The sequence below is a fragment of the Myotis nattereri genome (genome assembly GCF_964212035.1).
Source record: "Myotis nattereri genome assembly, chromosome: 14".
Taxonomy (NCBI): domain Eukaryota; kingdom Metazoa; phylum Chordata; class Mammalia; order Chiroptera; family Vespertilionidae; genus Myotis; species Myotis nattereri.
This window is the reverse complement of record NC_138089.1, coordinates 16,184,187-16,711,368: the sequence shown is the minus strand read 5'-3', so window position 1 is coordinate 16,711,368 and position 527,182 is coordinate 16,184,187. Positions and strand designations below refer to the sequence as shown.

General features: G+C 40.1%; 2 protein-coding genes across 2 annotated transcripts; both read right to left on the bottom strand.

The window, feature by feature from the left end:
* Positions 1–40,286: 40,286 nt before the first annotated feature.
* LOC308530127 (protein CFAP20DC-like) lies at positions 40,287–159,664 on the bottom strand (the record flags this gene model as incomplete). Its single annotated transcript, XM_081106608.1, has 12 exons — positions 40,287–40,841; positions 53,565–53,659; positions 83,052–83,113; positions 93,472–93,675; positions 115,170–115,523; positions 128,479–128,798; positions 131,135–131,254; positions 132,642–132,758; positions 134,757–134,919; positions 135,815–135,951; positions 151,162–151,326; positions 159,580–159,664. 12 exons carry the CDS (start codon positions 159,662–159,664, stop codon positions 40,729–40,731), a joined length of 1,935 nt encoding a protein of 644 aa, XP_080962734.1. The 3' UTR covers positions 40,287–40,728.
* Positions 159,665–166,191: 6,527 nt separating this feature from the next.
* On the bottom strand, positions 166,192–262,575 carry LOC308529434 (protein CFAP20DC-like; the record flags this gene model as incomplete). The annotated part of the gene is made up of 6 exons (XM_081105539.1): positions 166,192–166,398; positions 178,452–178,566; positions 243,853–243,925; positions 252,807–252,900; positions 259,608–259,697; positions 262,555–262,575. The coding sequence occupies 6 exons, from the start codon at positions 262,573–262,575 to the stop codon at positions 166,192–166,194; spliced, it is 600 nt and encodes a 199-aa protein (XP_080961665.1).
* Between the last annotated feature and the right edge of the window lie 264,607 nt (positions 262,576–527,182).

Here is a 527,182-nt window from a genome sequence, read left to right as displayed (position 1 = left end):
AGGGTCAGTGTCAAGTCTAGTTTGGCAGGAGGTCTTGGAAGTGCAATTATTGGTGTCTGACAGTTGATTCATTTCCTTGGGGAGTGTTGGTGCCAAAGGCCGGCCCCGAGGTGGTGGAAATAGTCACTTTCTCTTCCGTGGCTGACAGACCCAGGGCAGGGCTCTGCCCCCAGGCGGCTGCAAGCCCTCAGGGGAGTAATTGTAACTCAATAGCTTATTTTTCTTGTTTAATTATAACAACAATACAGTCCCACCATGGACATCTTGGAACATACAGAAGCGAATATTGGAAAGAAAACCAGGCAAGTACAACCTCCCATTGGGAACAAGGTTGATACTTTGGCCTGTTGCGCCCCCACCACCCGGCTGTGTAATGTGTCTTCCTGTGCACATTCATGTCATGGCCTAGGTGTCCCCACGTCCAGGAAGAATGCTGGGTGTGAGGTTTTAATGGCCACACAGGACCGTGTCACAGAGCACCATCTTCCTGTACCCTCCTCAGTTGCTGGTGTTTTCCTGCATGCGTGCGTGTGTGTGCTTGTGAGTGTGTGTGTGCGTGTGTGCGTGTGTGTGAGTAAACACACGGCAGTGAGTTTTTACAGGCACACCTTGTGTCCTTTGTGCACCTTTATTTCCTCCCTTTAAAAAAAATGGAACCAATAAATCCCGCCTTCCTTCCCCTCAGGCTTTCTGAGGCAAAGTGAGAAAACCATACCAGGTGCTTTCACAACCTGGGAAAGAGCCGTCCAATGGAAGGCCAGGCCGGGTTCTGAGCACCGCCTACCCAAGCACCGTGTGTGTGTGTGTGTGTGTGTGTGTGTGTGTGTGTGTGTCTAAGTTATACCGTTTTAATTAACCTAGTTATTAATAACAGGGAAGGCGCAAAAGGAAGGTCAAATATTATGGGCATGTCATGTGGGCAGCTTCACCAGGAAGCTAAAACTTTACACTCCCCAGCAAAGAGAGATGCATGTCCAGTAGAGTTGGGGGGACTTGCAAAGGTGCTTGTTGTCAGTCACCTGGGAACAGGGCATTAGCCAGAGTAGGTGTGGCCACTGCAAGTGGCCCAAGATTTGAGATATTTAAGCCCTGAACAAAGGGTTCACTTTCTGGGCTCTTGGCCCTCTTGATGCTCTTGGCTGGGTCTCTTGCTGCAGGGGGCGCGCTCCTTGGCTGCCCTTCATCCGCACACAAAGGACTAACAGACGGCAACTAGCCTGATGCTGACCTGGCCCCGGCTGCCATATGGAAACTTGGGCACTGACTTTGCTTCCAGCTCTATGAAGCCCCAACTCCACTTCTTCCAGGACTGGACTAAGGGAAATGGGACTTTGGATACCCAGCCACTTGGGGGAGGTAATTCCGCTTAAATGAAAATAGCTCACCCTCCTGCACCAGCCTCAGAAAAGTCCTTTCCTCGAAATATCGTAAGGACATTACCCCCAGCACTCAGTGGGGAAAGGGATACCCGCTTCCACTGGTAACATGAACAGGTGAGAGATTAGATGAGTGGGGGACTAGGAATAATAGCAGCCACAGCTTTTATGGAGCATTTACTGTGTGCCTGATGCCCTGGTAAACCAGGCACATGCACACCTGACTTCATCCTCACAACAACCCTCCAAGGGAAGTCCTGTTATTACCTACAAATGAGGAAACCGAGGTACAGGGAGGTTAAGTAATTTGCCCGTGGTGACATAGCTAGCAGGCAGGAAGCTGAGGAAGGACACACACACACACACACACACACACACACACACCCTCTGAGAGCTGCAGTCGGCTAGGAGGGCTCCGGAATCCTGCAGCCACACCTTTCGGGGGGCTTCGGGATACACAGGGGTCCCCAGCATTTCTTTAAATAAGGTGCTTTTAAAAGATCGAGCATGTTCTCGGCAGGTAGGCAAACGGATCTAATGAGTATTTCCCCAGAGCTGGGAGGTTCTGAACTAGAAGTCTTCACTCAGAGGGAAAAGCCGAGAGGAGCAGGCCTGCCCCTGGCACATCTGAGACGGAAGGGCAGAGCAGCGTCAGTGTGTGCATCTAAGTGTGGGTTCCCCTAGTGCAGTGGTCAGCAAACTGTGGCTCGCGAGCCACATGCGGCTCTTTGGCCCCTTGAGTGTGGCTCTTCCACAAAATACTACATGCGGGCGCACACGTACAGTGCGACTGAAACTTCCTGGCCCATGCGCAGAAGTCGGTATTTTGTGGAAGAGCCACACGGAAGGGGCCAAAGAGCCGCATGTGGCTCGCGAGTCACAGTTTGCCGACCACTGCCCTAGTGTGTGAGCCTGTGTGTGCACAGGCTCATGGGTGTGTGTGTGTGTGTGTGTGTACAGGCTGCATTTGACCTTCTGGGTGCCCAAAGACAAAAGAATTGTTTACTACTGAAATACATGTCTACGACATCGATTTTTCTAGTCCTAATCTTTGAGAAGAAACTGGACCAGGACCCATGCAGGGATTTCTTCTGTACAACCTTCAGCATCAAATCAGCAGCATTTCTCACAGCAACCACAGGCCTTGAGCACAAAAGACGGAAGGTGTGTGCTGAAGGCGGGAGAGAGGCAGAAAGCGCCTCTATGCCGAGGGCCACCACAATAAACTCCCACAACTTACGGTTCTTCCCACCCTTGCTAACTGACCAAATCCAGTGTGGCCACGTGTGCCTGGCGCCTTGGTCTGCTGTGTAATAAAATCAGTGCCTTGGCACGGCCAAGGCCAGAATGCAAATGGAGTCAGATACTTCTTTCCAAGCATTAAGAATTCATTCCTCCATTCCCGCCGCTCGGTGCTCCTGCTGTTCCGTTGAACCACAGCGATGACTCACACTGCGAGTGCCTCCCTCGGAGGCCAGGGCTGGAGTGGGCAGCGGGGCAGAGGCTCTCGGGCTCGGAGGCCTGGGTCGCCAGTAGCCCAGCCCACCGTCCACAGCGTGTGGAGACAGGGAAACGGTGGCTGAATCAGGCCACATGCCTGACGTGGGCCTCCCTGAGCTAAACTCGAGGTGTCTCGGGGCTGCAGCCCCTTCCGCAGGCTCCAGGGGAAAGCCTGTTTCCGTTTCCAGTTTCCAGCGGCCACTCCATGTCCTGGCTGGTGGCCCCTTCCTCCTCCGTCAACGGCAGCGGAATTGCATTTCATGACCCTCTCCTAGGGCTCATCTTCCTCTGACCCTCTGCTTCCCTCCACTCTGAGGACCCCTGTGGTTTTGTGTCCGCCCCCCCCACCCCAATACTCCAGGATCATCTCCCTGCCCGAGGCCAGCTGATGAGCAAGCTGAGTCCCATCGGCAGCCTCATTCCCCTTTGCCATGGAGCCTAACATCCTCACAGTATTTGAAGTGGGGAAATCGCTTCACATGTTCTAAGAATTATAAGATCACTGCTTGTTTATGATAAAATATTCAGAACAGTGCAGAGCTATATGAAATAACAATTTAAATGTCCACCTTTATCTGCTCTCCAAGATGGAACCACTGTTCACACTTTTTAAGCATCCTCCTAGAATTTCCTGTGCACATACAAGCATATATATCTATCTCTCTGGTCTGTCTCTGTCCCTTTATATGCCTGTTCCTCTCTCTCTCTCTCTCTCTCTCTCTCTCTCTCTCCTGCTATCCAAGCTGCCATCCATCAATCTATCCATCCATTCAACTGGTAGGAATTGTGCTCCACACCACATTTCTTTATTTCTCTAAATCAAGTTAAATCTCACTCCAAACCTCTACTTGTCAGGGTGGAGAGAATTTCAGTACCAACCATCATTCTGGAACTCCCTTCATCCTTCCTCCTTGCCAGAAAATGGGGGAGGGAGGGGCTTAGTGTTGTGGAAACAGGATCTGGCGTCTCCCCCGCTTTCCCACAGATTTCTAACAGTGTCTGTGAAGGATCTCAGTTAACACAACGTAAGAAACAGGCAGGCACGTGGATGGAAGACGGCAACACAGCCAGTACCCACAGCTTGTCTCTTGGAAGTGGGATCACAGCGATTTTAATTTTCTTCTTGACACAGCTCTTCCCCCCTCACCCCTTACATGTTCTATGGTTAACAGATATCCCTTTATAATCATTACCATAAAGCTCATTATCAGTTTCCTACATCTCCTCTGGCCTCTCCTTTCAGCTGAGTGCTGGCTCCCCAGGACCAGAGCGTGGCTGTGGGCACAGGTTTAACAATGCAGACAAATCCTGGGAACGTGAACCGAGGCGGCCTGCTTTCCTAGGCCACGGGGGTGGGCGCGCAGGGGGAGCTGGAGTTCCATGGTCTGGAGAGAAGAGCCTGGTTTTTATGGTCACCTCATAGCTTTTCAACTGGAGCGCACAGCTGTAGTCCCTCTGAGGGAGGGCTCGTCCCTTCCAGCTTCCAGGCCGCCATGCTTGGGAGAAGAGTCTGGGCCCTGCCTTCTGAAATGGAAGTTCTGCTGCGTTGGGAGCACCCCTGTCACCAACTCAGGCAGGATACCTTTTCCCAGAACAGAAAACTCATGTGGTAAACCCATTACCACGGCTTCATTTTGGTCTTTGCCCCAGCTCAGTCTTCACTCCTGGCTGCCTCCCTAGACACACTTGGCCACGGGGACAGTGCTTGAAATTCATTGCAGAGGCCAACCTTGACCTAAATCCATAAAGAGAGCCGAGTAAATTCATTGACTTGGGTCCCATTTAGACGCTCTATTGAAGGATAATAGCTTGTTAGTTTTACTAAGCCTCCAGGCCTTTGATGAGAAGTGTTCAGAGTCAATATTGATCGAGGCTTTGTCCCTATGTGCATACAACTTGTCAACATTTACTTGTGAGTCTTGCTCTCTTAGGGACCAGTGGGGTGACTGGGATCTCAGCAGATGGGTAAGCAGGACCGCATTGAATGGGGTTGCCAGTCGTCTCTTTTTTGTTTAACATTCGTCCTTTTATTTCTCTAGATTTCACCCACCTGTTAATATTCTGGTTGACTTTCCCCCCATCTGTGTGCATATTACAAGCATCTGGGTCCAGCACTCGTCTGCTTTGGACTGTCATTTGCTAGAAGTCTTGGCCTCTATAATTCCCTTAGCTATTAACAGTTAAAAATAACAGCCAGCCCTGATACCAGCTTATCACTTTATGGCTGACACATTAGTTTGCATTGCTCAACTTGACCCCTGTGAGGCAGGAAGTAGTGTGTCCAGTAATTAGCAGCATCCGTTTTGGGGTCAGAGAGACATGAGACCAAATCCCAGTTTGACTACTGATTAGCAAGTTGCTTAACTTTCTCATCAGATATGAGTATTCTGGGGAGTGAACTATAGCCTACTGCCTGAGCATGGTTGATACTCAATACGCAGGGACTGACTAGGACCATTGTTCCCATTTTACAGATAAAAGCAGAGAGAAGCTAAAGAGTTTGCCCAAAGTCACACACTCCCAGTCCTGGGTTCTCTCCTCCCCACGAGGCTTCCCGGCTTCCTCCAGGATGCCAGGCACCAGGTATCTGATGCTTGAAATCCTCTCAGTACTCACCAATGCATCGGGAGCGTATTACTTATTTCATTGCATGTTTCCCAATGGGATGGAATGCAACGTCTGGGGATGTAAAGACTTTGCCTCTCCCAGCGCCCTGCTCAGTGGTTGAGCTTATCCCCGTCTCCTGCCAGCTGATGAAGACCTGCCAGTGCTTGGGGGCTGGGGGGAAACCCCACCCCTTATGCCATGATTGGAAATGGGTCCTCTTGCCTCCTGTCTGCTCTGTCTGTCTCTGCCCACACCCACAAAGAGTAAACACTCGAAACAAATGTTTGGAATAAAATGGGTAATTTGTATGTGAAAAAACAGCAGCTGTTTGGCTTCAATAAAGGGTATTGGGAAAAATGGACAGCCACATGCAAAAGAATAAAACTGGATCACCTTCTTACCCTGTGCACAAGAATTAACTCAAAATGGATTAATGACTTGAATAAAAGACCCGAAACCACAAAATACATAGGAGAAGTATAGGTGCTAAGCTTTGGACATCAGTTTTAGTGGTGTTTCTGTGGATTCAACTTCAACAGCAAGGGAAACAAAAGCAAACATGAAAAATGGGACTATATCAAACGAAAAGCTTTTGCACAGCAAAGGAAACTATCAACAAAACAAAAAGGCAGCCTATGAAATGGTAAAAGATATTTGTAAATCATACATCCAACATGGGGTTAATACCTAAAATATATAAAGAACTCATGCATTTCAACAAGAAAACCAACAACCCAATCAAAAAGTGGGTGGAGGATCTGAATAGACATTTTCCCAAAGAAGACATACAGATGACCCAACAGGCACAGGAAAAGATAACCAACATCACTGATTATTAAGGAAATGTAAATCAAAATCACAATGAGGTATCACCTCACATCTGTTAGAATGGCTACCACCAAAAAGACAAGAAACAACAAGTGCTGGAGAGGATCCAGAGAAAAGGGAACACTAGTGCACTGTGGGTGGGGATTAAATTGGTGCAGCCACTATGGAAAACAGTATGGAGGGTCCTCCAAACAATAAGAATATAAAATGGCCATATAATTCAGAAAAGATATATGTATCCTTATGTTCATTGCAGCACTATTTACAATAACCAAGATATGAAAAAATCTAAGTGTTCATCAACACAAAACTGGATAAAGAAGTTGTGATACACACACACACACACACACACACAATGGAATAATACTCAGTCATAAAGAAGTGAAACTCTTCCATTTGTGCATGTGCCCTGACCGGGAATCAAACCGTGACCTCCCAGTTCATAGGTTAATGCTTAACCACTGAGCCAAACCGGCCAGGCTGTGACACATGGATGGACCTTGAGGGTATTATGTTAAGCGAAATGAAACAGATAGAAAAAGACAAATTCTGTATGATTTCACTTGTAAGTGGACTATAAAAATAAAAGCAGCCTTCAATCAGGGCAAGATCTTTAGTGAATATCTCTTGCCATCGCCTAGCTGCCTCCACTCGTCCTTCAGGGAGATGCAGGTCATTAAAGGAAACCAAACATTGAAAAAAAAAATACAAGCAAAACAAATGAACAAACAACAACAACATAAAAAACCCACAGAGGCAGATAACAGATCAGTAGTTACCAGAGGGGCAGGGGGTGGAGGGAGGGTGAAGGGGGCCAAGTGTATGGTGACAGACGGAAACTAGACTTTTGGTTGTGAGTACAGATGTCGGAGTATAATGTTGCCCATCTGGAGCTTATATAATGTTATAAAGCAATGTTACTGTGATTAAAAAACTGAAAACAAAAACCAAGTATTTTAGAGGCCACATTCATAGAGCTGGATGGCTTTAGGTTATAGAGAGTAATCATTACCAAGCATACTTCTGTCCTAATTTCCTGATAACAAACACGCCTTTAATTGCTGGGTGTTTTTTCTCCACACACAACCCACCTTTACCAGAAGTAGAGGTTATCTGGGTGTTCACAGGGCTTAGCTTTCCACCTGGCCGCCAACGTGCACCTTTGTTCATGGAACTGGAGCAGAAGGAGGTAGGAAGGACCAGCGATGTTTGGAGAAGGGGAGGATTTCATGTGCCTTTTTTTTTTATAGGCAGGACTCCTGAGAAATGGGAGGCCTTAAAGGCCAGGTGCTCTGGCTGAAAGCTGGAGGGGTAACTTCTGGGTATGTTTGCCAACCAGGGAGGAGAGTACCAATGTAGTGGCTGCTCCTGCCACCTCTCTCCGCCCCTCCCTGTGCCCCTCACCATTTCAGGACCCCACACTGGGTTTGAGATGCTTGACTGCAAACTCATCTTATTGTATGTTCTGGGATCTGAGCATACAATGTAGATACCCAAGCAGCCCTATAATACTCAAACTTCAAATTCAATACTGGCATGTCATACAATCTGCTGTTGCTTCCTGTAATAAGGAGGTTGCACATGGTGACAAATAGGGAGTACGTTGTATTCTTGGGCCCTGCCTTTGACAACTTTATTAAAGGGTCCTTTGGTAACTCAGCCTTGGTATATTAGTTATCTATTGCTGTATAACAAATTACCTCCAAAGTTAGCAACTTAAAAAGACCATATCTCTCTCTCTCTCTCTCTCTCTCTCTCTCTATATATATATATATATATATATATATATACATATATATATATATATATATATATCGATATATATATCGATTGTGTGTTCACCACAGATGATGTATTACAGAATTGTACACTTAAAACCTATACCATTTTATTAACCAATGTCATCCCAATAAACTTAATGAAAAAAAGGACAATAAATATTGACTATCTTTGCCCAACTGGCTTGGCTCAGTGGTTGAGCATCGATATATGAACCAGGTGGTCACGGTTTGATTTCTGGTCAGGGCACATGCCCCGGGTTCTGGGCTCCATCCCCAGTGTGGGGAGTGCAGGAGACAGCCAATCAATGATTATCTCTCATCATTGATGTTTCTATGTCTGTCTCCCTCTCCCTTCCTCTCTGAAATAAAAAATTAATATATGTATTTATGTATATACACATACTAGTATATGTATACATACTAATATATATACATATATTATCTTTCACAGTTTTTGTGGGTCAGGCATTTAGGAGAAGTTTAGATGTGTAATTCTGGCTCCTAAGTGGTTTGCTATAAACTAAATGTTTGTGTCCCCCCCCCCCCCCCCAATTCACATATTAAGTCCTAATCCTCAATTTGGAGGCAGGGCCTTTGAGAGGTAATTAATTCATGAGGTGGAGCCCTCAGTAATGGGATTAATGCTCTTATAAAAGAGGCCCCAGAGAGCTCCCCCACCCTCCCTCCCCCTATGTGGGGACATAGTGACAAGATGGCCATCGAAGAACCAGAACTGGGCTCTTACAGAAACTGAATCTGCCAGCCCCTTTATCTTGGACTTCCCAGACTATAGAACTGCGAGAAATAAATCCTATTGTTTATGAGCCACAAGCTCATGGCATATTTGTTATAGCAGCCTGAACGGGTTATGACAAGGTCATAGTCAAAATGTTGGCTGGGGCTGCAGTCATTTGAAGCTTTGATTAGGGTTGGATAATTCGATTCCAAGCCAGCTCACTCACAAGCCTGGCCAACGTGGCCTGGCTGTGGGCTGCGGGCCTCAGCTCTCTACCTTCTGGGCGTCTGTGAAGAGTGGCTGGAGACTCCCCAGCACATGGCCGCTGGCTCCTGCGGAGAGGGATCCAAGAGTGGGCAAGGCAAAGCCACGTGTCTTTTATGCCTCGGCCTCGGGGGTCGCATCACTTTGCAAGGTCCTAATGTGGCCCCCTCGGCCCTGTCAGTGTGTGAGGTACCACACGTGGGCGTGGGCACTGAGAGGCACAAATCCCCGGGGCCCCTTGGCGGGTGGCTGCCGCGTTTGCTTCACCCACTTTAGCAGCCGCCCTTTTCCTGCCTGCTCCCCATCTCCCCGGGAGTGTCGGTGCGGAAGGACCCAGCACAGAGGCCTTCCTCCGTGGGCCCCACAGTCAGGACCTGGGGGCACAGGGACCTCTCCTGGCACCTTTCTGTTTATCTGTGGTTCACAAAATATTTACAGGAAAATGCGGGCGAAGAGGAAAAAGACCCACATTTTACCGAGCACCTTTTGTGCTCTAGGCATTGTGTGGAGCAGTTTACATGCTCCTGTAAATGAGTATACATGAGGCAATGTTGTCATTAAACTCTTTTTCTACAAAAAAGAAAGCGGAGGCACAGAGCAGGGCCACAACCCGAGTCCCGCAGCTGGAAAGTGGTGGGTGGGGGTTGGGACACAGGAGCCTGTGGAGGGCCCACCTGGTACCTCCTGACACGTCTCATCACAGCCAGAGGACAGCGAGGCAGGCTTCCATCTTACCCAAACAGCCCGGTCAGGGCGCTCTTCACAGGCCCGGTACAGATGGACTTACACTCTACAGATGGACTTCTGGAAAATATTTCCTTTAAACCAGAACTCATTTTAAGAAAAATAATTTTTAAGTCTCTTTTTTCCTCTCTCTCCATAAAACAAGATATACCACTCATTCCCAAAAATTGGAATGTAAACACAGAGAGAATCATTAAAAGCCACAAGGTTCTTCCCTCCAGAAAAGAAAACATTTTGAACATGTTGGGATCCGAACTGTGCCCCTCATGTACGCGTTATTCCAGAAAGAAGCCCCCCTTACTCCAGCTGAGGCCCAGAAGCTTGGGCAGCGTCTCCCTCCCGCCTGGGAGCTCCAGGGGTGAACACGCTAAATGTGTTCCAACAGCAAGGAAGCTGGGATACCCGTCCTGGGTGACTAGGGACAGTGCATTCAATTAATAACCACCCAAGAGGGTTTGGTGATGCCCTTGGGTGGTGCGCACTGGAGGAGGAGCCCTCCCATTAGGTCTACGATCTGTAGTGGGAGGTTAATCAAAACATCCGATCAAGTGGGAGACTGGCTGGAAGGAGCAGAGAGCAGCCTAGAGCTGCTGAGGATGCTTGGAGCGGTGGGCGGTCGGCACTGTGCACCTGAGGTGCGTGTGGTCAGTGACACCCTTAGGCGACAACCAAAAACCAAAAAAGCACAAATGAATCTAGACCTAAACCTGACACCTTGTAAAAAAATTAACTCAAAATGGATCATAGATCTAAATGTAAAACTATAAAACTTTTGGAAGAAAACAGAGAAGAAAGTCTTTGTGTCTAGACTAAGGCCAAGTGATCTTGACACCAAAAGCACAATCAATAAAAGAAAATAATTTGAAAAATTGGACTTCATCAAGATGAAAACCTTCGCTCTGTGAGAGTCTCTGGTCAGGGATGAAAAGACAAGCTAAAGAATGGGAAAAATATTTTCAGGTTACGTATCTGAGAAAGGACTTGTATCCAGAATACAAAGATAACTCTCTAAATTCAATCTACAGAAACAGTAGGAAATGGTCCTATTAAAAGTGGACAAAGACTTGAACAAACATTTCGCCCAATGGGGATACAGATGACAAATAGGCACATGAATGTTTGTTCAACATATTAGCCATTAGTCAAATGTAAATTAAAATCATGATGAGATACCATAACACACCTATTATAGTGGCTAAGATAAAAAATACTGACAATACCAAGTGCTGACATGAACACAGAGAACGTGGATCGCACATACATTCCTGGTGAAAATAAAAAGTGGTACGGCTATTCTGGAAAACAGCCTGGCGTTTTCTTGTAACATAGAGTATATATTTACCATGCAACCTAGCAATTACACTGCTGGGTATTTATCCCAGGGAAATAAAAACATTTATGTTCACACAAAAACCTATTCCCAAATGTTCACAGCAGCTTTATTTGTAATAGTCAAAAACTGGAAGTTGGCCAAATATCCTTATCCTTCAACAGGTGAATGATTAAAAAAATGGTGTTAAATCTGTACAACAAATTCCCATTCAGCAATAAAAAGAAATGAGCTGTTGATATAGCCAACAACTTGAATGACAAAATTATAGTGATGGGGGCCAGGGGCTGGGAGTGGTAGAGGGTGTGACTATAAAGAGAGAACATGAAAGAGTTTCTTTGTGGTGATGGAACAGCTGTGCATCCTGGTTGTGGTGGCGGCTGCACAAATCTATCCATGTGATCAAATTTCATAAATCCATACACCACAAAAAGTACATGTAAAAACTGGTGGAATCAAATAATAGTTAATAGTGTGCCAATGTCATTTTTTTGGGGGGGGGTAAAATATTAGATGTTACCATTAAGCCATGTGAAATATAGATGGGAACTCTGAACTGTTTTTACAGTTTCTTGGGATTATCAAATTTTTTTTCAAAATAAAATATGACCAAATAGACAAAACTGCAAAACAAAGCACTCTGGGTCTTCTCACGCCTGAACTCTGCCTACTGGCAGTGACACCCCCGTCTGATGCTTCATTATTAGCCTTTGCCAGGACATATGAATTGAAAAGAGAGTAAGCCAACATTTTGGATAAAACAGTGTTTCCCAAAGGGTTCTGTTAAAACACTAATTCATCAGGAATTCCTATTAGGCAAGAATAACTATTCTGTGTCCAGGCAAATTTAGGAAACTCTGGGTTAACTTCCTGGCTGAAAGATTGCTTCGTAGGACATGAACATATGTTGTGGATCTCCAAGAAGGGGCTACAGAATACAGCAATTCCCTAACATTTGTCCACAGAATCTTTTCCCTCCTCCTCTGGGTGTCCCAAAAGACTAGAGGTTCCTGTGCTTAAGAAACACTGAGCTAAAGCATTCATCAGAGAAGAGGAGAGCGAGGCGTAAGGAATCGTGTTTACTTTGGAGCCAGGCCTTTGGGGATCATCAGCGTTTGCCATGCGGTGAGTGTAATGACACAGGAGATATATGTTGGAGAAAGAGAGTCAATACTTATTGTATGAAAAGGTCTGAGTTTTATTTTTTTGATTCTCCATGTTGACTTGGGACTTTGGAGAAGATTGCTCCTCCCCTTCTTCTCTCTTAGGGGTGAAGGCCCTGACAGTGGAATTGGATGGAGCAGAGAACATCGAACAACTCACCCTGGAGGCTGCGCACGAGGAGCTGGCCTTTGGGAAAGTGGGGTGGAGGGCCATGAGGGAGCAGATCCATGGGTGGGGTATTTTCTGATGACTACAGGATTGGCCATATAGACTGAAACTTGGGGGTGGAGGAGACTGAAGAAGTCACCCCAAATCTCTACCTTTCTGTGCAATTTTTATGGATTATAACATATGTCTGGTGCATTCGCTATCTCTCATTGCAGAACACATTACCCTCAAACTTAGCAGCTATAACCTTTAAAATGGAAATGACATTGATTAGCTCCCACAGTGTCTGTGGGTAAGGAATTCAGGAGTGACTGAAGTGGTCCTGGGTCATGGTCTCTCAAGGTACTGGGATGGTCTGGAGGTTGGTTTGGGGCTGGAGGCTATGAATCCAGCATGGCTGGCCTGTCCATGCTGCCTGCTGGCAAGAAACCTCAGTTCCTCCATGAGGACTGCTCATAAGGCTGTGTGAGTGTTCTCACAACACAGAAGCTGGCTTCTTCCAGAGCAAGTGACCCAAGAGAGAGCAAGGTGGAAGCCGCAATTCTTTTATGATGTAGTCTTGGAGGCCACACTCCATCATTTCAGCAATATCCCATTGGTTACACACATCAGCCCTATTCAGTGTGGCATGAATTCTGGCACGAAAGATCGTTGAGGGCCATCCTAAAGGCTGGTTACAAAACCCTATAACAAAAGAAATACTGAGTGAACAGTCTTCAGTAGATGGTAGAAGTTCTGAAACGGCTAAGTGCATTTGCTAGAGGCTGTACCATTCTGGGGTCCCAGTTTGGTCATTCCTTCAACAGATATTTATTGAGCACCGACTACGTGCCATCAGTTTGCTTTGGACATTTGCAGAGGGAGCCCTGCTAGAGAAGCATATCCCAGGAGCACGGTCAGGAAGTAGACAGACGGGCTCAGGAAGAAGCACTGCCTTGGTTGGTGACCAGACCTGCATACCCGGCCGCCACCCTCATCATTTGAGCGGGGGGCCTCGAGGAGCGCACCAGCCTGAACAGCACTTCTGCCCTCTGTTTGTTGGATAATGACTTCATTTCGCGTACTCTGCTTAAGCGATCGCCTCCCCGCTCCCTCCTCTCTTTCTGGTCATAATTCTGTCTGTTCCCATTTTACCTGCAGACAGGTGCCTTCCAAACCACACTCCCCACATGTACTAAAGCTAAATAGTTTCCTGCTGCCTTCTCCCATATTTCTAAAAGCAAGCTCCTCTCTCCTTACACAGAGAGCCTACCCTGATGGGGAACTTGATTAAAGCACAATTTGCCTCTTCCCTCAGGCTATTTATGTCTCAGTCAAAAGTCTTGGTTGCCAAAGAGCAATAAACTCTGCCCATCTTCAGCATAAAGGAATTTCTTAGAAGATATCTGAGTTCTCAGAATTGATAGCTGTCTTGAAGGTCAAGCTTAGGAAATGGGTACAAGCCCACCTGGCCGGCATCACTCAGTGGTTGAGCGTCAACTTATGAACCAGGAGGTCATGGTTAAATTCTCTGTCAGGGCACGTGCCTGGTTGCAGGCTTGATCCCCAGTGGGGAGTATGTAGGAGGCAGTTGATTAATAATTCTCTTTCATCATTGATATTTTTATCTCTCTCTCCCTCTCTCTTTCTGAAATCAATAGATATATTAAAAACAGATTTAAGCCGAAACTGGTTTGGCTCAGTGGATAGAGCGTCGGCCTGCGGACTGAGAGGTCCCAGGTTCGATTCCGGTCAAGGGCATGTACCTGGGTTTCGGGCATATCCCCAGTGGGAGATGTGCAGGAGGCAGCTGATCGATGATTCTCTCTCATCAATGTTTCTAACTCTCTATCTCTCTCCCTTCCTCTCTGTAAAAAATCAATAAAATATATTAAAAAAAAAACACCAAAAAAAACCACAACCAGATTTAAAATGTGACGGATGTAGAAAAAAAAGAAGTGGGTACAAACCCTGGACCTTCTGTAGGGCCAGGCAGCAGGGCGATGTGGTCAGCGTGCCACTGTGGCCACTGTGCTCATGCTCCTTCAACTCCTCCTCCTCCTCCTGTCCTTGCTTCACAGCCTTGGGATCCAAAATCCTGGAAAATCGCATCTTTAGTTTGGTCAAGGTCAATACTGGCCTCAGGCTCCAGGAAAAAATAAGACTTGACCCATTTTGTATAAAATAAAATGAAAATTAAAAAGCCAATGTTTTTACATGTTTACTAATTCTTTCAATGGCTCTCACTGATCTGTCACCATGCCATTCACACCAAAGCTCTCCAGTGCTCAGTGAGTAGACAATTACTTCACCGTCCTTAGGATCCACCCAAGCCTTGCATTTTTCACAAATGAGCCCTCTAAATTGGCAAACACTCTCAAGAAGTGGTTTAATTGGATGTTCTGTTAATTTACCAATAATCATCTCCTAATGCCATTTATTACGGAAAATTAGATGAATGTAGAACGAGCAGAAAAATATTGATTGCTGCCCTCTGAATTTTTAATGAGTATTTGATTTATGAATTAATTCTTCATTTCATTAATTAGAGTAGCAAGGCAGTCTCCCAAACAAGGCCACGGCGCTGAGGATTATTGTGACTTTCTCATCAGCAATTTTAGATAACGATTCATTAAAATGAATTTCTTCTCTGGTCCAAGTTTTGTATCCTGCTCTAGCAGGAGCCTTATGCTTTGTAATTTTTTTTTTTCTGTTCCTTCACTCATCCTTTGTTTTTGATCTATTTACCCATTTTGGACAAATTTTTTCATCTTCCATAGGTGGTGGCCTGGTTGACCTCTACCATGCCCCAGGGTCCTGTAAGTTCATTCAGAAGAGCCTTTGGTTCTAGTTGGCTTAAAGGGCCCCTAAACATGCAAATATCTGTCCTCAAAAGGTAGCCACAGCTTGGTATGTAGCAGGGGCACAATTAATTACTTGTGGAATGATTGAATCAGTGAACACACGCTTTGTTTTTCAAAGATCTCCCACAATGAGTATCCTGTTCCATCTTTTAAATCACCTCTGGAAGTGGAGAAAAGATGGCCTGGTTGACCAGAAGCTCGGGTCCTGGAGTAGACAGAATCCTGTCTTTGCTATATGCTAACTATGTGATGATCCTCTGTTTCTTCATCAATGAAATAGGAGGAATTAGGTTCTCTGCCTCATGGGGTTTACTTTGTGGTTGCCCTCTGCAACCCCAAATTGGTTCAGATGTTGACATGAATGATGTCACAGATGCACCAAAAGGGTATAAAATATTTATTGCAGCATGATACTTTCTGGGGGAGGACTGGGCAGGCACCCAAGGTGGTCTTACTATGGTTAGGGGTGAGGCTGGGGAAAGAGTTTCCACACACGAGCAGGTTTTGCATGGTTTGAATTTCCCTGTGGGAGGAAGTGTCCGGGCTTTTATCAGCTTGTCCAAATGTGGGGCAAAGGAAAATGGGAATAGTGGGGGCTTGAAAGCTGTCAGCAGGCAAACATTAAAGATGGAGTCTGACTGTCATGAGAAAATAGTTGCTTAAAGCACATCATAGCCCAGTGTAGGGCTAAGTGTTTAATAAGGGGATTATCAATGCAATGGTTGGTTTAATCCTTTTAAGAAGCTTTTGCATTTATTAACTCATTCTCTCTGTATATCAGTGCAAGAAATTGAGAGACTTGCTCCGAAGTTGTTTTGGCAGAAAGAAAACAGTTGACAAATGGTAGCTGCTGACCTCACTCTCACCATTGCCATCGTCATCACCAGCTTTATCATCACCATCATCATGATCATCATCACCATTGCTACTGCCGCAATCAGCAGCAGCAGCACCAACACATCCCATCGTCCCCAGCAGTGCCCCTTCATTGCACCACCAGCAGCCATTGCCATATTCACTATCTCCACCACCAGCATCATCACAGGATTTCTCTTATATTATGTATATCTACTTTCTTAGTTTGGAGAACTATGTTGCAGACAAGATGACATTAGCTATTAGTAACAAAAAATAAAGGCTTAAGAATAAGGAATGTAGTCTCTCACGTAGCAAGAAGTCCAAGAAGGGTGGTTCCAGGAGCTCAAAGACATCTTGAAAAACCCAGGTTCTTGGTTTGTTCTGCTCTGCTATCCTCATTGCACTATCTAGTCCTCCTCGGTTGGTTTACCATGCACACATACAAATGTGTGTTTTGGTAGAAAAGAAGAATGTTTCTTCCATGAGTTTCTTTTTCATCATCAAGTAAAATCTTTTACAGAATTGTCTCCCCACAATCTCCCTCCCCCTAGCAGTTTCTCCCAATGTCCCATTGGCTAGAATGATGCCACATGGTCATGCGTAAACCCATCACTGGCAAGGGGCGTGGTTTAGCCCAATCCTGGTGTACTCCTTGGGGCTGTGGAGTGGAACTGATTCCTCTGAAGTTTACAGGAGGTGCATGTCATCCAACAAGGAGGAGGGAGAAGGGAGGAGGGAGGAGGGAGAAGGGAGGAGGGAGGAGGGAGGAGGGAGGAGGGAGGAGGGAGGAGGGACTCCGGTGGGCAGTCAGTGGAAACTGCTGCAGGGTCTGTTAACTGAGCTCCTGTGCAAGAAACAGAACATGGCGGGACCTTTTCCTTTGGCCAGGGTAGATGGTGATTTGTCCTCATGAAGCATCATTAGGCCGTCAAACTCACTCCAGTGAACCAAAGGGAAAAGAAAACTTATTGGGATGATATTGGGATATATCAGAGTCTCAGAGAATGCAGGCGTGAGGGCAGGTCTGGGAACTTCATCCTAATGCTCTGCCATCAGTGTGTCAGCCAGCAGACATCTGGACACAGAGCAGCTGCATCCTCCCAACTTCTCTCTGTGCATCTGTTTCACTCTCCTGTCTCCGCCAACTTGTGTTGTCGGCTGTGTTCTGCCCACACTATGCCAGCCCGGGCTTTATAATGCCTTCTGTTCATAATTCCAATGGAGCCGATTGCAGGTTCTGAGGAGAGAGAATTTGATTGCTGCATCTTGAACCAATGTGGTCCACCAATGTTCACCCCTGCTCCGATGGGCAGAGGCTGGAGGTTGGGTCGTGTTGCCACCTGGTCGCTTTGCCCATCCATCAGGGGCCACTTGAGAACTTCCTCTGAGAAGGTGTCAGGGAGTTTCTCTGGAGGTGTCAGGCAGGGAGGAAATGACTGTTTGGAGGAAATGTGGGGCCCTTCTCTTGCTGTGAAAGGCTAAATAAATACCTTGCAGTCTGCTCACCACAGCAGTAGCCATGCCTCACTTGAGGGACTGGTTGGCATAGTGGTATCTCCCTCATGTGTAATATGTAGACAGCAAAGACCCCAAAAAGGCACTGCAGTGCAAGGAACACAGTGCTTTTGTAAACAGGCTCCTTTATAAGCATTATTCTGAGCACTCTCATAATGACAGAGTTCCCCTTGATATTCTTGGAATCTCATTTTATAAACCCCTGTCATCTACTTCCTCCCATACAACAGGTGTTCTCTATACCCATAGCCATCCACAAACACAAAACCAAAGGCCTTCTTCAGATTTCACCCTTGCCTGCCTCCGCTTAAACTGCTTCACCCTCTTTTCCTCCCAATTCCCACCCCCAAACCCATAGAATCCATCTGGCTGGGCCACACCCTCCTTGGAGGGTGGAGTCAAGAAGTGAGCTACAGCCCTGGCCAGTGTGGTTCAGTGGTTAGAGTGTCAACCTGTGCACAGAAGGGTCGTGGGTCAAGGGCATGTACCTGGGTTGCAGGTTCGATCGCTGGCCCTGGTCAGGGTGCATGCAGGAGGCAACCAATCAATGTGTCTCTCTCATATCGATGTTTCTCTCTCTCCTCTGTATCTCTTCCCCTCTCTCCCTCCTTTCCACTCTCTCTTTTCAAAGTAATGGAAAAAATATCCCCAAGCGAGGATTAACAACAACAACAAAAGAGAAGTGGGCTGCAAAGGCTAATTTTATGTGCAAACTTGGATGGCCGTGGTAAGCAGATATTTGCTGAAACATTATTCTGAATGTTCCCATGAAGGTGTTTTTCGAATGAGGTTAACATTTAAATCTGTGGAAGCAAATTGCACTTCATAGTGTGGGTGGGCCTCATCTAATCAGTTGAAGACGCTAATAGAACAAAGGAAAAGGTATTCTGACAGCACACTGCCTTTGGACTTGAACTGAAACTTCCTTAAGTGTCCAGCTTGCCAGTCTACTTTGCATATTTTGGACTTATCAAACCGCCTTTATTACATGATCCAATTCCTTATAATAAATCTCTCCCACTCTCTAGATGTACACACATGCTGTTGGTTCTACTTCTCTGGAGAACCCTGACTAGTGCATTGTTCCAAGCCTCAACTCTCTTGTGTGGGCAGGGGGTGAGGAAAGCCTAGGGATACATTTACAGTTAATATTGATGACATCACAGGTGGGACGATTCTGGAAACTGCATTTTGTTTTCTGCAGCTGCAGGTCAGATTCCCTGTCCTGAGCGGATTCCTTCCTGGGGCAACACTGAACACCCTGCCAGCTGCACAGAGACGCTGCGGCCTTTCTATCCTTGTCTCCTGACCCCATTGATAACCGCCAAGGGTCTAACTTGGCCTTAGATCAGTGGTTCTTAATGGAGCACATTTGTCCCCTGGGGACATTTGGCAAAGTCCAGAGACATTTTTGGTTGTCACAGTGGGAAGCAGGTGGTATGGCTGGTATCTAGTGGGCAGAGGTCAGTGATGGGGCTACACGCCCTACAATGCGCAGCACAGCCCACAGCCACCCCAACAGAGACTTATCTGGCCCAAAATGTCAGTAGTGCCAAGATTGAGGAACTCGCCAGTGGTTGGCAAACTGCGGCTCTCGAGCCACATGCGGCGTTTTGGCCCCTTGAGTGTGGCTCTTCCTATGCCTTAGGAGTGCCCTAATTAAGTTAATAACAATTTACCTACCTATTATAGTTTAAATTTAAAACATTTGGCCCTCAAAAGAAATTTCAATCGTCGTACTGTTGATATTTGGCTCTGTTGACTAATGAGTTTGCCGACCACTGGCCCAGACAATTCACTAACATGAAACAGGCCTTCCTTTCAACCCCAGCTTCCAGGAGATATTTACTGTTCCTTTCTGTTGTGCTCTCTGTCTTTCACACACACACACACACACACACACACACACACACACACACACACACAAACACACACACACAGTCTTTTTCTAATATCACTTTATCGGTTGAGAGAATATGACAGAGACAGAAGAGACAGCGTTTTATTTCACGGTATCTCTTGACCTGTAACATCCCAGTGCTCACTGCCCAGGGCCTCTGGTTCCCCAGCATAAAATCTGTGAGATTTAAACATATTCTCTGGGATGCCGTACAGAACACACAGATATGAGGTAGCGAGGTCCTTTCCCAAAGCCCTACTCCGCACAGAATCACCAGGCGGTAATCCGATCAGGGCTTTTGTCCTATTAACACGGGTGTGTGACGCCAACCCCGCCCAGACTGAAGCGGAGTCAGGCAGTCAGCATTGGGCACCCCATTCCCTAGCTAATGGGCTTTATTTTGCCCAAAATGAGCATTAAAGAGGCACCGGTGTTTCTAACGATGGTTTTGTTTGCCGTGGGAAATGGGAGACATTGCCACATAATGATAACAATCATCTTCAGGTTTATTCTGGGATTGATGGATTATTATAATGCTGTGGAAAATTATTTTCCAATAAATGTTAAATTTTGTTTTTTTTTTTCTGAGTCTCTCTCTCTTGGCCACGTTTAGTGTTTGCTTCTGCATTAAAGATGTGTGAATCTCAGACAAACGGCTGAGAAAGGCTGCTGTGTTTCCTCTGCCATTTCTGACTCTTCAAAATACATATCCCATGTTAATTATTTGGTGGCCTTGGTATCCTTTCTTAATAGGAGAAGCTTGGTGAGCTTTGTGAGGCCTTTTTAGTGAGGTTCTCAAACATTAAGATGGGCGATTTCCACAAAATTCTCAAGTTCAACCAGGTAGGTTGTAACGGTTTCGGTCACCAATGAAATTTTTTTTTTCCATTCATGGATTGTTTATCGCTGGGCAGGCAATACTGCGTGGAGCTGATGAAACTGCTTCAGCGGGTGCTCCCCATGGGCCAGATCTTTCTCTCGCAGTGGCTGCAGCTTCGGGGTGGTGGCCTAACGTTTTCCAAGTGGGTGCGAGGAAATACACAGTATTCCCCCCTTGGCCTGCTTCCCCCTCCTTCTCTCCTCTCTGAGATGCACCCACTCAGGGCTTCTGCTGCACAGTCAGGGGCCTAAAGGTTAATCCCTAGGATGAAACGATCAACACTCACTTGGGTGGGTGAATATGTACTGACCAGCACCTATGGTCAGATCCAGGGTGTGACAGACGCGACAAAGACCCTGACCCAGAACAGGTCCCCGTCCATATTCTCAGGGTCTCTGCAGCTCAAACCCTCTTCAGCACTAGGGTGCTGGGATAAACACAGACTGGAATGCCACATCAAACAGCAAGAAGTAGAGATCTCACCCCGTACCCAGCTTCACCGACGTTGTTAAGGACACAAGTTACCGCCAGGCACAGGGGAGGCAGGGAGAGACCAGGGCCCGCCAGTGACTTAAGATGAGACCGTAGTTCCCGCTGACAGCTTGGTTGCAGGCTTGCGGGAGACCTTAAGGAAGAGGCCCCTAGCTAAGCTGAGCCGGGGTTCCTGACCACAGCTTGTTTTAAGCTACCAAGTTTTGGGGTCATTTGTTACACAGCAACAGATAACTAATATGATCACAGCCGAACTTCAGGTGCAAAATGCCACACAGAAGTCCAGGAACCTCTGAAGTGTACCCCTCATGGACTGAGCGTCTTTAAGAAGCGAAAACAGCATGTGTCTTGGGACCCCAGGCGGGGGTGGCAGGTGACCGTAACCGCACAGGGGTCCCGTGCCATCCGGCCACTGCCATCGGTAGGTCTCCCCTGGGTTTCTGAGACCGTCTGGCCTTTCCTTCTTAGCTCTGGCTCTGTTCTATGGCCCAACAATAGGAAGAGAAAGCTGATGGGCTTTCATCCTTACAGACGATGAAGTGGCCATCAATTCATCTCCCTGGGCGGATGTCCTGTGGCCACAGGGAAAAGGTGACCGTTGCTTACCCCATAGATGTGACATATTATTGTGTTTGGCTTTCCAGTTGGCCTGTGGGAGTCATGTCACAAGGAGCCAGGAGGCTACAGTCTGAACAAATGGCTCTGGGCACACTGGTGGCCGTGATGAAGGGCAGGTCATCCAGAGGGTGGGCATGCCAGGCTGGGCAGCCATCAGAGCACACATCATGCACAGGGAGACCGATGTCAGCTCCCATAGAGCACGGGTTCTACCAGCAAGACTCCCAGGGTCGGTGGGCTTACCTGCTGATGACAGCACAGGTGGGCAAAGCCTCCATTCTTTTTAAACCTTTCTGGCCCTGGGGGAGGGGCTCCGCTCTGACAAGAGGAAGCCATTTCCACTTTATCGGCTGATGCTGTCCTGTGGGTGGTAGGAAGGCCCAACCTCTTTCACATGCTCTGGATGGGCCAGGTGAGCGTCCTGTCAGAGCAGGTGAACTTTGAACAAACTAGACACATGCACTGAAAAGAGACCTTTCAAACCATAAGGAGCAGGAGGCGCTTATGGGGACGATCAAGTGAGTTACAGGAAACAAAGCAGCCGCGTTTCCTTCACCATCTGGGGCACCAGCACCTGCCTACGACACCTCCTCATGCGGGGGCCTTGGCCCAGAGCGGGAAGCCCACCCCAGCCTCTCTATGTGGTCCCCGTTGTCCCTCAGTCCCCTGGGCCTGAGGATGTGGGCCCTCTGCTTCCTGCCACAGGCTCAGGTCTTCCTCTCCTGGCGTGTGGTGTGGGAGCGCTCTGGTCTGTTCCACTGGCTGCTCTCCGTGTGTTAGCTAGAAACAGGGTCTCTTCTACCAGCAAAGCCAAGCCAGCAGGCTCTGACCACTCTCAGCATTCGTAGGATCTGGGGAGCAGCATTTAGGGGTGTGTGTGTGTGTGTGTGTGTGTGTGTGTGTGTCCATGCGTGCATTGGCCGGAAAAGGTGGGGGGATTAAAAGACATGGCTGTGCTATTTGTGGTGGATCGTCACTATCACTTGGGGAAAGAAGGAAGGAAGAAGCTGAGACCTGTGAGCCCACAGGCCTGGCTGGGACGCAGGACTCAGGGGTGTGTGGTGGGGAGAAGGGCTCAGTGGATGTTTCCTTTCCTCCGGAAAGCATTCGCAGATGCCAAGGCTAGGTTAGGGGCCCCGTTTTCTCCCCCAGAGCCTTATTTTTTGACTCATAGCCCCGAGGTTTGTCTGTTTATCGTCTGTCTCCATATCTAGATGGGAGTTGCAAGATGGCAGAGTGGGATTGTATTCGCGCCCCAACACAGCACCTGGTGGATAGGACACGCTCAATAACTACATAAATCTATCCCAACACCTGCTTATTAAACACCTTCTCTGGGCCAAGGAGTCCATAATTGTGTGTGTGTGTGTGTGTGGGGGGGGGGGGAGGCGTTTACAGTGGTCATCAAAAATAGAATTACCGATCTCATTTACAGTCAAGATGAGAAGATTGACATTACATATAAAAAAATTATAACCCTAATAAGGAACCTAGTACTATGAGTGTCTATTCTGGGAATGTGACCCAGCCAGGGGGCTCAGGAAAGTTTTTCACAAAGAAGAGACAGGTAAGTGGAGGTCTGAAGGCCGCGTGGGCATTAACAAGCCGAGGAGGGGAGGGAGCGAGCAGGGCGAAGGCCCTGAGGCCGAGGGGCCCAGGAACAAGTACAACCAACCCCAGCGGGTCAGTGGCTGAAGAGTGAGGGGTCATGTGATCCAGGTGAGTCTCTTGGGCGGGGGAGGACTGTCTCACACAGGACCTTGATGGCGAGGACACACAGCAGTTGGTTTGTTGGTGGAATAAAGGAATTTCCCCAAAGTCGCCTCTCCAGGGACCTTTGTTCCTTTCTCAACACCGTCAGGGAGCCAGGGCCGGATCCCAGGTGGAGACTGCGAGCTCCGGTCACCCCGCTGCCTGGGTTTTCTAGGCTTGCTGCAGCAGCAGCTGCCACCCCTCGCGTTCCTCTGCAGCCCGGCCCTGCCACTGTCCCCCGGAGCCTGGCTGGCTGGGCTGCCACCAGAACACAGTGTGACTCATGGGCTCATTCAGAAGAGCAGGTGCGGCTCTCACCTGGTCCTGTGGGACATCTGCTTCCTGGTGTTCCCTCTTGGGGAGGCCCCCCCCGCCCCCCCCCCCCCCCCGGGGAGGGCACGTGTAGGTGTTCCAGTCGATAGCCCCAGTTACAGCCCAGCCTTTGCCACCCCAGTCCAGGCACCAGGCGTGTGCATGAAGAAGCTGCCAGATGATTCCAGCTGCCAGATGCCCGGTCACCTCCACCTGCATCGGTCTTTCCCGCTGAGGCCCAGACATGGCGTAGCTGAGGTAAGCTGTGCAGCCACCTCTGGATTCCTGACCCCCAGAGTCTGTGTGCAGAGTAAACACCATGGTTGTGGTTTTACACCACATAGGGTGAGGTGGTTTGCTGGGCAGTCGTGAAAACAGAACCCAGGTCAAAGGGGCCGAGATAGGCAGGTTTGCCAAGGGCAGCAGGAGGGAGCTAGTTACTTGGGCTCCGAAGGTCGGCCTGGACCTCAGGGGCTCTCCCACAGGACCCTAATTCTGCTTGCTGATGGGGTGGACAACCTGCGGGAAACCATCTTCAAGTCAGAAGCCCACCTCGCCCCTTTCAGGCAGCGTTGAGGCAGGAGTGGGTGTTGAGCCGATAGAACACTCGCTTAATTCTTTCTTTCTTTTTTCACCATTCTCCAGGTGTGAAAGTCACACACCGGCTGTGATTGCCTGCCCGAATCCTTATTTAATTGTTATTTTCGGATCAGTTGTTTCTGAAAGATCCCCCAGCTGATACACACTGCCGGTATTTTGCCAAGAGAGATAAGCAGTCCCAGCCTGTACGGCGATTGGATTCTGTGGCAGCAAAATGCAGCAGCTGCCTCCCAGTGGACGTCTGCCCTGGATCTGATTCAAACCCACCTCTCACATCCTTCCTTGCCAGCGCTGGTAACCTGCGGCTGCCACGGCCGTGGCCACGTGATCAGGTTCCTAAAACCTTAAGCAGCTGTAAACCCTGAAAGACATGCTGGTGAGCGACTCCTCTGACCACCCCAAGCACCGGCCACGATCCTTTTCAGCCAAAATATGGACACAAAACCCGAGGTTAAGCAAACATCCACTTTTGTGATCTTTAACACGTTATGCACTAAATTGAAAATATTCAGCACAACAATAACTTCTTCCCGGGTGTTGTTATTTTGCACACCAGGTGGTAAAACTGTAACTGTGAATAAATTGCTTATAGTAGGTTTCCCCCTTCAACACTGTCGCGGCAGATGGACTAATAAATACCCAACACTGTGTACCCACATTTGCAATTTCAGGAGGAGGAAGGCTCCCCCTCCACACAAGCGAAATGCACAATCATCCAATGTTATACTTTTTAATGGAAAAACTTAACTCGTAATGTCAATAGCGTCCCACTTGCAGCAATTTTCCTAGTTTAACGGCAGTTAGGATGCGGAAGAACACATGAGCTGCTCTTTATGTTCTCCCTCCGCAAGAACATCGTCTTTCCTTCTTGGAAACTTTTCTGACTTTGAATTTAGGGCTATTCTTGCACTTTTACTGGCAGCTAAGGGAGCATCGATGAGTAACAGCTTCTCAGGCGGCCTCTGCGCCAGTGCATGAGGCGCCTGCGCGGTGGGCAGGAGCGGGCTGTGGTGACCGCAGGTCTCTGCCCGTCATCAGCTGGGTGACCTTGGCAGACCCCATTCTGTCCCTGTCCCTTTGTTTTTGCATTTGCCACATGGGGTGTAAGTGGTACAGTCCCTGTAGGGCTAGTGTGAGGACTAAACAATGGAGGTAACAGAGCAGTAATGCCTGGCCCAGGGTAGCACTCAATGACTGTTGGCTTTCATTAGGATTAAGGCAGCCGAGTGGGGTAGAGTTTAATAAAAGCTTTTTTTTTCTTTTTTCTGAGAAAGGACAACCACCATATAAAATATACTAGTGACTACTTATGGGAGAGACAAGTCCCTTAAGCACACATTTTGTTGCGCCGGTGTATCTACCATGGAAACAGGGCAAACAGTCCCTCGCTGGGCTCAGAGAGGAAGCTCAGCCATGTCTGCATGGCCGGATGTTGTGGTTTAATACCTCTGAGAGGGCCTCCTTGCTGGGGAGAGGGGGGTTGTCAGGTTGGCCTGTGGGCGTCAGGAGGCTCTCCCTCCTCCCTGCTGGGCCTGCTCAGGGCCGGGAGCTCCCCCAACACCTCATCTCTTGCCCAAAGGTGGTGAGAATGACCTCTTTGGGGAGTGACCCTGGGAGGAGGTGGTACCAGATAACTAAAACATTGGGAGCAGTGGCGATGGGACCTGGGGCTCGGCTCCAGTGAGCAGCCAACTGAGCTGATTTGTGGAGCCTGTGAGCACTGCTGAGGGAGTCCCAGAAAGAGCGAGGTCGCATTTTGATGGTGGAGGGAGGAGCAGAGGGGTCTCTCACGATCACCCTGGAGAGGGCTGCTGAATCATCAAACATTGGAATTATGTGACTATTTTTTAAAAAAAATATATTTTATTGATTTTTTACAGAGAGGAAGGGAGAGAGATAGAGAGTTAGAAACATCGATGGGAGAGAAACATCGATCAGCCGCCTCCTGCACATCTCCCACTGGGGATGTGCCCACAGCCCAGGTACATCCCCTTGACCAGAATTGAACCTGGGACCCCTCAGTCCGCAGGCCGACGCTCTATCCACTGAGCCAAACCGGTTTCGGCGTGTGACTATTTTTTAAAATGTGTTTTTATTGATTTGATGAGTAGGTACCTACATAACCAGAAAGTAGTTAGTGAGATTAAACTGCAAAATTAGTGACTTTTATTATTCTAGCAAGTAGGATAAGACCAAAATAGCATGTGGATGAAACATGAAGAATGCCGCGGGCCTCTCTTGGAGGTCTGCACAGGGACATGCCTTAGGCTGTCCTACTGCAGAGGTCGTTGAAAGCAGGTTCAGTTCTCGTGGCAGAGAAAAAGCTGGCAAGAAGGAAGGATTCTTAAACATTGGTTGTTCCAATAGGTTTATGCCAAGGACTAAAGAAGTTTGACTATTTTTGTGCTATTCCAGCCATTTAATTGGATTATAAAAACGCCTTCACATGGATGTGGATAAAAATGCCTCCCAGATGTTATTTAGGTCAATGAAGAAATTAGACATGACGTTGGGGTGAAAAGAAAGGGAGGTGCAGACTTTGGATTACTGTTGAATTAACACAGAGCTAGGTAACTTAGAGAACTGAATGAATGGCAGCGTTCCATTGATTTTTAGGCTTCCGATGTCCGAGCTTTGACAAACCTATCGTGCTGCACGTCATATTGGAAAGAACTGACATATTATAAAATGTATCTGTTCCTGTGGTCTTTTATGCTTTCCTGGTTGTCAGTGATTTTGGTTCGTCTCCTTGTACATAATTTTTTGGGATTAAATTTTGAAAAAATTGTAAAGGCCAATGTGAGGCTCCAGGTGGTGGTGTCCTCCTACAAAGAGGATTTGTATTCGCTTGCCGTGGGCAATGAGGATGGGTGTAGATAATGGATCCAGCCGGCGACTGGAAAGTGAGTTTCTGTGTTTGAGAGACCTAAGCTGTCACCAGGGCACTGTCTTCGGGCCTCCGGCACCTGGTGGTGCTGAGTGGAGCTCCTTCTTGTAGGTTCTCTGTCTCAGGAGATACAACTTCAGAAACCTCTGCTCACACTCTCAGGTGGTCAGCAGAGGAAAAAGCAGGCATGTGGGAATTGCCCATTTTTCCTATTGTTCTGTCTTCTTGTCCCCTTGAGTTCTCACTGTCCTGTAACTCTGATGCCTTCAAACAGGTTTCAGTTGGTTGCTGTGGACTGAATATTTGCGTCCCCTCAAAATCGTTTGTTGAAGCCTAATCCCCAATGCGATAGTGTTGAAGGAGGGCCCTATGGGAGGGAATTGGGTTTAGATGAGGTCATGGGGGTGGAGTCCTCACGATGGGACTGGTGACTTCAGAAGGGGATAGAGAGACCAGAGTGCTTGCGCCCCCCTACCCCTCGCCCAAATATCCCGCCATGTGAAGAAACAGGCCAGGCCGAGGGCCCTCACTGACACTGAATCTGCCAGCACCTGATCTTCAATTTCCCAGCCCCCAGAACTGTGAGAAATAAATGTTGTCTACGTCACACAGTCAATGGTATTCTGCTATAGCAGCCTGAATGGACTAAGACAGAGTTTTGGGGGGTGGGGGTAGACTTTGCAGTTGTTCCCAATGGGAGGTTTGGTGTATACCAAATTAGTCCACCATTATTAAGCTATTGAAATCTCCTGGGGGCTTTTGCGCAGACGAGCATTCTGATGTATTATAGTTTAAAGGGTTGCTCTGGCTGTCCTGCTGAAATAGACGGGGGTGGGGCATCATGGTGTTGGAGGAAGCAGGCAGAGCAGCTGGTAGGCTGTGCAATGAGACAGGAGAGAAGACAGTAGTGAGAATGGTCAGCTCAGTGAGGAGTAGTCAGGTTGTGGATATATGAGGGCGCAGCCTGGAGGACTTCCTGATAGTCTGAAAGTGAGGTGAGGAAAAGGGGAGAGTCAACGTTGCTTCCAAGTTTTCTGTCCTCAGCAACTAGAAGGATGGATTTGCCATCAGATGAGGTGGGGAGACCAGAGCTGGAGAAAGGCTGTGAGTGCAGCTGGTTTGGTGAATTCTGAATGTTTGCATTTGACAAATTAACCCTTTCAACCTTCCCAAATACCGAATGCCATGTAATTGGGTACTCATTAAATAATTATAGAATTTATTCTTAAAAAAGCAATCCATCATACACTGCAGGTGAAGTGGTTCAGTAACGCGGATTCATTTTGAAGATGAAGGATGGCCATTCTCTTTGCTGGAGGCTGTCGAGTCCCTGTGTGTGTCTCACCCACTAGGTGATCAAGAATGTGTCTTGTGGTTATAAGGCCCGTTAATGGCTCTTCTGCCTCTGCCACAACAGCGACTGGTTCTAGAGGTTATTTGATTATTGAAATGACAAAAAGCCTGTCATATCCTGTTCTGGAGACAGCAGAGTTAGAGGCTTTTCAGGGGAAAAACCCCCAAACACGGACTTTAGAAAAGATAGGTTTTTGAAACGTTCTTTCCTTGGATGTGACTATATCTCTGGTCAGTTACAGTCTTCATCGTGTAAGTGGCAGGAGAAGGGAGCAGGGATGAAGGGTGAAGGTGGACTCCCATGATCCCAGAATCCATCTTGGTTCTTTTTATTAGTGGTGAAGCTGAAGGCTAAATCCTTCACCACCACATTTCTTGATATTCTCACTCCCCTGAACATGAGCGTTTCAAGATAAGAAGTGCTTCAGGTCCTGTTAAACTCACACACTGTCTGTTGTGTTATAAAAACGGAGGCACATTTCAGAACAAGTGGAGGACTGATTATAAACGATCTTTTAGTGCCAACGCAAAGGTGGAAGCGGAGGATGCCAGGTTACTATAGAAACATCAGGGGAGTGGGAAGAGCATAAACGATGCTTTAAGGAGAAGAGATTCTTAAAATGATACCTGTAAACATCTTCCCTTTACAAAATGTGCAGATAATAGGAAAGAACACTCCTAATATGCAAACATAGCAATGCCTTTAAAAATGTATTTAGGTAGATGTAGTAAATGTCTCATGGACTTAAAACTAAATTTTTTTGTGGACTCTTTTTCTTTTCAGTCTAAGATGCAACAGATAAATAGGGAAAATCTTTTTCAAGCTGCAACCATGGAGTTCACACCTAGTCAGGAAGCAAGGTGTCACAATGAACACTCTCTTCTGTTAATAATCCCACCAAGAAGGTGGGTTTTGGCCATCACAGAGCCATTGCTGGCCAGCAGTGCTGCCCACAGGTAAGGCGGGAGAGGGGACGTCACCATGACCTGAAAGATCCCGCATCGTCACTCAGGAGAGCTCCTGAACCTGCGTGTGCCTCAGTTTCCTGATTTATAAAGGGACTAATGACTATTTCAGAGCTGTGGTGAGAATTAAGTGAGAAAATGTATCCATGCAGTTCAGTGCGATACGTGGCAACACAGTGAGAGCTCGATGTCTGGCTACAGAGATGACAATAAGGATTGGGGGTGGGGGACGGGGACAATGCCAAGTCATTTCCATGCAGAATAAAACTTGGAGCAGAATCACAGTCCAAAGCTCATCCTAATGCAGTGATGGCGAACCTTTTGAGCTCGGCGTGCCAGCATTTTGAAAAACCCCAACTTAACTCTGGTGCCGTGTCACATATAGAAATTTTTTGATATTTGCAACGATAGTAAAACACAGACTTATATTTTTGATATTTATTTTATATATTTAAATGCCATTTAACAAAGGAAAATCAACCAAAAAAATGAGTTCGCGTGTCACCTCTGACACACGTGTCATAGGTTCGCCATCACTGTAATGAGTCGTTAGGTTAAGTGAGTGAAATGGACAGTTTTCACTCTGAGATGTGATCTGATGGTATTTGTAAAGTTCCGGGGGGGGAGGGGTGCTACAGGAGAACCGCAGGAGTGCGTGCTCTAAACCTCGGAATCTCGCAGAGAAGCCCGAAGCAGTCGCTGCGAGGAGCAGATGCAGATGCTGTTTGTGGGAGGAGGACCCGTGGCAGCGGCACAGGGCCTCGCTTGGCCTGGGACGCATCCAGAGACCCTTTTAACGCTCTTAGCGCCCCGGGAAGAAACGGAACTTTCAGAAAGCATCGCAGGGCATTTACTGGACACACTGTGTTAGAGGCTGTGTACAATTTCTCTTACAGCTTGGTACTGAAACAGAAACAAAACTGGATGGTGTTGGAATTAATGGAAGAGTGAAGAAGGGAAGAAGAAAAACTGCTTCTCACCCTAACAGGTTTATAACACCCAACAGGGCATAAAAGCTGTGGCAAAAACATCTACCGAAGGGGACTGTGAATCTCCCTCCTCTTCTCAGTGGTTGAAGGCAGCAACCACCACAGAAAGGGATGCAGAACTCTGAGTTGATATTTCTTTCGTGGACTGCTCTGTATTTATAACGTGTGATTATGTTCTAGATAGAAATTAGGGAAGAAACATTTGTAGAGGATGGCTGATCTTCCTAATAGCAAATAAAGGCAAAGCTGAACATAATTATTTCCATAATTCTCAACACAATCCTAGCCGATTACTACAAAAATCCCATTAATTTAGTCTATGGGAAACATATAGTGTAAATACTTTTCATACGTCCCAGGATAAAATATGTATTAACAGATAAAATGAGATGAGTTAGAAAGACTGTTTGCAATAATCCTACACCACCATGAAGAGTAAAAGTTGAAACCCTGCCGGGCTGGTATGGCTCAGTGGTTGAGCGTATACCCAGAAGCCAAGAGGTGACTGGTTTGATTCCCATCAGGGCACATGCCGGGGCTGTGGGCTTGATCCCTAGAAGTGGGTGTGCAGGAGGCAGCCGATTGATGTTTCTCTCTCATCATTGATGTTTCTATCTCTCTCTCCCTTTTCCTTCCTCTCTCTCTAAAATCAATAAAAACATTAAAAAGAAATAAAAGCAGAAACCTTCTTTAACATACACTAGATGCTTGGCTCGGCATTGGCCATTTCTGAAATCCTTGTTTTGAGAAGTTGCTGTTTTGGTCTTTACTCAGGAGTAAGACTCTGAAAATTCATAGTGGAGTCAATGATTTCAACCAGACAGGTTAGACCTGGGTTGTTACAAACAAATAAATACAGCTTGAAAGAATTTCTGGAGTGTTCATTTTCCAACTACATGGCCCTACATGTTAAATCTGCACTCAGTGTTGGCTGTATTTCCCTCAATTTTTAGGAAATTGTTTGTTTTCTTGGCTGCTTATTGCAGGAAACTGATGTTCCTATCTTCCAGAGTATGGATAACACATTTTTTAACACATTGTATGCGGGAAATGTATTTATACGTTTTACGTATTTATACGTTCTACCAGTGTAGTAGAGCGCGGGACACGTATTAATACGTTTTTTAGAGACTAGCGGTAGAATGCGGGTAATGTATAAATACGTAAACTAAAGTTATCATAATTTTACTGAACGTTGCCATTTGTGCAAAAAATTAGCAAAAATGGCCCGCGCCACCTGTTAGTGCGCAAACAATGTGTTAAGCTTAGTTTTATAGCAAAATATGAACCTCTAACTTAGGAACACATTTAGGAGCAATGCCACAGCCACTGAGCATCACCAGAGGCCGCCGGCCGGGCGTGGATAGGAATCACAGCAGGAGCACTGGCGGAGTGCTCGCTGAGTGTTAGGGCCTTTTCGTCGGCAGTCACTTATCTGCATCGTGGATGTCTCTGCGTTCTCCAGGCTGTCCTTTCAAATTTAGAAAAAGAACGAACCTAGGTCTCACTCCACAGGTAGTTGTCACCCCGTCTGCATTCTACACAGATCCTTGGGCGGGGCCCATGCTCCTCCCAGTCCCTCTGATTTGGTCACTGCCTGGTTGGCTTTTGATCTCCCTTCCTACATTCCCTTCCTACTCTTTCCCTCTTTTTTCTGCACACTATCCCTCACTAGAGAGTAACTGTCTCAACTCCTTCACAGCTCCAAAGCACCTCCCATTCAAGGCTGTGAGCAAAACAGACTTTATAAAAGGTTTATGACTCTGAAGAGAGTGCTTTAAGCAAGGTTTTTAATTCTCAGTGGGTCTCCTGTAGTCTATTTAGAAATATGCTATAGATACCAAAAAATTGAAAGCCACTGCTCTATACCTTCACTCAGATGGGAAAAAATGGCATTTTATGTGGAAGAACAATAGATCTGACCCACTAAGAGCTACTATAAGTGGGGTGACTCCAATTCCTAACAGTATTTAACTTAATGATGGTAAGTCATAAACGGTTTTGTAAATTGATGAATTCTAGTTATAGAATACATATTCAGACATGCACACACACTCCTTTCATAGCATAAGACAGTGGCTCCCATGATTTTCACACTGTCACTTGATAAGCCCTCTCCCCTTTAATAATTTAGAGTGGGACCTAGATATCCTATCTAATAATAGAGAAACATGGTAATTAACCGTAACTTCACTACCCTTCCCATTGGCTAATCAGTGAGATATGCAAATTAACTGCCAACCAAGATGGCGACCGGCAGCCAGGCAGCTGAAGCGAATAGGAAGCTTGCTTGCTCCAGTGATAGAGGAAGCCAAGGTTCCCCGCCTGCCACTGCTGGCCTCTGAGCTTGCACTCTAAGCAACTATGTTGCAATTATAGAAGCTAAACAATCCCCAGAAACCTGCTTTCAGCCAGCCGGGCCTCAGAGCTGGAGCGAGCAGGACTGCAAACAGTGTTACAATTATAGAACCCAAACAAACCCAGGTACCTGCTTTCAGCAGCTGTGGTCTCAGAGCTGGAGCCGAGCCTCAGAGCTAAAGCCGGCTCTCAGCTCCAGTGACAGCCATAGAAGGTAAATAAATCCCAGAATAAAAAAAAAAAAAAGAAAAAAAGGAGAGGTTGGGAGCTTCAGTCACCCACCAGCCTGAAAACGGCCCTCAGCCCCTCACCCAGACTGGCCAGGCACCCCAGTGGGGACCCCCACCCTGAAGGGGGTGTGACCAGCTGCAAACAGCCATAATCCCCTCATTCAGGCTGGCCAGGCACCCAAGTGGGACCCCCACCCTGATCCAGGACACCCTTCAGGGCAAACCAGCTGGCCCCCACCCATGCTCCAGGCCTCTATCCTATATAGTAACAGGGTAATATGCAAACTGACCCTAACAGCAGAAAGGCTAGGAATGACCGGTCACTATGACACACACTGACCACCAGGGGGCAGATGCTCAATGTAGGAGCTGCCTTCTGGTGGTCAGGGTGCTCTCACATGGGAGGAGCTCTGCTCAGCCACAAGCCAGGCTGATGGCTGCCAGTACAGCGGTGGTGGTGGGAGCCTCTCCTGCCTCCTCGGCAGCGCTAAGGATGTCCGACTGCAGTTTAGGCCTGCTCCCCGCTGGCAAGCGGACATCCCCCAAGGGCTGCCAGGCTGCCAGAGGGATGTCTGATTGCCATCTTAGGCCCAATCCCCTGGGGAGCAGGCCTAAGCCAGCAGGTGGTCATCCCCTGAGGGGTCCTAGACTGCGAGAGGGCACAGGCCAGGCTGAGGGACCCCCCTCCCCCGCGAGTGCACAAATTTTTATGCACCGGGCCTCTAGTGTTCAATAACAAAATATAGTCTGAAACCCAGAAGGAGAATGAGTAGTTTTGCTTGCATTGTATAAAATGCAGAATCAGGAAAGCTAAACAAAATAAAATAAGTCATGTTTTCCATTCTCATAATCATCAACCGCATGGCGAAAGCACGTTGTGAGAACACTGTTGGGTTACCAACAGGTGAAAGCCATCAAGTGACAGTTTGTGGACTGAAACTGTCCAAGGTCCCTAACACCATGGGCACTTGGGAATTGGGCCCCACAGGAAGGAAGAGCAGCTGAGAATGGCTGGGGCCAGAGGGCTCAGCCTTGGCTGCTCTTAAATGTTGTGAAGCCCGGAGGAGGTAGAAATCCTCAGGGCAGGACCCCATCAGCAGCATTATCTAGTCCCCAGATGATGCAATCTGCTGGCAAGATTGAGTTTTCAGATTAGACTGAAAGTAACAAGTGGCAAAACATGGGAAGGGATCTCAAAAATTCCGAGAGAGATGCAAACAGTGATATCCCTTACGAATTAAGGTTACAGACATGACCAGGCCAGGGATAATGCATGTTCTTATTAGAGAAAATTAGAACAGAAATCTCTGGAATGAATTCTTCTTCTGTTTGGATTCTGAAGCACCTCATATATTCTTATGTTTAGCTAAATGGAGCCATCACTTGTTGATAATGGCAGGTATTCTTGTGAAGTACCTGACCTAAGAGGATCACAATCTTCTGAAACAAGTGAACGTAGAGATATAAGATGTATTTAAATATCAAAAGTAAAAGAAAACACAAGTATCAGGGGAAAAAAGAGATTCTGCTTATTAGAATTAGTCCACAATAGGATGCTATCAGTTTCTTTGACCGGCCAAAAGGTTTTAAAAGAACTGAGTTGGCTAAAAGGTTTGTAAGTTTTGAGGGTTTGAAATATCTAAATCACGTTTGCATGTAAAAGGAAAAATGAAGGGTGAAATTTAGATTTTCTTTAATTAGGATAGTTTTGAGTTTAGGAAGCCATAAAGCAAAATCGGCGGGGCTTGTTTTAATCCCATCTCATGATTTAATTACAGATTATTGAAACTCCATCATTAGTAGAAATTGTATTCAAAATGGCATATTATCAGAAATAAAGAGTAACTTCCCCTCCTGGACTTCCGAAGCCAAACACACCTAGGTGATTGCACTTATCTCAGTTATTCAGCCTCAGGCACACCCGCCTGCCCCATGCCTGTGGAAGTATCCTTTACAGAAAATCAGAGGTACAGCAACCCCCTTACCCGCAGTTCACTTCCTTTCACACTTCTGATTACCTGTGGTCAACCACAGCCCAAAAATATTAAATGGAGAATTCCAGAAGAAAACAACTCAATAAACAATTTCTAAGTCTTAAATCGTGGACTGTTCTTAGTATTGCAGTGAAATCTGGCACCGTCCTGCCAGGGACTCAAACCATCCCTGTGTCCAGCGTCTCTGCACTGTGGGCGCTCTCTGCGGGTTAGTCCCTTAGTGTCATCTCAGTTACCACAGCTGCCAGGGAATCGCAGTGCTATGTTCATAGAACCCCCATTTTACTTAGTAATGTCACATTCTCCTTCTATTACAGTATATTGTTATAGCTGTTCTATTTCACTATTATTGTTGTTAATCCCTTACTGTGCCTAATGTCTAAATTAAACTTCATCACAGGTATGTATGTTTAGAAAGAAACATAGGACATGCAGGGTTCAGTGTTATCTGTGGTTCTAGGCATCACCTGGGGATCTTGGCACATGTCCCCCTTGGACAAGGGGGACTGTTATAATTCCTCCTGATCCACAGGTTGAAGTATTGGCAGTGCTCATTACTATTAGCAGCAAGTTTATGTGCTTAAATCTTGCCAGGTTCAGCACAAACACTGACAATGATAAGTTGAGCTGATGAAAACCAATCAATACCATTTCCCACACTTCACTTCGGTAATGTTTCGCAGGATTACAGGAGATTAACTACAGAAGAATATGTCAGCAGTAAAAATTAGTGTTATCTGTGGGCCATGTTTATTGGTTATTTAATTCTTATAAGTCAAATTAGTTTGACTTAATGTGATTTTAAATTATATTAAAATCACCCAACCCAAAGCAAAATATTCATTAAGATGTAAAGCTCCAATATTCATGAGAAATGAACTTGAACTTAGATTTATCCTTTGTCGTAAGTTAACTGTATTACCTACAGTTATAAGTTTGTATAATTTAAAATAGGAGAAAGGACATTCTTCATCTTAGGTGACCAAGGCCTCTGACTTGAGAAGTGTTTAGCTCCAGCACACATTGTTTTAGAGAAAAGAGGCTGAAGGGGCCTGTGGAATATCTGGGCAAAACCAAAACAAAAAGCAAAAAGCCTACCACCACCATCAACCAGCAATGGCGCACACACCGACACATGGCACACACACACACATACCACACACACAACCAACCTGGGAGACACAATTCTGGGAGTTCTGGTGGAGTCAGGGTTCACCTGTCCCACTGCAGCATTTCTCAGAGAGAGTTCTGGGTGGATAAGCCCCTGAGATCTCTCCCTAGAAAGGGCTCTGAGGACCAAGAAATTGGACAAGTGCTGCATCTGCCACCTCTCCTCAGAGTTCCCCTGCATATTGGTCTTTTAAAGCCACGGAGAACTTCTCCAGGAAAGACAAATGACTATTTCGGCTTCTCCAGTATTTTCCAGCATGTTTGATTATGGTTTCTTGCCCACTCCAATTAAACTGATTGACTTCGAATGGAATTTCTGTTTCTTGGAACACACTTTGGGAAATGTTGATCCTTGATGTGAAAAGCTGACAGTGAGGGGAAGAAAGAATCTGCACAGCAAAAGGGAAGGGAATGCTGGGAACCTGAGAACCCAAATTCCACAGGGTGTTTGGTACCCACTGTACCGTGTCTGTGATGTCACCTTGAGTTGACATGAGGAACCATAGATTCCACTCTCCCTCTGCAACTGAGTGCCGGTAGACAATCCATGTCCCCATCTGCATCCCACTTTCCTCAATTGTAAAATCAGAGTTCAAAGAAGTGATCTTGATTGACCTTTCTAGGCCCAATTAGATGATTCTATCTCAGCTATCACAATGGAAGAGAAAATAGGATTTGCTTGACAAGAATTCTCTTTATAACTAATTTTTTTGGAATGCAAAATAAATGGTGTTTGAAATGGAAACCCTATGATACTACCACATGTGGATAGGTGATTCTTAACGCTCATTATCCTGGTCATTTTGATTGAAAACTCAGTCACAGGGTGCAAGTGCAACCTGGCATACTCCTAGTGTTAGTTAGTACTGTGCTTGCTCTCATTAAACACTTGAAAAAAAACCCCAAAACACCAGCACAGAAATGTTCAGCAGCTAGATCTTTGATTAAAGCCCAGGGCCAACTTTAAAATTAGTTCTTTTAATTAATTGTCCTTCAGGTTGTACGATCTGTGGCTACACTATTCTTGGTTATTAATCACAGTTTGCACTTCAAAAAAATCAAGATGTGGTTGAAATAACTGACTTAATGAAGCTAATATAAAATATGGAGAAATACAATAGGGCAAATTATCTTGCAAAAGTGTCTATATTTTGCAAATGTCATTGTTTTTCTTTAACAGACAATTAATTAGAGCGAGAAGGTATAATTGCTAGGGAAGCTCAATCATTGATCTGATGTCACCTATGAGTTGACAGTTTTCCCCATAATTTTCATTACCTGGGCTCTGTAATTAAATACACTAGAGATTGAAGACTTAAAGTCACCTGCAAGTTGCATCCCAAATTATATGAAACAGGAAACTAAATCAGTCCCCAAATGAACTTAAGATGTATTTCCATATTGAATCAAACTACTTTTTCAGGATCCATTTGTAATAGTCACTTTTAGATACATATTTGATTAGAAAAGTAGAAGTCAAAGTCTTGATAATGGAAACTGATAGCATTACAGACTCCTCCCCACTGAGACCTGTACCATCAGGCACCACTCCTGCCCTCCTCATGTTGGATCTGATCCACCTCGCGGTTCTCAACTGGGACTGCACAGTAAACTCACCAGGGGAGGTTTTTATTTATTTGTTTATTGTTATTATTTTTAAATATTTTTTATTGATTTCAGAGAGGAAGGGAGAGGGAGAAAGAAATGATGAGAATCATTGATTGGCTGCCTCCTGCATGCCCCCTACTAGGAATCGAGCCCACAACCTGGGCATGTGCCATGAATGGGAATCAAACTGTGATCTCGTGGTTCATACGTTGATGCTCAACCACTGACCCACACGGGCCAGGCCAGGGGAGGTTTTTAAATTTTCCGTTGCTCAGGTTGCACCTGAGACAAATCAAATCAGACTCTCTAGGGTGGAACCTAGGCATCAGTATCCTTATAAATTTTCCAGGAGATTCTAATATGCAGCAAAATGTGATAATCAGTGAAGCAGAATAGCCCAGTCAATAAATTTTCAAGTAACTTGATGTATCATTTGGTTTAAAATGGGCAGTGTGAAACACACCTGCTTCTCTTTTCATCTCTTCTGTAGAAATCTCAACAGGAATGAACAGTCGAAGGTTCTCGTGGACATCGAACCAGACTGGGCCACTTGGGATCCTGTCTGGATTTTTGAATAGAAACTGAGAGCTAATGTTTCTGTACGGTGGGAGGTGTGGGCTATGGAATGGCTGAGTGTTCTGGCAGGTGGACTGAGGAGCTGAGAAAGTTTCAGGGGGAGGGGAGAGAGACAGAGAGAGAGAGAAATGGAAAGAAAGAGAAGAGAGAAGAGGTGAGCAAGATGAATCAGAGGTAATAATGTGTCTAGAACCCCAGGCAGACAGCTGTCATTTCTGCCTGCTTGGCACCCTCTCCACTTTACCAACAGTGTCTTTTTCTCAGTCAGGGACCATACCACTCCTGTTCCATACAGGCTGGGGATACAGACAAGTGAAGCCCACTAGCCACTTGCTCCCTGAGCAGGGGCTCCAGGCGGAAAAAGGCAGCGCTGTCATCTTGGTGACTATCATCAGGAGGAAATGTTGGTTCCCGCTGCAGGATCCCCGGAGCTGCCCTGATTGCTGCGCCTCCTGTGTCTGATAGTTCAACAAATCCTTGAATTCTGGGATCAAGGGTGTATGTTGCTTGCAATTCAGTTTTCTATAGTTTCTTGTCCTAGCTTGAATCCATTTGGAGGCTTTGTAGCATTCTGTTTTGGGGTTCATGAGACACACTTGTATCCTTAAGATTTTTCTTTTTTAGCTTAGATGTTTTTTATATTTGTAACTACACATCGTAACTAATACAGACTTGACTCCCTCATTTATGTGGATGCTTTGAGACTGACTAAAGCAGGAACAAGGCCTTCTAAGCCCCACTCCAGCCTTCAAGGTCATAACCAAGATAACCCAACTATTTTATCATTCTGCATGCTTTCTGAAGTCCCAGTGATTGATTTGCATTTTGTAAGTATGAAGATCTTGGAGAGAAATTCATAACAAAGCTATACTTTGTGAACAATAAGATTAAAAGCTTATCATACACAAACATGGTCCTAAATAATGTATGATCCTCTGCATAGGAGCCCAAATCTACTCCTGAAGAAAGGAGCTCTTATTTCCTCTATCAAACAACATTAGGTAAAGTTACAGCACTGCCATCAAACCTAACTGTTGCACAGTACTTCTTCATCCCCAATGGTACTCTTCTGTATTAAAAAATCCTTATTAGCCCTAACCGGTTTGGTTCAGCGGAAGGGTCCCAGGTTCGATTCTGGTCAAGGGAATGTACCCCGGTTGGTTCCAGGCACATCCTCAGTGGGGAGGGGGGGGGGGGGCGCGTGCAAGAGGCAGCTGAATCGATCTTTCTCTCTCATTGATGTTTCTAACTCTCTATCCCTCTCCCTCTCCCTTCCTCTCTGTAAAAAAAGCAATAAAATATATTTTTAAAAAATCCTTATTAAATAACAACATGTGCCTGCTAATATAAGAAGTACTTCCTTGAGCTCAACATCAATATGCTTGGCACACACTTCAAGGCCATCCACTCAAATTCAGGAAGCAGACAAGTTCTCCCTGCGATGCAGCAGGGAGTTACAGGGACATAACCTTGAAGACCAAAGAAAGCCTCCCCGATTTCTCTGGGCCCAAGTCACGGAAGTGGTGAGGCGTCTGGGGTGCTCAAACGGCTGACTTCTTGTAAAATCTGGACCCATGGAGCTAGGTTTAAATCATATTATTCAAATTCAGAGGTAATTGGTAAAAAAAAAAAAAAAAAAAAAAAGGCAGCAAAGCAAAGCACAGTGCTAAGCAGCTTAAGTGATTAACAATGTTGTGATCTCGGCAAACTCTGGATGAACTATAATGAAATGAAAATAGTGGGGCCAGTGCCAATAAAATGTGACCATAAAGTCTGACCAGTGCACATTTCCTTTTCTAAGCGTCTAAGAAAAGGTAAATATTACTTAGGAATATTCTGGTAAAGAAAGTGGGATACATAAAAAGGAGCAGTTTAAAAGGTATTCTTCTGATCATCATACTTTATTTTTAATACAAATTGGTAATAAAATAAAAGGTACCCAGATATTGTTTAAAGAATACATTTTCTATATACCCAGCCATCATTTACAGATTAACACTGCAAAGTATTTGAATTAATAACTCTTAATTTTTACATAAAATTATATGAAAAAAATTATATGTAAATGAAAACCAAAAATAAGAACCAACTCAAAGCCCTAAAATCTTGCCTGTGTATTAATTCCTTCACAGTTCCAAAAAGACACACACATCTACAAAAAGAATGTAGTTATTCTTAACATCGAACATTATTTACAAAAGAAATTCACTTCTCTCAGTTACTTCTGATTCTGTGGGCCTGCCTGACACACACACTGTGGTGGCCACAGAGTCAGAACTGCTGTCCTGCTTGGCCTGGGGGTGGCCATTCTTTGCCCTGGAAGGAGGGGTTACACCAACTCGTAGTATTTCCCAGTCTGGGGATCAAAGTAACAGTTCAGACATGGGTCATACAGAAGAGTCAGCACTTCCTCGTCCTCTTCCACACTCAGGTCTTCTTCACCTGTGGGAAGGGGAACCACAGACATGTTAGCTGCTGGCCTAGCCCCAAATTCCTCAACTGCAACATCAGAAGAGCAAGGAAACAGGAATTGCCATCTCTCCCTGGGGACTTTCCTTCTGTGGGTAGATGTGCTGAATGGAGGAGCGCTGCAGACGTGATGAGACGATGCAGTGCAAGACAGGGAAGAGGCAGCGATCACAGGCCAGTTTTGGTGGGAAGGAGAAGGAAAACCCAGTGTGGAGAACTGGCAGGGAGGGGGAAGGAGTGGCCAAAGGACTAAGGGTATGCTAATCAGGGTTAGGGAGACCAGTAGGATTCAAAGCCTCCGTCATAGTTTTAGGCTTCTTCAGGGGCCAGAGCTGTGCAAATGCAAAAGTGTGAATTGAATGACACAATAAAAAACTCAATCCCCATTCATACAGCCTAAAAAGACTACCAAATTAGCATGAATTAGGATAAAATGTTTAGAACACACAATACAATATACAAGACGATGTATTATAGAATTGTTCATCTGAAACATATATACTTTTATTAACCAATGTCACCCCCATAAATTCAATAAAATTAAAAAAATATTTAGAAATATAAATAGGATATATAAAACATAGAAGGCATACGGAAAACACAATGTCAGGTGACCTGTAATTTTATTAGTGTTGGGAAGTATGTGAACTTCGCTGGGAATAATGAACGTGGCTGGAGGCATTTTTTGTTGTTGCTGTTGTGGCAGCCATTTGGATGGTTCGCATGAAGAGAACCGCTACTGCCTAAGTTATTAGCAAGGTTTGGTTGATTTCCAACAAATGGCATGGGATGAAGAAACCTGTTTTACTAGACGATTCCTGTGCACCTTTTCTGTGCCCAATGTTGTGCTACGTACTTGGGCACCTGACACCATCATCAGCGAGTGCCTCCTAGGTACTTCTGCAAATCCACCTAACAGAAATTCAGAAGCTGGGAGGTAAGATCTACTTCCCTGAGCTGGAGAAAACCAGAGCAGGCTCAGATAGGAAGGGCGATTAAGGCAACATTCCTCTGTCTTCCTTGCCATAGGCTACTAAGAACTAAACTTTTGGGTCACGGGCTTACCAGGGGCAGATTTGGAAGGTGGCGGGCATAGGACAGGGCTGGCATGCAATAGAGGCTCAATAAAAACTGAATGCTTTTTGAAGGGATGAATAAATGTTTGTGAAGCAAAGCCCGTAAGCTTAAGTGTCATTGTCCTGATTAAGGGAAGGTGGTGGTAATGGTGGGACTTCATACCCCCTCTCCTCCTGAAATCAGATCAAGCTGGTGCATGGACCTTGTTGGGACAGTGACAGGATGGACTTAAGCGCCAGGAAGTGGAACCAAGATGGTGAAGTGCGGGCCTGGAACAGCACCACAGCCATTCCTCTGCCCATCCTCCTGCTAACCATCCCAAACACTCAACGTGATTTTTCCCTGCACCAGGCACCGAGCTAGGTGTTGGGGACGTGGTGATAGGAGAACCAGGCCATCGGAAGTGTGAAGTGACTCAGGGCTGGGTGGGGAGAACACAATCAGCAGACCCTCTAGTGCAGTGGTTCTCAACCTTCTGGCCCTTTAAATACAGTTCCTCATGTTGTGACTCAACCATAAAACTATTTTCGTTGCTACTTCATAACTGTAATGTTGCTACTGTTATGAATCGTAATGTAAATATCTGATATGCAGGATGGTCTTAGGCGACCCCTGTGAAAGGGTCCTTCGACCGCCAAAGGGGTCGCGACCCACAGGTTGAGAACCGCTGCTCTAGTGCATGTAGTCTGGCAGTCCTTAGAGTGGAGTCTAACAGAGGAATGATCGTGTCTGCCCTGCTCACTAACGTCTGGCAGGGCCCTCACTGGTGTGGAGAGCAACTTCTCATGCAGGAGCTTATTTGACCCTACTGTCCTGTGAAATAGACAGGACTTTTCGTGCCCAATTTACAGATGAGGAACCAGGGTCCGCAAAGTTAAATAGCTCATCTGGGGTCACTTGGTTGGTTAGAGGCAGACTCAGGGATGAACCTGGGTTTCTAGACTCTCAGTTAGGTATTCTTTCGACCATACTAGCTTGCTGTTTTATTAAGAAGGTGGTGTAGCTCAACTCAGTTGGGAGCTATTAGAGGAATTTAAACATGAAAGAGAGTGAACAAATTGTGAAGGTGTCCTACATTTAAAAAAATCAGGTTTGGAAACAAAAGAAATTTGATTTGTCATATTTCAAAACCACTGACAAAGATGAGTGCGTCCACGTGGGAGAGCAGAGGCGAACAGCTCAGTGAGCCCGAGGGAACGTGACTTACTACATCCAGAAAAGACACAGCTCAATGGAGGTGACAGCGGCCTCTGGCTTCAAGTATGTAAAGGTGGCAAATGAGTGAGAAAGGAAGATTCTGTGTGGTTCCAGGAGAAAGCAATAGGGTGGCCAGGGACAGACTTTGGCTCAGCAGGAGGAAGAATTTTCTAAACATCTGAGCGACCAGGGAATGGAACGTGGACCCTGGGGCAGGTAAAGCAGGGGCTGGGCCAGTGGTCGGCAAACTCATTAGTCAACAGAGCCAAATATCAACAGTACAATGACTGAAATTTCTTTTGAGAGCCAAATTTTTTAAACTTCAACTATATAGGTAGGTACATTGTTATTAGCTTAATTAGGGTACTCCTAAGGCTTAGGAAGAGCCACACTCAAGGGGCCAAAGAGCCGCATGTGGCTCGCGAGCCGGTTTGCCAACCACGGGGTGGGGCAACCATTTGTGTGCGATTTCGTAGCTGAACCTTGCCTACGACAGGGGACAGGATCCAGTGATCCCTGGGGTGCCTCTGATGAGTTTCTATGACTCTTAGCTGCACTGGCTTATGTCCGTGCATTGCGACAGGCTATAGCTAACAGCCACATCACAGTGGCAGCTGACCTGAGCACCCTGCAGTTTCTTACTGAGAACAGGAGTGCGGAGAAGCAGGCTGCCTGTCCTTTGCTTTCTGTTGTCACTTTAAGTGTGATGCCCAGGGTGCAGCTGCCTCCACCTGCTTCCTCTACATAGCAGAGGTTGGGAATGCTTTTCAAGTGGTTGTTTTATATCGAAAAGGACCCCCGTTAAGTCACTTCTGTACATCAAAGGAGAGTGGGCACGTTGTTTACTTTCACATATTCAACCCGTCACCTCTTTGATATTTGGGCTACTTCAGAGAACAGAACCAAGCCAGTTTATCAAGAGGAACTACGGTGTGCCTGTGATGTGGCTGAGCAGTCCAGTTGTAGAGGTGACACACACACAAAACAAAAGCAGCTACTACAAGTAAACAAGGAGTTAGACTGGGAGGCACAACTGCAGAGCGGTGAGGAGCACCCGGGGCTGTAGAAGCCACCAAACCTGGGCGGGATGGGAGCGCGCGGCTTCCTGCCCGGATCACCTTAGGCTGCTTACAGCCATTTCACCTCATAAGACCTTTGTTTGCTCATTTATGAAATGGGAATAACGGTGCCTCTCTCACAGGGCGTGGCAGCAGACAACTGGACACTGGGTGCCAGGCATCGCACAGTGCACTCAGCAATGTTCAATAATGATCATTACCTTTACTACTAAGGATAATAGCAATCAAACAAATCATGAACTATAGGCTTTAACTCAAAACAGGAGCACTGGTAAAGCTTCAAGTACGAGAAAAGGGCTCATGGACACAGGCAGTGTGACATTCAGCCAATGGAGTGGGACAGACCTGGTCCAAATCCCATTTCTACCACTTCCGGGCTCTGGGACACTCGGAAAGTCACTACGCTGAGCCTCACGGGTACCATAAGGGTAGTGACAGTGCCTGCGATCGTGCATGTGAGAACTCAATAAAGTCACACTCATCACACTCAGTAAGCACTCAGTAAATACTGTTACAGTCCCCATGGGAAACTTAAGATACTGGAGTTAGACACGAGTGGAATATGTTCATCTATACCTTATTCCCCACCCCAAACATTATCTTTTTGATTTTTCAAAAGAAAAAAGCAGTTGATTTGAATGAAAAATGAAGATCCCCCCAACTAGAAAATAAAAACAGTTCTTACACCAACAATCACATATTTTTCAAAAAGTAAAATTAATTTTTCCATCAAGTGTAATGCTAAAACCACATATCGCGGATTATGAGTCACACTAGCTCGGAGATCTATATCGGATGTCTTGTTTTGTGTCATCAACACATCGGGGAGATTCTGATGTCGGGCACATAGGAGTTATAAGCTATTTCGTTACTTAGAGCATCTGTGCCTGTACTTTCCCAAAAGATAAAGTTTTAAGCTGATGCTATTTACTTAGAAAACAATGCTTTTTATAACCAGTCAGGAGTTTTTCAAGATGTCAGCAAGGGTTGTAATGAGCCCTGGGTCTTATCGCCCGCTTGCCAAGGGATGGAGTGGATCCAACCCTCAGGAGGGGCCCCCTACAAAACGCAGACAGACGGACGGACAGACAGACGGCAGCAGTAACTGCTGCAGAAATGCGCTCGTCCCGTACAGATCTCTATAGAACTGGGACCTCATGCATGATAACCATGCGATTAAGGCAGGTTTTGTGGGGTTTAGTACTAAAGCCTAAATGGATGAATTTTAAACTCTACCAACACTGGCATTCATACAAAATTGGGTGACCTTATGTATAATTTTACATGGAAATAAGTGCTTTAAATGTACATAAAGGGTTTTGTTTTCATTACAACTTAATTTTCAAAGCCTCCAACTTACATCATTTTGCCATTGTAATCCCTATGTAATGAAATTATAATATCATTAAGCAATTGCCACTATGATATCAAGCAATGGGAAACATTTTGAAAGGTAATTATTGTGCTTGGGGATGGGGTAATTTCAATTCTATTCTTGGATAGTGCAGAGTTTGTTTTTCCCCCCAAATGTGATATTGCTCTATTTAAAGATGGCTGCAGAAGCTCTAAAAGGACAAATTAACAAATAAAGCCATTCTCTCCTACCAGACTAAGAGCATCTGGTCAGGGATCCAAATTACATTTTTACTCTTCTGCACACAATAAAGCCATTTCTAGTGAAATAAAATTGCCTTTCAGATAATAATCTATTTACAAACTTTCAGCTTCACCCACGTTGAAATTGGTTAACAGCAATAACTGGAGAAAGACCAATGGAGCCAGACGAACAAAGCATCGTTACCGGCCCTCCCCTCAGAGCTGAACGGGTGAACAATCCCTTCAGGTCACCCTTTGAAAGTCAATTAATACAAGTGTTTAATTACCTATAGTTAATGCATTTTAACTGAAATAATAGAAAACCTATGTGCACAAGCTAAGTCTTCAAGCTTAAAAATAAATGATGTGGCACTACTTTATCAGATTTAAAATCTCTGAATCAAGACACTGTACTTGATTTTCGATTTTCTGACGCTGCCATCTAGAATTTTAAAAAAAGTTAATGCATTTTCTCTCCTATAGATCTTGAGAACAGATTGACTATTTTCATGTGCATACTAATACACTATTATTTAAACAATTCAATGGGGAGGGATCACCATAGGGAACAGTCAGCCTTAGGAGCAATAAAATGACATTTTAGATAAGATTCTCCTGAGAACCAGGTGCTCGCAAACTCTACCACCAGCATATCTCACAAGAGGGCAAAATTAACGTGCACGAAAGCCGGAGGAAGTCCACTGAGAACTGCTGAAGTTTGGTTTTCAGCAGATACATACTCTCAATGGGAAAGATTAATGATCAACAATGGAATGAGAAGAGTGAAAAGATACTTCTTCTAGAAAGCTATATTGTTTTTCGGAAGGCAAATAACATGCTATGATTACAGTTCAGGTTGCATTTGGGAAATAAGTGCATCGCCCCTTTGTAAACACCGGTGGCAGTATTTTACTTGGAAAGTGCCATTTAAAGTGACATGTTGAGGATTCAGATGATTAATTAGGAGTTAACTGCAATTTCATTCTTTCTGGGTAGTTTCCACTTGTAAATGCGCACAGTATATCAAATCATCACGTTGCGCACCTTAAACTTACACAATGTCATATGTCCATTATGTCTCGAGAAAGCTGGAAAACCTCCATAAAACAATCGTGTGGCTTTCGACTCTGAATGCCTTTTTGTCTCACATGAAGGAAGGTCCCTGCCTGGCTAATGAGCTGGGAAGCCTCAGAGCCCAGCACTTCTCAGGGGTCTGGCTTCAGCAAGGTGCCGCACTGCAGCTGGTGGAAATGCACCCAGTCCCAGAAAGGGGCGCTGGACCACATGCTGGGCCCCACCCCTGGGCGAGTGTGGGTGGATAAGTGGTGGGGTGTGGTTCTGGAATAAGGGAGAGCCCTCAGACACCAGCAATGTGTTCACCTCTCTGCTGGAGGGTCCGCTCCAGAGCTGGGGGTGGGGGAAGGCATCTCTTTACTTAATGGTGGTGTTGATTCCCCCACCTCCCAATCACGTCTATGCAGAGGAGACACCCTGGGGCCCTGCATAGCTGCACAAGAGAAAACATCTCTGCGCCCCAAGGTTAGTCAGAGAACAAAGGGTGGCACTTACCTCACAGGGGAGGGGCAGGGATTCCGGATTAAGAATGTCATAAATACTAAGGAAGCACTTTACAAGCTGAGTTGAGGTGGGGGCTCTATGGATAAGGAGAATACCAAAAAAAAAAAAATACTTTCTTTTTAAAAACCCAGAAAGCTTCAAGAAAAAGAACTTCCTAAATTAAAAGAATTGCAGTGGGGTGAGGGTATGAACAGGAGTGGAGGGGGCGGGGCAAAAGGGGGATAAGGACACATATGTGATACCTTAATCAATAAAGAAAAGAAAGAAAGAAATTGCAGCGGCCATTTCAGCCGTACAGTTCTCATTGACCTCAGTGGGAGTTCTGTGGTCCTATCACCGTGCAGGGGCTCAGGGTGCGGACTGGCCTGGTCGGCGTCTGGCTCCACATTCAGTGGGTCTGACCCAGGCTGTGACCATAACCTCACCGGTGAGGTGGGGACTCGACAGAGCCCCATGCCTGGGAGTGCTGGGCCCAGTGGTTGTGAGGAAATACACAGGAAAACTCCACCCAGTGCTGGCCCATGGTGGGTGCTTTACTAAGGCTGACTTCTATTACTACTTTTTAAAAATAAATACACTTTTATTGATTTCAGAGAGGAAGGGAGAGGGAGAGAGAGAAACATCAATGATGAGAGAGAATCATTGATTGCTTGCCTCCTACTGGGGATTTAGCCTACACAACCCAGACATGTGCTCTTACCAGGAATCCAACTGTGACCTCCTGGTTCAAAGGTCGATGCTCAACCACAGCCACGCCGGCCGAGCTGTTATTACTATTAATTATCAGTACTGATTTTCCTGGGAGAAGGTCTCCTTTACATCTTAAATAAATCTTCAAGATATAAGGACAATCCAGAGTAGACCAAATCCTCCTCCTGTTTCTAGGGAAGAAGACTCACTCGTCCACTCATCAAATATTTATGGGGTGTTTACTGTATCCTCGGTGCCACTGAGGGTGCATAGTTGTTTGATGAAACAGAATGTCTGGTGAGGTAACGAATACAGGGGATTTTAGAAGACTGCTGTGGACTCAGCACTTGGTAAGTGTGAAATAATCGTGCGGCATGACATGGGACTCAATACTAGGTAAGTGTGAAAGTAGTCCTCCATCAGAGCCCAAGTGGGCGGCCAGATTCCCCTCTCTGCTGGCTGTGAGGAGCCATGAGATTTCTCTAAGTTCCTTACTAGGAATTTAGATATTACATCTATAAAATAAGCATCTGTTGCCTGTTTATGTCTCATGTGGAATTAATAAGTATTCATAAAGGAATATCCCATGTGGTTTTGCTAAGCAAAAGGTATAAAAATGTTATTTTTATGAGACTGGCAACTCCAAGAGTCCTTCTGAATGCCTTTCTTGGTCAAGATCTGTGTCAACTGCAAGAGAGGCTGCAAGCCTGAAGACAGGCCATTTTTATTCTACTTTGGAGCTGGTAAGTATGAATAATTTAAGGGTCACATCTGTAAAGAAACAAATGTCAAATACAAATTGACAACTATATTTCAAGCAAAGTTCGGTTCACTTTCAAAAGGTCAGTTTGGTCGTTTTCTTGAGTGAGTTCTGAAATCTTACCTTTCCATTGTTACATTTCAGAGGAGCTTCAGGAAAACACATTTTTAGTTAAGTGTCAGGGCACCTTGCCCACGGCAACTGATATTCGCAAGCACACTGTGGTCCAGGAGGTGCTGGGAAGAGCCGTCCACTCCTCCATCCGCTGAATGGCCCGAGCACAGGCTGCTCCTGCGGGCTGGCCGCTCCGCTGGAAGCCAGGCTGTTCACCTTAGGGTGGCTTTTATACATTGAGACATTCTGGTCCAGAGAGACTGTGGCTTGACAAACTTGCACCATATGAAGTAGGGACTCAAAGGCCAGGTAATGGGTGCACTCACTGTTGTGGAGCCAGGGGCAAGTTCTCCAGAGTTCTGTCTTGGTCAGGCCAACTTCCCCTGCTATTACTAGTCAATGCAGTTATGCCTCCAGCTGCACAGTGCATCTCAGCCTCTCCATCTCTGAGCCCTTCCTTGCTCTAAGTCCCAGTGTCCATGTGTATGGGCCAATACTGGTACCTACCTACACCTAGTAGGCTGACATGAGGATTAAAGTGCACACGTGGGCCTGGGTCACAGGCAGATGAAATAAACCTTAGTTATTAGTGTTTTTGCCCTACAAGTCAGAAGATGGGAGACCCCTGTTCCCTGTGAACCCAGCCTTCAGAGCGACTTCACTTCCCAGTGCAATGGTTCTGCAGAAAGGCAGTGATGTGGAGGAAGCCTGGATCTTAATCCTTGCTTGCACTCTGACATTTGACCTTAGGCAAGGTCAAATTGAGGGGGATGGGCTAAATCTGTGTTTTGTTTTTTAAATATATTTTTTATTGATTTCAGAGAGGAAGGGAGAGGGAGAGACAGAGACATCAATGGAGAGAGGATCACTAACTGGCTGCCTTCTGCACGCCCCCTACTGGGGACTGAGCCTGCATGTGCCCTTGACCAGAATCAAACCTGGGACCCTTCAGTTTATTGGCTGACTGCTCTATCCACGGAGCCAAAGGGGCTAGGGCTATATCAGTGTTTTTCACTGGTTCATCAGAGCCCCAGGGCAGGTTTCTGAGACCCTAACTTCCCCTTTAGCCAAAGCAGTTCTGCTTTTATCTCTTATATATTGGGATTCCACATAAAATTTCATTTGAAAGAAAGGTTTTTCACTGCTTATAAATAAAGTTCAAGAGCCATTACATAATGTAGGCTATAACTGCTTTAATGGCTCTAAATTTAATGCTCTCATTGTTGAATTTTAGAAATAAACCTCATATACTGAGAAATTAGAATTAGGGAGGAAATGGAAAGTCAGATTTCAATGAATTAGCCTACTTTGTTTTTCAAGACTATGATAAGAAATGACAAGTTGAACATTTCTCTCCCTCTTTTCTTTCCTTTCTCCCTTCCTGTATTCCTTCTAGTGAAAATTCAGAATATCTGACATATACCAGAAAGAGCATAGGGTACTAGGGACCCAGGAGTGAGCAAAACTGGCAAAGTCTCTGCTCTTGAAAATTCACAGGCTACTTAGGGAAAAAAGACAACAAACAGTAAACAAGTTAGAAACTGTAAAAAGGCTGTGAAGAAAGTGTGCACAGCAAAGTGAGAGCGACGGACTGCCTCAGGTAAGACGGTCCAGAAGGGCACTGAGGAAGGTAGGCTGCCAGCAAACACCAGGCCTGGTGGTCCAAGTCCAGCGGTCTCGCCCTCCATTCTTCCCCTCATTCCCTTGGCCTTGCCCTAAAAGTGGTCAGCAGTCACCTCATCCCTTAGCCACTCCCATGGAGACAGTGTGGCCACCTGTCACTTCTGACAAGCCTGGGGCAAGGCGGAGGCAGGTCCAGGGCTGAAACAGGTGACCAGAAGTCTGTTGTTTTTATTTTCCTTGAAGAGCTAAGCTACTGAGCCCTTGAAATATTTTAATTTGCTTTTGCTATTGATTATCAATTATCAATAGAAGAACAATCTTTCACTTCCTGGCTTTGTGCATATTTTACAGTAAGTAATGTATTTACTTGGTTCAAAACTAAAAGAAGAGGATAAAAACAACGACTGGGCTCTGGGACCAACCTGCTTGGATTCACATCCCAGCTCCGCTAATGACTGTGACCTGGGGCAGGTCATTCAGAAACTGTGCCTCGGTTTTCTTAGCTGTGAAAAACTACACACACACACACACACGCACACACACACACACACACGCACACACGCACACACGCACACACACACACACACGCACACACACACACACACACGCACACACACACACGCACACACACACACGCACACACACACGCACACACACACACACACGCACACGCACACACACACACACACGCACACACACACGCACACACACACACACACACGCACACGCACACACACACACACGCACACACACACACACGCACACACACACGCACACACACACACACACACGCACACACACACACACACGCACACACACACACACACACGCACACACACACGCACACACACACACACACGCGCACACGCACACACACACACACACACACACACGCAGTGCCTTCCTCATGGTGTTGCTGTCAGGACTAAAAGTAACAACTGAGCACGCATCTGGCACATAGTAAGTGCTAAATTAATGGTATCGTGGAACAGAAACCCAGAAAGAGTCCCAGGCTGCCCACAGCCGTGCCTCCCTTCTCCTTCTGATGATATAAACTGGATAACGGACCCCATTATTTTTCCTTGACAAGCACATTCTTTATAAGAACAGATAAAAATACTATCTCGATAAATTGCAGCGGTTCTCAACCTGTGGGTCAAGACCCCTTTGGCGGTCGAATGACCCTTTCACAGGGGTCGCCTAAGACCATCCTGCATATCAGATATTTACATTACGATTCATAACAGTAGCAACATTACAGTATGAAGTAGCAACGAAAATAATTTTATGGTTGGGTCACAACATGAGGAACTGTATTTAAAGGGCCAGAAGGTTGAGAACCACTGATTGGTAAGTATGAACTGTTCTATGTTGTTTAAAACTAAGCCAATAACATGTAAAGATAAACCAAATAAGAGACACTGGTTTTTGATGGTTTTAATTAGCTACAAACCACCCAAACATATCAGAAAAGGGGAAAGGGACCGCTGACAAAAATCTAGGGTGATATGCAGAAGGGGTGGCAGATCTGGTTAACTTTAACCAGAACATGTTTATAATGCTCTGAGTTTAACTTGTTCATTTGTCCTCATGAAAGTTCTGTTTACCTTAAACGTAATTGAGCTCCTGCTGTCAAAACCTCCCTTTGCAACGGGGACTTGACAACATCCCTTCACCTGCTTCTCATAACACACCTCGTGGGTGCCTCTGCTCAAGGTCCACGGTCTCCGTTCCTGTGTCTTATTTAGGACACTTAACACAGCATTTGTTCCCTCACAGCAAGGTCTCCTCTGACAGCCAAGATTCTAGTTTTCTGTCATAAGTAATTATAAATGTACGCTTCTAAAAAGATTCTCAATTTGAGGGGCATAATCTATTTCAGATAGTAAATCACAGAGACATCTCTATCCCTGGGGCGACCCAAATGTACAACCCAGATGTATGAGCTTTCACTCCGAATTATTCATATCTGAAGAAAAATGGATGTTCCACTTTCTCCCTGAGGCAACTAAGAAAAAACACCCCCCAAACACTGGCACCTTTGTTAGAGAAATTTATATTGGTTTAAATTTTTTTTTAGCCTCAGATACAGAGCTTCAATCTTCAAAATCCAACTCAGAAAACTGTCTCAGGGAGTCCTGCTCTGAAGTTGTCACTCCTATTACGAACTTGAGATCCCCCGACCCCCCCACCTCAAGCTCTCTGTTTCCACCAAACATTCTTTTCTGTTCCTCCTCTCTGCACTGCTGACAGCCATGTTCCCTACGCACAACCAGAAACTAAGTTCATCTTGACAGCTCTCTCCAACAAAGGGAACCCCAGGTGAATTTTCATTCCTGCTTCCTTCCAATTTTTCAATTACTAACGCTACTTATCTTGGCTCTGTGCCAACATTTGCTTTATGTCAATATAACTGAAAAATTTTTTAAAATTAAAAAAAATAAAACACACCCCAAAATAACCTCCAACCCCCACTATATCTTAACAACAAAAAACATGAATTTCAATGATACTGGAATGAGTCTGCTTTACAATAATAGGATGTGGCAGACTGTTGTAAGTGATCATGTGCAATCTACCTCATTTGATCTTCGTGAAAACTTTCAGGTGGGCATTATCTGTTATTAGTCTGACTTTACAAATGCAGTAACCCAAATCGTAAAGGTCACAGCGGGAATTGGTAGAGCTGGAATTCAGATTAAGGGCAGTTTGACACCAAAGTCATGCTCTTCCTCCTTAAACGATATTTTGTCCTGGAGTAACCTTTAGAAGGACGAGGACAATTTCTCTTTGTTCTTTTTAGTTGTAAAGAACCCATCATTGTATGAAACGAGGCACAGGTAACTAACTGATTTTGGGTGTGGGAATCTAAGCGTACAGCATTTAATAAAAAAAGTGGCATCTCATTCAAAGTGACCAATTTTCTCTATTTATAGTTAATTATTTTTATTTTTTTATGCATAGCATTTTTCATATTCCCACCTTGAGCAGTCAAACTTCCAGAAGAATCCTGATTCTGCTCTGCTGGCTGCCGACTGGGAGGAACGATGGGGGGGCTCAGCATGTTTAACCAGTCCCTAAAAAGAAATGAAGAGTCAACGAACACACACACCTGTAATATCATACGCAGTTTTTACCCTTCCCTGGATTTTCAATTCCCTGGATCTTCCTCGTTCGTATTTCAGAAAGACAAGATGTTCAAAAGTTAATATTTAGTTTTGTAAACTGGTTAATGTAGAGTCAATCACTTCACTAACTACAGAGCTCCTTGACTTACCATGGGGTTACATCCTGATAAACCATCATAAGGTAAAAATACTGTAGGCTGAAAATGCATTTGATAGACCTAACCTACCGCATATCATGGCTTAGCCCAGCCTACCTTAAACATGCTCAGAACACTTAGATTAGCCTACATTAGGGCAAAATCACCTAACACAAAGCCTGTTTTATAGTAAAGTGTTGAGTATCTCAGGTAATTTATTATGCTCTTGCTTTCATATCACTGTAAAGCCAGAAAATTATTAAGTCGAACCATCATGAATTAGGTATTGTCTGTAGTTGTTCAATAAATACATCAACTACATAAAGAGGGCATTCTTCTCAAAAGTTTATTATTAAATAAACTATTATTAAACACGGTTTCTCTCACATAAGAACATTATTTCAACAACTCAGAAAAAATGCAGCAGAGAAAGTTCCTTATAACCTCAGGGTAAGAAAGCCCGACAAAGCCACATGTCACACGCCATGAATGACAACACTCTACATGGTGACTCAAAGCAGAAGTTAGTCTTGGAGCGATGTGCACCAGCCACAGTGGTGGGAGTCAGTCTGCATTAATTTGGAGCTCTGAGGCAGCAGGGAGTGAAGGAAGGGAGAGGGAGGGAGCCGGGCCCTGGAGTGACTCACTACTTCAGTTTCCCCATTAGGCATGGGGACAAAACCACTCCAGAGCACCTCCTACAGCCCCTCTCCCTCTGCCTCCAACCTCATTTCCCAATCACTTGACTTTCCTTCCTCCTCCATTCTTTTCCAGTGCCCTGTTCCCTCTAGTAGACACCTGGGTGGGTGTGATGCGAGGGGTGACATGCAGAAGATGTGAGTCATTGTGCACTCTACTTCACCCCTTCTTAGCTCGAAACTTGTTCCTGTACTTCTTTAGAGAAGGGAGCAAGCAGAGGAATGTGAAGGATTTTACAGCATGAATTCTATTTCTCGCGTTGATATAGGACCCTGTGGATTACCTTATTCTTCTCAACAGGAGCATGTCATCATGACTAAACAACTTTTTCCGTGTACTTCCTTTAGCCGTTATCTATAATGGGAGCTAGTCCCAACCATAACTAAGAGCAATGGTTCTCCAGGCCGATCCCGGCTCCATCTTTCCTAACGTAAGAGCTTGGCCAAATTACTTAACATCGTAAGCCTCATCTATAAAAAGGAGATAAGAATACCTCAGCTTTTTTGTTGTTAGGATTGAATTAAAAAATGGATGAGAAACATTTAGCATGGCTCTGGGTACAGAGTTGCACTCAATAAATTTCAGCTATTATCACCACCATCCTCATTATCAAGGAAGATCATAGTGTGACTTTATCTATAATGATAAACCAAGATAAGAATTGGATTCTGTTGACATTAAACCAATAAATGATGGTAGAATGATTACAAGTCTATAAAGTAGAGATTTTCCTTGCAAGCCATTTACTCTTTTTGTATAAAAAGTACCTTTATGTAAAAATTATCCATTTCCTATTTGGAATATTTTAAGATACTTTAAGTAACTGCACACCTCAGCTGTTACTAGATTATGGCTAGTGAAATAAGCAAAGTGAGCAAGCTGTGTAATTGAATTTCATAATAACACATTAAGGGCATCAGAAAGGATTTGTCACAGACTTCCAAGCTAACGGGGCATTTTCTGATAAGCACCTTTTATTTAGTCCATTTAATTATAGTAGACCAAAAATTCCTACATTAGAGAAAATTACAAGGTCACACACAAATTATCAGCCCAATGACCTCATTACTCAGTAAGAACGATGGAGAGCAAGGATGAACAGGAGAAAAATAATGTTGTCCTATGATGATACCCCCAGAGACAAATTAGAAACTCCACCCAATGGCAGAAGCAACTGCTCATGCTCCATGGACATGGGAAAAACTGTCGGTGGGGTTGTTGTGTGACTGTTATGAAAAGCAAGGCATTCACTTCTTAGGCTAATGATTTGATTAATGTTTTTCCTTCTTAGCAGTAGCCATGAAAAGTATAGGGATCTTTAAAAAATATTTTCAAAATTATCAAAAAGTTGTAAGAGTACAAAGAACTCCTTAGTCCTTCACCCAGGTTCCCCCACTAAACATTTTATCACACTAGCTTGTGATCTGTCTATCTACCTAACCATCACCTACCACTACTTCTTTGTCTAGATAGGTTGGTACAGGATGGCCCTCAGGCAAAGCCTGTCTGGCCCACTGCCTCGTCTGTCCAATCTGAAAACCAAGAATGGCTTCTACATCTTTACATTTTTATTTTATATTAATTCTTTATTGGTGAAGTATTATGTACGTCTCCCCCCCCCCCCCCCCTGCGAATTGACCTCTCCCAGCCTGCTCCTGCCTCCCAGCACAGGCCCTCACCCCCTGTTGTGTCCACTGGTTATGCTTATATGCATGCATACATGTCTTTTGGTTGATCTCTAACCCCGCTTCCCTCCCCTGCCATCCCTCTGAGGTTTGATGGTCTGTTTGGTGCTTCTATGTCTCTGGATCTATTTTTGTTCATTAGTTTATGTTGTTCAGATGTTTTTACATTTTTAAATGGTTGAAAAATTTTAAAATAATAATGTTTCATGACACATGATAATTACATAAAATTCAAATGTCAGTGCTCATAAACAAACTTTTATTGGAATGTAAAAGTGTTCACTTGCTTATGTATCATCTACAGCTGCTTCTGTGCTACAGGGACAGAGGGAAGTATTCATGATGGTCCCTGATGTGTAATATGGCTCATGCTGATTTCTCCAATTCTGATACAACCACAGGTCTGTCTCATCTCTCCTCCTTCCATATTTGTAACTCCTCCCTGACTGTGGAGACCTGGCTCCCATTATCGGCACCATTTTTACTATTTTCTGAACTACAGAACACGCCAAAAGTCACTGCAGAATTGCTAAGCAAGCAAAACAAATTAAACAACCAACAGAAAACCTCTAACTTACTCTCTAGGGTTCTCTGTTTATGGTTCTTTTTATTCTTTAGTCAAAATACTAGGTCCAAAATTTACTTGGGCTAGTTACTGCCCCTGCCCCCCTTCTGTGTGGTTACACAGATGGTCCCTGATTTACGACAGTTTGATTTACAATTTTGACTTTACGATGGTGTGAAAGCAATAAGCGTTCAGTAGAAATTGCACTCTGAATTTTGATCTTTTCTCAGGCTAGCAACATGCGGTATTATTTTCTCTTGTGATGCTGGGCAGTGGCAGTGAGTCGCAGCTCCCAGTCAGCTATGCGATCATGACTGATACTCTACCGTGTGTTCCTGTGTTAGATGATTTTGCCCAACTGTAGGCTATTGGAAGTGTTTTGAGCACGTTTAAGGTAGGCTAGGCTAAGCTATGATGTTGGGTAGGTTAGGTGTATGAAATGCATTTTTGACTTGGGATCTTTTCAACTTCAGATATAACCCCACTGAAAGTCGAGAAGCATCTGCATTATTCATTTGAAATATACTATAGAGTCATCAGCTTTTGTTTGTATCATGTTTTAGGTTTTTCTCTCCATCCTTAATGATTTTTATTACTTGTGTTGTTGTTGAGATTGTTACAGATTAACAGTTCAAAAGTCAAACTACACAGAAAGGCATATTCAGGTAAGACTTACATTTCACCCATCTTTCCAGTCTGTTCCCACCCCTCATCGCTTCCTTGCCATCACACCCATCACTCCATAGGTAATCAATTTCATTAGTTCTGGAATTTCCTTTCTATGTTTCTTCTTGCAAAAAATAAGCAGATACATGTCTATTTTTTTATTCCTTGTCCTTCCTACATAAAAGGTGGCATACTATAATTAATGTTTTGCATTTTTATAACTTAAAACATATCCTGGAAATCACTTACACTAGTTCATAGCTTCCTCATTCTTATGGCTTATGGCTGCATAGTACTACACTGTGTGGGTGTGCTATCGCTTATTTCACCATTCTCCTATGTTTGGGCATGTTTTCAATATTTTACATTATTGCAAATTAACTGAAAGAATTGCAATTAATGTTGCCATGAATAAACATGGGCATATCTATTTTTGTATATATATTTGAAGATATATCTTCAAGGTAAATTTCTAGAAGTGGGATTCCTGGAAGAAAGGTAAATACATACTTGGTTTTGTTAGACAAATTCCCTCCATCGGGGTTGTTCACATCTGTGTTCCCACCAGTAATGAATGGAAGTGTTGGTTTCTTTATAGCCATGTCACAAGAACATATCATCAAGTTTTTAATGCTTTCTAAGATGAGAGATGAGACCTGGTATCTTAAAGTAGTTTTAATTTGCACTTGTTTTCATTATGAGCATCATAAGTGGAGGTGACTCTTTTATATTACTACTTATGTATATGCATGTGGTATTTTATATCTGTCTATATACATATTTTGTCAGTTCATATCTTTTGCCCCTTTTATCATTTTTACCTCTTTCTTTTACCTTGTAATTTATGTTCATTTACTTTGTTTTTGTTATGCAAAAGTTAATTTTTCTCCCCCTGTAGTCAGATGTATGACTCTAGTGTTTTATTGCCTCAGTATTTGGAGTCATACTATATGGTGTGTGCGTCTTCTGGTGTAAGGTGCCTCTGATTTTATCTTGTAAAAATGATTGCATAATGCTCTTGATAAGTGATATTTTAACTTAATATTTAGAAGTATTTATACCATTCAAAAATTTTGATCAAAGCAACTCATTTGTTTGGCTTTTTAACCAAGAAAGCACAAAGTATATTTTGAAGAAAAAAAGGTTTCCATGTTAACTATAAAATATGAAAACTATCAGCTAAACAAAATCAACCAGGACTTTTTCTTGCAGGACTTTTGAGAGCCTTTAAGGCACTGGCTCTCCTGAGGGAGGACAGAGTATACAGCACCACCCACGTGTGTGCATCTGGAACTGTTACATCTCTTGGTATCAGGAGTCCACAGACCACACCTTGAGAGATGCTGCGTCAGGCTAGCCGCTAGACCATTTTCTCATGGTGACATTGTTTTTATTTTACTTTATGTATGTTTAATAATTTTTCTTTTTCAAGAGCATCTCTTTTTGGCGACTTATTAAAAAGCAGAAATGTATGGCCTAGTACCTGTATCTTACATGTTTACATTTTAATGTGATACTTAATGCTGACCCACTGCCTTGATTGCCAGTCAGTGCCTTCAAACCTCCATGACTTCCCCACAGCAAGCAGTGAACATCTAATGCAGGGGAGTTCCATCTCGGGCTCACTCAGGCATGCTGGTCTTGGCTGTAGTTCTGAGCCATTTCCTGGGCCTGTTTCTTACCCTGATTACCCATGTCCAGAATCTGTTCTAGCTCTTTGTCCCACCATTTCCATACTTGCCTTGTCTTTGTACCGGATACTAATACTCTGTTTTGGTTGCTTTTCTCAACCCCAACTATAATCTTTTACCCAAGGACAGACTCCATCCACCTGGTGTGAAAACCTCTAGCCCAAGCATGTCAAACTCGTGGCCCACAACGAATATTTATGCGGCCCAGCCAATATAACGGTATGTAAGAAATGTTTTAATAAAAATTGCGTAACTTAATTTTTACAATATCCTGTTATAATTCTATATAATAAAAGGCTAATATGCAAATTGACCAAATGTTGGAACGACCAGTTGCTATGACATACACTGACCACCAGGGGGCAGACGCTCAATGCAGGAGCTGCCCCCTGATGGTTAGTGTGCTCCCATAGGGGGAGCACCACTCAGCCAGAAGCCTCTCCCACCTCTACGGCAGCGCTAAGGATGTCTGATTGCAGGCTTAGGCCCACTCCCCATAAGGAGCGGGCCTAAGCTGTCAGTTGGACATCCCCCGAGGGCTCCTAGACTGCGAGAGGGCGCAGGCTGGGCTGGGGGAACCCCCCTCCCGAGTGCACGAATTTCATGCAATGGGCCTCTAGTTATTAATAAGGAACTACAATGTTTGCTAATGGCTGATTACTATAATCATGTTGCATTCATTTCCCTTATGCACCTTATGCATGCAGGTGCACCATTTCTCTCCACTAATACTAGCAGTGAATATTTTAGCAGCTGATTGCCACATCATTAGTCTTGGACTGACTTGTTTGGTGTGCCCAACAGGAAATAAATTGCTTTCAGAAAACAAGAAAAATAGGTTTATTTGCATTACACTTATTTTTTTTAAATATATTTTTATTGATTTCAGAGAGGAAGGGAGAGGGAGAGAGAGATAGAAACATCAATGATGAGAGAGAATCATTGATTGGCTGCCTCCTGCATGTCCCTTATTGGGGATGAAGCCGCAACCCAGACATGTGCCCCTGACCACAATTGAACCCAGAACCTTTCAGTCCATAGGCCGACACTCTATCCACTGAGCCAAACTGGTTAGGACTGCATTACACTTATTAACTTGTGCAGTTATTCAGTGTCTGGTAAGTTAATGTTCAAGAAGAGAATATTAACTTTTATTAAAATGTTCTATTATTTTATGTTAACAATTACTCATTTATTCAGCATGTCTCTATCGAAATAAACCTATGTTTCTATGAAAATTGAAGCTTTTGTTTTTTTGCAGCCCACATAAACTTAAACCTTGTTTATTTGGCCCGTGTTAGCCTTTGAGTTTGACATGCTTGCTCTAGCTCCTTTGGTGGATAAAAGCAAGCTTTCTGTCAAAGCTTGCTGTCTGAGCATGCTCAGGTCCTTCCTCCTCCTCCTCCTTCTCTGGACCCAGACATCCCTCTATCCTGCCTCTCCTCTTGAAACTGGGGGGGAGGGGAAAGGGCTTCCCAGCGCACCTCACATGCTGAGGCCTGGCACCAGATGTGTTTTACACAAAAGTCAAGACAGTGAGTTCACCATTAAATACCACATAGAAAAATATCATGCAGTTGAAAAAAATCATACTATCTTGTGAATTTTCACAATGGTCAGATTGACCTAATATAAAAATCTTGGCCAAAAAAGAATCCCACACTGTTTTCATCCCACAGTAAGCATGAACTGAGTCAGAGCTGGGTCAGATATTTTAATAAATGGGATAACGTCTTCCGTTAAGATGAACTATAGTTCCAGTTCCTTCATTTTAAAACAAGATTTTGTTTATAAGACAATTTTACTAGTTAATTCACTAATGTATTCCTAAACATACATTGTGTGTGTACACACATATACACAATAGATGATATGAGCCTGACAGCTTAATCATCTCTCTACACATACTACAAACGTTCACTAAAGTCCTGTTTGTCAGGCCTGGGAATCAAAGAGCTCAGAGTCAGATGGAGAGAGCATCCTACCCATCGGGAAACAACACAATACAGCCATGCACAAGGGCTGCTGTGGGCTGGTCAGACTATCCCTTTGCTCCCTTGGAGGAATTCCCCTGTAATAAAACTGTCTACAAGTATGTATACATTTAAATATTTATTTGGGACAGTAATTCTTTGAGAAATCTAAGCCATGACAATAATTAATATATAGCTCTCATTACAACCCACTATCACAAGGCCAGGGTCAGAGGAGCCAGCCCAGTGCAATACTTAAACAGGAGGTCTTACATGAGGAATGTAGCAATTTCTAGCAAAGACTTAATGATATTTATTTATCGTTTGGGACCAGTGCACATTTCTTATTCCCTGAAAGAAATGTGGGTTTTAAACATCTGTGGCCAGGAAACAGACAGGGGAGAATTCACAGATACTTTGAAAAAGCTGGTAAAACCTTTTTTTCAGAAACATGTACATAAACCCAAGTTTTACTTCCAATTCAGGAGGTCAGAGTTCATCTGAAGCCCATTCATGGTCTTCTGGACCCCTGAATTAAGGACTTCTGCACCTTGGAATAGCATGGAGGCAGTGTTTCTAGTAGAGTACAATCCTGGCTTGGCAAAGTACTTCCGTAAAGAGCCAGACAGTAAATACATATGTTAGGCTTTCCAAGCCATAAGGTCTCTGTTGCAGCTACTCAACTCTGCTGTTGTAGTGTGAAAGCAACATGAAACATAAGTAAGTAAGTGAGCACGGCGGTGTTACAATAAAATCTTACTTACAGAGCATATCCTGCAAAGGGTAGGATTTGGCCCCCGGCTGCAGCTGAGCGACCTCTGCCTCAGAGGAAGGAGCTGAAGCGGAAACTTCACGGCTGCCGGGAAACTTCCTGTCAGCGCTCCTCTCAGTGCTTTGGAATCCACCTTTCCCACCATCTCTATTTCCACTTCCAAAGTCCAAGCAACTATCTTGCTTCATGTTTTCTGGAGCAAAAGCTCTTAATTGATCCCCTTCTAGTCATTCATTCTGGCTTCACTTCTGTTCTCCACACTGTGGCCAAAATTCTAATCCAATTCAAGTCAATTCTTCGTTTAAAACCCTCCAATGTCACTTGGAAGCTATTGCACTTGGGAGAAAGACCAGAATCTGGCCTTTGAGGCTTTGCATAGAATAACGTCTATGTATTTTTCCAACCACATCTTGCATTATTCTCCCCCTGACTCACTAGGCTCTAGTAACGCTGGCCTTCTCTCAATTCCTGGGATATGTCCTACTCCCTACCATCATATGGCTGTTTGTCTAGGCTGTGCTCCCCCTGTGTACAGACCATGGTCTCCTCTTCTCTATCGCTCCCATGGCCTGGTGAAATCATACCCAACCTTCAGATTTTGGCTGAAGCATCACTCTCTTGGGAAGTCTTCCCTGATGCTCCCTTGCCATTCTAGCCGAGTTCCTTTATTACTCGTTTTAATAGAGCAACTGTAATCTTCTCATTAGAGCTCTGGTCTCAGCTCACAGTTAATCCTCACTTGTTTGATCTGATGAATGCAGTCTTCCCCATTTGACTCTAACCTGCACCTAGCAGAGCATCTGACACAAAGAAGACACTCCCTCATAATTACCAAAGGCCTCTCTGTCAGTCCCGAATACTGAGTGCCACTCATTGTTCAAAGTTTCCATAACAGTAACCACACAGCTGCTGTGACCTACTCTGTATTTGCCCTCCACCTTGCTCTTTCTCCACCTGCCAGGAGCATCGGATTGTTTCCTTTCATGTGCGTGGTGCATACACGCTTTGGGGAGAACCTGGAATACATACCTCGTTTCCTTATAGCAAGACAGAAAAATTTAAGTTTCTGTCTCAGAAAACAGAATGCTTGTTCAAAAATATATTTACTAGTATTAGAAAACTAGGACAATTTATGTTTCTTTTTTTAAAACATACTTAAACGTACAAAAAGAGCTCTTAGTAGTTTTCTTTATAGGATTCACCTTCCACTTGAAGTAGGAAGCTCAAACCATAAGTTAGAAACACAAGCTATCAGTTGGGAACGCTTTTGCATATCTCTGAAGAAGGACTAGAAGAGGTATTAAGATACTGTTGTTTAATTGTAGTTTGTTTTCCACAGGGTGTCTCTTAGTGTTGGAAGAACGATCCCCATCTAAGTGTTGGGGGCTGCTTTCTCCACATCTCACCATGTGGTTATCTAATCTATATTTGATTACCATCAGTAACTGTGTACTTACTACTTCCAAAGACCACATTTCATCTTCAAACAGCTCTAACTATTAAAAGGTTTTTTTCCTCATGTTGAGGCAAAATCTGTTTTCTTTTCATCTCCACCTGTTTGTCCTATATTTACTCCTCGTCACTCTCAAGAAACAATTCTAATCTCTCTTCAAGACACAGTAGAAGAGAGCTAAGGGACTGTCTGTCCACAACTCCTTCCTCCCCATGTTCTTGGAACAGCTTCCTCAAACCACATGGCTTTCTGGGAGTTACCATGTTCCTACATGAGCCCACAGTGTCAGTTGATTGGTCCAGATATGGTCACCTGACTTAACCCAGCCAATAACTGCGCTTCCCTAAAACTTCTGAAACTGGATCTGAAAATCAGACAGTCCCCAATAAAGATGGAAGCCAAAAGAAGTCAAACTCAGATGCCACTGCTTACCATATTTCCTATCCCATTGAGGACACTAGTCTGGAGAAAGAATGAGGAAGTTTAAAGTCTAGATTCTGGGAATGAAACAGTGTTGGTACCTCTGAGTGAATTGGGAAATTGGAGAGAGAAAACTAGTTTGGGGTGATATAGGAATTTAGCGTAGTACATAAGGAATATGAGGTCTTGGTAGTTTCTCTAAGGAAAGGTATGCTGGAAACATTTAGGGATCTATTATTGGGTCCCAGCCTTAACTCTTGAATATACTGACACAGCTCCATACCCACTGCCACCATCCTAGCCTGTACTTCCAGAATCTCTCCCTTGTTTATCCTGTAGCCAATCTGAGTTCCTCTAATCCAATCCAGAGTGAGCTTTTAGAGCAAAATCCAAAATCACTGCATTGGTTTAAAGCTTTGCAGAGTCTGGTCCTTACTATCTCTACAGAATATTTTTGTGCCTTTCCTTCACTGATTCTACCACTCCACCCCCAGCTTCAGAGGTAGACACATCTTTAGTCCCTTTTTAAAAAAATCTCCATGTTAATACTTTATTATTATTGCACAATAGATTTGAATACACACACACACACACACACACACACACACACACACACACACACATATATATCTGTGAGTAAAAACAATTTATTTAATTATGAAAAATTTCAAACATATGTCAAACTCTGAAATCTACACTACTCAGATTTAACAATGTTAACATTTTGCTCAAGATTTATTTTTAAAGATTCTTTTCTTGGTGCTTTTGTCATAATGGCCTAGTACCACAGATTTAATGTTAGTATCCCCCCCCTCCCCACAAATTCATATGTTGAAACTTACTCCCCACTGTGGTAGTGTTGGGAGGTGGGGCCCTTGGGAGGTGCTAAGGTCGTAAGGGTGAAGCCCTCATATATGGATTAGTGCCCTTATAAAAGAGGCCCTAAAGAGCTCCCTTGCCCCTTCTGCCAGGTGAGGTTACGGTGAGAATGCAGCTATCTATCTATGAATAAGAAAGCGGAGCTCTGACCAGACTATAAGCTCCATAAGGCAGACAATCATGTCTGTCTTCTTCACCTTGGGCTTGACACATATTAGATGTTCAATAAATGCTTGCTGAATGATGAATGAATTCCTGTATGAAGTCACGGCTCAAAAAGAGGGACCTAGAAATAAGAGTGAAAAGACTGGGAAGTGGATGAGAACGCTGAGAAAGACCTGGCAGAGAGGAGGGTAGGAGAGCATACTCTGAGTGCAATGGGAGGGACAGTAGGAGCCAAAAAGGCATTTGGTGGAGAACAATATGAGAATTATTCTTCCCAGGCATTTCTTTTCTCCTCCTAAAAATGCTCCCAGAGGATGTTTGCATTCTGGTGACCTCTGGAATAGGGTCACATCTCTTCCACAGCAAATGTTGGGAAATTTATTGCATAAACAAGTGCTATATTTTCATCTCGCATCAATCTCTGTGTATTTGAAGACACGCAACAAATACTCATACAAAAAGGAAATCATGCTCTTTCTTCTTCTGGCCTCTACAAAATCACCTCTTCTGCCCATGTCTTTGTCAGAAAATCCTTAAAAGAGAGGAGTAAGGTCTCCCCAAGTGCTCAATGCTCCAAGAAATCACAGAAATGATTAACTTCCCTTATTCTATTAAATATGTTTTATATGTTCTCTGCAGAACTGAATATCTTTCCTGCTTGGCAGTATTTTCCCTCAGGTTAAGAAAATATTAATGACAGCGTCCTGGGACCATTTTACAGACAGCGACTCATTAGACATGGTAGATAATTCAGCTCTGGAGGCACAAATCCAGGTATCAGCCATCAAATTCAACAACAACATGTGCACAGTAATATCCTATCTACTGGAGACAATCTGGAAAAAGACCAATCATTTCTGTGCCTTCTCAATGGTGATATCAGCATTGCTGCTCTACAATTTTATGTTGAATAGATGTTTCTTGAGCCCATGCTGTGTCACGGGCTTTACGCTGGATATTGAGTAAGATGTGGTTCTGCTCTGAAGAATTTAGTCTTCTGGAGGCAGGCTTAGACGAGCACTTAGAAGACAGTGAAATAAGTATGTTAGATAGAGGTAAGCCCAGAGAACCCTCACAGTTAGGAGCAGGTTCACGTAGGCTTCTAGCAAAAGTTGAATGGGTTGTTCCTGAAGGGCGAGGATGAGGCAGCAAAATAGAGAAAAAATGGGAGGATGTCCTAGAGGGAAGAGCATGCACCATAGTAGAAAGGGGTGGAGGTTTGGGGGTACCCATTGTGGATTGACGGGCTCTGTGAGTAATACGTGTTGGATGATGCTACTGTGGTCAATTGCAGAAGAAGGCAGGGGTCTTTGATGGCAAACAAAGGAGTTCCTACTTTATTCTGAAAGCCCTGGGGATCCATTCACGGATTTTAAGCTAGAAGAATCTTTGATTTGCATTTTGGAAAGATCACAGTGGCAGCTGTGTGGGGAATGGATCGGTGGGGAGAAGGGCTAGAAAGATCAGTTAGGAGTTAGTGGTATAATCTAGGCAAGGAATAATGTTATTTTGGAAATTTAATACACATGCATATGAAAATACATATAAGGAACATAGAACTTACCCTTTGACAAACTTCATTTCTCATTGTATCAAAATAAGGTTGTGATGTACAGAAACCCCTGGAGGAGACATCATGTGTTTCCCATGCTGACAGTGAAGGTCTTTAGCGATGGCAGTTTGCCTTTAGAACCTTACACTCTAATAAGGACTATTTTAAAGTCTTTCTGTGTGGCCCATATATTACCTCAGTCAAGTTCAAACTGTTATTGAGGGTCCAAGTGCCCAACACTGTGTTGAATATATAAGAATATTGAATAAATACAAGACATGGTCCCCAATAAGTGGGCAAAGATAAGAACAGGCACGTGAGAAAAAAAAGACATGTAAAAGCCTCCCCATTCCCTTCATGGAAAGATGTTTGACCATGTATATATTTATATAAACACAAATCAAAATAATGAGCTACACTGACATACAGCAGCTCGGTAAAAGTTCTCAAGTTTCACGAAGCTCGGTGCAAGCTGGTAGGAATGTAAATTGGTGAACAATTACGTAATACCCAACAAAATTACCAAGTCATTTCACTGCTAGACATTTACTGTAAACACATACTTGCCAAGGTCACAGAGATGCCCATGAGGATGTTTATCAGAGCACTGTTTACAGTAATGAAAGGCTGGAAACCACCTAAATGTCCATCAGCAGATAACGGGCTGAGTAAATCACAGTAATATCCAGCAATTAATAAAGAATGGGTTCAATTATATGTGCAAATTTAGAAAGATATCCAAAATTTATTCTGTAAAAATCTAAAAAGCAAGTTGTATAACAGTATAGAGACTCATCCCACTGAGTTGAAAAAAATATAAATAAAACATTTTCTTGTACATTCACAGAAAGTTTCTGAGATGCCCAAGAAACTTAACCGTCATCATACCTGGGAGTAAAAATGTGGAGTGGGAAGGAAGGGTGGGAAGAGTAAGACCTATTTTTCACTTTCTATTTTTTCTACTCTAGTCAAATTAAAAAAAAAAATTTTTTCTTTACTACTTTCTTTTTAAAGGCGATTCTCTCTGCAGGAGCCTGCAATTTGATGGCATCTATAAAAGAACTCTGAAACACAGCTTCAAAACATCTTTTAAAAAGTGTTCTAGGTGACAGCACTTACTGGAAACAGCAGTCCCACTGGTCCCTCAACCAATGGAGGAAAGAGGAAACGGGAGCCTTCCTCATGCCAGCGCCACCATCTGAGCTGATCCTGGCAGCCTTCCCCATGGCAAATATGAACTCCAATGATACAAGCAGAACGTTTTGGGTCTTTATAAATAAGTGTTGGTAATGTTCCTGAAATTGTCAAGTTCTTTGCATAAACAGCCACTTTATCTAATGTGACAGATATGACTTAAAAAATAGATGGTGGCTTATTATTTGTTTTTAACACATCATTCAGCCTAATTATTAAAGCAAAATGGTTCCTGGGCTGACCTCTGCAATGTCAGGTCTGACAAGTCAATGACATAACCTGACAAAGAAGGATTACAATGGGAAAGCTGGAAGATGCTCCACAGCAGGGAGGAGGTGAGGCTAAAAGCCCCGAGGAAGCAAACATACTGACTTTTTCCATTCTAGGAGATGCATTCATGAGAGTATGTGAAAAGAAGTTTAATATTATGTTGTGATCTGCTGTTCAAAGGATTTCCGTTTTTAGTCGCTGGGAGATAAAGGGTCTGAACGTCATGGAAAACTAAGCAGTGACTCACTTATCCTTTACCTTTTACTGGAGGGGACTCATTTCGGGGTGAAAATTCTCAAGGAAGTCAGTTTATCTCCCCAAAACAGAAAAAAAAACTAATCAAGCATTGTCTGATTAATTAGAGACACTTGAAAAAACTGCTATCAAGGCCCTACAGCTGTAATCAATTTAATCAACATGCACAGAGCCAATCTGGTTTTCTTGATTAACAAAGCTGAATGTTAAACAGAGAAGTGTGACATTGTAGTGCCATTAGCTAAAGCTGCAAATTGAACATTTTCCCTAAATGTTCAAAGTCAGGTCAGGACAAAGTGAAAACTCTTTTATGAGGACCATAAGCATGAACATTCCAATTCTTCCCTTGATATTTCCAAGCAGAAGAATAAGTTTCATCTAAGTAGCAGAAATGAATAGCAACTTCAGGATGTTTCAATGAAGACAGAAAAGTGATGTGAGATTTCTCTCAGCTTATTGTCATCCAAGTTGGTTATGGAATTCATGAGGAATAGACATGCCAGACACAAAGAGATGACATTTTCTTATTACATTTTTAAGACGTGAATGTGAAATGCCCCTATATAGTTTCTGATGAGTAAATTAAAAAGTTCAATTTGGCTTATTTTATTTGCCTGAAGTTAATTTAAATGTCAAGATGTCTAATGTAATACTGGTTTAGTAACTGCTTCTGGCTCTTAAAAAGCATAGTTAAAACTATAAAGTTGTGATACCACTCCCATGTATTCTTGAAATGAAGGGGAAAGAGTGAACATGGCATACCATCGTCATTCAATAAATACCTATGGAGTGAACCACTGCAGAGTTAAAGCTTACCCACTGGTATTGTATTATGGTAGCTATGATTTTGGCTGGCCACTTCCTTCCCTCTTCTGAGAAACTAACTCTTCTCTTCTATGGGAAACCCACTTCACATGGTTTTGGATGTTAAGCCTTTCTTCACTCCCAATATGGGGGCAGGCATTAGACCCAAAGCTAGGCCAGAGTCTATTCTTGGACATTTGCTGGGTATATAAGAAAGGTTCTGACTCATGTCCACCAGAGTGCACATGTAAATGACATCTATTGAGTACATTCTCCTAACAGAAAGAAAAGGCTGAGAAAAGCTGTATGAAGCTATGATTTTTTCCAAGAGATCCTTTAGAATCTCTACATTTTCATGGGAGACTTAAACATTATTCCTTTATCCAGTGGAAGGATGCACATAGAATGAGGACTTACATTCCAAATAAACACAGCATTACTGAAGATGCAGGGGAAACAACTACCCCTCCAAATATCTGGGGTAACAACAGAGCATATAATTTAAGTTGCACGGTTTTTGATATGAGCTTGCAACCTTTGGGTTAAACTCTGTGCTTCTGTTTCTTCACCTGGAATACGGGGGTTACAGAAATTACCACCCTGCATTGCAGCAGGGATTAAATGAAATAATATAGCATATGGAAACTCTCCCTATCAATGCTTGCTACAGAGATGGAACCAATAAGTAATAGATGCAGTAAAAGTAATAATGTTAGTGCTTATTATTATTTGAAATTACAGAAGAAGATTCACTCTTAAGCAATCTTTGTAACACCCTTTACAGAGTTACAGGGCAGCTATGTGTTAAGTGCTTTGTAACTAAGTCATTAGCGAATCAAGAGCAGAAAACTTTGCAGCCTTTTCTAACTTTAACTAGGGAATAATTGCCTTAAAATTAGAATACAAAATAAAACCTCCTTAACTGTTCTGCAGGATGATGGGATTTAATGGTGCAGAAAGAGTAGGTGGGCTAACTTAATGCTCTAATTCAGCTCTCTGTCTTTGTAAAGAATAACTGTGGGCATCATTTTCATCATTAAGTCAGATTACCAGATGCCGCACTTATGTACTGATTTCCATTTTACTTTCAAAGCTTGGTTATTCCTTTATTATGTTCAGTAGTCAAATAAAACAATGATATGCTAAAAAGACTGCTCTGTGAGGTGAATGACAATTTAATTTTCCCCCAGCGTTGGCTGGCTGCACAAGAAAATAAAGAACTGGAGAAAGTTGACAGGATCTTTAGCTGACTAGATTTATTTCCTATCAGTTGCAGGGTGTGTTAATTGTAACATTTCAGTTAATGAAAAATATTGTGATAGAATGCTGATGTGGGTGATAAATGGACTTCTGAACAGATATGATGGTAAAATGCTATTTTTAAAACATTGGGAGGAAGTAATCAGAATTCTTTTGTTGCATGGACCATTCTAGTGAGTAAATTGGGCCTGCCAGGGAGGGCAATAATTCTTTCCCTCGCCAAACCACCATCATCATCATAATTATTTATGGTGTTACTGCAGCTGCTATTCAAACTAAATATGGACCTTGTTCTATAGAAAGCTGACATGCTAAATTGTAAACAAGGCAGAAAGATAGAGACATAAAATACCAGAAAGAGCAAACTGACTATAATAGACTAAGAATTATGCTATTGATGGATTCTTTTATTCAAGTGTAGCATGCATAGAAAAGCACACTAATAAATGTATCAGCTCAATTAAAGATCTCAAAGTGACCATAACCACCACCTGGGCCAAGAACAGAACCTCACTAACTCCTCCTACCAATATTACACTCTGGGTTAACAACATCATATAAGTTTCAGGTGTACAACAGTAGATGGTGACTTCTAACATTACCAATCAGTTGGCCCGCTTCTGAACTTTTATGGAATGATACAATATGTATTCCTTAGTTGTTTACCTTCTTTCCCCAAATACTACATTTGTAAAATTCCTCCATGTTTTTTTTTAGTGTAAATTGTATAAATATATCAAAATTTACTTTTGCTTTCTACTATTGAAGGAGGCCAGGTTATTTCCAATTTGAGGCTGTCATGGCTGTGTTTATATTGGAAAGCAAAACTTTTTCCTTTCCCACTTGGGTCCAGTGGTTGGAGGCCTAAAAATTAACTGACAATAGCCAGATTAGTAGGAGAAAAGACAATTTATTTGCATGTGTACCTGGGAGTTGCTCAGTAACAAGTAACTCACTAAATAGCCAGAAATAAAAGGTTGATATGCCAACTTAACAAAGGGGGTGGGTTTAGGTCTTCGGAGGGAAAGTATGGAAGGTTCTATTGATTTTTTTGGTGCTAATGGGAATGGGCAGTCTGTATTTTCAAGAGGCCTTGCTTCAGTCAGATAATGAAAGTGCAGATAATATTTCTTTCTGCATCTTTTATAGCTCAAATATTTTCACTGTAAAGTCATCTTTATATCAATTCTTGGGGTCTGAGTCCCCACAATTTATATATGTTTTTGGGTGAACATACATACATTCCAATGGTCCTATATCTAGGAGGATAACTGTTGGGTAAAAGGATATGGTATGTTCAGTTTATGTAGATGCTACCAGAACAGTTTGTAAAGTAGTTGTGTTAATTTACACTCCCATCAGCAATGTGTGAGAGTTCTAGTTTCTCCATATTCTCAACAAACTTATTGATATTTTATGTATCAGCCACTGTAACAGGGTGTAGTGGAATCACAGTGTGCTTCATCTTCCATTCTAGGGCATGCTTTTTTACCTTCTTAAGTAGTGTTCTTTAGTAAATTCCTAATTTTAATACAGTCCAATTTATCGATATTTTCCTTTATGAATGTGAGACTTATTTAGGAAATCTTTTCCTATCCCAAGGCCATAAAGCTGTTCTTTAAAGTTTCCTTCTAGCCCTGGCTGGCTTGGCTCAGTGGATAGAGCATCAGCCTGCGGACTGAGGTGTCCCAGGTTCGATTCCGGCTAAGGGCACATGCCTGGGTTGCGGGCTCCATCCCCAGTGGGGGTGTGCAGGAGGCAGCCAATCAATGATTCTCTCTCATCATTGATGTTTCTATCTCTCTCTCCTTCTCTCTTCCTCTCTGAAATCAATAAAGAAATATATTTTAAAAAATAATAAAGTTTCCTTCTAGAATTGTGTTGTTCAACATGGTAGTCACCAACCATCAGTAGCTACTGAGCACCTGAAATGGAGTTAATCTGAGTCAAGCTATGAATATAAACACATTGCATTTCAAGGACTTAATAGCAAAAAATGTAAAGTATCTCATTCATACAATATTTTTATTTATTGACTGATTTTAGATATAGAGAGGAAGCAATATATATATATATATATATATATATATATATATATATATAGAGAGAGAGAGAGAGAGAGAGAGAGAGAGAGAGAGAGAGAATGTGAGAGAGAAACTTTGATTTGTTGTTTCACTTTATGCATTCATTGGTTGATTCTTGTATGTGCCCTGACCAGGGATTGAACCCACAATCTCATATTTTCTCTGGCTTTTCTGGTTGCCCACAGAAGGAAGTTCAGTGTGAAACAACTAAGTCCGCCATTGCCAGAGGCAGAGCTTACATTAATTAATTTAAAACTACAAAATATATTATGCCTATCATTTAATGCTGTAGGATTTTAATTATGGTTGATGTGGGGAACCGAGTCAGGGCTGTGGAGAAGGAGCAGTCCCAATCTCACTTTAGTCAAGGAAGGTTTTACAGAAGAGGGGGTGACTTTTAGAGTAGACAATATTAGCAAGGTGATAATTCCCAGGTTCAGGGAATGTCATGTAGGCCAGGAATATAGTCCTTTCACTAACCTAGTTGACTAAATAAATAATGGAAATTCTAGCTCAAAGAAATTATAAATCATGTGCTAATGGTAGCATTGCCTGGAGTACCTTATTGAGAAGGATTTTAAGTTTACAGTGATGCTCAAAGGGCAAGAAGATTGTGATCCACTAGCAATGTCTGCATTGGACAAAGGATGGGGCATAGCTGCACGTGAGTGTGAGTCATAACATTCCAGAAATCATAGGCAATGATTGAATTATCATGCATCAAGAGTGTGTTAGAATTGGACTGTTCATAATTTAAAATAATTTAGAAACATCTTGTAAGAGTTCTAAACATGCCATCCCCAAATTATGCTGTTTTGACTTTTTATTTTTGACTGAAGATACTTTAGAAACAGTAGATACAGGGAGGATTCTCTGACCTCCCCCTTTCTACCTAAAAGCAAGACATGAAATTTCCCATGAGGAAGATTCCCTTTATGGCACAGGGTACAACTCAATCTCCGAAGATTCTGATTAGCCTCGAGACAGCACCAAAAGGAATCTATAAAAAAGAAGCTTTACTGAAACAACCCTTATTTTCCATTAGTTTCCCCCATATATGTTTCCTCCCACAGTCTGCCACCCCTAAAGCCTAAACCCAATTTTCTTTGTTGTCACTTCTCTACAAATTAATTCTTATGTGTTAAGATGTTATATAAGCTCCAAGTTCTAACCACTCTGTTGAGTTACTCATCTCTGATTTCCTCCCATATATATGAGCACTGCACATATAAATAACATCTGTATGCTTTTCTTTTGTTAATATGTCTTTTGTCAATTTACCTTTTAGCTGCAGAACCTAGGAGGGTAGAGGAAAAAAATTTTTCTTTTCTCCCCTACAATCACATCACTTCAATTTGGCTGTTGATCAATATTAACACCGTGGAAGACCTTTAATGGAGGCCCACAGGGCTTTCTATTCAGCTATCATCTATTAAGGTTGTAATACTGTCCAGCAGAGACAGTGACTGTGCTTTTCAAATGTATGGAAGACACTGGGCTGCGAGAGAGAACAGGCTGGATGACAGAACTGAGATTCAGAATGATCTTGATAGTCAAGAGAATTGGTTCAGACACCAAAATTTATTCCACCAGTATTTACCAAGTCCAACTTTGTGTCAGATCCTGGCACAAAATACAATGATGAGCAAAAACAGATTTCCTGCCCTCTTTGAGCGTACAGTGTAGAGGGTGAGACCAACATTAATCAGATAATCACACAAAAATGTGTGAGTTTAATAATGCTATGAAAACACATGATCAGGAACTTGAGGGTTCCCTAGAGAGTGATGCTTGAGAGGAAATCTAATGAAGCGAATAGGTATTAACCAGGCAAGGCGGAAGGTAAGGAAAAGGAAAAACATTCTAGGAAGAGGGAAAAATGGGCAAAGCCTCAAGGGAAGCCATTTTGACAAGGTTCTAAGGGAGGCAGTTTTGAGAGAAGGCCAATGTAGCTAAAGCACAAACCTGGAGAGGAAAAATGGCACACAATAAGGCTGATTCAGTGGGCATGCGCCAAACCACTCAAGTCTTGCAGGCCATTGAAAGATTCTGTCTTTACCCTATAAGCAATGGGAAGCCAAATGAATGGTCTTGATATGGGGGTAGCAGTCAGATCTGTGTTTAGAAAAGGTTACTCTGGCTGCTCTGTGGGGAACTGCTTGTGGTGAAAAGGCACATGTGGATGCAGGGAGGCCACAGGAGGCTATAGCAATGGCCCTCGAGAAAGACGGTGACAGTTTCAGGCGACCAAAAGCCAAAGATAAGCCATTGACAGCGGTTCTCAACCTGTGGGTCGCGACTCCTTTGGGGGTCGAACGACCCTTTCACAGGGGTCGCCTAAGACCATCGGAAAACACATATATAATTACATATTGTTTTTGTGATTAATCACTATGCTTTAATTATGTTCAATTTGTAACAATGAAATTGGGGGTCACCACAACATGAGGAACTGTATTAAAGGGTCGCGGCGTTAGGAAGGTTGAGAACCACTGCATTCGTAGGATATGGGTACTAAGAAAACAAATGTGATTTGAGCTACGCTAACAGACACAGTGTCCTGGTCAATGGTCTAATTGTAGTCTGAACTGTGAGATCATTTTTTTCATTTAGATAACATCAATTTGATAAACTCAGTAGTGTCCAAAGGAAGGCAAGTAGGACTATGCCAGAACCTGGAATGGCAAAGTGGACTTAATGCTGGAGAAAGGAAACTGAAGGAGAAAATGGAACAACCAAAAAGCTATATTCAAAAATTTCAAGGGGGATTGTGTGAAGGAGTGACGATTCAAATGACTGTTCTGGAAAGACAGCTAGGATCAAAGGGAGGAGGTATAAGGAAACCTATGTGGACTCAGTATAAGTGAGGAATGCTCAGTAATGACTGCCTGTCTCGTGCCACACTCAGCCGACCTCCCCGGCCAAGGTGAGTACAGAGACTTTTGAAGAGATGCTGGGTTAAGTCATTTCTATGATCACTTTAAACTCTCTAAGATTCTCTGATTTGCTCAAAGTGTGATCTTTTTTGGGAGGAACTTTATTTCTGATATTCCTATTAATATCCTACCACACTACCATCACTTTCTCCCATTTAATAAAAATATATACGTCAGGCCCTGTGAAAACTCTTTACATTCATTTCCTCATGTAATCCTTCTAATAGCACTGTAAAGCAGATTACTGAATACAACCCCTGTTTTTTAGATAATTTAATTGAGGCTTAGAGAACTAATTTCACAAGGATCTGAATGTGGCATTTTGATTCCAGAGACTGTGCTTTTAATCAGTGCACTGTTACTTCTTACACCCACTTATTCATGCCAATGAATGGCATTCTAAGCTTTACAATTTTAACCAATTTCTAAACCTTATATATTGAAGTATATAAAATGCCTTATTTACGGTGACAAAATATGGTCAATCTCATAGCTACTAACTATGTAAGTCAGAATAAGGCTAGCTTATGCTGGGTAACAAACAGCCCCCACGTTTCAGTGTCTTAAAAACAACAAAAGTTTATTTCTTGCTCATGATGAATGCATATAACAGATGAGCAGGGAACTCTGTTTATCACAGTCATGTAGAGACCAGGCTTATGAAACCACCACCACCTTGAATGTTCATGGTTGGTGGCAGAGGAAAAGAGAACTCTGGTAGAGGGTTTTACACCTGCAATTTAATGCTCCAGCCAAGTAACAATGTAGGCGATTTTGCTCACAGTTCATTGGTTAGAACTAGTTGGACTAGTTGGCTCCACCCAAACCAAGTGGACTTAGAAAAGCAATCCAACAATGTGCTTGGAATTGAGAGAGTTTAGAATATTTGGCAAATCATGTTAATAACTACTGCAGACAATAACTATGCAAGGAAGCCAGAAAACATACAACATTTACTATACACATTTCAGAATTTCTACCAAAAGAATATGACTACTTCTTTACATTAGCTTGTTTACTTACTCCAAGTTGAGAGTGTTAATACATTAGGAGAGAGAAAATGTACATAATGTGCTGAATTCCTCACTATATACGTAAAACACAATTTGAACCATAATCATGTCTGTGATTCAAGCCCTGGGCATGCCATATTAGTGTACTTATTTGCACTTGGGTTACATACAAGTGTTTAGACAGAGAATGTACTATTTTACTCCTTTACAAGTTTCATTGTACCTAATTATGTAAAGCCATCATTGGTGAGCTACAGAGAAGATAATGTGAAACAGCTCAAGCCATATACCAGGTTTTGAATATTAACATATAGAAAAAAATCCATTTACATACATTATAAAAATTTTATTCTGAAAATTCTTGGCAATGCCACTCCATCATTGTGAAATTAACTAAAACTGTATTATTCAAATCCCAACTTTATTTATAGAAAAATGTAAACCTCTTAAAAAACTTTTGCTTTCTAATAATGTTGGCAATAACAAAATAATTCACCTTATTTCTTGCTCTGTCTCAGAGTACTCAATTCAAATTGGAACTACATTTATCCACTATCTGTGGGAAAATATAGCTGTTATTCATAAGTACTCCATGATCTCAACTACAAAACTAAAAACCTACAATGAAAATATGAAGACAAATCAATACTATCTATGAAGCGTTTCCCTGGAAATGTTAGAAGATAATGATTTCTTCTTGTAAGTGATTTAAATGCCCAAAGAAAAAGTAAATGTGGTATTAGTGTGCTTAAAACACAGTAAAAGTTTGTATTACAAATGCTATTTTAGGAAAAAACTGATTTTTAAAAGCCAGTGATATTTCCTATAAGGTCATTGCTGTGATATCTAGATGGTACTTTTTTTCTAATTTTAAAGCTACATATTTTAATAGAGAATGGTCCAAAATGTTTTTAAGGTCAAACTGAAAATATGTTGATTATTTAAAAATGCAAGCAAAGTGCTTTATTATATTATACTACCAGAATGTTATTGTGGTTTAAAAATATCATTAAATCAGCACAAACCCACACTTATCTTCCTGCACATTTTTCACACCGAGCTGCCTTCTGACTATGAGTAATCTGTTAATCTGCTCTTCGCCTCACAATTCGTCAAAATGACAGATTCATTCCTTCTCTAATACATAATATCTTCATTTACTGCACGCCTTGCTGCATCTTTCTTTTTTGCTAGCACTGAAATTTAGAAAATCACAAGTAAATTTAGAGAATGTCACATGGGTGGCTGTTCCTGCATGTTTCCCATTTCTTCCATTATCCCAGCAGGAGAAACTAAAAGTTCTCTGGACTCTTAATGTGAGTTAATAGTATTTCTGACATGAAGGCAATTTCAGGTTTCAGTAAAAGTGCTGTTAAAGAGGGAAGAGGGAAAATGGTAAAATACAAAGTAATTGTACCCTTCACCAAGTTAAAACACTGACCATAACAGAATTTTCTTCTAATGCTACTGGGCAGTAAATAGATTGTCACCCGCCACCTCTAACCACTAGGTGAAAAGAAAAAGATATTATTTTAAAAAGAGGAAGAAAAAAGGAGAAAGACATCATCCAGTAGTTTAGGGATGATTTTACCCACTTAAAAGGCAGGGCTGCATTAGCATAAACCGCCGCTTAACAGAAGCCCCCTATGGTTTTATTTAAGCTGAGACCTTTGCTTTTCTCATGGTGCTAACTGCCCTCAGGTCAGGCTAGCTCTCAGCCTTCTTATTCTTTGCTATTTTGAAAATACAAATGATTTTGCTGTTTAAAAATGTTTTCTAGCAATTGTTTGCTAGCGAATCAATAGAAGGTATTTTACTCTCCCCTCATTTCTTGCTTTGATCCTGTTGCTTGTTAGTCTATAAACTCTGCAAATACAGGGAATGAAGAACTGAAAAATATGAGAGTATGTAAAATTCTAGACAGCATCCTTTCATTTTAAGTAAGAGATAAAGCACATCATCTACAAATCACCATTTGGCTTCACTTGTTACTGATCCAGGAGTTCACACATCATAAAACCAAGTCACAACTGTTAAGCTCTAACCAGTCTTGTTTCAGCACGCACACATATTTCCCACGCATACACCCAACACCCAACACCCAACAGCACTTTCTTGTCCGAAGCACCGAATTGCATCTAATTTGTCTTAATCAATGGCAAGGGAGCAAAAGGCTTTTAAGAATCAATGGACAAGAAAAAGTCAATAGAACAATAATGTTAGTGTTAATTCAATCAAATCAGCTAGAAGTTGTTTGCCTTTTCTCTTTCAAGTCATTTGAAATAGGCTGGATGTGTGACTTATATGGTATTTATTATACTGAGTGGGTTTTTATGCGGCAACGAACAGTGAAATATGGAGCTGTAAACTCTGGAAACATAATATATTGCTTGAGTGAAAAATTATGTTTTAACCTTAATCAATTTCAAAATGTAATGTTTTTCATTAATAAGAGAAACAAAAGAATTATGTATGAGGAAGAAGTAAAATTAACTGCTAACAAAAGCAGAGTGTGTGAGGGGGAGAGGTTTGGAAAGGCTGCACCCGGGCCCCCCGCACCTTTCCTGAGACATTCACACACTCACTGCCTTGATGACACGCAGGGAGGACTGGTCTGCAATGGGAGGCTGAGAGCTCCCTGAAGGCACACTAAAGCCATCTTTCCACGATGCTCTGCACATAGTAGGTGCTTAAAAAACACTGAATGTTGCTAAAGGTATGAACGGAAACACTTTGAATCATTTTGTGCTGTAGAGGTTCCTTGTTTAAACAGGGAAGCTATTCTGCATTTACTAAATGAAGGATGAGGTGGTGAGTCCACAGATGCGACTGGCTGCGGCCACGTAACCCTCATGATGGTCTTCCTCTCCTCAGGTTCATGTCATGCCTGCAGCCCTCCACTCCATCCCCCTCAGGTAGAATGGAGGTGAATGTTATAAACTGAACTTAGTACTTCAACTGGGGAAGAAAGGGGCCCAGCTGAGCCTCTTTGTACCTGGTGTTTATAAAGCCTGTTGAAAAGGTTGGACCAGTGGACTGCAGACCTCTGGGAGCAGGAGGGGCATAGAATCACTTGACTTTAAGAGGCACAGGCTCCACAGGCTCGGATTATCTATCTATCTATCTATCTATCTATCTATCTATCTATCACAATTAATCAGGAAATTAGTCCTTGTGCTTTGGTCCGAAAGGAGAAATATTTCTTAAAAAATTTTTTAAGATGACCCAAATGTAAGCATTTGAAGAGAAGCAGGACATGCAATTTCTGTATTTCATTTCATTTATACCTTTCTCTCATTTGTACTGGCGGGACAGAAACGTAAGCTGTAGAGAAGCCCATCAGGCTGTGTCCTGACAATTGGCGAGAAAAGAAAGATAAAATCACTGTGATCAGCCCAGAGCAGGCTGGTAGTTACCACGACAGGCCAGCTTGCTTCGGTCGGGCCAGCTGAGCCAGTGGGAACTGAGGTCAGCGGCTATTAATCATTTGTCAAAGTCTGCAGGAGTTTATCAGATAATTATAGTTATAAGTATGTTTATATCACAAAACATGTGGCAAAGTCGCAAAGGATTCAAGCCCTAACACAATCTGCACTGATATCTAAAAATACAGAAGATGATAAATCAAAAAGCAAACACTTGAGAAAACCATGCCCTTCATTACTGGGCATTCCAGAATTATCTTCTGTATTGTTTATTTCCATAAACATTTAGAGCCTTACAGAGCCTTAGACTATCTTCCCCCTTCCCTTCTAATTTTCCAATGAGTAAAAATAGCAAGTATAATCATCATTTGAAAGATTGGTTATTGACTCCATCCACGTAAACAGACTACTAGAAAGTAATCACAGCTTATTTTACAAAACCCATTTCTGAGCAAAAATATCTTGAGCCATTCTGAAGACTCTACATAAACACATACATAGATGTGCCTAAGGGACAGTTCTGAACCCCACAAACCAAGAGAAGGAATTTGAAAATAAATGACTTAAGGCTGCAAACAGCATCCATTTTCTTCCATTTGGCAGCAAGTTTACATGCTAGAAAACACTTCTCAACATGAGTGAACTGTGAAATTGTTTCCTCCTACCCAACACTCCTCTAAATTGTGTTAGATTGTTAGCCACTTCTGCACCTTGTCATTGAGGCTGTCAGCGCCCCAAGAGGCAATGCAGGTGGACACTGGAGGCAAGGGCCCCAGCATTTGAGGTGCTGCCTAACTGTCAGTCAGTCTGTTAGGAAAATACAGTGGGAAATATCACACCCATGCCTATCAATGCAAGGGACTTTGTTGAAAATCTAGAGAAGCAAGGGATTATGGTGAGGTGAACCATGAGTATTTTAATTCCTAGATTATAAACATTCCAGAAACAATTAGCTTTATGTCTCTATCCAGTGTCAAATATTGCCCAATGAGTATAAGTGAATTCTTTTATCCCATTTTATATGATGATCTCTGCTACCCTCACAATTTTATCATCTTTTTCATTTATGGCCCAATAATGCCTTTCTGCCACTTCTCCAAGCTGCTGAAGTTATGAGCCAAGAGCCAAGCCATGTAATCTTCAGGTTTCCTGAACAGCTATATAATAACGTTCCAGAAAACTGGTGGATAACCTGCTGGCAAATGGGATTAATTGGATTTTATTTTTTCCTTTAGAATTTGGTTTTTAATTTTATTATGTAAAAATCTAAATTATTTTTTCCTAGATGAATGGACATTTAATTGGTTAAATAAATATACTGTTTAATTAGTAAATTTTCTTATATTCTATCTTTGAGAATTGAATTTTAAATGAGATATTTAAAGTCACAGACTACCACATCTAAACATTAATTAATTCACCCAATATTATGTAGAATATTTTCTATAAAGGGTTCTCTTCAATAGTGGGACTGGTTTTCCTATGGAAAAATCTATGAGTCTCATCAAAGTCCCAGAATCTCAAGCTGGGAATGACTCTCGAGAGCATGTAACTCAGATCCTTTCTATGATACATGAGGGTGCTCATATTATTAGGTGAGGTCTGAATAGATTGAGAGGCTTGTCTAAGATAATTTACTGTGTTAGTAGCAGAATGAGGATGAGAATTAGGGTCCTTTTCCCCTTTTATTGAAACAAAAGTTTCTACCTTTTAACATATCTTATTATCACTATCACTTGTTCAGACTACAAATTCTGAATTTGGACCAAAGTTGGAGTTCCAATTACCTTGAAAGTTTACTCATATATAGAAAAAGAGTTTGTTAGTCAAATCTAGATGAGCTACATGATTACAAGGGACATATTCACATATCAAGAGATAAACTGATTCTAACGATGTTAACATATACTAAACATATACCGTTTACATATACTAAAACTACAATCTCACTTTTGAAACTACTATTATATTTAGTTATGACAGTGACAGATCAAGTGTACAGACCAGGAATACTTAGACGAGGGCACTAACAAAGTATATTTACTCTGCCCATGCCATGGATAGTCTAGGCCCCGTTAAAAGTGCTGTGAACTGTGTAGGTGGTCTCCTGGCTTTCACATGGCTTCGATTTGCTGTTCATTGCTGATTAGACCAGTGGTTACTTGGCGCAAGCTATGTCAATTACATTCTCCTTCCTGAAGTAGGAACTGGATTCAGGCATAGCCTGCCAGCCTCAGCATGTATGTGTAATATGTAAACTCCAGAGCTGTCAGCCAGCCATGTGACTGGAAGCAGAGAAAGCTGGTGCGCAGAGAGAAGAGTGAAGCAGACCCTGGGATCAAGTTTCAGTCCCTCCTAAGGCCTGGTTGCCCTTGGTCTGAGGATATAGCCTATATTCTTATTTAACAAATCCCTACTAGCTATCTATCTGTCTCTCTCTTTTAATACTAGCTAAGTTGTTTTTGATACGTGTAACCGATGAGTCTAGTTCAGACACTGTAATAGAGATCACTCTTCGGAGCCAGAGCTATGATGCGTCACTGGTATTTGGCTCACTCAGTGGGACCAACCACAGTACAGGTGAAAGAGCTTGATAATGAGGTGCATTTGGATAATGAGATGCATTATAATAACTAAGACCTTGTGTGTGCAGCTCAAGATAGATTGATTTTAGTAAATTCCTAGTATACAATAAATAGCAATAAGTTGATACTGGTTTATGCAGATAAACTACCTTATTTAGCTATTTATTAGAAAGCCATATGATACTACATATATTTCAAAACTGAAATTCAGATTTCCTTGTCCCTAATGAGTCTGAAATAATGAGATTTCTTTATATTGATAAATGACTCATATGCCAATGACATTTTAAAAATAATGAAATAATTTTGAGAGTATGAAAATTTGAAATAAAAAAAGTGAATCACTATTTATACTTGTATAAGCTATTTTGATAAATTTAAAGGTACCAAGCAACATAAAAAAGATTTATGCTTAAAATGTACTAAATATCAAATATCTATTAAATTGAAGTATCTAAGCAAGTAGAGTAACAATGACTAAATTAATACTTAAAAGAGTTTGTCAGGAACTGTGCTAATAACTTTTCATGTATTAATTCATTTGATCCTCCCTAAAACACTATGAGATTATGATGCCTGAATTTGAGTTCAATGACTAGCTCTGTGTCCCACAGCTAGTAAAAGGTCGGAGTGCTACTTAAACCTAGGTAGGCTGTTAGCCAACACACTACAGTCTAGATAAGAAAAGTAGACTGACCTTTCTTAAAAAAAAAGAACTTCGGAAAGACTTCTAAAAAAAAAAAAAAAGAACTTTGGAAAGTCCTTTGGCTGTTTTGAAAACCAATTTCATGAAACCAAGAAAAATGCATAATCTAACTAATCTTTAAACAAGGAATTTAGATTGGTAATGATTCTTACCGGGGGTTAGAAGGAGAAGGTGGATTCATTTCTTTCTGATAGTGCCGGCCCTGGTTGACAGGCTGTAAGAGACAAACCATTTGTGAGTAAAAACTAATCAGTATCATACTCTTGACATATACTTTCACGGTCACTCTCATCACTGTAATTTTCCTCCCAGAAACAATCCGCAAGAAGTGGCTGGCTTATTTTAAAGAAGAGTTGAAGGCTGTTTGGGAGATCAAGCTAATAACAAGGTGATGCATATGAGGAAACAGGTCATTTTAATGGCCAGTCAGTGGGCTAGATAGCATCCATGGTGCAATCAAAGTTCATGGTGGATCCTTCTCCTTTCGGAATTTTGTGCTATTAACATTGGTTGATATTTCCAGATACAGCAAAACCAAACAAGATATCTTGTTGCACTAATGCTGCATAGCAAGTACAGGCAATAACTCAGAGCCTGGGGGATGTAGATTATATATATTTCTATCTCATTGTTAGTAAGTTTGCAAGGAGAATATCCGTTTTCATTAATGGAATTACACAAGTGGATCTTGGGTTAGGGTTGTAATTTCCCCCAAGTGTGCAATAAAACCTCAGGCATTTATCAGAGGGCTGAAAAAATGTGATGCCAATACCCAACAAAAATGTGAACTATCAAGTTTTCCCTCCACAAGAAACCTTTAAGTTACTATTTCAAAACACAGCTAAACCACCCCATCCCATGCAAGCCTTAACTTGCCTCCATTGGAACTTGGTGTTTTTCATCTGTTCTATAAAAGGAGAAAATTCTATTAGACCTGACACAAATTCTGTTTTTCAACATTAGCTCCAAGTATTTTCCTATGTGACTAACCACCATGTAATCATAATATGAAAATAATTTTTAATGTTCTCATTTTATTATGAGTTGGAATTTGGTATACATTTTTGAATTGCATTCAAAGGGCTTCAGTTAGTTCCTTACCCAGTGGGGCTGGCATTAATGTTCTCTTACCCATAATGTGACCCCATGGCACTGACACCAACCAAGAAAAAGTGTGGCCATGGTGCCTGAACATGGAGAGCACATATTGCTTATTTTAATAGATCCTAAAATATTAATGACATGCATGATGGGAATTCTTTAGAGTAAACTGTCTTCCTCTATAAATAATGTCTTGGAAGTGTTCCTTTAATTTAAATCGAACACCCTGTATGATGATCACACTCACTTACCCTGCCTCTCTGTGATGTACCATGAATGTAAATGTACTCAGATACTTTGGTAATTGAACCAGTATCAATGCATCACCATTTCAGTAATAAGAAACAACAGCTGGGAGACCAGTGGAAGGAAAAACATGTTATAAGACATATTTGATCTCACTAGAGAAATAAGACTTTTAGCAATTTGTAAGTGAAATTTAGTTCTATGATTTAGGCTTTATTATTTCACAGCAAAAAAAGGATTAGCACATAAAGTGCCTAACAGGTTCTCTAGACCAACTCACACTGGTGCCAAAATACTTGCAATAAAGTTTTCATTGGTATTCCAGTACTTCAGCTGTAGTAGGCCTCCCGTAAATGGAACTCTGCCTATGACTTTAAGAGGCATTTCCATAACTCTAAGAATCACAGTCCTGATATTCAGCCAAATTTCTATTTGCTTAATTTTATACCATTGATTCTATTTACACCTGTCCCCACCCCCTTGTTTCAATGCCTATTCCCTCCTCTGGGGAATAGAAATGGCTGCAGAATCTACCTTGTTTGTGACTCAGCCACCACTTAGCCCACATAGACTGGCCCGTCCATGTTTGCTCATGTTTATATCAAACAGATCCAATGATATAAGGAATAAAAGGGAATACAATTAATAAAAGGTTCACACTTAAAATGATTTTTAAGTGTCAGAAAACAAAGCAAAAAATAACCACTGGAAACTTTTCAAAGTAATAAGGATTACAGATATGAATAGATAGAAAGGTAAATAAAAATATTCACTTAAAATAATTGCAGGCATTGTAACTTGTCTGAATACTGGATTCCTTAACTTAATTTGTACTATTGAAAGCTAATGACCAAGTTGTTACTCAAAAAATTTTTATTCAATAAGGAACTTAAATTTAATAATAGCATTTAGACTTATGCGTGTAGCTGCTATAAAGGGACTTATAAACCTCCCTGCTAATGACTCAGTGTGGGAAGGATGCAAGTGAGTGCCATACAAAATGGGTAGCCCACTTCCCTTTCTCTGCACATCTTCTAATTTTATAATCCAACTCAGGGACAGGAAGGGATTATGGGAATGATGCAGCTAAGGAGCTCCTTCAAGATATTTCGGTTTCCATGACTTTGCTTTGATACTTTGAAAGGGCAGAGCTTTCACTTGGGTGAGGTCTTTTGTCTTCTAGGCCCAAATCAGAATGCATGAGCATGTGCCCAATGGTTTCTAAAGCTTTCTGACCATGGGGGTGGGGAGGGGGGGTGAGGAGGGGTAGGGAGGTGGTGGCAGTGGGAGAATATAGTGGGCTGTCTGAAGCCAGATGTCCTTATCCACAGGCGGAAACAGACATATGTTTCTATACATATGCAGCAGTAAACCTATTTCTACTTTTTCCAGGTAGGAAACATTCTTTGAAAGCACCAGTTAAAAAACTAAAATTGATTTTTTTATTTTAAAATTCAGCCATATTTAGAGAATACCATAAGAAGAAGCCAAGGAATAGCAACCAATACCTACCAATAACTGTGACAATAATGATATGGTGGTAACTGATATTTATTGTGCACTTACTCTGCGTTCAATCGTTGACAGACATTATCTCATGGGATTCACACAGTGATTCTATGAAATGGACAGGACTAACAGCTCCATCTAACAGAGGAGGACATCCAGCCACTGGGTGTTAGCCAAGGTCCTGCCGGCCAGGATATAGTGGAGCCATAATTGAAAACCAGGCCGTCTTGTTTCAGTTTACCCTCTAACCCAGTGATTCTCAACCTTCCTAATGCCGCGACCCTTTAATACAGTTCCTCATGTTGTGGTGACCCCCAGTTTCATTGTTACAAATTGAACATAATTAAAGCACAGTGATTAATCACAAAACAATATGTAATTATATATGTGTTTTCCGATGGTCTTAGGCGACCCCTGTGAAAGGGTCGTTGACCCCCCAAAGTGTCGCGACCCACAGGTTGAGAACCGCTGCAACCGCTAGAGTATGAACTTAATCCAGCTGGGGCTCACCTGGAGGGGGGAATACCTAAGATTCTGAATAACAAATATGACAAACTCAGTTAAGTTTACGTCAGAAAAAAAAAAGGGTACTGAAGTACATTTATTTGAAATATGTAAGACTACCTCCTTATCATAAATTCATTTGATTTCATTCTTATGATATATTACTCTATATTTAACATTAAAGAAACTAAGTGTCGCTACATTGCTAAATTTGAGACAAATATAAGATGTAATAGACAATACTTTGAGGATGAGGAAGGCTAATTCCATGCAGCTCAGATACTGCTCTGACTCTATCACCAGTTATCACCCTATAGTGCCATGATGTCTGCTCCTCGGAGTTATCTACAGCTTAGCTCAATCAACTATTTACTTTTTTAGTTCAGAAGTAAAAGAAAACTCATTACACCTAAAGACAACGGAGAAGTTAATGAAGCTGCAGGTCAGAACAAATTAAGACCTATTAAAGCCTGAAGTGCCCATGTATTAGGTATTATATATTGGACACAGAGCAGCCAGCAACCATCATGTAAAAATGGTATGCCGCTGAGCAAAGACATGGAACAGATCCTAGAAACTCAGGACCTCGTCCTTTTGGTGGCGCTGTTGCTATTCACTAGCGTCGGAAAACCACAGTCACATAAAATTAACTACCACTGAGCACAAAAGAAGCTCCGCTTTTCCACGATCAAGCTGCTAGAAATTTGGGGGTTGAGGGAGAGAAGTAAAGGCTAATTAAAAGAACAGGAGAGAAGATAATTCTGTCATGTTAAAAGGTAAAGACAATATTTTCATGTTGTATGTAAAATCTTATGAAAATGGCAATAAAGTTGCAACGCTAATCAAGACCATAAGTAATGTGTCACCATATGCTTGTAATTTTATTAAGTGCGTTTTGCCTCGTTTTCCTCCAAATATGCTCTGCAATATGCCATTTGATGGGCGCATGTGATGAGTTTCTTTCTTTCTTTCTTTCTTTTTTTTAAACGAGCTGAGGGACTAATATACTTGGTTACAGGAATTCCTAACTTGAAGGAATGGTGGCTTTTGAGGCCCCTGGTTTCTTACAGGTTAGCATGCATGTGAGGCATGTTTTTCCAGAATCTAGGTTATAGATGGGAGAGAGAAATAATGAAAGAATTGATGTGTAAAGTTCTGAGGGGTATGTCTGGATTCTAATGGTGAAGCTCATATTACAAGAACAACAGAACCTCTGCCCACCCTCATAGCCCTCAGTAGTCAGAAAAAAGGGAAATGTTCTAGAAATCTTTTCTGGTCACTCAAGTGGCCCTTTGAGGAGAATAGGCAGCTTTGGGGAGCAGATGATAGTTAGCCTGAGCTTCCTCTGTTAGGCACAGGGCACATGCACCTGATGGTCTCATTCATTTTTCATCATGCCAGTACGAGGAAGGCTCTTTATTATTCCCATTTTATAGGCGACTGAGTCAGTGCTAGCAATGAATTAAAACTTCCCGCAAATGCTCTTTTTTTGGCAAAAAATTTGACATTTTTAAGTGTAAAAATATCTATGATGTTAACACCTTCAGAAAATTTGACATATGAAGTTTTGAAACTTGTTGTCAATACAACAAAATAACATACATATCAAATCCCATATATATAAACATATGTGTAACACCATCTATTGAAAAAAATCTGATTAACCAGTACACCTAGTAAATGAGCCAAGGTTGGCTGATGAAGAGTCTTTATTTTGGTCATCACATGAAGCTGTTTCCATTAATCACTATCCTTTTTCTTAAAAAGAAATAACATACACACACACACACACACACACACACACACCATGGTTTTATGCATTGTCAATCAAAATCCCTCATCAAAATAAAATGCACTTAGAACTCCATTGTAACCAATTCCTAGCACCCCTCCCAAGCTTGCCTGGGGCCCAGTTTATGACTAAATCTCATGAGGGCTACTCCTGACAGAAACCCTCCAAATTTGATTACCTGTAGCTTGGTTTCCACAGAAATTGTAAAGTATTGTTTTAATTGAATTTGGTTCTAAGTTAGAAACTTTGAAAAATCTGTCTGTCAAAGGCCAGGGGATTCTCAGCAGGCTTGATTTATTTAGCATGAGATGCCAACAAAAGCCAATCTGAATACTATGCTGCTCTAAAAAGGAAGGAACTCTTACCATTTGCAACATCATGGATGGAACTGGAGAGCATTATGCTAAGTGAAATAAGCCAGTCAATGAAGGAAAAATACCACATGATCTCACTCATTCATGGATAATAGAGACCATTATAAACTTTTGAACAATAATAGATACAGAGGCAGAGCTGCCTCAAACAGATTGTCAAACTGCAGCGGGAAGGCCGGGGAGGGTTGCGGGGCAGGAGGTAGGGGGGTAAGAGATCAACTAAAGGACTTGTATGCATGCATATAAGCATAACCAATGGACATAAGACACTGGGGGATAGGGGAGGCGAGGGGACTGTCTAGGGCGGGGGGATAAAATGGACACATATGTAATACCCTTTGTAATACTTTAAGCAATAAATAAAAAAAGAAAAAAGAAAAAAAAAAAGCCAATCTGTTACGAGAAATATGGTTACTTGTAAGTACACTTTTAAATGACTAATTTATAGCATCTAAACACCATTTAAACAGTACATATTACTCTGAACTGTACAGATGCTTGGGGAAGCTGAGGAATCAAAGCTTGTAGTAAACACAATAGAATTTGCTAAAGACCTCATTCTGGTTCCAGACTGCAATGTGTATGAAGTCCTGAGATAAAGTCGCTAAACTGAATGTGACCTGCCTAAGTCTCCTTTTAAAATTATTGGTCATTAAGCCCTGTCCAGAGGGAGATTTTTCCTTTATGTGTATATATAATACCTATTTATCAAATCTGGAATGTAAAATATTACCTGCCACTTTAAGAATTTATTTAAGCAAAGAAAAGCTCATGTATTTTAAAATTTTGATAAAAACTACTATTTTAGAGTAAAAAATTATTTTAATATTATTGATTGATTATTCAACTAATAAGTAACAACCAGCCCAGACTGAGTGTGACCTCATGCCAGGCTCTCTGCTCAGGGAGCTTACAACCAGGTCTGGTGGATGCTGGCAACAAGGATCCCTGATGTGGTCAGTGCTATCGTTGAGCCTGAAGGCAATGGGACCCAGAGAAGAGATAATTCTGTAGATGGTGGTTGAGGGTCAGAAGCATTTCGTGCAGCAGTGACATTTGAATTGGGCCACAAAGAGTGTTTAGGAGAAGAGGGATGGAGGGTCCCCAGGCCGAAGGAAGAGGCATGGGCAACAGCATGATTGACATGATCTGGATGAAAGGCATGGCAAGCTGCACAGTGTAGCTAGAGCGTGGAGTAGTTAGTCCTATGTGTATTGGGTGGGAGGTGGGTGGTGATGCTGAGACAAGTGAAAACTCATTTCAAGTCTGGTTCAAGGTGATGAAGAAACAAAGGTATTGTGACGAAGTTATCCTGTTAAAGGAGAGACTCCACCCTTACTTCCATAGATTTACTTCTGCTCCTTTTCTAACTTGGAATTCCTTTCTCTTTCTTTCTACATGGTGAGTTTGCATTCATTCTTTTAAAAAACATTTTATTTATTTAATTTATTTTTGTTAATCCTCACCTGAGGATATTTTTTCCATTGATTTTTAGAGAGAGTAGAAAGGAGGGAGAGAGAGGAGAAACATCGATGTCAGAGAGACGCACTGATTGGTTGTCTCTGGCTTATGCCCCGAATGGGGCGGGGATGGAACCTTCAACCCAGGTACGTGCCCTTGATTGGGAATTGAACCCAAGATCCTTCAGTACATGGGCTCACACACTATCCACTGAACAATACCAACCAGGGCTGCACTGGTTCTTGGACTTTGGTTTAACAGTACTTTTTTCTGTGAAGCATCCCTGAAACCAACAGGTAGAATGAATGCTGCCTCTCACTTGCTCCCAGACTCTATTCCATCACTCACTACCCTGACTGATAGGACTCTGCTTCCCTGCAGTGTTGTGAACATCTCAAGGCAGGTAAAGCTTTGTTTGTATCCCCAGCATAGTTCACAGCATGTGGTACTACTCAAAACAAAATGTGAAATGAATTAATGTGAGACAGACAAGCTAGGCTGTGGTGAGAGTCACCATGGAGATATTCCTGGCTCCGGTGGAGAAAGGAAGGTGTGTCTCTCACAGTGAGGCCTGGAGAAGGGCTGCAGAAGACTCTGGAGCTAAGTCTTGTGGGATAAACAGGTATAAGGTACAAAGATATGTGCAGAGGGCATTTAGGGACTCACAACTGGGACTAAAGCTGGGAGTGAAAGGTGGGGAGCACTGAGAGATGAGATGAGAGGGGGTCAGGTCTTAGATCATCGGGGGCCCTGTAGGCCAAACTAAAGAGGCAACGGGGGGTTGTGAAAAGGCTTTACGCAGGGAAGAGGTAAAACAGAGTGGGGCTTTAGAAAGATCACCAATGTGAATAATAATGATATTAAAAATTATCACTAACATTAATTTATTAAGTGCTTATTATGTCTCAGTGCCAAGTGCTTTTCCAAGGTCATAGCTTGGATGTGAACCTTGGCAATATGACTTCGGAGCAGATGCTCCTATCCCTCAGGCTATGCTGCTTGGACTGGAGATACAGAGGTATTAGGAGACTGTTGAAGGAATTTGCATAAAAAAATACAGTGCCAAGGTTATGGTATAAGTAGGGAGCGTTAGGAGGTAAAAGGAAGAGTGGAGACTCAGGATTTGGAGACCCAGTGGATGTGGACCCCAAAGGAGGGGGAGGGGGTCTTCCAAGTTTCTGGTCTGAGTGCCAGCCTGGATGGTAGCCATCACTGAGCTACAAGGAAAGCAGGATATTACTGTGATAAATAAAGTTATGAGTTCTTTTGTTCTTTTTCACGGCCCCTGTACAACTTCTAAAGAGAAAGGTATGAACTCTCAGAAAGACCACAATAGTTCTTGTAAACTGCTATTTAAACTCTCTACGAGCAACAAGATGCAGGAGTTCATTAAGAAATGTAATTTTCTATTTGGTGATAGTTCCAATATTGAACTTGATGCAGTAATAAACACATCTTATGAATACCAAAGGTAGGCTTTTCCATTATATTCTCTGTCTAAAATATTTCAATTTTTCATTTGGTCAAATAGAGGGGTTATTAAGATCATTATTAATGATGTTGTTTTTGGCCAAATACTTTTAGAGAGGAGCAGTTGTCACACATGAGGACTTCAGTCCTTGTCAGACAGGACAGTGATGAGAACACTGTATCCAGGGCAACCGAGAGCTCAGCCTTTTCAGTTCATAAATAAGCATTCCTCAGCTTGCCCTTTGTAATGCTGGCCTCCAAGCTGCTTCATGACGGAAGAAGCTTGTTCAGAAGGCCACTGTTCCCTTTCTTTCTTTTGGTTTAAATGCCTGCCTGCCGAGGACTGTTTTATAAGAAAGGCAATGTTTCAATTCCATGGTAAATAGCATTGGCAAAAATCTGCAACTTATACTGATGCTTTTAGTGCTGGCTGCAAGGGTACTGTGAGTACCAGCACACGGGGTATTTTTGCTGCATGGGTAGATACTCTTTGGCACTAAGGCTGCTCCAGACATTATGCATGCTTGGACATTCAATTAATGCAAGCACAACTAAGGCAAGAGAAACCTGGAGGGTGGGCAAGGTGAGGAGAAAGAACACTAATGAAAAATGAACACCATCTCACTCTACCCGCCCCCCCCCACCACCACACACACACACACACACACACACACCCCTCCTTAGAGCCAATCTGAATTCCTCCTCCATGAAGACGTACAAGTTCCCTCCAGAGCAGGAATCTCACCTTCTGCTGGATATTGGTAGCACTCATTAGACAACTGGGTCATGGAGAAGTCACTGGCTCATGGTGGTCAGGAGCTCAGACTCAGGAGTCATGCCACACTAGTTCTGAGTCACTTGACTCAGGCCCTCCATTTCCCCAACTGGAAATGGGCCTTGCCAGCGCTCACCACAGGGGACAGCAGTGAGGAGGGAGTTAGGTAACACCACAGGCCTAGTGCCAGGGCCTCTGAGATTTCTAAGATCTACAAAGATGTTGGAGACTTGGAAAAAAGCTGGCTTTAAAATTCAAAAAGAAAATTGTAAAATTAATAAATATTTAATGAAATACTTAATACAGAAGTTATCCGTTGCCAACCTACACTAGGACTCAATCTTTATATATTTTAATACATTATATAAATATGAATCAAAGTTACACAACTTTGTTTCCTTTCAAAAATTGCTGTTGGATAGAACATTTACTGTTGGATAAAAGTGTATTTTAATGCATTTGATCTGATGTTGAATGTGGCCTTATATGTAAATATCCCTTGGGCCTAGCTAGGTCTTAAAATGTCTCTAGGTACTTAATAATTATGATTATTATAAAAATAATTTATTATTCTGCTTCACAGTATTTCTTGTGACTATCTGTCAAAGCTTCTGCTTTGTATTTCCAATTAAGCCAGAAGGTCCTGTAGGACAGTATTGTAGAGAATGGACCTAGTATGAACACTGGGCTCTGCTCTGGGGTCCGACACTGACTGGGGTGGAAGGTGGGCCAATTTAGTTCCTTCACCTGAAAACCAGGAAGACTTTGAGCTACTCCCAGTCCTCTGCCATCCTAGTGTGGATGCTGGGCCGTATTAAAGAGCTCCACCTGTGTGAGCATATGGGCAAACAGGAGCCCCTGAAGCATCTGCAGGCCGATCATGCCCTCAGGCGCAGGGAAGAGTCAGTAAACATCTGTGGTTTCTACAGAAGGTTCTTTTCTGACCTTGCATCCAAGCAATCCTTAGAATATTTATAGTCTCTTCCTATTTATTCATTCATTGAACAAATATCAACCTTCCTGTGTGCCAGGGCTTGTACAAGGAGCTGGGGATGCAGTGGGACATCTAGAATCTACAACTAAATTATTCTTGTTTCTTTCCATGTGTGGTTTTATATATCAACACACAATTAGCATGCATTATTTGAGGTTAACTAAGACAATTTAGAAAAGTCAATGACCCCACACCTGACAGACAACCAGTATTTCCGAATGGGCTCCGAGCGTTGCTCATAGCGAGGGTGCTTGTTGGGCCCTTGTGTTCCCAGGCAAGGTGGGCTTTGTAAGGAAGGAGCTTGCTCCTTGTTAGGGAAATCAACGGACCAAAGCCCGGGACTTACAGGCGGCAGGCAGGAGTTCCAGGTGGTGGTGTCGTCACTGCTGGTACTTATGCTGACGTTACAGTTGTCCACCTGGGACGCACTCAGGCCATGGGAAGCCCCCGTGTCCTCCAGATCATCATTCTGCTGCTGCCGTAGGCTGGCCAGCATTTGCAACTCGGATTCACTCATCTGGCTGGGCTGGTAGTTTCTCCAGTCATATTCCTGACCAAGAGAGGAAAAAGGTGACAGAACACAGGGTCACTCGGCCTTCCCTAATTTTACAGGCTGTCATCAAGTGCTACAGCCTTACCCCTTGTGTGGCTCCCCAGTGACAGCGGTCAAGCCCAACATGTCTTTATCGATGCCTACCCCCCTGCCTGACCTTGTCTTTTTGCTCCTGACATGCCAGCCACACTGTGCTTCACTAAGATTCTCTAAAGCAGCAAATTTATGTCTGCGTTAGTGCCTGTGCCCATGCCAGTTGTTGTGCCCCATCTGCTGTCTAACTCCGAGGTGTTTTTTAGTCCCAAATTATGTTACTACCTTGAGGAGGCCTTTTCTGACAACCACAAACTGGGTCAGCTCCTCCACTTTATGGGCTCACACAGAGGCTTAAAGTGTTCATTTTTAGTATCTATCATAATTGCAGTTAGTAATTGGTCTTGGCATTCACAGGTGGTCTATGAGCTCCACAAAGACTGTCTTACTCCCACTATAGGTACTGTCCATGTCTGATGCTCAACCACTATTTGAGGACTGACTAAATAAATAAAAATTCAAAGCAGTTAAAAAAAAGAAAAATCGCTTCCCATAAAAATGTCCACTTTACAAGAAATTGATAAATTTCATCCTTATCATTATGACCAAATACATTCAACTTACAGTAAGATTGAGCATGACTAACACTGTCAAAAAACATCAAATAAAATATGAACTTAAGATGGGAACATGTAGGTCTGAAAGCCAGAAAGACCTCACAGCTACAATAAACACTTTTATTGATACAGACTTTACTATACATGAAATCTGTCAGGCACATTTTTCCCCCTCAAGAATAGTACTACAAGTCTTTAGAGGCTAATGTAAATATTCTTTTACTGTACAGGGAAGAAACTGGCATATGCAATTTTTAAAACCTTTCCTTTCTCTCTGGCCTAAACCAAATTTGATAACAAATGTTAATTTCAACATTGCTAAGTGTTAGTATCATATATGAATGAGCATTGTGATTTACACCCAGGCCATGCAATCTCTAACAGGAGAGTTCATGAGCATTTGAGAACTTTGAGATTCTTGGGACAAAATAGACATCATGAGAAGATGAACAAAATTTATATTTCAATGAAAAGCACTAAAAGGAAAAAAAGGGAAATATAATTTAAATTTAAAAGAAATAGTTGGGGGAGCAATAAACACAAGAAGAGATGCTCAACATCACTATCATTAGTGAAATACAAATCAACACCACAATGAGATACCATTCACATCCACTAGGATTGTTATAATACAAAAGACAGACAGTAACCAGTGTGGCGAAGACATGAAAAAACTGGAATCCCCATATACTGCTGGTGGCAATGCAAGATGGTGCAGCCACATTGGAAAACAGTTTGGAGGTTCCTCAAAATGTTAAACCTGGGCCCATGGCCCAGGAATTCACTCCTAGCTATATATCCAAGAGAACTGAAAACATGTGTTCATATAAAAACTTGTAAATGAATGTTCATAGCAGCATTATTCATGGTAGCCAAAAAGTGAAAACCCCACCATGTCATCAACTGTTGAAGGGATGTTTGTTTATCCATACAATGGAATATAATCCTATCTAATAAAAGAGAAACATGGTAATTGGCATACGACAGCTACCCTACCCATTGGCTAATCAGCGAGATATGCAAATTAACTGCCAGCCAAGATGGCGGCCTGCAGCCAGGCAGCTTAAAGCGAACATGAATGAGGCTTGCTTGCTTCAGTGACGGAGGACTCCAACGTTCCCCGCCTGCCTTGCCGGCCTCTGAGCTGGCAGTTTGAAACATTGTTACAAATACAGAAGCTAAACAAAACCCCAGAAACCTGCTTTCAGCGAGCTGGGATCTCAGAGCTGGAGTTGATACAGAGTTTCGATTATAGAACACAAACAAACCAGATACCTGCTTTCAGCAGCAGAGGCCTCAGAGCTGGAGCCAGAGCTAAAGCTGGCCCAGAATAAAAAAAGAAAGAAAAAAAGGAGCAGTTGGGAGCTTCAGTCACCCGACAGCCTGAAAACAGCCCTCGGCCCCTCACCCAGACTGGCCAGGTACCGCAGTGGGGACCCCCACCCCGAAGGGTGTGTGACCAGCTGCAAACAGCCATCATCCCCTCACCCAGGCTGGCCAGGCACCCCAGTGGGGACCCCCACCCTGATCCAGGACACCCTTCAGGGCAAACCAGCCGGCCCTCACCCGTGCACCAGGCCTCTATTCTATATAGTAAAAGGGTAATATGCCTTCCAGCACCGGGATCAGTGGAGCCGTGAGGCCTCCCGGCATTGGGATCAGCGTGATGGGGGCAGCACCCAAACCCCCTGATCGGCCCTGCTCTGTGTGTGACAGGGTGCGGCTCCCCAACCCCACCCACGGGCCCTGCTCTGTGTGTGACGGGGTAGAGACATAACCTCCCCATCGGCCCTGCCCTGAGTGTGAGAGTGGCGGCGTCCCAACCCCCTGATCGGCCCTGCTCTGTGGGTGATAGAGGGTGGCGCCCCACACCCCCCGCCCAGGGGCACTGCTATGTGTGTGATGGGGTAGAGCCATAACTTCCCCATCGGCCCTGCCTTGAGTGTGACAGTGGCGGCACCCCAACCCCGATTGGCCCTGCTTTGTGGGTGATAGAGGGCAGCACCCCAACCCCCTGATCCGCCCTGCTCTGTGTGTGACAGGGGGCGGTGCCCCAACTCCCCTATTGGCCCTACTCTGTGAGTGACAGCGGGGAGCTCCTCAACCCCCCTGATGGGCTCTGCTCTGTGCGTGACAGGGGAGAGCTCCCCAACCCCCTGATGGGCCCTGCTCTATGCGTGACAGGGGGGAGCTCCCCAACCCCCTGATGGGCCCTGCTCTGTGCGTGACAGGGGGGAGCTCCCCAACCCCCTGATGGGCCCTGCTCTGTGCATGACAGGGTACGGAGCCCCAACCCCCCTGATGGACCCTGCTCTGTGCGTGACAGGGGGCAGCACCGCAACCCCCTGATTGGCCCTGCTCTGTGCATGACAGGGGGTGGCACCACAACCTCCCCATCGACCCTGCCTTGGTGTGACAGGGAGCAGTGCCCCAACCCCCCAATAGGCCCTACCCTGAGCATGACTGAGGGTGGCATCGCAACCTCCCGATCCGCCCTGCTCTGTGCATGACAGGGGGCAGTGCCCCAACTCCCCAATCGGCCCTGCTCTGAGCCCAACCAGGGGCTGCACCTAGGGATTGGGCCTGCCCTCTGCCACCCGGGAGCAGGCCTAAGCCAGCAGGGCGTTATCTCCTGAGGGGTCCCAGACTGCGAGAGGGCACAGGCCAGGCTGAGGGACCTCCCCATTCCCCGCCCCCCCCCCCCGAGTGCACAAATTTTTGTGCACCGGGCCTCTAGTTTAACTATAGAAAAGTAATGACATACTAATAAACCTTGAAAACATTATACTAAGTTATAGGGTCCTAGATTATATAGTCCATTTACATGAAATGTCCAGACTGAGCAAATCCATAGAGACAGAAAGCAGATTTGTGGCTTGGGGGAAGAGAGGGATGGAGGGTGACAGCTAATGGGTATGGGGTTTCTTTTTGGGGTGATACTAATGTTCTGAAATTATGTTGTGGTGATGGTTAAATAATTTTATGAATATACTAAAATTACTGAATTGTATACTTTAAAAGGGTGAATTTTATGGCATATAAGTTATATTTCAGTAAAAGAGCAGTCAGTAATCAGATGTGAACACAAGACCAATCACTTGACTTTGGGCTCAATAGTGATCAAGTGAGTTGCTGTCCTTCTTCTGCAAGAAATGGAACTAAATGTTCTCATCTGTCAAAGAGGTATGTTACTTGTCTAGTCATTGCCAATACATGAAAAAGAAAATATTTTTGGGTTTTACATTTTTCTTAAGGAAATCTTAATATGTGGTATGATTAACCCATCTATTCATTTATTTATTGACTCCACAACCTGTACTGTGCCTGAGGTATACCCCAGGTGCGAGGATGGAAAAACAAGAGAGAATGGGGCAGTGGTTAAGCCAGACAAATCCTTTCTGGACCCTAGTTACACCATTTAACAGGTGTATATGATAGGGCAAATTACCTAACCTCTCTGTGCCTAGTTTCTTCACCTGCAAAATGGAACCATAGTATATACCTCATGGAATTTTTGGTGGATAAAATGAAATACTATATATCAAATGCTTAGCATAGTACCTGACGAACTAAGGGTCTTCAAACTTATGATTTGTACTTCTATCAGAAAGTGTTGGAATATCTACTTTCCAATGTGTAGGTATTTATAAATTAAACACATGTACAACTATATTAAAATAGTATGTACAGTATAAAACACACATAAAATTGAAATGAAAATGGTTAGGCTTAAAAAAATAAATGGAAATAGTTAAAAAAAAAAAGTCTTCCTGAAGCCCAGTGGATTGTTTCTGACACATCTTCTAGGGTGAGTACAATTCTCTTAGGAGGCCACTGAGCTGGCAATCAATACATATGCTCTTGTTATTATTATTCCTTCCTCCCATTTTCTCTGATCCCCTCCGTCCAGTCTTTCATCCATTCTGTGCTATGCTGCGAGCTGGGAGTATAAAAAAAGTAAGACGCACATCTGTCCTCATGGAGCTCACAGTCTAGAAAGGAGGCGTAACAGTTATCCTCAAATGTACTGTGATCAACACTACAACAGCGACATGTCTAAGATGCAGCACAGCCGGACTAACTGCCCAGGAGACTGAAAGCCTCCCAGAAGTCTACAGTGGCATTTGATCGTAATTCAATTTATTGACAAATGGAATGGGCAGCCTTCAGAGGGGGTGAACTCTCTCCACCACCCGTGGGACTGAAGCAGAGGCTGGGGAAATAATAGCTGGCTGGAATGTTGCAGGAATCTGGCATGGTGAAAATGGATTGATGTGTTAATCCATTAATTTATTCCACAAATACTTACTGAGACCCTGTTATGTGCCAGGAACTGTTGGTGCTAAGTTTGCTTAGAACTCTGTATTTCCATGACTTTATATCATACAGTAATAATGTATTCTGACAACACCCTGGAAGGGGCAGCCAAAAATGAGCTGAGCCAAAGAAGTGACTTTCTCCAGGGTCATGAGTAGAGCAACTGGTGGCAGAGACAGGTAATTAACTTAGTCCCCTGATACCTTCTTGATTTGCAATCTCTTAAACCATATCTAAATCACCAGAAAGGCTAAATTATTCATTTTTTTTTAAAAAAGGATTGCAATAAAGTCTTCACATTAAAGTGGACTTCAGCCACAAGATGTCATCTAACTAAATTATGCAACTGCTGAGAGGCAAAGTGCTTTATGTAATTCTATCTCTGAAAGGCTCAAAATGCTATGTATAGTACAATTTCATCTCAAAATATCCTTGTAAGAAAGAGGGGAGACTTTATCAATCAGCTGCTTTAGGAACAAGGTAATAGGCACAGGGCTATATAATTCAACTGTGCTCAGATTCCACGCAAGCCCTTCCATCATGAAGTCATTCAAACCTTTTGCTTTGAAAGATGTTATTAGGAGCATAAGACAGTGAAGATGCAAACACAAGTAAGATGTGGCCCCTGCTCTCACAGGCCTTCCGACCTAGTAGGACAAGAGCTATCAAGAAATGAGCATAAATTAAGGAAGCATATCTGAGGTATAGTATTAATAATCAAACAGAACCCTGATAATGGTTAAAAAGAAAATTAATAACTCCAGCAAAATCATAAAATACAACAAACAAAAATAACCTTTCAAATAGATGCTCTTCGATCTCTCTTCTCAAGATTTTAAGACAGGCTAGCTTAATCGATCAAACACCGGCCTACAGAGTTTTGTGAGCCTCAAATAGGAACTGTGAGAGACACAAGCTAAGTTTCCAATGGTGGCATAGAGCCAAAATGAGACATGGCCATGGGTTAATAGATCAGATGAAGAACCTCGCTCTATCCTACAACGATGGGAGTGTAATAGAATTGGGAGAAAACTGGGTCGCTAGTCTCATTCTGGAGCCTGTAAAAGCTCATACTCTCCTTCTAAATCAGGTTTGCACCATGACAGTGCCTGACACCCACGCATAGGGAACATCATGTAACAACTCTGAGTAAAAGGTCTATAAGCAATCGCTGACTATGTGAATTCTTTTAAGTTACAGCAAGACTCTAAGGTAGTGGTTCTCAACCTTCCTAATGCCACGACCGTTTTAATACAGTTCCTCATGTTGTGGTGGCCTCCAACCATAAAATTATTTTCGTTGCTACTTCATAACTGTAATTTTGCTACTGTTATGAATCGTAATATAAATATCTGATATGCTATATGTGTTTTCCAGTGGTCGCGACCCACAAGTTGAGAATCGCTGCTCTAAGGGATGGTGGCTGTTAGAGTAGAATACAAAAGGCAATTGAGAAAGGGGAAATAGTCAAATAGTCTGGCATTCAGAAAAGAGAGCGTTCACTTACAGAATCAGTGAAGGCTTCATGAAAGAGATTTAATCAAAATCTTATAAGACCAAATGGCTTCCACTTTGCTGCCCAAGTCTTATGAAAAATCTAAGATACCAGTTCCCAAAGGGAAACTATGCAAATGCCATAAATAGAATGGATAAATAGTGTGAGAGTCACACAGTAAAACACTATAAGCAATGAAATGAGTGATATATTGAATCTCACAAACAAGATGCTAAGTGAGAGAAACCAGACACAAGAGAGTATACATTGTGAAACTAGTCTTGGGAGCCAGGGTAGGTTGTGAGGGGACAGTGACAGAAGGGGGTGGAGACAGGGAGGGAGCTCGATTAGGCTTCGGGGGTGCTGGTCTTGTTCTCTTTCCTGATCTGGGGGATGGTCACTAGGGCTTGTTCAATTTGTGAAACTTCATCAAAGTATGTGTTTACTTCTCCATGACCACGGAGAGCATGAAAATCTAAGACTTTCCTGAAAAGTGATTAGTTGTTAATTACTGGCACTTACTTGGGGGCTGTCTTAGTGAGAAAAAATGTGGCTGGGGTGTCATTACTATTGGTAGTTTAAATTTGTATTTATTATTAAGAATTTTGAAGCTGTAATTAGAAAATTTTGAAAGTTTTTTGAACCCCCAAATGACAGCAAGGAAAGTAGAAGTCCATTTTCCAAAGATAATTTTAATTGGCACTTAATTTGAAGATTAATGTCCTCTCTATTGCTATTTACAGACAGTGTTTGATTTCTATGCTGATATTTTAAATAACGGCTGATAGTAAATTAGTGGTCCAGGGCATCTTTGCCAGCTAGTGCTCCATGAAGACTTGTTTTAAATTCCTGAGCTACTCACCCCACACAAGCGTTTGTCCTGATTCATCGGGTACGCAGCCCACTGACAACAAGAATGAAGAGAAGACAGAAGCCACAACATGAGCTGTGACACATACTTGAGGACATAGCTCATTCACAATGTATGGCAGCTTGCAGCATGTGTTTCAACAGGCAAAGAGGTAAATCAAAATTCAAAGACCAAGCCACAGCACAACTTGAAAAACTTTGCTAAACTTAAGAGATGGAATTTGCACAGTATAAATCAGGAGTCAGACTGTCAGAAAGAACCAACTTTATGTCAATGGCATTCACAGGGTAGGCTTACCCAGCTCCACTGCCACCTCTGAAATGTGTCTCACAAACATTTCAGCTTGAGACCTGGAGACACTTCACAACCCCTGACTCAGCCTGTACTTCACTATCCACACACACTAATTCACGGGTGGGCAAACTTTTTGACTCAAGGGTCACAATGGGTTCTTAAACTGGACCGGAGGGCCGGAACAAAAGCATGGATGGAGTGTTTGTGTGAACTAATATAAATTCAAAGTAAACATCATTACATAAAAGGGTACGGTCTTTTTTTTATTTTTTTTTTATTCATTTCAAACGGGCCGGCCCGCGGGCCGTAGTTTGCCCATGGCTGCACTAATATCTTAAGAATGCCTCAGGTAGAGAATTCTTGGGTAATTATACCCAACGGTGGCAAAATTCCTTGCAAAGAGATTCCTTTTTATCTCATATACTAGTATGTGGATCTCTCTTGATTTTTTGGGGAGGAGGAAGAAGAACTTTTAAAAAAGATCTTTATATTGATTTGCTATATTTGTATAGACTACCCTTTTAATCTGTGACCTAAAAATAAATAAATAAATATACTCCCATCCATTTTGCCTTGGTAGTCAGAGAGCTAATTTTCAGGAAGGATTCTCTGACAAATATAGCTGAACTCTTATTAACCTAAAAGAGTTGATAAACAATTAGTAATTTCCAAGCACCTATTTTCTGAGTTCAAGGTACTCCCTGATTTTCACAATAAGCTATAGAGTGGAAGGAAGCTAGTAAAGTAAAAGTGAACAGGTTTTATATAACATCCAAGGATATGACTTCTACAAGGCGACTATAGCCTTGTGCATAGACAAGCATAGTAACCATTCAATAAATGATAGATTAAAACATTATATAAAGAATCTGGAGGAAAACAATTTCTGAGACTTCTCATAGAAATGAAAACAGCAGAGGTAAGCCAACTGACGCTCTGGAGTGGGAAGGTGCTAACATTGGGTTTGAACTGTTTGCAAATGTAAAAGCCTGCTTGTGAGACAGTGATGACAGACAGACTAACACCTGTGCATGCTTCTGCACACTGAAATACTGCAGAGCTGCACGTGGCAGTAGAAGTGATGTTGTCACATGATCACAGAATTTAATTCGGGGCTGGGTTGACACTGTTCAGTCACTGACTAAATGTGAGCAAGCTAAGGCCTCTCTGCTTCCTCGTCTGTCAGACAGGAGTCAGTAAGGCTTTGCGTGTGGGGTGGAGATGAAGACTGCAGACAAAGCGAGGGGCACTTTGTAGAGGGCCTGGCACATGTCAAGTACCCAGATCCTTAGCCACCAACAAGATTCTTAATCAAAGACCTTGATCTCAATGTGTTTATGAAATACTCAGTCTAGTGCCTGTTACTTAAAATAGGAAAATGGTAAGTCTGACTTGCTGCTATTTAAAAGTAGGAAAAGCAAGACACCAAAGACGATGGATTTCTTCAATAAACATTTAATTAAGTAGGATACATCAGAATACTGCAGAACTGACAGTGAAATATTAGAGTGTGTTGGCTAAACAACCAATGCATTTTCATTGATCCATACTTCTGATAGTCTCTTAAATTTTGTCAAGTCTCTCTATCTACAATTCCTGAAACTTTTGAGAACTTGAAATTGCTTGCATACCTAGCTGCTCAAAAACAGAGACATCAAAATGTCCTGATGACATCTGCAATTCTCTATCAGTGCCCAAATTTTGGACCATAATTCCATCTTAAATTATTTTAACATACTTCTACTCTAGACCATTTTGCCTTGGTCAACAACTTAATTAGACACTAGGTACAAAGAAAGTGATAGGAATAAAAATCACTCGGTAGCATCAGTAGGAGTTTGGATTGAAAATATTTAAAAAGAAGGCAGAAGGCTAGGAGCAAGTTCCACCTGGGAAATTTCTATGCTTAATGCCAATTCTTTATTGGTAGCACAATTATTATTTGATTACCAAATTCTATAGCTTCAGCAATATGCCCAGCAGTATACTGACAGATGAAACTGAGATAATTACTTTGTTTTTCAGAGAAAAGGAGTGCAGTTTCGAGAAAACTTCAAATATCAGACTCTTTTCCAAAGGCTATTAATTGGTAGGAGTGTCCAATTTAATAAAAAAAACCATTCCTACCATGGTTAATATGGTTTATGAAATGCTACTAGTCCTGCCCAAGTTCAACTCACTCTATCAACCCCGAAGCTACTCATCTACAGTTGAGCTCCGGGAACATGGTTGGCACACCGAGGGTGGTCTCTATGGAATGACTTAAGAGACATCATGTCCAGCTTCTGAATGTTTTTCTCTCTTCAGGGTACCCCTGAGAAAATACCAATGTGTAATCTGGCAGAACTGACCCATTAATTCACTCTGATGTTAGCATTCAATTAATCTATAAACAGAGGAAGCACACATAGTTAGCACTTACTGAACAGTACCCAGAACTAGCTCATGGAATTTTATTAAATTTGAAAAGGTTTCATTTGTGTCAGCACACCAGGGATACCGATTACACTTCTAACTATTCAAATAGGTAGAAAAAAAAAATCCTGTTGGATTATGGGCTAAGTGTTCTACATGTACTATGACATTTAATACAACAATCCTATGGAATAGGTATCATTTTCTCCAAGTCTATAGATAAGGTAACTGAGGCTCAAAGAAGTTAAGAAATATGTCCAAGGTCACTTAAGTACGAAGAAGCAAACCAGGACTCTAATCCAGGTCTGTCTGATTTGAGCTGCTGCTCTAAATCAGGGAGTCCACTGCTCTTGACTTCTTGGTTTTGAAGAAGGAAAATGTAGATACACTTGACATAGAATCCTATTTGGGGAAGGCCCCGAGGGGACAGCTATACACCAGATGGCCCAGAGCAGCATGAGGCCAGTGGGCACGTGGGGCAGAAGCTGCTGAAGGAGGGACAGTCACCCCTAAGTAAACCTGCACCGTTGGGCCAGGGCGCTGAGCATGTGAGTAATACACACGGCAACCGGACCCAAAGCAGATGTTTTGCAACAATGCAGTATTGTAGCTAAAGCAAGTCAGGGGTCAGAAAGACATTTATGAATTCTTCAAACAATGGAGTATTGTTGGAATAACAGCTGCAAAGGCATACTTGAGTGGCAAATTCAAAGGAAGACAGATGGCTTCCCTTTGAACAAAGAGTATTATATACCATAGAAGACGCAGAACTTTATATAATGGAACAATGCTTTAAAAATTCTAAAATAACTTACAAATTCACTTTTCTCTAACTTTGCAGAGCACCAATTGCATAGAGGAGTACACTTTTATTACTTTTTAAAAATATGATGATAAATATGTCCTGCTCCAATACTGGGCTCGAGTTCCTCAAGAAGGCAATGAAACTCATCCTTCTTCATTATCCAAAGTAAATTGCTTGACCTGGAGAGTATTATGCTAAGTGAAATAAGCCAGTTCGAGAAAGATAAGTATCACACGATCTCACTCATATGTGGAATCTAATGAACAAAATCAACTAATGAACAAAATACATCCAGAGACATAGAAGCATGGAACAGACTGTCCAATCTCAGAGGGAAGGCAGGTGTGGAGAGAGTAACCAGGGAACTTAGATGCATATATGCATAGCCCATGGACATAGAGAATAGTGTGGTGGAAGCCTGGGTGGGGCGAGTGCGGGGTGGAGAGGGCCAATGGGCAAAAAAACCAACAACACAGGGACATCTGTAATACTTTCAACAATAAAGATAAATTAAAAAAAAACAACAACAACCACAAAGTAAAGTGCTTGATGATTACAGGGAAAACATTATTTCATTTCCTAAGATATCTTTAAAAGTGCTCTCCTATAGTTCAGTTTTGATTTTCAAAAATGGAAATGTGAAAATAAACTCAAAAGTTATATATGGTTTGGCTCAGTGGATAGAGTGTCAGCCTACGGACTCAAGGGTCCCAGGTTCTATTCCGGTCAAGGGCATGTACCTTGGTTGCAGGCACATCCCCAGTGGGAGTGTGCAGGAGGCAGCTGATCCATGTTTCTCTCTCATCAATGTTTCTAACTCTCTATCCCTCTCCCTTCCTCTCTGTAAAAAATCAATAAAATATATTTTTAAAAAAGTTATATATGAATCATTTTATATATTTTTTCCTATAAAAAGTCAGATCTTTATTTTTTCCCCTATAGAGAATAGCTGGATTTGTAATTGGTAGCTTATTTTGTCTTTCATTATGAAATTAACCATTTTTCCATAAGCTCAAACTTTTTCTGGAGCCATAAAGCCTGTATATACATCTTTTTTGTTTGTTTATTTAAAGATGCACATAATGACATTTGTAGGTTTAAAATGATTCACTCAAAATTGTTTCAATGCAATTATATATGTGGAAAATTTTAATTACCAGCTATCTACATTGTTGCAGTATTACCCAGAGGGCTGCACTTCTTTCTTAATTAAAAATATCTGAATTCTATTAAAATATAAATAAAGCATTGCAAGGAAGAATTTATCCAGCAGTTAGCAAATCAATTTCAGTAAGCATTCTTTAAGAATTACTAGTACCCTCCATATCAGGGGATTAGAAGGACAGTTGTCCTATACCACCTTCTTCTCCTTTTTTTTTTTTTTGGTAAGAGCCTTTCATTTTCCTTATCATAAAGTTGCTTCATGTGGGCACTTTGCCAGAGCTTAGGGATGTCCACTTATAATTCCTGATTGCAGCACCTCAATGGCTAAGTGGAGGCTCAGATCTGCCTGCAGTGATCCGCAGCCCAATAAATGACATGACCATCCACCCCCCTGGTTGCTCAAGTTCCAAACCTCATGTCATCTTTGATTCTTCCTGCTTCCTCTTCCTTAAATACTGTCAGTCCCACCTCTCAAATATGCCCGTAATCTGCCACTTCTCCTCATCTCTGCCCTGCACTATCAGAGTGATGCCCCAACTGCTGTCCTTGCTTCTGTTCCTACTCTGCGGAGACTTTTTGAATGTAAATGCCATTGCTTGCTTAAAACCTTTCAGCCTTGGAATGAAGGCCACCCTCCTCACTTTATGTGCTCTGGGATCTGTTTACCTCTGACCTCATCCTCTTGTACTTTCTCCATGCCCATATGTCCCAGCTTTATTCCTCAAAAAATGCCATTTCAGGAGCTTTCTACCTACTGTTCCTGATGCCTAAAGCACTGTTCCCAGGTTCTTTACAGAGCTAGCTTCTTAAATTACATCTCAACCCAAATGTTACCTGAGACCTAAAGTACCACCATTCTGCCCAACTCTGCTACTCTATTACATCAATCTGGCTTTCCCCTGTACACCTTTACATAGTTTACAATCATTTTATGTATTTGGCTGCTACTGTCTGTAACTCCCAACAGAGATAAGTCCCCTGAGGAGAGGGGCCTTATTGTCTTGGTCAGTGTATCTCTAGCACCTGGGAGAATGTCTGCCTGTTAGGTGTTAACAGAAGAGAAGATGCTCTTGCTTATCTCAGGAGTAGAACCAGAATAGCTGTATCCCACCACTTGGAGGTCCTTTATTTTGCAGGCCCAGCTTAGGTGGCAGAAACTGCCAAGAACCCGTCAACGCTCTACATGAAGGGACTACCACTAGTCAGCCAAGATAACTTCACACCTGCATTAATATTAATATTAGATGGACTTCTAGTCCCAGGATAACTCTCAAAATTTTCTTTCTGCATTAGTATATTTCCTGTGAGTCATACCAGTAGAATCCTTGTAGCCTGTCTGAGTTGATCATGTCTGTGTTAGAATTCAATTCTGGAGCCACACTAGTCAAAGTATTAAGTTTTAAATATCTTGAAAGAAAGAAAAGTTTCCTATTCAAATTAAATCCATTTGTGGAGGCAATTAGGTAAAAGAAAAAATAAAAGATCCAGATGGGAAAGAAAGTAGAACTATATTTGCAACAACATGATTTTATATATAGAAACTCTTAAGGAATTCGCAAAAATATGGAGAACTAATGTTCAGCAAGGAAGTAAGAAAGAAAATCAATAGAAAAACAACAACTGTATCACTATCTGCTAGCAATGAACAAGTCAAAAAGGAAATTAAGAAAACAATCCATTTACAATAGCATCAAAAAGAATAAAATACTTAAGAATAAATTTAACAAAAGAAGTGCAAGACTTGTACACTGAAAACTACTAAACATTGCTCAAAGAAATTAAAGACCCCAATAAATAGAAAAAGATCCCATGAATCGGAAGGCTTACTATTGTTAAGATGGCAATATTCCCCAAATTCCAGCTGCCTTTTTTAAAAATAGAAATTGACAAGCTGATCCTCAAGTTCATATGAAATGCAAGGGACCCAGCCTAACAAAATCAGTCAAGAAAGGGAAGAATAAGGTTGGAGGACTCATACTTCCTGATTTCAAAGTCTACTGCAAAACTGTAAGGCAGTGTGATACTACATGAGGATAGTCATACCTATATCTATATCTATATCTATATCTATATCTATCTATCTAATCTAATGAAAGAGAAACATGCAAATTGACTGTACCTCCTCTACACCCACAAGCCACGCCCACAAGCCAATCAGGAACAAATATGCAAATTAACCCAACTAAGATGGTGGCAGCCATGGAGCTGGAGCGAGCAGGAGGCTTGAGTTGCCCCGGGCAATGAAGGAAGCCAAGCTTCCCGCCTGCCCTGGCTGTGAGCTCTGCTCAAGGCTACAAAGTTTCAATTATAGAAGATAAATAAATCCCAGATACAGTGGGGCCTTGACTTACGAGTGTCGCGACTAAGGAGTTTTTTGAGATATAAACTGTCTCTTGGCCGATTTTTTGCTTTGAGTTGCGAGCTAAAATTCGGGTTACGAGCCAGCTTCAGATACCCCACCACTAGCTGGCGCAGCGAACGTCACAGTGAACGCCACAACATCAGCCCAGCATCACGTGTCTCACTCGTTCACTTTTTGATTTGACATATGAGTAACCTGAGTTACGAGCTCAATCACGGAATGAATTAAACTCGGAAGTCAAGGCCCCACTGTACCTGCTTCCAGCCCACAGCAGTGGCCAGCCTGAAAATGGCCCTCAGCCCCTCACCTAGGCTGGCCAAACCCCCATGAGGTGAGGGTCCCCACAGGGGGGCTTGACCAGCCTGAAAACAGCCCTCAGCCCCTCACCCAGGCTGGCCAGGCACCCCAGTGGGCACCCAGGGGGAGCTCTGCTCAGCCACAAGCCAGGCTGACGGCTGCCAGTACAGCGGTGGTGGCGGGAGCCTCTCCCGCCTCCTCAGCAGTGCTAAGGATGTCCGGCTGCAGCTTAGGCCTGCTCCCCGCTGGCAACTGGACATCTCCTGAGGGCTTCCGGGCTGCCAGAGGGATATCTGACTGTCAGCTTAGGCCAGATCCCCCGGGGAGTGGGCCTAAGCCAGCAGGTAGACATTCCCTGAGGGGTCCCAGACTGCAAGAGGGCACAGGCTGGGCTGAGGGACCCCCCCCCCCGGAGTGCACAAATTTTTGTGCACCAGGCCTCTAGTGTGTATATATATGCCTAAGTGACTATTCGACCAGCTTCTATGATGTGCACTGACCACCAGGACAGACGCTCAACACACAGGCATGGAAACATGGAACAGACTGATGAAACTCAGAGGGGAGGGGGAAGGGGGGGAGTGCAGGAAGAGATTAACCAAAGGTCTTATATGCATACTAGAGGCCCGGCACATGTATTTGTGCACTGGTGGGGTCCCTCAGCCTGGCCTGTGGGGATGGGGCCAAAATAGACAGTCTGACATCCCCCAAGGGGTCCCAGATTGCGAGAGGGTGCAGGCCAGGCTGAGGGGTCCCACCAGTGCACGAATCTGTGCACCGGACCTCTAATAGATCAATAAAGGAGACCTGAGAGGTCAGAAGTAACTCTGGCATGTATAGTCAACTGATTTTCAAAAAGGGTGACAACTCAATAGAAAAAAAAAGTCTTTCAACCAATGGTGCTGGCACAACTGGATACCTACATGCAAAACAATGTAGTTGAACTTTCAAAATAATTAACTAATAAAAATTAACTCAAAATGGATCATAGGACTAAATTTAAGAGCTAAAATGATATAACTCTTAGAAAATAACAGGAGAAAATGTTCATGACTTTGGATTAGGCAAGGATTTCTTACATATAACACCAAAAGCACAAACAACCGAAGGGAAAAAACCAGATAAACTGGACTTCATCAAAATTAAAAACTGTTGTGCTTCAAAGGACAACATCAAGAAATGAAAAGACAACTTACAGAGTGGAAAATATTTGTTTATCATATAACTGACAAGGAACTTATATCCAAACTCTTACAAGTGAATGATAAAAGGATAATCCAGTTTAAAAATAGGTAAAGGATTTGAATAGGCATTTCTCCAAAGGAGATATATAAATGGCTAATAGGCACATGAAAGATGCTCAACATCTTTAGCCATTAGGGAAATGCAAGACACAACCACAATGATAACACACCACAGGAAGGCTTAAATAAAAAGACAGACAGTAAGAAGTATTGTCCAGGATATGGAGAAATTGGACACCCCCCCCCCCCACCTCCATTGTTGATGGGAATATAACATGGCACAGTCATTTTGGAAAACAGTTTGGCAGTTTCTCAAAAGTTAAATGTAAAGTTCCTTATGGACCAGCAATTTTACCCTTAGGTATATACCAAGAGTACTAAACCATATGTCTACACAAGAACTTGCACATGAATGTTCATAGCAGCATAATTCCTAATAGTTCCAAAGTGGAAACAACCAATGTCTACCAACTAATAAATGAATAAGCCAATACGGCATATCCGTATAATGAATTATTATTCAGGCATAAAAAGGAAAACCTGCCACCACATACATAAACTTGAAAAACTTAAGTGAAAGAAGTTAGACACAAAGCCCATGAAATGTCCAGAATAGGCAAATTCATAGATACAAAAAGTAGACTGGCAGTTTCCAGGAGTTTAGGGGGACTGTTAATAAGTATGAAGTTTATTTTAGGGTGATGACATGATTTAAAATTAGATAGTGGTGATGGTGGCAGAACTTTGTGAATATACTAAGAAAAGGCGAAATTCTATATTGTGAGAATTACATCTTAGTAAAGCAGTCAATAAAAACCTTTGGGTTTCTGGGATGTGGGGAAAATCCCTGTGTGGAGCTAGTACATGCGACACTCTTTAGAGGACATTGTTTCCACAGATTCTTACCTGCAAACATCAAGTGGAGAGAATGTCGCTCATTAGAACCCTTCACTATGACCTCGAGTTTCCTTTTAAGTAGTGTCTCTGGAAGAGCATCCACTTTCACTGTAAACTCACTCTGAAATGGGGCAGACCGCCTAGGCCAGTGATGGCGAACCTATGACACACATGTCAGAGGTGACACGCGAACTCATTTTTTTGGTTGATTTTTCTTTGTTAAATGGCATTTAAATATATAAAATAAATATCAAAAAAATTTAAGTCTTTGTTTTACTATGGTTGTAAATATCAACAAATTTCTATATGAGACATGGCACCAGAGTTAAGTTAGGGTTTTTCAAAATGCTGACACGCCGATCTCAAAAGGTTCGTCGCCATCACTGGCCTGGGCCTTCAATAATTCTATATCCTATTAAACTGAAATGATCACATTCAAAAATTGAGCCATAGATTGTAGTGATTATGTGGGTTGTTAGAGATCAAATTTTATTAGTCTGAATGTTGACACTGAGGTCAAAGTCTCTGCACAAATGGGAAGCAATGCCTTTGTGCCTCTATGCCCTCATCAGAGACAAAGCTCCTCTCCCTCTTATTCTCTGAAGCCACTGCTGTCAGGGTTCGTGGCTGTAAAATGGACCAGCACCAACTCAGAAGGCTCCTGAGCAGAGCAGATATGGGTCAGGCTTGTGCTTTGAAGTCTGCAGTGTGTGGCTATAAGAAGGGTCTCCTGGGGAGAAACTAAGATGGCGGCATAGATAAACACCGGGAAATAGTCGCCTCCCACAACAATTGAAAATTACCCCAAAGGACGGAGCAAACATCGTCCAAAACAACAGGAAGGCTGGCTGAGTGTAATTTCTACAACTAGAAGACAAGAAAAGCACGCTGAGAGCCAGAGGAGCTGCGGAGGCTGAGTGCAGAGGTACGCGGCGGCTCGCGCGCGCGGAAAGGGGGTGGCACCTGAGGACGCGGCTGTCTTTTTGAATCACAAGCTCCGACTGCTCTGAACTCCGGTTCCGGGAAGTCTTTGGGGACCCAGGTCTCATACGGGCAGAGGCTGCTCTCTCAGGCGGCAGCGGGCGAACTTGGGGGCAGATTTCCCTCGGAGGTGCTTGCAGCCATTGCCGGGACACTGAGACGCGCGACTCCGGGCGCGGAGAATCAGCCATAGCTTCTTTCCCCGCCCTTTTGACTCCCTGAGACCCCGCCCCACCCGGGCTGCGGCAGAGGCTTTTGCATGTGAATGCCCCAGAACTTTGCAACCTGATAATTACCTAACTGCAGCCGGGCCAGCCAGACCCGGAACTTCCAAGAGAAGGCCCAAGGCCCCGCAGCGGCTTGCATTGCTTCACAGCTGAGCCTCTTCGTAGTTCCTGCTGTGTGGCCTCAGGCAGGGGCTGAATTAGCACCTCCTTAGATCCAGGAGCCACTGTACCCAGTGGTCAGAGGGGGTCCATTCTCCCACTTCAGACACAGCTGCTTCCCACAGCCAATTGGCCTGGAGGTCAATTCCTCCCAGTGATCCTACAACAAGCGAGGCACCAAGAGTGCACCAAGAGTGTCCACCCCAGGTAACTGGGGAGGCTGAGCCACTGGGCCCTACAGGACACCTGGCGCGCAGGCCACTCTATCAACACAGGGAAGCAGCCAAAATGCGGAGACAAAGAAACAGGTCACAATTGGCAGAAACGGAGGAGGCCAGACGACTGGATATAGAGTTCAAGGCCACGTTTATAAGGTTTGTCAAGAATTTTATGGAAACCGCCGATAAATTTAATGAATCCCTCAAGGAGTATGGTGAGACCATGGAGGTCATGAAAAAGGACCAATTAGAAATTATGCATACACTGACTGAAATAAAGAATACTTTACAGAGCTCCAACAGCAGACAAGAGGATCCCAAGAATCAAGTCAAAGATTTGAAATGCAAAGAAACAAAAAATACCCAACCGAAAAAGAAAAAAGAAAAGAGATTCAAAAAATATGAAGATAGTGTAAGGAACCTCTGGGACAACTTCAAGCGTACCAACATCAGAATTATAGGGGTACCAGAAGGAGAGAGAGGGCAAGATATTGAAAACCTTTTTGAAGAAATAATGACAGAAAACTTCCCCCACCTGGTGAAAGAAATGGACTTACAAGTCCAGGAAGCGCAGAGAACCCCAAACAAAAGGAATCCAAAGAGGACCACACCAAGACACATCATAATTAAAATGCCAAGAGCAAAAGATAAAGAGAGAATCTTAAAAGCAGCAAGAGAAAGACAGTCAGTTACCTACAAGGGAGTACCCATCCGACTGTCAGCTGATTTCTCAACAGAAACCATGCAGGCCAGAAGAGAGTGGCAAGAAATATTCAAAGAGATGAATAGCAAGAACCTGCAACCAAGATTACTTTATCCAGCAAAGCTATCATTCAGAATGGAAGGTCAGATAAAGAGCTTCACGGATAAGAAAAAGCTAAAGGAGTTCATCACCACCAAACCAGCATTATATGAAATGCTGAAAGGTATTCTTTAAGAAGAGGAAGAAGAAAAAGGAACTCTTACCATTTGCCACAGCATGGTTGGAACTGGAGAGCGGATAAATACCACAAGATCTCACTTATTTGTGGAATATAATGAACAACATAAACTGATGAACAAGGACTGATCCAGAGACGGAGAGGCATTGATTGGACTGTCGGGCCTTGGAGGGAAGGTAGGGGAGGGTGGGGGCAAGGGGGAAAGATCAACCAAAGGACTTATATGCAAGCATATAGGCCTAACCAATGGACACGGACACCGGGGGGGTGAGGGGGTGAGCGGGGAGAGGGGGGGGTAGAGGGTACACATATGTAATATCTTAATCAATAAAAAATATTAAAAAAAAAAGAAAAAAAAAAAAGAAAAAAAAAAAAAAAAGAAGGGTCTCCTGAAATAATGTAAATGGCTTCTGGAAACTGTCTTATCCTAAAAGCTTCTTAAATGAAGAGAATGGGAGGGCAAGTCCCTGCTCTCTCTCCAAACTTCAGCCTCTTTGCTCCTTCCCTTGTCCCTGGTATTACGAGAAAGCACTATTTTTCAGGCAGTGGACTGTCCAGGTACTTAAAGCCCATTTGTGCAGAAGTCCCCAAGCTGATTGTGATGCTCTGATTTTATCTCTACAGGAAGATTTAAAAAATGGAAATAAGCAATCTTTTGAATATATAGGATGACATATAATCTAATTCCATTAGATTCTACCTAATGGAAGGTGGAGGCAAAGAAGTTAGGGAGAAAATGGAGTGGAATGCTTCTCCAAGGCTTGCTCTGGTTCTGTTTTTGGTAGCCCAGCATTGGAGAATAAATGTCTAAGGTTAGTTTATTGGCTGCATTCCAATCATTAGCACAGCCGAAAAAAAAAAAAAAAAAAAGACAGAGAGAACAAGAACATTTGTTTTAGAAATATTTTCAAAAATAAAACATGCAAAAATATTATTGACTACTTTCATTCAAAATCACCATAAAACAAATCCATTTTTATTAGGTTAAGTGATTTACTATTTTTTTACATGCACACATACAAACATGCACATAAGTATGAGAAATAAAAAGGGGAAAATTCATTTGTTTTAATTTTGGATGTTTCTTAAAGAGAGACCATTGCTTTTATGACTTAGCACATGTTTATGCAGAATAGTATGGTGGCCATAGTCAGTAGTTCTAGACACAAAAAATTTAGGTTCAAGTTGTGACTCTCAAACCAACTGTTGTCCTTGAAAAAACTGTGCAACTGTTCCAAACTGCAGCTTCCTCATCTGAAAAAAGGGGATGATGACAGTCTCTACCTCTCAGGGTAATCGTGAGGATTAAATGGAATACTTCATGGAAAAGGCTTGGTACAATGACTCCCATGTGGTAAATGTTTAAAAAATATCAGCTATTTCTATTTTGTTGCCGATGATGTATATGTGTCTTACCTGTGCTAGGTAATAATTATCCACTATAAGTTGCTTAGAATATAATTGGACCAAAGCTTTACATTGTAACACATCTGAAATACTTAGGACATGACAAATAGAAACACTCTTTAATGTTTAGAAAATGGAATACAAGTATCATCTGTCCTGCACAGTCTCTGGTTTCTAAGTGCAGCTACGGGGGAACTGAAGGAAGAAAGGACAACACAGGAAGAAAAAAAATCAATCTGATGGACATGAAGATAGCCACCAAACTAGCCCAGGGATTTACTCAATGACATTGCTTGACTGTTAACCTTCACTCATACCATTTATTATTTGGGGAACTGCTGCAAAGTGAATAGAATAATGATGTTTTTATGACTCCTAATGTAAATTGTTATTGAAAATCTGTCAACTTTACTGGCAAGCCTTTGGCTCAAAAATAAGATCTTCATTTATAATTTGCAAGCAGTGATGACTAAAATAATGAGAAGTAACTAGGAAATAAAAAAATAACTATTATGATAATTATCTTTCTCATTAAAAACATGAGGCATTCTATTATCGTTGGGATGTGCAATACCCTTTAACAGCTGCTGTTACTGAGCTAAAACACATCTGAATAGGAAAGCAACTACATTACTGATCACGCAAATGATGAAAAATAGATACTGCTGAGAATGTGTGCAAAGTGGAACGGGACAGAACACAGCAGGATGGACGCCCGCATATGTAAACCAGGGTGGACCCACTTACTGCTACTCCAGGAGTCGGTCTCAGCTTCTCCTCTGAGATTTCCTCCAGGGAGGCTTTGTTGACTGAAGCTGGCACTTGGTCCTTTGCTTTGATAATGGGACCTGGAGCATTCTGAGAGAGTTCACTGCTTCTTCCAGGGGGAGAAAGGCATGGTACAGGCACCAAACTCGGTTGAAAGTTGTTTCTATCTATCTGCTGCACCAAGAAATTCTGGCTTTCTGATGCTTCTGCTTCTGTGTAGGCACTTTTTAGGTATTCTTTACTTGTCCACCTTGCAGCCTTCCCCAGCATGCTCTCCAATGTTAACTGAGTTAACCCTGAAGGACTAGGAGAATCCTGGACACTGTAGTTGCCCTATACAGGGGGAACAAAGCGAAAATCATTGTGAGCTGAAATGTGGTGAATCAGTTACTGAGTACAACTTCTTAATAAGTTAGTATATTCTATGAATAAACCAAAATATATACATATATTTTATTTTATTCTGCAATAAAAAGTATGAGTTCCCAGACAAGAAAAAGCTAAAGGAGTTCATCACCATCAAACCACTATTGCAGGAAATATCAAAGGTTCCTCTTTGAGAAGAAGAAAAAAAATGAATAGAATGTCAATAACTATATATCAACAATTATTTTAGATGTAAGTTGATTAAAGATCCAATCAAAAGACATAGGGTGGTTGAATGAATAACAAAACAAGACCCTTGCATATGCTGCTTATAAGAGACTCACTTCAGATAAAAACACACAGAGACTGGAAGTAATAGAGATGGAAAAAGATATTTCATAAAAATGGGAATGGGGGGGGGGGAGCAATACTTATAACAGACAAAATAGACATTAAAACAAAGGCTGTAACAAGAGACAAAGAAGGACCCAGCAACTCTACTTCTGGGTATTTATCTGAATAAACCCAAAACACTAATTCAAGAAGACACATCCATCCATATGTTCACTGGAGCATTATTTACAATAGCCAAGATGTGAAAGCAATGTAAATGTCCATCAATAGATGAATGGAAAAGGAAGAAGTGGTGCATACATACAATGGAATATTACTCAGCCACAAGGAAGAATGAAATCTTGCCATCTGCAACAACATGGACGGACCTAGAACAGGGGTGGGCAAACTTTTTGACTCGAGGGCCACAATGGGTTCTTAAACTGGACCGGAGGGCCAGAACAAAAGCATGGATGGAGTGTTTGTGTGAACTAATATAAATTCAAAGTAAACATCATTACATAAAAGGGTACGGTCTTTTTTTTTTTTTAGTTTTATTCATTTCAAACGGGCCAGATCTGGCCAGCGGGCCGTAGTTTGCCCACGGCTGACCTAGAAGATATTATGCTAAGGGAATTAAGTCAGACAGAGAAAGACAAATACCATATGATTTCACTTACATGTGGAATCTAAAAAGCAACACAAAGAAACAAACAAAACGGAAACAAACTCATAGATACGGAGAACATTTTGATGGTTGCCAAATGGGAGAGTGGTTGGAGCAATGGGTGAAAAAAGGGAAGAGAATAAGAAGTACACAGTAATAGTTGCAAAACAGTCATGGGGATGTAAAGTACGTCATAGGAATATAATCAATAGTATTGTAATTACTATGTTTGGTGTCAGATAGGTACTAGATTTATCAGAGTGATCACTTTGTAAAGTTATAGAAATGTCTAATCACTGGGCCATACACCTGAAACTAATATAATACTGTATATCAATGTAATTGAAAAAATAAAATAAATAAAAATTAGGTCTTTCTGGAAAAAAAGAGTAACTAAAAACAGCAACGTAAAGAGAGACAAATCATTTGCTAAGGCACATTTTTTTTTTTAACCACTGAATAATAAGAGAACATTTAAAAAAATAGTCACTCAAATATATTAATTCATTCCAAAGAATGTCTAAAGAATAGAGGATTCATAGGAAGTTCTCTACAATATCTAAGAATTTTATATTTGATTTCATGATAAACTAACTCCATGGGAAGAGAAAGAACTAGAACTTATGGTATTTAGCATATTTAAGCAGGAAAAGGCTACTCTAAAAACAAGTGGGCCTACCGAAGCATTTTTGCCTCATATTATTGTAGGGCAGTTTTATTGTTCAAAAGCAGTAGATAATAGAACATGTTTGGTGAAACAGTTTTCTTACATGAAAATTTCAATTACAAAAAGTGTTTTCTCTCTACAAAATATAAACCTCATTAGTATAATTATTGGGAAAACTGAAAGTGAAAGCTAGGATTTTACAAGTATAGAGTTCTGGGATTACCCCTAGAAAGCAAAAATTTTAATTTCTAAAATTTTAGAAAGGAGGGATTAAACATAGAATCAATGTCCATAAGGTAAATAATGGAAACAAGAAATATAGTACTATTTTTGTTGGTAGATTTTTTTACTATAAAGTAAATTTAAAGAAGAAACTAATGTAATCATTGCTGATACTTGCCATGGTAGATTTTTCCAATTTGCGTTATCTATCTACACTAATAAAAGAGAAACATGCAAATTGGTGTCACTCTGCTACCCTTCCCATTGGCTAATCAGGGCGATATGCAAATTAACTGCCAGCCAAAGATGGCGGCCGGCAGCCAGGCAGATTAAAGCGAACATGAATGAGGCTTGCTTGCTTCAGTGACAGAGGACTCCAACGTTCCCCACCTGCCGCTGCCGGCCTCTGAGCTGGCAGTTTGAAACATTGTTACAAATATAGAAGCTAAACAAAACCCCAGAAACCTGCTTTCAACCAGCCGGGATCTGAGAGCTGGAGTTGAAACAGTGTTTCGATTATAGAACCCAAACAAACCAGATACCTGCTTTCAGGAGCGGAGGCCTAAGAGCTGGAGCCAAGCCTCAGAGCTAAAGCTGGCCCAGAATAAAAAAAAAAAAGGAAAAAAAAAGAAAAAAAGTTGGGAGCTTCAGTCACCCGCCAGCCTGAAAACAGCCCTCAGCCCCTCACTCAGACTGGCCAGGCACCCCAGTGGGGACCCCCACCCTGATCCAATACACCCTTCAGGGCAAACCAGCCGGCCCCCACCTGTGCACCAGGCCTCTATTCTATATAGTAAAAGGGTAATATGCCTCCCAGCACCGGGATCAGCAGAGCCGCGAGGCCTCCCGGCACCGGGATCAGTGTGACAGGGGGCAGCGCCCAAACCCCCTGATCTCCCTGAGGCTCTGTGTGTGACAGGGGAAGGCGCCCCAACCCCCTGGTCAGCCCTGCTCTGTGCCTGATAGGGGGGAGCTCCCCAACCCCCTGATCGCCCTGCGCCTCTGTGTGTGACAGGGTGCGGCGCCCCAACCCCCTGATTGGCCCTGCTCTGTGTGTGACAGGGTGTGGTGCCCGAACCCCCCCCCCCACCCCCCCACGGGCCCTGCTCTGTGTGTGACGGGGTAGAACCATAACCTCCCCATCGGCCTTGCCCTGAGTGTGACAGTGGCGGTGCCCCAACTCCCCTATCGGCCCTACTCTGTGAGTGACGGGGGAGCTCCTCAACCCCCTGATCGGCCCTGCTCTGTGTGTGACGGGGGGGAGCTCCCCAACCCCCTGATCGACCCCGCTCTGTGCGTGACAGGGGACAGCGCCACAACCTCCTGATTGGCCCTGCTCTGTGCGTGACAGGGGTGGCACCGCAATCTCCCCATTAACCCTGCCTTGAGTGTGACAGGGGGCGGTGCCCCAACCCCCCAATCGGCCCTACCCTGAGCATGACTGAGGGTGGCATCACAACTTCCCGATCTGTCCTGCTCTGTGCATGACAGGGGGCGGCGCCCCAACTCCCCAGTCAGCCCTGCTCTGAGCCCGACCAGGGGCTGCACCTAGGGATTGGGCCTGCCCTATGCCACCTGGGAGCAGGCCTAAACCAGCAGGTCATTATCTCCCGAGGGGTCCCAGACTGCGAGAGGGCACAGGCCGGGCTGAGGAACCCCCCTCCCCCCCAAGTGCACAAATTTTTGTGCACTGGGCCTCTAGTTTAAATATATAATAAATGGATGTTAAAATGATAAAGTTAGAACAAAAAATATCAGTAAAAACAGAGTACATTTTAAAGATATTACTTGATGTCTGAGAATTTGTATCTTCTTCAGTAACAGTCACAAAGAATCAAATACCCAGAAATTTCCAATGTTTGGCATTTGTAAACAAAATATTTGAGTGACTGATTAAATTGTTCAGTTACTTCCTGATGTTTGGCCACCATACACGCTCAACACACAGGTCACTATCTAAGGCAGTGATGGCAAACCTATGACACGTGTGTCAGAGGTGACAGGCAAACTCATTTTGTTGGTTGATTTTTCTTTGTTAAATGGCATTTAAATATATAAAATAAATATCAAAAATATAAGTCTTTGTTTTACTATGGTTGCAAGTATCAAAAAATTTCTATATGTGACATGGCATCAGAGTTAAGTTAGGTTTTTTCAAAATGCTGACACGCTGAGTTCAAAAGGTTCACCATCACTGATCTAAGGTGACATTTCCCTTTTGGTAGAAGTGAAGTATGTATGTGTAAAGAAAGATGAGAGAGCCTGCTCAAGGTTGGGCACAGGACAGGAGAGGAATTTATCAAAACTTTCAATTGGAAGTGATCTACGTATCTGTGTACCTATTTATCATTGTTCTGCCTCTTTCTTTCTTCCTCATCATGGGCTAAGGCAGTGGTTCTCAACCTTCTGGCCCTTTAAATACAGTTCCTCATGTTGTGACCCCCAACCATAAAATTATTTTCGTTGCTACTTTATACTGTAATGTTGCTACTGTTATGAATCGTAATGTAAAAATCTGATATGCAGGATGGTCTTAGGCAACCCCTGTAAAAGGGTCGTTCGACCCCAAAGGGGTCGCGACCCACAGGTTGAGAACCGCTGGGCTAAGGTATTGCTCCAGGCACTGCAGACAGTGGGAACATAATGGTAGACCATAACTTAATTCTGGCCATCAAAGGACTTTTTCCTGAAGGCATCCAAGAGTCATAGAGTGATTTGAGGCAGTGGAGCACCACAGTGGCACAAAATAGAAGCCATGGGTATGAGTTTGTGTAAATATTTTTTGTAGGATGTCTAGAATGCTCTATGGAGATAGTAGAAAGGGAGACCAATTAGGGGATGATTAAATTGTTACAACCAGAAACAATGAGGTGGCTGTTAAGGAATGGTGGTGGCAATGGGGAGGCTGGCTGACTTGAAGGCTCTGTAGAAGGCAGAGTGTTATTCTTTGTGACTCTGGAAAGCTTACATGGAGTCTGAGATCCCTAATCCTGCCATGTTATAATTCTTTCTTGTAGGAAGTAGGTGAGATTAGCAGACAACTGGGCTTTTAAGAAAGGTACACTCAGTTCTTAGAACCTCTTCTAAGAAACAGCTTGCCTCTCTAGAGTAAGGAATGAAGATTGTGGCATGTCTAAGGATCTTTTATGAATATTTCTTCTTGGTACTCATTCTGGGCCTACATTTTCCTTCTCTATGCTGGCTTGATCTTCTGATACATATATTTTTTCATAAATGATAGAGAAACAAATTTTCTGGAGTCCCCGATAGGGTAAAGAAAAGATGGTGGGTGGGTGTCACTCCATGGGCTTTTTCACTTAAGAAGGGGAGACAATTTCTGCACTTACAACAGTCCTGCAGGCGGTGGGCAACCCTGGGCTGTCACTGGGTGAGCTGTCCTTTACCATCACTCTGCAAACTCTGAGGATATTCACAGGGTTGAAGAACCCTGCCTTCAGGCAAAAACAACAACAAACTCCCCGCACCCCTTCCCCCTGCAAAAAAACACAGAGAGTGCCAGAAACCTAAACAATGCCTGTTGCCCCAAATTACTAGGGAATCGAGTGGTGACTCTTACAATTTCTGTTTCATATAGGTAAAAAAGAATAAAAGTTACTCTTGTTTGGAGAAGGTAAGCAAAGAATATCAACATCCCTGAGTCTTAGTTCTGAGAAAGTATGGGTGGAACTCAGATTTTTTTTTAACTCAGTCTGCCTACTATATAGTGCTCTGTCTCTTCCAACTTTTAAAAATTTCAATTTCCTATAATTATTGCAAACAATTGGCAGTGAAATTTCTGTGACCAAAAGACCCTCTACATATTCATCTCCATCATATTAAAAAATTAAAAGCATATACTATGGATTTAAAACATACTGGACCTAAAAATAGGCTGGTAAGTGAGGAAGGTATAATAATGGCTCTTTGGGCTCAAATCTTTGGGTCATCCTGGGATTCCATTGTGTATACGACATAGGCAGAAATTAAGAGCTTTTGCAATAAACATTAGTTCAATAAATATTTATTTAGACTCCTGCTATGTGTAAGGCATTTTCTAAGTACTATGTAAGAGACACAGGTTCGAAGAACATGGACACTGTCCTCAAGAAAAACAAAGTCTATAGAGAGATAGATACCTACAAAGATATTGATTTCATAAGGAAGAAGTAGAAAGTGCAATTTTAAAAGCTTCAGATGTACTATGATGAGAATTTAGAGGAATGCATGAAAAACCAGATGTTTGCTACATCATTTAAAAAACACTTAAAAAATCAATCCATTTGATGGGAAGCCTATTTCTTCCACCTGTGGTAGGTCAGAGTACAGCCTCTCCTCCTTTCAGTAGTTTACTCAGTTGTAAAATACTTCTTTTTGTTTGGCACGAGCAGTGATTATATATAGACATATTCATGATCGTGTATATGGACATTCATCTCACATTTTGCCTAATGTGATGGGCCAAGAAGTGGAGATGTGCCAGGAACTGGACAGATTTAGCTGTGTTCCCTGGTGAGCAGTATCTTGGTTGTATTGCATTTCCACAGTAATATGCTGTTTTAAATATATGGAAAAGACAAATAACTGGAGAATCTGGACAGGATACAAAAGGCTAACTTACTTTAGCTGCCTCAGAACCACTAAATCTGGTTTATCCCAGATTCTGAAAGGAGAATTAGGATAAATGAGAAAGGCAAAATGATATATGAGACTGATATTTTGATTTAAGTTGGGTCAGCCTCTTTTTTAGAGAGGAAATAAACAGAGAATAAAAATAGTGCAGTATTTACTAGAAGCAGTGCACTGGTAAACCCTATTCCTTTCTTTAGTAATGCTTTTGCTGCCTTACTAAAGTAGATCATATAGGTATACATGATGTTTATTGATCTCACATATGTAGCTCATTTGGGCTCAATCATGCTTTTGGATTAATTTTTTCTATATAACATACATTTGTTATATGCAAAAGAAGTCAGCTTCCTATGATCTGATTGAAAAACAACCATTTTTTTTCCCTTTGGTTTATGATTTAGCTACTGAAACCTGTACAGCAATTGCATATAATTTGTCAGAGTAGTAAAGGAATTGTCAAGCCATTTTCACATTCCAATCATCTGTTCATCTGTTTTTCAGAAGAACAAATACAAAATGCTTTTGATTTAACTTGATATATTTTTTTAAAGTCCCAAATCTCTTGAACTGTTTGTCTTCTGGGCTAAGAAGCATTTGCTTGTTAAATATTCAATCCCGCCCCAGTGCCAGGGACATCAATGGAGTTTGCCTGATTAACTGTAGCACAGCATATGCAGGCTGAGGAGAGAATGATTTCCCCAAGGAGCCAGCACTTCCTCTGTTGAACTACTTTCTTAAAAGGACATGCAGATGGGCATTTGGATAAGTTCTGGATGCACAAAACCAATTGCTCTTGCTGAGCTGCAATTTCAAAAAGATAATTTTAATGACTCTTGAGGGCCATCTACTTGGAGCAGATGGGACCCAGGCTCTTTGTATCACAACTTTAATGTTGAGTGAGTCAGGATGGAACCCTCTTTTAGCCTTTGTAAAAGTGAATGATTGTATTTATTTATATTTCAATTGATGTTTTAATTCAGTCCACAATGAATAATGTCTCATATAATGTTCTTGAAAGTTCTGTAAAAATACATTCACAATATTCCAAACACACTTCGATAGCAGCTTTGAATGTGTAATTGAGGCTGAGTCTGCAGGGGTTTTCACTTTTGTCCAGTATTTTTGTGACTAAATGTGTGAACTGACAGCACCTTTTAATTGGACTAGCAGACAATAGAGATGATATAGGTATATATTTCCAATGTCAATCAAAGAACACAGTTATTTGCATAAATATAGCTAAAGATATTAGCTATAACAGAACAAAAAAAACTTCTTTGATAATAGCAAGATTAACCATTCAAATGTATCTTAAATGTCCTTACTAAAAATCATCCCCAAGAAGTAGTTCAACCTCTTGATTTTTTAGGAAATATAAAATTAATACAATTTCATTTGGGTAGCAAAGATAATTGATAGTGGTGTCTTATAATGCATTTTACTTGTTTATAAACAAAATAAAAGGTAAATGTGGCTTTCTAACAAGCAACTAACCTGCAGCATGCTTGATATTAAAAGGGGTTGAGCAAATTATTCTTGTAAACTTCTTTACCTGTAGCCAATGATGCTTCACACACAAATCATAGCAGAAACTATAGGGACTGGATGGGATCGGCAAACATCATCATGTGAATATTTGGGAAAAATGATGAGACTTCCTTAATTGTCCAAGACAAAACATCTTTTTCTCTAAGCTAGATTTCATGCTCTTTTAACTATAACACTTTAAAGACTTTATCTGCAAATTCCTATCCACACTAAATATTTATCTGCAATGTTTATCTTTTAGCAGGAGCTGTAGAATGTTACTCTCAATGAACAAGAGTTTTATAACCTTCTTTACCTGCCTGTAACAATGAAGAGGCAAGTCGCAGGAACCAAGGGGCCCGTGACTTTTCCAGAGGAGAACAAAGCTTCAAAGAATAATAATAAAGATGAACATGTGACCAGCCTAAAAAACTACTCACACAGCATAATATTCAATTTGCATGGTAGGTTTAGATAGTATGTATGCTGTAATTTATAATATACAGAAATAAAAATGTCAGGCAATATATTCAAAATAGGGTCCTTCCATATTTTTTCCAATACATAAATTGACGGTTAAAAGTCTTTAAAGGCTATGCAGAAATAATAAATGAAACAGTGTACCATGCCAGCACAGCCAGGTTTGGTGAGCCTGAGAGAGGGTGGTGAAGGATTAAGAAAAGACAGACAAAAGAAGAAAGCTGGGTCTGGGTGGGACGCTGTCCTCTCTGATGGAGAGCTAGAGACAGTGCCATGGACTACAAGCAGAGTCTTTATTTTATAGCCAGTTTCCTTGAGGCAAAGTAAGGGTGTGGTCAAGATGTTTACAACATTCTCGTGGGTTTCGAACCTACTCAATTACATGCACCTGATCAAGCTTTGTTTACTTGCTGCACCTCCCGCAGCCTATATCACTCTGCCACATGGGACCACGGGTTCGGATCATAAAGTCAAGCTTACAACTATAGCCTTTGGCTGTAATTGTGCTGGGACTTGCACGTAGCTTTGCCACGAGAAGATCGTGTCCTCTCATTTAGTCCCAGGCTTGAACCTGTCCAAACGCTGTAGCCGCTCTCCACAAAACAGCTTAACTACCGAGAGCTAAAAAAATATCTTTAAAGCAACAATACCAGTAAAGCTGAGAGGAAGGACTAAAAGAGTTTCCTCAAAAAATTAAAAATGGAATTGCCGTGACCCAGCAATCTCACATCTGGGAATATATCCTAAGAAGTCAGAAATACCAATCAAAAAAAATGTATGTACCCCTATGTTCATAGCAGCATTACTTACAAACCTAAGCTCTGGAAACAGCCTAAGTGCCCATAAGTACATGAGTAAATAAAAAAAACTGTGGTACATTTACGAAATGGAATTCTATGCAGCTATAAAAAAGAAGTATTTCTTACCCTTTGCGACAGCATGGAGGGACCTGGAGATTATTATGCTCAGTGAAATAAGCCAGACAGAGAAAGACAAATATGACATGATATCACTTATTTGTGGAATCTAATGAACAAAATAAACAAAATAGGTCCATGGAGGCATGGAACATATTGACAGACCTCAGAGGGGAAGGGGTGGGGGAGAAGAGACAATATTAACCAAAGAACATATATGCATAGCCCATGGACACAGACTATAGTGTGATGAAGACCTTGGGGAGGGGAAGGGACTGGGTGAAGGGGGAAAAAGGGGGAGAAAATGGAGGACATCTGTAATACTGTCAACAGTAAAAAGAAAATGGTCCTTTTAATTTGATGTTTGTAGCTTTGTCCTTTAGGCCTCCAAAAGTCAGATGGAGAGAAGATCTGAAAGATTCCTAGCTAATCTGAACACTATAAGTAGTCAGGACACATAATTCATGTCCAAATATGGGTAATTTTTGGCTCAAATGTTTCAATTTGGACTGTTATACAAGACAAGTTACTTGTCCTTGCAAATATCTGCTTCAGTATGTGATACACAGCCAGAGTTTGGGGCGGGGGTGGGGGGGTGGGGAATGACAGCATTTCTAAGTAAAAAATTAAATTACGGGAGCAATAAAATACTACTATAAAGCTAACTCAAGTTGCAAACCAGATGTATATACTTAGAAGGCATATTGAGAAAAATGGTAAGATACAACACAGAGACAATAGCAGGAACATGCTTCTTTCTTTTGGAAGCTGCAATAGTGTGCAAGGCACTCTGTTTTGCTAGCTATCCTGAGATAACTCATTTTACACGGCAGTCTTGATTTTACAGCTCTCCACAAAATATATTTCCATACTTTGCTTTTCCAGTAAGATGTTCAACTTCAAAATTAATTGAGTATCAGGAATATCTGTATATATGACTGCATAAAGAATAAGACAAGAGCACATACAAAAAATTCATACTTTTGAGGCTCTCACAGTAATGAAGATCCGATATGTGAATTAATTATTTTAGAAACTTAAATTAAAAAGACAATGTATCACTTAAAGCTTATTTTAATTAGTCTTTACTATCAAATGTGCTTTTCCTCTATCATAACATGATTTATTTTTGCCTAATTTATATGCTACCAAATCCACCTACTTTCTCTTTAAAAATACTCAATTGTCTAACAGCAAAATAAAGTCTTTTAACTGCAAGTTGTAAACAAGTTATAATAAGTGATATAATTATTACTTATTCATCTATTATCATAACATAACATGCTTTTCTTAAGCATAATTATGTTACTCTAAGGATACAACATTCTAAAATAATGCAACTAATAGTAAGGATGCCTAAATCAACTAAACTGATTTTTCTTCAAAGACTGTATGTAAATAAACATTTTAAATTTGGAATCCAACTTCCCATTGACTTATATAATTAATAAATAGGAGAAGTAATCTTACAGAAAAAGAATTTACAAAAATAAAAAAAGCCTCAAATAAAACATTCTGATAAAGAAGAGATCACTACAAATTCTAGAACTTGTTTAAACATCGCCTGGCATTTTTGTTATTCATATTTTTTGTATGTTAGTTTTTACTTTGTTATTGCCTCTAACAGCAAACTTCAAAGCTTGCATAATATGGCGAGGCTTCTGCCTCTCTTTCTGGCTGTCCTACTTAACAGGCTCCAACTAAAAGTAGGCCAGGGCAGGTGTTAGCAATGACATGGCCCCACCACAGACTCAAGCCATCTGCTCCTGGTCAGGGCACAGGGGTACCAGAGAGCTATGCCAGTCAGAGCTTAGGTAACGCACGATCAATTTTTTTTCAATTTTATGTAGTTGGTAATAAGTACATGTGTGCATAATAAATGTTGAAAGATACCAGGAGTACAGTAGCTTATAGCAAAAGAAAGTCATAAAGTAATAACATTAAAATATTCAGAACTAATATTTATTTTCCCATGAAGTTCTATTGCTTCTTCTCAAGGCTTATCCTTATGTGGTGTAACTTAAAGGGCAGTTTCCCCATAAACATATCTCAAAGTTCGCCAGAGAGCTACCCTTTCCTACCTGCGATCATAGTGATTCTTTTGGGTTAGGTAAGAAAGATGGTGCTGTGGATATAGGAAGAAAATGGGTCTATCCGATAATTAATGAAGTGGTATGAGTTTATCAGATCAGCCAATTAATACTGTAGAAGAATTGACTGCTGCAATGGGGGCAATACTAGATGCTGAAGACAAATGTCCATTTTACAGTTTTATAGCTTTAGGTTATTCAGGGTGAAAGGAAGAAAGATGTCCATAGCAACATTTAAAGTGCTGGCATCAAATGTACTATTTTATGCATAAAGGAGTTTGTAGTAGGTTAATGTTTGATATGACTGATAGTTTCATCACACTCAAAAGCAAGGGTATTATTAAAAAATGATCTCCCCATGCACTCTGCTACAGAAACTCATTAAAAGTTGCAAAAAAACATAATTACTGACTGAACAATCTCCATATTCTCAACTGTCTCTGAAGGTAGGAGCTATGGATTTAATCTACACCCCACTATCCAAAGGGGGATTCTTGATCAGTTATAATTATTAAAACAAAGTTTTATAAGCATACACAAGTTTTTCTAATTATTTCTATAATTTCTGCATAGAAATGATTTTTATAATTTTACTAAACCATAATTTGACTGTAATCTGCTTTTTAAATACTATTTTTTCTAGAAAATATTGTCTATTATTTAAAAATAAAGCTAAAGAAATTTCACAAAAAATTCATTTTATATGGGGAAGAAAGAGTTATAATGTTTACATATTAATGTTTCAGAACTATATTCAGTTTGTTTTTTAAATAAGTTTTAAAAAAACCTTTTTTATGAATTTACTAATTTATAAGATATATTTATATTCTAAATAATTGCAAACAAAAACCTCCTGTAAGGCAAGTCCCAGAACTAATCCATGATTCATAATCTAAACTTTAATTGGCACAACTTTTGAAATTCTGGGACCATATGGAAAATAATGAGTCCTAATAGGTCCAAGGTGATAGGATGGCAGGGGAGTAAGGAAGCCAGAAAACCATCAATTCAGAATGTGTAGCAACTGCAACACCATTTCCCCAGAGATCCAGAACAATGTGTTCTCAGTGTTTTACTGGTTTTGCTATCATAAAACTAACCCGCATATTATTTCTCATTCTGTGTGAGACAATGATTAAAATAAAAAGACAAAAACAAACCAAAAACTGGTTTCTATAATTAAAAATGAAATTGGCTGACTGCTAATAAAAAAGGCAGCAATTTAGAGTTACCATAACAACCTGAGGCAACTGTTGACTGACATTGCAATCTGCTGCATTTTTATAAATAGCAGTTGATTTTCCCTTTTTTATTTCAACTAGTTTTAGTGCTTATTGGAGGTAATGGAACAACTGTGCTTTATCACAATTTCACTCATCAAGCAGTGTACCTCTTCGCTGCTGTCTTCACCATAAAAATCATCTTCCAATTGGGTCACACTGGTATCCTCTGTTAGATCCAGAATAAATGGGCACCCCTCTGGGGACATGTTCTGAGTCTTTCCATGAGGTGCTGATCGTGGTCTTGATGAAAAGGTAAAAACATCCTTTGGAACAATCCAGGTCTCCTCTGCCTGCTGGTCCTGCTCACTCTCCTTGCTGGTTTCCAGCCACAGGTGTGAGGTGTGGCAGGAGTCATCACCCAGAAGAGACTGTCTGCTGGACGCCAAATGGGGAATGTGATCATCATTGTTGGGAAATACCCATTCATCTGACGTTTGGAAGAGATGACAAAAATTAGAGTAGTGTTCCATGAATGTTATTTTAGGCAAGTAGGTTAAAATTTCCTGTTATTGAAACAGATTTATTAAATAACACAAAAGCCAAGGATGGCAATTTATCCACCATCTTGTAATCAGCCAAACATTTGCCTACAGCTCTGGGCAACTCACATACACTTCCTCACCATCTGAGTTGAAAGACTGGCCAAGACATTTATAAGTTTGAAATAATTATCACCTGTCTTGAAGCAAGTTTTTTATAGCACAGCTTCATTAATTTGACATTCCAGAAGGGGGAAATCTTCCAGAATTAAAGGGGCTGACTTTTTAATATCTTCTTTTAACTGCAGGACAGGGTGCTTAACAAGCCTCTTTAAACAAGTGTGTGGGCATTGTCTGGATTATAAATCATGGAGGAGAGAAAACCATGAAAAAGAGAACAGCCTTTTCTCTCCAATCTACTAAATGAAACAGGAAACTTCATAGACTAAGCTGATTAGACTTTTCAAGTGATAGTAAATTCACAGACATATTTGCTAATGTGACTGGTGGATTCTGCTGGTGAAAAAGACCTTTATGTTTAATTTTAGGAGAGAATGTTTGGATATGAATTTTTTTTTTTGCACAGCATTATTTGTTTTCTTTAAAAATACTATATACTACCACTGAGATACATTTTTTTGATCAAAGCTTTAAAAAATTGCAATCTTTTCTCAACACTGAGGTAGATTTTATAACTATGATCCAGGCAAGCTAGAAATGACAAATCTATATAATGACATAATTAAAAGCATGCCTTTGTTTAGAATGACAGCAGAAGAGTAGAGCATTTTCTCTAACTTAGTTTATTTTTCATGAAACTTTTTTGCTGCATTATGTCAGTGGTGACAATCTTACTAAAATCTGTGGTCTGGAGAACCACAATGTGGACACGGTTATTTTACCCCTGATTATTGAATCCTATTATATTTACCATCACAATAAAAATATTGTAGAGATAGCTAAGATTTGCTAACTTGAAAGTTTAAAGCTTTTACTACAAAAGCACAAGCAACAAACAAAAACACCTTTAAAAAATAACATTGATGACACAAATAAAATTGTATTTATCACAACTGTATTCATCGGTTTCTTAATCTAAGACTATCATTATATAACAGAACTTGCCTATAAAAAGGGTGAGAAATGTACATTTCTTAGAGAAACTCTATTAGGGACAAGGCTTTCACATTTTCAGGGACAGAGTCTAGGGAAGTGGCCAAAAGGCAGGCTATATTACTTCACCTGAGCACCTCCATGGGGATTTGAAGGGTGCGAGTCAGTGTAGCTGTGGGCAGGTGGAATGAATAGATTCACTAGGATGTGCTCTTTTGGACAGAAAACCCCTTTGCATGGTGCTAAGCACATAGCAGGTGCTTTGTAAACAAAATTGGTGCTTTAATAAAGGTTGAGAAAAATTAAAAAAACAAACAACACCCAATGTGTTGCATTATGTTCATGGATATTTAAAAAATAGGGGAGGAAAAGATACCGGAATCTTCATTATGCAATTAAACAACTTGTATGACCTATTGCCAAACATATTATTAACTGTCAAAAAGTCAAGGTAAAAGGAGTGTTTACATCAAACAAACTCTAATTATCTCACTACCACACGCTTTTTTTGGAATTTATAGTTTTACCTCAAATATTTCCATATCAATGTAATGAATAATTTGGTGTGTTTTCTTAGAAAAGTATGTAAATTACTGTGTAATCACAATATTGCAGCAAACAAGATAAATGCAAGAATGATCACCTAAACATCTAATTAGTTTTTCTACACAGTCAGATTTATGCCGAAGACACTAATTACGCCTAACATTTTAATGAAGGTTTCAACATTGCATAAATAAGACTGACAAACTACAAACAATTATAATTTATTTTCCTTTTTCCCTTGCTCAACAAGAATTTGCAAAAAAAAAGGAACCCACGAAACAATTTGCCTTTGTAAAAGTACTCCACACCTGCTAGGCAAGATATGTGGATGGGCTCAATGCTCTACAACCAGCCATCTCCATCATAGAGAGGACTGAAGAAATGCAACAATTACCTTTGGGCAGGGGGACAATGTCATGTGAAAACTTCAAAGTTTTAAACTTTCATTCTGAACAGGACAACCAAGTGCATTAAAACTTGAAAATAAAAATACTCTTTCATCCACTAAAATCTGACATAAAATTGGGGTTAAAACGATAGCTTTTAGCAAATGACTGGGTTTGAAATATTTAACACATTCATATCTTATTAATCATTGACAATTATGGCATAAAAAGATGCAAACCTGACGCATCAGGAGACTGGGGAGCTGGAGTACTGGGGCTCAATGTCCCTGCTCCTTGCTGGGACTCAGTGCGGAGGGCAGCTGCTTTATCTCCATTCCTGCTATTTCCTGAAGAACTGCCTTTATTAGAATAAATATTTTCCATCATATTACTTTTGTGATATTTATAACAATTATTTTTTGAAGAATGGTATTAATTTGGCGTACTTTACTATATGATTATTGTAAAGAAAGCTAGAGGTGACACTGCAGATTATATGAATTAATTTTCAGTAGAATGTATTAAGATGAACTCAGCAGCATTTTTGTGGAGGTGCAAATGTCCCCTGAATATTTGCATGGGGACATTTTAGATTTAAGTTTTACAATATGTGATAAAAAATTCTAAAACCTATGTAATTTTTAAAGGGTCTTATATTTTTTTCCCATTGGTTCTACATAAAATGGAATGTTTTCTTTAAATTACAATTGTTACTGAACTCCCTCCACTCTTAAACCAAGATCTTTCCTTCAGGACCTTAAGAAAATGGGCAAGGCATTAATTACTAAAGAACTAATGTTTCTATCTATTATTTTGTAAAAATAACATGATACCTAGCAGGCTGAATTATGGCCTACCCAAGAACCCTACATTTTTGAGAAATTATGCTAACAGATGTGTACATGATACATTCTGGGCTTGATTTAGGACAGTGATGACGAACCTATGACACGCGTGTCAGAGGTGACATGCAAACTCATTTTTTTGGTTGATTTTTCTTTGTTAAATGGCATTTAAATATATAAAATAAATATCAAAAATATAAATCTTTGTTTTATTATGGTTGCAAATATCAAAAAATTTCTATATGTGACACGGCACCAGAGTTAAGTTAGGGTTTTTCAAAATGCTGACACGCCGAGCTCAAAAGGTTCGCCATCACTGATTTAGGATAAACTAATGCAGGTTTATACAAATCTACACATACCTGCCTCAAATCCATTATTTTAAAAAATAACTACAATAGCCACCTATATTGTCTAATGCTTTACTGGTTGCAAAGAGTTGAAATTTTAACCTACATTGTAGTAACAGATGGCAAGGAGTTCAAAGGGAGAGGCAGCAAATAAAAAAAAAAAACAATGTGAAAAGGGCTCAATGTAAAAAGAAGAGCCATAAATGAAACATGAAAAATTATGGGTTAAGCCCAAGTTCAGTAAAGTCTATAGGCAGGAACTTCCTCTATCATATGTGGGCTTTAAAAAAAATAAACTTATCCAGTCTTTGAGAGTAGAAGCAGAAAGTCCTTTATTTCTGCAGTATGTCTATTTAATCCAGCAAATCTCTCTTAGGACTCTAGAGCAATTCTTTTATAGAAAATTTGATTTCCACAATCCCTATAGAACAGACATTTAGATTTTAAATGAATTGGTTCATAATTCTTTGAAACTTACAACCTGCAGAGAGAGAGATTGCATTGCTCTGAATAATATACAGATATAAGATAGCATTGAATTAGTGCCATACCGCTGGGCGTCTCTGTCCTTTCTCTGTTGGTGCTTTTTAACCGTAATCTTCTCCTGTTATGATTCTTATCTGCTGATGGTTCTTGAGGGGGATGTGGATGCATAATATGCAGATTGGCTGGTATATTTTCATATCAAAGAACAAAAAGCCAGAACAGAAAGTACTTTATGGTTTGAAATAACTCAGTAAATATAATTATAGCTATAATGAGAATGTTCATGTATCATTTTGACATTATGTAAAGCTGTATAAAAACTTATTCCTTCACAGAAAATAGGTGTTTATTCTTATTCTAACACAGTGGTTCTCAACCTTCCTAATGCTGCGACCCTTTAATACTGTTCCTCATGTTGTGGTGACCCCCAATTTCATTGTTACAAATTGATTAATCACAAAAACAATATGTAATTATATATGTGTTTTCCGATGGTCTTAGGCGACTCCTGTGAAAGGGTCGTTCGACCCCCAAAGGGGTCGCGACCCAAGGTTGAGAACCGCTGTTCTAACATTAGGATTGTATCAGGTTTTCAAAATTACCAGTACATTTTATTCATGTGACATAACCTTTTAGAAAGCTACAAATAATCTGATTAATATTAATCATGAAATATGCTATATTAAAAATATAAAACATGAGATTGAGAGCCAATACCGAAAAATTATTGCTTCCTTTAGAAAATATAGTTGCCTGGTTGTGGGTTGTGGGTTGTGGGCTTGATCCCCAGTAGGGGGAGTGCAGGAGGCAGCTGATCGATGTTCTGCTCTCACATGGATGTTTCTTTTTCTCTCTCTCTCCCCTTTTCTCTCTCTCTAGAACTCAATAAAAATATTAAAAAATAAAAAAATAAAAGAGGAAGCATAGTTAAGTACGATGCAATGAGATTTTAGAGGGTAGTTTCCAGAAGAATGCTAGAAGACTGATATCAAACCTAAAGAATTTTTTAAGTATAATTTAATTCTGTAATAATATATTCATAGCAAGCAGCATTTAATATTTACTGAATGCTTAATTTCTTGGCACAATATGACTGAGTTTTTCTCATTAAAACCTCACAATAACCCTTGAAGCAGCTGTTATTGACCACTACTACTATGGCCAGTAGTAATTATCCCCATTTTACAGATGAGGAAACTGAACCTTAGAGTTTAAGAAACTTGACCAAGATCTCACAGACAGTGGTAGGTCTCACAGACAGGTGGGGCTGGGACCGAATATCTATGTTATTCATTTCCCTGCTCAGTTTACTACTCCATGGGAGATATAATTTTAATAGTGCTCATTAATTTCTAAATCCAATAAAATGAACCCAAATGTCTCTGTTTCAACTCTCACAAAGTCAGACCAGTAAGAGTAGAAACACTGACAGTAAGTGGGTCCTGGTTTCAATTCTTTCCAATGATTACAGACTGCAAATCGCTGTGCGTCTCTGTTAAGTTAGAACTCTCAATCTATAAAATGAGATGAAGTCTTTTCTTCACCACAGGGTTGTTTTAGTATCAATAGAGAAGATAAAGAACACTTTAAAAGTGGAAAATAGTAATTAAAAGATAATATTAAGTTAAAAAAACTTAAAATGCACATGAAATTACTAAAATGTAGTGATAAAAGGATGTTATATTATTTCCTTAGCAGTCATCATAAAGTAAAAACACAGGGTACTACAGGAATTTGAAATAATGGAATAAATAGAATAGTGATGGAGAACCTATGACATGCGTGTCAGAGGTGACACGTGAACTCATTTTTTTGGTTGATTTTTCTTTGTTAAATGGCATTTAAATATATAAAATAAATATCAAAAATATAAATCTTTGTTTTACTATGGTTGCAAATATCAAAAAATTTCTATATGTGACACGGCACCAGAGTTAAGTTAGGGTTTTTCAAAATGCTGACGCCGAGCTCAAAAGGTTCACCATCACTGAAATAGAATGAGAGTTTTCAGAGGATTATAATATATATTTATATATGTATGTGAATTCTAAACATATTTCAATATCTATGCGGTAATTATCTGGACTTAAGATCTAGTCATAAATATAATTTCAATTTTAACAAGGACATTTCTCACTATTTTCAGTAGCTACCAATCTTTATGCATGATTCGTTCTTACCACGAACAGGTACAGTCAGCTTTATTTGGCGAATATTTTCTTTATCTCCTTGCTCCTCAGACTCAGAAATCAGCAAAGCTGACATTTCTGCACTGTTAACACACCTCTCCACTGTGGACAGCTGGCATGATCGGTTATTTTTGGACCCAATGGATCTTATTGTCTATAAAGAAAAGGAATTCACTTGCACATTTTAAAATATAGAAACTGCATTTATTTTTAGAACCTACATAGAAGAAATAATATTTAGAGAAATAAAGAGGAAAAAACTAGAGGAAACGAGAAGGTTAAAAGTTGTTGGAGAGGGAAGTTATGAAAGAAAATTAGAAAGGAGAGAAATAATGAGATAAAAAGACAAGTTTCCTAGACATGTAAATTAAAATGTGCTTATTTGCTACACTCCATTTTTTTTTTAAAAAATATATATTTTATTAATTTTTTACAGAGAGGAAGGGAAAGGGATAGAGAGTTAGAAACATCGATGAGAGAGAAACATCAATCAACTGCCTCCTGCACACCCCCAACTGGGGATGTGCCCGCTACCAAGGTACATGCCCTTGACTGGAATTGAACCTGGGACCCTTGAGTCCGCAGGCCGACGCTCTATCCACTGAGCCAAACCGATAGGGCACTACACTCCATCTTTAGGAGGTAGGAGTTGAGGTGGAAATCACTGTGATTGTCAGAAATTCAGAGGAAATTAAAAATAAAAATATAACATTTGAGAATCTGTTCAGTATAAGGTTTCTGGTGAGGATCCAACTCCCTCCCGAAGGAGACCACAAACTGTGCTCACATATATTTTTACCTTTAAGTTTTGTGAACATATTTAATGAAAAGAATACTCAAAATTGTTAAATGTGTTGACACGACAAAAAGGAAACAGTTTTAAGGTCTTTTAAAGTCCAGAGTTTCTGTTCAAAATTTACTCAAGCCTTCTGCTTTTGGCATGTAGTCTCTCAAACCCCCTCATTCTACCCCATCTAACCCGTCACTGGAAACAACCCTCCCCTCCCTTGCCACTCGCTGGAGATAAGCTCCTCACACCTTGCTCCTACCTCACTGGATATCCTCATGTTATTTCTTCTGCCAGAGAGTGGAGGTGGTCCAAGAACTTTGGATCCAAAGGCGATATGACAAACATCTTGATTTTTACTGTTCCGCACACTACCTGTTCCTCTCTTAAGGAACTGATCTGTTTTGTTAAAGGAAGGTAATAACAGTAAATTAATAAGTGCAATGGCACTTTTTAAAAAATGCAGATATAGGGGCCCAATATCAAGATTAGATCTGTAGAATTAGAATCTTGGGCACAGGGGTGTGGAGGGTGGGCAGAAATCTATAATTTTAACAAGCTCACTATCATTTGAGAACTACTACCACAAATATTTTTCCTCAAAGAAAAAGATAAAGAAAAGTGGAAAACTACTAAAAAATACATCTTATTTTTCTCTTTAAGGGAATAATTTAAATAAAACTATCCAGCTCAACTGAACAAATATTTGCTTGAGTACTCTCTCAGGCATTTCCTAGAAGTTGTCAGTGACACAAAATAGATAAGACATATTGCTTGCCCTCAGGGAGTCTGAAGGGAGGTGATAGTACAAGTAAACATAACTATAACATAAAGCGGACCAGTGGGAATGAAGCATAAGTGACCTCTTGAATGGCCCTTGAATGACTGAAGAGTTCAAAAATAAGAGATGTAGGGTGCCCTAGGCCAGAGAAAGTGCCTGAATAAAGGCATGGAAGAGCAAAAGGGTGGGATATGCTTGGGGAATAATGAATTTACCAGTTTAGCTGAAAGGATGGACTAGGGTCACATTGCAAAGAGCCTTTACATGCTAAGAGCTTATTCTCAAGCTGGTAGGCAACAGGGAATCACTGAAGGTTTGGGGAGAAAGAGACAACTGGTATCACCTCCAGAATGAGGCAGGTATGCTCACCAAACCCTGCTGCCTTTTCCTTCCGGGCGCACAGATAAATTCCATTTCTGAGCCTTCCCGGTAGTCCCATGAACCATGTGACTGAGTTATGATTAACGGAACGTGAGAAGGGTAAACCACTTCCTAAAACCTCCTGCATAATCCTCTGTGCTCTCTCTTCCCTCATCACTTGACAAGATGCACAAGATTCAGTGGAAGGCTTTTCCCAGAGAAGCCATAGATGAAAGGAGCCTGGGTCTCTGAATGACCCTATGGAAGGCTGCCTAAGGAACGCTTGATTAGACCAGACCAGGGGTGGGCAAACTTTTTGACTTGAGGGCCACAATGGGTTCTTAAACTGGACCGGAGGGCTGGAACAAAAGCATGGATGGAGTGTTTGTGTGAACTAATATAAATTCAAAGTAAACATCATTGCATAAAAGGGTACGGTCTTTTTTTTTTTTTTTTTTTTTAGTTTTATTCATTTCAAACGGGCCGGATCCGGCCCACGGGCCGTAGTTTGCCCACGGCTGGACCAGACTGTGGGGTTCCTTGTGACTGTAGTTAGCCTCCGCTCACCAATAAAGCAGGTGAGGGTGATGGGCCTTGCCTCAAAATACTGCCCATAACCTAAAAAACCTTCTGCTGTGCCCGCTTGGCAAGAGAGCACCAACTTGAAAATGAGTTGGCCCTGAATGAGTCCACATTCATTCTACAGTCCTGGACATTTAAGAGCTACTGACCAAGAAAAAGAACCTAATGAAATAAAAAGGGTTTCTTCACATATCCATAAAAATAGAACATCACAACTGCACAAACAATATTTCCAAACAAGCAGCCATGACTAAATTTCCCTCATCAGTCCATCCAGTTGTCTGTAATTGTTCTTCTGGATCCTGGGTCAGTGAACTGCTTTCACGAAGCCATCTGCTTTCAGACTAGAGACCTAGAAACCCGGACTCAGTCCACTGGTGTGGTGTGAAATCTGTCTAAGCGCTAGACAAAAGTCCCCCAGTGCAGGCACTTCCGTAATACAGAGTAAGTACATTCCAGCTTGGAAGTCTGGACCCAAGAGGCTTTGCTGAAGTATCTATCAGTAGTTCAAAATATTACCATTGTAATTAGCTAGGTACTAATAACAGGAAAGGAGCTAAAGGAGGGCCAGACATTATAAGCATGGCCATCTGGGCAGCTTCACTAGCAAGCTGCAACTTTACTCTCCCCAGGGAACCACTGATCCATTCCCTCTGCAGACCAATCACTGAGGGAAGGGACTCGACAAAGGGGAGATGGGCACACGTGCAATAAAGTCTGGGTGACATAGGAAATGTACCTGTCAGTCTAAACTAGGACAAAAATCATTGGCCAGAGGGGGTGGGGCCATTACAAGACACTGAAAATTTGGAAATACATAATTCCCAGATAAAGCAAGTTCATATGGCTGGGACTCTTGGCTCTTGCTTCTCTCTTGTATTTGCCTGTGTTCCTAGAAGTTGAACGGCCCATGGCCAAGTGGACCCCATGTCCAATGGAATGAAGAACTACAGCGGGGACCACAAGCTAAGCTAGCCTGATGCTGGATTAGACTGTGGAATGAAACTCTGAGCAATGGCTTTAATCCCAGCTCTGCTGAAGGCAAAATGGACTTCTTCCTTGGTGGGACAGAGGAATATGGGACCTTAGAAATTCAGGAGTTTAATTCCACAGAAATAACAGTTTCTACAATATCTCCTCCTCCTGTGTAAGTCTCAGAAAATTCCTTTTCTCCTGACATCTCAGGAAGCCTACTCCCACCAGCAACCGGTGGGGGCAAGGATAGCTCCCCAAGGATAACAAACACCTGATTCTTTTTGAAAGTGTCCCTGAACACACAGATCTTGGCCTGTAGCTTACAGCACAGCCTTCTTGCTAGCATCAGAATAAAACAGAAACTGTCTGTAGATGATTGCCTTAGATCAGGCTGCTGTTAACAATACCATAGAATGAATGGCAAGAGAACATAAAAGAAAGAGCTACTGGCTTTCTGTCTGAGCTATTCCCCTGAAACATTCCTACAGATAGCTAGTTGGTCTCATTAGCCTCTGCCATAGAGCTGCAATTTTACGTGTGAGGGAATTAAAAATCACTTTTCCATGCAATAGCATGAAAAAAGATATAGAAGTTGTGAAAACATGCCATACTTAGGAAGCTCCAAATATTTAGATCTGAGTGGGAGCAATATGTGTGTGTTTAGGGTATTTCGGCTCTGTTTTTGTGTTTGTAATAAATAGAGGAAGCTGAAGAGATGGGCAAGGCTAGATTGTTGAATCCATCTGAGAGACTTTTGCTGGACAGAAGATCTGAGGTGGATGGCTAGGTGAGAAGATAAATGATTCCAGTTTTCTTCAAATTCCTGAAGCCCTAGTAGATAGAAGACATATTCTATTTGTCCAAATGGCAGAATCAGAAGAAATGAGTACAATTTAGGCAGTGATTTTTCTGTCACTTGGAAGGTATTCAAGCAGACACCTGGAAAGTTCTTCTGGATATTGTAAGGCAGATTCAGATATCAGGTAAACTCCCTAGTTTCTATCTCTAGTTTGTGCTCTCTTTTGAGTTTCACTCCCATATCCAGTGCCTTCTTGACCAGAGCCTCTTGGATGCCTCAGAAACACCTCAAACTGAAAACTTGGCCTAATGAGTGGTACCCAAATCCATCCAGGTTGAAAAGTCAGAATCTAGGTGTCATTCTTGGCACCTCCCTCTATCCTCTTCATATCCAATTCATGTCTAATTGTCTCCACCTTCTCCACCAGCAATGCAATCCAAGCGACCATCATCCCTCTCCCGGGTGATTTCAAAGCCTCTCAAGTGATCTACTGTATCTACTCTGGCTCCGTCCCATGCCTTCTCCAAAATATAGCCAGAGTGGTCTTACTCAAACATAAATCTGACTGGGTCATTCACCTTCCTCACTTAAACTTTTCAATGGCTTCCCTGCTACTCACAGAATTAAGAAAAAAGCCCTTAAAATCACCTGCAAAAATCTGCATGTTCCGTCCTCATATCTTACATCCCTCATTTTCTGCTCTCTCAGCAGAATGACCTCCTCAGTTCTTCCTGCCTAGCAGAGCACTTGTACATGTTGGTCTCCGTGGCTAGAAAGAGTACTTTTCCTCTTCTGCTCATGTATCACTTCCTTAGAATAGTCTTCTCTGACATCTCTGACTAGGGTAAAGTCCCCCAGTACAGGTACTTCCATAAACTTTCCTTTGTATAACTTGTCAGAATTGCACTTTTACATGCATTTATGGGTTTCTCTGACAATGTGTGCTTCCGTAGATATAAAATCAGTGGCCTGTTTTGTCACCCCTAAATTTCTAGCACCTAGACCTGTGCCTGACACAGAGTAAGTACATAATAAAACCTTGCTGAGTAAAATGAATGAACCATTAAATGTAATGGATCAGAATACAAGTTGGATTGAATGACTAAATATTTCTAACTATGATTAGAATTTCATTTTAAGAAAAATCCAATGGAAGGTTTTATGTGTAAATCTAGGAGGAAGACTGAACAGAAGTGGACAACTGCCAGGAAGTGGGGGATGAGAGAAAAGGCTCAACAGTGAGCAAGACATTAGTATTTACATAAATGGTGTGGTTCTCAACAGCAGCAGTGCTATGGTACCAGAGTCAGATGCCTATTCAGGTTATAGGAGAAATTTTGTAGTGTTAACAAGTAGACATGGCTATGTGTGAATCTGTATTTATTTTTCTAGTCATTTACAAATATCCATTTCGAGCCAACAATACACTGTTAGTCTCTCAGGATCAATAATGGAAAGAAATGACACACAGATTACAGGTATTCTGTGACCAGTAGAATAAATCCTAACCTATTGATTTTGTTCTCAAATGTGGATTTCCCAGAAAAAAATAGCCACTGAGGGTACTGAAGGTCTGTATGGAATATGGCATAGGCCTAGATGGGAATTTTTGGTACCAGAATAAGAACCCCCCTCTTTTTTTCCCAGTGATAGAAACCATGAGGGTATATCTTTCTGTTCAAACATCTTACAGTGGCAATTTCCTTGATATTTTTTCATATTCTTTATCTACATGCAGGTTCCCCCATTAAGTTAAGTTCCAGTAGAAAGACCATTGATTTGGTACTGTACATACTCCCATCTGCTGAACCAGCATAGCACATGGTAGACAATGGATAAATCTCACCAAAATTGAGGATAGTGTCTATGACTAAAAAGAGGATTTTGGGGAAGGAGTATTAAAAAAATCATATTGAAAAAGGTACAACTGTCATGGGATGCAATGTACATAGTTAATACTTTATGACATATTTGAAAGTTGCTAAAAACTTTTTTTGTGACTATATTAACTAGACTTATTGTGGTGATCATTTCATAATATATGCAAATATTACATCATTATGCTGAACATCTGAAACTAATATATAATGTTTATGTGAAATATAATTAATAAAATTTTTTGGAAAAAACCATACTGATACAGTTCCAGTTATAAAAACAACAAAATAAACATATCAACTAGTTCATAGTTATTTAAATTATTAAAATTCCTAAGTACCTTGAATTTCTCAGGAATTTCTTGCTTAGCGATAGTTATCCATTGGATATTAAAGACATATTTAAACCTGATATGATATAATCCCTTAAATCACAGAAAATTACGTGATTCTATATTTTTATAAGAGCATCTACTATAGGATTTCTCTAAAGAATAATATAACACTGTGTATTTATATTTACATTTATTTTTTAACTTTTACAAATTTTAATACATTTTCCCCCCACAAAGCAAAGTATACTAATACAGTGAGGCCTTGACTTATGAGTTTAATTCGTTCCATGACAGAGCTCGTAACTCAAATTACTCGTATGTCAAATCAAAAAGTGAACGAGTGAGACACGTCATGCTGGGCTGATGTGGCGTTCACTGTGACATTCACTGTGCTAACTAGCAGTGGGGTATCTGAAGCTGGCTCATAACCCGAATTTTAGCTCACAACTCAAAGCAAAAAATCGGCCGAGAGAGACGGCTCGTATCTCGAAAAACTCGTTAGTCGGGAAAGTCAAGGCCCCACTGTACTCCACTATTTAGTTTCTCTTTTGTTGTTGTTCCACTTATTTATGCATTTATTGGTTGACTCTTGTTATGTGCCCTGACAAGAGATCGAACCCACAACCTTGGTATATCATGATGACGCTCTAACAGGATATAAACATGTGTCATACTATGTATTTACTATAATAGGGTCCTAATTAAAACCTACAAGGAAAAGTAATTTAGACCTTTGGTTTCTAAAGTAAAAAGTAGAAGGGACAAAGTTTCTGTAATGATAAAAATCTTAAAAGAAAACTAAAAGTAGAAATGTATGCCTTTTGAATTCTAAAAGGAGCTCTTTTAAGAGCTGACATCAATATGCATAACATAAGGTTAAAATGAAGATTAGATTAAAGCCATGCTCTAGGCAGTTCGTTTTCTTGAGTTTGTAGAAAAGGAACTTGGTGTAGGTCAGAGATGTTACCATTAATTATTTTGCTATTTTACTGAGGGGTACATGCCTTTGTAGTTAGATTATAAAACCTGAGGGTCTACTCTCTAATTGTCTTTTAGAAAAATAAACATTCATTTTTGTCTCAAGATACAATGTTGTAATTATTATAGTAATTTCAGTTTGCAGGGATTTCAAAGCTTAACCAGAAAATCCGGCTGAATTTTCAACTCTAATCATTGAGGGGTCATGCTCAAGACTTATATCTATTATCTAATAATCAAATCAGAATTAAGCTTCTACTAGAATCCAGACTTTGAATTATATTAATTTTATTTTACTATATGTACATTGGTATAAAGAATGTGAAAAATATAAAAGTAAGGCTTATCTAGCAGAGCAATATAATTTTAGACAAGCTACCCTTTCTAAACCTCACCTTCTTCAGTTATAAGATTGAGATAATAGCACTTAAGTCATGTATTTTTTGTTATATTACATGAAACATGCATATAACATGCTAACTACCCTTAGTAGGGAGTAAAAGCTTATAAATATGCAATTAATATCTTCCCTCTTGAATAGCATTTAATAATTTGCAAAGTCCATTCACAATCCCTTATTCTCCCAGTGGTGACTGAGGCTCACAGATATAAAGTAATTAGTGGGTGGCAGAGCTGGGATAACCAGGCAGTGTGGGCTCACAGATGCATTCTTAATTACTGCCCTCCATTATGATGCAATTTCTCACTATTGCTTTTTTTTTAAAAAAAAAATATTCTATTGATTTTTTACAGAGAGGAAGGGAGAGGGATAGAGACCTAGAAACATCGATGAGAGAGAAACATCAATCAGATTCCTCCTGCACACTCCTCACTGGATATGTGCCCACAACCAAGATACATGTCCTTGACTGGAATCGAACCTGGGACCCCTGAGTCCACAGGCTGACGCTCTATCCACTGAGCCAAACTGGCTAGGGCCTCACTATTACTTTTAAGAATTAGTTTCAGGGAAGCCTTCTTCTGTTACAGGAAACTTCTATTTCTAAGCCAAATGATGGAAGTTATATGTATATGTATGTGTATGTGTATGTGTATGTGTATGTATATGTGTATATGTATATGTATACTAGAGGCCCAATGCACAAAATTCGTGCATATGTAGGGTCCCTAGGCCAGGCCAGCGACCAGGGCTGATCTGTGGGGCAACTGGCGGGTTGATCAGAGGCCCCCGCTGGCACCTGCCTTGGCTGGCCTGGGGCCTGTGGGCTGGGGGCAGCTCCTGCATTGAGCGTCTGCCCCCTGGTGTTCAGTGCACGTCATAGCGACCAGTTGTTCCACTGATCGTTCTGCTGTTTGGTCGATTTGCATATTGGGCTTTTATTATATAGAATGTATATGTATATGTATATGTATATGTATATGTGTATGTGTATACATATATATATATCTGGAGAACCTTGACTAGTACACTATGTAAAGGGTTTAGTGTTTGGAACACAGTAAAAACTCAAAAAAAGTTAGCTATAATGATGAAGACGACGATGATGATTTGTTGCCTAATATATTTACCTGCTCAAATTATTTGGCTAGCATTTGATTCAATCATTCGATCACTTAATCAACAAATACTTACTGAGCTCCTGACATGTAAAGCATTGAGCTAGGTGCTAGGGATACAACAATAAAGAGGATTCTGCAGTTTTTAAGCTCAAATTCCAGATTGGGAGAGAGCAATAAGCAAACAAGTAAACAAGAAAATATCAGGTAATGTTAAGTGCTGTGATGAAAATAAAAATAGGGTGATGTTATAGAGTGTCTTGGGAGTTATTGGAAGTCATTGATGATTCTATTCCCATGTTCACTATTAGTAAAAATGTATGTCAGCATAATTCATACCAATATAGCATAGATTATCTTATAGTATATTTCATTATTAAACCAATAAACAAATTTAATATTTAATTATATACTTTAAGATTTTATTTTGCCAATAATTCTGAATCCCCTTCCCATTACGTATTTTACATGCAAATATTGATATAAGTAAATAATATATTTTAATTTAATAACAATTCTTTGAATTTTCAAAAGACAGAAACGTGTACAGAAGAAATTAGAAATGTCTCATAATTGTAGCAATACACATCTGCTGACATAACAAATCATGACTATATTTAGAAAATTAAAATTCTCTAATAAAGATATAATATGAGAAATACAAGTCTTATCTTCCCTCCACTACCTCTACTAGTCTCTGTCCTAAAGGTAATTAAGTTTCTGGTGTTTCCTCAAAAATATATGCATATACCAGCATCCATAAGCACTCTCACTGGGGTCATATAGAAACAGCATTCTTTTTCTCCATTTTTGCTGATTGGCATGGCTTAGAGACCTTTCTAGACCATCATATGAAGACTGGTTCATCTATATACCTGCATACATAATATCTTATTGTGTACTTATTTAATCAATTCCCTATTATGCACAAATAGTTTGTCTCTAGGTTTTGTTATTATAAGCAATGCTGTAATAGACATCTATGGGAAAAATATAAAGGTTGGAATGAGTCAATCCTGCAAAATTAGCACAATCATCAAACTGATTAAATGTATTTTCATATTTAATATTATGTCTTACATATCAAAGTTTTTTGACATTTGGCAGAAATACCACAGAAAAATTAAAATTGACTCTATAAATGATTTGTGCTATTACAGACACTGGGTCGCTATCCATACTAACTTCCTTTTACATTTAAAAAATTTTTAATGAAGGAATGTGATCAATTATGCCTCATTTTTACTAAAGACAGAGAAAGAAGATATACATTTCAAATGTAAGAGGTGGCTGAGTTTACTCTGAATTAGGATCAAACATTGCAACTAGAAATTGTGGCATCTCTATAACCAATAATCCTAAAACAAGGTTTACCAAAAGTCTGAGTTTAGAAAAGAAGAAATAAAAAGAGTGTCTTGTTTTTCCCTGAAGTCAGAATCTTAATCCTTTTTTTTTTTTTTTAGGTTCTACTTCATGGTAGATTTTGTTACTTGACTCAAATTTTACTTTCATAATGTGGAATCCAAGCAGAAATTTTAATAAGAACCTCACCAATGCCAACAACAGTTAGATGATTATTTCCTGGTTTTGCTAGATGCATTAATTCACCTGTTTGCAGTTGTGCTAGGAGATAGGAATGCTTCTTATTTAAAAGGAGCAAAAATCCAGTGAGACTGCTGCTGTGGAAAGAAGGGCGCTTGAGAGGACTGCTTCCAAATTTTTAAGTAAATTACTAGTTTTGATTTGTGCTTAGTGGACTACCACATCTTATCATTAGTAGCTGAACGATCAACTTTAATAACCAGACCTGATTCTCTGGTTCAATTAAACTGTGGTCCCATTAATGAAAATAAGATAATCAGATCTCACAGTCATCTGCAGATTAACACTCATTAGCTAATGTGTAGCAGGAATGGAATTGACAAAGTGAACAAGTGAACAGTACCAATATGTGGTAACACTGGCTTTATGGAAATACAATTATTTTATTAATTTTGATCAAGTTATATGATATTTAATAAAATGTACTCTAAAACAGAAGTTTCAATGTTTCTTTTTAAAAAAATATTTGTATTGATTTCAGAGAGGAAGGGGGAGAGAGAAAGAGAGAAACATCAATAATGAGAATCATTGATTGGTTGCTTCCTGCACACCCACTACTGAGGGTAGAGCCCTGACCAGGAATTAAACTGTGAACGCCTGGTTCTGAGGTTGATATTCAACCACTGACCCACAGTGGCCAGGCCAGGTTCAATGTTTCCTTTTTTGCTTGGGTAAACATGCTGGAAAGCATCCATAGGAAACACCTACTTCTTCCTGCAGCAGCTTCATAAGGGATCTCTCAATATGTGCATTTATAATAAAATACAATTTACACGAGTACTGTACAGTCAATTACAAAAACACAGCCAGTTCTCATGCAATTCAAATCTCAGCAGGGGGAATCCATTTTTTTTTAGAAAGACACAAAAATACCTAGTTCAAATAAAGAAATGTCTCCTGGCTTTTCTGTGATTAAAAAGTCTGTCCTTAGGCACTATTCATAAGCTACATCTTTCAGATAAAATATCTTACACAGAGAACAAAATTATTATTATATTCATCTAATATCAAAGCCCACACATGTCAAAATTAGCAACTGAAAATTATTTATAGGTTCATGGCCTCTATTTCCCTTTTCATGCTCCTGTAATTTGCACTAAGTTCCTTAAGCATCTTTAGAACCATTAAAAAAAAGAAAATTATTTATAGAAAGAGAGCCACAAAGTTCAATATATGTTCTTGTAATCTTAGCTGGCATACATGTGCAATGAGATTTACTTAAGAGAAATAATAATAAGCTCTATGATTATAAATGAATATAAATATAATTGGGATTCACAGGGCAGAAGAAATATGCTATTAGATGATTATTAATATTTTGTACATGACTCAAATTAATTATTATGCATTGAGAGCCCATTTATGAAATTTGCAAAATATGAACTAACATCATCTTCTACAAGTTGGGATCAAATATGGCCTATGAAAAAGTTTCTGTTTAATTTTGACTTAATGATGCAATTAATATTTATTCAAATTCCTCTTTAATCTCAGGCATTATGTATCCTTGAACTTTAAATAAAAAAGACACTTAAAATATTTGATTATAGACTTATATATATTTTTAAAGACATAGTTAATTCTTAAAACATTGAGATAGAGAAAAGACAAATAGCATTTATAATCACAGAGAATTATCTGATAGGCTTTACAGCTTCATCATTTCTATTACTGAAAACTATGAGAGCCTATTAGATACACATAGTGTGTTTGTTTATCGAAAACACTCTTACTCATTTCATTCTGTGGCAAATCTTCCATTAAGATTGAATTTTAACCCAATGTGTTTAAAGTGGCTGTCTGGGTAGTGGGATCTTTTTCATCCTTTTATATCTTTTCTAAAGATCCTGTAATGAAAATGAATTGTATATATCTCTCTTTCTCCCCCAACCCATCTAAAGATAGTGCATATACTAAATGTACAAATTCTCACTACTTATGCCCTCATTGTTATCAAAAATTCTGCCCAAAGTTGGTAATCGTGGAAGCATATGATGGAGATATGGGGGTTCATTATATATTCTCTCTACTGTTCTGTACGCCAGTAATAGTAAAGGGCTTAAAAATGTAGTGCTTATTTACACATGGTCTTCTGCCAGGGTTTACACTGAAAAAGTTATAAGATCAATCCCAATTCTTTAGGAATATATCATTTAGGACATGTAGTGCTGATGATATATTAGAAATTCACTAGACTAAATGAACATAGGATAAGTACAGAGTAAGACTGAGTCCCTTTTTGCAGCTCATTCATGTCATCCTGGGTGTCTCCTTTTCCTATTTCTATGTTGACCTCTCAAACTTTGACCACTCTCCCTCCCCCACCTGTTATCTGAGAATCACAAAGTCCTAACAGTTTTCCCCTGCAGTTCCCCTCAAGGTCATTATGTCCCACTTTCACAGACACTTGACTGCAAAGACATTTTAGTTGTAATCCTTAATCTCTGGTCTCACTTGACTTACAAATTCATATTAAATCCTGACATCAACTTCAACTTCCTAAAAAGGAGTGATCATTTCTCTACGTTAGGAACACAAGGCACACTTTTTGTTCCCAAACACAGCTGTTCTGCCCACTCAGGCTGTTCCTCCCAGCAATCACTCAGGAACTCCTCCATGAAGTGTGCTGTGCCGTCTCTCACACCCACAAATCTTATATTTATTTACTCATTACAAACACCTATACAATAGTTTACTGAATACTTTCAAAATCCACTTCCTCCACAAGTGCCCTATGAGGACCATTTCACCCCCTCTGAATCACTCCAGTGTTTATGGGTGTCATCTAAACCACACGACCTTTGTGGGGATAAGTGACCCCGTGGTTCTCAACCCTGCACATTAGAATTGCTGGGGGAGCTTAAAAACATTCATCCCAGGCCAATTAAATCAGAATCTCTTAGAATGAAGCATAGATATTATAATAAAATTTTTTTATATCAGTTATTTTTAAAATATCTCAGGTGATTCTAAAACATAGGAGGTTGAGAACAACTCATCTAAATAATATTAGGCTTCTTGATTAGTAAAGCACTATTCATTCATTTGGTCAATAGCTATGGTAAGTACTGCAGGGGCAGAGAACTGGCATGCACTGGCATGTTTTGTTACGCTTACAAAAAATTTAGACTTTTGATAATATTTTAAAATTGGGAGATTTATCATAAACATTGGGATACCATTCTTGGGGGAAAAAAGGAGGAACTGTGAGACTGGGCCTGCATTCTAGCAAGGCAGTGCCGGGAGCCGGTCCATGCTTGCTGTTTCAAGGGACCTGGCATATATGGCATACTGTTCTTAATATGTTTGCTCACCTTCTTGGCACTATGTGTTTTAACCAAGGTCTCTGAGAAAGGTTGTTTCCCCAGGTAGGGATTTTCCCCTGAAGTTAGGGAGGGAATAAAACCTCTTAACTAAGTGCCAGGTGGGTAATTAATCACTTTAACTACGAACAATCATGCTTAAGCTACATAATCTTTACTCCCTGGAATGGAGATAAGAAACGCCCTAACCTTTGTAATAGAGATTGATAGGACTGAATCAACTGGTATAAATACAGATGTAACAAGACAGCAAGAGACAGAGAGAGAGACAGAACCTAGGCACAGAACCTACACAGAACGTTCTCTAGGGACAGAAGAACTTCGCTGGAGAGAACATGGCAAAAGATCCTGGACAGAAACTGGCCTCAGAACCTAGAGAAAGAACCTAGCGAGAGAACATGGCAAAAGATCCTGGACTGAACCTGACTATAGAACATGGCAAGAGAACCTGACTAGAACCTGGTGACTGAACCTAGCTAGAGAACCTGGACACAGAACCTGGCTGGAGATCCTAACCAGAACTTCGCTGGAGATCCAGACGAGAACTTGGCTGGAGAACCTGGAGAACCTAGCAAGAGAACATGGACACAGAACCTGGCTGGAGATCCTAGCCAGAACTTCGCTGGAGATCCAGACCAGAACTTGGCTGGAGATCCTGGCTAGAGATCCTGGCTAGGCTGCTGATCAACTGAACGCTGCCTCCTTGTCATTCCTTCTTCGCCGACTCCGTCCACACCTTTGGGGACCCCTGGACCCACTGGGGTTGAACCCCAGCAAGGCAGCACTTGGCCAGACTGAGCTGCAGTTTCCCCTTCTACAGCAACAATGAGCTTCTAGTTTGCTGCAGCCCTCACCACTCCCTACAGCTCCCTCAAAGGGGCTGAGTGTTATTCCCCACCAACTGTATCACTTGCATAGTAGTTAATGTTACTGCTTTAATAGTAGAGAACCATGTCTTTGATGCACTATTTCAACTCTCTTCCCTAATTCCCCTCCACTCCCAATAAGGCTCACTTTTGAAGTAGAAAATGTTTCTATGTGTTAAATATCCAAGCATCCAGGCCACTATTTATTTACGTTTTTTGACTGGCCTCTTTTGTAATTTGAGTCTGCAGCACCTGGCCCGGTAAATGGCACGTGCTGTGCTGTGTTAGAAGCTAGGGAAATAAAAGAATGAGGAAGTCATACTTTATTGGGGTATGCAGACATATGAAAAAGTATTGCAAAAAAGAAAGTAAGAAAAAGAAAAGGGAAAAGTCATGGAAAGAGGAGAACAATGCTTGTTAGAGTTAGGAAAGGCTGCATAGAAGAGGTGGCCTTTGAGTTGGGTAGAGAACAGTGGTTCCCAACATGGGGCACACACCCTACAGGAGGGCAATTTGATTTTTAAGGGGTCAATTCGAGAATGAGTTATTAACAGTGAATGTTTTGCATTTCTTATGGTTCTAGGGACCTCATATACAGTATATAAATACATATTGTGACATATTTATGCATTTCAGTTCTTTATTATATGTTTTGAAACTTTATTTGCTATTTTTTCATATCACTTCATATTATTATTTTTTAACAACATCTTAGTGATTTCTTCCTCAGTATTTCAACTGTCCTTTCATTCTTTTATTTTTTTCTTTCATGGATGCCATGTTCTTTGGAAGCTTGTTTAGACCAAGTTAATGGCCTTGTAGGCTTCCTCCACGTGAATAGGAGTTCATTTTTTGAATAAGAATTATATGTCACAGGGGGGCATCAGGATTTTAGAGATGCTTAGGTAGGGCATGGCCAAAAAAAGGTTGGGAGCCACTGGTGTAGAAAGGTAAATGGGAGTTTTTCCAAGCAGAAAGGCAAGCTTTGAAGCCAGTTTAGGCCAACGAAACAGCAATCCCCAAATATAAACATGTGAAAGCCCACAGAGTGATCAGGAGATCACACATGGGGAGTGAGGGAAAGGTGTCTGGAAAGAAAACTGTACTGTAGGCTTGGGATAGGAGAGGCTCGCTTTGTGTGCGTTCCCAAGGGTCTTTTCACATTGTTTTCTAAGAGAGTTGGAAAGGCATTTAATTTAAAAAGTCTTTAATTAGAGTGACAGGATCATATTTCTGTTTCTATTATCAGAAAGAGAGTTCTTACAGCAATGTGGAGATTAACTGGGAGGCTAAGATGAGTGACATTGGGGACCAGAACAATGAATGAAAAACAAGACAGAATAGACAGATTTAAGAGATGTTTAGGAGGTATAAATGGCAGCATGTAGGAAAAGGAGAGGAATAATTGAGGATGTTTTGATTTATTATGTAAAAATTCCAGGAAAATTTTAGTTGCTAAAAAGAAGTTTAAAATAATATTTCACTGACAAGAGTCAATGCTGAAGTGTAGTATTTAACTTCAAGCTACAAAGATTAATTGCAAGGTTGTTTTTTCCCTTTTCTTTTGGTCTTACAAATAATTATGCTTGTAATTTAGGTGCCTAAGTGCATACCTGATTCTGCTGAGCTTAGAGGATGACCTCCGAGTTTTATTACAGTTTGGCGGAGCTTGGCCATGTTTAGCAGCTGTGTGACTTGTGGAACATCTGCCGTCAGTTGGCAGCTCCGTGGAATAATGTCTGTAGGCTCATCTGTTGGAAAAGGTGCACCATATCCAGCTGGAAATAAAGACAAACATTCAATCCCCAAATGTAAGCCATTTCTGCCAAATGGACAGATCTTATAAATGAAACCAATTAAAGTAAATCATTTTAGAATATGATTTCGGATGCATTGTTCAACTTTACATCCTTGGCTTTCTCATCTATAAAATGAGCCTGATAATTTTACTGCTTATTTTCTAGGACTGTACAAGGATTAAACGAGAGAGTATGTAACATACGGAGTAGGTTCAGAGACTTGTGCAATAAGTAAGAGCATTCACTGGAAATAGCTTATATTTGTTTTTAATACTAGAATATACCTTGAGAGAAGTGCTACTTAGGTATACTTCATTGAAGGTTTCTGGGATTTCTCTGGCTTATTTATACGAGATCAGTAAGTACAATGACGTTACAATAGCTATTTATGAACAAATTAAAATTTTCACTTTTTATTTTGAAATAATTTTAGATCTATAGAAAAGTTATCAAAATAGTACAGAGTTCCTATATGCCCTTTACTCCCCTAATGTTAAGAAGAAAATAAAGAATAAATCTTATCTTTGAATATTTTCAAATGAAAAGTTATTATAATTAATATAGTATTTTTATTATAATTTGTATTTCTAATGAGATTTGATGTTGTTCACATATATTTATATGACTATGTAAATTTTAGTTTTAGTAAATTTTCTGATCATATTCTTAATCTATTTTACTATTACAACATTTTTCTCATTAATTTGTATGACCTTTTATATGGCAAAGATACTAAGCCTTGTCATATGTAGCAAATAGGAATTAAATTGCTCTTAGTATTAAAAAAAGCAATTTTACTACATGTATCAAAAGCCTTTAAAATGTACATGCCATTTTACTCAGGAATTTCACTTTATGAATCTATCCTAAAGTAAAAAAAATAAAAGACTCAGACAAAGGTCTATGTCAATATATGTTTATAATTTCTGAAAAATAAACAGCTTGGATTTCCAGTAGAGTCACAAGAAATTGTATTTATGAAGATGGCTTAATGATATGGGAAAGACTCAAGATAAAAAGTTAAATGCCCGGTGAGATGACTCAGTTGATTGGCATGTTATTCTGTACACTAAAAGGTTGCAGGTTCGATTCCTGGTCAGGGCACATACCTAGGTTGTGGGTTCGATTCCTGGTCAGGGTACATACCAGAGTGAGCAATCAATGTTTCTCTCATATCACCCCTTTTCTCTCTCCTTTCCCCTCTCTCTCAAATCAATAAAAACCTATCCTCAGGTGAAGATTTAAAAGAAGTTAAATGAAAATTATATATATATATATAACTCTGTCTCAAATCTAGAAAATCAATAAAGTGTATAAATGGCAAAAGGACAAGGAAATATACCAACATGTAAAATAAGTTTTGATGGTTAGCTTAGGTATAGTTTTTATTTTCTTCTTTATATAAATCTTAGAATATAGTGCAAAAATTTGTTTGTAAATATGTGAATGTGAGTAGTAAGAAAAATTCAACCAATCATCCCTCAAAAACCATGCTATGTAAGTGTAAACACTAACCACGTTAATGCAGGCAATCTGAATCTTACAGGAACGTGGTTGACATGCAAATCAGATTTCATATTAAAAGGCTCAAATCCTCTCAGTGTCACCTTCTCTTTCTATATATCTACTCTCTCTTTGTACCCAGAACTGTTTCACTACTTATTGGATTATTATTTGAGAAAAACTCTGCAGTATAAAACCACCAATAAAAGGAGAGATAAAAAACCTATTTGTTTATTAATTTAATATAAAGGCTAATCATTAAGACCATTTAATTTAGCAACTACTGACTCTCAAACTTTCTTTGAGACTTTATAGAGAATACATGGAAAGGGGCTTTAGTCTCATTTTTGTGAAACCACACTATGCCCTGGTGGTTGGATGTTCTGATAGACCTAAGTGGAAGTTAACTCATCTCCCCACCACCCACCTCACCACTAACCACCCCCACCATGTTCAAGTCCTAGGTCATTTCATTTTTTAGCATTTATAGCTTAATTTAAAAATAAGAATTCTGAAAAGAGCATAGATAATGCAATAAAAATGAAACAGTGCTATACTGTGAATAAATAGAGGGCATGGTCTGTCTGCATTCATTCATTTACTCATTCAACAAACACTTATTGAGCCTCTATTCTGTGCCAAACACTCTCATGCAGTGGCTGGGAATATAGTGATGACTCAGAGTGACTCTGTCCTGGCCTTCCTGAAGCTTACACCTAGCAGAGAATATGAAACTAATTATAGGTAAATAAATATTTAATTATAGTTCTGTTAAGTGCTCTGAAGGAAAAGTACAAGGTGTTATGAAAGAGGTAATGGGATATCTACCAGTATAGGGTGTCACTGAAAGTCTTGGATAAAGACACATTTAACCTGAGTCAAAGGATAAGTAGAAAATGGCCTGGTGAAATGGGATGGGAGTGGTCATTCAGATGAAGGGAACAGAGCCTTTGAAGACTGAAGGCAAAAGGACTCTGGTTCATTCTAGGAACTGAAAGAAAGACAATTCTGCCAAAGTGCTGCCAGCATGGGAGAGAATGGAGGGATAATCCCACTGTATATTTAGTGCTGCATCTGGTTCAAAGGGGATGCTCAGTAAGTGGTCATGGACCAAAGCCCCTTAGTAACAGCTGCCCCAGATGGAACACAGCTGCCCAGTCCTCTCTGGTTGTTCTGTGCCCAGCTACATCTTGAAAAGCAGGACTCCATACACATTTTATTGGGATATCACAACTTTCTCCCTACATGGCAAATAACAAATCAAGCCGGCAATCAGATATTATGGGGCCAGGGCCTGTCTGCATTGTCCTTCTGGAATAGATTGTGTTTCCAGACTGCTTGATTAATGTCTGAAAAATGACATAGTTGAGTTTAAACTGCTTTTGTTAAAATACTTTTAGATTTTAACAAATCTGAAAGAACATAATGTTGGCTGAAATGGTCAGCTCAGAATGACAAAATGGTACATGAAAGGGAAGGCTATGAGAAAGCTGCCAGATTTGCTCATGCAGTATCCAAACACAACCAGATGGTGGTTTTTTTGTTTTGTTTTGTTTTTTTTGATGTCTTTGCTCCCAGTTTAAGTCAATGTATCATTAGGATGTTTGAGTAACCTTGTAACTCTGTTTGCCATAAAGTCACCAGAAAATGAACCATTCTATAGGTGTTTAATAACTTTGATGAGTATCTTAACTAGCTTTAAAAATTAAGTCATCAATTTTAATACATATGTAAGTACTTTATACATTAAAAACCATCTCACTTGTAAAATAGGGAGATTTAGAAATCTGTTTTGGTCATAGTTTCTCCTAATTCATATAGTTTAAATAAGGAGTAATTTTATAGTAGTTCACTGGTCCCATATTCAATTATATTCATCTATTAATATGGGGATAGCCTGTAGTGTCTAGCACAGTGCCTTATTTATATAAAATCTCACCTCTCTGAAACACCTGGGAGAGAAAAGCAGAAAACACAAAAGTCTCTAACTGCCAAAATATTTGTGTTAGTTTGTTCAGCCTGTTACATCAGAATATGGTAGGCTGAGTGGCTTATAAGCAACAGAAATTAATTCCTCACATTCTGGAGGCTGAGAAGTCCAAGATCAAGGGACCAGCAGATTGGTGTCTGGGGAGTGTCCTATGCCTGATTCAGAGATGACCATCTTCTTGCTATACCTTCACATGGCAGACAGGGTGAGGGAGATCTCTGGAGCCTCATTTATAAGGGCACTAATCCTATTGAGGGCTCCACCCTCATGACCTAATCACTGACAAAAGGCCCTACCTCCAAATACTGTCACTTTGGGGATTAAGTGTCAACATATGAATTTTAGGGGTTATAAACAGTCTATGAAAATATTGATACAAAGTCAGTATAGTTTTTGTTTGTTCATTCATTCACTTACGATATAACTGTTAGATTTTTCTCTAGGCCTGGCATGGATTCAAATCCCAGCCTTTATGAAGTCTACTGTATACTGGGGAAGATATTATGCATTATACTATAGGGGCTAACAGTAACAGGAGCAAGGGGTCCTGAGTTCACATTCTAGCTCCACCACCTATTAACTGTGTGGCTTTGGCAGAGTAGTTTACCTTGTTGTGTCCGACTCTCCTTATCTCTAAACCATGGATATAAAAATACTTACCTCATATGGTTATTGTGATGATTAAATGTGTTAATATATATAAGGGGCTAAGAATAGTCCCTGTTTACATAAGTGTTTATTATTAACTAGAGTCCCGATGCATGAAATTTGTGTAAGGGGCTTAAGCCCTCGCAGACCCTCGCAGCCTTGGTCAGCCCTCACAGCCCAGGCTTCGTCTGGAAGGTCGTCCAGACGGTTGTTCTGCTATTTGGTCTAATTAGCATATTAGCTCTATTATATAGGATAAGAGACAAATACTTATGTAAAATTTTTCATTACAATGTTGACAAAATCACCACATCTTAGTATGTGATAAAAGGTCTTGATATTTAAAGGGATAAATAAACCTGGATTATAACCAAAACTTAGCTATCCTGAGTGAATCATACCCTTAGAGTTTTTAAAGAACTAATTTATTGAGGAGAAATTCACATTCACATAAAATTAAGCATTTTAAAGTGAATGATTCAGTGACATTTAGCAAACTCACAATGGTGGGCAACCACCAACTCTATATACCTCCAAAACATTTCTATCATTCCAAAGTAAAATCCCACACCCACTAACCAGCTACTGCCATGCCCTCCAGCCCTCAGTCCCTGACAACCACAAATCTGAATTCTATCTCTACAGATTTATCTACTCTGGACATTTGGTTTCTGCATGTATACTACATACCACATTTTGTTTATCCAATCATCGTTTAATAAACATTTGGGTTGTTTCCACATTCTGGCTATTACAAATAATGCTGCTATTAACATATATGTACATGTATCTGTTTACCCTTCTTTTTAGTATATACCGTGCAGTGGAATTGCAGGGTCATATGGTAATTTATGCTTATGTTTTTTAGGAACTACAGCAACTGTTTTCACAGCAAGTGAACCATTTTGTGTTCCCATTAGCAATGTGCAAGGATTCCAGTTTCTCCATACCATTGCCAACACTTATTTTCCATTAAAAATCACTATAGTCATCCCAGTGAGTGTAAAGAGGTGTCTCATTGTGGTTTTAATTTGCATTTCCTTAATGACTAATGATGTCAAGCATTTTTTCATGTGTTTGTCAGTCATTTATATATCTCCTTTGGAAAAATGTTTATTCAAGTCCTTTGACCATATTTTAATTGGGTTGTGTGTCTTGTTTTTGAATTATTAGAGTCAGTTACATATTCCAGATACCAGATTACATCAGAATATACATTCCCTGTATGTAGAACCAGAATATATATCCTATCTTGCAAATATTTTTCTCCCACTTTGTAGCCTTTTCAATTTGATAGCTTCCTTTGATGCACTAAAGTTTTTAACTTTTAAAGTCCAATTTATCTATTTAAAAATGTTTGTTGCTGTGCTTTTGGTATCAGTCATATTTATGAATCCTTGGCCAAACTGAAGATCCTGAAGATTTAGCTCTACTTTTTTCCTATTAGTTCTTATACAGGGGGAGGGGAAGCAAAAGTAGATTTACAATTGTGAGTACGTGAAACACAGAGTTTATTCTTGTATTATTCTTGATTAATTATTGTATTATTGAATTACAACTGTAGACCTACTTTTGCCCACTCTCATACTTAGGTCACTGATCCATTTTGAATTAATTTTTACATGTGGTGTGAGGTAGGGGTCCAGCCTCATTCTTTTACATGTGGTTGTTCAATTGCCCCAGACCCACTGTTGAAGAGACTGTTTTCTCCACATTGAATGTTCTTGGCATCCTTACCAAAATCACATGTATGGGTTCATTTCTGGGCTCAATTCTATCCCATTGGTCTATATGTCTATCCTAATTATATTATAATGTTTTGATTACTGTAACTCTCAGGTAAATTTTGAAATTTGAAAGTGTGAATGCTCCAACTTTTTCAAGATTATTTTTGGCAATTTGAGTCCCTTTGAAGTTCTTCATGAATTTGAAGATCAGCTTTTCCATTTCTGCAAAAAAGGCGACTGAAATTTTGAGGGGATGGTATTGAATCTTTAGATCCCTTTAGGTAGTACTGACATTTTCACAAAATTGTCTTGCAATCCATAAACATGGAATGTCTTTCCATTTATATGGATTATCTTTAATTTATTTTAGCAATGTTTTACAGTTTTCAGTGAAGTTTTTTCACCCCCTTGTTTAAACTTATTCCTCAATATTTAGTTATTTTGGATGCTGTTATAAATAGAACTGTTATCCTTAGAGTTTTTGAGATATGAAGTTCTATCATAAATATTTTATAATATTTAATTATAAAATTGATATTTTAATTGAATAATTGTGTCTGGATATACAGATATTCATGACCCATATTTGTGGGATCTATTATTGGCTGCTGGGCACCTCTGCAATGCTGAGATTTTATCCCCTTTCTTGTCCTACAGTAGTTTGTTAGGCAAGGGCATTTTGAGTTCAGTTCTCCTGTAGGAAGGATTGGGAATGAAGCTTTAAACTGATGAGATTGGGTCTGATGTGCACTCACCTGACCTGGAGATAAAGAGAGAGGTAGGAAAACACTCAACAATGTTAATTATTAAAAACACTAAACCATTCTAGTTATTAAGAAAAGTAAACTGTACTGTTGGGGAAGGAAGAGTCAGTCAGAGGCTTGGCCTCGAGTTTCACCTGTGACCTCAACAACACAAGATGTCTCATAACTAATGGGCCTGGTTTTCCTCCCATGTGTAATTAAGACATTGGATTAGATGACCTCTAAGACTCTTCTCGGCTCATTGAGTCTGTTAATGCAAGACATCAGTGATTCTAGTTTTTTCTGTGGCCTTTGAAGGGATAATTTTCTTCACATTGCTTGACACGCAATAAAAGTTTATTGAATACAGACAGTAAATGAATAACTGAATGAACAAACAATTAGCCAACCCTACTTCATTAATTCATCAAACATTTATGACAGGTTACTGGTGTCAGGTCATGTGGGAGAGATAAAAATATGGAGACCCAACCCATTCCCTCAAGGGTCTCTCAGAATGAAATTATACTTTTAATCATTCTCTTCTTGCATCTCTAAACACAGAACACAAACTTCCCAGTACTGATACTTCAGAAAGAATATTGAATTGGGGAGTCAGGAGACCTGTAAAGTCATTATTGCATAGCATACATCTATGCTTAATGGACAATCACTTGCTCTTTCCTGTCTTCTCTCCTCTTTCTCTTATCTATCTACACATATTCTGTTTTGTTTTGTTTTTAAATGCAGAACAATGCAAGTTAGTCAATAATTCAGTCATGCAAATACCTAAAAATGCCACTCCATGCCCCCTCAGGAACCATAAAAGTAATAAACTAAGTTAAATCAGCTGCTTTAATACTTGTCCAGCATAAGTCATTCCTCCGGGAAAGTGAAAAATTAGTTAATTGCTATTTTAAGGTTCCAGTAATTCACTTTCCATTATATTCACTATATAAACAGAACAACAAAGGATTAGGCAGCACTTTCAAGCTTGAGTGAGTTTAAAATGGTAGAAGTTTATGGGGGGAAAAATGGGACATATGTAATACTTTCAACAATAAATATTTTTTTAAATGGTAGAAGTTTAAATAAACCAAAGGAAAACACAGTACTGAGCTCAAACAAGCATTTAATACAATATTTACTTATTGAATCCCAGAATGGAATGCAAGAAACAGGTAAAAAATCTCCCTGTTGTAAAAGTCTCAACACTATGACTAACTAATCTGTCTCTGCAGAAGAAAAGGACTCTTCCTTCAGACAGAAAGACAAAGAGATATCCATTATTAATTGTAATATAGACACCATAAACACAGCTGGTCACCACATCCTGGCATTCTTATTTCATGACATTTTTTGTATCTTTCCTTTTTAAATTTCCTCTTCCTCCTATCCTCCCATGAGAGGCAGTACACTGTATAAATAGGAGCATAAACTCAAGTTCTACTGCCAATGTTCAAATCCTGCTTCTATTAGTTCTATAGCTGTGTGACTTTGGGCACATTATCTGACCTCTCTACACCTTAGCTTCCCTATTGTAAAATGAGGGTAATAGTAACAACCGCTCCATAGGGTTGTTGTGAGCATTTAATTAAGTCCAAATATATTACGTGCTTACAACAGCCACTGCTGCCACCACCACCACCACCACCACCACCACCAACACTGTTATCACTTCTGCTCCCAATCACTTCTGCTCCCATGTGTAATTAAGACATTGGATTAGATGACCTCTAAGACTCTTCTCTGCTCATTGAGTCTGTTAATGCAAGACATCAGTGATTCTAGTTTTTTCTGACCAGGGACACTCACTGTACCCCATACTATGTTATCCTTTGCCCTCTTTTATCTAATTGTTCTCAGAATGAACTTTTGTAGTATTAACTTTTCTAGTGTCTATAATTCCACAGTGAACTCTGAGGGCAGGAACTTTGTTCTTCATCTTTGTCACCCAAAATCTGTAGCCTAGTGATGCAACATTATATTACATCATACCTCTCACCCCTGTCATGAACCATACTGAACTCCCTGTTCTTCTGACACATTAGATCCACTCATGATGTCATATTAACACATGCCCTTTGCTCCCCTCTACCTGGCTCCCAACCCACCCCAGGCTATCTCTTCTAAATCTTCTGGCATTTACTTCTATATTCTATATAATAAAAGGGTAATATGCAAATTGACCTTAACGGCAGAATGACCAGAACGACTGCTGGACCAATCACTATGAGGTGCACTGACCACCTCTTGATCCCTTTCCCCCGCAGGCAGGCTCCAATCACCTGATGGCCACCTGCGGCGGGGGCGGGGCTGGCCAGCGGGTGGGAACAGCCCACCTCTCAGTCCCTTCTCCCCCACTGTTAGGCACCGATCACCCGATGGTGATGGAGTATGGGGAACCAGGGATGGGTGGTGGCAGGGGGCGGGGCTGGCTGCAGGCAGCTGGGGAAGATGGCCCTGATCACAGGCCAGGCCTAGGGACCGTACCTGTGCATGAATTTCGTGTGCAGGGCCTCTATAAATAGTAGCCTTATACTAACATTTCTGCAGTTAACAATTTTAGATAATATCTCTGACTTCCTATTTTGGAAAAAAGATTCAGCATTGTTAAACCAGCACCCCACCTTCCTTTGCCACATCCTCCAAATATGATTTTTTCATAATTTTGGGATGTTATTAGTGTTTTACATTATTAGGATTATGTAAAAAAGCTGTGCTAATACACACCTATTAGAATGAAAAAACCCAAAACACTGACAATACCAAATGCAGGCAAGGATATGGAGCAACAGGAATTCTCATTCAATGCTGCTGGGAATGCAAAATGGTACAGCCACTTTGGAAGACACTTTGGCAGTTTCTTATGGAACTAAACATACTCTTACCATACAAACCGGCAACTGTGTTATTCGGTAATTACCCAAATGAGTTGAAATTTTATGTCCACACAAAAATCTGCACAAGAATATTTATAGCAGCTTCATTCTTAGTTGCCAAAACTTGGAAGCAGCCAATATGTCCTTCAGTAAAAGACTGGATAAATAAATTGTGGTGCATCCAGACAATGTGGGTGGTTATTATTCAGTGCTAAAATAAAACAAGCTATAAAGCCAAAAAAAACAAAAAAAACCCAAAAAAACAACAACAAACATGCAGGAATCTTAAATGCATATTACTAAGTGAAAGAAGTCGACCTGAAAGCTACATGATGCATGGTCCCAAATACGTGACATTCTGAAAAAGGCAGAACTATGGAGACAGTGAAAAGATCCATGGTTGCCAGACAGTAGCTGGGAGGGAGGGTGAATAGGAAGAACACAGAAGGCTTTCAGGGCAGTGAAAGTATTCTGAATGATATGATAGGGGTGCATACATGTAATCACTCAAAGTTCTGATGTAAACTATGGGCTTCAGGTGATAATGATGTGTTAATGTATGCTCAACAACTGTAACAAAGACACCACTTTGGTATGGGCGGTCATAGTTCAGGTGATTGTGGAAGTGTGGGCAAAAGGAGCATATTGAAACTCTCCGCACTTGCCACGCAATTTTGCTGTGAATCTAGAACTTCTTAAAAAAAAAGTCTATTAAAGAAAAAGTTTAATAGACTGAGTCACACAACAGACTATGATTCCATTGCTTTCACTGTATGGCGTTTTGTTTTCCTTGGAGTTGATCACTGCTTTGTCATCGAGTTTCTACATTCATAACAGTAATTCTTCCCAGACCCCTCACTAGCACTGTAAAATCACAGCAGCATCAGTATTCCTCAATATTTTCAGTTGTGTGATTTTATTTTCCAGGTTCAAACACATCATATTCTATCAGATACATACTTTTCCTGGAGACTTTCCTTCTAAAACCTCAATTTTTCTGCTAAAATCTGGACTGACTTCTCTGGATGTACTGCACATGTGTGTCATCCTTTGAATTCCTTTAACCATAACTACAGAAATTCCCTTTGCTTTTTTCCTGCATGAAATCCTCTGTTTCTTGGGTCTCATACATGCCCTTTTCTTAATTAACTTCTTAATTTTTCTGGAGAGTATCTTCCAGATCTTTTCTGAGAAGGCATATAAATAAATAAATTTTTGAAATCTTGCATGTCTGCAAATATCTTTTTTCTGTACTCATTTAATTGATAAACTGAATGGGTACAGAATTCTAAGCTGAATATCATTTTTCTTTAGACAATTGAAGGTATAGTTCCAAGGTCTTCTATCATATAATGTTACTGTATGAAGTCAGATATCATACATCATTCTTATTCCTAATACTTTGTATGTAACTTAAATTTTAAAACAATTCTAGAAGTTTAAAAGATATTCTCTTTTTACCTCCTGCTCTCAAATTACACAATGATAAGTCTTTTTTGTTTTAATGAGCTAAGTCAATTTGAGAACACCTGGCCTTCAATTTTGGGAAATCTTATATTTCATCTGTTCTGTTTTCTTTAGTCTCTCATCTTAGAATCTTATTGCTCTGATGGTCGACCTCTTGGACTAACTTCTAATATTTTAAACATTTCCATCTTATTTTTAGCCTTTTGGGCTTCTTTTTTATTTTATATTTTTTGGTTCTATATCTCTAGAGGAGGACAATACAGTAAGAGTCTCATAATATCTCTGTTTCTGTCCAGTATTTACTTAAAATTTACCAAATATATATACCAAGAGATAAGACCAAGAGAAAAACAGGCAACCGAAACAGATCTACAGGAGAGCCAGATACTGAAATTATGAACCAGGGCATTTAAAATAATTTTGGTTAATATATTTAAGAAATTAGATGAGAACAGAGAAAATTTCAGCTGAGGAATAGAAACTATAAAAATAATCTAATAACATTCTAGACTCAAAAAACATAACTAAAATTAATAATGCTGAAGTATGATCCTGGCCAGTATTGCTCAGTTGGTTGGGCATTGTCCCATGTGCCAAGGGATTGCCAATTCGATTCCAGGTCAGGGCACATAGATGTTTCCTCTCTCCCCCTCCCTTCCTCTCTCACTCTAAAAAAAAAAAAAAATCAATACGAAAATAATAAGAAAAAATAGAATGCTGAAGTACATATCCATTTAGCTCCTCAAAAAATACCCAAAGAAACACACACACAGATCCCCCAAGAGAAATGTAGAATGATTACAGCAGCATTATTTGAAATAGCCTAAAATGAATTAATTGTGCTATACTCCACAATGGAATACTATACAGTACTGAAAATCAGCAGCAACACAGATGAATCTCACGAACACAATGTTTTCAGAAAGGATGTATACATGAAAGAATATGTATTACATGATTCCATTTATATAAAGTTGAAATTAATCTTTGATGTGAGAAGTTATGATAGAGTTACCTCTGGGAGAAGAAGGAGGGTGATTATTGGGAGGGGAGAAGAGCAGGGCTTCTAGGATGCTTGTAGTGCTATATTTTTTAAATCTGAGTGGTAGTTTCAAAAATGTATTCACTTTGTGGTAATTCCTCAAGCTGAACACTTGACTTGTGAATATTTCTATATGCATATAAAAGTTATAATAAAAATATAATAAACTTGAATAAAATATTTATGGAAATAAAGCAGGAACAGATTATTCTCATTTTATAGATGCAGTATCTTTTCTTAACTCTGAGAAAAACATATACCTATTTTCTAACTTACCGATTTCTTTCTATTAGTTTTGGTGTTGGCCTACCATGATCCTGATCTACCTGTCTGTGTTCAAACACTTACTGGTTTAGTTTCCCAACAATAAATCTCTGTTGCCTGGTTATTTGGAGATGCAGAGGAGACCTGGGGTCCTATAGCAACCTATGTAGAATTTTAACCAATCTCCATGTAGAATTTTAGGCACAACCTTTCCCCCCTGCCTTTGGCAGTATCAAGGATTGCCAATTCCTGAGCTCCTCTGAGGTTCTACGTTATGGATTTCATTGGCAAACCTCTGTAAACCCCAAAGTGTCAGCTTTCTCTGCTCTTCTAAGTCAGTGGTCAGTTCTCAATCTCACAAGATTTATGAACATCTCTTCTCTGTTGTTACCTCCTATTCATCCTGGTGAGCTTACACCTATTTTATTCTTTTTAAAAAATATATTTTTTTATTGATTTCAGAGAGGAAGGGGGAGAGAGAGAGAGAGAGAGAGAGAGAGAGAGAGAGAGAGAGAGAGAGAAATATCAATGATGAGAGAGACTCATTGATCACTGCCTCTTGCATACCCCCTACTGGGCCTCGAGCCCACAATCCAGGCATATGCCCTTGTCTGGAATTGAACTCGGGACCCTTCAGTCTGCAGGCTGATGCTCTATCCACTGAGTCAAACTGGTTAGGGCCTTATTTTATTCTTATATTAATTTTAGTGGCCTGGAGGAAGGGTTAGTTAGATAAAAATATGTATTTAATCTGACAAGTTTTGATTCAATTTTTTCCTGACATTTATTTAAAAAAATACAGGGGGTGAGGGTGAGGGCAGGACTGGAGGTTGGGGGGGACAATGAGGGGATAAGGACACATTTGTAATACCTTAATCAATAAAGAAAAAAATATTAATCAAATTATGATTGACCTCTTAGAATGCACATGTATTTCTATAAATTTTGAGGTTTCATATTAGGTGTGTGCTATTTTTAAAAAAATGAAACCTTTTACTTTTTCATATAGATTTTAAGTGGTGCATAAGATGAGTGGCCATACTTCCTGGCTGTGATTTCACTGGGGAGCTGCTGTCAATGCTGTGTTTTATTATCAAATAAAATTTATGGGCACAGTGTCCTGCTCCACAGAGTGAAAAAAACAGGATTTCTCAGACACTCATTCGGATGGAGCCCAAGTCTACTAGTAAAGTCTACATATACACTTCTAAGAAGTCACCTTTGGTATCTTATGTGCAGCCCTGTTTCCTGGGTTTATAGAATAATTGATTTTGTTAAAAATAACCCCAGATGAAAATCAAGAGGAAGCATCAGTATTCTCTCAATATTTTCAGTTGTGTAAGACTAACTTAGGAGGAGAGTTTGTGCTGCTTTATGAATTCTAGATGGCTCAGTTACCTCTGGAGTATATTCATCAATCACAGAAAAATAATGAATGAATATATTTCCAGTCCCTCTAGAAATATTATGAGGAATAATTTAACCATCTTTCTATTTTGACATGATCATTAGAAAATTAATATGTTAATATAATTTCTTCCAAATGACTTCGAAAAATGTAAACACAGTTATAAGATAGTATAGTGGACACGTGTAGAGCATTTTGGATGTCCAATATCTTTTAAACCTTCCTAATTTGGTGGCTGCTACATAAGTCCTCTCTCTCTAGTCAGGACTCAGACATTTGCTTTGTCAGCTCATTCTTGTGGGATGTGACCTCAGTTCTACAAACCAGATACAGCCATGTCAGTCTTTGTTCAGCAGAGAAACATGAAGAAGAAATCTGCTTTGGTGAGTGAGAGTGGCAGGGAAGAAGATAGCCAATTTTTAGGAGCAGTAGTAACAGGAATTTTAGAACCTAGAGCCTAGCATTATGGTGTGAATTATGTTCTTGCCCAGTGGCAGTAGCTACTGGGGTCATCCTTGGAACAGTCTTCTGGCAGGGGCTGGGTGTGTACTTGGCTGTAGTTTCTAAACCTGACTCTCTGGATCTCCTTGAGATTCTATGAACCAGGTAATTTTTTAAAATAAATTCTTTTTCTTTTTCAGCTACCTAGAGAGAATTCTGTTGCTTACAACTAAAATCCATGACTAATTCAGATGGTAGGTACAACCTTAAACAAAAAAATATAACCACAAAAATAAAAAATATATCTTTATAACATTCAGCTACAGTAAAAATAAACATGTGATCCAAAGTAAAGAATGCCATATGCTACAACATGGATGAACCATGAAAACTTATGCTAAGTGAAATAAACCAATTACAGAGAAACAGTTACTATATAATTCTACTTATATGACGTATCTAAAATAGTCAAAGTCATGGAATCAAAGAGTTACCAGGGTTTGGGGAAGGGGGAAGTTGGGAGTTATTAATCAATGGGCATAGAGTTTCAGGAGAGATGAATAAGCTCTACAGGTTTGCTGTACAACATTGCACCCATAGTCAACAATTACATACTGTATACTTAAAATTTATTAAAAGGATAGATCTCATGTTAAGTATTCTTTCCACAATAAAATAAAATTTAAAAACGCTACCATGGACTTATACTCTCCAAAGACATGTGTAATGTTAAAAGCATATTGGAGAATTTAAAAATCTTGATAGCAATTTGAACATACCATCTTTATCAGCAGTGTCTTGAGGCTTGGATTTTAAAGTGAAGATCTTCCGCAGCTTACAGTTAGCTGAGACAATAATTCCATCCAATGACTGGAAAACTGCTCCCTTGAATATTTCACTGGTAAATGCCACCAAGTCAATGCATAGGTTGCACCACTAAAATAAAGGGGAAAAATAAGTACTTTCTATAATCACATAAATGAACAGGCCATCTTGGAAAAGCCCAGAGAGTTGAGGCAATTATCTGGATCAACCAGTCCCATACCAATTTTCCCCTTTAGGTAAATATATCTGTTTTGGCTTCAATTTTCTGAAGAACTGCCGTGATTTCTCCCAAGAAATGAACATAATCTAAAGTATCCACTGGTCCTCTGACTACAGATTGCCCATTGTGAGACAAGGCTTTGACAACTCTGGGAAAGAACTCTGGATTTGTAGGCAGGGTGCCAGTGGGAAGCTAACTGCCGGTGCATTAGACCACTTAAATCTTGAAAATCAGGGATAAGGAGCCAATTGCTCCTTCAAGGGGACTAATTTGAGCCCAATTAGCCAGCCACTTACATTTGCTTAAAAAAAAAAAAAAGCATGGGTGAAATTAAAAGCTGGGTTTAAAATGTGGCCAGGGCTGTCTACTAATAACTAATTAAGCTATTGTATAGAAATAGATTCTTTTAAAGAATTTGTAATTATGCCTGGTATATGCCAGTTTTTAAAGTGCTCTTGGCAGGGGCTAATTTTTGCCTATTAAACAATTAGACCTCTTAATACTTCATCAAATTAATTCTTTAAGTCAGTGGTTCTCAACCTTCCTAATGCCGCGACCCTTTAATACAGTTCCTCATGTTGTGGTGACCTCCAACCATAAAATTATTTTCGTTGCTACTTCATAACTGTAATTTTGCTACTGTTATGAATTATAATGTAAATATCTAATATGCAAAATGTATTTTCATTGTTACAAACTGAACATAAAGCTTAGTGATTAATCACAAAAACAATATATAATTATATATTCAATATGTGTTTTCCAATGGCCTTAGGCGACCCCTGTGAAAGGGTCGTTCGACCCCCAAAGGGGTTGCAACCCACAGTTGAGAACCGATGCTTTAAGTGATCTGACTGAGTTAAAGAAAAGGAGAAGATAATCATTTAGTAAGAAATTAAGACTGCAGAATAAAAGCAGGAAAAATAATTTTTGAAATTAAAACAAAAGCAGTATTTATAATTATGCTGCTTTTAAAATAGCAGCCTCTTCCATTATTTGTTCAGAAGCACAATTTACATAGGTTCATTTTACTAAGCCATAAAATCAAAAGCTATATTCATTGATAAAGAAAATAAAATGTTATTTCTTAAGGCAAATTCTATTTAGGAATAATTTTAATATGGAGAGGTTGTTTCCAGAGTAGAAAAGGAGAAGAGATTACAACAAATTATTGATTAAATAAATGAAAATGATTTTCTTTGTAGATATCTCAAAAAAAAATTACGTTCTCAGGCCATGGGTATGCTCTGGTCTTTTTGGGGAAAGGGAGTCTGGAGTAATAATAGGTCGGAGGTAGGGCTGAGTGTGATGTAATAATGAGAATGGTGAGCTCTGGGGAGGTGTAATAAGTGGGATGGTGAGCTCTGGGGAGGTGTGGGAAATAATGTGCGATGGGCCAGTGAGGCCAGGTTCTGGAGGAGCTGGAAGATCAGGAAGAGAACCTTGGGCTCCAGAGGGTAAAGTGTTATGACAAAAGCAAAATATGACAAAGCAGAATATTGGGAAGTTTGCACTAACGATTATGCAGAGCTGTTTTGCAGTAATACAGGGGTTATGGGGGAAGGCTGAGGTAGAGTGAAGGCAGACAGAGGCACAGAAAGACTAGTTTCTGCCAGTCACTTAAGCATAAAGAGGAGGGTCTGCTTAGAAGGTTAGCATAGGAGTAGAATGTAAGGGACAAATCCATAGGCATGCCACAGGTGAAACCCCATGCCGTGGTAACATACAGGTTATAGGGATGAAGGTCTTCAGGTTTCCAAATATGCAGTAGTAATTATTAACATTATTATTACATTAGCAATATTATCATTGTTGGTCCTTATTCCTAAAAGACTTAAATTAACATTATGCCCAATTCCAATCATTCATCTGGTCTGTCCCATCAGTAATTGCATTCATCCACCCTTTCCCACAGGTGCTAAACACTTATCAGGTGCTATAGCAGTGATGGCGAACCTATGACACGCATGTCAGAGGTGACACGCGAACTCATTTTTTTGGTTCATTTTTCTTTGTTAAATGGCATTTAAATATATAAAATAAATATCAAAAATATAAGTCTTTGTTTTACTATGGTTGCAAATATCAAATAATTTCTATATGTGACACAGCACCAGAGTTAAGTTAGGGTTTTTCAAAATGCTGACATGCCGAGCTCAAAAGGTTCGCCATCACCGTGCTAGAGTCCCAGCGGTTCTCAACCTGTGGCTCGCGACCCCTTGGCGCGACTCTTTAGGGGTCGAACTACCCTTTCACAGGGGTCGCCTAAGACCGTTGGAAAACACATATTGAATATATACTTACATATTGTTTTTGTGATTAATCACTATGCTTTAATTATGTTCAATTTGTAACAATGAAAATACATTCTGCATATCAGATATTTACATTATGATTCATAACAGTAGCAAAATTACAGTTATGAAGTAGCAACGAAAATAATTTTATGGTTGGGGGTCACCATAAACATGAACTGTATTAAAGGGTCGCGGCATTAGGAAGGTTGAGAACCACTAGACACTGGGCTTGGCCCCAGGGATGCAGCAAGGAATAAGACAGTCCTTCCAGTCTGGGAAGGGGGGCAGATATTTGGAATCTATGATATACAGTTAGTATAGAGGGGGCTCAAGGTAGTAGGATGGAAAGGTTTAGAAAAGGCTTTTAAAGAACATTTAAAAAATTATATCACGATAGTATGTGCATATATAAACAAAAAAGCATATATATGTATATATAATTTTATACAAAAATTTTATACAAAATGAAGTACTGGTCATCTCTCCATTTCTCTTGTCATACTGTCAACTCTTAACTTTCTTCTCTCTGTATTTTTATATAACACATCCTGCTTCATCAATTTTAGGTATTATCTACTGACTTCCTATTGTGGTAGATAAGACTTAACTCACTTACACATACTACATCCCCCACTTTATCCTCCCTAGATAAGTATCTCATGCTTTCTTTTTTCCTCAAAATCCATTCTCCGTGTTTTCCTTGTGACTATGTAAATATTGTGTACAAATGAGCCAAGTGATGCTCTATGATTACCTTTTCTCACACATCTTTGTATTTCTAGAGTTAACAGCTGCTGTTTTAATTATCTGCTTTATTTTCTTTGAAGCTAAGTTTTCCTACATCTGGGAAACACTTGTAGATGACTTCTGAGTTTGGTGTGAACAGTGAGTTTCCAGACCCAGGGAGGTGTGCAAATATAGTGGGCATTTCCCGTCTTCCTTGCTAAGATGAACTCTCCCGTTGGCTGCACCAGAACACCCCCCATCAGACCCCACCAGTTCTGGTTGGGAATTGGTGTCCCCCTCCTTCTGAGTCTCAGAAAACCAGGCCCTTTACCAATACATACTTTTCTTATCCATCACAGTCAAGCTGCTTTTCCCTCTGCCTGGACTCATGGTTTGTGGAAAATACTCAACCAATAATGGTATGCATGTGTGTGTGTGTGTGTGTGTGTGTGATTTAATATATGAAGACATGCATGATTATACACATGCCTATCACACTTTCAAATTTTCATTTTATAATCATTTAACAAACTCCATAAATGTGTGGGAACTCATAATGTATTTAATGAATCCACCTATTAGAAGTACAGATTGAGGTAGTTCCTGAAAAACATGGGAATAACTTTCACAAATTTCCCTTGGCTAGAGGAAATGTAAATTGTATTTTTGGTTTAGCTGATATTTATAAAGGTTCTAATTTTCATAAGCTTCAACAAAGAACTCATTACTAATACAAATGCTGTGATATATTTTCTGAAGTTTTGTAAAGAGCATAAACTTTCTACTAGCAACAGGTGCATTATATGAATTATAGTTGACCTTTAGAAAATATTACTTTCATTATTTTTGGTGATATCATACATTCTTAAAACACCCGCTTTTGACTTTTTCTTGGTCTGTTACCACTTTGTTTTTATGTGCAACTCTAGTCCAGTAGGGAAGAGCTCTTAATCTAAATATTCATAATCATGGGTCCTTAAGAAGCTTGCACCAGAAAGACAGCAATGTGATAGATGAAAGACAGTGCTGTTTATTTATTTATTTTTATTAATAAGTGAAGTTATGTTACTTACTTCCAGAATGTAATTTTGCATGAAATAATTGACTGGCAAAGTGTAAAAGAATGATTCAAAGCATGAATTTCTGTTTTTTACTGACTCATATTTTGGCAATGTGGCTTTATTATACCAATAAAAGGATGACACATTTTGTGAACACATACATACACACACACACACACACATCCTGTATGATCCATTCACCCTGGGCCTAGGAGAACACCCCGCAGGGGAATGAGGTGGGCACTCACACATACAATCAAATGCATGCTCTTGGTTGTCCCAGCACTGCTTTGATGTCTCAAACCATTACTATACAAAAGCTCTGAAGATAACTGAATTCATTCTGCTAGGATAGAAAGAGCCTGAGTCCTAACAGGTCACAGCTCTAGCCATCATTGCCTTTCTAAAAGGAAGCAACAAACAAGAAACCACAATTTCATAATCTAGCTATCTGTTTTCATGCTCCTAAAATGATAATAAAGGACAAAGTTTTAAGATGTTTATTATGCCTTTCAAAATAAATTTTCACATGTTAGTTTTAACTTCTCAAAAGAAAATCTGCTTATAATGACTTTATTAATCTCTATCACCATCATATTGTGTTTATTAAATGGTGCAAGCAGAGATTGAAATAGTAATTTTATATCCACATGGAGAAGCAATTATCTATTACTACTGTATTAGAACAATTTCCCCAGGAGAAGTAAGTCATGACAAGTCTTACATGAAGAGAGGGGAGCTGAGGAAGGGAGGTTGGGACTGCCAGCAGCAGCTCTTGGCTGAACCAAGGAAAGGCAAATTCCTGGTGGGAATATTGTCACTATATCTGTTGAGCAATTAATTCCTATTTTCTAACTCCCATCTGAATCAAATAAGGTATCTCCTCCTGAAAGAGCAGCCCCATCTTTCTCGTGCTAATCCTCAACTCACCCTTTCACTGTGCCCTCTGAAATCCTTACTACTGAAAAGTACTTATTCCTCTGTATTGCTCTAAGGGTCCTACACACCTGACCTTAACTGACACCTGTCTTTTCTCTGAGACCTTACTTCCTCTTCAACACTAGAGCTAGTTTACTTATGAAGTCACGTGTGCTTCTCCAGCCCCGTTTTGAGGCTGTGGGGCTGAGTGGCATTGGGAGAAGGTATGCTCTATTGCTCTTTGGAGTTTGCAGCACACATTGGTAGGTTCTTCTATCCTTTTAGCTTCATTAATTTTCCAACTACTCTCCAGTTACTCCTAGCCCTTCAGACACACCCTAACCAGCATATATACTCATTCCTGAAAAATGCTGGGACCAGCAGGTAGTGTTGAATCACAAGGTTTTTTGTTTGTTTGTTTTTTTTTTTGACTCTCTTGCCCTTCTCTGGCTTTTCAGATCTCTGCAGGGAGGTGGAAAATGGCCTGTGTTCCCTAGGAAGGTGGGCACCTCCTGTGTGATCCATTTGCCCTGTGCCTAGGAGAACACCCCGCAGGGGAATGCAGTGGGCAATAGGGCTCCAAACTGTGAAATCCTAGTGATGTCCTCCAGAGCCATATATCACTAATGCAGCCTCAATGTGCTGGGGTGGGGTGAACTTGGGGAACCCAGCCACCTCCTTTGTTGCTTTGCCCTCCCAGCAATAGCAACCTCAGACCTCCATGGAGTCCCCACCATGTGCCTCCACCTAACCTGGGATTAGTCGCAGAGTGCTCCCTTCTCTCAGAGAAAAAGTGTTTCTACAGTACCAGTTCTTAGATCTGCAGATAATGTGCTCTGCAACAGGACAGGAAGGGTGAGGAGAGGCGACCAGGCTCTGTGGCTTTGCTTATCTGTTTGGAATGCTGATTGTCAGACAACCATGGCTGCACCTCTGTGCTTAGTCCAGCCGTGGGCAAACTACGGCCCGCGGGCCGGATACGGCCCGTTTGAAATGAATAAAACTAAAAAAAAAAAAAGACCATACCCTTTTATGTAATGATGTTTACTTTGAATTTATATTAGTTCACACAAACACTCCATCCATGCTTTTGTTCCGGCCCTCCGGTCCAGTTTAAGAACCCATTGTGGCCCTCGAGTCAAAAAGTTTTCCCACCCCTGGCTTAGTCCCTGCTCAGGTCACTGGACTTAGCTACAGCTGATACTGTCCACTCCTGCAGGAATGCTCACTGTATCTCTCTGCTCCTCCCTGCTGAAGGGAGTGCTAGCCACAACCTAATTCCTCCCCTCTCCAGGCTGAGCCCCGCAGTGAGCTCCAGGCGGAAGGGCTGCATCTGTGGCTCATCTCAGCTTTTCCCCCTTCTTGCCTCCCCTGTTTGCTCTCACTTGCCCACCTTTAGATGTTTCAATGCACAGATCTCTCAGACATGTTTCTGCATTGAGCCAGGGAATGCTTTGTTGAATTATAGCTGTTCATATTGTTGAAACTTCCAAGGGAGATATAAAGGGGATCTATCATGATGCTATACCTGATGTTAGTCAGGATTTTAAAAAATTCTTTTATTTACTGATTTTATAGAAGGGGAGGAGGGAGAGAGAGAGAGAGAGAGAGAGAGAGAGAGAGAGAGAGAGAGAGAGATTGATTTTTGTTCCATTCATTTATGCATTCATTGATAGAGCCTAGAGCAGGGGTGGGCAAACTTTTTGACTCGAGGGCCACAATGGATTCTTAAACTGGACCGGAGGGCCGGAACAAAAGCATGGATGGAGTGTTTGTGTGAACTAATATAAATTCAAAGTAAACATCATTACATAAAAGGGTACGGTCATTTTTTTTTTTTTTTTTAGTTTTATTCATTTCAAACGGGCCGTATCCGGCCCGCGGGCCGTAGTTTGCCCACGGCTGGCCTAGAGTCTCTAGACTAAAGATTGAACCTGAAACCTTGGTGTATGGGAATGACACTTTAATCAAATCAACTGAGTTACCCAGCCAGGGCAGGATTTTAAAAATGTACGCCTAAATGACATTGTATCTAAATTAATCTAGCTCCTCCATTACCTTTTCATTTAATAACCCTTAATAAATTAAATACTGTTTTAAAAAATGTCCAAATCACTGGCTCTATGGAAAAAAATGATGTTTGAGGGGAATTTTTAAAAACATTATACCACACTTTCAGTTTGTAATAAAAGATATAAGATATTCCATCAGAACTGTAATTCAAGAAAGTGGAACTCCTAAAGAGCAGTTTTATCTATTTAAATGACAAACACTGGGTATTTGAGTGGTAAAGGTTACTAAAAGATTTTGGCATTGTAATCTATCATACCATTGTTATATCTTCTATGAATGATTCATTCCCAACGATATATCATACCTTGAACTTTCTATTCAAATGGAATTAAATTTACTGAACATGAATACTTACTTTGGTGGCAAGACATAGATGTTCATCAGATACTATCACTAACAAACTGAAATTATTTTAAAGAAGTAGTAAGATTGATTTCAGTGAGTCTTGACTAAGTGGCTACATCCACTGTTTAATCTGATGATCATTAATTTTTATAACTATTCTTCACATTGAAAACCAAAGCTAAAAGTATAAATTGTTGTAATTTAAATGGTAGAGTGAATCCTTCATAATTAAGAATAACATGAAAAAGAAAAATTTTTATTAGCAAGGTTGAACATTTAATAGTAACTGGAATAGTAAGTGGACTATAAATAAATATTTATATTGGTGTGGCTAGAAGAATATTAACTTTATTTGCTGCCTCTGGCTATGTAAAGATTTTAGCTAAAGAACCAAGGCAAAGTGGACTATTTGGCAATTATCCTCTAAATCAGGGTTACAAACTATATGCCTAGAGGGCCCAGGCATATAAATTAAATGAGTGAAGCAGGAAGGAGCTGATGTACCTGCATTTCTTAAAGCTCTGTTAAAAGTGTACAGTTGCCCTTCAGCTCCAGCTGACTGCTTGCTCTGCAGACTTAACATTGATAACTTTTGACTTATAAGTGTTAGCTAAAATGCTTTTAAAATTCTGCATTGCAAAGTTTACCATCAAAATATCTATAGTTCTGCACAGCTCACACTGGGGATGGAGCCCACAACCCGGGCATGTGCCCTGACCAGGAATCGAACCGTGACCTCCTGGTTCATAGGTCGACGTTCAACCATTGAGCCATGCCGGCTGGGCAGGATTCCCTCATTTTTAATAGCTGAATAATATTCCATTGTGTGTGTGTGTGTGTGATATATATATATATATATATATATATATATATATATATATCACACACACACACACACACACACACAACATCATTAACCATTCATCTGTTGATGAACACTTAGTTTCCATATCTTGGCTATTGTAAATAATGCTGCTATGAACATGGGAATGTAAGTATCTTTTAAGTTAGTATTTTCCTTTCCTTTGTATGCATTCCCAGAAGTGACACTGCTGGATCATATGGTAGTACTGTTTTTAATTTTCTTGAGGATTCTCCATAGTGGCTGTATCAGTTTACAATCCCACCAACAGTGTAAAAGAGTTCCCTTGTTTCTACATCCTCACTAGCATTTGCTCTCTTTTTGTCTTTTTGATGATGGCCATCCTAACAGGCTTGAGGTGATATCTCATTGTGGTTTTGAGTTACATTTCCCCAGTGACTAGTGACGTTGAGCACCTTTTCATATCTCTGTTGGTTTTTCATATGTCTTCTTTGAAAAATGTCTGTAAAGGCATTTTGGCTAATTTTACATTGGGTTATTTGTTTTACTTTTTGCTACTGAGGTGTATGGGTTCTTTATATATTTTGGATATTAACTCCTTGTCAAATATATGTTTGAAAATATTTTTTTCCTTTTCTATACATTGTCTTTTCACTTTGATTTGTTTCTTTGCTGTGCTTAAGCTTTTTAATTTGATGTAGTTACATTTGTTTATTTTTTTATTTTGTTGCTTATGCTTTAGGTGTCATATTCAAAAAAATCACTGCCAAGCCCCATGTCAAGGGGCTTTTCTCCTATCTTTTCTTCTAGGAGTTTCATGTCTTATGTTTAAGTCTTTAACCTGTTTCAAGTTAATTTTTGTGAGTTGTGTAAGATAGGAGTCCAGTTTCATTCTTTTATATGTGAATTATCCAATTTTCCCAACACCATTTATTGAAGAGATTTCCTCTTCCCCTCCCCCTCCCCGAGTATTCTTGGTTTCCTTGTCAAATATTAGTTGACTTGTATGATGGGTTTATTTCTGGGCTCTCAATTATGTTCTTTGATCTATCTGTCTGTTTTTATGTCAGTACCATACTGTCTTGATTACTACAGCTTTATAGTATAGCTTGCAACCAGGAAGTATGGTGGCTTCAGCTTAGTTGTTCTTTCTTAAGATTGCTTTGACTATTCAGGGTTTATTGTGATTCCATGTAAATTTTAGGGTTGTTTTTCCTATATCTGTAAAAAAATGCCACTGGAATCTTGATAGGGACTGCATTGGACCTATAGGTGGCTTTTTGGTAGTATGGACATTTTTAATTCTCACCTAAGGATATGCTTTCATTGACTTTAGAGAGAGAGGTTGGGAGGAGAGGGAAAGAAGAAAAACATCGTTGTGAGAGAAAAACATTAACAGGTTGCCTCCTGCACATGCCCTGACCAGAGCTGAGCATGGAACCTACAACCTTGGTGTGTGCCCTGACCGGGCATTGAACCTTTTGCTGTATGGGATGATACTCCAACCCACTGAGCCACACCAGCCAGGGCCTGCTGTCTTTGTGTTTTGATGTCTTGTGGTATTGGTATACTTTAACTTCTATATTATGCTCTTTTGTGTGATTACTACTGGTTTTTCTTTTGTGGTTACCATGAGGCTTACATAAAACATCTTAAAATTATAGCACCCTTTTTAAAACTAATAACTTCAGTAGAATACCTAAGCTTTACACTTTTACTTCTCCTTCCCTTACATTTTAGGTTATTAATGTTATAATTTACATATTTTTATATTGTGTAACTAATAACAGATTATTTAGTGATGGTTGTTTTTACTACATTTGTGTTTGAACTTTAGAGTTGTAAAGGAATTACACACCACCATTACCCTATACAGAATCCAACTCTGACTATGTATTTACCCTTACCAGTGAGTTTTATACTGTCTTCTTATGATTTTATGATGTTAATTGGTGTCCTTTATTTCCACTCAAAGAACTCCCTTTAGCATTTTTTGTAAGGTGGGTCTCATAGTAATGAATTCCCTCAGCTTTTGTTTGTTTAGAAAAGTCTTTATCCCTCTTTCATTTTTGAAAGGCAGCTTTTCTGGGTAAAGTATTCTTAGTTGACAGTTTTCTTTTCTTTCAGTATTTTGAATATGTCATCACATTCTCTTCTGGCATGAAAAACTTCTGTTGAGAAAACTGTTGAGTCTTATGAGGGGTCTCTGGCATGTAACTTCTCTCTTTTCTCTTGCAGTTTTCAAAATTCTTTTGTTGACTTCTGACAATTTAATTATGAAGTGTTTCTGTGAGGCTCTATTCAGGTTTAACCTATTTGGGATCCTCTGAGCCATGTGGAACTGGATGTTTATTTCTTGCACCAAATTTAGAAAGTTTTCAGGCATTATTGCTTTAATACATTATCTCTGTCCTTTTATCTTTCTCTTCTCCTTCTGGAATTCCCATAACACAAATATTCTTTCATTGTGTCCCATAACTCTTATAGGCTTTCTTGACTCTTTTTCATTCTTTTCCTATTTACTCCTCAGACTGAATAATTTCAATTATCCTATCTGCCAGGTCACTGATCTTTTTCTTCTGCATGGTTCAATCAGCTTTTGAAGCTCTCTATTGAATGCTTCAGTTCAGTTACTGTATTTTTCAGCTGCATGATTTCTGTTTGATGTTCTTTGAGGTTTCTATTTCTTTGTTGAAATTCTCATTTTGTTCATACATTGTTTTCTTAATTTCATTTAGTTTTCTGTCTATGTTATCTTGAAGTTCATTCTTTAAGATGAATATTCTGAATTCTTTGAGAGTTCATAGATCACTTTAATTTAGGATCAGTTATTAAAGCTTTATTAATTTCCTTTGTTGGTGTTATATTTACCCAATTTTTCATGAGCCTTGATTCCTTACATTTGTATCTATGCATTTAGGATAGGTGCTTAAAGTTGTCTTTAAAAAATGAATTTATTTAAGTCTACCCACCCCCCTGAAGTGAATAGATTTAAAGGAAATAATTAAGTACATATTAGAACAGGTAGTACACAAACATGGTAGTCATGAGAGGGGTATTAAAATGACTGAAGTTTGAGAGACTAGTCAGTCATAACAGGCCCAAGTCTTTTAATCTATAATCTATTGCTTATCTATGCATACATTATATGCTGCTTTAGCTCTCAGAGGTTACATAACAGGCATAAAATCTTCAAACTATACCAGGCTGTTATAAGACTGATTTTTTCCTAGAAACCATTTTTTAAAAATATGGCAATAATGATCAGTCATTCTCTGTTCTCAAATATGTACTAATTTCCAGCCCCCAAATTGTTCCTTCTGCTTGGAATGACTGGCTTCCCATCTCTACCTGTCGAAATCCTACAATCCTTCAAAGTCCATGCTAAATGCAATCATGCAATCGCTTTCATGCAACCTTTCCTCATCCTGAAATCTGATGAATTTCTCTGCCTTTCACAGTATCAATAGCACCTTCCCTTTCTACTGTGCTTCCCATTACAGTTTTTGTGGTATTTATGATATTTAAATAATTATATTCTTCTACCTAGTAAATTTTAAGCATTTTCATGTGAGAAAAATTTTTATTCACCTTTATACAACTATAGCACTTAACAAAGTGCCTTATACACAGACTAAGCACATAATTAATATTTGCTGAATTGAATTTAATATTTTAAGCAACGTTCATGTGACACTTACAATTTTGCGTTTGATCATGAAGAGTGGAATTTTTGCATGGAGAGGGGTTGAGGACAGTTCTTTATGAACCGTTGATAAGTACAATCTTCTTTTGATATTCCCTAAATCAGTAATTCTGAAAGAAGAAAGAGAAAAGAAGAGAGAAAGATTTCCATCAAGATAATAACCACGTCTTTGGATAATCATCAAATGATATAATTTATCATATAGGCTCTTTCCAACAGGGAGATCAAACACAGAATTTAAGAATTGCCTTTTTTTCTCTCAAGAAGTAATAAAATTTCTTCCTTAAATTCAAAGTGCTCACAAGCTTGAATGTATAAATTCACTCAATATGCTAATTTATTTCAGTACTTTATACTAGATTTCCAGTCTTCCAGCCTATGAAAAGAATTCAATTTGTATGAACTGAATAACTGCTAGCCTTTAATAACCATGCTTGTTCCAGCCCCTTAAGTTTGTGTTATCTTGGGACATACTGTCACATACTAAATAAGAAAACATTATGGGTTTCTTTCCCTGAAAATGCACCTGTCATTTTATATAGGCTGTTAGTCTGCTTAGAGACAGACACAAAACACTGACTGTCGGTTTCACTTTCTAAGCACATATCTTCAAACCAGAATTATAATACACAAGTTTATTGCTCACTATTCAGGTCAACCTGCAGTGATACCAAGGACACTGAATTTGAACATCTTTAATAGATTTAGAGAATAGCCATGATCACAAAGATTAGGTTTTCTTCAAATTGATAGGAGCTCATTTTTATGTTCTGCTTCCTTTAGGTCTCAGAGATAACACCGCAGGCTAAAATCTCCAAACCTGTCTCAGGCTGCTGTATAGTAGAATTGATGCTTCCTGAAAGGCTATCTTTTTATTGGAGTATAGTTAATTTCCCCCCTATTTTTAGCAACCTTGTCTACATATACCAACTGCTAATTTTCTACAATTAGCAATTTCCAAAGGAGAAAACATTTAATTTGAATACTTGTAGTGTAACTATTTTTTAAGTCAACATAGCCTTCTTTTCTACTTTTAAGTGAGTTTATTGGGGGTGACACTGGTTAACAAAATTACACAGGTTTCAAGTGCACAATTCCACAACACATCATGTACCACTGTATTAGGTTCACCACACCAAGTCAAGTCTCCTTCCATCAGCACTTATCCCCCCAAACACTGGCCAACACCTTCCCCAACTCCCTTCCCCCTAGCAATTAACAAACTGTTGTCTGTGTCTATGACTTTCTATTTTTTGCTCAATCCCTCCACGCCTCGCAAGACCCCACCCTTCGGACAGCTGTTAGCCTGCCTCTATCTATGAGTCTCTCTCTCTTTTGCTTATTAGTTTTCATTTTGTTCATTAGATTCCACATATTAGTGAAATCATATACTTGTCTTTTTCTGACTGGCTTATTTCACTTAGCATAATGCCTTCTAGTTCCACCCATGCTGTCATAAAATATAAGGTTTCCTTTTTTTTTTAATAGCCTAGTAGTATTCCATTGTGTAAATGTACCATAGTTTTTTTTTTATCCACTTGGCTGTGTCCAAATCTTGGCTATTGTAAATAACATTGCAATGAAGACAGGGGTGCATATATTCTTTCGAATTAGTGTTTTGGGGTTCTTCAGATAAATTCTCAGAAGTGGAACAAGTATATCATAAGGCAGTTTTATTTTTAAATTTTTGAGGTAACTCCATATTCCTTTCCACAGTGGCTGCACCAATTTGCATTAACACCAACAGTGCATAAGGGTTCCCTTTACTCCACATCCTCATTAACACTTGTTTGTTGATTGATGATAGCCATTTGACAGGTGTGTAATGATACCTCATTGTGGTTTTAATTTGTAGTTCTCTGATGACTAGTGATGTTGAGAATCTTTTCATATGTCTGTTGGCCATCTGTATGTCTTCTTTGGAGAAGTGTCTATTCAAGCTCTTTGTCCATGTTTAAAATTTGGTTTTTAGTGTTGATTTTGATAAGTTCTTTACAAATTTCAGATATTAACCCTTATTAGATGTATTGGTGAATATGTTCTCTCATTCAGTGGGTTATCTTTTCATTTTGTTAATAGTTTCCTTTGGTGTACAAAAACTTTTTAGTTTGATGTAGTACCATTTATTAATTTTTATTTTGTTTCCCTTATCCAAGGAGATATAGCAGAAAAAATATTGCTATGAGAAATGTCCGAGATTTTACTGCCTGTTTTCTTCTTGGATTTTTATGGTTTTAAGTTTAACATTAAGTCTTTAATAGATTTTGAGTTTATTCTTTTTTTTTTAAAAAAATATATTTTATTGATATTTTACAGAGAGGAAGGGAGAGAGATAGAGAGTTAGAAACATCGATGAGAGAGAAACATTGATCAGCTGCCTCCTGCACATCTCCTACTGGGGATATGCCCGCAACCCAGGTACATGCCCTTGACCGGAATCGAACCTGGGACCTTTCAGTCCGCAGGCCGACGCTCTATCCACCGAGCCAAACCGGTTTCGGCGAGTTTATTCTTATATATGATGTGAGTCAGTCTAGTTTCATTTTTTTGCACAAATATGTGTAATTTTCCCTACAACATTTATTGTATGTTTTTGACTCCTTGTCAAATATTAATTAACTATAAAGGTATACATTTATTTCGGGACTCTCTATTCTGTTCCATTGATCTATATGTCTGTTTTTATGTCGGTAGCAAGCTGTTCTGAATACTATGGCCTTGTACTATAGCTTGATATCAGGTAGTGTGATTCCTCCAACTTTGTTCTTCTTTCTCAAGATTGCTTTGGCTATTTGGGGTCATTTGTGGTTCCATATAAATTTTTGAAATATTTGGTCTAGTTCTGTGAAACATACCATTGGTAGCTTGATTGGAATTGCACTGAATCAATAAATGCTTTGGGTAGTATGGATATTTTAATGATGTTAATTTTTCCTATCCATGAATATGGTATGTGCTTCCACTTATTTGTATCTTCTTCAATTTCTTTCTTTAGTGTTTTCTACTTTTTTGAATACAGGTCGCTTTCATCCTTGGTTAAATTTATTCCTAAAGTATTTTATTCTTTTAGAAGCAATTGTGAATGGGATTGTTTTCTTAGTTTCCCTTTCTAATAGTTCATTATTGATGTATAAAAATGCAACTGATTTCTGTATATTTATTTTTGTATCCTTCTATTTTACTGAACTGATTTATCACTTCTAGTAGTTTTCTGGTAGAATCTTTAGGGTTCTCTATATACAGTATCATGTCATCTACAAATAATAACAGTTTTACTTCCTTTCCAATTTGGATGCCTTTTATTTTTTCTTTCTGTCTGATTGCTGTGGCTAGGACTTCCAGTACTATGTTGAATAAAAGTGGTGAAAGTGGACACCCCTGGCTTGTTATTGATTTTAAGGAAAATGCTTGTAGTTTTTACCCGTTGAGTATAATGTTGGCTGTGGGTTTGTCATACATGGCTGTTATTACATTAAGGTATGTTTCCTCTATTCCCACTCTGCTGAGTTTTTATCATAATCGGGTGCTGGATTTTATCAGGAGTTTTTCTGCATCTATCGATATGATCATATGGTTTTTATCCTTCATTTTGTTTATGGGGTGTATCACATTTGTTATTTGTGAATAATGTAGCCATCTTGCATCCCTGAAACAAATCCCACTCGATCATGATGTATTGCTGGATCTAGTTTGCTAATATTTTGTTGAGAATTTTAGCATCTATGTTCATCAGGGAAATTGGCCTATAACAAAGCATTTTCTGTAGCTCTTTCCTCCCCTGCCTATGTTTCTAATCACATTATTTACTTCCTCTACGATACTCTACATATTTTTCTGTAGAAAACTATTACTGAAAAATGGTAAGAATAAGTACAGTAAAAATTAGATGAGATAATTTCAGATTATGGCCATAAAGCTAAAAATTCTACCCTACCAGCACTATACAATGCCATAAAGTCATCTAAAAAAGCAATACACTATTTCAATCCACAGAGATAGGGTTTAAAATGTGAAACTACTACATAGTTTTACACTTAGATGTATATAAATAAATGTAGTATAATATCTGCCCCAAAGCAATGTGCTCAAAGTGGGATGGATGTGCATATGGGGCCAAAGGGTGCTATACAACCATTCATTGCGGTGCAGGAAGAAACTACTAAAACTATCTTTCATCCCACCCCTTTAAAATGTTATTTCTGTGCACATTTCAGTACAGTAATATATTTATATAATTTGAAATAAATAAATGTACCTATGTGGTTAGTGTGCACAAACATTTTAACAACAGAGTACAGGGTCAAATATATTCGGAAAGCATTGTCAGAAGTAATTCTATCAGCTCTCTCCTATAAGAAGCTCTGATTATGGAATAGAAGAAAAGACTATATAGAGGTTCTGGAAAGAAAAAGGGGGAAACGTTTGTTTGATGCATCAACCAAAAACTCATTTGAGACACAGTTTTATTAAAGGTTTGCTTTACTTGTAGGAATAAAAGTATATAATTTTTATTTGAATTAGGTAAGGATCGAACTCCAAACAGAGAAACATTTGAGTATATACCATTTTCTCAATATATGAAACAATAAGAACATTCATTCATTCATTCATTCATCCATTCACAAGTTCAACAAATACCCATTGAACCAGGCAATAACCTGGGAATACAATGCAGAATAAAATAGTAAAAAGAAAGGCAAGGTCCCTATCCTCTTGGAGCTTCTATTCTAGTGGAAAAGGCAAGTGGAAAAGTATAAAGAAACAACATACATGCAAGTATCTTAAGTGCAATGAAGAAAACATGTAAGAGACTAAGCTAGAAAAGATGAAGAAATGACCTACTTCAGACAGGAAAGCTAGCAGGGGTAGCACCTAGAAGGTAAGGGAGGGACATGAAGTAGAAAGGGTAGCAGGGGTAGCACCTAGAAGGTAAGGGAGGGACATGAAGTAGAAAGGGTAGGCATGCAGGGTCTTTATGCCAAGGTAAGGGGTTTTTAAATTTACTAGGAGCCCAGTGCACGAATTCATGCACCTTGAAAGGAACTGTGGGCCACGAGGCTGTAGTGGGCACAGGGGCGGGTCGTGGCCCATCCTCTGCACCCCTGCCTGGCCTCTCCCGTCGCGGCCACGGGTCCCATCTGCCAGCAGCCCCACTCCTGCTGCTGCCACTCCCACGTGCTGATGGTGCCGGCCCCACTCACACCTGTTGACGGCGTGGAGCGATTGGGGCCAGCGCCAGCAGGTGTGAGCGGGGCTGGCACCGTTAATGGGTGTGAGCAGCATATATATATGGACTAGAGGTCTGGTGCACAAAATTCTTGCACAGTTGGGGGGTGCCTTAGCCTGGCCTGCACCCTCTCACTATCTGGGACTGCGGGCTCCTAACCGCTCACCTGCCTGCCTGCCTGCCTCATCGCCCCTAACCACTCAACTGCCTATCTGATCTCCTCTAACCACTCTGCCTGCCTGCCTCATTGTCCCTAACCACTCACCTGCTTGCCTGATTGCCCCTAACGCCCTGTCTGCCTACCTGATCACCCCTAACTACTCACCTGCCTGTCTGATCACCCCTAACCACTCTGCCTGCCTGCCTCATTGCCCCTAACTGCCTCTACCTCGGCCCCTGCAGTAGCAGCTTCATTTGGAATGACGTCTGGAAGGTCGTTTGGCTGTCTGGTCTAATTAGCATATTACGCTTTTATTATTATAGCCTGTTCACAATAGGAAGCTATTAGAGTCAACATTCTACCCAGTATGATAAATGGATATGACAAAAATAGTTATGTTCTCTTTTATTTCTTTATTGGGGTGAAATTTGTGTAATTGAAATGCATAGATTTTTGTGTAAAATCTTAAAAAAATTTTTTTTATTTAGCTTCATTCTTGAGAGTATTACAGGATGTCCCTGATTTTTCCCCATTGGCCCCTCCCCTCGCCCCACCCCATTCCTGCACCATCCCAGGCCTTCACCACACTATTGTCTGTGGCCATGGATTATGCATATCCTATCTAATAAAGATGGAATATGCAAATTGACCATCACACTATCACAATGATGGCGGCGCCCATAACCACAAGATGGCGGTGCCCAGTACCCTCAGCCCCACCAGAGTCCCACAGTCCTTTCAGCCCAGGTGGGGGGGCGGCAGGGGCATGGTGCGGCTGGACCCACCCTCAGCCCCCCAGCTGCTCAGGGCTGGCCCGAGGTGCAGGCAAGCCTTGTATGGCAGCTGCCCAGCCTACACCCAAAGCACAGGCAAGCCTCGAATGGCAGCTGCCCAGCCACCCAGGGCCGGCCCGAGGTGCAGGCAAGCCTTGGATGGTGGCTGCCCAGCCGCCCAGGGCCATCCGAGGCTCAGGTAACCAGGGCCGGCCGAGGCTTGTGCTGCCGGCAGTGGCAGCAGCAGAGGTGTGATGGAGGCATCACCTTCCCCTGATGGCCGGGTCGCCTCCTGCCCCTGAGGGCTCCCAGACTGTGAGCAGGCTGGGCTGAGGGACCCTCACTCCAGTGCATGAATTTTCATGCACAGGGCCTCTAGTATGCATATAAATTCTTTGCTTAATCTCCTGTGTTTTGATAAATGTACTAGTATACGCACATGTAATTACCACTCCAATCAAAATATAGAACATTTTCATCACCTTAGAAACTTGCTTCCTGTCCCCTTATTGTCAATCCTCACTCCTGATTTCTATCATCATGGGTAAGTTTTATCTGTTCTTCAACTTCTAATAAATATAATAGTAGACTATATTATTTTGTGACTAGCTTCTTATACTTATCACATTATGTTTTTGAGATTCATCCATATTGTAGTATGTACCAATAGTTCTTTTTTAAAATTGCTGAGTCTTGTCTGCAATTCATTTATCTATTTTCCTATTGATGGACATTTGTTTCCAATACTGGTTTCTTATGAAAACCTGTAAGAACATGCTTGTAGAGTCTTCTTATGGATGTGTATTTTCATCCTCTTGATAATTAAGAATGGGCTTACTAGGTCATTGGGAAAGATACACATATAACTTTATAGACACAGTCCTCCAAAGTGGTTGTCGTGGTTATACATCCTCACCGACTCTTGTTGCTATCAGACTTTATGTTAGCCAATTCTAGTGGGTATGAAATGGATATCATTGTGATTTTATTTTCATTTCTCTTATGAATAATGACATTGAACACTTTTCCATGTATTTACTGGTATATTTTGTGAAGAATCTCAAGTTTTTTACTCAATTTTTATTGGGTTGTTCTCTTATTATAACTGTAAGAGTTCTTTATATATTTTGGATACACAGTCTTTGTCAATACATATGTATTGTGAATATTTTCTTGCCTATTATATTAATAGTATGTATTTTTAATCTTTTATTTGGAAATAATGTCTGACTTAGGGAAAAGTATCAAGAATACTACAGAGAAACTCATTTATGCTTTATCTAGTTTTGCTTATTGCTTAATGATGTCTTTTGATTAGCAGATGTTTTTAATTTTCATGAAATCCAGTTTATCATTATTTATATAGTGATATGCCTCCTAAGTCCTAAAAAAACCTTGCCTAGCCAAAAGTTGCAAAAATACTTTCCTATGTTTCTTTCGAGATCTTCATAGTTTTCATATTTAGTCTATGTTCCACTGTTAATTAATTTGTGTACTGTGTGAGGTAGTTTTGGGTGTGGGTCTATTTCTTTCTGTATGTTTAACCAGTCATCACAGCACCATTGTTAGAGACTCCCCTTTCCTCATTGAAATGCACTGGTACTTTATTGAAAATTAATTGACTATACATACATACTAGCATGTGTGGATCTATTTCTGGGCTGTATTGATCCATTTGTTTTACTTATCCATTTGTTCATTCTTATACCAATGTCACATTGTGTTGATTACTATAGATTTATAGTAAGTCTTAAATTAAAACTAGTTCAAAAAAACTCTTCAACTTGTTCTGTTTTTTTTTTTGTTTTTTTAAAAATATATTTTGATTTTTTACAGAGAGGAAGGGAGAGGGATAGAGAGTCAGAAACATCGATGAGAAACATTAATCAACTGCCTCCTGCACACTCCCTACTGGGTATGTGCCCGCAACCAAGGTACATGCCCTTGACCAGAATTGAATCTGGGACCCTTGAGCCCGCAGGCTGATGCTCTATCCACTGAGCCAAACCGGTCAGGGCTCCCCCCCCCGCCCCACGTTTGTTTGGCCTTCGCTTTTCCATATAGATTTTAGGACACTATCATTTTCTATTAAAAAAGAAAAGGTGTTGAGAGTTTAACTTGGATTGTGCTGAACTTAGAGATCAATTTGGGAGGAACAATATTGAGTTTCCCAATCAATTTACATGATATATCTCTCCATTTATTTAGTTCTTGTTTAATTTCTTTCACAATGTTTTACAGTTTTCAATTTAGAAGTCTTGCACATCTTTTGTTAAATTTATTCTAAGTATGTTGTTTTCTGACATGACGAAAAAGCATTTGAAAATACCAATTACCAGCCAAATGTTACTAATATACAGAAATACTATTGATTTTAATATATAGACCTCGTTTCATATGTCCTTGCTTAATTCACTCCTGAGTACTAACAGTTGTTTTGCAGGTTCCTAAAGATTTTCTACATAAATAATCAAGTCTTCAGTGAATAAAGACTTTTACATCTGCTTTTCCCAATCTTTATACCTTTTCTTTCTTTTTCTCACATTACTGCACTGGCTAGGACCTCCAACATATACTAAATAGAAGTGGTGAGAGTATAAAATCTTGCCTTGTTCCTGGTAATAGGGGGAAAGTGTTCATTATGTTTCTATTAAATATGATGTTAGATGAAAGTTTCCTTTATCAAATTGAAGATGTTCTCTTCTATTTCTAGTTTTTTTTAAAATCTGGAAAGGGTGTAATATTTTGTCAAATGATTTTTCTGCCCTAACTGAGATGATCCTAATGTTTTTCTCCTTTATTCTGTCCATATGACTTATTTTCATAAGTGAAACCAGCCTTGTATTTTTGACAGAAGTTTCAATTGTGCTAGCATTTTTTTGAGGATGTTTATAGCAATGTTCATGGGAGAAATTGGTCTGTAATTTTCTCGTAGTGTCTATGTCAGCCGAGACCTGAGGGTGGCTGAAGGCCAGGCCCAGGGTGAGGGGACACCTGAGTGGGAGTCTGCAGCCCCTGCTCTCCAGTCACTTGTTACCTCAGAGAAGGGCCATCCCATAGCTTCCCCCAGTGGGTGTGCACCAGTTCCAAGAATCCAGACCTGAACCCAGGGGGTGCAAGGGAGGACCTGGACATTTTGTACAATGGGTTCCCAGGACTTGGGCTTCTCTATGGAGATTTCAGGGTCAGAGCAGGGTCTGCAGGGGGTCCGAGTTGGGTGCAGTCACCTTGTCTGGGCCAGGGCTTCTTGGATGGGGATTAGCCACAGCCATTTGCCCTCAGAACCTGCATGTGCCCAGAGGAAGGCCCAGGGGAGAGTGACGTGCACCACTGATCATGGACTTTACAGTGTATGCTACCACCTGGAGTTTAGAAAAATAATGTTTTCACACCCCCCCACCAAAAGCTAGTTCCATAAAGTGATCTGGAAAGTGTCTACTCCTCCTTTATTGTTGGAAAATTTGTTTACAATGGTGCTAGTTATTCTTTAAATATTAACAGAATTCATTCAAGTCTGAAATTTTCTTTGCAGAAAGATTTTGGTTACACATTCAATTCTTTAATAGATTATAGGGCTATTCAAATTTCTAATTTTTGTTTCAGTTTTGGTGAACTGTGCTTTTCATTAAAACTGTTGAGTTTATTGCCATAAAGTTATTTATATTTTCTCCTTCATTATCTTTTTAACATCAATAGGATCTGTAGGGGTATCCTCTCTCATTCCTGACATTGATAATTTGTATCTTCTTTTTTTATTAATCATTCCTGATATGGTTTATCAAGTTGATCTTTTTAAAGAAACAACTTCTGGCTTTGTAAAACTTCTCTATTCTTTTTTTTTTAAGATTTAAAAAATTGATTTTGGAAGGAGGGAGGCAGGAAGGGTGAGAGAAAGAGAGAAACAGCAATGTGAAAAGTAACATTGATCTGTTGTCTCCTGCACATGCCCTGACTGGGAATAGAACTCATAACCCCCCTTTTTTTTTCTTTTGGTGTATGATACTCCAACTGAGCCACCTGGGGCCAGAGCAAAATTTCTCCATTCTTTGTTTTAAATTTTATTGATTCTTATTTTATTTTTATTATTTCTTTCCTTCCACTTATTTTGGTTTAATTCATTCCCCACCCTCTCCACCAGCTTCTTAGGATGAAAAGTTAGATCATTAATTTTAAACATTTCTCTTAAAACTATAAGGTCTTCCCTTAGCATTATGTTACCTGCATCCCACAAATTCTAATATGTTATTTTTTTTTCAGTTTGAAATATTTTTTCATTTCCCATATGATTTCTTCTTTGGACCTTGTGATATTTAGAAGTGTGCTGTATAATTTCCAAAGAGTATAGTCTTTTCTATATATTGCATTGCTATTGATTTTTAATTTAATTCCATTGTGGTCAGAGAACATACTTTGTAAAGTTTCCTCTTTAAAAAAAAACAATGTAACAAGACACCGTATGACTCAGTATATGACTAGTAAGTGGTTTATATGCACTTGAATTTCTTTGATGCTAATATTTTAAAACTCTAAAACATTAAAGTCTATTTTCCCTTAAATCTATTTAATACTGATCTATCATCTATTGACCTTTAGCACAATCTATCATGTTTCTGGGCAATTTAGCACCTGTATCACAATTTCCTTTTATGACATCAGTCTGGATAATTTAAATATCCACATGGAGAATAAAACTTAATCTAAATCTAACCTCTTCCATCTATGAACAGTCTCACTTTGTAGCCCATCATTACTAGGAATTGCTCGACTTTATGGTCTCCTATGTAACTTTTCCTCCTGATCCATTAATTCATTCAACTAACATTCAGTCAATGCCTTAGTAGCGCAATATAAGGTATTAAAGACATAAAAGTAGCTAAAACATGAAAATCATTATCCAGTATGACTTCCACTAGAGGGAAGAATCACCATTCTTTAGCTGTTTTTAGCATATTTTATAGACATTATCTTAAGTCTCAGAACAATCCTCACTGCAGGTAGTATGGTTCTTCTCTATTTTGCACATGGGGAAACTGCACTTTCAGGGCATGGCTCCCTTGAAAATGACACATAAACTACAAATGTAACAGCTCCCTTTGGGTGAGTGATACTCTTTTAGGTAGGTATTGCTCTCTTAGGTACAGGCATACCTCAGAGATATTGCAGGTTCAGCTCTAGACCACTGTCGTACAGTAAATATTTTGATAAAACAAGTCACAAAAATTTTTTGGTTTCTAGTACATATATAAGGTATGGTTACATAATACTGTAGTCTAGTGAGCACAACAGCATTATGTCTAAAAAATGTTCATATCTTACTTAAAAAGTACTTTATTACTGAAAAATACTAACTATCTTCTAAGCCTTCAGAGAGTTGTAATCTTTTTGCTGGTGGTGGGGGTGGTGGTGGTGGTGGGGGGGGTGGGTCTTGCCTCCAACTTGTTAAAAAAAAAAAAAGGAATTATCTGTGAAGCCCAATGAACTGAAGTGCAATAAAACGAGGAATGTCTGCATTGCTCAGAGAAGTCATCTGTTAAATCTGGGCCAAAGTATATTCAGAAAGGATGGAGAGCCGCAGTGGTAGTCCTGGATCTCGTTCTGCTTTACGTGTGCTTCATTACTGGCTGAGATCTCTGATTCTTGTGAGTCTGACAATCCAACCCTTTGAGCTACTTCCTGTTCCTGGTTATGTTGCGCAGCCTCTTTAGGAAGCAAATCCTTGAAAGCAGAGTCCGAGAAAAGGACATAGGTATGAGGAGCTTGTTGGGGGGGGGGGGGGATTCCATGAAGCAGAAATGAGGTAGTAGGGAGAATGAGACAACAAAAGAAGAATAGCTAAGATTAAGGACACACTGTCGATGACACTACTGTAGGTCTCCATCCCACCAGGATGTCTGGAGACGTGTGCAGACACCTCTCAGAATTGTCCACCTTAAGAGTGGGAGGGGGGAGTATATTCCTACTGACTCCCAATGCCTAGTGGTTAAGGGCTACCCCTGGGGGCCTTAACATCCTAGTATTCTTGGTGGCACTATGGGACGCTATCCAAGCAAGCTTACACCACTCTGTCCAATGAATCTACAACTGATATCAGAGGACGACCCATAGGACATGACATGGAACAGTGGAATGAGCTGCCACAATAACAATACCATCATACCCACTGCTATTTAAACATATTCCATCCTTTTGTATTTTTGTGCCTTTGCTTCTGCATTTCTCTTAGAGGCCCCCTTCTGTCATTATGCCTACTGAAATTATATTCATCCATCACAATTTGGGTTGAAATGCTACCTCCTCCTTGAAAACAACTCAGATTTACAAACTGAAAATAATAACATTCTGTTCTGACTTACCACAGCATGTTTAATATTGATTTTTTTCATTTCCCCTTGGTGTTCTAGGTCAGTAACTACAATACACTTTATGGGTCATAATCTGATGCAAATATGCAAATCTTTTCCTTTGTTCTCATGGGTGAATAACATGCAGTCCCATAAAGTTCAGTTTTACCACTTGCTAGCAACATTCTGATTGAGTTTAAAAGGGTTACTAGAATTTGGTATTTCAAAGTCCATTTTAGAGTTTAAAAGCTTCTCATTCTAAATTTCACAAAAACGTTTGACTGTCCTGAAAGACTGAGCAATCTTGTCAAGTTCCTGGTTGGCACATGCGCAGGTCCAAGAGAGGTGACATTTCTGCACTTTGCGGGAAGAACTTATTACAAATTTATCATCAGTTTTGCCATATTCAGTTGACTGTAGTTATCAAGTACTGCTATTTTTTGTGTGTGAGGTAAACTGTTAATATGACATTATCAACAAGTGTGGAAATATGCTATGATGGTTAAGAGCAATAATTTTGAAGCCAGATGACTGTGTGACACTGTGTGACACTGGGCTGACTTAATCTTTTGTGACTTACTTTCTACCACATGAGTGTATGTGGATTGTTTAGTGAACTGTGTGTTTTGGCCTTTAATTTGCTAATAACTAAAATTTGAGTGGCTCGTAAATGAGTCATAATCCTCTATCAGGATCCCAACCTCCATACTGAAGTGTGAATGGGTGGGGTTGCAGGCTGACATCTTTCCTCCTGATGCAGTGAGTCTTGGTCAACGTGAATGGGCATTACTGCAAGCTGTTGTCTGCAATCTGTCTCTTCTAGCTTGTAAGCTTCCTGAGCGCTGAGACCACATGCTGGTTATCACAAGACTCTCACAGTCAGAGCTTTGTAGTTAATTGGGAAATATCTGCTGAACTGCCCTTATCGAAGCCCTACTGGAGTGATACATTTGATCATCTATTTATTGAACACCTACTTGGTGCCAAACATGAAAGGAGATACTGGGATATCACAACAAATAAAGGAAACCCCTGCCCTCATGAAGCACATAATGTGGGAAAATAGATATTAGCAAGTAAGTACACATGTAATATGCCAGCCCTCAATAATGCCTATGAAAAAACAACACCACAAAGTCCAGTATGGTGATAGAGAGAGGTGGGGTGGGAAATACTTTTTTTTTAGAAAATGTAGTTAGAAAAGGCCTCCAGAGAAGGTGACATTTGAGCAAAGGGTTGAATGAAGCGAAGGTTGGAACCATGCAGTTATCTGGAGGAAGAGCATTCCAGACAGAATACTCCTGAGGACTGTGTGAAAACTCAAAAGAAAGATCTGTTCCTCTCTATAGTGGATCTTTTAATATAATTCAACAAATATTAAGAAAGATGGACCCCCTGAGCTGTAAGGCTCACAATGAGTGTGTGGCATGTCTCTGCCCTCATGAAGGCCAGGTTTGATGTGCACAAAACAGTTCTCAGTTAAATCTCACCATTCTGGCTCTGATCACTGGATGAATTTCTAAATTCATGCAACTTAGGACAGAGGTATCAGGACTAAGCCACTCATATGGTGATGAGGATTTGTTCTACTGTCTTTGCAAAAATAAATATGCAAACCTTCCCTTCCTCATAATTAGGAAGAGTTGGTTTTGGAGGGAAAATAAAATCGTATGCTAAGCTTAAATGGTTCTAAAAGCAAGCTGAATTGCTACTTTAAAAAAAATTAAAATTAGTCATTCATGAGAGAGAATATATATGCATATGTGTGACTACTTAAAAGCTTCATTATGTATATATGCTTTTTTGGGGGACAATTTAGCTGCTGGAAGGAAGGCTGCTTGTATTATAGGCTTGATTTTCACCATCTAAAATCTCCCGTGATCTAACAAAGCAGAAAAGACAAGCAACACTGGAAAAGTTTCTCCTGCACTTTAAGATACTTAAAACAACAACAACATATAGTTCATACATTTTTATATCTCTAAGTGAGCATTTATAACTAAGGGTCAGCAATGTGATAGAAAAAGTAATAAGACCATATTGAGAAAAAATGGGGTAGTCACCAGGAAAATCAACCTCATTTATTATAATATTCTAGTGATCAGCAGGTGTATAATTCTCACAGCTATGGTCATTAACAACATTCACTCCAAACTTAACATCTACATTTGCAAACCATTTGAAAGTAAAATTACTTTTCAATTCAATTTTCAATTCACTTTTATATCTTCATCTTTGATTGACAATTTTTCACAATGGCAACCTCACTGAGTATTTGAGTAAATGGTGACAACCACCCAAGAGTACAGATAACCTCATTTGTTCAGATTACCTATTTACTTTCCTTCTGTATGTACAATCATTTACAACCATTTGTGAATGTTCATTTCAGATTAGAATGAACTTGCAAAACTGATGTCAGACTTCTAATGATTTGATTCATTAACTAGAATCATTTGTTCCTAAAGCCAAAATGGTACTTATTTTTCTTATCATAACTTAAAACACACACACACACACACACACACACACACAAATTTGAATGCACATTTTCAGTGATGCTACCAAATAACTGGCAGTATAATTACAAGGAAGAGTGAATTTACAAAGTAGTATATTTAAATATATGCAATGATGTTTAGGTGTAGAGCTACTCTGGCTGTGTACTAAAATTTAAAATCATATATATATAGCCCTGGCTGGTTTGGCTCAGTTGATAGAGCATCAGCCTGAGGGCTGAAGGGTCCCAGGTTCTATCCCAGTCAAGGGCATGTACCTTGGTTGCAGGCACATCCCCAGTAGAGGGTGTGCAGGAGGCAGCTGATCGATGTTTCTCTCTCATGGATGTTTCTAACTCTCCTTCCCTTCCTCTCTGTAAAAAAATCAATAAAATATATTTTTTAAAAATCATATATATAAAAGAGGTTCCATGCATAAGGTCTCCCTTCCACATTCTTATGCTTCACCATCACCAAATAAAATTTTATTCCTTTAGTTTTTCCTGGATCCCTTTGGCTGAAGTTTAAATTCATTTAATATTCTTTTATTCTTACTAAAGAATATTAGTAATTCTGAACCTAAGATGCTTTCAGATACTTATTAAAACACAATGTAGTCCTTTTAAAAATATTTAACATTCATTACAATGCATATTTCATAAATGCTTTTTTAAATTAATACTTGGTGCTTTGGAATCTTCCCTGAATACCATCTGATTCCCTTTCTAAAAACAGCTTTAATGAGGTATAATTGACATTCCATAAATACCATTTTAGTGTACACTTGAATATTTAAGGAGATATGCAAAAATCACCAACATTCAGTTGATGAACATTCCATTCCCAACAACCACCCTCCCCCTCTCCCCCTCAAATCCCTCATGGCTTCAGTCAATCATACGCTTACCCCAACCCCAAGCTATCACTAATCTGGTTTTGGGCTCTAAATATTTTCCTTTTCTGGATATAAATGGAATAAAAATACAAAGTGTTTTGCATCTGACTTCTTTCACTTAGCATAATGTTTTTGGGATTCATCCATACTGTAGCACATATTACTTTTTACTACGGGACAGTATTCCAGTACATGGATAGGCCTCATTTTGTTTATCCATTTTACCAGTTGAGCTGTAAATTGTCTTTAGGTTTGGCCAATCTAAATAATGGGACTAAGAACACTCATGCTCAGTTGTGTGTGTGGACGAACTGTTTTCATGTTTCTTAGGTATATACCCCCAGGAAGACAGACATTATGGTGAGTATGAGGTAGTATCTCATTGTGGCTTCAATTTGCATTTTGCAAATGACAAATTATGTTGAGATTATCATTAAGCCATTTGTCCATCTTCTTTTATGATATGCTTAATTAAATCTTTTACCAAGTTTTGAATTGTAATACATTTTCTTATTAATGAACAGGAAGAAATCATTTTATATTCCGGATACAAGAACTTTATCATATATATTATTTGTAAATATTTTCACCAGTCTGTGACTTATCTTCATTTACTTAATGGTGTCTTTTGACACCATTTAAAAACCTTTTAATTTTCATGAAGTCGAATGAAAAACCTTTTAATTTTCATGAAGCCCAATTTATCCTTTTCGTTGTCTTATCTACAAATGTGTTGCCTATCCCACCAGAGTCATAAAGATTTCTTTCTATTTTTTTCTAGAAGTTTTATACTTTTAACTTACTTTTAGATCTACATTCAAATTTGAGCTAATTTTTGTATATGGTGTGAGGTAAGGTGTAAATGATTAAGGTGTAAATGATTATCTTTGCATGTGGATATCCAAATGTCCCACCAGAACTGTTTCTTGAAAAGACTATTCTTTTACCCATTAAATTGTCTTAGCATTTTTGTAAAATATCAACTAATCATAAGTGTAAGGTTTAATTTCTCAACTCTGCATGCTCCTCCATTGATCTACCTTCCTCATTCCAGTACCATACTACCTTATTATTGCAGCTTTGTAGTAAATCTTGAAATCAGTAAGTTTAAGTCCTCTCCCTTTTATTCTTCTTTTAGAAACCGTTTTACTATACCTGTGAATTTCCATATAAATTTTAAAATTAGTTCATCAATTTCTACAAAAAAACTACCACCCACTGGTGAATTTTTAGAACTGGGGAAAAATGCCAATTTAACATTGAATCTTCCAATAGAATGGCTCTCCATTTGCTTTATAATTTTCAGTATATAAATCTTGCATTGTTTTTGTTAGTTATTCCTAAGCATTTTATTCTTTTTGATGTTATCATGAATAAATAGAAGTGTTTCCTTACCTTCAATTTCAGATTCCTCTTTGCTAGTATATAAAGAGGTAACTGATTTTGTATATTGGCATAGTCTTATACTACTAAGCATAATAGCTGTTTTTATAGATGCTTTCTGTCAAGTTGAAGAAATCCCCTTCTCCCATGTTGTGAAGTTATTTTTATCACCAACTCAATATGAATCAAAGACTTAGATGTAAGAGCTAAAATTTAAAATCTCTTTAAAAACATAGGCAAAAATCTTCATGCCCTTGGGTTAGGTAATGGTTTCTTAGCAACAAAAGAAAAATCAGATAAACTGGACTTCATAAATATTTAAAACTTTTGTCCATCAAAGGATACTCTCAATTCAACAATAAAAAGAAATCATCCAATTATAAATGGGCAAAGAATTTGAATAGACATTTCTCCAAAGAAAATATTTAAATGGACAATAAACAAATGAAAAGATGCCCAACATTATTAGCCAATAGGGAAATGCAAATCAAAACCGTAAATTACCACATCATACCAACTAGCTCTAGAATGGGTATGATAAAAAAGACTAATAATACGTGTTGCTGAGGATGATATTGTTGGTGGGAATATAAAGTTGTACAGCCATTTTGAAACAGTTTTGTAGTCCCTCAAAAGTTAAATTCCATATGACCCAGCAATTTCACTCTTAAGTATACACCCAAGAGGATTGAAAACACATCCACAAAAAAATTTGCACATGAATGTTTAAAGCAGCATTATTAATAATAGTCAAAAAAGTGAAAACAATCCAAATGCCCATCAACAAAATATGAATATAAATAAAAAATCCATACAATGAATTATTATTCATGCACAAAAACAATAAATCATAGACACTGAAAACATGACCTTGAGTGAATGATTGGTGTCCTCATAAAAAGAGGAAAAATTAGAGATAGGGAGAGGATGCCATGTGGCAATAGACACAGAAATTGGAGTGGTGCATCTATAAGCTAAGAAATGCCACGGACGACTGCTGGTGACTGCCAGAAGCTAGGAGAGAGAGGCATGGTACAGATTCTTGTTCGGTGCTTTTAAAAGAAAACCCTGCTGACACCCTGGTTTGGGATTTTTAGCTTCCAGACTGTGAGACAATAAATTGCTGTTGTGGAAGCTATCTAGTTTGTGGCAATTTGTCATGGCAGCCGTAAGAAACAAATGCAGTAATATTTACATCTTTATTATTAAAAGGTTACAGGAACTAGAGTCAACCTTCTGGAGTCTCAATTTCTTCACCTATAAATTGGGGACAATAACATCTATTCATTCATTGTGCTGAGAAAATGATCATGAAAATACTTTAGAAACTGTGAAGTGCTTTATAAATATAGGGTATTACTCTTCCAGAAGTATGCTTTTAATGGATTTGTTATCTCTATTTAATTGGGTTTTCTCTTTCTTCAAGATCATCTGTTTTCAAGCAACACCTGCCTCTCTCAGTTTGAGTATAAACTGCTTACTTTAAAAGATAACAATCTCTAACATAGAATGAAGAATTCAAATTAAGGAACTCTCATACCTAACATACTCTCCTAACCATCCCCCCTCCCCTCCAAATGACACTTTCCCATAAACTGCCAATGAATTACCAGGCACTGTACCCTTTGTTTATACACAGGGTTAGAGCATTGCTTTTTCCAGTTAATTGACTATTCCGTTCAACTGAATAATACCATCATAAATTATCACTTTCTGAAGACCATAATAAATTAGATGTACCAAAAAAGTACATTTTTAAAAAATCGGTTAAAATGCTCAAGTATCAATATAAAATACTACTGATTATTGGAGTTTTCCAATTACTTAAAGTCTGAAAACTTTTAAAAAAATTTGCTGTAAGTTGCCTGTCAGTGAAAATTTGACAGTAACCAACACTGGGGAAATCCATCAGATGTCCTTGAACACCTCCCACATGCAGTCTCTAGATTTTCTCGCCCCCCTCACCTCTGCTCACCTAAATGTATCACTATAGCTGTAGACAGTTCTGACTCCTTATTATTTTATATTCTACTTTTACAGAAAATCTCACATATCTTTAATTGCAGAAGATTTCACAAGTACATAAAGATACACTTACATGGATATTCATTATAACATTAATAGGAAAACCAAGAAACAGGAAAACGGAGAGGTCCATCAGAAGGGTCTACTAGAGATAAGTATCCTATGCTATAAACATGCAATGATACATATGGCAGCTATTCAAAAGAAGGAGGCAGATTAATATGTAGTTATATGGGAAGATTTCTAAGATGGATAAAACAGAAAGCCCCACTGTCACCACACCAAACAAATTTTCAAACAGTATGAATAATTCTATTTGTGGGAAAAAGGATTGTAATATCATATACACATACACACTCCTACACACCCAATCTCTGTAGGGATTCACAAATTATTAAAAGCAGTTACCTTTGGAGAATGACTTCAAATTTTCTTATTATGTGCATGGATTGCTTTTATTATGTAATATAATTCATAAATAGAAGCATTTAAGCCTATAAGTACAAAGAAGTGATTAGTGGTTAACCATTTGAAATATTCTACACAAACAACAATACACAAAAAAGAATGTTTAAAAAATTATTTTCTTCAGGGAACCTCAAAAAAGACATTATGCGACATTTTCCAGTGCCTCAAGGGAACTATAGCTAGGGTCATTCTGCTAGGCCGAGAGTCATGTGGCGAATCAATAGACTATCCTTCGAGGTAAGGGCACCACAATTTACTTATAGTGGCTTATAGAGTGCTACGTTCAATGGAAGTGGACATTTTGTCAATAACATTCTAATGGATGCTGCAGACGACAGTTCAGTGCTGTGACACAGTCTGGAAGGCCATATGATAAAATCTACAGTCTCTGGAGTCAGAGGATGATCCTTTGTAGAGGCCCCAAAGAACACTAAGAAATGTGTCACTGCAGGTCCTGATGATCGCTCTGAAGTAAACGGCAAATGGATTCGGTTATTACGGATTGCATTACTGGTAACACATTGGTGCCATTTTCATACATTCTTTAATTTTTTTAAAATTCTGGTAAATGAAGGTGAAAGTAGAAAGCTTTCCTTCAATTGAATTAGGCTGGAAGCTTATCAATGTAAACACATTTCCCAATTAAGTTAGACAATATGCAGAATTCACCACCTGAGCATAATCCTGTTGGTTAGAAATAAGAGCTTGAGATGAGGAGGCAAATTAGCTCATTTAGTTCTATAGTCAATTCACAAGTTTCCAGCACAAGGCTAAAGTGGCCACGTGAGCTGTATTTGTGCCAATTGTCAAAGCAGAAATAAGGCAGTGTTCCTAGAAGGCACAGAATTATTGCTCTTTAAAAATATATCAAGCTTATATTATGGGGAGAAGTATAATACTTAGCATTTTCACATTTGATTTCTGAAGCACTCATTATTTTCATTTTCTCTCCTCTACAGCTGGATTTATATATTATTAAAACAATATTTTGGGAAGAATTAAAATGTGCCTTCAAATAGCTCCAAAGACTTTTTTCTACTGTTTTTAAACGGTTTTCTACTGTTTTCCTGCCTTCTCTTTTCTATTGTTTTTAAACATTCTTTTCCTAGGAGATTATTTGCATTCCCAACTCTGATTTTAAATGTTATCTTTAAATGTTGACAGTTCAATCTACTTACTTAAACCTTTTCCTGGATATAGCAGATATTTTCTATGAAACCCATCAAGGCAAGAGCCCTAAGTCCCAATCATCACCCTTTCCCAGTGGCTCAAACCAGAAATCTAAGAGTCACTCTTAATTCCTATGCCCTCTTTTCACTTTCACGTTGGATTCACTCATTTATCCATCTCTATGCTACCAGGCTGGCCCAAGCATCACCTTTCTTACCTGCCCAGCCTTCCAGCTGGTCTCACTGCTCCCATTCGTTACTCCTCCCTTCCCCCAGTCAATATCCTCAAGAGCAGCCAGAGTGAACATCTTAAATGGGGATCATATTTCAGTGACTTCAAGCTGCTCCAAGAAGATGATCTAAATTCCTAGCTTACCAGGTCTCTAAATTACCCTGCCTCACTCACCAGGCTTTCTAGTCATGGATGTCCAAGGAAACAGAATTCACTCCACATGCTACAAATGTAAAGACTGTCGTGAATAACTCCTTATGGAGGTGTGGGGGTTGAGGAAATGAACAAAGGAAATAACAAAAATAACGAAAGTGGGCAGCTATTACCATTCCTAGGTTTACAGGGGGAAGACTGGAGCCAGAGCAACTACTAGTAGATATTCATAGGAGGGACTATTGGCAGAAAGAAAGGGAAGGAATACACTGACTTCTCTCTTCCTGCCCTCTGATCTGCTGGCACTTCCCATTGGCTGGGAAGCTTTTAGGTCAAAGGAGCCTGAGAAGGCAGTGCATGGACCAGGAGCGGTGGAAGAGGGGTTAATCAGCACACACAACACTCTCCTTCATGTCACCGGACCTCTTCCTTCCTGCTCTCAGTTTCACACTTGGTGTGTTCCTGTAACAGGAATTTGCACAGGCCTTTTCTTTCTGTGGGTGTCCTCTTCACTCTTCAAATGGCTAGTTATTCATCTTCCTTAACTTAAATATCCTTATCTAGGAGTAGGTATCTCCTTGGTTAATCCTTTCCCTGTTTCCTTCAGAATACTCACCAAAGTTTCCTCTCCTCTAGAATGAGGACAGGGGCAATATTTCCAACAGATTGCTGCTACACAGGAAGTGCTCAGTAAATATTAACTGAATGAATGTTGGGCAAATATATAGCACAATCATGAAGACTGTGCCTAGACACAATATATTCACAGAAACATCTGCATGAATTCTGAACAGAATTAGCATTTAAGAAAACCCTATATGGCATGTTTTAGGTTAAAATAAAGTCTTCATGTAAAGTAAAAATTCATATTGGTAGATGTTCCATTCCTTGTTTACTTAAAAGGAGAATGTCTATTATTGCACCAATGGTCTAAAATGGAATAATTGAATCATTTAAAAGCAAGGTTTATGCTCATTTCTCTTACTGCTGTTTCTATAGCAATAGCATAAATTCACCCATTTTTTTTCTGTGATGCTCTTAGTACTAAAATATTAATCATTTCAAGATATTTTTTCTTTTAATGGAAGAAAGGGAACAAAGGAACATGGAGTAGCTTTGAATATCGGGACATTTGACTGTAGATAACATTTTTTATATGTGGTGAGATTACAACTGCGAAGCACAATCTAGAGTGGTGACAACACTTCCACACGACTGTAGATTTAAAAATCCAGGCACTTCTCTAGCCTCCTCTGAGAGGAGCATCAGCTGAATCAAGATTTCAGAGGATGGCAAGGACCCACTTCTTTTGTAGTGGGTCCTTCTTCTGCAAAAAGCAACTGTTGGCTTCATATATACACCATGCTATTTTTTAGAGGAACTGCATTTATCATGGCAATCTCCACCGAAGATGAATTCAACAAGATGCACCTCATCATCTAAGCAGTTAACAGAGATTAAAAGTAATTTTGAGTGTTGGCAGGAGCGGGGAAGCCAGGAAACACTCTAATTCTAGAAGGAGGTAAAAGTAGGCAAGGAAACAGAGCTCATCCAGGAAAAGCTGAGGGTCTAAAAAGTGGATGAGAAAGAACGTGGCCACGAGCAGGCCCAATGGCAGCATTGCCCTGTGAGGGAGCAAGAACCGCAGCAGCAGAGAGCTGTCATGTGATTAGGACCATTACTTTAGTCACCAGAGCAACTGGAGTGACCACAGGCCATGGGTGTGGCCGACTTGGCTTGAAATCCTGGTTCTAACACTTCTTGTCTGTGAAACCTGAGCAAGTCATTTGTCAGGACATTAGTTTCTTCATCGATAAAATGTGGCTAATAGCTAACCTGCAAGGCTCTTGTGAAAACAGAAGGCTAGCCTCTTCATTATTCCTATTCGCAACCAAACCCTTGCTGTCCTTTATTTGGCACTTAAATTGGACCAAATACCTAACAATTCGTCTTAGTTAGAAACTCCCATGTGGGTGTATGAAGGCTGAGGGTCAGAATTAAAGGAGGTACAACAATTGAAGCAAATGTTTTTCATAAGAAACAGCAATCATTAAACACAGAGTAACTTCTGAAAGAAAATACCAGCCATCCTAGCAAACACTGGGGTAAGCCCCGACAGAGGCCAAGAAACCAGTGTGCTCATAGTTTGTATTTATATTGGCCTTGTGGGTATCCTGTGTCACCAACGGCACTTTCTGAAAACAAACATCGAGGGCTTACATGGTAATGTGGCAGGGCTTAGGTATAAAATTGTGGGCATAGGCTAGTCCTTATAGCTTCTTGTCTGATATTTGGGTGGTAAAGGCAAAAAAGGGATGTGGGATGAAAAGTGGCAGCAGATCTGAACACCAGAGAAGACAGTGTGAAACCAGCTCCACTTGGCAAGGAGGAGCTGCCCCGTGCTGGGCTTCACCTTGTTGTTTCTCCCCACTCCACCATGGAGCCAAGGCCAGAAATCCGCATAAGAGAAGGTGGATGCAAAGAGAGGAGAGTGACCTGTCACCAAAAGCAATTTTGCCTGGGGAAACCCCAGCCCCCTCTTCTAGGAACCGAGGGAGGAAAGGCATGGGTGCTCCTTTCCTAGAGTAAGTGGAACCCAAGAGGAAAGGGTCTGGAGATGTCTACACAGCTAACTCTTTGATCTGGGGTACATCAGGGAGATACCACCTCCCCCCACAAAAAACCCACGCGGCAGCTTCATCAGCATCCTCACCTCCCCCACTCCCCTGCATTCCCATATCCTCTTGCCCCTAACCTTCATACTTCCCATCTTCTTTCTAAGCTTCAGAAGCCAATGGCTTTACCCTGTTTCTATTTTCTCAGGCTGCAAATCTCAATTAAGGCAATCTAATTGTCTCACAGTTGATAACTCTCTAAATGTAGAAGTGTGAAGAAAAGTCTTACTTTGTTAAAGCAATATGGGGGACTTGGGACTTCCTAACACTTCTAATGCAGGTGGCCCAAAGACCACATTTTGCGAAACATGGCTAACTTCACTGGGAAATCACCCCTCTGGCTTTTAGTTCTCTTTAATCCCTTCCTCTTCTTGGCTAAATTCAGAAATAGCCACTCTAATCCCAGGCCCTAGAGTATTCTCGGTATATTCTTCAAGCCCAACTTTAATGAGGGTTCTGTTATCTCAGTGGTTGTAGTTGAAGCTATGATTCACCAGAAACTTTAATCTCAGGGCTATGGTTCTAGAGCAGCCGTGGGCAAACTACGGTCCACGGGCCGGATCCGGCCTGTTTGGCTGTTCTATCCGGCCCGCAGAGCCGAAAGAGCGGAGAGTTCTCTTGCTCTCCCCTCCGCTCCTTCACAAGCAGCAGTGTTAACATGGCAACGTCGGGAAACACGGCCGCAGCTCCTTCTTCCGAGTCCAGTTTAAGAACCCATTGTGACCCTCGAGTCAAAAAGTTTGCCCACCCCTGTTCTAGAAGTTACCTTCAACAAGGTCCAGCATGACCAAAGGCCTTGCTTCTTTGGAGCCAGAGACAGGACCAGATGATATGATCAGTCAAATAAGGAGAATTACAAAACCTGCAATTCACGTGGAGGAGGAGCATTGTGGGAGTTAAGAGAACAGGCTTTGCAGTCAAACTGCCAGGACACGTCATGGTTCTTCCACTTATTAGCTTCAGGTAGTATCTTGGGCAACTTAGGGCTCCCTCTTCTCAACCTAAGAATACAAGTAGGCTCTCTACATTGTAGAATTGCTATGAGGATAAAAGGTGATAATGTATGTAAAGTGTTTGGCATCGTCTAAATAGGCCATCTATGTGCTTTATGTTATTCACTAGCGTTTGTTCATTATCCAGGATTTTGAGGTTATAACAAAGTATTTATCCAAATGCTAGAGCAAATCAAAACTCCTGAGAAATGAGCCAACCTATTAATAACCTTTGCAGAAAAGGAAGCATGAAATTCAGATTCTGAACTTCGATAACAGAATGTCAACTCTACTTCCAGTCTGGTGTCTACAATATATTGATCCCACCTTAAACAGCAGCACTGAATTTCAGCACTTTAGGCACTTGTCAGAAAATTCAACTAGAACTGACTGAATCTAGCACTTGCCAAAGGCTTGTTGAGATGTCTGGTATTCTGAACCATATTATATTTCCTCCCTAGAGAAATCACGAAGCTGAGATGTAATGTTTTGTCCTCAGTTTTTTTTTTTTTCTTTATGGAGAATCAATTTAAGAAAAATCCATTTGAAAAAAAACTTTGTCTTTCACAAAAGTCATATCCTGGACGGCAAATAGGTTTCATCTTAAGTTCTGACAGCAAATGACTGGGAGTGATCATCTGGAGTGTTCTATTAAGAAATACGATCCATTAACTTTGTCTGCCGTGAACATCAGCAAGGACGTTTTTAGGACTATAGGGCAATATAATCCTTAAGGGCCATTTGTAAGCTTCCCCCCCACAGGAGGACAAAGACCAGGAAAAAGTTGCTGGACACCAGGAATCAGGCCATATAAGGAATTGAAACTATCCCAAAGACACCTGGTCGTGCACATCTGCATTCCATCTACATTCCAAGCCCACCAACTCAGCCCACAGACCCACTGATGACAAGAGCTTCCCGCTAGTGACTGCATATAAGGATGAAACTCCAGCTCCTGGGGGCTGCCATCATCGACCCAATGTCCCCTTGGCTTAGTGCTGTGCAGCCCTTCCCTTTGAATATACCATCTCCCATCCCCTCTTCTTCAATAAATTCCAGTTTTCTTTACCCACTGTCTGAGATGGCTATTTAGCCTGCCGGCGCACCACCATGTTAATCTTTCAGACATGTGGTTCTTTTGTGATATACTTACCCGTGCCACCGTTACCAGAGCTGAAAGCATGGTACATTACTAGTATCCAGCAGGCTGTGCCTTACTTAAGGACTTGCTCCATGTAAACATTCCTTCTTAACTTCAGTGCCACAGGACTCTCACCATGGAGCCTTTGTACTCACGGTTGATCCCTTGGTCACGCTGCCCTTCTTTCACAATCAAGCAGCCCTCAGAACGTGAAGATAAGGTTACCCTAAAAGCTACTAAAATCCATTCACAAAGGATGAGATTAGAAGACAGGATGTTTCTCAAATCAAGGTAAGGTAATCTAGTGGAAGCTAAATAATATGAATAAAACTTAGCCCTGATCAATGGTATTAAGAATATATAGATGAAAGAAGTTTCAAACAGAAAAAGGAAAGCCAGAGGGAGGAAAAACATTTGAAGACTGTTCTGACCATGGGCCATTAGGCTAATGATGGTATTTCAGATAGCTCACAAGGACAAGTCACTGCAGTTTGTTTAAAGAATCTTGACTAGAACCTTTTTAGTAACATTAACTTGTTAAGTGGCCATCTGTGGAACGGCGCAGCAACTGGGTGGGTTTATGGGCCAGTCTGGTACTTCCATTAAAATAGCTACACCTGCCACAAGGAAACTGTTCGCAACTTTCCTGTGCCAGTCATAAATCTGGGTAATCCCACCTTGCTTGTCATTTTATTTTCTATAGATTACTTGAATCAGAAGGAATGTGGGCACACTAAACTGTTTTCAATTTAACAAAGAAAATTTTTTTTTAAAAAAGTAAAACAATATTCAATTTAGACAATAGTTTTAGAACCTATGGCTCAGTTTTAAATATTTTCTATTTGAAAGATTTACACGACAAAACCAGAGCAAAACATCACAATGGGTAAGCAATACAGGAGATTGCCTATTATTATTCTACTCAAAAATTTGTTTACTGGAAATAAGTTTAATAATAATCACCATAACACACCAAAAGAGAAGTTATTGCTTATAACTACCAGGAATGATAGTAACAAAAAATAAACACTTATATAGGGCTTACTCTGTTCCTGGCACTGTTCTAAGTTCTTTACATACATTGTTTCATCTTCAAACATCCCCCTGAGCTGTGTCTTATTATTCCCACATTAAAGATGAAGAAACTGAGGCATGCAGATTACACAGGATTACATAGCTGGTGAGTGTCAGAACCAGGATTCAAATCCAGCCAGTCTGGTTCTAGCATCTGTCCTTTAAGGAAACCATTGGAACAGCAGTTGCCAACCGGTGGTCCGCAGAGCACTGCTGGTCGGTGAGGTCCGAAAGGTTGGTGACCACTGCTCTAAACCACTAGACCAGTGATGGCGAACCTATGACACCGCTGACACGCGAACTCATTTTTTTGGTTGAATTTTCTTTGTTAAAGGGCATTTAAATATATAAAATAAATATCAAAAATATAAGTGTTTTACTATGGTTGCAAATGTCAAAAAGTTTCTATATGTGACACAGCACCAGAGTTAAGTTAGGGTTTTTCAAAATGCTGACACGCTGAGCACAAAAGGTTCGCCATCACTGCACTAGACTATATACTCTCTTCACCTTTGACCCAGAAATTCTAATTTAGCCTATGAGTAGGGCATGCTTTCAGGGGTAGGCTTGAGCTACTTCTGAACCTCACAATTGCCTCTCAGTGTTCCCACGGTTCCTATCATTGGTGTTTAAGGGGAAAATGGAAAGAATGCTTGGGAATTTGGTTGGGAAGGAAATGAAGAATCCAGGGGGCAGAAGAAGTTGGTGATAGTATTCCATCCTGCTTATTATAATCGGTTCTTCTTTACTTAAACAAAACCTTTCTTTTGGAAAGCCCAGAAGAACTTCTGCAATAACCCAGCAATCACTGTTACTGGCTTCCTATTTCTTCAATTTATGGTGACACTATATTTGTCAGACATCCCTGAGTGATCACTGTGAATTAGCTTAGTGATGAGAGTACAGCTTCCAAATAAGTTTCTGATAAACTTTACCAGAGAGTGTGGAAAAAATTATTACTCTTGCCGCCCAGCCCCACAAACCACATGTTGACGAACAGAAAGTGCAGGTGGGGGCGGGGGGCAGAATATTCACACTGAAAAGACAGAAGTAGACACAGAGAGGCCAAATCCTTTTTCAACTTTAGAGTGGCCAGCCTTGCAAGATTTAATTAGTTTACAGTTGAGAAGTAATCTGAAGCTTCAGATTATAGTTATTTAGAGACTCTTGAATTGCTCATCATTTCACTGTAGAAAACTACAACATGAGGCAAAAAATAATTAAAATAAAAAACATTCCCTACAGAGTGTAGAAAATGGGCTTCGGAGCCAGACAGCCCTGGGTTACAGCTCCGTAGGTGTGACGCTGGGCTGTTCATAAACTTCTGAACCTGTTTTCTCATCTATGAATTATCACTTAGCTTATGGAGTTGTGAGAATTAAAGCAAAATGCCTAATATAGTGTTAACTGCTCTATAAATCTTGGTATCTTATCACCCTTCCTGTTGTCTGTTTATACTAATCCTGAGATGTTCTCTTAAGAGTCCCCACTGCTGAAACCCACTTCGTCCTCTTCACATCCGTCCATCATCACTGGCCTGCCTGCCTGCAACAGCCTCCTATCTTGACTCCTGGTTTTCCTCTTAGCAACTTAACACATAGTATAAATATACACTATCAGGATCAGAGCCTAATATGTGTATGTGTTTGTGTGTGTGTGTGAATGCATTAGATGTTTTTTCTTTCTCTAGAAATCAATAAAAATTTTAAAAAAGAAAAAGAAAGGAACCAAAAAGGATTCTTGAAATTAAAAGACTTTTTTTTTTCATTTAAAAAAACACACAACAAAACAGAGATAGGCAAAACACCATATAAGCTACAGCTAAGGAATTAGTGATCTGAGGAAATTACCAAAAATGGAGAGATAAAGGAAGAAACAAGGAGATGAATGGGTACCACTGGAGTTACAGCTTTCTAAGATGCTTGTTTTCTAAGGGGACGCGCTCTTTATTTTCAACTTTGTTAAGGTAAATATGAATGTTATAAATTTAAAGGTAACCACTAAAAGAACAGGAATGGAATATCTAACATCCAAACAAGCCAAGGTTAATATCAAGTGCTATGTATAAAAATTTTATATGCATCTAAATGTATAGCCTTAAATTGCCTGTTTAAAAAGTAAGGTTAATCTCCTTGAGTTAAATATTCAACTCAAAATGTTAGAAAAATAACATACAAAATTAGAAAGTAAAAATTAAAAAAATGATCAAAATAGAAACTTTAGAGTATCAACTAAAGCAAAAATATAATTCTTTGAAGAGACCAATGACATACAAAATTTCATGAAAGATTAATTAATAAAGTATACTATATCAGAAATAAAAATACTAAATATTAAACAGATACAGTAGAGAACACAAAACTAACTATGTATACTTCTATATATAATATCTACATAAACTCATTTATAGCTATGGTATAAAATATGAAACAAAGTGCCACTTCTCGAGAATAATATAATTATTAAAAATAACTCAAGAAAAAAAATGAAACCTAAAAATACCTATAACCATTAAACAATTGGTATCAATCATCAAATTCAACCCACCAAAAAGCACCAGGTCCAGATGTCTTAAAGACAAATTATATCAAACCTTTACGGTACTCAGTATAGATTGAGATGACACAAAGAGTAAAAGCTTCCCAACTTAATTTATCAAATATAACCTTGTTAATAAAACCATACAAGGCTGAAAATAAAAGTATATGTTAATCTACTGGTAATTAACAAGCATATATCTAAAAGTCTTAAATAAAGACTAGAAAACTGAATTTAGCAATATATAAAAGTATCATATATGATGATCAACAGTGGTCATCTCAAGAACTTAGGGACCCAGAATGATACATTCTTCCATAATCACCAGGACACTGAGGTGGGAATATGGTGACTGGTACACTAATTTCTAAAGCTTTCTCCTAAAGTGACAATGTCACTTCTGCTCATCTTTACTGGCTAAAGCAAGTCATATGGCCAACCTAAGGGGTGGGAAGGTGAAATTGTACTATATGTCTGGAGGGGAACTATAATATTTGGAAACAATCCCAATGACTACCCTTGGTATACTGTGAAATATCTATTTAGACTTTGTCCTTGGTTCCTGACACAGAGCTCCTAAACCCTTGGAATTTTCCTGAGTAATAGAAGTGATAGAAGCATTTTTTGCTGTTACTTATAACACACACCTTTCAATCTTACCTGAGTTTATTCTAATAAGGTAACTCTTGGTGGATCTCTAGATACTTCAAGACGGAAACTGGTTGCCAGAAGAATCAACCAGGTGATGAAAAGGTTGGGATTTTCAACCACCAATGGCCAAGGATTTAATCAAATGTGCCCACTTAATGGAACTTTGGTAATAACTCCTAAACAACAAGGTTCAGAGAGCTTCCGGGTTGCTGAACACATCAAGGTGTGCCCTCAGAGGGAATGGAAGATCTGCATCCCATTACTCCATACCTTGCCCTATACATCTATTCCACTTGGCTGTTTCCGAGTTGTATCCTTCATAATAAACCAGTAAGAGCATAGCACTTTCTTTCCTGAGTTCTGTGATTCGTTTCAGCAATTACTGAACCTCAAGAGCAGTCATGGAAACCTCAAATTTATAGCTGTTTGGTCAGAATTATGGCTAGCCTGGGCACACTAATGCAGTTAGCGTCAGAGTTTGGGACAGTCTTATAGGACTGAGTCTCTACCCTAACTCAGGGAGTTAGTAATAGAGCTAAATTCAGTTATTGAGCAACCTGTTACTGTTGAGGAATCTGAGACTATCACATATTTCACACACTCAAACACAAATAAAAAGCTTGACAGATTATTATTTTATACTAGAGTTGAGAACCATTGTATTCCATTATTTACTATTATATTCTGTACATTCAGTTGGTCCTAAAAGAAAAATATAAATGTATAATATTGAGTCTTCATTACTTCTAAATTTTTTCTACCTCTAGTCTTTTCCTAATTCATTATTTGTTATTTTAAAAGTACTTCCTATTTAGAAAGATATTATTTTACAAATACTAGAAGCCTAAAGAAAAAATAATAATTTGCCAAGAGAACATCAATACCCATAGTTCTAAATTTTATGACATCTTCTACCCTGAATTGTACTAAACTTTTCAGACTATAATCATTCATAAAATATTTACATTCTGTGCTTTTTATAAAAACAATTTTCCAAATCAAATAACAGAAGATTAGTGTATTACATTTTAACAAGACTCAATATAAGATTATGATAAACTGCACAAATAAGGGAAAATCCTGGATAAAAGATCAGTGACCATTTTAGAGTTTTTCATCACCCAAATCAATCAAAAATTAAAATTTATATAATGTTTGTTTTTTGTTTTTATAGATTTACTACTAAAAAAGTTGAGATTAGTTTTAAAAAATCTAGTTGATGATGTATAAGACACACAGAATCTAGTTCATTCTACCAAAATTGGCACTAGATCTGCAATAGTAATAGTAGCATATCTATGTAAAGAAAGGAAATATATAGAATTCAGATAGCAAAGAAGCCAAAGTACTGAGTAAGAACATGCTGTTTTCAGAATATTTGGTAATGATGATTATACTTTTTTTAAAAAATATTTTTATTGATTTTTTACAGAGAGGAAGGGAGAGGAATAGAGAGTTAGAAACATCGATGAGAGAGAAACATCAATCAGCTGCCTCCTGCACACCCCCTACTGGGGATGTGCCCACAACCAAGGTATATGCCCTTGACCAGAATCAAACCTGGGACCCTTCAGTCCGCAGGCTGATTCTCTATCCTCTGAGCCAAACTGGTTAGGGCTGATGATTATACTTTTAATTCTTCCTAAAATTTCACTAGATAAAGCATTACATCCTAGTATGCAAAGAGGACTCTGTAAGTAGCTCATGACCACGTTTTCAAGATTCATTAATGAACTTTCCTAGATAGTTCTCACTGTACTCAAGGAAGATAAAATTTTATAAGATAAATCTCTATTCCATAACAGATCTATAAAAATTAACATAAATAAATGTTTGACTTGCATAGACTACTTTCAATAAAATAAATCAAAATTTAGTTTACACCTCATAAGATTATCACTTTTCAATACTGGAAGTAAATTCATATTCATAGCATATATGAAATTTTCAAATAACAGTAGGATTTTTAAACAAATTTTTTAACATAAATAGCATATATGGCTTCATTGGGGGGAATAAAAAATGAGCAATTTTATTGATTCACTATTAGCAAATCACAAGGCAAGGAGTGTGAGATATAGCAGATGGAAAGAATTATGACCTTTGAGAAAGGTGTTAGTCAAGAGTTTCAAAACTATCTAATCCTATGGGTTAATGTATTAAAAATTATAGTAAATGAAAGTAATTTGTATCAAGAAAAACTCTCAATGGAATTAAATGCCTGAGTTGTGCCTGCAGTGTACTGATGGGTAGCAAGTAATAAAGTCAGGAGCTCATGGAATGCACTTGGGCTCTGAAAATGGCTTGGGAACTCAATTACAGCCCTGACCAGCCCTTGGAGGGGTCCTGGGGAAATGTGGCACTTGATGAAGAAATTAACAACTCCAAAGAGGTAGAAATGGCACAGTAAATGAAAATAGAAATGGCTTTTGGGGGGGCAGTCATTTCTGTATTCTTCCACTGCAGGTTATAAACAGCCAGAGAAAAGACACAGTATCTACCACTACTGATGAGTTCTTTGATATGCCTGCTAAGAGATACAGCACAGAGTAAACAACAGCCTCCCCACCTGCTGAAATGTTCCTTCCCCGCTCTTCTTGCCTTTTGGGTCTGAGTTCAAATGCTTCCATAGAGGTGCCTATCCCCACCACTTTTCCTTAAGTAGATTTTTCAGTGTACCTTCTTATTGCTCTATTTACTCCATAATACAACTTAATTTTTTATCCTTTCTTTAAATGTGTTTTTCTTTCCTGCCTCCCTATAAACTTCTGCTTTGATCATTAAAAATATCCTCAGCACTTAGAACTGTACTTGGTACATAATGGGCACTAATACATATTTATCAAATGAAAAATGAACAAAAACACTAAATATATGTTTTCTAGGTACACAATCACAACAAAAGATTGAATAAGTCTTTTTTCACAGGAAGGAATTTATAATGTTTTCTATACCTTCTGTTCTACACTGTAAAAAATCCAATTGTTCCCCATACATCTTCAACAATTTATAGTTATTTCTGTAAGAAATGAATACTCATCAGTTCTGCCAGAAGGAATATTAGTAGTTACTAAAGTAGAGAACTCCCCATTGACGATAGCATATCACTAATGCAGAACTATTAATGATATTTCATTATGAATAACTCAAAGGACTCACATTTGTTTTAGTCTCTACAGCACCAAGCATGCAGACTTAAATGTTTTGCAGGCTAAGTAAAATAGTCCAAGCTAAGAAACCAACAATAACATCTTTGTAATCAAGAAAACAGATATATACATCTCCAGCCAGATTTCTTCAGCTGTGACTTCCAACAGAAGCTCAGCGACAAACTGCTTACCGCTTAGGAACCAGATGATGCCCTCTAAAGGTTGAATATGAAAAGGCTTGTTCAATAAACAGTCAATATTCAATATTCTTCAATGTTTGAGTCATTCCTTCATATTGAATGCATGAATCACACTCCCCCAGAATAATACCCTTGACTTAGATGGGCTATATTTGCTGAAAATATAAGCTTTAAAAGTAAATTAGCTTTCAAAACAAGTATTCTAGGTAAGCTGGCAAAATATTGAAGTTTCATGTAGGTTTAAAATTCAACTTGGCTGATTTACCTGATAGTAACAATATGACTGCTGTTAAACATGAAATAAGCAAACTATTAAGTTAATAAGTTTTAGGGAACTAAGTACTTTGTTCACACAATGCTTATGGCAACCCTATGAGATGGGATAGTATTGTTATCCCAAGAGGTTAAATGATGTCCCTGGGGTTGGTTAAGCCAGTATTCAAACCCAGGCAGTCTGGTTCCTGGGAATGTGTGGCACTAATGTATCCAGTGCTACTTTAAGGTGTTAGCCTGAAAGTAGATTGTTATTGGTTCATGACCAAAATTAAAAGTATTCAGAAACTTACATAGCAACATGACATTGCTGTGACATTCAAGTAAGTAAGTGATCACTGGACTCATCTCATTGGGCAGGGTATAGACCAGTGGTTCTCAACCTGTGGGTCGCGACCCCTTTGGGGGTCGAACAACCCTTTCACAGGGGTCGCCTAAGACCATCGGAAAACACATATATAATTACATATTGTTTTTGTGATTAATCACTATGCTTTAATTATGTTCAATTTGTAACAATGAAATTTGGGGTCACCACAACATGAGGAACTGTATTAAAGGGTTGCGGCATTAGGAAGTTGAAAACCACTAGTATAGAGCAATTTAGGGGTTGTCAAAGACACATGAATAGCCCTAACTATGCAGCAGGACTATGTACAGTTAGTTGAACAACATATCGGTCTAAGACAAACAGGAGATTAAAATAAAAGAAACAAAAAAACAACAACATCTGATACTTCAAATAGTTTAAGAAATTCTGATCTATACCAACATCATTGAATTCTAAAAGGATTTTCCCATGTCAGATGGGAAAAGAACACTGGGGGTGTTGTCACTTTTTGCCTGCCTCCATCAGACAATCAATATATAAATAATTTTGGATTTGTTCAAGTTTACTATTATAAATTTAGCACATATTTTAATGACAATCCTATATAATAAAAGCCTAATATGCTAAGTGTCCGACATTCGTTCTACCATTCTACCAGTGGTTTTGATGTGCACTGACCACCAGGGGGTAAACGTTCCAACTGGTAGGTTAGCTTGCTGCTGGGGTCTGGCTGATCGGGACTGGGTGAGGACACACCCTGGAGCCCTCCAGTGGTTCCTCCCTGGCTCCGATCGTGCACCAATGGGGTCCCTTGGCCTGGCTTGTGCCCTCTCACAATCCGGGCCCCCTCAGCGGATGTCGGAGAGCCGATTTCGGTCTGATCCCCGCAGGCAAGGCTGAGGGACCCCACCGGTGCACGAATTCGTGCACCGGGCCTCTAGTGTTATATAAAAGCATTTCAATATGAAATATGTAAAAAATTTGTTACCCTTACTGCATGAAAATATAATGCTTAGTCATTTAAAGTATGTAAAAACTATCTATATAAACATCCACCCAGAACTTTTAAGTTTTTGGTTCTAACCCTAAAAGAAAGCCTTTTTTATAAGAGGCTAAATACAATAAAATACATTTATTTTTTATAAATGTAAAATACATTTTTATTTTGTAAGACACACACCTCCTGGCCCTCAAAATCAATTTTCCAGAATCTCTTTATATTTTGTCTTTAAAGTGATTTGGAAAGTGATTTAAATCAGATTAAAAATCATAAGGAAGAAATTTGGGGGGAGTAATTTTCCATTTGATTGAAGAAATCAAAATATATCTAAGTAGTACCAAATGTGTCTACCAATATGGAAAAAAAATGAGACAGTCCATATATATTGATTTTCAACATAAATGATGCATATCCCTTTAAAGACATTTTTAATGGAACTCTTCCTAAAATGCAGCATAAACTTCTTTGTAAAAGAGCATTCTAGTCATGATTCAGAAAACTTCTGCTAAGATGTGTAAACCCTGAAGCAGAGACCCAGCACAGTGTGATTAACTGAAACACAGAAAGCTGTTTACTCCCAATTCTGGCTCGAGAATGCTGCTGGACTTCTGGGATCTCTTCTCCAGTTAGCTTCCTGGTGAATGTCTATCTTTCCATTTTTTTAGAAATCTGTTTTCCTAAGTTACTACAGAGAGGGAAAAACTTCAGAGAAGAAACACACATACACGCATGTGCGTACATACATGCACACATGCACCAGCTGACTTTGCACATTGAGCTTACTTTACACATAATTTCAAGTCAAAAGGCTTTGCCTTTTCTCAAAGCATCAAGTTCTGTCCTGGCTGTTAGCCCTTTTCCCTGCCTGCTTCCGAGATGCATTACAGATGGCTGAGGCTGGAAGTATGAAGGCTGGATAAGTGGGGCATTACTTGATCTTCTATCATTCTGATAAGAATTCTATGAGGCAGAGAAAAGGCATATGCATGCCATTATCCTCTTTAAAATGGAGAAACTGCAGCACACAAAGAAAGTTAAGCAACTTGCCCAAGGCACCAAGCAAATTGGTGTCAGGGAATTCAAGACTTTAAACCCCCACCCCATCTTCTCATCAGATATCCGATACTGCCTTCCTTCCCTGTTCTCTAATCTTTCTCATGCATATTTTATTCAAGCACACTATATATCTAAATTGTGCTGTATGTGTATGTATTTCCAGACACCTCAACCAAATCATCCTATATAATAAAGAGCTAATATGCTAATTAGACCAAGCAGCAGAATGACTGTCCAGACGACCTTCCAGATAAAGCCAGGGATGCGAGGGGCTGGGAGGGACTGGGAGGGGCTGGAAGGGGCTGCGAGGAGGCTGCCAGGGCCAAGCCCCTTGAATGAATTTTGTGCATTGAGCCTCTAGTCAAATTATAATTTCCTATTATGTTTTCTTTGAAATGCCAGCTTTTAAAATGATATCCATAAACCTTTCAAACATGAAATTGGCAAGAAGATGAAAGAATGGATGATTGGAAGCAAAAAATAAGAATAGTTACAATGACTTTGCTGGGTGAAGAACTAAAAGGTTAAAAAAAATAAAAGAAAAAAAAATCCTAGGGTGGGGGAAGCCAGGTTCTTTTTAACCTGCAGTGTTTTGCCTCTTTGCCTCTTCATGCAGTAGGTGGAGCTATGGTACTGTTCCTTAGGATTATAGGACCACTATCAGTGAAAAAATAATCCAATTCATTCCTAGGATATCCATTTTCTTTTGCATTTTCAAATGGTCCTTTTCTGTTTTTGAAACGTTTTCCTCCATGCCCTGAGAACCTTCAGGCTGCACTACTTGCATCCCTTTTTGCTGGGATGACAGAGGGTTACCACCTTCATTGCACATCCTCAGGATGCCATTTAGAGAAGATATCAGGAGATACAGCTGCACAAAGCAGCCTGTCTTCCTTTGCCCCATCACTCAAAGGTTTCCTCTGCAATCTATAGAATCTACTTTTTAGCTAGGAAACGGGACTCTCCTGCAACTGACAATTTCCAGAACAACCACTGGCATATGTCTTCATTTATAGTTTTCAATTATAATGCAGCAGAAATGACTGTTAATTTCTCATAAAAATATACTACTTGTAGAAATTCAAAAGAGAATAAAATAAATTTTATTTAAAAATAAGGAATTAAAATCTAAAACTAGGCTAAGAAATTAATTTTGAGTATGAAAAAAATCCATCCTCAAGGAATCAAAGAAGTTCACCTTTACCTAGGAGGCACTGTGTCTAATAGTACTGTGATGGCTAATTTTATTGTCAACTTGACTGGGCCAAGGAGTGACCAGTTATTTGGTTAAACATCATTCTGGGCGTGTCTATGTGGGTGTTTCTGGGTGAGATTAACATTTGAACCTGTAGACTGAGTAAAGCAGATTGCCCTCCCCAGTGTGGGTGGGCCTCCTCCAATCTGTTGAAGGCCTGAAGAGAACAAAAGGCACAGGAAGGGAAAATTCATTCTCTCTGCCTATCTTCAAGCTGGGACACTGGTCTTCTGCCTTTGGACTTGGACTCTGACTGCAACTCTGACTGGAGCCTATACCATCCCCTGGTTCTCAAGATTTGGGGCTCAGACTAGAACCACACCATGGGCTCTCCTGGCCTCCACCTGGCCCTAATGTATGAGCCAAGTTCTTATAATAAATCTCTTTTTATGTATAATACAATATGTAACATAAAAAATATTGTAGTGCTATATAATATGTATTATTAGTTTCATTTTTCTGGAGAAACCAGACTAACAGAATGACAAATTTCATGTTAAATTGCTTTGGTATAAATGAAACTGAAAAAAAAAGTCTTTTGTGAGTGTGTATGTGCTGTTTCCTTTTTATTGAAGCCATTGGGGTGAAACTGGTTAACAAAATTATACAGGTTTCAGGTGCACAATTCCACAACACATCATCTGTACACTATATTGTGTGTTCATCACTCCAAGTCAAGTCTCCTTCCATCACTATTTATCCTTTATCCTCTTCTACCTTCTGCTCCCCCCACCCCCGCACCCTAAATTCCTGCTGGCAATCACCACACGGTTGTCTGTGCCCATGAGTTTGTTTTTTTCTCGAAAAAAAGTACTAACATAATATTAATTCCTTTCTAGGTAACAACACCATACTTGAATTTTCTGGTAAACAACAGGCATAGTTTCCAAATGTATTTACATAAAAAAAATCTCACCTGTATTAACTGTGTTTAGTTTCATATTTTATAAATAAATGCTAACATAATGAGAAAAGAAAATGAGGATATTACTTTGTCTTCCTGCTCCCTGGAAAAAACCATTTTAGACTTCACACAATGGTCCACACGACCACCTTTATCTATGCACTACTGAAAAAATAGTCAGTTTTTACCCCCCAAATGGCTGTAATTTCCCCTATCTGTAACTTTGAAGATACAGAAAGACTATAAATAAGTATAACCTATATATAAGGTGTGATAAACAGAGGACTTCAAATCTATAAAATTCATTAAGTAAGAAATTTACTTAAGTAGACACCTTAAGTAGAAAGATTTTTCAGGCAAAAACATGTAACAAATTTACTGACAACCTACTAAGCCCTAGGCCAGGGAAACAAAAGGTGTGGTCTGTCACTTGTTTGTTACTGTCTGTAAAGAGGCGAAGCAGCCAGAGCCTAGATGTAAATCAGCTTTATCACCAAGCATACTTTTTTTTCCTAAGAAGAGCTTTTCAAAAAAGTGAGTGTTGATTTACATCATGACATAAGTTCCTCATCTCACTGAAGACGGCCACTTCGAGTAGCATTGTTCTAGGCAATTCTAGGTGCTTTCATATGTGTTACTTGTTATTTATAATACCTAATATTTATGAAATTATTATGTGCCCAACACCTACATTAACATTTAATCCTCACAATAACCATGTGAAATAAGTACTATTATTATCCCCACCCCACGGATGAGAAAGCTGAAGCTCAAAGTTTTCACAGACAGTAAGGAGAGAGGCAGGACATAAACCAGGCAATCTGGCTCTATCTAGAGCACACTCTTACCACTTCACATACTGCTCCCTCCTTAAATTGGAATCCTCGATTCAGTGATGCAGGCATAACATCTCTGTTTTAGAGCAGAGGCAGCGCTCCTAGACAGGTGCTGCCCAAAGACAGGGGCTGTTCCTAGTTCATCTCTGCATGTTCTCTCTGGCAGCCTCTAATGATATCCCCAAGCTCACAGGCATCGTGGGGAAATGCAGAAGGGTCATGAAACATGGTCTCCACCTTCATGAAGCTCATCTCACCATGGAAGAAATATGACCAATAAGTGAACCAAGTATGAGGTGGAAGGGCTGCCCTGCCCTGAGCTTAGAGGACTGAACATGAGGGCCAATAAGTTCTCTTAAGGATATACTCCAAACCCCTAGCTTTGAAGGTGAACAGGTCTAACCTCACAGGATTGCAAATGCCCACATGCCTTATTTCACCTTTTGTTCCACACAGCAAGAACAAATAGGTAACTTTCTCAATAACAATGCCTGGTGGACTATCTGTGGGGAGAGGGCATGAGGGCCTCAGCAAGGAGTTAGACAAGTAGGATCCCACAGAAAGCAAGGTCAGGGGGCGTATATAAATTCAGCTCTCCTCACACGATGACCCATATAGCTGGGGCAGAGTCCAGAAGGCACCAACTGAACTGAGTTGGAGCTTCGATGAAATGTAATGTATGAAAAATACCATCGTTTTGAACTAAAATTGAGGGCACTGACTAAAAACTCAGCTATAAAAGGACATCACCCATTAAGAGAGCTGTGAAGTTGATGACGAAAAAAAAAAAACCCAGAGAAATCTGGATTTAAATTAAAGAATGAAAAGAACTCACCTAGTTTCTTAATTCCAAGAGGCTTAAAAAATTAAATCTTAAAAAGAAATAAGAGTTAGAAAAAAAAGACTAAATTCAAAGGGCTGAAGCCTGCTGAGTAGAAACAGAAGAAAGGAAAGGAGACCCAGAAAATTTAAATCACTGTTAAAATAATTAACACAGCACGATAAATTATAATTGATGATGTACTGAATCTGGACACTTTCTACTCCAAGATTCTTTGATATTACTGTAAAAACACAGGGCCCAGAATATTGCCTCTACATGACCATCAGATGGACAGAAAGGCACACCACAAAGAAAAAGAGTGGAACCTGGTGCTTTGGGGGTTTGACCTTTGAAGGAGAACGTCTTCTCTAATCTCTCAAGTGCAGAGAAGCAGCCAGGCAATGCTTGAGATGAGGGGCGCCTCAGGGAGGAAGGGGAAGCACCTGATCATACTATCTCCTCTCACAGGAGTCAGAGGTTCCCCAGGCTTCCGCCAATCAGTGTGGCTGGAGGGGAAGAAAGGATTCCAAAGCAGAGAACGGTCTAAATACAAAGTTAACTACCAAATAAGACTAACTAAAATGAGAACGGTCTAAATACAAAGTTTACTACCAAATAAGACTAACTAAAATTCCATGTGATTGGCCACCATCTTAACTATTTGTCTAGGAGGGAGAACAATGAAGTTAAAAGTGCATGGATTGTCAGAACCTGACAGAACTGAGCTGGAGTCCCAGTTCTGTTAACCTGACGAGAAGCATTCATAAGATATTCTTAGGACCTTAGTTTCATCATCTACAAAAAGTATAAATACCTCCTTATTCCCGAATGGCTGAGAATATGCTATCATGAGCGTCTCTCTCTCTCTCTCTCTCTCTCTCTCTCTCTCTCTCTCTCTCTCTCTCACACACACACACACACACACACACACACACACACACACGTTGAATAAACATCAGCTTCCCACCCAGAGGCCACATCCCCAATTTCCATACAAAAGTCACTGAGAAAAAGTAATGTTTCCTAACAATGTACTTTATATATGACTAAAATGGCTTTAAGCAAGAAAGCTGGTGGAAGTATTTTTGTTAAATGTGAAATCATTCACTCATTCATTCAATAAATTTTATTGAGCAACTATCATGTGTTAGGCATTGTTGACTGTTAATTAAACTCTCATTAAAAATGCTAAAACATAATTAGTAATTTATGTATTAAGGTCATTGATGATCCTACAATTTTGATTATAAGAAATACTGATGTGTGTCCTGGACACCACCATAAGGAAAAAAGATAATACAGTTACTTACAAATTAATACCACAGAAAGAACTACTGAATTTTACATTCTATTTTTCCTACTCTCGGCCACAAATCTGATATGCTCGGTGTGGTCAAGCATAGTAGTGAAGGATGCCAAATCAATATTCTTGGGATTGTTATTAATTGGGATTGGTTCTATTTTTCTTTACCTTTCTCCCTTACCCAAGAGGCTGGGCTGTTCCTTAAAGTTTACATGAAAAAGAGAGTGCTTATCGCCGTCTTACAACAAGAACTAATATTCATACAGCTTAAAAAGCATTTTCTTAAAAAATTAATACTCACATTAAGTAGGCATTTTTTCCTTTTACACAAAAAGAAACTGGGGCTCTTAAATAATAAAATCACTTGCACAAGGTCTTGGTTACTGACAAAGCTATAAGACATCCAGGATCTCTGACAGAAAATCCTGTGTTCTTTCCTGCGGTTATATGATGAATCAAAAGACCTATTTTAAAAGCATTTCAAAAGTTACTGGAGTTCAAAAGAGGCAGAAAATGCACTGATTACTCACACTAAAAATGCAGTACAGAAAGAGGTGTAAGAATAAAGAAATCTATAACAATAATAAAAGTGTAATATGCAAATCAACTAAACGACCAGACAGTGGAACGACCGTCCGGACGACCACGCTAAGACACGCACTGGTGCCAGGCCAGCCAAGGCGGGTGTTATGCAATTGGTGGGGGACCCCCCCCACCATCGCCCCATGATCACCCTGCAAAGGGAGGCTCAGGTCACCCTTTGTGGGGCGATCGATGGGGGGCTCCGTGATTGATCGTCCCACAGAGGGAGGCCCAGGCCACTGGCCAGCGATGCTGTGGTGGGTGTGTGGGGCCAGCCAGCGATCACCCTGCAGAGGGAGGCCCAGGCCAGCCAAGTGATCGCACCCCACACCTAGGGAGGTGACCGGTGGACCAGTGGCAGGGCGGGCGGGGGGGGGGGGATAGCAGCGCCACACAGATGGCAGGCAGTGGCAGCAGCGGGGGTAAGACCAGCTGCTGGCAAGGTGGCAACCGGGGGAAGGAAGGCCCCGATTGGCCCTGATCACCAGCCAGGCCTAGGAACCCTTCCCGAGGGGTCCCAGATTGCAAGAGGGCACAGGCTGAGCTGAGGGACACCCCCTCCCAGTGCATGAATTTCATACACCAGGCCTCTAGTACTATAGATAAGACTCTCAATCACCTGAAAGTAAATATTCATTTTATGAATTATTAACAACCCACTTTGCTATTTATTTCTCTCTCTCTCTCTCTCTCTCTCTCTCTCTCTCTCTCTCTCTCTCTCTCTCTCTCTTTCTCTCTCTTTCTCCAGCAGAGAGAATGGATAGGTATGGGGAACCAGGTATCACCATTCTACAGAATTTATGAATAGGAGAGAAGGAGGTGAAGATTTGCTACATAGATCTATTAGTCAGAAACTTGTTGATATTTACAGGTATTATGTAATCTAATCTATTTAAGAGAATAAGACACAGAATTAATACTTAGAAAGTTAGATATCTTTTAGAATAGCCAACTATTGACTGCTTTTATAGTTGGGTTATATTTATAGTACTATTCTTTGCCTTCTTAACCAATAGTCATATATATGCCAAAGCAATCCACAGGTATCCCCATAAAAGATCCAAGTTAAGAATATCAGAGACACAGTGTTTGTGATAGTAATGAGTCTAGGCACAGACAGATGAAACTCATTTTACTGGGGCAAAAGTCTGAAAACATCTGCTTCTATTTTGCAGACATGATATGAAAATAGAGCAATCAATGTATGTAAGTGAAAGACTATGCCTGATGATGGTAAAATTGGTCAATCCTAATTTCACCACTGTACAGCATTTCAGGAAAGTTGTAAAACTAACCTCAGGAAGAAAGCACAGGAGCCTATAATTAAAACAAAATATAGTTCAATGAAGGTTTTCTAATTTTCTTTTCATTGCCCCCAATTACTAGGGGCTCTTTTCAAAATAGCTTATGTTTAAGTTAAAAGAGAAGGGACTCTCTTAACAGACCCACTATGTTCTCTTAATGACATGTATCTGTTGAGGAAGGCAGATTCATGTGTTCAGTCTTTCAAACCTCTCTTAGCTGCATAAGAATTGGCCTTGGGCCTGAAACACTTCCTTACCAGGAAATAATGAGAGTCCTCACAGCCTGTGCTGAACTTGACACATTGTACAGGAATATCTTCCTGTTTTAGACTCAATGTGTGCTCTTCTTCACTGGGCTTAAGTGTGTGTGTCATATGGTAGTTGGCCAACCCCACCACTACATCTGTCTCCTGCTGGGAGAGGATATGGTCCTTCTGCTAGAGTACAAAAGGGATACGTGCAGGCCAACTGCCCGGAATGGTTTCAAGCACAGCTGCCCAGGCAAGCCCAGCCAAGATCAGCCAACTTCAACCCACCTCACAGATGCTCGAGAAACAATACATAATACTTTTAAGCCTTAGAATCTTGGAGCAGTTTGTTTTGGAAAAAAAAAAAACACACACACAAAAAAACAAAACAACAACAACAAAATTCACCAATACAAAGGCATTTTACACAAAACTAGGTTCTGTGGTAAATACCACTCTCGTGAGAGACTATAACAAACTAAAATGTATCATGTATGAACTTTGCTCTCATAACTTTTATATTTTGCTTTCATGTAATCTGTAAATGAATTAAACTTCAGGATGGTTTTCAGTCACTTTACATCACTTTAGCCACTGTAGATAAACTCAACTGATACAAAATAATACTGATAACACCACGTTTAACATATGACCACTTTTTTCTGTCATAGAACTATCTATCACTAGCTTTTATTTCAAAATACTAATGTAATTAAATGCTTTCATCATCCGATTTTTAATCTTCTTTGTGGTCATTAGAAACTATATTATTTGTGAATAAATCAAATTTAAACATTGATTAGTCTCATTTCTAGATTTGATGAAGCCTAAAAGACAATATGAATTAGTAAATCCTCATTTGCAAAATATTGTAGACACACTGAAATAGGTAAAACAAATGTGGTTCTCAGTAAAAGGAATCTCTTATTTCCTTAGGAAAGCTGAAACTTGTGACAGACATAGGAAAATACCTTTTGGTAATCTGGGAATGTACAGAAAGGGAAATGATACCCAAGACACCATATTTTAAAATATCCCTACATTACCCCCCCCCCCCCACACACACACACACCATAAATGGATGGATGGATGGATGGAAGGGAAGAGAGAGAGCAGGTTAGGATATAGAAAGTGGCAAAGTATTTTTACTCTCATCCCAACAACCAAAACAAACCTGATAAACTACAAAATCATCGTTTTTAAAAACCTATTAGAGAGCTGAGGATGCAAAAAGACCTAAATGAACTAAATTCCAGAGTGAATGAGCCCTTCATTGCAGAGGGGAGACCCATGGCTGTTCTTATTTCTGCAGAGCAGAAGGAAGACAAAGAGCGGGGCTATGGATGGGGATAGATAAAACAGCCTGGCTTTTCACAGCTGCATGTTGGCTGAACCAGGGCTCAGAATTCTGAGAGGCCCCACCCAAAGCAAGCCTGTCCTCACCAACTTTTCCCAGGAGTCTCCTCCAAGTCCTAGGGGTGGTATATGGAACGCAGAGGGTGGAACTGGAAAGTAGAGAGAAATTAATCTAAGCACTCTGGGGTTTCAGCTACCGCAGGCCAGGGGTGACCAGGAGAGTGGAGAGACCTTTCCAAAAAAGTCAAGGCCTTTACAGAGTGTCAGGCAGCAGGGGGAAAAAGATCTCCCAAGGCAAGAAAGGCCTCGGGCAAGGCTGAGAACAGAACTCTCCAGTGGCTTCAAGATCTGGCATCTAGACTACAGCCAAGCCAGATCTCTTAGTCTCAAAAGGTATGTGTCCCTCCATGCATCATATTAATTGTTTAGGCAAAAAACAAGTGAAGAACAAAGTGACAAATGACATAGGGATAAAGAAAAAGTTAGCCCTATGAGTCTGTCCCTTTTAAAAAGCTTTGCTAAATGGTACTATCAAGCAAATCCCACTTGCATTTCATTGGCCAGAACTAGGGCGTGTGACCATCTCCAGTTACAAGGGAGTCTAGGAAGGTGTGTCTCTTTAGCTGGGCTCACTGCTACCCTCACCAAAATTCTGCTAAAGGAAGAAGAGAAAAATGGATAAGTAATGAGCAGTGTTTGGCACAAAAAGAAACATAAACTATTGCCCAACTTTTCAGTTAGGTTGCATTCCAACTGCTAAGAGACCCATGCTACTAAACACCTTGCATGCCTATAAGGTAGACAATTTTCTCTTTGGTAAGCAGTTCATATGTGTTAGTAATAATGTAGGCTTCGATACATCTTCTACTTGAAAGGATGTTCCTGGCATAATATAATTTGGGGAGTAAACTTAAAACACAGATAGCAATTTTGGAACTTTACCTAAATTCATTACATACCAAATGGCTCCCAGGAGTCACTACAAATGGTTGGCATTTTATCTACTGCGTATATCAACACCAGTGAAAGCAGGCACACTTGTTACAAATCCAAGTAGCAGAAGAACAAACACCTGCACATGTTCAATATTCTAGATGCTTACCAGGAATGGTAGGATAAACCAGTTGCTACTTTTCTTCCTGCCCAAATATTTTCTAAATATTAAGTGATTTGTTATTGCAAAGAGGTAACAAAATTCACAGAACTAAGCATTTACAATTGGCTACTATATTTATGACAGATGGCTACATTTATAATTATTAACAGTCTTGCTACTGCTGAATATAAAACCCCAAAAAGCTACATAAATTACATGCTCAGTTGCTTTACTTCTAATTTCACTTAAGGGATCAAGAATTAATTTGATCTAACTATTTTAAATATTTGCCAATAGGATGAATTCAATGACCTATGAAAGGATAATACTAAATTCACTGTCTCCTACTTCTTGCCACTAAACAATATATCAGCTTGCTTTTCTACTGAAATAGCATAAAACTGATAGGACAGCTAATTTAAACAGTTGTTTGCACATTCAATATTTATAACCCGAATCTTGCATGACTGACTGGAAGCAGTGAGTTAGAAGGTTTAGCTCAGCTGCTGCCTGGAGTGATGGATGGCCTCGAAGAATTTCTTGTTCACTGACCAGATCAATCACATAACAGAATAATAAAAAAAAATAAGATCAGCCTTAAACTAAATTCCCAACATTTCCATCTGTATGCAAAACTGTTGCAGGAAATGTATCATAAAATATAATGTGAAGCTACTTAAAAATAATAAAAATCCACCAGAGAGGCTGTAGAATGCAAATAAAAAAAGATAGGGTGACTGGATGATATTCTACATTTTAACTGAATATTAACTGAAACTTTATTATATCTATAATCCAAAAGTGTTGTCAATTTATAGTGATATTTTGATTGAGCTCAGACTCACATGTAAAAGGGTTTACAAATCATTGAAAGGGCTGCAATTTTTTTTGGCAGTATTTGCAGCTGAATTTTATTGAATCAAACTAAAAGGTAGTGTTGTGGCAATTATAAACTGCTGCTTTTAATTAGGACAATGTCTATCCTAGAACTAACATCTTGTGTTTGAAATTACAGTAATTCACTCATTAGTGGTTAACCCCCAAACATCTGCACTAATGGGGGAAAGCAGTAGTCCTGCAGATGGACCACAGCTGGTGAGGCCCTCTTTAATGTGTGATGAACAGGTTTGATTGGTTTGTGAGAGTCCACTGTGAGCATCTCTTCGCAGTTCCTCATTCAGTGATGTCAGGCCGGTAGCTTGAAAGTGGCCATTACACCACAGAAATTAGCAAACGCTAAAAATCAGAGCTCCTCAATATCTACCCTCCACCCCAGAGCTAACTGGTGAACACGCACTAGCACAGGACAGTGGGAGATCTGCCTTGGGTTAGGGAGGGGGTGAGCTGGGAGGCTGAGGGGACTGAGAGCTGAAGAGCATAAGGTCCAGGTCTTCCTCAGACCCTCGATAAAGTTAACATCCTTGGGTGTCTAAGGATGTGTGTCGGAAGCAACCAGGACTATAGAAATGACATTTACCACTTCCTCGGGCCTTCACCTTCTCATCTTGAGTAAGTTTATCCTTACCAGGAAAAGTGGGAGGAAAAAGAGGAGCAACTGGTGGAGAATTACAAGAAATGAGAAGGAGAAGGAGAAGGAAGAAGGCAGAAGGAAAAGTAAGAAGTAGAAGACAAAGGGCAAGAATAAAGAAAGAGGAAGAGGAAAGACAAGGCAAGGGAAGCTAGGGAAAGAGGAGGAGGGAGGGGAAGAGAGAGAAGAAACCAGACGGAGGGAAAGGGGAGGAAAAAAGGACAAGAAAGAGAAGAAGAAAGCAGATGGAGGTGGGGAAGGAAGAGGAGACTTCTGCACACAGGCAGAAAAATGTCCAAGAAATGCTGGCTATATGGTGGTCTCTTGGGGCTAAACTGGAGGCTCTGGAGCTGGGGACAGTAACCTTTCGGTTGTTGAAGTCTCTTCTACTCTTTAGAGGCCAGGGATTAGGGGTCTTTTCTGAAGCACTGGGTGAGGCGACTTGGCCATGTTTCCATATTCGAGCAGTACCAATGTGTGCAGCTGAAACAAACGCCAGAAGCCCCAGATTCTGGCCACCTGTGCGTTTTCAGGAATCCCCAAAGCAGTGGCTTTCAAACTTCAGTGCCAGTATCACATAGAGCACTAGTTAAACTAGGAACTGCTGGCCCCTGGCCCCACTTTCTCTTCCTGCTCTTCAGGAGAGGGGCCCTGGGATTTCCAGTTCTAACAAATTTCCAGATTGTTGATGCTGCTGGTGTAAAACACTGCCTTAGTAAAATAAAAAACTTCCTGGAAATTATTACAACCCAAACCTTAAGATTCTATTAGTGAGCATCTTAGCAAGAATTCAATGAGAGAAACAACGAGGCTAACAATGAGGGGCAGGAGTCCTGGGACAGAAGAAAGGCATCACAGGCCATTTTTTCCTGATTGTGCCCTGAGCTGGCTGTGGCAAAACTGTTTTTCTAGTAGCCAACGCTAGAGTCTGAATCACGCCCTGAAATCCCTGAACCTTCGTGGCTAGCTCTTCTGAAACTACTTATATATGAATGAGCACAACTGAACTGAACAGGAATGCATGCCTGGCCCTAACTCAATCATATTATCTCGCTAGGTACTTTGAAATTGCTGGGTGGAGCTGGAAATGAAGCAGAAACAGAAAAAGCTGAGATGAAAGAGTGTGCACTTAAGGTTTTCTAGTGCTGGCTTCCACACCCAGCTGGGCTACTGTCCTTGGGCTTCCCATGGCACCCAACTACGTGCATCTGATGGCCACACTGTGTGTTAATTCACTCAGGTTGGTATGGTTAACTAAAATCAGTCCAAATCAGTAGCCCATTACCACAACCATAACAACTTTACTACTGAAAATGAGCTGGTGTGCACTTGGGCACATGCGATATGTATTGCCAATTCTTTAACCTTCCTTAGTAGCCTCTGCCAAGCCGGTGAGAAAACAAAGAACCCTCATACTCATTTCTTCTTGTTGGGTGTTGAAAATGTTTTACACATACACCATTCTTACCATTTAAAAAATATCGGATAAAAAGAGTAATAGCTATTACTATTTATCTGTTAGGAATTTTAGTTTCTTGATGTCAAAAGTTAACAGAAAGCCCAACTCAAGCTAGCTCACTTAATAAATGGAAACTATGGAAGTAGCATAGACTTCAGGGTCGAATGACTTTGCTCAAAACAGTCATCAATGACCCAATTCCTTTCTTCTAGTTCTCCTCTTCTGCCACCTGGGTCAGCTTTATCCTCAGGGTCACAGGACAGGAGCCATACGGATACAGAGCTTTAGTGCAGCATCCCAAACACTCTGATTGGGCCAGAGTAGCTCAGATTCCCACTCCTAAAAGAATAAATGTGGTTGACTGGCGTGTGCTGGTTGACCTGTCAATCAAAGCCCACACCAGGGACTATGTTGTCATCAGTTTTACTAGAAGTACACAGGCTACCATTAGGCAGGAGGAGGTAATTTTAGGAAGAGAAAATGCTGCAAAATATGCTAGGCAGAGAACCAATAAATGTCTACCACGCTTGTTTCTTATGTGTGTAATTAGTAAATTCACTCTATTTTGCAACCATTATAGTAAAAATTGGTTTAGGCCAGAATTATCATGCTAAACTAGTAAATAAAAGTTTGATGAAACCCAGATATTTACACTATTAAAGTATGTTCCCCAGAAATAACTTATTAAAGAGAAAAATAGTAACTTAACCATAAGGAAAACTGACAAGTATCACCTTAACCAAGTGATCAAAGTTAACATCACTTAGAACATACTGACATCATGTGCCTCCTGATAAAATGCAATGAGGACACAACATCTCTTTCATACTATTTCTGCCAAAAACATATAACCTGAATCTAATAAGGAAATATCAGACAAACTCAATCAAGGGGCATTCTATAGAATAACGCATAATGTGAAAGGCATAGAAAGGCTGAGAAACTATTCCAAATTAATAGAGACTAAAGAAACAAGAAAACTAAATGCAAAATGTAATCCTAGACCCCAAACTTAATTGCTACAAAGGACAGTAGATCTATACTATAGATAATAGTGTTGAGTCAACGTTTAATGACCTGATTTTTAAAACTGTACCATGGCTATGTAACGGAGTGTTTTTGTTCTTAGTAGATACACACTAAAGTATTTAGTAAAGGGGTATGAAGTCTGCAACTTTCTCTCATAGTTTGTTGGGGTGGGGGCGGGAAATGTATATGTACACACCCACATATATATACACACACACACAAAAAAATTAAAAGCAAATGTGCCAGAATGATACCTAGTGAATTTGGGTAAAAGGTTTATGACAGTTCTTTGTGCTATTTTTGCAACTTATAAGTTTGAAATTATTTCAAAATAAAAAGGTAAAAATATTTAAAAATTAATTTTAGATTGCATGTTCCACAACACTTATCAAAGCATGAGGCATCACTGTTTTGCACTGTGTGCCACATTTCATAAGGGCAAAAAAAACCTAACAACAAATCATAACATTTTTTTTAACTTGTTTTTTAGAACCTTAGTTGATTATTCTTATAGAAGATGGTTTGTCTTGGCCAAACTCTGTTGTTTCCTTCTGAACATACAGCCAAATTACGTTTCCCAGCCTCTAATGCTGTTATGGGCAGTATATGAGTTCTGGCCAGAGGAATGTGATCTCAAATATCCTCTTATGTGATTCTCAGGGCTCTCTCTTCTTTCGTTTGCTGAACAGATGCACAGAATCCAGCATAGGCCTCCAAGGCATAGATGGAAGATGGAAGGAGAATGGGTCCCTACCACTGACTTGGGATGGATTGTGCTATGTGTAAGAAATGAACATTTACTGTGTCAAGCCCCTGAGATTTGGGGATTGTCTCTTACAGCAGGTGAGCTTGACTAATAAAGTTACCTAACTTATAAAGTAGATTAACAGATAGTGACACTCTGGGAAAATGCACTCAGTGAGCATGCCATTTATTTGCTTCAGAATATACTTTAGAATAGCAGTTCTCAAAGGGTGGTAAGGACCCTTAGTTTTTTTCAAAGGGTGGTTTGGGACTCTTAAGGGTTTCCAAGACCCTTTAAAGGGCTCTTGAGGTAAAAACAATTTTCAGAACAATAGTAAGATATTACTTATCATTTCCACCCCATTCTCTCACAAGTATACAGTGGAATTTTCCAGAGGTGATATGATATATTATATCACAAGAGACTGGATATGGAGGCAGATATGAGAATGCACCTATCTTCTATTTAGCCAGATACTAAAGAGATTTAAAACAATGTAAAACAATGACACTCTTTGCCATTTTTTCTTTTGTTTTGGAAAACAAAGATATTTTATGCTATAGTTATTTAGAGTTACTTATGCTAGCATGTAATGGGGTTACTATTTCTAAATAATATCTTTTAAATTAGTTTTAATTTCTAATATGGTAACTACTGAAAAGATACAACCCACATAAACTAAAGCTCTTTGGAGCCTTTGATACATTTTAAGAGTATAAAAGGGTCCTGAGACCAAAATATGTGAGAACTGCTGTTGTAGAAGAAGGAAAGCATGAGCACACCCAGGAGTCACAACATTTTATATAAAATAAGCCCATGTTGTCAAAATACATGATAGGATAGTGGGGGTATTAATTCAATAGTATAGTGTCTAGGACATAGTAGGTGCGCTCAATACATAATTGTTAAATTAATAAATTATACAATGGTGATGATTTACACATTTAAGAGTGCTGTGATAACTGAGATAATGTATATGAGTTGGTGTATGTTACCAGTGTTCAAAATCATTCTTTACCCTCTTTTGTGTAGGAGGTTTATACATCCCTGTACCATTGACTATAGGCTTAGTCATATGACTTGCATTGGCCAATGGATGTAAGTAGAGTGACATATGTCACACATATCTGAGGAGAAACTTTAAATTTAATTGTGTGGTTCTGCTCAGACTCTTGCTCTTCTGCCCTTGCCTGAAGAACAGCATGTCCCTGATAGGGCATGTATGTTCGATCCAGGTTCTGGAATGAGATGACACAGAACCAACACATAGTCAACCTAGAGCTAAAGCAGAGCTACAGTTCACCTGCAGCTCTCAGGTAACGTGAGACAGAAATATATGAAATTGGTGTAAGCCGCCTTAGCAGCCCTGGCAAATACAGTATAGAAGGAGCCTAACATGTTATAGATGTTCAATAAACCTAACTATTCAATAAACTTAACTAGTCAGTTATTATTTAGCTAGAAAAGTACTGAAGAACTGTGGCTCAGTCCTTGAGTGACTACACAAAGCAGAGTCTACCCTGACTAAAGACAGTTTATACAGTACCATTGAGAAAACCTTAGGATTTCAGGTAAATTAAGTGTAAAAACTAGGATAAGAGTGGTATCAAAGTAAATCTGACTAAAATAAAAAATGTGGCTATTATGCACCCCTGAGTGCCACTAGAGGGGCTCAGACATATCTGTAAAGGTTCTGGGCAGGTGACAAGTCTCCATACTCAAAGAGCAGTGCAGTGGGTTATCAGTCCATCTGTCTGCCTTGCCTACACCCTCTTCTCCGGGAATCTGCCCCAGCTTACCTCTGAAACCAAAACCAAAGACAGAGCAATACTAAGCCAAGGACCAATCTTGATTACTCTTTCAAATTTTTTGAACTTGACGATACACACAATGAACCTAATCAGAGAGTGATGGGTACTGGAGGTCTAAGACCATAGAGGAATGTGGCAGCCATATTTGCTCACATGCACAATGACAAGCAATCAAAGAAAGCGGATCTATAGGATCAAATAGAATAATGGAGCAGACTTGCAAACAGAATGAGAGGAAGTAGATGCCAGAGACAGAAGCTGCTGTATCAACTTCTGCATTTGGGTTCCATAAGATCTCACATTCTTCCGATACTTATCTTTTTACTTAGCATAATTTAAACAGATTTCAGTCCCTAACAAACAAACAATACTTAAAAGTAGTAGTAGTTTTGTTTTACTTAACTAATCCTGAACCCCAAATTTTAACTTATTTCTGGGAATTATTAGAGGGCAGGGGTAGTCCTGGGGAATAGAAATCTGGATAATGGGAATATAATTAACTTTCTGCAACTGAAAGTCCAAAGCACTTACAGAAATAATTTCACTTTAAAAAGTGTCAGAAACCATGATTATAAAATCATACTGCATCTTGACCTTTTTTCAACTCAAACAGTAAAAGCAGCAAAAATATCAAGAAAAGGTGCTACAGGTCAGGTTTTTGCCCATAAGAACCTTTGTGTGCTGAAAAATGTCACATCCCTTTTCTGGGTCCTGGGTTTTTTCTATAAAAAACAGGGAACTGGATAAGATTTGTAGATTCCCTATTATAATAGAGGATTGAGTGACTAAAACATTTTAAAAGTTTATGCTAATACATCAATTTCTAAAATATAGTGAATCTGTACATTTATTACAAATCACTGTGTTTATGGCGTATCAATATCATATATGATTTTAATAACGCTAAGATATATTTTCTTTCCCAAGTTATAAATCAATGGCATTTAACCTTAAAAAAGAGAATGGTAATACCTGTGCATATGAAACAGAACGGCTGTTCTATTTACTACCAACAAATGCAACCAACTTCCGACTAGACTGAGAATTTCAGATCACTGACCTAGTTTCAAACAGTTTATTGTAATAGCTGTTAAAGTATGAAATAGAGGTAAAATGTAAGATCACTAATAAGCTCCAATAAAAGAGGGCAGAGTACTTGGTTTTAATTAAAGTTCTTTGGGAGTTCTAGTATGGGCTTATAATCAGTTTTCATCTAAGAGCTAAGGGTGGTGTTTCTTAGCTTCAGTCCAGTCTTGAAAACATTTCCTTGCATTTACCTTCATATCACCACTGTGAGAAATTATGGGGCTTTACTTCTCCTTACCTAAGTTCTGCCTTTCCTTGTTTCTGAAATAGATACCATCCTGCCATGAGGTGTGGCTAAGAGAAATGCACTTTATATACTCAGCAGGGCAAATAAAAGGTTAACTTAGGGCTCAGACACTAGTTTTCCAGTAACTAAGGATTGAGAAAAGAAAAGCTGGATACTTTCCTAATCCTGTTCACCTGCTCTTTGCTCATTCTTGTTTCTTGTCCTATCTTTTTCTAAACAAAGAACCACTCTGACAGTATGTCAACATATTTCAGTACAACACAAGTATTCTTGAGGATCCTCCATGCACACAGGATTCTTCTAAGTGCTGTGGGGATTACAATGATGAATAAGACATCCTTACCCTCAAAGTAATCATGTAGACAAGTATGGGAACACTGAAGAGACTCTTACAGCAACTAGAGGACATGGGGAGGATTTGTAAGGATATGCATTTGAGTTTGACCTTAGGGAATGATTAGATTTCAAAAGGTGGAAAAATGAGATTAGTTTGGATGAACACTAAAGCCAAAGGCATAAGAGCCTGCAGAGTTGAGCAACCAAGGTATCTATGGCAAGGGGTCGAAGTGGAATAAGAAATGGAGGGAGAGGTGTCAGATCACATCCAGCCTAAGGTGCCCAGTGAACTACAACTTTGTGGGACATTTGGATGAAGAAGCTTAGGTTGCAGCAAATCTGATGTGTGTTTTTTCCCATGGACCTCAGTAGCCTAAGACTAAAATCTAAAACTGATACTGATGATTTCAAAAGTGAAAAACAGGTATTAGAGTTCCTGGCAACAGAGAACTTAAATGCAGTTGAAGTCTGCAATGCTAGCTTTATTTCATTATGTATTACTACCCAGTTTTTAAAAGAAGGTTGAACCATATCAGAGAATTTCAGCGTTCTGAGGGAGCAATAATATCCTCTGTTGATATAAAACACATAAAGGTATATTCATCCTCAAATGCATATAAGATTGAAAAAAGGGAGGAGGGACTGTTCTGTTTAAAGTAACAGGAGTGACCCAGAACTGTATAAAAACCAATGGATTAGATAATCTTAAATGTTCTTTCCCGCTAGCTTCAAAACTTCATTTCTATGAATAGAAATTCTAAATGTGAATATCACCAAGTTACCAATTTTAAACCACCCATATCTTGACTTCTTCCTGCAAAAGAAGTACGCTATACCACCAACTGAAACTGACTTAAAGGAGTCTTAACAATGCAAGGAATTAGAAAAAAGGAAATGAACATTTACAGATCGTGTGCTCTGTGCCAACTGCTAGGTTAGGTCTCTGTAAATAACCTGAAGTCCAATTAACTCTGCTGCTGCCTAGTGTAACATCTGGGCAATGTCTTTTAGCAAATGGAATTTAGTAATTCAAAAGTCAATGACAGCCTCATCAGGATCCAAACGCACTGGCCTCTGAAGATCTCCTGGTCTAGTTAGGATAAAGAGATGGTTGTGGAGATACATAAATAATAGACCACCCTATATAATAAAAACCTAATATGCAAATCGACTGACCAGTGGAACGAGCGGTTGCTGTGATGTGCACTGACCACCAGGGGGCAGATGCTCAATGCAGGAGCTGCCCCCAGCCTGTAGGCCCCAGGCCAGCCAAGGTGGGTGCCAGTGGGGGCCCACCGATTGCCCCCCTGGTTGCCCCACAGATTGGCCCTGATCGCTGGCCAGGCCTAGGGATTGTACCCATGCATGAATTTCATGCACCAGGCCTCTAGTTATGTAATAAATGTCATAACAGACTTATGTATACATGCTACTATAGGATATATTTGTGATTTACTACATATATTTCGTTCCACCAAAGTCATTTATGTGTGTTCAAATAAAGGTTCTATAAAATTTGTACATCCAAGGAAGAAATTCCACAATTTATGACAAAAATTACAAAAATTAGGAATGTTAGAGATACCAGCCCTCCCTATAGGTAGCTTCTCCTTATATTTATTACTGGCCAACGTAATCAAAGCTAAATGACTGCACAAAGCTCCATGGTATATTGTAATTGCTAACTAGGAATTCTTCCTCAATATTAAATAGTTCTATAACATTCCATTAATGAAAATGTCCCAAATGATTATAAATTTTATAATGGGGACTATATGGGTCCCATAACATACATATTATAATCTATTTTTGTAGATGTTAAAAATTATTAATTTGTAAACTTAAAATAATTAACTGCCAGAATAAAAATAATGTACAGTGAGAGGAAAGAAGAACCAAACCAGAGGAAACATTTCTCCTGACAATAAAAAGTGAGCTAGATATCAATGGCATCAAAGAAACATATCCTCCCAACTCTGCCATAGCAAAGAAGGGAGAGCATTTGGAAGATCGGATCAGCTGTGAGGTATCTTCAGTCCCTGCTAGTGAAGAACATGGGCAATGGGAAACACAGAGGCCTGTTTTTTATGGTCTACACTAGAGGCCCGATGCACAAAATTTGTGCAGGAGTAGGCCTTCCTTCCCCCGGCTACGGACACTGGCTTCCCTCTGGCACCTGGGACCTGGGCTTTCCTCTGGCCACGGGCAGGCACCCGGGACCCAGGCTTCCCTTTGGCTGATAGCAGGCACCCGGGACCCGGGCTTCCCTCACAGCCCTAGCTTCGTCCAGAAGGTCATCTGGTCTAATTAGCACATTATGCATTTACTGTTATAGATCATTGGAAGTCTATCTGCTTTACCTATTTTGCTAGGTCCTATTTCTTCACAGATGAACATTCCTCTCTATCTGAGGTTTCAGCCTTATCTCCTGTAACTCCCTTCATACCAGGACTATGAGGCCAGTAATTCCTATAGTTGTCTTTTAAATAAATTGTTAGCATTCATACCCAAACAATGCACCTCCTTCCAGACAGAGACCCTGCAGGCTCCCAATGAAAGGCTGTTTTACCATCTCTCTTCAGGGATGAGTACCATGAATATTTCACAGGGAAAGAGACATGCTCCAATTGTCTTAAAATGTTTCAGAAGCACAATTTAAAAATCAAATATCCCTGCATTCCTATCTATATTTAGGGATGTAAAATTAATATTTACTGTACAGTTGCTACTTGGCATTATCCAATTTAATCCTCATAATGATTCAATAATAAATAGGTGTAAATACCATCCCTGTTACACGGAGGAACCTGTGACACACAGAGGGTTCATCAACTTGCCCAGGGTCTTCAAGCTAACACATGGCAGAGCCAATGACTCCTAGGATTATCATCCAACCCATCACGGGACCCTGACTTGATAATGTATAAGGCAATCGTTGAACTGCACAGTGACTAACAAATGTATGGCCTTTATTACAATTTTACAGAGTAAGAACACTTCCAAATATTTCTGTATGTGCAATTTTTTTTTGCTAACATTTTATTTTAGCTTTCAACATGTATCAAGGTTATCTAAAGAATTTTTTAAGCCGAAACCGGTTTGGCTCAGTGGATAGAGCGTCGGCCTGCGGACTGAAATGTCCCAGGTTCGATTCCGGTCAAGGGCATGTACTTGGGTTGCGGGCACATCCCCAGTGGGAGATGTGCAGGAGGCAGCGGATCGATGTTTCTCTCTCATTGATGTTTCTAACTCTCTATCTCTCTCCCTTCCTCTCTGTAAAAAATCAATAGAATATATTTAAAAAAAAAAGAATTTTTTAAAAATAATTTAGAAAATTAAAATAAATGAACTAAAAACAAGGAAGATTTCTCAAAGAACATTTATTCAATAAAGAATATTGCATCTGGTTTATAAAAGACCACATGTGTTATCTAACACTTCCACATAAAATCTATTTTAAGGCATGCAAATTTAATATATTATGAAAGTCAGTATGCAAAGCATATTAAAGTGCTTTTTACTAATGCATGTAACAAAATATACTGATTATGCAAAAACATTAATTGGATATAATTAAAATACTGAGATTTAAATACTGATGATTTTAAAAAGAAAAAATAGAAGTTGGAATTAGCCATGAAATGCATTCAAAATGCTAATGAAACTTGCAGTGTCGTTATCACTTTAGTATACAATATTTCTAGCTTAAAAAAGAGCAACCACTGGCCACTTTTGCTTAGTTCTATACACACAATTTAGAGATATATTCACTCAGTGGAAAATGATTTCATTGGATAATATAATACACTGCACTTAGATAACATTTTTTAAAAAATAAATAATTCAAGAGCTACATAGCAACCACTATTTTCTTCAAAGGAGGGCATCAAAATGAAAAAAAGATAAATTTTCAACAGGAAGAGCTATGCTTGGTTAAACGTACACAACCTCAAAAGCTTTCACCAATGTCATTCTGACCTAAAGATATCAAATTGAGGTGTTCTCTCAACTCTGCTGGCTAGCGTTAAAGTGGCTGAAGGAGACTGGTGACATGTGAAAAGAATGGGTCGGCAGCTGCGAGGCCATATTCACTTTACTTGGTTTAAAGTTTCAAAGGAGTCTACTGTCTCCAACATCACCAAAGAAGGAGCAGAATTCAATAGGATAGAAGAATCTGAAATTTCTATTAAATTTCTCTCCTGACTCCTTTGTCTAACTCACTAGTATCAATACAGAAACGGTGATGTAAGAGTAATTTTCATTAAATTGCCTTAATGCTAAAGCTTACTTTTGTAGGATAGCTATGTTTCAATTATCTATTTTATGGAAATGGGGAAAAAAGCTCTGAGGAATCCACATAAATATAAACCTCCTAAAATTTCTAAGGAAAAACCTAGTATCACCAATTTACTCTGGTAATTAAAACTAAAAAATAAAAATAAAAGGTCACATTACCATTTACTGAAGAGGCAACTGAGACAGAATTTAAGTGTCTGGTCCACAGGCATATAACTAGAGGACGGAGCAAAAGGATGAAACAAAAACTGAAATAAGCATCATAAATCCTAGATTGAATTCTAGGTTAAAATCATTACACTCTACTCAGATATACTTCAAATTCAAAATATTGCAATAAAGAGATCACAAAGAATCAGTTAAAATTTGTAAGGACTAGTGATCCTTTTAGGGGGTCTCTTTCTTTTTTTAAGAATTTCCTTTATCAGATTTCAAATGCAAGTTGTACTCCAAACAGCTAAGGATTCAACATGTGAACCATTTTGGTAAAAATATTCCTTAGGATCCACAGGGTAGGGATCCCAACCTCTCCAAATAAGATGATGCCCACCACTGGCTTTCATAGTGTGTTCATCCCATATGTCATAAAAGCACTGGTTGAGCTGAGTAAAAATGAGAAAAATAATGTCAATTCTCTTAGAGGCATTAACATTACAAATCTCATAATTCACCAAGATCAGGACAAAATAAGGATAGAAAAAAGGAATTAATGCAGATCAACAATATTCAGTAAAATGAATACAATCCCTGTCAAAAATTATAATAGACAAAAGTCCCTTAGTATGATTGGCAGTATCAAATTTAGCAAAATGGATTTCTATTTCAAGATGCGGTTGGTTCCCTTCCAAGAGCTCTGGTTCATGGAGCTTCTCCCGTGCACCAGATGTCTGCCTCCAGGCTCTGTAACACCTATCAACCCACACAGGGGAGCTGCTGGCTTCCCACTGCCATGATGCTGCAGTACGGAAGGGACCACAAAATGAAAGAATTCTTAAAAAGTTGTTGTTTATTGAATCATTTAACTTCAGGTCAAACAGTGAGACACAGGTATACTAAAATACTTTGGAAATAAAAATTGCAACTAATACTAAGAAATAAGCAAATTAAAACATAGGGTTTATTTGTATAAAGCAGGGAGGGGATTTTCTTTTGTATGCTGACACCAAGAGAGAGAAATATGAGAGAATTCTGTTACTGTATTGCTACAGATATTAAGTGTTAGTACAGTGCTCCCTTGCTCTACATGCAAAATGTAATGGTTATTAAGCTCTGAAAGCACCTTACCCACAGGTGCAAGATTCTGAATATTATATTTTTTAGATGTTAAAGAAAAAAAAAGATCTCAGTATGAACAAAAATAAAGAATCAACAGAGAAGTAAAGTTGGTTCTTAGCTTTCATTTAAAAAAGAAAGTGTAATATGAGTATTGCCACATCTGAGATGCAAAGTACTAAAACAAAAAAGATTTGGGTAAAATTCTTCCTTTAATTCTCAGGCACTTTTCTCTGAAAAGGGTAAAGACAGAAACAGGAACATCTCAGAATGAAAGACCTTTCCTTCCTGGAACTCTAATGATCCTATATAATAAAAGGCAAATGTGCAAATAGTCATGATGCCCTCACGCCGTAATGACCAATCAGCAGGAGGCTGCGTGCGCAGCAGGTGTGGGTAGGTGGGGCTGCATGCATGGTGAGGCTGGGGGACGTGAGGCTGTTATTGTTTATTTATTAATAAATTTACATAATATTTTCATATACATTTTACTAATTTTCTTTCATCTCTGACACTTCTATTATAGAGAAAGAACAAATAGCAATATTAAAATATTTCCTCTAATTAATTCCCTTTTAATGTGCACAAATTTCGCGCACCGGGCCACTAGTAATACTATATTGAGGAGCCCCTAAAAATGATGCAGAAGGCTTAGCACTTTCATCTTGTACCAAAACTCAAATAAATTATATCTACTAGATATGTACCTATGTATAGTTAGAAAAATAACAATATTTAAAAGTATGGCAGCATGGCATGGCAGTACAGAGCACAAGTTCTAGATTTAGACTACATTATCACTTTGTTGCCTTTTGGCTAAGTTAAAGTGTAGATTTAGACTACAAGCTTGAATTCTGGCTCTAAAAGCTAGTGAATAGGTCTATAATCTCTAGCAGATTCCTTAACCTTTCTGGACTTCAGTTTCCTCAATGGTAAAACAGAGGCAATAATTAACATTACCGCTTGTTTTAAAGATTAATTGAAATAAACAATTAAAGTACTTAGAGCAAAGGCCAGTATCTAGTAAGTGCTTAACAAATATTAGCCATTATATTTTATATAAATTTTCTCATTGAATTCTTATGACACTTCTTTGAGGTAGTTATTATTACTCTCATCCCATGGTGAAGGTGAGTTAAATAATTTGCCCCAAGTCCTACAGAGATAAAGAAGGATTTGACAATGGATCTGTCTAGTTTCAAGCCTATGCGCTTACTTCTACCTAATACCACACATGTTCCCCATAGGTCTTGCTCTTATGTCATCATAACATTTATCAAGATGTATTTAAATAGGCTTTCAACTGATCTTTCACCCTAAGAGTAAACTATATTGGGTCCTGTTTATCCATTTCTGTCCAATAGTCCCCTCCAGCCCACTCATCCAGATTTGAGAGCTTCTGGGCGAGGCACCGTTAGTTGCTGAAATATCATGATGGGTAGACAGACAGGGTCCCAGTCCTCATGGAACTCAAAGTCTACTAAAAAAGACAGATAATCAGGTAAAAATATAATTACATACTGGTATTGTAATAAAGGAAAAGAGCAGGCTGTTTGAAAAGAGCATAAGAGATGGCACTCATTTAGTTAAGGGAAATTAAGTAAGATCTCTGTGAAGAAGGGACACAAGCTGTGATGAGAAGGCTGAGTAGGAGTAGGAAAGGCAAATATATGGGGATTTTTTTAAAAAAAAATCATCATTGGAGAACATGCTTACAGAAAGGAAGGGGGAGAAAGAGTGTGAGAAACATTGATCACATGTGTCCTGAACGGAGACGATCCCAAAACCCAGGTCCGTGCCCTGACAATGCTCCAACCGAGCCACTCCAGCTGGGCAAAGAAATGGGGATTTAAACCACTTGTGCATAGGACCTAAGAAGAGACCTCACTGGAAGGGTTTGAGGAAGGGAAAGACAGTATGGCTGGAAAGGAGCCAGCATGGCTGCAAATGGTGACTGCAGGGCAGAGTGGTAGGAGATGAGAAGGGAGAGGTGAGCTACCAGAGCACATAGGAGTATCATGGGTTTGGGAGTTTATTTGCAGTACAATGGGAATTACAGTTGCTTTTGTGATTACAGAAGGATCACTCTAGCTGCAGTGTGGAGACTAGATTAGAAAAGGACAAGAGAAGAATCTGGGAAACTCACTGGGATCCTCTAATAGTAGATCAAGGGAAATGTGATGGTGGTTAAGGACCAGAGGGTGGCAGTAAGGGGGGGGGGGGGCGGGCGTGGAATATACAGATTCAAAGTAGATTGGCTCCCCCATGTCTAACACACTGCCTGACAATGACAGGAACTCAATCATTTGTTGCCTGACTGATTCCTCAAGCAGAGCTGTTGCTGGTTCTGAGGCATCTGCTAACCCACAGACGCATGACCTCACCCTGAGCAGTTTAGCCATCCAGCGCACATGAGACCCACAGGAAGATGTTGGAGAAATTATTATTAAGTTAATAAGCCAGCTGGCAAGACTCCACTTATGAAAACCTCTTGATGTGTGAATGGTTCTTTGTAAAACAAAATGCCTCTCCCACTCTGGCAATGGAAAATTAGAAGCCAGCTATCTTTTGCTGTGTGACTTTTTAAGCTGTGGGAGAAATGTATTATTTAAAATAGCCTGGGGGTATGCTGCCAGAAATATAGTGAAACACTAAAGGTGCTGAAAATAAGTCCTTTCATTTAAGAGGGAAAAAAGCTATAGTTAGAGAAACTATACTCATTCTACTTCCTTACTTGTAAAAACATGATCTCTGTCATTACTTTCTAAAACAGCAAAATATTTTTATTACCTATTAGTAACAAATGCAAATGAAAAGTTAATTTATAATCTGATAAATTCACAATGTCAGAACAGAGAGTGTCTTCCCTATGTTATTTAATAATTTTGACCTTGTATCAGGTCAAAAGGTATTTCTCTTGCTAAAACTGTAAAACTAAAACCATTTGGAAAGTCAAAACGTTCATGTGGATATGAGAACAAGAGAATCTATGATTACAGTCAACTGCATTCAAAATGTAATCCTTAATCCCAACACCTCTGAAAATGTTTTCCCATCCTTATACAGGCCAGCAGCATTAATAGCAGGGTAACAAAGGAGTAGTCAGGCTTACTTACAGCTGCTCTCTTGCTAGGACTAAGATAAACCTAAGATACTTATCAATTTCTTAGAAATTAAAACTTTATTATTATTAAATTACTTAAAACAATATATTACTTAGACTAGAGTGGTAAATTCAAGTGCTTGGGGACACAAATAAAGCTTAATTTGTTATTTAAAAAAAGAATGCCCATCAGCAAAAAGTTCAATCAAGTGTCTTGCATACCTTTTATCAAAAGGCCACCTACCCACCAGTGCCCACACCACTGCTTCTGAAGAATCTCAAAGTATAAGTGGTAGAAATCAGGATATGAGGGGCTGAACGGGATTGCCAAGCAAGGAACTTAAAAATAGTCAGCGTGGGATGTGGCTCACTGGTTGAGTATGGACCTATGAACCAGGAGGTCTCGGTTTCATTCCCAGTCAGGGCACATGTCCGAGTTGCAGGCTCGATCCCCATTGTGGGGTGTGCAGGAGGCAGCTATCAATGATTCTCTCTCATCATTGATGTTTCTGTTATGCCCAGATTTCAAGATCCCCAAAGGACATCACCAGGGAGCACTGAGTCCGATGCAAAAGCACAGAGTCTTTATTCAAGCCCGGGGCTTGGTCCCTCTGCCCCCCCTACCGATGTTTCGATAGGGTGCGAGAGAGCCCGGAGTTCCAAGAGAACAAAGAATTTACAGGGCTTGGGGTCAGGGGGTGGGGGCACACTCTGACCACTGATTTGGCCAATTCCGGTTGGTTGGGTGAGGGCCGGGGGCTAATGACGCAAAGGCAGGGTGCAGCTAGGGTCTGGTTACACAAGGACAAGGGGGTGGCTAGCATACTTTTGGCCTTGGGCTAGTTTCCCCCGCTTTCCCATTGGCCGAGATAAGGGCAGGCTGAGTAACTGATACATTCTGCGGCTTTTTCTTGGAAGAAGGGTTAGGGACACAGCTATCAGTCCTGTTCTGTCCTTTCAGTTTCTATCTCTCTGTCCCTCTCCCTTCCTCTCTGAAATCAATAAAAATATATTAAAAATATATATTTATAATTTTCTTTCTTCCATTTGGTAGGAAGCCATTTCCCCTACACTAAAAATAAAGCTTTCTATGGTACTCTCTGTACAAGTAGTATGCCGTTAGAGTCTTAAAAATGTTCTTTCTACAGAACCAGAAAAGGATTCTTAAGAGCAACAAATAATGTTTTGGTCCTATCACTGTAAGAACTATTTTAAAGAATCTTAGTAACCAAGGCAAACGATAATAGAAAACCTTAGACATTCACTGAGGTTTAAAGTTGAACAAAACAAAGGTACAAATTGTTCCATCTATCCTTTACCAAAACAAGATTGTATATTACTAGTTAAAATTCATATTTTAGCAACACCTTCAAAAATTGTTAATATTCTAATTCACATAAAGAGAAAAGAATAACCTCAAATTTATGTTATTTGCATTTTATTAAGGAAGCTCTTCCTTTCTCTTAGTTTGTACTAGTGTTTCCAGTACAAAATTACCTTCATTATTAGGAAAAGCCACTTATTCCAGCAGGGAAAATAAAAGTCTAAGCTTAGACCTTGGACAGCTATTAATTACAAAAGAAAAAATTTAGAAAATAGCATACTTTAAATGCAATGCTATAATGAAAATATATAAATGTAAAGGAAGTAGCAAAAGTAGATTTATAGCTGTGAGTACATGAAACACAGTTTATTCTTGTAGTATTATTTATTAATTATTGTATTATTTTCCATATGAACTGTAAACCTATTTTGCCCCACCCTGTATTAATTAAATCTTAAATAATATTCAAATTCTATATGAGTGTACAAATCAAATATCTTCATTCTTGAATTATCTCAGACAACAGATTGCACAACTGAGTAATAGTTGTATATTCTCATTTTTGCTAAATAATCTGATTATAGAAAGGTCATTTGAAATGAATACATTCCAAACCATCTATATATCAGAAAGGACCAACATTTCTAACTGAGCAACATTAAAACAAGGTATTTCAGTCAAATTTAAACCAAACATAGTTTTAAAAAGCAGAAAGCATAAAACATAACATTGCTGACCCCCATTTGAACCAAAATTTCAAAATTTTGGATTATTTATTTCTTCAAGTTATAGGTTGTTTATTATAAAATTCATAATCCTTTGATATTTTTTTAAAACAGATTAAATTTGCTTCCTTCCCTCAGGGAAATGCTAGACTACAGTGATATCTAAGAAATATGATTAAATTAGTTTAATTACTTTATGTCAACTTGATAAGTCACTGTTCTTTAATGCAAAAACTGCCACTTGTAATTAATGACTTCGTATTGCTTTAATTGATCAAATGTCTCAAACATATAAAACATTGAAAGAAGTTCTGTATATCTTACAGCAATTCAGTGGAGAAGTCTTGTCCCAGGGGTATGTAAATCTGAAGTACAAGAAACCTCTGGATCAGTCCAACTAGAATGAGAGGGGGAAAAGATACATTCACATGTCCAAACCATTTATATGTGCATATAAACAAACACAATCGAAGGCCACCAACAAGCTTAAGCTTTTAGTATTTCAGTAATATAAAGAACTGCAATAGCACTGCCCATGCGTTACAGCATCATTATTAAAGCAAAACATTGATGAAAATCAAATCAAACTCTAACAACAAATGTTGTCTTTTAAAGTCCCATCTGTAGGCTTGGTAAAATTTTTATGAAAATTTAAAAAATAATTTTTTCTTTACTATTTTTAATAGTTTAGGAGAGAATGTACACATAGAACTGAATTCAATAGAGACATATAAAACTGAACTATAGATTCCTATCAAGGCAGCCATAAAAGCTTGGAGCAATTATTTTTATTCACTGACAGTTTTAAGTGTACTAAACAACCTAATAAAAAAAAAATAGACCAAGAAAAGCAATTCTCACTGAAGGTTTATATGGTTTTAAACGTAGTGACCACATTGAGATGGATGGAGAAACATATTTTCATTTATAATACCTTTTGTTAATTTAACACACTTTTAATTAATCTAATGCTGATAACTCTTATTCCCCACCACCGGCTTCATCTTTATTAAAAAAATATTTGGAGAAATACCAATCCCTTGGCACTTTTGATAGGTGAAGTCTATAACTGCTTCAAAATCGATTAATTTCATATTACCTCTTCAGATTCAGTCACTTAATTCCTTCCCTCTTAGGCTTTGAACTTCTGCTTAATCTCTCAATTATGATACGTTTAATGGATGTTTTAGTATCACTACTTTTCAAAACATAACTTTTAGGAACTTTTTTCCTGATGTGGGACTTTGGGAAAAATATGGAAATGTTTTGATTTATCTGACCTTTCTTACAAATCTCACAGTACAGGCTAATGCATGGATAAAAGAAGGCAATTGGTCTAAAATGCATGTTGTTTTCTATTTATTCTAACTTAGTAGGCTTAACAAATTTAAGTATTTTAAAGTACTAATACATGTTTATATAGTCTATATAAAGACCTTCTGGGTTATAATTCTAGATAAACTGTTGAACAACATTTCTGAACAACCTGAAATTTAGTTTCTAAAAACTAAATATGCCCACTATTTTCAAATCAAACAAACAGGATAACTTTTGCTTAAAACACTAAGTGGCCAGGTGACTCAGTTGGTTAGAGCATTGTCCTGTATACCAAAAGGTTGAGGGTTCGATTCCCAGGCAGGGCCCATCCAGGAGGCAACTGATCAATGCTTCTCTCTCACATTGATCTTTCTCTCCCCTTCCTCTCTCTCTAAAAATCAATAAAAACATATCCTCAGGTGAGGATTAAAACAAACAAACAAACAACAAAAACCCAAAGCTTATAAACTGACCAGAGACCTATTTGTAGAGTAAGCAATATAATAAAAATAGGGGCCCTAACCGGTTTGGCTCAGTGGATGGGTCCCAGGTTCAATTCGGTCAAGGGCATGTACCTTGGTTGAGGGCACATCCCCCCAGGAGGGGGCATGCAGGAGTTGGCTGATCGATGTTTCTCTCTCATCGATGTTTCCAACTGTCTATCCCTCTCCCTTCCTCTCTGTAAAAAAATCAATAAAATATATTAAAAATAGGGAATTACAGGTTCTGACCTTAGAAAATTCATCAGGAACCAGATTCTACCATATTTATGGGAAAAGCCAGTAAGGCAACTAGGGTCCTGGACTACAAAACCAAAATAAGATACCAAAATGAGGTCAACTTATTGTTAATCAACAACTCATTAATTAACAACTCATTGTTAATCAATCTCTCTCTTGCATCTTCCACTGATTGGCCCTTGGGTGTTTTTCCACTGCACAACGTCTCTGTAAATAGAGCTGAGGGAGCACCAGGATAAATGAAATGCAGTCTTTACAAAAGGTCCCTAATATATGTCACAAATCTCACTGAATCAGCACTGTTCTTTTCAAACACAAAGAGCTACACATACAGGGCATTTTTGTATGAACATTTTTAGATATGAAAGACACTTGCCCTCAAAAAAGGAAACCTTTATAATGCAACTTTCTCACATACAGAGAAGCCCTAGTTTCCAAAAGTCTCCACTTCTAAGATTAAAAGAAGTATGACAATACTATATGGTGATGATCTAACAAAGAAAAAAGTACTTTAATAACGTTTGACATACACTGATCCCGTGTGTTAGAATAGCTATATAAATTCTATAGTAATATTTTTTTCTAGTAGCCTAGTAAATTCAAATGGACTCTTCATGTCTACATTATATTTAAAATTACTCTAAGTAATGCTGAATGTGGAACTGCTTAGTCAAAAAATGCCCATTATGCACATAAAATTCATAAAAATGTAGTCTTTTTATTGAAATATGCAGGTTTCTACAGTTTTATAATCTATTCTTGCCTGAGACAAACTACCTCTATTTTTAAGGGGTCAGGTCCTTTTTTCTTTTGAATATTTTAGAAACAAATTTAACTGGTAAAATACCATTAGATGTTTAAACACTGGTGTTCCAGTTGTTTCCTTATAGAAAATGACAGCTGTACACCTCATATACAAGGAGTTGGGACTAGTCATCCTTTAGGAGTGACCTGGTAAGTCATGCTGAAACTATTTACTGGTTCCAATCACAGCCCTGGCATAAACAGCACTGACCTGTACCTCTCCACTTCAATACAGACGACAGGAAACAGTTATGCCTTCATTATGGGTTATTCCACATCCCTTGGGCAAATGAGAAAACCTGTCTGGGCCCTTTTACTTTTCATGTGTAAAACTGGATCAATAATTTAGAGTTATAAATTATAGGCTTATTTGTATGGATTAAATTAGATCTATTCAATAAAGATTTATTGAACGTCTACTATGTATAAGACAGTGCTGAAGTTTTTGTAGTGAGTAAGATAGACAAGGTCTCTGACCCCTTAGAATTTATTGTCTAGTTCCATGAAGGAGAAGGTCAGGATGCTGTGAAAGCATATAATCATGGGTCCTTAGAGGGAAAGGGACGATGAATGAAGATTTTCTTAAAGAAATGACATTGGAATTCAGCTAGGAACACATTTTACAGGGAAAGGGAATATTCTATCATGTGATGAAAAAGGTGAATTTAAAGGCCTAACAGTCAGATGGGAAAGTCAGTAGGTGAAAAGCAGCAGGAGATAAGGCTGGCAAATAGCTAGGAACTCAATCATTTAGGGCAGCCGTGGGCAAACCATGGCCCGCGGGCCGAATCGTTTGAAATGAATGAAACTAAAAAAAAAAAAAAAGACCGTACCCTTTTATGTAATGATGTTTACTTTGAATTTATATTAGTTCACACAAACACTCCATCCATGCTTTTGTTCTGGCCCTCCAGTCCAGTTTAAGAACCCATTGTGGCCCTCGAGTCAAAAAGTTGCCCACCCCTGATTTTAGGGCCTTGAAGGCCATGTGAAGGTTATAGGTCAGTGATGGCGAACCTTTTGAGCTCCACGTGTCAGCATTTTGAAAAACCCTAACTTAACTCTGGTGCCGTGTCACATATAAAAATTTTTTGATATTTGCAACCATAGTAAAACAAAGACTTATATTTGTGATATTTATTTTATATATTTAAATGCCATTTAACAAAGAAAAATCAACCAAAAAAAAAATGAGTTCGTGTGTCACCTCTGACACGCATGTCATAGGTTTGCCATCACTGGTATAGTCATCCTAAAATCAATGGGAAGCCACTCATATATTCACTAATTTATTCAACGAAGTTACTGGATGTCTACTATGGTGCCAGGCACTGTTTTAGGCAAACAAAATAGACTAAATTTCTGTGCTGGTGGCAGTAACTTTCTGGTAATGGTGAGAAAAATAAACAAGTAAATAAATAAGTAAGTAAATAAATAGCGTGTTAAATGGTAGTAAGAACTATTGGAAGAAGCAGAGCATGCTAAAAACGATCAAAAGTGCGGGAAGGATCTAAAGCACAGGTCAGGGTTAAGGCCTGAAGAAGGGGAGTCTGGGAAAATGAAGCTCTAGGCAGAGGGTACAGCTTGAACACAGGTGCTAGGGTGATAAGGTACCAGGCTATGTTTGAAAACAGCAAGGAGACCTGTATAGTTGCGGCAGAGGGAACTAGGGAAAGAATTATATGAGACAGGGTTAGGGAGTTAAGAGGGCACCAATCCTGCAGGGTCCTATAGATCTTTGGTTTTTACTCTGAGAGAGATGGAACATTTTCAGCAGGGGAGTGCCTTACATTGACAAGTATCGTGATAGCCACTAAATTGACAACAAAAGGCAAGTCAGAAACAGGGAGGCCAATTAGAAGTCTACTGCAGTATTCCAAGCATGAGATAATGGTGGCTTGGGCCAGGGTGGTAGCATTAGGGCAGTGGTTCTCAAACTTCTGGCCCTTTAAATACAGTTCCTCATGTTGTGACCCAACCATAAAATTATTTTCGTTGCTACTTCATAACTGTAATGTTGCTACTGTTATGAATCGTAATGTAAATATCTGATATGCAGGATGGTCTTAGGTGACCCCTGTGAAGGGGTCGTTCGACTGCCAAAGGGGTCGCGACCCACAGGTTGAGAACCGCTGCATTAGAGGGTGGCAAGAAGCAGAGAATGACTCTAACTTAAACACAGAACCAATAAGATCTTCCTAATGGACTGAATGAAGAGAAAAAAAAATCAGGTTAATTTAAGAGTTTTTGTTTGAACAATTGAAAAGACAAGTTACCTAACGACTGAGATGGGGTTGTGTGCTAGAGGAGGAGGAGGAATATCTAGGGCAAAGCCTGTCCAAGTGGAAATGTCAAGTAAGCAGCTGAAAACACAAGTTGGAAGTTTGAGAGAGAAGTCTGAGCTGGAAATACAAGCTGGAATAAGACAGACATGGTATAAACTAGGGAGTAAATGTAAATAGAGGGTCAGGGACGAGGTCCAGGCGCACTGCAACATAAAGTTGGGTTAGGGAGAAGAGGAAGAACCATGAAAGGAAACTAAGAGGGAAGAACAGAGAATCAGGAAGGAAACTAGCAGTGGGCATCCTGGAAGATGAATGAAGAAAACATATCAAGGAGGAGGGTGTCAACCTGGTCAAACGCTGCTGAGATGATAAGCAAAATGAGGGCTGGAATTGGCCAACGGAATCAGGAGTACAGCGATCACTAGTGACTCTGACAAGAGCACTATCAGTACAGTGGTAAAGTCAGTGCCATTGAAACGTTTTAAACAGAAGAATTCATAATGAGATTTATTTTAAAAAGAACATCGAAGTGGGGGCCGGGGGAGGTTTGGGGAGCACCTCATAAAGATGACTTCACCCTCCAGAGCAGCTGGAACTTGGATTAACACAGGGCTTCAGAGATGCTGGTCCCCAGACATGCAAATGGGCTCAGACACCACAAGCAGAGAAAAAATTGTTTCAAAGCTGAGCCTCACACAGAAAGTCCCAGTCCCATAGGGGCATCCTATATAATAAAATCCAAATATGCAAAGAGACAGAATGGTGGAACAACTGGTGAAATGACCAGTCGTTATGATGCGCACTGACCACCAATGGGCAGATGCTCAATGCAGGAGCTGCCCCCAGCCTGCAGGCCTCAGGCCAGCCAAGGCAGGTGCCAGGGGGGCCCCCCAATCACCCTACCGGTCGTCCTGTAGAGGGAGATGACCAGAGGGAGGAGCTCGGTGGTAGTGGCGGGGAGTGGGGTTGGTGAGTGGGCGGCACCAGGCCAGCCAAGGCGGGTGCCAGTGGGGGGGGGGGGGAAGCCCTCCCCAATCACCCTGCTGGTTGCCCCAAAAATTGGCCTGATCACCAGCCAGGCCTAGGGACCCTTTCCATGCACAAATTTCGTGCATCAGGCCTCTAGTCGATATAACAAGTACCAGGGTGAAGAGCAGTGTGGACTTACTTATCTGGCTAATAATTTACTCAAGTCTCCTTATCAAGGGAAGCTGGTTACATTTAGAAATTATAACCTAAATTGTTATAGTTTGTTTATGTGACAAATTTAACAAACTTATTAAACACCAACTATATACAATACATTAGTCAGGGGTATAAAATAGATGATGCAAGATTCCTACACTGGAGAAGTGTACAATCTAATAATTAATATCAGTTTATTTGATAAGATGCTGAGTAAAAATAAATAAAACAAAACCAAAAAAACTTTGACATACTGAGAGATATTCAAGTGTAATTCAGAAATAGTACTATTTAAAATAAAAAGTTAAACATACTTAATTTTATTATTAAACTTTCTTCAGAAGCACCTAATATAGTAGGAAACACATAATGGGGTAGCTAATTTCAAATCTGTATAAATAAAGTGAATGTTTACTCTTAAAATAGAAATATATAATGGTAACTGAACTAAATTTAGAAATGGTAATTGAAAGCCAATACTCTATTCAAGGCAGAACATTTAATTTAAATTTAACCATAACAACTTCACACAGAAGGTCATTTTATAGAAGCAAAAATAACTATAAAGCTGTTATCTAAAATTACAAATAATCTTAAAGGCATTAGTACAAAAATTACAATTAATTAATCTTACAGACTGTATAAACTGTTTCATTTGTTACAGTGTTGCACATCCTACAGAAGAGCCAGATTAATTTTTAATTCCAGGGCATTGCACAAAAAACACATTAACAGATTCTTCCATTTCTTCCAATTAAAACTATCATCTTTCCATTTAAAAAGCAATTATATAACAAGTTAAAAATTCCTAAAAAATTTTTTTAGATAAAAGTAGGAAAAGGGAGGTGGTAGAGGGATTAAGAAAAAAACTAAAAAGAAAAAAAAAAAGTAGGAAAGGGAGCTTGTCTTTAGACACTGAACCTTTGGAAGAGGAGAAATTTTTCAGAGCCAACTGAGAAAGGTTACAAGGAGTGGTTTGATTTTGTCAATAACATGATTATGTACATTGATGCTGAGGGCATCACATGGAAGTACAGGCCAACAATAAGAAAAACAACAACAAAAGAACACTGGATTACATTAAGTTATGTTTCTGCAAATCAAATGTATCTCTCTCACAAAGTCAATAACCTTAAAAAAGATGAAACATGTCTCCTGTAAGAATAACCTAGTTTCAGACACATTTCCCTGGCTCATCTTAGTTTATCTCATTTATACGTATAAATTTTTGTAAAAATGAAAAATACTCTATTAAAAGAAAAGGAACTGGCCCAGGCCGGTTTGGCTCAGTGGATAGAGCGTAGCCCTACGGACTGAAGGGTCCCAGATTCAATTCCGGTCAAGGGCACATACCTGGGTTGCAGGCTCGATCTCCAGTAGGGGGCATGCAGGAGGCAGCCAATCAATGATTCTCTCTCATCATCATTGATGTTTCTCTCTCTCTCTCCCTCTCCCTTCCTCTTTGAAATCAATAAAAATATACTAAAAAAAAAAAGGAACTGTGAGGAAATCATGATTTGTAAAATTGTAGTAAACTAATAAAAATTATTTTAACAATGATTATTCCTTCTCTGCAAGTTTCTGCTTTTTATTTTATTTAAGAAAGAAACACTGGCAAACCATTTTAAAGTTAACCATCTTCCATCTATAACTTCTATGGCTTGGCTTATGTCTCAGAGCTCTAAAATATGCACGTAGTAGCTTGAAATGGTAGATAAAGCACAGAGTCTATGAAAATTTAGAAAACTGAATTAAAATGAGAAAAATCAGGTACCAAGAACAGTCTTTTCTTTTCTTTTCTTTTTAATATATTTTTATTGATTTTTTACAGAGAGGAAGGGAGAGGGATAGAGAGTTAGAAACATCGATGAGAGAGAAACATCGACCAGCTGCCTCCTGCACACCTCCTACTGGGGATGTGCCCGCAACCAAGGTACATGCCCTTGACCGGAATCGAACCTGGGACCCTTCAGTCCGCAGGCCGACGCTCTATCCACCGAGCTAAACCGGTTTTGGCATAGTCTTTTCATAGTATCTGGTACACAGTAGTATTCAATAAATGTTTTTAATGAATGAATGAAGAAAGAAATGAATGTAAAAAGTAACTGGCTACTTATATTTACTAAATTACCTAAAATCTATGGTTAAAACATAGGACAAAGTTGATGAAAATCTGAATAATCATTTTGAAAAATTCTATTTCTTAAATCACATCAGTTTACTCAAAGCCTAATTTGGTGGCAGAGCCTCAAATTTTAACCCCAGTTTTGCCAATAATGGCTTCTGATCCTAAATGTAGGTGATCTCTTAGGGTTTCTTCTGCTTTAGAATGCTGACTCTAATTTCCAAAGTAAGAAAGAATTGAAATCTACTCCTTGAGCTTTTGTTAAAGCACATGTTAATATCTATATTTATTAGATATTAATATTTTTAAAGGTATATAAGTTAATATGTCACTAAACAGTGCCTTCTATTGTATTTTACATAATTGTTTTCTAACAAATTAATTTCCTATAATTTAGGAACTCCTGAGTTTATTTCAAAGCTTAGTCTTGACTACCTGATTTTTTGATAAGGAACCAACCTCAGCGTGCTGATCTATAGAAGAGCTACAGTGAAGATTAAAAGAGTTAAATGTGAAATGCTTAGGAAGTCAGGCACACAGTAAATGCTCAATAAATACCATCACTATTACAACTAATGGTCATTAAATAGTTCTTTAAATCTTAAAAATACTGGTAGATTTCTAGTAAAGTGAAGCAGAATATTAAAAAAACAAAAACAAAAAAAACCTGGCATAAGGTTACTTTCTAAATTTTTAAAAAAAATCTTATCAGGTTCATGTCAACAGGTGCAAGTAAAAGTCAAACTAATGTATGTGTATGAGACTTAAAGGAATAATTTCAAGCATCAAATGTTAAGTTTCAAGGTTAAAAATCTTACTTACGGATTTGCTTATTCTCCTTTGGTAACTGAATTTTGTTTGTCTGACTGCTGCCTTCCAGGACAAACACAAAACTTTTCACTTCTTTATCAAACTCCTATAGAACAAAAATGAAAACAGTGGTAATTGAAAAGTACTAATATGTTGTTTGGCTTCTATTATAAAATTAGAGCTAAAAACTCACAAGAAACAAGTTCCAGATTCAAATGACTTAAAAGTAGACTTAGGCCTTGATACTCTCGCCCTAAGACTTGCTGGGAACTGGAATACAGAAGCCACACTAAGCCACTTGGCAAATTCTCTATTATATTGAGTAGGCACTCTTCCTCCAAACGATAAAAAGTTCTCCAAGCTTCTTAGGGATTCTCAAGTAACTAATTTTGAGTTTCCGGAGTTTATTTCTCTTCCTCTCCTTTGATCTGTGTGTTTCTGTCTAGCAGCACAAGCTGACATCACTTCTGTTACAGTATAATAAATCATCTAACCTATGCTGCATCTAGTCTGAAAGGTCCTTGGTCTTTGGCCATGGCTCATACAGAATTAATCATTGCCTTTTTTAAAAAAAACTAGTGCTCCAACTTGGAAGTTCCATATCATTTACTTAACATCAGTACAAATTAAAGTACTACAGTTAATTAAAGTAACCTAAAAAACTAAGGTTGGAGAAACAGAAAACAAACAAACAAACATGAATCAAAGTGGTAATGTAAATGGTTATATTTTTATGAAACAAATTCCCAATCTTTGAGTATAAAAGATCTTTTTCACATTAAAATAATTCACAGATCCTCCCACTCTCCCATTTTGTATTAAGAAATGCATTGTATCTAATAGCTGCTAAGAATTAAGTAACATTTTAATAAATTTATATTATGTCTATCACTAAAGCATCTCCTATGTATTTGTGGGGTTTTTTAATCTATATTTTTTATTTTATTTTTTTAATAAATCTTTATGTTGAAAGTATTACATATCTTCCCCCTTTGTTCCCCCATTAACCCCTTCTAACCCACCCCAGGCCCCCTCCAGGCCTTCAACACCCTACTGTCTGGGTCCATGGGTTATGTATATATGCATACAAGTTCTTTTTTTTTTAAATTAAATCTTTATTATTCAGACTAGAGGCCCGGTGCAAAAAATTTATGCACTGGGGGGGGGGGAGGGGTCCCTCAGCCCGGCCTGTGCCCTCTCCCAGTCTGGGACCCCTCGGGAGATAACGACCTGCTGGCAGAGGGCAGGCCCAATCCCTAGGTGCAGCCCCTGGTCCAGCTCAGAGCAGGGCCGATTGGGGAGTTGGGGCGCCGTCCCTGTCATGCACAGAGCAGGATCGGGAGGTTGCGATGCCACCCTCAGTCAAGCTCAGGGTAGGGCCGATTAGGGGGTTGGGGCACCGCCCCCTGTCACACTCAAGGCAGGGTCAATGGGGAGGTTGCGGAGCCACCCAGTCACGCACAGAGCAGGGCCAATCAGGGGGTTGGGGCACTGCCCCCGTCACGCACAGAGCAGGGCCCATCAGGGGGTTGGGGAGCTCCCCCCCCCGCCCCCGGTCACGCACAGAGCATGGCAGATAAGGGGTTTGGGGCGCCACCCTCTATCTCCCACAGAGCAGGGCCAATCAGGGGGTTGAGGCACCGCCACTGTCACACTCAGGGCAGAGCCGATGGGGAGGTTATGGCTCTACCCCGTCACACACAGAGCAGGGCCTGTGGGGGGCAGGGGGGGTTGGGGCGCCGCACCCTGTCACACAGAGCAGCAGGGCGATCAGGGGGTTGGGGAGCTCCCCCCTATCAGGCGCAGAGCAGGGCTGATCAGGGGGTTGGGGCGCCTTCCCGTCACGAACAGAGAAGGGCGGATAGGGAGGTTGTGGCTCCGCCCCCTGTCACACACAGAGCCGCAGGGCGATCAGGGGGTTTGGGCCCTGCCCCGTCACACTGATCCCAGTGCCGGGAGGCCTCTCAGCTCCGCTGATCCCGGTGCTGGGAGGCATATTACCCTTTTACTATATAGGATAGAGGCCTGGTACACAAGTGGGGGCCGGCTGGTTCTCCCTGAAGGGTGTCCTGGATCAGGGTGGGGGTCCCCACTGGAGTGCCTGGCCAGCCTGGGTGAGGGGATGATGGCTGTTTGCAGCTGGTCACACACCCTTCAGGGTGGGGGTCCCCACTGGGGTGCCTGGCCAGACTGGGTGAGGGGCTGAGGGCTGTTTTCAGGCTGGTGGGTGACTCAAGCTCCCAACTGCTCCTTTTTTTCTTTTTTCTATTTTTTTATTCTGGGCCAGCTTTAGCTCTGGCTCCAGCTCTGAGGCCTCTGCTGCTGAAAGCAGGTATCTGGTTTGTTTGGGTTCTGTAGTCGAAACACTGTATCAACTCCAGCTCTGAGATCCTGGCGGGCTGAAAGCAGGTTTCTGGGGTTTTGTTTAGCTTCTATATTTGTAACAATGTTTCAAACTGCAAGCTCAGAGGCTGGCAAGGCAGGCGGGGAACGTTGGTTTCTTCTGTCACTGAAGCAAGCAAGCCTCATGTTAGCTTCAAGCTGCCTGGCTGCCAGCCACCATCTTGGCTGGCAATTAATTTGCATATCTCGCTGACTAGCCAATGGGAAGGGTAGCGGACGTATGCTAATTACCATGTTTCTCTTTTATTAGATGATTATCACAGTTGTTCCTCTTTTTTCCCCCTATAGCTCTCCTCCACCCGGTTCCCACCCCACCTTCTGCCCTTACCCCTGCCACTGTCCTCAGTCCACTCCCTTTCAATGTCCCTGATTCTATTATATTCACCAGTTTATTCTTTTCATCAAATTACTTATCTTCTTAAAGGATACCTTTAAGCATTTCATATAATACTGGTTTGGTGGTGATGAACTCCTTTAGCTTTTTCTTATCTGTGAAGCGCTTTATCTGACCTTCAATTCTGAATGATAACTTTGCTGGGTAAAGTAATCTTGGTTGTAGGTTCTTGGTATTCATCACTTTGAATATTTCTTGCCACTCCCCTCTGACCTGCATAGTTTCTGTTGAGAAATCAGCTGACAGTCGTATGGGTACGCCCTTGTAGGTAACTGTCTGTTTTTCTCTTGCTGCTTTTAAAATTCTCTCTTTGTCTTTTGCTCTTGGCATTTTAATTATGATGTGTCTTGGTGTGGTCCTCTTTGGATTCCTTTTGTTTGGGGTTCTCTGAGCATCCTGGACTTGTAAGTCTATTTCTTTCACCAGGTAGGGGAACTTTACTGCCATTATTTCTTCAAATAGGTTTTCAATATCTTGCGCTCTCTCTTCTTCTGGCACCCCTATAATTCAGATGTTGGTACGCTTGAAGTTGTCCCAGAGGCTCCTTACACTATCTTGATATTTTTGGATTCTTTTTTCTTTTTGTTTTTCCGGTTGAGCGTTTTTTGCTTCTTCGTATTTCAAATCTTTGACTTGATTCTTGGGATCCTCTAGAATGCTGTTGGGTCTCTGTATAATATTTTTTATTTCAGTCAGTGTATGCTTAATTTCTAGTTGGTCCTTTTTCATATCCTCGAGGGTCTCACTAAATTTATCAGCGGTTTCTAGAAAATTCTTGAAAAACCTTATAACCGTGGTTTTGAACTCTATATCCAGTAGTTTGCTTTCCTCCATTTCTGTCATTTGTGACCTGTTTCTTTGTCTCTGCATTTTGGCTGCTTGCCTGTGTTGGTAGAGTGGCTTTGTGTGCTAGGTGTCCTATAGGGCCCAGTGGCTCAGCCTCCCCAATTACCTGAGGTAGACACTTTTGGTGCACCCCTTTGTGGGCTTTGTGCACAGTCTTGTTGTAGTTAAGCCTTGATTGTTGTAGGTATCACTGGGAGGAATTGACCTCAAGGCCAATTGGCTGTGAGAATCAGCTGTGTCTACAGTGGGAGAACTTCTGTGCTGGAGACACCCTTATGGGGCAAGACTTGCTTCAGTGGGGCTTTGGTGCTCACTGAGTCTGCCCACAGTATGTCCCTTATGGATCTGAGGAGTTGTAATCTGGATGGTCCACTCTGACCACTGGGTATACTGGCTCTTGGATCTCTAAGGAGGCGCTAATTTAGCATCTTCCTGAGGCTACCCAACAGGAGCTACGGAGAGATCTGCAGGTTCCTCTTCTTTGTTTGGAGTTTGGAGGTGCTGAGATGAGGCCCAACTGTGAAGCAATGCAAGCTGCTGTGGGGCCTTGGGTCTTCTTTTTGGATGTTCTGGGTCTCTCTGACCCAGCTGCAGTTAGTTAGGTAATTTAGATTGCAAAGGGCCAGGGCATTCATATGCAAAAGCCTCTGCGCACAGCCTGGGTGGGGTGGGGTCTCAGGGAATCAACAGGGTGGAGCAAACAGCTATGGCTGATCCTCAGCCCTGCCCTAAGAGGACCCGGGCCTAACTGTTCCACGGTAATCGTTGCAAGCGCCTCTGAGAGAAAGCCCCCCTCGAGTTCTGCCCAATGCCAGACATTCCAGTTTCTCCCTGTATGAGTCTGGGTCTCCAGGGATTCGCCCGGAACTGGCGTTCAGAGCAGTTGGGAGCCTGTGTTGCCCTCTCGATTGAAAAAGACAGTCGCGTCCTCAGTTGCCAGCCCTTTCCACGTGCGCCTCCATACCTCTGCACTCTAATTCCACACCGCACCTCCTCTGAGTCTCAGTGTGCTTCTCTCCCTCCTTCTAGTTGTAGAGTTTCCACTCAGCCAGCCTTCCTGTGGTTCTGGATGATGTCCGCTCTGTCTTTTAGTTGTTTTTTTGAAGTGGTTGTGCGAGGCAGCAATCTCCGGTGTTTACCTATGCCACCATCTTGGTTCGAGAGAGCTGCATACAAGTTCTTTATTTGATCTCTTCCCACCCACCACCACCTTCCCTCTGAGATTCATCAGTCTGTTCCATGCTTCTACGTCTCTGGATCAATTTTGTTCATCAGTTTATTTTGTTCATTAGATTCCACATATGAATGAGATCATGTAATACTTGTCTTTCTCCTGTGTATTTGCAATGAATATACATACATCTAGTGTATTATTTATTCCACAAGTTGAACATACACATAAAGTAGAGTGGGATAGGTCATTAGAAATGAAGGAATCAGTTACCAAAATCTTCAACGTGGTCCGTAAGTCCTTGCGTAGTCTGATCCCTGCCCAGTTTTTCCAACCCCATCTCCTACTTTGCACTCTCTCCTGTCTGCATCCTAGCCTTCATAGCCTTCTTGCAGTTTCCTAAAAATTCTAAGCTCTCTTCTGACACAGGACTTCGTGCATGCTTTTCCCTTTGCCTGAAATACTCTGCTTTCCACCAGCCTCACCCAGTGCCTAGTTAGCTCTTAGAGATCAAAGGACATTTCCTTGGGAAGGCTTTCCTAATTTCCCTGGTATATACCCTCACAGCATCATTTATCTCTCATTCATAGTAAGAGCTGTATAATTGTGAGCAAGTTGCTTACGTTCTCCATGCCTCAGTCTATAAAAGGCGCATAAATGTAACTATCTCACAAGGTATTGTACAGATTACATATGTAATGTACTTGATGCTATGCTTGGTAAACAGCACTCAATAGTTTTAAAAAGTTACCCATAGAACTGAGTCCTTAGAAAGGCATTTTTCTCTGCAGTAGACAGGAGACAAGAGAAAAAGAAGAAAGGGATGGATATAGGCTTTAGATCTAGTGGCAGCAAGCTGAGGTAGTTTCTACCTATGGCATTGGTTTTTCCAGTGAAATGGGGTGTGGTCTGGTGAGTGAGTGAGGAGGACCTATCTGGGTGTGGAGTGGGGATGGGGATAGGGAGTTGGTGGTTGGAAACCTGAAGAAAATTGAGAAAATTATTTTAAAGACTAAGAGAACTTTATGGGATATTCAGGATAAATTTATAGCACCATCAATCTAAGAGGCTGTAGATATTTTCTCCAAAGGTATCGAGAAGCCGGATGCAGACAGATAACTGGGAATTCAGAAAGGGTGAGCGTTTCCTAGGCAGGCATGATGAAAGGACAAGAAGCAAGGGCATTCAAGGTCTTGACCGGGCCTTGATTGAAATCATGGACTATGGATTCTGGGCTGGAGAGAAAAGGAAGTGAAGACAGAGAAAATACACAAATAAAACTAAACAATGGGGAAAGTAGAATGTCCTAAAAGTCTCAATTAGGTTGAAGAGCAAATATAGTGGGAATAACTGGGCAAGCAGCCTTAAGAACTGAAGATTGGGGCCGGAAGGGATGTTGTGATATCTCACTTAGTAAATTTCAGAGTTCCTGCAGTTTATGGTGGTGAGGTACAGGGCATGACAGAGGGCATGTACAGCAAAGTAGAGTGAGATAGGTCATTAGAAATGAAGGAATCAAGAAAATGAGGCCCTTGCCAGGAAGCTCAGTTGGTTAGAGTGCCATCCCCATACACCAAGGTTTGATCCCCAGTCAGGGCACATATAAGAATCAACCAATTGAATGCACAAATAAGTGGATCAACAAACTGATGTTTCTTTCTCTGTCTCTCCCTCTAAAAATCAATCAATAAGTTAAAAATTAAAATAAAAATTAGAAGAAACTGAGAAGCCAAGGGTTTGGAGAGATTTTCCTCACAGACACTGAAGTCACTTAAAACGGCAGGATTTGGTGTTCAGAGGAGGGCTGCGAACTGCATGCCTAAACCTTAAACAAGTGAGGCGTGCTGTCTGGGAGGACTGCAGCCCACAATGTCATGAGAAGATTTTGGGGTGCATGAATAGGAAAAGCAGTTCTGAAATCTGACTGAGCCCTTTTTGTTATAGACAGTTACTCTCATTTCTTTCCATGTTTTAGGTGGCTCTAATTTCTCACACTTACTTTCCAAATCACAGATGGGCTTCCAAGGATCTTCCACTTTGCTCCAGGATTTTTTCCCTGAGCACTAAATATTTCAACAAATGCACCTCCCTAGAAAGAAAAAATGAAGTATTTACATTACAGTGAAAGACAATGCTAAGGAGAAGATACTACCCATCACATAGCCTACAACCACTGTTCAGGCTTCTGTCAGGTAAGCAGATCTGGGAGAAAACATGATCCTACTTTATACCTAGATTGTATCTAGCAACAGCAGCTCTGATTTGAGTCACCTCTCATTAATAGAAATTTTAAGAAAATTTTTAAAGCAGGATAAACATTAAATGAATTGTGCCATACAACCTTATGATATCTTAGTGTAAGGTTCAGTTATTTGACATGTATAGCTCATGCTTACAGAACATGCTATTCAACCCAGACTAATAAATTCTGATAATTATCTTTTTAGTCATACTGGCCTGAGCTCCAATATCAGCTTTGCCATTTATTAACTACCTGACCTTGGAGTTACTTAACTTCTTGATTCTTCACCTGTAAAATGGATTGTCGGATTACACAGGATAGTAAATATAAACCATCAAGTACAATACCTTGCACATAGCAAAGCTCAATAGTGCCAGTAATAACTGTTCAAAAAAAGGGCATGTTACTATTTTAGTCTGGTCGATAAAAAAGTTTGGGAGTGAAGAAGAGAATGATTCTTATTTCGAGCATTTCTGTAAATCTTTTTATATCGGGTGGGCAAAAGTAGGTTTATAGTTGTTCATACAGAAAATAATATAAAATTAATAAAATACAAGAATAAATTATTTTGCATACTCACAACTATAAACCTACTTGTGCCCTACCCTGTATATTTAATACAAATTAATTTAGAGATTTATAAAATCTGTACAAGCCCCTGGCCAGGAGCTCAGTTGGTTAGAGTGTTGTCCAGATATGTCAAGGTTGTGGGTTCGATTCTTCATCAGGGTACACACAAGAATCAACAAATGAATGCATGAATGGGTTGAGCAACAAGTCGATGTTTCTCTCTCTCACTCTCTCCCCTTCTCTCTATAAAAAAAAATCAACAAATAAAAATTTTTTTCTTAATCTGTACAAAAAAAATAGAGAATCTTACCAATAGATATGCTGTGTGTTCCCTACTGTACACCTGAGAACATGGAAGGACATGCTTATGTAAAAACATCACACACGTTACTGAATTTCCATGTCCTTTTAATATAAAGGAGAGGAATTAAACAAGATGATTATCTCTGAAGAAGAGTTTATTGCAAGAAATTGAGAATATGAAATAAAGACTAAATAGGGTTTTTCTTTTATGGACTGTATGAATAATAAGCAGCATATGAGCAAATCTGTCTGATTTTTGTAAAGAATTTCCAGCTTTTAATCTTTCTCAATTATATATTTTTGGTTTTGAGTTTTAACACATAATCACTTAAGACATTTAATTTCTTCTTCCTTAGGCATTTTATGTGCAAACTGTGTGTGGATAGAATTACTACAGCTTCTGGAGACAGGTCATATTTCACTATGAAATTTAAATGAGGCAGCTTTTACTTATTTATTTTAAGAAAAATCCTTATACCTTGATGAGATAGAAAAAACTGCCACTCCCCATTTCTTTTTCTCCTGTTATCCAAGTTTCCCACAGGAGTATGCTTTTTTTTAAAAAAAAAAAAAAAACACACACACAACACAATGTATTTTACCTATATTAAGCGAAACTCCCTAAAATCATTCTAATGATTGGAATAGAAGAAAACTGCAGAATACTCTTGGGGCACTCATAAGAAGGCAGGTAGTGTTTGCTGAAAAGGTAGAAGCAACAGAGAGTTGGAGACCAGTGGAGGACTGTTCTGGCACTGGGACCACACAGTAGGACCAGAATGGAAAACAGACTGTGAATAGAGTGCAACCTCTGGTAGGGGTCGGGAGGGGAGGGCTGGAGACCAGGGAGAAGAAAAGGCAGGAAGGGAGACACCAGCGAAGTGAGGAGAGCAGGTCAGGTATTGAGATGCTCGAGGATCCTCAGGGTGACAGGAAGACCCAGAATCAGTTTCTCCCTGTTATCTTTGGACCACTTGCATCAGCATGAGCTGGAGGGGAGGGCTGGGGGAGGAGGGGAGGGAACAGTTGTTACAAAGGTAAATTCACTGCCCCCCTCTACGGAGATTCTGATCCACTAGATCTGGGGTGAGGGTCAGGAACCCTGCAGTGTTTACAAGTGCTCCCTAAGCCACTGGTTCTCAACCTTGGCTGCACATTAGAATCACCTGGGAATCTTTCTAAAATCCTGATTTCTGGGCCTCATCCTCTGGAAATTCTGTTTCTTTGTTATGGGGTGGGGCCACAACATTAGTCACAAAGAAACAGAATTTCCGGAGGATGAGGCCCAGAAATCAGGATTTTAAAATGATTCCCAGGTGATTCTAATGTGCAGCCGAGGTTGGGAACCACTGCAAAAGCGATCCTTCTATACCCCAGCGTTTAAGAGAAACTGAACCCGTTTCGGAGAAAATAGCCTATAGCCAAAGCTTCCTTTCTTTCTTGGTGTGACCCATTCACGGGCACATTCATTGATTCACTCTCTTCTAAACAGCTCGCTGCGCAGTGTGCATCAGAAGTGGGTACCAAGGCGCATTTATGGGCCCCGATTCAGGGGTCTGGCTGGGGTTTAAGATCTGTATGTTAATTAGAATCTCTGGGATTCCAATGCACCGTGAGCAGCTCTGCGCCGGAGACTGAACAGGGTCAGGTCCTGCATCCAGACGTTAGTTGCTTTCTTTTTGGATCAAGACCGCTCATCCATTAATTTCTTCTTACCCCGAAAAAAGACAATAATGGGAGGCTGGGGGAAGCTCGGCCCGCATCCAAACCGGCGCTACCTCGCCCCAGAGGAAAAAGCTGTATCGACAGGTTGGAGACAGTTTGGGGTTACCTGATACTCATTTTTGAACATTCCCGCAGGGGGGCCAGGGCTTGGGGGGCACGGAGTTCAGGGCTTCCAGACGGCTGACAGTCGGCGGCAGGGAAGGGCTTCGTGGTTGGCCCCCAATTCGGCCAGGGTCTTCCCGGCCGCGGGTCAGCTCCACCTCGGGCCCCCGACCCGCACCATCGCGGTCCCGCCTCCGGGGAGCCCGAGGTGGGAGGGCACAGCCGCCTGGGCGGGCCCTGGGCGTGATTGTGTGCGTAACCTAGAGACGGGGCGCCGGCGACCTACAGACAACCGCCCACTCGCCGGGAGAGGGAGGCGCGCTCCGCGGGCGCTCCGCCCGGCCGCCGCCGGGTCCGACCGGAAAAGGGCGCGGAGCGGCGCCAACGTTCCGGCCGCGCCCATTGGCTCTCACCAGGCGCCTGCGCGTTGCGCTGTATGTGCTCTAGCCAACGGGCACGTGAGGCTACGTGGTGACGTAAGCGTTACCCAGGCAACTGAGGGAGTCTCTGAGACTTCGTGGACCGCCTGGTCTGTGACGTGCGTCCTTCTTAGGTCACGGTCTGTGTCTGCGGAAAAAGCTTAAACTCAGCCGGGCTCTCCTGGAAACCTGTCCCCTCGCCTCTGTCTCTCCTCGTTGTAAACACTGATAACTGGTAGGTTGCTGCAGGAAAGAGGCATGGAGTCATGGAGCCCTCACGTGGCCTTTGGTTCGAAGGTTCCCAAACTTGGGATTCCGTGAGGCAATAAGAGGGTTTGGTAGCCCCTTCCATTGTTTTAGAAGGCCCTGGGAAGTGGGCGTGTTTATTCAAGATGAGCGCGTGTTAAAGAGCCAAGGGTTTTTTTGTTTTTGTTTTTTTCCCCCCTCTCAAAATAATTACATTATTAAGCCAGGCTTTCTAAGTTTCACTCTTCGGTTACTTCATTTAGTTTCTGTGTCAGAACTGCTTTTGCAAGGCAGACATTCTTGTCCGTTTTGGCCAAGGAACTGTGCCCAGAAGGTAAAATAGCTTGTCCAAGGTCGCAGGGCCAGGAAGTAATGGAACTCACTTCTGAGGCTGTACTCAAGGTCCAGTTAGGTGAGTGGCCTGGGGCTATTTATAATAATCAGCTTCCGCTCATGGAGCCACTACAGGCCAGGTAGCTCCCAGGTTGACACCCCCTGACGCCAGGGTTAGTTGAGAAGATTGAGGTTCAGAGTTGATTAGGAATTTGCCCGAGGCAATGTTGGCTTTATGTTATGGCTTAGTCTGATATCCTAATCCAGGGGTCCTCAAACTCTTTAAACAGGGGGCCAGTTCACTGTCCCTCAGACCGTTGGAGGGCTGGACTATAGTTAAAAAAAAAAAACAACTATGAACAAATTCCTATGCACACTGCACATATCTTATTTTGAAGTAAAAAAACAGAACGGGAACAAATACAGTATTTGTATTTGCATGTGGCCCGCGGGCCGTAGTTTGAGGACCTCTGTCACCCAAAAGTCTCACATATGTGTTGTCCCTACCGTGTGCCAAGCACTGTGGGTCATGAACAGAGTGCAAAAATGCTATCTGGACTCGCGCCTTAGCAGGACTAAGAAGAGCAGCCCAGGGACAAAGTTACTTGAACACTTCCTCGAATACTAGATGCGGACAAGATAGAGGTACCATGTCCAGAATCCAGACTTCCTGATTGCTAGAGCTCGGACCTAGTTCAACAACAGTTTTTGGCAAGGCTCTGTGCTGGGGGGTTAAGGAATTATGGTTAATACACACAGTCTCTGTCTTATAAACTTGTTATCTCATGGAGGGATATCTATTCATTTAACAGCTAATTCTTAGGAATGCAATATATTCTAGACACGATGCTAAGAGCTGGGGCATAGAGGAGGCCCCCATCTTTTTGGAGCTTATATATTACTAGGGTGAGACACCATGACAAGTGGATAAACGACTAATTACAACTTGAGATAAATGCCATGAATCCAGTGATAGGAAATAACATTTGAAGGGTATATTAGTTTCTTGTGACTGTTGTAACAGATTTCCACAAAGTGGGTGGCTTAAAACAACAGAAATTCACAGTTCTGGAGACCAGAAGTCCAAAATGAAGGTGTTAGCAGGGCAGCACTTCTTTTGGGGGCTTTAGAGGAGAATTTGCTCTTTGCCTCTTCCAGTGTCTGGTAGCGGTTGACCTTCCTCGACCTGTGGCTGCATCTCTCCAATCTCTGCCTCAGTGGTCACACTGCCTGTTTGTTCTTTAACTTGAAAGATCTGCAAAAACACTTTTTCAAATAGGGAAACATTCACATGTCCCAGGGGATAGATGTAGATATCATTGGGAGGGTTGTGGGAGGAGGATGTGTCATTTCTTGGCCTAACCCAAACGTTGACTTGTACTATAAGAGAAATCAGCTTTTGATAAATGCTGTAAGAGAGACAAACAATACAGTGAGAGTACAGGAAGAATCTAGGAAACAACTTAAGGCTTTTAACAATCTACTTGGGTCTCTGAAATGGGTATTTTGACACCATAGCTGAAGAGAAACCTACAACTTTATCCTATGCTATTTTCTTTCTACCCCTTATCATTATCTGAATCTTATTTATTATCTGTCTTCAGCTATTAGAAGATAAATTCCATGAAGGTAAGGACTTTTTCTGTGTCCATCATTATATCTCATCTCCTACAGTAATGTGTGGTATATAGTAGGAATGTTATAACAAATTTTGTTGATTGAATTAAAGGCACCTTGTCCTTTCAAACTCACCATCCAATACAGAACTTCTCCAAACCTGGGCCTTTTCCATTCTTCCCATTCTTATTAATACAACAATGTCTCCTCTTCCTCACTCTGTATGGTGGGCAGTTTCTAAAACGGCCTCCATGGAGCTCCATCTTCTGGTATGCATGCCTCTGTGTAATCTCCCCTGTATGTGGACTGGACCTAGTGACACTTTTAATGAATACAAAATGGCAAGAGTCCTGAGATGTCATTTCTATGACTGATTTTCTTGCTGGCCTCCTTTCACCCACTTTATCTGATTTCCCTCCCCTTCTCTGTCCTCACCCTGAAGGAAGCAAATTGATGTGTTGAGTGTAGCCCCTTGGACAGGTTCATGTAGCAAGGAAGTAATGTTCCTTGAGGACTTGAGGCCTGTCAACAGGCACATTAGTCGGCTTGAAAATATATCCTTTCCTAACCGTGCCTTGAAGTGACCGTGTCCCTGGTCCACACCTTGACTGTAGTCTTATGATAGTCAGTGCCTGAGTCAGAGGCACTCAACTAATTGTACCCTGATTTCTGACCCACAGAAATTATATTCATTGTAAGCTGGTAAGTTTTAAGGTAATTTTTTAACACAACAATAGCTAACTAACACACTTCCCGTACACAATTCATCGCCAAACCTATTCATTTTATCTAAATACTTTAAAAATTGATCTACCTTTCCTCCACTGTAGTTTATACAGGCATCCCTTGGAGGTATTGTGGTTTTGGTTCTAGATCACCACAATAAAGTGATACTTGCTTATGGAGGATCTTGCCTTCAATTTGTAAAAAACGCAATATTTGTGAAGCACAGTGAAATCTATGCCTGTATTCTGATTTACCTACGATTTCTCTTCCCTGAACTAATTTAATAGCCTCCTAATTCACATACCACGTCGGCCCTCTTCAAATCTATCGCAGTCATAGTCATCTTTATAGAACACAGATTCAATCATATTAGTCTCTTGCTTCTAACCTTTTCATGATTATAGAGCTTTTCTCTCTTTCCCTAGTTTCTTTGTACATTATTCAGTCCCCTTCATTTCAGCCATTGAATTTTCTTTTAGTCCCTCATGTCTAACATGTTTGCTTTCACTGTAGGGCCTTTGTGATGTTCTGCATGCATTACTTTTGCTTCCTTCCTTCTTTGGTTAAGACCTACTTGTCCTATAGAGTTCAGATCAAGGGTCCCTTTCTCAAGGATGCCTTCTTTGATCTCTCTGACTTGATCAGGCCCCCCTATTTATAGGTTTCCATAGCATCTTAATACTTAGCATTACTGAAATAGTAATGGAAATTTTATATGTATTTGTAATGTTGGCCATCTCTATTGGTCTATAGCAGTGATCAGCAAACTCATTAGTCAGCAGAGCCAAATATCAACAGTACAACAATTGAAATTTCTTTTGAGAGCCAAATATTGTAAACTTAAACTATATAGGTAGGTACATTGTTATTAACTTAATTAGGGTACTCCTAAGGCTTAGGAAGAGCCACACTCAAGGGGCCAAAGCGCCGCATGTGGCTCGCAATCTGCAGTTTGCCGACCACGGGTCTATAGTGTTTGGTATACTAGTTCAACCTTATACCTGCTATAACAAAATAGTAACTAAGAGAATGATTGAGGGAGAAGATGAAGGATGAATATAATCTTAAAAGACAGCCATAGACTTTGGTGGTGAGAAAACAAGAAGAAAGCAATTGAAAATACATTAAGGTAAAAGGTGAATTAATCACTTTAATTTATTGATAGAAAAACTAGTTACAGAGTTGCAATGATTAATCACAGTATAGCAGTAAGTTTCATTACTCAGGTGCTTTTATTTTAATCACCTGTTTATTCAATTAAAGGGAGGAAGGATCCAGTAACATTTACTTTAAACTACTTATTTCTTTGAGAAAAAAATAATTGTCTAAGGCCCAGTTGTCCAAGAGTTAAGTCATTCCCTACTCTCATAACTCCTTACAAGTTTAGGACACTTATAGTTGGAGTTTTATTCAAGAGTGTGGGATAAAGGCCTATTTAGGCAATGGGCAATTCTAAAGGCTGCCCAGCTCAGATAAAAATTGTTTTGTCTATGGTGAAAACTACCATTAACACTAACAGTGGTGGCTATACAGCAAAATAAGAATGTGCACTATTTTAACAATATGAATTCAAAGCCAGAGATAGAAAGAGATCCAATGTTAATATATCAAACTAGAGGCCCCCACACAGGTGGGGGTCCCTCGGTGTGGCCTGTGGGGATTGAGACAAAACCGGCAGTCCAACACCACCTGGCGCTCCTGCTCATCTTGGCTTTGCTGCACTTGCTGTGGGCTCGTGCCCAGTCAATCCTGATGGAGAGAGGCTCACGGCATTTGCCAGCTGTGAGCCCTGCTCTGGCGCTTGTCCAGAGGGTGCTGAGGGGGGTCAGGACGTGATCAGTCCTCCAGGGGGGCAGTGGGATGCCCTTGACAGCCTGGTATCTGGCTGTGTCCCGCTGATATTCACACCGGTTGTTGGGAGCCACCTGGCAGCTGCTTTTATATCATTTCTTCCTTGCGGAGCATCTAGGGAGGGGAAGCAGCCATGGTGCCTGAGGCCGACTTCAAGGACTGTGCTGGTGGCAACAGTCCATTGGTGCCTGGCCCATTATCGGAAATTGGACCTGCAGGACTATTGAGGGAGTGAGTGGCTGCAGCTGGGCTGGTGGGCCACGAGGACGGGTCAGTCAGCTGAGCAGCATTCCCACTGTGGGAGCACACTGACCACCAGGGGGCAGCTCCTGCGTTGAGGGTCTGCCCCCTGTCAGTCAGTGTGCATCATAGCGACTGGCCATTGGGTAGTTCGGTCACTTAGGCTTTTATATATGTAGACTAGAGGCCTGTTGTATGAAGAGATTCGTGCAATAGGCCTTCCCTTCTCCTGGCTGTTGGCACCGGTTTTCCTCCAGCACCCGGGGCCCAGGCCTTCGCTCCAGCTCTGGCCAGAGCCTTCAGTTTTCGCTCCGCCACTTCGCGCCTACGTATGCAAATTAACTGCCATCTTTGTTGGGTTAATTTGCATACTCTCCTGATTGGCTGGTGAGCATAGCAGAGGGCGGTCAATTTACATGTTTGTCTATTATTAGGTAAGATGCTTTTGCTGATTTAGATGAATGCAAGTTATGACTTCAAGAATGGCTACTAGAATTCAGTACCCTATCCTCCCCCAAAAAGAGTCAGCCACCCAAACAACTTTGCTTAAGCCAAGTTATTTATGTACATTATAAATGGCAGTAAAACAGTTACTCTAATTACTACAATTTTTAAAGAAGTCAGTACATTTAGTAATTACATTAAATTGCTTAACTTAATTTGACAGCATTAAGAATTAGTCACTTTACAAGCTTTAAAGTGCTTGTCTTTGTTCTACAAAGGAAGTAAATTGGTGGGGTGTTAGTATTATAAAAGGATATTGGATGGTATTTAAAATGGAATAGACTAGAAACAATTTTTAAAAGGTGGAGCCTTTGTATGCCAAGGTAGTCATTCAAGTAGATGATATTATAAATTTGACAAAATAGTATTCTTTTGAACTACAGTGTTCACCACAATATAATTGTAATTTATGTTTTGGTTGCAGATTATAATCTAATCATTTAGCATAATAGGAAGAAAAAAAGGTTGGTTTGATCAAAATTTGTTTTGCTATACAGTAACCAAAATGGTTAATACTTGGGGAATCATTTTATTCTTTTTTTACATCATGGAATAACTTTATAAATGACAATAATGACACCTTGATAGCATAATTTTAAAACCATGCCTATTTAATAATTTTAAGCCATTAAAGTTATTATTTTAAATTGAGAAAAATTAGTGATATCTGAGTCATCCATTTGACTTTTGATTTGAGAATAGTGATGTCTTTTTTTGTTTGTTTTTTAAAGAAGGTATGTTATGGGGAAAGTTTTTGATATTGTTTGTGTATTTTCTTCTTGAATGCTTCATTTACTTTTTTTCTCTTGTCTATGAGATTTTACAGAGACTTATTTCTGCCTGTAATTTTAGATAACCAAATACTTCAAAATGTATTCATAAACTTGAAATTTCCCAAGTCAGCTATTACTTGAGGGTTTTCTCAACAGAAAAAAGCTGTTCCAGTAGTTGAATATTTAGGTATAAATATTTTCCCAAATATAAGTTTTGTACCACATCCACTTAGTTTTAGAAAAACGAACATCTTTGAAAAGATTTAATGAAGTGAGTTGATATTTAATACCAATTTGTTTTTAAGTGCTTTTCTTTTGTCAAAAACGTTAATTAAGATCTAAGCAAGTTTTCTTACATAACTTTCTCTAACCTAAAGATTGTGCTGATTTGTGATAAGAAAGCTATAGAAAACTGGGTATCCGTATACAAAAGAATAAAGTTGGTCCCTTAACTTAAACTACATAAAAAGTTAACTCGAAATGGATCTAAGACCAAGACATAAACTTAAAACTATAAAACTTTATGATGAAAACATAGAGGAAAAACTCCATGACATTGGATTTGACAGTGATTTCTTGGATATGACACAGAAAGTACAGGCAACAAAAGTAAAAGAAGAGAAATTAGACTAGATCAAAATTTATTAAAACTTCTATGCATCAAAGGACTCAATCAACAGAGTGAAAAGGCAACATATGGAATGGGAAAATTATAGGGTGGCGCAAAAGTAGGTTTACAGTTGTTCGTATGGAAAATAATAATTAGTAAATAATTATGTATTTAAATAATGAAAGAATAAACTTATTTTATGTATTCATAATCTATAAACCTACTTTTGTCTCACCATGTATTTGCCAATCACATATCTGATAACATATGTATTCAGAATATACAGACCACTTCTACAACTCAACAACAGCAACAAAAACAATTACCCTTATTTTTAAAATGAGCAAAGGACTTGAATAGACATTTCTCCAAAGAAAATTACAAATGGCCAATAAGCACACAAAAAGTTGGACATCAGGGATATGCAAATCAAAATCTCAATGAAGTATCATCTCACACACTTTAAGATGGCTATTATCAAAAAGAGAAAATAACAAGTGTTGGTGAAGATGTGGAGAAATTCAAACTTTTGTGCACTGTTGGTGGCATGGCAACCCAGCTGTTATTGGAGGTGTCACTGGATGGTGCACAGGTTTCATATTCCAGAAGGTTGGAAAGTTGGCTGCAACAGCTGTCCAAGGAAGACTTTTTTCTCCTTCAACTTGCAGACCAAACTGGGTACATCAGAGTTGACTGGCAACAAGTAGAAAAGGACATGAAGAAAGCCAAGGAACAGCTGAAGATCTGTAAGAGCAACCACCTATCTACAGAGGTGAAACGCACAGCTGAGGAAATGCTGTCATTTGTGAAGAACAGCCTAGTGATAGATGGATTTTTCAGAGGCTTTCTGCTTGGCATCGCATCCTAAAAAAAGAGAAGGATGAACTGTGAGGACATTGTGCTTAGTTAAATAAGCCAAACACACACACACACACACACACACACACACACACACACACAACAAATACTGTATGATTCCACATAGATGAGGTATCCAGAGCAGTCAAAACCATAGATTAAAAAAATAGAATGGCAGTTGACAGGGCATAGTAGGGGAGGAAGAAATGGGAAGTGGTTGTTTAATGAATATAGAGTTTCCGTTTCATAAGATGAAAAGGTTCTTCTGGAGATTGTGCAACAATGTAAGTATCTCAACAATACTGAACCATACACTTAAAAATGTTTAAGATGGCAAATTTTATGTATTTTTTACCACAATTTTTAAAGTTTTATGGGAGGAGGGGCTCTAATTAGTAAAATAAATGTCTAAAAAAGGCTCCTGGTATGCAGTAATACTGTGTGTGTGTGTTTGTTTTAGTTGAACTATTTAAAGTTAAGATGCAGGCGTCATGACACTTTACTGCTAAATACATGGCATAATAGCATATATCTCCTAAGAACAAAGATAATTTCCTACATACCATTATATACCATAATATTACATGTATACCATACTTCCTTATCATTACCATACTCAAGAAATTTAATATTGAACAAAAATATATTCTGACACAGTCTCTATTCAGTTACAGTTCTAATAATTTTATTTTTTAATTAAAAATTTTTAAATATATTTTATTGATTTCAGAGAGGAAGGGAGAGGAAGAGAGAGATAGAAACATCAATGATGAGAGGGAATCATTGATTGGCTGCCTCCTGCACGCCCCCCACTGGGGACCGAGCCCACAACCTAGGTATGTGCCCTTGACCAGAATCGGACCTGCGACCCTTCAGTCCGCAGGCCGATGCTCTATCCACTGAGCCAAACTGGCTAGGGCTAATTTTATTTTTCTATATAGGAACAATCAAGGTTCATATTTCAAATTTAGTTGTAACAACTTTTAATCTCCTTTAGTCTAAAACAATTGGTTTGTTTTTAACCACACCAGAGGATATGTATTGATTTTTAGAGAGGAAAGGAGAGAGAAATAAACATTAATCAGTTGTTGCCCATACATGCCCTGACCAGGGATCAAATCCACAACCCATGTATGTGCCCTGACTGGGAATTGAACCCACAGCCTTCTGGTGTTCAGGATGACACTCCAACTAATTGAGCCACTGGGCCAGACCATACTAGGTACATCAAAGTTCTGTAAGAGCAACCATGTATTTGCCAATACATGGTTTTTCTTTTTAAAGACATTGACATTTTGGAGAATTCAGGCCAGTTGTTTTATAGAATACTCCTCAATATGGATTTGTCTAATTGTTTCCTCATGACCCAATTAAACAGTTAGGGCAAAAACACCACATAAGTGATGTAATGCATCCATTTTGGAGATTCATAATATGAGTTTGTTCTGTTATTTTGATGTTGAGATTAATTACTTGGTTAAAGTTGTGAGTAAAGTTTTCTATTAACATTTTAAATTTGTTTTTAAGCCATACATTTGTTTTTAATTTGCTTTTAACGCTTAGTTTAGAAAACTTGAAAAATGCAAAAGAAAACAAAATCACTATAATTTCACCATATAGAAGTAACCATTGTTAGTGTTTTTTGTATATATCCTTAAGCAATTTTCTATTATTAACCATCTAGTTAATCCAATGTTGCTATCTAAAATTTTTGCTATTGTAAATCACCTAGTAGTGAATGAACATCATTTCCCCCCTCCAAATCTTTGCTCCATTTTAAAAATTATTTCTGTAGGGTTTTAAAAAATCAATTTGTTTGAATAAACGACTAAGTTTTCAACTATTTTTTCATATATCCTGATATTATATTCTGTCTGAGATTTTATTTGGGTATATAGTACTCAAAAATTCCTTCTCAAATGTAAACACTGTTGTTTCAACAGAATAAGCAGATTACTTTAAGGACCCAATAGAGACTGGTTGGCTATCCCCTTTCAATGCAGGTAGTAGAAAAGGCTTTAACAGCTTGACCCAGGCTATGGTAAGGTTTTTTTTGAAGTCAGGTATCCACAGGTAATACAATCAGCTGAGGGTAGGGCAAAGAGGGGATAGTACAGAATTATAGGATCTAAACACAGCTGTGAGGGAGTAGATTTTCTAAAGGTATGATATAGCAGGAAGAAATATTTGTCATTTCTAGTATATTTAACACTGCATTTAAAAAAAACACTCTTCCTCAATATGTTTATTTTTATATTTGACATGTAACATTCATTGAGGTATCATTCCCACCATGGTTTCTACCTCAATTCAGGTGAAAATAATTTCCTATCTGTGATTACTTCCACTCTACCCTCCATTATGGAGTTAGAGTAATCTTTCTGACATATTCTTGTTCTTGTCCCTTCACTGCCTAATGCCCTTCATTGATTTTTTATTGCTGCTAAGACAAAAAAAGCTTGGCTCACAAGACCTATTTGGTGATTGGTTGGATGTGAGAGATAAGGGAAAGATCAAGTCACAGTTTATGGCTTAGGTAACTGGGTGAATGGTGGGGCTGTTCATGAGGAAGAGCAGATTATGAGTTAAATGCAGATGGATTAAATTTCAGTTGCTTGTGGGATATACAATTGGAGTTATTGAATAGGCAGCTGGGTGTATGGTTCTATAGCCCAGTATGGAGAGTTTGTTAGAGATATAGAATTGGGAGTTACCAAAATATGGATGGTAATTAAGGACTGAGAATAGTGAAGGAGAAAAACTAGAGAGATTGTAAAGTAAGAACACAAGGCTTGGGCAGAAATGGCATGTAAGAGATGGGTAAAGAATCAAGAGGGAACACTCAAAAAAGTAAGAGAAAGAGCACATGTATGTAGTAATTTTCATACCAATGATGTAAAGAGCCAAGAAAAAGATAGGTCAGCAAATGTTTGTGTTTCTAAGATGTCAAGATAAAGCTTGCTAATTAACTCAGAGATCAACAGTGTTCTCTGAAAGGTTACTTTTGTAGAACTGGTCTCAGAGAAGCCATATTCCGGTAGATTGAGGAGTGATTGGCAAATAAGAAAGCAGTGACAGCAAATGAAGAAAACATTCAAGAAAATTGATAGTGAAAGGGAACGGGAAAACTCCAATAGCTGGAATATTCGGCAGTTTACAGAGAGTTTTTAATATTTGATCCTAAGGAGAGACACTTGGATTTTAAAGATACATATAAGAGGAAGAATTATCACTGAAAGGGAAGAAAGTGTATGAGATTTAGAACATGGGATGGAAGGATTATACTTAGACGGGGAGGAGTATATGATTTATTTTAATGAAAAACATTGTATAATTCATAGAAAAACTAGCATGTGGACTCATTACATTTTCCTGTGCGATTATTAGAAATTTAATTTGATATTCTTGAATAAAATCTTAGTATGCAGGTTCTTTCAGAGGCTAAAATCATAATATACTTTCCCCCCACAAATAAGAACCAAAGCAAAATAAAATATTTTGTATCAGAGTTTTAAATTAATGTGGTTTGACTGAGGGGTCCCAGGTTCCATTCTGGTCAGGGGCGCGTGCCCAGATTGTGGGCTCCATCCCCCATGGGGGGCCTGTGAGGGGTGGCCAATCAGTGTTTCTCTCTCCTCATTGATGTTTCTGTCTCTTCCTCTCCCTTTCTCTCTGAAATACACACACACACACACACACACACACACACACACACACACGTAAATGTGGATATAAGCATGTGAGGAGAGTATAGAGTAAAAGATAAACCATTTATACATAATATACAAATATTGAAACATTCACTCAAATCAAAATAATATCCTTTTGGCTACTCTGTCATCCAGTGGCTTTATTTTATATATCTAAAATTACAAAACAGGATTGTTTTTAAAATATAATTCAGATCCCTAGACGTTTGAGTGATGTATGCTGCATTTTCTGGGGTGCATGATTAGAAATGCACAAGCATCAGTACTGCCCTCTAAGATCTTTAGTGTGTTCCCAGTCCTAGAATTTCTCTGTTGGCCTGACAAGTTGCTAAAGATATTTTTCAAATGGATAATCATGAATAATGCACTCTTCTAAATTAAAACTAATTATAGCAATATTTAGATAATGAAGTGGTTCTATTGAAAATAAAGCAAAAACTCAATCTCTGTGTAATATTGCATAGGGAATCGGCTACTTACCGATTATGGGATTAAAATTGTTACTTGATACTTTTTTTAGCTTTTTAATTTTCTCTCTCCACTTCTTACCCCATTTGTTAATTTATTTGTTTGTCTTATTAAGGCTTTTTTGAATCCTTGTATATTTAACAATAATATTTCTTACTAATTCCTTCAGGCTAAGATGTAGACATGAGAAAATCTGTAGGAGTAGGAAGTAGATTGGTGGTTGTCTGGGATTGGGAGTGGGGACAGGGAGTGACTGCAGATGGGTAAGATGTTTCTTTTGGGAGTAACACAGATGTTCTAAAATTAGATTGTGGAGAACTTATAGTCAAGATGGCAGTGTAGGTGAATATAGCACTCCCCTCTTCTCACAGCCATGTCAAAATTACAACTAAACTACAGAACAACAATCATTCTGAACTACCGGAAATCTGGCTGAATGGAAGTCCTATAATTAGGGAATTAAATAAGAAACTACACTGAGACTGGTAGGAGGGATAGAGACTCAGAACAGTCCAACACCCACGTGTAGTGGATAAAATTTGAGAGGAATATCTCAGCTGTGGAGATAACCCCTGAGGAGCAAGGGGTCCCAGCCCCACACCAGGCTCCTGAGCCCAGGGTTCCAGTGCCAGAAGGAGAAGTCCTCATAACTTCTGGCTGTAAAAACCAGTGGGAATTGAAGTTGAGGGAGATAGAGGTCTGCTGGAGTCCCAGGCAGTTCCTCTTAAAGGGCCTGTGCATGGACTCACTCCCTCTGAGCTCCAGCACTGGGGCAGCAGCTTAAAAAGCACCAGAGATATAGGGGGAGGAACTGAATTGTCCAGAATCAGGGCAAGAGGTGGAGGTAGGGAGTGGGGAGGGCTGGGTGGCTTTTTCCCAGACCGAAGTGCTGACAGAGGTCATTGTTCCTTTGATGAGCCCTGCCCTCACAGAGCCAGCATATCTCTGGAACCATATTTCTGAGATCCATCAAACTGGCTAACACTGTTCACCTTGCCCTGGTGATTCCCCAAGGCCCTACCCCATCCAACATTTGGGGGCACCCGAGCTGTTTCCAGTGGCTCTTCGATGTGAATGGCCAATCTTGGCTCATGCTTCAGGTTCTCCTTTTAAATAAGCAGCATTTGGCCCCAGTGTGCCCCATACATCTCGCTAAGTGGCCCAGGCCCAGCACTAGCAGCAGCCAGCCTTAGTTTGCAGCTTGGCCTCACCTGGGCACCTCCAAGCCCATCACAAATAGCAACCATCTGAAGATCACTTTGTAGTCATGCTGAGTGGCCCTGGACAGAACACAGGTGGCAGCTGAACACAGGAGGCTCCAGAGTCAGAACACCCAGTGGGCAGCTTTAGACCATGGCCAAAGCATCACTACGCACCTACTTCCATAAGCAACGCACTCAAGGGGAAGATTCAGGGGGCACCAGAGCCCTGCTCAAGTAAGACCTGCTCCATGGGATGGGGCCCTGCACAACTGATCCTCCACAGTGGCCAGAGGTCCATGGTTGGTAGTCTTAGCCAGTCCTTAGGGCTCAGCAGCCTAGAGGTAAATCCCTACTATTAACATGCCAGCAGCAATCAGGGCTTAATTACAAGAAGAGGGTATACACAGCCTACATGTGGTGGGTGGGGGTGGCACACCTCAAGTGCCAAGCCTGGGTAACTGGGGAAGTTGTGCCACTGGCCCTATAGAATGCCTACTACATTAGCCCACTCTACCAAGCCTGGGAGATGTAGCAGCTCTACCTACTACATAGAAACAAAACGAGACAAAGAAACATGTCCGAAATGAAAGGACAGAATAAAACTCCAGAAAAAGAACTAAGCAAAATGGGGACAAGCAAACTACTAGATGCAGACTTCAAAACACTGGTTATAAGGATGCTCAATGAACTTAGAACCTTCACAGCATAAAAAAGAACCAGTGAAAAATGAAGGATATACTAACCAAAGTGAATAATTTACAGTGAATCAACAGTAGAATAGATGAAGCTGAGAACCACATCAGAGGTTTTGAATATAAGGAAGCAAAAAACACCCAATTTGAACAGCAGACAGAAAAAAAGAATACAAAATGATGAGGATAATGTAAGGAACCTCGGGGACAACCTCACACATACCAACATTCACATCATGGTAGTGCCAGAAAGAGAAGAGAGCAAGAAATTGAAAATCTGCTCAATGAAATACTAGGTGTATTGGTTAATGTGGATTTTGTAATCAAAGAAAACATGATAATTTCAAGAGAAACATCAAAAGTGCTTTATTCAAAGTAATGTCCATTGCTAGTTACACATTTCCCCCATCTTTCAGGTAATTTGTGGATACTGTTCCAATAGAACTTTTCTTGTTTTGAGGCAGACCATTCAGAGACCCAATTTTCCACTTCTTCATACATTTTGAAGTGCTGCTCAGAAAGTGCGTGTGCCATCATTGATCAGAACAAGTGGTAATCTGAAGGAATAAGATCTGGCGAATACAGCGGGTGGGTTAATACTTCCCAGGCAGGATCTTCTAACGTGTCTTTAACTGGTTTTGAAGTGTGTGATGGTGCATCATCATGAAGCAAAATTACTTTGCCATGTCTTCTGGCACATTCTGGTCATTTCACAATCAAAGTGTGGTTCAAATTGATTATTTGTTGTAGGTAGCAATAAGTATTAATGGTTTCACCTGGTTTTAGAAGCTCATAATACACAACACCTTCCTGATCCCACCAAATGCAGAGCATTGTCTTCTTTCTGAAGCAATTTGGCCTTGCAGTCGATGTTGATGGTTGACTTTGATCAACCCATGATTTTGTGCATTTGGGATTCTCAAAATAAATCCACTTTTCACCGCCAGTCACAATTTGATGCAAAAAAGACTTTCTTTTGTGCTGTTGAAGCAACATTTTACTGATGACTTTTTGGTTTTCCATTTGTCTTTTGTTCAGTTGATGTGGAACCAATTTTCCTTCCTTTAAAATCTTTCCCATTGCTTGTAAACGATCGGAAATTGCTGAGCAACGTTTAATCTTTCTGCAAGTCGTTTTTGAGTTTGACATGCATCTTCAATAAATCTTGCAATTGTTGGTCTTCAAACTTTTTTGGTTGACCTGGACGTTCTTTGTCTTTCACATCAAAATCACTTTTAAAGTGTTTAAACCAGCGTTCACAAGTATCTTGAGATGGAGCATGGAGCTTCCCAAAGTATTCAGCAGCACTTTTCTTTAACATAAAGTAATTAATTAAAACTTCCTGCAAATGCTCTTTTTTTGGCATGAAAATCTACATTTTTAAGTGTAAAAATATCTTGATGTTAACACCTTCAGAAAATTTGACATAGAAAGTTTTGAAGCTTGTTGTCAATACAACAAAATAGCACACATATCAAATTGCATAACTATCTATTGAAAAAAATCCGCATTATTAACAGGTACACCTAGTAACAGAAAACTTCCCTAACTTGGTGAAAGAAATAGACATACAAGTTCAGGAAGTGCAGAGAGTCCCAGACAAGATCAATTTAAAGAGGCCCAAACCAAGATATATGATAATTAAAATGCAAAAGGTTGAAGATAAAGAGAAAATCTTAAAAGCAGCAAGAAAAAAGCAGTTTGTTATAGGGAGCTCCCATTAGACTATCAGTTGATTTCTCAACAGAAACTTTGCAGGCTAGAAGGAATTGGCAAGAAATATTCAAAGTGATGAAAAGCAAGGATCTACAACCAAGATAACTCTATCCAGCAAAGCTATCATTTAGAATGAAAGGATAAAGAGCTTTCCAGATAAGAAAAAGCTAAAGGAGTTCATCACAACTAAGCCAGTATCATAAGAAACTGAAGGTTCTTTAAGAATTAAAAAAAGATAAATGTATGAACAATAAAAGGGCAATAAATACATATCTATCAATAATTGAATCTAAAAAGCAAAATTAATAAACAAGCAGAACAGAAACAAACTCATAGATACAGAGTACATTTTGACATTTGCCAGATGGGAGAGGGTTTGGGGGATGGGTGACAATCGTGAGGGGATTAAGAAGTACAAATTGGTCATTACAGAATCGTCATGGGGATATAAAGTACAACATAGGGAATACAGTCAATAATATTCTAATAACTACATATGTTGTCAGATGGCTGTGAGATTTATCGGGATGATCACTTAGTAAGTAATGTAATGTTTATTCACTGGGGTGTGCACCTGAAACTAATAATGTATGTCAGCTGTAAATGAAAAATTGTTAAAAATGATAAATGCTCTAATAAAAAATATTTTAAAATGTAGACATGCAAAAGGACTTTAGCAGCTTTGTTTTCTGTTTATTAATTTGTTTAGGACATTGTTCTTTAGTTTGCCAATAAACAGTCTCTTTATAAATAACTAGAGGCCCAGTGCACGAAATTGGGGCACAGGTAGGATCCCTAGGCCTGGCCAGCGATCAGGACTGATCAGATTCCCTGCCTCTCTGCCTCCCTGCTCCCTCCTTCCCTTGCTCCCTCAGTGCCCCGCCACTGCCACTGGTCTCCCGCCATGTTCCGCGCCGCCCCCTGGTGGTCAGCACACATCATAGTGAGCGATTGAATTCTCGGTCTCCCGGTTGAACTCCTGAGGGAACACTTTGCATATTAGTCTTTTATATATATAGATAGAACTCGTTTTGGAATTATGATTTTCTTTGTAACGTATAATTCTAGGTAAACTTTTGAATTTATAAGAACATCAAGGTATTGTCATGAATAGTGTTAGTCTAATAAAATACAAAATTTACACATTTTAATTTCTGTTTCAGGTTAGAACATACCAACAAGTATGCTGTTACTGTTATAACAAATCACTTCTTTTTTAAAAAAAAAATATATTTTATTAATTTTTTACAGAGAGGAAGGGAGAGGGATAGAGAGTTAGAAACATCAATGAGAGAGAAACATCGATCAGCTGCCTCCTGTACACCCCCCAACCGGGGATGTGCCCGCAACCAAGGTACATGCCCTTGGTCGGAATTGAACCTGGGACCATTCAGTCTGCAGGCTCTATCCACTGAGCCAAACAAGTTAGGGCGCAAAGCACTTCTTTTTGTTGCCATATTCAACTAAAAAAATGTAGATTGTTTAAGTATCCTGTTTCCTCATTTTGCTTCAAATAATGCTGAGAACTGAATGATTTTAATTTAGAACAGCGGTTCTCAACCTGTGGGTCGCGACCCCTTTGGGGGTCGAACGACCCTTTCACAGGGGTCACCTAAGACCATCGGAAAACACATATATAATACATATTTTTTGTGTGATTAATCACTATGCTTTAATTATGTTCAATTTATAACAATGAAATTGGAGATCACCAAAACATGAGGAACTGTATTAAAGGGTCGCGGCATTAGGAAGGTTGAGAACCACTGATTTAGAAGATTCTTTGATGTATAAAAAGTATTCAATGTATGATATTAAAAACCATTTCTATATAAGAAACCCCAAGGATGCATTTTGGCCTTTTATCTATAACAAATTATTTTAATTTAGGAATATTTATGCAAATATGAATAAGTATAGTATACAGGGCTTGAGCATTATAATGTAAATTTTAAAGGTGTATTGGGAACTGCAAGTTCTCTAGTTGAATATTGGAATAATGACATCATTTATTCAGATGGTAAAACCTTACAAATATTTAATATTTAAGTAGGAAAAGTGATAGTAATTTATATCGATTTAGATAGGCAGATAAGAGTTGTACCAGGCCTTGTTTTAAAAGAAGTCTTTTCCTAACTTTTTAGACTTTGGAATTAAATCTAATTAAGGAAACAAAGTGTTCCTTTGTATATTATGACCTCTTTAGATGTATTTAAAGAATCAGAAAGGCAGAAATACTAGTAAAATAGTCATCTTTTTTGTCAGCTGAGGCCATGTATGCTGCCATAACAAAACAGTCGCAAAATCACAGAAGCTTAAAACAACAAAAGTGTATTTCTTGGTCTTGTAGCATTTCTTTTGTTTGTTATTAAATTTATTGAGGTGACAATGGTTAATAAAATTATTTAGGTTTCAAGTGTATGGTTCTATGATACATCATCTGTATATTGCATTGTGTGCCCATCTGAAGAGGGTACTGGAGAATATGCCTTTCCTGGATGCTGTCCACCTTCCTCAGTGTGCCAATGAATCAGCTACCTTAGGGGGCTGCCCTGTCTTTGGACTTCTTCTTAAATGAAGTAATAAATTTTATTTTTATTTAAGCCATTGAGACTTAGGTTTCTCTTACATAAAGAAAATATCCTTGCCGAAACCGGTTTGGCTCAGTGGATAGAGCGTCGGCCTGCGGACTGAAGGGTCCCGGGTTCGATTCTGGTCAAGGGCATGTACCTGGGTTGCGGACACATCCCCAGTAGGAGATGTGCAGGAGGCAGCTGATCGATGTTTCTCTCTCATCGATGTTTCTAACTCTCTATCTCTCTCCCTTCCTCTCTGTAAAAAAAAAATCAATAAAATATATTTAAAAAAAAGAAAAGAAAAAGAAAATATCCTAATTTATAAAAATCTAGTATCAATTTCTTTGGTAATATGAATAGAATAATGACACAGAAGTTTCTTAGGCTGGACTATAACTGGATCAAGGTGAATATTAAGATACTCTAAAATGGAAATTGCTTCTGAAATTCTTTTCAAGTATTGTTCTAAATATGAAAAGATTATTTAAAGACTTAACCATCAGAAACAAATGGATATAGTATTACCATTATAATATCATAACCTGGTATTTTATTATTTAAGACTCATGATATTATGATGGTGCAAAGATCACTCAATAGGGAAGAATAATCTTTTAAACAAATGGTGCTGGGACTACTGGATATCCACATGCAAAAGAATGAAGTTGCACCCTTATCTCACGTTATTTTTTGTAGTTCATTCAAAGATTAACTTAAAGTGGATCAAAGACCTAAATTTAATAGCTAAAACTACAAAATTTTAAGAAGAATTCATATGTGTAAGTTATCATGACCTTGGATTAAACAATGGTTAGTTAGCCATATCACTAAAAGCACATCCACAAAGTAAAAAAGTACATAATTAGACCATCAAACCAAAAGAAAAAAGTGCTTCAAAGGGCATAATCAAGAAAATGAAAAGACCAAAGAGTGGGGAAAATATTTGCAAGTCATTTATATGATAAGGTGCTTATGTCAAGAATATACATAATACGATTATGAATCAATAATAAAAGACAGCCCAATTTGAAAGGGAGCAAAAGATCAGAATAGACATGTCTTCAAATAAGATATACACATGTCCAATATGCATATGAAAAGAAGTTCAACTTCATTAGCCATCAGAGAAAAATCAAACCTATAGTGATATACTATTTCACACCCACTGAAATGGCTCTAATAAAAAGGATAAATGTTGGTGAGGACATAGATTGGAACTTTCATACATAGCTGGTGGAAATGTAAAATAATGTGGCAATTTTGAAAAATAGTTTGTCAGTTCCTCTAGAGATTAAATAGGACCACTCCTAGGTATACTCCCAAGAGAAATGAAAGAGTATGTCCACACAAAAACTTGTACATGAGTGTTCAAAGCAGCCTCATTCTTATAACCAAAAAGTGTAAATAAATGTCCAACAATTGGTTAAAGGATAAATATGATACATCTATATTTAGTGTTGACCTAGCACTGACTGCAGCTGGTGCTGGTGCAGCGACCCAGCACTGACTGCCGAGGGTGCTGCGGATGAGGCCCGGAGAGAGGCCTACAGAGAGAGGGGCAGGGCCTGATCCACAGCGTCTTTGGCAGCTGTTGATCAGCTGTTGCCTCTCCCTCTCTGGGCTTCCCCAGCAGCTGCGCCTCTGTTTCTCTCCGGGCCTCCTCAGGGGCTATTAATCAGCCCTGCCTCTTTGATCAGGCCCAGAGATAGGCCTGGAGACACTGACTGGCATAGAAACCGACCAATCAGAACCTAATCGGGGTGAAATGCCAGGAGCCAATGGCTGCCTAGAAGGCAGAGCTTTTGATGCTGTCTGGCATCAAAACTGACCAATCAGAACCTAATCTGGGTGAACTGCGAAGGCAGAACCTAAATTGGGGGCTGAGGAGGGGTTTTAAGGGTGTAAGGTGTAAGAAAACGGTTCAATTTTTTAATGACCATTTTAGCAGTATAGTGCATATGGCTGGCTATCAGTCCAGATATAGGGATTATGTGTTTTTGTCTGCCAAGAGCATCTCCTCCTGCTGAAAAAGGCTTTTCCCGCCCCCCATTTAAGCAATCCTATCCTATATAATCTATCTACACTAATAAAAGGATAATATGCTAATTAGACCAGGTCAACTGGCCATGTTCAGGACGTCTGACTTACTTTCAGACAAAGCCACAGTGGTGGAGGCCGAGGCAGAAGCCGTTAGGGGCAATCAGGCCGGCAGGGGAGGATAGTTGGGGGCAACCAGGCTGGCAGGGGAGGGCATTGGAGGCAAGATTAGGCCGGCAGGGAGGGTAGTTGGGAGCAATTGGGCCCTCAGGGGAGCAGTTATGCATCGATCAGGCTATCAGGGGAGTGGTTAAGGGGGTGATCAGGCTGGCAGGCAGAAGTGGCTAGGGGCAATCAGGCAGGCAGGCAGGCAAAGCAATTGGACGCCAGCAGTTCCCAGATTGTGAGAGGACTGTCTCAGATTGGAGAGGGTGCAGGCTGGGCTGAGGGACAACCCCCCCCCCCCCCCCCCCGCACAAATTTCGTGCACTGGGCCTCTAGTTCGGTCATAAAAAGGAAAGAATTATTGACACATGCTACAACATGGATGAACCTAAAAGATATTATGCTATGTGAAAGAAGCCAGACACAAAAGACCACATATTATATGATTTCTAAGGTATGCAAATCTGTAGAGACAAAATTTAGGTTGTTGATTACCATGGCCTAGGGGTACTGGAGATAAAGGGAAATGAGGAATGACTGCTAATGTGCACCTGGTTTCCTTTGGAAGATGAAGAAAATATTCTGGAATTAGATAGTGGTAATGGTTGCACAATTCTTTGAATCTACTGAAAACCACTGGATTATATATTTTAAAAGGTAGATTTTATGATATATGAATTACATACCTATTAAACAAAAAAATGCAAAACTGTGTATACGAGCTGAAGAAATTCAGTTGTATTTCTATGCATTAACAAATCAGCAAACAAAATATTTTTCTATTCAAAAAGCATCAAAATGGTTAAAATACTTTTGGAATAAGTTTAACAAAAGAAGTATAAGACACTGAATATTTAGAAACTTTGTTGATAGCAATTAAAGAGGATCTAAGTAAATAGAGGGGCATTCCATGTTTGTAGATTGGAAGATTCAATATTAGTATGATGGAAATTCTCCACTAATTGAGCTATATAGATTCAATGCAAGTCCTACCAAAATTCTGTGTGATATTTTTTTTTTGCATAAATTGAAAAGCTTACCCTAAATTCATATGGAAATGCAAAACATCTACAATAGCCAAAACAATTTTGAAAAAGACAAGTTGGAGGACTTTCACTTTTCCATATCAGAATTTACTATAAATATATAGTTATCAAGACTGTGTTATGGCATAAGGATAGACATAGATAAACGGAACACAATTGAGAGTCTAGAAAGAAATCTTTACATTTATTGTTGATTGATGTTTTACAATATGCCAAGGAAATTCATTGTGAAAAGTATAATCTTTTCAACAAATGGTATTGGAACAATTACATACCCACATGCAAAAATATGAACTTTCTTATTTCATGCCACACATAAAAATCATAGTCTTAAATGTAAGCTAAGAAATAAAACTCAGAATAAATAAAGGAGAAAATCTTTGAGACATTGGGTTAGGCAAAGGTTTCGTAGCTATTTCTTAGCTATACCAAAAGCACAACCCATAAAAGAAAAAAAAAATGATAAATTGAACTTCAGCAAAATTTAAAACTTTTGCAATTCAAAGTCACCATTAAGAAAATGAAAATATAAGCAATAGTCTTGGAGTAAACATATCTGATGAAGGTCTTTCATCTAGAATTTACTAACAACCCTTAAAACTCAATAGTAATAGAAAAAATCAAAATGAGCTATAGGTATGAACAGACATTTCACTAAAGGATATATAGGAATTACTATTGAGGAAATGCAATAGCCATTAAGGAAATGCAAATTAAAACTGCATGAGATACCATAGTTTTGTAGCCACTAGAATGGCTATAATAAGTAAAATAATAACAAATATTTCTGAGGATATAGAGAAATGGGGAGACTCATTTTATGTTGCTTGGGGGAACACCACATGCTGTAGCCCTTTAAAAAAACAGTTTGAAAGTTGTTTTTTTAAAGTTAAACATGAAATTATCATATAAACCAGCAGATCCACTCCTAGATATCTACTTAAGAGAAATTAAAACATAAATCCACACAAAAACTTGTATGTGAGTGTTCATGGCAGCATTTATAATAGCCAAGAATTGGAAACAACTCAAATGTCCATTAATTATTTAATACATAAACAAAATATGATATATCCATATAATTGAATATTATTCAGCAATAAAAATAATGTACTATGCATTTGCATGTCCTATATCATGGAAACCACAGAAACATAATGCAAAGTTAAAAAAACACATATTGTACATTTGTGAATACATATTGTATGATTTCCTTTTTATAATATGTCCAGAAAAGGCAAACTTACAGAGATAGAAAATAGATTAATGATTGCCTGGGTCTGGGAGGGGGAATCTGGATTAACTGTAAATAGGTATGAGAGATCTTACTAGGGAGTTCAAAATGTTCTAAATTGATTTACCAGTATGCCTATTTGCACCACTTGTTAAATTTGATAATAATCATTTAAATTTTACACCTAAAATGGGTGAATTTTATGATAGAGTTTACATATATCAATAAGGCTGATTTTTTTTAAAACACATGATGTGTCAAAACACAGCAACAAGATGAAGACAACGATGGAAAGTAGTATCTTGGATTTTGCTGCCAATTTACTAGTGGAAGGATCACAACAATAAGATGAAACCAAACTGACTAAAAATAATTTCTCTATTGATGTTTTATTTCTGTCTTTTTTTTTTCCCAATCCTCATAGGAGGATATTTTTCCCATTAATTTTTAGAGAGAGTGGAAGGGGGCTGGGGGGAGGAGAGAAACATCAATGTGAGAAAGACACATAGATTGGTTGCCTCCCACACACACCCAGAACCCGTGATCCTTTGGTGCGCAGGCTGACGCTCTATATACACTGAACACACCGGCCAGGGATATTTCTGTCTTTTGTAGCCAGATTTCATAGTGACTAGAGCCTCTGTCATTTAGGAACCTAAATATGCACAGAGACTGACGTCTAAATTTATTAAAAAATGAAAGTCACAGAAAAAAATGTACAAGGGAATCTTTATCTTCCAAAAGTTTCATGAGCTGCTACCATTTTCTGTCTCTTTAGGTCTTCATTTTGTGGATTCCTTTATAATGCACATAGTTTCATGTGGTTGTTGTTGACTCTAAATTGTCTCTAAGATCAATTTCCAGAATCCAGATACTGCCCCACAGCTAGGATTTGTGTGTTCTCTGAAATGAAATATTTTTCTCTTATAAATATAAGCTTATGCAGATAAATATTTTTTAAACAAAGAAAGCATTGTAGTGCTAAGATTAATAATACTCTATTTCATATTTGAAAGTTGGTAATAGTAGGTCTTAAAAGTTCTCATCACAAAAGAAAACAGCAGATGTTTTTGTAACTATAAGCTGATAGATGTTAACAAAACTTTTGTGGTGATTATTTCATATATATATATAATTTTTTTAAATTGATTTTAGAGAGAGGACGGGAGAGGGAAAGAGAGATAGAAACATCAGTGAGAGCGAAACATCAATCAGCTGCCTCCTGCATGCCCCCTACTGGGGATCCATCTGGTAACCCCTGCATGTACCCTGACTGGGAATCTGTCTGGTGACCTCCTGGTGCATGGGATGAGGCTCAACCAACCAAGCCACACTGACAGGGTATGGTGATTATTTCTTAAAGTATACTAGTACATATATTGAATTATTATGTTGTACTAGTATACTTGAAACTAATATGCTTTCTGTCAATTATACCTTAATTTTTTAAAAATTCAAAATATGTGATAAATGACAAGAGGATAAGAGCAGGGTTACGGGCAAATAAACTCAAAGACATTCACAGAAATCAAACTCAAATAAACTCAAAGACATTCACAGAAATCAAACTCAAACTCAAAGACATTCACAGAAATTAAACAAAAAACACACACAAAAAAACAAGCATTGTGATACTATTCATCATCCCAAGAGAAAATTAATTTGGATGATTCATCAGATAGTTTATAATAGCTAATACTCCTATTAAGGTCTGCTTGGTCTCATTTACTTATTCATGGACCTAGGCATGCATTCAGCAAATATTTATTGAGCACGTGTTCTTACCTAGCACTAAGCTAGATGCTAGGGATATATCAGTGAACTCCACATGAGGAAAGAATATAATAAACAGGGAAACAAACAGGGTAATTTCACAGGATTGGGGCGATATGAGTAAAAGTAGCCAAAGGATCTAGTAGACAGTCCAGTCAGAGGAGCCTTTCTGGAGAGGTGATAGGTGAGCTAATATCTGAAAGATGAGAAGAAAACAGCCATGTAAGACCTGTGAAAAGAGCATGTCAGGCCCAGAGAATATAAAAGACCTCTAGGAGGGATTGTGCCTGCAGTGTTTCTGAGAATATAGAAGCCAGTGTGTTTGGAATGTGATGATGCATATTATATACTAGAAGCCCCGTGCACAAAAATTTGTGCACTGGCAGGGGAGGGGGGTCCCTCAGCCCAACCTGTGCCCTCTCACAGTCTGGGACCCCTTGGGAGATAACCACCTGCTGGCTTAGGGCCGCTCCCCGGGTGGCAGATGGCACGCCCAATCCTGCAGTGTGTGTCCTGTCTCCCCTGGTCGCAGATGGCAGACCCGGATCCCGCACTAGGGAGCGGTGGCTGGGGATATCGCTGCCGCCCGCCCTGCCCACCCCGCCCAAGACACTGCAGGCCCTGATCCCACGCTGGGGCTAGTGGACGCTCAGATTGTGCTGCCAACTGCCCTGCCCACCCCGCCCAGGACACGGCAGGCCCGGATCCTGTGCTGGGATGGCGCAGCGTGATCTGCCTGCAGTATGCAAATTATCCGCCATCGTTGTTGGTGGTTAATTTGCATACCATGCTGATTAGCCAATGGGAGGTGTAGCGAAGGTATGGTCAATTACCATGTTTGTCTATTATTAGATTAGACTAGAGGCCTGGTGCACGAAATTTGTGCACAGGGGCAGGGTGGGGAGGGGTGTCACTCAGCTCAGCCTGCACCCTCTCCAATCTGGGACCCCTCAAGGGATGTCCGACTTCCCGGTGGGATCGGGCCTAAACAGGCAGTCAGACATCCCTCTCACAATCCAGGGTTGCTGGCTCCCAACTGCTTGCCTGCCTGCTTGCCTGATTGCCCCTAACTGCTTCTGCCTGCCAGCCTGATCACCCCCTAACCACTCCCCTGCCAGTCTGATCGACACCTAACTGCTCCCCTGCCAGCCTGGTCACCCTAACTGCCCTCCCCTGCAGGCCTGGTTGCCCCTAACTACCCTCCCCTGCCAGCCTGGTTGCCCCTAACTGTCCTCCCCTGCCGGCCTGGTTGCTCCTAACTGCCCTCCCCTGCTGGCCCGGTCACCCCTAACTGCCCTCCCCTGCCAGCCTGGTCGCCCCTAACTGCCCTCCCCTGTAGGCCTGGTCACCCCCGACTGCCCTCCCCTGCAGGCCTGGTCCATCCCAACTGCCCTCCCCTGCTGGCCTGATTGCCCACAACTGCCCTCACTGCTGGCCATCTTGTGGTGGCCATCTTGTGTGTTGGAGTGATGGTCAATTTGCATATTACCTTTTTATTAGACAGGATTTTACTAGAGGCCTGGTGCACGAATTCATGCACTCTTGGGGCCCCTTGGGCTGGCCTGCAAAATTGGGTCAAAACCAGCTCTCCGACATCCCCTGAGGGGTCCCAGATTGTGAGAGGGCACAGACCAGGCGGAGGGACCCCACCGTGGGCTGGGGAGGGACGTGGAGGTTGGCCAGCTGGTGAGGGACTGCGGGAGGTCTCAAGGGCATGTCCAGCCCATCTTGCTCAGTCCCGATCGGCCGGACCCCAGCAGCAAGCTAACCCACCAGTCAGAGTGTCTGCCCCCTGGTGGTCAGTGCATGTCATAGTGAGCAGTTGAGCAACCTTAGCATATCATTAGCATATTACGCTTTGGTTGAATGGACGAATGGACACTCAGCATATTAGGCTTTTATTATATAGGATAGGTCATAGTAAGGAGTATTCATTTTAGTCTAATTGTAGCAGAAAGACACTAAGGTTTTTAAGCAGGGTGGTAACATAGTGTGATTTATATTTTATTCAGATAAGTTTGGCTATTAAGTGGGAAATGCATTGGAGATAAAGATAGATGCACAGTTAAGGCAGAAAGACCAACTGAAAGGCTTTCGCAACAGTCAGGAAGAGAAATGGTGTGATATCTTGGACTGTGATAGTAGCCATAGAAATGGAAAAAGTGAGTAGATTTGAGTGTTTCTTAAGAGTTAATAGTGCTTTTTAATGAGTTAAAGATATGGGATAGAGAAATAAGGTAAAGCAGACTGTAAATGTTTGATCTGAAGAACTAGAAGGATGGCTGTATCATTTACTGAGATTGAGAGGACTGGAGGAGAAACAAGTTTGTGGGGGAAATCAAAAGTTTTTCTGTTTCAAATGGGTCAGATTTGTGATACTCTTCATCATCATAGTAAGCAGTTGTATGTTTAAATCTGGAGCTCAGAGGAAAGAGCACATGATTGGACATAAATATCTGAGGGTTACTGGCATATAGATGGCATTTAAATCCACAATTTTAATCCCTGGATGAGATTACCTAGGGAAGAAAAAAGAACTCAGCTTTGAATTCTGGGGATTGCCAACCTTTAATAGATAGCAGAGGAAAGAAAGGAGGCCTAGTGAAGAGCGTTGAATGGAGGTTATCTCTGACCAAAGACTCTGTTGTTACTGGGCACCACCTGTTTATTGCAGGCACCACCATGCAAAGCCATATTGGAGCCTGAGGCAAAAGGAAAAGTGTGTATCTCCATGTGTAACAAAATAGCTTCCTATATTTTGAACTAAGTGGAAAATGTATTAAAAGACCTACAGTATAAAACTTGACTATATATAAAGCCTCATGCTGCTTAGTTAGTTTGAATATAATTGTCAACTCATAAATCTGCCTAGTGGGAAGATTAGATGGGCAAGTGACCCAGAACAGAGGACTGCTTGGAAATGACTATTCCCATTGCACAATAACAGAGGGCTATAAATAAACAAAAAACAGCCTGTCTTCACCACATTTGATTACTTTCTTCATCATGGATCTTTGAGCATTAATTTTGATTCTTTTTAAAAGATTGCATTACAATATTATCCATCTTGATTACTGTGTGTTTTTTCTGACACCCCTTCATATGTTGTGACTGCAGAGTACCTCCTTTGCCTCACCCCAATCCTCTTTTTAAAGAGAAGCTGAGAATCCAGATTTTTATGTGAATCTCACATTTTAAATATGTTGGCTAATTATTCAAAAAATTAAAAAATATATTGGCCAAACAAAGTATTAGGAGTTCTACCATAAAAGCATCCGAGTATCACACAAGTAGAGAGCTTGTGGAAGTGGCTACCAGAAGACTTTGGTTCTAGTCTTAGTTTTGACATAACCACATGACACTTCCTTTAATTTTCCTGGGCCTCATTTTTTAAAAATATATTTTATTGATTTTTTATAGAGAGGAAGGGAGAGGGATAGAGAGTTAGAAACATCGATGAGAGAGAAACATTGATCAGCTGCCTCCTGCACACCTCCTACTGGGGAAGTGCCCACAACCAAGGTACATGCCCTTGACCGGAATCGAACCTGGGACCTTTCAGTCCGCAGGCTGACGCTCTATCCATTGAGCCAAACCGGTTAGGGCTGGGCCTCATTTTTTCACATTATGAAAAGTACAGGTGGATGACCCTGTGTCAGGCACAAAAATAAAAATTTTATGAAATAGTAGCATTGATTAAATCAAATGGATCTGAAGTATAAATGTTAGATTGAATCATATGAAATTACTGATAATTGGTCCTTTTGGATCTACAAAAACATTAATTTCATGTGGTTCAACTTATAGTTTTGTTGCACGTTGAGCTTGAGAGTATGATGAACCAGACAGTGTTGTGCCAAGCCTTATTAGACCTGAGGCAGAAGGGAAAAAGTGTCCCCCTAAGTTGTACAGCACGATCAGGAATTGTTGATCAGAAACCTGTAGCCAGAGGACAAGGGCACCAATGGGGCAGGATAATGACTGTTTTTTTTCTGCCTTAGCAGCAGCAAATTTTATCTGAGCTCCTGTGCTCAGGGGTTCTCACCTAGGTACTCATTCTCTGTACAGACCTCCAAGTGGCTCATATCTGAATCCATTTAATTTTCTAACTTGCACCTGAGTGATTTATATGTATGAAGATCTTAAGCCTTCGTTGTTTGCAAAATAATAGAACTTTGAAATTAACAGCTCAAGTTCAAGGTGAAAAGAAATGAATGAGTCTCTATCAACACTTGTACATTCATTTTTATCCAGAACAGTTTTGCATTAATCAGACAAGCATAAAATGTAGCAATGCACCAACCTTTTCCCATTTGAGTGCAACTACTCGTGCATACCAGGTGTAGGGTACTTACAACGATTATGCCATTAGTTTAAATTAGGCTTTGTAGTAATCCACATTGTAGTTTTTCCCACTCCCTTAGGCAATTAATTTTGAGCTACAGCTAATGCATGCAGTTCAGATATACATTGATTTCAGGCTGGATTACTTGTTGTCAAATTCAATTTAGTTCTTTAGTTCATAAGGAATGTGAGAACCTATAGCATTTGTTTTAGTACAATACTTTATGCTTTAACTGTAGCATACATTGATACAAAAGTAGAATCTCTTCATATACATAAGGATACTAGAGGGTTTTTAAATTCAATTCAAGAAGCATAATAAATGTCCAATATATATTTATTGAATGAATAAAATATACTGAATATTTACTATATGTTTGATGCTGTGATATTGAAATACAAAAGACCCTGCTATGGAGGGAAAGTATGGGAATATTGGGGTTTCTGGGTGAGTTATAGGGCAGCAAGCATCAGTGGCAATTTTTCATCTTGACAGTTTTACAAAGTGGTTTAAGTCCTTTATCCTGGAATTAGCTTAAACTTAGTCCTCCCAGTCCTAATCATTAGTCCTCCTAGCAATTCTATGAGCCTCTGAATATCACTTTAATGAACTGTTTCTTTGGATTAATTGGCTAAAGTTAGTTACTGTTACTTGCAACTCAAAGCCCTGACTGACTCAAAGGGGAACCCCTAGTACAAGGAAGATGCCCTTTTTGTAGATAGCATAGTTTTGCAGTGAACCTGAGGAGTGTATACCTAAGGAGTAAGTCAGGACAAAGAGTTATGAAATAATTGGGGCACAAAAAGTTTTCCCATGAGGCCTTCTAAAAGGAAATGAGTCCACTTCCATAGGCCACTTATTGTGGCATTAAGTCCATCAACCCTGTTGTCCATGGAAACATTTAATGGGTTGGCAAACTAACTTTTATTTAATTCACTAGCATCATTATATGGAATTTTAAAAATGATGTTCCTGATTCATCAACAGCTCTTAAATTATGTTTACCTATTGGCTATCCTAGTGAAGTCTGTAACACCTTAGACAGATTTAGAGAGATTTTAGTGAGAAACGTTCCAAGATACATCTCCATGAATTGATTATAACAGCAGGTTATTTGTAAAATTTATTTACATGGTAAAATTCATTCCTCAATGTTGCCAGATAAATCTGTTGTTGCTGTAGTTGCTAGATACCTGATTCATTCATTTTGGTCTAAATTCAGTGGTAAATTTTTGCTAGTAGCCGTATACTAGTATAAACTTTTCATGGATGGTCAGTTCATCTAATAGAGAAAAAATTGATTTTTGACTTCATTGAGATAATTTACTTTCTTTACATGTAAAGATAAAAATGAATTAAGGAACATTTGACAAAATTATTTGTAAAAATAACTGTAATTTATTTAAATATTAATTTATTTATGGTATTTTCATATAATATAGCTTCAAAATGCTTATATTTTAAGTATCCACTAAAACTTTTACTATCCAAAGTAAATCTTCGGAGATGTCAAAATTCCAGTATCTCCTGATTAATAAATATTAAGCACTGATAGGATATCAGATCTGTCTGACTGCTTGTCAAGAATGTTGTAGAAAAAAATCTCATCATTGTATAGCAGGTTCATTGGACTAAATGAGTGACTTTTAAGCTCCTTCAAATCTTGAAATTCTGTGAGCATCTATGAGGTACAGCTAGAGTTACCAAATTAGAACTCATAATTTAACAAACACTTTTTATATTTTGTGACTTTAATTCCATATCAAGTTTTTAAAACTTGATAAAATTTTAGTAATATAATTATTCCTTATAGAAATTGCCTTTATTAAAAGAATAGAGTCAAATCAATTGAAAGTTCCACCAAATTAGTCCATTACAGATTCCTAGTTAATATCAAACACTGTATTTTTAAACAAAAACAACTTTTTCATAAAATACTTACAATTTTTTATTTCATTTAAATTATGTATATTTACTAGATGTTTGATGGTGTGATATCAAAATGCTTGCTCTCTTGCTCATATATATATATATATATAGTGTTCCCCCAAAAAGTATACACATTTTAACAGCTGATAGCACAATTTTGAAAATGAAATGTATTTTAACAAACACTGTCTTTATAATTATTCAAAGTATGTGTATACTTTTTTGGGGGACACCCCATATTTATGAATGTTCTAGCTCTAAAATATCTCTCCAATCCATCTGTTTTCTGCATCTTTCTTTCAATATCTCCTAATTCAAATACCTGTCCTGTCTCACCTGGGCTTCTGCTGTAATGTCTACTGCTCTCCCGGCTTCCACTTTTGCCCCTTCAAGCCATTCTCTAGACAGCAGCCAGAAGGAACTTTTAAAACTGTCAATCATATATCATCCTTCTCCTTAAACTCCTTCTGTGGCTTCTTTCTGCCCTTAGTACGAAATCCTAGTTGTATAATTTGGCCCACAAAGCCCTCCAACTTCTCACATGTGCCTACATCTCCAACTTCCTCTCTATCCCTCATCTCTTTTTTCCTCTCTGCATTTTTTCTGGTTACAATATTGAGTTATAATTTACATCTCATACAATTCAGTCCTCTAAAGTATACAATTCAATGGGCTTTATTATATTCAGAGAATTATGCACCCTTCACTACAACCAATTTTAGAAAATTTTCATCACTCCAAAAGGAAACTCTATACCCTTTAGCAATCACCTTCAATTTTCCCCAACACTCTCAGCCCTAAGAAATCACTAATCAACTTTCTATCTCCACAGATTTGCCTCTTCTGGATTTTTTATATAAGTGGAATTGAATGACACAATATATAATTTTTGTGACTGACTTCTCTCACTTAGCATAATGTTTCCAAGATTTATCCATATTATAGCATATTTCAGTACTTCATTCCTCTTTATTGCTGAATAAAATTCCATTGTGTAGATGTGTCACATGTTATGAATCCATTCACCAGTTGTTAGATATTTGAGTTGTCTCTACTTTTGGGCTATTATGGATAATGCTGCTGAAAGTATTCATGTACAACTATTTGTGTGGACATATGTAGTATTTTCATTTCTCTTCTATGTATATCTAGGATTAGAATTACTGGGCCCTATGGCAATTCTACAGTTAATCTTTCGAGGAATTGCCAAATTGTTTTCCAAAGCAGCTGCACCATTTTATATTCCAACCATCTGTATATGGGTTCCAATTTCTCCACATCCTTGCCAACATTGTCACTACCTGTCTTTTTTATTATAGCCATTTTAGTGGGAAATGCTTCCTTACTGTGGGTTTAATTTGTATTTCTCTGATGGCTAATGTTGTTGAACATATTTTCATGTGCTTATTGTCCATTTGCATATCTTCTTAGGAGAAATGTCAATTCAGAACCTTTGCCCATTTAAAAAATTGGATTGTCTTTTTATTAATGAGTCTTAAAAGTTCTTTATATGTTCTAGATACAATTCCTTACCAGATAAAATTTGCAAATACTTTCTCCCATTCTGTGGATTGTCTTTTTCCTTTCTTGAGGAAAGAATATTCATAATTTTGATAAAGATCTATCTGTCTATCTATCTATCTATCTATCTATCTATCTATCTATTCATTGTGGCTTGTGCTTTTGGTATCCTATCTCAAAAATGATTGTCCAATACAAGATTGTGAAGATTTAAGCCTATATTTTCTTCTAAGAGTTTTATTCTTTAGCTCTTACATTTAGGTGTTTGATCCATTAAGAGTTAATATTTGCATATGTTATGAGGAAGAGGTTCAACTTCATTCTTTTGCATGTGGATATCCAGTTATCCCAGCATCATTTCTTGAAAAGACTACTATTTCCCCATTCAGTGGTCTTAGTGCCCTTGATCATAGAAACATAGATTTATTTCTGGACTCTCAAATCTTTTCCATTAATCTGTAAGTATATTCTTATGTCATTACTACATTATCTTGATTACTAGTCATTGTAGAAACTTTTTAAAATTGGAAAGTGTTAGTCCCCCTACTTTGTTCTTTTTCAAGATTGTTTGAGTGTTCTGGTTCCCTTGCATTTCCATAAGAATTGTGAGATCAATTTGTCAATTTCTGTAAAACATGGCAGCTAAGATTTTAATAGAAATTGCCTTGTATCTGTCCATAAATTCTTAACAATATTAAGTCTTCCAATAAGTCTTGTAGCGTGTGATATCTTTCCTTTTATTTATATATTTTTAATTTTTTCAATAATGTTTTTTAGGCTTTCGTATACAAATTTTGTACTTTTTTGTTAAATTTATTCCTAAAGCTTATTTATTTTGATGCTTTTAGAAATCAATATTTTATTAATTTTATTTTCAGATTGCTTATTGAAAGTATATAGAAATACAATTGATTTTTGCATGTTGATTTTATATTCTGCAGCTTTCCTATACCCATTTATTAGCTCTAATGGTGTTTTGGGATGATTTTTATGATTTTTTGTGGACACCTTAGGATTTTCATGTACAAGATTATGTCATCTTCATATAGAGATCACTTCTTGACTTTTTCAATCTGGATGCTATTTAGTGTTTTTCTTGCCTAAAAATCTATGTTGGATGAAAGTGGTAAGAACCAATATCCTTGTCTTGCTCCAGGTTTTAAGGGGAAAGCTTTCAGTTTTTTACCTTTTTTTTTTAGTGGAAGTTTACCCTCAGTTTTATTGAGATATAATTAACATACAGCACTGCATAGGTATAAAGAATAATAATGTGACTCCTATATTGTAAAATGACCACTACAATAAGTTTAGTTCACATCCATCACTTCATATAGGTACAGAAAATAGTATTTCAACATTAAGTGTGATGTGAGCTATGGATTTCAACCCCCAATTTCTTATGCACCAACCACCCACAGTTTCCAGAACTTCCCAAACTTTTCCACCTCATGGCCTTTGTAAGCCTGGTTCTTTCTTATGTTTGGCTTCTTCTCATTCTTTAAATTTCAAAAAAGCCTTTCCTAACGATCCCAGCTAAAATGGACTGCCTCCTCCATTAAGTTTTTCCTAGAAGAATATCCTATTTTTGTTGCAGTAATTATCCCAATCTGTGGTTATTTTGTATATTTATTTATTTGTTTTTTTTTATGTTTCTTCATGTTTCATGAAGACCATCTTGGTTGCATCTCTAGTCAGTGTACAGAACAATAAGTACTCAATACATTATGTGAAGTAAATGGTGTAAAAATAAGTACTTACCATATATCCATGTGTCTTTGAAGTCATGTGATAAAATTTGAAAGACCTCTTTTAGCCAGAGCAGCCATTTCAGAAACTACCCAGTTGTTTCATGATGGAACTATTTTTAAAAATGTTTCTAGAATTCTTCTTTTCGAATTCTTTATAGCCTATGGCATTTTCTTTGCATCATATCAATTCTTAAAAAAAGTGAGTTGTGTAAAATGAAATCTGAATCTGTACTATGAGACATAAATACCTGATGATATGAAACAGCAGTGGATTTGGCGTTAAAATTTAAATCTCCCAGGTCTACAGAGAGCCACCCTTAGCATGCTCACTAAGAGAGCAGACATGTTATTTTTTTCAGTAGCATTTTGGAAAACTCTGTGTTTGCTTCTGAAGTTAAAATAATTAGAAATGTGAAAAAAAGGAAACCTGCAAATAACGCTTGTCTGAGATTCACTTTGTAGATTGCTTTTTGTTAGCCTGTAAATATGCAAGAAGCAATCCCAGATAGCCTTTTTTTTTGTAGGCATACCTTGTTTTATTGCCCTTCTCAGATATTTCTTTTCTTTATTTTTTATTTTTTTATTGATTAAGGTATTACATATGTGTCCTTATCGCCCCATTGTCCCCCACCCCCACCCCCACTCATGCCCTCACCACCCTCCCTCCCTCCCTACCCCCCCCGCCCCCCCCCCCCGTGTCTGTGTCCATTGGTTAGGCTTGCATGTATGCATACAAGTCCTTTGGTTGATCTCTCCCTCTTACCTCCACCCTCCCCTACCTTCCCTCTGAGGTTTGACGGTCTGATTGATGCTTCTCTATCTCTGGATCTGTTTTTGTTCTTCAGTTTATGTTGTTCATTATATTCCATAAATGAGTGAGATCATGTGATATTTATCTTTCTCTGACTGGCTTATTTCACTTAGCATAATGCTCTCCAGATGGCCTTTTAATTGAGACCTCTAGTTCTATCCTGGCTCCAACAGCTACAGCTCTAGGATTCTGGTAGGTTATTTGATCCATCCAAGCTTCAGCTTCTCTCCTGTAAAATCATTAACTTTTGGGACTTTTAAGAATTAGATGAGATAATGCAACTGCAAGGGCTCACTTCAGTGCTAGGTACATTGTACATAGTATTCTGTCAATAAATGATGGCCGTTATTATCAATATAATCACCTCTTTAGCCCAACCTCCATCATACAGCTGATGAAACGAAGAGACTCAGTGATTTGCCAGAAGGACTATTATTAAAAAGCTAAAATTCAAAACTGGATCTGCACATTTCTATTTCATCATGCAGAACAACCCTCCGTTTGCAAAGCCTAACACCTGGGAGGGACAGGCTCATTTCATGGCTATAAATAGATAGAAAAGACTGTGGCATGTATACCTTCCTAATGAAGAGTAAACAGAAGGACCTTTTTAGTCCTTTGGCTGCAAATCAGAAGCCTTTTGTGCAAATTGAATTTATTTTGTTATTGCTTCAGGATAAAATAGATTCCATTACCATTCTCCATCACTGTTTCTCCATTTTCCCTGCTCTGAGTATATCCCATCTCTTAGAATTAGATTGGGGGAACTCAGTTGATCACAATAGCCATTGGGAAGTCTTAGAAAGAAATAAAAATAACTTTCACTGATGCAAAAGAAGAAGTAAAACAAAATAACCTTGGGGTAGCATTAACATTTTAATTTGAAACATTTTCATAAGATTAGACTAGAAAGTCTTTGTGACCATGTATAGTACAGTACAGTACAACCCTTTTAATGATTTGATTTCACCTGGCCTTCAGGAAAAATCTTGTCAATAAGAAAGAATAGGTTGAAAAATACTTTGAGGGAAATTTGAATTTTTAACATTTAAATATATTCTATTAGGTGTTTTTTAAAACTATTGATTATATAATTTATTAGAATCTGGTCTTTAAGAAATGACTCCACAAAACAAAATAGCAAGAATTTCTGATTTTTGCTCCTTCCTTTATGATTATTCTGCATTTTCATAGATTGAGCCAGGTTTGTACCACTTAGGCTTTCAACAAAGATGAGGATATGGGGGTGGAAACTCAACCCAGCCCCTTGTCACCTCCCCAAGTATTCCAGAGAATGGGGCACCTTTTATCTTTATACCATAGTTCCACCTTTTCACCAAGTCATATGCCAAGGAGCTACATCCATCCTTGAAGGATACCTTCTCTAACTATCTAAAAACTCTGTGTGGGCTAGTATGGCTCTGACATAGGCATTATAACCATACTAAAAAATGGCGTGCTAATGCAATCAGAAATTAGCTTACATAGCAAAATCTTTTTTGCAGGAATAAGCAAACACTCCAACTTTTGATCACACAAGTTCATAACAGAAAATTAACTCTGTGTGAAAACTTCCAAAGTTCAATTACTAGTTAATTCACTTCATTCATGCTTGCATGCATCTATTCATTCAATACATATAATAAAAGAATAATGCCCTTGTTGATCTAATAGATAAGTAATTTCAGAGAGAGTTCCATAAACAGTGAAAGAAATTTAACCCATTGCTATTATAAGCTATCGCTGTTGGATTACTGCATATTATTGTGATCACTCATTAATTTATAACACTACCCATTTAGCATGATTGTTAAAAACGTGCCTGTTTTCTGAATAGGCCCTAAGAAGAAACTAGCATTTTTCACAACCATATGATTAGCCTCTGGCCCCACTGTTTTCTGTTTACCCTTTGAAGAAACCCCCTGCTGAATGTTTGCCATTCTAGCCTTTGTTAAGTTTCAGAATGTGTTCTTTTGGTTGGCTTCCTGAACTCATTAGGCTTCCATACCTAGCTCAGGAAGCATTAGCCAGTATGTTTATTTTAATATAAACAATGTTACTGAATGTGTTCTGTTGTATTACTTTTCTGGAGTCTTTATCTCTGTATGAGTTCTCTTTTTATTTCCCCTTAAGCCCACAACAGAAGCATTTCATAGCTTTTTAATGAGCAGCCAAATCTTTTCAAGATCACAGCTCTGACTTCCATGGGTGCCCTCTTTGAAATCATAGGAGGTAGTGCTTTATGTATTAATCATGTCAGTACAGTTCTTCACAGATTAATTAATCTATCCTGTGAAAACATTTCAAACAAATCAAGCTTCCTTTTACTTAAAAGTGATTTGTGGGCACTGCTGAGAAAGACTCCCTACCTTTGTGATAAGAGGGTGATACTGATACGGGGCTGGTCACCTTTTGTGGAAGTCTTTAAAGATTAACCACGTTCTCTAACTCTCAGTGCTTGACAGGGTTACTAATGGAGGTTGTTGAAATATTTTAGGTTCACAATACTTATTTTCCCTTCTCCTGATAACTGTATTCCCATTTTTCTTTATGTGTATGAGGTAGTACTGTTTTGACACCCATCTAGGTTTGAGTAGTACCTATGTCTGAGCCAATTAGTGTATCACAGTTTCTGGTTATAATGACTTGTTCAGAGAAGGTCCTGTGATCACTGGATCATTGGAAACAACAGGACACATGAATCTTTGGTTGGGTGGGAAAGCTGGGACAAGAACTCCCACTCTTTTCTACTGGATATGAATGGGGAAAGATATAGCCCTGTGACCTCCAGGGAACTGTCTTGAGACTACCATGAGGGAATCTATCTGAGATTGGTGTCTATGCTGCATAGAACACTCTTCCAAGATTTGATTTGGCCCCATTAATTTTGCTTTTTAACAGATTAGTTTACTTATTCATGATGCTGATTCCAACTTAATTCTCTGGGAATGGAACTGACATTAGATATAAAGCACTTTAAGCTTTTTAAAAGTCAAACACTAAAAACAATATAATGCTGTTTTATTGTGGTTGTTCTTCACTTGTTTATTTAAGCACTCAAATATTGCCAGTCTTAGAAGTTTATTTTTTCCATTTTTTTTTAATGTAATGAATATTATTCACTAAAGTTTCAGATTTGGTACCTAGAACACATCATCATTTTATATCTATCTGTCTGTCTGTATATCTAATCTACTATCTGTCTTTCACTGATGTATCATCAAATACTTTAATTTTAATTGTATTTGACAGACTGATAAATGCAGTGGGATACTTGTAAAGTTAAAGTTTCTTTTTTAAAAAACTCTGTGATGAATATTAATGCAGAGTTGAGTTGTTTTCCTGGTTGTGATGAATGCTGTCTACTCTGTGTGCCTCTGCCATTCTCCTTCGTTGTATGGCTCTCTGTTTGCAGTTGTGATTCATTCTGCCATGGTTGTGAGCTGGCACTTAACCACAATAAATAAAGCATGGATTGAATTAAACAATATTTAAAGCTATTATATAAAAGTCCACTTGTCAGTACTTTAAAAATTTTTCCGTCCCATTCTTTTGACCCTCATTTTTCCTAAATCTTAAATTTAAAGTGGTATACATTATTATTTTTTTCAAATTATCATAGTGACTTTTTTCTAAATTATCTAATTGAGATAATTTATGTAAAAACACCTATTGCGAGTTTGAACACTTTACACCCACTTAACTAACTTTAGTTTTTTAAAAAATTCCTTTCCCTTGTTAACTCTCCCCCCCCCCCCCCCCGCACCCGCCCTGTTTTGACCTAATTTTGTTTTGACAAAGTACTCTTTGTAGAAAAACTTCCCTCTTGATAGGGGGTGGGAAAAATTGGAAAGATGAGCAGAGAGCTTGATAATTCACTAGGTTCCAAACATGTCAGTTATTTCTATTGTGCAAAGCAGCTTAGCACTTGTAGCTTTCCTCAGATCATTTATAAACCTGTTTGTGGGAGCTGCAAACTCTGAAGTGGGAAATAGCTTACATCTGACATGGATAATGGAATGGAGCTGATGATACTGCTGACAGATTTCAAGGATGATGGCTTTTCTAATCAGGACCAGTGGTCCACAGAATAGTTGGATCAGATAATTACCAAATGCAGTGAACACTTTTTAATTTTTATTTGACCTTCAGACAGCATCAAGTCAAATAAATGTTAGGTTCTAAGGCAGAGATGATAACCTTACTCTACAATGTTGTGCCAAATGACTTCTTCACCTTTCTATAAAACTTCTCTGTTGATCCTCATGCTGCCCAGCTCTGACTCTCATTACATCTGCTATCTTTAATAACATACTAATCTCTTAGCTACTCATTCTTACTCATTTAAGCTTTTCTCTTAAATTTTTTATTTTGAAAGAATTCATAATTATAAACTATTGTAATAAAGTATATAGAGTTCCCATATACCCTTCAGCCAGCTCCCCTGATGTTTACCTCTTATCTAACCTTGGCACATTTATCCTAACTGGAAAATTAGCATTGGTACAACACAATTAACTAAACAACAGATTTTATTTGGACTTTGCCAGTTTTTCCACTAATGTTTTTTCCCCTCTAAGAGCCAGTCCAGTACTGCATTGCGTTTAGTTGTCATGTCCCCTTAGTCTGCTCCAATCTGTTTCTCCTTGTTTCAGTCTTCCTTGTTTTTCATGACTTTGACACTTTTGGAGATTACTGGTTGGATGTTTGTAGAAGGTCCCTCAATTTGTGTTTGTGTGGTGTTTCTCATGATTAAACTGCAGTTATGGGTTTGAGGGAGATTACCGCAGAAGTGAAGAGCCCTTCCCATTGTGGTAAGCAGTTAGAGGGACATGAGCAGAGGAAGGATGAAGGGACAGGTACAGGAGGTCAGCAGAGCGGAAAGCCCTGATACTTAGCTAAAGACAGTTGTTGTGGCGGGGGCGGGCGGGGGGGGGGGACTTCATCCTCAGGGTGACCTTTCCTCCCCTAGCATATCCCTGGTCAGGAGGTTTGGACCCCCTGACCTTTCCTCCTTAGAGAGAATATCTAGGCCTCAGTTGTATTTCAGTTCCAGGCCCAGAAAAGCAGCAAAACCAGACAAGTGACACCACTGCTGATCTCAGGACCAGATGCATTATATAATATTAACCCCTTGTCTGGGTGTTGACCAGTCAGTGGAGACCTAGACCCTGAAAGGACACATCTAGAAAGCTCATGAATATTCTGTTAAGACCTCCCCCTGGGACCTCCCCTAAAATCTCCACCTTTAAAACCCGTAGGACAGAGGACCTCAGTGCGCTCTCCTTCCCAGGAGCACGCCTGCCCCTTTCTCTTACCACTGCCCTCTTCCCCAGGCACATCACCTTTACCTTCCTCACTTCTAAGCTCCAAGGGTCCTTCCTTTGCCACTATAATTTTTTTCTTTAGCCCATTTCTTCCATGAATTACTTCTACCTCTGTGATGTTGTAAATAAATGTTCTCTTATAGTTTGAGTTTTGGCTCTGAACTCGTTCCTAGCCAGAACTCAAGTACCAAGGTTGCTGAACCCATATTGGGTCTGACCCCACTGGCCTAACACCTGGTACCTGTTCCTAATGCCCCCAACACCATCACATCACATAAGAGGATACATGATGTCATCATGACTTCATACTGATAATGTACATCTTTATCACTTGGTTAAGGTGGTACTTGATGGATTTCTCTACTGTAAACTTACTATTATTTTCCCCTTTCATACTCTTTTGGTTAAAGGTGAGTCACTAAATCTAGCCCACACTTAAGGGAAAGAGAATTAAGCTCCACCTCTTGGAGGCAGGAATACTGAAAAAATTTTGGACATACATTAAAAGCACCACAGTAATAAATAAATATGTTGGGGAATATAATTTGAGGCTATGTAAGTATTGTGTTTCTCCTCAATGTGATCACTGTGATGATTTTCTGTTTTCCACATTTCTACATTTATTATTTAAAATTATTCTATATGCAATATTTGTCCCTTCTTCCCTATTTATTTAATCACTCATTTATATCTGTATAAACTCATGGAAATTTATTTTATTTTTGTGATATAATCTAATACTATTTTTTGTTTTTGGTGCTCAAAAAGCTTTGGCCATTGGAAAATTTTCAGGTTGGTTTTTATGTCCTTATGACATCCCCCTTCTGTGTATTTTCTTTTTAAACCCTTCACTTTGGGCATTCATCAGAAATTTTTTGCTCACTTCGGTGACCTATCAACTCCCCGATCCTTGTCACTACCAACTTCAGCCACCTACTCCAGTGATCAAGCCCTGAATCATACCATCATCTGGAATTGCTCTACTTTAAATATTAAATGTGTGTCATTATTTCAGGTCTCTGAGTATTTTCTCTCAACAAGTATTCTTTCATCTCATTAGAGCTTCCAGTCTCTTCACTTTACCATTTTCTCCCAGTCCATAAATCTTAGAGTTTAGCCAGCACTTCAGCCAGGTGATGGTGAAACCACACAACCTTATTAGGCTCTTGGCCATGTTTTTTGGCAAGTTTTTTGTGTGAAGAATCAGCCCTCTCTCCTACTCTCCTGCTCTCAAAGGAGTCACTCTACACCTTTTTTACTCCCACCTCTCCTCAACTGATGAGCTTATTTGTTGCTCCACAGAGAGAGTAGAAATAATCAGAAAGAACACCCTTAACTTCAGCCAACAAAATTATCCTACTCTTCCCCCTTTTTTTTTCTTTTCTTTTTTGATACTCTAATGAAAGATGCAATCTTCCCTTCACTTTGGGCTCTGAATACCATTCTTTCCATTCTTTATAACTCCCTTGGCTTTTTAAAATATATATTTTTATTGATTCAGAGAGGAAGGGAGAGGGAGAGAGAGATAGAAACATCCATGATGAGAGGGAATCATGGATCGGCTGCCTCCTGCATGCCCCACACTGGGGATCGAACCCACAACCCAGGTATGTGCCCTGACTGGGAATAGAACCGTGACCTCCTGATTCATAGATCAATGCTCAAGCACCGAGCCATGCTGGCTGGGCTCCATTGATTTTTAGAGAGAGTGGAGGAGGAGACACACAGAGAGAAACATTGATGTGAGAGAGACACATCTATTGGTTGCCTCCGGCACGTGCTCTGACCAGGGCTGGGGATCAAGCTTGCATCTCCTGTGTGTGGGAGGGAGGGAAGAGTTTTGTTTTCTGCAAAACCTACAGTTATTATCTCTATGACTTAAAAATCCGTGTCTCCAGGCCACAAGTCTCTCATGAGCCTCAACTCCAGATATAGATCTGATCCTGAGGTCCCACCTCTTGTGTGTTCCTTAGGTATTTCAGACTTACACATCTAAAACGAAATTCACATCGTCCTCCTCAAGCTGGACCTCCTCTTAGTTTCCTCTGTTGATGAATGGTACTGCTTGTCCCTGCAGCGAAGACTGGAATCCTGGGACTCTTTTTTGGCTCTATTATTTCTCTTGTCTCCAGAAGTATTATTTTGTTTTTTATTTTTGTCTAGAATAATTTTGTCTGCATTTTACCTTTTTTCCGTTCTCTGAGCTAATTCCCCACACCTTTCTTAACCACCTCTCTATCCTCATTTAATTTAGGTAGATTCCCCTGCTTTGTGCTCCAGGTCACCCTGCATTTAGTAAAAGCATTTAGCACTCCAAATACTTTGTTTATTTGCCTATATCTCCATTAAGGAGGGGTGAATGAATGAATTTTTTTAATTTTTAAAAATTAGCCATAACTACCCTTTTACTGCTCTTAATTTTAATATTTTTCTAGGCAAAAAGTGATATAGAACAGGTTTCATTTCAGAAAATTATTTCAGATACATTCCCCATGGAAACATTATTACAAAGGTTGTTGGGTTCTCAGATAATCTAATATCTTAACTAATTCATAATATGGCTCAAGTCAACTTATAATTCTTATAATTCCCCTAGCAATTTTCCCATGTCTGACCATTGTTCGATGGAATCCCATTTTTCCTTCCTGCCCCTTCCCTATTTACCTTCCATTTTCTTCTTCCATAGTATCTCAGCCAAACAATGGGTTAAATAGGCTTCTATGAGTTTGTATGGGACCTCTTTGCAACATTGATTGTCTGGGAAATGGCAAATTACAGTTCTTAGCAAGAAGAGAATATGTTGGCACAAATAATGTTTATGCCCCTAGTTGAATCTACATCAATAGATTATTCTTTTCTTTATGAAAAAATGAAATGGCTAGAGGTTGTGACTGCCACGATGCCTGTGACCCACTATCTATCAATTACTGCAATGGGATTGCAATTTCTTCATACTCATTTTCTCTAGACCATTGCTAAGGTAGTCAGTCGATGGCCACCATGGCTAAAAGTAGTAATGGCCTGGACATAGGCCAGATCAGCCATTTATCTCATGTATGTGTGTAAGTGTTGATTATTTAGGTTTACAAAATTTGGAGGAATCTACACACACACACCATTTGCAATTAAAACTATCCTGTGATACTATTGTTGCCGGGACTATATTGTGGAAGCAAAACCTGCTGAGATGCAAAATCCCTTCTGCCTGGAAATTGTGATTCCTAAATGTGAATCATCCAGTTGAAATTCCGAAAAATGAATTTCAAATTTACTTATACCTGAGTGGTTAATGTTCACATTTCATTCAGGTATTGGACTCAGCCCGAGAGTACACTCGGACTGCCCTCAGATTAGCAAAAATTTATAAAACTGTGGATATTTTCTGCTTTGTCCTTCCCTAGTTAGGCTGCCTGAGGCTTTTGCTGAAACAAAGCAACTCTCTTGGGCTGCCAATGCAAGGTTATCTGTCTCCTTGTGTTGAATTCTGGCAGCCAACAGCCATGCTGCTGCACTGCCGTGTCCTGGTGCAGAAGCAAGAGCTTGGGTGTGGCTGGTCAGACGTGAAGTTTCTATATATTAGTCCATCATGTACACACAGCTACCTTGTTGCTCCACTTACCTAGACTTAGTTGCCTAAGATACATTTCTCAGTACACACTCTTGATGTAGTTTTCAGTATCTTTATGTCCTGTGGAATTTATGTTCAAAAGGAATCATTTGAGCTTCATATTTCAGTTTTATAGCAGGTTATCCTAAACCGTAGCTTACATTTTGGAGGTACACTCACTAAGTTGTGTAAATAATAATTTTATAAATAAGCTTAGAGTGCTGCCCAGAAAGTGGGGTACACTAAGCACAGTTGCTGGTCAGGTCCTTTTCCTTATGTGGGAATAGTGTTTGGTCTAAGGATTACAATTTGTTATTCAGTTAGTATATAATGAACCTGTGAAATGCTTTGCATGGCCATAGGCATTATAGGGAGATATAAGACTCTAAATTTGATTTGGCCATGCCAAACACACACTCACAAAATGACCCTAAAGGAATCCCGGGGCAATGGTTTATTAACTATAAGCCCATAAATTGAATCTGTAGTAAGTTTTGAGGTTAGTTAGAGTCAAGGAGTGGTCAAAATGAGGAAAAGTTCATTTGTTTAAAAAATTCTAGCAAAGACTTATTGAGTGCCTGCTTTGTGCCTGGCACTGGTGCTGAGTTAGATGCTAAGGAGACCAAGGTACATCTATACATCACTTGCCTGGGGATCTTAAGAGGAAGACAGCATGTAAAAATAACATGGGCAACCAGCTGTGGGAATACAGAGAAAACTCCCTGGAGAGGTGAAGCTTTCAGAGGTGTGAAAAAAACCCTGTGCCTACCTCTCTAAACAGAGCTGCTGCTTGCAGTGTTTGCCTCCTGGTTACCTTGGATAGAACTGACTCATAGTGCCAAACTGTCCCAAGCACTCACTCCTTCAACAAACTGGCCATTTAGAATTCAGCAAAGTAAGAAAGCGGAACTTTGCAAACTTTATGTCAGTTGTTAGGATACTGATTAAATAATAGCGTGAGGAGGTGCTTTGACATTCAGTTTGTAAAGATTGAGCAAGTGGGACGATACATTGAACAAATATTTGGATGTGTGGTGAAGTAGCACAGGCACAGCTAATTGGGGAGGGGTGGAAGTGGGAGGAAGAAACACATTACTAACAAGCTTTCACGACTTCTTACAGTATACAAATCTGTGTCAACAGCTTTTCTCACTCTATCATGCCTATCTTCAGGCATCATCATCCTGAAATACCATACACCATCATGGCTTCAATAGAAATATAATGTAGATATAAATATAAATTTCCCAGTAGTCACATTTCAAAAAGGTAAAAAGAAAATTAATTTTAGCAATAATTTTACTTAACCCAATATAACCAAAATATTATTTCAACATCTAATCAATATAGAAATTATTATTGAGATATTTTACCTTTTTGCCAGTATTCTAAAATCTGTTGTGTATTTAATACTTGTGGCACATCTCAGCCAGGACTAGTCAGTCACATTGCAAGAACTCAATAGCCACATGGGACTAGTGGCAAACATATTGGGCATTGCAGCTCTCTTTCTCACTCACTTTCTCATATTTAGATTTTAAGAGTCTTCACAGAAGATGATTCTTCAATATGTTGTGGGGACCCCATCCATTCCCATGTTCTATGGCGCTCAAAAATGCTTTTAAATGTAGCCCAAATTACCTAAGTCAGCATTTGACCATTCTCATCTTACACTGTTGTGGATGAAAAAGGTTCTATTTAGAGTAACCTCACAGGGTGATCATAAATTCCTAACTGGGCAGGTCATGGAGGGTAGTCACTCCCCAGGCACGTAACTTTTTTTGTAGAAGGCTGATCTTTGCCTGAAACAAGCCTTCTCCATTGTTTCTGAGCATCTAGGTTAGCACACTTTGGAAATGACCCGCTTCACACCCCCCTTTCTAAAGTGTGACCACACTTAAGAGAGCACATAATCCTAATCATCCTGTAATCGGATCCCTGCCTTGCTTTCTCCCACCTGCATGTAACCCCTCCCTAATCTAAAATATAAAGAGGAAACTGCAAATTGTTATTCTCTGAAGCGTTTTAGTCGGCTGAGATCTTTTAATATATTTTATTGATTTTTTACAGAGAGGCAGGGAGAGGAATAGAGAGTTAGAAACATCAATGAGAGAGAAACATTGATAAGCTGCCTCCTGCACACCCCCTACTGGGGATGTGCCCGCAACCACGGTACATGCCCTTGACCAGAATTGAACCTGGGACCTTTCACTCCGCAGGCCAACGCTCTATCCACTGAGCCAAACCAGTTAGGGCAGTCCGTTGAGCGTTGATCTTGCTTCCAGGCATATTCTCTGTTTGGCCTAAATAAATTTTTGTAAAAATTCTGTACAGGTTTGGATGTTTCTAACATCAATGCTGTTATTATGCAATAGTTACTGAATTTCTTATATACTAGGGTTTATCTTAAGTGTTGGGATATAATAGTGGTTCCAGAAATATTAAATAAGTAAATTAAATAGGTAATTATAGCACATGTTAGGATGGGGAAGTGCAGAGAGAGCTTTGAGGATTTGTAACAGGAGAAGCTCTCTTAGCCTGGTAGACTGGGAGACTTCTCCTCCCCCCCAACCCCCCCCCCCCCCCCCCCACTACAAGAAAGTAACCTTTGATCTGAAATCAGAGTGATGCCTATGAGGGGGCTCTGAGGCAAAAAAGACTTGTGCACTTTCAAGGGACTAACAAGAGGATAGTGAGGTTCACATGGAAAGAACAAAGGCAAGAGTGGTTTTAGATGAGGTTGGGGAGCTAGACAGAGGCCAGAAAACAGGCCTTTAGGTGACATTAGGGACCAGAATTCTCCAAGAACGAAGAGAAGCCACTGTATGTCTTTGATTAACAGAGGGACGTTATTGGATTTGTGTATTAGAATATCACTCTGCTGTAGATTGGAGAGTGGAGTTGAAGGAAAAAGGGTGAATGTGGGCAGAAATCTCAGGAGGCTGTTTTGTAACCCAAGTAAGAGGATTAAGGGAGTGGCTACCTAAGGCCCTAAACCAGGGGTGGGCAAACTTTTTGACTCGAGGGCCACAATGGGTTCTTAAACTGGACCGGAGGGCGGGAACAAAAGCATGGAGTGTTTGTGTGAACCAATACATGTTAACACTGCTGCTGGTGAAGGAGCGGAGGGGAGAGCAAGAGAACCCTCCGCTCTTTCGGCTCCGCGGGCTGGATAGAACAGCCGAATGGGCCGGATCCGGCCCGCAGGCCGTAGTTTGCCCACGGCTGCCCTAAACTGATGACTTTGAGACATATTTAGTCTATAAATCTGCTTGGACGTGGGCACCAATTGCATGGTGAGGGAGAGTGACAGGAGCATGAGCAGGAGAGTCCAGGCTGACTCCCAGCTTTTCTGCCTTGCCTAATTAAGTGGATGTGCATCCTCTGGCATGCTGAAACTCTCAGAGTGAAGTATCCATCATCTACAGTAGAATTTACAAGGTTAATTTGCCCATCATGTTTTCTTCTTTTTGCTAGAATAAGAAATTTGTAATTCTTTGGTGCTAATGATTGGATAACACAACGAAAAAAATAAGCTGTGAACTTCTGTTCATATTTCTTAAGCTTTACTTACTGAATAATCAGGGTGAGTCACTGAACAATTTTACTGCTTTGAGCATCATTACCTTCTTTTCTTATAAATTATACAATCTTTGCACTGACACAGTATTATTGCCATAATACTGTCATGAGTAGAGGTTGATGACAGACTTTGCAGAGGAAGGCTAAGGGAAAACAATAAAGGAAATAGTCTGACCCTGAACTTTCCTAAGAAACCAATTAAGAAACCACAATAATAAAACTTTTATTTGTTTTGCAATTGGTTTGTACAGATTTGTAATCATTCTTAGCTAATCATTAAAAGACTACATTTTTAATTGCTATCCTTTTTATATTAGTTATTAAGTAGTTCATTTATTTCCTATTCTAAATCCAGGTGACATGAAAAATTCAAGCTGTTAGATAATTCAAAGTAGTTGGATATTGGCAATCATGTTCACTCACTCATGGGGTAATTATTAAGCTCCTATGCTTAACAAAATAGAGAACACTTGAGAGGTTTACAATAAAGTGGTGGAGGCATAAATTAATAAACACATAAATAAATATATAATTAACACCAGTCGTGATAAGTGCTGTTTAGAAAAGGGAAAGAGATAAATTGCTATGGAGCAACAGTGGAGGCTATGTAGATATTAGGAAAGGCTCTGTAAGGGAAGGTGTGAACAGATGTCCTGAAGGGAGTGAGGAGTGAGCTGGGCAAATATCTGGGGGAAGACCCTTTCAGGCACAGAGAAGTAAGCACAAATATTCTGAGGAGGTCATGTGCATCTTGGAGGAACAATAAGGAAGCCAATGATGCTGAACTCCCGTGAGGAAGGGAACAATAGAGGAAATGAGGTCAAAGAAGGAATGAAGGGCCACATCATGAAGAGTCTTAAGGTCAAATAAAGATTTTGGATTTTATTCTAAGAATAATGGGGAGCCATTGGATCATTTTGAACAAGGGACAGATTTGAATTTAAGTGTAGGGTGTATGAGAAAGAGGAAAATCAGGCATGATTCATTGTTTTTTGGCCTGAGCTATTGGATACATGGGGATGCCATTTATTAAACTGATGAAAACTAAAGAAGAATGAATTTAGAGGGCAAATAAAAATAGTTCAGATTAGGACATGTTAAATTTGAAATGCCTATTAGAAATTCAAGTAGAGATGTTGAATAGACATATATAGAAATTTGAAGGCTGCAGATATACATTTGAAATGAACATCCAGAATTTAAAGTAAGCTATTGAAATTCTTATGGATCCTAGTTAAGTTTTTTCTGTAGCCACTCCCTCCATTATATTTGTCTCTCCCCTTACTCTATTTTACCCCAGTTTTGACCTGTGGAAGGGCAGAGAACATTCTTCTTTTAGGAAGATAGTAGTCTTTAGATTATGATGCATAGAGAGTGGGAACAGTTTACTCATCTGTAGGCATTTGTTGAAAAATTACTGCATGCAAAACCATAACATAGTGAGCAAAAGCAAACTGAATTCTTGCCCTCACTGAATTTGCAGTCTGGTGCACAATAGGGCATAGAGGCTTAAACCAGATGTTAATTAACTAATCATGGAAACATAACATTGTAATGGCAGCATGTAATGGAACAGAGATGCATGTTGCCACAGTACTTATAATAGGAAAAGTTATATCTTGGTATGGAGGTCAAGGAAGGCTTCCTGGTAGTATGATTATGAGTTGTTATGTGAAGGGTGAGTGGGAGTTAACTAGGCAAAGAGTAATCTAGTAAGGGGGAAGAGCATAAACAATGACCCTGTGGTAGGAGGGTCAAAGACTAGTGTGACAGAAGCCCAGAGTGTGAGGGTTAGCATTGTGCATGATGAAGGCTGAGAGCATGTAGCAGATAATGGCTTGTAGACCACATGGTTTGAGAAAAATCATTGTGTTTAGAGTGTGGAGAGTGGGTTGAGGTTGGGAGTGGAGATAGAGGGAAAGAGCAGACAGGAGGATTAGGAAGACCTGAAGCTCCCCAGATAGGAGGCTACTGCAGCAGTCTAGGTGAGAGGTGAGGGTGGTTTGGACATAGTGGTACAGAACTAGGCTAAGTTCAACTGCTCTGGGGGAGCTGAGGAGGTGTGGAAGCCTCAAAGACAGGCGCAGAGACAGACACTGGCACTAAGAAGCAGTACAGTTGGGTATTAAGACTTCAAGCTTTGGAATCACACATAAGTGGATTGGAAACACAGCTCTTCTACCTACAGCTTTGTGACTTTAGACAAGTTTCTGTAAATTGGGGATAATAGTACCTACATCACAGATTATTATAGGGATTAAATTAGATATGTTTGACAAAATGCTGAGTCAACATTCAATCATTACAATATTGTCACTCTCTGGAATTTAACAATCACCTCCAAAAAACGGTGTCGGGGAAAAACAGTTTTCTATTTTGGTTGGAATTCTTTAGAGAAAACAATCCATAAATACACAATTTACTGAACATACACTTTCTGCAATCACTCGCAAGAACAATATGTGCTGATTATTGATTGTGGTTTTGATTTTGAGATAATGCTTTCACAGAAAATAGGCCCTATGTAAAGATATTGACATGTATATGCAATTTGTGATCTTAACATCTGTGAGCAACGTGTTTAAAATTTTTTTCTTTATTTTATATAAAAAGCAAGGCATAAAACAAGGCATAACACAAAAACAAACTGTGGAAAGATTGCTTTTAAACACAATTACTTGCTATGATTTTCTAATCTTCATTATTTACTTACTATTAAAGTTTATCTGAGTTAATTAATGTCCTGTGATTCACAAATCAATTATTTTACAATGAAGCATAAAATTAGTTTAAGAGAGTCATATATAGGCAGGACATGGTGTATTGGCTTCTCTTCAGACGTGTGGATCAAATGAGAATGTGTGACAAGAAAAAAATACAGATGACATGTTAGGTAGTGGGTAACTAATTGTGCTTTAGCATAAGAGCAAAAAATGCCTGGCTGGAATTTTAAAAAGCATGCATTAGCATTTTTGCTTTAAATTTCCAATGGTTCCATAAACATAAAATTATTCTTCAAATGTGATTCAATGCAAAGACATTCTTATTTTAAACAATTAAATGAAATAATATATGTTATGTGCCCAGGCCAGTGACTGGCATCTAGTATTGGTAGAATAAATGGTCTTTCTATTCCTGTCAGGTGCCTTCTGCAGCACATGACCTTATTTAAGTTATTTAATTACAGGTTTTACCAAAGGAACACTTCTTTTATTATTATTATTATTTCCCTTTTGACCTGTATGTATAATGCATGGTCATTGCAGATAACTTGGGAAACACAGAAAACCTCAGAAAGGTCTCTCCCTAGAGAAAATTACTTTTGATATTTAGGTATATGTCCTTTTAACACACTTTTTGTTTAGATTATTCAATTTGGAATTCATAACTGTGGCTTTCAGATAGCCTGTTTCATATCCCACACAATAAGGAGCTTAGCCAGCTAGGGTCTTCTAATTGCCAAATTGCCAATCTGTCCATATATTTTTCATTTATCCAAGTATTTTTTAATAAACCTTATTTTTCAAAATAGTTTTAGATTTGCAGAACATGACGAAGATAGTACAGAGAATTCCCATGTACCATGTATCCTGTTTGTCTATTATTAACATCTTACATTAGTATGGTATGTTTATTACAATTAATAGACTAATATTGACATATTATTAATAACAAGATCTCATACTTTACTCAGATTTCCTTATCTTTTATCTGTTCCAGAGTCCCGTCCAGGATACTGCATTATATTTAGTTGTCACCTACAACATTTGGTCAATCCAAATTATGTTTGTTTATTCCATGCCACACTGAACCTGTATCCAAGGGAGAGTTACTTCTAAATAAGCCAGAGAAACTAAGAATAACAACTTGGTACCTTAGTTATTATATAAAAGTCTAGCTTAGCCAGTCTTTCCTGTTTATTTATTATTTTACTAGAGGCCCGGTGCACAAAATTCATGCACAGGGGCGGGGGGGGGGAGGGTCCCCTCAGCCCAGCCTGCACCCTCTCTAGTCTGAGACCCCTCGGGGGATGCATGGTTGCCCCTTACTGTCCCCCTTGCTGGCCCGGTCACCCCCAACTGCCTACCTCGCCAGCCTGGTCGCTCCTAACTGACCCCCGCTGGCCTGGCCGCCTCTTACTGCACCAGCCCCCCCCCCCCACCTGCCACCGGCCTGGTTGCCCCTAACTGCCCCCTCTTCTGGCCTGGTCGCCCCACGCAACCTGCTGCTCAGTTGTTTGGTCGCCCCTCACTAACCCCCCTGCTGGCCTGGTCGCCCCATGCAGCCTGTTTGGTCATCTGTTCGGTTGCAATGGTTGCTTAGGCTTTATATATATAGGTCATTTTTGACATTAATAATTTGTGTCCTTTTTTTTCTTAGTCTGTTTAGAGGTTTATCAATTAATCTTTTCAAAGAACCAAGTTTTGGTTTCATTGATTCTATTGATTTCCCATTTTCAACTTCACTAATTTCTGTTCTAATCCTTATTTCTTTTCTTCAGCTTACTTTGGATTAAATTTACTCTTCTTTTTCTAGTTTCCTAATGTGGAAGTTTAGATAATTAATTTTAGACCATCCCTTTTTCTAAATATGCATTCAATGCTATAAATTTCTCTCTAAGCATTGCTTTTGCTGCATCACATAAATTTTGATGAGTTCCATTTTCATTTTCAATTAGATAAAAATATTTTAAAATTTCTCTTGAGATTTCTTCTTTACCTGTGTGTTATTGAGAAGTGTGTTGTTTGAAAGGAAAAGAAGTGTGTTGTTTAATCTCCACATATTTTTGAATTTTTGATTTATTTCTGTTATTGATCATATAAATTTTAAAATAAGTTCATCAATTTCTTTTAAAAGTCTACTGGGATTTTGATGTGATTGAGCTCAATCTATAGATAAGTTTGGGGAGAATTGACACCCCAATATTAATATTAATTAATTTTGAATTAATTATAATTCAAATTCAATATATTCAATATTAATATTGAATCAATCCATGAACATAGCATATATCTCTATAAACCCCTTTTTCTGTTATTTTCTAAAGCATTATTTGTAGTTTTCAAAGTGCAAATCTTGCACATATTTTATTAATTTTACCCCTACTTTTTAATGCTTTTTGATGCTTTGGTTATTAGTATTGTTTCTTAAATTTTACTTTCCAATTGTATGTTAATATCCTGACCCACTCCTTTCACTGAGTGTAGGAAAACTCATTTCACCAAATATGAGTACCAAAAAAGGATTGCAGTTAGTACAAGATAAAAAGAACCCACTATACTGAGCAGGATAACATTCTCATACATAAGAAGGCAATATTTGGGACATATTTACACTATAAAATGAATTATCTGAAATTAAAATTTAATCTAGCATCTTATATTTTATCTGGCAACCCTTACGATATCATTCTTTTTTTAACAATATACTTTATTGATTTTTACAGAGAGGATGGAAGAGGGATAGAGAGTTAGAAACATCAATGCGAGAGAAACATCAATTAGCTGCCTCCTGCACAACCCCCACTGGGGATCGAGCCTGCAACCAAGGTACATGCCCTTGACCCGAATCTAACCCCTTGGGCCAATGCTCTCTCCAGTGAGCCAAACCAGCTAGGGCATGACACCATTCTATTACATTTTGTTGAAATACTAATCAATGTACTTAGACAAATAAAAACAATTAGAAGCATAAGAATTTGAAAAAATATTATCTTTATTTTTAGATGATATTATTTTATATCCAGAGAGTCCAAGTAAGAATTGGTGGAAAAACTAATACAAGTCATAAGAGAACTTAATAAAGTAGTAGGTTATAAATCAGTATTCCAAACAATAGTCTTATTATGTAGAGAAAAAACTGTTTAGAAGATGCAGTGGAAGAGCGGGCTTTTTAAATTATAGCCAAAATAACTAGGCACAAAGTTAAGGAGAAATATCTAAAACATATATTAAGGAAAACTATAAAACAGTCCCAAAAGACACAAAAATTAACCTGACTATATGGAAAAATGTATCCATGTACTTAGAATCAGGAAACATAAGAAAGATGTCAATTTTTCCCTAAATTAATTTGTAAATTTAACATAATCCTTATAAAACTATTGGATTTTTATCCTAGAGGTAGAAAAGTTGATTATAATGTTTATTTAAGTAAATAAATAACCATTATAGGAAGTCACTGTCAAAAAGAGCAATGGGGGTGAGATAGACCTACTGTGTATTAAAACATAATTATAACAGTGTAATCATGGTGCCTGAATAGACAGACACACTAACAAAGCAGAGAAGAATCCCCACAAGTAGACCTAATTGCATTTGGGAACATTATATGTTGTCATATACATTATAAAGGGAACATCCAAATCGGTGGGAAATTATGAATGTTTAATATTGGGATAAACTGAATAGTCATATGGAAATATATAAAATTGAATATATTCCTCATATTGAATTTTTTTAAAAAAATATTTTATTGGTTTTTTACAGAGAGGAAGGGAGAGGGATAGAGAGTTAGAAACATCAATGAGAGAGAAACTGCCGGGAGCCGGTCCATCCTTGCTGTTTCAAGGGACCTGGCATATATAGCATACTGTTCTTAATATGTTTGCTCCCCTTAGCGCTGTGTGTTTTAACCAAGGTCACCTCTCCGAGAAAGGTTGTTTCCCCAGGTAGGAATTTTTCCCTGAAGTCAGGGAAGGGATGCCTCTCCTAGAAAGGTTGTTTCCCCAGGTAGGAATTTTTCCCTGAAGTTAGGGAGGGAATAAAACCCCTCAACTAAGTGCCAGGCGGGTAATTAATCACTTTAACTACGAACAATCATGCTTAAGCTACAGAATCTTTACTCCCTGGAATGGAGATAAGAAACACCCTAACCTTTGTAATAGAGATTGATAGGATTGAATCAACTGGTATAAATACAGATGTAATAAGACAGCAAGACACAGAACTTAGGAGACAGAGAGAGAGACAGAAATTGGCACAGAACCTACACAGAACGTTCTCTAGAGACAGAAGAACTTCGCTGGAGAGAACATGGCAAAAGATCCTGGACTGAACCTGACTACAAAAATTGGCAAGAGAACCTGACTAGAACCTGGTGACTGAACCTGGCTGGAGAACCTGGACAGAACCTGGCTGGAGAACCTAGCGAGGGAACATGGCTATAGAACCTGGCTGGAGAATCTGGAGAACCTAGCAAGAGAACATGGACACAGAACCTGGCTGGAGATCCTAGCCAGAACTTCGCTGGAGATCCAGACCAGAACTTGGCAGGAGACCCTGACAAGAGAACCCGGCTATGATGATCAACTGAACGCTGCCTCCGTGTCACTCCTTCTTCGCCGACTCCGTCCACACCTTTGGGGACCCCTGGACCCGCTGGGGTTGGACCCCGGCATATGGCGCCCGAACAGGGTTCCCTTAGGTAAGTCCCCCCGCACTCAGGATGGATAGGACTCCACCGTAGGAAGAGGGTGGATAGTCTTCGCCGACTCCGTCCACACCTTTGGGAACCCCTGGAACAGGATTCCCCTAGGTAAGCCCCCCCTTGAAAACCCCCACACTCGGGACGGATAGGACTCCACCAGGGTGCTACAGACCCCCCTATAGAGGATAAATAGGGTAAGAAGGTGGATAGTACAGAACTTAGATTGAGAAGATGTGCCATACTGAGTCCAAAGAAAGAAGACTCTGTATTGATCTTTACATTAAGAAGATGTGCCATACTGAGTCTAAAGAAATAAGACTCTGTATTGATCTTTTAACACATATGCTTGCTAGCAGAGGAATTAAGGTTACTCCTAGTCAGACAGAACGTTTTATACAAGAAATATGTCCATGCTTTTCTGAGGAAGGAAAGGTAAATGTAATGGCATGGGAGAAGGTAGGCCCAAGGAGCCTTATCCTTAACCCCACTGCAGCCTTTCCACCCCGGGAAAGTGCAGGATTGGCAAACTCTCCCTGGGGTGATAGATCAGGCCTCAGGTAATAGCGGAAAGCGCCAATCCTACTCTTAAAATAGATACAAGAGAGCATTTGGGTTGTTTTTTTTTTTCTTTTTAATGCCTGCTTTTAAAAAATAAAAAAGGGGGAATTTGCCGGGAGCCGGTCCATCCTTGCTGTTTCAAGGGACCTGGCATATATAGCATACTGTTCTTAATATGTTTGCTCCCCTTAGCGCTGTGTGTTTTAACCAAGGTCACCTCTCCGAGAAAGGTTGTTTCCCCAGGTAGGAATTTTTCCCTGAAGTCAGGGAAGGGATGCCTCTCCTAGAAAGGTTGTTTCCCCAGGTAGGAATTTTTCCCTGAAGTTAGGGAGGGAATAAAACCCCTCAACTAAGTGCCAGGCGGGTAATTAATCACTTTAACTACGAACAATCATGCTTAAGCTACAGAATCTTTACTCCCTGGAATGGAGATAAGAAACACCCTAACCTTTGTAATAGAGATTGATAGGATTGAATCAACTGGTATAAATACAGATGTAATAAGACAGCAAGACACAGAACTTAGGAGACAGAGAGAGAGACAGAAATTGGCACAGAACCTACACAGAACGTTCTCTAGAGACAGAAGAACTTCGCTGGAGAGAACATGGCAAAAGATCCTGGACTGAACCTGACTACAAAAATTGGCAAGAGAACCTGACTAGAACCTGGTGACTGAACCTGGCTGGAGAACCTGGACAGAACCTGGCTGGAGAACCTAGCGAGGGAACATGGCTATAGAACCTGGCTGGAGAATCTGGAGAACCTAGCAAGAGAACATGGACACAGAACCTGGCTGGAGATCCTAGCCAGAACTTCGCTGGAGATCCAGACCAGAACTTGGCAGGAGACCCTGACAAGAGAACCCGGCTATGATGATCAACTGAACGCTGCCTCCGTGTCATTCCTTCTTCGCCGACTCCGTCCACACCTTTGGGGACCCCTGGACCTGCTGGGGTTGGACCCCGGCAAGAAACATCGATCAGCTGCCTCCTGCACATCCCCCACTGGGGATGTGCCCACAACCAAGGTACATGCCCTTGACCGGAATCGAACCTGGGACCTTTCAGTCCACAGGCCGACGTTCCATCCATGAGCCAAACCAGTCAGGGCCCTCATACTGAATTTTAAGATAAATTTCAAATAGATTAAAGATTTAAATGTTTTAAAAAAGAAATATGAGTAGTAGGAGAAATCCTCATGAAATTCAGAAGGGAAAAGAGTCTTCAAAATGATAAAATGAACTTTTGCATAGCAAAAACAAAATAAATATTTTTACCATATTTAAAAAGACAAAGACCCCCCCTCCCCCTTCAAGCTAAATAAAATGGTGTCAGACTTTGTAACAGTCAAAAGGGCAGCTCTGGCCGGGTTGGAGTTTTGTTCCAAGTTCGGGGCACAACTGATGAATGTTTCCCTGTTTCTCTGTCTCTGTCTCTTTGACGCTCTCTCTCATTCTCTCTCTTTCCCCACACCATTCCTCTCTCAAAAAATCAGTAAAAAAGCATGTCCTTGGGTGAAGATTTTAAAAAAGGCACATTTAAATCCCTGTTCTTTCCTTTTATCCTATGTCCCCCAGTAATTTGAAGCTCTTCATTTAGAAATTGTGTTTCTGCTTAAGTGTGGAATGGAACTGTGAACCTCAGAATTGTGAGTGGCACTGGATGGGGGCTGAGTTCTGCCTGCAGTGAAGCTCTGGCTCTGTTGAAGTGGGTTGGAAAGTTACAGCTCCCACCACCCTGCCCCCGAATTTTCTAAGAGGGAATGTGGGTTTTCCTGCCTCACCATTACTTCCAAGAGAAGAAAGTTTCTGCTTCCTGAGTCCTGAGAATACTGTCCTCGGGAAGCTGGGTATCTCTTTCTTATAAATGGCGTGCTGGATGGCTGGATTAGATTTCTGTTTCTCTTCATTGAACTTGCTGCTCAGCTCTCGGAGGAGGCAAAGATGAGAAGAGATCTGTTGAGGGAGGCTTTCTGCAGATGTGTAAGAGCCAGCACTTCTCTCCTCTGGAGCATGTTGTGCTTAAATGCTCCTCTTTCCTTGGGGGCGTCTTTCAGATTCTGGCTTTTTCAGGAAATCAAGAGACCCTACTTGTTTCACTTCAGTTCTAAAGCCTCAAAGACCAAAATTGTCTCTTCAGATCCACTCAGACATCAAAGAGAGGTGTGGCCGAAACCGGTTTGGCTCAGTGGATAGAGCATCGGCCTGCGGACTGAGGGGTCCCAGGTTCGATTCCGGTCAAGGGCATGTACCTGGGTTGCGGGCACATCCCCAGTGGGAGATGTGCAGGAGGCAGCTGATCGATGTTTCTCTCTCATCGATGTTTCTAACTATCTCTCTCCCTTTCTCTCTGTAAAAAATCAATAAAATATATTAAAAAAAAAAAAGAGAGAGGTGTGGAAAAGAAATTGCTGCGCATCTGCCAGGGGCTGTGGAACTCTAAGCCATCTCTTGCTTTCGTTTTTCTGTGTGGTAGGAGTTGTTGCTAACATTCAAAGAAGTAAAAATAAAATGTTTTAGCATATACCTTGGAGAATACAGTTGATTTTTCACCATAATAGCTCTAACAGTCACTGTGGTTGGCTGTACTACTATTAATTGACTAGTTCACTTCTCCTGTACAAGGGAGAATTATGCTCTCTCCACTCTTAAAGTCACATGCGGTCATGGGAGTTGACTTTGGCCAGTGAAGTGTGGTGAATGTATTTAATTTCCAGGCTTCAATTGCCACCTCCCTCTTCTTTAGACTATTGAAAACCATGTCTTCTAGAAACCTTTAAATATAAAGCACCCAAGTTGTCAGTATGATTACTTGTTCCTTTTATTAACTTCACCTGAATTTATTATCCATTTATATATGTACCTCAATTTACTTAGCAAAGTTTTTTCGAAAAGAAGACAGGTATAAGGAATTTTTAAATGCTTCACATGCCCAAAGGAAGTGTTAGGGAATTCTTTTTTTTTGTATCAAATATATCACTATGCATATTTCCACATTTTTATAAATTGACTAAAAAACATAGCACACCAGATCTTCTTTTCTTAGCTATTACTAGCTTTGTTTTCTAAATGTTGGCAATTTCATTCATCAAAAAATGCTATTGAGCACCTATCACATTCAAGGTACTACACCAAGACCTGGGTGCACATGTGTAGTGTAGCTGTAGCTGTACCTGTATTTTATGTGTTAGTTTGCTGCTCTGGATTGAACTGTATCCCCCCAAAATCAGTATGTTGAAGCACTAACCTCCAATGTCACAATATTTGGAGGTAGGGCTTTTAGGTGGTAATTAAAGTGAAAAGAAGTCAGAAGGGTGGGCTTCTAACCTGATAGGACTGGCGGCTTCATAGAAAGAGAAAGTGACCTCTCTACCTCTCCACATGCTCACACTGAGGAGAAGTCATGTGTGCACACAGTGAGAGGGAAGCAAGCCGGGAAGTCTGCAGGCTTGGAGAGGGTGCTCACTGCAACCCCACCATACCTGCACCTTGAGCTCCAGTTGCCAGCCTCCAGAACTGTGAGAAAATAAATTTCTGGTGTTTAAGCCATGTAACCTATGATGTTTTGTTATGGCAGCCTGAGCTACCAAAACATTTGCCAAATCCAGGAATTTTATAACTAGAATATCTGTGAACCTTGTAAGAATGAATCAAGGGCAATAAATGAACAGAACCAAGCTTTCTATGGCTGACTATAAACTTGTGAAATTTGTCATAGTAAAGAAAAAATGTCTAAAGAAAAAGAGATACATTTACGAATGTCAGATTCATGATGACATATTAAGGGAAACCGGAATTCCAACCTTTTAAAGATAAAGTGGGGAAGAATAACAAAACCACCAATGTGACCAGCTCCTTTTTTGAGTGTCCTTAGACAATTTATCTCACAGTGTGTTCCAAAACTACCTGTGTCAGATCATGTGGGTGTGCCTGTTGGATATCCAGACCCCAGGACTGTACTGCAGTCACAGTCCACCTCTCTGAGGTGAAGTCTTGGAATCTTCACTTTCAGTACAGTCGCTAAGTGATCCTGAGCACATGAAGTCTGAAAGTGCCTAGTTCGGGCATCGTGGGGCTATATAATGGATGTCAGTCTCTGTCCCGCAATGAGATTCCTACCGATATATGAAATAAAGGCAAACCAAGATATAATGTGCTCAAGTGTATGATTTAGAGGAAAAGTACAATTTTTTTTTCCGAAGAGACCAGTAAAGAATGGAAAGTAACTACTAGAGATCTGTTCCCAGCACTCTGAGGATTGAGAGGGAGGAATAGAACAGTGGACCAGAGGAATCCTGAGTAGGGAAACCTCAGAAAGGAAGTAATGTGAGCATCACTTAAAGCATGAAGATGCTCTCTCCCTTCAGAAATGTTAGAAAAAGACAACAGAGGACTAAAACAGTGTTTATTTCACAAGGACAGTGTGCACAGAGGGGGAATAGGAATGGATGAAAAGTTCTGGGAAGACTAAAAAGATTAGGAGTTAGGACTGGTTAGACTGGAAGTATGTTGATTCACTCTGGGTGCCCTTTGGAGGCTCAGCTCTTGGAAGCACCAAGAGTTACAGAAGGCGGGGGTGAAATATCTGTAGGGATCAAGAGTGAAGTTACATAAGTGGTTGGACACCACTCTCCTGCCTTTAAGGAGCAACAGGTTGGTTCTCTAGAGGATTTTAACTGGAGGCAGCTCGAAGTCAGTGACATTAAGCAGAGCAGGGGAATCACCAAGGCAAGGACTGGAACAGGGGTAAGTGAGTCAATTTACTGAGCAATGGGACTCTCAGTAATCTCTTCCCCCTCCTCACATCTCAGCAGTCTGGCAGCCAGATATATTCCTTCAGACCCTCTGCCTCCAACCTTGTGTCTAAGCAGCACTGACTTATCAAATCCAAGAATTGGTGCTAAAAAACATTGGAGCAATGCTTTCAAAATTTTAAGAGTATGTGTTTAGCCTCTTAATCTCTTAAGAGCTTAATCATGTAGGATAAATGGTAGAACAAAGATATTTTTCAGATATGCAAGTACCCCAAACACCTTCTTCGCAAGCAACTCGCAGTGGTTCTCAACCTTCTGGCCCTTTAAATACAGTTCCTCATGTTGTGACCCAACCATAAAATTACTTTCATTGCTACTTCATAACTGTAATGTTGCTACTGTTAGGAAATGAAATGTAAATATCTGATATGCAGGATGGTCTTAAGCGACCCCTGTGAAAGGGTCGTTCAACCGTCGAAGGGGTCGCGACCCACAGGTTGAGAACCGCTGAACTAGAGGATGTACTTTAACCAAAATAGGGGGAAAAACAAGAATAGAAAGAAATTGAATACAGGAAACAGTTTTGAATACAGAGGAATTGCAAAAGGAAAGTCAGCATGGGATTACACAACCAGGACATAATTAGGCCTACAGTGCTGCTGACACAGGCTGAAACACAGGAACTAAGGGACAGGGAGTGAAGAGAAAGCCATTAGAACTCAGATCTTCTGAGGTTTTGAAATATGTGTGCATTCAGTAACCTTCAAAGACTCTGTTCCTGGAGCTTCATTCTTCCATTTTCTTTTTACTATGCTTGGCCCTTTATAAAATAAATAATTTTATACTTATATTTTCATCTGTTTATAGTTTTCATTTTCAGTATAAGAAGTATATCTTTCTTTTTGGAATGATGTAATCAAACATTATCAGTAATTGAGGTAATTAGCACATTGTTTTGTTTTGTTTTGTTTTGTTTTGTTTTTTCAGTTGATCAGCAGCCTAGCCAGGATCTCTAGCCAAGTTCTGGTCAGGATCTCCAGCCAGGTTCTGTGTCCATGTTCTCTTGCTAGGTACTCCAGCCAGGTTCTATAGCCATGTTCCCTCGCTAGGTTCTCCAGCCAGGTTCTGTCCAGGTTCTCCAGCCAGGTTCAGTCACCAGGTTCTAGTCAGGTTCTCTTGCCATGTTCTATCCAGGTTCTGTAGCCAGGTTCTGTCTCTAAGTTCTTTGGCCATGTTCTCTCACTAGGTTCTGTCTCTAGGTTCTGTGGCCAGTTTCTGTCCAGGATCTTTTGCCATGTTCTGTCTCTAGGTTCTGTTGCCAGTTTCTGTCCAGGATCTTTTGCCATGTTCCGTCTCTAGGTTCTGTCTCTAGGTTCTGTCTCTAGGTTCTGTGTAGGTTCTGTGTCTGGGTTCTGTGTCCTGTTGTCTTGTTACATCTGTATTTATACCAGTTGATTCCAATCCTATCAATCTCTATTCCAAAGGTTAGGGCGTTTCTTATCTCCATTCCAGGGAGTAAAGATTATGTAGCTTAAGCATGATTGTTCATAGTTAAAGTGATTAATTACCCGCCTGGCACTTAGTTAAGGGGTTTTATTCCCTCCCTAACTTCAGGGGGAAATCCCTACCTGGGGAAACAACCTTTCTCAGAGAGGTGACCTTGGTTAAAACACATAGTGCCAAGAAGGTGAGCAAACATATTAAGAACAGTATGCCATATATGCCAGATCCCTTGAAACAGCAAGGATGGACCGGCTCCGGGCAAATTCCCTCTTTTTTATTTTTTAAAAGCAGGCATTAAAAAGAAAAACCCCAAATGCTCTCTTGTATCCATTTTAAGAGTAGGATTGGCGCTTTCCGCTATTACCTGATTCCTGATCTATCACCCCAGGGAGAGCTTGCCAATCCTGCACTTTCCCGGGGTGGAAAGGCTGCAGTGGGGTTAAGGATAAGGCTCCTTGGGCCTACCTCCTCCCATGCCTTTACATTTACCTTTCCTTCCTCAGAAAAGCATGGACATACTTCTTATATAAAACGTTCTGTCTGACTGGGAGTAAACTTAATTCCTCTGCTAGCAAGCATATGTGGTAACAGATCAATACAGAGTCATTTCTTTAGACTCAGTATGGCACATCTTCTTAATCTAAAGATCAATACAGAGTCTTCTTTCTTTGGACTCAGTATGGCACATCTTCTCAATCTAAGAATCAATACAGAGTCTTCTTTCTTTGGACTCAGTATGGCACATCTTCTCAATCTAAGTTCTGTACTATCCACCTTTTTACCCTACTTATCCTCTATAGGGGGGTCTGCGGTACCCTGGTGGAGTCCTATCCGTCCCGAGTGTGGGGTTTTCAATGGGGCGGGGGGGCTTACCTAGGGGAATCCTGTTCCAGGGGTTCCCAAAGGTGTGGACGGAGTCGACGAAGACTATCCACCCTCTTCCTACGGTGGAGTCCTATCCATCCCGAAAGTGGGGCTTACCTAGGGGTCCCTGTTTGGGCGTCAGATGCTGGGGTCCAACCCCAGCAGGTCCAGGGGTCCCCAAAGGTGTGGACGGAGTCGGCGAAGAAGGAATTAAACAGAGGCAGCGTTCAGGTGATCATCATAGCTGGGTTCTCTTGTCAGGGTCTCCAGCCAGGTTCTGTAGCCAGTTCTCCAGCCAAGTTCTGTCTAGGATCTCCAGCCAGGTTCTGTAGCCATGTTCTCTCGCTAGGTTCTCCAGCCAGGTTCGGTCGCCAGGTTCTGTAGCTGGGTTCTTCAGCCAGGTTCTGTCTAGGTTCTCCAACCAAGTTCTGTAGCCAGGTTCTGTCCAGGATCTTTTGCCATGTTCTCTCGCTAAGTTCTTCTGTCTCTAGGTTCTGTGTAGGTTCTGTGTCTAGGTTCTGTGTCAGCACATAGTTTTGTTATTATCATTTGAGTAATTTCTCATGTGACCTAACTGAAGTGTAATGAAAGCTAACATTTACATGCAGAAATCTAAGTGATTTTGTTAGCTTTTAAAAAATAGATACTTCAGAAGTTTATTACATTATTCTCAAGATTATTCACTAACTTAGTAAATTGCAAGGACTGATTTCCTATTTTTATGTGGAAAAAACCAATAACCACATTTACAGAGAAGAATTTGTGCTAGGCATTGCCTTAAAATAATTTTGAAATGTATTTATTTACATCTCAAATATGACTTCTTTTAAAATGTTCAAAGTCTCATTTCCACAGCTGCAAGTAAGTGACTTTTTAGGGTAATGTTTCATTTGGCTGTATTATGTTAATAATCAGCTAGATGATGTATATCTTTTCCATCTCTGTGTATCCATGAATTATTCAGAAGTGTTCTCTTGCAAATGCAGAGTAGAGGAATTCATTTCCTTTTCCCCAAAAGGGTCAGACATGCTTAATTTTGAAGAGCGAGAAAAGTAGATTCTTTCTTTTCCTTTTTAATCCTTATACATTTATCAAAGTGAACAGTTAAAAATTATCCAAATAACCAATAATGAAAATATGCACAAGTAAACCATAATGTATCTATTTGACATTTGACAAATGATGCAGCCATAAATAAACTAATGGTTGGGAAGACAACACAGCTTTATGGAAAAATCTATCTATACATATAAAAGGCTAAGTGTCTGTCTTTCCCTTCAACCGGTAGCTATGATGTGTAATGACCACCAGGGGGCAGATGCTCAATTCAGGAGCTGCCATGACATGCACTGGCCATTTAAAAATAAATGGCACTACAGACCTGGCACGGACAAACCAACACTTGCCTTCCCCCACATGGGACACAGGTCCCACCACCACCCCGGAGCAACACCCCACCAAATCGCAGCCAATGCTGCCAAGACCTCATAGTACAAAATCTGGCCCACAGCCCAGCCCAGCCTGGAAATGGTCACCGTGGGCACCGGGTAATGATGTCATGTAGCAACACCCAGCTTCCTCTCCTTAGTGACTAGCCTCCTTGGAGTTTCTTCAGCCCAGGAACCTGACTTGCTTTATAGCCAGGTGCAAACATTTTACAGTTCAACCAAATGTTTGTGAAGCGTTTGATCCTCACAAACGTCCTGGAGTAGGTAGATAGGAGACTTGGTAGAATCCTATTTTCTTTTCATTAGCCAGAAAACAGAGATTTAGAAAGCTTAGAAACTTGACCTGACTGAAAAGAAGTAAGAAATGGTGGACCTTGAAAATGACTTCAGGTTTTCTCACTGTGCAGAATATAGTCAAAGACTGCTATAGTTAAATATTTTACCCTTTGTTCTCCCCACGTGATCTACAATAATAATCTGCTTTGTATTGATATATAATGCTGTGTTGTTGACAATTACCTGAAAGAGAAATTGGGGTGCTTTCACTGGGCTGGAAAAAGTTTAGCTAAATCAGAAAGCAGGTCTAATTAAGTTTATATATATAAAAGGCTAAGTTGACTTGCGCGTGCGCGTTACTATAAAGCTCTTGGCGCCAGTTACATGCGTGTGTTTCGATCTGTCATTGTCAATCTTGAATTTGGTTGACACTTCTATTATAGAGAAAGGGCGAATAGTGATATTAAAATATTTCTTCTAACTAATTTGCTTTCAGTGTGCACGAATCCATGTACCAGGACACTAGTGTTTATATAAAAAAACTGAGAAAAACTTGCTATAAAAATGTGTGCACATCATAATTGCAATTAAAAATGTCATAAGAAAAATTTCCAGAAGAAAGTACAATAAAGTAGAAATGACAGTCATGTTAATGTAGTAGGACTATAGGTAATTTGTTTCTTCTCCATATTTTCCAATTTTAAAATAATATTTTTATGAGAGCAAAACAAATAAACATACCTTTTTTGAAAGACTGATTGATGTTTATTAGAAATTGGGCTGTATGTTAAGGGTGTAAAGATGAAAAGATATGCTTAGCAAATATAAGATATCTCAAGTTTTCCCTGGTGATACTAAAATGTATAGAATTAATATAAATTTCATTGAGATCTTAGTAAGGAAAATATAATTAATTAAATACCTAGTAAGTGCTTTTCAAGTGTACCTGGTCCAATCCATTTAACAATTATATGAGGAAGATGATTCTCTTTTTGCAGAAAGGAAACTAAGCCTCAGAGAGGCTATGCTTAATAAGAGATTGATATTGATTAGAAGTTCATTCATAGTCATGTAACAATAATTTATTAAGCACCAACTTTGTACCAAGAATTGTTCTAGCATAGGGATACCGAAATGAGTAAAACAAAGACCTTACCCTCATGGAGCTTATAGTCTTGTGTGAGGAGATAAAAATAAATGGCAAATGATGTATTGGAGACGGAAAACTGCTTTAGAAAAAAAAAAAGCAGAAAAAGGGGCTGGCTAACAATGCAGAGTAAGGAAGGGGGGATTGCAATTTTGAATAGGATGATCAGGGAAGACCTGGCTGAGGAAGCAATGTTTGAGCAGAGACCTGAAGGAGTTAAGGGAATTGTCCAAATTTCAGGCAGAGAGGACAGTAAGTCTGTACGCCTTGAGAGGAAAGCATGCCTAGAACAACAGCAAGGAGACCAGCCTGGCTGGAGCTCATGCAGCAATGGGGAGAGTGGAGCAACAGGAGATAAAGACAGCAGGGAGCCAGAGACTTGGGGTTTGTAGGACATTGTCAAGACAGGAAACCTCTGGAGTGTTTTAAGTAGAGATGCTGTTCCATCTGACTTATTTTCCAATGGATTGTTTATTCTGGCTGCCCATTGAAGGAAAGTCTGTAGGAGAACCAGGGTGGAGGCAGGAGACCTAGTAGGAGGCTACTGCAGTGAGAGATAAGCAGGATAGGAGTGGAGGACTATGAAGAACTGTGAGGCATGATATTTTATCCTATTACTTACTTGCAAGTTATCAAATTAGCTAGTTTCTTGCATGCTGGCAGAAAATCTGAGACTTATGAATCAGAGACAAAACACTTTCTTTCTCATAACATAGCAGTCAGCATGACCTTCGTGTTTGACTTATCCCCGTTGTTCCTCAAGTCTCATAGGGTAATGCAGAGTGGCCCAAGTGGACACTGCACACAGTGAGTTTGTGTCACAGCCAAGGGACCCCAACTTAGGAAACTCCTATCTTTTATAATCTTACTAAGGCCCAGTGCATGAATTCATGCACCTTGAAAGGAGCTGTGGGACATGAGGCTGCAGTGGGCACAGGGGTGGGTCTCGGCCCATCCTTCTTGCTCCCACCTATTCCCTCCCACTGTGGCCCCCAGACCCCTGTCTGCCAGCAGCTCTGCACCTGCTGCCACTGCTCCCACATGCTGACAGCGCTGGCCCCCCTTGTACCCACTGACAGCGATTGGGGCTGGCGCCAGTAGCAGGTGCAAGCGGGGCTGGTGCCATCAGCGGATACGAGTGACAGCCGCTGCCCTGATTGCCCCTCAGAAGCCAGAAAAGGTGTAGAAGCCCTCAGGCGTGATCGGGGTAGGCACCAGGTGCCAGCAGCGGGTGTGAGCGCTGGGTGGGACCACGGCATGCGGGAGCAAAGAATTTTCAGTAACGACCAGAGCCTCGCCCCAATGACAGCAACCAATGCCCTGCCTTGGTCTGGCATCCCTGCTCACCTGTTTCACCATCCCACCATGGTTGACACCCACCAAGTTCCGCGCTCTGCCGCCTGCTGCCGATACCCACCATGTTCTGTGCATGTCCCCTGGTGGTCAGCGCATGTCATAGCAACCCGTTGTTTGGTTGTTTCACTGTTGGGTCTATTTGCATATTAGCCTTTTATTATATAGGATATAATAAACTTTTATATAGGATATAATAAAAGCCTAATATGCTAAGTGTCCGACCGTTAGTTCGACTGTTCAACCAGTCCCTATGATGCACACTGACCACCAGGGGGCAGATGCTCTGACTGGTAGGTTAGCTTGCTGCTGGGGCCTGGTCAATCAGGACTGGGCAAGACGGGCTGGACACACCCTGGAGCCCTCCTGTGGTCCCTCCCTGGTCCCAATTGTGCACCAGTGGGGTCCCTGGGCCTGGCTTATGCCCTCTCGCAATCTAGGGCCCCTCTGGGGGATGACGGAGAGCTGGTTTTGGCCCAATCCCCGCAGGCCAGGCTGAGCACCAGGACTCTCATGGATTATAAGCAAATGCCTACCTTTTACTCTCTTTTGCACAGTGACACTATTTTTACTATATTGGATGATAAACAAACCTGCCTTTTATTTTAGAGGGGACTCTATCACTATCTTCTAAGTCTGTTTGCTACAAAATCCTCCTTGAAAAGATAGTGCAAAACAAAAGTTTTCTGTTTTCCCTTATCAAATGGGCAGAAATGTAAAAGATCTATGGAAGACCGTCTCCCAGCAAGGATAGTTCTTTCCCTAGGATTTAACTAGTTAAAATAGAATTCAGAAGAACCCACCCTCTCCTGATTTATGAATCATGCTGTAAGAGCAGCTAGCACAGCATAATACACAATATAGCCATCATGCAGTCTTCACAAGAACAGTTTCAAGTCATAAATGCTTCGTAAAGAGTCTCTGTCTATACACAATATCTCCTACCATACACAGAAATAAAATCAGTATCTTATAGCTGGCTTCATTTGGCTTTCTCACTTTGATGACTATTATGTCATTTAAACTATTTTTAATAAATGGATACTGGGGTCCCAGTCTCCATTTAGAGGGAAGAAGTGTTTGAAGTCATCTTGCTGTTACTAATCATTTAAATCAGGGGTCCTCAAACTACGGCCCGTGGGCCACATGCAAAACAAATATTGTATTTGTTCCCATTTTGTTTTTTTACTTCAAAATAAGATATGTGCAGTGTGCATAGGAATTTGTTCATAGTTTTTTTTTAAAACTATAGTCTGGCCCTCCAACGGTCTGAGGGACAGTGAACTGGCCCCCTGTTTAAAAAGTTTGAGGACCCCTGATTTAAATAATCCCAAACAGTCCACATTGTAATGAAGCAAGAATACTGCCACGTGTAAAATAGATTTTATTTTCTGAACACTGAGCAGTTTCTTTCACATTCTTCATGTAACCCTCTGTTACACTGTGTAACTGGAGAGGCAGGCATGTGTACAGCCCACCGCTAGAAACAAGTGCAATCTATGAGTAGCTGACTGCAAACATTCTCAGAGTACAGAGTATGATGCTAAACATTTTCAACCTGTTCTCATTGTGCTCTTTTAGCTTATCAGTCAGCTTTAGGCCCCTCTCCCCTAGTCATTGTCATGTCCTCTTTCCTTTTTTGACTCCTCACCCTCCCCATGTGGTCAAAAACTGTGGAAACCACTGTCCCTGGGTCCATTCTGGAAGGCAACAAGGAATCTAAGATGGAATCCCACAGCCCTCCATGGAATTTGGCTTAAACTTTTTAGATCTTTGGAGTGGATCTGTTGTGTAAAACCAGACTCTCTGGTGTTAATAGCACAACTTTGATGTAACTATGTAAAAAAAGACACCTCCCCCCTACCCTCACCCCAAGAGGGTGGCTGAGGAATAAACAGTAGATACAGGGACAGAGAAGCTGGCTATGTCACATATGACCTGCCAGAGTTCTTTGCAGTATTTATTCCACGGTGAACCTTTCATAGCCGCTTGCCTCACTAGAAACATGTCTGTACTAAAAAATGCCTTGTAGGTTCTCACAAGGCAATCACCATTCCAGCCTCACAAAGAGACCTGATGGGCAACGACAATCAAGCTATCTGTACAGTCAATAGTAATGGCTCATGCACTTTTCTTTTCCAAGTTTCTCCGTAATGTGTGTGAAATAAATTAGTAATCCATAGTGTTACTCAATAGATGATAGGAAAACTTATTTATTCTTAGGAGCGGCTATTCATGGTCGGAAAGGCTTGTTTAGAATTGTAGTTGCACTGAAGCAGCATTGTTAACTTGACAGCACAAGTAACTGCCACGCCAGCTTCCCTCCCTCTGCCCAGCTCTCCAGGAGCCCCTCTCTGCACTTCAGTGGGGTTCTGAGTGGCTCCTTCTCACAGAAGAGATAAACCACACACTAACCCTGATTCAAGGCTTCATTCTCTCGGGTTTTGATCCATCACTGTAAAATGTATTGGTGATGCTGTTTAAACCTTAGCATCTTGCTGCATTTAAACTAACTTTTGTAAAATAAAAGTTGTGTGTCTAAATTGTCTAAATATGTATTTGTGAATGTTGTAGATTTTCCAGATTTTTCCTGAAAATGGCATTTTAAAGTTATAGCATGGCTAAGAATTTGTACCCATTTCTCTTATAATTATCTTAATTACACCAGATATAATTCTTGCTTTTCAAAGAGAGAGCCAACTAGGTTTTACAACAAGCTTTTACTCCAGGAACTAACGAACTTTTTCCTTTGTAAACTATATAAAAGGACGCTGTGTATTAGGTAATAAGAAAAATCGCTATTTCTTCCCCCCAAAGTGCCATAGAGTTTCTTTTATCTCCTGGCATCCTCTTATGCTCATTACTGCTTCAACATTTGAACTTGTCATACCTCTCAAAACTCATCTAGCTACATTTCATCATTTTTGAACACATCTTAAGGTTTTCTAAAGCTCCTTTGAATTTTCGGTAAAAACCCATTCTTTGAGACCCAGAAAGCTTCTTTAAATCTAATTTTCTCAGTAGATTTTTTAAAACAATCAATAAAAGGATGACCACACTTTAAATAGAATGTGTTTGTATTTCAATTTTATTAAAATTTTTATTTGTTGCCAACTTTGTTTCTGTTAGAACTTCTTTTTCCTGTCCTAAGTCTATGGAGGATGCTAATCGTCCTCAGTATCTCATTAGAAACAACGAGCAGAAGGCCTGGGGGAGCCAGCATTCCCAGTGCTGATGCTACTGAGACATGGAGTTAGATTTATTCAAAGGATTGAAATTGGCCACTCCTCTACTGTCTTCATTTATTTTCTCTTCTTTGCCCACCTTTGGAGAATTCCTCCCTGTGGAATTTTTCTTTCATGTAACTTTTAGGTTTTCTGAGTACAATCCTGTGACTTACTGGTATTGTTCTTGTACATGGAAGGTGAAGGAAAGGTTGTTTGTTTTTTTAACGTTTATTGATTTTAGGAAGGGATAAGGATGAAGAGGTAAAAACATCAATGACAAGAAATGTCAGTGACATCGATAGGCTGCCCCCTGACTGTTCCTACTGGGGATCAAGCCCACAACCCCAAGCATGTGCCCTGACCGAGAATCAAACCAGTGACTTCTTGGTTCATGGGTTGATGCTCAACCATTGAGCCACACTGACTGGACAAGACTGGTTTGAAATGTGTTTGTTTAAGTGTCTCCAAACTGAGCCTTCTTCATCCTGAGGACTCCAGGCCTACTAGGCCCAATAATCATTGTTAGAACAGAATCCAACCTATTCTGTACAGCCTCCAGACAACATTTCATGTTCAAAGGACCATTGCTGGTTTTCTGTGGAGCAGCAGAGCTTTTCATTTCCCATGGCCCAGATGTTGGCTATTGTAAAGAAGGCTGCTATGAACATAGGGGTGCATATATTCTTTCTGATTGGTGTTTCAGGATTCTTAAGACATATGCCCAGAAGTGGGATCACTGGGAAAAACAGCAGTTCCATTTTTAATATTTTGAGGAAATCCCATACTGTTTTCCACAGTGGTCACACCATTGCATTGAGGTCTTTAACAACCTCACACCCCCTCTGAATCATTCCACCAGAGTCTCATATACCCCATGGCTCCTGGATCCTTAGGCTAGTTTCAGACACCTTAGTGTACTCTTTTCTTTGACATTATGGGGATGGTTTCAGTGGAATGTGAATGCCTCACTTGGATGGTTTAGATTGCAGTCCAAAGGCAAGTTGAAGTATATGTATAATCAACTAGAGCACTGCTAATAAGACATGACTCTAAAAGTATGGATGTTGCTGCACACCTTGCTGACTTTTTTGTTATCAATATTGCTTTCAGGGTTTAAATTACTAATATTGTTTTTAAAAATTCCCTTTTTTTCTCAATTACAAATATAATATGACTTATGGTTAAGATGGCAAATGATACACAGTTATGTGTGCACATGTGTGTGTGTATTGTCCAAGGTATAAGCACAGATGCATTTTTTGTTATTTAAATAGAATCATTCTGTATGCTATTTGCTCTTTTCGGTTAACATCATAGATTTCTTTGCAAGTCACTAGTTATAGTACTAATATTATCTTTCTCATTTTTATGCATTTATCAACACAAATATTTTAATTTTACATAAGTGAGATCATAACACTTCCTGTGGGAGATTACCTTTTCATTTTATTTTAACTTTTATCATCATCATCATCATTAACTTTAATTTTTATAATTCTTTATAGATAACAAACTCTTCTCACATACACTATCTCATTTATTCTTAAAAACTTTGTGACATGTTACTATGAACTCTGTTGTAGTTGATCAGGATGCTTAGAGAAGTTGATGCTTTCCCTCCATTGTAAAGCTAATAAAGGAAGAATCTTACTCATGCCTTAGAGAGCACTTAATCTGATAATGTTGAAAATGTTTAAGGGGAGCTGGGAAACCCACACTGAAAGGCATTTGGCATTCCCTTAACCATATCCAAAAATTGTGAATATCATTTTTTTAAAATTTCATCTATATGTCTCTAACAGCATAGCCATCACCTTATCTACCATATCAGCTTGTTTTGCTCTGACTGTTGTATAGGCTAGTAAATTCTATGAGACTTTTTCTCCCTTAATTCTTAAAACGGTTTCTTAACTATTCAACTGAAGCATTGTTCCATTTAAATGTATTTCCACATCCTATTATTTGCTCCTAAACTCATTTTATCTACATTTTCTCTGGGTGAGGTCAATTTGCTGCACATTAGTCCCAAAGCCTGAATGATTCATCTGAATCCAAGTACATTACTTCTCATTGTGTCTTGATTTTCACAATTTAATGTGACCTGTAAACTTGCTTTCTATGCATCCTCCAAATTAATAGCAGAAAAAAGTAAATAAACTTTTAAAGATGAAAACAAAGCTTGCCCTTGGCCTCTTGGAGATATAAATATTGGTCTGAGAAATGCCTTGGCTATTGCCTGATGTATCTAAAGAGGCACTTTCCTTTTCCTATTTTATTTGCTAATGGTAATATAAAAAGGATTAATTATAATGCCAAGTTTTAAGCATCAACCATGAAGCTCCAGCCAGAATGAAAATAGGAACTTTTGGGCAAAGATGTTGGTAATTAATAAAAAAGCAGATGCTTACAGAGTGTCGGTAATATAGTGGAAATACAATGGGTTGTGGTGACTGAGAGATTTAGGTTGGAATGCCTGCTTTGATACTGGCTAGCTCTTTGACCTTGGAGAGGCTGATTAATTTCTCTCAGCCTATGTTGTTTCAATTGTAAAATAAGGATAATGCTCATAGATTTGTTGGGAGCATTAAATGATACAGTGTGTCAATTACCAGTAGGTGTTTGGCATTTAGGAAATCTTCAGTGCATGGAAAGTTGAACCACATGTAATTAATTATTCATTTCAATGGCTTTTTACCTACAAAACAGCTGTTGTATACCTACTATTCTTAAAACCTAATATACCTGTTTTATCTAATATAACTAGAAGTTAACCTTTAAAATCAGGTTCTTATGTATTTCAGTTTGTTATTTTTTATTTTGTCACTTTTCCTGACAATAGCTCCATTTTCCCCATTTTTTAAAGATACTTCAATTCTTTCTGTTAAATATGTAGTAAGTTAATAGCTGTTAAACTACATCATCATAGTACTTTCTGAAAGAGTTAAAATCTCTCTCTCCCATGACCTTATTCAAGCATGTATTCAGACTTTGATAATATGACCTATGGTTCAACTGCACAGTTTATTATGGACTTAAGTTCAGATTTTATGGCATTCAGTTAGCAAATTAGGGTCAGATAGTTTCAAGAATTTTTTTTGACTCTTTCACTTTCTTAGACACTTTGAAGCTGGACCTAAGGACTTGGTGTTTTTTATGTTTTGTTTTAATCCTCATCCAAGGACATTTTTCATTGATTTTTAGAGAGAAGGGAGGAAGGGACGGAGAGAGGGGGGAAAGAGAGAGAGAGAGAGAGAGAGAGAGAGAGAGAGAGAGAGAGAGATCAATCGGTTGCCTCCCTCATGTGCCTTGACTGGGGATTGAGACCTTTCACTGTATGAGACAATACTCCTGTCAACTGAACCACACCATCAGGGCGGGACGTAGTGTTTTTTAAAATATTTCTGAGCTTTAAACTGGGTTTGAGTAATTAATTTCACTTGTTCATATTTGAGGATAGTGCTGGAATCCTTTGAGAATTAATAACTTTTGGTTGCTTACTATAACCATAGCATTTCTGATAGAAGACTATTCTTGTTGTCCAGGAGTGTATAATCCTTTGTCTGTAACGGACCAGGTGCTGTTTTAAGCACAGGCAATAAAGGTAAACAAGACTGATGTCCTGGCCTTGATGAACTAAGTTCTAGTTGGAAAGAAACAGAAAGCAACATATGATTAAATACGTAAACAAGAATTCCACACACTGTAACTGCCGCACGAAGATAATACAAGGTCAGGTGGCAAGAAGGGAAGGACTCTCTCATTGAAACCTGAATAAGATGAAACTGGCATGTCTGATGAGGAGCGAGTGTTCCAAGCATTAGGAAAAACTGTCCAGTGCAGGAGGGAAAAACAAGATCGTGGGCATGGGGATAAGATGAGGGTACAAATGACTCTCACCGAAGACAAACATAGGAGCAAGATCTGCACATTTGGAAGCTACTTGATACAAGTGAATAGTGAGGAACTGAGAAAATACATGTGGATAGTGCCTCTCTTAAGGTACCACGTACTCCTGGTTAATGAATTCTTGCTCCACATTATACAAGTGCACTGGAAGAGAAAGAGGCTGCTTTTCCCTAAAGGGGAAGACTGACACACTTACAGATGTGAAAATAGTTTCTATGCCATATATACCTCTCATTTACATTCATTTCAACTGGAAACAAAGGGCCTGAGTTTCAGGACTGACTCTTCAGGACTTAGGTCTGTCATGTCAGTCAAGCTGCGTTTTGTCTTGGTGCTAGGCAGGAGACGGCATGCCTGGAAGTAAAGGGCCTATGGAAAAGTCCCTGAAATTGTCAGAACTCTATTTTCTTCTAAATTGGTGTATTACAAGATCTTCAAATTTTGGTACCAGCTTTTCTGAAAATGAAGCCAGAAATGTGTTTTAACTAGGTTAGTATTTTTCCTGGATCTCCAGTTATAGTGCATGTTCATTTTAGACTTGAATAGCTTACATTTTCATTTCCTGAATTATCTGAGCCGGAAAAAAAAAAAGCAGCGTTATGCAGTTCATCCAGATTCTCAAGTCTTTTAAAAGAAACTTTTCCCCTAACAGAGGAAAGAAAGCAGGATTTGGAGTCTGTACAAACATCGTCAGCAAACCTTATAATGTGTCAAGTTTGGAATATAATGAACTAATCACAGTAGTAATTATCTCTCTAGATTCTTTGAGCAGAGAGAAGTTTTAACACCAAAACTGAATACAAACTAAAAGCACCCTCACCATTATTCCATCTTCTGCTCACCTAGGAGAAACAAATAATCCGTGAAAAAAATGAATAGCCTTCCTACTGTAATGCATCAAAGCATTATTATCTTGTTTTCTACTCTAGATTTTTTATTCTCAACATTAGAATTTCTCAGCAAGGTAGCAGAATAATTGGTGTTAGTAAGGATTGAAAATATTAGATGCTGCAGTCAAGGATTGTTTGTCTTGACTAAAGCTATCTTGGCTAGGTCATTTGGTATTCCCAAAGAAATCCAGTTAGCCAAACATATTTTCCTTAAAACTCAAAAAAATAGAGAAAGGGGATACCTAAAATCAATGTGTCTATGACTTAGTGATGACTGTGGTTATGACATAGAGCAGGCTTTTACCAGAAGGTTGGAAGTCTGATGCAAACAGGCAAACTGCATTTTGTTTCCAGGTGCTGATTAGGAAGTAGAGGAGGTCACAGAAAATGAAGGCATGGGTATGGACCCGAACCTATAAAAGCAATTTATTACCAGAAACACGAGAAATGACTGAGAATTATGCAAAATGTCTAGGCCTGGTGGACAGAGTTTGGAGGAGAAGTTTATTTATTGTGAAACTGATTTAATATTATTTTAAAATCAATCAAAATAATAAAAACAGGTGTAGTAGAAAGTCTCATTTCTACCTTCTTCCATAAATTTTAAATGTCTGATGTTTCTTGGCCATGATTTGGTTATGTTCTAATTGGGTTTGAAGAGTTTAACTACTATATTCTAAGGTAAAAAAGAGTTATAGTCATCCAAAGACCATAAAGAAATTAGAGTTCAACACTTAATGGTCCAGAGAGAAAAGGTAATGACATTAGGGCTCAGAAAAATAATGGCATTAAAAGACATGAATATAGATAAAAATCCCAATAGGTTGTATTTGTTTTTAGTCTCCTTTTTATTGTTATTGACTACTAATAATTTGGGAGTTTATTTAAGCATCTAGATGTAAGAATCTAAGTGTTTTCTATCTTTGAAATATTGAGGACCCAAAACTTTTAAAAGCTAATAGGCGTTTTTTAGTTTTAAATATATAGAAAAACTGAGCAGAAAGTGCAACGAATTTTCATATATATCCTTTCTCCACAAGTCCCCCTTTGCACATACAATGTTTTCTGTTGTTATTATCTTGCATTAGTGTGGTACATTTGTCACAATTGATGAGCCAATATTGACTCATTATTATTAATTAACTTCATAGTCTACATTAGAATTTGTGTTGCATATTCTATGGGTTTTGATAAATGTATAATGACATGTTTACCACTTTTAAATATTACTTAAAATGGTAGTTCATTAATGTACTTTTCCCTTGCTTTGAGTTATAGTTTGTCTTTGTTTACTAGCTTTTTTTTTTTTTTTTTAAATTCTCACTTGAGGATATGTATATTGATTTTAGAGAGAAAAGAAGGAAAAGAGAGACAGAAACATCAATGTAAAAAACACTGTTTGGTTGCCTCCCTTATGTGCCCCAACTGGGGATCAAACCCGCAACCTAGGTATGTACCCTGACTAGGAATCAGACCTCCAGCCTTTTGGTGTCTGGGATGATGCCCCAACCAACTGAGTCACTGAGCCAAGGTCTTTGTTTACTAGCTTTGATTTTCCATTATAAATATTGCCTTTACATATATTGCATTATAAATATTCCAGTATCAATAACTTACCAAACTGTGTATTTAAATTTCTATATTACTCCCAATTTTATAGTTTAATGTTCTTTCTTTCTGACTCTTGGCTCCAACATCCCAGGAATTTAGTGTGAAGGTCTCAGTTGTCCTGTATGTCAAGAGTTACTGGAGCACCAACTGAAAGGAAAATAAGGCCAATTTCTTTTCAAGTCTGGTCCTAAAGAAATAAAGTTCTGGGCTAAAAGGCAAGCTATAGAGACAATGAAAAGATAAGTGGTTGCCAGTCTGGAGGGATAAGTAGGTGGAGCATAGGGGATATTTAGGGCTGTGAAACCATTCTGAATGATACTATAATGGTTGCCTATGAAAATGGGGAATGAGATAAAATGGAAATAAACAAATGAGAAGTGCCTTGCTTGGACTAACCAAAAATTTATTCTTCAACAATCCTGACTGCTAATGCATAGAAATCACTGGAATAAATCCACTGAAAGCACACCATCCTCAATAACCCAGTGGTCTCATGTCTTAGACTCATTTCTACCAGGGCATACTTAGCTCATGCTTCCTCCTTCAGATTCCAGGTACCCATCAGGAAATCTACCACACATCCTCCTAATTGATTCTAGGGTTTTAAACTTGTTCCCTCTCAATACAACCTCTACAAATAAGCCACATAATTTTTTTCTTTAAACATAAGTCTACCATGTTTCATTTGTTTGTTATAATTAAAGTAAAATCTATAGACATCTTGGCAAATGTGGTTCTCTATTACCTGCAGGACCTTTCCTCTTCTATTCTGCTTACCTCTTCATTTTCTTCTAGAGTCATGCTCCCCTTTGCTCACCGTTTCACGAATTGGAGCCTCTTGTTTTTCTAGAAGAGATGAAGTTTTTTTTCTGTCACAGAGCTTGCCCGTGTCTTGTTCCCTGTGATGGGATGCTGTCTTCAGTCTCTTCACATGGTTAGCACCTTCTTGTTCTTTACATATCACTTAAATGTAGCTTTCTCGGATTGGTGTTCCCTGATCATTTTATTCAAGGATTTTCTTCTCTCAATTTACTTTAAGATCCATTATAAATCACCTCTTCCCATGTTTATGCTCTGTATTAGCTTCCTGTGCTGTTATAATGAATTACCACAAATTAGATGGCTTAAGACAACATAAATTTATTCTCTCACCATTCTGAAGGCTGTAAGTCCAGAATCAAGGTGTTGGCCAAGCCATACTCCTGGAGGCTTCAGAGAGGAATCTGCTCTTTGCTTCTTACAGTTTCTGGTTGCTCTCTGCATTCCTCAGCCACATCACTGCAACTTCTTTCTCCATAGTCACATTGTCCCTTCTCTGCTGTCTCTATTCTATCCTTTTCCATTCTTTCTTAAAGAGACTTGTGATGACATTTAACACCCTGAGAATTCAGGGTAATCTCCTTAACTCAATATTTTTTTAATCCCATCTATAAAAATCTTTTCCCCAAATAAGATAACATTTAGACGTTCCAGGCATTAGGATTGATACACTAGTATCTGACTGGCCTTTATTCAATCTACTGCATACTCTATAATGGCTTTCTGATCATCCGATTCAAAAGACTTTCATTATATGAAGTAAATTGTATATATTTTTTCATTTACCTGCTTATTGTCAGTTTCCTTTAGATCAGCATTATCCAATAATGAGACCCATTAAAATTTTCTAGTATCCATAGTAAAAAAATGAAAAGAAACATGTGAAATTGATATATACTTTATTTAACTCAATACATCCAAAGTATTATCATTTCAACATCAATTGATATAAAATTATTACTAAATATATATTCAGGATAAATACAAAATTATTACTAAATATATATTATATATAGAAGTATATATTTATTTATGGAATGATTATGTTATTATATGAGTAAAAGGATACCAGCAAAATGTCATGCCAAGTTATATCACAATTCCCTTAACATCAAAATCCTATCTAATAAAAGGGTAATATGCAAATTAACCCTAATGGCGGAACAACTGGTCTCTATGATACGCACTGAACATCAGGGGGCAGATGCTCAATGCATGAGCTGCTCCCTGGTGGTCAGTGCGCTCCCACAGGGGGAGCTCCACTCAGCCACAAGCCAGGCTGTCAGCTGCCAGCGCAGTAGTGGTGGCGGGAGCCTCTCCCACCTTCTTGGCAGCACTAAGGCAGACTGTGGCTGAGGGCTACCGGGCTGCCAGACATCCCCTGAGGGCTCCTGGGCTGCTAGCGGGGAGCAGGCCTAAGCCAGAAGGTGGACATCTCCCAAGGGCTCCCGGCAGGTGGACATCCCCAGAGGGGTCCCAGACTGCGAGAGGGCACAGGCCGGCCTGAGAGACCCCTCCGAGTGTATGAGTTTTTGTGCACTGGGCCTCTAGTAGATATATATTTACAGAGTCACATCTATCTGAACTTAACTGTGAGGATAAAGTTAAATATTAGTTATTATGAAACTTCTCTAAGTAGTTCTAAACCAACTCACATTTTTCCTTGCATTATTTCTCTGGATGACAAATTTTACAAACTTATATTCCATAAGAATATTTTATTTAAATTTTAGAGCGTTTGTGAATGTTTAATATTCTGGGATTTGGTAAATGGATCTTAATACATATATATTGTAATATTTTTCTTAGTTATGGTGAATTCTATTAACCAAAACTGCTGAGGAATTCATCCTCTTAAATATTTATTGTCACATAATATTTTAGATTATAGCACTGGGGAAATAACACAGCAGCTCAAAGAGAAATTAGAACACTAATGAAATTCAATCTATCATAGTTTATACATCATTTTGAACTAACTCACATTAGGCAAAGCATACATATTCTCTTAAAATATTAAAAGTTATTGAGGGCAAAATTTTGTTTAATATTAAAATATAAAACCTCTTTAATAACTGGGAAGAATCCTCAAAAGTGGGAAGAAAATTCTATGTCAATCTAAACATTTCAGGACAACCAATTTCATTAATTTAAAACAACTTTAAGAGCTAAGGATCCAAGCAAATGAGCCATTTTCTTTAAAAATTCTGACTCATCTTGGGAACATTAAAATTAATAGAACTTATGATATTGAGTTCTACTCATTTGTGAACATGTTTTTAGTAAGTGCACATAATTGGAGTTGGGATCTGACAGTCCCTCATATATATAACCATCATGAATACACATAGAGTTTTACATCATCAATATTTCAATGGGTTTGATTTATAATTTTATAAAATGAACACACCCATGAGATGAACTAATGGAGAAAACAAATCTTATTGCAGACGAGCAGGATGTACTATTCTCATAAAACATTAGGATTAAACAGTAGGATTAAACGTACTAAGACAATGTTTTAGCCCCAAAGCTGAATCTTTCCTATAGAACTCTGGGGCAAGGAAGGTGACACAGGGTGCAGTGGAGGAGAGGAGAGTTGGGTCAGACAAGTCTTATCATTGCAATTTGCAAGGATCTCATGGGTGAGTGGGTCAGTACTTCATTTCTGAGAGACAAATTTTTAATATTAATTATCAACAAATCCTTCTCTAGGCATGCTTATTTTGCTTTCTATCAAAGTTTACTTTTTCCCAGTTTGTCTACTATAGTTTCTGATACCTTTTTCCTGGAGGCTCAGATTCTGAGCCAGTTCTTATGAAATTAGGAGGAATATTCTGCACCTGAACCCTCTGGTTAATTTATCTGACTTTGGTTGTGTTACCACAGAATTGTTTATCATTGCACCTAAGGAGGAGCTCAGGATGTTAGACAAGGTCATACAACTTGGTACTCACTTTCATAGCCCTGCCAAGTTCTCTGGTCCCCGCTGGAACTCTGATACTCTCTTTGACAGACCCCTATTCCTGGAGGTGGATATTATCTTTTAATTAAGACAAAAGACAAACAGCAGCAACAAAAACCACGATTTAACTGTGCTGGTTTTTTGTTTGTAACAGTGGTTTTTATTAAGATAATATTACTAGAATGAGCCTTCAATAATTTATAAAAGCCATATCTAATAATTTAAAAATATTGACATTAAAGGGTGAGAAGTAGGTAGTGACTGCTTTAAAAATTGTATAAATTTCTGAATAGTAAGCTTAAAATGTAATATATGTCATATATTTTGAAGTTAAGACAATGTCTAAGCATGCTTTTAAGAATTAAGTGTGTTGCCCTAACCGGTTTGGCTCAGTGGATACAGCGTCAGTCTGTGGACTCAAGGGTACCAGGTTCGATTCCGGTCAAGGGCATGTACCTTGGTTGCGGGCACATCCCCAGTAGGGAGTGTGCAGGAGGCAGCTGATCGATGTTCCTCTCTCATCGATGTTGCTAACTCTCTATCCCTCTCCCTTCCTCTCTGTAAAAAATAATAAAAAATTAAGTGTTTATGAAAATTTTTTACTAAAAGAATTTTAGATATTTTCAGTGTTTACTTATGTAATCAAAGATTTATAAGCTATAAGAACTATATAATGCTTAACCCTGAAAACTTCTAAGAAAATGTAAAAAAAAAAGAAAGGCTAACCAAAGATTAAAGGAAAGATCAGATACATGAAGACTCAAAATATAAATAACACTGAAGAGAAACATCTATGAAGAAAGGATGACTGGGAACAAGAAGAGAAAACTCCACAGGAGTAAAAAAGTAGAAAAACACGTATAAACCACCATAAGCTATAATTTGTGTTATCATATGATTGTAATCTATATTCTGTAATATACTAGAAGCCTGGTGCACGGATTCATGCACATTGAAAGGAAATTAATGAGAAGGTGGTTGGTGGGGCGGGACTGGGTGAGATGGCTGGACATGCCCTGGAGCCAACCTCCCACAATCCGTCCCTGGCCAGCTCTACCTGGGTCGGTGCTGGGGCTCAAAGGGCACTGTGGAGTGAGCGTGGTCCCTCTGACAGGAGGGGTCCCTCAGCCTGGCATGCAGGGATCAGGCCAAAACCAGCAGTCCTACATCCCCCGATGGGTCCCAGAGTGTGAGAGGGTACTCTGCAAAGTTGCTGTCACTCGGCAGCTCTTGCATTGAGCATCTGCCCCCTGGTGGTCAGTGTGCGTTATAGCTACTGATTGGAGTGTCTGTCTCTTGGTGGTCATTGCACATCATAGCTACCAGTTGGATGGTCAATCGGTCAGATGGTCACTTAGGCTTTTATATATATAGATATTACATGTAATGTATATTATGTTACATAGATGCATATATGCATATTAGAGGCCCGGTGCACAAAAATTTGTGCACTCAGGAGGGTCCCTCAGCCCGGCCTGTGCCCTCTCGCAGTCTGGGATCCCTCAGGGAATGACCACCTGCTGGCTTAGACCAGTTCCTGGGGGATTGGGCCTAAGCTGGCAGTCAGACATCCCTCTGGCAGCCTGGGAGCCCTCAGGGGATGTCTACTTGCCAGCAGGGAGCAGGCCTAGCTGCCGTCAGACATCTTTAGCGCTGCTGTGGAGGCAGGAGAGGCTCCCACCACCACCGCTGTACTGGCAGCTATCAGCCTGGCTTGTGGCTGAACAGAACTCCCCCTGTGGGAGCACACTGACCACCAGAGGGCAGCCCCTGGTGGTCAGTGTGTGTCATAGTGACCCGTCATTCCCAGTCGTTCTGCTGTTAGGGTCAATTTGCATATTATCCTTTTATTATATAGGAGTGCCTGGCCAGCATGGGTGAGGGGCAGATGGCTGTTTGCAGGCTGGCCACAGCCCCTTCAGGGTGGGGGTCACCACTGGGGTGCCTGGCCAGCCTGGGTGAGGGGCTGAGGGCTGTTTTCAGGCTGGCCACACCCCCTTCAGGGTGGGGGGTCCTGCTGGGGTGCCTGGCCAGTCTGGGTGAGGGGCTGATCACTGTTTTCAGGCTGGTCAAGGCCCCCAGTGGGGACTCTCACCCCATGAGGGTGTGGCCATCCTAGGTGAGGGGCTTATGGCTGTTTGCAGGCTGGCCACAGCCCCTTCAGGGTAGGGGTTCCCGCTGGGGTACCTTGCCAGCCTTGGTGAGGGGCTGAGGGCTGTTTGCAGGATGGCCACACCCCTTTCAGGGTGGAGGGTCCTTCTGGTGTCCCTGGCCAGTCTGAGTGAGGGGCTGATGGCTGTTTGCAGGCTGGCCAAGTCCCCCAGCAGGGACCCTTACCCCATGAGGGTGCAGCCATCCTGGGTGAGGGGCTCTTGGCTGTTAGCAGGCTGGCCACAGCCCCCAGCCACCCAAGCTACCAGTGGAGGCTGGCTGGAAGCAGGTATCTGGGATTTATTTAGCTTTTATAATTGAAACTTTGTTGCCTTTTGCAGAGGCCACAGCCAGCCAGGGTTGGAGGGAAGCTTAGCTTCCTCCATCGCTGGGACAACCAAGCCACCTGCTTGCTCCAGCATGTGGCTGCCGGCCGCCATCTTGGTTGGGTTAATTTGCATATAGTCGCTCTGATTGGCTGGTGGGCATGGCTTGGGCTTAGCGAAGGTATGATCAATTAGCATCTTTGTCTTTCATTAGTGTAGATAATACACTAAAGGCCCAGTGCAAAAAAATTCATGCACGGGTAAGGGTCCCTAGTGGCTGCTGACTGCCAACCAGGTCCTCCCTTCTTGCAGTTGGCCAGCTGGCCCCACCCCTTGGTCAAACTCCCAGGCGAGGGGACAATTTGCTTATTATATCTATAATAAAAGTGTAATATGCTAATTAGACCAGACATTCTTCTGGATGACCTTCCAGATGAAGCCAGGGCTTTGAGGGAAGCCTGGGTCCCAAGTGCTTGCTGGTGGCCAGAGGAAGCCTGGGTCCTGGGTGCCTGCTGGTGGCAGGAAGGAAGCCCAGGTCCCAGGTGCCAGAGAGAAGCTTGGGTCCCGGGTGCCAGAGGGCAGTCAGTGCTGGCAGCTGGGGAAGGAAGGCCTACTCTTGCACAAATTTTGTGCATCGGGCCTCTAGTAGGATAATAAAAGCCTAATATGCTAAGTGTCTGGCCGTCTGGTCATCCATTCAACCAATCAAAACATAATATGCTAATGATATGCTAAGGCTGCTGAACCACTTGCTATGACATGCACTGAACACCAGGGGGCAGACAGTCGATTCATTGGCCAGTTGCTATGATGTGCACTGACCAGCAGGGGGCAGAAGCTCTGACTGGTAGTTTAGCTTGCTGCTGGGGTCCGGCCGATTGGGACTGAGTGAGAGGGTCTGAACACGCCCTGGAGTCCTCCCGCAATCCCTCCCTGGCTGGCCAACCTCCCACATTCCTCCCCAGCCCTGATCATGCACTGGTGAGGTCCCTCGGCCTGGCCTGTGCACTCTCGCAATCTGGGCTGAGGGATCCTCCTCCCCCCGAGTGCACGAATTTTGTGCAGTAGGTCTCTGGTATAGGATAATATGACATATTATGAAATGTACTTTATTATAATAAATATGTGAGCCCTGAAATAAATTTAGATCATTGTTGCATATTATATTTACCTGAATACAAAAATACCTTCATATTTAAAAGCACATAGTTTCTCATATCTTTAGCTGTTTCAATGTTATTCAGGTTGGTATAGTACCATTTATGTTCCTGCAACAAACTTTGGGCTTTGTTTATATCTTTAAAAACACTTGAGTGTGGACAATTCAAATGTTTGATTATTGGACTCAGATGCCGGAATAATTACCCTGGCCAGTGGCTTGGTTGGTTGGAGTGTCGTACATGTACCAAAAGGTTGTGGGTTCATTCCCTGGTCAGGGCACATATGGGAGGCAAACGATCTCTTACATCAAAGTTCCTCTCTCTCTCTCTCTCTTCCCTTCTCTAAAAATCAATAAAAACATGTCCTCAAGTGAGGATTTTAAAAAAGATACTGGAAGAATTAGGTATTTAATTACCCTAGCAATAAACTTTATGAATATGTAACTAAATTCACATTTTATTAATAATTATTAGAATCTGCAAGAATAATATATATATAAGCTTGGCTTAATTTTCATAAATTCCATCTGATCTTTGATTGCAAGATATGAATGCTTTATAATTATGAAGCTCATAGAAGCCAGTTGAAATTTGTGTATCATGTCTTTTTCCATCCCTTCATCTAAGCTATCTCACAAAGGTAGGCCTCCTTGGAAGATGACATCTGTAGGAAGTAGGTTCAAATTGAGCAGACTTCTTTTGACACTGTTCATTGGGCTGTTGACTTTTAGACTTGGACTAACCCAAAAACAATTGGATCTGTTTTATTAGCTCTCTAATTCCTTCATATTTCCTGATCAGCTCATTTCTGTCCCCTCTGGCCTATATCAATAAGGCAATGGCCAAGACAAAGAATAATACTTGTGTTCTTACAGATTCATCTGTTGTAACTAACTGAATTCCCAAGCTAACAATTTAGAATCTATGTGCGTAGTGCAAAATTTGCAAGACTCTCAAGTCCACTTAATTTTATTTATTTTAACATTGTATGGCACAGTCTTATTTTGAGAGGAGTAAAAGGAATTCTCTAAAATCAAATATGTAACAATGGGATTTAAGGGTTCCAAAAAGCCGGGAACTCATGAGTATTGGCAATTTAAGCAGCAAAGCTATCCAACAGCTTTGTGTTTAAGATCTGTTCATTTCCAGGGTGGGGAATGGATGAGCTGCTTCTGTTCTAGTTTATACCATTCCCCGTAGGTCCCATAATGGTAGTCAAGTCTCAGCCAGACCCCTAGTAGTGCACCTTAGGAGGAATCACAGAGGTCACAGAGGCATTAGCCAAAATCTATTTCTATGGACGCTTCCCTGCTTTCTTAAGTGAATGGGTTGGGTGTGGATTTAGGCATCTGTTGAAATTACAAATTATAAAGTCATGTGTGCATTAGACATCTTTACTCCATTCTTCTGACTTATTCCTTACCCAACTCTCTCCACAACACACACTCTGTCCCTGACTTTGTCCTTAAGTTTCATTTAATCCCTTTTTTCCATTCAACCCTAAACCTGACTTTACCTTTTACTTCATCTCTTAGTGAGGTGCTGGACACTCAGGGTTGGATGAGGGATGGAGTGGTAATTAAGGGCAAGTTAGGGTGAAGGGTGAAGTGAACCTCTCTCAAGGTAATGGATAGGGATATTATTGCAAGAATTATTTGTATTTTTTACTAATGTTTTTACATTCTGGTCCATCAATTGATATGGCACTATAGGGAGAGCCTTGTCAAAATATCCTGCCACTCAGCTGCACAAAAATGTCTTTCTTCAGCCATCAGTGACCTCAAAAACGTATCACCTGAACACTGATGGGAGAGAGAACACTGGTATTGTCAAAGATTGCTTTATAAATTTATTGAGAAAAAAGAAAAAGTTATTAGAATCTGTTATCAAGAATAATAGTATATCTCTGCATTTCTTAATCTGCGTTTGACCTTTAATTTTCATTATCTCTTTCCACACTGGCCTCTATAACTCCTGCAAACAATTTCTGGTTCATCAAAGATGTCATCCTCAAGGATAATGATAAAGGAAAATTGGTTGTAAATTGGGTATCACCAAGAGACTGCTTTATACACTGTGTTGGTATGAATGTAAATATATCAATTCATATTGAACAAATGTAGAATATAAGTTTGGGTGAATGGTGAGTAGAGCTGGCCATAGACCAGGATTTCATGAGGGGAAAGGGATCCTGAGAAACAAACTGGTGCCTGGTGACTTATTTCTAAAATTTGAGCTCAAATTCTTTTTATAATCTACTAGAGGCCCAGTGCATGAAATTCGTGCATGGGGGAGAGGGACACCTCTCCTGGCCTGCACCCTCTCACAATCCAGGACTGCTGGCTCCTAACCGCTTGCCTGCCTGCCAGCTTGATGGCCCCCTAACCACTCCCCTGTTGGCCTGATTTGATGCCTAACTGCTCCCCTGCCAGCTGATCACCCACAACTGCCCTCCCCTGCTGGCCATCTTGTGGCGGCCATCTTATGGTGATCATCTTGTGATGACATGAGGGTGGCCATCTTGTGGAGGCCATCTTGTGATGATGTTCTGCATGATGCCACCTAGGCTTGTATTATATAGGATAATAATAAAAGGGTAATATGCTAATTAGACTAGATGTCTTCCACACGTCATTCCGGATGTCCTTCCTGATGAAGCTGGGGCCTGAGGGAAGCCAACCCAGGTACCAGGTGTCTGCAGGTGACTGGAGGGGGGAAGCCTTGGTTCCCGGTGCCGGAGGGAAGCCGGTGCCGGAAGCCAGGGGAAGGAAGGACTACTCTTACACAAATTTTCATGTATCAGGCTTCTAGTATCTCAATAAATGGTAATACACATCAAGTGATGAGGAATGCCTATCTCATAAGAGATAATGAACTAAAATGTTTCTTCTTAGTTATTAATAAGGATGAGTAAATTAATATAGTTGAACATATATTCCAAATTTTCATAAAACAAAATAAGAGGGACAATTTAAAGGAAGAGTTGAATCTCTTGGAAGGGGGTTGTGATGATCATAGGAAACTTTATAATATTCATTCATTTATTCATCATTTGTTCAGTATTTATTAACATCAACAAAATGTTATTTATTAACATCAACAAAACGGTATCATATTTTTTCTTGTAGGGTACTTATTTTGAATACATGGATAGCTTATAATTTCCTTGAGGCAAGGTCTATGTCTTACTCATTTTTATTACTTAATGAGGCTGATTACATGGCAGGAACTTACTCAACGTAATTTTGATATTGCTACTGAAGTACCAATTTGATGTATTTTCTTCTATTTTTAAACTAGAGGCTGGTGCATGGATTTGTGCACTGATGGGGTCCCTCGGCCTGGCCTGCAGGAATCAGGCCAAAAACAGCTCTCTGACATCTCCAGAGGGGTCCCGGATTGTGAGAGGGCAGTTCTCAGGTGATGCACACTGGAATCGGGCTCCTTCCTCTCTTGTTCCAGGTGCATCACCTGAGAATCACAGCTGCCAAGTCACCACAGCTTGGCAGCTCCTGCATTGAGCATCTGCCCCCTGGTGGTCAGTGTGTGCCATAGCTATCGATCAGATTGTCTGTCCCCTGGTCATCATTGCACATCATAGCTACCGGTCAGTGGTCGAATGGTCGGAAGGTAGCTTTAGGCTTTTATATATATATAGATATATATTTATTGATTTCAGAGAGGAAGGGAGAGGGAGAGGGAGAGGGAGAGGGAGAGGGAGAGAGAGAGAGAGAGAGAGAGAGAGAGAGAGAGAGAGAGAGAGAGAAACATCATTGGTGAGAGAGAATCATTAATCGGCTGCCTCCTGCATGCCCTGGGGATCAAGTCCGCAACCAGGGCATGTTCCCTGACCGGGAGTTGAACCGTGACCTCCTGGTTCATAGGTCAATGCTCAACCACTGAGCCATGCCGACTGGGCTCAATTGTTTTCAATATATATCTTAAATAATTACCAAAAGTAGTCTGTCAGTTGCAATACAAAATTTAACTAAAAGGAAGTTTAAATGACATGTGTATTCTAGTTTTCAGAATTCGTCAGAACCCTCAAAGGAAAATGCTTCAGCATATGTTCAATTTATGGTTGTAATCTGAGTGATGCATATTTGAAAGGGGTGGGAGGACTGATGTTAAATACCTAATGCATAAAATATGAATGACTGGTTGAGAAAATAGGTAGAACACAATCTATTTTCTTAGCTCTCAAGCTAAGTTAAAAAGAAATTTGAATTAATCTCCCACATCTGATTTTATAAGCTTTATGAAACCATTTCTCAATTTGGCACTGTTAGCAGCCTGATTAAAGGCCACAGTGTTTGCCCAACCAGATCCAATGAATTGAAAATCAGAGTGAATGAGTGTTAAGATAGCAACATATGGGCAGAGCTGCATTACAGAAATCACACCAGCAAAGAACAGAGTTGCTATACTAAAATTTACTTGCAATGATATAGATTTATTCATTACAATGATGGGGGTTGGTTTTATCTAGATTAATTGATAAAAGGCAGATATAAGGAAGTAGTAAAATTTTAATTCAATGAAATAGAATGGAAAAACTTATTGAACTGGATCTTTTTCATAATAGATGCAACATTAGGTTTAAATAATACAATGCATGCTATTCATGAATGGATATCTTATTGATAGCTTCTATAATTCTACAGGCTGCTAAAACATTACATAATTGTACAATACAAATGAGTATTGATTAGAGAATAGCATCGACCAAACTTATGCCACTCCACTCTATGAGACTATAGAAAGCATGAATTTTTCAAGAATGACTTGAAGACCAAGAATTATTTGAAAGGCTGTAGCACCAATCATTGCAACAATGAATTTTCTGTCTGCTCATTAGTTATTTCCAGCTGATCTTTGGCCAAATAGAAGATGACCTTTTTCTTTTATGCAGAATACTTAAAGAAGAAAGCCAAGTAAGAATATACATGTGAAAGAAATGTGTGTATAAATAAACAGATAATGAAATAAGTTGGAAAAGTGTTTATACAGAGTTCTTGAACATGGAGGTGTTGGGTCTTGCAGGAAGGACCAGAAGATATAAAATGACTACTGTTACGGAGTTGGCATGTTAGTGGTGGTAGTAGTGAGATGACCAAAAAATAAGAGAATTGCATTGTATATTTAAAGTGAAAAGTTATATGGGGAAAAATTAAGTAAGGAAGAATGATGGGAGTAAGGAGTGTGGGGAGAAGGAGGTATAGTTGTTGCTATATTACATGGGATGGTTGGTGAAAGCCCCAGTTGAATAATGACATTTGAGCAAAGACTTGAAGGGGATGAGAGAGCCATGTGGGTAGCTGGAGGAAGAGTGTTCCAGTTAGAGGGAATAGCAAAAGCAAAGACCCTGTGGCAGGAGTGTGCTCATCCTATTTTGGGAAAAGGTAAGGATGTCATGGTCAGGTGGAACAGATTGAGAGAGGAGGGGGAAATAAAGGTAAACTTTGAGAGATAAGGGGATGGGGCAGAGCATGTGGGGCCTTTTAGGGTATATAATGATATTAGCTTCTATTTTGAGTAAGGCAAGTGCCATTGGAGGATTCTGAGCAGAGGAGTTAAATCTAGAAGTAATTTTTATTTATAATTTTAGTATAGAAGTCTGAACTATATTTTGTATTGGAAAATAATCCCTGTGCTTTTTAAAAATGTACAGGTTGTATGATATCCTTTATAAATATAGTGAAATGAAAACACTTGTTATGCAAAATCAAACAAGGCTATAGTTGATTCTGCCTTCTAAAGAAAGTGACAAAATTCATGCTTGTTGGGAATCAAATCTTTATATTGCTCTTTCATTTTCAGAGGGCAAGTAGGACAAGAATTCTACTCATGGCACACTGAATTGGAACTTGTCAGATATCTTATTCAGAAACATTTTATTTTGCCCAGCAGATGTGGCTCAGTGGTTGACCTACAAACCTGGAGGTCACGGTTTGATTCCTGGTCAGGGCACATGCCCAGGTTGTGTGCGCAATCCCCAGTGTGGGGCTTGCAGGAGGCAGCTGGTCAATGATTCTGTCATCAATGATGTTTCTATTTCTCTCTCCCTCTCCATGCTTCTCTCTGAAATCAATAAAAATATATTTTTAAAATACACAGAAACATTTTATTTAAAGAACTGCAGGGAAACATTCTTTTATTCTTTGTACTATTTTTCAGCCATTATGCAATCAATAGGCTTTGATAGGCTACCCTGGAAGCATTTGTTGTATTATTTTTATGAAATATTACAATATGATTTCTAAATCATTTACTTACATATGAACTTTAGGAACACAATCCATTAACAATCTGGAAATTGCCTATACGAACAGGTAATGTTAATAATTGCCCTTCAGTAGATCAAATAGTCAAACATTTTCAAATAGGACAATCTTTATCATGCATTGTGAATGACTTTTGGAGTTTTAGTACACACTCTTTGGATACACAGGAAAGTTTTTCTTGATTAGAATTGAAATTCAGACTCCTTCAAAGATTTCATCCTTAAACAAATTTAATATCCAGGGTAGAGCTTGATTCATAGAATTAAGAATAGACCCTCTCCCCCCACCCTGTCTTATCTATGCCACATATAAAACAATTTCTGATGCCTTTTCTGAAGTGGTATTGAGATGGAAGCCTAGAGTCCTAGGCAGATGGTAATGGCTTTTGGAATGAAGACTGTAGTAGTAAAGGGAAGTGATGAAACACAGCTACCAAGGGCAGATGCTCTGAAGTCAAAGTAAAGCTTAATCCCACCTCTGCAAATACGGGCTGTGGGACTTTGGTCATGTTCACTTAACTTCTCTAGGCTTCAGTTTCTTCATCTTCAAAATTAGGATTCTGCTTAATTTGAGTTGTAATAAGGATCAAATGAAGTAATATTTGAAATTCTTAGTAAATAAAAATGCCTTCTACTTAGTAGGTGTGGTAGCTTAATTGCAAAAAAATGGCCGTGATTTTACAAGCCCTTTTTGTATTCATGTCCTTTGAAATAGGAGTTTGAACTTCCTCCCCTTAAGTCATAGAGTTTATTTCTCATCCCTTGAGTCTACGATATGGCCTTTTGATTTACCTTTGCTAATGTAATAGAGTGATTCCAAGCCTAGACCTTAAGAGTCATTGCATTTTTTCATTCTTCCTCCTTGACCCTGAGAAAAGCTTGGGCTAGACTGCTGGAGGGTGAGAGAACCCATGGAACTGACCTGAGTTGTCTCATCTGAGTCCATCCTAGATCAGCTAGGCCACTGATAGATGATCTAATTGAACTTATCAATTCAGACTTGTTAGAAAAAAATGCTGGTTGTCTGTTGTCATTGTTATTGTTTGAAGGGTAATTGACATACAATAAACTTCACATTTTAAAAATATGCAATCTGATAAATTTTATATATGTAGTGATATAAGAATAATATGTGTACAGCAATGGAAATATAACCACAAACAAGATAATGAATATATTTATCACTTCCCAAAGTTTCCTTGTGTCCCTTTGTTGTCCCCATGCCCAGAGAATCATTGATTGATTTCTGTCACTTTAGATCCATGTTTCCTAGAATCTATAATAATAAAAGCGTAATATGCTAATTAGACTGGACGTCCTTCTGGACGCCCTGCCAGATGAAGCTGGGGCTTCGAGGGAAGCCCGAGTCCTGGGTGCCAGAGGGAAGCTGGTGTGGGCAGCTGGGGGAAGGAAGGCCTACTCTTGCACGAATTTCATGCATTGGGCCTCTAGTTATATATAAATGGAATCATACAATATTTATTTGTTTTGGGGGTACAGGGGTCTTTCTTTTTTACTTAGCATCGTTATTTTGAGATTAATCCATATTATTGTATGTATATGGCTGCATATGGACATGCTATAATTGTTTACCCACTCACCTATTCATAGAGATTTGCATCTTTTCCAGTTTTTGGCTTTTGCAAGTAAAATTGTTGTTAACATTTGTAAAAAAGTCTTTGTATGGATGTGTGCTTTAATTTCTTTGGGGAAATACCTAGGACTAAAATGGCTGTATCATATATTATTTGTATACTTAACTTTTTAAGAAACTTTCAAGCTATTTTCCAGTATGGTTGTACTATTTTACATTCCTACAAGGAATTGTGTTATTTTGTATTATTGTCAACACTTAATATTGTTGCGCTTATTTACCATTTGTTTATCTTCTTTCTTTTTCTTTTTTTTTTAAATATATTTTATTGATTTTTTACAGAGAGGAAGGGAGTGAGATAGAGAGTTAGAAACATCGATGAGAGAGAAACATCGATCAGCTGCCTCCTGCACATCTCCTACTGGGGATGTGCCTGCAACCCAGGTACGTGCCCTTGACCAGAATCGAACCTGGGACCTTTCAGTCCGCAAGCCGACGCTCTATCCACTGAGCTAAACCGGTTTCGGCAATCTTCTTTATTTTTCAATTACAGTTGACATTCAATATTATATTAGTGATTAGACATGTATTTATTTACAGAGTGATCACTATGATAAGTCTAGTAACTATCTGACTCCATAGATAATTATTATAATACTAGAGGCCGGTGCACCAGTGGGGTCCTTCGGCCTGGCCTGTGGGGATCAAGCCGAAACCAGCTCTGTGACATCCCTGAGGTGTCCCGGATTGCAAGAGGGCAGTTCTTGGGTGAGCACCCCAGAATCAGGCTCCCTCCTCTCTGGTTCCGGGTGCATCACCCGAGAACCGCAGCTGCCAAGTCACCACAGCTCAGCAGCTCCTGAGTTGAGCATCTGTCCCGTGGTGGTCAGTGCACATCATTGCTACCAGTTAGAGTGTTTGCCCCCTGGTGGTCATTGTACATCATAGCTACTGGTCAGACGGTTGAACAGTCAGATGGTCACTTAGGCTTTTATATACATATATTTGACTATTTTTTCTATTTTCCTATAACATACTTTACATCCCTATGACTGTTTTTATAACGGGCATTTAGTACATCTTAATCCCTACCCCCTTTTTACCTATCCTCCCAACACCCCTCCCATTTGGGAACCATTAATTTGTCTCTATATCTATGAGTTTGTTTCCCTTTTATTTGCTTGTTTTAGATTCCACAGATAAGTGAAATCATGTGGTATTTATCTTTCTCTGTCTAAATTATTTGACTTAGCATAATGCCCTCTAGGTTCATCCATGTTGTTGCAAATGGCAAGATTTCATTCTTTTTATGGATAAGTAATATTCCATTGTATATACTAGTATGTACTGCCTCTTCTTTTGATAATCACTTAAGTTGCTTCCATATTTTGGCTATGGTAAATAAGGCTGTGATAAATATAGGTGTTCATATGTCTTTTCATACTGTTTTGGATTTCTTTGGATAAATACCCAGAAATGAAATTACTAGGTCATATGGCAGTTCCATTTTTTAATTTTTTATAGAACCTCTATGATGTTTTCCATAGTGAGTGCACCAATTTATAGTCTCACAAACAGTACACAAAGGTTCCCTTTTCACCACAGCCTCGTCAATATTTGTTTGTTGATTTATTGATGATAGTCATTCTGACAGATGTGAGGTGATAGCTTATTGTGGTTTTATTTTTTATTTCCCTGGTGATTGGTGATATTGAGCATCTTTTTATATGTTTATTGTCCATCTGAATGCCCTTTCCATTCATATATCCTGATGAATTGTCTATTCAAATACCTTGCCAATATAACAATTTTTATTGATGATTTTCTTATTTAGTTTTAAGAGTTTTTAAGTACTATGTGTACAACTTCTTTATCAGATATATGATTTGGGTCTTCTTTCATTCTCTTACCAGTGTCTTTTTAAGATATGTTTTTAATATTGATGAGGTTTAATTTATCAATTTTTTTCTTTTATAGATCATTCTTTTGGTGTCATATCTAAGAACTCTTTGTGTACTTCAAGGTAATGAAGATTTACTTCTCTGTTTTTTGTAGAAATTGTCTTGTTTTCTGTTTTACATTTAGGTCTATCATCCATTTTGAGTTAAATTTTATATATGATGTGAAGTATGGGACAGAGTTCTCCTTTCTTCCCTTTGACATCCAATTGTAGCACCATGTGTTGAAAAATTATTATTATTTTTTTAAAGAGAGTGGAAGGAAGGAAGGAGTGGAAGGGAGAGAGAGAGAAACATCAACATGAGAGAGACACATGCATTGGTTGCCTCCTGCATGCGCCCCTACCAGAGCTGGGGAACCTGCAACAGGGTTATGTGCCCTTGACAGGAAATTGAACCCGTGACCCTTCAGTCCATGGGCCAACACTCTAATCATTGAGAAAACTGGCCAGGGCAGAAAAATTGTTTATTCACTGAATTGTCTATGCACTGTTGTTGAAAATCAGTTGTTCATATATTTGTGATTCTATTTCTGGACTTTCTATCCTATCCCATTGATCTGTTTACCTGTATGTACATTGAAATTATACTGTTCTGATACCTAGCTTTACAGTTAGTCTTGAAATTAGGTAATGTTAATTCTCTCGCTTTGTTCTTTTTCAGTGTTGTTTAGATTATTCAAGAACCTTTGTATTTCTATATAAATTTCAGAATAAGTTTTTCAATTTCTAAAAAAATAAAAAGCCTGCTGGGATTTTGATTGGGATTTCATTGAACCTATAGACCAGGGGTCCTCAAACTTTTTAAACAGGGGTCCAATTCACTATCCCTCAGACCGTTGGAGGGCCGGACTATAGTTTAAAAAAAAAAACTATGAACAAATTCCTATGCACACTGAACATATCTTATTTTGAAGTAAAAAAACAAAACGGGAACAAATGCAATATTTGTATTTGCATGTGGCCGTGGGCCATAGTTTGAGGACCCCTGCATAGACCATTTGGGGAGAATTGACATCTTATCAGTATTGAGTCTTCTGATTAATGATCATGGAATGTCTTTCCATTATTTAGGCATTCTTTAGTTTCATTAGTGTGTGTTTTTTTTATTTTTCAGTGTATAAGTCTTGCATAGTTTTTTTTCAGATTTATGGCATGTATTCCATATCTTTGATAATGTTATAAATTATATCTTTAATACTTTAATTTCTGACTGTCTCTTGCTAATATATAAAATAGAATTAGTTTTTTGTGTATTAAATTTATGCCCTGTAAGCTTGCTAAACTCACTTATTTGTTCCTGTAGTATTTTGTTCCTGTAGATCATGTCATCTGTGAATAAAGACAATTTTACTTTCTCCTTTCCATTCTTGAATGCCTTTTATTTCTTTTTAAAAATTTGTATTGAATTCATTGGGGTGACATTGGTTTTTATGGTTTTATTTTACTGGCTAAAATCTCCAGTATAATGTTGAATACTAGTGTTAAAGTGAACATCCTTGCCTTGTTCTCGATTCTAGGGTGAAAGCATTCAGTCTCTCATCACTAACTATGAGGATAGCTGTAGGTTTGTCATGGGCACCCTTTATTAGATTGAGAAAGTTCCCTTCTATGTCTAGTTTGTTGAGAGTTTTTCTCTGAAATGATGCTATAAATATAAAAGCATAAATAAATGAAAAGAAAAAGTATGAAGAAAGTCATAGTATGCTGTCACTAATGAAAAGAAAGCTGGGATGGACATATTAATATCAAAGTAGATTTCACAGCAACCAATGTTAAAGAATAAAGAGAATCATGTCATAATAATAAATGGGTCAAATCATCAAGAGGACATAAAATTATAAACATTTATAGACCTAATGATGGCATTTAAAAATACATAAAGAAAAACTGACAGGGCTATAAGGAGAATAGACAAAACCACTTAACAATCAGAGTTTTAATATACCTTTGTCAATAATTTAGATAATGATTACACAAAATATCAGCAAGATATACTTTTTAAGGAAGCACTTTTCAAGAAAAATAGGTGGTAGGCTTGCTCTAGGATATCCTAAGAATGATTAAAGAGCTAAAGTAATTAAGCCAGTGTAGAAAAAATAAATCAACCATGGAATTGAATAAAGAGCACATATGAATTGTCACTTGATATAGACAAATGATGCACTGCAGAACAGTAGAGAAAGGACAATCTTTTCTGTAGAGGGTGCTGTGACAATTGAGTATCTATATGAGAAAAATGAAGTTAGAGTCTTTTTAAAATTTATTTTTATTATAGTTTACATATAATACTATATAGTTTCAGGTGTATAATATAGTAGTAAGAAATTTATATGCTTTATAATGTGATCCCCATAATAAGTCTAGTAACCATCTGTCACCCTACATAATTATTATGATATTATTGACTATTTTCCCTATGCTGTACTTTACATCCTCATGATTTATTTTATTTTATAACTGGAAGTTTGTATCTCTTTTTCCCCTTTACCTCTTTCATCTATCTCCTCACTCCTCTCCCCTCTGGCAACTATCAGTTTCTTCTCTGTATCTATGAATCTGTTTGTATTTTTTTTTCATTTATTTTTTTTAGATTCAACATAAAAGTGTTAGAATATGATATTTGTTTTTGTCTGTCTGACTTATTTCATTTAACATAATACACTCTAGGGGTTTTATGTTGTCACAATGGCAATATTTCATTCTTTTTATGGCTACTATTCCATTGGGGAAAAAAATATATATATATATCTTACATCTTCTTTATTCATTCATCTATTGATGGAAATCTAGGTTGCTTCCATATCTTGGCTTTTGTAAAGAATGCTGCAATGAACATAGGAGTGCATATATCTTTTCATGATTTTATTGTTTTTGGATTTATTTTTAAAATATATTTTATTGATTTTTTACAGAGAGGAAGGGAGAGAGATAGAGAGTTAGAAACATCGATGAGAGAGAAACATCGATCAGCCGCCTCCTGCACATCTCCTACTGGGGATGTGCCCGCAACCCAGGTACATGCCCTTGACCAGAATCGAACCTAGGACCTTTCAGTCCGCAGGCCGACGCTCTATCCACTGAGCCAAACCAGTTTCGGCGTTTTTTGGATTTTTTGAGAAACCTATCTTTTATTGTGGCCACACCAATTTACAATTCCACAATGATGCATGAGGATTTCCTTTTCTCCACATTCTCATCAACACTTATTACTTGCTCACTTTTGAATAGTATCCATTTAACAGATTTGAGTTGATATCTCATTGTGGTTTTGATCTACATTTCCCTGATGATTAATGATATTGAGCATCTTTTCATATGTCTGTTGGCAATCTGTGTGTCTTTGGAGAGGAACGATTCAGTCCCTCTGCCCGTTTTTTAATTGAATATTTTTATTTTTTGATGTTGAGTTAAATGAGTTCTTTTTTTTTTTTAGGATTTAGGATGATTTTTATTAAATTTTTTTTTAATTGCTTAAAGTATTACAAAGGGTATTACATATGTGTCCATTTTATCCCCCCGCCCTAGACAGTCCCCTAGCCTCCCCTATCCCCCAGTGTCTTATGTCCATTGGTTATGCTTATATGCATGCATACAAGTCCTTTAGTTGATCTCTTACCCCCCTACCTCCTGCCCCCCAACCCTCCCCGGCCTTCCCGCTGCAGTTTGACAATCTGTTTGAGGCAGCTCTGCCTCTGTATCTATTATTGTTCAAAAGTTTATAGTGGTCTCTATTATCCATGAATGAGTGAGATCATGTGGTATTTCTCCTTCATTGACTGGCTTATTTCACTTAGCATAATGCTCTCCAGTTCCATCCATGAGGTTGCAAATGGTAAGAGTTCCTTCCTTTTTAGAGCAGCATAGTATTCCATCATGTAGATGTACCACAGTTTTCTAATCCATTCATCTGCTGATGGGCACTTAGGCTGTTTCCAGATCTTAGCTATGGTGAATTGTGCTGCTATGAACATATGGGTGCACATATCCTCTCTGATTGGTGTTTCTGGTTTCTTGGGATATATTCCTAGAAGTGGGATCACAGGGTCAAATGGGAGTTCCATTTGAAGTTTTTTGAGGAAACTCCATACTGTCTTCCATAGTGGCTGCACCAGTCTGCATTCCCACCAGCAGTGCACAAGTGTTCCTTTTTCTCCACATCCTCTCTAGCACTTGTCGTTTGCTGATTTGTTGATGATAGCCAGTCTGACAGGTGTGAGATGGTACCTCATTGTTGTTTTGATTTGCATCTCTCGGATGATTAGTGACTTTGAGCATGTTTTCATATGTCTCTTGGCTTTCTGAATGTCCTCTTTTGAAAGGTGTCTATTTAGGTCCTTTGCCCATTTTTTGATTGGATTGTTTATCATCCTTTTGTTAAGTTGTATGAATTCCTTATAAATTTTGGAGATTAGGCCCTTATCAGATATGACATTGGCAAATATGTTTTCCCACACAGTGGGTTTTCTCGTTGTTTTGTTGATGGTTTCTTTTGCTGTGCAGAAGCTTTTTATTTTGATGTAGTCCCATTTGTTCATTTTCTCTTTAGTTTCAAGTGCCCTAGGAGCTGTATCAGTGAAGAAATTGCTTTGGCATATGTCTGAGATTTTGTTGCCTTTGGATTCTTCTAGAATTTTTATGGTTTCCTGTCGTACATTTAAGTCCTTTATCCATTTTGAGTTTATTTTTGTGTATGGTGTAAGTTGGTGGTCTAGTTTCATTTTCTTGCATATATCTGTCCAATTTTCCCAACACCATTTATTGAAGAGACTATCTTGGCTCCATTGTATGTTCTTGCCTCCTTTGTCAAATATTAATTGAGCATATTGGTTCGGGCCGGTTAAATGAGTTCTTGATATATTTTGGATATTGATGCTTTATTGGATATATCATTTGCAAATATTTTCTCTCATTCATTAGGTTGTCTTTTGCTTTTTTGATCGTTTCCTCTCCTGTGCAAAAGCTATTTAGTTTGATATAATCCCATTTGTTTATTTTTGCTTTTGTTATTACCTGAGGAGAAATAGTGAAAAAATAATATTGTTAAGACTGATGTCAAAAAGTTTACTGCTTATTTTTTCTTCTGGGAGTTTTATAGATTCAGCTCTTACATTTAAGTCTTTAGTCCATTTTGAGTTTATTTTTGTATATTGTGTAAGAAACTGGTCCAATTTTTTTGCATTTATTTGTCCAGTTTTATCAACATCATTTACCCATTGTATATTCCTGTGTCCTTTTTCATAGATTATAAGTGTGACTATATTTCTGGGCTTTCTATTCTGTTCCTTTGATCTATGTGTCTGTTTATGTGCCAGTACCATACTATTTTGATTACCATAGCTTTGTGGTATAGTTGGAAAACAGGGCGCAGAGCACCTTCAGCATTTTCTTCTTTCTCAAGATTTTCTTAGCTACTTGGGGTCTTTTGCAGTTCCATGTAAATATTAGGATTATTTATTATAGCTCTCTACTAAATGCCATTGATATATTAATAGGGATTTCATTGAATCTGTAGATTGATTTAGGTAGTCTGGATGTTTTAACTAATTTAATTCTTCCAACCTATGAACATGATACGTTCTTCCAGTTATTTGTGTCATCTTCAGTCTCTTTCATCACTGCTTTACAGTTTACAGAGTATAGGTCTTTTGTCTCCTTGATTAAGTTAATTCCTAGGGTTGTTTTTGTTTAATGAAATTATAAATGGGATTATGTTTTTATTTCTCTTTTTGATAGTTCATTATTAGTTTATAGAAATGCTACTGATTTCTATTTTTAATTTTACATTTTGCAACTTTAATGAATTCATTCTAATAATTTTTTCAGTGGAGTCTTTAGGATTTTCTATATATACTGTCATGTCATCTGTTAATCATGACAGTTTTACTTCTTCTTTTCCAATTTGGATACCTTTTATTTATTTTTCTGTTCTAATTGCTGAGACTAGGACAGCCGTGGGCAAACTATGGCCCGCGATCCGGATCCGGCCCGTTTGAAATGAATAAAACTATTGAAAAAAAGAGACCGTACCCTTTTATGTAATGATGTTTACTTTGAGTTTATATTAGTTCACACAAACACTCCATCCATGCTTTTGTTCTGGCCCTCCGGTCCAGTTTAAGAACCCATTGTGGCCCTCGAGTCAAAAAGTTTGCCCACCCCTGGACTAGGACTTCCAAAATTGTGTTGAATAAAGGCATCTTTGTTATGTTCCTGATTTTAGAGGAAAGGCTTTTAGTTTTTTCCCATTGAGTATAGTGTTAGCTGTGGGTTTGTCATATATGGCCTTTATTATGTTGAGATATGATTTCTGTGTTCCCACTTTATTGAGAATTTTTTATCATAAATGCATGTTCTATTTTGTCAAATGATTTTTCTGCATCTATTGAAATGATCATATGATCCTTATCCTTTTTCTGTTAATGAGGTGTGTAGTATGTTGATTGATTTATAGATGTTGAATCATTTGTGCATCCCTGAGATAAATCCTATTTGATCATGATGTATGAACCTTTTAATGTATTGTTGAATTTGTTTTGCTAGTATTTTGTTGAGAATTTTGACATCTATGTTCATCAGGGATATTGGTCTGTAACTTTCTTTATTTTGCTCTCATTTTGCTTAGAGGGAAACTACTAGAGGTATTCTCACTGACGTTAGAGACAAGCAAGACAATTATATCACTACTAATATAATATTACACTTGGCTAAACCAAAGCACATTTTTAATAGTTATCTGATGATATGTTTTTATTGATTTTAGAGAGAGAGAGGAAAGGAGAGAGAGAGAGAAACACTGATGTGAGAAACATCAATCAGTTGCCTCCCATATGTGCCCTAACTTAGGATATAACCCACAACCTGGGTATGTGCCCTGACAGGGGCTGGGGGCATACAGGACAAAACTCCAACCAACTGAGCCACCAAAGCATTTTTTAAAAGTTAAGTAATAAGTAATATAAAATCAGAGAAGAAGGAGGCAAAACTGTCCATGTTTTCAGATGATAGAATTCTATAACTGGAAGATACAGAAAATCAGCTAGAAAACTACCACAATAAAATAATAAATTTCATAAAGTCATGGGGGGGGGGGAATAATTGTTCAGAAATCAGTAGCTTTCCTATATGCAAACAATTAGCAAAAAGAACTTATAATGGACAAAAGATAGTATTTTGGGCAATATAAAAAAAGATACTATCCTTTTAGATATCTAATATAGAGGGAATATGTTAATTGACCCTCATGCTATTGAAAAGATGGCAGAGTCCACAGCCAATAAGGAGGGAATATGCTAATTGACTGCCCTGCCCTCAAATATGGTGGTGCCCAGTCCCCTCAGCCCGGCCAGGGCAGCAGGAGCAGAGCAGCTGGGCCTGCCTGGAGGTGGGCCTGGCCACTCTGTGTGCCTGCCTCCAGAGATCCCCAGTCCTCTCAGCCCCCCAGCCTCCCAGGGCCACCCGAGCCTCAGGTAACCAGGGCTGGCCAAGACTTGCTCTGCAGGCAGTGGCAGCAGCAGAGGTGTGATGGAGTGTCGCCTTCCCCTGATCGCTGGGTCGCCTCCCACCCCTGAGGGCTCCGGACTGTGAGGGGGGCCCTCTTCCAGTGCATGAATTTTCATGCACCAGGCCTTTAGTGTAGAAATAATCTTAAGAAATGTTTGATCCTGGCCAGTGTGTCTATGTGGTTAAAGCATTGGCCCATGGACCGAAGGGTAACAGGTTTAATTCCCGGTCAAGGGCACATACCTGGGTTTCATGTTCAATCCTGGGGGCCATGCAGGAGGCAACCAATTGATGTGTCTCTATCACATGGATGTTTTTCTCTCTCTCCTTCCTCCCTCCCTGTAAAAATCAATGGAAAAAATATCCTCAGGTGAGGATTAACACACACACACACACACACACAGAAATGTTTGGATGAGTGAAAAAATAATTTAAATACTGCTGAAAGTTATGAAATAAGCCTTGGTCATAGGAAGACTCAATATTTTAATTCTCTCTAAATTAAATGTACAACTTGTACATTGAAAATGTGTTACAGAATTATACATTTAATAGCATTTCAATAACAAATACCAGCTTTTAATTTTAACTAGATAAACTGATTATAAATTTGTATAAAAAAATAAACCAACATGAATAATAAAGAAAACTCTATGTTGATAAAGGAAATTAGGGTTTTCCAAAGTAACCAAACCAACAGGACACACACACACACACACACACACACACACACATACATTTAGTGTTAGTGATACACTTAAACAGGGAACCTTAGACTTGACCTACTTTGCCCTATCTTCCCAACAACCCCTTCCAAAGGAAGTTATTGGTTTTGAGCCAAAGATAAATAATTAAGTCAACATCCTATATAATAAAAGGCTAATATGCAAATTGACCAAATGGAGGAACAACCGTCACTATGATGCACACTGACCACCAGATGCTCAAGGCAGAAGCTGCCCCCTGGTGGTCAGTGCACTCCCACGGGGGAGCACCGCTCAGCCAGAAGCCCTGAGCTGGGCTCATGGCTGGCGAGTGCTGTGGTAGTAGCAGGAGCCTCTCCCACCTCCACGGCAGCGCTAAAGATGTCTAATTGCCAGCTTAGGCCAGCCATGGGGAGCTGGCCTAGGCCATCAGTTGGACATCCCCTGAGGGCTCTCAGACTGAGAGAAGGTGCAGGCTGGACTAAGGGACTCCCCCATCCCAGTGCATGGATTTCATGCACCAGGCCTCTAGTTTGTAGAGATAATAAGGCTATGAACCAGAACAAGCCTTACTCTCTTGTTAAAGTGAAAACTTTTTGTCAGTTGCCTTTTAGCAAGAGGGTTTTAGTATTTCTCCTAGTCTGAGTCCTATCCCAGAAACTGCAGAAAATTACATGAATGAAATCCCATGTACTCCAAAACACATAACCTTATGTAACCAAAAAGAAAGCAGAGGAGGAGGAGGAGGAAAAAGCTGCCTAGTACTGTTCCAGCCAGCACATGTGGCATTCCATTCCATGTACAAAGTCTCACTCACCTCTCACCTGAAACTCCAAACCTCAGAGTTTCTACCATTCAGATACCCAGTTTCTTGGATATTTTTATTAGAAATATCCATGAATTTATTTGTATATAAAAAACACTTTTCTTCTATGACTTCATTTTTACTTAGCAATGTGTCTTGTAGATTTTTCTTCTTTTATGGCTCCATGCATTGCAGTTGGAAGCAGATTTGTACCCTGGAGGCTGAAATCCAGCCTGTGCAGCACTGGCATGGGCTGTGAGAGCTGGGGAAGGGACACCTTTGCTAATTGTTTTACACAGGAAGTGGAGGAAGTCTGCCTTTTGGCAATAGGTCTACCACCAGACCCTGCTCCTAACTCACAAGAGGACTCTGGTGGCAGTAGCCTGTTTTGGATGTTCCAAAATACGCTTAATGGGTCTTGTGTTGATAGACACTTGTTTTGGTCAGGTGAACAGCCTTGTGATTTTATTTATTTATTTATAATTCCTTAATGTTTAAAGTATTACATATGTCTCCTTTTCCCCCCATTAACCTCTCCCAGTCGTTCCCACCCCCCAGCACATGCCCTCACCCCTTACTGTCTGTGTCCATGGGTTGTGCTTATATGCATACATACAAGTCCTTTGGTTGCTCTCTTACCTCCCTCTCCTCCCCGCCTTGTGATATGTTTAATGCTGGGTGACATAGATGAACATGTGTTGCCTTTGCCAATATGGCCTGAGTTAATTTCCTGATTTTAGCAGGCTATAGTTTGGTCACATGCTGTTTCTTATTTAGTATTTCAGATTTCCTTCTGGCCTCTTACTCAGTTTTACAGGTCTAAGATCAATTCCCTCACTTCAGAGCTGCACTTACATTTGGCAGTGGCGCAGGAAACTGTGCCCGCACCAACACATGTTTCTCCATATGCCTCAAACAGAAAAATTAATAAAAGGAGATAGGAGCGGAAAAAGCATGACATGTGCAATAGGGATGCTTTGGAAAGGAAGCCGCATTTATTGGCAAGGTGATGGAGACAAGGAAAAAAGAAACGCTGCCATCTGTATCTGCTTTCTGAAGTGAAGCTGGAAAGAACTCACAAACTCTACTGGACAGAACAGTCAAGGCAATGGAATCTGTCTGTTCTCCCCGAAGGAAGAAAGCATCAAATGCTTGGGAAATTACAGCTAAATTAAATGTCAAAATACTTTCAACCGAATTGCCTGGCTGCTCTGCTTTAGCTGGTGTCATCCACGTTTTCATCCTTTCTTCGACTGCTGTTCCCCTTACATCAGACAAAAGAGCACAGAACTCCCAGAGGCGGATCCTTGTAGCTGACTTCAATGTGCATTTCCTGTAGCCTGTCCAACTGTTTTTCAATGTGGCTTCACAATTTTATATTCCCATCAGCAGAGCACAAAGGTTTCTATTTCTTCGCATCCTGTGTGGCACACATAACTTTCAACACCACTGAAAACATGGTTCTTTTTTTCCACTCCTTTACTTCAGTTACTAGTATATGATACTTAGATTCCCTAACCAATTGTTCTATGGCACTGTCTAGTTTCCCCTCAAAGTCCTTTATTCAGAAATAGATAATGTACATACAGTGTCTATCAAAGGGATTAATAAATAAATATTCAAAATGTCATTTTCCTTCCCCACTTTTAGTTTCTTTTCCCTTCCTTCTTTCTTGACATCATTACCATCTTTCTTGTAGTGAGCATCCATGCCCATATGACAGTGAGTATAAAATAGTTAAATTAAAACTCCTGGGCTACTGCAAGAAATGACATGGATTTCTTCTTTTGTGGCTAATGAAGGACATTTTTCAACTTAGGTTCTACTTGGCAGTTACTCTTTGTAAAGAAATAAGTGAGCAAACATCACGTTATCACAAGGCAAAGAACAAAGGTGCAAAACCCACATGCAAATGGAGCGGCAAGGGACTTTCAGCCAGGATAGGGGAGGGGGAGAGAGAGGACCTGCCCTGGCTCATAAATAGAAGGTGATGACAGAGGATGATGACTCCAACTAGTACTTGGCAGGCTACATTGGAATAAAGCCACACTTACTGAAATATACCAATTGAAACGTCTTCTGCGCCTAAGAGATTGAGACATTTCTGCAAGAGGAATAAATTCCCTGGCAATGGAAAGCACAGTGGGTCAGAGCAGCCTGTGACATGGGAGAGGAACAGCAGGACTTAAGCACAACAGTCTACAACAATGCAGGCAATTCTGAGGTTTGGAGTTTCAGGTGACAGACTTTGTACGTGGAATGGAATGCGACAGGTGTCGCCTGGGACACTCTTAGGAAGATTTTTTCCTTCTCCCTCCTCCCCCTTTTTTCTTTTTGGTTACTTGAGGTTGCATGATTTGAACTGAAGTACTACATGAAATCTCCATTGGTGTAATTTCCCCCAGTTTCTGGGCTAGGACTCAAACCAGGAGAAATGTTAAAAACCCTCAAGAAGGAATCAGGCTATTTTCTGCTAAAGGTCAATGGACAAGAAGTTTTAAATGTAATTAACAAGAACTGAAGGCTTGTTGTAGTAATCACATTAAAAAGTTTTAAAACAACATGTTTTAATAAAATTTTTAATTTAACCCAATATCTATAATATTATTGTTTCAATGTATAGTCAGTATAAAATTATTAATGAGATAGTTTATTACTTCTTAAGTTGTTTAAAAATACTTAATTTTCAAAATCTGGTGTGTGCTTTGCACTACACCTCAGCTTGGACTAGCTGCAATAGGAGTGGTCCCGAGGCACCTGTGGTGCATGGCTACTGTACCGGACACTGCAGGTCTAAGTTAAGAAGAGGCTAGAAAAAGCATGAGGTGAATTGTTTTGCATTCAAATGTGTATAAGACTTTAAAGTATTCTGGAAGGTGATGGTGGTGGTGGTTTGGAAAAGGGAGAACTGGTAAGGGGAGCGTGGAAAGTGGATCTGAAGGGAAGAGGTGCAGTAGAACGAGCCCGCAGAGGAAAGGCCTGGAGTGCGTGTAGACATTGTTTTAATGTGTTTGCTGTGATGTAATGAAGCATTTTCCCCTCTAAAGCTCTCCTCCATTGTTACTCTGAACAACAGTCTGATTGCTATACACATTGTCTATTGTGAGCCGTATTGGGGGGGAAATCCAAGAAAACTGGCTGTTTCACCGTGGGTACTATGGAGTCCAAGTAGCACCGGCTGAGACAGAACTCAGACTGAAAACACCGGGCTCTGAAGATCAGAGTGGGAAGAGGCGCTGGGTGTTCATCCTTCCTGCAGTGGGGGCTTGGGCCATTTAAGTGTAAGGTTAAAGAACAGGGTCAACTCCTACCCCACACCCCAGTTTCTAGCCGCAAAGCTAAAAGATTTAAAAGTACCTAGCAGCCCGGTTATATTTAGAGAGAAGAGTCTTTAAGTAGGAGAAGTATCACAACTTCAACCCAATTAAATATTTGCTATTTTTCTACTGTATTACCAGATACTTCGCCAGGTGCTAGCATGAATAAGAGGAATAAATATGTCCCAAACCCACAATATATAATATTATAAGAGAAAGATATACTATGTGCAATATAAATTATCCTGAAACTGCAATAAGTTTGATAATCAAGTGTAATTTTAATGACTTTTTTTATTAAACTGTAACTAAAAGCCTGCATTTGTGTTCTTTCAAGACTATTTAAGTGCATTGTAATATAATTTAAAAGCTAATTCTAGTGGACCCAGTGTTTCATTTTACAATGTGAGGCTTGGTCAGACTCTGCTCTTTTTCGTGTTCTCTAAATTAGGATCCTTTGCAATATCTTTTCTTACCCCAGTCATTTATTTTTTTCTTCAAACTTTTGATCATTTTTTATTTGAGAATGTTTCTTTTTATTTTTCCTTGGGGACCTTAACTTTTACATTTACATTCTCTTCCAAAAAGTACACAGAGGTGTTTTAGTGGAATTGGAATCTGGATTAGAAAAAACAAATGTCATTAGGAAATGAAAGATGCCAGGGCATCGAGTTGGGTAACTGGGTGACTCTGCTTTCTGTGGTGCCTGATCATTGTGGGTTAGGTTGTCCCTAACAAGAAAAACCAAAGTGGAAACACAAAAGGAAGAAACAAGCAAGGAACCACAAAAAAAGAGAAGATCTTGATGAAAGGAAAACGTGCAAAGAGAAATTTATTTCCCAAAGAAATCAAGCTAAAAGGTTAATTTATTTTACTAGTAACATTGTTCTTTGATAAGATATTTCTACCAGAGAAAGGATGTTAATAAATAGCATTAGTTATTCTGATTTGAAGTTTGTATTGAATATTTGTTCACTTATAAGTTAAATTTTGTGCGGTTTCATTTGCCAGATTCTGATATGGTGAATCAAAGTGCTTACAGATTTTTCTTTTCTCTGGGTAGTTTAGAGCCTTGAAAATTACTTGTATTAGAGAAAAGGGAACGGAAGGGGAGAGGGAGAGAAAGAAATAGAATGAACCTCGCTGATTGGCAAACTGGTCGACAAGCAGAATGGGAGGATAAGTCTTCGGTCTCTTTGGTCTATTCTGTACATCCACAGCTGGCTTTGGGGGATAAATTCTCTGAGGTGGAATAGGTCGCCCTGTTCTTTCTGCTTAAATTCCCTCTTCTAGCTGAGATATCATGAGAAAAAGCCTTATCTTTTCCGCTGGTCTGTTCAGATGGTCCCTTCTGTGAATTTTAGCTAGATTTTAAAAAGCCTGTTTTCATGTGAGTTTTTATACCTTTTCTGTACTCAGGCAGCCATCTGCAGTGACCCAGACTGAGCCAGTAAGAAAGGGTGCAAATGCTTGAGGCTGGGTCACTTCCCTAAGGCAATATATGTTATCTTTTTTGGGTACTTCTTGAGAACCTCTGTAAGAAGAAGGCAAGAAGGAAGGTCTGTTCACCTTTTATCTTAATAAAGTATCAAACCAGAAAAAAAGAAAGCTCAAGAGAGAAACAGAAAGATCACAGTGCTTTGTTTCGACTAACAAAACCAATGCTCAAAAAAAAGAATAAAAATATTTCTGGAGGCATATTGTGCCCACCAGGCATTTCATTGTAATTAGGGAAAAGTCATAACAGGCCACTGGAATGGCTAGAACTAGAGGTATATTGACTTTTCTTATTGATGAATTTTATTTTTTGAAATAAGTTTGGTATGTACGTGTGTGTGTGATTATAATAAATAGTGATCTGACAATGAACTGTTTATGCAAATTATTGGAGGTGAAGAGAGCAAATTTACCTCAAAAGATAAAAGCTAAATAAATAAAACTCATTAAAAAAAACAAATGAGATCTTATTTCTTAGACTATCAACTTGTATGAGATAGGAATACGGTTGTTCAGAATAGGCAAAAGGACTTTTCAAGCTTCATTTGCAGCACAAAGCAGGGGCAGACCTGCTTGAGACAGTTAATGTATAGTTTAACAAGTAAAAGAGAAAAGGCAGTGTCTCCCACCTTTGCTTTTGCTCCCCGCCCCCCTCTCTCTCTTCATGAAGGATAATGTTCAAACACGGACTATAGTAGAAGGCAGTAAAAAATAATCAAAGTCCAAGAGAGATTTGTAGTAGGGCAATTGGGCCTTATAAGAGCTTACATCAAAAGTCCTATTTTATGACCCTGATCAAAGAACTAGTTGTAGTTGGTAATCTTTGAGAAATCATGGAGTGTGGGAGAGCTTCCAGAATCCTGGAGAGGGGCTAGTATTCCAATTTTCAAAAGGAGAGGATAAAAAAGTAACAGTTGAGTAATCAGCTTGGCCTGGATCTGAAGTAATTCAAAATGCCATTTGTGAGTAATTGGGGTGGGGGTGATAACTCATTCTTAACATAAGTTGTTCAATTCAGCCAAATCAGTATTTTTTTCTTTCGATTATTCATTAGACTAGTTGATTAAAGAAATTCCATAGACAGCCTCATCATTTGGGGCTTCATGTGGATGGTCAACTTTTCAGAAATGAAATTCCTAAACTCCTGGTCTAAAGCAGCTAATCAGGTAATAGCCATAAAATGTCACCTTATTGTTGTCAAGACAATGGTTGATCTATAAAATTATAATGTAATGATTTTGCTTATTGTCTGGCCCCTTTTCCACTAGAATGCAAATTCTTTGAGGTTGAAAATAATGTGTCTTGACCTTCATTGCCTTCCTAACATCTTAAACATGCCCTCGCAGTAAGTACTCAGTAAATGTCCATTGAATCAATGAACATTGCTTAAATACATTTTTTTTGGTGAAAATTCTTTCTGAAATATTAACATGAGGTATGGTGATTATTTTGGCAAAGCATTTGACCAAGTTGTCCATTATTTCCTTGATGATGAGTTGAAGAAATTTATTGGATGGTTTTATAGCTGCCAATCATTACAGGCACTTTAAGCCAAGTAGAGTTAGTGAGTATTTGCAAGGCAGACCAGGCACAGAGTCTGGCTTCTGATTCTGTTCACATCTTCCTTTGGATTCTGTCTGTGACCACAGGCTGGACCCAGAAGAACCCTTCATCCTCTCCAATTGAACTTCACTTTATTATGCTTGTGTGTCATGCTTCTCCTACATTTATTTAACATTTATTTCATTCTGCATTGTTTCATCATTATTTATTTTAATATAGTTTATCATTTTGAATAGATTTAGAATTCAGAAGGTAAGGTATACAGTGAAAAGCCTTCCTTCCATTACCATTGTCCACCAGCCACCCATTCCACAGCCCTTAAGAAACCAATATTCTTAATTTCTTTGTATCCTTCTAGAGATATTTTAGTTTGTATAATAACACACACATATATGTTAATACATATCATCTATCATCCTCTCCTTTTTCACAAATTTAGCAAACTACATATACAGTTCTGTACCTTTATCTTTCATTAAATATTTTAGAGAACCTTTCATATTTGTACCTCAAGTAAGGCCTCATTTCTCTTTTAGGGATGCATAGTATTCCATTATTGGCCTGTATCACAGTTTATTTCACCTGTCCCGTAATGATGGACTTGGGCTTTCTATCTTTTACTATTACAAACAATACTTTTGTGGATAACCTTGTATGTTTTGTCATTTCACTTATGAGCAAGTGTGTATTTATCTTCAGGAGGAAAATTCCTAGAGGTAGAATTGCTGAGTCAAGGAGAAATTGTAATTTTGATTGATGTTCTGAATTTCTCACCAAAGTGGTGGTGCCGATTCATCATACTCACTGGTCCCCCCACTTCCTGCCAACAGAGTCACTGTAGTTTCAAATGACATCTCTCCTGTTATAAATAAGGTTGATCATTTGATCATCTTTTCTGTGTTTAAGAGACATGTATATTTCTTGGCCTGTCTAATTATATGCTTTATTCATTTTCTGTTGGCTTATTAGTATTAACTTATTTTTCAGAGTTCTTAATAGCTTCAGGAAATTAGCTTTGGGGGGGGGGTGATATGGAACGCATTTTTTTTCTTCATACGGTTTGTCCATTTCTTTTTTGAAGTTTATTCTTTATTCTTCGTGTTTCATCTTTCTGTCATTATTGTAAAGGGGGTTATAATTAGGTTTTATATACGTGAGTTGCTTACTATACTGTATAAGCCAGAGGTTTTCAAATTATAGTTCTCAGACCAAATATTGTCTGCCTCCTGTTTTGTAAGTAAAGTTTTATTGGAAAACAGCCATACCTATTTGTTTATATGTTGCCATGACTGCTTTTGTGCTCCAGTAGCAAAGTTGAGTATTTTCAATGGAGATCACAGTGGCCCACAAAACCTAAAACATTTACTCTGTGGGCCATTACAGAAAAAATTTGCTAACCCCAGCTATAAGCTCCTTCTTTAAGGGCTTATTCAATTCTTTAACTAATCAACTCTTTGTAAATAGCACATAGCTGGTGCTATTTAGAATAGTACATAGTCAGTTTCTTGAATTAAATAAATGAGCCAAAAGAACTTATTGGCCATTTTGATGTAAACATGACCTCCTAAGTGAGAATGGCGTTCATTTTACAACTATTTATTGGTATCTACTATACATCTGGGTTCTGTGGATATAGTGATTAACAAACTACATAAAAATTCCTATCTTTAAAAAGGTGCTGGGCATTGCTAGGCAATTCTGGTTTCAAATGGAAACAAGAATTACAGTTCAACCTAGTACTGTTGTCTAAATAATCACTGTTAATCAACTCTGCCATGTCCAATTTGAACTTACCACCCAGACACAGCCTGGCAACAAGACCTCACTTCCTCAGCTTTTCCACAGTGTTGCTTCTTTACACTTTTATTTATTTATTCGTATTTGGTAAGCATTTGCCACAAAGGAGAAAAACCAAGGCTGCAAGGAAAGAATTACACCTTTTTCAGTTTCAATTACAAGAGTTAGCACAAAGAAAGATCAAAAGTGGGTATTAACAAAGTAATTGATTCTTTCTTCTCACTGTGGGGAATGACTAACATTGGTGGATCAAGATAGTTTTGGCCCTGTTTAGTTTCTGCCAGAAGCAAAATCCACATTCACCATGTTAACAAAAGAAGTCCATGTGGTCTTTACCAAATGTCTTCAACAGAGTTCTGTCTCTGGGCCATATAGCTACTGGGTTCATGCTGGGGAAATGTGTGGAAAAAGGCCTGAGAACCATTTGACTTGCTAGAAGTCCAGAGCTGAAATTCTGTTGACCTGGAAGTGTGAGATTGATGTCTTCTGAGAAGAGATTCTCATACTCTGAAATGGGTTGAATGACAGAAAGCTCATTCAAGGCTTATGACACTATGGCTCCCACCTAGCTATCTCCTGAATGCCCTTATAACAAGGGCCTCCGAATATAATAAATGGTAACATTTGTCACGGAAGTAACTCCTACCTCAAATGTATTCTGGAATTTATCATTTCCAAGTGTGTAGGTCTTGTGAGTGGTATACTCTTTTATCAAAAATATGACTTATCAACTGCTAATTCTGTACCATTCATCACTGGACATTTCTCTGCACTACCACCCAAATGGGAAAGCCCATTTTGCAGCTATATATTTTGAAAATGAATCATTTTCCTAAGTCTGTGCTGGCGGCACATGAACATAACTTTAGTGAGTGTGTATCCGGGGAGGAACTGCTGGGTCATCGGGTATGCCGACCACACAGTCTATGAGAGTTCCAGCTGTTTCATATCCTTACCAACACTTTGCCATTGGCTTATGATGGGATCTCATTGTGGTTTTATCTTAACTGATATTTTCCTGATAGCTAATGATGTTTATCTTTTAAAAAGTTCACTGGCCAGTAGGATATCCTGTGTTGTGAAGAATCTTTTTGTTATTCTTAATGACTTGCTAGTATAGGAGTTCTTTATTCTGCAGCGTTCATGGGATATATGTGTTCCAAAGAATAGTCCCACTCAGTAGTTTGCCTTCTTACTGTCTTAATGGTGCCACTTGATAAGCAGAAATTGATTAAGGAGCATTGATTAACTTTCGCACATTTGTGGATTTGTAAAGTTATTACTTGTTCATTTTGTTGTTTTTATAGTTGCCATTGATTTGCAGCTTCATTTTGTAGATGTAGTATATGCTTTTAATATTTTAACACTTGAAAATTTTTTGACACTTGCTTTATGGACCAGAATATGGCCAATTTTGGTAAATGTTCCATGTGTACTTGAAAAGAATAAGTATTTGTGGTTGTTGATTATAGTTTTCTATAAATGTCAATTGGATCAATTTTATAAAGTCTGTAATCCGAATAATCTAATTATTGTCTGATCTTTTGTCCGCTTGTTCTCTCAGTTATATAGACAGATATTTTTATCTCCAGTATCATGTGAATTTGTCTATTTCTGCTTTTAGTTCTGTTAGTTCTTCCTACATTTGCAAATATGAAGCAATGGTATTAGGTGCTAACTTATTTAGAATTGCCATATTTTCCTGGTGCATTTTCCCTTTTATCATTACAAGAATTCCTTCCCATTTCTAGTAATGTTATTTTACCTTAAAGTTGGTTCTATCTGTTATCAGTACGGTGAAGCCAATTTGTTTTCATTAGCCTTTATATGGTTTTGTATGGTGCATCCTTTTCTGTCCTTGTACTTTCCAGGCTTTCTGAGTCTTTTTTTTTTAAAAAAAATATATTTTATTGATTTCTTACAGAGAGGAAGGGAGAGGGATAGAGAGTTAGAAACATTGATGAGAGAGAAACATCGATCAGCTGCCTCCTGCACACTCCCTACTGGGTATGTGCCCGCAACCAAGGTACATGCCCTTGACCTGAATCGAACCTGGGACCCCTCAGTCCACAGACCGAGGCTCTATCCGCTGAGCCAAACCGGTCAGGGTGGCTTTCTGAGTCTTTATAGTTAAGATGTGTCTCATGTAAGCAGCATATAATTAAGGTGTTTTAAATAAATCTGAAAATATTTGTTTTTGTTTTAATCCTCACCTGAGGACATTTTTCCATTGGTTTTCTTAGAGAGTGGAAGAGAGAGGGAAAGGAAGAAACACTGATGTGAGAGATTCACATTGATTGGTTGCCTCCTGCACATGCCCAGACCATGGCCCGGGCCATGGAGGAGCCTGCAACCAACGTATGTGCCCTTGACTGGAATGGAACCTGGGACCCTTTGGTCCACAGGCCAACACTCTATATCTATTGAGCCAAACCGGCTAGGGAAAATATTTGTCTTTTATTTGGAATATATAGCTGTTTATAATTGATGAAATTACTGATACATTTTAATTTAAATCTACCATCTCACTATTTGTTTTTGCTTTGTCCCACTCATTTTCTCCTTTGTTCTCCTTTCTTGTTTTCTTTTGTATTACTTTTTTCTTTTGTGTTATTTTTTATGTTCACTTTCTCCACTATTATTTCTTTCTTGCTATTTTTAAATAGTTATCCTAGAAATTGAAATATGCATATTTGACATTTAAATTTAATATAATTTAGTATATTTGTAACTTCCTGGACAATGCAATAACTTTAGTTGTCTTAATATCATTTATCCCCTCCTGCCTTTTTAAAATATTATTGCTAATATACAGGGCTGGACAAAAGTGGGTATAGTTGTTCATATGAAAACAGTACAATAATTAATAAATAATAATACAAAAATAAACTTTCACATACTCATTACTGTAAACTAGTTTTGCCCACCCCATCTTTGATTCTTGCTAATGTTAATTCTGGACATATATAAGTCCTATGGGTATGTTTTTTTCTATAGTTTTTAAAAAAATATATATTTTATTGATTTTTTACAGAGAGGAAGGGAGAGAGACAGAGTTAGAAACATTGATGAGAGAGAAACATCGATCAGCTGCCTCCTGCACACCTCCTGCTGGGGATGTGCCCGCAACCAAGGCACATGCCCTTGACTGGAATAGAACTTGAGACCTTTCAGTCTGCAGGCGGATGCTCTATCCACTGAGCCAAACCAGTTAAAGCTCTATAGGTTTTTTTGTTATCATTTTATACAGATACTATTTAGATTTATCTATATACTACTTTCCAATCTTCATTTCTTCTTTTATCTTCTTGCTTCAAAATGTGATTGTTTTCCTTCTGCTAATGCATTTTATTTATTTATTTTAAATATGTTTTATTGATTTCAGAAAGGAAGGGAGAAGGAGAGGGAGATAGAAACATCAATGATGAGAATCATTGATCTCCTGCCTCCTGAATGCCCCCTACTGGGTATCAAGCCCGCAACCCAGACATGTGCCCTTGACTGGAATCAAACCCTGGACCCTTCAGTTCACAGGCCAATTCTCTAGCCACTTAACCAAACCAGCTAGAGCTGATAATGCCTTTTAGAGCAGATTTGCTCCTGACAAATTCTCTCAGCTTTTTGTTGTTGTTGTCTATAAATTTAATACTTTATTTCACTTCATTTTTTAAAAACAATGGCATTAGAATTTTAAGTGTGCTAACTTTCCCCCCCTGGCATTTTGAAGATATAATTCCATTATCTTTGGTTCCTATTTTAGTCTTACTGTTGATCCTCCAGAAGTAACGTGACTTTTTCCTCTCTTTGTTTTTAAGTTTTTCTCTGTCACTAGCTTTTAGCAGTTTTACCATATTGTATTCAGGAGTAATTTTCTCTGTATTTATCCTATTTCAGGTTTGTAGCACTTTTGAGTTCATGGCTTATTACTTTCTCCCATTTTTAAAAAGAATTCTCAGACATTATCTTTTCAAAGATTGCTTTTGCTTTATTCTGTCTCTATTCTTCTTTGGGACTCTCATTATACATATTCAACTTTATCTCCATATGGTACTCTTTTTCATATTTTGCCCTCTCTGTGTTCTTTTGTTGTATATATTTCCTAGGGATTTATCTTTTAGTTGATTTGTTATCTTTTTGAGCTGGGTTAATTTTGCTTTTAACCTACTCATTGTTTCACTTATTGTTTTTGTTGTTTGTTTTTATAATTTTATTTGACTTTTTCTTTATGGTTTTTAGGTCTTTGCTGAAAATTCTCCATTTTTCCATTTATTATTTTAAACAAATACTTAGTTGTTTTAAAATCCCTATTATTAGAATTCTAATATTTGTATCTTTTGCGGGTCTATTTATACTGTCTTATAATTTTGATCTTTAGCTAATTTTTGTCATGCTTTAACAAAAATTAAACTTCTAGTTGAATTCTGGCCATTGTGTACGAAAACTATGGAGATAACTTGAGTTTCTGGATCGTGCTTGCTTCAGAGAGGACTTTGTTTCTAGTATGAAGGTAGCCTAGGAGCATATCAATTTAATCCTTTCATGAGTGGAGCAGATTCAAAGCTGGGCTTCCGTTTCTGTGAAAGCTCTTCTATTTAAAATTTAAACTCTTTAAATATTTTAAAAACATTTTATTAAATTTACCAGGGTGGCATTGGTTAATAAGATTATATAGGTTTTAAGTGTACAATTCTATAATAAATCATTTGTATATTTCACCACCCCAAGTCAAGTCTCCTTTCATCATGTATTTGAAACCCTTTACTCCCTTCTCCCTCCCCCTTTCCCTCTGGTAACCACCATACTATTGTCTGTGTCTCTTAGTTTTTGTTTATCTTGTTTGTTTGTTTGTTGATTTCAACTTCATATCCCACCTATGAACAAAATCATATGGTTCTTGAATTTTTCTGTCTGACATATTTCACTTCGCATAATATTCTCAAGATCCATCCATGTTTTCACAAATGGCAGTATTCCTTTTTTCTTATTGTTGAATAGTCCTTCATTGTATGTATGGAGCACATTTCTTTATCCAGTCATATAATGAAGGACACGTTGGTTGTTTCCATGTCTTGGGTTAATGCTACAATGAGCATAGTGGTACATATATCTTTATGAATAAATGTTTTCACAATTTTGGGGGAGATACCCAAAAGAGAGGTTGCTGGGTCATACGGTAAATCTAGTCTTAATTTTTTGAGGGACCTCCATATTGTTTTCCATTTATGGAGCCTTTCATCCTAGAACACCAGATTGTACGTTCTTCTCTAGGGCACAGGAAACATTCTTAAGGATAAAACATATACTGGGACACAAAACTAGCCTCAATAAATTTAAGCAGATTGAAATCGTACCAAGCATATTCTCCGACCACAATGCTTTGAAATTGGAAGTCAGTGGCAATAAGAAACAGGGAAAAACCACAAATATGTACAGATTAAGCAATGTGCTCCTAAAGAATGACTGGGTCAAAGAAGAAATAAAAGGAGAGATCAAAAGATACATAGAGACAAATGACAATGTGATACATGAAAACTTTTGGGATGCTACAAAAGTGGTAAAAAAGGAAGTTGATATCATTGCATGCTTATGTCAATAAATAAGAAAAATCCCAAACTAACAGCTCAACGTGGCATCTTAAAAAACTAGAAAAACAACAAATGAAACTGAGAGTCAGCAGAAGGAATGAAATAATAAAAATTAGAGCAAAATTCAATGAAATAGAGCACAAAAAGACAATAGAAAAACCTAATTCAAAAAAGAGCTTGTTCTTTGAAATGATTAATAAAATTAACAAACCTCTGGCCTGACTCAGTAAAGAAAAACAGAGAAAAGACTCAAATAAACAAATCAGGAATGAAATGGAAGTTATAGTGGACTAGAGGCCCGATGCACAAAATTCATTCACTCAGGGGGTCCCTCAGCCTGGCCTGTGCCCTCTCGCAGTCTGGAAGCCCTCAGAGGATGTTCGACAGCCGGCTTAGCGGGGGAGCGGGCCTAAGCCATCATTTGGACATCCTTAGTGCTGCTGTGGAGGCGGGAGAGGCTCCTGCCACTGCCAGTGTGCTTGCTAGCTATGAGCCTGGCTTCTGGCTGAGCGGCGCTCCCCTGTGAGAGCGCACTGACCACCAGAGGGCAGCTCCTGCATTGAGCATCTTTCCCCTGGTGGTCAGTGCGCATCATAGCAACCGGTTGTTCTGCTGTTCAGTCAATTTGCTTATTAGCCTTTTATTATGTAGGATACCAGAAATACAAAGTATCATACAAAAATACAATGAAAGACTATGCCACCAAATTCAATGACCTAGAATAAATGGACAAGTTCTTAGAAGTATATAACCTTCCTAGACTGAATCATGAAGAACTGAAAAATCTAAACAGTAAGGAAACCTCCCAAACAGTAAAATTCCAGGATCAGATGGCTTCACTAGTGAATTCCACCAAACATTCAAAAAAGATCTAATGCCTATCCTTCTCAAAATCTTCCAAAAAATTGAAGAAATATCAATACTTCCTAATACATTTTATGAGGCAAACATTAATTACCATGATACCAAAACATACACATACACTGTCTCACACACTCACACACACATACACATCGCACACACACAACTGCAGACCAATATTGCTGATAAATACAGATGCAAAACTCCTAAACAAAATATTAGCAAAGTGAATACAACAATACATTAAAAAGATAATAAATACATAATGATCAAATGGGGTTTGTTCTAGGGGCTCAAGGATGGTTCAATATCTGCAAATTGATCAATGTAATACACAACATTAACAAAATAAAGGAAAAATCGTGATCATATCAATAGATGCAAAAAAAGAATTTGACAAGATACAACATCCATTTATGATTAAAACACTCAATAAAATTATTATAAAAGTAAAGTATTTCAATATAATATAGACCACATATGACAGATCCTCAGATAATAACATACTCAATGGTGGAAAACTGAAAGATTTCCCTCCAAGATCAGGAACAAGATAAGGATGGCCCACTCTTAGCACTGCTATTAAACATGTACTAGAAGTTCTAATCAGAGCAATTGGCAGGAGAAATAAATAAATAAATAAAAGGCATCCAAATTGGAAATGAAGAAGTAAAAGTGTCACCTTTGGCAGATAACCTGGTTTTGTTTTTTTTAAAATATATTTTATTGATTTTTTTACAGAGAGGAAGGGAGAGAGATAGAGAGCTAGAAACATTGATGAGAGAAAAACATCGATCAGCTGCCTCCCGCACATCTCCCACTGGGGATGTGCCCGCAACCCAGGCACATGCCCCCTACCGGAATCGAACCTGGGACCTTTCGGTCTGCAGGCCAATGCTCTATCCACTGAGCCAAACCAGCTTCGGCAGATAACCTGGTTTTTATAGAGAAAACGTTAACAACTCCACCAAAAGCTCTTAGAATCAATATGTAAATATAGTAAGATTGTAGGATACAAAAACAATGTACAAAAATTCATTGTGTTCCTAAATACTAACAATGAAATTTCAGAAAAATAAAAGAAATACATTTCGCATTTGCAACAAAATGAACAAAATGCCTAGGAATTATGTTAACAGAGGATTGTAGAATTCATTCTCTTAAATTATAGCACTTCAGGATGCCAGCTCAAATCCCAGAGTGTTTCCTGGGCCTCTCCTCCCAGGTGAACTCTGAACCCCAAGTTTCCCCCCAGCCTTGTGAGGCTGTGCTAAACTCCTTTCAGCTCTACAGCCTTTCACGCACTATTTTCTGTTCAGTTTTCCTGTCTCTCAGTTGCTCCTTGAGAATTCACAAATGCTTCAATGGGAAAGGTGGTGCCAAGTGCCAGCTCACCTCTTTGGATTCTTTTCTGTTTATGATCTTGGCCCTTCACATTCTCACTGTCTTGGTAACTTCTGATGCCTTCAGATAGATGTTTGTTTGTTTTAATTTTTTCTATCTTTTTAAAAATATATTTTTATTGATTTCAAAGAGGAAGGCAGAGAGAGAGAAAGATAGAAACATCAGTGATGAGACAGAATCATTGATCGGTTGCCTCCTACATGCCCCTCACTGGGGATGGAGCCCACAATCCAGGCATGTGCCCTGACCAGGAATTGAACCTCGACCTCCTGGTTCATAGGCTGACACTTAATCACTGAGCCACACTAGCCAGGCAGTTTTCTCTGTCTTTTACAGTGGTTTATGGCAGTAAGATTCATTTCAAATAAATTAGTTTTTGGAAGGGAAAAATCAGTACCACTTGGATTTATATGTTTTTTTCACTTCTGTTATTTTCTTATATTTTTACCTCTCTTTGATACTGATACTGTTGTAATTAGCTAGTTATTAATAACTAGAGGCCCAGTGCATGGATTTGTGCACCAGTGGGGTCCCTTGGCCTGTGGGGATCGGGCTGAAACCAGCTCTCCAACATCCCCCGAGGTGTCCCAGATTGCAAGAGGGTGCAGGCCAGGCTGTGGGACCCCACGGGTACACGAAACTCTGGACACTCTGATTTTAGTTCTACTAAAGCCCCAGCTACACTGCTGTGATTGGACTAAGGGAAATGGGACTTTGAAAACCTTAAGCTTTCAACTATATTTCATCCTCCCAAGGGGCCTCTGGAAATTCTTATTCTAGTAGTACCCCAAGAATCCCACTTCCACAAGCAACTGGGGGAGACAAGGACCACTCCCCTCCCTCCTCCCATTAACAGTACTAAAGAAAACTAAAACATACAGAGATTTAGCTTTAAGCTAGATCCCTAGTTAATGACTTAGCTGAGATTAGCATCCAGGTTTCCTGAATATTGGTACTGAATCTAGTGCTTTACCTGGTATGCACAATAGAAATACTACAGTAAAATATTGAAAATGATATTCTTTCTTTATTCATTTTTTTAATCCTTACCTGAGGATATTTTCCATTGATTTTTAGAGAGAGTGGAAGAGAGAAGGAAAGACAGAGAGAAATAGCAATGTGAAAGAAACACATCAATTGGTTGCCTCCTGCACATGACCGAAACAGGGCCCAGGCCAGGGAGAAGTCTGAAACTGAGGTACATACCCTTGACTGGAATTGAACCGGGAACCCTTGGGTCTGCAGGCCAGTGCTCTATCCACTGAGCCAAACTGACTAGGGCCGTGGTCGGCAAACCATGGCTTGTGAGCCACATGTGGCTCTTTGGCCCCTTCAGTGTGGCTCTTCCACAAAATACCACGTGCGGGCGCGCACGTACAGTGCGATTGAAATTTCGTGGCCCATGAGCAGAAGTCGGTATTTTGTGGACGAGCCTCACTGAAGGGGCCAAAGAGCCACATGTGACTCGCGAGCCGTAGTTTGCTGATCACTGGGAAAATAATATTCTTTTGAAACTATGGTAGCAGAATTAAATTATCTTGAGACCATTTTGATATTGCATATTTTGCTTAGAAGAAGCATTCTTTTCTACCTATAGATATTTAAATCCTGTTTGTGATGAGAGGTGTTTTAGCTTTTGTTGGGGCTTGAAAATTTCTAATATGTAATCCTTGCCTGTTGGGTACTTAGTCGATCAGGCACACTGCCAAGGTTTTCAAGTGTATCAACTCATTCGGTCCTCCCAGCAACCCTCTGAGGTCAGACTTATTATCACCTTAATTTTGAGAGAAGAAAGATTCATTTCAGAGAGGTTCATTATTTGCTGAAGTCACACTGTTAGTAGGTGACGGAACAAGCACTTGAGCCCGTGTGACGTAGTGGGTTGAACAGTGACTGTGTGTGGAGTCAGAAAGACCAGGCTTAACCTTCTGGGGTTATCACTGATTAAGGTTCTCTGAGTCATCGCATCCCACTTAGTGATGATGAGACTCAAGTAACAATGTGTAGAGAAAATCAAATAATGTATGTGAACGCACGTGGTAAACAGTAGACACTATGTGAATTCGAGCCCTTTCTTGCTTTCTGCATGACAATAAACATTTGAAAAGGACTTTCAAGTTTACAAAACACTTTCAAGAATAGGATATTTAACAATTCTGAATGATGATCTGGGCAGGTAGAAATGTGGAAACTACATATCAGAGAAGTGAAGTAACTTGCCTCTAATTACAAAATTCACATGTAGTATTGTTAAGCTTTGTTGATGGCACTGTACCTAGATTAATGCCATAAATATTCCTGAAAATTGAGTTTTTATAAATTAGTTAATATTTCAAATGCACCAGAGGAATCTGCCTTTTAAAGGATCCCTGCAGTGAATACTTTTGTGAAGTCAAGAATAATTCTGGAAATTAAATTCTATTCCACTAATTTTTCTATTTTATAAATTCAACTTTTAATGTTTCTTAAACTTGGTCGTGTCTGATGTTGACTTTTCCAACCTTAAAATGTCTTCCTGTTGATAAGATATTGTTACTTCACTTCTAGAATCTAATTCGTGTTGATAGTATTCTAAAAGGGAGAGTAAATGTCAAAATCCACTAGGGTTAATTGCTTTGAGTATCTTTTAAAAGTAAAGAAAAATATAAACTCAATGAAACTATGGTAGCAGAATTAAATTATCTTGAGACCATTTTCTTCAAATGTATGATTCATTTGAACATTGTACTGTTTTGTTCAAGAGACACATTCGGGCTATAGCTATGTCCTCAACAGGTGCTACAGTGATCGGATGCATTAGCTTCGCTGGCCTCGGCGCATAGTAAAGTGGTCTTCTGGTCAGGCAAGTGTTCTGGGAGGTTTCTTGAATTTCATAAAAAGATGCCAACTCTCACCTCCTGCATCCAGTTGACTGGAGGATTTATCTTACAGGCTTCTGGCAAAGGACATAATCTCAAATTCCCTTTGTCCTATCCTTATCAAGCTCAGCTTCCTAACTATATTTATTTACACTTAAGAGTGTCTTAAAGGATCTTTGCTCCATCCATTTATCAAGATCTGTAGCTTCCATTTTTTCTCCTCGGACACAAGCAGAGGAAAGGATTCATGGTGCAACACACTTGTGTTGCTGAGGGTACTCAGTGTGCGTGTCTATGGCACAGCTCCGAGGTACCTGTCCTGCAGTGCTGGCTGGAACTCCACTCCTTTCTCTGCCACCCACGGCAGCCATCCAGTGTATTGCAGACACCAGCATTAAAATCATTGCACCTAAACTTACCATTTTATGCTTTGATGATTCTGGTCCTGCAGGCCTATGTTGATTTGGCTTTTCATCAAGTTACTCTCACTGAATTACTCTTTGGAATTGGACTATATGCCTATGTTGAGAAATGTTAAAGCAAAAATCATGGGAAATTCACTATGTAGTTTAGGGATGTTCAGCCGTTATTAACAATTACATTGCAAAAAGTTACAATGAAATGAATTACATTGAAATGAACAGTAAAATATTTAAAACTCATTGCTTTGTAATTATTTGACATTTTACAATTATATATGCTCTTGAGAATATACCTCTGTTAAATCTGTATGAAGGAACAGCTATGGAAGATGTGCTATTATTGTCTACCTCTTCTCAACTCCAAGTTCAGAGACTATATCAGATGTAGTAGCTTGAATTCAGCCATGGTTGAAGTGTTTACACCATACTGCCTCAAATCAGCGCCCCCTTCCTCATGTGGGTTGTGAAATGTCTAACAGCTGACTCCCAATGCTATTAAAGATATGGCATTACAGGTCCTGTGAGAATCTGTGGGAGAGGGTCCTCTTAGTCTTGGAACAAGTAAGAGTATCCTCTTCAGGCACATATTTATTTTTTAAAATCCTTATCTGAGAATATGTTTTTATTGACTTTTAGAGAGATAGGAAGGGAGAAAGAGAGAGGGAAACATTGATTGTTTGCCTCCCCTACACACACCGACTGGGGATCTAACCTGAAACCTAGGTATGTGCCATGACCAGGAACCAAACCCACAACTTTTTGGTGTGTGGAGCAACACTCCAACCAACTGGGCCACCTGGCCAGGGCCAAGGACATGCTTGTTTTTATTTTTAGAATTCTGTGGTTATTGTTAGCAATATGTTCCTTCTTTGCTTTGCCTAAGTAACTTGGAGCCAAATGTTCTGCACCTTTCTAAAAAAGAAAAATGTGTTCCAGCATTCATTTTGTTTTCCTACTGTTGTTTTGACTTAGTCATCCTCAATTCCCCTTCCTTCCTTCCTTCCTTCCTTCCTTCCTTCCTTCGTTCCTTTGTTCCTTCCTTCTTTCCTTCCTTCCTTTTGTTCTTTCTTTCATTCTTTCCTTTTTTCCTCCCTCCTTGCTCCCTTCTCTTTCTCCTTTCTCCCTCCCTCTTTATTTCCCTCTCTTTTCCCCTCTCTTTCTTTTGTTCTACATTGCATATATGGACTTATATTAGCTATTTATAAACATTTAAAAATGATGTGGGGTTATAAAATAGCATACTTCTCTGCGTGCACATATTCTTAGGTATACTTGATTACTAAATTAAACCTACCTTATTAGTAGGTTTTAGCTTGGTGTAATATTTTAAAAGATTTTTCCTATGTTAATATGAAAAAAATCATGAAGTTAAAATATAATTTAGATCAGCATATAAGTTTTATTTACTAAGGGACCATGAAAAAAAATCTTGGGGAAGGAAGAGTTCACTTATTATCGTTATTATAATAAGTGTCTCCCTCTTCTAGAATGTAAGTTCCAAGAGGGCAAAATGTATCTCAGGTGTTTAGTACCGCACCTGACATATGACAGGCATTAGTATTTTCAATGAATTAATACATGCAAAATTAATAAAATTTCTAATGCTCAATTGTTATGAATACATTTGACTTTTCCTGATATTATTATACACACATATATACACAGGTTTAAGAACTTTCATTTTGCACTTATCATTTTCATTTGGGATCTATTTCTGTAGATTATAAATTTTCAATTAAGTATTCATTGCTAATGGCATTTTTCTTTAGTTCTTTATAGAAATATGGTCACAGGTCATAGAAAGAGGCAATATGGCATCTTCTAACCACGTGGGAAGAACAATTATCCTGAACTAAGCTTAATGTTTAATACTGCTGCACCTCTCTGATGGTTCTCATGAATCGTTCACTATAATTTGGTTGTGTTATTTTTTTGTATTGAGAATGAAGAGGGAAGTAACATTTATTGAGTACCTACTCTGTACTTACTATGTGCTTACTATGTATTTAATTCCTTTTATGCCATTACTCCCACAACAGTACAGTGAAGAAGGTACTGTTAGTATCTCCATTTTAATAGACCAGGTAACTGGAGCTCAAAGAGACACAACTTTTCTGTTATCACAGCTCCCAGTGATGGGGTCTGGCTCTGAAGCCAAAGCAGCTTCTCTGCCACAATGAACTCAACTGCAGGTCATGCTCACTGCCTCCCATCCATCAGCCCGTTGCCTCCGCCTTGCCCTCATCTTTCTCCCTTACACACTGCTGTACACACATTCCTTTATTCAGCTCTTTGACAGGGATGCCAAGCTAAGCAGTTTGGTATTCATGAAGTGGTTTTTGTCACTGAGGTTTTTAGGAGGGGACTGGTTATCAGGGAATAGAGAATGAGATGCATTATCAACACAGGGGGCTAGACCTATGAGAGTGGGCAGGTGATAGGAGCTTGCTTGGCAAACCAATAGCCCCCCGAATATCTATGTCCTAGCCCCGAGACCTGTGCATATGTTACCTTACATGGCAAAGGGCCTATAGATGTGATTAATGTTAAGGACCTTAATCACAGAAAGAATATCTGGGTTTATCCAGTTGGGCCCAAATTAATCACATGAATCCCCCAAAGCAGACAACTTCCATGGCTGTGGTCAGAGGGCTATGTGACTGTGGAAGAATGACCAGAGATGCAACCATTGCTGGCTTTGAAGCTCAAGGAGGGCAAGCAGGTGCCAAAGGGGATGGGCAGCTTCTAAAAGCTGGGAAAGGCCTGGAGCGGGATTCTTTTCCAGAGCCTCCAGAGAGGACTGCAGCCTCTGACACCTTTGATTTTAGCCCAGTGGAGTCATGTCAGAATGATAAGATACTACATTTGTATTGTTTTAATCTGCTAAACTTGTAGTGATTTGTTACAGCAGCTGAAGAAAACTAATATAAGGAGACATTTAGAACATAGAGAGCAGTGGAAATTTCCCCCTCTGCTCCTCTCCAACACACCAGATTTCAGCTTTCTTGCCCAATTCTCCAGGTTCTGGGTGGCCTGCCCATGTTGCATTTCTCAGTGCCATCCCCTCCTAACCCAGCTCTGGTAGGACCATTCTCCTCTCTGCTCCATGAACCGGCCATGCTGTTTCTTATCTGCACACGAGGTCCCCTTCCCAGGAAGTTACCCCCTCTTCCACTGCTCTTCTTGATGACCTCTGCCCTCTTCGATCCCCATCTTTTCTGTCAGCCCCAGCATTGATGTGCAGGAGACACGATTAGTACTCCCTCATATTTGTACACATATCTGTGCTACAGTTGACCGCACGCATTTTCTTAGTTTTAACATATCATAAGTTATTTTTTATTGGTTGCTACTTTTAAAAAATGCCATACACTATTCTACAATCTATTAGAAAATCTGATTTAGTGAAAAGACCATGTGCTTAGATTTCTGACTTAGTACGTTTCTAGCTGTGCATCCTTGGCAAGATACTTAACCTCTCTGAACCTCAGTGTCCTTATCTGTAAAATAGAGGTGATAATATCTACACCCCACAGGATTTTTGTAAAGATTACAGCATTTTAGGACCGTTAGTTCCTATGCTCCTGGAGGGCGAAGACGGTACCTTATCATCCTTTCTCATGCCATCAACACCCACCACAGTGAACTCAGTGTGTTGTCAAACTTTTGCATCTTGTTACAGATTTTGCCATTATTTCTGTACTTACACGTGTTTCCACTAAGTTTTCATGCAGTGCTCTATAATGGCTGTCTTAAAAGTCTTAGCTTATTGTATCGTCTGTTTAACTTCTGACAAGCCTGCAGGTTAATTTTACAAAATATTTACTGAGCCAGACCTCCTCCAGATAAATCCCCTCCACTTGTCCATGCCTACTCCCTGTGGAGTCTCCTCGAGTACCTCATTTGATATCATTTCCTGATCACAACACTCTAACTCCATAAAGCTGGCCTGCTCTTTCCTGATGCTCTCTTTCAGCCTTCATTTGACATGGACACCGTTTTGAGTTTATTGCCTATGCATGCGGGCATTTCTGTGATAGGCAAGGTGTGTTATAAAAATGAGTACGTTCACTGCCTGCATTCTCAAGATTTGGGGATGCAGGTTATCTCTCCCAGAAACCTGCTTTGCTTTTTATGGTTCTCAGTTCCATCTCTATTTCAAGAAACTTTAACCCTTGGTTGCTATCTTTGGCTACATTTTTCAGTTTAAAAAATGTTTTTTATTGATTTCAGAGAGAGGAAGAGAGGGAGAGACAGAAACTTCAATGATGAGAGAGACTCATTGATCAGCTGCCTCTCGCTGTGACAGGAAATCAAACTGTGACCTCCTGGTTCATGGGTTAATGCTCAGCCACTGAGCCACACCAGCCAGGCTACATTTTTCACGTTTAAATGTTTCTTCTATTGCCCTGACGATTCCAGTGAGGACAGGCTTCCATTTCTTCAGGAAGTCTCTGCTCTTCCCTCTTTTCTGATTACATCCTGCTGCTATTCCTATAAAGTCTGTATCTTTTGTTGGTGAACTTTGCTTCTTACCATTGTACTGTGATACATTTTTATGCTAGCATTCCAATGTCAGATATCTGCTTGGCTTTAAGTTGCTGGAAGAAATCTTTATAGGCAAGATAATCTGCCGAAACCGGTTTGGCTCAGTGGATAGAGCATCGGCCTGAGGACTGAAAGGTCCCAGGTTCGATTCCGGTCAAGGGCATGTACCTGGGTTGCGGGCACATCCCCAGTGGGAGATGTGCAGGAGGCAGCTGATCGATGTTTCTCTCTCATCGATGTTTCTAACTCTCTATCTCTCTCCCTTCTTCTCTGTAAAAAATCAATAAAATATTTTAAAAAAAAGATAATCTATTGCTAAAAATTGAATCCCAAAGGTGTCTTAGGAAACGTGTGTGTGAATGTGTGTGTGTGTGTGTGTGTGTGTGTGTGTGTGTGTGTGTGTTTAGATTTTATGAGAGATGTGTTTTCCTGCTTTCATTGATTTCCTGTGGCTGGGGTGATTTTTGCAGTTTCAGACTAACACCTATTTTTGGAAATCAGTATTCATGAACCTTTGAGATTATTATTAGCTCTAGAATGTCTAATGACTCTTTCTCTCTGTATAAGGTCAATGTAGTGATTTTTAACTGGGGTGTCTGGGAAGTAGTGTATAAGAGGCTCCTTATAGGAATGCCTCCAAACTTGGGTCAATGTGTAAAATTTATTTTTGCTAACATTGAGTCATTCTGTGATGCTTTTAAGATGTTGTCTGACAGATGAATCATTTCCTAGGCAGATTATGTAATGCACTATATATTGGGATATGGCTTGTGGCAAATATGTATTTAGAAATACAGCATAATGTCAACCCAATGCTGAAGAAAGAGTTCCCACTTACTGAAACATTAGTTCTTAGCCTTCTTAATTCTAACAGGCTGTGGTTGAGGCAGAAAACAGTTCTCAAGGAGGTACGAGTGCTGCACAAGGTGACTAAGGGCAGTAAGGTAACCATGGCTACCTTTATAAAGGGGAGAAACATGGTTATATTGGGATAAATGCTTTGTGAATATTACTGACTTTATGTGATATTTTGAGTCTCTTGATACTTTCAGATATATAAAAAAGGATAATAGGTGAAGACATGCTCTGAACATACCAAGTTTTATTATGAGCATATCTAAGGGAAATAAGGCTTACATGGTATATTTGTATTTGGGTTTGGTAGATAGTAGACTTTGGCTTTGTCAATTACTCTCTAGGAACTTGTGTCCTGAAGCCCTTTAATGTTTTGAAAATAGGTTGCAACATACCTATAGTTATTTTCAAAAACGGGATTAGGACTTTCTGAAACATTTTTCTTTTTTCTTAGGAGATGCTCAGTGGTTTCCCTTGGTGCCCTCACTGCCCATAGATTGTGGAAGTGGACAGATGGCTGGAAGCAGCCTTTCTTATGTAGAGCTGCTTTTGAACTGCCTTTCACTCGATGCCCCATCAAAGCAAGTGTGCAGAGAGTTTTTAAGCAGAACTTTCTGATGGCCTTCACTTGACAGCAACTGGGTCTACACAGATCAAATTTCATTGGTCATAAACTCTATGATGATGTTAATGAAACTGTACAACTTTGTAACAAGAAGGGCTAAGCATTTTCATACTTGCTTTACAACACTTTGGGCTTCCTTCATTGAAGCTTCCAGAGCTAATGCACTTGTGACAAAATACAATTGGTGTTTGAATGTAGCTGAAGGACAGAGTTTCAGAAATTTGCTTGATAAATTTATTCAACAACTATTTACTAAGTATTATCAGATTCCAGGCCTCACAGGAAAGCTCCAAGAATGTCAGGGGATGAGCAACAGATACCCATTTGGATACTAAATAGATGCAGCACTGGAGGTCTTTACAATTTTCTTTGCTACCATGTCTACTTAATTCAGATTGACGAAACTCCCTTTACAGAAATTAGTTTCGTGTTTGAAAATCTCTTGCATTTGTCACTTTAAAAAGGTCTGCAAGTGAAGTCATTGCTGTAAACCCTCTCACAAGATGAGGAAACCAGGAACTCTTTTTGAGATTATACCCAAAGAACTAGAGGAGGCGGTGACTAGAGTTTGATCTGAATGTTAGTTTTATATTTTGACCAAAAGGGTACACTGTTGTATCTTATTTATTTCTTGGGGGAGGAAAAAATAAACACCAGTGTTCTTTTCAACAAACCTAATTTATATATCCTTGTAACTTGCTTTTTCATTTTAATTTTATTAGCATTCTAGTTATAATTCTTGACTTTCCAGGTTCTTTTCAGTCCTTTCTTGGTTCCAGTGAGTGAATGAATAGAAAGTTCACAGAGAAGAATGGTACTAGCATGCTAGATACCCACAGGCAATATTTTCCCTCTCCTGGTTTTTTGGCATAGACACCTCCAGAGATCTGGAATGTTCCCAACCTTAACATCTGGGGTTCAGCTGGCTCATATCCACCTTTCTTGTCTGCTTTCCTGGCCTAAAGTTATTATTGGGGGGGGGGGGTAATTACTCCCTGGTTCTGAGGATGAAGACCTAGTCATCCTCTAGATGTCATTTAGGTCCCCAAATTGGTACTGTTGAGATACTAGACTTTGATAGGAGAACATGTGGGATGTGTTATCCTTCCTAACCAATGGTTTTAAAAAACACAACACAGCGCTGACTGGTTTGGCTCAGTGGATAGAGTGTTGGCCTGCAGACTGTAAGGTCCCAGGTTCAATTCCAGTCAAGGGCATGTACCTTGGTTGTGGGCACATCCCCAGTGGGGGGTGTGTAGGAGGCAGCTGATCGATGTTTCTCTCTCATTGATGTTTCTAACTCTATCCCTCTCCCTTCCTCTCTGTAAAAAAATCAATAAAATATATTTTAAAAACACACACAACACAATGGCAATAAAAAGAATCCTTTATTCTGAGAGCTTATTGCTAACGATGTTAATGAATTAATTTAGATAGACCATGCAAAATATAGCAAGACATACATGAAAAGTTTTTTCCAAAACTTCTTTCAAGATAAATTTTTGGTCATATTTGCATAGTTAAGGAAATACACGGTTGACGTCAAATTTCTCAAGTGTGGAATTGGCACAGTAGACTGCTGGCAGTATATTTCTAGTCCTTTGTTAACATTATCTCATAATTCTTCCAAGAATTTTTCAAGTACACACTGTCATTATTTTTAACTAAAACATCTGAGCATATGAAGATATTACCTTTTAAGTAAGCACAAAGGAAAAGGTAGTATCAAGCCACAGAGGTAATGTATGAATGGCCCCATAATCTTACTGTGTTTAAAATGTAAAGAAAAAGATTAGAAGAAAATATATCTAAATGAACACTGTAGTTGCCTTTGGGTGGTAGGAGTATGGGAGGTTTCTTCCTAGTTTTGATGCTTCTGTAGGGTTCAAGTTATCTCTATGAGCATATGTGACATTTATAGTTTAAAACGAGGAAGAAAAAGTAACTTGTCCTGTACAAACTGAAATAGTCAAAGCAATTTAGTAGGAAGCTTCCCAACATCATCTTGTTATGAAGCAGCCATCTTATATAAAAACTGTTTGAAATTTTAACCCTGCATTTTGGCTTCTGTAATGCTTGCTGGCTTAAATAATAAGGAAAATAAGACTATTCCCATTTCAGAGAGGCCATTAAATCTTCTCCAGATGAAGTTATCAGTGCTGGCGTCAGGCCAAGCCTTTGGTCGAGGTCTCAAAGCCCCAGCACATAGGGGCTGTTTAAGAACTTGCAAAGGGGACTGGAACAGAACCCCATATTTGGGAGACAAAGAGGGTAAAAAGGTATAAATACAGGAAACTTCCTGTGTGATTTCGCCCAGAATTTGAGAGACATTTTCCTCTGGGCCCGCATGTAATAATAATAAATAACTCCACCTCTCTAAGTGTTGCTTGGTTCTTCTCTGGTTTTCTGTAACAGTTACAAATACCAGATTTTAACACTCAAAGGCAAAAGTTTTAAAATGTAAATGGTCATAGGTATTTATGGATTTGACATTTAAAAATCAGCTTAAACCCAACAATGCCCAATTTCTAGGGGGTACTTTGCTATGCACATGTGAATATTGATTTGATACGTAGAGTTACCATTTTCATAATAGCCTCTAACTGTATTCAATAGTCTGTAACCATAGCTAAAGGGCTGGCACCTACCTGACTATAATTCAATAGGATAGCTATCATTCTTTATTTTTCCTTTGAGGATTGGCCAGCTCTTGGACTAAATTAACCCAATCAACTGATGACCTTGCATCCTGTAAGCACAACTCAAGTAACTGAAAATGTTTGAATCTATTAATGATCCACCAGAGTCTCTTTAACACTCTTGCTTCTATTTCCATTTCTGTGACTTAATTTTGTAGGGTGAGTACAGATTTGAGCCTCTGCAGCTAGACTGCAGTAACCCCTATTATTGGGATGGTTGCCACCAGGTGGGTGGTAGAAGTCTTTTCACCCATGTGGATCCACTAATGAGGCTGTTCTCATTTGAGACTAGGGTGAGGTGAGCGAGGCATTTGTCTCATTCTAGTCCCCACTTTAGGATAACACTGAGAATTATTAATCTGTGTTTTTCTTTCCCGTGAAGATATTCTAGTGAATAATTTGTGCTTTTATTTAAATACCACACTAGCTTATACAAACAACTCATCTAACCTGCGAGTGACTTTTACAGCAGTTGGCAGTTGAGCACACAGACAGTTACACATGGTGTTACAGTCCCAAAGGTTCCCAAGGGTCACTTAATTAGCTGTGACCTCAGTATATATTTTGCTCCATAGAAGTAACTCCTCGTGCTCTATTTAGGTTATTTGGCACATGGATTTATATGCATAACTTGGATATTCTCAAGACTTTTATATGCATCAATGAGTCAGGGACTGGTATTTGTGTTCTGTTGAAATACAGCCATGGATTTGAGTCAAAGGAGTAAAAACTCAAAATGATGGAGTGTGCCTTAAAGGCTTCATAGTCTTTACTATAGTACCACATTGTGTTTCCTATGAAACTCCAATATGTCATGAATATATGTCTATTTAACTGGAAAGTAATTATTCACTTTTTAGCTCTAACATATGAGGAATGTGAAACTCTCCCTCTATTGCAGTATTTCTCTCCATCTCTTTGTGGGAGGTGGGGATGGAATGGGCATGCAGACTCTCCAGTGGACTGTGTTTGGGTAAAAAAAAAGCAGCCACTTACTGAGCCCCCATTGAAACCCTTGCTGTTGCGTATTACGCTGCCTCATCTATAATAAATACTTTGATAATTTGTCTGTACTTAGCTTATCCTTAGTAGATAGCAAGCAAAGAAACTGTACTTGGTTATTTCCTACTTCACTTCACAAAGACTATGAGATGGTTATCTTAGTCATCTCTCTAGCCTTATAGCATTAGCACCAAACCTTGTACATAATTGATGCTCACTGAGTATTTTACCTAATTTATTTATTTTTTAAATCCTCACCTGATGAAGCAGCCAACTAGGACTTAGTCCTTTTTAAAATAAAATACTGTTTTCACAATTCTCCCTCTGATATAAGAATCTAATAAGGACAGCCTAAAAAATAAAATAAATTAGACTCAAGTGACTTATATTGTATGTGCATTGTTCTGTGATTTTTACCTTTATAAAGTTAGTACCATTTCAGTCACACAAAAAGTTTCTGGAAACAAATGTTTCCTCTTTCCTGGAGTGTGAATTTAAGCTTCTGAAAAGTTGTAAAATTCTTAAATAATTTGTATCTATTTTTATCCTCTGAATGTTTTGAAAAATTCATCTAAGCATAAAAAGAACCAAATAATTTTAAGATGGTTTAAAAATTGTTTTCCATAAAAACCTAGTGAATTATTTCTCTCACATATTCTCTTTCTCTCTCTGTCACACACAAATACACCACACACACACACACACACACACACACACACACACACATACACACTGCAAATGCATAAATGGGATCACATGCTATATTTTAAGAATACAGTATTTTATGGTTGGCTTTTAAAATTATATATATTGTTTGGCTTCCTTTTCCTCACTCTCCAACTCCCTTGTCACACATCACCATTCTTTAACACACAAGGAACTCCTATTAACAGCCTGGTATATATTCTCTTACATTATCCTCAGTAGTCATATATTCATGAACAAACATGATTTCTAGATCACTGTTTGATAAAAATGGGATTATATTGTATGATACTTACTGTATCTTCTAAAAATTAAATAGTACTTGTGGATATTTCTCTAAGTGTATTGGTTCAGCTTCAATTTATTGTTTTGAATAGAGACATAATAGTTCCTAGTGTAACCTGCCCAGAGTTTAACTTTTTATCGTTGAAGGGCACACTTACCTTATAGTATTTTGCTACCTCAAATAGTGATATTATAAACATTCCTGTGAATACTTTTTTGTATATTAGTGCTTTTATTAGGTGAGATTCTAAGGTAGAGGATTTCTAGGGAAAAGGTTATAGGTATTTTAGTTTTAATAAATGTTGTCTGACTGTTTCCAAAAAAGCTATGCCAATTCATATTTTTACCAGAAGTGTAGAAATACATTCGTTTTTCTCTTATCCCCACAAGGAATAAATGTTATTATTCTTTAACTTTTTCTTTCTATTAGTTAGAAAATACTATTTTATTGATTATTGTTTTTTCCTTACTTTTAATGAGGTTGAGCATATTTCTATATGTTTGTGGCCATTTAGATTTGCTTATAAACTATCCTCCCATATTTCTTGCCCATTTTTCTATTAGGAAATTTAACATTTCCTGTTAATTTAAAAATATATTTATTTATTATAGATATTAACCCTCCATCTTTCATTTCTATTGTAAATATATTCTTAAATCTATCTTTTGTGGCTTTTTTATATATTTTATTGATTTTTTACAGAGAGGAAGGGAGAGGGATAGACAGTTAGAAACATCGATGAGAGAGAAACATCGATCAGCTGCCTCCTGCACACTCCCTACTGGGAATGTGCCCACAACCAAGGTACATGCCCTTGACCGGAACCGAACCTGGGACCCTTGAGTCTGCAGGCCAATGCTCTATCAACTGAGCCAAACCAATAAGGGCTGTGGCTTTTATTTATGGTATCTTTTTCCATACCAATGTTTAACAGTTATCTATAGTGTGAATTCATCTATTCTTTTATTATCTCTGGGTCCTTGTTATAAAGGTATTCCACACCCTCTAGATTATACATGTGGCCGCCTAGATTTATTGTTTTACTTTTTAGATTTTAGTTTTTATCAGATTTATTTTTGTTTAAGTTGCAAGAGAAAGAGGCCCATCTATATTGTCTTTCAGATGAATAGCCAATTTGGTCTGCACTATTTAAACCATCTATCATTTCTTAGCTGAATTGAAATAAAATTTCTGATATATATTTAATCCTCATTTTTAGAGAAATCTGGTTGTAGAGTCTCTATTTATTACACTGATCTCCAAGAGAATATTTCAATGTTATTATGATATTATTTTGATTACAGTAGAATTAAAATAAGTTCTAATATCTGGTAAAACCTGTCATCTCTTCTTCTTCATGTTTTTCTTAGATCTTTTAGGGCTTTTTTTCTTCATGTATTTGCTTTATATTACTCTTAATTCCTTTTTTTTTTTTCACCTTAGATCTAAACTTATCTTAAAATAGATTTAATTCTTATAAGTCCCTCACCTCAGTTTTAATTGCATTAAATTTACATATTAATTTTTGGAGTCTTTTGGTAATTTTTAAGTCTTCCCAATCCAGAACATCACATTTCTTTCCATTTATGCAGAAGTGTGACTTTTTATATTTATATGGTATCAATATTTTTGCTATATTCTTTTATTAATTTTAGTAATGGATTACTAGCATCTCATGGGTTTACATGGTATATAAATATACTAGAGGCCCAGTGAACGAATTTGTGCATGGCGGGGTCCGGCCAGCCCTCTGTGAGCGGGGTCAGGGGGCTGATTGGGGGAAGCCGATGGGGGCAGGGCTGGCTGAGGGGAGGGGCCATGGGCGATTGGCCAGCGGGCCCCGACCCCTGGTCAAACTCCTGGTCAAGGGGACAATTTACATATTAGTCTTTTATTATATAGGACTAGAGGCCCGGTGCACAAAAATTTGTGCACTCGGGGGGAAGAAGGGGTCCCTCAGCCCGGCCTGTGCCCTCTCGCAGTCTAGGACCCCTCGGGAGATAACGCCCTGCTGGGTTAGGCCTGCTCCCGGGTGGCAGAGGACAGGCCCAATCCCTAGGTGCAGCCCCTGGTCAGGCTCAGAGCAGGGCCGATTGGGGAGTTGGGGCACCGCCCTCTGTCATGCACAGAGCAAGGCGGATTGGGAGGTTGCGATGCCACCCTCAGTCACGCTCAGGGTAGGGCCGATTGGGGGGTTGGGGCACCGCCCCCTGTCACACTCAAGGCAGGGTCAATGGCGAGGTTGCGGCGCCACCCCCTGTCACGCACAGAGCAGGGCCAATCCAGGGGTTGGGGCGCTGCCCCCTGTCACTCACAGAGCAGGGCCCATCAGGGGGGTTGAGGCTCCTTATCCTGTCACGCACAGAACAGGGTAGATCAGGGGGTTGGGGAGCACCCCCCTGTCATGCACAGAGCAGGCCCATCAGGGGGTTGGGGAGCTCCCCCCTGTCACGCACAGAGCAGGGACCATCAGGGGGTTGAGGAGCTCCCCCCTGTCACTCACAGAGTAGGGCCAATAGGGGAGTTGGGGCACCGCCCCCTGTCACACACAGAGCAGGGCGGATCAGGGGGTTGGTGTGCCGCCCTCTGTCACCCACAGAGCAGGGCCGATCAGAGGGTTGGGGCGCCGCCACTGTCACACTCAGGGCAGGGCTGATGGGGAGGTTATGGCTCCAACCCATCGCAAACAGAGCAGGGCTCATGGGGAAGGTGGGGTGGTTGGGACGCCGCACCCTGTCACACACAGAGCCGCAGGGTGATCAGGGGGTTGGGGAGCTCCCCCCTATCAGGCACAGAGCAGGGCTGATCAGGGGGTTGGGGCGCCTTCCCCTGTCACGAACAGAGCAGGGTGGATAGGGAGGTTGTGGCCCCGCCCCCTGTCACACACAGAGCCTTAGGGCAATCAGGGGGTTTGGGCGCTGCCCCCTATCACAATGATCATGGTGCCGGGACGCCTCTCAGCTCCGCTGATCCCGGTGCTGGGAGGCCTCGCGGCTCCGATGATCCTGGTGCTGGGAGGCATATTACCCTTTTACTATATAGGATAGAGGCCTGGTGCATGGGTGGGGCTGGCTCGTTTCCCCTGAAGGGTGTCCTGGATCAGGGTGGGGGTCCCCACTGGGGTGCCTGGCCAGCCTGGGTGAGGGGATGATGGCTGTTTGCAGCTGGTCACACACCCTTCAGGGTGGGGGTCCCCACTGGGGTGCCTGGCCAGTCTGGGTGAGGGGCTGAGGGCTGAAGCTCCCAACTGCTCCTTTTTTTCTTTTTCGTTTTTATTCTGGGCCAGCTTTAGCTCTGGCTCCAGATCTGAGGCCTCTGCTGCTGAAAGCAGGTATCTGGTTTGTTTGGGTTCTATAATCGAAATAATGTATAACTCCAGCTCTGAGATCCCTGCTCGCTGAAAGAAGGTTTCTGGGGTTTTGTTTAGCTTCTATATTTGTTACAATGTTTCACTGCAGGCTCAGAGGCCGGCAAGGCAGGCGGGGAACATTGGTTTCCTCCGTCACTGAAGCAAGCAAGCCTCATGTTAGTTTCAAGCTGCCTGGCTGCCGGCCGCCACCTTGGCTGGCAGTTAATTTGCATATCGCCCTGATTAGCCAACGGGAAGGGTAGTGGACATATGGCTAATTACCATGTTTCTCTTTTATTAGATAGGATTAGAGGCCTGATGCACAAAAATTTGTGCACTCGGTGTGGGGGTCCCTCAGCCCTCCCTGTGCCCTCTCGTAGTCTGGGACCCCTCGGGAGATAACGCCCTGCTGGGTTAGGCCCGCTCCCAGGTGGCACAGGGCAGGCCCAATCCCTAGGTGCAGCCCCTGGTCGGGCTCAGAGCAGGGCTGATTGGGGAGTTGGGGCGCTGCCCCCTGTCATGCACAGAGCAGGGCGGATCGGGAGGTTGCGATTCCACCCTCAGTCACGCTCAGGGTACAGCCGATTGGGGGGGGGGGTTTGGGCACCACCCCCGGTCACACTCAAGGCACGGCCGATGGGGAGGTTATGGCTCTACCCCATCACACACAGAGCAGGGCTCGTGGGGGGGGGGGGTGGGACGCCGCACCCTGTCACACACAGAGCCTCAGGGCGATCATGGGGTTGGGGAGCTCCCCCCTATCGGGCACAGAGCAGGGCTGATCAGGGGGTTGGGTGCCTTCCCCTGTCACGAACAGAGCAGGGTGGATAGGGAGGTTGTGGCCCCGCCCCCTGTCACACACAGAGCCGCAGGGCGATCAGGGGGTTTGGGCGCTGTCCCCTGTCACGCTGATCCCGGTGCCAGGAGGCATATTACCCTTTTACTATATAGGATAGAGGCCTGGTGCATGGGTGGGGGCCGGCTGGTTTGCCCTGAAGGGTGTCCTGGATCAGGGTGGGGGTCTCCACTGGGGCGCCTGGCCAGTCTGGATGAGGGGATGATGGCTGTTTGCAGCTGGTCACACACCCTTCAGGGTGGGGGTCCCCACTGGGGTGCCTGGCCAGTCTGGGTGAGGGGCTGAGGGCTGTTTTCAGGCTGGCGGGTGAATGAAGCTTCCAACCGCTCCTTTTTTTCTTTTTTCTTTTTTATTCTGGGCCAGCTTTAGCTCTGAGGCTTGGCTCCAGCTCTGAGGCCTCTGCTGCTGAAAGCAGGTATCTGGTTTGTTTGGCTTCTATAATCAAAACACTGTTTCAACTCCAGCTCTGAGATCCCGGCTGGCTGAAAGCAGGTTTCTGGGGTTTTGTTTAGCTTCTATATTTGTAACAATGTTTCAAACTGCAAGCTTAGAGGCCTGCAGTGGCAGGCGGGGAACGTTGGAGTCCTCTGTCACTGAAGCAAGCAAGCCTCATGTTCACTTCAAGCTGCCTGGCTGCCAGCCACCATCTTTGGCTGGCAGTTAATTTGCATATCGCCCTGATTAGCCAATGGGAAGGGTAGCGGACATATGGCTAATTACCATGTTTCTCTTTTATTAGATAGGATAATCAGTGAAACCAATATTATTTCTCTTTTCCAATATTTATACCATTTTAATTTCTTGTGGTATTGTACTAGCATTTTCTCATGCTGCCAAGTTACTAGTAAATACTAAAGATTATCTCTTTCATCCTGAAATGTTTCTGTTAAGAACTCAGCTGACAGTTTTTTGAGAACTGCCTTGTAGGTAACTAACTGTCTTTCTCTTTTAAGATTCATTATTTTTTAAATAGCTATTCTTTTTTTTTAATCAAGTTTTTTATTATCTTTAAGGTTTTTATATATTTTTTAATTGATTTCAGAGAGGAAGGGAGAGGGATAGAGAAATAGAAACATCAGTGATGAGAGAGAATCATTGATTGGCTACCTCCTGCACACACACCCGCTCCTCCTCCCCCCACCACACACACACACACACTGGGGACCAAGCCCACAACCTGGGCATGTGCCCTTGACCAGAATCAAACCCAGGACTCTTCAGTCTGCAGGCTGATCACCCCTAACTGCCCTCCCCTGTCGTCCTGATCTCACCCCCCAACTGCCCTCCCCTGACAGCCTGGTTGCCCACAACTGCCTTCTCCTGCCGGCCTGATCTCACCCCCAATGGCCCTACCCTGCTGGCCTGATCTTGCCCCTAACTGCTCTCCCTTGCTGGCCTGATTGCCCCTAACTGCCTCTGCCTGCCTGATCACCCCTAACTGCCCTCCCTTGCCAGCCTGATCTCACTCCCAATTTCCCTCCTCTGCCGGCCAATTTGGTTCTGATTGGTCAGTTTCTATGCCAGTCAGTGTCAAAAGCTCCACCTCCTAGGCAGCCATTGGCTCCTCACAGTTGACCAAGATTTGGTTCTGATTGGTCAGTTTCTATGCCATTCAGCATCAAAAGCTCCATCTCCTAGGCAGCCATTGGCTCCTTACATTCACCCAGATTTGGTTCTGATTGGTCATTTTCTATACCAGTCAGTGTCTCTGGGCCTATCAATGGGGCCTGGTCAGAAAGGCAGGGCTGATCAGCAACCCCCATGGAGGCCTGGAGAGAAATGGAGGCATGGCTGTTGGCCAGGCCAAGAGAGAAAGAGAGGCAAATTCTGATCAATGGCTACCACAGAGGCTATGGATCAGACCCTGCCTCTCTCTCTGCAGGCCTCTCTCCAGGCCTGATCTGCAGCCCCCTAGGCAGTCAGTACTGGGTCAGGCGCCCTCAGTGGTCCCAGTTAGTGCTGGGTCGCCACAGCAACCCAGCACTGACTTCCAGTCTGGTCAAGCCTTCGGTGGTTGCAACTCTGGCTTTTTATTATATAAATTCTCCACTGAGCAAAAACTGAAAAGTTTAGTTTTACTTGGCACATATCCTTCCATTCCTTATGAACTGGCTGAAAACACATAGTATGATGAACACATTACACTTCTAGATATTATATATCACACCACAGTTCAGATTGGTGTTAACAGTCCCTCTCTCAGTTCTTCAGCTCAGTTGATCTAGAATTGCCCTGAATATCTAGTAAAGATCTTCTGAATTTTCACAAGGATGAAGCTATATGTCAGAGGCTTAAAAAGATGCATTTGCCATTTTAGCTTCTGGGGGCAATAGAAAGCTCTATTTTTCCAACAGTTATTTAATTTCATCATAATATCTCCTTTACCTGTAGGAAGAGCAACGGTGCATTTTTACGTGCTCAGCTCAGCCTGCCAGCTGAGCCCCACTATGTTCTTTCTCCTCCACTCCCCTCGTCCTGTGCTGCTTAGTACACAAATACCAGAAAGCAACCTTTTGATCTTCTGTGAATTAGTAAATATTTTAATAGCCCGGATATTGTTGAAAATTAAGTTTAACAGATGAAAGTGTAGTGAAGTTTTAAATATAAATCAGATGCATCCCTAGAATTTAAGTTACACACCTTCTAAGAAATTATATTTTTACTCCCAGAAAATTACCTAGGAGGAAAAAATGACAAGAGTAATCTATTTTTTTCACAGCTGGTCGGCTGGCCAGACTTTCTCATCAAGGAGTACATGCTGTTTGCTCCCCAGATGGACAGCCTGGATGAGCTACAAATCCACAGAGCCTGGGACACAAGGTGGAAATTATACTGCCAGTGCTTTTAATCTTGCACAGCTCTGCACACTTGAAATTGAAAGTGGCCCATTTCCAAGTGAACATCTATGGGGACAATATTCTGTATCTTGTCAGAATGAGTTCATTAAATCCTCAGCTGGAATTAGACCAAAACTTATAATAATTACCAGAAACTTATTAAAAAGTTGAAGTCCTACACTGTGACAGTGAAAACACTTAGGCAACATTAGCAGTAATTGAAATCTCTCAGTTTTTTTTTCAATCAGTTCTTCTGGATGGCTAAGCAAAGAACACCCAAATGAGAAGGTGTGAAACCAAAACACCCAGCCACTAAGGGGTAATTGTCTTTTGTTTTATTACAAAAATGTAGCATTAGAGTAATGGTGGACTGCCCACTCAGGAGCCACGGTACCTGCCAAACTGCTGCCCATGGCTCCCGTAATAAGCTGGGATCTCACCGCTGTGTTCACCATCAGAGCAGCAGCTGGCTCTGCTTCTACCAATATCGTGGGTCCCCTTCCTCTCTCGTCTACATTCCACTTTCAAAATTCACTGCTTTCCCTAGCAAGTTCTGAGCAATAAGAACAAGAGGATAAACCAGTTTTGAAACGTGGCCTAGCAAATGCTAAAGTAGGGCTTCATTTTGAAAGTAGGGACTAAGAAAATAATTTTATTTTATTTTTTGTGCTGCAATCACAGGGATGACTCTACTTGCAATTTTTCCCCAAATAGGGATGTTCATAAAAGGAACTTGATCAAGTTCGGAGACTTTTCTAGCTTGTTTTTCCAGTTTCTTTGTTCAGTAGTTTTTGCATTGAGCAAGCAGTACACCTGATCACGTTCGGCTGTTTATTTCTGTATTCTTGGGGATAATTATTAGGCAGCTTCAGTTTTGTTTTTTAATTTAACTTTATTGTTGAAAGTATTACATGTCCCCTTTGTATTTTTTGGCATTGACCCCCTCCACCCTGTACCCACCCCTTCCAGGCCTTCATCACACTATTGTCTGTGTCCATGGGCTATGCATATATGCATATAAATTCCCAGGTTAATCTCTCCCCACCCACCCCCTTTATCCCGGTCTTACCTCTGAAATTCGTCAGTCTGTTCCATGCTTCTATCTCTCTGGATCTATTTTGTTCATCAGTTTATTTTGTTCATTAGATTCCACATATGAGTGAGATCATGTGGTACTTATATTTCTCTGACTGGCTTATTTCACTTAGCGTAATTCTCTCCAGGTCCATCCATTCTGTTGCAAATGGTGGGTTCCTTCTTTTTTACCACCATGTAATAAATGTATCACAGCTTTTTTATCCACTCATCTGCTGATGGGCACTTGGGATGTTTCCAGATCTTAGTCATTGTAAATTGCACTGCTAGGATTATAGGGTTGCGTATATTCTTTCTGATTGGTGTTTTGGGTTTCTTAGGATATATTCCTAGAAGTGGGATCACTGGGTCAAATGGCAGTTCCATTTTTTGAGGAAACTCCACACTGTTTTCCACAGAGGCTGCACCAGTCTGTATTCCCACCAGCAGTGTACTAGGGTTCCCTTTTCTCTACCTCCTCACCAACGTTTGTCGTTTCTTGATTTGCTGATGATAGCCATTCTGTCAGGTGTGAGGTAATACCTCATTTTTGCTTTAATTTGAATCTCTTGGATGATTAGTGACTTTGAGCATTTTTTCATATGTGTCTTGGCCTTCTGTATATCTACTTTGGAGAAGTGTCTATTTAGGTCCTTTGCCCATTTTTTAAAAATACATTTTTTTTATTGATTTCATATAGGAAAGAGAGAGAGAAACATCAGTTATGAGAGAAAATCATTGATTGGCTTCCTCCTGCATGCCCCATACTGGGGATCAAGCCCACAGCCCAGGCATGTGCTCTGACTAGGAATGAAACCATAACCTCCTGGTTCATAGGTCGACACTCAACCACTGAGCCATGCTGGCCGGGCTGCGCATTTTTTAATTGGGTTGTTTGTCTTCCTTTTGTTAAGTTGTATGTGTTCCTTATGTATTTTGGAAATTACAGATGTATCATTGGCAAATATGTTCTCCCATGCAGTGGGCTTTCTTTTCATTTTGTTGATGGTTTCTTTTGCTGTGCAGAAGCCTTTTATTTTGATATAGTCCCATTTGCTTATCCATAGTGTCCTTTGCCCTAAGAGATGTATCGGTAAACATATCTGAGTTTTGTTTTGACTTTTATCACTCAGGATGACTTGAAAGACAATTTGGACTCTTGAGGAACAGTAGCGAAAGAAAATCTCAAATTTTGGGTTCATTGGAGGGCAGACCATTCTCAATGGGAAGTCTGATTTACAGAACATATCTAATGAATGTAACTATATCCTTTTTTACAGAAATTCTGATGCTCAACCAAGTGATCCAAGTAGAAGAACAAACCTCTTCTGGGATACCAGGTTGGGTTGTGAATACCAGATGACAAGAGAATCAGTAAGAAATGTAGTGACCCAGAGTTTAAGGATGCCTGTACAAGGGTCAAAAGAGATAACTTGGGGAGTCCTCACAGGGGGGAAATTATTGTGCATGTTGCTGAGGGCAGAGGTGTGACCCATGGGTGACAGGAAGGGACTCTAAGGGAGACTGTTGACTCAGAATGAGGGAAAATGAGCTGTCAGAGATTACAGTGCATCCATTTCTGTGGAGGTGTCCAGGGAAGGTCTGGGCAATCAGTTGAATTACTGTGGAGGAGACTTACTCATGTTTGAGTGATTGAAGCAGCTAACTCTAGGTCCTTTCCATTTTGAATGTTCTATGCTTTTATATGACTAGATTTATTTCTTCAAGAGGTCAGACATTTGTAATTAGCATCATTCAAACGAATGCCTACACTCTGAAGGAAAATCATTTTTTCCTAAATATTTCACAGACTACTATTATGATCTTCTTCACAACCTTTTACTTCTTAGATGTTATGATGTAAATACTATGATTCTCTAGTTGAATTTAAATTTATCATGAATTCTAAGGTAAGTAAATTTAAGGAATTTGCTTTTTTGAAATGAGAAAATAAATCATGGTAAAATTGATAGTAATTATCAACACTTTAAATAATTTTTGAAGAATAGGATCATATTTTAAAGGGTAGAAAGCATCTTTAGAATGGATTCAGGATTCCCTATGCAATATTTGTATTCTAAATATTCTATGTTGTGAGAAAATAGTTATAGTGTCACTAGATTTTTCCATTGCTTAATTAGGCTCCTTATATGAGCTGACTTCAAGCTCTAGAACAGAATTGGAATCTTTACCCTTTAGGTAATAAATCATTCTTAGATTATTAAGTGATAGCCCTAGTGATATGCAGTGAGAGAGCATTGAGTGACAACACAGAACATTGTTGACTCTATTTTCATTCAAACCAATAGCTGTGATGCACTTCCCTGCACAGTACACTAGTGTGCCCTGGCCTGACTGTGCTTGGGAAGAGATTAACACCCAAGAGAATGAGAGGCTGAAAATTGAAAACAACTTAATCCTGCCTCCCAGAGTCGGGGGCCTCCAGAAGGGAGGAGGCCCTTGAAGCAGAGAAAATGACCGCAATATGGACAAGAGAATTCAGGGACAGCAAGATACGCCATTCTTACTAGTCACCATTTCATTTATGCTCTGTTGCTATTGTCCTCCTGTCAGCTGCTGTGACATCTTGTTTGGTTTTTGCTTGTATCGTTTAAGACCGCTAGGGAATAATTGCTTCTCCTCATTCCTTAAGGGATGAAATAACAGAATAATGGCTTTTGGTATTCAGTTCTATTGCTTTCTGCATAATTATTCCAGGCTGTGTTTGGCCCTTGGCCTGATTTCCTTCCCCATCTCTCAGACAGGACCAGGAATAGAAGGGCTTCCTCTCTGCCTCCATGCCAGGGGCCCTGCCTCATGGCCTGAGTCAGTAGGGGTGAGCTTCGATTTGCCTTGACTCAAGTGCTGTTAGAATTTGTTTTATTTCCTAGAACAGATCTTTGGGGAGCCTCATTTCCCCTGGAAACAAATGCTGGGAAAATAGCCTGAGAGCAGATTTAAAGATTCAGAGGCCGGCAAGGATCAGGCCTAAGCTAACCTGCAGAGGTGAGCATGCAGTCAGTCTCCAGTACTGCCCTCCTGTGCAGTCCATCTCCTGTGGTCGACTGTCTATGGCTCCCAACTTTCTCTCCTTCCTTGCCAATTCCCACTCACTAATGAAAACCACTTTCCATTCCCAAAGAAGGGTCTTTGGGTGCGGGGGAGGGGGGGCACCCACCTGGCCTTATTTGCACTTCCACATTTCCCTCCTCTTTCCTCCTTTGAAATCTGACTTTGCTCATAGTTTGAATGCCTATTTGGGGGTCACAAAGGACAGTGAATTTTCTTCCTGGAAACACAGTGGCCTCCATTGATCTTAAGATCGCTCTATACAAATGGATTAAGTAGTGTATTAGTTTCCTATGCTGCTGTAACAAATTACCAGAAACGTAATGGTTTGAAACAATACAGATCTATTCTCAGCGTTCTGGAGGTCAGAAATCCCAAATCAAGGTGTTGACAGGGCTGGGATCCTTCTGGGGGCTTCAGGAGAGAATCCGTTTCCTTCCCTTTTTAGCTTCTAGAAACTGCCTGTGTTGCTTGATTCGGGACCCCTTCCTTGTGGAATTACAGCCTCTTCTTTCTGTCCTCACACCTCCTATTGTCCACTCTGATCTGCTGTCTCCTCTTCCAGGGAACTTAATACATATATATAAAACCCTAATATGCAAATAAACCGAATGGTGGAACAACCGAACAACAGGTCGCTATGATGTGTGCTGACCACCAAGGGGCGTGTGTGGAACATGGTGGGTGTCGGCAGCTGCAGGATGATGGAACAGGTGAATGGGGGCGCCGGACAAAGGTGGGGTGCCAGGTGCTGTCATTGGGGCGAGCCTCTGGTAGTTACTGAAAATTCTTTGTTCCCGCACACCTCTCTCCCACCCGGTGCTCACACTCACTGCCGGTGCCAGACTTCCGCTCTCATTCGGCACCCACCCTGATCACTTGGCACCATCAGCGGGTACAAGTGGTGGCTGCTGGTCCCAGTTGCCCCTCAGGGCTTCTTCACCTCCCCCTGTTCCTGAGGGGCAATCCAGGCAGCAGCTGCCACTTGCACCTGCTGCTGGTGCAGGTCCCAATAACTCCATGCCATCAGCGAGTGCGAATGGGGCTGGCGTCATTAGTGCATGGGAGTGGCAGCCAAAGGAGTGGGGCTGCTGGCCAACAGGAGACCGGGGACCACAGCGGGGGGTGCTGGGTGGGGGCACAGAGGATGGGCCGAGACTCGCCCCTGTGCCCACGGCAGCCTCATGGCCCACAGTTCCTTTCAATGTGCACGAATTCATGCACTGGGCCCCTAGTAATTGTATACCAGTAAGTCTCACCTGGATAATCCAGGATAATACCTGTAAGTTAATCATACCCTTTTGCTGTTGTTCACATATTCATTGGTTCCAGGGTTGGGATGAGAACATCTTTTGGTGGCCTTATTTACCCTGCTACTAGTAATATTTAGTGTAGATGCTTCTTTAGCTCAGTGTTTTTCAAAACTGAGCAATATTATAGACCCCTTTTGAAAGGATTAAAATTTTATAGACTCCCCCCTGTGTTGACATATGTTTATTAAATTTTTACATAAATATGTATAAACATTAAACTGCTTATAAATGCCTCATATTTATACAAATTTATAAATTAAATAAAAACAACCTAAAGAGAATAAAATTCAAATTAAGTACATTAATTTAATGCGACAGATGATGTGATTTCACTGAAAATGGAATTACTGAGAAAATTTGAGTACAGTGCTGACTCTTGGGGTTAAATTTCTTCTGAGTTTAACAGGCTTATACTATCTGTTGTATGATAACTCAATTCTTTCTTCTTTTCCCTTTCAAACTTTGTTCATAAAGGCTTTTGCCTATCTTGAATACTTGTTAATTTTGCTTCTATTCCTTTTCCATTTGCCGAAGACAATGAAAATATTACTACTGGGTCCCAGTAAAAATACTGGCTCTGAATTTGCACAGCAGTAGTTGACTAGAAAATGGTCTTCTGGGAGATCCAGAATATGCTTTTTTAAAAGGAAACTATTTTCTTTCTTTTTAAAAATGTGTTTAATGACTTTAATATGTTTTTATTGATTTTAGAGAGAAAGGAAGGAAGAGGGATAGAGAGATAGGAACATCAATGATGAGACATAATCATCTATTAGCTGCCTCCTGCACAACCCCTAATGGGGATTGAGACAGCAACCCAGACATGTATCCTGACAAGGAATTGAACTGGTGACCTTATTCATGGGTCAGCACTTATTCACTGAGCAACACTGGCCTGGCGAAAACTATTTTTCAGTTGAAAAACCAATTATAATTTCTTAGAGACAATTCATGTGAGCAACTGTGTCTTGAATCTGACTGTGATGGCAGAAAATCAGGTAGTGTAGGAAGTGTTTCTCATTAAGAATATTCTTCTGTGTTAATCATATACTACTTAGGTTTTAACCTTTTCATCTTTGTGAAATACACTAAATCTCCTCAGAGGGGTACTTTACAAGACTGTCCTTTCAGTAATCTGTGACTATGTACGTGATAGGAAAAACAGTTATTTGGGAAGGAGAGAGCAAGAGGGAGATAAAGTGAGAGTGAGGGGGAGGGGGAGTAAATGAGAAACTATAAATATGTACTAGTATATGAAAACCTGACTTAAATTATGCTAAAGAGTTTGGCTATTGGGTTACATAATTATCCTGGGAAAGGTAAAATTTAAGTGTATTCATAGTTTGGAGAAGACATAGACTCCCACTCCTAGCTGTAGCTTTCTCTGTAGTCTGACTCTCAAATCTATTATTTCCTTGTTTTCTCCTCTGTTACCAAAGGTTGTAGGATGTTATTTCAGAAAATCCTCTTGTTGGCTGAGCTCCATGCTGTTCTGAAAACATCAGTCACAACCTTGTGTGCTTACTTCTGTGAAAATTTGGTTCTGCAGTGGGGTCAGTGAAGGTGATTAAAATTCTGGGAATGGTGAGATATTCCCATTCCCATTCCAGTCCTGCTGAAATTCACAGGCTTCTAATTTTTGTTTTGGAGAAAAAAAAGACAAATTTAACATTTCTACATTTTCACTGGTCAGTTTTTCCTCTTCCTTTGATTATTTATAAAGGCTGCTGCTGTCATTCACACTAGAAATAGTTTTCTGTTCTTTTTGTGAAACAAAGCAATTACTTTGGTAATGAAAGAAAGAAATCCTGGGGAAAAAAAAGTCAGCAAGGTATACACGACTTCTTTTCTTTGCATTTGGAGTTAGCAGCTAATACATACTCTAAATTACTGCCTGTGTAAAAGTTATCAAAAGTCATAGCTCTTCAAAATCTGGTATGCTATGCAGAATTGCCTGAATTCACTTTCAACTCTTGATAGACTATAGCATTTGCTGTTTAGAACTTGTTTGTCCTAATCATTACCATGCAACAACTGTAATATCTTGCTTGTGTACAATGGGTACACAATTAATATTTAGTGAATAAATGAACAAGTGAATAATGCTAACAAGCTGTTTTTAAAATCTTAATTTAGTGGAGATTGCTTTGATGCCATAGAAGAAGTGTAGTTTTGGCTTCAGCAGAACTAGAATCAGTCAGTGTCCAAAGTTTCCTTTCCATGTTGGAGCCAAGTCCAGTCTAGCATCAGGCTAGCTTAGCCTGTGTTTTTCCAGTTGTAGTTCATTAGTCCATAGGGTGTGGGGTCCGCATAGCTGTGGGCCATACAAGCCAATGCAAGGAGTCCAAGAGCAAGCCACAAGCCAAGTCACAAGAACAACCAGAGCAACAAGAGAGAGAACCTCTTTGTTTAGGGGATTATGTATTCCAAAATTTTCATGGGTTCCACCTATTCTGGCCAATCCATAGTTCCCCAGGCTTGACTGGCAGGCAAGTACCTTCCTTAGTTACCCGAACTTAACTTCACATGCATCTATCTCCCCTTTGTTGGACCCCTTTTCCCAGTGATTCTGCAGAAAATAGGCTGGTAGTTCCCTGGGGAGTTTGAAATAACAACTTTCTGGTGAAGCTGCCCAAATGACATCCTGTAAGTTTGGCTTCCCTCTTTGCTCCTTTCCTTTCCTATTATTAATAACTAGAGGCCCAGTGCACGAAGTTCATGCAGGGAGTGGTCCTCTCAGCCCAGCCTGCACCCTGTCCAATCCAGGACCCCTCAGGGGATGTCTGACTGCCAGTTTAGGCCCGATCCTGAGGATCCTGAGGATCGGGCCTAAACTGGCAGAAGACATCCCTCTCATAATCCGGGATTGCTGGCTCCTAGCTGCTCACCTGCCTGCCTGCCTGATCACCCCTACTGGCCCCCTGCCAGCCTGATCACCCCTAACCGCCTCTGCCTGCCAGCCTGGTCGCCCCCAACAGCCCCCCCACCAACATGGTTGCCCCTTACTACCCCCCCCCCCACCGGCCAGGTCACCCCTCACTGCCCCACCTGCCAGCCTGGTCGCCCCACACAGCCTGTTGTTCGGTCATTTGGTTGCCCTCTCACTGCCGCCCCCCCCCGCCCCCGCCAGCCTGGTCACCCCACACAGCCTGCTGCTCAGTCGTTTGGTCGTCCCTCACTAACCTCCCTGCTTGCCTTGTCACCCCACTCAGCCTGTTCGGTCATCCTTTCGGTTGTGATGGCCCCTGGCTCTTTATATGTATAGACTAGCTAATTATAATGGTATCAGTTCAATTCAGTCCAGCATCAGGCTAGCTTAACTTGTGTTCTCAGCTTCAGTCCATTGTATGTGGGGTCCACATGGCCATGGTCCATGCAGCTGCTTAAGGCCACATGGCAGGTGAGCACACTGGGCAAGTGCAGGTCATAGAGCAAGAGAGTATTGAGCAAACAAACACGACAGAGAGGGAACTCTTTAGGGATTTAACTCCTCCAAATTTTCACATGCTTCTGATGGGTCCACCTCCTAGCCAATGATCTTTTTCCCAGGCTACCTGATAGGCAGCCACCTTCACTATGTCATCCTAACTTCAATACGCATATGCCCACCTCCCTCTTTGTTCAATCCCTTCTCCCTGTGATCTGCAGGGAATGAACCTGTGATGCCTTGAGGAGTGTAGCTTCCTGGTGAAGCTGCCCAGATGACCACGCTTATAATATCTGGTTTCCCCTTTGCTTTCTTCCTGTTATTAATGTTAATAACTAGCTCATCATGATGATAATAATAGGATGGTCTGAAATGAAAATTTCCTAACTAAAAGTGAGTCATGGTGGGTAGTCATGTTCTAGGCCAATGTGATATCTTCCCTAACTAAGGTTATATCTTACCTTAACTGAGCCTGTCTGTTGTCTTCTTGCATCTATGATAGCATACCTTTGGAATGTCAGAGTAATCCCCTTTTTCCAGGCCCCTCAAGGCATAGTCTCTGTCATTGTTATCTTGTTTTCCTGCATACCATCTCCATGTTCTGTAAATGTTAACTATCCTTTGCCCACCAATGTAAAAGAAGTATTGTCTAACTGTTTTACTTTTTATCCAATCTCAGAGATTTCCCAGCTTGGCTTTCTCCTGTCTCCCTAATCTATCACCAATGAATTTCATGTAACCCCCTTATGCCTCCTCTTTTGATTCGATGTATAAATAAGGCACAAAACTGCCATTCCCTGGAGCATTTTTTCTCAATCTATTGAGGTTTTGCTTCCCAACGATTGTCATCAGTTTGGTTCAAATAAACTCATAATAATTCTTTACTAGGTTTGGACGTTTCTTACTTTGACAGATATGTAAATCCTTCCAGTTTACTTTTTATGCTACACACACACACACACACACACACACACACACACACACACGATATTTTATTGATTTTTTACAGAGAGGCAGGGAAAGGGATAGAGAGTTAGAAACATCGATGAGAGAGATGAGGCCTCCTGCACACCCCCTACTGGGGATGTGCCCACAACCAAGGTACATGCCCTTGACCAGAATCGAACCTGGGACCCTTCAGTCCGCAGGCCAACGCTCTATCCACTGAGCCAAACCGGTTAGGGCTATAATGTTATTTTCTAGTATATATTTTCAATTTACATAAATGTTATCATAGGTGTGATTCACAGAGGGGCTATGAATCCGCCTGTTTTTCCTCTTTTCCTGGCTTTAGTTCTAAGCTAGTTTTGTTTTTGTGTATGTATCTTATCTCCTATAAGACAGGAAATCATATTTCTCAGGACCTAGTATTATCTTAAAATATTTTCTTTTTCTACTTATAAATATAATGCAGAATCATTCAGAAAACTTAGAAAATAAAAACTATGCAAAAACTGGGGGGTATGGAGAGTATATTTTAACATCTTACTAGCTAAAACCAGTCACTATTAACATTTTGATGTACATCACTTGCTCAAGCCCACATCTCATACCACCTCATTTTTAACTAGAAAATCTATTCCAGATTTGTCTACACTCCATCTGCAGTCCTCTTCTCCCATCCTCTCTTCAATCCTCCTCAGTCATGTTTTTTTCTCTACCAGTCCACCTGCTTCCTCACATCCAATGATCAGTCTTTTTCCTACCTGCCTGATCAGGAGCATGTGACTCCCCAAACTTTGGAGACCTTCTTGACATATCTCTCTCCCACCCCACATCCTTCATCAGACCATGTCAGCTCCATCTGCAAATACGCCCGAAATCTGACCCTTCTCAGCCCTCGTACCCTGACCAAGCAGGTAATCGCTGACCAGACTTCTTACAATAACTCCTAACTGTGCTCCTGCTTTTACTCCCTTCCAGCACATTTTCAATACAGCGGCCAGAGTGACTCTTTTCATCTAAAAACAGATCACATCATACATTTATTCAAAACCTCCCCGTGACTTCCCATCTCACTTTAGGAAAACCTTAAATGATCCTATATGGCATGTATATGCCACATGGCCTGCCATGATCTGGCGACTTGTAAGGTCCCTCACTGGATCCTCAGCTGTCACTTCCTCTTGCTTACTCTGTTCTTTAACTCTTTGCTGCCCCTTTAACATACCAGGTACTCTCCTACCCATCAAAGCCTTTGACACTCTGCATGTGAATATACATGCATCTGTTTCTCACGTTCTCGTTCTCTCTCTTCCATTCTATAGAATAACACTGCAACTAGAGCAGGCAAATTGGCAGGCCTGGAGTTCCCCTGCTGGCACTTAACAAGCTTCTAATAGCATCTCTGGATCTTTGGTTCCCTCATTTTATAAACTTCACACAGCCACCCAAATGTTGGTAGTGACTGTTTGGATTTCACATGGTGCATTTGAGTCAAACAGGTCATAAACCTCTCGTTTCATTTCTTATTCCAAACCATCATCCAGTATTGTTGAGTATTGGATTTCAATACTTCTAATGGGACATGCATCATGGCCTGAATCTATCTGTGATTTCCCCCCTTTAGGAGATTTTGTCTGATCACTCAGGAATATAGCTTATTTTGTTTTGCTAATTTTATGCAGACCCCTAACAACCACTTAATCTTCAGCACCTCTCAAGTCAATTGATCAGAGGTAATTTAGATAAAGCATCTGTTTTCTCTTCCTGCCTAGTGATCAATAAGTGACTGTTCAGGAATAATTAAGTGTCCTCACTTTCTAGTTTGCACTAAGTATGGGGTGTCTCCATTACCGGAGCACACATTTGGGAAATGTTGTCCTTAGAAGGATAAGCTCCTTAATGTGTGAGCCTGAGGATAAAGGAATGACTCGTCAGCTTCAGGCAGCGTCTCTTTCCATCTTCCGGAGAAAGAGCCTTTGTATTTCCTTATCACTGAATGTGTAAGGAGATCCAGGCTCTTTCGATTTATTCATCCAAATTGGCTGTTTGAGACTCAAAATACAAAAACTCTCATGGAATTAAATGTGTTACAGATTACATTTATCTGTAAAACATGCTCTATTTAACTAACATATATGATAGACATAATGGAAATGCTTTCTCTTCTTAGTGTTTTTCATAGCCTGTAAAGGTCTGCACCAGCCATGGGCAAACTACAGCCCGCGGGCCGGATCCAGCCCGTTTGAAATGAATAAAACTAAAAAAAAAAAAAAAAAAAAAAGACCGTACCCTTTTATGTAATGATGTTTACTTTGAATTTATATTAGTTCACACAAACACTCCATCCATGCTTTTGTTCCGGCCCTCCGGTCCAGTTTAAGAACCCATTGTGGCCCTCCAGTCAAAAAGTTTGCCCACCCCTGGCACACTCTGTCTGTTGACCCTTGCAGCCTGAGCATTTCACTGGAGAGGAAGCTATTAGAAAGGTCAGCGTTTTGTCCATTGTCACACAGTTAGTGTGAAGCCAGAATTCAAACCCCAAACCACTGACACTGTGTGGCACTGTGTGGTGTTCTTTGCCCTCCTGCATATTAGAATCACCTGGGAGCTTATTGAAACTACAGGGTCCTGGGCTCACCCCTCCCAGGGATTCTGTCACTGGGTCTGCCAGCAGGGCCAGGAATCATTATTTTCCAAAAGCTCCCCAGGTGATTGTAATGTGCAGTCAGAGAGCTCGCCCCTGCAGTCTCTCTCCGGGGCAGAGAATGAAACAATAGGCAATTAGCCACTAATCAAGAAAAGAAGCAATTAAGCTCAAAAAATAGAAAAGAATGATGACTTTATTTTGCTGTCCCTCCATGTCTGTTAGAGAAAATCAGGGGAGTTTAAAAGTCACTGCAGAGGGATTAAGGTTTTTATTCAGAATTATGGGATGGCAGATGCTCATAGCTATGGTATGACCCCTCAGGGAAGAAAGCTGCCCCTTTCCAAAAGGAGATGAGTCCTTTAACAGCACTGTGCGAAACTATTACCTTATGGTTACCTTATCTTGATCTGCCACCTTTTGATGATGCAGAAGAATGTTAATCAAGGTTGGCTCATTTTTTTCTTTTTTGATTCATCAAAAAGAGTTGACCCCAGTAAGTCAAGCTCTACGTTTTGTTTTAAAGTTTTGATTTGGCTATTCTGTATGTCCTTTATGTCTTGTCTGAAATGGGCTCTGTACACCTCCAAGCCTCCACCTGTTCGGCTCCTTTTTATGTTCTGCTCTCAGAAAAGTGATGGAATTCTCTGTTGGATGCACATTAGCATTGTTGAATCTTGAGAGGGCTTCTCTGGACTCACTTGTGCCTATTCAGGGGGCTGCTTCATGGGTATTTTTTACCCAGTGCAAACGTTTGACAACTTATGCCTTGCTTCTGCTGCACACAGGGCCTCCTCTGAATTGTAGCCCTATGTTGTTGATCTCTATTCATGTGCACTGCTCTTGTGTAACTGCCTATATTTTAAACTAGAGGCCCAATGAATGAAATTCGTGCAAGAATAGGCCTTTCTTCCCCTAGCTGCCAGCACCAGCTTCCCTCTGGCACCCGGGACCCAGGCTTCCCTTGCAGCCCCAGCTTCATCCGGAAGGACATCTGGTCTAATTAGCATATTATGCTTTTTATTATTATAGATTTTTTATTATAGATAATTAGCTTTGAGCAGGCAAGAGGCACCTGAGCAAAACTAAGTCCCACCTGCCTTGTTGAAGTCACAGGGCTTCCACTCATGAGCTGCGCAGTTTGAGCCAAAATACTTAATCTCCCTGAGCCTCAGTTTCCTCATTGGTTGGAGTTTTAAATGAATTAATTTATGTTAAGTGCCTTGTACGTCATGGGTATTCAATCTGTGTTAGTCTGTTTTCCTAGATTTGCTATTCTATTTTTCAAAATCTATTAATTGGCATCGCTAAATCTCTCTGTGTTACCTTCTCCCCTCAATGAGTAGGTATGGCTACTCAATAATGCAGTTTTCTTGGCTCTGTATATTCAGTCCAAAGCCGTCCAGAGTGTGGACAGTACTTAAACGTTCAAGTTACCTGGGAAGGGAAGTAGTGTTTATTCATATCAATGCCCTTAGCCCCCAAAAGAAACAAAAACAAAACATACACATGTGCATACACACTTACAAAGTGCTCAGTGCACTGTGCTGCAGGGGCTTGTCTCACAAAATCTTCGCTGGGTAGTGTTAATATTCTAACCTCACAGATTTGGATTTCAGACTCAGACTTGTGTTGTCCATGGACACACAGCCGATAATTGGTAAAGCTGGAATCCCAACCCTGATCGGTGTGATCCAAAGTCTGTTGCTCTTTGGTAAGCATTTTCTGGTATTTAGATAGGACATCTATTTGGAAAATGGTAAAAGATTCTTTTTTTAAAAAATATATTTTATTGATTTTCTACAGAGAGGAAGGGAGAGAGAGAGTCAGAAACATCGATGAGAGAGAAACATCGATCAGCCGCCTCCCGCACATCCCCCACTGGGGACGTGCCCGCAACCCAGGCACATGCCCCCGACCGGAATCGAACCTGGGACCCCTCAGTCCGCAGGCCGACGCTCTATCCACTGAGCGAAACCGGCCCCGGCGAGGTAAAAGATTCTTAAATGACAATGTCCAAGTTAATACCTGCTTTTCACAAGCCCTAACCTTCGCATTTGGGTAGGGTGAGGTATGAGGTGTTTGTGGGTGCTGGTGATTTTGTTGTATATCTGTGGCTGTGTTGGTGTGTGTGTCTGCAGAATGAATTTGGCTATAATAATCAGTTCACAAAACTCCTCACAGTATCTAAGTGGTAAAACCCAACATGTTGGGAAGCTATAGTTTTTAAGTAGAATGCTTCTCATAGGAGTCGAATATCAACAAAACATCCGTGTGCCTAATCAAGGAGGGATAAGGCCATACTTAGTCAACAGGAAGATTCCCTGTAGAAAGACATTCACTAAAAGAAGTGCCGTGTGATTTATTTGCTATAACTCAATTTCCATCTGTCTCATGAAATGGATTGTGTACACATTGCACTCCAGGCACCCAGCCAGGGCAGAAGCACACCACGGAGCAGAAAACCTCCCCTCTCCTGGGTTGTAGAGGACATGCTCTGCAAATAGCCAGGCATGGCCAGGGTGGTCTTCGAGGAAATGCCTTGGGTCACCCCACTGACACCTCCGACTTTGGGGAGTTGGCTGGATCCAGGGCCTTTGAACAAGGCTCCATAGCAATAATGGGAGCTAGGTGGGTTTTGAACATTCTGTTTTTCCCAGAAGTCCCTTTAAGCAGTGGTTCTCAACCTGTGGGTCGCGACCCCTTTGGCGGTCGAACGACTCTTTCACAGGGGTCGCCTAAGACCATCCTGCATATCAGATATTTACATTACGATTCATAACAGTAGCAACATTACAGTTATGAAGTAGCAACGAAAATAATTTTGTGGTTGGGTCACAGCATGAGGAACTGTATTTAAAGGGCCAGAAGGTTGAGAAACACTGCCTTTAAGTCATATTTGTAGTCACCAGATGATAATTTTGCCAGTTCAGGCAAGATGCTGTTCATAGTTGCTTATATTGCCATGTAAATGGAGAGTGGGCTGGACACAGGCTTTCTTGCTGTAGTATGTCAGAGAGAATCAAGTGAACCTAGAACTCTGTCATTCTGTAAACAGAGTGTAGGAACTGCTTATGGCCAAGTGAAAACCAATGTGATTCTATAAAACTAAACCAGCTGAGTAAGAACCAGAGAGCTTTTAGAGCCTTCTGAAAATTAAGAGCTATTTTGGGCTGAATGCTGCCTCCTTTTTGCTTTTCCTAGGTAGCAGGAATCTCACTTATTTTGTTTCTAAAACTTTCTTGTTTAGATTACTATAACTTTATCAATAGATTTTAAGAATCGGCTTCTGTAGTTTCCTCCTTTTGCACTTCTTTTTGTTAGGCAAACCTAAAGGGCCATCTCCATAGCACATTTGTTGTGGTGAGAGAGGAAAGGGAAGTCAGCCTGAGGGCATCCCCAGATGGGCCCCAGCTTCTCTCCCCAGAGCCAACAATCCTGTGAGCAAGCCATGCTCTGCTCTGTGTGGCTTCATGCTACTTAACTACTTGAGACTCAATTCCCTTACCCATGAAATGGAGGTAATACACATATCTTTCAGATTTCCCTTGAGGAATGGCATTAAAAATACATAAAATCATGTTCTTAATTAACTCCCATATGCTGAGTAGACAGGGTTCAATAAATATTACTTACATCTGGATCTGAATGTCAGAGTCTGTTGCTGGAATTGGAGAGGAGGAAAGCTCTTTGCAGTTGAAATATGTGCTGGGAGAGGAGAAGACCTCTCCTCTGAGATGAATTACTTAGGCCTCTCTTGCAGCCCACTCTTCAAGAGCTGAGAGCCAGGCATGGTGCCGGGTGCTGAGGAAGGCGATGAACAAAAGAACCCCAGCCTCCACAGTGCTTATGGTCTAGTCGGGGAGAAGGACATTCAAATAAATACATCACAATCCAGATGTAAAGGGCAGCAACTGAATCGTGTACAAGGTAGAGAGATAGCATAGAGCAAGGTAAGTAAGGATCACGGTTTGAATCAGCCTGTTCTGTTTTCATAGATGAAGTTTATTGGGACACTTCTATGCTCAGTTGTTCACCTGTTGTCTGTGGCCACTGTGGCCCTAAAATGGCAGCGATGAGTACAGTCAGTTCTGCTTTAACATGGTACGTGCTCCTAAAAATCACCAGCTATGCAAGACTGTGCGATAAATTCCACAGGGCATATGCAAAACATGACACGGGGAACAACACTCAAAAAACGGGTCAGTGACACATAAAAAATGGATGGAAACCTGATATAGATGGCAATCCAATTTTACACATGTTAAATGGTGAAGAAACATATAATGCTACAATAAATATGGCAGTTTGCCCTGAAAAAGACCTAATGTTTGCCAGAAGGCCTTCAGCTTATGAGCTATTGTGAAGCGGTGAAGGTCAGCCTATGAATTATTGTGAAGTGGTGAAGAAGACTTAGCTGAAATCTGATGGGAAGCAATGGCCCTGGGTGGATGGTGTGGTCACAGCACCTGTGTGACTTGAGATAGATGGTGGATACTTGAGCTACGTATGCGTTTGCATTTTGTTTTGGGTGCAGGGAGTTTTCTGCCTTCACCTAGTGTTTCTCATGGAGAAAATTGCACATAAACAAAAGTGAAACTTGGGTTATGCTCATAATGCTCATTAATATGTTAATCGCATGAAAAAATTTACATTTTTGAGACCAGTGTTGTAGACAAACTGACTGTTGTTGCGATAGAGACCATATGGCCCACAAATCCTAAAAGATACCATCTGGACAATGTCAGCTGACCCCCAGCACAGAAGAAAGGGGGTTAACTCTGAGGGGTCAGGAAGGCTCCCAGAGAGTGTCTGTCTGACTGTGTTTGGGAGGACTAAGAGGGGGAGCTTGACAAGGAGACACAGGGAACAGGAACGTTGTGCCACTTTTATGATTATTCCCTCTCCCATTCTATATCTACATTCCCTCATCCCCACCTCCTTTCCCAAGAGCACATCTTGAACCAAGATACAGTATATCAGTCGGTCGTCTTATTTAGGAGCACTTAAAGTCGCATTTGTCCCAAAAATACTTCTCCCAGAAGCCTGCACCTGGAAAAGGCTTGGGCCCTGAGCAGTCCCTTGTGGAAGAAACAGATGGATAACCAGAGTGGCCCAGCAGTGTCTTTAGGATGATGTTACAAAGTCTCCCTCTTTACCACCCACACGTGAGGTCCAGTTCCTTTACCGGGTCTGGCCTCATCAGATCTTTATAGTCCCACTTCCCAGAACCACTTTGAACTGCTCTCTATTTCCCACTGAGAGTTATGAGCCTGAGTGGAGATCCACAAATACTTTCAAAGTGATGGGCTTGTTCCCACATTAGCTAGATGATCATGGTGTAATTGAAATGATTGACTTAGGAATAAAAACAAAGACAGGTCAATCAGAAAGAGGTGGCTTAGTGGCTACGAAGAAAAGAAAAAGGAGAGAGGGCATTTTGGTCCTCTGTATTTACCAGAGGAAATATCAGTGCATCTGACATCTTAGACTCATGTCAGAAATCAATCACATTAGATAACTCTCCTTGGTCTGCTTTTATGTTCAATCATGAACTTCTTTTATTATTATTTGCTTTCAGGGAAACTATATAGTTGCCATTCTACTGTGATTACTCTAATTCAAGTTACTGCTCATATGAAACAATATATTGACCACCTGTTGTTATACATCAGGCTAAGTGCAGTTAATATGAGTTTATCCTGAGTGTCAGCTTCACTTTCAGACTTTTGAATAAATCGTTTTTCTGGGTCTGCAAAATGGAAGACTAGATTGGGCTCCAACAAATATGTCAATCATGTTCATTCCCTATGAGCCTCTCCATTGCTTACGACATCCTTCCCATCACGTTTGCGTTTTGAGTCGAGACTAATAAATGTGACTTTTATGATTGCCTCTTTCCCCCTCCCAGCCATGCTGCCTCTCTGGCCTCTGAAGCTTCATAGCACGTTATCTATACAAACCAGTCTGAGAAGCTCATAACATTTTATCTCATATTATAGTTACTTGCCCATGGGTCTTCTTCTTGCCTAAGAGGAGAAAGATTCTTATTTTGTGTGTATGCCCCATTGCACCTACCACAGTGAAGTGCTTAATGGACTAGAAGTATCCTGAGAACATTGATAAGCATAGCAATTATGAAATTATGGTGTGTGTGTGTGTGTGTGTGTGTGTGTGTGTGTGTGTGATGAGAGGTTGCATCTGGAGCAAAGGGATTTTGCTGAGGAAGGTTATACCCAGTCATAATGTCATAGGGGAAGGAGGAAAAGCTGGATGGAATGAGAGCCCGGGTCCCTGGAGTAAGAGCTACTATTGTAGACACTGTTCTGAGCACTTTGGACACACCATCTCCCTTGCCCTGTTTTTAAAAAAAATTAAATTTATTGGGTTACAGTGGTTAATAAAATTATACTGATTCAAGTATACAATTCTATGATACATCATCTGTATATTGCACTGTGCCTTTACCATCCAAAGTCAAATCTCCTTCTGTTACAATATATTTGACCCTCTTTGCCCTTTATTACCCCCAATACCACTCTTTCCCTCCGGTGCCCACCACACTATTATCTGTGTCTATGAATTTTTGTTTATTTGTCTTTGTTCATTTGTTGCTTTTAGTTTTATATCCCACGTATGAATAAAATCATACTGTTCTTTACTTTTTCTGTCTGGCTTATTTCACTTAACATATATTCTCAAGATCCATCCAAAATGGATCAAAGACCTAAATATAAGACCCAAAACAATAATTACATAGAAGAGAACATAGGTACTAAACTTGTGGATCTTGGTTTTAGAGATGATTTTATGAATTTGACCTCAAAGGCAAAAGAAGTAAAAGCAAAAATAAATGAATGGGACTATATCAAACTATAAAGCTCCTGCACAGCAAAAGAAACAAAACAAAAAGGCAACCAATGGACTGGGAGAAGATATTTGCAAACACCTCCGACAAGGGATTAATATCCAAAATACATTAAAGAATAAAAAGCTCATACAACTCAACACTAAACAGACAATCCAATTTTTAAAAATGGCCAGGAGACCTGAACAGACACTTCTCCCAAGAAGACATACAAATGTACAACAGACATATGAAAAGATGCTCAACTTCACTAACTATTAGGGAAATGTACTTCAATGTGATACAGCCTCACACCTGTTAGAATGGCTATTATCAACAAGACAAGTAATAACAAGGGTTGGAGGGGTTGTGGAGAAAAAGAAAATCATTCAATGCTGGTGGAAATGTAAACTGGTACAGCCACAATGGAAAACAGTGTGGAGGTTCCTCAAAAAATTACAAATAAAGTTACCATATAATCCAACAACCCCTCTTCTATATATCTACCCCCAAAATTTGAAAACATTTATTTGCAAAGACATACACATCCCTTGCCTTCTCAATGATTCTGTGATGCAGGTGGGGTTACTGTCCCACTTTTACAACTGAGGAAACAGAGGTTCAGAGAGACTGAAGAATTTTCTCAACATCAAATAACTAGTAGATAAGCTGGCTCTATGCTCTTTTCTCTTGACCATCACGTGAGAGCTTCCTGACTCTTGGCCTTGGACCAGCTCCATATAAAAGGAGGGTGTTTACCTAATACCAGCCAATGAATCAGTGGCAGAAGAATATAAAGGAAAAGGCCCCTGGGCTTTGGACTCCATGCTGAGGGCATTATTAATGGGCCACTCTCCTACAGAATGACCTTTGATGCTGAGCTGCACCCGCATGCCATTCTTCTCCAGCCCTTACTTCTGGGTAAGAGACAACCTTTGTGCAGGCCCCAGAACTGGGTGGGACTATCTTTGGAAATAGATCCTGGACAGGAATGTCTATGAGTGGGTTAACTTTCAAAGACGTGAGCTCCTTGGCCATAGAAATATCTATTCATGGTGACCAAGCCCAGGTGACAAGAATGCTTGGCAGGAAGGGTAAACGATATGATCTCTTTTTCAAATGATTTGAAAAATCTAAGAGCCTTTGATTTGTCTCCAGGCAAGCTGGTCCTGTTTAGCTGCTACTAGTTCCCTTGGTGATTGGGGGAATAGGAGCCACCAGTCGGCTACGTTTCTCCCTCAGTGTTCTTATTTACAACCACGGATAAACTGCTTTTCTTATTTTTTTAAAAATATATTTTTGTTGATTTCAGAGAGGAAGGGAGAGGGAGATAGAAACATCAATGATGAGAATGAATCATTGATCAGCTGCCTCCTGCACACCCCACACTGGGGATCGAGCCCACAACCCGGGCATGTGCCCTGACTGGGAATCAAACTGTGACCTCCTGGTTCATAGGTCAACACTCAACCACTGAGCCACACTGGCCTGGCCAAACTGCTTTTCTTATTTGACAAGATATCTTTAGAGGAGAAAATCAGAGTATAGGTGTGACTGTGTTTTGAAAAAATTGGTTAAAAGGCAGCATGGCATATTCTGCATCCTTATAGAGAGGGCTACCCCTACAGCAGGACTTGAAGGTCATTCGATATCAAAGCAGTGTAGACTCTAGAGGTTCCAGTTGGCATACTGTTCACATTAGTTAGGACCCCCCCCCTTTAAAAATGATTTTGGCAGATCAAATAATGCCACTGGGGATGTCTACATCTTAATTCCTGACACCTTTGAATATGTTACCTCACATGGCAATAGAGATTTTACAGATGTGATTAAGTTAATAATCTTGAGACGGGGAGGTGATTTTGGATTATGTGGGTGGCCCAGTGTAATCACAAGATTTCTCATAAGCGGGAGGCAGGAAGGTGAAAGGCAGAAGCAGGAGATGGGACAAAGGAAGCCGAGACTGGAGTGATGCGCTGAAGGTGGAGGAAAGGGCCATGAGCCAAGGAGCGCAGGTGGCTGCTGGAAGCTGGAAAACACAAGGAAACAGATTCTCCCCTGAAGCCTCCAGCAGGAACACAAAGCTGCCAACACTTTGATTTAGGTTTCTGACCTCCAGATCTGTAAGAAAATAGATCTGTGTTGTTTTAAACCTCTATCTTTGTGGCAATTTGTTACAGCAGCAATAGGAAACTGATGTAATGTCCTCACTCCCTCCCTTCCTCTTTCCTTCCTTTACACCTTCTCTCTGTCCCACCCTTCTTTTTTCCTCCTTTTCTTTCCTCTCTACTCCCCTTTCTCTCTTCCTCAGCCCCTTCCTGACGTCCTTTTCCCACTCCCCTTCCCACTCACTCCTCCTTTACCCTTCCTTTTTTAGAGTAAACAAACCAAGTGGTAGAAAAAGACCTGATGATTTAATAGTGATGGGTTTTTGGTTTATGGGATTTTTAAGTTTTCAGCTGATTATTATGAGCTTTGGTGAAGAGATTAATCCAGTTACAGTGATTTGTTTCCTTGTCTTGACTTCATAAAATCACAGGGATACAATAATATAGTTATACATCCCCTGGGCCTGGAAGTGCCCAGCAATTACAAGTGATTCACGAGGACAGCTTAACTTGTAAGGAATTGTATTGTGCTCCATAGTAAGCAGTCATTTATTAAGTTTTAAAAATGCCTTTAGAAAGGATATAATGAGCTCATCAATTAAAAGTATGGAAAAAAACTCAGGGGCTGTCAGTGCTAATTCTTCTTCCTCCAGACTCTCCTTTTCAAAGCTGCCCACTTGTGTGTGACTCTGAAATGTGTGCCCTCCTTCCCTTATATTTGCTGGTGATGGCATTGCCACCTGAGCAGAGCTGTGTAGGCCTCACTCCGTGCCAAGTGCGGTTCAGATGGCTGGGCCTGACGGGGCCGGGGGACCGTGGTTCTCCTTCACAGGCTGGCCATCCATCATCTGATTAGAGTGAGGTTACCGCACTGACACGTCCTGGCGAAAGTGCCTGAAGCCAGTGGAGATGAGCTGGGTCTCCTCAGGCAATTGGGTTGTTGTCCATGTTACTGATGCTCAGCCCCAACACTAACAGATGGCCGAGCGTGAACTTCCAGGGGAACTCAGCACTTCTGTGGACACTGGTGCTTCCAACACACGACTTCTAAAAGTTCTTTTCCTTTGCAGTGGCTTAGAACAGGCCTTCGCCTTCATAGCAAGAGTAGGAGAGGTTGTTTTCCCCTCGTCTCTTTGCAGGACAAAGCATGAGGCATATGCCCCAAGCTTACAACCTTGCAACACGCAACCCTTTTCTTTCCCCAAAGTCCTTGCTTCTTACTTCCAGGGGCAGACAAGAGCTCTCCACCACCTGCCCCATTGTGTGCCTCTTGCCACCCATTTGCTCCTGCCTCCTCTTTTCTTTCCTTGTATGCTTCTGGGAGGCAAGTCTGCCTCTCCTCGCAGATAGTCTTTCTGTCAGCCTTCTGCATCCTGTGGTTTCTGAGGGACCTCGATCCCTGTCTGCTGCCTGGCCAGATAGCTCTTTCCAGTCTTTTCCAGTAAAAAGACTCAGTAATGCCGAAACCGGTTTGGCTCAGTGGATAGAGCGTCGACCTATGGACTGAAAGGTCCCAGGTTCAATTCCGGTCAAGGGCATGTACCTGGGTTGCGGGCATATCCCCAGTAGGAGATGTGCAGGAGGCAGCTGATCGATGTTTCTCTCTCATCGATGTTTCTAACTCTCTATCTCTCTCCCTTCCTCTCTGTAAAAAAAATCAATAAAATATATTTTAAAAAAAAAAGACTCAGTAATTACTGGTTTATTTCTGTCTCTCCATTCATATGCAAATGTGTTCATTTCCCTACCCTATGTCCTCTTAAGTTCTTGTAGTCTGGAACCTATCCCCCTTATTCCATTAAAACTATAGGCAGCCCTTCTCTACCTTCATGGACAAATTCTCTGCTCTTTCCTGAGCTATTCTTCTTAGTTCACACTATACTGGACTGTTGATTACCCCCCACAACATGCGCGCGCGTTGTTGCACACACACACAGTTTAAAACTCATTTTCACCTAGTTTCTAGGCTGTCTTCAAAATCCTCCATACACTCATCTCTGTTGCTTTTTCCTTCTAAATGGTTATAATTTATCTTGTATTGTCAATGACCACTACAATTGATTTTATGCTAGCTATATCATTCTATCTCACTAGGCACCAATACATACACCCCATGTAACTCATTGGTTCCTGCAGGCAGAATGCTTATTTTTATCTTTCTGACTTTGCTTATATATTTATACTAGTAGCCTGATGCACGAAGATTCGTGCAAGAATGGGCCTTCCTTCCTCTGCCTGCCAGCACCGCCTTCGCTCTGGCCCGGGGATGCCTTTCTGCCTTCCCACGCTGTCCAGAGGCCTGGAGCAGCTGGGGCTGTGCGGTATGCCTGTGTTGTCAGCATCCTGCCCCGCCCCGCCCCTGGCTCCTTGGTGCCTGCACATGCAAATTAGCCTGCCATCTTTGTTGGGTTAATTTGCATACTCACTCCTGATTGGCTGTTGGGCATCATGAAGGTACTGTCAATTTGCATCTTTCTCTTTTATTAGTGTAGACTAGGGGCCCAGTGCACAAATTTGTGCACCTTGAAAGGAACTGTGGGCCCTGAGGCTGTAGTGGGCACAGGGGCGGATCTTGGCCCACCCTCTGTGCCCCCGTCTGGCCCGTCTTGCTGTGGCCCCATCCTCTGTCTGCTCGCAGCCCCACTCTTGCTGCTGCCACTCCCACATGCTCATGGGGCTAGCCCTGCTCACACCCATTGACAGCGTTGAGCAATTGGGGCTGGCACCAGCAGTGGATGCGAGTGGCAGCTGCTGCCCCGATCACCCTTCAGGAGCAGGGGGAAGTGGAGAAGCCCTCAGGGGAATCAAGGCCAGCAGCCACCACTCGCACCTGCTGATGGCGCTGAGTGATCGGGACTGGTCCCGAGCACCGGCAGCGGGTGCAAGTGCCCAGTGGGACTGTGGCGATAGGAGCAAAGAATTTTCAGTAACCACCAGAGGCTCACCCCATTGACAGTGACCAGAGCCCTGCCTTGGTCTGGCACCCCTACTTACCTGTTCCATCATTCCCCCGCGGCCGATGCCCACCATGTTCCGCGCTCTGCTGCCTGCTGCCAATGCCTGCCATGTTCCGCACATGCCCCCTGGTGGTCAGCACATGTCATAGCCACTGGTTGTTCGGTTCTGCCATTGGGTCTATGTGCATATTAGGGTTTTATATATAGAGATATTCATTCAGAAATAGTCTCTGAGCACCAACTATGTGTACTGGACACTGTACTAGTGGGGGTACAATGGTAAGTAAAGCAGATGGATTACAGCCATCATGGTGTTTGAAGTCTGGTGTGGAAAGCTAGTGTTAAACAAATGATCACACAAATAAGAGTCAAATATATTACCATGGTAAGGGGTTTGGAGGAGAAGAACATGAATCCTGAGAGAATAACATGGTCAGGGCAGGGAAGGTGGAGCAAAGAATTAAACTAATAGGGAGATCAGAGGAAGGGAAACTTGAGTTGAAATCTGAAGTTTTTTCAATGTTAATTACACTGAGCGGGTGAGTGAAGAGTTTCCTGAGCAGTAGAAACAGCATGTACAAAGGCCTGGTGGTGCAAGAGATCAAGCAACTTGGTGTAAGAAAAGGCTAGAGGTGAGCAGACCTGAGCATGCAGGGTTTGCAGGGCATAAGGTGAGGTTTTAAAGGGGGTGTAGGAGGGGGGCATGGTCAGACTTGTCTTTTGAAAAGACCCTCTTCATTTAGTCTGCGTTCACAGAGCCAATTCTCTTTCACTAAGCACACATTTTTGAGAACTGCCAGGGAAGAGCATTGGCTGGACCAGTTATTGTGAATTCCAAGTCTGTGGAGAGTTTTCGATGAAGATACATAAGGCCCCAGGGAACCGGTCTAACAGATGCTGTCAGCAAGGCAGGAGAGGGGAGAAGAGCTTCAGTTTAGCCAGATTCCTCTGGGACCTCTCTTAGACTTGGCTTCTCTGGCTGAGTTACAGCGCGCCAATCTGATGATATTCAGGAACAGCTGGGACCCAGAGGAGGAGGTGGTGCTAGCGGTGTGCAGGTTGCTGTGGGTAATTGGAGGTAAAGAAGGGAAAAGTGGCTCACCGAATTGCACTCTAAATTGCAGCCAGGGCTCAATCCCTTTCTTAGAAGTACTTGGTGCCCTCATGAAGAAAAGTCTTTCCCAGAGTGGGGAACAGTGGGGGGCAGGAAGGGTGGATGCACATACACTCACATCTCCTTACTCAGGGAATTATGTTTGCAAGCGCAGATTTGAGTAGCTTGCTCAATTATTTTCACTGTGTGTATGCTAATGGTAATAAACTTGGAAAACTGAAACACACGAGTCTACAGTAATTGTTTTTTAGATAGTGCAATAATTCACCATAATTGCTTGCAAAGCATTTTCCCCCTCCTTGTCTACAGGGGTAAATACATTAAAGCCGAGTGGTTGTATACTATTTTACAATCTATTAGCATAATAACCCATTGTAAAATAAGCCCTGGGGCTGAGGAAAAGGGTGTGATGTTGGTCCATTAGACACCTTTGTCTTATATACAAGCAGCTAATGACACCGTTTATGGGCATCATCTTAGCTTGGTATATGCTTGTTACCAGCTAATAGATCCAGAGCATGAGATGCTGTTTGATGAAAGTTATCCCACACTAACAATCCACCATGACTCTAGCCTCTTGCTCGAAAATTGCTTTTAGCCCCATGTGAATGGGAACGTCATCGTGATAAATTGAGCTGCAAGCCAAGTTATAACCCATGTTCACAGAATGTAATCAAATTAGATCTGAAGCCTTTAACTTCATCATTAGCATGTATTATTTCTTCCTCAAACCCTGTATCTAAATAGCATATTAGGAATAGGTAATTTTTTCCCTTTTATACATTTATTAGGTATCTGGGGTTAAATTTAGAGCTCTGTTATGATACACATCTGCTTATTCTTAAATTATAATGGCTTTAATGATACCTGAAGAATTAGAAAAGTAATTGGTTAACTAAACTAAGGGAATTCATGGCAAATAAGATATCATTATGTTTATCCAAGCACTGTTGTAGTCTGGGAGTTGTATAATTAGCCAAATTATACAGAGGGAAATTAGACACTCATTATTTACTTTTCTTGGACATTTTGTGGGATTGTATAAAAATTTTCACTGCACACATGAGATTAATTCTTCTTGAGGTTTACATCTGGTTTACCACAAGTCAAGAATTTCTGAATAAATGCTCTTTTCTTATTCCCAGTTCGCAATAAGAAATCCACGGCTTTGCAATTAGGAATTAGGGATTGTTGTGGAGGACAGAGGGCACATGTGCGGTACAGAGGCAGAGCAGAGGTTTCTATTACTGTTGGGGATACAGACAGCCCCTGGTTCTATGGCCAGATGGACTGGTCTGGGTCTCAGGGCAGGGTATGGTCTAGAGCAGCGGTTCTCAACCTGTGGGTCGCGACCCCTTTGGGGGTCGAACGACCCTTTCACAGGGGTCGCCTAAATACAACTTGCATATCAGATATTTACATTATGATCCATAACAGTAGCAAAATTACAGTTATGGAGCAGCAATGAAAATAATTTTATGGTTGGGGGTCACCACAACATGAGGAACTGTATTAAAGGGTCACGGCATTAGGAAGGTTGGGAACCACTGGTCTAGAGATTCCCTCCCCTTTCAGTCATTCTTTCCATCTCAAACAGGATCTGCTGCTGGGATTGGCTAATCCAATTCCCACGAAGCTGGTAGCTCAACCCTGGTTCTCAACCCTGGCTGCCCATCAGAATCACACAAAAGCAGATCTGCAATTAAAAATTATAGGTGCTTTTCCCCCACCACCCTCCACACCATTCCAATTTAGTGTGTGACCAGAGTTGCACTCATGGTAGGAGCTCTAACCGGGGTGGAAGATAAGAGCACCAGGGGCTGCTGGTCCCACTCCGGGCTGCAGAGCCAAGCAGCATGCTTTCATTGAGCATAGATTCACCTTCGGGAGCTGCTGGTGCTGAACAAACCTGACACATTAAATGAAGCAACAACGTCATCCTAGGTGCAAGGTGTTACTTGATAGGAACCATGGGTAGAGAATTTGCTCATTCCTTTGACAAATAGTTAATGGACACTTACTTGCTGGGTGCCAGGCACTCTTGTAGAGTCTAGGGATGTAATGGTGAAGAAAACAGGCAATTTGGGGGAACCGAGTAGGGGAAATGAAAAAAAAGAGAAATGAAGGGAAATCACACAAGATAACAAGTTGTTTCCCAGGAAAGAAACAGACATGAAGCCAAGGTAAAGAATGGCACTTTCACATCTTACAGAGACTGGCTTGCAGCGATGGAACCTGGTTGTTGCAAGAGGCTCTGGTAGACGCCAAGGCAGTCCAAGGCACTCATTCTCGATAGCCAGGGCAGGATCCTATTTCTCTCATCTTGCCGTTTCATTTGTTATAGTTAAATGCTTATCCTGCCTATGACACCAGGACATTGGTGTAATGTGCTTCCTATGGAACTGACCCCTTGCCACACCCACCTGCTATCTTCCTTAGCTATTGGTGGTCTGCATGCCTGAGGTTTCCCATGTCTTCATCTGCTGACTGATTGACTGCCTTTCAATTCTGACCACAGAGAGCAGCCACCTGAAAAAGACTCTGGAATTATAAAATCCCTCCTCCTTCTTGGTATTTCTCTGTGCCCAGCCACCATCAGAACTGAGACCCCTAGAATCAGCTTTCTTTTCCCCAAGGATCCCCTGGGGCACCGGCTATACCTAGAGGTAGAATAATGACATTCTCAACGACCTCCTTTCCCCTCCTGCAAGGGAAGCCCGCCCTGCCCAGTTGTTGGCACTGCTTCATTCCCTGCCACACTGAATAAAGATCTTTAGAATGGGATTAGTTCGTGAGTCCTTGGCTTGGTTTATAATACATCTTCTATTCAGATGTGCTGCTACTATTTATCCCTTGACAAAATAAATATTAAAGTTGTGTTTGAACCTCACATTAAATTTATATTTGTGTTACTACAATTTTATTTCTGTCAAGTGATAATTCACTTTTCAGACATAAGGCAGAAATAAGAGCACATAGGCAAATAAAAGTAGTTATTTTTCTCTTGATTGTCTCCCAAAGATGTTACTCTGGACTTAGTCCTTTCTCACACACAATCTATGTAATAAATATTGAGGAGATGAATATGAAATCCTTGGTTCTCACAGTGTATCCAGGTGAGCTGTTTCTGTTAATGAAATTTTTCCATTTCTTGAGACCCAGACAGACTGGAGCAGTGGGTCCTTTGTCATCTGCCGTTTGGGGGTGTCCAGTTAGTCCCAGAGACCCACAGTTGGTCAGAACATGACTTTGGGGGTTATAGTTAAGTTGTGGGAATGGTAACTGCAGCATCCATACATTTTTTATTAGTTGCTCTTACATGGGGTGACTGAAGCCTTGGTCATGGAACAGTCTTGTGTCTAAAACTATGACCTAATCTGGCCATCACACTATTCTTTCATATTGCACTACAGTTTATAATAGGAATAGTAATAATTGTGGTGACTAGGCCTTATTAGTTTGAAATCATGATTGTAGAAATGGTGAGGAGAAATATAATTAACAAATTGCAAGCAGGCTTCTATCCCTAAGAATGAACACTACTCTTTAACTTTGGGAGAATCTAATGATATAACTTCGGAAATTGCAGTATTGTAGTCTAACACCTAGGTTTTTCTAAGAGTTGACTTTCAAAGTTTGTTTTTTCCTATTTAAAGCAAGTAATTTAATCAGGATAATGCTAAAAGAAGTGATACTTCTTGCCTTTAGTAAGCTATTTGGCAATCTTTCATGGATAATATTATTATTATCAGTTTTAAAATCTTTATTGTTTAAGGTATTACATATGTCCCCCTTTTCCCCCTATTGACCTCTTCTAGTCTACCCCTGCCCCATGCCCCATGCCTTTACCACCCTATCATCTGTGTCTATGGATTATGCATGTATGGATACAAGTTCTTTGGTTGATCTCTTCTCACCCACTCACTCTCCCCCACCTTCCCTCTGAGATTCCATGCTTCTGTGTCTCTGGATCTGTGTTGTTCATCAGTTTATTTTGTTCAGTAGATTCCACATATGAGTGAGATCATGTGATACTTACCATTCTCTTATTTCACTAAGCATAATGCTCCCCAGGTCCATCATGGATAATATTATTAAGAATGAGAATTATTATAGTTACCATATAGTGGATGCAAAGGTACTCTAGTGAGCATTCCATGCACACTACTTTATTTCAATCTCATAGCAAGTCTATAGGGTAGGTACTATTATACCCATTTTACAGATGAGAAAACCAAGGCTTAGAGAAAGTAAGTCACATGTTCAAAGTCATCTTGGTGACTCAGCAGTGGAACTGAGATTTAAAAACAGATCTGTTTCAGACCTAAGTTGACATTTTTACTCAGGATCTTTTATTCTCTACAAAGAAGACCTTTTTAAATGTGGAAAGTAAAATTAATATGAATTTTTATCTGTTTGATCAACTGTACATGAAGAATAGTGAGGTAGTAGGAGTCCTAGATTTCAGTTTTGGTTTAATCACTTATTCTTTTGTGTCCCCAACTTCACAATTTTGGATCTTAATAGCTTCATCTGAAAAATAGGGCTATTAAGTGCCTCAAAGGAGATGAGAGGAAAGCATTTTGTAATTTAAAGACTCTCTGTGTATACCTCAAATTCTCTCCTTGGTTCTGTCTTACTCAACATTTTCATTATCTTGAAGACATGTGGGCCATAATTATAAAGTTTTTATTACATACATATTAAAATGAATTAGGTTTGTGGATAACACAAGCCTAAGAAGGATCATTTGTTGGGTGAGGTAACCAGGACACAACATTGGTATCTGTAGCCTGAACTCAGGGATCAAGTCATTAAGATGAAATTTAAATACTTGAGAAAGTTATATAAAGGACGATGGTATTTAGTTCATTCCAAACTAATGCCTAACATGGACTGAGCCAGGTGCTATTTTTAGCTCTTTACATATATTATCATATAATTCCTACAGCAGCTGTTTAGAATAGGCACTATGTATAGTCTCCGTTTACAGGTAAAGAAACCGAGTCACAAAGAGATATTTGCCTAAAGCCTAGTACAGGGAGGAGACAGCATATGGGCCCAGGAAACCTGGGCTCTTGAACACTACATCACAGTGCATTGTTAAAAAAGCTAACACAGCTTTTAGCCACATCAATAGAAATATTGCATCTAGGTGAGAATTAGTAAGAGTCTTAGCCAATATCTTCTTGGATATTCCACAAATTTTATATGATTATATCCATACATAAAGGGTTCTTGACAAACCATACAGCATGCAGAAAAGGGCTAACAGGATAATGTCATGTAAAGGGATATTCGGGGGAACGTGAAAATGAGCTTGAGAAGAGCAGATTTGATGAGGCAGCCATCTTCCAGTGTTTGCCACATGGAAGCTAGAATTGAACTCTTCTGTGAACTCTAGAAAGCAGACCTGAGCATATGGATGGACATTGTGGGAGGCAGTTTCTGTGTAGAAGTCAGTCCTGCCTGAAGATGAAATCTGCCCACTAGTAGAATGAGCCTCTGCTAAAAAGCGGGCATCCAGTCACAGGACGCTTGAGTAGCCTTGCATCAGGAAAGCTGAACTGTTAGGGGGTTTGTGCACCAGCCACAGTACCTATAGGCTGATCTCCGTCCTTTCGGGCCTCAAGATTCTTCCACTCCATTCATCAGGTATGTATGTGCCTCATGCTTTATCCTTAAACATAGACTTTTTTCTTTGAAGTAACTCCAGGATTAATAATGAACTGGACTTAAACTTTGTGTGTTTCCTTGATGAACAGCCCCAGGGATTAGGGGAGGGGTGAACACCCATCTAAGCTGGCTCAGCCGGGTCCTCTCTTTTTGAATTTGGAACTGGTCTTTCTGGAGCTGGATGGTCATTTCCATGTTGTGAGCGGGGAAACTGAAAATACTGATTGGCAAGGAAAAAAACTGAAGCAGATGCATATTAGGATGCAGAAATAAGAATGCACATGATCTGAGAGTGGGAAAGAGAGAAATCGAGCGATGACCAGGTTGACTATTCCGGTTCCCACTGGCTTGCAAATGCTGGGTTCCAGTTCCCTAAGCCGGGGCCAAATTGCTGCGCCTGGGCTCCAGGACACACCATTCCATGCTCCCAGTTAGTTTCCATTATTTTGCTCAAACCAGTCTGAATAGGTTTCTGTAATTTGCCACCCAAAGTACTTTAACTTCAGATGATTCTTTTTAAGTAGGGTGATTCTTCTTTTTTTGAATAAAAAAACTCACTTTCACTGTCTTAGATTGGCCAGTTAATAGTGGCAAGTTATCACAGGTACACATTTTCTCTCAAGATATAATGGTTATAATTAAGCGATTCAAAATTCCTTACTGCAGAAGGGCCAGGGCTATCCAAATGTCAGACTCAATTATAAAGTGAACAGAACTAAAATGCCACAGGATGTAACCATTCATAATTTATGAGGAGTGGGATCAGGTCAGTCCATAAAATGAGCTGGAATGACTTTTTCCCATGGTTTTATATGTTTTTATTAAAAGATATATCTCAGTAACAGGGAAACACTGAATATTAATAACATCGCAAAAGAGTGAAGCATTCTTACCATATCCCTGGGATCCCATGGTTTTGATTGTGTGCCAGGGGGAATGTCATTAGCTGAGGCACTGCTTTACTAGCCTTTGGGAATCTGAGCCATGAATATTTTAGGTGTGACGTTGGTTCTCGGGAGGCGCCTGTGCTGCTGTTTTTTGCTGTTGCAGAAATCTCCTGTGTTTTCTAGGAGAGACACCCGCTGAGTGTGGACAGTCAGGGAAATCCTCGTGGGCTTCTGGAACAGACTCCTGCCTGCCCAAAATAAATCCAAACTGGAGATTGTTTGCACTGGGTCTACGTGACAGAAACATTTGCAATCATGTCACTGAAAATGTTGGTTTTGCTGGGTCTACATGGCAAATAGGATACAGATCAGTGAGCAAAGAAATGACTTGCTGAGTAGGCTGGACATCGTTGATGAAATGTGTGCTGGAAGCATGTACCACGAGGCCTGCTTCTGCACCCTATCTAGGGGTTGCCACGCTGGTTGACAGCATTTCCAGCCTCAGCATTTATGAGAAACAAGATGAAGTATTTGTCATCATTAAGGCGCTAGATTGTTTTCTAGGAGTGTTAAACCTTCTGACCATATTATAACTCATGGAGTTTGACCCACATCCCTCTTGAAGTTTGGATCAGAGGGAGGGCGGCCATCCTTTACTTTTATGGAATAGATATGTGCCAGGGAGCTGCTAGTGAAGTACATTGTGTGAAGTAAATCCCATTTCCCCATTGATTTATTGTATAAAATTAGAGATGGGTACTCTGAAAAGAAATCCACTAAATGCTTGGTGAGGAGGCACTTGAGGGGGCCTCCACTGCAGTTTCAAGTGAATTCCTGCAAGCACCATCTTTCCGAATGCCTGCAGGAGATAGTCATTCACCTTTAGTGCCTATATTTTCTTCTATGCAATTTTGCCGCATCAGGGCTTCTCCCTGACGTTGGAAATCTCCTCTGTACTCCTTGTACTATAGGATTTCCATCCACACTAGCAATCTCATTATGCTATTTCCATGCTTCTAATCTCCTCTTTCTCCTTTAATTTGAGTATTTATATCATTTAGCCAAACTGGACCATGATATCAAATACCAGTTCAAATCTCCAAAACATCATAGTTGTAATGAGATGATGGATGTTGGGAATCTCAGTGGGTAGGGATATGGGCCTAGAAGATATTATCGTTTTTAAAATCAAGGAGCAATACAGGAGAATTATCCCTAAGAGACACAGTTACAATTGACTAGAAACATTTCCCAGATCAGAGCTGTGCATATTCATAAGATGTTATGAATGAAGCAAGGACAAATGAGTTAGAATTCATTAAATAACGGCACCTCCAAATTATGGAAATCCATGTTTACTTTTCAGCACACTGTTTTGGGTGTAGGTAAACATGAATTATTAATTACCCTGGATTAGTGAGTTTATCTTTCTTTTGTGGTTGGTTGGGGAGGAAGGGAGGGGGAACTTGGCCTGTGGACATCTGTGCATGAAGCCTCCATTGGTAAGTAGCAGCAAGCACAGCATTCCTCTGCCTGGGAGGGAAAGTGGATATTTTGAGGTCAGGAAAAATAACTTCTGATGTTAACTAGATTCCTCAGAGCCATAACAATACCTACATTTGGTTTGTTTTTCTGAATTTTAATAAGTGGCATTGGGGTTTGTTCGATTTTGCTGTTTTCAAGTTGTATTATATGCATCCAGAGAGAAGGATAAAATTTCAATAGTTACAGAGGCTTAGCATTTCACACATTTAGTTCAACTCATTATAGTATACCTCCCTACTGCGTGGATCCCGTTCCACTGTGTATCATGTCATGTCCTATTTGGGCGTAATGAGGCACAGCACACTCCTCTCCTGACAGTGTAGAAAGCCTCTGCCACAGTCATTTGTCCCACTGACATCCTGTGATAAAGGGGCCTGTGACACCAAATTGGGCTGACTTTAACAACAGCCACTGCTTACAGTTGTTCAGTACTCACCGTGTGCCGGACACTGTGCCAAATGCTTTACTTGCATTACCCCAATCAGTTCTCTAGCAAACTTATCGCCCTGCCACAGATGGGGAACAAAGCTCAAAGGCGAATTAACTTGCTCTAGCTCACACAGTGCGTGGTAAGTAGCTGAGCCTGCGCTTGAAACCAAATCAGTCCCTGCCAGGCACCATACCTATAATCCCTTTTCTCAACTGCTTCTTTCTCTGGTTGCCATTTAATACCAAGGCTATCTGACCATGTCACATTGAAATGGGTACAATGCAAACTGTTTAAATAAACCATTTGATCAAGAAGTTTGCTTGATCCCCGGTGGGGGACGGGCGGGGGGCGGCCGGTTAGTGTTTCCCTCTCATCATTGATGTTTCTGTCTCTCTCTTCCTCTCCCTTCCTCTCTGAAATCAATAAAAATGTATATTTTTTAAAGAAGTTTGCTGAAGGAGTGGTGATGGAATATGAACCTTAGCCGGGGAGAAGTTTCTGTGCTTCAAGACCCAAAAACATGGGAGATTTTTTTTTCATAATACACTTGTCATGTACCATTGACCTAAGAGAGGACAATAGCAATCCAGAAGGGCACTTTCATTTCTAAGATATTCTAAAAATAACCTATTTGATTAATAGCTGTGTCTGTGGAGAGCAGAAGTCCGCATTATGGCTGAGGACAGGGATGCAGCTCTCACCCTCACTTCCCAGGTATTTCTCAAACTGGTCTACTTACTTGGATTGCCCACTTATTTTTGACTTTTTCATTTAACCTTTATGTATTCCTGGTATTTAACTTATTCAGGGTGTATAACCTCAACTCATGGGATGTTTTTGCCCAAAGCAGGATGGAGACAACCATTTCTCTCAGAAATAAATCTTGGGGGCCGCTGTATTGCAGGTTAGAGTACTTACAAGTCTTTGAGATAAACACTCAATCAGAACAGGGGCCCTGGTCTTTCATTACATCACTCAGTTATCTGGTTAGAGGATGGGAGAGCCCTGAAGGTGGTGACCAGGGGCCTCCAAGAGATGTTTAGCAGCATTAACTCAGGGCAGATAAACTACCCATCAGTTCAGGGCAGGAAAAATGGAAATTGAATTGATCTGTTCACTCAGAAGAATGCTGCTGGTTCCTGCAAGAAGTTTTTTTCTTTCGAGAAAACAAACTCTATTCACAATATGGAGATAAGAACTCATCTACCTGAAACATAGTAACCTTCTTTCTTAGAGGGTGACAAACAGGATTTATTTACCCAAACTGTTTTGATTACATTGTCCAAGCATAACAGTTTTTAAAATGTGGGTAGAAGAGTTCAAGTACAGTATTGTAGATAACAACAACACTAATAATAATAGCCTCAGATTTCTCCCACCCCTACTAATGCACCTTTGCAAAGTTGATTTACTATTGCTCCTCCTGTCAAGAGTTGGAGTCACTGTCTCTCCCACTTGAATCTGACTTGCCTTGCGGCTTTCTTGGACTTGTAGGATGTGGCAGAAGTGATGTCATAAGAGTTCTAGTCTAGGCTCCAGGAGATCTTGAAGTTAGCCTCACACTTTTGCTATCCTGAGATATCCATGTGAAAAAGGCTAGGCTAGGCTCCTTGAGAATGAAAGACCATGTGGAGCAGAGACATTCCAGCTTTGGCTCCATAAAGCAACCAGCCTGCCCACAGCCTATTCAGGTGAGCGAGGTCACCTGGGATGTCCAGCTCCAGTTGACTCACCACCTACCTGTAAAATCACTCAGTTGGGTCCACAGACTTATGAACAATAATAAAATTGTTGTTATTGAAAGTCTTTAATTTGGGTATGCTTTTATGTAGCAATAGATAATGGTTATACATAGTGTCATTCTAATATATACATACACACTTTAAAAAGGAAAATGTATCTCTTGGTGGTGATTTATGATTATTTTAATTTTTTTATGTATTTATATATTTCCTTATAAACCTGTATTACTTTAATGATCAAACTAATAATAAATGATAATGAACATACTACTATTTTTCATAAGATGACCATTGCAAACAACTAGTTACTGATGGGCAACTCAATCACTTTCCTTAGGGAGTCCTTAGCAGTATTTTTCCACTTATCCATTGTTGTCTGACAAACCACCCCACAACTTAGTGGCAGAAAACAACTGTTTTATTCTGTTCAAGATTTTGTTGATCATGAATTTGGCCTGGACATAGTGAAGGTAGCTTACCTCTGCCTCTTGACAGCTAGCTGGGTCTCAGCTGGGGTACTCGAATGGCAGGAGGTGATTGAGATAGCTCAGCTGGGGTCATATGCCCAGGGTCTTGTTTCTAGCTGAAGGCTGGGTTCCTTGATTCTTCTACATGATGTGTCTAGTGGAGCTGGAATGTTCAAGAGGGCTTCTTCAGTCACATATCTAGTGCTTGGGCGCTGGGCTAAGACAGCTAGGAGGTTAGCCAGCCCCGCCCCCCCCCCCCTTTCTCTCTCCAAAAGCCCCTCAACTCTTTTCTATATTCACACTTGACCAATAAGGCAGTGTCAGAGTTGTCAGATTGCTTGTTTGATGGTTGCCTTTATCCAGGGTAAACATTCTAAGAGGTCAAAGCTGCAAGGCTTCTTATAACTGAGTCTTGGAAGAACCAGAATGCCACTTCCGATGCATTTATTTGGTTAAGAAAGCCACTAACGCTCATTCAGATTCAAGGTTATGAAGATTACTACTCAATAGGGTAGCGGCAAAAAATTGATGGCAATATTTATCTACTACAATTCACCTTATGGCCACAAATTATTTACATATTTCCCACATGAAAGATATGTATACTCACTCTTTTCCAAGGACTTCCCCTCTCAAATGACATCCTATTGCAGCATTGGCTATCAAGGATCTCTTTAATGAAACCCGGTCTGGGTGTGGATGAGTCTCCTTGGATATGAACCTTTGAGCTCATCTCCTTGAGTACAGATTCTTCTTGATCTGAAGACCCACGAACTACAGAAACAAACTATTTATACCTTCACACACTTAGTATACAATGGCGGGAAAGGCATAGTGTAGCCACAATAGACACTTCCATCCCAAAAGTAGAAGAATGGGGGACATGTAGCAGTCAGTCATCCATAGCAGCTTTGAAATCCAGACAGGTACATGCCATCAATTCTCTTTCCTGGGAACAGGGAATGTTGTGGAATAAATTTTTGGGCTCCTCCAAAATTCATATGTTGTAGTACTAAACCCCAAAGTGGTGGCATTGGCAGGAGGTGACTAGGTCATGAGGATAGATCCTTAGGAATGGGATTAGTTCCCCTATAGAAGAGACCCCAGAGAGCTCCCTCACCCCTTCTGCCACATGGGGACTGTCAAGCAGTCATCCCAGAGGAGGGCCTGACCTCACCATGCTGGCACTCTGATCTCTGACTTTAAGCCTCCCAAACTGTAAGAACTAAATTTCTGTTGTTTATAAGCCACCCAATCTAGGGTAGTTTGTTATAGCTGCCTGAACTGACTAAGACAGGGGATATTCCTTGAGTGGGATGCAGTGCTGTTTTCTAGGAATAATTCCTACTCTAGGGATTCTTCCCATTTTATCAGCAGAATGGAAAGAATCGGGCCTCCCTGGGTATGAATCCCGACTCTGTATTTGCTAGCTTATGTGACTCTGTACAAATTATTGCATTTCTTGAACCTTAGGTTCATCACCTATAATAAGCATATCTAATACAATAGTATTGTGGAGATTAAATGAGCTACTACCATATGCACTTAGCATTTAACAACTGTGAGTTTTCATTTCTCTGTGGTGTAATGTTAAACAGTGGTAAAATTATCATAGGCCTCGAGAAGACCACAGGTATTCCCCCAAACAGAGGCTATTATGAGGTAATCTACACAGTTATTGAGCAGTGAATTGGGGCATGTCTCACTGAATTGTTGAATAATAGGCTTTTATTGCAGAATGGAAATTTCAAGAAAATCTCATTAGCTCAGTTACAAAAAAAAAAAAAAGAATACTGAAGCCTTTTGTAATTATTATGCCTGAGGTCATTTGCTGAATTCTGTTCCCCCTCTAAGTTTGTTTCATGGTCTGCAGAGTTCAGTACAGGTTTATCCTCTCATCTACCATAAGGAAGCTGTTGTGAACAGAATTCTAAGCACAGAGAATGGCACCACAATTTGACCTGACCTGGCTAACATGTTTGACCCTGCCATCTGGCTCAGAGTTGAGCAGTTGTTCAAAAGTTTTCATAGTCTCAAGTGGTTGGCTGAGATCTTAGAAGTTACTTACCACACGCAATGATGGGAGGACAGTATTTAACTACAACTGAGTAGGGGAAAGGAAGCATGCCAGTTAGTGTAGCTCCATGGCTTGCAACACAGCTCTACTTAAAAGGGCAACAAGATGTGGTGGTCTCAAGCATAATGCTTGGATCATTCTACAGGTGATTTAAAGAAGTACGATTGCACATACAAATAAATGCTCATGGATAACAAGGGAAATTAAGAACTTGAAAAGCATATTCCAAGTTGATTGCTGATTTGTTTTATTGTAACATATCTTTTTGCTTCTTCTTCTGGAACTGTACTCAGTGAGACACATGTGTAGTCAGCATGTGCAGCGGGCAATGCCTGTGTTCTGCCCATATGTCCTTGCTCCATTACTGCATCATCCCCGGTCCTTGCTCCATCTCATGCACTCTGGCTCCGCTGTTTTTACTTCCAAAACCCAGCAGCAGCAGCTTTTTCTAGGCTTCCCACAGGCTGCTGCTGCCTACTTTGCTGCTGTGCTCCTGGAGTGAAAGTGCCTGGGAATGTACATCCCCTTGGGCCAGTGGTTCTCAACCTTCTGGCCCTTTAAATACAGTTCCTCATGTTGTGACCCAACCATAAAATTATTTTTGTTGCTACTTCATAACTGCAATGTTGCTACTGTTATGAATCATAATGTAAATATCTAATATGCAGGATGGTCTTAGGCGACCCCTGTGAAAGGGTCGTTCGACCGCCAAAGGGGTCGCGACCTACAGGTTGAGAACCGCTGCCTTGGGCACAGCCCCTCAGCAATGGCTGGCTGCTCTAAGGACAACGCTGAGGACCAACCTCCACTATTCCAGACCCCCTGCAGGATTAGGCCAAAGTTGCCCTCTGTGGGAGTTTGCTTCATATCCAATCTCTGCTTGGCCTCCTTTTCTTCAGTCCTACTTCCTCTGACCCTACTCATTTTTTCCTAGGGAAAACAATCTGATTTCACATAAATTCTCATAAATTATCATCTCAGGGTCTGCTTCTGAGGAACCAACCCCACAGATTGCATGGAAGATGTCAAAATAACCTTTGCAAAAATCCATAATATTTCCCAAAAGTACAAACCACATGACATATGTATAACCCTAAAAAGTAGTTTTTCACACCAAATTTTGGAAACCACTAAAATATACCAATCAAGGAGTAAAATAAGACTCTATATGAAGATGTCTGGATCCTTAAGATAGTTTGCAAATCTCAGATAGTAAATGGAGATGCATGGAGAAGTTAAAGGGTTCTGCTCGACTACGTGGTTTATTTCATTACTAGAGGGCCAGTGCACGAAATTCGTGCACAGGTAGGGTCCCTAGCTACTGCCAGCTGCCAGCTGGGGCCTGCCTTCATTCCGTGCCGCCCCCTAGTGGTCAGCGCATGTCATAGCGATCGAACTTCAATAGGTAGACCTCTCCAGGGGACACTTTGCATATTAGACACACACACGCACACACACACACATACACATGTATGTGTGTGTGTGTGCGTGTGTGTTTTAATATTAAGCCTCTATAATTTGAATGCATTTTAATAGATTTTCTTTTTATTATTGCTAGGAAGATTAAACAAGATTATATGGGGAGTTCAGGTTTTAAAATCAGCAGGGAATTTAAATGCATGTGCAATGATGAAATTAACCTATATCTTTTAAGATTCATTTATTCACCATTTATATATTGAGCAAGTTCTATGTGTTGTGTATTATTAATATTATTCTAAAAGCTGGGAATATGGCAGTACAAAAAAACACACAGATAAATCTCTGCCTTCATAAAGCTTACATTCTAGTGGGAGGAGAGATAAGAAAAAAGGTTATTCTATAATATGTGTTGGAGAGAAACTCTCTGGAGAAAAATAAACCAGGATAAGGTGGTAATTCAGTACTATTCCATGAGGTGGGGACACCCCTGCAGGCACCTGTGGCTCAAAAACACCCTCTTTGCTTGCTGGAAGTATCCTTAGGACTGCACTGCAGTCTGAAAGCTTCCTGCCCCTCTTCCTCACGCGTGTCAGTCAGATCAGCATTGTGGCCCAAGGCCTTTCCATCTTCTCCTCCATCCCATTAATCCTTCACCACATTTCCCCTCAATATATTTCTTGCTCTTGTAATCCCTCGGTATCTGCTTCTTAGAGGGCACAAAGGAACACACACGGTGAATACAGAGCACCAAGCAGGAGCCACTGGTGTGGCTGAGGATCATCAAGGTCAGCATGGCAGGAACTGATTAGACTGGGGAGAGATGGGGGGAATGTGGACAAAGGACCTTGTGGGCATCTTAAGGATCCAGAGCTTTGCTCTGTGTGAAACAGGAGCACCTTTGGAGGATTTTGAGCAGTGGGGAATGCGAGCTAACATTTTAGAAGGACTCTGGTCATTGCTGCATTGAGAACAGATAATAGGAGGAAAGGGAAGAAGCAGGGAGATCAGTGTGGAGGCCACTGCAGAATCTGGACTGGAGGAGAGACAACAGTGTTTGAAGGAGGTGGGTACTGAGGGAGACAGTGAGCAGTGGATTAATTCTGAGTATATTTGAAGTTAGAACCAACAGGATTTGCTAACAGTTTGGGCATGAGATGTGGGAAGAAGAGGAGCCAAAACCAATACCAAGATTTTTGGCCTGTGCAAATGGAATTCACATTTACTGAGATAGGGAGACTGGATATTTTGAAATATCATTTAATTTAAATGGGTTTCTCCTGCCTGTTCACTGCTAATGGTGATTCATTGATATTTTTATTTCATTACAAGTCATATTCTTCATACAGTGATTGTTACTGCTACTCTTGCTGCCTACCCATGAATGCCTACTCCCCAAACCATTATCTCTCTATATAAAAGGCTAGTATGCTAAGTGTCCCTCCCACCTTCTGACCAGTCACTATGACGTGCACAGACCACCAGGGGGCAGATGCTCAACTCAGGAGCTGCCATGACACTCACTGGCCATTTACAGAGAAATGGCAATGCAGACCTGGTGCTCACAAAACAACACTCAGCTTCCCCCAAGTGGGACATAGGCCCCACCACCACCCCAGAGCGACAGCCTATCAAATTGCAGCTGATACTGCTAAGACCCCATGGTGCAAAATGCAGCCCACAGCCCAGCCCAGCCTGGAAATGGTTGCTGTGGGTGCCGGGTAATGGCATCATGTAGCAACGCTTGGCTTCCTCTCCCTAGTGACTAGAGGCCAGTGCACAGGATTCATGCAAGGGGGGGGGGGGGCATCCCTCAGCCCGGTCTGCACCCTCTCCAATCTGGGACCCCTCAGGGGATGTCCAACTGATGATTGGACATCCCACTTGCAATCCAGGACTGCTGGCTCCTAACCGCTAGCCTGCCTGCCTACCTGATCACTCCTAACCCCTCTGCCTGCCTGCCTGCCTGATCACCCCTAAGCCCTCTGCCTACCTGCCTGATCACCCCTAAGCCCTCTGCCTGCCTGCCTGATTGCCCCTAACTGCCTCTGCCTGCCAGCCTGATCGCCCCTAACTTGCCCCCCTGCTTGCCTGATAGCCCCTAACCACCTCTGCCTTGGCCCCTGGCCTAAGCTGCAGTCTGGCCTCCCTCTGCAGAAGGCGACATGGCGGGTCAGGGGAAGGCACCGCCCCCATTACCCCGCTGCTGCTGCCACTGCTGGCCTGAGCCTGGGCCCTTTGCAGCCACTGTGGCTTTATGCAGAAGGACGTCTGGAAGATCGTCCGGAAGACATCCCCTCTAATTAGCACATTACCCTTTTATTAGTATAGACTAGAGGCCCGATGCACAAAATTCATGCAAGAATAGGCCTTCCTTCCCCTGGCTGCTGGCACCGGCTTCCCTCTGGCACCCGGGACCCAGGCCACCCACAGGCCCCCAGGACACAGGCTTCCCTCGCAGCCCTGGCTTTGTCTGGAAGGATGTCCAGTCTAATTAGCATATTATGCTTTTATTATTATAGATATTCATTGTCCTGACACTATCCAATGCCTTCCTTGCTTGTCCTTTGCCTATGGTCCTTGGGCTCCACATCCCTAGTGTTTCTGGTGCTACTGCCCTAGAAACTTCAGTAGAAGAACTTGTCTGAAACCTACGATCCCATAACTTCATTTCTGATGCGAGTCATGATACTCATGTTCTGGTGTGCGAGAGATTTAGATACATTCAATTCTTCACTTATGTGCTCTCTTTCTAATATCTGATGGGTAATATCTGACGGGCTCCCTTCCTGCCAACTGAGTTAGTTACAACTTGAGGACACTCAATGTTATTTGACATATATGAATTACATTAGCAGGTTGGGTTTCCACCACAAAAGAAAAGCCAGAACAGCAAAATATTGACTAAATGCTGAAACACATTTTTCTATCCATTCACAATCTTTTATATAAATGTAAAAGTTAATTCCTAATTATTTGGCAACAACAAAGTGCATTAACAAAGATTCACCTTCAAAATGGCCAGCACTTTTTGACTCTCCTGCTAATAACCCCAGACTATGGGCAAGAGATCAGAATTAATTGCAGCAGATGGGAGTCTTGCAAATGTTAAGATGTCTTTAGTTTTACAGACCAGTAGATGCTAAGGTTCAGCAGCTCTGTGTTATTATTACTAAGCTACTTGAATCTTGAGGGAGGCAGCCCAACAAACCATTGCAACCTTTATAAATTAAGTGAGAGTTAGTGATTGTACTGAGAAGAAGGATGTAGAATAAAAATAACACCCCTTTTATATCCACCAAACAATCCTATATAATAAAAGCCTAATATGTTAAGTGTCTGGTCGTCCAGGTGGCCATTCAACCAATCAAAGTGTAATATGCTAATGATATGCTAAGACCACTCAACTGCTCACTATGACATGCACTGACCACCAGGGGGCAGACACTCTGGTAGGTTAGCTTGTTGTTTGGGTCTGGCCAATCGGGACTGAGCAAGATGGGCTGAACATGCCCTGGAGCCCTCCTGCAGTCCCTCCCCAGCTGGCCAACCTCCTGCGTCCCTCCCTGGCCTCAGTCGTGCACTGGTGGGGTCCCTCAGCCTGGCCTGTGCCCTCTCGCAATCCAGGACCCCTTGGGGGATGTTGGAGAGCTGGTTTTGGCCTGATCCCTCAGGCCAGGCAGAGGGACCCCACTGGTGCACAAATTTGTGCACTGGGCCTCTAGTTTAATGTATAAAAGCTTACTTTGCCTGAGAAGTAAAATAATATATATCATATTTTCTCTATATATTCATCCATTAATGGACATTTATGTTGTTTCTATGTCTTGGCTATTGTAAGTAATGCTGTAATGAACATATAAAATATAAAAATATTTACATATTTATAAATATATACAAATACATATTTTAAAATTAATGTTTTCATTTTCTTTGGATGAATAACCAGAAGTAGAATTGCTAAATCATATGGTAGTTTTATTTTTAAAGTTTTTGAGTGACCTCCATACTGTTTTCCATAGTGGCTGCACCAATGACAGTCCCATCAACAGTGCAAAAGGGTTCCCTTTTCTTCACATTCTTGCCAACTTTTGTTATTTTTTGTCTTTTTGATAATAGCCATGCTAACAAGTATGAACTGAAATCTCATCATGGTTTTGATTTGCATTTCCCAGATGATAGGTAATGTTGACACCTTTATTTTTAATCCTCACCCAAGGTCATGCTTTCATTGATTTGAGAGAGAGAGAGAGAGAGAGAGAGAGAGAGAGAGAGAGAGAGAGAGAGAGAGAGAGATTTGTGGGAGAAGTATCAATGTTGATCAGTTGCCTCCTGCTGGGATCGAACCCCAAACCCGGATATGTATTCTGACTGGAAATTGAACCGCCATATTTTGCTGTACAAGACAATACTCAAAATAACTGAACTATACTGGCCAGGGCTGTTGAGACCTTTTTATGTACTTTTTGGCCATCTATCTATATGTCTTCTTGGAAAAATGTCTATTTCAAATCGTTAACCCATTTTTTAAAAATTGAATTGTTGGTGTTGTGTCGTTTTTTTGCTATTGAGTTGTATGTGGTTTCTTTTTATATTATTTTTTTAATCAAATATATGGTTTGCAAATATGTTTTCTTCTTCAGTAAGTTGCCTTTTGTTGATGGTTTCCTTTGCTATGCAAAAGATTTTAATTTGATGTAGTCCCACTTGTTTATTTTTCCTTGTGTTGTCTTTGCTTTTGGTATAAATTCCAAAATATCATCACCAAGACCACTGTCAAAAAGTTTACTGCCAATGTTTTCTTCTAGGACTTTTATGGTGTTAGGTCTCACAGTTAAGTATTTAATCCATTTTGAGTTAATTTTTGTGTATCATTTAAAATAGTGGTCTAGTTTCATTCTTTTGCATATGGATGTCCAATTTTTCTCAATACTGTTTATTGAAGAGATTTTACTTTTCCCATTGCACATTCCAGGCTGCTTTGTCATAAATTAATTGATGATATATACAAGGGTTTATTTCTACATTCTCTTTACTGTTCCATTGCTCTATGTGTCTGTTTTTAATGCCCAACCATACTCTTTTGATTATTATAACTTTGGGATATAGTTTGAAATCTGAGCATTGTGTTTCTAGCTTTGTTTTTCTTTCTCAAGATTGCTTTGGTTATTTGGAGTCTTTTGTGGCTCTATACAAATTTTAAGATTGTTTGTTCTATATTTGTGAAAAAATGAAATTCAATAAGGATTACAGTGAATCTGTAGATTGATTTGGGTATTATGGACATTTAAATAACATTAATTCTTCCAATTCTTAAGCATAGAGTAAGGTTCCATTTATTTGTGCCTTCTTTAATTTCTTTTATCATTGTCTTATGGTTTTCAGTGTATAGATCTTTCACCTTGCTGGTTAAATTTATTCCTATATATTTTATTATTTTTTATACAATTGTAGATGGGATTGTTTCCTTTATCTTTCTTATGGTTTGTTATTAGTGTGTAGAAATGCAACAGATTTTTGTATATTGATTTCATATCCTATAACTGCTAAATTCATTTATTAGTTTTAACAGGTTTTCTTTGTGGGAGGGACTTATTAGGATTTCTATATATAATATGCCATCTGGAAATAGTGATAGTTTTACTTCTTTTCTAATCTGGATTCCTTTTATTTATTTCTCTTACCTAATGGCTCTGGCTAGGACTTCCAATACTATGTTAAATAAAAGTGTCAAGAGTGGTTATCCTTGTCCGGTGCTTGATCTTAGAGGAAAAGCTTTCAGTTTTTAACCATTGAATATGATGTTGGCTGTGGGTTTGTTACATATGGCCCTTATTATGTTGAGGTATGTTTACCCCTATACCAACTTTGTTTGAGTTTTTATCATGAATATATATTAAATTTTGTCAAATGCTTTTTCTGCAGCTATTGAGATGATCATATAATTTTTAATCTTTATTTTGTTGATGTAGTATATCACACTGATTGATTTGGAGATATTAAACTATCCTTGCATCCCTGGAATAAATTCACTTGATCATGCTGTGTAATCCTTTTAAAGTATTGTTTAATTCAGTATGACAATATATTGTCGATGATTTTTGCTGGCATCATTTATTATGTGCCCTCCATGTATTAAGTATCGAGTTAGGATGCTAAGAAGAAGCTGTAAGTCCTAGTACTAGTGCCATCACTTGCCCGTTGTTCCCCTGGCAAACATCACTAATCAACCACAACATTAATTCCATTGCTCTGGTCATGGCCTCAGAGTCTTTTTCAGCTCAGATATGGATTCTCAGTATTGGCTGAGACTAAATAGAGGCTATTGAAGTAAAATAAGATTAAAGAGGTAAAAGAAAGTAGACATTATCAATAAATAAATGTTGGCTGGGTATAGAAGTTGCTTGGGGCAAAATCAAGAATGACAATGAGGTTTCTAGCTTGCTCATTCAAATGGATAATAACACTAGTTATTGAGGTTTAGAAGGAGAAAGAGCATTTGTAGGGACAAAGATAAGCTCCGTTTTTAATACTGTGAATTTGAGGTTCCTCTCAGCCATTCAAATAGAGATTAAGTTATTGCATATTTGGGTCTTTAATTCAGATGTATGGTCATTAGTTGGAGGTATTGATATTCCATTATTGGGTTACAGCAGCATTCAGAGTGTATTTGGTGGATGCTGGGAATGGGGCAAGGCCAAAGGGCTATTGGTTGAGAGCACTGGCCGAGTTTGAATCCTGGCTTTACCACTCTGATGATATGGCCCTCAGAAGGTTGGTCACTTCTCTGTGCTTCTGTTTCCTCATCTATAAAATGGGAAGGAGGCAGGAGAATATTGACTCACCTTCCTGGTGAGGGCAGGAAACAAGTGCTTGGGAGAAAAATATATCTGTATTTAAAGCAAACTTGTAAGAAAAAACACACACCCCTTCACCTTTATGTACAACAAGCATAGTTGAGAATCTAAAGTAACTTCTTGGCAATGGACTGAGCTTCCAGAGTGCTCAGGGGATTGACAGCTGTCCAAAGGATTTGAGTCATGGCTTGGTTTATGGAAAACAGTGACGAGAGAGGCAGAGGGTTGGGATGTAGCAATAAGGTACAGTTGGGCTATGCAGCCTTGGAATTTCAGATGGAAGTCTGAAGAGGGATGGTGGGCAGTAGCGTGTTTGCAGGATGCCATTCTATAGGACTAGTAATGACCAGCGTGCTTGGGCTGTAGGGCCTCAGAGTGGAGGTTTATTAAAGCAAACATGGGTGAGTGTTCTGAACAGCCAGAAGATGCCCTGGGGAACCAGCTCATTTAAGCATATATGGCAGATTCCAATGTTGAAACTGTTTGAAAATTCACTCCGCTCTTGGAATTTGTTCTGAAACACTTGGTTCTACCTGTCTCTTATACCTCATTTTATTTTACTTTGGATTGGGGGTGCTCTCAAGAAATACACTCGTAAAGAGGCAAGGACAGCCAAAACCGGTTTGGCTCAGTGGATAGAGCGTTGGCCTGCGGACTGAAAGGTCCCAGGTTCAATTCCGGTCAAGGGCATGTACTTGGGTTGCGGGCACATCCCCAGTGGGAGATATGAAGGAGGCAGCTGATCGATGTTTCTCTCTCATCGATGTTTCTAACTCTCTATCTCTTTCCCTTCCTCTCTATAAAAAAAAAAAATCAATAAAATATATTAAAAAAAAGAAAAAAAAAAAGAGGCAAGGACATCAGGATTTAGCAGAGAAAGAAGCTGATGCGCAGTGAGGTTGCAGATGAGGTTTCAGCCAACCCTATGTGGACTCTAGAGCTGGGATGGCCCTTTGGAGTTTCAGTGGAGGCCAGGAGCTGGGTCTTTGTATCTCAGCATTAGCCAGTCATTGATTGCTGGCTGCTCCCGGAAGTTGGCATAAACTTAGGTGAAGTAGTTTCCTAAGGCCGAGGGCCTATCGCAGTGAGAGATGCTGCTGGAAGCCTTCCTTAGCTGGCTTCCCCAGCAAATGAGAGAGAGGGTGTTGGCCTTGGAGAGCAGCCCTGGGGCACCACAGTATCCACTGTACCCTCCTTCAAAGGTCTGCTCTTAGAACCATTCAGGTGGCCCTAGTTCCTTTAAAGCAGCGGTCGCCAACCTTTCAGACCTCACGGACCACCAGCAGTCCATGAACCACCGGTTGGCAACCGCTGCTATAGAGTGCAGTACTGTAGGGCAGATGGGGGTGAAAAAGAGAAAGAGAACCAGACAGGGACCATAGGAGAAGGCTGTAGTCTTATTTTACATCCTTTACAGCTTTGCCCAGGGACACTCACAAGAGGTAAGGCCATAAACATCACAGGGAACTGACGCTGGTATAACAAATGTGGAAATCACCTCAGGGCCATGCAGGAGGGGAAAGACCTTTGTGCATTCTATGCCATTCTCTCTATGGTCAACTGCACATCTACACATCATCTTTAATGCCTACAAGGTCATCATCCCATTTGGCAGCACTACTGTAGCACAAAGAAATTGATCTACATACCACGTGGATGCTAATAACGAGGAGAATGAGCTTTTGGTAATTATCAAATAATCAAGGGACTAATTATGATAAAACTACTGCCTCCTTTAGAGAAGTTCCCCTTACAGAAGGAAGAGAGTGAATTCTTCCATTAGGAGTATTTTTTTAAAAAAAGATAAGAGCTTGGTTACATATTAAATTAAAGGTAATATAGGAAAATTTAGAAGTCTGAGAGGCTAAAACAATGGTAGGTCTGTTCTAATATATGGAGTACTGGGATGCCTTATATAAAAAAGTACCATCTGGGCTGCACCAGGGGTTTAAAATTAACATCCACTCACCTGCTTGGAACGTACTCTTGTGACTGATCGTGTCTCCAGCAGGTTATTTTACTTTTTCTTAGCACCAAAAATGTGCATCTTCCACGATAGGGATCTAAAGATCTCCTTTTAGGGGCAATTATTTGAGTTATTTCCCTAAGACTCCAGAGAACTGTTGATTCCATAGCCACCAGGAGGCAACTTTGATACTTTCAAAGCCAAAAGTAAAACTCATGGAAAACTACTCCTTCATTCGTTGGGACATTTTCTAAACGATGACAATTCTCTTATTCCCTGGAAGAGAATAAAGGAATATGGAAAATGTGTTAGAAGGAAATTTCAGATATATCCCTCTTCATTAAAGTCTGAATTTCACTCCAAATGTGCTCATTTCCTAAGTTGTAAATTATAGTCAGAAAAAAGAAACAGAACCTGGCCATTCCCAAGTTTATGAAATCATGTGGTCTTTCCTGATGAAAAATTCCCTGCTCAACAGCCAATTTGCTGCTAATGATAATAAGGTCATCCAAGTGCACAGCTGTTGGGTTTCGGTGGTACACACAAAGACTGATTAAAATTACCCAGCCACACCATGGAAGTGGGCTATTACGCTGGTTGGAGAACTGTGTATAGAATGAAGCCTTAGGCATTGATGGGAGGTGGTCAGTCAGCCTGCCACTAATTAGCAGGGGAAATCTCTCCTGTTCTGAATAATTTATATCTGCATCCAAAGTAGGTAATAGAAGGTGTATGATAATGTGGAAGCATTACTGCTCATCAGGAGGCCTTTCCAAAAACAATTTACTAGCACAAGAAGGTTGAGTTTGAACACAGTTTATCCTATGACAGAGCTAAACTTAAACAACTGTCTTTTCTGATGACATTGTTTAATATGCAACTGAAACTAGTAAATCTACTAACCAAGGTATAAGGAGAATGTAGTGCTTTTATGTCTTTGGTGGGCAAACAGTATCAGATTTTTGTTTTGTTTTGTTTATTCTGTACTTTTGGAGAAAATAAATATACCTTTGACTTAGGTCCTACCATTCTTCTTTGTGCACTTGGCTTAAATAGCTGAGAAAGCCATTCCAGTAAGTGCCATTTTATTAAATGGGAGAAATGTAGATTGATCCCATTCATATAAATAATAAATTCTCAGAACATATAAAATATTTCTTGAGCAGCATTAATGTGCATTTGCATTTCTCTTTAACATGAAACAGCTGTTGTATTTTTCATTTTATGGCGTTTTAAAGAGAAGGAAAAGATCGGGAACCAACATGAATCACACGTCCCCACCACGTTTCATTGAAGACATTATCACATTAATTCCCATTGCTCCTGGGTCTGATGGAGAACAGGAACTTACTTCATTTTTAAAACCCTGAAAGTTAACATAGGAACTTTAATGTAAGCATTTAAATTATCAACTTGGAATGAGAAAGTGAGTCGGCTCTGATATGCATCAGCCTAACGCACCACTCTGGGCTCAGAGCTGGAAAGGTACAGAATTTACTTACATAAATCAAATCATCCGCACGAAAGGCAGCTGTGTAAATCCCCGTTTCCCACTTGGCATTTTCATTTGGACGGAAGAATTGATTCTCCTAGAAATGGGATAAGCTCCTTCTTCTCCTTTGGCTAACATGGTTTTGTTACAATTATGCAAACTAAATTTCAGTCACCTTCCTTATCATGGCCTTGGGAGCTAAAAATCTGACTGGTTAAATATGGTGATGTTTTCCATTATAGTTTGATAACTTATATTTTACATGTATAACAAAAAGCAAGCCTAGGTTTCTTTTCTGACATGTCTGAGCTGAAATTCAGATTAATTTTTAGTTACTCTAGTCTCGTGACTTCATATTTTCAGTAGGATTCTGCCCATTCTAAGAAGACCTGTTGTCTGCCTCCTTTCTTACATGATTCTGTACTGTGGCACTATGGCGTAGTGCAGTGATGGCGAACATTTTGAGCTCGGTGTGTCAGCATTTTGAAAACCTTAACTCTGGTGCCATGTCACATATAGAAATTTTTTTATATTTGCAACCATAGTAAACAAAGATTTACATTTTTGATATTTATTTTATATATTTAAATGCCATTTAACAAAGAAAAATCAACCAAAAAAATGAGTTCTCGTGTCATAGGTTCATCATCACTGGCCTAGTGGGGAAAAAAAAAACCCACGCCAAACAAAAGATTGCATTTTAGAATTGAATATATGTAGGGCAAAATATTGACTCTGCTTCTAGTCTGCTGTGTAAACTTTGGCAAGTTAAGTGAACACTCTGAGCTTTAGGATCTCTGTTAAGTGAGCATACTAATTGTTTTACCACTTAAGATTGTTAGGGGGGTAAAGAAGATAATATGAATAAAAAATACCTCCCAAGGGACCCAGAACTCAGTAGAGCTCACAGTGGGTGGTGGTCTCTTCCTTTTCCCCCTCCCCCTTCCTCTCACTTTCTAGCTCAAAGGGACAGGGGCTGAGCAGTGGTCCGGACTCTCTCAGCTGCAGGCTTAGAGCATCTTCCACAGTTTGTAAAGTGTCATGAGAAAGCCGCCTGCAGAGGACATGGGTCCCTGCAACTGTGTCCCTGACAGCAGCCCCAGACTCAGCATGACACATCATTTCTTGAAGGTAAATCATAAAAAGCAGCCTGGAGGGAGGGAGAATCCCAAAGTTCTCTAGTGATATTGAGGGGAGGCACTGTCCCACACTTGGGGTAGAATCTCTGAGTGCCACTCCTGGGACCTGGAAAGCTCTTTGGAAGCTAAATAAGGCAGCAGGAGTCTACCAGGCTAGGGTGTGGCCATGGTCAAACCAGAGTACTCATAGTTAACAGAATCAAGAATGTTTGCCAAGATTCGATGTCTGGAGATGTAACGTCCTATTCTTATGAAGGACTGTGCACTGCAGGGAGAATTCCCTGCTTAATCACCTGCCCCTTACCACTCTTATGCAATGAGTATTACTAGTATTTGCCTAGTTTTAAAAATATGGAAAGAGGAGCTCATTGAGACAGAACCAGTACCCAAACCACAGTCTTTCTGCACTGGGAGGTGTGGTAGACAATAACTGCATGGGTGGGCTCTAGAATCAGACACCTCAGCTCAAATCCCAGCCCTGGCACTTCCTTGCTGAGTGTCCTTTGGCACGTTATTTAACTTGCCTGAATTTCAATTTCTTCATGTGAAAAATGGGAATAACTTTATAGTGTTGTCCTAAAGATTAAATAAAACAATGAGCTAAGAATCTTTTCTCTCAAACTCCATTTCTCCTCCTCCTTGCCGAAGGAGGAGAAATGGAGCCTTTCTCATTTCAACAAAGGGTACCCCATCCACACGTTGGTTGTTCAGGGCAATACTTAAGTGTCACCTTCATTCCTCTTTTTCCCCATTATCCTCCCCACCCTCCAGTTCAACCCACTGTCTCTTGGATCTGCCTCCAAAATACTTTATGAATCTGTCCACTGGTCTCCATTTATGCTTTCAAACAATGTGGTCCCTAACTGGGCACTGAAGCAGCCTCTGCTTTTTCACACATGCCCACTACAGCCGTCCCCACATTACAGCTAACGTGACCTTTCAGAAATGGAAATCGTATCATGTGACTCTAGTGCTTAAGATCTTCCAGTGGCACCCTAGCTGGTTTGTTTCAGTGGATAGAGTGGCAGCCTGTGGATTGAAGGGTCCCAGGTTTGATTCTGGCCAAGGGCACATACTGGGTTGCCTGCTTGATCACCAGTAGGGGGCATGCAGGAGGCAGCTGATTAATGATTCTCTCATCATTGATGTTTCTATCTAGCTCTCCCTCTCCCTTCCTTTCTGAAATCCTCTCCCTCTCCCTTCCTCTCTGAACTCAATAAAAATATATATTAAAAACAAAAAAGATCTTCCAATGTCTTCCTGAGCACATAGACTCAAATCCAAACAAACTCCTTGCATGGCTGAATGTATCTCATACTGTTTCTGCTCTTGTTTCCCCCACACCTATCTCACTGGCCATCTCTGAGCTTTTGACCATGCTGCTCCCCAGGATACAATATTTTCTCTCATCCTTTGGATTTTAGAATCTAAACGAAAAGCTCAACATATGACCCACGTCAGGGAGGCCTTTGAGCTCCCTACTTAAAGTAGATCCCTTTCCTAGTCACTCTCTATCATATTATTGCTCTCTACCTTTTTTTTTTTTAATTGATTTTTTTTCTTTAGAGAGAGAGGAAGGGGGAGAGAGAGAAAGAAACATTGATGTGAGAAAAAAACATCTATCAGTTGCCTCCTGTATGTGTCCCAACAGGAGATTGAACTCACCACCTAGGTAGGTGCCCTGACCAGGAATCAGCCAGCGACACTTTCATGCACATGGTGATGCTCAACCAACTGTTTAGGACACCCTCCACCTTTAAAAAAAAATTACTATTAAAAGAATTACTATATTGGAATGTCTAAAAAAAATATTTACTATATATTTATTTTATTTTTTTAAAAAAACTACAGTACTTAACACTATCCTAAGTTATTTCTTTGTGTGCTTATTTGATGGTTTATTTTTATTTGTGTCAGTCCACTAGAACATATTCCAGGGGGCCAGGGGCTTGCCTTCATCATCATTGAACAGTGCTGGGGAAGAGTAGCCACCAATAGATGTTTGTTTAATGAGTGAGTGAAAGAAAGTAAAATAGCAGTAAATACTCAACAAACGCTATATTTTGTTTCCTCTACTGAAAGCAGAGGCTGAAAGCGGTCTTACAATCAAACAACAAATAATGCAGTGGCTAAATTTGGAGTCAGACTTGCCAGGGTTCAGCTTTTCCTCCCTAAGCCTCAGTTCCTTTGCTTGTTAGATGGGAATAATGATAGTCCATGCCTCATGGAGTTGTGAGAATGGGGGGTGGGGAGGGGGGGAAGAGTTACAAAGTGCTTGATACCAAAGACTGCTGTAGAGTAAACTCTAAATGGACATTTCTATTATCATTGAGACCTTGACAGTTTGGTTCAATGGGATTTTATTGATTCGCAAATATTTCCTTGTTCTCTTCCTTGTTAGTTGAACTTGATCAACCTGAGAATCAGGCTTGTATTGGTTAAGGACTTCAGGGTAGGGACAACTGCAAGACAAGGGAACAACTAGCTAAAAGTTCTTAGTTTTCTTTCATAACTGTTTGGTGATGCACATCATTTATGGTTTGTTCATCTTTCACAAATAAATCTCAGCCAAATCAGATTGGCTGAACTTCAATCATATAAGATAATAAAAGTGTAGTAAGCAAATTGTCCCCTTGACTGGGAATTTCCTGGGAGTTTGACCAGGAGGTGGGGCCAGCCAGGGGAAGGGAGGGAGGCCCTGGCTGGCGGTGGCAGCAGGCAGCTGAGGGAAGGGAGGGAGTACCTGGTCGGCAGCCACTAGGGACCCTATCAGTACACAATTTCCTGCACTGGGCCTCTAGTATAAGATACTGATTGTTGTGGGTGGAAATGATTTGACTGAAAAATATGGTTGATTCAAGCCTGGCTGGGTGGCTCAGTTGATTGGAGTGTCGTCCCATATACCAAAAAGGTTGTGGGTTCAATTCCTTGTCAGGGCACATTCCTCGATTGTGGGTTCAATCCCCTGTCAAGGTGTGTATGGAAGAAAATGGATGGATGTTACTGTCTCACATCAATGTTTCTCTCTCTCCTCCTTCCTCTCTCTCTAAAAATCAATAAAAACATGTCCTCAGATGAGAATTAAAAACGTATATATGTTTGATTCTATGTTTATCTATAACAAAGATTCAAAGTATGGTGAGTTTGTATGATTTGTTCCAGGTTATCCTGTACGTGTATGGTAGTAAATGGTTGTGAACCCATGGACCCATGGAGTTGTCATAGATCAGAAGGCAAATGTCCTTAATATTCCCTACTTCAGGCCTAAAGTCTCTTACTCCTGGACTGATGGTTATAGTTCTTGTTCTTTGTTTTTGCTCTACTTGATGCCAATTAGTGAAACTTTGAGTAGTTATCTTGAAAGTTATGTCCTTTGTGTGTTAGACAAATTGATGGCAATTCCCTATTGTTAGAAAGAAGGAACTAAAGACCTCAAAGGTAAAAGCTTGAACTCGTATTACATGAATTCTTTTGAAAAATGATGTTTCTTTTAGGATTGTGCTATTCCAAACATTCCAGATGAATATACTCTCAACTTTTTCTGACTGTTCACAGAGCCTTCTTTGTTTCTTTATGGAACTTGTTACTTTCTATCTTGATTGGCTATATCAGAATGATTGTTTTCAAATGCTGATATGTAGAGCTCAAGGGGTCCCTGGACATGACTCAGGGTCCCACAGTGCTGGAGCAGGAGTCACTAAATCAGCTGCAATCCACATATTTGGTCTTCTACTTCAACCAGAAGAGCTACATTTTTGTTTGTTTTACCTGGTGGAGTTCTGTGTGAGATTACTTTTGCTAAAATTTTTGAAAATCACTGCTCTCTTTACTCCTGTTATATTTTCTTCTCAGACCCCTTGCGGTTAGGATTTATTTGTGATTCATTTTTTTCATCTTCATACTACCTGGCCCAGTGTGTTGCTATAGTAGACACTCAAATATTTCTAGTTGGTTCAATGAAGGAGTGAATCCTCAGGGACTATGGCCTAGTGCAGTTCCATTCCATAGAGTATAATTACTGAAACTTGTCTGCAATTAGATCCCTGGCCAATCAGGGATTGGATAATTTCCCCAACCTAGTCACTGTTAGTATTAGCACACAGGTAGTTTAGGGCATTTTCTGCTCCATAAATTACTTTCTCTTTTCTCTCTCTAACAATTATTCGGGGTTTTGATTTACAGTTTGGTTTTCCTTTTCTGATCTGTTTACACCTCTTAACAACCTTCCATTCATCTAGTTCTACCTCCGGGGATTTAACGAGATTGGCCAATTAGTACTTCCTTTTTAACAAACAGATAAATATTCTGCTCAAGTATGGAGGACACCTTGCAGTGATGAGATAAATCAGGACTTCCCTATGGATTTTTTTTTAACCTAGAGAGAGTGCATCACTTGAAGCAATTACATCAATAATAATAACGCACACACGTACATATTTCTTGGTTTATCTCCACTGGGAGCTTTGATTTCTCCTTGGAGTCAAGGACAGTGGGATCACATGAGATTTATCAGTTTGCTTGGAGGTTAGATGGGCCGTATTGTTTAATAATTGTAACACATGATGAAAGTGCAAAATGGGTTTATTCAAAATATATACTATCTGATATCTTTATCCACATCTTCCCCATATGATGACTAGAATTATTATACATTCTAAAAGAGACTTTATCATCTTTCCACATCCCAGGTGGTTCTGACCTCTTTGCTAATTAGCTATTCAAATAAAATTGGGTGGTAATTCTAAGAATGCTCAATTGATACATTTGTGCTAATTTATTCTACAGAATGAGTATCACATTTTACTCCTGAGCTCTTTTATTTATAGAGTTGCTCACTGTCTCTTAATGAATTATTGGTTTTGCTGAAACATTAAATTGTGTTTGTTTAACTGAGGGACAATAATCAAGTTGGCTTTTGATGCACTAGTAATTTATAGCTGTGCAGGTGATGGTTCCAGCATCAATCTGTAATGTGCTTTTTCAAGACTAGTGCCAATGTAATATTTCAATTTATTTTTCACTAAGGCATTCAATTTGCATTTAAAAAGCAGTCAATATAGGTTAATAAAATGATGTCAACTGAACGCTAATGAGCTCTTTTGCTTGTATAACACTGCCCTTATCACTATGAATTGTCTTGGACTGACATCCAACTATCCTGGGTGCTAGCCAAAAGGACATGTGAATGCCTACCAATACCATATACCCAGAGATGCTAAATATGGGTGCATTGAATGGCTGTTGGACTGTTTATTCTGTCTATGCCAACTAATTGGGTATGTGGGAGACAAAACTGAACAGCACATAATATACAAGGAGTCCCCAAAATGTATGATAGCTGTCAATGAAAATAAAATGTATTTTAATAAACACTGCCTTTATAATTATATTCAAAGTATGTATACATTTTTTGAGACACCCTGTAATTAAGGACCAAGTGCTTACCTTCATGCTCCCATTTAATCCACAGGACAATCTACAGAGGGTGTCATATCCCCACTTTATGGCTGAGAATACCAAGCCTCAGAGATGTTATCTGAAATAGACAGCCACAATCCAGAACAGTTGACTTCCAAACGTAGCCTCCCATTTCACCCCAAGAAATGACATAGTTAGATGCTATTCCTGTTAAACCCAACATGTTGACTAAAAGTCTCATAGATGGTAAGCTGAAATCAAGCTACATTTATTCAAGACATGAGGAAACCTCCATGATGTGATTTCAGTCTTGCCAACAAACACCTGCTAAAATGATCTCCCCTATCACCTACATCTGATAGTCCTCATTTAGAGATTTACCACTTGGTCTAAAAATGCTATTTTACTATCATCAATGGCCATCAATTTCTTTCACCTCAACTTTAAAAATATACAGGATGCCCCCAAAAATGTATACACCTAATGCATGTAGATTTCATTACATTTGAAAATGAAATGTGTTTTAATAAACACTGCCTTTATAGTTATTCCAAGTTTGTACACATTTTTGGGGGACACCCTGCCTGTATTAGTTTATTAATGACAAATGAATATCAGTTCTCAATCCTTCCTCAAAATGATTGTAGCCCAGGGTCTTATGGCTACACCAATGTAATTAATACATGAAATACTTAAAATATGGACAAATAGAAACATAGTGATAATTGAGACCCCAATGATAGAACACCTCTTCCCTTTGTCACCCTTTGTCTCCTGCTGTCCTCCCTCATTAGATAGGTGTGTCTGCCTCTGTGCTGGGAAAGCATGAGCACACTCAGTGCCAGGGCTCTTCTGACAGCCCGAGGAAGTCCCTGCTGCAGCCTGCGGTGCTCCCTCCTCTATAGCACTTGTCTTACTTTTCTTTCAGTAACTCGTCATGTCCTGTCTTGTGACACATATTCTTGTGTTATTAACTTTTCAAGTGTTTATACCTTAGCTATGAAACTAATTTATGAGCTTCTAGCCATTTATTGAAACACAGTTTCTAGCCACTTATTCAAACACAGTTTTGAGCACCTAATAGGTGTTAAGCACTGGAGAAGTAGTGGGGTCAGGATAAACATGGTCCGAGTCCCCAAGTTGGCAGTCCGGTGTGGAAGATGGACAGTTAATCAATGATGATCAGTGTGGCATGTTATTACAGGGGACAAGAAGGGGACCACAGGATCTCAGGCATCTTTATGGCTTGGATTTAGTAAATAGTAATATTTACCGTAAATATTAATACATTTTCAATGTTTATAATTTTATCCTGTTGGAAACTTGGTACAGTTGAAAAGGTTTTGGATGGTGTCTCTTGACTTGAGGTCAGGCTCCATCAGAGATTAGGTCATGGAGACTGATGGACGTCTCCCTGCTCCTCATTCAGCGTCCGCAGCACTGCCCTCACCAGGCCTATCGCAGGCGTGACTGCCCTCATAACAGCTTAACCCAAGGACTCAAAGCTCAATATACTTGAGAGTCTGTCCATGTACTGAGGGACCCTGTTTACTTTGTTGCCTACTTTCATTGTTGTCTTCTTTGCTAGTGTTGATTTTAAGGTGCTAGGCCTTATTTCTCATGCTGACATGTATTTCAGGAACCAGAGAAACAAAGGCAAACTATTTGTTCTGTTTCTTCTCGACTGCACTGATATTCTGATTATTTTGTGAAGGATTGAGGGGGAGGTCATGGTACCCTCACAGGACCCACAGATGGGCAAGTTTTCATGCCATGATACTCAAGATAGCAAGTCTTTTATTTATGGTGCTTATTTCATATGCACGCAGTTCTCAGAGACATCCCTTAGTACCCTGGCTCCTTCCCCTTCAAGTCCCAGAACGTTTTCTGCATACATCCAAAGACAGTATGCCTTCTGACTCCCCTCAAACCACAAAACTATCCAGGAGCCGCTGACGAGGGTGCAGGAGAGGAGAGTTATGTTACTCTGATCTTTTGCTCCTGACAACCTTCCTTATGTATGATGAAATAAAAATAGCATAAACCATGATTCCCTATTAAACCTAGAAGAGGAAGGACACCAAGATTCATAAATTAATGTTAAATATATTTTCCAGAGTGATGGCAGGATTAGGGAGAGCTCACTCAAATGATCACTGAAGAATCACATTATTCAATTTTCAGTGACAATATTGGAAAAAAGATTAAAAATACTTTATAGAATCATGAATGTAGCATTTGGTAAAGTGACTTTTTCCCCAATGCCTTTTTTAAAAAAAAAATCACATGGTCCCATAATTACCTGAACTTCTTGACATACTAATTAACTCTGATTTAAGACAGCCATTATTTTTAGAGTTAAGCTTAGTGAACATTGTCTAATATTATTATGTGACCATTAATATGACTAGGGAAAAATGAGATAAGAGAAAGAAGAACGCAGTAATTAAGATGAGTAATTTGGTAACAAAGTTGAACTAAAGCAGGTTGGTGAGTCTTCAGCCTGTGGTAATGTATATTATTGCTTGAATTTATCTTTCAAACTAAATACTATACTTATCCCCAACCTCCTCTGTTAGATTTTTATTTTTATAGCTATTGGCAGGTGGAATGGCAGACTTCAGAATGAGCCCTGGGAAGTTATCACTTTGCAAATTCAGGACCTTTGACCTCTGAGTGTTTTATGAAACTATATCTAGGGGCTTTACTAATAAGTAACAAAGAGGAAGATTCAGAATGCATTCAGTGGGGGAGAAAAATTTTTCCTTTGCAGAATACATGGTAAAATGTCCTTTCTTGTTCTTGAAAGAGTGAGATGCCATCAGAGCCAGGTCCATATTACCAGAGGTCAGTGAAATCATGAACATTTGCCATGACTGAAATTAACATTCCTAATTCACTCAATGAGGAGTGCATTTCTTGTGATGAAAACATCCTATGTAAAAGAAGAAATAAAATAAATAATCTGGATATTTTATCTAAGTGGTTCTACCATGTGGATATAAAATCATACCTTCAATAAATGTGCTTAAGCATTCTATAAGAACTTATTATGTCTTAGGCATCATTCTACATGCTGGAGATTCACCAAAGAATTAGACAGACAAAATCCTTGCTCTATAGGAGCCTACATTCTAATGAGAAGGATCAAAAAATAATTCAATTGACATATGAATAAACAATAAATATCATATTGCAATAAATGTTGTGAAGCAAAAAGAAGATGTCATAAAGAGCATCTAAAATAGTGGGGACTGTTTTAGATAGAGATGCCACGGAAAGCAGGTCTGAGGAGGTGAATGAGCAGGCTATAGCAGAAGGGCCAGAGAGTTGAAGTCCAGTGTGTGAGTGGTAGTGGTGTAAGCTGAGATCTCAGAGGCAGCAAGAGCAGGTACTGTAAGGCATTCCTGGCCATTTATTAAGGATTTAGCTCAAGTGTAATAAATGGGAGGCTGTTAGTGGGTCTTGATCAGAGGATGGCATGAATATTTAAAGACTGGTTGCTAGGGAAGAACTAATTAAGAGGCCATGGTGACAGCCTGGACTGAAGTAGTGGGTGGGAATGGAGACTCAGTGGGTAGATTCAGAACATGCTTGAGTTTTAAAAATGTTTATTATTTTTTAATTTATTAATTACAGGTTACATTTAATATTAGTATTAGTTTTAGACATACAACATAGTGGTTAGATAATCATGTATTTTCCAGAGTGGTCCCCACCTGGCCCTATACATAGTTATTATGATATTACTAGAGGTCTGATGCATGAAGATTTGTGCAAGAATAGGCTTTCCTTCCCCTGGCTGCCTTTGTGCACTGCCCAGAGTCCTGGAGCGGCCAGGGTGGGGCAGAACACTTGCGTTGTCACCATGGCAACATGACAAGCATCCTGGCCTGGCCGCCGCCATCTTTGTCACATCAATTTGCATATTCCCTCCTTATTGGCTGTGGGTGTCACCATCTTTTTATGGAGTGACAGTCAATTTGCATATTTCAGCTTTATTAGATAGGATTGACAATATTCCCTATGCTGTAATTTACATTTCAGTGATTGTTCTGTAACTACCAATTTGTATGTCTTAATCTCTTCAGCTTTTTCACCCAGTTCCCAAACCCCCTCCCTCAGTCAACTATCAGTCTGTTTTCTGTATCTAGAGTCTGTTTCTATTTTGCTTGTTATTTAGATCCCACATGTAAGTGAAATCATATCGTATTTGTCTTTCCTTGTCTGACATATTTCACTTAGATCAATGCACTCTAGGTTCATCCATGCCGTTGCAAAAGGTAAGATTTCATTCTTTTTTATGACAGAATATTATTTCATTGTGTATATGTACCAAAGCTTTTTTATCCACTTGTCTATTGATGATTATTTGGGTTGTTTCCATATCTTGGTTATTGTAAATAATGCTGCAGTGAACATAGGGGTGCATATATTCTTTTGATTTGTGTTTTGGGTTTCTTTGGGTATATTCAAACAAGTGGAATTGCTGGGTCACAAGGCAGTTTTATTTTAATTTTTTGAGGAATCTCCACACTGTTTTCCATAGTGGCTGCACCAATCTACATTCCAACCAACAGTGTACAGTGGGGCCTTGACTTACGAGTGTCCCAACTAACCAGTTTTTCGAGATAAGAGCCGTCTCTCGGCCGATTTTTTGCTTTGAGTTGCGAGCTAAAATTCGGGTTACGAGCCAGCTTCAGATACCCCATCGCTAGTTGGCGCAGTGAATGTCACAGTGAACGCCACAACATCAGCCCAGCATCACGTCTCACTCATTCACTTTTGATTTGACATATGAGTAATTTGAGTTACAAGCTCTGTCACGAACGAATTAAACTCGTAAGTCAAGGCCCCACTGTACTAGGGTTCCCTTTTCTCTACATCAGTGGTTCTCAACCTTGGCTGCACATTAGAATCACCTGGGAATCTTTTAAAATCCTGATTTCTGGGCCTTATCCTCCGGAAATTCTGTTTCTTTGTTGCTAATGATGAGGCCCAGAAATCAGGATTTTAAAAAGATTCCCAAGTGATTCTAATGTGCAGCCAAGGTTGAGAACCACTGCTCTACATCCTCACCAACATTTGTTTTTGAATTTATTGATGATAATCATTCTGACGGGTGTGAAGTGGTATCTCATTGTGGTTTTGATTTGCGTTTCTTTGATGTTAGTGATGTTGAGCATCTTTTCATATGTTTATTGGCCATCTGTATGTACTCTTTAGAGAAGTATCTATTCAGGGCTTCTGTCCACTTTTTAATGGGGTTGGTTTTTTTTCTGATGTTAGGTTGTCTGAGTTCTTTATAAGAGAACATACTTTAGGTATAAAGTTAATAACTCCTATTGATGAAGTAGATGTCAAGGATAACTCTTCAGCAACAGGGTAAAGGTGTGTTGCCTGTTACTGAGATGAAGGAAGGCGAGAGGGGGTGTCTAGGGGAGAGGATAGCAGGTGGGAATCAAGTATTCTATTTTAAATACGTTAAGTTGAAAACACTTATTAGACATCTAGTCACCTGTGCAGTTTTTTTTAAACTACAGGTTCTCAGACCTACCTATGTCACTTAGAAATACATTTGGTTTCCGGTAAGAAAGTAACCAAGTAGAAGTGGCTGAAGCAAATAGGGGCTGACTTTCTTTGCATAAAGCCTGTACAGCGACTTGTTCCACAGAGAAGGTCTCAGCTGTGTCATCAAAGCCCCAGGTTCTTCATGGTTCTCTACTATGCTATCCTTAAGGCTACAAGATAGTGGCTTGGCTCCAGACTTCAGTGTCCACATTTAAATAATTTTGTAAGAAGAAGTGAGAAGTTTGGTGCCCGAAGCTTTATTTTTAATCAAGAATGCAAATGCTTTCTTAGGAGCTCTCACCAGAGACTTACCCTTATTTTCATTGTCCAGAAATGTGTCAGCTGGCCACCCTTAGCTGCAAGGGAACTTGGAGAATAGAATATTTAGCTAGGCACACTAACACTGCACAAAACTGGATTAGGTTAGCAAGAGAGAAGGGGCACTTGGCATTCTACTTATAGATGTATATCAATGTCTGTCACTCCAAGATATTTCCATTGAGAAGGTGTGGGGAAGGAGAAAGCAGCCAGGCTGGTGGTGCTTTCATTCTAATGAGAATGAGAAGCACCACCTAGCATTGTAGGACAACTGGTCTGTAGAGAACAAGGAATGGGCTGAGTAGGGCTTCCTGTTCCTCCTCAATGCTTAAAAGAATGCCTCTGTGCTACCATTTACCTCATGACAGATTAACGGGACAGCATGTGCGGACCACTGTTTTCTGAAAGCGTCCTTCAGGCACCTCTCTACGGAATAAATTAGCTTCTTATTTCAGAGGTAATTGTAAACACCTTCATTTTCTAAAAGATCACAATTTCCCTTATGTGGGGCATCCCGTGGATTTCTGGAGTCAGGATGGCTTTTGTGGCTTTCTCCAGCTGCTGGGTGAAATCATTGTTTCTGTGTCCCGCCCCTCCAATTCTATTCCACATCAGGCCCACTCTGCCATGCTCATCACATAGGCCAGAACAAGAGTGGACGGCAGGTCCAGTCATCTGGAGCTCGGGCATAATGCAATGTCACTACCATTATGGAAATTATCATTAATTATTAACAGGAACATCTTTGACATGATGCATTGTCTACATTATTACTGCCAAGAATGGAAAGATGATTAATGATGCCCCTTGGATGGAGTACAGCAAAGCACAATGTAGTAAAGGAAGCTCAGAAATTTAGAAAAGAAGCACAGAGTATTCAAAACCATAATCTCTCTCTCTTTTTAAAACATACATATATGCACATGCTCTAAAAGGGGAAAAGTCAGTTATTTATCATGTTGGGAAACAAACATAATACTTTCTTAAGTTCTAGGCAACAAAACATTTTAGACTTCCTCATTGATTTCAGCTACTAGTCCTTTGAGCCTTGGGTTATAGGGCCTGCTCAGGACAAAGTTAATCTTTGGAGCTATCCACTTCCATTTTGTGTTTTCCTACATTCTTTTGGGAAATCTTTCCTATGTGTCTACTTCTTTTCTAGGAGCATGCTATACCCTCGAACTTTCCCAACTAGCATTCCCAGCCATCAGAAAAAGAACTCTAGAAGTATGCAGTTTAGAGTTGGTGCAGATGTCGTAAATGTTTCCCTCCACATCCCTCATGGTTCAGGGTTCAATATCTGGAAGAGGAGCTGCACACAAATGAAATAGAAAGACAAGAGATCATTTGGAAATATTGGGGGACCAGGCGGGTAAGTCCAACTCAAGAGGAAGGATTTCCACCCGTGCTCAGTCCGCACGGACCTTTTATAGTCTGAGGTAAACAATGCAGTGGTTACCATAGTTACAGTTCTTGTGAGTTTCACCTGTTTTGATCATGTTTACACTCCCTGCACTTCCCTCAGCCCATTAGCTTCCCAGGTAAGATCAAAGCTATCTTAGACTCTGCTTCGTCCTCCTTGGCTTATTGGCTGTTGCTTCATGGTGATAATACAGTTACTAAAGCTCCAAACATCCCATGCACATTCAAAATGGAAATGAGGGAAAAGGTGGTGCCAGCAGCATCTGTTTTCTTTTTATTAGTGAAGTGAAGACTTCCCCATAAATCCCGAAACTATAAGGAAAGCTGGAAAATTAAGTATTTGATTTAGCAAAGCAAGAGTTCTGGAAGCTAGAACAAAGGAGGGAATAGATTGATGTCTCCACTTACAGCTGGGTGATGGTTGCATCGATGACCCTGAGTTATAGGTGACAAATGCTTCCACCACATGGATAACAAGTGAGCCTCCATGCATGATGGTGGGAACACTAGACCTGAAGGCAGGTAGTAAGGAATGTAGGTCCTTTCAAGCCAGACTTTGTAACTTCTGCTGTGTATAAAACTGGGACTGCCTCCATGACTTCACTTTCTGTGATCTTCAGAAATAAATAGCTGCTCTGGTTCGGGTCCTTGGGAGTATCTATCACCCCGAGAAAGCCAGGGGAGACACCTCATCCCAGAATCCATCTCTTTTCAGAGTGAAATATTTACTCTTAGCTGGAGGCCAAGCAATTAACAATATTTCATCATAAAATGTCAAAAGGATGTTAATATAAGCATCTGGGTTAAGATATAAATAAAAATTGCCTCTACATTCAGAACAACCCCAGCATTCTTTCCTCATAAGCTAATGGCTATTTATTTCTATCCTTTTACCTCCTCACACTCATTTTTAAAACTGGTGTTATCTGTGTGAAGCTGTATCTGGTTATTAAAATCATCATAGATTTTCTAGCTGCTTTTTCCTGTTTTAAAAAAAAACAGTGGAGTCCTTGGATCTGAAGTATATCATTCAATCAGTTTTAATGAATGTATATCAAGGCATAGAACATTTATGTCACCCTAGAAAGTTCCCTCATGACCTTTCCCCTTTCTGCTTCCTTCCCTCCCTTAGCAGAAGCCACCACTAATCTATTTTTTCTTTTCGCTATAAGTTCGTTTTGCCTATTTTAGAATTTCTTATAAATGAAATCACTCAAAATGTTCTTTTGTTTGTTTGGTTTCTTTCACTCAGCATAATATTTTTGAGATTGATCCATGTGGTTACATGGGTCTGTAGATTATTCATTTTTATTGCTTAATAAAATTGTATGATTATATCACAATTTATGTACCCAATATCCTGATAATGCACATTTGGTTGTGTCCGGCTTTGGGCTATTATAAATAAAGCTGCTATAAATATTTCTGTACATGGCTTATTGTGGACAAATATTTTAATTTTTCTTGGATAAAAATCTAAAAGTGGAATTGCTGTGTTATAGGGTATTGTGTATCTAAATTTTGGAAGGGGGTAAGGAGGGGAATGTAAGATGTCTGTAATACTATCAACAATAAAAATATATTAAAACATAGAAATTGACAGTTTTCCAAAGTTGTATATTTTATACTCTCACCAGAAATGTGTGAAAGTTCCAGTTGCTCCATATCCATTCTAATATTTGATATTATTAGTCTTTTTATTTTATGATGGGTGGATTTTGGTATCTTATGGCTTTAATTTGTATTGCACTGGTGACCAATAATGTTAAGTATATTTTCACCTGCTTATTGACTATTTGTATATCTTTTATAAAGTGTACAAATATTTTTGCTTGATTTTTATTAGGTTGTCTTTTTATTATTGAGTTGCGAGAGTTATTTATATACTAGTAGCCCTGCGCACGAATCTGTGCACCAGTAGCTCACCAGTAGCTCGTTGCCGCCCTCCAGTAGCTCTCAGCCTGCTGCCCCGCCCTCCTGTAGCTCCCTCCGCCCCCCCCCCCCCCATAGCTTGCTGCCCTGCCCCTCCTGTAGCTCTCCGCTGCCTGCTTGTAGCTCGCTGCCCCACCCTCCTGCTGATCTGTGATCCGGTAGTTACGTGGTTGGTCGTTATGCTTCATGGTGTAACGACCATTTGCATATTACATCTTTATTATGTAGGATTCTGTATACAAAATCTTTTGTCAGATACATGCATTTGAATATTTTTTTCTTAGCCTGTGGTTTGTCTGTTCATTTTCTTTATAGTGCTTTTGATAAGCAGAGGCTTTTAATTTGAATTAAATCCAAGTTATCAAGCTTTTCTTTTATGGTTTATGCTTTTTTTTTTTTTCTCAATATATTTCACTGATTCTTTACAGAGAGGAAGGGAGAGAGAGATAGAGAGTTAGAAACATCGATGAGAGAGAAACATCAATCAGCTGCCTCCTGCACATCTCCTACTGGGGATATGCCTGCAACCCAGGTACATGTCCTTGACCGGAATCGAACCTGGGACCTTTGAGTTCGCAGGCCGACGCTCTATCCACTGAGCCAAACCGGTTTCGGCGGTTTATGCTTTCTTTTTCTTCTCTATGAAATGTTGCTCACCTCAAGGTCACAGAGATATTCCCTTACTTCTTCTAATAACTCTGGTTTTAAGTCTATATATATGATTTATCTTGAATTGATTTTTCTGTCTATGTTGTAAGGTAAGGGTCCAGCTCTCTTTTCTTTACTCAGATATGCAATATGGTAATACTTGAAAAACCTGGTAAGCTTTCAAAATCAGACATAGTCTTGAGTTCTAGCCCACTCTGCTGTGGCTAGTGAGATGGAGAATGCATATAGACAATGCATGTAGTGACTAAGAGCATGGTTTGAAACTACAAATCTGCCTGTTACTATGTCATATTTACAAGTTCATTATCTCTCTTTATTTTTTCATTTATAAAATAGAAATAGTATTGGGTCACCAGATTCATGAGAATTTTTTTATCTGTAAAAACTAATATTATGGAGTGAATATGAAGATGAAAAGAATTTGTATATGTAAAGTGCTCGAAAGAGTACCTTAAAAAGCCATAATATTAGCTACAATATGTAATAATGATATAACCTAACTCAGTTTCCCTCCTTGATTCTTCTTTTTTTAAAATATATTTTATTGATTTCTTTTTTTTTTTACAGTGAGGAAGGGAGAGGGATAGAAAGTTAGAAACATCGATGAGAGAGAAACATCGGTCAGCTGCCTCTTGCACACCCCCTCCTGGCGATGTGCCCGCAACCAAGGTACATGCCCTTGACCGGAATCGAATCTGGGACCCTTCAGTCTGCAGGCCGACACTCTATCCACTGAGCCAAACCGGTTAGGGCTCCTTGATTCTTCTTACCCCAGACTGTTCATTCATTGAGTGCTTACTATGAGAAGAACCTGTGTCAGGCACTGGGGACAGCACAATGAACAGATGTGGTCCCTGCTCTCCTGCAGTCTCGGGCAGTAGGGTGGGGAGAAAGACATCAATCAAATATCATGAATGTATCAAAGGAAGTGTATAGAGTGTTGGACGTTCTAAAAATCAAAGGCCCCATCCTCTTCTTAGAGCCAGGGGAAGCCTTTTTTCAGGTAGGCCTGTATGGGAAGTCTAGCTGATGACAAGCTCATTCAGGGTAAGAACTACGTATACATATTATTCCCCCCAACATCAAGCTGAGAGATCACTGAGAATCTAAAAATCATTTAAGAGGAGATAAAAAGCAGTGCCTACCAAATAAATGTTTCCTAAAATAAATGATTGAATGAAATAATGAAACACACACACATATGTTTGGGGTGCCTAAAACACACCTAAATGCCTAGGCACCATACTTAGGCAGCATTAAAGTAGGGTGGCTCTCTCAGATGTCAATCCTGAGATTCCTGTTAATTCAGGATATATATTGAGAAACTATTGTGTACCAAAGTTACTAAGATGCTGCCTGAGTCCCCTCTCCTCTTACGTGTACCAAAGTTACTAAGATGCTGCCTGAGTCCCCTCTCCTCTTACGGGAGTCAGGAGGGCAACCCTGGGCAGAGATTCATGAAGCTGGAGTGAGCATGAGTAGGTAAAGGTAAAAGGAAGGGTCTCTTATCTAAAGCGGTGGATGCTTCTGAAATCAGAGGAGGAGGGGGAGGGATGCAAGCCAGAGGAGGGCACCCAGACAGTTCTCTACATCGAAAAGGAGAATTGGAGCAAGGGAGCCAAGAGCAGGCCTGTTGAGTCATTGCAAATTCATCCTGTTCCCCTTTCTTCATTGTAGTGTGAGATATTGTGTCTGGAAGGATCACTTGTGTCTGCAGGTCATCATCCAGTGTTGGAGAAAATGCAGAACAAATGTGGGAGCGCCATGAAAAGCCACATAGTAGATGGTTCTCTAACATTGCTTAGAGAAGGTGGCACCCGAGCTGAGTCTTAAAGTGTCCTAGGAGTTGCCTGGGTGAAAATAGGTGCAAAGACCAGAGGGAATGCTTGGCAGAAATGTGAAAAAACATGGCATATTGCCTCTCTGATTACTTGTACTGAACTGGACATCTATGAATGCCAGCATCTCTGAATTTAGGTGAGCTACTTTGCATTTTTCGTCTGCACCACCTCTTGGGATAATGGATTTTGATAAAGTTTCCATTCATTATGAAAGACATATTTCTGTTTATTTGTTTTAAATGTCTTTAAGTGCTTCCTAGTTTAATATTCCCTTCCTGTTGCTACTTTTCCTTCTTTAACCTAAATTGAGGCCCAAGCTTCCTGGAGAAGTATCTCAAATATATTATTGTACATTTATACACACTGATGAATTTGTATATATTTATTGGAATACATTTATTGAAGCAGAAAATGAAAAATATCAGCTTTCTTAAGGAGGAAATAGAAAATAGTTTTACTTGAATTACATTTAGGCTGTAAAGTTTTATTCAAATTTTTTATAAAGTTCAAAACCTAAACAACAGTCAATTGTATTTTTTCTTGGAAAATAATCAGTCATCAAAGGATTAAGACAAGAGAAAGGATCTGCTTTATATTTAAATATTAAAATAGATTTGTTTCAAACTTTGTCATTCCAGAAATAATGGTGAAAATCAAAATTACCATGAAGCTTACATGGGATTTTGAGTTAACCAGCCAAACTAATTAAGCAAAATTATCCTAATTTGTTTATTATGTTAATGATCTGAATTAATTTATAGTAATTTAGCATGTATTACTAAAGATTTATTATGTTTCCTACTAAATGACTTAAGAGCTATAAATCCCATGGTTAAATGTAATTAGTGGAGACATATTTATCGAAAGGGATAATTACATCTGATAAAAGTTCTTCAGTTAGGCTTAATTAAAACAGATTATTCCCCCATAAATGAAAAGTAAATATGGTAATTACTGGGTAGATTTTCATAGCAAAAATGAGTAGCTCAGCATTTAAAAATTCTAAAAGGGTTGGGAAAACAAACTATGTAACTGATTACTTCCCAATAAAGTATGATTAATAATCCCTGGGAAACAGGCATTTTCCAGAAGTAAACATTTTGCTACTAAATTACTAAAGGGGGAATTCTGCTCAGGAAAATCTATCATTAACTCAGTTCTAAAGTGGACTGTGGCTATTTTTGAACATAATGAATAGTTTCTAAGGATTTTTTTTTTTTCTGAGAAGATGATCTCTAGCTCAGTTAAATGACTGTTAATCACTCTGAAAATAAAATTTTCCATAATAGCCTGGGCTGGGCATGGTTATACATGCACAGGATATACAGGACCTGGAGCTCAGAACATGTTCAGGACATATGAGTGCATATGGAGAGACTACATTGAAAACCTATATTTCAGTTACATGTGTGCATGTGTATTAATGTATAAAGTTATATATGGGACATATTTTAGGTTAGTTTTTTATGTTTAATCAGTATTTTTTTCAATAGCAGCATTAATACTGAAAAATTCCACTTTACCTTTTTAAAGTACTTTTAGTACATTATTAGTTCATTAGATCATTGTATCCCCCAGAAAGGCAGATGAAGCAGAGGTTATTGGCCTTAGAGAGGTCAGGTTCAAGGCCATACAGTTAATTAGTGGATGAGTTAGGCCCTGAATTGACATTTTGACACTTAGTGCAACATTCTTTCTCCAACCTCATTAACGTATAGAAGAGTTCATAACCAAGACAAGAAGATGGAATTGGCTACATGCTACTGTAAGTACAAACTGGTACACATAAATCCATCTCTATGGTTTTAGTGTTAAAACAAATGGTAAAACAAACAAGCCCTTTAGAGAAGATTAGCCGGATGACGATCTACAGGCCAAATGCATGCATGGGTCTGCATGGGGTCAGTTTTCAGAAGCATGAATGCAGATAGGCCACCATCTCCACTACCTGCCACTTGGTAGAGCTGAAACTAGACCCTGACCATTCTGACATTCTCACTCCTAGGCTCTTGCCATATTTAAATATGTGCCTTTCTCTGGAGACCTCAAAGTATTATCACAGACAGTATTACATTTCTCCTTACAATATCCTTTGCATTCCCTAGAGCCCAGGTGATTCATCAAAGTCAGTAGCTATGGTGCATATGCGCTCTGTTCTCCCAGAATTACAGAGATGCCTGAGCACAGGAGCTGGGAGAGACCTGTGCAGCCAGTGCTTTTAAGAAAGACCTCAAGCAGAGGCGCTCCTTTTCTGTGCAACTCCTTGAAAGAGCTTTTTGTTCTCCTCCCTCCTCCAGGAATAATTGAAATAATATTTTTAAAGGTATACTGAATGCCACACATTAGGCAGTTCCATTTTAATCAATACCCACATTAGTTTCAGAGGCCTACTTAATGTATATTGTTGAAAAATGTTGAGTTGTATTGGTCAAATGCAACTCAAGGACATTTCAAACATTTTCATTAAACATAGCTTCCGTATCATTACAACAGACCCTAAAGGCTATCTAGATTCTTTGGACATATTGGGAATTGATCATTTCATCTGTGGTGCCACTATGTGAGTCACACTGTGACTTTCAGGTCACTTTTTTAAAAAAAAAAATATAGCGACATTGGCTATATTTGTTGAAATAATAACTGAATCCTTAAGATCTTTAATTGCCTGCATAAAAATGGTATCAAATCAGTCTCTAAGTTTCAGGTGCAAATTCAGTGCATGTGCATGAAATAAACATCTTTGGCCAAAATTTTTTTTTGAAAATTGAAAATTCAATGAAAATACTTTAATTATTGATGAATATTTGAGAGCAGTGCTCTGCAGAAGGAAGGCCTGCTAAGTGCTTTGCTGAGAACTTTGGTGGGTATGCAGAACTTCTAGCTGAGCAAAGTGTTCCAACCCCCTTGCCTGGGCCTATGCACCAGGGTTCCATGCTTCCCATACAAATCTAACTTTATTCAAGTAAAAATGATAATTATTAAACAACTACAAAGTCTCCTTCTGGATGGCATATTGCATCATGGTTAGGAGTATGAAGTATGGAGTCTGCCTGGGTGCAAATATGGCTTTGCCAGGTATCAGCTCTCTGTTCTTGGCGAAAGTTTCTGAACTCCCTGTGTCTTGTTTTACTCTCTGCAAATTGGGGGTAATATTGGTGTCTACTCCACAGGGTCGTGTGGTTAAGCAATTTTAGATCTCACTACTAATCCAAGTAGATTCAGGATTGGATTTATTTGCTTTTGGCTGATGTTTGTATGCCCCTGCAAGATTTTGTGTTGAGAGGTACATGTATATTTTGTGGTTTTGAGTTCATATGATTCATGCTAAATGATGTGAAGAGGTTGATTCAGGAATTAGGCTAATTTTGGCTCCAGATTGAGTGCATCCAAATGGCATTCATTGTCCTTTACATTATCCTGTTATCTGTGCTGCTTTCATTAATCTGTTACATTATTCTGTTCTCATGGCTTTCATCTTGTGGGTGGGCAGAGTAGGATGTGCCCCTGGTAATTTAGTGGTAGGAATGGTTATTAACAGAAAAAAATCTGTGTTCACCAGAAGCTGTAATGTGCTGGGTACCCAAACCAGAGCCCCATTTAAAAAAATCAATTTTGCTGTCCTGTTTCATATTCAGGGTTTGTTTTACTATAATTTGATTCTGAAGTCCAAAAAATCAATGTCAATACCCTCAAAATAAGTAAATAAATTGTATACTCTACTTTTTCAAAGAAGATAAATCAGTTTCTCAAGTCTTTTTCTTTGCATTTGCTCATTGACTTTGCCATCATTAATTTTTGCTGTTTCTGGAACATGATTTTCAGCCTCATGGTACATCAACTTCTCAGCTGTTGTCTATAACATTTTAATATCATCTCCAGTTTGACTAAATCATTCACTGGTTAAAATTAGAAATTTCATGTGTGAGTTTTTGAGAGGCAGAAATCTACTTTCTTCTCCTTTAATCATTAACTCTTTCCCATAACTGCCTTTACATTCCAGACACTAAGTAAACCCATCCTCCCAGGGAAAAATAAACCCCACCTCTCCCACGGAAAAATGCCCAGTACGTCTACAGGTTAAGAAACTGATTCACTATTCATGAATTTTAAAATGTATTATGCATTAATTTATTTATCTTCTTAAAGTTCAGCTTTTCTCTCTGGGATGCTTTCTCCCCAATCTAATTTCTTTAAAACAAAATCCAAATACATAGAGCGTGATTGAATGCCAGTTATTAGGAAAGTCTGAACTCTTGATGTTTTTATTTTTTTAAGGTGAATGTGAGAAGCATGTGGATATTTTCCCTCTATACTTCTCTCTAAACCAAATACTTCCACTTTAAATATGAAATTGCAGTAGTAACTTCCTCTACTGTTAACAGTAGAGTACACGAAGGGAAAGAATGTGCAGTTTGTTAAAAGTACTTCCAACTGTTTTATTGCCTCCCAGCCCAAGATAATTGCATATAAAGAGATTCATTTGAATTATTGACATTAATTCACTAACTAGAACTTTAAGTAATAATTTCATGAAAAGGAAAATTCAGTGAAGTCCCAGAAATAAACAAGATTTAACAACTTATTAGAATTGTTTCTACATTATTATAAATCAAAACCACATTTCTGTAATTTTGGCAGCAACAATTTTCTTTTTATAGAGTATGGAGTTAAAATATCATGTACAAGATGGGGCTTAGTAACTACATATTTTAGTTCTTATTAAAACAACTACATGGACAAATTGCTTCCCCCCCCCCCCCAACTTGTTTCTGTTCTTTATATGGTCTATTTCCAGAACTTGTAAACTGACTCCATTCTGACTCCATATGAAACCTTATTATAACATTCATTCCAGAGGAGGAGCCTGTGGTCATTTCGTGATTCTTTCATTTATTCAGCAAGTATTTATTTAAGTGCTTGCTAGACTAGGCACTGCTCAGTGCTGGGTCACAGTGCTGGTGAGACCCGATTCCAGCCCTGTGGGGCACACTTGGTAGGAGGGCAAGACAAACAAAAATCTGCATAAAACCAGCTTAGCTGGTGCCCAGTTCTTTGGAAAAGTGAAGCGAGTAACTGAGAAAGGTGGGGTCGGGGAGGCTGCAGAGGGTGTTCCGAACCCTGAGGTGGGGGTCAGCTTGGTGTATTTGAGGACTAGAGAGAAAGCAATGTCCTGTGGCTGCTGCACAGCCAGATGGGACAGTGGCAGGAGGTACTGTAGGAAGATCCGGGCGGGTTGCGGGGTGCAGCTCAGGTAGGCCCTGGTCATGAATCTGGGCTTTATGGTGAGTTTTGAGCAGGCGATTGACTGGTGATCGGATGGGTCTTTGAAGATCATTCTGGCTTTCAGGTGGAAAACGGACTCGATGGGGAGAAGAAATGAGAGCAGGGAGTGTAAGATGGCCTCAGAACAGGGGGCTTATTACTGGGATTGTCAGAACTACTACCAAGAAGTTTCCTTGACAGACAGAGCAGGGCCTGTGGGGAGAGGTCTGGGAAGCTGAGTTCTAGACTAGTTCTGCTTCATGTTCTCTCCTAACCTTGGGCTTCAGGATATTGGGCCATTTGTTTGCTACCAGTTCTAATAACTTAAAAAGTCTATTCTCTGGACCTCAAGAAATTTTCCCAAGGATGCACTTCCTGCCCAGCTTTGGAACATGAGGGATCAGAGCTCTGCTGGTGATTTTAGCAGGTCGGTTGTGATGCCTCTGAGGCAAGCGGGGGCAGCAGCGAGCCAGGGTGGGAAGCAGATGAGGGCTATTGAGCATGGCCAGAGAACCCGCCCACTAGTCAGCCCCAGAGCCAGGTGGCAGAAAAGGCGGAGGCGTAGGGGGAACCCATGAACTTTAAGAGCCGGGCTATTAGGAGGAAAACCATGTCAGAGGAGACACATATATTGTCCCCTTTGTCAAGTCTAGGACTCTCAGAGGTGGAGGCAGGCTCAGAGGAGCTGAGACTGAGGTAGGGTCACCCCAGTGGCCAAGAACAGGGAGCCAGTAAGAATCACAGTCTCTCCACAGAGTTTCATCTATAGTGAGAGTGCTTCGTGTTCCTGGTCTGACTCCATTTCATAGCAAAGGCGTGTCCAAAAGAACTGGGAAATGTTTGAATCTAGAACCTGAGCAAGGGCCACGTAGGCACCGAGTAAGCTTTATCCTGACCTAAGATGGGCAGGAGGTGGTGCTGAATCAGGCCCGTTTTACTGTTAGTCCTGCCTTGATGATGTGCCTCGATTCTCAGAAAGGAGCCCTCTCCCCCACTTAGCCTAGTGACTTTCTCCCAGGCAGAAATGGTGTCTTGGTTCATTTCTGAACCTCAAAACCTATGCATGGTTTCTGGCACATGACAATGCTAATGGCGTGAATGATTATGCTTAATGTAACCGAGTTCCAGTTTTTACTGCAGCTACTAAAGCAGGGGTGTGTTTCATTCACGTGTTTCAGTCCTATCATGAAACTGTCTGGCACACGCTCTTTTTCAAGATCCAGTTCCTGCCCAGGTCTGAACCATCTTCCTGCCTAGGCCCCCTTCAGTAAGTGAATCTCAGTGACAGGTTCCTGGATATCTCTGACTGCCTGACACCTCAACTTTTCTCTCCCCTCCCCTCCCCTCCCCTCCCCTCCCCTCCCCTCCCCTCCCATCTCCTCTCCACCCCTCCCTGAACAGCAGACCCTTCTGACTCCATCAGGAGCATTTCAGGTACCTGGCAGGCTCTATGAGTCTCTTTGACCCCTATATCTGCAAAATTCTGACCTGACTAACAGTTAGCCCAGTCCCTGTCCATCAAGTCCATTCTAATGGGACACAGTCTAAAATAGTCAATTCAGTAATAGAGTCACAACTTTTAAACTGACATTTCTATTCAGGCTCCCATAGTGAAGTGACCCTATAAATTAATAATTTTCTTCAGCCCACATCCACTACCCAAGATAGTTGAGTTGTATTTATTCTCCACATTAAGAGATTGCTTCAAATAGAGGCATAAGAATTCACAACTGGGCTCTATTCTATGACCTATAGTTGTGGTGCAGAAAAGAATTTCATATAAAGAAGTTCCAAGGCCTATTTTCAGAACAGGTCAACGCATACAATTTCAAGACATTCGTTTTTGAGACTAGGAAGAGCATAGGAAATAAAGAACAAGGCAGAGAGAATTCCCACTGAAGGTGCTCTTTTGAACTGACCCGAGAAAATATTTAATGTGTTGAATTACAGTGGAAGGACCAGGCAGGAAATGAATAAATTGCCAGTGCAATGGAAAACCAGGTAGCTGTCTGAGCATCCAGAAGATCTAATTCAGTTTAGCAAGCTAATGGAATGGTTACGAGCTTGAACTCTGCAGACTGACTCTGAGTTCTTGTCCCTGCTAGGTGCTAGAAGTATGACCATAGACAGTTCATTGAATCTCTTTGTGCTCAATTTCCTTGATAATATAATTGGGATGATATTAGTACCGCATTTATAAGATTGAAGATTAAATAAGTCAGTCATTGCAAATGCATAAGCACAGTGACACAGCAAATGGCAGCCTTGGATACTGTCATCATTATAATAGTTACTCTCACCATCTTCAGTGCCACAATCATCTATCACCTGGAATACAGTATTTGTTGGATGTTAATACTGCAATAGACTCCTCATTGGTCACTCAGCATTTGTCTTTGCCTCAATGTAAATCCTTTCTTCTTAGCATGGCCACAGTGGCCTTTTATAAAAGTAGATCCTATCATGCCACTTACAGATGAAAACCCTTTAGTGGTTGCCCATAATTCTAGGATCAAGGTCATGGTCCTTCATCAAGTGACATTATTATTTAAAGGACTCGATCTGTACTTGACTTCACAATCTCAATGAACTAATTAATTGTGTGATCACTTCATGTTAATCTGCCTATGATCTCTGTAATCTAGTGGGGAAGGAGTGCTCTGTCCCATCTCTAGTGCCTCACACAGGGCCTGTCACTTGGTGGGGGCTCAGTAAACATTTGTTGAGATACCCATGAAGTATAAAGAAGATGAGTTGAATGAATGAATGTCATTGAGTATAAAGAGAGTGTAAGAGACAACTTTGATATGTTATAGAAATTTCCCTTATGGTTGTGTCTCACACAGTTTTGATGTAAACTCTTATTTTAATTCTCTTTAAATGTCATACAACTGGCAGGGAGTGGAATGTAGAGAAAAGACAGAAAACTATCAGAAGGAAGGAATAATCACAGGATCAAATCAAACTATTGAAAAAACAGCAAATAGCTCCATCTTAACATTTAAAGAATATGGTTTTGAGAATCCAGTGTTAAGGGTGTTTTCTTTTTTTTACAAATTTTCTACTGTATTTTAAATTTCCAAGTCTTCCAGTGATGTTTTATGGTGAAGGCATTTTCTTGTATTTTCTACATATTTTTAAAGCTTTATAGTCTACGTAATTATACCCATAATATAACTCCATGCCCAGCATAATAGGGGAAGCAGCTAAACCAAATTATTTTTCTTACCACTCTAAGAACCAGCGTCCTCTTCCTAGAGATTATATAAATTTCTCAATTTTGTCTTTTATTTATATGTTAAATTTTTGACTGTGAACACTGCATCCATTTGCGGCTAGCATTCGAGGTCTGGAGAAGGGGCTGTGCACAAATGGATATACTAGACAAGAAATATAAATTTAGAAGGCATGGGGAGCCAGGTGGAGACCTTACTCTCTAGTGAGAGGCTCTCTGACTTCTCTGTCCCCTTTGCTTTTATTTACTAGAATATACATTTGCCCTTTAGCAAAGCAAACAGGTGTATCAAAAGTAAAGTTTGGTAAACAGTAAAAGGATTATCAAGTTAGGGCCGTGGTCAGCAAACTGCGGCTCATGAGCCACATGTGGCTCTTTGGCCCCTTGAGTGTGGCTCTTCCTAAGCCTTAGGAGTATCCTACTTAAGTTAATAACAATGTACCTACCTATATAGTTTAAGTTTAAAAAATTTGGCTCTCAAAAGAAATTTCAATCATTGTACTGTTGATATTTGGCTCTGTTGACTAATGAGTTTGCCGACCCCTGGGTTAGGGGATTGCCTTCAGCAATTCAGCCAACAGCAATATTATGCTGATTTTCAGCCCTGCTGAATATCAAAGTCCATCAGTCTTCTAATGGACTTCTTGCATTTATATGTTAACTGCTTATTGGTCTTAGCCTTCGGCATTTGCCCAACAACAAAGTGGTATCCACTAATTCATTTGTTCACCCATTCATTTATTCAACAATAATTTACTAATTGCCTAATAGGCCAACTACTGGGTTAGGTTGGGCTATATTCACATTTAAGGTTCCAAGTAGATCTTAATGGGTGACCCATACTTGCTGATGACTTTTTAAATAACTCTTTTTATTGCTGTAAATTCAAAATGTGCAAGGACTTTGAACCTCTCTGTGTTCTCTTAATACTTTAAAGCTTAAATTGAGCATAATAATCAGTGTGTGAGTGCGTATTGGGCTGGGGTTGGAATAGATTTAAAAAATGTCAGTTCCTTCTTTGAACTGGAAGTATTTATTAGGCATGCTGCTTAGCAGTGTCACTGGGGACCACACTGTCCAGAGCAGCATCAAGTACAGATGTTTCCTTTCTCCTTGAATAATTTCCTAAGAGAAAGAGCTGACTCAGTTTCTTCCAGCAATAATCCTTTAGACACAGATATGCTGAAATCCAAAATTTTGTAAGTTTGGAGACAGTGGGCAAATGAATTGCTCTTACCTTCAGTTCTTTAGAAAACGCTCAAGTGCATAGTACAGACTTCTGGTCCAGAAGAAATGATGCTTAAATTCATCCTGGTGGTGCCAAGCTGTCTCTGTACTATGTCCACAGCGTGGCTTGTGGTGACCAAAGGTGGTGCCGAGCTGAGTTATCCTCTTGCTGGTGAAAGGGATTCCTGTTTAACACATGGCAGAAGTTGTCAAATTTCCTTCTTCCCAAATTCCCTCATTTTATGCCTCCATGCCACTTAAACAATGGTAAAATTTCGCCAAAACATTGTTTGATGAGCCTCCATAGATAAGGGCATCTTGTGGGGAGTACTGTGGCATGAGGAAGTCTAGGAAGCTATTTTTCAGTGAGTGAAGCTGTGGATGTGGATTAGTTCACTCACGTTCCAACTCACCAACACACCAAATGCTGGCAAAAGGCAGAGCTTGGTGGTTGAGTTTTTCACATCCCCAAGAATATCCCGTGGAACCTGTTAATATCCTGATCACCAGGGGCATCATCCCTCCACCCTCTGCCCCAAGATACGGCTTTACCAGGTCAGGGCTGGGGGCCAGGACTTTGGCAAGCAAGCATCTCAGGGAATAGTAATTTAATCCTAGTATGGAGAGTGGGGTATTGCCTAAAAGTATTTTATTTTATTACACATGTGTTTATAGAATAATGTATATATTGCATATGAAATAGTTCCCTCTTTGCTTTGGCTGCCAGGAAGCTGATGAGAGTAATGGGATACCACCTAGTCACTTTTTCTTTTGATGCTGTCTCATTTAAGTTAATAGCAGAGTGGTTAGGGGTATGGACTCTAGAAACAGACCCCAGCATCAAATACTGGCAACACTGCTACTGGTTTGTAGCCTCGGGCATGTCATACCCTTCTCTGCCTCAGTTTTCAAGTTACTAAAAGTGAACTGGTAGTCTAGGACCATATCACCCTTGTCAAAATTAAATGCAGTGCTACTATATGTAAAGTGGTTAGAATAGTGTCTGGCACATAGTTATCACCTATGTATTTACATTTATTCCACATGTATTATTTTTTACTCCTCACAACAATCTATGACATGTATATTATAAGCCTTGGGAATAGAAAAAAGGGAACCCAGGAAGGGTTACCACATGCCTGAGTTCTCACTTCAAGTGAAGTTCCTGGAATTCAAACCCTGTCTGTCTGAATCTAAATCTTTTGACCGTTTCAAAAGATCACAATATTTCCTGTTCTGTCAAAGATAAAGCTGTAACATTTCTATTTCCACTCTCTCAGGAAGGTTTTTGATATCCCCTTTCCATTGTTTGTTTGTTCGTTCCATTATCTTATACATCTCTTACAGTAGACTGCTTCAGATATTTTTTAAATCAGCAGGAAATAATTTTCAAATAAAATAAATACATCATAGCAAATATTTAGCAAGTGTGTCTGTTGCATGTAAGTGCAATACGATTGGCAGTAACAGTTGTGTCATTGGGTTTGAGACCCAGTATTTTTGGAGAAGCTACTGTCTAAGGGGAACTAAGAATAGCAGTTGCTGAGTAAACCCACTATTGTCTGTTTCCATTGTACTGGATTTACCAGCAAAATTCTACAAATTGTGACAACCTGATATAAATCCAAAGAATAAGAGGTATTTTTCTTGAAGGTCTGCTGCAAAAATTGGAGGCAGAAACTGTGGTTTGGCAGACCAGATAATAGGTTGGAACTTGGATATTGATTGAGTCTAGTTCCTGCAGAGATTTTGCCCTCTTACAAAGTAAGAAAAGTAGGTCAAAGCAGATAGCTTTTCTGGAATGCATAACAAGCGCCTAAGAAGTAGGAGCTGAAATGATTTAGTGAAGACTATGTGAAGAACCAGCTTACCAATTCATGAGTGCATGGAATGTTTAGTTTTGTATCATCATCTCTGTTATCTTTAACCTGTTACCTTTAATCCTAAGGATAGAGACACACACCAGAAATAATCTCCAGCTCTTTTGGTTTTTGTCATGAAGCTCACAGTTTTCCCTTCCTTGGGGGGTCCTCACCTTTTCTTCTTTTCTGGACAATAGCTGGTTGTTTCCTGCTGCTTCAAACCTCAGGGAGCACTTTTATGAGATGTCGGAGCTGAAGTGCACCTTCTGGGATCCTCTTAGCCTGCAACCTGCACCAGAGGAGCGTGGCTTCCTTCAGGACCCTGGGAAATGTGGGTCACTAGAGTCACCACAGAAAGTTGGTGTGCCTCGGCCTTTAGCCCCAGCCTTTCAGCCTCTGCACTGCTGACCAACAGGGATCTGCAAACATTCTGGCAGCTGGTACAGGTATCTCATCCCAGGCAGGAGCTTTCCAATCGTCTGTAGAGCTGTCTCTTCTAATTTGGGGAATCGCTCCTTCATTCTATGGTTGCTACAAGCCAAGCCCGCAGGAGCTTCTTAGTCTCAAACAAATGCACATGATGTGGAACAAGACGGGATTTTTTTTTTTCTGTGCCACCTGGAGCAGAGATCTTCCCAAAACGTTGCTTTCAGACCCTGAGGACCCCTGCCTTTCCCAGCCGATTGCTTAAAAATAGCTGTTATATGGGATACACCAGAATCTTCCTGTTTGCTCCACGGGAAGACTCTTCCTTATTTCTCCTTGAAGTAGTTTCATGGAAGTTCTTGAATGCTCTGGAAAAACTATCTTCCCGTGCAGTATGGCAGAAGGAGTGTTTCTAGGAGACCCTTAAAAAGTTGGAAACAACCTACACTATAAACAATGAGGAGATGATTTTATGTTACAGTTATATGTTAGGTAGTATAATATTATGTCAACAAAGCAGAGAAGAAAATAATAGAGCACACTCTTCATTTTCTAAGAAGCCTGGAGGAAATCAGTAAAAATGTATATAGCACTTATGTATGCTGGGCATGATGCTCAGCCCTTCCCACACATTATCTCAGTTAGTACTTGAAGCAAAGCCTCTAGGAAAGGTGATAGTAACTTTATTCTGCAGATTAGGAAACTGAGGCTTAAAGGGATCAGGCAATTTGCCTAGAATCACTGTGTCAGTTAGTTCCTGCTCATAAAATACATATAGCATTTAAAAAGACATATTTATTATTTGCTATAATCTTGTGGCTTGGCTGCAAGTCTTCTGGACCAGGACTATGTGGTTGGGACTGGATGGTCAGGATGGCTTCACTTCCATCTCTGGGCCTTCGTGGGATGATAGCACAGCTGGGCCTTTCTCCATGTGGTCACTCATCCTCCAGGGCTACCCCAGGCTTGTTCACATGGTAGTGGAGGAGTTCCCAGCGGCAAGAGAGGCTAAACTCTCAAACAGCTAAGCACTTTTCAAGCCTCTGCTGGTGTCAAGTTCCCTTATGTCCCATTGGTCAAAATAATCTAGATCAGGCCAAATCCTAATGCAAGGGGTGGAGAAATGGATGTCCCTCTGGACTGGCAGAGTGGCATAGTCACATTGCAAGAGGACATGCATATAGAGATGGGTGGAACTTGTGGCCATTTGTAATCTAGTACTCACAGCATCAATAGGTGGCCAAGGTGGTATTAGAATCTAAGTAGTCTCATTCCAAGCCATGTTATATTACTGAAACATGTTATAATCATCTTAATGCTTTGGGGTTTCAGTTTATATAATGAGCATGAATTACTCTGATAATTAATGTAATTAAAAAAATACTGTGAATCCATTTAGACACTCTAGGCACTTTAAATAAAGGCAGATGCCATTGCCACCCACTCTAACCTCCTATCAGCACATCTGGTTTGCCAACCTCTGAGCTGTCCACAGAGTTGACTGCAGTTGCTATGATTTATGGCACGATACCCATGTAAATCCCCCAGAAATGGCAGAGAAGCAGCACTTTGATTCCCACCCAAGTTCTATGTGAGCCAAACCCATGCCATCTGAGCAGCTCTCTATTGTGTAATTGTCCTGTCACCACAGGAATGCTAAGAAATAGCCGATGAACCTGAAAGGTTGCAGCTAATTGCCTCCCACATTCATTAAGCTTTATGTTTATACATTGCCTTATGTTGATTCTTCAAGTTAAAGTGCTGTGTAAATAGAAATGGTGGGTTCATACCTTTATTTATTCCTTCTTCAAATGTTTATTGGTTGCCTGGAACTGGGCTAGGAACTTGGGAAGCACTGGTGAACAAGAGAGACCTAAGCCCTGACCTCACAGAGCCTCCATTCTAATGAGGAAAACAGACAAGTAACAAGTCAATAGATGATAGATAAGACAACTGCATAGACATCAAGGGTGTCATAAGGCCCATGAAATTATTTGGTCTGGCCCTGCCAAGGCATTAGGGGTGAGTTAGTTAAATGTTTGACCAAAATAGTAGGCTAATTTTTAAGTTGATAATTTTGTATGGCCCTCGAATGATGTTATCAATATCCAGATGGCCCTTGGCAGAAAAAAGGGTCCCCACCCCTGGAGCTGAATATGATGAGGTAGAGTGTCCGCTATTGTGGATTGAGCAGTCAGGGATGGCCTCTCTAAAGAGAACATCAGAGCAAAAACCAGAAGGATCGCCAAAACCGGTTTGGCTCAGTGGATAGAGCGTCGGCCTGCGGACTGAAAGGTCCCAGGTTCGATTCCGGTCAAGGGCATGTACCTGGGTTGCAGGCACATCCCCAGTAGGAGATGTGCAGGAGGCAGCTGATCGATGTTTCTCTCTCATCAATGTTTCTAACTCTCTATCTCTCTCCCTTCCTCTCTGTAAAAAATCAATAAAATATATTTAAAAAAAACACCAAAAACCAGAAGGATGAGAATGAACTAGTCCCATGAAGTGTGAAGGACATTTCAGGGAGAGGAGAAAGCAAATACAAGGACCCAGAAGCAGATGAGGGCTTGCTTGCCGTGTTGGAGACATAGCAAGGAGGCCTTGTGCTTCTCTCCCTCTCCCTTCTCCGCCATTCCCTGCCTCAGTTGGTCCAGTGGCTCTGTGAGAAAACAGAGGACCAAATCAAGCAAAATTAATCAAATATGGCAGATAAAATGTCAGTTCTTTAATGAGAAATGCAGCATACCATTCAAAATAGTATTTCTTCACATCTTTTACTATTTGTGCCATCAAAACCAGTATTGATGAGAAGGGTAGTCATTTCTTGATTAAGAATATAATACCAACGTGTGATTCTAATATAGTAGCATGAGCAGTGGGAGCCAATTTTGACTGAATATATGTGTATGTGACTATTACTCAGCAATTATCTACAGTAAAATGATGTGCTATGAATATTTAAATTTGAAAATGGGAACAAGGTATAAAAATTATAGCTTGAATTTTTTTTGTCTTACAAAGCATTAAGTTGAATTGAAAGACATTTCTTGATATAAGATTTTCCCCTAAGTCTATTTTTATTGTCTTCCTGCTTCTTCCATAATTATTCTATACTTTGTCAGGGAAGGGATTGTTTGCTTGACCAAACCTTTTAAACATTTGTGCTATTTTACTTTACTTTAGGTTTATAAAATGCCATTGATTCCACACATATTTATTGAGTACTAGAGGCCCGGTGCACAAAAATTTGTGCACTCAGGAGGTCCCTCAGCCCAGCCTATGCCCTCTTGCAGTTTGGGACCCCTCGGAGGATGTCCACCTGCTGGCTTAGGCCTGCTCCCTGGGGGATTGGGCCTAAGCTGGCAGTCAGACATCACTCTGGCAGCCCATGAGCCCTCGGGGGATGTCCACGTGTTAGCGGGGAGCAGGCCTAGCTGCAGTTGGACATCCTTAGCGCTGCTGAGGAGGCAGGAGAAGCTCCCACCACCACCGCTGTACTGGCAGCCATCAGCCTGGCTTGTGGCTGAGCAGAGCTCCCCCTGTGGGAGCACACTGACCACCAGGGGGCAGCTCCTGCATTGAATGTCTGCCCCCTGGTGGTCAGTGTGTGTCATAGTGACCAGTGATTCCCAGTCGCTCTGCTATTAGGGTCAATTTGCATATTACCCTTTTATTATATATGATAGAGGCCTGTTGCATGGGTGGGGGCCGGCTGGTTTGCCCTGAAGGGTGTCCTGGATCAGGATTGGGGTCCCTACTGGGGTGCCTGGCCAACCTGGGTGAGGGGCTGATGGCTGTTTTCAGGCTGGCCACACCCCCTTCAGGGTGGGGGGTCCCCACTGGGGTGCCTGGCCAGTCTGCGTGAGAGCCTGAGGGCCATTTTTAGGCTGGCCAAGCCCCCAGGTGACGGAAGCTCCCAGCCTCTCCTTTTTTTCTTTTTCTTTTTTATTCTGGGATTTATTTACCTTCTATAATTGAAACTTTATCACCTTGAGTGGAGCTCAGAGCTGGCCAGGGTGGGCGGGAAGCTTGGCTTCCTCCATCGCCAGGGGCAACCCAAGCCTCCTGCTCGCTCCAGCTCCGTGGCCACAGCTGGCTGAAAGCAGGTATCTGGGGTTTATTTATCTTCTTTTTTTTTTTTTAATATATTTTATTGATTTTTTACAGAGAGGAAGGGAGAGAGACAGAGAGCTAGAAACATCGATGAGAGAGAAACATCGATCAGCTGCCTCCTGCACATCTCCTACTGGGGATGTGCCCACAACCCAGGTACTTGCCCTTGACCGAATCGAACCCGGGACCTTTCAGTCCGCAGGCCGACGCTCTATCCACTGAGCCAAACCGGTTCCGGCATTTATCTTCTATAATTGAAACTTTGTTGCCTTGAGTGGAGCTCAGAGCCTGCCGTGGCAGGCAGGAAGCTTGGCTTCCTCCATCACCGGAGCAACCAAGCCTCCTGCTTGCTCCAGCTTTGTGGCTGTCAGCCGCCATCTTGGTTGGGTTAATTTGCATATAATCGCTCTGATTGTCTGGTGGGCGTGGCTCAAGGCATAGTGAAGGTACAGTCAATTTGCATGTTTGTCTTTTATTAGTGTAGATTACTCCATGTCCAGTCCTGGGTAGGTGTCAGGAGTACAAAGACAAATAGAACAAAATGTGTATCCTCTTGGAAATGCTGCTACGTGCCTCTGAGAGAAAACTTTCTAGTGACAAACAGACAACTTAAAATTTGCTAGCCCCTAAAATTATTCAACACTATAGGACTAGTTCCTACAGCAGTTTATCCCTACATTTACATGGTAAATGGAGAAATATGTTTTATAACCTACCCTTAGGTTACACACAAAAACAAATGCAAAAGTAATAGACCAGCCGTGGGCAAACTACAGCCCGCGGGCCGCATCCTGCCCTTTTGAAATGAATAAAACTATTGAAAAAAAAGACTGTACCCTTTTATGTAATGATGTTTACTTTGAATTTATATTAGTTCACACAAACACTCCATCCATGCTTTTGTTCCGGCCCTCTGGTCCAGTTTAAGAACCCATTTTGGCCCTCGAGTCAAAAAGTTTGCCCACCCCTGTAATAGACCCTGACATGGATGGTGGTGGTCAGTCAGCAAGATAGAGATCCATGGTTTGTTTCAGATAAATGGGAGGGGTTAAATGCCAGAGGCTCTGCCAACTCTGCATATGCTAATCACTATGTATGTGTGTGTGTGTGTGTGTGTGTGTGTGTGTGTGTGTGTTTTCTCAATACAATTTCTACCTTTGCTAGGGCTACTGCCAACAATAAAAAAAGGTAGCTGGGGAAAGTGCATGCTTGATTGCAAGTAGACTGAATAATACTTCTTTGTCTTAAAAATTTTGCTGCTATTCCTGTTCATATTTACTTGAGAAAATGTCTTATTTTAGAGGATTCAATATTAAGAGGCACTGTGAAAAATCCACAATATACTCATTAGGTCAGTCAGCAAAAGGCAAAGTAAACTAGCTTCAAAAGTGTTTTTTACTCAACAATAAAGTTTAGCCAAACTTTATTATTGCAATCAAATTCTCAGTAGTTGCTAGGTGTGTAATTTCTATAATTTCACTCCTAAATGGGAAACCTCTAATTGCGGGAGAATCATAAAATCATGGTGAAGAAAAACTGCAGATATTATACAGTGAGAGAGAGGATATTTCTTGCTAAAAATACTGGTTATGAACTTCAAAATGTTGTGTGAAAGAAGACATTGCCAGGAGCCAAGATCAACAATAATTAATATAAATGTGAGAAGTCTGGTCAGAAGGCTAAGTGGGGCTTTTGATATTCAGAAGGCTGACTCAATAGCCAAAGGCAATCCCCCAAACCTGGTGATCTCTTTAGTGTTTACAAAACATCACCTTTGATATGTCTGTTTGCATTCCTAAAAGGCAATTGTGTATTCTAGTAAATAAAAAGCAGATGGAAATGGAGACTCAGTGGAACTTGGTCCCTTGAACCAAATTCACAACTGGCTTCCCCCATAATTTCCAAATTTATATTTCTTGTCTTGTGTATTAATTTGTGCATCAGCCCTTTCTCCAGGTCTTTGAACCCAGGCCACACTGGCCATGGCCTCACAGTACATATTATACAGGGGTCCTCAAACTATGGCCCGTGGGCCACATGCAAATACAAATATTGTATTTGTTCCCGTTTTGTTTTTTTACTTCAAAATAAGATATGTGCAGTGTGCACAGGAATTTGTTCATAGTTTTTTTTTGAAACTATAGTCCGGCCCTCCAACGGTCTGAGGGACAGTGAACTGGCCCCCTGTTTAAAAAGATTGAGGACTCCTGTATTATATGATAAATTATATGAAGTTCAGGAAAAGGCAAAATTGGTTACTGCAGATAGCAATTAAGGAATAACTGGAAAACGACATGATGAAACTTTCTGGGATGATGGCAGTGCTCTATACTTTGTTTTGGGTGGTGGTTACACTTTAGATCCATGTATTTTAATGTATGCAAATTTACCTCAATTAAAAATGAATAAGCCCTACCTGGTTTGGCTCAGTGGATAGACCGTCAGGCCTGCGAACTGAAGGATTCCGGGTTCGATTCCAGTCAAGGGCACAAGCCTGGGTTGCGGGCTTGATCCCCAGTAGGGGGCATGCAGGAGGCAGCAGATCAATGATTCTCATCATTGATGTTTCTGACTCTCACTCTCCTTTCCTCTCTGAAATCAATAAAAATATATTTGTAAAAAATGAATAAAGCTGAACACTTCAGATTTGTGCACTTTAACATATGTAAATTATACCTCAATTAAAAAATGAATACAATTGCATACATATACTCACAGATATCTGTTAAATATAGTTAGATTCATTGTTATTTTTCTGAATTTACTGTCATGCAAATATACTGACCATTTCTGGTTTAAATATTTCTTTTTTTGACCTATTTGTCAAATGACAATTTGATTAAATAAGAAGGAAAACCATGCCCTAGCTGGTTTGGCTCAGTGGATAGAGCGTCGGCTTACAGACTGAAGGATCCCAGGTTCAATTCCAGTCAAGAGCACATGCCTGGGTTGCAGGCTCCATCCCCAGTGGGGGGCATGCAGGAGGCCGGCAATCAATGATTCTCTCATCATTGAAGTTTCTATCTCTCTCTTCCTCTCCCTTCCTCTCTGAAATTAATAAAAATATTTTTTTTAAAAAGAAAGAAAACCTGCATATTCTCACAGACTTTCTCATTGTTAACTGGTATTGGTGAACTGTGGTTTATTCCTAGGCCTAGTGACTGTATTTTGTTTAGGCAGGATAAATTTAAAACTCTCTAAGTCTTATTTTTTCATCATTATGATAGAGATGGTTAAACTTTCCTGATCAAATGAAACAAGATACATTCTAATCCTGCTTTTCAGAGTGTCATCTGCAGACTGGTAGCCTTAGCATCACTCAGGAGCATTCTAGAAATGCAAAAACCCCAGCCCCCGCCCCGGACCTACTGAATCAGAAACTGTGTTTTAATAAAATGCTCAGGTAATTTGTAGGTATGCTAACATTTTAGAAGCACTGTCTTAAAATACATTGTAAATTATAAAGTGAGATACAAAGATTAGAAACTGTCATTAATATAGTTACTGTCGTGGAAACAAGTCCAGCATTTTGTGTCTGTTTCTCACGTTTTTGCCTGCCAGGCTGTTGGGCTCAAACCACTCTGCCACCATTGGGGGTGTCATCTACGTGAAATGTGGCTGCTTTATTGCTGCTGGTAGAGGGGCCTCATGAGTGAGAATGAAATGCTCTCCTAGGACCAGCCAACAACCATATACAAGTTTATGTGGAATGAGAGTGGCCTAAAGTCTATGTGAACGCAACACGTACTGTCAGAATACTGACATTTTCTGTGGATTCCAAAAGCAGTAGAGATTTCTGTCCTAGAACTTGATTTTCTTCCCCCTTCCTCCCCCAATCTGTTTCTAGCCAACCTCAGTAAAAGGAGCTGCCATTCACCCAGTTACTCAAGCCAGCAGCCAGGTTATCCCGATTCTCCTCTTTCCTGAGTCCCACCTCTACCCAATCCATCATTAAGTCCCATCAAGCACACCTCCACATTCTATCTTCAGTCTTTTTGGCTCCTCCATTCTTCACTACCACCCACCAGCCCTTACTTGGACTACTGCCCCCTAGTGGCTCCCAGCTTCCACTGTGCACCCTTTGATCATTCTCCACAGTGCCCAGAAGACAGATCACATTACTCTTCTGGTGAAAAGCTCCCACCTGTTCCCCTTAAACTGAGAATAAGTGCCAGACTCGACACACCTAGGACAATCCACAAGGTCTTGCCAAAACCGGTCCCTGAATATCTCAACCCCTCTTCCCCAGCCTCATTGACCGTCAAGACCTCAAGCATGCCTTGCAAATGCTGCTGTTTTGCCTGGACAGTTCTCCTCCCCTCTGAATTCTTAGCACTTTTTAGTTCTTCAAGTCTCAGTTAATTCCCCACCTCCTCAGACGTGTCCTCCTGAGTGCTCTACCTAAAGTGGCCCCTCTGTCAATCTCCATCTCAGCTCCCACTTCTTCCATTTATTGCACTGTTATAAGTTGCAATCCTCTGCACATTTGCCTATTTTTGTTTTGTCTGCCTCTTTAGAATAGTAGAGCTCATATCTCTATTGTTCACTGTTGTGTCCTCAGTGCTTAGCACATGATAGGTGCCTAACAGATACTGGTAATGACTGACTGGTTACCTGAATGAATGAAGAAATGGGTTTATTACTTTGCATAGGTCAATTATGTGATGCTGTTTGGAATTTATCTCCCGCTGAAGTAAAAAGACCACCTCCTAATTCTAAGCTCATTACCCTCACACCAGATTGCTGAATGCATTGTTAAAATTCTTTGAAAAAAGAAACAGAAGTTGTTTCTGCAGAGCTTGTTTGCTTTGTATCCCGCTCCCGTGACCTCCTCCTGCTTTTGGAAAGGGTGGTTCCCTGGCAGTGGTTCCATCAATCTCTGGTCCCTGGACTCCTGCTGTTGGAAACTGCATGAAAGGCAAGCACCACATCACCTTTAATTAGCAGGAGAGGAGCCTGCCTGATATACACAGATAACGCCTTGGAAATAAGAAACAGAAAAATGGGAGGCAGGACCAGGCTCCTGGGGAAGAAGTAGGAAATGAAAAAGAGTAATTATCCTGTTTAACATAATGTTGTTAATCTGTATTGCCCATTATCATCTAGAGTGCCTTGCCTATTGAAGTATGCGGGCTGGAGAGCTGCTCTTTGCTCCAGCAGTGTAGCTAAAGGAAGGGACTGGCTCCCCATCCATCATAATAATTAGTTTGTCATAATTTTCTGCCCTTCTTGGCTCTGCAGTAAAAAGATAGAAGAGGCATTTAAAGTTACTCAGGAATTGTTCCCCAAATTTCCTCTCTGTTCTTTATGGGAACAGATAGCTGTATTTCTGCCCTATTTGCTTTATGGTTAGCCTGTGATAATGAAGTATATTTCATCTGGAAGTGTATAGCTTTAATTTTCATGTTCTACTTTGAAACATCTTGCTGTTTCATTTTGTTTCAGCTGTACAGTATATAAAGAGAGCCCAGCTTCTTTCTGAACTCACCCATCACCCACAAGCATTCATTCTAGCTTCAAGACCAACATTGTGACTTCATGAGCTGACTAACTGGCACCCGTCCTATTGTCCTTTAGAGTCTGCAAAGTGCTGTCCTTGTTTTATCCTTTACTTCTCACAAGAGCCCTGAGATATAGAAAAAGCAGGGGTTGCCCACCTGCTCCTTTTATAGAACGAGGAGCAGAAAGATCAACCGACTTGCCCAGGGCCATGCTGCTAGAGCAAGGAGGAGCTAGAACCTGACTCCAGGTGTTCTAATTGTTAATTCTGGCTGTTCTCTATTACTACAGCAATATCTCTGTTAGGTCGGAGAGAGCCCAGGATCAGATACATGCAGACATGTGATGAGACAATGGACTTCCCCTGGAATTTCTCACAGATCAACGTGCCAGACACAGATACCGGCTTCTTCTCCCTTAATCCACATACCCCCACACAGATACTGACTTCTTTCTGAATACCCCTTGCCCATCCCCTGTGGCAGAGAATTCCTCAGCTCATGTCCCCGCCCCTCACCCAAGTGCAGTATAAAAAAAGCGCGCCCCTCCCTGTTGGCGTGAATCCACGTGCCCTGTCCTTGGGGTACGTGGGTCTCCCGGGGACGCAGAAATAAACCTTTTCCTTTCCTTTCTTTTCTGATTCACTGGAGTCTGTATTTCTTGCGCCACCTCCTGAGCCACCTAACCTAACAATCTTCTTCTGGGATTTACTTCTGTTGAAATGGAGATGGAGCAATTTTCAGTTATTCTTTCATTCCTTCAATATTGTGACTAGGATAAGTTTTCCTTCTTGTAGTGGAAAAGGAAAAGGGTGTTTGTACAAAAATGTGGTGTTTAAAGGGGATTTTTATGGCCTAGGGCAGTGGTCGGCAAACTCATTAGTCAACAGAGCCAAATATCAACAGTACAACGATTGAAATTTCTTTTGAGAGCCAAATTTTTTAAACTTAAACTATATAGGTAGGTACATTGTTATTAACTTAATTAGGGTATTCCTAAACTGGCCTTTGCTAAAAACGTCCTCAATCTGATTGAGGTACATTCGCTGAGGTCGACCCCTTCCAACTCTCCCATCCACACTCGTCTTGTATACTTGTTTTGTCTGTCTCCTTTCGTTCATCCTCTCTATATGTCCAAACCATCTCAATATACCTTTCTCAATCCTCGACACTACATCTTCTTTCACTCCACAACGTTCCCTAAAATTAACTTAATAAACTTAAAGTTTTAAGTCAACTTTGCACTGTACATGCAAGCCCGCACATGGTATTTTGTGGAAGAGCCACACTCAAGGAGCCAAAGAGCCACATGTGGCTCGCAAGCTGCGGTTTGCTGACCACTGGCCTAGGGCACAGATCCTCAAAAGTGTGGTCCCCAGACTAGCAGCAGCAGCAGCAGCAGGAAGCTTGTTAGAAATGTAAATTACCGGGCCCTACTGATTAGAAACCCTGGGATGGCCCAGCAATCTATACTGTAAGAAGCACCTGGGTAATTCCAATGTTGGCCAAGGTTTGAGAACCCCCAGGTCTAGGGAGAGGATGGGGAAATGCAGAGGATAATAGAGAAGCAAGAAATGGCATTGTGCCCTATGGGGAGGAGCAATATTTTTTTCTGTCATCTTAGGTTCAGAACCTGGGGCTATGTACATTAATGCTTACAGACTTTACTTGATATTAATATTTAATTTGGGGTTCTCACAGAAAAAGAAGTGAAAATCCAAAGAAGCAGATAGGCCTGTGAGCTTATATACCATTTTAACAAAGAGCCATACATTTGTGGGAAGTGACAAAACAAAGGAAAAGAGTTTGGGCTTCAAAGGGCATTAAATTGTGAGAGTAAAAATACAGGGAGGAAAGTAATGGAAGATAAGAATTCAGTAAGATTTGTTTATGCAAAATCAAGTTAATGCTGTCTCCAGTAACATGAGTTGTCTCTTCCTCCTGGTATGGAAGAGGGGAGAGGACACACTTTTGCAAAGGAAAACAAATACCCTGTTTTTATATGGAAAGGGAGAGCTTTCTGCATCTGTTATTTCTTAACTAGTGTCCCAGTGCACGAATTCATGCACATTGAAAGTAAGTTAATTAGAAGAAATATTTTAATATCACTATTTGCGTCTTGCTAATGCAAAGAAAATAGGATTCTACCGAGTCTCCTATCTACCTACTCCAGGACTTTTGTGCGGATCAAATGAGATGAGGGACGGGAAGACACTTCACAAACATTTGGTTAAACTGTAAAATGTTTGCACCTGACTATAAAGCAAGTCGTGTTCCTGGGCTGAAGAAACTCCAAGGAGGCTAGTCGCTAGGGAGAGAAAGCCAGGCATTGCTATGTGAAGTCATTACCTGGCGCTCACAGCCACCGTTTCTGGGCTGGGCTGAGCTGTGGGCTGCATTTTGTGCCAGGGGGTCTTGGCAGTGTTGGCTGCGATTTGGTGGGGTGTCACTCTGGTGGTGGGGCCTGTGTCCCACTTGGGGGAAGCTGAGTGTTGGTTGGTCAATGCCAGGTCCACGGTGTCATTTATTTTTAAATGGCCAGTGTGCATCATAGCTACGGGTTGGATGGACGGACACAGCCTTTTATATATATAGATTACCTTCCATCCAAAATAATCCTCATGCCAAAGTGTCATATTTTGGTGTGGCATATTCTGATCTCCTTCAACACAAGGGCACAGAGACTGGAACCAGACTGCTAGGTTTCTATCATAGTCTTGCCACAGAGTATTTACTGAGCATTTACTATGTGCCAGGTACTGTGCAGGTGTTAGGGAAACAAGGAAAAGAACAAAGATCTCTGTCCTCATGGACTTGGCATTGTGCCTTAAGTCAGTTGACTGAGTGATTAATAATCGATATGTCCCTTGTTTCCTGGCTTGTAATGGGAGCCCATTAGCAGTACCTAGCTTCCAGGGATCTTGTAAGGATGAGACATAAAACCAGTGCCCAGCACATGGTCAGAGCTCTGCAAGTGCCCCTCTTCCTGGTCACACACACTCGATCGCCAAATGCTATTGACAAGCCCTTGCCAACTGTCCTAAACTAGGACCATACGCCCCAAAGAAATGTACCATTTCCCAGAGGCCTGAGAAGGATGACATAGACATCACTGAGATGCTTAAAGCAGAGGCTCAAAACATTCAATTTAGACGTGTCCTGAGAACTCTCAGACCCAGGTGGTAGGTACTTCTTTGTGAATTATCCAGATTTTGTTATGATATCAAGTGTCACTATGGCAACATTGACCCAACTCATCCGGGAATAAATATGTTCTTAGCACTGTTTCTGAGTCTTCTCACCTGACATAAGTATAGGACTCAAAGATGCAGAATTTATAGAGTGATTTCAGGCAACACAGGAATTAATTAAAGATGCCCTAGATTTTTAATTATTTTTGACTCCTGAAAATTAGAAGGAAGTAAAGACAGAACAAAGGGAAGGAAAAAGGAAAAGTAGAAATGAAGAGGAGGGGAAGGGAGAGAGGGGGAGAAGACCTGAACTTACATTGCCAACTTCAAGGTCACATATCCAACCTGCTGCCTCAGGAAGATACTATAAGCTTCTCCCACCCCCACCCATTATCTCTCAGTGGGTGTGGGTGGCCCAACTTGCTATTGTGTGGAGCAAGAGGTCGCAGGGGGGTGTACTATGTTGGGAATGAAGATCCACTTCTGTAATGATGATTGAAGATCCTCTCCTCATCTCTATCCTCTTCTCTCCATGGGACCTGTGCCTTTACCAGGGGGACTGAGCCCTATGAACCAATGACCCACATACAGCAGCACATCTGTATCTTTCTCTAGACTTTGCACCATGTGTTAGGCACCATATTATTCCCACAGTGCTTAGTGCTTTAAACTTAGTAGGGATCATGATGTTTGTTTAATGTAGTAAAATTGTTTACTGAGAACTGTCCTATTTCTTGGAAGAAATAGATCCATTAGAATGTGTACTCTATTGGACCCATTAAAATTCATACTCTATTGGGTTATAGGGGACATAACAATTTGTCCTTTTAATCCCTTCTTAGTGATGAAACATCACTGAGCTAAAATTTAGTGGAGCTTTTTGTTTTGTTTTGTGTGTGTTTTCTCTCCCACCCCACTCAGCCGTGCCCTATTCAAACAAGAACAAAGCTCCGGAGGAACCTTTCATATTTCAGATATAAATTTAAAGAAGTCAGACTCAATTGCTCAGGTAATTAAATTTACAGTAGTCTCTTTGGAGATATTTATGGACTCATTTTCACACTTCTGCATTTTCCTTTTCTTCTAGTTGAGCAGGAACAAACACAAAGTGACAACCACATTACTGTATGTGGAGTTATTTATAGACCAAGATGATTGGTTTCCTGATAATCAATTAATAAGTCAATTTTCCTGAGATGAAGACTCTGGCCCCCTTGGTTTATTCTGCTCACATATTGCACTATGTATTGTCTTAATTTCACATGACACCCTAGGTAGAACCACTGCCCAACTGAGTTTGGCAGATACACAGGTTGAAATCTGGGGGTTTCCTTTGCAGCTTGTAGCTAAGAGCCATGGATTTAGATATGTGGCCTATTACTCCACCATTTGAAAAATAGAAGACTCACAAAAAGATGAAGCCATCAAAATTTCCATTGCCTGAAAACCAAAGACTACAAAGACTCCAGGTTCCAGGACAAGCTTTGATTCAATTGTGAGATATTCAAGCCAGTTTCTCCAATAATGACATTGAATACTCCATTGCATTTTAAAAGTCACAGCCTGTTTTTCACATCTGAAGCTTCCAGTAAGCATCTCTGTGAGTATGTGCCAGGAAGTTTGCTAAAATCTTTATTGCCTTTTATTATGTAATCCAAACAATGCCTTGTGAGGCAAGTTATTATCTTCATTTTATAAATGTAGGAACTGAGGCTTCAAAAATAATGTTCTCCAGGTTGTACATGGCCAGTAGCAGAGACTCATCTGAAGTCCAGATCCTCTGATTACTAAGCTAGTGTTTTCACCAAAGCACTTTTATTACACAAACAGAAAGAATCTGAGATGAATAGCATAGGATAGTGCTAGAAATAGTAAATAATGAAAAGCAGTTCATAATCTATAAATTAGAGGTTGACATTAAGAAATATGTAGAACAATAGACTTTGAGACTCAGCTTCTTTTCAAAGACAATTAATATGGATCTCAAAGAACATCCAAGACAAATTTAAAGAACAAAGAAGGAACTTCCCCTATCATGTAGGAAAACACATTCTAGAGCTATAGCAGTTGGAAAAGTATAGCATTGACAAATGGACCAGAACAGAGCATCCAGAAATATACCAATAAATAAATGGAAATATTGTGTATGAGAAAGTTGGCATTTACAACAGATATGGAAAAGATGGGCTGATTATTCACCAAGTGGTGTGGGAATATTGACTATCTGGGAAGAAAAAAGTCCCTATTTTCCATTATTTATAGAAATATTGGATTAAAAGTCTAAACATATTAAATTTATGTATTAGAAATCATGAGATTACCCAGGGCATTCCTATCAGGACTCATATTTAAGCTGTGAAGTTGAAAATGTATTTGCTAATAAGGAATAACTGACTACTCTTCAGACATAATCATATTAATACCCTGTGCTTTGTATCCAAGAAGGCGCTGCCAACTACACAAGAAATGTACATATGTTAGCACATCTCCCACTTGATTATCCTTTTGATAATCAGAGGATTATGCTTTGGAGAAAGCTGAAAGACTTTGTAATGGAAAAAGCAAAGCTAAGTTCCCTTAACTCCTCACCCATCCCACCCAGGACTAGGATAGGTGGCCCTACTGTGTGCTCCCATAGCAGCTGGTGTTTCCTGACTTGATTATTATTTCTGTTGACTGTTCTGTGCTTCCTGCTAAACTTTAATTTCCTAAAGAATTGAGGCTCTGTCTGGTTTGCTCACCATTGGGTTTTTCCTAATGTATGGCCCATCCTGGTGCCCAACAATGCTTTGTGGAATGTATAACTAAGCACATTGTTGGCCTCATGAACAGGAATAACAAAGGTTAGTTAGGAAAAAAGGTAAATGTGTGTAATAAGGAGATTGGCAGGCCTCTATGAGCATTCTAGGCCAGCTAGGAAATGCGTGTATTAATGGTTTCTGAGAAGGTCCAGACAAATCAAGAAAAAGCATCGGAATGCACTATTCTTGGTCAGGATGGTGGCCTAGAGGCATATGGCAGAAACAACATAATAGCTACTCCTTTTCTTTTATTTTTATAACATATATTTATTGATTTCAGAGAGGAAGGGAGAGGGAGAGAGAGATAGAAACATCAATGATGAGAGAGAATCATTGATTGTCTGTCTCCTGCATGCCCCCTACTGGGGATTTAGCCCACAACCCAGGCATGTGCCCTTGCCGGAATCGAACCTGGGACCCTCCAGTCCGTAGGCTGACGCTCTATCCACTGAGCCAAACCGGTTAGGGCGCTACTCCTTTTCTGAATCCTCACATCATGCCAGGCACTGTTTTAAGCACTTTATGTATATGATTGCATTTGTTCTTTACAGCACTTTAAGGAATGAATGCTGTTATTATCATAATTTTTCATATGAGCAAACTGAGGGTCAGAGAGGGTAGCTTTTGCAAGGTCACTCAGCAGAGTTGGAACTCAAAGTCAAGCCTGTTTGACTCATAAGGTCTCCCAACAGACCGAGTCTAGTAGAAGGGATGCTATTTAGGGAGAAGAAGCTCTTGAATCCCCAGCTCCATATCCTGGTTCTTCTGCCCTTTTCTACTCTCTTTACTAAGATGGCCAACAAAACAGCTCAAGAGAAGAGCAACTCTAACAAACCAAATCCAGTCCTTGGAGACCTCAGCCCTCCCCATGGGTGAGAATAATTTCTGCTGCTCTTATCCAGAGCCCTTCCTGATGGCGCATGCTTCCAGCTTGCAAAGGATGCCTGTGAGAGAGACACCACACCAGCGAACACTTCTCAGGAGAGCTCAAAAGTGGCCAGCTCCTTAGGACCACAAGGAGCTCACCTTGACCCGGTGGAATGCTTCAGCAGCCTGTAGCTGCCTTCTCAGTCTTTTGCACAGGGCCAAACTTTAGACTTAACTGCAAATTGGTAGTGGCTGTTAATCAACTGGGTCACTGTAATTGGCGATCTGCAATTTTAATTAACCATGACTGACGGCCTCATTCTATAGGAAGTTAGTTAGTGGTGTTAACCTGGACAATAATTAACTCAGCTTCTGCTAATTGTATCTGTTCCCTAAATGAATGATAGGAACCAGTCTTAATATACCTTAGTTTTCTTTTCCGTGTTAAGAAATAGTTGAAAGTTTTAAAAAAAACCCAAAATTGAAAAAAGTGAACAATATTCTTTATTTAAATTGTCCATTTCCACCATTACTTAAGGTGAAAAGGCAAAAGACAAAGGGCAAAAAATAACCCTTTTAATAAATGTTAAGATTTGGATAATGATTCTAAGATAAGAAGTTTAAGTTCTTAATTGGAGGAAGTGATAGAAAATCTATCAGCTGCCTGGAGAATGAAAATAAATGACTTAAATTAGCTTTGTGTGGCCTATTGGTATTTTAATCCTGGAAACCCCAAACTAAAGAGGCTAATTGTAAAAGAGAATAGCACTGATGTAGGTGTTTCTTATTCACATGAAAACATTTATAAAGGAATATAAAATACATATGGTAACCAAATCCTAGGAAATGATCACTCTGGGCAGAAAATAAAATTGGTACAATGGATGCATTTGTCTGTGACCTACACTCAAATGAGATAGCATTGACCTGCTAAATACAGAAATAGAGATGTTAATTCCATCAGACAGTGTTTTGCCAGTTTCACCTCTGACATACACAGGTAGTTCAGTTCCCCAAGGTGAAGGTAGTTGCCACTCCATGGCTTCTCTTCAGAGAACAGGTTCTTCAGCAAGGAATTTGGGGGTCAGAAGGGGCAGGGCCTGTCCCTTGCTCAACAACAGTCTCACTTATGGAGGTGAAAGAAAGCTTCTCTTTAAGAAGGTTTGGAGATCTCCATCTACATTATAGGAGAGGTTGGTTGGGAAAGGAGAACCCTAGCCTCAGGTGCCTACATAGATTAATTTTAGTAATGAGTTGAGGATCTAGAAACTGATTCCCTTAAACTCTTCTTCGTGTTCACCTGTCTTGTAACCCCACCCAGGGACATGTTTCAGTCTGGAGTCACTGTTGTTGGTATGTGAGTAAGGCCTGCCTCTGGTGAAACCCCATGAGACTGAGGAATTGCTGAATGAGTAGCTGAGCCAGTGTGGTTTAGCCTAGTTCAGTGGTCAGCAAACCGCGGCTCGCGAGCCACATGCGGCTCTTTGGCCCCTTGAGTGTGGCTCTTCCACAAAATACCACGTGCGGGCACGCATGTACAGTGCAAAGTTGACTTAAAACTTTACGTAAAGTTTATTAAGTTAATTTTAGGGAACGTTGTGGAGTGAAAGAAGATGTAGTGTCGAGGATTGAGAAAGGTATGTTGAGATGGTTTGGACATACAGAGAGGATGAACGAAAGGAGATAGACAAAACAAGTATACAAGACGAGTGTGGATGGGAGAGTTGGAAGGGGTCGACCTCAGTGAATGTACCTCAATCAGATTGAGGACGTTTTTAGCAAAGGCCAGCTTAGGAGCACCCCAATTAAGTTAATAACAATGTACCTACCTATATAGTTTAAGTTTAAAAAATTTGACTCTCAAAAGAAATCTCAATCGTTGCACTGTTGATATTTGGCTCTGTTGACTAATGAGTTTGCCGACCACTGGCCTAGTTAATACCTTTTGTCTATGGAATCCAATAACCCTGGCCCAAATCACAATGGTGTGTGACTGCAGAACAAATTACTCAACCTCCCTGAACTTCAACTGTTAGAGAAAGATGTTATCCAGGCTTTCCTCAGAGCACTCATGTGAGGATAAAATGAGATAATGTGAATACATTATTGCATTGAACTTTCTAGCACTCAGCGATGACTTATAAATTGGCAAGGATGATGCAGAACTCAACTCAGATAAGTGAGTGGCAAAATGATTTACACAGGATCCCAATGTCTTTTACTAAGAAATTCAACTTTCTCTGTAAGGTATGTGGCTGCAGGGAAGTGACCCCCTTAAGAAAGCACTCAGAGATCCAACTCAATCACCATTTGGGACACACTTTGACGTGCGGAGTAGTTTGAGACTTTTAGGTTACATAATGGGTGGCATGTGACCATAACAAGTAAAAGAACATGACGGGGTTTCTGCAAAGCACCCTCTTCTCCCCCTAATCTACTAGCAGGTACATCTTTTTTTTTTTTTCTATCAGTTACATCTTAAATAAAGAGAACAGCTAATCACTATGTAAACAAATAATGATATTAAAAGTTAAGTAATTTTAATGGTACTAAATAGTTAATCATGAAAAAATTAAACTGAAAGTCGCATAGTTCCTATAGTCTCTCCTCAGATATCAGACAACATCAGTCTTTCTACGTATTGATAAGCTGATAAGCACATCCATAAAATAATAGGCTCTGTAGCCTTCCAGAGAGCTTCCCGTGGTAAGAAAACATTCATTGCAGGTTATGTCAGTAAGTCAATTCAGCCTAGTTTGGTAGCTCATAACTGTCCAGGCTGTTGTATTTACTGAGCCGTGCACTACCCTCTTTTCAAGCATGCGTTAGAAAATTACTTGTGAGACTATTTCTCTTCTGGGCACAATCAAGTGCTTTGGAATGAACTCCATAACTGCAGATTCAACATAGCGTTAGGCTTGGTAATGCTATCAAAAATATTGCGTTAATAATGGCTTGAAGTTGCCTGGAGTCCCATGACTTTCTGTATAGTAATTCAGCCAGATAACGTATCAGTGAGTGTTTGTGAGGGCCAAAACACAAGACCTGATTTAAGGGACAGCAAAAAGCTCAGGGTCAAGGTGACTCCACACCATCTAAATGAGTTGACTTTTCTGAAGGAAAGTTGCTGACCTCACCCTGGGTCCAGTACAGTCTTCACAGTGGGAAAACAGGCAGGAGGGTCAGGACTGGCTTTCTGGTGGGTGGTATACTTTCTTTTTAGGGATTTTCCAATTATTCCTCTTTACTGCCAAGTTTTATACAAACCTTTAAGGAGTTATAATAGCTATAGGTGATATTTTAATAGGTATGTGTATACTTACTATGATGTATAATAGAACAAATATAATTAGTGTACCAATACTATTGTATAATAGGTATTATTGTACAGGACAAGGCTAAGTAAAGGAAATTTGCTGATGTAGTTGAAATAGAGAAAAATAATATATGGACATGATAAATACCATGAAGATGGGACATAAATTACAGAGTTTGAGACAATATTGAGGCCCAGAGAAGGGGCTGGAGCTGTCTTGCCAGCTCAAACAACAAGTGAGAGGCTGCACTGGCACTTACTCATGTCCTCTCACTCCCAGGCTCTTCCTGGTCTTTCGACTGTAGCAGGGAATTCTTCCTTCTTTGACTGGTCATGCCTGCACTTCAGGTTTGAGTTCATTTGAAGAGTTTAACTTAGTGAGCTGTTAGAATATTTCAGTGAAGCTATTTGGGCCTTTACTTTTCTTTAACAATTTTAAATGATGGAATCAATTTCCTTTATAGATTTAGGGTTATTCAATTTTTAATTTCTTCTTGTCTTTGCATTGGTAATTTGCATCTTTTGAGGATTTTGTCCATTGAATTGATTGGCATAAAATTGTTTATGTATAATATTCTCCTATCCTTTTAATTTTTATGGAATCTGTAGTGATGCTCCTACTTTGATTCCTCAAGATTGTGTTGCCTATCCAGGGTCTTTTGGGGTTCCATACAAATTTTAAGGTTGTTTGTCCTATGTCTGTGGAAAATGCCATTGGAATTTTGATGGGGATTGCATTTAATCTGTAGATTGCTTTGTATACTATGGACATTTAAATAACATTAATTATTTAAATCCATACTCATGAAATATCTTTCCATTTGTGTGTGTCTTCTTTAATTTCTTTAATTAATGTTGTGTAGGTTTCAGTGCACAAACATTTCACCTCCTTGGTATTTTATTCTTCTTGATGCAATTGTAAATGAGATTTTCTTAATTTCTCTTTCTAACAGTTTGTTATTAGTGTCTAGGAATGCAACAGACTTTTATATATTGATTTTGTATCCTGCAACTTTACTGAATTAGTTTACTAGTTCTAACAGTTTGTTTGGGGTGGAGTTTTTAGACATTTCTATATATATTATTATGTCACCTGCAAATAGTGACAGTTGTATTTCTTCCTTTCTAAGTTGATTTTTTTTAATTTCTTTTTCTTGTCTAATTGCTCTGTCTGGGACTTCTAATACTATGCGGAATAAAAGTGATGTGAGCGGAATCCTTATCTTTTCATGATGTTAGGGAAAATTCTTTCAGATTTTCATTATTGAGCATGATGTTAGCGGTGGACTTGTCATATATAGCCTTTTATTATGTTGAGGTATGTTCTTCTATACCCACTTTGTTGAGAGTTTTTATCATAAATGGATGTTTAATTTTGTCAAATGCTTTTTCTGTAAATATTGGGATTGTATGATTTTTCTCCTTCATTTTATATCACATTAACTTATTTGTGGATGTGGAATTATCCTTGCATCCCTAGAATAAGTCCCCTTTTATTATGGTATATAAAGTTGAATTTAACAAATGAAAAATCAAAGATGTTGTGTAACTTTGGGTAAAAACAGCTGCAATTTGTAAATGATAACTCTAAGTTTTAAAAATATGAAAAAGCTTAAGAGTTTGAAGTAATTAGCTCTTCATTATATATATCAAACCTATCATTTACAGAATCTCTAGCCTGAAAGATGGGGAAGTTGGGAATATCTCTACTTCTTTCCGTCTTGCTCCTGCACTGATCGTTTTATATTTTTACTTATACATCATTAAAGTTATGACATTGCTTTCTGCTCTGTAACCACAGTTCATGATATTGATATATCTTAGTCCTATGTTGAATTGGACTTAATTCTCACTGGTATTTTATCACAACATGTCTATTTTTTGAGTTCATTTTAAGTTATCATTTCTTTGGCTAGATGTATCACCAATCTTTCTTTCCCCACTAAAGACTCAGAGCTGAGTATTCTGAATCCTTAAGCCTTGTGAGTTTCTGTCCTTAGCCTTGTACTTGCCGGAAATTTGGCTGGATGTAAACTTTCTACACATCACTCGATTGCCTTTTATCATCTAAAGTTACTATGGAGAAATCTGAAACAAAGTCTAGTATTTCCCTTTTGTACATGAACTACTTTTTGGCCTATATATCCATAGGATCATTTATGTATATCTGTGAAGTTTGATAGCTTTATCGGGGTATTTCTTGCTATGTTTTCTTTTGTATTACTTTTTCCTGAGTTATAGTGTGTTCTTTTGACTGTAGATTCAAACCTTTCTTTCAGGAAAATATTCTTGCCCAGTAGAAATTGTCCCCTTGGAATTTCTTTCAAAAGACTTCTTGGAACCTGGCGGTGGGCAGAGATCAGAAGGTCTTGGGAGACTGTCATTGGAGTCTTCAAAGGAAGAAAGGAAACACTTGGAAGCTTCACAAAAGGGGGCCGCATGTTCCATTAGGAAAACTGATTAGGCTATTGCCTGTAATAAATAGAAAATAGAAAATGTACCTAGTTCACTTACGTATTTGTCTAAGGGTATTTTCAGATAGAATTTTAAAAGTGCCAATTTATCCTTTTAATTAAATACTAGAAGCCCAGCGTGAAAACGCGCAGCCCTGCCAACCTGTGTATGCAGCCTTGCCCCACCCGCGGCTGGTCTTTGATCATTATGGCGTTAGGGCCACAGGCCTTTTATAATATAGATGATAAAGTACAGTTACAGAGAGAAGAACTAAAGGGACTGTTTCATTTTATAACAGAATTAGAGGAAGTATGTTCAACCCAGAATTTGGTCATTTAGACAAGAAAACTTTTTATTTTATTTTAATATTCTTAGCCAGGGAAAATTTCTCAAAATACAAAATGTTCTCAGGACTAATATAAAATACAGACTATTGCCTGTGAAATGTGGCTTTGTGGTCAAGAATCTATGAGATTCATTGGTAAGACATTAGAAAGACAAAAGGTAGTACCTTGTAGACCCTTCTCTTCGAGGAAAAAAAAAGACTCAGTATTTTTCTGAGTGTGACTTGTAGACCCTCCACCTGGACAACAGGATTCTTTTTTTCAATATATTTTTATTGATTTCAGAGAGGAAGGGGCAGGGAGAGAGTTAGAAACATCAATGATGAGAGAGAATCACTGATTGGCTGCCTCCTGCACCCACCCCCAACCCCCACTGGGAATCAAGCCCGCAACCTGGCCATGTGCCCTTGGCTGGAATCGAACCCGGGACCTTTCAGTCTGCAGGCCGATGCCCTATCCACTGAGCCATACTGGCCAGGGCAGACAACAGGATTTTTTTAAAACTCTTGAGTCTTACAGCACTCGGACTCATCCCAAAGTAGAGAGCAATTTTGTGGATGTTGCTCTTGTCTAATGGAATGAGTTTTACTTTGATGGCTAGGAATTCCACAAAGTTTTTTTTATAGGAATTATATCACCATTATATAATTTGTCTCTTTAGCTCATGCACCTTCAGATTAATAGCTGCACTTGAGGCACCTCATCCACATCTGGAACTAACTTAAATGACAATATCCCGGACTTTAAATCTAGATCTGATGCTGTAATGAGTATTGCTCACGGCGATAGACTGTTACTTAAGTGTCTCTTCATGAGTCATGCCTTCCAGTAGTTGTGCCCTAGTGTAGTGTCTTCTCTGTGATTTTGGCTGATTGCGTCACTCAGTTTAACCAGTAAAATACATTGGAAGTTACATTGTGTCAGTTCTGGGCAGCTTCCACTTGTACACTCTTAGAAGTCCAACTGCCGTAAGACTGTCTGCCATGCTGTAAGGAAACTCAAACTAGCCTGAGAGATACCGCATGGAAGAGAACCATGGGCCCAGGAAACAACTCCAGCTGAGCTCTCAGCACCTCAGCATCCAGTGGCCAACCATCTGAGAACGTATCTTGTCAGTGGATTCACCAGCATTAGTTGAGCCTTCCCGCTGATGTTATGTGGGACATAGGTTAACAGTCTTCCCCAAGTCCTGTCCAAATTGCAGATTTGTGAGAAAATACATTTTAAGTCACTAACTTCCAAGGTACTTTGTTATACAGCAATAGATAATTGAAGCATCTTAACTTTCTTCTTTGAGTAGCCATCATGTTGTTGGACATTTCTTTGGGAGGCTAATTCCTCCTAATATATATTTCTTGGTGTATATATTTTTTTCCTTCATCCTCTTCACAACCTCCCCACCAATTATTTATATACTAGAGGCCCGGTGCATGAAATTCATGCATTCGGGGGATTGGTGGGGTCCCTCAGCCTGGCCTGCACCTTCTTGCAGTCCAGGAGCCCTCAGGAGATGTCCAACTGCTGGCTTAAGCTCACAGGGAGTGGGCCTAAGCCATCAGTCGGACATCCTTAGCACTGCTGCAGAGGCGGGAGAGATTCCCACCAACACCGCTGTGCTTGCCAGCCATGTGCCCGGCTTCTGGCTGAGCAGCGCTCCCCCTGTGGGAGTGCACTGACCACCAGGGGGCAGCTCCTGCATTGAGCGTCTGCCCCCTGGTGGTCAGTGCACATCATAGCAACCAGTTTTGCTGTTAGGCCGAAACCGGCTCTCGGACATCCCCTGAGATGTCCTGGATTGTGAGAGGGCGCAGGCCAAGCAGAGGGACCCCATTGGGCACGATTGGGGCCGGGGAGGGACAGGGGAGATTGGCCAGCCGGGGAGGGATCGCAGGAGGTCTCCAGGGCATGTTCGGTTCGTCTCGCTCAGTCCCGATCGGCTGGACCCCAGCAGCAAGTTAACCTACTGGTTGGAGCGTCTGTCCCTTGGTGGTCAGTGCATGTCATAGTGAGCTGTTAAGCAGCCTTAGCATATTATTGGCATATTATGCTTTGATTGGTTGAATGGCTAACCAGATGACTGGGCACTTAACATATTATATAGGATTTGTTTCATGTTGAATCCTTTCCAGTTATTACTAATAATCAAATAATTCAACAAAGTAATTGAGTAAATTAGAAATTCATATAAAACCAAGTATTTGCTTATATATAAGAATGTGTGGTAATGAATGGAGATGGATAAGTGCAGTCCCTTTTTTCGGGGTTCACCACTAAGTTTCCTCTGCCCAGTGATGATGTCTCTCTTTGGGTTTCTCTGTTTTTAGTATTACTGGGGCTCAGAGTACAAAATCCTTTGTTTGTAATCCAGTGGCTAAGGTTATTTCTCCCCTGTTTACCTCACATCATCTCCAGCAGTTCTCTCAGCAGTAAGTAGAGAGGCCATGGAATTTATTGTTCAAATGACCATTCACTCCATAGTGAAAGGAGGTGCTATTTGTAACTGAACTGGGATAGTAGGTACAAAGTGAACATACCAGGTCCTCAAACCACCTTGTTTCTAAGCCTGGGTTGTCAACAATAAAAATGTCATTCATATACCTTCTTGAGCTCTACCTGCTGAGCCCTCCTTCTCTGTAGAAGGATAGGACTCTTCAGGGACTGCCCCCACTTCTGTGGCCTGCCTGTGTCCCTAGATCTCATTGTTTCTATCTGTGAATTCTTGCATTGACCTTTCAGACCTGGGTCATTAGCATATTGAGGGAATTCTCTCTCCTGCCTAATTTCTCTGGAGGTTATGTGTAGCTCTCATGGCTTTTCACATTTGGGGCCATGTTTCAAAGCATATCCTAGAGTTTGTGGTTTGTGGTTCATGGCCTGTGGTTTTGAATTTTGTATATTTATCTCTATCATTACTGTAGGGCTATACTTCCCTTCCATTTTCATTTTTTAAAGTTGTTTTGGATGGGTTTAGAGGGAGAATAGTGGAATCAAAATGTCTTCACTTTGTTATCTCTAACTGAAAGACCACTGTTTTTTTTTTATTGTTTTTTTTTATTGATTTTTTACAGAGAGAGGAAGGGAGAGAGATAGAGAGTTAGAAACATCGATGAGAGAGAAACATCGATCAGCTGCCTCCTGCACATCTCCTACTGGGGATATGCCCGCAACCCAGGTACATGCCCTTGACCGGAATCGAACCCGGGACCCTTCAGTCCGCAGGCCGACGCTCTATCCACTGAGCCAAACCGGTTTCGGCAGAGACCACTGTTTTGACATGGAGCTATCACCTTGATATAGAGTCCAACACACGAAAGCAAAGTATAGTACTTTGAGTTAAAAATATACTTTATATTCATAACATATTACTAAGAGTACTTATCTCAGTGATAACTGAAGTCATTTTATGAAATTGAGAGGATGTATATAATTCTGAAATTTTTATAATGGGCTTGAATTACTTTGCTAAGTTAGTATAGAAATCAATGAAGATAATTCCATTTTGGAGAAAAACAAAAAGACAGGTCTCTGTGGTCCTTGTTGCATTATGGGATTGAGGATCCCAGCCACTAACAAGGCACCCTGTGGTTAAGCATAAAATGCCCTTTGATTCTGACCTGATAGCCTTTCACAAAAGGTTCCCATTGCAGGCCTTACAGGGATTGTCTTCCTAGCTCGAGCAAATGGAAGAGCTGCCGGGCGGGAGCACTGTGATCCCAAAGGTTAGAGGCAACTAAGGTAGGATGGAGTTAACCAGGGTAACAACAGAAAGCCAGTGCTGTCTGCATGGGATGGTTGATGGCCTGTGGTCTGGGCTTCTGGGTCTGCCGTTGGCCCATCCCTGACTTATTTATTTCCCTAGCTTGCATTACCATTCCCCTGCCCATTGTCTGCTACTTCCTCAGAGTCCTGGGATGCAGCATTAACATTCCAGCAATGGTGGTATATCCCTTACCATATACAGGATGGAGGAGACAAGCAATAAATAACAGTGATACGCTTGTGCTGCCAGAGCTTCCTTGGAGGGCTTTACTACGCAGACCAAGAAGTAGATTCATGAAACTTGGTTTGGTGGAGTGGAAAGTAAAGCACGGAAAAGAAATCGAGTGGTGCACACAGCTGTCACACTCGTGTCAGAAATCTAGATGAGAGAGGTAAGCATCAGCCGCCTGAAAAGACGTTCCAGGGGAGAGCAGGGCTGCTCTACTGTGTCAGGCAGCTGACATGGGAGCGGAGCTTGACAAGTCATTTGGACGCTGCACTGGGAAACTCTTTGGAAATAAACACATTGTTCAGAAAGGCCAAAAAATCCAAATCATTATAGAGAGACGGGCTAAGGGAATGAGTGAAAACGAGTTAATGAGGGATGGTGCCCACCTCTCTCCTGACGGTAACCTTAACCCCAGCAAGTGCAGATGTTTGGTGTTGACAGGCTGAGCTGTGCAGCGGGGAAACATGGCAGACCTGAGATAAGACCCAGCTCACCCACTTGCCACTTGGATTTAGTATCGCGGGCAAACAGCTTCTCGCCTCTGCTCACCAAGAAATTTTCAGCTGGTTCTGGTCCGTGGCACGGATTCTGAGTTTGGGTTTCTTTACTTGTAATGTAGGTATAAGGTATGCTCCCCACAGTGTTGTTTTGAGGATTGAGATAGCACCTATAAAGTGCTAATCCACAGAAAGTGTTCAGTAAACGCTAGTTGCCAGTTCTCTGGAATCTGCCATCTCTTCCCGAGATCTCTATAGTGGAGCACTCAGACTTGCCCTGACTTCCTTCTCCTCCGGTTTCTCCTCTTCCTCCTCCTCCTTTCCAGTTCTGTAGGGATGGGGAAGCCCTGAGCCAGCTGGCAGATAAATTGGGCTCCCGCTCAGGTAAAGCAGAGAGAATCCTTGATGTATTTGGCCTGCAGCCAAGGAAGCAAGCTGCGTTGGAGCACCTGGCTTCCATTACTGAGCTGGCCATATTTTATCTTCCCTTAAGTGGCAGCCAGATCCCTCCAGGCCAGGTCAATGCAGAGTCTGAATGCAGGAGAGAGAATCAGGTATTAACAGTGGTCAGAGGTGGTTATTTCTCCTGCAGCTGTGCTGTCTAAAAGAGGCACCAGCATCTTCAAACCTGGGCTTGGGAGGTGCCGTTCTCCTTTTGTGATGTCCTTTGCCTCCGGGCCTGTTTCCACTCAGGACACGCTGTGATACTACCAGGTGTATTCTGTTGCACAGCTTTCATCCTGGTGCCCGTCTTCTCAAAGCCATCATTAACTCCTCATTGCCCATGAGATAAATCCCAAACTCCTTACCTTGGCACCCAGCTCAAATGCTTTATCTGTGCACCCTCTAGCTGGAGGCAATCTTGCCTTTTCCAGATTCCTTTAGCTTTCTCTGAGCAGAGGCTGTCTGGTGCTTAGAATTCTCCCCTCTGCAGTACAGGCTTTTAGAGTCGGAGTCTTCTTCCCTGATACAGTGTAGGCTCTTGAAGGTAAGATTTATGCTCACTTTTCCTCAGTGTCTAACACACATCAGGCAGCTAGATGAAGGGATTTGAAGGCAGTAGTGCATGTATATATGACTGCTGTTGATGCAATATTTAATACACTGGGATGGCAAATTCCTGCCTTGAAGGCCCTCATGGTCCTACTGGTGCATGTGGTGAAATGCTTCTCATGTGCCAACCCCAACCAACAGATGTCTGCCTGGGAAAGTAAGTTGAGAAGGATTCTGACATTGTGTCTGTGCCAGTAGGATGGAGTGCTGTGATTGATCAGTGATGTCTCCCATTACCACTGTATCAGAATTGATAGAAAGGTAGAAACTTTATGTCATGTCGTATCTAATGTTCCCATGTTGGTAGAAAGTTGGAATAAATGGGTGCATATAGTTGTAATGAAAACCAACTGTTCTAAAATTGTAAGCACATCAACATATGGAGAAGTTATGGAAATAACACCAGGCCTAACTTTCACTTTGTCCTCTTCCACTTGGGAGCTAGTAGAAAATTGCTTAATATCCATTTCTCCACATGTTCAAGGAGTTACTAACACCCATTTTGCCTACCTCACAGCCAAAGAAGACGATATTTTCCTCGATACTAAGGAATATAATTTATTATATATATGTGTATATATATATATATATACACATATATATATTTCATAAATAATTATTATTTCTTATTTTGAGAGCCCTACATGTTCTTTAAATAAAAAAAATCAGAAAAGAAAAAGAAACCCACTAATTATTCTTGAACAGAGACAATCACTAGTAATAGCTTACTTCATATCCTTCCAGATCCTTTTAATGAGATTTATAGTCTTTAATACCCTTAAGACTTTTTTGAGACTTATTTTCCTTTATCAATATAGAATTATTTTTAGATGTTATTAAACATTCTTCTATGACATTGCTTGAATGTTACATAGTATCTTATTGAATTTTAGTAGCGTGATGTCCAGTGTGAAATACAACACAAATGAATACCAAGGGAGATCCTAGAAATTATCTGATAAATTTAAAAAAATTGTTGTCTTGTGGGTATTCCGGTAGCCTTTTGTCTATAATCCAAGAATCTTTATGGCAATGATAATGTCAGATGTGTTAATCTGTAATGGAGGTCAGTATATTGGATTTGATGGGTCTCAAAGGATAAATAAAATAGAAACTGAATCTTCCTGAGGCAGTGTTTATATGGTCATTGGGTGTTAAAGTTGGTTTTGCAAATATGTTCCTACAGTGAAAAAAAGGATGAGTTCATTTTTGAAAAGTTGCAATCAACAAGAAACAAAGAGATGATTTTGAATTCAGATTTTGGTAGAGCTCATTATGCCTCTTTTGTTAAAAAAAAAAAAGTCAAAGAAAATTAGCAGAAACAGTAAATTTAGAAAAGTACAACAAGCACTGCACTTGCTTCTGCTGACTTAAAAGAACTACTCCTTCCTTGAATATAGGATCTTTTTGGTCTGGAGTACAAGGATGAGATTTCTGAATACATTAGGAAAATGAGAGACATTTCCAACATAGGATCATGTAGTATTACTGTAAGATATAAGTCACTCTATGTGGTCAGCTCTATAGGACATATTTTTTTCAGAGACTTTTTAGAATTTTAAGGACTTGTGACTATAGTTTGGTGTAGTAAAAACATAGCTTTGGGGTTATGAAAGATCTGGCTTAAATCCCATTTCTGCTGTTTACCAGTTGCATGATCTTGAGCAAACTACCCAACCTCCTTCAGCTCCAGTTCACTTTCAAAATGGAGATGACAACCTATGTTACAGGATAGTTTTGAGAGTTAAATAAATTCATGTCTTTAAATTTCTTAGCATAGTGTAGGTACTCAGGAAGTGTTGATCCCCACCTCAGTAGAAGGTGATAATAGGTCATGGAAGTAGATAAGTTGGTTCACTCTCTCTCCTCAGGAATTGAAGGCTGAGTCAACAGAAATTTTGTATTTTCTTGACTAAATCATTTATTAAAACACAAATAAAAGCATCGATAAGTACATTCTGTGAGAAGGTTTGAAAAAAGTAGATAATTGATCAAAGCAAGAATGAAAGAAAAAACTTCATAGACATTTAAAGACGTCTTTGGTTCTATTCCAGTATTTCCTCTTATTATTAGTTTGTTTTATCTTAATTCTAATTCCTTCCTCTTTTGGCCTAGGGGCTTCCAGATTGTCCATGTCCAATCATCCCAATGCTTATCAACTTTTGGGTGTCACCTATCAGTTCTAACATGAAGCCATTTGAGATCAATGCCTTCTGACTAGCAGTGATGGCGAACCTTTTGAGCTCGTGTGTCAGCATTTTGAAAAACCCTAACTTAATTCTGGTGCCATGTCACATATAGAAATTTTTTGATATTTGCAACCATAGTAAAACAAAGATTTATATTTTTGACATTTATTTTATATATTTAAATGCCATTTAACAAAGAAAAATCAACTAAAAAAATGAGTTCACGTGTCACCTCTGACACGCGTGTCATAGGTTCGCCATCACTGGACTAGGGAATGCTGTACTTAACTCTCTTACCATGTGTGCCCAGACAGGTGAGGATAGACGCAACCCTTTGCTATGTATTTTACATACTTAATTTAATACCCATCCCTATGATTTTTTTTTTTTTACCCAATTAGAGAGGGAATGGACATAGGAGGGTCCTCAATTCTACATTACTTATTCCCTGTGCTTATTCTTCAACCTACTAAAAAAATTCCTAAAAAGGATCACCTTTTCTCTTAAAGATCATAATTATATCTCAATCCAAATGAAATTATTTTAAAAAGTGACATTAGAGTATGCACAGTTTTCTCTTCGATGCGATTTCCAACACTAATATGTTGTTAGATTCTATGTGCTGTAAAGCTATATGGAAATGAACTAAGTATCCATCTAGTTCATCATATGTATACCACTCTGTCCTTTAAGGCCCAAGAAATATTGACTCTTTTAAAATATTAAACACTTTTCATTGGATCAATGTCAGCTGCTTAAACTTCAAGCAGAAGTCAGAATGCTAAAAATGGGCCCAACATTTAAAATCCATTTTAATTGCCCTTGAGTGGCCACAGAAGTGGAGCTCCGGTATTGAGCTCTTATTAAATGAAATCTAGCCGGCTTTCCTAATCTAGCCTTGGAACTCACCTCAGTCCTCGGGGCCTCCTGCCAAAATGGACTCTTTCCACTAAGAAACATAAATAAAAAAAATTGAAGCTCTAGAAAATCTCCTTCACTCTACCAAAGCAATAGAAGAAAATGAAACAGCAAGAGAAATAATATGAAATAGAGAGAATGTTCACGAAAACTAGTCACCTAAGGACATTAAACCAAGGAAATCAGAATGTTGAGCCCAAGCTTCAGACAAGGGAACATTGAGGAGCCTCGATGGCCTTCCCAGCTACTTAAAACCTGTGCCAGCCAGGTGGTGTGCCTGCTGTCAAGTTGCCTCATGCTGCTTGTTCTGCAGAGAGCTTTGATTGGCATTAAAGTCTTCTGACAGGCACCTGTCACCATCACAATACAGGATATTTGTGTTCTGGAAGAAGTATTTGATTGGCTGCTCCAGTGGTTATAGTATTGACTAGTGACCTGGTGCACAGATTCATGCACATTGAAAGGAAATTAATTAGAAGGTGGCCAGTGAAGCAGAACTGGGCAAGATGGGCCGGGACATGCCCTGGAGCCAACCCCCAGCGGTTTCTCCCCAGCCGGCTGCACCTGGGTGGTGCTGCAGCAGAGTGAGCGGGGTCCCTTCGGCAGGTGGGGTCCCTTAGCCTGGCCTGCAGGGATCGGGCCAAAATTGGCTCTCCAACATCCCCTGAAGGGTCCCGGAGTGTGAGAGGGCACTCTGCAAAGTTGCCGTGGTACAAGGTGTGGAACGCAAACGCAAGTGTGCAGTAAACCAGATTCGGGGCCGACAGTGCCCCAGCAACAACATAATCCATGGCCGAAGGTGGAATTGTGAGGCCCCGTGAGGAATCGGGCTCCCTCTTCTCTGGTTTCAGGGTGTGACACCCAAGAACCACCGCTGCCAAGTCACTGCAGCTTGGCAGTTCCTGTGTTGAGCATCTGCCCCCTGGTGGTGAGTGAGCATCATAGTGACTGGTTGGATGGTGGGAGGGACACTTAGCATGTAGCCTTTTATATATATTTTATAAATACAGACTTTTACTCATGTCACATTTGTTACATCTGTATTAGCATCCCAGGGAAAATAATACAGTTGTGATTTCTCACCTCTATATTTTTCAGCATAAAAATGAGATGGTTTCATGGTTGTTTGTTTATTTCCCTTTACCAGGCCACGTAGTTACCCAATAATTAACTAGACAATGGACCTAGGAAAGAAACAAAGCACTTGGGTTTTTTTGACACCTACACTATGTGGAAAAAATTCATGAGAGAACAGGGAGAGGAGACGTTTCAAGAAATTGCTGTAAACATGGTTAAGCAACTTCTCTGTGATTTAAAATCATAAAGGAATAATTGGATGGAAATGGCACCTGATTCTCCAGGAATTCTTCTGACATTTCTGAGAGCTGCATAAATCTCAGAGGCATTCTGTAATTTTTCCCCTCTTCTCTCTTCAGCTCTATGGGTTCCTGGCCAACCCCCAGGACCAGGAGCTGGGAGAGAAGCTCGCTCTAGGCTCACTCTCAAGATGAAGCAAATGCCAGGCATGCTGAAACTCCTGTCTGCAATCTCCAGGGAAGTTAAAAAACTTCAGGCTGTCTACTGCACAAACAATTCTGAATTAACCATTGCAGGGTAGCTTCTGACCACTCTGCAACCCGTTTCTCTTATGGCTGGTGGGGAAATTCAGTGCCAGCCCATGTCATTTATTTGGGAAGGTGCATGAAGGTTTCCTTGGGGAGAGGGAGTCACATTTCAACTGCAGAATTGAAACCATGCACAGCGTGAAACAAAGAACCGTGTCCACAGGAGAAATGTCTTCATTAATCTTGACTAAAATATTGACATTTCAATTGCATATTAGTGGTAATTGCTTTGCTGGACCAATATGAAATGTCCAGCTAGGACAGTACTTAAACCACCTGTCCCAAATACTTTAGAGTAACTGACAAAAAATGGAGAGCTTGAAATTTGGAGGGAAGTCAAAAATGCCAGAGAAAAGAGGTGATGATGGTAGAGCTCTTGTTCCTCGTGGTGCCATTGTTCCGTCTTTGGCTTCTTAACAACAATATAGAATGGCTGTCAGTCATGTAGTCCATTGGGTACGGAAGGGCTTCCCATACACATGTCACTTGATCCTGATAGCTACCCCCCTTCATAGGTGTCAATTTACAGAGAAGGAATCTGAAGGTGAGGAGGTCTGTACTTTGCCCAAAGGAGCTCCTTTTGTGGGAGGTCATGCAAATGCTAATGCCTGATTTGTGAGCACCCTTCCTGGAATCTTCATTCATTCTGAGTGTATACATCATATCTCCTGTGGAGTTTTAAAAAATGCAGACTCCTGGGTTTTACCCTAACACCTCCAGGTAGGAGTCTGGGAAACCTGGCCTTTGCTTGTTCGTATACTTAGCTCTCCTGAAATTCATGAGTTACAGTCCTTGAGAGGCAGGCCACAGTCCCAGAGGAGTGGGCCATGCCTGGTGATGGGCTACCAGTGAAGGGAGGGCCAGGGCATCACAGGGGAGCCTCCAGCTGGTGCTCGGAGGAGGGTGGCCAGTGCACAGCACACACAGTCAGCTCTACCACCTCACTACAAACAAGGACACTCAGAGCCCCTCTTCCTTACTTTCCCTGGCTTTATTTTCAAAGCTTACCCCACCCCCACTGCTTCTAGTCGAATTTCTCATACAGCATTGGTACTCCAACATGTTTGTGAAATGGCCACATAGATGCTTCATACTTGCCACAGCACAAAACTCAGTCTGGCCATTAGGTGCTGGTAAGGGGTAGAGCTTGGGGAATTGACTGAAAAGGTTTGTTGTCCGGATGGTGGGGATCTGGAAGAAGGGAAAGGAGCAGTATGTTCTGAATGCCTTGGGACCCATAAGGCCTTTTCATGAGTCATTATTATTTCCTTTATTACTTCTTTTTTTAAAAAAAAAAATATACATATTTTATTGGTTTTCTACAGAGAGGAAGGAAGAGGAATACAGAGTTGGAAACATTGATGAGAGAGAAACATCGATCAGCTGCTTCCTGCACACCCCCCGCTGGGGATGTGCCCGCAACCAAGGTACATGCCCTTGACCGGAATCGAATCTGGGACCCTTCAGTCCGCAGGCCAACGCTCTATCCACTGAGCCAAACCAGTTAGGGCTCCTTTATTACTTCTTATAACTGCCCTTTGAAGTACTTCCATTACACACACTGAGCAGATAAGCAACTGGGCCTCAGAGAATTTAAGCATTCTGCTCATAGCCATGAGCCTAGGCCCAAAAGGCCAGAATCCCAGCCTGTCTATCTGACGTAAAGCCTGCACCCTTATACTTTACCTGGCAGCTCCTGATTAGAGCATGGTACTGGTCTCGAGCTGCATTCGCCAACAGAAATATAAGGCGAGCTGCAGATGTGAGCCCTTGTGTCACTTTAAATTTCCTAGTTCCCACACTTAAAAATAAAAAAACAGTTGAAACAAATTTTAATAATAATTATTTTGCCTAATATATAGAAAATAGCATTTTAACATGCAATCAATAAAAAATTCTCAATGAGATATTTTACATTCTTTTCTTCATACTAAGTTTTCAAAATCTGATGTATACTTTGTACCTACAACACATCTCAGGACTAGCCAGAGTCCAAGTGCTCAGGTGCCACATGTGCAGGTGTAGGCAAGCAGTAGTTCATCATGGCGATTGAACTGATGTGGAGAACACAGTCCTGGGAAACCAGGAGGAAGTGATACTCTGAAGGCTAGCCAGGTCAGGTACCTTGGCATGCAGAGCATGTATCCATTTTACTGTCTATATGAGAGAGTATCTACTATGGACCAGGCACTGTTGTAGGCCCTAAGGTACAGAGATCAAGTGCTTTCATTAATAGAATCTACATTCTAAGAGGTGACATAGACAATCTATAATAATAAAAGCATGATATGCTAATTAGACTGGATGTCCTTCCGGACATCCTTCCAAACAACCTTCCAGACGAAGCCGGGGCTTCGAGGGAAGCCCGGGTCCCGGGTGCCAGAGGAAGGAAGGCCTACTCTTGCATGAATTTTGTTCTTCCAGCCTCTAGTAAACAAATAAACACAGAATGTAGGTAATTTGAAGAAAAATGCAGCCAGCAAGCAGAGGAAGGGTGGTAGAGACTCTTTCTGATGAGGTTTCGAGGGAAAGGTTTTCTTGAGGAAAGACATTTGAGCAGAGGCTGAAGCCAAGCGTAGGAAAGCCTGGAGTGTAATCAGCAGAGGGAGGCTGAGCTGGAGACGTGGTGAACCTGTTCTGAGAATGGAGTGGCAAGGCCAGTGTTTATGAGAGCGGGGGCAGTGGGAGGTGAGGCCTGGGAGTGAGACTGGCGTGCTCAGCGAGCCCTCAGGGTGTGCTAGGACTACCCAAGTGTGGCGTTTTGAGTCAGTGGGGTTCTCTGATATTCACATACTTCTCTAAAGGATATTCTGGCTGCGGTGTGGAGAACAGACTGCAGGTGCCAGGAGTGAATGGCAGGTTGCTATTGCAGGTGATGAGTAGAGCTGAGAGGAATACATCTAACTCCTCTGTCATGGGGAGGAGCAAACGCTGACCAGAGCCACTCTCTGAGCACTGGTGTACTGAGCACTATTTTATTCATTGCATAGGGCACAGCAGGGAGGCAACTTGGCCACTGTACACTGAGTGCACGGCCCACTGGCAGAAAGAGACGTTCTCCACCCTATGATGAGCTCTTGGGGAGGAAGGACGGCTCCCCAGGGGAGCAGTATCAGGGCTCCCAAATCCAGGGCAAGAGAGAGTGGGGAGGCTCCTAGAGGCAGTGGCGGTTGCAGAGAGCCTCTTTGTGCCAAGACGGGGGTAATGGGGTGGCATTTGTAAGCAGTAAGGATACACTTTGCTGGGGACTTGCTGGCAGTATCAAGGTAGCTTGAATGCAGAGCTGTATTTTCAAAATAATTGTCTGTAGTTAGTTGGCAAGTTTAAATGATAATAAAGCCTCATAAATATTTATGACCGAAATTTGGTAGAATGAAAAACTGGAGTATATGATAATTTTTAAAAATTTACATTTATACCATTCTTTTATGTAATCTGGTATATAATACCCAATTATCATAATTTTACCTAAATAATGAATAAACTAGATGGGGAAAATTCAAATCTTTCACATTAGACACAATAGTAATTCTTTACAGTAGCAATCACAGCTAAATTCTTAAGTTCTGCATGCCCCTTTTACAAAAGTGCACTCTGTAGATATAGTTAATTTTTAAATGTCTGCATTAATGAGAGGAAAAAACAGCATAAGTAATTCCCTGAACCAAAGCTTGAAACCCATCTCCACTGAGCTGTGTGATCAAGTCTGCCCTGGGCAATGCCTGGCATTTGCTTTTCTAGTGATGCTGTTCGTGGGATAATATTAACATGAGCTTGATTCCTGAAAGAAAAACATGGCTGATGTAAATCAGGGAAGAGAATATAGCAGGAATGGGGAAGTCTGACTGGGATGGTCATTTTCCCAGTGACAATAGATATGTAAATAACTCATTAGCTCATATGTCATAACTTGAAAAGAAGAAATTTCCTCCCTCTCTCTTTTCCTCCCTCCCTCCCTCCCTCCCTCCCTCCCTCCATCCTTTCCTCTCTTCCTCCCTTCTTCTCTTCTCTAATATAAATTTGTTTATTCTATATTCAGAAATGTTCAGTGTCAACCTTGGGGAAGCAGCTGACAAACTCACCTCCACAGGAACTGAAGTACTTCAGCCCATTTCTAGCCTAAACCTGCTAAGAACATGGTCCTAAACTTGAAGGGAATATGCTGTGCATATGTTGATGCCATGCTGTGCATATATTGGTACCCAATACAATATTTTTTGGAAAATTTCAAAGAATTCAGCAAGCATCTTCAGTTGTGGAAGGGCATTTGCAGCAGTTGTGGTTGTCATCATAATAAAGATTACAAATGATCTCCCTGCTGCTCAGGGTACATCTTCCAGGATCAGACATTAAGCCAAAGATGGCAGGAATGCATTCAGAGCCTCACTTTATGAATTTACTTTGCTTATTGCATTTCTTTTCTTGGAAATGTAATTGCTTTGGAATCACTGGGATCATGGGGAAAAGCACACCATCGAGAGAGTAAGCTGTAGAGTGGGGAAAGGTGATGGAGTCAATTTAAGTCTGACAGAAAGCTTGTGGTTTTGTGATTCACAACTTCTAGGTAACTGCTTTAACCTTTGCAAAGCCAGAGAAATATTTTTACCCATTTTTATTGTTGTTGCTTCTCAACACACACAAAAGGGCAGACATAATATGTTATCAGAATTTTGACAGTAGTTTGGAACAATATGTCATCGCAAAAAAAATAATCCATTTATTACATAAGTGTAATTACTTTGATTTTGGTGGGAGAAAATCTTAAGAGAGGAAGCGAACAATAAAACAATAAATCAAATAGTAAATGGACATCAGATTAAGCCAATCATCTTGTTCATTTCACAAGAGCAATCTTAAGTCCCCATTTAGCTCATTCAAAAGTTACCATATTATTTGCAATATTTGTACAAGATACCATGTAACAGAAATAAAAATTGCAAAGCATTTTTGGATATGTACTCTAAATTTTTGAGAGTAAGAATATGTGCGCACACTCACACGCACATGCATACACTGGAACTCTCATCTCTTAGTCTTTGGGTATCAATGCACATGCAAAAATGTAGACTTAGTTGGCTTTTACACTAGACTTTTTGGATTGCAAATAACCAAATGAATTTTGACTGATTTAACCAAGCAGAAATGTATTGGAAGGGATGGGGCTGCTTACAGAATTGGTGGGAGGCTGAGAAGCAGGCCTGGAGATGGAATGAACCAGGACATCTCTGGTTTTCAGGAATTACTTTGTAGCATCAGTGGTGGAGCTCACTGGATGAGCCCCAACCATTTCACCCTGCACCTTTCTTGGTTGAAATGGAGATTCCTGGAAGAGCGCAAGCATCGAATTGGCCTATGTGCTCACGTGCTCACCTGTAGAAGAGAAGAGAGCACTTCTATCTCTATCCATCCCACTAGCCTGTATCCAGTGGTGGGGTTAGGTGCTGGGCAGCCAAACACAGCGAGCAAACAGTCCAGGACATGAGGGGGAATAAAGGTCACTCCTTGGAGAAGGCTTCTTAACCTTGAGTGACCATCTCTTCTTAGACCGTTTCCAAAGAGGAGCACAGCTTGGTGCCATAGAATGGGCTCCTGGAATGGGTGTGGGAAGATCTGGATTTCATACTGCTTCGTTTTGTGACTTTGCAACTCTCTTATCCTCGTGTGACCTAGTTCCCTTATCATACCTATGTCACAAAGTTATTACAGACAGCAAGAACAATGTACATTAATGTATGTGAAAGGAGTTTCTAAAACTGGAAAGTGGTTTCTGAATGTTCCTGTGAGTTTGAAAGTCCTCTGTAGGTACTGCAGGAGGCCAAATAGACAGAGGCCTGGGAGCATGTTTGAGATCCTGAATACCCTGGGCACTATAGTCCCCCTTATTTGGGTTTTACTTTCAGTGGTTTCAGTTACTGGAGATCAACTACAGTCTGAAAATATTAAATGGAAAATACCAAAAAAAATTGTAAGTTTCAAATTGTGCGCCATTATGAATTGCATGATGTAATCTTGCACTGTCCCTCTCCATCGTTTCTGGGATGTGAGCTATCCCTTTGTCCACGTAAACCCACTGTATATGCCACCTGCCTGTTAGTCACTTAGTAGTTATCAGATCAGCTGTCACGGTGTCACAGTGCTTGTGTTCAGGTCACCCCTACTATACTTACTAATGTCCCAATTGCAAGAGTAGTAATGTTGGCAATTCAGACATGACAAACAGAAGCCATAAGTGTGTCCTTTAAGCACAAGGGGAGTGCAGTATAATAAGATATTGAGAGAGAGACCACTTTCACATAACTGTTATTATAGTACTAGAGGCCCAGTGCACAAATTCATGCACGGTGGGGTCCCTAGGGCTGGCTGGTTATCAGGGCTGATCAGGGCTGTCTCGCCCAGTCCCATTCAGGGCCAGGATGATTGGGGCCTGCCAGCCGGCAGGGGGGAGGAGAGACCATGGGAGGTTGGCCGGCAGTGGGGAGGGACCAGGGAAAGTTGGCTGTGGGAGCGCACTGACCACCAGGGGGCAGCTCCTGCATTGAGTGTCTGTCCCCTGGTGGTCAGTGTGCATCATAGTGACTGGTCGACCGGTCATTCTGGTCGTTCCGGTTGTTCGGTCATAACAGTAACTTAGGTTTTATATATATAGTTACATATAGATATTATTATAATTGCTTTATTTTATTATTAGTTATTGTTATTAATCTCTCACTGTGCCCCGTTTATCAACTAAACTTGATAATAGGTAGGTATGTATGTATAGGAAAAAATATAGTAGATAGAGGTTTTAGTACATTTCTGAGGTTCAAGGTATCCACTGGGATCATGGAATGTAACCCTGTGGATAAGGGGGGCTGCTATACTAAGATCAGTGTCACTGTGTAAATGTGTGGCCTTGAGAGATTATATAAGTTTGATAATTTTAGATTAAGTCTACTTTCTACCCGACTTGGGCCATACCTTTTAAAGCAAAATTTTCATTATCTTCATTCTAGAACAATCTATTCCAGTCCGCTGGTGCGGTTCAGTGGTTGAGTATCAACCCATATACCAGGAGGTCCCCAATTCAGTTCCTAGTCTGGGAACAGGCCTGGGTTGAGGGCTTGATCCCCAGCAAGGGGTGGGCAGGAGGCAGCTGATTGATGTAGATGCATTGATGTTCTATTTCTCCCTCTCCCTTTCTCTCTCTCTCTAAAATCAATACCATATTTTTAAAAAATAGAACAATTTTCCAGCACTCCTGGCGTCAGGCATCTGTCTGGATTTGGGGTTCTTAAATGATAAATGAAAAACATACACAGAGAGGCCATACTTTATTTGAGCATTATGTTCCTGGAGTCCTTGCATGACTCAAAATTCCACTATTTTGAGGCTAATTCCAACAGTAGATAGAAGGGAGATTGGTTTACCAGCTGAAAATGAGCGGCCCCATGCTCCCCAGAATAGATTCAGTCTACAGTTCACTTGCCTCCTTCAGATCTGAGATTAAATTATGTGATTGTCGACACACTTTTAGCTGGGGGTTGGAGTTGCATTATTTCAAAATTTGCACGTATTTTATGATACATAAACTCACAAAATTCAAATCTGCATGTGATGTGGTAGCTCTGTAATTTGGTCCAGTGTTCTAATGTCTATACCAAGCATGTCAGACTCAAAGGGTAACATGGGCCAAATAAACAAGGTTTAAGTTTATGTGGGCAGCAAAAAAAACAAAAGCTTAAATTTTCATAGAAATTTAGGTTTATTTCGATGGAGACATGATGAATACAAAGGGCTGAAATAAATGAGTAATCGTTAACACAAAATAATAGAACATTTTAATAAAAATTGATATTTTTTCTTGAACATTAACTTACCAGACACTGAATAACTGCACAGATTAATAAGCATAATGCAAATAAACCTATCTTTCTTTTTCTCTGAAAGCGAAATATTTCCTGTTGGGCACACCAAACAAGTCAGTACAAGACTAATGATGTGGCAATCGGCTGCTAAAATATTCACTGCTTGTATTAGTGGAGAGAAATGGTGTGCCGGCGCATAAGGGAAATGAATGCAACATGATTATAGTAATCAGTCCTTAGTGAACATTGTAGTTCATTATTAATAATTATGTATAACATATGTATTAATTATGTATTAATAATTATGTAAAAATTAAGTTACAAAATTTTTATTAAAATGTTTCTTACATACCGTTATATTGGCTGGGCTGCAAAAATATTCCCTGTGGGCCACATAAGGCCTGCTGGCCATGAGTTTGACATGCTTGGTCTACACCTTCTAGAATGCCCCAGTGCAGTACTTGATGTAACTCAGTAACACAGCCATTGTCAAATGTGCCCTAATTAGCAAATACAGAGACAGGAGCCCAGGAAAGCTAGGACACTTCAGTGTGTATTTCTCTTGACCTACCCATGGCAATTCTGGTTTTAGTACACCTGGACACTTGTGTCTGATGACAGTGTCTTGCTTTCACCTAGGACAACCTTTGTGAATTGAATGGAGGGTTTTTTCTTTCTATTGCCAGGTCAGTTTCTCAGTGTTGAAACGACGTCTCTGCTTTTGCTGAGGGGTGAGTGATACAAGTCCAGCAAGTAGACCTCGTCCCATCAAGAGATATTTGCTTGGTTAGTTTCAAGGGAGGCTTTGTACTAAGGTAGGCATCACCAAAGGGCTGATGGGAAAAACAGCAAAACCGCTTGTAAGAATTTGGGCCACGCACCATTAACTTTTGAAATCCTCATGTGCACATTTGCCATTTAGCAGGCGAGGCAACGAAGGTCCCGGGAAGTCCACTCACAGGCCCAAAGGCACACAGCTGCGAAGTGACGAGACTGGGCCTGCTGCAGAGCGGAAGTCTCATCCAGAAACAACCCACTTCCTTCTTTGAAGGCAAGACTTTTAAGCTATTTTGTAACTCCTAAAATCTCTCCTTTCGTGTTCTCTCCAACTTTCTTTCCCTACCATATCTTTTTATGTTATTTTCTAAAAATAATTCTCAGTGCTATACCCACAAACTTAATCTTTTTTGAGGAATGATTACAAAAAACAAACAAACCTGTAGGCCTTTGAATAAAGTATAGGAAATTAGTAAATTAAAAAAGAAGTGGTTATAGAAATAAACTAAAATTAACCAAGGAAGGACAATAGGAGAATTCTTGGATGAACATACAGCTTTCAGATAGAATGCTCTCTAGTGTGGAGTCACGTGAGCAAGGCATAGATGAATTATGGAACCATTTTCTAGATTCCCCTGCCCATATCTGGGGTTCCATGCTTTTGCTGTGTGTGTGGGCTCCAATGTGACCTCAAGTAAAATTGCACTGAGAACTTAATAAATGAAGCTATTACCTCTTCTTTATTTGGTCGTTCAGGACATTGCATACCTAGTTCTTATTACTTTCTAAGAGTGACCTTTCTTACAATGGTCTGGAGGCTCTAAGTCTATGAAGTACTTTCTGCCTCTCTGGTTTCTCTCCATCCTCACAGTAGCCCTCTGGCTTAGACACAATAAATGTCATTCCCTTTTTCGGATAAGTAGCTTGAGCTGCAGGGTACTGTGCCACTTGCTAGGTGCAGGAGAGCTAGGATCCATCTCAGGTCACTTGATTGTTTGTTCTCCGCTCTTTCCCTTCGCCCACACAGCTTCTCCCGGGAGCCCTCCTCAGATGTTGTCCATTTCTTCCTGTATCATGGGCCTTGCACATCCACAAAGAAATGTGATCTGTAGTAGCTTTTTAGCAACTGCCCTCCCAGCAGAATCTGCTCCTTCCCTAATGGCATAATTTTTCATGTCTCAGTTCTGTTCTCCTACCCAAGCCCAGTGTCCAAACAGTGATTCATTTAAATCTACACCTCAGGCATGGCCAGTTGGATGGCACTACCTTGCCATTGTGCACCAACCTCTTTCAACTTAACTCTCCACCTAGCACATCAGCTTTGTACCTGCCTCCTCACCAGAATCAACCACCAATAACACACAAGAGACCCTGTTGTAATTAAGTATTGATTTCATGAGACGTGTGTACACAGAGGAAGCTCATCTCATTTGTGGACTCCTGTTATCTGTCAGTAGAACAAAATGTGTGATTATCAGTGGGTATCCTATGGCTATCTATGGCGAACTGCAACCTCTAATCCATCTAATTGTAGTGACATTCCGGTACGCCATTCCAGAGTTGGACCATTTGTCTTAACATGGCCTCTGCTGCTCTTGGCCTGCTTTTGTCTCCAGAAATAGCTGCACTGATTCTTCATTGCAACTCCTTCTTACTTCCAATTTGGCCCTGCCAGAATGGAGACTGGCAAAGTCCATTTACTGTAATGTAACATGGCTGTTACTTCACATAAATGGAGCACTAGGAGTTATTTGTTTTCCGCTTTCTTTGTAATGGTCACACCTCCTAGCATTTTTCTGGTAACCTTGCTATTCCCAGAAGAACAGGAAAACAAATTTAGGATGGAAACAAAGTTCACATCCTTAACATCGTCAGGAAATGCTGGTAGGGTCTTGAGTCCCCCAAGCATCTTTATGTGGCATTTATGGCCCCAGGCTGAGCTGAGATTGCTCAGCTTCGCAGATCTGATGAGATGGATGTTCTGGAGGGAGAACCCCTCATGCCCACCGCAGGAGTGAGACCCCCTAGGAACTGGGACTTGCATCTCTCTTAATTGTGTGATTTCTCTTTCCACTTGACAGCTTCATCTCTACTGAGCCACTGGCTGTCTTGATTCAGAACTTTTCCCAACAGTGGAATGGACATTTCTAAATAAAGACATGAGCTGTTTGCATGGGTGTCTTTGCTTGCTTGGAGTGTTCCCTCATGGGGCAGGAGGTTAAATGGAATAGCCTATGTAGGTGGTAGCTTTGCCTTCTGTGCTTGCTCAAATTATTGGCCTGGGGCATCAGGAGATGAACCAATGAAAGTCTTGTTTCTAGGGCATGTACTCCTTTAACACAGAAATTTCATCTCTTACCTACTGCTACCTAAAGTTACTCCTATGAAGTATTTTTTCCCTGATGCCATAGAAAGGGATTAAAAATAACCTTGTAGAAAAACTGGTGTGAGAGGGGAAAGTTTCCAATCCTGTGCACCGTGGTGGGACATGTTTTTGGACCTCGCACTGACATCCTCAAGCTCCATGTTATGCATCACTTTATCTCAGCCCTTTCACCTGGATGAGTTGAGTCCTGAGCTGGGGAATGGCAAGTAATTGCCCATCATGCTGTAGAGATGTCAACTGCATCTTAAATATGTCACTCAGGAATCTGGTGAATGAGCCAGAAACAAAAGTGTAAACTAATGTAATCTTCCCTAAATGTCCTCTGCTCAAACATTTAGCAGGGTCTTTAAGGGCCCATATCAACAATAATATTGCACAAATAAAAAATGTTTCTTTCAGCACTTTTAGGTTGGGAATGGAGGGTCAAT